At 47.3% G+C, this 576,716-nt stretch overlaps 1 protein-coding gene across 1 annotated transcript; it reads left to right on the top strand.

The window, feature by feature from the left end:
• Positions 1-305,550: 305,550 nt before the first annotated feature.
• TMEM219 (transmembrane protein 219) lies at positions 305,551-516,598 on the top strand. Its single transcript, XM_069201642.1, has 8 exons — positions 305,551-305,660; positions 344,246-344,451; positions 387,987-388,251; positions 436,221-436,365; positions 474,302-474,455; positions 504,385-504,450; positions 515,921-516,068; positions 516,306-516,598. The coding sequence occupies exons 2-8, from the start codon at positions 344,293-344,295 to the stop codon at positions 516,596-516,598; spliced, it is 1,230 nt and encodes a 409-aa protein (XP_069057743.1). The 5' UTR covers positions 305,551-305,660; positions 344,246-344,292.
• The last annotated feature ends 60,118 nt before the right edge of the window (positions 516,599-576,716 follow it).

The following is a 576,716-nucleotide window of genomic DNA, read 5'->3' as shown; positions in this document are numbered from 1 at the left end:
ACTGAAGAGCCCTCATGTGCCAGCGAGCGTGAGTGACCAACAGTATGCAAGAAGCAAACAGGCCGAGCAGGCGTAGGACCTTGAGGACCGGAATAACCGCTCCACTTCGAAACATTGGAACTAACGCCTGAATGTCCTTAATCCACTGAGGCGGAGGAAAGGCTCGATTCAATGTTGTATCCAGTACTGCCCCTATGAACAGGAGGCGCTGAGAGGGCTCTAGGTGAGATTTGGGCACGTTCACCAAAAAAAAACCAGGTCGAACAACAACTGAGTAGTCGACTGAAGGTGATGCAACACGAGCTCCGGAGACTTGGCTTTGATCAACCAGTCGTCCAGATAAGGAAATACTGCTATCCCCTTCTGAGCTCCGCTGCAACCACCGACATCACCTTCGTGAAGACTCGAGGTGCTGAAGTAAGACCAAACGGGAGGACCGCAAACTGATAGTGCCCCGACCCCACCACAAACCGGAGATACTTCCTGTGCGACTTGAGTATCGGGATATGAAAGTAAGCATCCTGCAAGTCGACAGACACCATCCAATCTCCATTGTTCAGCGCCAAAAGCACCTGAGCTAGGGTCAGCATCTTGAACTTTTCCTGTTTGAGAAACCAATTCAAGATCCTCAGGTCCAGGATTGGCCTCAACCGACCATCCTTCTTGGGAATCAGGAAGTATCTCGAGTAACAACCATGACCCCTTTCCTGCTCTGGAACCAACTCCACCGCGCCCTTTGAAAGGAGGACTTGAACCTCCTGTTCTAGCAACAGGAGGTGTTCTTCTGAACAATAGGAAGGATGGGGCGGGATGGGGAGCGGAAACTCCCGAAAGGGTAGGGTATAGCCTTTTCTCACAATGCTGGTAACCCAGGATTCTGATGTTATGACCTCCCACTTGTTGAGAAAATTCAGTAACCTCCCCCCTACAGGAGTGGAGTGAGAAGGAATTGGCGGAAGCCTAAGGCTGCTTCCCATGCTGCACCCCTCCAGAGGATGAGGAAGAGGCAGAATGCTGCTGAGTGGCTCCCCTGGTATGGACCCTACCCCTCCCTCTGAAAGATCTATAGGAGAGAGTAGAGGTGGGTTGCTGGAATTTTCCTCGAAAGGAGGAGGAGGAACCACAACCAAATCCTCGAAACCTCCTAAAAAATCTGGAGGAAGCCGAAGAAGTGGCTTGCAAGCCCAACGACTTGGCAGTGGCCCTACTCTCCTTGAACCTTTCTAAGGCCGAATCCGCCTTGGCGCCGAAAAGCTTGTCACCATCAAAAGGAAGGTCCAAGAGGGTCGATTGCACATCAGAGGAAAAACCAGAGCTACGAAGCCAGGCCTGCCTCCTCGTAGCCACAGCAGTGCCCATTGCTCTAGCAACCGAGTCAGATGTATCCAACCCAGATTGAATAACCTGGGTTGCTGCTACCTGAGCATCAGAGACCAGGACCAATAATTCTTGAGGAACCTCTGTGTGCGTCAATTTAATCTCGTCCATCAGGGTGTAAATGTATCTCCCTAAGATGTATGTAGCATTGGTGGACTTCAAAGCCATGCTACATGACGAGAAAATCTTCTTCGATGACATGTCCATCTTTTTAGAGTCTCTATCCGAGGGCACAGCTGGAAAGGACCCAGGAGCAGATCGAGATGAGCACGAAGCCTGAACCACCAGGCTTTCAGGTTTTGGATGCCTGGAAAGAAAGCCTGGATCAGCCGGTGCAACCCGATACCTCCTAGCCACAGATCTATTCACGGCTGAAGAAGACACCGGCTTCTTCCAGACTTCCATAATGGGGTCCAGTAGTGCCTCATTGAAAAGCAAAAGTGGCTCTGCAGATGTAGAGGCAGGATGCAACACTTCCGTCAAGATGTTAGGCTTGGTCTCAGTCACTGGAAAAGGGAGGTCCAGAAAGTCAGCCGCCTTTCTAATGACTGAATGAAAAGAGGCTGCCTCCTCTGTGTACTCCCCAGGTGATGACAAGTCTCATTCAGGAGATGTGTCCAGACCACAAGCAGTGTCCAAGCCATGGAGACCCTCACGAGAGTCCTCAATCTCCCCTTCCTCCAAAGCTTGTCTCCGGTATTCCTGTTCATCAAGGAGGCGAAGAGCAAGCCTCCTCGAATGCAGCCTCTCCTCTATCCTCAGCGTCGACATGGCGTCAGCGGACATCGAAGCCTGACGCCGATCTTCGGATCCGTCAGACGCCGGGTCTAAAGGCACCATGGTTTTCTTCGGTGCCGAACGTGGAGCATGACGGAGCAAAGACTGTTCTGGAGTCGGAGGAGGTCTAGTCGGCGTCGTTGGCTGAGACGCCGAAGCTGCAGGAGCCGAAGCCGCAGGAGCCGAAGCCACAGGTGCCGAAGGCACCGGAGCCGATACCGGCGCCGAGCCCACGTTTCCCAGGGGAAGAAAGGGCATAAAGGGTGCCGGTCGAAGAGGAGCCGGAGCACCCATGTTGAAGGCCAAAGGGCCTGAAGGACCAGCCGGTCCACCACCTGGAGCCATCTGCTGGAAGATGGAGAACATCGCATTCAAGAATGCAGTACTATCAGCTCCAGGGGCCGGGAAAGCCGGGTACTGAGGTGCCTGGTTCGAAGGCGACATCGACGCCGGTCTCGACGTCTGCATAGACGGAGAAAACACCTGAGGCTGTGGAACCTCGAACACTGAAGGAGGATTAACCGATGACATGGGCGAAGTCGGTGAAGCCGGAGAAGGTAACGGCGTCGTCGGCTGGGGAGAGACAGTGGGACTAACTTCCCAAGTCTTCCGATTCTCGACGGCGCCGGGAGTCCCGATGACGCCGATGTGACTTCGGTGACGACGACTTTCGGTGACGTCTTTTCTCCTTCTTCTTTGATTTTGCAAGAAAATGTTTGGCCTCACGTTCTTTCAGGGCCTTCAGATTCATATGTTGACAAGAATCGCACTTGTCAACATCGTGGTCGGAACTCAGACACCACAAACAGTCAGAATGTGGGTCCGTTACCGACATTTTGCCTCCACACTCTCGGCATGGCTTGAATCCTGACTTTCTTTGCAACATTGTAATGTCTCAAAGTAAAAATACCCCAAAACACACTGTAACTGTCGAACAGCAACAGTAGCTCCCTCGAAGATAACCATTTCGAATGGCACGGAAAAAAGGGAACTGACGTCGGCACGTCAGCGAGGACCTCTTATTGCCTGAATGACGTCAGACGGCGTCGCGTGGGCAATTATGACGTCCTCGTCGACGTGCAGAAGCTAGGAAGAAGATTTCCATCGAAAGCTGGCGCAATGGGAGTATTCATTAGGTGAGGAATCCACAGGTAGTTGTATCCATCAGAAGCCTATTTTTCAGCTAACTTGGACCCAGGCGCAGCAGCCTTACCAGGTTGTTTGCGTGCGGTTGCCGCTGTTGGTCAAAGCCTATCACAGTATGAGGGAGTGGTGATGAGATACCCTTGGACGGTAATGGGACCTCACTCTGTTGAGATCTCACTGACAAGGACGAAAACACAGTATTTGACTGGTGTAAGACTGACAAGGTATGAGACGAGCATTCTTGGTGCTCCAAATGTAACATTGAAAAGATGTACAGTGCTGAAGCCGGCAACATTGCTTCCAAGTGATACTGTTGAAATTGAAAGGGAAGAAGAGATTGAGCATGATTGTCTTGAGGTAACTGAATTATGCACAAAACCCAGACCAGATATCAGAGATACACGATTGGAAGAAAATGACCAAATTGTCTTTGTCGATGGCTCAAGTCTCAGAGATGGTCCAGGAACATTGAGAGCAGGATATGCTGTGTGCACGATTACAGGTACAATAGAAGCTTCTTGGCTTTGAGGTGTATATTCTGCACAGGTAGCAGAATTGGTAGCTCTTACTAGAGCGTGCCACGTATCTGCATGATTGAGAGTTACCATCTGCACGGATAGCCAATATGGATTTGGAATTGTTCATGATTTTGTTCAATTGTGGTTGCAAAGGGATTTCCTAACCTCTACTGGTACACCAGTAAGAAATGGGGACAGAATAAAAGAATTGCTGTATGCAATACAGTTAGCGGAAGAAATTGCAGTGGTGAAATGCAGTGCACATCAAAAGACACAGGACTACATCTCACTAGGAAATGGATATGCGGATCAAGTTGCAAGGTTTTGCTTACTGAACTGTATACTGTTCAAAGATAAGTGGAAACTGATGTCAGAAGAAGACAACACATGTACAAGTTTTGCATTGAAAGTAATTGATACTTTGGAAGAGTTGAACACATTGCAAAATAATGTTGACAAGGAAGAGACTTTGGTCTAAACTAAAACGTGTCCAAAGACCTGATAAAATTTGGGTTTCTGAGGCGGGTCAGATGGTTCTACCAAATAGTTTGTTGTCGCAAATGGCCAGATTTATCATGGACAGGCACACATTGGGAGGAATGCCATAGTTCCATTGTTCAAGATCGACTGGTTAAATCCTAAATTTAGGCAGGCAGCAGAGACAGTATGGCATCGTTGTATAATTTGTCAGCAGCTAAACGTGGGAAAAGGGACAGTGGTGAATTTGAGCCACATTGGAAAAGCAGTAGGTCCATTCAGCAGAATGCAATTGGATTTCATTGAGATGCCTGTGTGTGGAGGTTTGAAGTATGTGTTGGTGATTGTGTGTGTTTTTAGTCACTCGATTGAAGCATACCCCACAAGAAGGAATGACAGTAGCAAAGTTGTTGCTTAGGGAGTTGATACCATGTTTCGGGTTTCCAATCTCTTTAGAATCAGATAGGGAAACTCAATTCAACAACGAGGTGATTAAACTCTTATGTGCAGCACTAAACATTGAGGAAAAGTTGCATTGCAGTTATCGCCCTGAACCATCAGGACCAGTGGAACAGGTGAATGGTACTTTGAAATCAAGAATTGCAAAGATGTGTGCAACTACGAATCTGAAATGGCCAGATGCATTGCCTTTGGTGTTGATGTAGATGAGAAATACACCTGACATGAAGACAGGGCTGTCGCCCCATGAGATCCTCACGGGCAGAGCAATGGGATTACCAGCAGTTCCAGCCAATGCACTTGTAAACATTACAGATGATATGGTGTTGGACTACTGCAATGGTCTTGCAGAGGTCGTTTGCTCTTGGTGCAGGCCACCATCCTGCCACCCATCCACGATCCAGGGCACAATCTGAGAGCCAGAGATTGGGTCATTGTCCGAAAACATGTTCGCAAGACGTGTTTAGAGCCACGCGGGAGAGGGCATTACCAGGTGGTCCTAACAACAACGACTGCTGTGAAGTGTGCAGGACTTCCGAACTGGATTAATGCGAAGAAAGTGGCATGTCCACAGGATCATGAAGAAGTGTTGTTGAGAGTACCAACAACAGTGAAACAGGTTGCTGCACCTGAACCAGAGAAAGAACCAAAAGAGCCTGAAGTCAAACAAAAGCTTGTGGAAGATGGTTCTAGTACCCCTGTAAGAGACGAATGGGAAGAATTACAGGAGGGTGCAGAAGAATCAATCTCAACGGATACAGCAGGAGAGCCTAGCCCAGCAGGGGTTCTCCCAGAAGCAGACGGTGTTAAGAAGCAGATAGAGCAAGTGCCAGACCAAGAGGGGGAAGAGTTGAGGCGGATCAAAGTCAAGGTGATCCGACTCCTCCTGAGCCCGTTGGAGGTCCATCAAGAGAAAACACCATAGAGAAAGAGAAGGAGAAGAGTCCAGTCCTGAGAAGAATATTGACAGAAGGATCTAGAAAAAGAGATAACTGGCCTGAGTCACAAGTAGGGAAAAGAAAGGAATTGGTCATAAATGAAACAATAGAGGAAGAGGTAGATACTACAAGAAAAGAAGAATTGAGTAAAGGAGAAATAAGTGGTGATTGAAAGTTGAATAGAAAGAGAATAGCAAGTCGGCGTTACGCAGGTCCTGAATGGGCATATGCAACTACTAATGAATGGCAACACGAGTTTATGTCCTTTTGTTTTGATAGAGAGGTTCAGAGTCAGTACTTTGATGTAACCTGAAGGTGAACAAAAAGCTGAATTGTTGAACCAATCTGAAATACTTTAAAGAGACTGTTGAAAATAAACCGAAAGAGACACTGATAACCTGATTTGAAATAAAACCGGATGTGACAAGCTGCTAATCGGTTTTGACAAGAAGACGGGTTCCTGGATGTGAAACTGAACTGTGAGAGAATAATTTTTCCTTATTTCTTTTTTTTACTGCACTATATATATAAAAGAGTTTCTTCTGCTTTCTAATTCTTTACAGATCATGGCTCGGCTAAATAATGAAGTTAGGAATGCTAGGAACTGTAAATATATGAGCATTTGATTGGCGATTATGTGTGGGATTTTGTTTATAGTGATGACTGTGGGAATGTCTGTTCTTGATGTAAAAGGAGTCAATCATGCTTTTGTTCCTGAAACTACTACACTAACAGCTTTAGAGAGGTTTAAGTTAGATGAGAAGTATTTGCATGAATATACTAATGCTCAAGGAGAGCTTTTTCTAACGTTTTCTATCTCTTGTTGAGTGAGTATGTTAAGACGATGGATGCAAGGGATTGTCTTGTGTGCACGCAAATTCCTTCGTCAGAAGAAGGGGATACATACCACAGCTTACCATTAACATACGGAATAAGCTGTAGTTTGTAACTAACAAGGTTCTATAATCAAGAGTATATACAGTATTTTTACTCTAATTACGATGTAGTGTTTTCATTTGTTCCTATTATTATATACTTGAGTAGAATAGCTAAGGATCATGATATAGTATTAGTTAGAGGATTCTTTGAGCCTACACTAACATTTGGAACAGCATATGCACATAAGAATAATCTCACATGCTTACTTACACCTTTAGAAAAGAGCTTCATAGAGCATACTGATGACAGGAGAAAGGCATTAAAAGAAAAAATAGAAAAAGGATTAGAGGAAAGAACTTTTAAAAATTATTATGCTTACACTGCAATTAAAACGCAAGGAAAATTAGCATTAGATGCATTACACATAGGGAAGTTTTGTGTATATATAGGCCAAAATCACGCACTGACACTTTATTTGTGGGAACGAGTGAAAGTAGGCATGTGTTTTTGTTTCAGAGTAAGTGGACTTTCATGTTGAATGGTCAGGACCTTGCGATTCCTGGTATCTATTATATTTGTGGACTTAATGCTTATTACCATCTTCCAAGAGGATGGTATGGGACATGTTATTTGGGAATAGTTTTTCCAAAAATGTATCAGATAGATGACTTAAAGAAGTTTCCGAAATTGACTGAATTACATCATAAGCGACAGAGGAGAGAAACCTCTTCTACAGTTGTGGGAGATATATTTGGTGTGGTGATTCCTTCACTGGGAGTCATCCTGAACTCGATCAAGATACGAAAGTTGTCTACTATTATGGATAACATGTTGACAAATTTTACAGGGGCAATACTCCAGATAGATATGGAATTAGTTGCGGATAGAGCTGTGACGCTTCAGAATCCCCTTGCTTTAGAGATCCTTCTAGCGAAGGACGGCGAAGTCTGTAAAATTATTAACTCTAGGCATTGTTGTTCATATATCCCTAACAATGGTAAGGAGATAAGAGACTTAGGGCCAGATGTAGCAAAGGTTTTTGCCCATTCTGTGTCTATGGGAAAAAGTGTTTGTACATATGGCCCTTACTTACTAACCTGACTAACTCAAGTAAGGATTTGAAGGATTTGAAGTAACCAGATGTTTGGGAAAAGGTTGGAAAGGGATTTGCTTCAGTGGGAAATTGGCTTAGTAAGATTTGGAATGGGGTATTATTAAAAATCATACAGGGAATATTAATTGTGATTGCTTGCATATTAGGATTATGGAGTTCATGTAAATTGTGGCAAAAGATTAAATTGAAAAGGTCTAAAAATAATCACAGGAGGGAAGAACGAACCAGGGAAATAATTTATAGGGAAGATTTGAGAAGGAGACAAAACACTGAGGAGAGTGAATTATGAAAATAATGATGGTAAAAGTAATGTGATGACATATTTAGACATCAGTGGAGGGATTGCTGAAGCAGATATGTTAATTAAAATTATTAATGAGTGTTTATGCATTATGAATAATAATAATAAATTGTAGAGAAATTAATGTAGAAAAATAATGTGCAATTTTGAAAATGTTCCCACGGAGAGTGGCTACCAAAATTCACGAATTATACTAAAATGACTAAAAATATGTGAAAATATTGAAAATGCGTAATAATAATAATGTAGAAATATGTCATATTGAGCTACATAACATATGTTTTGCATTATATTGTAGAGCTAACTTAGCCAAAGTTATGGCCTAGTTTTGCCAGGCCTCATGCAGAAGGTGAATAATCATGCAATGTAGAGAAGCTGATGTGTTGGACTGACCCTGAACCACTTGTGCTAATGAGAAATGTCCTAGCTATCGAGAAGGAAAGTTTCAATTCTACTAAGGACAAGGAGGCGAGGATTATGCATTATCTTTCTTCACTTTAATTTAACAGCAGGTTCAAAGTTCAACAAAAAAACGAACCACAATACCCATGGGGCCCATCCCCATGGTAACCAATGTCCAATCACACTGCCATCCGACTGTCCATATAAATATCCATGACGATGACATTCTTCCTCGACTTCACTGCGAACTGAAGCTGGATTGTCGCTAAGTAGTTGAAGGTTCCGCTCCTAAGAACAAATGTGAACAAAGAGATAAGCATTCACACTTCCAAGAGAAACAAGTAATTTAACAACCATCGGAGATCCCACTCCCATACATAACGTGAAATACAATGATTGCAACGTCATAGGTCGCCTAGATAACATACAGGCTACAAATTACAGTCTCAAGTCAATAAACTGAGAATACCACCTTCCAATCCGGTAAATTCATTCCGGGCAGTCGACATGACCGCCATGGCGGGTGGGATAATCCTCGCCTCCGTGTCCTTAATAGAATTGAAACTTTCCTTCTTGATAGCTAGGAAATTTCTCATTCTATGTCAGGACCGGAGGTGAGGATTATGCATGTTCAAAGCTACTTACCACCAATGAAGCGGCTTCATGGATAGGTTTAAAGTAAAACTTTTTAAAAGTCGACTCTGACGACCAGTCAGCCGCATTCATAATGTCCTCCAGTCTTCCACCTAACTGGACTGCTTTAGATGCCATAGCTCCCCGAGTGGAGTGAGCTCCAAAGACCTGGACGTTGATGCCCGCTTCCGACAATATCCATTTGACCCACCAGGCAATGGAGGGGAAGGAAACCGCTCTGAAGGGTTTCTTGATTGAAATGAGCAATTGCCTCTCCCCCGGTGGTCGGAGTTCTGCCGTCCCCTCCTCATATGTCTTTAGACACCTGACCACACACAATTTGGGGGACTGTTCAAAAGCCGGATAGGTTACCGACCTGGTACTAGACTTTGTACGTCGAGAAATTGTGAAGGTCACTCCTTCTGGAGAAAAAACCCTAGCCGAGATATCCAGAACCCGAACATCTGAAACTCGTTTACACGATATGAGGCACATCAAAGTCGCCAATTTAGCCGATAACTGCTCCTGTGAGAGATACTGATTATCCGGCCAAGTGGGCAAAAGACGCAAAACCTGGTTAACATCCCACAGAGAGGAATGCCTGGGTTCAGGAGGTCTGGACATTCTAATGCCTTGGAGGAGTTTGCACACCCATGGGTGTTCCCCTACCAGGCAGTTATTAATCGGGGGATGACCCGCTGAAATAGCGGATCGGAACAAGTTAATCGAGCAACAGGACTGCCCGGAAGCCGCTAGATCAGCTAAGAAATTTAAGACATCTGTAATCTGGGCCCCCATAGGATCGATGTGCCTTCCCACACACCAACGAGCCCAGCGGTTCCAGGCCGATCTGTATCTCTTGCAGGTACTGGGAGCCCATGCCTGTCTGATGAATCTCTCAGCCTCCTGTGAAAGTCTGTGGTCCATCCAACGATCCCGGAAATCCTCCAGACTACGAGCGAGAGATGACCCTGAAGGACCAGCGGATGAGCTTGTCCCTCTGGATTCAGCAGCATGTTCGGGCTGACCGGCAGGGGATAGGAAGATCGCAAAAAAGCTCCAGAAGAGATGGGAACCATACCTGAGACCGCCAAAACGGGGTTATTCATATCACCGTCGCCCCGAGCCGACGAATTTGTGCTGTCACTCTCGAGATCAAAAGGAAGGGGGGAAACGCATAATTCTGATCCCAACCCCAGTCCTGAAGAAAATCGTCCACTGCCGCCGCCCCAGGATCTGGGCGCCAACTGAAGTATTGGGGTAACTGCGCGTTCCACCTGGACGCAAAGAGGTCCACCGAACAAGGGCCCCACCGATCCAGAAGAGCTAGGAACACCGTTCTGTCCAGGCGCCAATCGCTGGGATCCTCCAGATATCTGGAGTTCCAGTCCGCCAGAACGTTCTGGGATCCTGGAAGATATTCCGCCGTCACCGAGATTTGGCGTTGGAGGCAGAAGTGCCAGAAGTCCTTTGCCAATTCCGCCAGAGCCTTCGAGGTGGTCCCCCGCAAGCGGTTGATGTATTGTACCGCCGAGACATTGTCCATTCTCAAAAGGAAGCAACAAGAGACCCAGGGATCTGATCGCGAAAGAACCCACAAGGAGTTCCAGACAGTTGATGTGGAGACTGAGTTCCTGTTGGGTCCAACGGCCCCTGAAAGAGACATCCCCACAGCGAGCTCCCCAGCCGTACCGACTGGCGTCTGACTCTATGACAAGATCCGGCGAGGCCCCGAAAATCGCCCTGCCGTTCCACGCCTCCATATGATCCAGCCACCACTGGATCTCTATCCGTGCCTCCTGGGGAAGAGCTATCAGCTCCGAGTAAGAGAGGCCTCATCACAGGTGGTGAGCCTTGAGGCGCTGAAGGGCCCTGTAGTGGAGTGGTCCCGGGAAAATGGCCTGAATTGAGGATGAGAGGAGCCTCACCACTCTGGCCAGTTGTCGCAGGGAGATTCTGTCCCGTCTCAAAACCTTGGACAGTTCCTTCTTGATTTTCGTAATCTTCGAGCCCGGGAGACTGAGGGAGGCCGTCTGGGAGTCGATGAGGAACCCCAGAAAGGTCATGGAATGCGAGGGAAGCAGTTCCGACTTCTGTGAGTTCACCACGAACCCCAGGTCCTGCAAAAGCTGAATGGTTATGTTCACGTTGGATATCAGCCGGGAGCGCGACTGATCCATCAGGAGGATGTCGTCGAGATAAATAATCAGACGAACTACCCGAGACCGTAGGTACTCCACTACTGGTTTGAGAAGCTTCGTGAAGCACCACGGTGCTGATGACAGTCCGAACGGCAGGGACGACAATTTGAACACTTGATCCCTCCAAATGAACTGCAGGAATCGGCGGTGAGGGCGTAAGATTGGGACCGTAAGATAGGCGTCCTTGAGGTCCAGACGAACCATCCAATCCCCGGGTAACAGGAGATCCCTGAGCATGTGGATGCCCTCCATTTTGAAGTGGCGTTGAAGGACTTCAGATTGATGACAGGCCGGAAGCCCTTGTCTTTCTTCTCTACGAGGAAAACATTACTCACGAAACCTCTGGGGTGAATAGTCGCAGGGCAAATTGCTTCTTTCTGTAAAAGCCCCTGGACCTCTTCGTCTATCAAAGCTGAGTCTGAGTCTGAAAAGACTAAGGGCCAAGGAGGGGAATCCTGAACCGGAGTCCCCCAGAACTCTATGTGGAACCCTGACACCGTCTGTAGCACCCAAGCGTCTGACGTCAGAGTGGCCCACTTGTGCGCAAAGAACCGCAGCCGCCCCCCGAGAATGCGAGGGGAAAAATGGGTAACACTCACCGTTAGCGCCTCCGGGGCATTAGCTCCACCTCGGGCAGCCCTTCTGGCCTTCCCTCTACCCCGATTGGGGAAGAAGGCACCCTGCCGGCTGTCTCTCCATCCGTTGTTTCGCGGTGGGAAGGTACTGAGGCCTTGCTGGAACGCGTGGATCCTCGTCCAGCCCCGCCAAAAACCTTCCCCGGGAAGATTTTCTTTATGGAACTTTGTGCCTTGTTGAGCGCAGAACAAGTAGCAACAAACTTGCTCAGTTCCTTTATAGAAGGGTCACCAGCCTCTGAGTTGGAGAGTTCTCCTAACTTAGGGTCAATCTTCATAAGGAGGGATCTTCTCCTCTCCGCCGAGAGAGCACAGTTAGCATTCCCTAACAAGCAGACCGCCCTCTGGGCTCACCCTGCCACAATATCTGTGGGCATGGGAGAGTTGGTCCGCTTAACTTGTTCGGCAAGCTGGATTATCTGTGTGAGGGGGCCCAGGACATCCAATAATTTATGCTGGCACCCCCTCCAGGAACAGTCAATGCCCTTCTTGGGATCTTTAACGTACTTCCCAAAGAAAGTACACATTTTTGGATCCAACTCTGGGGTTGCCGCTACTCTATCTGGTAGTGTAGGGCGAGGGCACTCCGCCCGCAACCTGGCCCGAACCTCTTTCTCAAGTGGCTGGCAGATTTTGCTGGCCACATAATCCTCCACCTTTTTGTCCGGGTGCCACTCGGAGGAACAAGGATGATACAAATCCTCCGGCTGGAACATCTCTGGTTCGGAGTCTTCAGCTCCAGGCGGGTCTGACAGGCTTGAAGTCGGAGGCCAAGGACGTCCCGCCTCCTGGTCCTCCTCGGAGGAAGAATCCCCGTCTGTGTCCCCTGCGACCCGCTTGGGGGAACCCTGATCAGGGTCTGATCGGGTGTGAACCTCTTCACAGGTCTCTCCGGGTTCAAAACCCTGCCAGAAGGGTGGGCACTTTAGGGTGTGCGCGCTCTTACGGAAGGCTTCAGCCAAAATACCAAAGCCCTCCAGGTGCCCGCATCACGCTTGCGACATTTCTTGGCGACTGTCTCTCCCTTTAGGTCAGTCTCCGTCGCCCCAGATATGCCTGTCCCCTTAAACACATGCTCCGATAATCTGGCCACGCTATCTTTTAATGGGCCTAGGGCCCTGCTAATGGCCTGTGTCAAAAAGAGGTCCACCTCAGGGGCCAGGGTCCGCTGAGAGGAACCCTCCCCCGGGGCGAGGGTGGGGAAGTTCTCATGGTCCTGAGAGGACTGCATGGGGACACAGAGGGATGACAAAACGACAGGAAACACCCTTTGCACCCACAGGGCAGCCCCCCGCGCTCCTGTCCAGAAAAAAGTGCCCCCGAGGCAATGAGGCCTCTACGCGCGAAGTGCGCGTTATAAAAAAAGCACTAATGCAATCAACCGCAAAGCGGTGTTCACGGGGGCTGGCACGGTCAAAAGTGAGCTGGGAACTCACTTGAGACCCAAAAGCGTTTCCTAAGGCGTTCGAGCGCAAACGCGACTCGAAACGCTGAAGAAAAACGCTTGGGAATACCAGAGCGCGCGAAAGAGCGCCCTCTGGTGGACCCAACCTAGATTAAATGAACAGCGCGATCGGGCAAACAAAAAGCCTACCGCGCGTCTCGTTGCTATGCAACGATACACAAAAAGCACGCGCGCGGCAACAAAAAGGATTTCAAAGCACAAACTCTTAGGAATAACACTAAACTTCCAACTCTAAAACTCAGAGACAGAGAAGGGGACTTATCTGAATCAGAGAGCAGTGAAGAAAGAGGAAGAACGTCATCGTCATGGATATTTATATGGACAGTCAGATGGCAGTTGTAGTTCGTTTTTTTGTTGAACTTTGAACCTGCTGTTAAATAAAAGTGAAGAAAGATAATGCATAATCCTCGCCTCCGGTCCTGACATAGAATAAAATCTGCTTAGCTACAATTTTCTGCAATGAGCCGTGGGACAGGAGATGAGGAACTAGAATATGTATCCAATTCAGTGTAAAGCAGACAAGATGTACATTCTGAGGACTCGAACAATAGAGACACTGTCTGGAGAAGAAGATGCAACATTTTCGATACCTGATGAGGCCATCGTACAGTGAACCAATCGACACTCTGAGAACGGCGTAGTATTAGAATTCATAGATTTGTAAAATAAGTTGTTGGACAGCGTCACATATATGGTGACTAATTGGCCAATTAGGTTTTGGGGGATAGGCTGGGTAACTTTAATATATAATGTTGTGACAAAGGGGAAAAACTTCAGAACTGATGAGGAGATGGTAGAGGCAGATGATCGGGAAAAAACTTATTCCGAAGTGGATGCGATATTGGGGGAGAAGAGATTTGAGATTCTATCATTGGGCTCATGCTCTTGCGAGCCTGATGCGTTGCTGATCAATTGATGACCTGAAGATGAGGACTGACTTTGTATCTGACCCATACCGTGAATAGGTAGCTATGACAATGTGACTGATTGACTTTTTGTGCCTTTTCTTTGTAGGTACCAACTGAGCTATGTCATTGTTTTTCTTCTACAGGGAGTGCAGAATTATTAGGCAAATGAGTATTTTGACCACATCATCCTCTTTATGCATGTTGTCTTACTCCAAGCTGTATAGGCTCGAAAGCCTACTACCAATTAAGCATATTAGGTGATGTGCATCTCTGTAATGAGAAGGGGTGTGGTCTAATGACATCAACACCCTATATCAGGTGTGCATAATTATTAGGCAACTTCCTTTCCTTTGGCAAAATGGGTCAAAAGAAGGACTTGACAGGCTCAGAAAAGTCAAAAATAGTGAGATATCTTGCAGAGGGATGCAGCACTCTTAAAATTGCAAAGCTTCTGAAGCGTGATCATCGAACAATCAAGCGTTTCATTCAAAATAGTCAACAGGGTCACAAGAAGCGTGTGGAAAAACGAAGGCGCAAAATAACTGCCCATGAACTGAGAAAAGTCAAGCGTGCAGCTGCCACGATGCCACTTGCCACCAGTTTGGCCATATTTCAGAGCTGCAACATCACTGGAGTGCCCAAAAGCACAAGGTGTGCAATACTCAGAGACATGGCCAAGGTAAGAAAGGCTGAAAGACGACCACCACTGAACAAGACACACAAGCAGAAACGTCAAGACTGGGCCAAGAAATATCTCAAGACTGATTTTTCTAAGGTTTTATGGACTGATGAAATGAGAGTGAGTCTTGATGGGCCAGATGGATGGGCCCGTGGCTGGATTGGTAAAGGGCAGAGAGCTCCAGTCCGACTCAGACGCCAGCAAGGTGGAGGTGGAGTACTGGTTTGGGCTGGTATCATCAAAGATGAGCTTGTGGGGCCTTTTCGGGTTGAGGATGGAGTCAAGCTCAACTCCCAGTCCTACTGCCAGTTCCTGGAAGACACCTTCTTCAAGCAGTGGTACAGGAAGAAGTCTGTATCCTTCAAGAAAAACATGATTTTCATGCAGGACAATGCTCCATCACACGCGTCCAAGTACTCCACAGCGTGGCTGGCAAGAAAGGGTATAAAAGAAGGAAATCTAATGACATGGCCTCCTTGTTCACCTGATCTGAACCCCATTGAGAACCTGTGGTCCATCATCAAATGTGAGATTTACAAGGAGGGAAAACAGTACACCTCTCTGAACAGTGTCTGGGAGGCTGTGGTTGCTGCTGCACGCAATGTTGATGGTGAACAGATCAAAACACTGACAGAATCCATGGATGGCAGGCTTTTGAGTGTCCTTGCAAAGAAAGGTGGCTATATTGGTCACTGATTTGTTTTTGTTTTGTTTTTGAATGTCAGAAATGTATATTTGTGAATGTTGAGATGTTCTATTGGTTTCACTGGTAATAATAAATAATTGAAATGGGTATTTTTTTTTGTTTTGTTAAGTTGCCTAATAATTATGCACAGTAATAGTCACCTGCACACACAGATATCCCCCTAACATAGCTAAAACTAAAAACAAACTAAAAACTACTTCCAAAAATATTCAGCTTTGATATTAATGAGTTTTTTGGGTTCATTGAGAACATGGTTGTTGTTCAATAATAAAATTAATCCTCAAAAATACAACTTGCCTAATAATTCTGCACTCCCTGTAGTTAGATGTTTTTCCAAATTAATGTTTCCAAATTGTTTTCACATGAAGTTCCACATGCAAAGGCTAATCTGTGTTAGGTAGGGTTCTGATTCTGAGACATCGACATATACAGTGACAAATGAATGATGGACTGATTTGCTGAACTTTGCTATTCATGTTAACATATTCATCGTTATTAATTTATACTGAGGCATTAGAATGTATGTTTTCTCAAGTTCTGGTTAGGTTATGCTAATGGTGGTCACTAATTAATTAATCTTGAGTGAATTGAATAAAGTTTGAATTAATCTTATGACGTAGTATTGTAAATAAAAGGGAAATAAAATTGCTAAAACGTATAATTGAGTTGTGGTTATTCATGAGATGTTGACGTTATTCGCTGATGACTAAGGCTTTTGCTTATTGGTTATTGATTCATGTATTGATTACTGATGCACATTTATTACACCATAGCTAGGATACTCCATGCGAATCAAAAGGTTCATCGACCTATACGCGTCCCCTTGTAAGTTTACTAAGGACCAGGAGCCCTAACATCAGCAAACCGTAAACAGTGCAACATCAGGTACAACGAGAGTGCGAGCATCGTTGTGTTGACTGATCCTTAGGATTCTGATGTGCAGTCTAAAATCATTATTATGGGTCCCAGTTTATATTGCCTGCTGAAATTTTCATACGAAATGCTGCAAACGCTACAGTTTTCTCTTCTCTGGCTGTCAGATTCCTTCTGACAGCGTTGTGTTTTTGGATACCGAGGCTGTAGCCTCATTACTCCATATACATTTTGGACTTGTTAAATCGCTGTTTTGTTTGCTTATTGATCTGTGACTCCTTGTCACAGTTGAAGTTGGTTCACATGGTCAGTGCTGTGATGGGCCGCGGATAGCGGTCAAAAGGGTTTGTAGAAATGTCAGCAAGTTTATTGAACAGTGGGTATCTTTTTGATCCAATCCTTTGTAGAATTTCAAGTTAGCTGCCTTTCCTCTATGTACAATAAATTAACAATACAAGATATTTTACATAGTGCTGGTGCCATACTTTTGTAACACTGTAAATGAAGTTGAGAGGTAACCTCCATAGGTTAGAAATTCTATGAACATTGTATGCTTCTGTGTAGTGTTTGCTACAAAGAATCTGAGCTGCAGTCTGCTTGCTTGTGGACTGGCCAGTGTAGGAAAGTACCATCTTGCCTGACATGTTACCCCCATATTTCACTGTATATATGTTGTTTTAGTTGTATGTGTCACTGGGACCCTGCCAGCCAGGGCCCCAGTGCTCATAAGTGTGCCCTGTATGTGTTCCCTGTGTGATGACTAACTGTCTCACTGAGGCTCTGCTAACCAGAACCTCAGTGGTTATGCTCTCTCTTTGCTTTCCAAATTGTCACTAACAGGCTAGTGGCCAATTTCACCAATTCACATTGGCATACTGGAACACCCTTATAATTCCCTAGTATATGGTACTGAGGTACCCAGGGTATTGGGGTTCCAGGAGATCCCTATGGGCTGCAGCATTTCTTTTGCCACCCATAGGGAGCTCTGACAATTCTTACACAGGCCTGCCACTGCAGCCTGAGTGAAATAACGTCCACGTTATTTCACAGCCATTTACCACTGCACTTAAGTAACTTATAAGTCACCTATATGTCTAACCTTTACCTGGTAAAGGTTGGGTGCTAAGTTACTTAGTGTGTGGGCACCCTGGCACTAGCCAAGGTGCCCCCACATCGTTCAGGGCAAATTCCCCGGACTTCGTGAGTGCGGGGACACCATTACACGCGTGCACTGTACATAGGTACAGCGTCACAATGGTAACTCCAAACATGGCCAGGTAACATGTCTAAGATCATGGAATTGTCACCCCAATGCCATTCTGGCATTGGGGAGACAATTCCATGATCCCCCGAGTCTTTAGCACAGACCCGGGTACTGCCAAACTACCTTTCCCGGTGTTTCACTGCAGCTGCTGCTGCTGCCAAACCCTCAGACAGGTTTCTGCCCTCCTGGGGTCCAGCCAGGCCTGGCCCAGGAAGGCAGAACAAAGGACTTCCTCAGAGAGAGGGTGTTACACCTTCTCCCTTTGGAAAAAGGTGTCAGGGCTGGGGAGGAGTAGCCTCCCCCAGCCTCTGGAAATACTTTGATGGGCACAGATGGTGCCCATCTCTGCATAAGCCAGTCTACACCGGTTCAGGGATCCCCCAGCCCTGCTCTGGCGCGAAACTGGACAAAGGAAAGGGGAGTGACCACTCCCCTGACCTGCACCTCCCCTGGGAGGTGCCCAGAGCTCCTCCAGTGTGCTCCAGACCTCTGCCATCTTTGAAACAGAGGTGCTGCTGGCACACTGGACTGCTCTGAGTGGCCAGTGCCAGCAGGTGAAGTCAGAGACTCCTTCTGATAGGCTCTTACCTGTGTTGCTAGCCTATCCTCCTTCCTAGGTAGCCAAACCTCCTTTTCTGGCTATTTAGGGTCTCTGCTTTGGGGAATTCTTTAGATAACGAATGCAAGAGCTCATCAGACTTCCTCTGCATCTCTCTCTTCACCTTCTGCCAAGGAATCGACGCTGACTGCTCAGGATGCCTGCAAAACCGCAACAAAGTAACAAAGACGACTACTGCAACCTTGTATCGCTGATCCTGCCGCCTTCTCGACTGTTTTCCTGGTGGTGCATGCTGTAGGGGTAGTCTGCCTCCTCTCTGCACTAGAAGCTCCGAAGAAATCTCCAGTGGGTCGACGGAATCTTCCCCCTGCAACCGCAGGCAACAAAAGACTGCATCACCGGTCCTCTGGGTCCCCTCTCAGCACGACGAGCGTGGTCCCTGGAACTCAGCAAATCTATCCAAGTGACTCCCACAGTCCAGTGAATCTTCAGTCCAAGTTTGGTGGAGGTAAGTCCTTGCCTCCCCACGCTAGACTGCATTGCTGGGTACCGCGTGATTTGCAGTTGCTCCGGCTACTGTGCACTCTTCCAGGATTTCCTTTGTGCACAGCCAAGCCTGGGTCCCCGACACTCTAACCTGCAGTGCACAACCTCCTAAGTTGTCCTCCGGCGTCGTGGGATCTCCTTTTGTGACTTCGGGTGAGCTCCGGTTCACTCTTCTTCGTAGTGCCTGTTCCGGCACTTCTGCGGGTGCTGCCTGCTCCTGTGAGGGCTCCCTGTCTTGCTGGGCGCCCCCTCTGTCTCCTCACGCAATTGGCGACATCCTGGTCCCTCCTGGGCCACAGCAGCATCCAAAAACCCTAACCGCGACCCTTGCAGCTAGCAAGGCTTGTTTGCGGTCTGTCTGCGTGGGAACACCTCTGCAAGCTTCTTCACGACGTGGGACATCCATTCTCCAAAGGGGAAGTTCCTAATCCTCTTCGTTCTTGCAGAATCCACAGCTTCTACCATCCGGTGGCAGCTTCTTTGCATCCTCAGCTGGCATTTCCTGGGCATCTGCCCAATCTCGACTTTGTCGCGACTCTTGGACTTGGTCCCCTTGTTCCACAGGTACTCTCGTCCGGAAATCCACCTTTGTTGCATTGCTGGTGTTGGTCTTCCTTGCAGAATTCCCCTATCACGACTTCTGTGCTCTCTGGGGAACATAGGTGCACTTTACACCTACTTTTCAGGGTCTTGGGGTGGGCTATTTTTCTAACCCTCACTGTTTTCTTACAGTCCCAGCGACCCTCTACAAGCTCACATAGGTTTGGGGTCCATTCGTGGTTCGCATTCCACTTTTGGAGTATATGGTTTGTGTTGCCCCTATACCTATGTGCTCTCATTGCAATCTATTGTGACTGTACATTGCTTGCATTACTTCCTTTTGCTATTACTGCATATTTTTGGTATTGTGTACATATATCTTGTGTATATTTGCTATCCTCATACTGAGGGTACTCACTGAGATACTTTTGGCATATTGTCATAAAAATAAAGTACCTTGATTTTTAGTATATCTGTGTATTGTGTTTTCTTATGATATTGTGCATATGACACCAGTGGTATAGTAGGAGCTTTGCATGTCTCCTAGTTCAGCCTAAGCTGCTCTGCTAAACTACCTTTTCTATCAGCCTAAGCTGCTAGAACACCTCTTCTACACTAATAAGGGATAACTGGACCTGGTGCAGAGTGTAAGTACCCCTTGGTACCCACTAAAACTAGGCCAGCCTCCTACATTGGTCGTGCAGCGGTGGGATAAGTACTTGCAACTACTTACCACTTTGTCATTTTGTACTTTTCATAAGAGAAAAATATACAAAACAAGTTCAGTGTATGTACACCTAACCAAAATGTTTTGCTTTTCTTCTCTTACTCTATTGCTAAGTGCTGAAAAGTACCTCTAAAACTTTCAAAAAGTTTCTAAAAAGTTGAAAAAGTTTTTTTTCTGTTTCCTTAAAAAGTCCTAAAACTTTGTCCTTCTTTTTCTGTCCCTTAAACCTTTTCTATCATGTCTGGTACAGGTCTTACTCTTGATCTGGCCAGCACAGCTTATGATCACCTTAACTGGAAAGGTGTAAGGAGTCTCTGCATTGATAGAGGTTTAGGGGTAGGGAAGAATCCCTCTAGAGAATTGTTAGTTAACATGCTCATTGAAAATGATAAGGCCTTAGCTGGCACATCTAGTGAGAAGTTAGCAGATGGTTCACACTCTGATTCTGGGGTAGCCCCAGTAAGAATGTTAGATGGTATTCTTTCCAACCTGCCCCTTAGCAGACCCCCTAGCATAGCTGGTACTAATGCGAGCTCTCATCACAGTAAGGATGGCATTCCTTTAGGCCAGGTTGTTAGGGTGCCAACTGTTAGGGACAGGTCTCCTTCTGTTATTTCACATCATTCTTCTGTGTCAAAGCATGCCCAACCCACCCACCCTGATGACAGAATGTTAGAAAGGGAGCTCAATAGATTGAGAGTGGAAGAGACCAGGCTGAAGCTTAAACAGCAACAGCTGGCTCTAGACAGGGAATCTTTAGACTTAGAAAAAGAAAGGCAGAAGTTGGGGTTTGGACCCCATGGTGGCAGCAGCACTATTACAGATAGTAATCCTGTAAAAGAGCATGATTCTAAGAATCTGCATAAGATAGTTCCCCCTTACAAGGAGGGGGATGTCATTAACAAGTGGTTTGCTGCACTTCAGAGGGCCTGTGTTGTACAAGGGGTCCCTCAAAGGCAGTGGGCTGCTATCCTATGGCTATCTTTCAGTGGAAAGGGTAGGGATAGGCTCCTTACTGTTAAGGAAAGTGATGCCAATAATTTTACAGTTTTGAAGAATGCACTCTTGGATGGATTTGGCTTAACCGCTGAACAATACAGGATTAAGTTCAGAGAAACCAGAAAAGAGTCCTCACAAGACTGGGTAGACTTTGTTGACTATTCAGTGAAGGCCTTGGAGGGGTGGTTACATGGCAGTAAAGTTTCTGACTATGAAAGCCTGTATAATCTGATCCTGAGAGAGCATATTCTGAATAACTGTACGTCTGATTTGTTACACCAATATCTAGTGGACTCAGATCTGACCTCTCCCCAAGAACTGGGAAAGAAGGCAGACAAATGGGTCAGAACAAGAGTGAACAGAAAAGTTCATACAGGGAGTGACAAGGATGGCAAGAAGAAGGATGGTAAGTCTTCTGACAAGGGTGGGGACAAATCTAAAAATGAGTCTTCATCAGGCCCACAAAAACACTCTTGTGGGGGTGGTGGGTCCAAATCCTCTTCTAATCAAGTAAAGAAACCATGGTGCTATTTATGTAAAGTAAAAGGCCATTGGACAACTGATGCCAGTTGTCCAAAGAAAAGCACCAAGCCTCCCACTACCACAACCCCTACTGCTACACCTAGTGCCCCTAGTAATAGCAGTGGTGGTGGGAGCAAACCTACTAATAGCCAATCCAAGGGAGTAGCTGGGCTCACTATTGGTAATTTAGTTGGGGTTGGTCTTGTTAGGGAGACCACAGAGGCTGTGCTAGTATCTGAAGGTGCCATTGATTTGGCTACCTTGATTGCTTGTCCCCTTAATATGGATAAGTACAAGCAACTTCCCCTAATAAATGGTGTTGAGGTTCAGGCCTACAGGGACACAGGTGCCAGTGTTACCATGGTAATAGAGAAACTAGCACACCCTGAACAACACCTACTTGGTCACCAGTACCAAGTGACTGATGCTCATAACAACACTCTTAGCCACCCCATGGCTGTTGTAAATCTCAACTGGGGGGGGGTTACTGGTCCAAAGAAAGTTGTGGTTGCTTCAGATTTACCTGTAGACTGTCTACTAGGGAACGATTTAGAGACATCAGCTTGGGCAGAAGTGGAGTTGGAGGCTCATGCAGCAATGCTGGGCATTCCTGGGCATATTTTAGCTTTAACCAGGGCTCAGGCCAAAAAGCAAAAAGGACAGGGTGACTTGGATCCTGGAACAATGGACCAAGTGCTCCCTAAAGCTAGGGTTAGTAAGGGTATATCCCTACCCACTATCCCTCCCTCCACAGATGATTCAATTTCTGAGGAAGAAGAATTTCCCCCCTGTGCAGAACCTTCACCAGAGGAGCTGGAAGCAGGCACTGCTGAGCTTTTGGGTGGAGGGGGGCCTGCCAGGGAGGAGCTGAGTGTGGCACAGCAGACCTGTCCCACATTAGAGGGTCTAAGACAGCAAGCTGTCAAACAGCAAAATGGGGATGTCAGTGACTCACACAGACTTTACTGGGAGGACAACCTCTTGTATACAGAGGCAAGGGACCCTAAACTTGCAGCAGCTAGGAGATTGGTCATTCCCCTGCAATACAGAGAGTTCCTCCTAACTCTAGCTCACGACATTCCCTTGGCTGGACATCTTGGGCAAATTAAAACATGGGAAAGGCTTGTCCCCCTGTTTCATTGGCCTAGGATGTCAGAGGACACAAAAGATTTTTGTAAGTCCTGTGTCACCTGTCAAGCCAGTGGCAAGACTGGTGGCACCCCAAAGGCTCTCCTTATTCCACTGCCTGTGGTTGGGGTTCCCTTTGAAAGGGTAGGGGTTGACATAGTTGGCCCCCTTGACCCTCCTACTGCTTCAGGCAATAGGTTTATCTTGGTGGTAGTGGACCATGCCACAAGATATCCTGAAGCAATTCCTCTTAGGACCACAACAGCACCTGCAGTGGCAAAGGCCCTCCTGGGAATCTTTTCCAGGGTGGGTTTCCCAAAAGAGGTAGTATCAGACAGGGGTAGCAACTTTATGTCTGCATACTTGAAGGCCATGTGGAAGGAATGTGGTGTAACATACAAATTCACCACACCTTATCATCCACAAACAAATGGACTGGTTGAGAGGTTTAACAAAACTCTCAAAGGAATGATAATGGGACTCCCTGAAAAACTCAGGAGGAGATGGGATGTCCTGTTACCTTGCCTCCTTTTTGCTTACAGGGAGGTACCCCAAAAAGAAATGGGCTTCAGCCCCTTTGAACTCCTATTTGGACACCCTGTAAGAGATCTTCTAACACTTGTAAAGGAGGGTTGGGAACAACCTTTAAAAGCTCCCAAGCAAGACATAGTGGACTATGTACTTGGTCTAAGATCCAGAATGGCTGAGTATATGAAAAAGGCCAGCAAAAACCTTCAGGCCAGCCAAGAGCTCCAAAAGCAATGGCATGACCAGAAGGCTGTTCTGATTCAGTACCAACCAGGGCAGAAAGTGTGGGTCTTAGAGCCTGTGGCCCCAAGAGCACTCCAAGACAAATGGAGTGGACCCCACATTATTGTTGAAAAGAAGGGAGAAGTCACCTACTTGGTTGACTTAGGCACTGCCAGGAGTCCCCTTAGGGTGCTCCATGTCAATCGCCTGAAATCCTACTATGACAGGGCTGATCTCACCCTGCTCATGGCAACAGATGAAGGACAGGAAGAAGAGAGTGACCCTTTCCCTGATCTCTTCTCTTCCACAGAACAAGATGCCCTAGTGGAAGGTGTAGTTTTAGCAGATTATCTTACTGCTGAGCAGAAAGACCACTGCATAAATCTCCTGGGTCAGTTTTCTGAACTCTTTTCTACTGTGCCAGGCACCACTTCTTGGTGTGAGCACACTATAGATACTGGAGACAGCCTGCCTGTCAAAAGTAAGATCTATAGGCAGCCTGACCATGTCAGAGACTGCATAAAACAAGAGGTTCAGAAAATGCTTGAACTGGGAGTGGTTGAGCACTCTGAAAGTCCATGGGCCTCTCCTGTGGTCCTTGTACCAAAGCCTCACTCTAAAGATGGAAAAAAGGAAATGAGGTTTTGTGTTGATTACAGAGGTCTCAACCAGGTAACTAAAACTGATGCTCACCCTATACCCAGGGCAGATGAGCTCATAGATACACTGGCATCTGCCAAGTATCTAAGCACCTTTGATTTGACTGCAGGGTATTGGCAGATCAAGTTATCAGAGGATGCTAAAGCAAAAACTGCATTTTCGACTATTGGAGGGCACTACCAATTCACAGTAATGCCCTTTGGTTTGAAAAATTCACCTGCCACTTTTCAGAGGTTGGTGAATACAGTCCTGCAAGGGTTGGAGGCTTTTAGTGCAGCATATCTAGATGATATAGCTGTCTTTAGCTCCACCTGGGATGATCACCTGGTCCACCTGTGGAAAGTTTTGGAGGCCCTGCAAAAGGCAGGCCTTACTATCAAGGCTTCAAAGTGCCAGATAGGGCAGGGGAAAGTGGTTTATCTGGGACACCTGGTAGGTGGAGAACAGATTGCACCACTTCAGGGGAAAATCCAAACTATCATAGATTGGGTTCCCCCTACAACTCAGACCCAGGTGAGAGCCTTCTTAGGCCTCACTGGTGTGAGAAGGTAGCCTCTTTCTAGCCTTGTTACCCCCACTTTTGGCCTGTTTGTGAGTGTATGTCAGGGTGTTTGTCACTGTTTTCACTGTCTCACTGGGATCCTGATAGCCAGGCCTCAGTGCTCATAGTGAAAACACTATGTTTTCAGTATGGTTGTTATGTGTCACTGGGATCCTGCTGGTCAGGACCCCAGTGCTCATAGGTTTGTGGCCTATATGTATGTGTCACTGGGACCCTGTCACACAGGGCCCCAGTGCTCATAGGTGTGCATGTATATGTTCCCTGTGTGGTGCCTAACTGTCTCACTGAGGCTCTGCTAACCAGAACCTCAGTGGTTATGCTCTCTCATTACTTTTAAATTGTCACTAACAGGCTAGTGACCAATTTTACCAATTCACATTGGCTTACTGGAACACCCTTATAATTCCCTAGTATATGGTACTGAGGTACCCAGGGTATTGGGGTTCCAGGAGATCCCTATGGGCTGCAGCAATTATTTTGCCACCCATAGGGAGCTCTGACAATCCTTACACAGGCCTGCCACTGCAGCCTGAGTGAAATAACGTCCACGTTATTTCACAGCCATTTTACACTGCACTTAAGTAACTTATAAGTCACCTATATGTCTAACCTTTACCTGGTAAAGGTTAGGTGCAAAGTTACTTAATGTGAGGGCACCCTGGCACTAGCCAAGGTGCCCCCACATTGTTCAGAGCAAATTCCCTGAACTTTGTGAGTGCGGGGACACCATTACACGCGTGCACTACATATAGGTCACTACCTGTATGTAGCTTCACAATGGTAACTCCGAATATGGCCATGTAACATGTCTATGATCATGGAATTGCCCCCTCTATGCCATCCTGGCATAGTTGGCACAATCCCATGATCCCAGGGGTCTGTAGCACAGACCCTGGTACTGCCAAACTGCCCTTCCTGGGGTTTCACTGCAGCTGCTGCTGCTGCCAACCCCTCAGACAGGCAGCTGCCCTCCTGGGGTCCAACCAGGCCTGGCCCAGGATGGCAGAACAAAGAACTTCCTCTGAGAGAGGGTGTGACACCCTCTCCCTTTGGAAAATGGTGTGAAGGCAGGGGAGGAGTAGCCTCCCCCAGCCTCTGGAAATGCTTTGTTGGGCACAGAGGTGCCCAATTCTGCATAAGCCAGTCTACACCGGTTCAGGGACCCCTTAGCCCCTGCTCTGGCGCGAAACTGGACAAAGGAAAGGGGAGTGACCACTCCCCTGACCTGCACCTCCCCTGGGAGGTGTCCAGAGCTCCTCCAGTGTGCTCCAGACCTCTGCCATCTTGGAAACAGAGGTGCTGCTGGCACACTGGACTGCTCTGAGTGGCCAGTGCCACCAGGTGACGTCAGAGACTCCTGCTGATAGGCTCCTTCAGGTGTTAGTAGCCTATCCTCTCTTCTAGGTAGCCAAACCCTCTTTTCTGGCTATTTAGGGTCTCTGTCTCTGGGGAAACTTTAGATAACGAATGCATGAGCTCAGCCGAGTTCCTCTGCATCTCTCTCTTCACCTTCTGATAAGGAAACGACTGCTGACCGCGCTGGAAGCCTGCAAACCTGCAACATAGTAGCAAAGACGACTACTGCAACCCTGTAACGCTGATCCTGCCGCCTTCTCGACTGTTTTCCTGCTTGTGCATGCTGTGGGGGTAGCCTGCCTCCTCTCTGCACCAGAAGCTCCGAAGAAATCTCCCGTGGGTCGACGGAATCTTCCCCCTGCAACCGCAGGCACCAAAAAGCTGCATTACCGGTCCCTTGGGTCTCCTCTCAGCACGACGAGCGAGGTCCCTCGAATCCAGCGACTCTGTCCAAGTGACCCCCACAGTCCAGTGACTCTTCAGTCCAAGTTTGGTGGAGGTAAGTCCTTGCCTCACCTCGCTGGGCTGCATTGCTGGGAACCGCGACTTTGCAGCTACTCCGGCCCCTGTGCACTTCCGGCGGAAATCCTTTGTGCACAGCCAAGCCTGGGTCCACGGCACTCTAACCTGCATTGCACGACTTTCTAAGTTGGTCTCCGGCGACGTGGGACTCCTTTGTGCAACTTCGGCGAGCACCGTTTCACGCATCCTCGTAGTGCCTGTTTCTGGCACTTCTCCGGGTGCTACCTGCTTCAGTGAGGGCTCTTTGTCTTGCTCGACGTCCCCTCTCTCTTCAGGTCCAATTTGCGACCTCCTGGTCCCTCCTGGGCCCCAGCAGCGTCCAAAAACGCCAAACGCACGATTTGCGCCTAGCAAGGCTTGTTGGCGTCCTTTCGGCGGGAAAACACTTCTGTACGACTCTCCAAGGCGAGAGGGATCCGTCCACCAAAGGGGAAGTCTCTAGCCCTTTTCGTTCCTGCAGAAACCTCAGCTTCTTCTGTCCAGTCGAAGCTTCTTTGCACCCGCAGCTGGCATTTCCTGGGCATCTGCCCATCTCCAACTTGCTTGTGACTTTTGGACTTGGTCCCCTTGTTCCACAGGTACCCTAGATTGGAAATCCACAGTTGTTGCATTGTTGGTTTGTGTCTTTCCTGCATTATTCCTCTAACACGACTTCTTTGTCCTTAGGGGAACTTTAGTGCACTTTGCACTCACTTTTCAGGGTCTTGGGGAGGGTTATTTTTCTAACTCTCACTATTTTCTAATAGTCCCAGCGACCCTCTACAAGGTCACATAGGTTTGGGGTCCATTCGTGGTTCGCATTCCACTTTTGGAGTATATGGTTTGTGTTGCCCCTATCTCTATGTTTCCCCATTGCATCCTATTGTAACTATACATTGTTTGCACTGTTTTCTAAGACTATACTGCATATTTTTGCTATTGTGTATATATATCTTGTGTATATTTCCTATCCTCTCACTGAGGGTACACTCTAAGATACTTTGGCATATTGTCATAAAAATAAAGTACCTTTATTTTTAGTATAACTGTGTATTGTGTTTTCTTATGATATTGTGCATATGACACTAAGTGGTACTGTAGTAGCTTCACACGTCTCCTAGTTCAGCCTAAGCTGCTCTGCTAAGCTACCATTATCTATCAGCCTAAGCTGCTAGACACCCTATACACTAATAAGGGATAACTGGGCCTGGTGCAAGGTGCAAGTACCCCTTGGTACTCACTACAAGCAAGTCCAGCCTCCTACATTGGTTGTGCAGTGGTGGGATAAGTGCTTGAGACTACTTACCACTCTTGTCATTGTACTTTTCATAAGAGAAAAATATACAAAACAAGGTCAGTGTATATACACATAGCCAAAAAGTTTTGCATTTCCTCTTTTCACTCTTTTCTAAGTGCTGAAAAGTACTTCTAAACTTTCAAAAAGTTCTTAAAAGTTTAAAAAGTTTTTTCTGTCTTTCCAAAAAGTTCTGAAAACTTTTTTCTCTTTTTCTATCACTTTAACTCTCTCTAAAAAATGTCTGGCACAGGCCAAAGTGTTGATCTGTCCAAACTTGCATATGACAACCTTAGCTGGAAAAGAGCAAGGAGTCTCTGTATAGAGAGAGGTTTGAGTGTAGGGAAGAATCCTTCCTTGGAACTGTTACTTAATATGCTTAGAGAACAGGATAAGGCCATAGGTGCCCCAGCTGTTGAAAAAGTACCTAATAGTTCCCAATCTGATTCAGGGACTCCCCCAGGAAAAGATTCAGGAAAGAAACTTCCTAGCCTGCCCATTACTAGACAATCTAGCATAGATGGTAATGATGATGAGCCACACCAAATAAATAGTGTTGTCTCACATCATAGCAAAAGCATTTATTCTCACCATACTGGTAGTAATGTTTCTGTAAACCAAGCTGTTAGGGTGGCTTCTGTAAGGGACAGGTCTCCTTCTGTTCATTCCCATCATAGCTCTGTTTCTAGAAATGTCCCTCCCACCAACCCTGATGACAGAATGTTAGAGAGGGAACTCAATAAGTTGAGGGTGGAACAAACCAGACTGAAGCTTAAAAAGCAACAGCTGGATTTGGATAGACAGTCTTTTGAATTAGAGAAGGAAAGACAGAAGTTGGGTTTAGATACCCATGGTGGCAGCAGCAGTATTCCCCATAGTCATCCTGCAAAAGAGCATGATTCCAGGAATCTGCACAAGATAGTTCCCCCTTAAAAGGAGGGGGATGACATTAACAAGTGGTTTGCTGCACTTGAGAGGGCCTGTGTTGTACAGGATGTCCCTCAAAGGCAGTGGGCTGCTATCCTATGGCTATCATTTAGTGGAAAAGATAGGGATAGGCTCCTTACTGTGAAAGAAAATGATGCCAATAACTTTACAGTTCTTAAGAATGCACTCCTGGATGGTTATGGCTTAACCACTGAACAGTACAGGATAAAGTTCAGAGAGACCAAAAAGGAGTCTTCACAAGACTGGTTTGATTTCATTGACCATTCAGTGAAGGCCTTGGAGGGGTGGTTACATGGCAGTAAAGTTACTGATTATGAAAGCCTGTATAACACAATCCTGAGAGAGCATATACTTAATAATTGTGTGTCTGATTTGTTGCACCAGTACCTGGTAGACTCTGATCTGACCTCTCCCCAAGAATTGGGAAAGAAGGCAGACAAATGGGTCAGAACAAGGGTGAACAGAAAAGTTCATACAGGGGGTGACAAAGATGGCAATAAGAAGAAAGATGGTGAAAAATCTCAAGATAAGCATGGGGATAAGGGTAAAACCAAAGATCCCACTTCAAATCTTAAACACTCTTCAGAGGGTGGGGATAAAACAAATTCTTCCTCTTCTTCCCAACCTGCACACATTAAAAAGCCTTGGTGCTTTGTGTGTAAAAACAGAGGCCATAGGCCAGGGGATAAGTCCTGTCCAGGTAAACCCCCTGAGCCTACCACCACTAATACATCAAGCTCTAGTGCCCCTAGCAGTAGTGGTACTAGTGGTGGGACTGCTGGCAACAGTCAAGCAAAGGGTGTAGTTGGGTTCACTTTTGGGTCCATAGTAGAAACTGGGGTAGTCAGTCCCAAGACAGTTTCTGTCACACCTAGTGGCATTGGCCTTGCCACACTGGCTGCTTGTCCCCTTACAATGGATAAGTACAGGCAGACAGTTTCAATAAATGGTGTTGAGGCCTTGGCCTACAGGGACACAGGTGCCAGTTTCACTTTGGTGACTGAAAACCTAGTGCCTCCTGAACAACACATCATTGGACAACAGTATAAGATTATTGATGTCCATAACTCCACTAAGTTTCTTCCCTTAGCTGTAATTCAGTTTAGTTGGGGTGGAGTTACTGGCCCTAAGCAGGTGGTGGTATCACCTAGCTTACCTGTAGACTGTCTCTTAGGTAATGACCTAGAGGCCTCAGGTTGGGCTGATGTAGAGTTTTATGCCCATGCAGCCATGCTGGGCATCCCTGAGGAATTGTTCCCTCTCATTTCAAGTGAAATGAAAAAGCAAAGGAGAGAAGGCCTGAAAACTCAGGATCCCTCTCCATCAACAGGTAAAAAGGGTATCACAGTATCCCCTAACCACCCTACCATTCAGGATACTATTCCTGTGGTGGGAGAAACCTCTCCTGGGGTGGCACCTGTTCCAAGGGAATCATCAGCTGGCAAAGCTGGACTCCCTGAGGTGGAAGTACCTCTCTGTGGGATAACTAACATTGGTGAGAAAAACAGCACCATTTTAGTTAACATGGAGCATCCCTCCAACCCTCCCAGAGAAACTTTAGTGCAGAAACCCTGCACTACCTCACAACACTTAGGACAGCATCCCTGCCCTAGTGTGGAGCTCATAGGACAGCATCCTTGCCCTGCTCCAACTCAAGAGAAACAGCATCCCTGTTCTCTCTTCCAGCCAGATGGACAAAGTTTTTGCCCAGCTATGGCTTTTCTGAGACAGCATCCCTGTCTGGCATTTCCATCACTACAAATAGGTTCAGTGGACAATTCCCACTGCTCTAAACTAAAACTTACTGATAGAAACTCTGAAAATACATCTTCACATTGTTGCTTAGCTAAAAAACTTCAAACAGGGTGGTTTACATCCCCACAGGGAAGTAACCATATAGTGGATGATAAAGGGAGTAACCAGTCTATTGCAGAGCTACTCTCTACTTATCACCACTTAGACAATGAAGTCTCAACTGGCCAAGGTTAGCCTTATTGTCCTTCGTTTGGGGGGGGGTTGTGTGAGAAGGTAGCCTCTTTCTAGCCTTGTTACCCCCACTTTTGGCCTGTTTGTGAGTGTATGTCAGGGTGTTTGTCACTGTTTTCACTGTCTCACTGGGATCCTGATAGCCAGGCCTCAGTGCTCATAGTGAAAACACTATGTTTTCAGTATGGTTGTTATGTGTCACTGGGATCCTGCTGGTCAGGACCCCAGTGCTCATAGGTTTGTGGCCTATATGTATGTGTCACTGGGACCCTGTCACACAGGGCCCCAGTGCTCATAGGTGTGCATGTATATGTTCCCTGTGTGGTGCCTAACTGTCTCACTGAGGCTCTGCTAACCAGAACCTCAGTGGTTATGCTCTCTCATTACTTTTAAATTGTCACTAACAGGCTAGTGACCAATTTTACCAATTCACATTGGCTTACTGGAACACCCTTATAATTCCCTAGTATATGGTACTGAGGTACCCAGGGTATTGGGGTTCCAGGAGATCCCTATGGGCTGCAGCAATTATTTTGCCACCCATAGGGAGCTCTGACAATCCTTACACAGGCCTGCCACTGCAGCCTGAGTGAAATAACGTCCACGTTATTTCACAGCCATTTTACACTGCACTTAAGTAACTTATAAGTCACCTATATGTCTAACCTTTACCTGGTAAAGGTTAGGTGCAAAGTTACTTAGTGTGAGGGCACCCTGGCACTAGCCAAGGTGCCCCCACATTGTTCAGAGCAAATTCCCTGAACTTTGTGAGTGCGGGGACACCATTACACGCGTGCACTACATATAGGTCACTACCTATATGTAGCTTCACAATGGTAACTCCGAATATGGCCATGTAACATGTCTATGATCATGGAATTGCCCCCTCTATGCCATCCTGGCATAGTTGGCACAATCCCATGATCCCAGGGGTCTGTAGCACAGACCCTGGTACTGCCAAACTGCCCTTCCTGGGGTTTCACTGCAGCTGCTGCTGCTGCCAACCCCTCAGACAGGCAGCTGCCCTCCTGGGGTCCAGCCAGGCCTGGCCCAGGATGGCAGAACAAAGAACTTCCTCTGAGAGAGGGTGTGACACCCTCTCCCTTTGGAAAATGGTGTGAAGGCAGGGGAGGAGTAGCCTCCCCCAGCCTCTGGAAATGCTTTGTTGGGCACAGAGGTGCCCAATTCTGCATAAGCCAGTCTACACCGGTTCAGGGACCCCTTAGCCCCTGCTCTGGCGCGAAACTGGACAAAGGAAAGGGGAGTGACCAATCCCCTGACCTGCACCTCCCCTGGGAGGTGTCCAGAGCTCCTCCAGTGTGCTCCAGACCTCTGCCATCTTGGAAACAGAGGTGCTGCTGGCACACTGGACTGCTCTGAGTGGCCAGTGCCACCAGGTGACGTCAGAGACTCCTGCTGATAGGCTCCTTCAGGTGTTAGTAGCCTATCCTCTCTCCTAGGTAGCCAAACCCTCTTTTCTGGCTATTTAGGGTCTCTGTCTCTGGGGAAACTTTAGATAACGAATGCATGAGCTCAGCCGAGTTCCTCTGCATCTCTCTCTTCACCTTCTGATAAGGAAACGACTGCTGACCGCGCTGGAAGCCTGCAAACCTGCAACATAGTAGCAAAGACGACTACTGCAACTCTGTAACGCTGATCCTGCCGCCTTCTCGACTGTTTTCCTGCTTGTGCATGCTGTGGGGGTAGCCTGCCTCCTCTCTGCACCAGAAGCTCCGAAGAAATCTCCCGTGGGTCGACGGAATCTTCCCCCTGCAACCGCAGGCACCAAAAAGCTGCATTACCGGTCCCTTGGGTCTCCTCTCAGCACGACGAGTGAGGTCCCTCGAATCCAGCGACTCTGTCCAAGTGACCCCCACAGTCCAGTGACTCTTCAGTCCAAGTTTGGTGGAGGTAAGTCCTTGCCTCACCTCGCTGGGCTGCATTGCTGGGAACCGCGACTTTGCAGCTACTCCGGCCCCTGTGCACTTCCGGCGGAAATCCTTTGTGCACAGCCAAGCCTGGGTCCACGGCACTCTAACCTGCATTGCACGACTTTCTAAGTTGGTCTCCGGCGACGTGGGACTCCTTTGTGCAACTTCGGCGAGCACCGTTTCACGCATCCTCGTAGTGCCTGTTTCTGGCACTTCTCCGGGTGCTACCTGCTTCAGTGAGGGCTCTTTGTCTTGCTCGACGTCCCCTCTCTCTTCAGGTCCAATTTGCGACCTCCTGGTCCCTCCTGGGCCCCAGCAGCGTCCAAAAACGCCAAACGCACGATTTGCGCCTAGCAAGGCTTGTTGGCGTCCTTTCGGCGGGAAAACACTTCTGTACGACTCTCCAAGGCGAGAGGGATCCGTCCACCAAAGGGGAAGTCTCTAGCCCTTTTCGTTCCTGCAGAAACCTCAGCTTCTTCTGTCCAGTCGAAGCTTCTTTGCACCCGCAGCTGGCATTTCCTGGGCATCTGCCCATCTCCGACTTGCTTGTGACTTTTGGACTTGGTCCCCTTGTTCCACAGGTACCCTAGATTGGAAATCCACAGTTGTTGCATTGTTGGTTTGTGTCTTTCCTGCATTATTCCTCTAACACGACTTCTTTGTCCTTAGGGGAACTTTAGTGCACTTTGCACTCACTTTTCAGGGTCTTGGGGAGGGTTATTTTTCTAACTCTCACTATTTTCTAATAGTCCCAGCGACCCTCTACAAGGTCACATAGGTTTGGGGTCCATTCGTGGTTCGCATTCCACTTTTGGAGTATATGGTTTGTGTTGCCCCTATCTCTATGTTTCCCCATTGCATCCTATTGTAACTATACATTGTTTGCACTGTTTTCTAAGACTATACTGCATATTTTTGCTATTGTGTATATATATCTTGTGTATATTTCCTATCCTCTCACTGAGGGTACACTCTAAGATACTTTGGCATATTGTCATAAAAATAAAGTACCTTTATTTTTAGTATAACTGTGTATTGTGTTTTCTTATGATATTGTGCATATGACACTAAGTGGTACTGTAGTAGCTTCACACGTCTCCTAGTTCAGCCTAAGCTGCTCTGCTAAGCTACCATTATCTATCAGCCTAAGCTGCTAGACACCCTATACACTAATAAGGGATAACTGGGCCTGGTGCAAGGTGCAAGTACCCCTTGGTACTCACTACAAGCCAGTCCAGCCTCCTACAACTGGGTATTACAGGAGGTTCATAAAGAACTATGGCTCCATAGCAGCCCCTCTTAATGACCTCACTTCAAAGAAAATGCCTAAAAAGGTACTGTGGACAGCTAGCTGTCAGAAAGCTTTTGAGGGGCTGAAACAGGCCATGTGCTCTGCACCTGTCCTAAAAAGCCCATGTTACTCCAACAAATTCATTGTTCAAACTGATTCATCTGAATTAGGGGTAGGGGCAATCTTATCACAACTCAATTCTGAGGGCCAGGATCAACCTGTTGCTTTTATCAGCAGGAGGTTGACCCCTAGAGAAAAGCGTTGGTCTGCCATAGAGAGGGAGGCCTTTGCTGTGGTCTGGGCACTGAAGAAGTTGAGGCCATACCTGTTTGGCACTCACTTCATTGTTCAGACAGACCACAAACCTCTACTTTGGCTAAAACAAATGAAAGGTGAAAACCCTAAATTGTTGAGGTGGTCCATATCTCTACAGGGAATGGACTATACAGTGGAACATAGACCTGGGAGTACCCACTCCAATGCAGATGGACTCTCCAGATATTTCCACTTAGACAATGAAGACTCATCAGGTCATGGCTAGTCTTATTGTCCTTCGTTTGGGGGGGTTGTGTAGGAAAGTACCATCTTGCCTGGCATGTTACCCCCATATTTCACTGTATATATGTTGTTTTAGTTGTATGTGTAACTGGGACCCTGCCAGCCAGGGCCCCAGTGCTCATAAGTGTGCCCTGTATGTGTTCCCTGTGTGATGACTAACTGTCTCACTGAGGCTCTGCTAACCAGAACCTCAGTGGTTATGCTCACTCTTTGCTTTCCAAATTGTCACCAACAGGCTAGTGGCCAATTTCACCAATTCACATTGGCATACTGGAAAACCCTTATAATTCCCTAGTATATGGTACTGAGGTACCCAGGGTATTGGGGTTCCAGGAGATCCCTATGGGCTGCAGCATCTCTTTTGCAACCCATAGGGAGCTCTGACAATTCTTACACAGGCCTGCCACTGCAGCCTGAGTGAAATAACGTCCACGTTATTTCACAGCCATTTACCACTGCACTTAAGTAACTTATAAGTCACCTATATGTCTAACATTTACCTGGTAAAGGTTGGGTGCTAAGTTACTTAGTGTGTGGGAACCCTGGCACTAGCCAAGGTGCCCCCACATCTTTCAGGGCAAATTCCCCGGACTTTGTGAGTGCGGGGACACCATTACACGCGTGCACTGTACAAAGGTCACTACCTATGTACAGTGTCACAATGGTAACTCCGAATATGGCCATGTAACATGTCTAAGATCATGGAATAGTCACACCCCAATGCCATTCTGGCATTGGGGAGACAATTCCATGATCCCCCGAGTCTCTAGCACAGACCCGGGTACTGCCAAACTACCTTTCCCGGGGTTTCACTGCAGCTGCTGCTGCTGCCAACCCCTCAGACAGGTTTCTGCCCTCCTGGGGTCCAGCCAGGCCTGGCCCAGGAAGGCAGACCAAAGGACTTCCTCAGAGAGAGGGTGTTACACCCTCTCCCTTTGGAAAAGGGTGTCAGGGCTGGGGAGGAGTAGCCTCCCCCAGCCTCTGGAAATACTTTGATGGGCACAGATGGTGCCCATCTCTGCATAAGCCAGTCTACACCGGTTCAGGGATTCCCCAGCTCTGCTCTGGCGCGAAACTGGACAAAGGAAAGGGGAGTGACCACTCCCCTGACCTGCACCTCGCCTGGGAGGTGCCCAGAGCTCCTCCGGTGTGCTCCAGACCTCTGCCATCTTGGAAACAGAGGTGCTGCTGGCACACTGGACTGCTCTGATTGGCCAGTGCCAGCAGGTGACGTCAGAGACTCCTTCTGATAGGCTCTTATCTGTGTTGCTAGCATTTCCTCCTTCCTAGGTAGCCAAACCTCCTTTTCTGGCTATTTAGGGTCTCTGCTTTGGGGAATTCTTTAGATAACGAATGCAAGAGCTCATCAGAGTTCCTCTGCATCTCTCTCTTCACCTTCTGCCAAGGAATCGACCGCTGACTGCTCAGGATGCCTGCAAAACCGCAACAAAGAAGCAAAGACGACTACTGCAACCTTGTATCGCTGATCCTGCCGCCTTCTCGACTGTTTTCCTGGTGGTGCATGCTGTGGGGGTAGTCTGCCTCCTCTCTGCACTAGAAGCTCCGAAGAAATCTCCCGTGGGTCGACGGAATCTCCCCCCTGCAACCGCAGGCAACAAAAGACTGCATCACCGGTCCTCTGGGTCCCCTCTCAGCACGATGAGCGTGGTCCCTGGAACTCAGCAACTCTGTCCAAGTGACTCCCACAGTCCAGTGACTCTTCAGTCCAAGTTTGGTGGAGGTAAGTCCTTGCCTCCCCACGGTAGACTGCATTGCTGGGTACCGCGTGATTTGCAGCTGCTCCGGCTCCTGTGCACTCTTCCAGGATTTCCTTTGTGCACAGCCAAGCCTGGGTCCCCGACACTCTAACCTGCAGTGCACAACCTCCTGAGTTGTCCTCCGGCGTCGTGGGATCTCCTTTTGTGACTTCGGGTGAGCTCCGTTTCACTCTTCTTCGTAGTGCCTGTTCCGGCACTTCTGCGGGTGCTGCCTGCTTCTGTGAGGGCTCCCTGTCTTGCTGGGCGCCCCCTCTGTCTCCTCACGCAATTGGCGACATCCTGGTCCCTCCTGGACCACAGCAGGATCCAAAAACCCTAACCGCGACCCTTGCAGCTAGCAAGGCTTGTTTGCGGTCTTTCTGCGTGGGAACACCTCTGCAAGCTTCTTCACGACGTGGGACATCTATCCTCCAAAGGGGAAGTTCCTAGTCTTCTTCGTTCTTGCAGAATCCACAGCTTCTACCATCCGGTGGCAGCTTCTTTGCATCCTCAGCTGGTATTTCCTGGGCATCTGCCCAATCTCGACTTTGTCGCAACTCTTGGACTTGGTCCCCTTGTTCCACAGGTACTCTCGTCCGGAAATCCACCTTTGTTGCATTGCTGGTGTTGGTCTTCCTTGCAGAATTCCCCTATCACGACTTCTGTGCTCTCTGGGGAACATAGGTGCACTTTACACCTACTTTTCAGGGTCTTGGGGTGGGCTATTTTTCTAACCCTCACTGTTTTCTTACAGTCCCAGTGACCCTCTACAAGCTCACATAGGTTTGGGGTCATTCGTGGTTCACATTCCACTTTTGGAGTATATGGTTTGTGTTGCCCCTATACCTATGTGCTCTCATTGCAATCTATTGTGACTGTACATTGCTTGCATTACTTCCTTTTGCTATTACTGCATATTTTTGGTATTGTGTACATATATCTTGTGTATATTTGCTATCCTCATACTGAGGGTACTCACTGAGATACGTTTGGCATATTGTCATAAAAATAAAGTACTTAGATTTTTAGTATATCTGTGTATTGTGTTTTCTTATGATATTGTGCATATGACACCAGTGGTATAGTAGGAGCTTTGCATGTCTCCTAGTTCAGCCTAAGCTGCTCTGCTAAGCTACCTTTTCTATCAGCCTAAGCTGCTAGAACACCTCTTCTACACTAATAAGGGATAACTGGACCTGGTGCAGAGTGTAAGTACCCTTTGGTACCCACTACAAACCAGGCCAGCCTCCTACAGCCAGGATCAAGTGTTTATTTTCCAATTGGGGATCTGCCTGCCCCTGGACTTTCCCATGTGAGAAACAAGGGAGCTTTCAACCTTCCTAACTAGGTGTCCTGGCATTAACAAATTTCAGGTGTGGAAAAGGGGACCTTTCAAACTCGCTGTCCTGGTATCAACAAACCTACAGTCAGAGCCACTGGAACTATGCGCCAGGTTTTACTAAACTATGAGGCAAGAAAAGCCAAACTATGCAGCATAATTCAATTTAATTGTCCAAACTGGTATAAACAATTATCAAAAATCAGTAAATAATTGAAAATCATTCATGATCCTAAAGTTACAGCTGAATTGCCCAAATTGGTACAACTATTCATCATAAATCAGTGGAAAATTAAGATTTTTCTGTGGTCAAAACATTACAGCCATATAATTTCAGCCAACACGTGTTTCGTCAAGGGAAATTCTTATACAATCCCGAGCGACTTCTTCAGGGCTGTTAATAGGAAAGAGCCTAGAAAATCCATCAATTGCTATCCATTAGCGTACACTCTACTGGATATAATCCTTGACTCCGTTAAAGTGCTCTGAATTACCTGAAATCCAGCCCCACAAGCGTAACACAGAAAACATCTATTCAGAATCTCTGAAGTGGATCGTACTCGCGATCGGCGCGCTCGGAGCTGCTAATACTGTTTACGGATATAATTACAGGATTATTAGTTAAACACAAGGATGAACCACTTCAGAGATTCTGAATAGACGTTTTCTGTGTTACGCTTGTGGGGCTGGATTTCAGGTAATTCAGAGCACTTTAACGGAGTCAAGGATTATATCCAGTAGAGTGTACGCTAATGGATAGCAATTGATGGATTTTCTAGGCTCTTTCCTATTAACAGCCCTGAAGAAGTCGCTCGGGATTGTATAAGAATTTCCCTTGACGAAACACGTGTTGGCTGAAATTATATGGCTGTAATGTTTTGACCACAGAAAAATCTTAATTTTCCACTGATTTATGATGAATAGTTGTACCAATTTGGGCAATTCAGCTGTAACTTTAGGATCATGAATGATTTTCAATTATTTACTGATTTTTGATGATTGTTTATACCAGTTTGGACAATTAAATTGAATTATTATTGTAAAATATATTCAAATGAAAAGTATATGTTCTTTTCAAGACTACGGTTTATGAACTTTAGATATTGCTTCATGCCCGTGAGTGGAGTGCTGCACATAGTATTATCGTGTCAGTGGGGTTTGTTGTAAACCAATAGGGATTGGGTGTCTCCCTGGTGCAGGCACCCCTCATTGGATACTAAAAATAAGTTATGATTCAGGTTCCTTAAGCGCCTTTTTACCCTAAGTTCATCACCCCAGTAATCTATTCATCTCATTAATACCCGTCTAACACCCAAACACAACAATAACCAACAGAAATATGACCGGTCAACCTTTGCAAAGGGCCTTCCACTGTGCATCAACAAGTATTCAGCGCCATTTGTAACTTTTGATCCATTTGTGCTAGAAACATTTTTTTTTTGTTACAATCAGTTGATTGTGCATCCGATGCTGGATTATGTGGTAAATGAGATAAATGCATTATTATGTGGAAAAGCAGCCTTGAAATCGTATTATTTCCATGTTCCTGCTAAACGTTGTGTATACTGCTCTGCTAATTAACAGTTCCCCTGCCGCCCATTACTTCTAGGAATATGAGAACGCATTCCAATACAAACTTATTGCAAGACATAACCACACATCTCAACAGACCCGATTCAGGCTGGAGAATACCAATTTTTGAAGCCAATATGGCTTTATTTTGGCTGTCTCCCGCCTGAAATTGCCTCTCCCTCGATAGAAGTCAATGAGGGAAAATACAGTCTCCCGCTTATTTTTTTAAAAAATCTCTCACTTTACTCTTCTTTAAATGTTGGCATGTATGCAAAACACTAGCAATTGGGACAGGTGACCACCCTAACCATGATACGTCTTCAAACTAATGGTTGGGGAGGAATCGTGACTGCACATCTGAGCGGGCGATAGACCAGAATTTGCCACGTTGTGCAAACACACTCACACACAAAATAATTACTTTATGATGTCTACGCTATACCTTAAGTGTGTGCGAAGGAAGGGTGGAGTCCTTTTTTCGAATAGGGGCTACTGTCCGCGTGCCTTGGAGGAGCACGCTAAAAAATTTCACTGCACAAAAAAGAAAAGATAGGCTTCGTTAGTTATGGTTTGCAGTGACAAAGTCATAGAAGGAAGCTAAATATTAAGATAAGCGCGACTTTTATGGACGCCATTTTAAATAATCAAACCACAAAGGACCCATGTCCGCGCAGAGCGCAAGCGCCACCCATCTCTTCTATAACTGCATTGGGATACCTCTACTGGAGGGCGCATGAATAACGTCAGAACCATGCTCCCTTCCGAAAAAAAGATAGCTTTCCATTCACGAGCGGCACATTCGCGACTTCGTAAAGGGCGGAACTGTGAATTTTTCAGTTACCGAGGAGTAATGGTGGGTTCGGTCATTGTGGTGCAAGGTTTCCTTTAAAAAAAATATATCTACGGTGGTAAAATATCTGCGATCAGAGGATCGGGTTTTGTAGTTTGTTTAAGATATCGGTAAAAAGGTTTCAGTGAGTTTTTTTGGTCAAGGTCTGTATAGTTAGATGCAAGTCACTCACTATCTAGAAATGCGCGAGAGCAATCGAGTCCTTCGTGGCATAGAATTGCCACATTTTGGTACTCTTTTGGTAATCTAAATGTTGTGAGCTAGACTCTTGCAAGAGCAATTAGCTTTTTCTGGGGCAGATATGTTCCGTACAATGAAATTCTGTACTCATTATCTTGTTGCAACTGCACTTAAAATGGCAAATGATGAGTATTAAGCGCTGTTACAAAACTGTTAAATCCTCCTTGTAGGACAGAACCCTTTTGAAATGGTTAGCCCCAATTTTTGCCTGGTTTTTGATATGGCTTTGATTTTTAGTTCACTAGGTCCCTACTTATCAGGTCCCCAGTGCCAGATCTATTTCTCCAAAACTGCACAGTTGTTTTACATAATTGACAACCTCTTTAGCTACCACTGTATGTCCTTATTAAATGGTACCCCAGTATTTTGCCCAGGGGTACTAAGAAAGGACTCTGAGGGCTGCAGCACCAGTTGTGCCACTCTCGGAGACCTCTCACTAAACTCGCACAACTGCTGCCATTGCAGACTGAGGTCATTCCGACCCAGGAGGTCTGAAGACCTCCAGGGCTGCGACGGTCTCACAGCCAACAGGCGGGCAGTGAAGACATTCACATTACAAGTGTGGTGATTTGGTCTGTGCCAAACCGCCACTTTCCTGTGCGTACCGCCAGGGCGGTCGAAACCGGCGGGCCGGAGATAAGCATCTCCGATCCGGCGGTCCACCCAATACTGCCGGCGGTATCACAAGTCCCCTTTCCGCCAGGGATTTCGTTGCAGTAGCACCGCCACAAAATCCCTGACCGAAAGGCAACCAGCACCAGGAATTTGCATTCCAGTCGCCGGTAGATGACCCCCCCCTTCCATCCACCCAAGAAGCCCCCCTTCCCTTACAACATTCCCACCTCCCCGAACCCCCAGATCCTGCTCCCAGTAGTGACCCCACCGCATACACGTACTTACTCCCCACCCCAGATCCCTATACTTACCCCCTGCATGCACGCACGCACCTAGACACGCACATCCTGACACTCGCGTACACACACACAACACCCCCCAAATCCATACACATGCACACAACACCCCCACTCACTACATTCACCCTATTGACATGCATACACACTCCATCCCCCACCCCCTCCTTTTCTCAACATACATATACACACAACCCCTACCCCTGTCTACATGCATGCACACACGCACCCGACCCAACATTCACATTCACCCACACACGCATCGTCATCACATTTACACACAGACACGAACAAACACTCCCCCCCCATTCATGACACACATACACACTCACACACATCCATTCACACACCACACTCCCCTCCCCTTGCGGAGGACACTCCTCCCTGAGGTAACGGGACCCGGTGCTCCCACCGCCATCAGGACACTGACAGGCCGTATTACCAGTCGTAATTCTGCTTGCGGAGTCCTTTTGGCGGGCGGTGCCGGCAGTGGAACCGCCTCTGCACCTCCGACCGCCAGCATGACTACTGCAGGATTTCCACCCAAATTGTGACGGAAAGTCTTCAGTACTTGAAATATGGCGGTCGGAAGACTGCCACCACTGGCAGTCTTCTAACACCCCCGCCTTTGGCGGTCTTAGCAAAAGACTGCCAAAGTCAGAATGACCACCTGAGTGTGTTGGTGCAGTCAGGGTGCATCCAGGCACATGTGAGGGCAAATATGCAGAGGCAGATATGCCCCTGCTATGCCTATGTCAATTCTGAAGCATGGTAAGTGAAAGAGATTTTTTTTTAAATGCATGTGCTGGACACTGGTCATTATGAGCTCCCCAGCTACACAATGGCTTTCCTGATTCCTGGGATGTTTGATATCAAACATCTCAGAATAATAAGCCCTCACTGACCCCAGTGATGGATTTATAAAAAAATGCATAGACCTTAGAGGTGTCCCCGAAAACTTACCAGCTACCAGTGTGCTGACTTACTGGTCCTGACTAATTCAGCTACCACAGATGCATTCCTACGTCCCAGACCCTCCTGCCCCAAGGTGAGGGCCAGCACTCTCGAGGGCCTGAGACAAAAGCCTGCACTGGGCAGAGATGTGAACTCTTCCAGACAGGATGGACATTCCATGGCGGAGAGCTTCAAAGGCCTTGCTGCTTTTGTAATGCGACCCAGGTCTCGCCAGATGATGGTGATGACCAACCCCCCTGTCCTGGCCTCACTTTTGGCGGCAGCACAGATGGGAAAATTAGTTAAATTAGGAGGAGTGCCCACTTTATGACATCCCACCCCTAAGGTGGACAAGCTGAAGTGGGCACTACTTTTCAAATTCCTCCATCTTGCTTGGAAGGTATTAGGCCACTTGGGTTAGGGTTCTGGCCTCTTTCCAGCAGAAGTGGTCATAAAGAGGGTGTAGTCACGCTAAAGGTGGTCATCCCATTGACAACCGCCTGGCACTCCCTATAACGCCCCTAAATTTAGTAGTTTGGTGGCATCCCTGAACCCTAGAACTCAGATTTCGACAGCGTAAGAAGGCCCGGACAAAGAAGAGTGGCCCCCGCAGAAGAGGAAAAGAAGAAGCAGCTGACCTGGAACCAGTCCCTCTGGCCTGCCTGCTGACCTCAAAGGATCCTTCACAAGATGCCACTTTTCAATAAAGATTCAAGTCTTCCCTGGGCACTGGGCTTGCCCTGCAGCACGAAACTCCAAAGAAATGACTGCAGCTACTGTAGCCCCGGAAATCTGACATCAGAAGTGACCTCTGCACCCGATGTCCATGACCCGAAGTGAAGCCAACCGACGGTGCCAACGCGGGTCCCCAGCTGCCCAGAGACTTGAGTCCAGTGTGGTCTTACCTATCTTGGACTCTCATAAGACATCTGCAGCCTCTGCACACAGGCCCCCTCTCCCACAGGCCCGTGGAGAGAGAAAATCCGACATCTTCAGCAACAACTACACCCTTGACCACTGACCCCAGCTCAGGTGGGTATTGGGTGCCAACGACAACCCCCAGCTCCTTAGAGCTTGAGTCCGCCCCTGCAGGACTCCTCCACAATGCCCGTAGCCTCAGCACACAGGGCTCCCTGACCGCAAATGGTCCCAGACGTTAAAACCAATGCCTAAAGACAACCCTGCATCTGTTGCCCCTGGGCACAGGAGAACAGGACCAAAGGTGCACCTTCGTCCCTGAGCACCCAAGTCTACTACCTGCCTTTTTTTTGTCCTTGACAGAGCCTGCAGCCTGTCTTCTTTAGGACCTAACTCCCATATGAAACCATTGGGCACCTGACACCTTTCTGTACCCGGCCGCACCAGTGCCGCCCAGTAAGACCTGTTGGTGTGGCTCTGATCAGTGCCCAATACTTACCTTAACTCCCTGAGACTGGCTTTGTAAGTCGTTGTTAACCCTGTGTTTGCTGAATGTTGTTTTTCCTCCATTGGATGACATTGAGAGAACTATGAAAATTGCACTGTGTCTATTTTTGAAACTGCAAAGTAGTTATGCTTAAAGATCTACTTACCTGATTACAAAGTTCTTGGTTTTGAAACATATATAAAAAGAACTGTTATTTTTCTAAATTGGTCTCGGATTTATTCTTTGAGTGTGTGTCTCATTTATTGCCTACGAGTACCACAAATGCTTAGCACTACCATCTGATAAGCCTAACTGCTCGCCCACACTACTGCAAATAGAGCATTACTCCTATCTACTTTTACTACTGCAATACCAATTAGGGATCCAGTACACTCTCTGCACACTGTACTTCATTTTAGTGCACTATATAGAGAGCCAGCTTCCTACACTCTTCTAAGGCAATTTGCTACTAGCTTTTAGATTTCACCCCATCAAACTGAACTTCCAGTGGCATGTCTATACTCTACATACAATGTGGCCAGATTTTGAAAGCTTTCAAAAACCCAAAGCTATTGAACAACCAGCCCAAAGTAAGCCCAAAATGAACTGGTCCTAGCCCAAGAACTAGCTCAAACCCATAACACTCAAATAATGCAATAAAAGGCTGAAAGAAACATTTTGAAGTACAAACGTATTTTAAGCAAATATGTATAACTCACAGTGCCTGAATTATTCATTGCATTACACACATTAAAAATGGAAATGGACATGGAAAAATGGTCACTCACTTTTCCTAATGAGTTGCCAATTGAACAAAGAAGTTACTAATTTTTGATCACATGTCCTTTCACACACCTTTACGCACTGGAGCCCTTTGTAGTAGCCAGTTTATTGTCTTTCATTTGCAGACATAAAGCAAGTCCTACATCCTATATTTTCTGTACAGGCCTGCTTTAATTCCATCAAGCCAAGGTAGCTAGCAAATTTAGTATTTAACTTTCTTGCAAAGTTGCAAACCCTTGACTGATGCCATGAGTCATTCACAGTTTCACTTTACCAGTCATGTTTACTGACAGGTGCGTGCCTCAATCTTTGAAAGAAGTATATTCAGGAATGAGATGTAGATATTCCACTTCCTTCCTGTCTACAAATAAAAAAAACACTCCCACATTTGCACTGGGATGAGGGGCCAGTGTAAAGCAGCTCTAACCCAACAGCTTTGGGCCTAAGTCAGTCAGTTCTGCAGTAATATTATAGAGGGGTTGTTCCCAGTGGTTCCCTACCCGCACTATTGACGTTTGGACCACTGCTCTTTCCTGGGGTGGGACTATATCCCAAATAGCAAAGAGGAGTCTTATTTGGATTTGAAAAATAAAGTGTGCATTGACTAGCTCGGAACACTGACCTCCTTGTCTCTGATATAATGGCATTTTTCTAGTCAGGAGAGTGGGGTGGATTGGCCGTTTGGTGAAGTCAACTGAAGGAGACTGTGTGGTGATCGACTGTAGACATCCGACAAAGGACCTACGCCTGATTATATCTGGTAATAAGGCAGATAGACTGGTGGCAGGTGTTGGTATCACCATTCTTGCTCTAGGTCTCTTCAATAAACCGGATCCACTGAGTTTGCCTGTTGGTCGCAAGCAATGGACATCAAGACAAAATGGTGCAGGTTCCTATGCTGTCTCTGCAAATTACAGCTTTTCTGAGGGCAGGATTCTTGGCATCTGTGAAACAAAGGCAGGGCCCCCCTAGCCATAGCGAGTTGATAGATAATGCACCTCACTGCCAGTTGTCTCCTCCCCAAACAACTCTGGTGACTCCTCATCTACTGGAAATATGGATACCACAATTATTTCTTGGAACCTTGCTGGGATAAAGGATAAGCTTGCATGCTCAGAGTGGGGTGGGTTTATAGACTGTTTTGATATTTGATTATTCTGGGAGACCTGGGCAATTAATCCCCATTTTTGCCCTGAATTCGCTAGTTTTTATCGACCTGCTCACTCATCAGGGAAGGGCCAGCCTTTTGGAGGGGCTGGGGGGCTAACCATCTGGGTTACAACTACCTTGCAATGCTCAGCCAAAGTTATCAGCCTTCGCTCCCTCGATGTTCTCTGTGTTGTTCCCCAGTTCACATCTGCTGATTATTTTAGTATCTGTAATGTATATTGTATGAATGTGGGCACACTGGCTAGCCTTCCAGTCATCGAGTTGTCAAACGCGCATTTGCTCACTCTCCCAGGTGTCCGATTTAGAATCATATTGTGTGACTTTAATTGTTACTTCAAACCCCTCGACCTTGGTGCGGGAACTTTGGGTGGTACTCTGAATAGTGGTGAGGATACTGATAAATATGGTGTCTGAGCCATACTTGCACTCACAAACCTCCCGCCCCCCTCCCCCCTCTCCCCCTCCCCACTTTCGGAAATGTTCTTCTGCTGCATTACAGCTAAATGCCTTCCCCCTGAATAATGGACTGTGTGCCTGTAATGGAAGGGCTCAATCTGATAAAGAAGGAAAACATACTTTTAATCATCCCAGCAGCTCCAGTCTGAAAGATTACATATCGCTGGGTGTCAGAAAATGGCCACAATTGTTTGATAAGGAAGTGGTATTCCGCCAAGATAGTGATCACAATGCCCTGGATCTTACCTTACTAGTCTATGTAGTGTTACTAATGATCCCCTTGAAAGGAGTTTAGTACCCGCTAATAACGGTCGTAAGCTAAAATGGAGTAAGGTAGCTGACAGCCCAAGCATTTGGAGACAGATTTATAAGGTTTTTACTTCTCCTTTTTTTAGCTGTGGTGGAAGCGGGAGTTAATCCCAATGACTCTACTTCCTGGGGGGACCTCTCTGCCATCCACAAAACAATGTTTTTCACTCTGAAACAATTGTTCTTAGTTGAGTCTAAAGCACAGCCAAGGAAACCAAGTATACCAAAATGTGTAGAGTTGCTAAATGGGCTGGTAGTCCATGGGAAGAGAACAGAGACTTCCCGCCAATTCTGGCTAGTGAGGTCTCTGAAGTGATTGATTGGATCACTCCTGGCAAAGCACCTGGGTTAGATAGGGTGCCGGGGGACTTATCCTAGGCCAGTGGTCTCCAAACTTTTTAATGCAGCGCTCCCCAAGTTGAAAAATAAAAATCACTGGGCCCCCCTCAGAATATTTCATTTTTTTTTAATAAAGATGGCAATTTTTAAATGTCTAGAGCTATTTAAACATTGCAGTTAAGTACTGTTATCTTTTTAAAAATGCAATAAAATGCTTCTGATTAAAACAAAGGCCTGTTATCTGTATAATACTTCTTTTGGCCAGAGATCATACCTTTCTACAAGAAGGGCCTTAGATCGTTACCCTCTAATTATTGGCCTGTTAGCCTCATTGACGCCTCCCAGAAGCTATTCAGTAGACTCCTGTTAGATAGATTGCACACATGGATGGAAGATGTAGAGCTGTTGACACCGTTGCAGGCTGGGTTTAGAGCTGGGATTAGCACCATTGGTTGGGTGTTTTGTTTGCAGTGTAGCTATTGGAAATATCTCACCTGGGGGAGTGGTTTTTGTGGACCTCCGACCTACCTTTGATCTGGTGCCAACGGAGGCCTCGTGAAGGGTTATGGCTGATCTGGGGGTCCCCAGGCACCTTACTGATGTTATCATTAGGCTCCATTTGAAAAATAATGCAAGGTCAGGTATGGCTCTTTGGGGGAATTGACCTCACTCATACCAGTTACACGGGGTGCCAGACAAGGGTGTGTCTTTGCCCTGACCCTGTTCGTCCTATATATTAATGATTTGGTGGCCCAGCTAGAGCTTTGCAATCATGACGCCATGAGCCAGGCCAATAGGAAGGTTCCAGTGCCCTTGTTTGCTGATGACACCTTGCTGGTTTCTATATCCCCTATGGGTATCCTGAACCTTTTAAACCTGTCTAGGATATTTTGCAAACAGAGAGGCTTGGAAATTAACATTTCAAAAACCAAGTATATGGTTTTTAATCCTTGTCAGTCGTCTCATTCCCATTCTGTGCTAGATGACATCCCCCCGAAGAGAGTCCACACATTTGAATATCTGGGGTTTCTGCTTAAAGAACAATTTGGCTGGATACCACAGCTCCAACAAAATAGATTACAACTGGAGCAATATACAGGGAGCATAGTGAGGGCTCTACGAGGCTCTACTCTCCGCCCTGTCTCCCCAGCTTTATTAATTATCACTATATGGGGGGAAATCTGGGGTCATGTAAATGTTGGTGAGCTGGAACTAGTGGAGAACAGGTTCCCTCTCTCTTTAATTAATCTAGCAGTTACTTCCCGATTGTTTCATTGAGGATTGAGATGGGGCACAGATCTCTGGAACACAAAGCTTGTCTTAGACCCCTGTTGTACTGGAGGCCTATTTGGGCATTCCCTGAACTGCTGTCATAGCGGCTTGGTTTAGAGGAAATTCTGAAATTACCTGGCACTGCTAGGATACCCTGGTTCCAGTTCATCAAACTTCTTCTCACTAAAATTGGTTACAAGCGTTCATGGTCTGCCCTCCAGAATGCCAGTGCTCTTTCAAAATCTATCCCATAGGGGTCTTACTGGCAGTACATGGATGAAGGGATTTGCAGATATGGGGGGCTCTCTCACCATTGCTTTTCTGGAGTTTAAATATGTCTTCATATATGAAAGCTATTTGGATGAGATTGAGCCACCGTTTGCTAAGCCACTCTAAGTGAAATTCTGCTTTGGGACCTTGCCATTACGCACATTAACGGCAAAATAGCAACAAACCGCCACAGTGCCAGACTTGCTCTGCCCTTTTTATCCAAAGGCACCAGAATCCACTAAGCATGTCCTTGTTTTCTGCCCTTTGTATTATGCATGCAGGAGGAAGTGCCTTTTGCCTCTATTACACAACTTGGGGATTAGTGACTATAAGACTGCTTTGAGGATGCTAAGAACTGATACATCTCAACCAATTTTCTTTGCTGTCTCTACTGCTTTCTATTAAATATGTGGTGGATCCGGCAAAACAATTTAACTCCCTGAATGGAGTGCTGGTCGACATGTCCCTTCTGTTTTGTACGAAGCCGTGATACATTATGTTTTCGCACTGGATCATATGCGAAAGGATTTTTAATATTATAATTGATTGCACATTTCTCATTATGTATTTTGCTGCTAGTGAAGTGATTACTTCCTTTAAATATATTATTTTAATTGAGTCTGTGATTTTAGACTGTATTTTATTGTATCTGTTTGTATTTATTTTCTGTGCTTTTATGGCAGTTGCTGAATTAAAATTTATGATGTTGATATTATAGAGAACTTCCCATTATGCATAGCTTTAAACCTGCCTAGTTTGTACGGAGGACCGTGTGACGATGATGGACCATCATCACCAGTTACTTTAAACACAATGGACTACATAAATATTTCACAGTGTAATCGCAGCAAACTGGTTATTCATCTAAACTAGGCCTGGCACCTTTCAAATGTGAGCGACTTGAAAACTAGACTGCAGAAGAGGAGAGCATCATGATGCACATGCATAATGTCTTGACTCTTCCTTCTTTATTTCTTCAGGTAAAATGTTAAACATATGGGGGGTGTACTAATAAGTGAGAGGTGACACCAAAAAGAATTAAGGAATAATTGAGAGGCCCAAGAACACAAAAGAGCTTGACGTACAGCGCTTTACGACAGCTCTGCTTCTACTTCCCTACTTATGACCCTCTACATGAACTCCTACAACATTGTTACCCCTATGCTGCAGCTTGTCCTTTATTTTTGTCTCCACTCAATACTGGTACCTGCACTGTCACACTGTGTGAATCAGCGAAGATTTGTGTTTTTTATTGAAACGTTTTTAATTCTCTAACCACCTCAAATTCACTTACTCTAAGCTTTAGGACCTTCTGCCACCTGGTCCCCAAATTTTTAGTGTTCTTTTCTGTTCATATACTGCATTTCCTATAATTTAGGTGGCTTTGGTCAAATGTTATACATTATTACGCAGCACGTACAGGACTTAGCCCAAATTTTTGCTTTAGGAATCTGGTGCTTACATTAAAAAAACGAAAAGTACAGTGATCAAAGATAAAGTACAGAGCCTGCCTGGTTTACTTTGGGTAACTTTACCCATATAGCCCATGTATTGGTCGTCTGCTCCAGATTGAAAAGGGATTAAAATGAATTTCCATGTCTGCCAAGGTGAAGACAGTCATGCAAAAAGACCACATGTAAGGCTTATTGAAAGGTCGAAATGACAGTAACACAAAACATGTTTTGTGTTATTGAAGTAAGGCTAAACAGAAAAAGTGTGTCCAATTATTTTAACTACTGAAGAAAGCAGAATTGTTTTGTTGTCAAAATGAACTTTTCATGAAGTCTTAAAGACGTTAAGCTAAGAAAACCCTCAAACTGAAGGGTGTGTGGTGGGGCACCATTTGTTGTGAAAATATTTTTCATCCTTGTTTGATCACAACAACCTATAAAGGTTTGTTCTCAACGGAGGTCTGGTGGATTTTGGATGGATTGCCGTAGGGCCCCCAAGCTTCCACCAACCACAAAGCACAACTTTCATTTTCATACTGTCTCTGTATTGCTGGCTGCTATTCTCTGTACATATTTTGGTATTTTTAAGCTAACGTCTCACCATCATATGACTAAAGTTTGTTACTAAATTACATTTTAGGGCAGCAGACTTCTGTGGACCCCCACTTTATCATTACTGGAACCCACGGACCCCCACTGAATCATTATTAGAATCCAGTGACCCCCTCCACTGACTGCTGGGACCTAATCTGTTAATATTATTTAATTTTCTAAGCAGTCATGGACCCCCTGAGGAGGCTTCGCGGACCCCTGGGGGTCCCCGGACCACAGGTTGGGAACCACTGTTTTAGGGGATTGAGTTGAGTATTGCAGAGGCTATTTTGAATGAATCACCCATTGCTGCACAAAAGATAAATTCTACAGAGATTAAACAGATAAAGCCTATAGACATTTGCCACTCCGTGAGCAAGAATAGGATCATGATATTGTATTGTTCTGTTTTCTTTCTTAAATTGCCCCATGTATACTTGACCTCCCCAGATGAATCCACATCACCCCTCACCTGAGGAAACTCCACTGGCTCCCCGTCCACAAGAGATGCCAATTCAAGATTCTGACTCACGCCTACAAAGCCCTGCACAACCAAAGTCCTGCATACATCATCCACTGCCTGAGCTTCCACCAACACCTCGACTCCTGCAATTTGCCTCCTTCTCCCTCGCTCACACTCCTGTATCTGCCGAAGCAACAGTAGAGGACTCCCCTTCTCCTTCCTCACTGCAAAGTCCTGGAACAGCCTTGCCCTACTTCTCAGAACTTCACGCTCTTTTCAGAAATTCAGAAGGGGACTCAAGACCTGGCTATTCAACTGATGTCATCCGAGCAGCTTGGACCTCAGCACATGGATACCTTTGTGGGTGATAAGCTGCACTTTATAAATCCTGTTTGATTTGATTTATCCTTTATTGAGCAGATGTGAAAATTCAAATATCTTTTATGTCTCATACCAATCAGATTGTATGTGAACATTGAAACAGAATGTTAAATGCATCCTCTTGTACCCACCTTAGTGGGAGAAAAAATATATCCCTGGTGTAAATGTCTCATTATGCATGCCTCTAAGCAGGGCCTCTAATCCAACTCTTAGCCCACTCCATCCCTGGGCTCAGTTTAGTAAGTACCTGTGCTTCCTATTTCCCCATTTAAAGCACTGGGCACAATTGCTTTATTGAACACATTATAAGTGTCAATTGAAGTGTCACACATAATGTATTGAAATGTCACACATAAGCAAACTGCAGAAATGGAAATGTCATACATAACAAAACTGAAAACGTAGCAGCTATGGCTCTTACCTGCTATGATGGGGTCGAAGGGTACTCAGAGGCTCACTTCTTCGCCAGCCTAATTCAGCTGCTGAGCTAGGGATTGGAGATGGTCTGAGTTCTGGAGACAGGCGAAGTAGTTGAGTTTGGGGGAGAGGCCTGCTTAAGAGTTGGAGCCCCGATGCCAAGCCGGCTCTGTTGCTGTGCTGGCTATTGTAGACCTTCTGGGCAGTGGGCACTGGGAGGCATGCCACATTCTGAGGCCACAGACACAGCAGTTGATGTTACTAGCAGCACCCACTCAATCACTACTAGTAGTCTGCGCGCCCAGCATCACAGTGATGTGCCACCACCAGTCCTCTCAGTGGAGATGAGAGAAAAAAGGAGGAGCTGTGCATAGAAGCTTTATAAGAGGATGAGCAGGCTTGCAGCTGTTGGCCAATGTAATCTTTGCCAGGGCCATCATTGCTACTGCATGTATGTGGTACCTGCTATAGGACTCTGCACGCAACATGCTGAGTCCCCTATCAATCGAAGCCAGCCATGCTGCGCACTTTTTAGTCTCATCTTGTAGTTGTTTGTTGCATCACGTGACCTGTGCTAGTGTTGCTGTCACTCTCAGCGAGTAAAATGTGCAAAATGGGCTAATATACGCCCAAAAACTAGGTTCCCGTCGTTTGGGTTTTTTCTTGCACAAATTGGAAAAATATTGCCCATTTGTGCGGAAATAGCCCTATCTGGCAACACTGATCATCTAGCCTGTGCATTGACTGAGCATGCTTGAGGACATAAGAGGTGTGATTATGCAAACTGGACATCTGTCTGCCACTCTAAACTGATAAACAGCAAACAGCTCTTCCTCTTCGTTGCTTCCCTGTCTGCTGATAGGTAAATTATGTTAAAATGAAGATGAAGCCCTGTGGAATCTGGATGCTAGGACTAACGAGGAATCTGTCAAACTTCCTGCATCATTCAGCAGCTCTGTTCAGTGTCTGGAGGGGTCTGCCAAATATGATTCTTACTAAGTGACAAAGGTTTGAAGGGCAGGAGCCGTGCGCATAGATACCAAGATTTCAGTATGAATGTGTGTGACATTTCGATGTTTGCAGTATACCTATGTGTGATATTTACATACTTAATGCGTGACACTGAGTGACACTATATCACATGCTATTGAACACAAAACTATACAGGTTCGTGGTTTTGAATTGAGGAATATGTAGTTCTTTGTTCACAATGAAAATAGCAAAACTAAAAGTACCAGAAAAAAGTGAAAAATGTGACCAAAAACAATACTCACGCGTTTTGTTGTCCAAGATGACGTCCCAGCCTCTTTGTGGATCACGCACACCTTTTTAGCCATTCCTATTTTGATCTCAGAATGGCTGTCTTTCCTGATACTTGGTTTCAGGAAAGAGTCAGTCAAACCTATTATGTTTGCAAGTGCTTGTATTGGGGATGCTGTCATGTTTTGACAGTGTGGTGGCGACCATGGAGGGAGAGCTTTCCAGTTTTATTTTCACGTTGGTAGCCTAACAGAATTATAGAAACAAACACTAGTCAATTATTCATGGTTTAAAAGTTGCTTCATTATTATTGTCTTAATGTTGACACTTTATAATTGCAAAGCAAAAAACATCATGTGCATTCGTTTTAAATAATTTGATGTGACATCGTTTAGTCTGAAACCATAAAGGCTGAAGTTTGTTGAAGCGAAGTTCTAAATTTCCACTGTAGTTGAGATTTTAGGACTGAGAATAAGCATATAAATTGGCAGTTCTAGCACTTCATATCCTCAGACCTCGACTTTCGGACTGGAACAATTAAATTGATCTTGGAAAGCAGGATGTCTGCTTTTCTGAACGTGTTAGCAGTTAAAACCAGCTTGTCAAACTGTTTTATCATTTCATAACATAAACCATATATTTATGTCAGTAAGATCCTACCAGGAAAACATTCTGCATTATTTTACTTTTTCTTGCAAATTTTGACATTGAGAGTTGCCCTTGGAGCAGCAGTTGTTAACCGATTGATTGCCCTCAAATAAGTGCATAGACAGGGCCAAAATACTTGGTAGTTTTTTATCACTGCGTGACAGTGTTAACCTGTGAGTCGTGGGTGCTTACATGCCATCTCAGTGCCGAGCACTTCTGGTGCCATGTCTGTCAGTGCTGCTGTCCACTGTGAGTAGCCAGGTCAGCTTGTTCAAGTATGCTGTCACTTTAAATTCTTTCACTAAATTCTGTTCTGAATACACCACCCGAGAAGGTAGGGGCGTTCTATCTTACTTCTTAAGAACATACTGAATCCCCTGTGGTGGCCATTTGAGTGACACGAGACGAACTCGGGGCATATATGCCTTCCATTACTGCGCTCTAATTGGGACACTCAAGCAGCATTCTCCCTCACTGCAGCAGTGTTAGACTCTGAGATTCATGGTGGGCAGGCTATGCGTTGTATCTGGCGTTCACACTCAACATTAAACCAATCAGAGGACGGTCCTGTATGCCCACACCAGCTGGCCTCTAGGTGCGACAAAAACACGTGTAATCTCGGCAGAGGCTACGGGAGCGTGCCTGTGTGCCACTGCATGGGGAGATAAATGGACAGCCTGCAATGAAGCGCACTGAATGAACGTTCACTTCAGTATAATCAGTTTAGTTACGTGACACTGTGGTGCTTGAGGTAATGCGCAGAAATTGTGCAGATGCGTTACCTTAACCATTAATGCGTGACACTTGGCAGGGCTGCCTGCGAACCTGAATAAAGAGACGGAGTCGTCTGAGGAGTTCAACTAGCGTGAAAAAGGGATAGTAATAGAACTACAAAGATAAAGGTTTGAGTCTTTAATGAACTTCTGAATTTTTAAATAGTTATTTTCCAGGGTGAGATGATGGGGCAGGGAGTTTCACAGTAATGACCTCTGGGCGATTATTGATTGACCGCCAAATTTCTATACCTGAATAAATGTCAACAGTCTACATCTGTTTATGAGCCTGATGCTTCTGGTCACTTGGAAGGCACAAGCAGCTCTGCAAGGAAGTTAGGTGTCCGGCCATGAAGTGCTTTGAAATTCTTAGCAATTTTTTTTTTAAAGGAGGCCTCTTCTTTTAAGAGTCGAGGAATTTGAAACCAGTAATGATGTGGTTCTGCCACTCTAGATGAAATAGCAGGCAACTGCATGGGTTTTAAGCTCTGAAGTTTCATGAAGGATGTATTGGAGAGCATGGTGTATACTATACGCAGGTCTATGGCCCTGATTTTGGGGGGCTCTGGATTGCGATCCCTATGTAAACTTCTGTTTTTCCTGACATCTTTAATTACCTCACTTCCTACAATTTTGTTCCATGTCAATTTCAGCTGGTCAAACCTGCATACATTTATTTTGTGTGGCTAAACATGCATATAAACTCTGATGCGTGAGGAACTGAGTGCAATAGGCACCTATTTTTGCATGTAATTACCACTTTTCAGTGTCAACTTGGAATTTGAGGTATTTACAACACCTGGTAAATTATGCATCCCCAGTGTACCATGCATTATTTACCAGGTGTTGTAAATACTAGTTACTTGGCGAGGGGCACCCACCCCCTTTAAGCCCACTCATAATCTGCTGTAAGCAGGAAAGTGGTCCTGGCCTGAGATCACCGCTGTTATTTTGTGTTTGTATTCTGAGGTATGTAGGTTAGTTTTTATAATGAAAACACGTTCTAGAATGCAAGGGGAGAAGAAAGGACTGTTAACTACTAACACCTGACATGAGACAACCGGACAAATCAAGTATAGACCTCTGAAGTTGTCTCATATCAGTCCTTGTCCTACATTTTTTGTAACTCATGTACATTTTAATTTAAAACTCTGAAAAATATGCATTTGAATCAAAAACACTTACTGAGATTTTGTATAACGTATGTGACAGGAAGATCTTACGTTGCTCCATCCGGTGCCCTTTTTAAGACTTGCTTAGTTTGGGTCTCTCTCCGTATTCGGCAGGCCAGAGGTTCAATGCACAGTGCGAAAAGGAGTGCATAAAGGAGACAGCCTTGTCTAATGTAAATTTCTATTTTATTAGCACATGAGTACCGAATTCACTTTCACTAATGCTGTGGGAGATATATACAGGAGGCTTACTCATGCCTGGTAACAGGCATGTTTTGATATGTTCCAGGACCAAATTTAAATACCCCAGTCTACGGAATCAAATATCTTTGCGCTGTGAGACCAAGATGACCCTAGCCAATTATGTAGTCTGTTGCGGTTTAGCTTCGTTGATGTATGTTGCTTAAACCCTATCTGGACTTCAAAAATTACATATGTGATAACTTGTAGCCTGTTTGCCAATATATTGGTGAGTATTTTTCCATCTGTTTTAACAGCATCAGTGCAGCGAACAAAATGTTCATGTTAGATATGTCAGCCCTCAGGGTGGTCTCTGCATTACTCACTGTGCCACCCACCTAAGTAGTCCTCTAAAACGTGCCCCGGGCCTGCCATTCCAGCTTGAGTGCAGTGTCACACTGCCATGTCGAATTGGCATCTAAACACCCTTGTCAAGCCTGTAATTGCCCTTTTATTACATATAACCCACCGAGGTAGGCCCTAGGTAGCCCATAGGGCAGGGTGCTGTGTAATTAAAAGGTTGGACATGTAATTTTACATGTTACATGTCCTGGTAGTGAAAAACTTGCAAATTCCCTTTTTCACTAATGTGAGGCGTACCCATCCCATAGGATTACATTGAGGATTCTCTGTTACCTTTAATAAGCTGTAATTCCTAATTGAGAAGATGTAGCTATGCCTTGCTTGGTACCTATAGAATTGTAATGTTAACCCCTCTTTAATTGTAAAGTTAGAGTTATCTTTACAATTTTGAAAATGCCACTCTTAAAAAAGTTGCATTTTCCTGCCCTTAGTTCTTTGTACCTATAGTCTGTCTTGGGTCACATGACTGGGTGTAGCTGACAGTTAGACTTTATGAATTCCTCCCAGACAGTCACACAATAGTGGGTTTAGGTGTGCCTCAGTAGACCAATAACTGGCTTTGGGAGGGGAGGAGCATAGCTGAGCACAGCCCCACTTACACCAGAATAGGCAGTGCCCTGTCTCTTCACAATAATGATCCTGTATTGTCGCTGCAGCCAGTTTGGAGCCAGGGCAGGGGAGTAAGGAAATTCACCAGGCACCAGGGTATACAAATAAGGCTCTCAGACCTACTCTTCAGTTCACTATTGGACCTGCAGATGAGCTCTTAGAGGACTGCCTGCTGCTGTGGCCTGCTGTGCACTCTGCCTGACTGCTGCTGCTTTGTGGCCTGGCTCCTGCCTTGAACCCTCAGAGGCCAGCCCTGCTGTTGAGCCTTGTATCTACACCTGTCAGGCACCGCACGTGTATGCTGCGGGCCCTTAAAGATGGAGCATGTAGCCTTTTTAGAATACGCGCTGCATCTTGACGACTGCTTGTCATTAGTTCCCTTCAGTACTCACCTGTGTTTTTTGCCTCGGATTGCATTAGCCTAGCGCTTTGGTGTCCTTACGGCAGGTTTTTCTTTCCGTCAGACTCTCCAGTTTTCCTGCTCCTGTCCTGCGTCCTTGGACTCCTGCAAAAGCCATTAATTCAAGGCAGCATCTTATGGATTGCTAACTTTACAATTTGTGCTTAAGACAAACGTTTACTTACCTGATTCGGATTCTGTCACTAGGACTGCTTCTGTTGTTCACCTCCATTTGAATCCTGCAAAAAGATAAACACAGCAGCATGATTTCAAGGCAGCAACCTGTACATTGGTAACATTAATGAATTGTTCTAACGACAAGAAGTTGCTTATATGACTGAATTCTGTTGTAAGTATTGGTGAATCTAACCATTTATTTTTGTTGAACCTCTTCACCTGAAAGAAAGGATCAGACATTCATTATTATTTTTTAGCAGCGTTTGTTTAGAAGTAAGCCTGAACTCATAGTAAGGTATTGTTAGTCCATGTACAGACTTATTTATTTCTAATGACTCTTAGCTAAATAGATAGTAGATTGCACCCTATGATTGCAGGAAGACGAAAGCTGATTAGCCTAAGAAACTAGTTTTTCTATGAAGAACGGTTATTTGATTACCTAAACTCATAAACTAATGCACTTGGGTAGGTGTCAGCGCAAACCATTATATATCTACATGTATCTGTGATTATTACCTCTGGAAGTAATTATCTTGACCCCATTTCAGAAAAATTGCATAACCAATTCAGCAAACTGGAACTAGCATCTACTGAAAGGGGAAAGGGACATTAGGTAAATCTAGCTAGTATACTTAGAATTGGGAAAAGAGTTTGTCTGAGTATTGACTACCAAAGTTGTTTTACCTTTTACAGATAGCCTTGAAGACACCTGACATCACACTGGGAAGGTCTGGTCCTGGTCAAGGCTTGTCCTTTCATCCTGATGGATCAACCGTGACTTCTTTTGGAGTTCATTTGGTTCTTAGGGAACCTGGGAGCCATTATTGTGTACATTTCCCTCCTGCTGAAAGGTAACCCTGACAGCATCTGCACCAAGGGCTACCAGAAGTGACTCCAAGGGCTAGTTTGTTGGCCTCCTGTTGGGAGTCACAAAGACAAGACAGGCTTTCACCATCTTGAACCAACACTTGGACTCAGCCTAAGAAAGTCCTAATCTCCCAAGAGGTCTCAATCCACTCCTGGACTCTTTCTTGTGCTAAATATGACCAGATATCTGCATTTTGTGCATGTGGCAGTGGGCTTGGCGATAATAAGGACTATGATACTCAATCGAGAGGGTGCGTAAACGTGGTTTTATTTTATCTAGTTTAACTGTGACAATGTCCAATGTTTGCAGCCTGTTGGTTATTGATTCTACGTTGTCCTCTTCTTCCTCAGGGTTCCCAGTGACAGGCAATGGTAGGCTCCGAGGGGGTTCCCAGGTGGACAGGAAAAATAAGAGGAACGTAAATACCGGTGAGTCTGGGGTTTTATATTGTTGTGCAAGTTTGTGCAGACAAGGGGGAGAGAGAGAGAGAGATAGATACCGCTCCCTAGAATATTGTGGTGACCTACAGGTCAGAAATCAAGGGAAGTCACCTCTGTGAGTGATCCTTATAATTACTAGACTTCGTTTGTTATTGTGCTCTTTGTGGTTCCTCCGGTGCCTTTCTCAAATCCCCTCCCTCCTCTCTTCTTGTCCCCCTCCCTTCTTCTTTTCTACTCCCTTTCCTCCCCTGCTCTCTCCTCCTGCAACCCCTCCCTTCCCCGCTTCAATCGGAGACTGTCCTTTATATAGGACCGTACCTAGTTGAGCCAAGTCCCTCCGGGGACGTGGCGGAGTTCGCGTCTTCTGGATCTTCTTTTCTCGTTGCAGTGTCCTCGACACTGGAGTTCTTTGGTTCCTCCTCCGGTGGTCGTCTTGCTGGGTCTGGTTTCCGTCCTCTCTCCGCGACCCCGTCTTCTTCGGCGTCCTCTGGTCGTAACGCGCCCGCGGCTCGTAGTCCGTTGTCTCTTTTCATCACCTTGGAACCCGGATATCCGGGTTCCCAGTTAAGGAGATCGCGTCCTCGTCACCATGGCGCTCCGGTAAGGAATTGGGAATCCGCCCACCCGGATTTCCGATGTCTTTATGGTCATTATCGTACGGGTCAGAAAACCGGGACTCCATTCCCGATTTAACCCGTGATGTAGCCAGGAATTCCAACTCCCGGCTACACACCCCATCCCAAGATCGGGACTGATATAGTTCCGAAGGTTCAGGGAATCTAGACAAATAGTCCGCAGGACCCTGAAGAGCGCCCGGAATGTGACGAACCTGAAAAGAGAAGGGTTGGAGTTCCATAAACCACCTGAGGATGCGGGAGTTGGTGTTCTTAGTCAAGGCCAACCAAGTTAGGGGAGCATGGTCAGTGTATAAAACGAAAGGATGCCCAAAGAGATAGTATCGCAGGTTCTCAATAGCCTATTTGATAGCGAGACATTCACGCTCGATAATCGGATAGTGACGTTCCCTAGGCAACAGTTTCCTACTAATGAACACAATGGGGTGGTCATGGCCATCGTCGTCAAGTTGGAACAGCACCGCCCGTAACCCCACGTCAAAGGCATCAGTTTGAAGATGAAAGACCTTAGCAAAATCAGGACACCGTAGGACAGGTTCCGTAGTGAGGCAGGACTTTAAGTGTTGAAAGCTGGCTTGTTGGGCGGCTGTCAGGGTAGATATTTTAGACAGCAGGGTTTTTTTAAGGAGGTCTGTGAGGGGGGCGGCTAAAGTGGAATATCTGGGTATAAATCGTCGGTCATAATCTATCAATCCCAAAAAGGATCGAAGTTCTTTTTTTTGTTGTGGGTGTAGGAACTTGTTGGATAGCCTCTATTTTACTTTTCTGGGGTCGAAGCTGCCCCCTCGCTATAAAGTACCCAAGATATGCGATGTGATCATATGCCAGACGGCATTTTTTTTGGATTAGCCGTGAGACCAGCTGTGTGTAACGTATGGAAAATAATATTGAGATGGTCAAGATGGTCTTCCCATGTTTCGCTGAAGACCACAATATCGTCTAGATAGGCGGCGGTATACTTTTGGAAAGGTCGTAAGAGATGGTCCATCAATCTTTGAAAAGTAGCCGGAGCCCCGTGGAGGCCAAACGGGAGTACCGTAAAATGGTAGAGTCCCGAGTGTGTGGAGAAGGCGTTTTTTTCCCGATCAGTGGGTGCTAGAGGTATTTGCCAGTATCCTTTTGTTAAGTCAAGTGTTGACATGTACTGGGCTTTGCCTAATCTCTCAAGTAGATTGTCCACTCGGGGAATAGGATATGTATCAAATAGGGAAATGTCACTTAAACAGCGAAAATCAATACAGAATCTTATAGAACCATCTGGTTTTGGGACTAGTACGACGGGGGAACACCAAGGACTAGTAGATGGTTCTGTTACTTTCATTTGTAACATAGACTGTACCTCTTGCTCAGTTAGATATCTGCGGGCCTCTGGAATACGATAGGGGCGCAGTCGTACCACTTGCCCCTCAGGAGTTCTTATGTGATGTTGGATCAAATGTGTTTTACCGGGTTTACCAGAGAAAAGATTGTTATGTAGTTTCAAGAGGCTCTCTAATTGTTTTAGCTGTTCTCTTGTGATGTCTGGGTTAATGTGGGTGTCTCTGCGTTTATATCAGTACTGGTGGGAGACAGTTCAATGTCTAAGGGTTTCTCAGGTGTTATCAGAAATCCTGTAGCCGAATGATTTGGGATGATAGTGGGTTCTTCCCATTTATTTAATAGGTTGATGTGGTAAATTTGCACTCTTTTTGGGTTCCTGGATAATTCCACACGGTAAGTAACAGGGGAGACTGCTTTTAATATTGTATACGGGCCCTGCCACTTGTCCAGCAGTTTATTGTCCGAACAGGGACGTAATATAAGAACTTTATCATTGGGTTGTAGGTATTGTGTTTTTGTACCTCAGTCATAATATCTTTTTTGGGTATTTTGTGCTTTCTCCATATGACTGCGTGCGTCCTCCCACACTGTCTGTAGGTGGTATGTAAGCTCGTGGACATAGTCTAATAGGGGTTTCTCACTTTCTCCTTCTTCCTCCCATATCTCAGCTGCCATATCTAATAGGCTACGGGGTTGTCGTCCAAAGACGAGTTCGAAGGGACTATGGGGGTTATTCCAACTTTGGAGGAGGTGGTAATCCGTCCCAAATGTGACGGATTTACCACCAGCCGTATTACGAGTTCCATAGGATATAATGGACTTGTAATACGGCTGGTGGTATATCCGTCACTTTACAGTCACTTTTGGGACGGATTACCACTTCCTCCAAAGTTGGAATAACCCCCTATGTCCGGTAGAGGCCTGTTCATACGATTTTATGGCGTAAAGGACCAAGGGAAGTTTTCGGTCCCAGTCTCGCCCGGACTCTGAGACAGTTTTCTTTAATAGTGTTTTTATGGTGGGGTTATATCTTTCAACCAAACTGTCCGTTTGGGGATGATATACAGAGGTCTTAATTTGTTTGACTCCTAAAGTCTTACAAATATTGGCCATTAAAGAAGACATGAAAGGTGTCCCTTGATCTGTTAGGATTTCATTGGGAAACCCTACCCTGGCAAAGAAGGTGATCATGGCTTGGGCTACATTTCTAGTTGTCATGCTAGTAAGAGGTATAGCCTCAGGATACCTGGTGGCATAGTCAACGAGAACTAGAATATAAGTGTGTCCTTTGGTGGATGGGAGAAGGGGGCCTACTAAGTCCATTCCGATTCTAGAAAAAGGGACATTAATGATAGGTAAGGGTTGTAGTGGTGCTTTCCTTTGGGGTCCTGGGTCTATGAGCTGACATTTGGGACACTGGGCACAGTACCGCCGTAAGTGCGCATATACCCCCGGCCAATAAAATCTTCGTAATAAATATTCTTCAGTCTTTTCCCTTCCATAATGCCCCCCTCCCGGTTGATTGTGGGCCAGAAAGAGTACCTGGGGACGGTAGTGTTCTGGTACTACTAATTGTCGTTTCTCCCCTTCGCATTGTTTGATGACTCGGTAAAGGAGTTTTTTTGTATAAGGAAATACGGACCCACCTCGTTGGTACTCTCTGTCTTAGCCGTTTTCCAAGCGTTACGGAGAGATGGGTCCTCCCGTTGACTGGCCCAGAAGGAAGGAGAGGGAGGTGGAACAGTGGCCACGACCTTCTCGACGTTCTTTCCTTTCTCGGTTGTCTGATAGAGTTGCTTTATGTGTCTTTTCTCCCGTCTGGTGGGCTTATGTTGGTAGGGTTTACTCTTCATGTGGCTGTCGGAAAAAGGGGCCTCAGCCCACCAGGAGTCTGATGAGATTCGAGATCTCACCCTCCTTAACAATTCTGGGAAGCGTATATAATCAGTTCCTAATATACATTCCTCAACCAAACGGTCCATGACACCCACATGTATCAGGTCTTGCTGCCCTTCCCATTCTGTCTGTATGGTGGACAGGGGGTAGTTTCTTTTGTCCCCGTGTATGCAGCATATAGAGACCCATTGGTGTGTCTGTTGTCCTGATAGGTTTATCACGTTGGCTCTTATGACGGATTGGCTACATCCTGAATCGATCAGGGCTACGAGAGGGTTTCCATTTACTTTTATTTTGTGTCTGTACCTTGAGTCCCCCCCTCCTGTGCTTAGGACTCTTCCCCTCGTGATTCCGATCTCCATAGGCTATGGTTTGTCCCCCTTTCGAGGGCATACCCGTGCTATATGTCCCCATTCGCCACAACTGTAACACTGTGGTTGTTGCATAGGTGGGTTTTCCCCTACTTTGGAAAGCCCCACGTCCTCTGAGGTTTTCCGGGGAAGAGTTTGCATAGGTACGGGTGACAATCTGGTTGTTGGCTTAGGAATCCCGCTTTTAAATTCCGTCGATCGATGGTAGGCACAGGCTAAGTCTACAGCCATAGCGTATCGACATTGGGGTGTTGACGTATCCAACTCCGGGTGTGTGGAGGGAGGGATTCTAAATATTGTTCCAAAATCACCGCTTTTATAACGTCTTCCCTCTCTTTTCCTAGAGGGCCCAGCCACTTAAGTCCCAGATCCTTTACTTTATAATATAATGTTCGGGGATCTTCAGTAGGACCCCATTTAATTTTCCGAAACCGTAGACGGTAGTACTCTGCGTCGTGGCCTACTCTCTCCAAGATGCTCTTTTTAATGTCTTTATACGGTGTGGTACCATCTGGATTTGCAGCTTGATAGGCAGTTTGAAGAATACCGGTTAACAACGGGGCTACATATTGACCCCAGTGTTCTTCAGGCCATTGGGCGGAGGAGGCTACTCTTTCAAAGTTGGTAAAGAAGGCGTTGGGGTCCTCCCCATCCTGATACTTTTGGAGGACCGAGCCAGGCACATTAGGATGGACCTTGCTAGCTGCAGTAGTGTCTGTGAGCTTTTGGAGGGCCGTTTCATGTATTAACTGATTATTTGCCATGATGGTGGCCTGGTTCTTTAACACACTCTGTAGGGCCTCTCTATCTTCTTTAGCTTCTCTCTGTTGAGCCTCCCATACTAGCTGGAGATGGCGTTGCCCTTCTGCTAGCTGCTGGATCATATCTTCCAAGGTGGGTTTTTCCCCCATTTTCACTTTTGGATCTGTCCTCTATTGCACACTGTCAAGTCCCACTTCTGACACCTCTGTGGCAGTGGGCGTGGCGATAATAAGGACTATGATACCCAATCGAGAGGGTGCGTAAACGTGGTTTTATTATATCTGGTTTAACTGTGACAATGTCCAATGTTTGCGTCCAGTTGGTTATTTGATTCTACGTTGTCCTCTTCTTCCTCAGGGTTCCCGGTGCGGTGACAGGCGATGGTAGGCTCCGACGACCGGAAAACATAACAGAAACGTAAATACCGGTGAGTCTGGGGTTTTATATTGTTGTGCAAGTTTGTGCAGACAAGGGAGGGAGAGAGAGAGAGAGAGAGAGAGAGAGATAGATACTTGAGTGATCCTTATAATTACTAGACTTCGTTTGTTATTGTGCTCTTGGTGGTTCCTCCGGTGCCCTTCTCAAAACCCCTCCCTTCTTCTCCCCCTCCCCTCTTCTTTTCTACTCCCTTCCCTCCCCTGCTCTCTCCTCCCGCAACCCCTCCCTTCCCCGCTTCAATCGGAGACTGTCCTTTACATAGGACCGTACCTGGTTGAGCCACGTCCCTCCGGGGACGTGGCGGAGTTCGCGCTCTTCTGGATCTTCTTTTCTCGTTGCAGTGTCCTCGACACTGGAGTTCTTTGGTTCTTCCTCCGGTGGTCGTCTTGCTGGGTCCGGTTTCCATCCTCTCTCTGCGGCCCTCTTCTTCTTCTTTGGCGTCCTCTGGTCGTAACGCACCCCGCGCGCGTAGTCCGTTGTCTCTTTTCATCACCTTGGGAACCCAGATATCCGGGTCCCCAGTTAAGGAGATCGCGTCCTCGTCACCATGGTGCTCCGGTAAGGAATCCGGAATCCGCCCACCCGGATTCCCGATGTCTTTATGGTCATTATCGTACGGGTCAGAAAACCGGGACTCCGTTCACGATTTAACCCTTGATGTAGCCGTGAATTCCAACTCCCGGCTACAGTGCATTTATCTTTTAGTTGGTATGATGAGCCTTAAAGTTTGAAAATTCATAACTCCGGTTCTACTGATTGGATTTTTTTTGTTGTGGTGTCAAACGATTTATTACAATTTTCTCTGTTTTTCTCAATTGTTTTTGGATTTTTTCTGTGTTGTGCTTTCACGTTATTACTGTTTTTGTTCTGCATAAATACTTTACGCATTGCATCTAAGTTAAGCCTGACTGTTTTTTGTGCCAAGCTACCCAGGGTTAAGCACAGGTAAGTTTGATGACTTTTTGTGTCTCACCCTGCAAGTGATTGTGGCTGTTGCTTTTCCAGGGTTCACACCACAGTCAACCAAAAACCCAATTTCTCACAGTTCACATCCTCCGAACTACCTTATCAGTGCTGTGGACATAAATGTGTTGCCCTCATGATGAAACCAAAAAAGATTTCTGGTGCTTGCACCAGAACGAGTTTCTGTTTTGTGGGACACCTCAATCGGTGAGGGAAGATCTTCCCACATAGCCAGAAACTGTGTTTATCTCAGTCTGTTTGATGAATGCCATGTCACAATGATGTCCAACAGATGAAAACTGAAAAGTTTCACTGTGACTGGTGCTCAAGTGCATATCTCATCTCCTGAGCACCGATCACCCTAGGATTGTTAGAAATGGGAGAATGTCCTCTTTCCAATGCTATCTCTTTTCAGTGGATTACTGCTTGGGGTTGGCTGCAAGAGGGTGATCCCTAAGCAGAGATTCATCCACTAACCTCCAGAAATTGCTTCTGGGTAGAGAGGGGCCCACTAGCATGGCTAAGTCATCACCCTGAGAATAACTAAAGCCTTTAAGGGGGTGGCGATTCTAGGGTTTACTCCAAATCTGTCCCTGGAGGCCGAAAAACCACTAGAACCAGAGTATTTTTAAAAAACAATTGGGGAGGGGTGCAGCCGACCCAGGCATCAAGCTGTACCCACAGCATAAAAATCCCTCCCCGGAGGGCAGATCGAAGGTTTCAGCCCCAATCTGCACCTCAGGGGGAAGGAAGCCAATGAGCTACCATTTTTTCAAGAAATGGGTCAACCCTTCCAGACACTAGGCCTTGATCCCATCCCTAAAGGCCCCATCAGTAGCTTTGACCCCCCTCAACCCCAAAGGAACAAATTGGTGGATTTATCCCCAGAGTAAAAACCCCTGGGGTGCAGAAAGCCCACAAGTTACTAGGGCCTTTCTAATGTATATAAAACATTGGGATGGATGCGGGTTGGTCAGGCATCTGGCCTTGCCCACAGCCTCAACAGTGTTTCTTCCTCTGGAGGCAGATTGGAGAATTTACCCCGTATCATTCCCTCCAGACTATAGGTGGGCAGAAAACGGGATACTGGGGTTAGATTCTTTTCTTTTGCTTTTATATGGGGTGATGCGGGCCTGTCCTAGCATTTGGCCACACCACAACCTTCAAGCTTCCAACATTTTGTGGCCTCCAGTTCCCCCAACCCTGGATCCTAGAGTCTGAATACCGCCACCATATCCATGGCAAGTAAGATGAAATTTGAATTATTTTGAGTGTAATGTTGAGATAGATAGGCAGGGAGGGTTAGCCTGACCATTTTGCGTCCTTCATGTGGCTGACCACCAAGATATCGTAAAGCCCACCAGAGCCCCTCGAAAAAAGGGAGAAAAGGAATATGGATGGATCACGCGCATAAGAAGGGAAAATTCTTAGATTTCCTCTCCATATCGTCCATCTGACATGGCCATGCCACCCTCTTTGTTGACTTCAGCCCCCCATACACCACAAAAAAAAAAAACACCCTCTTTAACCTTATCAAAACTCAATGTGATTCAGCAGGTAATACAACCAACACACTCCAAACACTATGAGTCTCCAACTATCGCCCCATCTCCCTCCTCCCTTTCCCCGCCAAGGTTGCCAAGAAACTAGTCAACACCCGCCTATCCCACTTCCTCGAAGCAAACAACACTCTTGGCCCCTCACAATCCGGGTTCCGCAAGAACCACAGCACGGAAACCACCCTCATCGCATGCACTGACGACATCAGGACCAAAGTCGACAAAGGCGAAACCGTCGCACTCATCCTCCTAGACCTCTCTGCAGCCTTTGACACCGTCTGCCACCACACACTCTGCACACACCTCCACAACATAGGAATTCACCACAAAGCCTTAGACTGGCTCACCTCCTTCCTCACCAACCGGACCCAGAGAGTCCGCCTTCCACCTTTCCACTCCACCACTTCCAAGATCTTCTGCGGAGTCCCCCAAGGGTCCTCCCTCAGCCCCACACTCTTCAACATCTACATGATCCCCCTAGCCAACATCCTCTGAGCACACAGAATCACTATCCTCTCCTACGCAGATGACACCCAACTCATCCTCTCCCTCACCCGCAACCCCACCACCGCCAAAACCAACCTACACGCTGCTCTCCTCGACACCGCCAACTGGATGACTACTAACCACCTCAAGCTTAACTCCAACAAAACTGAGATCATCATCTTCGGCCCCAACAAAACCACATGGGACGACTCCTGGTGGCCCACCGCCCTAGGCCCCGCACCCACCCCCGCAAACCACGCACGCAACCTCAGCATCATCCTGGAACCCTCCCTCTCCATGACACAGCAAATCAATGCCCTAACCTCTTCCTGCTTCCACACACTCTGCACTCTAAAAAAATCCTTCAAATGGATTCCCCCAGAGACCAGGAAGACAGTCACCCATGCACTCATCAGCAGCAGACTAGACTACCGTAACGCCCTCTACGCCGGCACCACACTCAAACTCAAACGCAAACTCCAGAGAATCCAGAACACAGACGCATGCCTCGTCCTTGGCCTCCCCCGCCACAAACGAATCTCACCACACCTCAAATCCCTTCACTGGCTCCCCATAGACAAGAGAATCACATTCAAGATCCTCATCCACGTTCACAAATCCCTCCACAACACCGGCCCAACCTACCTCAACGAAAGAGTGAACTTCCAAACTCCCACACGCAACCTCCGATCAGCCGACCTCACCCTAGCCACAGTCCCTCGCATCCAACGCACCACCACAGGAGGCAGGTCCTTCTCCTTCCTCGCCCCCAAAACCTGGAACTCCCTCCCCACCAACCTTTGCAAAACCAAAGACCTCCTGCTCTTCAGAAAGAACCTCAAGACATGGTTGTTCAAACAGTGACCCTCCCTGCCCCCCCCCTTAGTCCCCCTCCTCCCAGCTCCTTGAAACCCTCACGGGTGAGTATCGCGCACTATAAAGTTTTTTGATTGATTGATTGATTACAACTTTGGCGGAGGGGCTTAATCCGCCCCAAATGTGACGGCTATCCCGTCCACCGTATCACGAGTTCCATAGGTTATAATGGACTCGTAATACGGCGGGCAGGATATCCGTCACATTTGGGATGGATTAACCCCCTCCGCCAAAGTTGTAATCAGACCCTATATCCTTTTTTTTAAAAAAGATCACATATTTTTATGGAAGCACAAGACAGAGATAACTGTGGTCACATTGGTCATTGCAGATCAAGTAGAAAAAACAGAAGCAGCCCTTGACAGAGACCCAGTAGGGTAGTCACATTACAACAGTGGACCATTGCACTAGCAAACCCCAAATCAGTGGTTAAATCAACAATAGCTCTATTGCAAGACATCATCAACAGTGTGGTCCAGGGGTTCACAGATATTTCCTCTGTACACCTTCCATTTACCCCATATTTTATTTCATGTATTTTGTCACCCTCTTGCCGCATATACCACCCTATCAGCCAACATGCAGCAGTCCATGTCTTTTTTCCAGTCCCTCATATTCGGGCTCAGTTCAGATTTCCACATGCAGGCGATATTTCGTTTGGCCACCACCAGTCCCAAGGTGAACCAGAGTCTGTCTATTCGATCAAGGTCTGTTTCAGCCCATATATTAAGAAGGCACCATTTGGCCGATAACTCTAGTGCACTTCCCACCACTTCTTTGAGACAGGTCAGCACCTCCTCCCAATAACTCTGAAGTGCAGGGCAGTGTATAGCATATGGAAGAACAAACCTTTCTGACCACACCCCCTAGGACACGAAGCATGATCCAGTTTGCCCATTTTAACCAAGGTAGTACAAGCAAGGTAGGTACAATAAAGTATTTTCAGTTGTACCAACTGAAATCTGGAGCGTATGGCCATCCCTGAAGGGGCAGTCAAGGCTTCCAGCCACTCCCCTTCCTCCAGGTTCCCTAGACCTTGCCCCCAACTCTACAACAACTTAACCAGGGGGTCAGGGGAGTTATTAATTAATTTACGATAGGTGAACGAGATTGCCTGTCCCAGCATGTATACATCTAATAGCTGATCCTCAAGTGGTGAGGACTCTGGGAGATACGTCCCTTGGGAATTGCCTTCCGGAGGGCATTTCTAATCTGTAGATATCGAAAGGCCTCAGAGGGGGCCAAGTGGTACTCCTCTTGTAGCTCTGCAAAACAAACCATGTCACTCTGGCTCCACAAATCGCCCACCCTTGACAGTTCTATCAAGTCCCATTTGTCAAACCCCCTGTACATGGCCAGTGTGCCTAACTGCGCTGTATCCCACGGGGGGTGGCCAGTGACATCTTGACTCTCCACCCTATGTTGTGAAGTGCGATGTGCCAGAGAGACACAGTATTAGCAGTGGGGCTAAGTGTAGGCAAAACCCTGGGAACTCCATATATGGCTTTAAGATGACCACTGGGTTTCATATTGTCTCTGTCCATCCTACATGCTGGTTCCCCTTCCGGGAGATTGACCCAGTGGTTAATCGCTGTTAGTTGTGCCACCCAATAATACTTTTTTATGTCGGGAAAGGCTATGCCACCCTCAAACCAGCTCTGCGTCAAGTTTCGCACAGCAACACACAGGGGACCCGTGTCCCAGAGAAGGCTACAGACTTCACTGTCTATAGTCTGGAAATAGGTTGCAGGAACTGGGTATGATATGTTATGGAGCGCCTTTAAAAATCGGGGCAGACCATCAACTTGAACAGGGTCGCCCTTCCCAAAAGAGACAGCGGCAGGGCCCTGCAGTGTCAGAAATCCGCTTTCAGCCTGTCCTGTGGTGGTTCTACATAGCAGTAGAAAACGTTTGGATCACGCATGATAAAAATACCAAAATATCTGAAACTACCCATTACAATTTTGGCTTTGCAGCGAGCTGACAGGACTGGAGTCTCTCCTCTAAATACATATACTAAGGACTTATGCCATTTAATAGTGTAGCCAGAGTATTTTCGGTAAAGTGTAAACACATACATGAGTCAATCAAGGGAGTTGGAGGGGTCAGCAACGTATAGCAGAATATCATCCGCATAAAGGGAGATTCTATCTTCCCACTCTGCGGTCCACCACAGTCCCCTGATCAGAGCGTTGGTTCTCACCCAGGTCACCAGAGACTCCAGCACCAAGGCAAAGATTAATGGGGAAGAGGACAGCCCTGTCTCATGCCACATTGCAACGAAAACAGGGCGGACATGCTCCCCATTCACTGCCACCTGGACAAGTGAATCTGAGTAAAGTTGTCGGTTCCAGGACAGGAAACGAGGGCCAAATCCCAGTTTTTCCACCATACATGGGTCCAGGGACAGTATGATTGCATCTTCCCTGATCCGGTCTGTTCAGCCTAAGACACCATGTAAGTGGTGTAAGTTAAGTGCTGTGTTCCTGCCCGGCGTGAAGCCATATGGGTGAACCACTGAGTTAATCACTTGAATCAAGCATGAAGACAGAAGTTTTGTAAGTATTTTAATTTCCGAATTCAGTAACGAAATGGGTCTAAATGAGGCCCACTCCTCCGGTGGCTTGCCATCCTTACGGTTCACCACTATGGTTGCTATTCTTTGATCCCTCAGCAGCACACCTGCCTCTCAACTTTCCAGGAACATGCGCAGGAGGCAGGGTGCGAGTTCAAGGGCTGTAAGTTTGTATAGTTCTATGAGGAGTCTGTTGGGACGAACCGTCTTGCCTGATTTTGGGGCTCTGATGGCTTCCGTTACCTCCTCCTCTGTCAGATCATGATCCCTCAATTCTCTGTCTCAATGGAACAGACTCAGCATTGGGATATCGGCCACAAATTCTTGGGATTCACAAGTGTAGCCGTGTTGCAGTTTGCAAACTTCAAGGCTATTTCTCGTGCATTGTGCATTCGCTTCCTGGCCTCATTTAAGATTTCTAGAACCCATCGGGATTCCGTCTCCCTCCTGTGCAGCCAAGCTAGAAGTATCTTGGCCCTATCACCCACCTCTTGCGTAGCACGGAAGCAGGTCTTGCCCCAAGGTGAACCCACCGTCAGGGAGTTGATGAGTACTCAAATATCTGAAAAAGCAGTTTCATGTAGTCAGTGGAGAATGTAAAGTGATGCAGTGTTACGTGTGGAACCCTCCCATTGTCCTGTCACCACCTCAAACCTCAGGTGGAGGTTGGGCCATGTCCTCTTTATAGTAAGCGGAAGGGTTTTCCATACAAGGATGCCAACTCCCCTTGATCCATCTTGTAACTCCCTCTGTCTAATGCATGGTAGGAGTTACCCTGCAAATGTGTTTCCTGAAGGAGAACTATGTCAGGGCAGAGTCTCCTAAGGTATTATAGCACTACAATCCATTTATTTTGTCCCCCAACCCATTGACATTCCAGGAGAGGATCTTAAAGGTCGGAAATGTCAATGATTCGACCATAGAGTTTAGCCATCCGGACACCATGGCACCAGAAGCCAATTTACCTGCCACTGTATCGAAAGACTTAGCTAGAAAGAGAAGTTTGAAGAAGTCCACTCCGGCTCCCCATGGGGGGCACATGATCGGGGAGTACCAGTATGTAGCTACTGCATGAGGTGTCAATGGCACAGAGAAACAAATATCGGGTCTAGCCCTCCGCTGCAGAAAAAATTGGTTGTCACCAAAAAAATAAAAACAAAGCAATATATCAGGAAAAAACATCATTAATGAAACCCCAATATGACCCCCCCACCTCCCTGCATGACAGACTTAAAATGGCCTGCCTCCCCAACTTTGCAGAGCACCTGTCGCCCTAAAACATTTGACTAACTGAAGGGGGCTGTGTTTACCACCATACCTTAGCACAGCCACTCCCCTCATAGACACAAAAAGTGATTTTACTGCTGACAAGTTCATTGGCAGAGTTCATAGGAGCACTTGAAAAGACAAAGAGAATCAGGGCCTCCTTAATAAAGACATAAGTTGCAGGTGTCTCTGAGGAAATGAGACATGTTTCTAGATTTGCGGGTCTTGTGTGTGGAGAGGGTCGGAATCTGGGCACTGGCCCTGTCCGTCCATAGGGTTGTGATCCCCCAACCTTTCTCCTGCCCTTTAACGAGTCCCAGACTTCCTCCAGTGTCGTGAAATAAGTTGTCTTTCCCTCCGCCACTACACACAGTTTTGCCAGAAATATCATGGAGTATTTCACCTCTCTTTCGTGGAGCGCCCTCTTTACTTCCAGAAAACACCGTCATTTTCGCTGGACTTTGAAAGTGAAATCTGGAAAAAAGGTGATAGTATGACTGTCTTATTTGACTGGTGAGGAACTGCAAGCGGTCTGCAAGATGATATCCCTGTCTCAGTAATTGAAAATGCGCACAATGATTGGGTGCAGTGGCGTTCCTGGTTTAGGTGGATGGCCAGGGACCCTAGGCCTGTTCAACAGAAAAGTAGTTTGAGAGGCCTCGGGCTGAAGTTGCTTAAATATGAGATCCTCTACAAACAGGTCAACTATTGGTCCTTCTGCGTGTTTGGGGACTCCTAATATTTGGACGTTGTTCCTTCTGGAATGACCTTCATAATCCTCTATGCGGGTCTCCATGGTTCACTTAGTCACACTTGATTCCGCCACTCGAGTTTCCAACATCTTCCTCTCCGCCTGGAGTGCAAGAGTGGAGTCTTCGTTTTCTGTGACTCATGCTCCCATGTTGCAGAGATCCGCCCTCATCAGGGAGACATCAGTGGATACAGCATCTGTTTTTCCTTCCAATGCAGTGTGAACCCCCTGTATAGCTGTCATGATATCCGTTAGCGTGAGAGTTTCTACCCCTTCAGCTGGGTGTTTTGTGGGCGATTGCTGGATCTCCAGCGGTGATTTAGGGGAGGCCTCCTTTGCTAGGGTGAATTCATCCAGCTTTGTTTGTTAAGCAGCTGAGCTCTTTTACCGCCTGATATTTTCGGGTACTGTGGTTTTGTCGCCACCACCGGTGGCCACATCTGTGTGCCACAAGAGGGTTGGGGTGTCCGAGTCAATAATCACAGCTGCCTGCCAAGGGACAACTGGCTAGGCCCAACCAGCCTGTTGGGTTTTCCTCCTCTAACCCCATGTCCTCTGTTGATAGAGCCAGTGATTGTCATGCCCCTAGTGTGTGCTCTCTCCGGAAGTTGGTATAGCATAAGAGGGGGTTCCCAGTCACCTAGTGCGTCTCAGTGGTCCAGGCGGGCCTCTGCTTGGGTTCCCAAACTGCAGGGGCCACATGGAATCAAACAAGCTATCTGCAAAATGGAGGTGAGTCAAAAACTTGCTTGGAGATCGAGTATTTGGCAGCGCTTTGAGCTGTCTCTCAATCTCGGCACTGATGCGGTGTCTATAAGGCCAGGCAAGTTTCTCTTTGTTACTGGACGCTGTTATGTGTGAGTCTACTGGCGATGTTGGTTTCCAGCTACTAGTTCATTATTAAAAAGAAGAGGGTTCTGACTTCCTCCTGTGCCCGCGCCTTGCTCTCTGTAGGCTTTATTTCACCCCACGAGCAGCTACTGGGGTTTTCTGCTTAGTGGTGATCTCGACTCCCAGCTGCCGTGCCGTTCCAAGCAATTAGGCATATCTGGAGAATGAAATTCACCCGTCATCAATCAATTGCGCCCCACTTCAGGAGCAGGGTGGCACAGAGCTGTGTTGCGGGTCCTACTGCAGGAGGTCTCCACAACGCGGACAGGGGTGGTTGCGCATCACCACTGGCAGGCTGCGCTCCCAGCGGACCTCTCGTAGGGACGGTTGCCTCCTCCTCCGGAGACCAGCCGCTCCCTGGGCGCTCAGTTTTGGCTGTTCTGGCGTTCAATGCAGAGCAATTGCGGCCTGGGAATCCGCTTCCCACCGCGGTCACGCCGAGCATGCTCTCCGCCCTCTTTCCTCACTTGGGGCCACTGCCTCGATCTGATGAGCAGGCCGTGAGGCTAATTTCACTCCTGATGCATCCCAGAGGCCTAAAAAAACGTTTGCAGTGTCAGCGCTGGTTACAGGACATAGAAAGCGAGTTCTGTGCCAGCGGCACACAGATTTTGTAGCGGATGTAAGGGAATTAGTGTAGTTGGCCACTGGAGTCACTTCAGAGAGTGGCCATTTTCCATGGTGGTTGGCCACGCCCCCCAAACACCATATCCTTAACCTTGTCTTCTCAACATCAACAATCAAATGCAAACCATTCATACCTTTGGACTGGACCAACCACTTTGTTATGCCTATGCTCAGGATCCTCTCAACAAACCAAGATCAACCCAAAAGAGATTGTCCATCCTCAGATCCTACATAGACTTAAATTCATCTCTCACTCTTTCAACATACTGTTTAATGCTAATACCCTTTTAAAGAACAACACATTTTTGTGAAACTGTTAACATCCACGCCCCAAGTAACACATGCAAGTGTAAGGCAAAGCACTGTGAGACTCTGAGACATCGTTGACACAACTCCAGATGGCCTCATGATGTTGAAATCTGTCTGTGCAACACGCAGACATCTCATCACATCAGCCAAATAAAAGTCCTATACCAACAGCAACAAGGAAGCCACCAATAGAGGCAGAATGCTTTTCAAGACAGTAAAGCTCTGCATAAACCCCTTGCAAGACCCACCTATTCATTACTCTACGGAAAACTGTGTTGCTTTCAACTTCTTCTTCAGTGAAAAACTACAGAAGATCAAATAGCACATCAACAATGCAAGCCTGCTTCTCCTCTTGTGCCCACACTTTCCGATAGTATCCCACAATGGTCAGCCTTCAAAAGCCCTATAGCTTGCGGATCTTGCAAACATATTCGACTCCTTCAAAGCTGCGTTGTGTTACCCTTGTCCTTTATCAAAGTTCTCTCTTACTCTTTCTCCCCCCTACTCATCATTGTCAATGCCTTTCTCACTCAAGGCTTCTTCCTAGAAGCTCTCAAGAAAGGCCAGATTCTCCCATTCCTAAAAAGACTTACACTTGCGTGTGATGACCTCACCAACTACCGACCTATCATTCACCTACCGTTCATCTGCTAGGTCATCCAAAAAGCAGTCTGTGTTCACCTCCAAGATCATAATAACGCTAACCGTCTCCTGTATGACTACCCGGCTTCAGCTCAAGATGCATCACAGAAACAGCTACCTTACACATCGTTGATTAAAGCCTCCTGACCACAGATGAAGATGATCCCTGTCTCCTGGACCCCTCAGCTCACTTTGACATAGTCGATCATCCCAACTCATATGCACCTTGGAGACTCATATAGGATTCAGTGGCAATGTCTTGCACGGTTTTTCTAGCTTCACTGATTCTCCAACTTTCCAACTGGGAGTTTGTTCGAATGGGCACCTCTGGGGCACAAATATCTCAGTCACCTGTGGCTCACCCACATAGGTGTAGTACCGTTTTTATCAAGAGACTTCTGGGAACTCAGATTAGTTTAACATTTGTTATTATTAATATAATTTCTCTCCATATTTGGCTTTCAAATGTAAGCCAGTGTGCAAGAAAGACTTTACAAACTGCCATCTGAATCATGAAATTGTGGTTAACCTCAAAGTCAAAGTTGTACAACTACTGTGATGGTATTGCACTGGGTTTGTGATGAGGTCTTAGGGCACTGGGGTGTTCAAAGCTGAACTGGGACCCCAAAGCAGCCCTGGCAAATTTTGTCAGATCAGACCCTAGGGTGCACAGCAAAAGAGCTGACCACTACAGTGGGGCTGGGGGAGTGCGGGGAGGGGGGTGGTTGGCAGTTCTCACCCCCTGTAGTGCTTTCCTCTTAGCTAGTTTTTAAGCACTAACATAACAGAACAGAAATGCACTTCTGAGGTCAAAGAAGACTTTTATTGTTGTTAATTCTTCCCCAACCACAATATTTATGAATGACGAATTAGTAGCTTTCAAGCCCGCGTTAATCAAACAAAATATATCAGTTTGCAATATACTCAGCAGGTTATATTTATAAGATATTGAATGCAAAGCAAAACAAATACTTCACCGTGTGGGAAACTATTTACGGCTTCATCTTTCTAAGGTCTGCAAGCTGATGACCCCCTGTCAGCCGCGAGAAAGAGATTCATCTACCCACACGGGATTGCTGCCAGCTGGCGCCAAGCTCCAGCACGAGGTCCGGCAGATTCGAATCTGACTCTCTGCAGCCTGTTACATTCGTTACAAAGGTGTGCCCCCTCCTCTCAGACCTGGGAAACTGAGCAAGCCTTTTGGAGACTGGCCAGGTCTCCAAGACTACTCCTGTTCCCAAGCTCAAGCGAAGAAAAACAACACCCATGTACCCTCTCTTATCAGGTCTAGTCTACTGTGAGAAAAAACATCTTGGTTCATCTGGTGCAAAAACACAGCTTGGAAAAATACAGCTTGGATTCTCAACTGCAATGTCTAACTCCAAGTTAAAGGCAATAGGCAGCTAACCTAAATATCAAATACAATGTCTAGTGTCATGTCAAAGCCAATAGGCAGCTGAGTTGAATACAAAATGCAATGTCTTATATCATGTCAAAGCCCATAGGCAGCTGAGCTGAATACAAAATGCAATGTATAATATCATGTCAAAGCCAATAGGCAGCTGAGCTGAATATAAAATGCAATGTATAATATCATGTCAAAGCCAATAGGCAGCTGAGCTGAATACAAAATGTAATATATGATATCATGTCAAAGCCAATAGGCAGAATATCTAATAGCATGTCAAAGTCAATAGGCAGCTAAACTGAATACATCATGTCAAAGTCAATAGGCATGCAATGTCAAAGCCAATAGGCGGCTAGACTGGATACAGCATGTCAAAGCCAATAGGCAGAATACAGAATGTAATGACTAATGCAATGTCAAAGCCCATAGGCGGCTAAACTGAATACAGAAAGTAATGGGTAATGCAATGTCAAAGCCCATAGGCGGCTAAACTGAACAAAACATACCATGTGCTACTGGTGAACATTGAGCAACTAATATGCGCAGTGGTGAAACACAAAGTCATTGGTCAAAACAAAATTTAACAAATGGCAGTACACCCCCTCAAAACAAATTGGTAAAAATTGCCAAAAACAGTGCATTCTACAACACATTTTTCATTATATATTCAATTGTATTCATTTTTAAAGCATAGTAAATGATGACCAGAATATGGAAATCTGGTTGGGGTTCTTCGTTGATTCTCTCATCGGTACCCTCTATCAGAGCCTCTCATCTGTCCATAGCCCATCTCTCACGCGTATTTTATTTGTTTATAGTGTCTCTCTTACCAGGAAGGGTGTTGGAGCACTTTACATCACACACACATACAGAGAGAATGAAAAATATACAGTATGTGTAAATCAGTGTATGGAAAATGTTGACCAAGGGGACTTTAAGGTGTAGGATTCATATGTCATTCATACTGATAGGATTTTTTTAAAGAGTACTTGGTCTGGGGCAGAGTAAACTCAGGATTCAGAATGTAACACAGTGGTTAGGGGTTACTTTACTAATAACAATTTATTTCTGTCCAAACAGACCCTTTTTAGCAAAATTAGGATAATCAAAGACTTGGAAAAACATAATTTTCTAACCTGTGTCAATCAGTTTACATGCATCTTTTTGATGGCAGTTCATTGTTCATTGTGCTAGATCATGATTGTAACTTATTAAATGCACATTTACAAAAGGAGCTCTGTGACAAAAGCAGTATCCCACTGAGCTATGCACACATAATAATGCTCTGTGAGCTGCATATTACACATTCTTTTCAGTAGGCATATTTGCCCTCTGAGCTACCTTTGAATAGACAAAACTGCCATTAGACAAAACCCCGATCTCTTTCCAGCAGGTACATTAAGCACCAGAGTTTTCTTGGAACTTTTATTGTTGCGTGAAAACTGTTTGATATACAAGGAACTCTGCAGTGCTTTTAAAACTGCTGCACTGCTACAAAACCACAAACATATGCCAGTGATTTGGCATAGGCACTTTATCCTACAATGATGAAACACATCAACAGCTACATACAGGTCATACAGAAAGAGTGCTTAGCCAATGTGAAGGGTAACTGACATAATTGTGGCCTACAACTACAGATTTTCTGACCACATGATGACACACAATGCCTCAGGGCCAACATAGGACTAGTAACAAGTCCAATGGAGTCTTATGAACTTCCATCCTATCACTATCCAAGCTCTCTTGGCACAGGTCTCCTACTCCCTACACTCCCTGGATCAATCCATGTCCACTTTGTATGTCTGAGCAGCATCACATACTTGACAATGTCACAATTCTGACATGCCCACATGAAGATGTCACTGTGAAGGTACCTGAACAAAGAACAAAACAAAGAGTATAGGAATGAAACCATACATATGACACAAGTCACATAGCCGGCATCTGGGATACAAAGTACATTGCAATAAATCTGATACATACAAATGAACATCATCAAGGTGAGGATGTGTCAAGAGCCATCTACTTAAACAGCCTATGGCTGATTTTTATCTGAGTATCAGCTCACTATTTCAAAGATTCAACTCCATATACTCTCACAATTATAATACATTGTACAGCCAAACTCATGACATCACATGGCATACACTCCTTCCTCTTCACCACTTTCATTTGGCATTTCAGGATTTACACTCTGTGGCACTGCAGGCTCCCCCTCCTCTGGGATGTAAGGAATATTCCTCCACGACGTAAGGTTGTGGAGCATGCAGCTTGCCGCAATGATCTCACACATTTTACTAGGTGAGTAGAGGAGGGCTCCACCAGCCCTATCCAGACAGCGAAATCTGACCTTAAGGAGCCCAAAAGCCCGCTCCACTGAATGCCGTGTTCTTCCATGGGCCAAGCGGACGTCCCTTGGCATAGTTGCATTCCTCAGTGGTGTCAATAACCAAGGTTTGGATATGTTGAGTCTCCTGTTTAGGAATGGGACATAAGTGCAACAAAGAGTCACTCACTTAAGGATTGTAGCACCTGACATTGCACACACACAATCAGGACAGTGGCATCTTACCAACCACCTAGGCCCTCTCTGGTTGCAGTTGTGACATCAGCTAGGGCATGGGCCTAGGCTGATCCAGGGAAATGGGCACAGACGTTTGAGTTGTAGACATCAAATAAACAGACAACTTGCATGCTAATTGAATGGAAGATTTTCTTGTTCCAATAGGCTTGTTCAGTGGCCTGTGGTGGCATCAAGGCAACGTGTGCCATCAATGGCCCCCACCACATGTGGGAGGTGGACAAAATCATAAAAGTCAGTCTTCACATTGGCTGAATCCTCACGCTGGGGTGAGAAGATATAGCTGTCAATGTGTTTCAACATTGCTGGTAGGAAATCTCTCAACACAAGACTGAACTTGGGTTGGGACTTACCACCAGATATGGCCATTGTATGTTGGAAGGACCTTGTGGCCAGGGAGAGCAATACTTTTATGAGTCTCACAATGGGTTTTCAGGCATCAGATCTGTCTCCAACTGACAGCATAAATCCACTATTGTTTGTCTATTCAGACGCTATAGTTGAATTATGTGGCGTTCTTCCATGGTTTGAAGGTCTGACAAAGGATGGTACACTGGAGCTTATTGCATCCTCCCTCTTCCTGGGTACATATGTGTACGAATACATGAGTGGAAGCATTAGTCACTGTGTCTACACCAACATACAGGATGAATCCCAGCAAAATCATGTGACAAAGCATTTCGGACTTTAAATACATTACAACCAGTACACATCACAGCTGTCAACTACACAAGGGTCAAATTTGACCTCCATGGTTGACAAGACATGTGTCCACAACATGGATTTGTGCAACACCCAACCATCTGCTACTCAATTGCCCTCCAAATTTAACAGTATTTTCCAACCGCAAAAAAAAAAAAACATCAGCGGTGGTGGACAGGGCTCTACCCTCATATGCCATTTGTGCCCAGCAACACACTACTCTAGTGATTATGTGACTGATTTGGGATGTTTGTGATGATCACATTATATATTGTTTTTGTGACGCATTTAACAGGGCCATTTACTGTATTTCCAACCTCTGAAATGGCGGATGCCTGACTTACTCCACTGGACATTAGGAACCGCTGCCTGCGGAAGTCGTCCGCACAGTCATAGGATAATGTTGTTGCCTGTGGCGGTCGCAGCCCATTGGCTGTGGCCGCGGCAGTGATGACCGCATACGTGGTGTACGTGTACGCGCATTTTGCAAAATCAGTCACTTGACTCCTGACACTGCTGCCAGCAACACCTCTACCACAGCTGCTGTGTGCCACCTCTGGGAGCAATCATGCCAAGGCCAACAGGTGAAAGGGCCCTGTCTTCTCTCTAGAGGAGCTGGAGAGGCTTGTGGATGAGGTCCTTCCCCTGTACGGTCAGCTCTATGGCTCACCAGAGGAGCAGGTAAGTACCTCATAGACACAATTGACTCTGTTCAACACCATCCTTTTCCTCCTCACAGGCTACAATGTGCCCCTGTGTGCCAGTTTGACTTCTTGTGTGCCTGTTGTTGCACTTTGTATGGCATCAATTGGATGTACATGGTACAGGTATTGGAGACCAGTGCTCTATGTTGTGGACATTCACATTGTGTTGTGTGATATTTTCTGAGGCCCTAGATCCTCCTTGTGTTGGATGCATATGACTAGGTAAGTAGACTTTACTGCAATACAATGTCATTTCTTTGTTTATGATGGTTGTAAATGTCAGACATGTATGTGCATGACAGCATGTGCTGTGTATGCATCCTGTCCGAGTCATTCGAGGATCTTATAAGCAATGTGTAATGTGCCACAGATCTTTCACCCCACATCTGAAAACCGTTGTCTGGAAGGCATGTCACTGTGCCCTTCAGGATGCCACACAAGCCACATTGATGATGGCCACATGACATACTATCATGCATGGAAGTAAGGGAAATGTGGGTGTCATGTAGGTTCTTTATGCTCAGCCTGAAGAGACCAGGGCCCGTCAAATGTATCTCACAGTATGGGACATACTCCAGGCTATGGGAGAGTCACTGTGGCTATACAGCTGTGGCACTGTGTCCACTCTTTGTAGACCAGCAGATCGTGTCATGTGGCCAATGTGAGGCTCTATTGGCAAAATGTGCCCTGAATGCCTCAGTCCATTGACTAGATTAGGAATGGGTGCTGAGTTAAATTCCTGAACAAGTCCATATGTGCATTTTGCATCGTCAATGTGTGTTTTTGACCCATGACAAGTCCCTTACTCCTACAGCTCTGCTATCACCTTCACATAAGTCATATTTGTCCAATACAGGTGTGAGTGCGTCTGACCTTAGTTTGTCTTTTATAGTTCAGCTGATAAGGGGACGCATTAGAGGTTCAATGGACCTTTTGACTACACTAAGAGTGATTCCACCATAAGTCACAACTTCATTAACAATCTTGGCGACATAATCAACAAACAACATCTATTTCGGAGTCAATCTTTACACACCATGACCTCTTTGGTCATGAATAACCACACCTTCAGTATAATTTTAGTATATTTATTTCCCTAGATTAACAATGCTAATATCATGTGGATTAGTCTGAAAACCAAATGATAAACATATACAAACAACACAGGTTGACCAAATCTTCAAAAGAATCTCAATTTCGTTAAAGCATTAACGGTTAAACACTCAAGGGTAACAGTACAAATCAACAGTAGCATTAATTGGAAAACAGAAACTATATAAATCTAGACTCAACAAGTGAATATAATCAATTCTTTGTTAATAATAGTTTAGTCAACATTCTGGGCTTACTAACTAACCTTCAAATTAGAATAGCCTGTTTGGGCTTCATGCAGAACAATTTAGTCAAAAGGTAATTTGGAAAACATCTAAATACGTCTCTGTCACAATAGCAGTTGGTACCTAAAAGAAAAGCACAAATATAGCAAAAAAGAATAGCATGGTTATACCTCTCCTCAACAAGTCAGCAAAAGACAGTTTCTTCGTCAGGTGGACATCCGTCTGGTCAGCTTTAGCAATGGGGAGTAAAAGGGGGTAGCTCAGTCACGGTTGGACTGTAAGTTAACTGAAACACAGGACATTAAACTAAAAGAATCAGCATTAACACCATATAGCAAAAGACATAGAACAGCGATTCTCCAAGGACAAGACACTAACAGGGACAGAAAGAAATCGCTCTGAAGGTTTCAGAAAAAGAGGCTCTCCTACCTAAGAGCAGGGAGACTAAGTTAAGATACCATGAAAGTCTTCTCATGCTGTTGTTGGTCAGAATCTCTTACGTTTAAGGTAGAACCAATGGGCTATAACCTATATATCTGTCTTTCACATGTCGATGATTGGCTCCTCTTCTCCTGTTCCCATGGTCAGGTTCGGTAGGTAACTTTCTTGTTGCAGCCCCAGCTGCAGTTCGTGCATCCATTGTTCGGTCCTGGGAACATCGCTGTCTCACGAACCAAGTCTACAATGTTGTGTTTCCTAGTACAATACATTCTAGCAGGCAGTTTTCATCAGAAAGCTTAAGACATTTACAAATTGCTTGGTCATTTCTGTGTGCACAAGGAATAATGTTGATTCTCTGCTTTTACAGAACATGTACAAACATTTTCCATGTCAGGTAATTTAGCATGAGGCTTGTCAAGTAGGCCCAAAACTACATGATTAATCAATGGCTAATAATATTTACATAAACACATACCATTAATATATCATTAGAATTCGTTAATACATCTTCTACGTTAGCACGTCAAGAAACACTCAATGTTGAATTTATTATTGGTTATTAGGGGCACTATGGTGGCCACTCAAGTGGGCACATCGTCTAAGACATACACTTTTCTGTATGTTATACTAATTTGTGTAGATTCTTACCATATTAATCAATACAAATTTATTAGTGATTAATTCTGCTCTAACAATCCCTCCTCTGAGGACTAAATATGTCATCACACCTTCCATAATTTCAATACAAATTTTTGTTCACGTAAATTTTTGTCATACAGTAACCCTTTTTCCATTCTCTTCATTCTCAGGTTTTCTGTAAAGCATTTTTCCAATTCAGTTTCTTCCCTCCTCAGATCATTATTTTCATCTTCCACAATATAGTCATATTATACAAGTTACGAACTCCTCATAGTCCAATCATGCAAATTATAATAATCAACATTCTTTATTATTTTATAACTACCCTTTTCCCTAGGTTGCCCAACCAATTTCCCATTGAAGCAAAACCTTTGCCAAATTTTTCCCAAACTCCAGGTTCTTCTAACTCTTTTAAATCAGAGTTAACATTAGTCAGATTGTTAATAATGTTTCTAATTTATTTACTATTGTTAGGGATAAATGTGCAACAATGTTGCAAATTCAGCATTTTACAGACTCTGCCCTCTTTGGCTAAAAGGATATCTAACGCAAGGCCATTCTGAAGAGTCATAGATCTTACCGCAGTCATTTCATAGCTCCTGAAAAACTGGTCAGCATGTTATCCACAATAGTAGTTAACTTCCGAATCTTCAAAGAATTTAGGATAACTCCCACTGAAGGAATTATTGATCCAAATATATCTCCAATTATGGGAGAATAAGAGTCTCTCTTCGGTCTAGCAAGGTGAAATTCATTCATTTTAAGTACCTTATCCAAATTCTCAAGTTGATAAATCTTTGGGAAAACTATCCCCAAATAACATGTGCCATACCATCCTCTTGGAAGACAGTAATAAGCATTTGGTCCACATATGTAATAAACTCCTGGACTTGCTGAGTCTTGTCCATTTAACATGAAAGTCCATTTACCCTGAAAAAGAAAGACATGCCAGCATTCACTTGTTCCCACCAACAATGTTTCTGTTCTAGATTGCGGCCTATATATGCAAAGCTTTCCTACATGGTGTGCATCTTAAGCTAATTTCCCTTGCGTCTTTGTTTCCCTAAATGCATAATCATTTCTAAATTTTCTTTTTATTAAGCCCTTATCTAATTTCTCCTTTAATGCCTTTCTCCTGTCATCAGTGTGACCCAGGAAACTCATTTCTATGGGTGTAAGCAAGCTTGTAAGGTTATTCCTGTGAGCGTAAGCTGAGCCAAAGGTTAATGTAGGTTCAAAGAATCCTCTCACTAATTCTATATTATTTTCCTTAGCTAATCTACTCAGGTATTGAATTATAGGAACACTAAATCATGATTTGAATAAAAATACTGAAAGTATTCTTGGTTATAGAATCTTGTTAGTAAAATACTGCAACTTATTCCATAGGTTAGTGGCAAACTATGATAAGTTACTCCTTCCTCTACTGATGAAGGAAACTGCATGCACACATAACATTCTCTTGTGTCCATTATCTCAACATACTCATGCAATAAGCGATAGAAATCATTAGAGAAAGATCTCCTTGTGAACTACCTACTAGCAAATATTTCTCATCTCTTCTAAACAGGTCTACTTTTTGTAAGTGTAGTAGCAGTTTCTAAAACAGAGGTATAGTTTGTTTCAACTTTCTCAAGAAATATTTATATTCACAATCAATATCCAACATACTAATATTCACACAATCACCAAACCAATACCTATGTATATACAGCACCTATTGTTCCTAACCTGCTGGCTATGACTAATCATGATCTGTAAAGAATCAGAAAGTAGAAGGAGAAAAAATATCTATGCAGCAAATGAGCAAAATAAAAATTGTCACTCTTCTTTGCCAATTATTTACAGCTTTCAGTATCTCCTCCAGAACCTTTTGTCAGTATCGGCAATTTTGTCAAATTCGGTTCAGCAACTTGTCAGATCAGGTTATCTCAAAAGCCTCTTTAGGTTACTTTCAATTGTGTCTTTCTTTCTCAGTTACACAGAATTTTCTAAAAGTTCAGTTAATTTATTTATTTCACATGCCAAAGTATTAACCTGGAATCCCTCAATCAAAACAAAAGAACAAAAATTAACTTTGCCAATCACTAGTTGTTGCATGCACCCATACTGAAGCTACTTACTTTCTATTTGCAATTCTTTTTCTTTTCAGTCTTCGATCTCCATTCAATTCTCCATCACTCAAATCTTCCTTTGTTGTGGTGTCTACTTCTTCTTCTATTGTTGATACTGTAATTGATTATTTTCTTTTGGCTTGTGGCTGCGGCCATTTATCTCCTTTCAGTGGGCCCTTGGTCAATGCTCTTTTCAATTTTTGATTTTCATCTTCTTTAAGTTCTGCAGGATTTTGACTTCAGGTACCTGTGACTTCTCTTGGAGGAATCAGATCATTTTGACTTTGATCCAACTCAACTCCTTCCACCCAGACGGTGGTTTGCTTTGTTTGTCTTTCAAGACCGTCTGCTTCTGGGAGAACCCTCCTCTGACTAGACTCTCCTGCTACCACAGTTGAGTTTTGTTCACCATCACTCTCCTGTATACCCTCCTTTTTGTCTCTCACAGGGGTGTTTACACTGTCTTCGTTCTGCTCAGACTCTGTCTCCGATCTTAAGGCTTCCTTCTCTGATTCTGGAGTTTGTCCAGAAGTTGTTGGTACTCTCAACAACTCTTCTTCATTGTCCAAGGGATAAGGCACTTTCCGAGTATGGCTGGCATTCATCCAGTTCGGAACTCCAGCGCACTTCACAGCAGTAGTAGCAACCAGTACTACTTGGTACAGCCCTTTCCACCTGGGCTCCAGGCAAGTCTTTTTCACATGTTTTCTGATTACAACCCAATATCCAGCTCTTAGGTTGTGACTCTGGTCTTGGGATGGCTGCACAGTTGGGGCCTCCACCTGATGAGAGAAAGAGCGAACCACATCAGCCAGACCCTTGCAGTAATCCAACACCATATAATCTGTTATGTTCACAAGAGCATTGGCAGGAACCGCTGGCAATCTCATTGCTCTGCCCATGAGGATTTCAAGCGGTCACAGTCCATTTTTTCTGTCAGTGTATTCCTCATACTCATCAGAACTAACGGCAGTGCGTCTGGCCATTTCAGGTTTGTGTATGCACACATCTTTGCAAGTCCTGATTTCAAGGTACCATTAATTTGTTCAAGAAGTCTTGAGGCTTCAGGGTGATAACTACAATGCAACTTTTGTTCAACGTTTAAAGTTGAGCATTGTAATTTAATTACTTCATTGTTGAAGTGACTTCCTCTATCTGATTCTAAAGAAACCGGAAAAACAAAACAAGGTGTCAGTTCCCTATGCAGTAGCTTTGCTACTGTGAGGCTGTCATTTTTCTGTGTGGGTAAGCTTCAATCTAGTGACTAAAAATGCAATCACCTGCACGTATCTCAATCCCCCACACAAAGGCATCTCAATAAAATCTATCTGCATTCTGCTAAATGGACCTCCTGCTCTTCCAATGTGGCTCATAGTAACCACAGTCCTTTTACCCATGTTCATCTGTTGACAGATAATGCAACAATGTCAAATTGCTTCTGCAGCCGGTCTAAACTTTGGATTGAACCAAAACTGTTTAAAGGTTTGAATCATAGCATCTCTCCCAACATGTGCTTGACCATGATAATATCTAGCCATTTGTGTCAGCAAGTTGTTCGGCAATATTATTTGTCTTTCTCCTGACACCCACACATCATCATCCCTTTGTACCCATTTCATTTTGATCCACATTTTCTTTTAATCTTTGTCAACATTGTCTTGAAGTGCTTTCAACTCTTCCCCAGTGTCAATCACAGTTAAAGAATAATTTGCACAATTTTCTTCTTCAGGTAACTGTTCCCATTTGTCTTTGAACAATATACAGTTCAATGCTCAAAACCTTGCAACTTGATCTGCATATCCATTTCCCATTGATACAAAGTCTTGTGGTCTCTGGTGGGCACTGCATTTCACCACAACAATTGTTTCAGGCATTTGCAAAGCTTGTAACAAACCATGGATTCTTTCACCATTTCTAACTGGCAAACCCGAAGAGGTCAGTAAACCTCTCTGTGACCATAGCTGACCAAAATCATGGACTATTCCAAATTCATATTGGCTGTCTGTGTAAATGGTAACTTTAAGTTGTGCGGAAACATGGCTTGCTCTAGTAAGAGCTACTAATTCAGCTACTTGCACAGAATATACTCCTCAAAGCCAGGAAGCTTTGAGTATGCCAGAAATTGTGCACACTGCATACCCTGCTTTCAGTGTTCAAATGTTATCTCTTAAACAGGAACCTTCAACAAAAATAATGTGGTCATTTTCCTCCAATCGGGAATCTCGAATGTCAGGTCTAGGTTTAGTGCACAAATCAGTATCTTCTAGACAGTCATGTTCAACATCTTTCAGTTTGTCAACTTCAGTGTTTTCTTTTGGAAGCAAGGGTGCTGGGTTAAGCACTGTATACCTTTTCAGAGTAACATATGGCGAATGCAAAATAATGGCTTCATATCCGGTCAGTCTTGCGTTTGTGAGGTACTGGGTTTTTGTTCTGGTAAGCAAAACTTCAATGGAGTGAGGGACCAAAACAGTTAAGGGGTGTCCCATCACAATGCTCTCTCTCTGAGTGAGACTCAGGCAACTGCTGACACAGTTCGCAAACAGCCTGGTAAAGCTGCTGCAACTGGGTCCAGGGTAGCTGAAAAATATGTTACTGGGCAGTTTACACCACCATGGACTTGTGTTAGAACAGACAAGGAACATGCATCAAGCTCATGACAAAACAACATATGGCTGTGACTCTCTCTCTGGAAATTTTTCTAGCTCCCTTTTCAATCAGTTGTCCTAAGTACTTCACTTCTGCCAGGCAGTATTATAATTTTGCCGGGGACACTTTGGCCCTCATTTTGACACTGGCGTCAAAATGAGCTGCCAAAAGACCGTCTTCACGGCTACCAGCCGTCTGCCGTATTATGACCACAGCCGGATTTCCGCCACAAGAAGGGTGGAAATCTGGCTGTGGCCATGCCAGCAGAAGGTGGTAAGGTGGCGCTACTGCCATCAGCAGCGCCACGACAGTAGACCGCCACCAGCCATATTATGAGAAATAATAAGGCCTGGTGGTGTTCTGCTGGCGGGTGCTGCTGGCAGTAGCAGCTCCCCGTCCCGTCTCCTGCCGGAGGACCCCTGACTACAGGTAAGTCGGGTCTCCGACAGTGGAGAGGGGTGGGGGGTGTTGTGGATGTGTGTGGGGGGGTGTGAATGTTTGTGTGTGAGTGGATGCAGGTGTGTGTTATGTGATGAATGCGTGTGTGCATGTATGGAGGTGTGAATGCATGTATGTTGTGTTATGTGAATGCATGCCTGCAAGTATGTGTGAAATTGTGTGCGGATGTGTGTGTGAATGGATGTATGCATACGTGGATGCATGTTGGAGTGTGTGTGTGTATGCGTGTGTGTGAAGAGGGGTGTGAATGTAGGGGGGATTGGTGTGGGGTCTGAAGAGGTGAGGGGGGTGGGGTGGTAACTGGAGTAGAAGGGGGGAGACCCATATCAGTGACAGGGAAGGAATTCCCTGTCACTGGTATGGCCTACCGCCATGGTTTTTGTGGCATTACGAATGCCACGAAAACCATGGCGGTAGGCTGGGTCATAATCCCGCAGGCGGTACAATGCCAGCCGCCAGGCTGGAGATGTATATCTCCAGCCTAGCGGCTGTTACCGCTGTGGCGGTTGGAGTGGTACATTGGCGGGTTGGCTTCATACTGCCATATTACCACCGACCGCCGGGGTTGTAATGACTCCCTATATGTCCATTCTTTCCCAAATGATTTAATAAAGCGATAGTATCATGCCTGCATGCTCCCTTTGTCTTTGAAGCAATCAGCAAGTCATCAATGTACTTCACTAGTTTCGATTGATGGGGCATTTCCAATGACTCTAGATTCTTCTTCAGTATCTGGTTGAAAATGGACAGTGACTGAAAATCCTTGGGGAATTCTACACCAACAATAGACTTGATCCAAAAATGTAAAACAGAGATGGAGAAACTGCCTCTCCTCATAAAGAGGGACAGAAAAGAATGCTTGTGATAGGTCCACTATGGTGAACCATTCAGCATCACAGGGGATCTGAAACCATGTCACTGCTGGATTTGGCACTACTGGGCAACATTTAATCACAATTTTATTGATTTTCCTCAAATCCTGAACTATTTGAAATTTCCCACAAGGCTTCCGCAATCCCATTGTAGACGAATTACGTGGGCTGCTCATAACTTCTTTTAAGACACCTTGCATAACAAATTCTGCAATTATCTGGGCAATTCCTTCAACAACATCCTGTGTCATGTGGTATTGGGGAATCAGGGGAAAAATTGCGTTTGGATTAATTGGGACTTTAACTGGCTCAACACCTTTGATTAAACCAATCTTCTTTCCTGAAAAATCCCAAACTTTCACTTTAACTGTTCCCTGTAAGTCAGAAGGATGATCTTGCATTGTGAAAACAGGAAAGAAACTGATCAAGGGGTACTCTTCATTCATTGTCTGTTATCTCTGGTGGGTCATCTTCATCATCGATATTTGTCTGAATGGCAATTCCATAATTTGAACAGGTAATAGAACATCTCGTTTTGCATAGTTAATCTCTTCCTAGTAAGGAAACAGGACTTGAGTCACAAACTACGAATTTATGTAAGACTCTGAAGTTTCCAATTTTAACTGAAACGGGGTCTGTAATTAGGTTTGTCAAATGCTGGTTAGCAAATCCTAAAATCTGCATGGTTTTCCCTGAAAGGGTCACGTTTGGTACTTCTTTACTTCTCACTGTAGAGTGTAGCTCCTGTCTCAATTAAAAATGAGACTTTGTGACCCATCACTTTTCCTTTCACATATGGACCCTTCGGATCTACTTCTAATGAAGCCACTAACACAGATTCTTCTTCATCCGAACTCTCACTTACCCAGTCATCATTTGATCCATCCTCACTGTGTAATGGGTATTGGTGTATTGTGTTGTTACTCGTGTTAAACCTTTGACCTGTGGCCTGCTGAGGAAGCATCATCTGTTGCTGTTTCATTAGGTCTTGAGGTATCTGAATTTGTTTCCTACGTAACATTTGGACTTGGGGTTGCATTTGCTGCGACTGGGGCATCTGCAAACGTGGCATTTGCATTTGTTGCATAGGCTGAAGACCTTTCACCTGACTCATATTATTTTGGAAATTTGGATTTTGATCTCTCATTCTTGGTCCTCTCATATTCGGAAAATAATTGATTTAATTTGTTTGTGGAACAACACCTTCATGCACTAGCATCGGACATTCCCGCTTCCAGTGTCCAGGGCCTCCACAAGTGTGCTATGATAACATCCTTTTCATTCCCTGCACATCATGCTGAGTGACTACAGTATTGAAATCGGGACTGTGGTTCACATTTACATTTCCGCATCGACCTCTACCTTTCGCCTGATTCTGCAACCACATGTTTCCCTGCTGCTGCTGCGGAAAACTCCCTTGCATTCCTGATTGTGCCACTTTAATCTGCATCACAATTCCCTTCTCTTTCAGCTTCCTTTGCTTCAACTCAATCTCGTCACATCAGTACTTAGCATATTGCAACACTTCATCAATCGGCTTTGCTTGCTAACAAATCAAATGACTCTTAATCATCTGGCTAATTTCAGGTCTCAATCCTTCAGCAAATCTAAACACAAAAGCTCAATTGTTTCTGTACCATGCCTGCAGCAATCTCTCATATTGTGCATGTATGGACTCTTTTCCTTCCTGAGCTGTCATGTCTATTCTCTGGAAAAATTCTCATTAAAAAAATTAAATCACCTTGTAATAGTATTTCATTACTTCAGGAGATCGTGCACCAGTAGCTGGATGTCGTGGAGGTTCTCTTGTTGGCCAATCTATGCATCTTTTACATTCGACCCATAAATCTGCTGGAACCACTATTTCTAATAGGGTGTTCAAATCCTCCCACAGGCATTTTGCAAGTTTCACAAACCTATCCGTTTGCTGGTAACATTCCACTGTTTTCTCTCTCAACCTAGGATAATCATTTGTGAAGGACAAGATGTCACTTCTGCTCCAAGAGACATGAATAATGTTCTCTCCAGGAATTTCTCCCATTGGTAATATTTTCACTGGGTCATCAGCCTGCTGCACATTTGCAGTAGGATTTGCTGAATCCCTTTTCTTGTCTCGTTTCTTTACCATCTGCCTTCCCACTTAGCTAATGCTCCCCATGTTTGAATGCTCTGGATTAATTCCCTAATATGAAATTTAATTCCTGGTATTCTAATGTTCTCAGTATCCTTTGAGTCAAATTCTAATCTGTAACTTCTTTCCAAATGTTTCATTTTCTCAATTTCTATGTCATATTTCTCAGCCATGTCTGCTAATTTCTAATATACTAATTCTGCCTTGTTGGTAATTAGTTTGCACAAATATCGCAATTTATCTTCACGGTATGGGTCAATTCTGTCTAACCCTATTGTTCCCTCAATTCATCGGCCTCTAATCTAAGCCTGGTCAAATTCAGTGAACTTCCTCCACTGGAGTCTCCTTGTGTGCTACTCAGCTTTCCCAACTTTTGAGTTAACTGCTAAGCTGACAAACCTTGCAGCAATCTCTCATATTGTGCATGTATGGACTCTTTTCCTTCCTGAGCTGTCATGTCTATTCTCTGGAAAAATTCTCATTAAAAAAATTAAATCACCTTGTAATAGTATTTCATTACTTCAGGAGATCGTGCACCAGTAGCTGGATGTCGTGGAGGTTCTCTTGTTGGCCAATTTATGCATCTTTTACATTCGACCCATAAATCTGCTGGAACCACTATTTCTAATAGGGTGTTCAAATCCTCCCACAGGCATTTTGCAAGTTTCACAAACCGATCCGTTTGCTGGTAACATTCCACTGTTTTCTCTCTCAACCTAGGATAATCATTTGTGAAGGACAAGATGTCACTTCTGCTCCAAGAGACATGAATAATGTTCTCTCCAGGAATTTCTCCCACTGGTAATATTTTCACTGGGTCATCAGCCTGCTGCACATTTGCAGTAGGATTTGCTGAATCCCTTTTCTTGTCTCGTTTCTTTACCATCTGCCTTCCCACTTAGCTAATGCTCCCCATGTTTGAATGCACTGGATTAATTCCCTAATATGAAATTTCATTCCTGGTATTCTAATGTTCTCAATATCCTTTGAGTCGAATTCTAATCTGTAACTTCTTTCCAAATGTTTCATTTTCTCAATTTCTATGTCATATTTCTCAGCCATGTCTGCTAATTTCTAATATACTAATTCTGCCTTGTTGGTAATTAGTTTGCACAAATATCGCAATTTATCTTCACGGTATGGGTCAATTCTGTCTAACCCTATTGTTCCCTCAATTCATCTGCCTCTAATCTAAGCCTGGTCAAATTCAGTGAACTTCCTCCACTGGAGTCTCCTTGTGTGCTACTCAGCTTTCCCAACTTTTGAGTTAACTGCTAAGCTGACAAACCTTGTAAGGAAATATTGTTATTACTCACATTCGGTATCTGCTGTAACGTAAGACACAGAGGGGGTCATTACAACATTGGCGGTAAAAGGCGCTTACCGCCGTGCAGAAGACCGCCAACACACTGCTGCGGCGGCGGGAGCCCGCCACAGCTATTATGACACACATCACAGAATCCGCCGAAATTCAGACACCCACACAACACCGCCACACCAAAGGTCAGCGATAAACATGCGGAAACAAATCCTCCACACCAACAGAAACACGCCCATGCCATTACGACCCACGAATCCACGCGGCGGTCTTTCAACAATACACACACAGATCCAAAACACCACCACATTGGACAATTCCAAATACACACACCTGATACACATACAAACAACACTCCCACACATCCAACACAATATAAAACACACACCCACATCACCCACAAACCCCTACGACCCAAAATTAGAGAGAACGCCATAGAGAGACAGCACAGAATAGAGAACCCCATCACACAGAGGCACACTACACCATCACCCACACAACATCCACGCACAAAACACCACATACCACAACACTCACCACACTCATCAACACATACACCACCCCACACCTCACCCACACCACCCCATGTCACGCCAAAGACAACCCCGCTTCTCTGAGGAGGAGCTCAGGGTCATAGTGGAGGAAATCCTACGGGTAGAGCCACAGCTATTTGGCTCACAGGTACAGCACACATCCATAGTCAGGAAGATGGAGCTATGGCAAAGAATAGTGGACAGGGTCAACGCTGTGGGACAGCATCCAAGAAATAGGGAGGACATCAGAAGGAGGTGGAAAGACCTACGGGGGAAGGTGCGTTCAACGGTATCCAGGCACCACATCGCGGTACAGCGGACTGGCGGCGGACCCCCACCTCCTCCCCCACAACTAACAACATGGGAGGAGCAAGTCTTGACCATCTTGCATCCTGAGGGCCTCGCAGGAGTCGTTGGAGGAATGGACACTGGTAAGTCAAATCTTAACTATCATATCCCCCACCTTACCTTCATGCAATCACACACCCCCACCCTCACACCCTCCCCTATCACCCTAACTCCTCACTAATGTACCCTTAACACCAACCACCCATCCCAACCCCAAGACCTGCATGACACAACTAAGCATGGATACCCATCACTAAAGCATGCCCACTGCACATACCCAAAACACCCCCCAACCATCAGCGCACAAGCCCCCACACAGGAATGCCTGCACTGGGGTACACGCACACCCAACCATTGCACACCATGAAACACACACATGCAATAATCATGTACTTATGCCCCCGCAGGAACCCGCAGGAACCCGAAGGAACGTCACCACACCAGAGGGTCCAGACAACACCACTCCACCCCCAGAAGAGGCCCACAGTGACGACAGCAGCTCTGCCCTACTGGATCTTGATGACCAGCCCGGACCATCGTGGGCCTCAGGACAGTCGGTTCCCCTTGCCCAGCCACAGCCCAACACCGAACTTCCACCCTCTGGTAACACCAGCACAGCACCCACCCAGCGGGCCCATACCTCCCTACCCAGGACAGGTTAATCAGCGGTGTGTCCACCACTACAGGGCACCCAGGCTAACCCACCACCCCAACAACAACAGGGACCTCGGGCAGTGGTAGTGGGCACACGGTCCAGGGGACGGAGGCACTGGAACACAGGGGAACTGGGAGGGCTGCTGTGCGACAGAGGGAGGACAGGCCAAGGGAACCTACTCTCAACGAGGCCCTCTCCTCCATCATGGGAGCATACCACCACTCCCAGGAGACGATGGCAACGGTCCTGGACAAGTTGCAGGAGACCCCTGCGTCTGCAGGAGGAGCAGTATTTGGGGTTCAGGGAGGAGCTCAGGACCATCGCCTCCGCCCTGGGCACCATTGTAGGGGTGCTGACAGACATTCAAAAGACTTTGAGGGACACCGTGGCACTCCAAGGGGCCCCTGACACTAGCCACGACGATGAAATACCCACCACCTCTGCGGGCGCTAGTGGACAGGACGCCCAGCCACAGGACCACCACACCAGCACCCCACCCCCTGCAGACGGACAACCACCACGAAAGCGGTCCCAGAGATCCAGGAACAGGACAGAGCAAGATGGCAAGACCCCCGCCAGGAAATAAGACTACCCTGATTGTCCCCCCACTGTCCCACTTTGTTACCCTGTCCAGATTGGAACTGCCCCAGCTCCACTTCCAATGGCCAGATGTGCAATGTACCTGTGAGACTAATAGACTGGACTCTGCCATGGACATTCTTCCACCATAACCCATCCCGATTTCACAACCCCCCTTAATTTTTCTGCACTTAAATAAACACCCTTGAAACACTAATAAAACTGGAGTCAGTCTATGATTTTGAACTTTGTATTGTCAATTACAGTGTCAAAAAGGGTTACCCATTGGAAGGCCAACATACCAATGTCACACATCACAAGCCTTTCAAAGGTGCAAGCTGTTGACACGTAGGTTACCACATTTGTGAAACTGAAATGGAAGGGGACAACTCAGTTAACAAATAGTGAGTGAAATGTAGGTACAGGATAGAGGTAGACGGGTGAAAGTTAATGTAATGTTAAACCTGAAAATGTACTCACCTGTGTCTCACTGGAAATATTGCTGTATGACTGACTCCCTGTTGTCGTTTTCGTCTTCCTCAACTTCATCCTCATCACTGTCCACAGGCTCCACAGCTGCTACAACACCGTCATCTGGATCATCCTCCTGCAAAAAAGGCACCTGGCGTCGCAATGCCAAATTATGGAGCATGGAGCAGGCGATGATGATGTCACACACTTTCTTCGGTGAGTACAATAGGGACCCACCTGTCATATGGAGGCACCTGAACCTCACCTTCAGGAGGCCGAAGGTGCGTTCGATCACCCTCCTAGTCCGCCCATGGGCCTCATTGTACTGTCCCTCTGCCCTGGTCCTGGGATTCCTCACTGGGGTCAATAGCCACAAAAGGTTGGGGTAACCAGAGTCCCCCAATAGCCATACACGGTGCCTCTGGAGTTGACCCATCATATCAGGGATGCTGCTATTCCGCAGGATGTAGGCGTCATGCACAGAGCCAGGGAACATAGCATTTACCTGCGAGATGTACTGGTCTGCCAAACAGACCATCTGGACATTCATCGAATGATAACTTCCTGTTCCTGTACACCTGTTCACTCCTCTGGGGGGGGGACCAGAGCTACATGGGTCCCATCAATAGCACCTATGACATTGGGGATATGTCCAAGGGCATGGAAGTCACCTTTAACTGTAGGCAAATCCTCCACCTCAGGGAATATGATGTATCTCCTTACGTGTTTCAGCAGGGCAGACAACACTCTGGACAAAACGTTGGAAAACATAGGCTGGGACATCCCTGATGCCATGGCCACAGTAGTCTGAAATGACCCACTTGCAAGGAAATGGAGCACTGACAGCACCTGCACGTCAGGGGGGATTCCAGTCGGATGGCGGATTGGTGACATCAGGTCTGGCTCCAACTGGCTACATAGTTCCTGGATTGTGGCACGGTCAAACCAGTAGGTCACGATCAAATGTCTTTCTTCCATTGTCAACAGGTCCACCAGCGGTCGGTACACCGGAGGATTCCGCCATCTTCTCATATGTCCCAGCTGACGGTGCCTAAGAAGGACAACAGCGAAGAACCAGTCACTATTCCTCCAGGTATGTACCCACAGTTACACACAAGACTACACCACTCACAAAACCCCTTCCTGTATGTGTGTTGATTATAGGCCTAGCTATGTGTGACGCAGTAGTAAATGAAGCCATGTGGGCCCCTGAAATGGCGGCTGCCTGACCTCTAAAATGGGACAATGGAATTGTAGGGTAACTGCGCTGGTGTTGGACACCGTCCCGGTAGGCGGTCGTAGAGCGCAGCGCAATGCTGCATTGGTTAACATTAGACCCTATGGGTCCCAGGAGCCAATGAACAGGTGCGCCGGCAGGGATGATGCGCCCGCCGCGGATGTCACCGCCATTTTCTATCTCTTCAATCACTAGATACCTGACCTTCGACAGGAGAGGACCTACACTGCTAGTGCTGCTGTGACCTCGGTCTGGAAGCGACGATGGCTGCTGCGTCTGGGGAAAGGGCCCCTGCCTTCACTGCACAGGAGTTGGAGAAACTTGTGGATGGGGTCCTCCCCCAGTACATGCTACTCTACGGTCCTCCAGACCAACAGGTCAGTTCACAGGGAGCACGTTGGATGGGCTATGCCTGGGTGGAGAGGGCTGGTTGGAAGAGAGAAGGGTGCAGAGTTCATAGAACATAAATGCATGGGAATGAATGGGCCACATGGCCAGAGTAGGTAGGGGGCCACTCACATTGACGGTGCAGTAGGTAATGACTGTTCCTCTTTCCTTGTGCATGTCATGTAGGTCAGCGCCCACCAGAAAAGGGACATTTGGCGTGCCATCGCCAAGGAAGTCCGGACCCTGGGGGCCCACCAGAGACGGGGCACCCACTGCCGTAAGAGATGGGAGGACATTCGCCGCTGCAGCAAGAAGACGGCGGAGGCTCAGCTGGGGATGGCCTTCCAACGTGGGAGGGGTGCCCGTCGCACAATGACACCCCTAATGTTCCGGATCCTGGCGGTGGCCTACCCGGAGTTGGATGGGCGCTTAAGGACAGCAGACACAAGGGGGTGAGTACAACCTCATTCTGTGGACTTTGCGTGCAGTGGAGGTGTCTGGGTGGGGGAGGTGGGCTGTGGGTGTCCCTAGGCCAGGGCGAGTTACGTAGGCAAGGCCCCTCCGTAATGTAGGCCATGTGGCACTCTACCCCAGCTCAGAACAGTGGCAAGTTGATGTATAGTTGCACCTTTGCCATCCATGTGCGCAGATTTCTACCATTGCCATGTAGGCCATATCCCAGAAATTGCATGTGCAGAGGGCAGGAGCACGGCGTAATGCATGGGACTGCTGCGTCTGTCTTGTCCGCCAACGGTAGCGGTATGCCATGCACTAAAACTCTCTTTCTTCTGTCTCCCCCCCTTTTCCTGCTCTCCCTGTCCTTTTGTACATCAGCATCGTCAGGCGGAGGTACAGTGGCACCGGAGCACGAGGGAGCTGCATCCCACATGGCCATGGAGGGCCACACCACAGACTCTGAATGCACCAGTGGGACGGAGGGCGAGGGGAGCTTCACGTCGGCCACAGGATCACCAACCAGCGACACTGACTCGTCCGCCGATGTGAGCTCCCCTGTGGTGGCGGCACCATCTGTGCGCCCCACTTCTACAGGTACAGCCGCCACCTCCCCTACCAGCACCGCCCTCCCAGCAGCCCCTCAGCGTTCGCCACGTGCCCGCTCACCCAGGAGGGTGGGCATCACCTTCGCCCCAGGCACCTCAGGCCCTGCCCCTGTCACCCCTCCTGCCCTCAGTGAGGAGGCCATTGACCTCCTCAGGTCACTCACTGTTGGGCAGTCTACCATTGTGAATGCCATCCAGGGTGTAGAACGAGAGTTGCAACACGGTAATGCATTCCTGGAGGGCATTCATTCTGGTCAGGCTGTCCTTCAGCGAACCCTACAATCTCTGGCCTCAGCACTGATGGCAGCCATTGTCCCTGTGTCCAGCCTCCCCCCTCCAACTTCCTCCACCCAGACCCAATCCCCTGTACCCCAGCCCATCCCAAGCACACCTACAGACCAGCATGCACACAAGTCAACACCCAAAAGTAGCTCAAGCAAACATAGGCCCCACACACACCACAGGCACTCACACAAGCATCACACCCATACAGACACAGCAACATCCACTGTCTCCACTGTGTCCCCCTCCTCCTCTTCTCCCTCCCAGTCTCGTCTACACACACACCTGCATGCACCACATCTACAGGCACTATGACTCGCACCAGGACACCCAGCACCACAAGCAGCTCACCTGCACTCACCACCCCCACTGCCATTTACACGTCCCCTGTGTCCTCTCCCAGTGTGTCTGTGACGCCCCCTCCCAAAGTACCCAAACGCCGGCAATCACTCACCCAACATCCATCCACCTCACGACAGCCTCCAGTACCTGCACCTGCACCCAAAACACCTAAAGTGACACCTCCTACAACCACTTCCTCTTCCTCCACTCCCAGACCCCCTCCAACTACCCATCCCAGTGTCCGTCAGAAACTGTCCCTATGTCAAATTGACCTTTTTGCCCCCACCCCCCCAATTCATCAGTCCTGTCGTAGCGCCTCAGCCAAAAAGCCTCCAGTACCAGTGGTGCGTGTTCCAGGTTTTTGGAGTGCACCGTCCACCAGGGCAGGCAGTAGGACCCAGAGCCAAGGCACTGGCAGCCCACCCCTGTAAAGGCTCTGAAATTGGAGAGTGGACGACGGGACCGTGTCAAGACTCCTGGTGGGACTACAACTGAAATGGGATCGAAGGCGATTGGTGAGTCAGCTGTAACTCCAAAAAAGGTGGGGAAGGTCCCGAGGAAGTCTCCCCAGCCTGTTGTGAGTGTCACGGCGGAGAAGTGCACCATCATTTCCGGCGGTCCAGACACAACCGCCAGCACCGTCGTTACTGGTCAGGAGACCACCGCCAGAGTCACAGCCCAGGAGGGCCCAAGTATCGTTACTGGTCAGGAGACCACCGCCGGAGTCAGTGCCCAGGAAGGCCCAAGTATCGTCACTGGTCCAGAGACCACCGCCAGAGTCACAGCCCAGGAGGGCCCAAGTATCGTTACTGGTCAGGAGACCACCGCCAGAGTCACAGCCCAGGAGGGCCCAAGTATCGTTACTGGTCAGGAGACCACCGCCGGAGTCAGTGCCCAGGAGGGCCCAAGTATTGTCACTGGTCCAGAGACCACCACCAGAGTCACAGCCCAGGAGGGCCCACGTATCGTTACTGGTCAGGAGACCACTGCCAGAGTCACAGCCCAGGAGGGCCCAAGTATCGTTACTGGTCAGGAGACCACCGCCGGAGTCAGTGCCCAGGAGGGCCCAAGTATCGTCACTGGTCCAGAAACCACCGCCAGAGTCACAGCCCAGGAGGGCCCACGTATCGTTACTGGTCAGGAGACCACCGCCAGAGTCACAGCCCAGGAGGGCCCAAGTATCGTTACTGGTCAGGAGACCACCGCCGGAGTCAGTGCCCAGGAGGGCCCAAGTATCGTCACTGGTCCAGAGACCACCGCCAGAGTCACAGCCCAGGAGGGGCCAGGAAGCCACAGCCCCGCTGGGCAATGATGGAACGTCATGCCACACACCAATGTCCAGTGTGGAGATCGTCATGCCACACACCAATGTCCAGTGTGGAGATCGTCATGCCACACACCAATGTCAGTATCAGAACCGCCATGTCAAAGCACCGCTGAACAGTCCTGAACCGCCATGGCAAAGCACCGCTGAACAGGGCAAAGACCGCCATGTCAAAGCACCGCTGAACAGTCCTGAACCGCCATGGCAAAGCACCGCTGAACAGGGCAAAGACCGCCATTTCAAAGCACCGCTGAACAGTCCTGAACCGCCATGGCAAAGCACCGCTGAACAGGGCAAAGACTGCCATGTCAAAGCACCGCTGAACAGGGCAAACACCGCCATGTCAAAGCACTGCTGAACAGTCCTGAACCGCCATGGCAAAGCACCGTCGAACAGGGCAAAGACCGCCATGTCAAAGCACAGCTGAACAGGGCAAAGACCGCCATGTCAAAGCACCGCTGAACAGTCCTGAACCGCCATGGCAAAGCACCGCTGAACAGGGCAAAGACCGCCATGTCAAAGCATCGCTGAACAGTCCTGTACCGCCATGGCAAAGCACCGCTGAACAGGGCAAAGACCGCCATGTCAAAGCACCGCTGAACAGTCCTGAACCGCCATGGCAAAGCACCGCTGAACAGGGCAAAGACCGCCATGTCAAAGCACCGCTGAACAGGGCAAAGACCGCCATGTTAAAGCACCGCTGAACAGTCCTGAACCGCCATGGCAAAGCACCGCTGAACAGGGCAAAGACCGCCATGTCAAAGCACCGCTGAACAGTCCTGAACCGCCATGACAAAGCACCGCTGAACAGGGCAAAGACCGCCATGGCAAAGCACCGCTGAACAGGGCAAAGACCACCATGGCAAAGCACCGCTGAACATAGCAAAGACCGTGTAGTTATGAATAGGCCGCCACATCAGGCATCCTTATCCCATGTGCAGCTGGAACAGTGACAGGACAGGAACTTTCACGGGGAGACTCATCCAGTCTGGGCACCAGTCCCACCCAGTACCAGTAGAGAACTGCATCTACTTGAGAGACTGTGGCTTTGCACTCCCCAGGATGGCACAGTGGGCAAGCCACCCACTGTAGAGACTTGAGAGACTGTGGCTTTGCACTCTCCAGGATCGCACAGTGGGCAAGCCACCCACTGTAGAGACTTGAGAGACTGTGGCTTTGCACTCCCCAGGATGGCACAGTGGGCACCCCACCCACTGTAGAGACTTGAGAGACTGTGGCTTTGCACTCCCCAGGATGGCACAGTGGGCAAACCACCCACTGTAGAGACTTGAGAGACTGTGGCTTTGCACTCCCCAGGATACATCAATGGGCATGGAGCCCCGTCGTGGATCTGGCTTCGCATTCATGTGGCTGAGGTGCCCCCCCTTCCCCCTGAGGTGCCTGTAATGTTTCTATCTGATGCCCCGGCAGTGTTCTCTCGGATTTTGGTCAGGTATCTATTGTGGGCCTCGCCCATGCATTTTGGACTGTTGGTGCACGGCCATTGTTGTGTACATATCTGCACTACTTCTTGTATTGTATATATAATTATGACAGATTTCAAGATATATATCAGTATATTTTTGTATGACATGTATATTGGCACATTACAATGTTTGACCGCAATTTGCATTGTCTTTGCATTCTTCCGGGGGGATTGTGGGTTGTTCATGTGATATTTTTGACTGCATTGGTGTGTATGTTGTGATATGCGAGGGTGGGGGTGTTTGGTGGGTGTCCCCCTAACTTTTGCTTCCCCCGTGTCGTAGGTGCAGTACTCACCGGTATCTTCGGCGCCTACGTCGCTGTTGGTCGTAGAGGAGCAGAAAGACAAGGGCAGGTAGTATTTGGAGTTCCGGCTCCATGGAGTCGTCGTTCCTCGTGGAGTGTGTTCAGGTGAGCGTTTTCCCATAGCAAAAGCTGTTTCCGCCGTGTTTTTATCCGCGGTGAATCCGCCCCGGAAAAGGTGGCGGATTGGTGTGTTCTGATACTATGGGCGGTATATTGCCTCCCGCCTGTCTGTTGGCGGTGACCGCCGCGCTGCTTGTCTGTACCGCCGTGGCGGGCGGTGTGTTAAAGTGGCTGTCTTTGTTGGCGGTTTCCGCCAGGGTCATAATTCTCTTTTTTTGTCCGCCGGCCTGTTTGCGGTCTTACCGCCGCTTTAACACCGTCCGCCAGGGTTGTAACGACCCCTAGAGTCTTTGGTGTCACCAAACTTGGGTTAGACCTATGTCTGATCTCCCCTGGTTATTTGGAGGAGTCCTGGAACAACTTAAATCAATCAACGGACCTGTCCTGTCAAATGTCAGTTTCATGGGAGACATCATCTCTGCATGTTCATTGAACCTTTCCATCCCTACACTTGGATTCAGAATTCTCTGATCGCTGCTCTTATTATTTCCCTGGACAAATAATGGTATAACTGGACCAATAGTAGCAGGCACTGATACGGCTTCTGGACTCAGTTGGATGTTCTGATCTCTGAAGTATGTTATTCCTTTATCCTGACTTATGAAAGCAGACATCTCTGTCTGTGACCCTGTTATAGGAGCATATCTCGGGACTGTATGGGCTTCCATTGGAGACATTTGTTTTATAACTCAGTTTTATTGAATTTATAATTCATCAACTTAAAAACAGAAACAAAAGCAAAGCAGTGCATATCCATGTGTGATGCCACAATATCAGTTGCTCTCCTGGGAGAGGAATGATGACATATTCAGACAGAGACATGGAGCATATCCAATTAGTCCAATAGTGCTTGCTCCCCCCCACCACCCAAGGAGCTCAGATGTAACCAAATCATTAATTTGATATATTACAATCGTTACTATATCACCACAGTAGGTTGTCCCCTGGGTACCTAGCACAACACAACACATTCAACAATCATCATCAGTACTCCAATCAGAACTGGACTCCTGACCCTTGTTAAGCATTCTAATAATGCGCTCTAAGCCGTTATGTCAGTTAGAGCCCCCTCCTCCCGACGTGTCACTTTCATGTTTTGTTCTTCGGCTACACTCCATTCCAACACATCACGGGTCCAGCTAGGAAAAGATGGGCTTTGTGTACTCATCCAGCATATAGCCACCCTATGTTTATCCAGCACCAGTGCAAGCTGTGCAAACCTCTACGGGATGCGCCTACCCCGTGGTCTTCGTAATATACCCAGGAGGCAGGTCAATGGCATCGCCTCAAACCCCAGACCAGTGACCTCAACAATTTTCCGAACCACCACCCACCAGAATTGCTGCACCTCCCTATAGGACCAAGCTAAATGAAGAAAAGACTCACCCGTCTCCCCACATCGAGGACACCCAGGCTTCTTCGTTGGGTCTATCTTGTTAAGTTGCACTGGCGTAACATATACACGATGCACAAAATTAAAGTGCAACAACTTAAATCTGCGATTACAAGATACAGTTCCAGGGACAGTGGCAAATTCCAGTCCAGATTCCAGTACAGATCTTCTAGAGGGTCCTCTTGATCCCAGGCCCTATGCGCTGAACACTCCACCCCAGCAGAATCCCCTTGCAGGGCTCTATAAAACAGGGTAATCAAAAGGGAATCGTATCCCCAGTTTATTAATCCATTCAATACCTTTGATGCTGGGGGGCTACTGGAAATCCAGACCAAACCTCTCGAGCTACACTTTCGATCTTAGCATACTGCAAGAACTGTCCAGCACTCAATCCGAACGTATCTTGCGCCTCCTGAAAGGAGGTAAACTCCTCGTTAGGGTATAAGTCACCCGCCACCAAGCAACCACCCACTCTCCAAGCTTCCATTGACATTAAGTTATCCATATCCCGAAAAAGGGCTTTAATCCAAATTTTTAGCTCCCTGTCAAAGGGGGCACGTTGCAGAATTTTCTTCACCGCTTGCTCCCAGACCCCTGCTGTAATCTTAACCAAATACGTAATAGGATTTCCAACCTACCGCCCGTCATTAAAGCGTGTACCAAATCCTCACTTTCCAACATTCCAGCAAATAGTCTCTTCTCCCAATTGTCGGAGTGTGTCGTCCACCTAGGAGCATTTTGTAAATGAGCTGCATAGTGATAGAGTCTAAGGAAGTGCCAAACCACCATCTTCCATTTCCCTTTGTAATGTGGACAACGCCACCCTACTACGACGGCCAGCCCAGACCAAAGAAATCAACAAACTGTCCAATCGATTGAAAAGCCAGTCCACCAATGGAAACAGAGAATTCTGCACAAGGTAAAGACACCTCAGCAAAAATATCATCTTGGCCACAGCTGCCCTTCCCATCACGGAGAGAGGCAGCCCATTCCAGAACGATACAAAGCGCTCCAAACCGTTCACCACCCGCTCCACATTGTGCGTCACATGTGCTGCCGTCGTATGTGTCACCCAGATGCCCAAGTATCGAAAACTTTCAAGCTCCCACCTGAGCCCAACCCCCGGCAAGTCCTCTGGCAGAGTATCACACAGGGCTCCCAAAGGGAACAGGAATTATGTTTTCCTGTTCTCACGGAGACGAGATACAGCCCCAAACTCCTCAAGCAATTGTAACAACAAAGGGACCACGACGTATGGTTCTCAGAGGTATATCAACGCGTCATCGACATATAGGGAGAAAATATGAGTGACCCGACCCACCTGCACACCCCAGCGCCCCAATTCGTCATGAAGCCAGACCGCCAGCGGTTCCACCGCTAAAGCAAAAAGGAGTGGTGACAGTGGGCATCCCTGTCTGGTCCCCCTACCAATTGCCCAAGAGTCAGGAAGCTCTCCGCTCACCCGAACGCGTGCAGTGGGAGCAGTGTACAACATACAAACTCAAGTACAGAAATGAGGGCCAAATCCCATTTCTTGTAAGACTGCCAACAGGTAGTCCAACTCCACAGTATCAAAAGCCTTCTCTCGGTCTAATGATACTAAAACTAATTCGTCCACTGCACTTGAGGTTTCATGCAACACGTGTGCCAAACAACGTAGGTTGTAAGTCGTACTACTGCCAGGAATAAATCTACATTGCTACTTGTGTACCAAACCCTGAATCACTCCACACAGCCGAGTTGCTAAAATTTTACACAGAATCTTGACGTCTGTATTAAGCATAGTGAGCGGGCGATATGAGGAAGGGTCATCAGAACCCCCCCCGGTTTAAGCATTAAACAGTCGATGCCCTGACGCATGGTCTCAGGAAGAATGCCCCGGTCCCGGGCTTCCTCAAAGACCGCCAACAGCTATTCTCTCAGAAGGAGAGAAAACATTTGGTACAACTCGATCGGGAAACCATCCCCACCAGGCGATTTAGATTTTGACAACACCTTCAGAGCTTCACCCACTTCCTCCACTGTTATCTCAGCATCTAGCCTATCCACCTAGTCCGGTTCCAGCTGCGGAAGTCTCATTCGCATTAGAAATTCTCCTAAGCTAATATCCAGAACCAGACGGCCAGCTCTAGAGACTCCCTGCAAATGCTCCACTAACACCCGAAGGATCTCCCTGCGGTTGGGAACCTGTACCACCTCCGCATTCTTAATTTGCAGGATAGGTGGAGATTCAACCTCCCGCTTAAGAAGCCATGCCAGCAATTTACCAGATTTGTCTCTCTCCCTGTGGAATCGCTGTCTATACAATTTAAGGGTGACCTTATCCAACGTGCCTCAACAGCTACTGACTTTCTTAAGCAGCTGAAGCTGCTCATGCTCAACCTAACGAGTTATCGGTGTCTGGTGTTGTAATACCTCCAGTTCACCCTCACAGTCCGTAAGTTCCTGCTCCATTTGTTTCCGCACCCCATATGCAGTGCCAATACACACTCCCCTCAATATCGCCTTCATGGCTTCCCATTCCATGCCCCTTGAGTCAGTCGTACCCCAGTTCAAATCCAAGTAGTCCTTAAGGGCTACCGCCGTTTTCTCATGACAACCAGCATCCATCAAGAAAGACGTAGGCATACGCCAACTGCAGGACACCTTAGCATCAGATCCCCACAGCACGTGCAGCAGCAGAAGTGCCTGGTCAGATAAGAACCTCCCCAAATGCTTGAGATCCTGTACCTGTGAACAAGACAGTCCACCCAATAGGAAACGGTCCAACCGACTATATGTTTGGGCGTTTTAGAATGAAAGGTGTATTCCCTTATCTCCGGATGTAGTTCTCTCCATCCATCCCAGAGCCCTAGATTACGCATAACCTCATTGAGGGATCTCATCATTAATAGTTTGGTGCCCATCTTAGATGGGAAATGATCTATCTCACCATCCAATATACAATTGTAGCCTCCAGCCCATATCAGGGGACCGACTATCCCCTCCCCTAGTAGGTATTTTGTCATAAAAGGAGTGATCGTCTATGTTAGGTGCATACGTGTTAAGAATGGTAAGAAGCAGTCCATCCAAAGTGCCTTGTAAGTCAATCAATCAATCAATCAGGAATTTGTAGAGCGCACTACTCACCCATGACGGTCTCAAGGCGCTGAGGAGGGGATGTGGGAGAAGGGTGAGTGGAGGTGCTGCTACTGCTCGAACAGCCAGGTCTTGAGAAGTTTCCTGAAGGTAAGGAGGTCTTTGATCTGGCGCAGGAGGGTGGGAAGAGTGTTCCACATTTTGGCGGCGAGGTGCAAGAATGATCTACCACCGGTTGTAGCTCTGCTGACGCATTGGACGGTTGCGAGGGCGAGGGCGAGGTCAGCGGAGCAGAGATGCCGGGTCGGGTGTAGAAGGAGAGTCGTCTGTTGAGGTATTCTGGTCCGGTGTTGTGCAGTGCTTTGTGAGCATGGGTGAGGAGTTTGAAGGTGATTCTCTTGTTGACTGGGAGCCAGTGCAGGTTTTTCAGGTGGTCTGTGATGTGGCAGTGGCGGGGGATGTCTAGGATGAGGCGTGCGGAGTGTATATCCCTCCCTTCCACATCCGCTTCACTATAGACATGCGTAAAAGGGACCCTAGGCGCAATCCATATCAACATTCCCCTTGCATAGGAGGAGAAGGAAGAGGAGAACACCTGACTCCTCCACCTTTTAGGCAACTAATGCGATTCCTCCTCTGTCATATATGTTTCCTGGAGGCACGCAATGTGTACCTTATGTCACCTCAGGAAGGAGTGTACTCTATAACGTGTGGTATAGCTCTTCAGTCCCCTAACGTTCCATGTCAGTATGTTAATCTGTCGACCCATGTTGTGAATGCACATTCACCCCTCGCCCAGGACCCCCTCCCTGATCCCATACCCAGAAATAGTAAGTAAGAAGAATCCTTACCACCCTACCCGCATGCAACAATACACTGCTATTATAAACATCAAAGGACAGTGCGCACTCTACGGGCAGCATAATGCAAAATGACAAGCCTTATGCAATGTAATAATTCATGCATTGTGTGCTGATATTGCATATTAACTTTTTGCATTGCAGGTATTTATCATGAAATGTCATTAATGCTGTTTGTAATGTATTGTTTATTTTCAAGCTTGTTCATTTTCAAGCCTTTCCTGCAGCTTGGCTGGTTGTGGCATGTGGGCGGGGCTTGGTTCTGTTTAAGGAACCCAGGCCAGCTCCACGTGCTCACTATTCAGAGGTCCCGGTGCAGAGCAGCAGCATTTTCCAGGGCTCCTGTTCTGGAAACATTTGAGTTTTTGGCTTTGTGACTTACACTGTGTGGGATTTACTCTTGGCACTTAGGGGGTCATTACAACCCTGGCGGTCGGCGGAGAAGCGGCGGTCTTACCGCCAACAGGCTGGCGGTAAAAATTTCGGAATTATGACCATGGCGGTTACCGCCATGGTCATCCGCCACTTCTCCGATCCGACCGCCAGGGTGGAGACGACCGCTGGGCTGGAGACCTGGGTCTCCAGCCCGGCGGTATCATGACCCGGCTGACCGCCATGGATTTCATGGGGTTTGGAACCGCCATGAAATCCATGGCGGTAAGCACCATCAGTGCCAGGGAATTTCTTCCCTGGCACTGATAGGGGTCTCCAACACCTCCCACCCCCACCCTGAGTCCTTCCCCTACACCCCCCACCACCCCTGCCACCACCAAAGGTGGCAGGACCCCCTCCCCACCCCTACCCCAACATAACATTACACATATCCACCCGACACGCACGCAGGCACCACCAACACACATACCCGCACACACACCAACATACATGCCAACAGCCACACACAGTCATACGCACACACCCACATTCAGACATACACGCATACATCCATAAAGACATACATACAGACATGAGACACTCATTTCCAAACACACAACACCCCTGCATGCATCCGCGCACTCACACACCCCCTCTACATACACACACGCACCCCCCCATGCACGCACACAACACCCCCCCACCCCCTCCCCTAACGGACGATCAACTTACCTGGTCCGTTGATCCTCCGGGAGGGGATGGGATCCATGGGGGCTGCTCCGCCGCCACCACACCGTCAACAGAACACCGCTACGCCGAATCACAGGACGTGATTCGGTGGGCGGTGTTCTGTTGACGTGGCGGTGGAGGTAGAGCAACCTCCATTTCCCCACCGCCCGCCAGTATGGCTGCTGGCGGCTCTCCGCCTGAAAAAGGAAGGAGGGCTGCCAACAGTCATAATACGCCGAGCGGAAAACCGCCACCACTGGCAGTCTTCAGCACGGCGGTCCCTCAGCGGTCTTCTCAAAAGACCGCTGAGGTCAAAATGACCCCCTTAATCCTTGCAGTTCAGATCGGCAGAGTGCATGATCGTTTCGAGACATTTGAATCTTGATGGTTGAATCGGCAACAGTGAGCGCGATTCATTCTTGGAAATTAACCCTTGCAGTTCGGATCAGCAGAGTGCGCGATCATTTCAAAGCATTTGAATCTTGATGGTTGAATCGGCAGCAGTGTGCGTGATTCATTCTTGGCAATTAACCCTTACAGTTCGGATCGGCAGAGTGCGCAATCATTTCAAGGCATTTGAATCCTGATGGTTGAATCGGCAACAGTGTGCGCAATTCATTTTTGGCAATTAACCCTTGCAGTTCAGATCGGCAGCGTGCGCGATCATTTCAAGGCTTTTGATTCTTGATGGTTGAATTGGCAACAGTGTGCGCGATTCATTCTTGGCAATTAACCCTTGCATTTCGCATCAGCAGAGTGCGCGATTGTTAAACTTTTCATCCTTGGCGTGGTCTCCCTTAACTTTTTGCCTCTGTTCCCCAGGTTGTTGATGTGTGCTGTACTCTCATTTTACTGTTTTTGTTACTCTGTGCACTTTACCACTGCTAAGCAGTGCTAAAGTGCAAGTGCTCCTTTACAAAATGTGTATGTGATTGGTTTATCCATGATTGGCATATTTGATTTATTAGTAAGTCCCTAGTACAGTGCACTAGAGGTGCCCGGGGCCTGTAATGCAAATGCTACTAGTGGGCCTGCAGCACTGGTTGTGCCACCCACATAAGTAGCTCTGTAATCATGTCTCAGACCTGCCACTGCAGTGTCTGTGTGTGCAGTTTTAACTGTAAATTCAACTTGGCAAGTGTACCCACTTGCCAGGCCTAAACCTTCCCTTTTCTTACATGTAAGACACCCCTAAGGTAGTCCCTAGGTAGCCCTAAGGGCAGGGTGCAGTGGATGGTTAAGGTAGGACACGTAGTAATGTGTTTTATATGTCCTGACAGTGAAATATTTCTACATTCGTTTTTCACTGTTGCAAGGCCTGTCCCTCTCATAGGTTAACATGAGGGCTACCTTTAAATATGATTAAAGTGTAGATTCCCTTTGGGAGCGGATGGACATGTGGAGTTTGTGGTCTTTGAGCTCACAATTTAAAAATACATCTTTTAGTAAAGTTGATTTTAAGATTGTGCGTTTGAAAATGCCACTTTTAGAAAGTGAGCATTTTCTGATCGATACAACTACCTGTGGATTCCTCACCTTATGAATTTGATCCTTGCGCCAGCATCCGACGGAAAGTCTTCTTCCTAGCTGTCTACGTCGACGTCATAATGGCACGGCTCCATGTGACTCCGTCTGACGTCAACGTGCCAATAAGAGGTCCTCGTCGGCGTACTGACGTCAGTTTTCCTTTATTCCAAGCTTCGACTCCAACGGTTTTTCTTCCTGGCTCGTTGGTAACTGTAACGATTTTTGGAAGTTACAATGTCGCCTCCGAAGAAGTCCGGTTTCAAGCCGTGTAGAGAATGCGGGGGTCGGATGTCAGTGACCGACCCCCACTCGGACTGTATTTGGTGTTTTAGTTCCGAACATGATGTGGAAGGTTGTTCTTCGTGTCAGAGCATGAATCCGAAAGCTCTGAAGGAGCGCGAGGTGAAGCTCTTCTTAGCCAAGGCAAAGAAGAAGGAACACAAGAAGGATTCCTCCCATGCTTCTCCCAAAAAACATAAGAAGCGGCGTCATCATGACTCTCTACGCCGTCGTGACTCTTGGCGCCGTTCGGAGTGGAGCCGATCGAGGAGTCGATCGAAGTCGAGGTCTCGTTCATCACGACACCAGAAGACGTGGGAGATGAGTCCTACTGTCACGCCTCAGCCGGAGAGTCCGGGGTTGTCACCGGCGCCTTCAGTTTATGAGGTCACTCAATGTATCCCTCACTTTTCGCCGGCACCGAGGGATCCTGATGTTCAGCCGACATCTGCACAGCAGTACCCGGCTTTCCCGACTCCGGGGACGGATCCGGCCGCATTTTTGAATGCGATGTTGGCTGTTTTTCAATCCATGGCCCCTGCTGGTGCACCGGCGGGTCCCACGGGGCCATTGGCATTCAATTTGGGCTCGCCGGCGTCATACAGGTCTGCTCCATTCATGCCCTTCTGCCCTACAGAGACTGGTGGTTCGGCGCTGAGGGTCTCCCCTGGCAGGAGTCCTTCGCCTGTGACTGTGGATCCGTCGGCACGTCAACCGACTCCTTCTCCGCGCCATCCAGCGTCGTTATTGTCTCCATCCAGACCGGCTCCATCTCCTTCCGGCCATTCGGCTTCTAGAAGGTCATCTGCCGACTTCGGATCGGCGCCGGCACCCGCGCCGGTTGAATCTAGGAGCCTTCCTGAACCTGTTTGGGGTTCGAGATCGTCGGCGTCGATGGATTCTTTGTCGACGCCGGCTCTGGAAACACATCTTCGATCTCGGAGGAAGGCATTGAGATTTCTGGAGGAAGAGGAATACAGAAGGCTTGAGGAAGGCGAGATCGAGCCTTCTTATGACTTCCAGGGTCTTGCCACTGCAAGTGGTTTGGATACTTTCCCGGAGTGGGACATTGCGTATCCGGGGGAGTTTACTGAGGAGGCCGCTTCCTTCCATGCAGTGGTGAGGAAGGCAGCTGAGTATCTGGATTTGCCTTTGTCCGCGGCAGAAGTAAAAACTAACCTGCTCACAGAGGTACTTCCTCCATCTTTCTCCAGTGCTGACCCTTTGCTGCCTTTCAATGAGACTTTGACTGAGCCTATTTTAGACCTGTGGAAAAAGCCTGTTACATCTCCTGCTGTGAACAGGGCAGAGGCGAGGAGGCATAGAAGTGCCCCAGGAGATCCGGTTTTTCTGTCTCGTCCCCCGACTCCGGAGAGCTTGGTAGTTCAGGCGTCATGTTCTGCAAAGACTGCTCCCGGTACATTCCCTGGAGTTCCGACTGATAGGGAATCCAAGAGGATGGAGCAGTCTTCAAAGAAGATTTTTTCATCTTGCAGCATGGCCCTTAAAGCTACCAATTCCACCTGTGTGCTAGGCAGATACATCCATGCCCTAATGGACTCTGCTAAGGAGATGGCAAGGGATCTGCCACAGGAGATGCAGATATCTTTTGGGTCCCTTTTCTTGGACGCTCAAGCTGCTGCACAGCAGATTATACAATCTGGCCTGGATACCTCGGATTCTATTGCCAGGGCCATGGGAACATCGGTGGCTACAAGGAGGCATGCCTGGTTAAGGTCCTCTGGTTTCTCATCAGATGTACAATCCACCTTAATGGACCTTCCGTTTGATGGGGAAAAGCTGTTTGGGGACAAGGCAGACTCTGCCCTTGAACGGTTTAAGGACTGTCGGGCTACAGCTAAGTCCCTGGGGTTACAGGCCTCTATTACAACGCCTTACAGACCTTTGCGTAGGTTTTGAGGATTTATTTGAGGCTCTGCCTTTCGAAGGTCTCAATCTTACGCCCAGCAACCTGCCAATCCGCCCTATCGTGCCTTTAGAGGGCGGGGTAGGGGTAGGGCTAGAGGTCCAGCCCAGCAGCTTTCTTCTTCTTCATCCTCCTCTGGTGGACAACAGCAGAAGCAGCCCTAGTTTTGCCCACTTTATCAGCCATACTTCTCCTGTAGGGGGAAGATTGAGTCTTTTTCTACAGAAATGGAGGTCAATTACAACAGACTTGTGGGTGCTAGGAATTGTGGAAAAGGGCTATGCTCTCCCCTTTCAGGAGTTCCCTCCTCCCTCCCCCCTGCCCTCCTTTTGTTCAGAAGACCATCTTCTGTTGTTGCAACAGGAGGTTGTCACCATGTTGGCAAAGGGCGTTATAGAGTTGGTGCCGTTGCAGGAAAGGGGTCAGGGGTGTTATTCAAGATATTTCCTGATTCCCAAAGGGGACGGTCGGTTGTGGCCGATCCTAGACTTGAGGATTTTGAATTTGTTCCTCAAGCAGGAAAAATTCAAAATGCTGACCCTAGCGCAGGTGCTATTGGCGTTGAACGAAGGAGACTGGATGGTGTTTGTCGACTTGCAGGACGCGTACTTTCATGTTCCCATAATCAAGTCGCACAGGAAGTATCGTGGTCGGATCGCAACATTACCAGTTTGCAGTCCTTCCGTTTGGACTTACTTCAGCACCTCGGGTTTGCACAAAGGTGATGGCAGTTGTTGCAGCACATCTCAGAAAGAGGGAAGTAGCGGTTTTTCCCTACCTGGACGATTGGTTGATCAAAGCCAAGTCTCCAGAGCTTGTGTTGTCTCATCTGCGAATGACAACCCAGTTGTTGTTCGATCTGGGTTTTTCTGTAAATGTGCCCAAATCTCACCTGGAGCCCTCTCAACGCCTCCTGTTCATAGGGGCAGTACTGGACACGACAATGTTTCGGGCCTACCCCCCGCCTCAGCGGGTTCGGGACATTCAGGCGCTGATTCCGTTGTTTCAAATTGGAGCGGCAGTTCCAGTCCTCAAGGTCTTACGCCTGCTAGGTCTGTTTGCTTCTTGCATTCTGTTGGTCACTCATGCTCGCTGGCATATGAAGGCTCTTCAGTGGTGCCTCCGCAGACAGTGGTTCTAGCACAAGGGGGATCTCAGGGATTCAATAAAGATCTCCAAGGACGCTGTAGCGGATCTTCTTTGGTGGGCAGAGGACGGCAACCTTTCCCAAGGAAAATCCAGTGGCCACAGTGATTTCGGATGCTTCCACTCTAGGGTGGGGAGCTCATCTGGGGGACCTGGAGATCAAGGGTCATTGGTCTCCAGCGGAACAGATGTTGCATATCAATCTGTTGGAATTGCGGGCTGTACGTTTGGCGCTCAAGGCCTTCCTCCCTTCCCTTCGCGGTCAGACAGTTCAGATCCTGACGGACAACACTACCGCGATGTGGTATATAAACAAGCAGGGAGGAGTGGGGTCGTACCTTCTCTGCAGAGAAGCCCTGCGACTCTGGTCCTGGGCTCAGGACCATCAGATTTGCTTAATAGCAAATCATTTGGCTGGGGTGTTGAATGTACGTGCGGACGGTCTCAGTCGTCACTTCTCATTAGATCACGTTTGGCGTCTCCATCCGGATCTAGTTCTCCACATCTTCGAGATGTGGGGTACTCCTCAGGTGGATTTATTCGCCATTCGGGAGAACGCGCATTGCCCGTTATTCGGCAGCCTCCAGTATCCGATGCAAGGGGCGTTGGGGGATGCGTTTCAGTTGTCCTGGAGCGGCCAGTTCCTTTACGCGTTTCCTCCCATACCCTTGATTCCTCGGGTTCTGAGGAAGATTCGTCAGGACCGGGCCCAAGTCATCTTGGTGGCTCCAGACTGGCCGAGAAGGGTATGGTATACAGACTTGCTTCAACTCTCTCAGTGCCCTTGTATCCGTCTCCCGCTCAGGGCAGATCTCCTCTCACAATCGCAGGGGCAGGTTTTACACCCCCACCTCCAGAGCCTGCACCTTCATGCCTGGAGATTGAACGGGGCAACCTGAGTTCCTTTTCTCTCCCACCGGATGTAGTGGATGTTATACTATTGTCCAGGCGATACTCCACTAAGTCTATTTATGCCGGTAGGTGGGCAAAATTCGTGCGGTGGTGTGGAGAGAACCAAAAAGATCCCTTAAAGGCCCACCTTTCAGATGTACTTTTGTTTGTTCTTAGTTTGGCGAAGAAAGGCTGTGCTATAGCTACAGTTAAGGGTTACTTGGCAACTCTGTCAGCGTTTCTTTGCCTTCCGGACCAGCCATCTTTATTTAAGTCTCCAATTGTAAATAGGTTCCTTAAGGGTTTGGTGAATAGGTTTCCTCCTACTCCTTTTCACATGCCTCAGTGGGACTTATATCTTGTTTTAACATTCTTAATAGGTTCGCCTTTTGAGCCCATGCATTCATGTCCATTGAGATATTTAGTCTTGAAGACCGTTTTCTTAATCGCAATCACTTCTGCCTGGAGGATTGGAGAGCTTCAGGCACTTTCCGTTAAGCCTCCTTTTACCATGTTTTTCCCTGATAAAGTGGTTCTAAAAACCAGGGCTGCTTTTCTACCGAAAGTTGTCACCGCTTTTCATATAGGGCAAACTATCACTCTACCTGCGTTTTACCCTCCTCCCCACCCGTCTAAAGAAGAAGAGAGACTCCATAGGTTGGACCCTAAGAGGGCCCTGAGTTTTTACCTAGAGAGGACTAAGGACTTTCGCTTAGATGATCAACTGTTTGTTGGGTATGCTGGACAGCGAAAGGGCAGAGCGGTTCAGAAAAGAACACTCTCCAGGTGGGTCATCTTGTGTATTAAGATTTGTTACTCTTTGGCAAAAAAGGTCCCTCCTGAAGGTATCAGGGCCCACTCTACTAGAGCTAAATCTACATCCTCGGCTCTGGCGAGAGGAGTTCCATTAATAGATATATGTAAAGCGGCAACTTGGGCGTCCCTCCATACTTTCGTGAAACATTATTGTTTAGACTCTGCGATGAGGAGGGACGGTCATTTTGCTTGCTCGGTTTTGCAAGATTTCTTAGTGTAATCAGGCGGGCACCCACCACCGAGTGCGGTACTGCTTGGGACTCTATTCATAAGGTGAGGAATCCACAGGTACTTGTATCCATCAGAAGAACAAGTTACTTACCTTCGGTAACGCTCTTTCTGGTGGATACACTAACTACCTGTGGATTCCTCACGGTCCCTCCCGCCTCCCCGTTGCCTGCCTGATTTCACAGTTATCTTGCAGTTTTTGGTTTAATATTTCTTCTTATATTTGTATATTTGTATATATATATATATATATATATATATATATATACATATTTATATTTCTCTACATATTTTTGTATATTAGTGTATTTAAGGTAATAATGTGAATATATGGATTCAATGGACACGATTTTTGTGTGCGTATATGTTTATATATTAAATATCATTTTTCATGGTCGGTTTACACCTGTTCGCCTTAAGGGCACGAAAAAAATGAGGTGAAACTGACGTCAGTACGCCGACAAGGACCTCTTATTGGCACGTTGACGTCAGACGGAGTCACGTGGAGCCGTACCATTATGACGTCCTCGTCGACGTAGACAGCTAGGAAGAAGACTTTCCGTTGGATGCTGGTGCAAGGATCAAATTCATAAGGTGAGGAATCCACAGGTAGTTAGTGTATCCACCAGAAAAAGCATTACCAAAGGTAAGTAACTTGTTCTTCTTGCTTATACCATTTCTGTGACTCTGCCTGTTTGTAGATTCCCTGTCTGGGTCAGATTGACAGTTGGGCTGGTTGCACCTCACACTAGACAGTGACACAAAAGGAGCTGTGATGTAGTCTGCATTTCCTGATGAGCCATCTGTGCTAGGAGGTAGGGGAGGAGTAGTCACTTGCACCTGAAAGGGCTGTGCCTGTTCTCACACAATGCAGTCTGCAACCCCCTGGTGAGTGTCTGGGGCCTGGCCTGGGCAAGGCAGGATTTCACATTCAAAAGAGACTTTACTTTGAAGTAGGCCTACTTCAAAGGAGACATTGGGTATAAGAAGGGCACCCAAAACCACAGACTTTAGAAACACTTCTGGAACCAAGAGGAACCTTTGCCTGGAGAAGAGCTGAATAGCTGAGGAAGAAGAGCTGCCCTGCCTGTGACTGTGCTTTGTGGAGCTAACCTGCAGTTGCTGCTTCTGTCAGAGTAAGAGGGCAAAGACTGGACTTTGTGTGCCTTCCATCTTGAGAAGAAATCTCCAAGGGCTTGATCTAGAGCTTGCCTCCTGTTGTTTGAAGTCTCAGGGACAGCAAAGACTTCTCTCTGCCAGCACCTGGAGTCTCTGGAGAGACTCCTACTCTGCCCTGTGGTGCCCATCCAGTTCCTGGGACCCTGAAAGGAGAAGCTGCCAGCCTAAAGACAAGAAAATCCACGCACAGAGCGCCGTGTGGGGAAAAGATTGACGCATATCCGATCTGTGGCTGAGAAAAACGACGCGCCGCCTGCTCCGCAGCTGAGAAACGACGCTCGCAGGAAACGCGACCGAAGAATCGACGCACGGAGCAGGAGAAGCGACGTGCAGCATCGCTGACTGAGGCTGGGAGATCACAACCTGCGCAGCAGGATTTTTGGATCATCGTGCGGCTGGATTTTCGACTCGCGTACCGCCGTGCGGAGTTATTTTTGACGCACACCCACCCGTGCGGGGTTATTTTTGACGCGCACCAGGTACATTTTCACTCTAGCAGCGCTAGTATGTATTTAAAACTACTTAAAGACTCTTTTTGATTTTTAATTGATGACTTGTGTATGGTGGATTTTTGTTGTTTTGGTCTTGTTTTGTTTAGATAAATATTTCCTATTTTTCTAAACCTGAGTTGTGTCATTTTGTAGTGTTTTCATTAAGTTACTGTGTGTGTTGGTACAAATACTTTACACCTAGCACTCTGAAGTTAAACCCACTGCTCTGCCAAGCTACCAAGGGGGTAAGCAGGGTTAGCTGAGGGTGATTCTCTTTTGCCCTGACTAGAGTGAGGGTCCTTGCTTGAACAGGGGGTAACCTGCCTATCAACTAAAGACCCCATTTCTAACATTGGTGGCAGCGGTGGGGTTTGGACTTGTATTTGTATTTGACATACAGTGATTAAGGGCCAGATGTAGCAAGCAGTTTTTCCATTCTGTGTCTATGGGAAAATGTGTTCGTACATAAGGCCCTAAGTGTACACTACTGTTGTGATCTCAGACCACTACGTGACCACATACTACTTGTTTGGTGATCTTTTGATTTTTCTCTTTGGGACTGTTTTTTTATTCTACTCCATTTTTTTATTGCTGATTCCTTGATTTTGGGAACTTGTTTTTCTGCCTTTGGAACTTTGCACTTGTTTTTGAATCTTCATCATGTCCCAAGCTGGAGATGCATCAGTTGGAGCTGACTTTGACCTTGAGAAATTGGAGGGTTATACCAAGGCTCAGTTGAAGCAGTTCTGTAAAAGTTTTGACTGTCCCATTAAGAGCTCATCCAGGAAGGAGGAGCTGCAAAAGGCGCTGAGGGCCTGGGTGACAGCCAAGAGCACTGAAGGGCACATAGAGGATGAGGGAGATGAGGAGGAAGAGTGTTCAGTACACAATAGTATTGTGGGTGGGCCTGTTTTGTCCAGGGAGAAGGTCTCCAGGGCAGGTAGCAGTGTCTCATCCAAGGGTCTGACACCTGAAGAGTTGCAGGATAGACAGGCAGAAGGGAGTACCAATTAGAGCAGAGAAGGCTAGCTCTTGAGGAGAGGAAGATACAGATGGCTCATGAGCTTAGCTTGAAAGAGATGGATCATAGAAGCCAGGCCAGTAGAGATGGTGGCAGAAACCCTACAGTACAGCCTGAGAGGAGGGTGCACATTCCTAAAGACCTTGTGAAAGATTACAAGAGGGAGGATGACATATACTTGTGGTTCAAGGGGTATGAGTCTGCTCTCCACATGAATCTGGTCCCTGAAGCTCATTGGGGGGCGGCTCTGTGGAAGCACTTTGAGGCAGAGGGGAGGGATACACTGACAGCCTTAGGGGATGCTCAAAATCTCACCTACTCTAAAATGAAGGATGCCTTGCTTACAAGGTATGGTCTTACCCCTGAGCAGTACAAGGATAAGTTTAGATCCTACAAGAAGAAGGAATCCCAAACATGGTTGGAATGTGTTGATTCTTATTGCAGGTCACTGGATGATTGGGTGAAGGGCAGTAAGGTAACTACGTATGAGGGGCTTTACAATCTGATTGCTTGGGAGCACTTGTACAGTTTATGTTTTCCAGAGCTGCGGCAGCACCTGATTGACAGCAGGCTGACTGACCCCAGGAAGCTTGCGCAGGAAGCGGACCGCTGGGAGAGCACCAAGGTCCAAAAGAGGTATGGGGGAGACCATGCCAAGGGTGGGAAGGGTCCCTCTCAGAAGAAAAGGGGGGTAAGGGTAAACAGGGGGAGTTCTCTAAAGGGCCCCAAACTGATTCCCAGGGTAAGGATTCCCAACCCCCCAGTGAAAAGAAGCCATGGTTCTCCAAAGGGAAGCCAGTGGCAGGTGGTCCCCCACATAAGTGCTATGCATGTGACCAGGTGGGTCATGTGAGGGGGGACCTCATATGCCCCAAAAGTACACCGGCACCCACTGGTGCAACGTCCCAGGGTTTGGCCAGTGTAGCGCTTGGGGAGGAGTTGGTTTCAGGTGGGTGGGAACCAGCTGAGATGACCCTTGTCTCACTAGGGGACAGTGAGATGGTCCAGAGAACCCTGGTGCCTGAAAACACTAAGAAGTACAGGCAGTGGGTGACCAATAATGGACAGAGGGTGGAGGCTCTGAGAGACACAGGAGCCAGTGTGACTACAGTGAGGAGTCAGCTGGTGTCTGAAGAGCAGATTGATCCCCCGGTACTTCACCAAGTAGTTGCAGTGGACAACTCAGAGCATCTGTGCAGAGTGGCGCAGGTTCCCATTGAATGGGGTGTGGTCTCAGGTTCCTTGAAGGTAGCTGTGAGTCCAACCATGCCTGTTGATTGTTTGCTAGGCAATGACCTGGAGAATTCCCCTTGGAAGGAGGTGGAACACAGGTCTCACTTGGAGATGTTGGGTCTGCCTGGGTGGGTATGCGCATCCACCCGGTCAATGGCAGCCCGTCAGGGTAATCAAGAGCCCCTGGAGCCTGAAACAGTGGCCCAGGGGACCGCCAAGAAGAGGAAGGGCAGGGGGCGTGGGAAACCGGCCCCAGAAGTTCCCACGGTCTCGGGAGGAGGCAGAGCCTGAGGGTGACGCCCGGAGCCTACAGGGGAACAGGTTGCTGAACTGGGGGAGGTCCCTGAGCTGTCGCAGTGGCAGCAGGAAGGGGGGCCCACCAGGGAAGCATTCTGTGCAGCACAGAAGTCATGCCCTACTTTGGAGGGTTTGCGGCAGCAGGCGGCAGACCAGGCGGCTGGCAAGGAGCCAGGATCACACCTGATTTATTGGGAGGATGACCTCCTGTATAGCGAGCCTAAGGTTCCTGAGCCTGGGTCAGCCCGTGTGCTGGTGGTACCCCAGTGCTTCAGGGCCTTCCTACTGGGGTTGGCTCATGATGTGTCTTTAGCTGGACATTTGGGGCAGGACAAGACCTTTGAGAGGGTTGGCATCTACTTTTACTGGCCCCTAATGCACAGGCACTCAGATGCACTTTGCAGGTCTTGTCAGACTTGTTAGGCAAGTGGCATGAGTGGGAGGAAATGTAAGGCTCCCCTCCAACCTTTGCCTGTTGTCAGTACTCCCTTTGAGAGGGTATGCATTGACATTGTGGGGCCTCTGGATCCCAAGACAGCCATGGGCAACAGGTTTATCCTGGTCTTGGTGAACCATGCCACCCGGTACCCAGAAGCCATTCCTTTGAGATCAATCACTTCCCCTGTGGTGGGTCGTGCATTGATCGGGGTTTTTACCCGCATGGGGTTCCTCAAGGAAGTGGTATCTGATAGGGGTACCAACTCCATATCCACGTATATGAAGTCTCTGTGGAAGGAGTGTGGGGTAACCTACAAGTTCACCACCCCTTACCACCCCCAAAGTAATGGTCTGGTTGAGAGATTCAACTGCACCTTAAAAGGCATGATCATTGGCCTGTCAGAGCCCTTGAGGCGGAAGTGGGACCACCTCTGCCATGCCTTCTGTTCGCCTACAGGTAGGTAGGTGCCTCAAAAGGGACTTGGGTTTAGCCCCTTTGAGCTGATTTATGCCCACCCTGTGAAGGGACCCTTGAGTCTGGTTAAGGAAGCTTTGGAGAAAACCCTCGTAAACCCCCCCAGGATGTATTCAGTTACATGCTGGCTTTCAGAAACCAGACTGCCCGCTTCAGGAGTCTCTCTCAGGAGAACCTGGAAGCAAGCCAGGAGGATATGAAACAGTGGTATGACCAGAATGCCACTCTGGTCGAGTTTCAACCTGGTCAAAAAGTGTGGGTGATGGCACCAGTGGAGCCTAGGGAGCTCCAGGATAAGTGGACTGGGCCATTTGAGGTGGTGGAGCGCAAGAGTGAAGTCACCTACCTGGTGGACTTGCGGTCTCCAAGGAACCTTATAAGGGTCCTGCATGTCAACCGCCTCAAACCTCACTTTGAGCGGACTGAACTGTCCATGCTCCTTGCGACAGATGATGGGGTAGAGGAGGAGAGTGAGCCTCTTCCTGACCTCCTGTCTGCAGGAGAAAAAGATGGGTCCCTGACTGAGGAGCAGCAAGGTGACTGTCGCCATGTGTTGGGACAGTTTTCCTCACTGTTTTCCCTGATCCCAGGAGTCACACACTTGTGCACTCATGATGTGGACACTGGGGACAGTACACCTATTAAACAGAAGGTTTACAGGGTGACTGACAGGGTCAGGGCATGCATTAAGGATAAGGTATCCAAAATGCCTACCCTAGGGGTTATTGAGCACTCCAGCAGTCCTTGGGCCAGCCCAGTGGTATTGGTCCCAAAGGCTGCTGCACCTGGTGCCACCCCAGAACTCAGGCTCTGTGTGGACTACAAGGGACTCAATGAGGTCAGCAAGACTGACGCACACCCCATCCCCCGAGCTGATGAGCTCATTGACCGGTTGGGAGCTGCCAAGTACCTCAGTACGTTTGATTTAACATCTGGGTACTGGCAGATTGCCTTAACTGAGGGGGCCAATGAGAGGTCAGCATTCTCTATACCAGATGGACACTTTCAATTTAAAGTGATGCCATTTGGGATGAAGAATGCCCCTGCCACCTTTCAGAGGTTGGTCAACCAGGTGTTGGCAGGACTGGATGAGTTCAGTGCCGCCTACCTGGATGACATTGCTGTGTTTAGTTCCACATGGGTGGGACACCTTCAACGCCTCTGGAGAGTGTTAGAGGCCCTGCAGAAGGCAGGCCTCACTATTAAGGCGAGCAAGTGCCAAATAGGACAGGGTTCTGTGGTGTACCTAGGACACCAGGTGGGGAGTGGCCAGGTGGCACCCCTACAGCCTAAGATTGACACGATTCTGGGTTGGTAGCCTCCCTAGACCCAGACTGAAGTGAGAGCCTTTTTAGGTCTCACAGGATATTACAGGAGGTTTGTGAAGGGATATGGTACCATTGTTACCCCCTTAACTGAGATGACTTCTAAGAAGCAACCCAGGAAAGTGATCTGGACAGAGGCTTGCCAGAACGCTTTTGATGCCCTGAAGGCTGCCATGTGCACAGCACCTGTGCCGAAGGCACCTGACTACTCCAAGGAGTTGGTTGTGCAAACAGACGCCTCAGAGCATGGTATTGGGGCAGTACTCTCACAGCTTAATGAAGAGGGCCTAGATCAACCCGTAGCCTTCATTAGCAGGAGGTTACTACCCAGGGAACGTAGGTGGAGTGCCATAGAACGTGAAGCGTTTGCTGCGGTCTGGGCACTGAAGAGGCTAAGACCCTACTTGTTTGGGACTCACTTCCGAGTTCAGACCGACCACAGCCCCTTCAGATGGTTAATGCAGATGAGGGGTGAGAATCCAAAACTGTTGAGGTGGTCCATTTCCCTACAGGGGATGGACTTTACGGTGGAACACCATCCTGGTACAGAACACGCCAATGCTGATGGTCTGTCCAGGTTCTTCCGCCTTAGTGATGAGAACTCCCATGAGGTTGGGTAGTTGCTCCACACTTTCAGCTGGGGGGACATGTGTTAGACTTTTCATCCTTGGCATGGTCTCCCTTAACTTTTTGCCTCTGTTCCCCAGGTTGTTGATGTGTGCTGGACTCTGATTTTACTGTTTTTGTTACTCTGGGCACTTTGCCACTGCTAACCAGTGCTAAAGTGCAAGTGCTCCTTTACAAAATGTGTATGTGATTGGTTTATCCATGATTGGCATATTTGATTTATTAGTAAGTCCCTAGTACAGTGCACTAGAGGTGCCCAGGGCCTGTAAATCAAATGCTACTAGTGGGCCTGCAGCACTGGTTGTGCCACCCACATAAGTAGCTCTGTAATCATGTCTCAGACCTACCACTGCAGTGTCTGTGTGTGCAGTTTTAACTGTGAATTCGACTTGGCAACTGTACCCACTTGCCAAACCTAAACCTTCCCTTTTCTCACATGTAAGACACCCCTAAGGTAGGCCCTACGTTGCCCCAAGGGCAGGGTGCAGTGTATGGTAAAGGTAGGACATGTAGTAATGTGTTTTATATGTCCTGAAAATTCATTTTTCACTGTTGCAAGGCCTGTCTCTCTAATAGGTTAACATGAGGGCTACCTTTAAATATGATTAAAGTGTAGATTCCCTTTGGGAGCGGATGGACATGTGGAGTTTGGGGTCTCTGAGCTCACAATTTAAAAATACATCTTTTAGTAAAGTTGATTTTAAGATTGTGCGTTTGAAAAATGCCACTTTCAGAAAGTGAGCATTTTCTTTCTTATACCATTTCTGTGACTCTGCCTGTTTGTAGATTCCCTGTTTGGGTCAGTTTGACAGTTGGGCTGGTTGCACCTCACACTAGACAGTGACACAAAAGGAGCTGGGGTGTAGTCTGCATTTCCTGATGAGACATCTGTGCTAGGAGGGAGGTGAGGAGTGGTCACTTGCACCTGAAAGGGCTGTGCCTGTTCTCACACAGTGCAGTCTGCAACCCCCTGGTGAGTGCCTGGGGCCTGGCCTGGGCAAGGCAGGATTTCACATTCAAAAGAGACTTTACTTTGAAGTAGGCCTACTTCTTAGGAGAAATTGGGTATAAGAAGGGCACCCAAAACCACAGACTTTAGAAACACTTCTGGAACTAAGAGGAACCTCTGCCTGGAGAAGAGCTGAATGGCTGAGGAAGAAGAGCTGCCCTGCCTGTGACTGTGCTTTGTGGAGCTATCCTGCAGTTGCTGCTTCTGCCAGAGTAAGAGGGCAAAGACTGGACTTTGTGTGCCTTCCATCTTGAGAAGAAATCTCCAAGGGCTTGATCTAGAGCTTGCCTCCTGTTGTTTGAAGTCTCAGGGACAGCAAAGATTTCTCTCTGCCAGCACCTGGAGTCTCTGGAGAGACTCCTACTCTGCCCTGTGGTGCCCATCCAGTTCCTGGGACCCTGAAAGGAGAAGCTGGCAGCATAAAGACAAGAAAATCCACGCATAGAGTGCTGTGCGGGGAAAAGATTGACGCAAATCTGATCTGCGGCTGAGAAAAACGACGCACCGCCGGATCCGCAGCTGAGAAACGACGCTCGCAGGAAACGCGACCGAAGAATCGACGCACGGAGCAGGAGAAACGAGGCGCAGCATTGCTGACTGAGGCTGGGAGATCACAACCTGCGCTGCGGGATTTTCGGATCATCGTGCGGCTGGATTTTCGACTCGCGTACCGCAGTTTGGAGTTATTTTTGACGCACACCCACCCGTGCAGGGTTATTTTCAACACGCACCAGGTACATTTTCACTCTAGCAGCGCTAGTGTGTATTTAAAACTACTTAAAGACTCTTTTTGATTTTTAATTGATGACTTGTGTATGGTGGATTTTTGTCGTTTTGGTCTTGTTTTGTTTAGATAAATATTTCCTATTTTTCTAAACCTGTGTTGTGTCATTTTGTAGTGTTTTTATTAAGGGCCAAATGTAGGTAGCCTTTTGCACCTCGCAAATGGCGAAAAACGCCATTTGCGAGGCACAAAAGGCCTCACGCGATGTAGAAACACATTTTGCGAGTTGGTACCGACTCGCAAAATGTGTTTCCGACTCACAAATAGGAAGGGGTGTGCCCTTCCTATTTGCGACCGCATCGCGATGTAGAGTTGATTTGTGACCGCGAAAGCGGTCGCAAATCAACTCGCATTTACCATCCACTTGAAGTGGATGGTAACTCATTCGCAAATGGGAAGGGGTCCCCATGGGACCCCTTCCCCTTTGTGAATGCAAACAAAAATATTTTTTCAGAGCAGGTAGTGGTCCTATGGACCACTGCCTACTCTGAAAAAAAACGAAACAAAAAGGTTTCGGTATTTTTTCTATTTGCAGCTCGTTTTCCTTTAAGGAAAACGGGCTGCAAAAAGAAAAAAAAAAACTGCTTTATTCAAAAGCAGTCACGGACATGGTGGTCTGCTGTCTCCAGCAGGCCACCATCCCCGTGAGTGCCTAGACTCGCAATGGGGTCGCAAACTGTGACCCACCTCATAAATATTCATGAGGTGGGTCTTTGCGACCCCATAGCGAGTCGCAGAAGGTGTCTGAGACACCTTTCTGCATGCCAGTTTGCGAGTTGCAATTTGCGAGTTGGAAGGACTCGCAATTTGAAAGTCGCAAATTCTTTTCTACTTACATCTGGCCCTAAGTTACTATGGGGGTGATTCTCACCTTGGTGGGCGGCGGAGGCCGCCTGCCAGAGTTCCCCCCTCCAAAATACAGCTCCGCGGTCGAAAGACCGCTGAGGGTATTTTGGCTTTTGCACTGGGCTGGCGGGCGACCGCCAAAAGGCCACCCGCCAGCCCAGTGCAAACCACCCTTCCCACGAGGACGCCGGCTCAGAATTGAGCCGGCGGAGTGGGAAGGTGCGACGGGTGCAGTGGCACCCGTCGCGTATTTCAGTGTCTGCAAAGCAGACACTGAAATACAAAGTGGGGCCCCCTTATGGGGGCCCCTGCAGTGCCCATGCCATTGGCATGGGCACTGCAGGGGCCCCCAGGGGCCCCACGACAACCCATACCGCCATCCTGTTCCTGGCAGGAGAACCGCCAGGAACAGGATGGCGGTATGGGCTGTCAGAATCCCCAGGATTCTAATGGGCAGCGGAAAACCGGCGGGAGACCGCCGGTTTTCCGCATCTGACCGCGCCCAAACCGCCGCGGTCAGAATGCCCTGCGGGGCACCGCCAGCCTGTTGGCGGTGCTCCCGCCAACCCTGGCCCCGGCGGTCCATGACCGCCGGGGTCAGAATGACCCCCTATGTGTGTTGGTACAAATACTTTACACCTAGCACTCTGAAGTTAAGCCTACTGCTCTGCCAAGCTACCAAGGGGGTAAGCAGGGGTTAGCTGAGGGTGATTCTCTTTTGCCCTGACTAGAGTGAGGATCCTTGCTTGAACGGGGGATAACATGACTGTCAACCAAAGACCCCATTTCTAACAGCGATCATTTCAAGGCATTTGAATCTTGATGGTTGAATCGGCAATAGTGTGCGCGATTCATTCTTGGCAATTAACCCTTGCAGTTCAGATCGGCAGAGCGCGCGATCATTCCAGGTATTTGAGTCTTGATGCGCAGTCTGGCAATAAGGTGCGCAATCACTTCTGGGCAATTGAATCATGAAACTTAGATCAAACAGAGTGTGATCTTTCTAGACAAAACAAGTTTAGTCAGTTTGCCAATTTTACAGTATCATTCATGAATCCTATAACGAATGTACTCATTGACTTTTGTTGTGACGTAACTGCTATTCTAAGGATTAACATTGAGAGAGTTCAGTGTTCAGGGTATATGATTATAAAAAGGTCACGTTATTGAAAAGTTCTTGATCTCTCATGTTATTAGAGCATAAAGGATTAAAACAAAGTTCATGAAGATTAATGTGAATGGCCTTGCTATTGTGTTCCTAACTCTTCCTTCCACAGGTCTCCTTCCCCGCTGTTCCCAACCTAAACCCCATCCCCCGATTGGCCATTCTTTAACTCTGTGCTATGATAGCTAGTAGAGTTTGGAGCTGCCAAGAGGTGGACATATTGGGAACAGGTGCAAACCCAGAGGATCCTGCCTCGCTGACACTCTGCGACCATGCGCAAACTGTAAACCCCCAAACCCCTATACCCACCCCGGATTAACAGTAAAACGTACATATAAAAACATACTGTAGATCCATGAATATGTATGCTGCCAGGACCACAGCGCACACCCCAACACTCAAGTGTCCTACCATAACAGTGGAAGTGAACTCCCCACGCCCCCATTACAGTATACACAGTGCCTACCTTCCCGGCTAATCATAGTCTAGGATAAGCGTTGTAGACCCCCCCCAATCAGAAAATACACATGCATCTGAGGCCCCTGTAAGCCAACATCCATAACATTTCCAAAGGACCCAATTAATCGAGGCATTTTTCGCAGTCCGAACACAGGACCCCAGGTGGGGCCGCAGGAGGAGTAACCACCAAAGGTCAACATATTCAAGAGTTCACAGAGAGCATCTCAGTTCCCCCGTCTGATGAGGCAGCAATGTCAATGGCCTGCACAGAGTCCGTCACCACCATAGTACCATCCTGTTGAATTTCGAAGCGGCTGACAGAGTTATCACAACGCTGCGCAGTGACCCGCAGCGGGGCATCTCCTCGTCTCCTCCAGTCCGCGCCGTCCACTCCAGAAGTACGAGCCGAACCGACTCCTGCCCATCCAGAAGAACCCGGGCCAACCTTATCCCACATCTCCAGCCATCTCCATACGTCCTCCGGATGATCAAAAAACTTCGACTTGCCTCCAGAAATCACCTACAGGCGTGCCGGATACAATAACATGTATCTGATGTTCAGGGCACGAAGCTTGGCCTTCACCTCTAAAAACCCCTTTCTGGAGGACTGGACCTTGTTCGTGTAGTTCGGGTAGATGGATATTTTACAAATTTCAAAAACACAGCATTGTCGGTCTTACGGGCTGTCTGCAGGATACAGTCCCTGTCCTTATAGTTCAAAAGGCGAGCTATGATGGCCCTCGTTGGCGCCCCGGGTCTGGGAGGCGCCACCAAAGCCCTGTGAGCGCACTATACCACAAACACCCTGGACAACCTGGACAACCCCTCCAGCTGCAATATGTCTCTGATCCATTTCTCAACAAAACTTTCCACCGCAGAGCCTTCCGCTCGTTCTGGAAATCCAAGGAGGCGCACATTGTTCCGTCGGGATATGCCCTCCGAATCTTCCAGCCTCGCCTCCAACGTCCCAACAGTAGTATTGACCTGAGCCATCTGCTTGCGCAAGGTATAAACCTCTGTCTGCAAATCTACAATAGACCTCTCTGCCACCTTGACCTTATCAGAGACCTTGCGAAGATCAGCTCGAAGAAGATTCACCTCCACAGCCACCGTTGAAACTTTTCCCTCCAGGGCCACTCTAGCACCCAGGGCCTCCCAAATGAGTTTGTCACTGCGGGAGCGGCATAGTTGTAGTATACTGCTCCATTGTGGTCCCCTGCGCTGGCGTAGTCTGTCGATGCCGCCCCATGTTATCTCCACTAAGAGTATAGGATGTGTCTCCACCAGGCAGTGCAGATCAGCTGTCCAACCCAACTGTCCACAATTGCGGCCACTGATTGCCGTTGCCGCTGCACCGTCTACTGTAACCCAATGTGTGGTAAGTGGGCTCACTACGCACCGGTTCCTGTTCTCCACTCCTTTACACAAACTCCAAGATCATAAAAGACACCTCATTGCCTCAGTGGTGCCACCTGTTGAGTCCCAGCTCCGAGATCTTCATCATCATGTACAAGAGAGCTCTGCAACGTAGTATGCCACCCCAGGTCACTCCTTAGCAGCCCAGCCCAGGCCATGGAACACCTCCACTCCTATTCCCACACCTCACCATCATCACGTAGGCCTGATCGTCTGCATGTAGGAGAATAAACCAGGGCCCGGTTCGGCAGAAGGCGATCCACAGAAAGGGTCAGCGCCCCCCCCCCACCTCTTCCTCCTCAAAATGGCATTCCTGGGTGAGCCGGTACCTCAGTCCGCCCTGGCTCCCATCCACCACCTTGCTTACTTTGGTGGGGGCATGACCCCAATTGGCGTCCCCCGAGCACCCCAGCTGCTCGATCCGGGCCCGACCGGCGGCTGCGGCGGTTGAGAAAGGCTGCAACAGGGCCACCGCACCAGGCCCTGACCGTCCGACCCCGGCCCGGGCTCCGATCTCCAGCTGACCGGGGCTTCAAAAAGCAGCGAAAGCGGGCCAAGACCCCACCGGGGCCATCAGAGCACTTTCTCCCGTAGCCTAGGGGGGTACACTGCTGTCCTGCACCTCAGGATCCCTGAAGGATTGCAGGGGGACAGCAGAGCTCACAGGAATGGCGTCCTGCCGTCCATCTTTGTTGGCCATGCCCCCCCATTGGAGACATTAAATTAGGGGTAGACTCCATCTGAATCAATGTCGGCTTCTGCTAAATGTGTCTCATGTGGGCAGCTTGAGCAGTCGGCATCACTAAATTTGTTGCAGTACCTATGCCTGGGTAAATTCTCGGCATGTCAATCTGCGGTATAGGTATCTGAATTGTACAAGTAGTAGGAATGTGCTAGCTAACCCGTGCTTACCTTGGTGCAGTTTCAATTGGTACCAGAGCTGTAGGATCTGCACTGGTACTTGGACCTGTCTCATGTGTGGCATATGGTGGGGGACGATTTCTCAGTAATTGCAAAATAAACTCGTTATTGTCTGACTCTTAATTGTAAGTCATAGACTTTCTAGACTCTATTGATTTCTGCTGTTTGTCATCTGAAAGATACAAATCCTTCTCTTTGATACTCTTTCTAGCCTTGCTCTCATTCTCTTGTGTAATTGCAGGAAACATCCCACTTCCCTGTAAAGTCTCAGCTCTCCAAACTCTCTGCTCTTTATCCCATCTTGCCTCAGCTAATGTTTTCTCAGCTTTTCTCATTCTCCTCTCAAATTTCTGTTGCTGGCTAGCCACTGCTAATGCTTCAAATTGTGCAGGTCATGGAGGAGGTTTCGAATCATACAATACTTTCCTCAAATTCTATAAGATTCTCAAATTAAATGTTCCATGGGCAGGAAACGCTAGGCTCTCTTCTTTCTCTGTCTCTTTGAACCATTGTTTCAGCTAAAGACATGGCGCAGCACCTTGTTCTTCAAATACGATGTATGCAGTTGTACCTTCTGGTGGTGTAAATTCTCCTATTCTAACTGGAATTCATACATCTCCCCTTAGGGCACTCTTTAATGCTTTTAAAATGTTCATTTCTGTACTTCACGCTACTTTTCAATCAAATCAGGAAGTGAGTTTCAATCCCCAAATTTATTTTGCCTATCTTCTCAACCAATAACGCTTCACGGTTATCCACCAATCGGTTCCTGACCTTTCTCAGTCACCGACCTATCCCAGCGTGACTCTAGTGACGTCACACTCACACGTACAGCGGCTGACAAAGCTCTTCGGCTTGTCTTCCTCAATTCAGATCTGTGCCAAACTAAATGCAAATATTGCGAGCACTAAATAAAAATCAACACACAACTTGTCTGTTTACTACAGGTAGGTAACACAATGGCATCAGAAACCTTACTGAATTTTCAACTGCGGCATTTAGCTCTAACAGATACTTTTTTTATATCAGTTTCCTTGAATCACACGCAAAATTCAACTAGCAAATTCTACTCTCAACTGATCATTGGATCCTCCTGGTGCACATAGTACTCACCAAATCTCCATCGAAAACTATCACTCACTTTTAACACACACACTGAATCTGTCAACCACGCTGAATTGACCTATTAAACAGACGAATTACAACATAAACCAAGTGTCTCATACACTTATTCAGTACTCTGGAGTCTTAGACCACGCAGGGTCCGTATACCAACAACCACATGGACAGTGTTTGAGCACAAAGCACCACACACATGTGTAGCTCGACGACTCCCCTACACGGACACTTTGGAGTACGCAAACTCCTTAAACAACTTCATTTGGAGTACGCAAACTCCCTATTCACTCTCAAACATCACAATTCACTTGCGATTTGCTTAAGCTGTGCAAGAGCAAAACCCATTTCATTCATACTTTCACTAGAAATGCTGATAACATCCTCAAACAGGCATTGGCAAACTCCAAGGTTTTGGGAAAGTCACAGGAGACATAGGCCCTCATTATGACACTGGTGGTAAATCCCGCTTACCGCCATGTTGACGGCCGCCAACTTACCGCCGCAGTGGCGGATATCCGTTCACCATATTATGACACACACACCAATCCGACAGAATACAGCCACATACCCAAATCCACCAGACCAAAGGTCAGTGATAAAGTGTCAGTCCCAAAACCCATACCGTTAAACAAAACAACGCCCACCACATTATGACCCATGAATCCCCACGGCGGACATTCAACAGTGGTAAACCATTAGCGGTACATACTGGCGCGCACAGAATGGACACCCACATACAAAACAACACCACATTGGCCAATACCAAAAACACACACCTGACTTCCATACACACACCACACCCACACACCCTCAGCACTATAAAACACACACCCACAGTACTCACAACCCTTTACAAACAACAACTATTACCAGGAGACTGAGCAGAAGAGCACAGAGACAACTAGACACACACACCGCTTACACCCATATACCCCTCACGCACTCCACATCACACACCCCACCACATCACCCAACACACGCTCACCAACACACATTACACAACACCCATGGCACCACAAAGGCACCCCCTTTTCACTGAGTAGGAGTTAAGGGTCATGGTGGAGGAAATTGTCAGGGTAGAGCCACAGCTCTTTGGAGCACAGGTACAGCAGATATCTATAGCAAGGAAGATGGAGCTATGGCGGAGAATCGTGGACAGGGTCAATGCCATGGGGCAGCACCCAAGAACAAGGGACAACCTATCACCCCCCACCCCCCAATACCTGCATGCCATTTCACACCCACACCCTCATTCCCATCACTCCACTTCATCCCACACACTGCACCTACACATCTCACTAATCCCAATGCCAAGCACTGCATGCCATACCAATGCATGGACACCCCTCCCAGCCCTGCATGGACACCCATCACTAAAGCATACACAGCATAGGGAAACTAACAATCCCACAATACAGGGAGTGCAGAATTATTAGGCAAGTTGTATTTTTGAGGATTAATTTTATTATTGAACAACAACCATGTTCTCAATGAACCCAAAAAACTCATTAATATCAAAGCTGAATATTTTTGGAAGTAGTTTTTAGTTTGTTTTTAGTTTTAGCTATGTTAGGGGGATATCTGTGTGTGCAGGTGACTATTACTGTGCATAATTATTAGGCAACTTAACAAAAAAAAATATATACCCATTTCAATTATTTATTATTACCAGTGAAACCAATATAACATCTCAACATTCACAAATATACATTTCTGACATTCAAAAACAAAACAAAAACAAATCAGTGACCAATATAGCCACCTTTCTTTGCAAGGACACTCAAAAGCCTGCCATCCATGGATTCTGTCAGTGTTTTGATCTGTTCACCATCAACATTGCGTGCAGCAGCAACCACAGCCTCCCAGACACTGTTCAGAGAGGTGTACTGTTTTCCCTCCTTGTAAATCTCACATTTGATGATGGACCACAGGTTCTCAATGGGGTTCAGATCAGGTGAACAAGGAGGCCATGTCATTAGATTTCCTTCTTTTATACCCTTTCTTGCCAGTCACGCTGTGGTGTACTTGGAAGCGTGTGATGGAGCATTGTCCTGCATGAGAATCATGTTTTTCTTGAAGGATGCAGACTTCTTCCTGTACCACTGCTTGAAGAAGGTGTCTTCCAGGAACTGGCAGTAGGACTGGGAGTTGAGCTTGACTCCATCCTCAACCCGAAAAGGCCCCACAAGCTCATCTTTGATGATACCAGCCCAAACCAGTACTCCACCTCCACCTTGCTGGCGTCTGAGTCGGACTGGAGCTCTCTGCCCTTTACCAATCCAGCCACGGGCCCATCCATCTGGCCCATCAAGACTCACTCTCATTTCATCAGTCCATAAAACCTTAGAAAAATCAGTCTTGAGATATTTCTTGGCCCAGTCTTGACGTTTCAGCTTGTGTGTCTTGTTCAGTGGTGGTCGTCTTTCAGCCTTTCTTACCTTGGCCATGTCTCTGAGTATTGCACACCTTGTGCTTTTGGGCACTCCAGTGATGTTGCAGCTCTGAAATATGGCCAAACTGGTGGCAAGTGGCATCGTGGCAGCTGCACGCTTGACTTTTCTCAGTTCATGGGCAGTTATTTTGCGCCTTGGTTTTTCCACACGCTTCTTGCGACCCTGTTGAGTATTTTGAATGAATCGCTTGATTGTTCGATGATCACGCTTCAGAAGCTTTGCAATTTTAAGAGTGCTGCATCCCTCTGCAAGATATCTCACTATTTTTGACTTTTCTGAGCCTGTCAAGTCCTTCTTTTGACCCATTTTGCCAAAGGAAAGGAAGTTGCCTAATAATTATGCACACCTGATATAGGGTGTTGATGTCATTAGACCACACCCCTTCTCATTACAGAGATGCACATCACCTAATATGCTTAATTGGTAGTAGGCTATCGAGCCTATACAGCTTGGAGTAAGACAACATGCATAAAGAGGATGATGTGGTCAAAATACTCATTTGCCTAATAATTCTGCACTCCCTGTACATCACCATACACAAGAAAAAGCTGGCAGGGCAACATCAGCCATAGAAGGGAAGCTATGGAAGTACAAATGTCATACACATGAAGCATAATACATCATTTACATCCTCACAGGTACCCCAGCCAATGTCAGTGGAGAGGAGGTTCCACCACTATCCAGTCCCCCGACAGAAGAGGCCCCCAGTGATGACAGTAACTCTGGACTTCTGGATCTGGAGGACCTACCTGGCCCATCAGGGACCACTGGACAGCCGGTCCCCCAAGCCCACTCACAGACTACCACAGAGCCTCCCCCATCAGGAACCAACACCACAGCACCCACCCAGCGTACCCACACCTCGGTCCCCAAGACACCTCAATCAGCAGTGTGCCCACCTGTACTGTATAGGGACCCTAGGCCACACCTTGCTCCCAAGACAATCAGGGACCTGGGGTCAGTGGCAGTGGGCATACTGTTCAGGGGACAGAGGCACAGGCCAACAGGGACAATCGGAGGACTGCTGTGCGCCAGGGGTAGATCAGGACCAGGAACCGACTCTCCAGGAGGCACTCTCCAAGATCCTGGGAGCCTACCAACATTCCCAGGACACGATGGGCCAGATCCTTGACAACGTACAGAAGAACAGGCGGCTGCAGGTGGGACAGTATCAGGGGATCAGGGAGGACTTGCAGGCCATCAACACCACCCTGATCTCCATAGCAGGGGTGCTGGCAGACATGGCCAGCGTCATGAGGGAGGCAACAGCACATCAGCGGTCCCCTACCACTAGCCAGTCAACTGAACAGCCCTCCACTTCCGCTAGTGGCCAGGAGGCCCCACCACAGGACCCACAGGCCACCAGTATCTCCCCCCCTGCAGAAGGTGAACTACCCTGCAAACGTTCCCTGCGAACCAGAAAGAAGCCAGAGACACTTGCCAAGACCACTGCCAGGAAATGAGACTCTCCTGATTGTCCCCCTTGTATCCCACTCAGTCACCTTGTTCACCTTGAACTGCCATTGTTCCCCTTCCTATGTCCCCTTGGACACTGCACCTGTGCTACAAACAGACTGAAACACTGCCCTGGAATTTCCTCCATCATCACCCCATCCCATTCTACTATCCCCTCCATTTTTTAGCTCTACAATGAATACCCTTGGATAAAACCTCACTACTAGTATTTCAAGTATTGCAAATTTGTATTGATTGACACAGCTACATCCATTGCAAATGAACTGTACATAGTGAGAGCACAGAAAGAATGACCTGTTGCTGGCTGTAGTGATCACATCACAACATTGTTGTCTTATCACCAACATCTGTAAAATGATAATTCATATGTGACAGTAAGTAGAGGTAACTAGTGGGTAATGCCAGCATGCCATTGCCACACAGAATACAACAATAGTCATAGAAATGTGAAGTAGCACTCTCTCACCTGTGTGTCATTGGAAGTACTGACGGATATTCTGTTGTCCACATCCTCATCCTCTGCCTCCTCATCCTCAATGTCATCAGGGTCCACTGCTGCCACAGAGGCATATCCATTCTCCTCCTCCTGCAGGAAAGGTACATGGCATCTGAGGGCAAGGTTGTGTAACATGCAGCATGCCACTACTATCTGGTAGACCTTCTCGGGTGAGTAGCACAGGGATCCACCTGTCACATGGAGGCACCTGAACCTGGCCTTCAGGAGGCCAAAGGTCCTCTCAATTATCCTTCTGGTTCACCCATGTGCCTCATTATAATGTTCTTCAGCCCTCGTCCTGGCATTCCTCACAGGGGCTAGCAGCCACAATAGGTTTGGGTAGCCAGAATCACCTGCAAGTATCGAGGGACAACATTTAGCCACACACTGTCCTATTTGGCTAACAGCAGAGGCATACATCAACATACACTGGGTGGGGACCAAGGCTCACTTATAAGCCACAGCCTGTGTCTCTGTAGTTGGGCCATCTCATTTGGGATGCTGCTATTCCTCAGGACAAAGGCATCATGCACAAACCCAGGATATTTAGCATTGGCGTGGGAGACGTACTGGTCCGCCAGGCACACCATCTGCACATTCATGGAGTGGAAACTGTTACGATTCCTGTACACCTGTTCATTCTCCCGGGAGGGGGGGGGGACAAACGCAAATTGTGTACCGTCATTCGCCCCAATAATATTGGGGATGTGTCCCAGTGCATAGAATCTTGCCCTCACAGTGGCCAAATCTTCCACCTGGGTGAAAGCAATGTAGCTGCACATGTGTTTTACAAGGGCAGACAAGACTGTTGCCAGCACGATTGAGAACATTGGCTCTGACATTCCGGCAGCCAAGCCCACTGTCACTTGGAAAGAACCTGTTGCCAGGAAATGGAACACTGATAGGCCCTGCACAAGAGGGAGGATCCCAGTCAGATGACAGATAGCTGAGATCAGTCAGGTTCCAACTGGGCACACAGCTCTGCGATTGTGGCCCTGTCCAGTCTATAGGTGAGTATTATGTGCCTGTCCTCCAGTATAGCTAAGTCCACCAGGGGTCTGTACACAAGGGTATGTCTCCATCTCTTATTGATCCGCAGCAGTAGGTATCTAAGAGGCGCAAGAGTTAGTCGGCTGTCACAATTTGAACAACTTACCACAACAGCAGTCCACATCGTGCAATCATGTATTGGGACAGTGTAATTTAAAAGTATGTGCCTATTTATCCTGTGACGCAGCGATTATCGATAGGCCTGTTAACCCCCCCTGAAATGGCGACCGCCTGTCCTGTGTGGAGGGACAGGTGGAAGTGAGGTAATTCAGCCGACGTTGTGCGCCGTGGTGGTAGGCGGTCGTGAACGGCCGTGCAATTCCTCATTGGATAATATTGGGCCCTATGGGGTACAGTGGCCAATGGGGATCTACGTCGGCGGTGATGGTGTACACCGCCGCAGGCGTGACCGACATTTTCTATTTGATTCCTCACTTGTTTCCTGAACTTCCACAGGAGAAGACCTACACTGAATGTGCTGCTGTGACCTGTGTCTGGAACCTACCATGGCCCGTGTGACCGGGGAAAGGGCCCCAGCCTTCACTTCGGAGGAGTTGCAGCGACTAGTGGATGGGGTCCTACCCCAGTACGGACAGCTATATGGGCCTCCAGACCAACAGGTGAGTACACTGTGGCAACGATGCATGTGGCATGGATGCATGGAGATGTGTGTGAAGGCATCATGTAAGGGTGGGGGGATTGTCTATTGGCGGTGTACATGTTGTGAGCTGGCCTATATGTGTGCCAATGGTGATGGGATTAGGTATGGCGGGCCATGTGTTCGACAGGCTGGACTGTTTGTTTAATGGAGTTCTCCTATATGTATTACCTCTGCAGGTCAGTGCCCATCAAAAGAAGGGATTATGGCGTGCCATCGCCAAGGACGTGCGGACCCTGGGGGTCTATGTAAGGCGGAGCACCCACTGTCGGAAACAGTGGGAGGACCTGAGACGCTGGGCATTGAAGACTGCGGAGGCCCAGCTGGGGATGGGCTCCCAACGAGGAAGGGGTGCCCGTCGGACCCTGACCCCCCTGATGGCCCGCATACTAGCGGTGGTGTACCCTGAGCAGGATGGGCGCTTGAGGGAATCACAACAGCCATGCAGGGGTGGGTACAGTGGGTATCATTACAACTTATGGCTGGTGGGGTGGTATACAGCTGGTGGTTGTGTGTTAGTGGGTACCCCTAAGGCCAGGCCAGACATTGCAGCGTGGGTCTTCTGAAGGGTAATGGTTGCATGGCAAATACAGGTAACCTAGCTTGTTAGTATTCACTTCTATGCAGGGCTGCCTGGGTCCCAGGTGTGATTAAGTTGGCAGGGTGTGCTCCTCCTTATGCCTTGGTGACTAGCCATTTCACTGGTAGTGCGATGCATAGTGCGTAGGCCTGTTCCCTGTGTGTGTGGGTGCTGCGTACGCCAACGGTGGTGTTATTGCAGTCATTGACCCAGTGTATCCTTTGTCTCTCTCTCTCCCCCCTTTCTTGTTTTGTCATCCTGTCCTTGTGTGCATTAGCATCATATGGCGGAGGAGCAGGGGCGCTGGTGACAGAGGGAGCTGCATCCCACAGGGCCCTGGAGGCAGAGTCCACTGATACTGAGAGAACAAGTGGGACGGAGGGTAAGGGGAGCACCATGGCAGAGACTGGAGGAGACAACACAGACTCAGATACCTCCTCCAATGGGAGCTCCCTGGTTGGGCCGGACACCTTTGTGACCACCCCAGCTGCAGGTACAGCCACCACCTCCCGTACCAGCACCGCCCTCCCAGTAGCCCCTCAGCGAGTTGCCCATGCCCGCTCACCCAGGAGGGTGGGCATCTCCTTCACCCCAGGCACCTCAGGCCCTGTCCCAGTGAGCCCTGCTGCCCTGAGTGAGGAAGCTATTGACCTCCTGAGATCCATCTCTGTAGGGCAGTCAACCATTGTGAATGACATCCAGGGGCTGGTATCCCAGATGCAGCAATGCAATGCATTCCCAGAGGGCATTCATGGTGGTTTGGCGGCCCAACATAGATCATTTCTGGCTCTGGCCTCCTCTCTGATGGCAGCCATTGTCCCTGTTTCTACCGTACCCCCTCCAACTTCCACTTCCCAGTCCCATTCTCCTCAACCCAACCCATCCCAAGCACACAGACAGATGAGCATGCACACAAGGCAACACACAAGAGTGGCACAGGCAAACACAAGCACCACACTTCATCAAACAGGCACTCACACAAACACCATACCGTTGCAGACATGACAACATCCACGGCCTCCACTATCTCCCCCTCCTCCTCCTCCTCCCTCCCAGTCACGTCCACACTCACATCTGCATGCACTGCATCTACATCCACTATCAGCATCACCACACCAAGCAGAACAGACACTTCACTGACAGACACCTCCACAACAGCCATGCACGCGTCCCCTGTGTCCTCTCCCACCATGTCTGTCCCCCCCAAATGACATAAACGCAAGCACTCAGACACCCAACAGCCATCCACATCAGTATACAGCCCATGCACCTGCACCTAAATCCAGCAGATATATACCTCCAACAACCACTCCCTCATCCTCCACTCCTATTACTCCTCCCTCCTTCCGCCCTAACGTCCCTAAAATGACCTCTTCCCTCCCCCTCCCCCTCCCCCTCCCCCGTCCTACACTTATGGGCAGGGTACCAAGGACACAGCCCATCTCCTCAGTCAAACAGTCCACGGGGACAATGGTAACACCACCTACTTGTGGTGTTAAGGATACCAGACCTACGACACTGAAGGGGACTGAGCCAGCACCACCAAGGATGAAAGGAAAGAGTCCTGCACCAGCTGTAAGGAAGGGAAAGGGGCCTGTACCAGCTCTGAGGAAGGGGAAGGAGCCTGCACCAGTTGTGAAGAAGGGGAAGAAGCCTGCACCAGCTGTGAAGTAGGGGAAGGAGCCTGCACCAGCTGTGAAGAGGGGAAGCAGTCTGCACCAGCTGTGAAGAAGGGGAAGGAACCTGCACCACCAGGCAGAGAGGGGAAGAGCCCATCCACCCCTCCATTAAGGGTAAGGGATCCCGACCCATGAACAGGAGGATACAAGGCACTTTACGCCAACGGAAGCTGTCAGGCTAACACCGCTACCACCACCAGCTCTCACGGGCCCCCACCACCACCAGCCATCAGTGAGTGCAGGGGCTGCCCAGGAGCCTCCTTCAACAACCACATCTATGTACCCATCAGTGAGTGCGGGGGCTGCCCAGGAGCCTCCTCCAACAACCACCACAATGCAGCCATCAGTGAGTACAGGGGCTGCCCAGGAGCCTCCTCCAACCACCACCACAATGCAGCCATCACCGCCGGCAGACGCCATGCAGTCCACCTTCTAGGGGCTACTGTGTGGGCTGCCCCCTCAGGAACTAGTGGGCAAGTCACCCACTTGAGAGACTGTGGCCTTGCACTCCCCAGGACAAAGCAATGGGCATTTTTCCCCCTCCAGAACCAGTGGGCAAGTTACCCACTCCAGAGACTGTGGCCTTGCACTCCCCAGGACAAAGCAATGGACATGTTGCTCCCTCCAGAACCAGTGGACAAGTCATCCACTCCAGAGACTGTGGGCTTGTACTCCCCAGGACAAAGCAATGGGCATGTTGCCCCCTCCAGAACCAGTGGACAAGTCACCCACTCCAGAGACTGTGGCCTTGCACTCCCTAGGACAAAGCAATGGGCATGTTGCCCCCTCCGGAACCAGTGTGAACGTTCCCGAATTTGACTGAGGTGTCCCCCTCCCCGAGCTGCCTTCCCAGTTGCAAAATTATGCCCCTACAGTGTTCTCTCCAGCTGCGTCAGAGAACATGTTGGGCCTTGAAATGTGCCCTGTGGCCTTGTGTGCCCTCACGACTTTGGACTGGGCATTGGCCCTTTATGGAAATGTGTATATATTTGGTTTGTGGGGTGGATTTTGCTATGCTAACACATTGTCGTTACTCCAGCTTTATGGTCCGTGGATTATTCTGCTGTGTGTCTTGTGCGATTGGTTTACGTGTGCAGCTGATTGTGTGTATGGAGTGTGTGTGTCTGGTTTGTGTTGTGCGTGTGTGTGTCACTCTCGTTTTCCTCCCTCCCTCCCTTTTGTGCTAGGCGGCTGTACTCACCGTCATCATCTTCGTCAGCGTTGGTGTTCCAGGTGGAGCATAACGTAGAAAGATCCTCAGGAAAACTTACAGCTTGGGTTCCATGGCGGCGTGATTCTTCCCTGTGTCTCCAATGGTGAGTCCTTTCACTTCTGAGCTCTGTTTCCTCCAGCCTTTTGTTGGCGTTGGTACCACCCCGGAAAAGGTGGTGGATTGCAGTGTCATGATATGGTGGGCGGTACTTTGTCTCCCATCTGGCTGTTGGTGACTACCGCCGTGATGGCTGTTGTTTCCGCCGTGGCGGTTGGTGTGGTACATTGGCTGTCTCTGGGAGTTATCATTGACATGGTCATAATTTGGCGGTACTTACCGCCAGCCTGTTGGCAGTATTACCGCCACTTTATTACCCACTGCCAGGGTCATAATGAGGGCCTGTAGCCGGGTATCGGAAATCCCGTCTACATACTGCGCCAAAGCCGGGAACCCGGATATCCGGGTTCCCGAAAACCCAAACAGAGAAGACGGACAGCACGAGCAGCGCACAGAGAATGGATAGGACACGGAACGGAGTGAGGCAGAGAGACCAGAGGAAGGCGAAATTGGGGAGGACGCAACAGAGAGCGACTCAGACGCTGCAAAAGAAGATCCCGTTAACCGAGGTCCACTGACCTCCCGAGGCAACACCACTGAGGGACAGGAAGGTCCCAGGAAGCAAGAACTCCGCCACGTCCCTGAAGGGGCGTGGCTACAGCAGGTACGGTCCTGCCTAAGAGATCGAATACGCTCTATAGTTAGAAGGGAGGAGGGTGGAGGAGGCGAGCAGAGGCAGGCTGGGAGGGGAGGTTGGGAAGGGAAAAAGGTACCAGCACCAGAGAAGCACTAACCATTGAGCATAGGAACAGAGTGGTTCTGTTCTTGGGAAGAGGGGCTTGAATCCACAGAGGTGAAGGAACGGGACCCTATAGTCCATAGCCATTCTTTTTCTAATTGCTTTGTGTTTCCCTTGGAGTGGAACCCTGCACCCAAATCACCATCACTCACACCCACAGCCCCTCTCTCTCTCTCTCTTTTCCCCTCTCTACACCCTCTCCCCACTATAAATCATACAAACCAGTCCCCAGATACATCACTTACCTACCTTTCGTTCCTTTTTTCCGGTCTGCCTGACGATACCACCGCCGGGGGAACCACCATCAGCCGCCGGGAACCCTGAGGAAGAAGAGAACAAAGGACATCCCCAAAACATCACGACCACAGACAGTGACTGTTATAAAGACATCAGTGAATCACAATAAAATCATGTATATTCAACCACCCACCTGAGTGTCGCTTTACTCTGTATCGCTATACCCACTGCCACAGGGCCATAATCTTTTGTTGGTACTACCAAATCTGGAAAATTAAAGTCTTTATATCTGGGGGATCATAGTGGCCTCTTAAGGAGAAGTACCATCCAAATGTGCCAAATTATGAAAATTATAGTGGTCTTTTCAGGAGTCTAACCATCCAACTAATAGTGGCCTCTTAAGGTGACAAACCATCCAACTTTGCTGCCAAAATCTGTGAGCGTGTCTGACCTTATTTGGTCTTTTATAGTTCATTTGATAAGGGGACGCGTTAGAGGTTTGATGGACCTTTTGACTACTTTTAGTGTGATTCCACCATAAGTCACAACTTCATCAACAATCTTGGTGACATCATCAACAAACAACATCTATTTCGGAGTCAATAATCTTTACACACCATGACTCCTTTGGTCATGAATAACAACCTCTAGTGTAATTTTATGGATCAAATCTGTTTATTGGCTTTTCAATTATAGAACATCGCATACGCAACACATCAGAATATTACCATTACATTCATAGACAGCTTACTCCATGCGCATAGGTAAAAAAAAACAAAAGAAAACCTTAAGTACAAAATACAACTTTGTTTCCCCACAGCTGGCTTACAATACAAGAATCAAATGATCCCAGGCCCCGTTATAATATAGTCCTGGTCCTATGTATACATCTCCACTAAAGGTTCGCCCCCATACACTCAATTCAAGTTCAGAACCCTCAAATAAGTCGGACATGTCAATTCTGAAAACTCCCCAGACAGAATTTGTAAGTATGGTTGCCAAAGTTCTTTAAAGTCCCCGCCCCACTGCTGAGAAGTCAGGGTAAGCTTTTCCATAGCGAGGATAAACCAGAGCTTATGTAGCCATGAAACTGCTGTCGGGATCTGGTCAGTCCCCCACACGGATAGCAACAGCTGTATTGCAGCATTTAGAGCTAAGGCCATCTGCCATCCCTTCAGTGATCTCAGGGGGAAAGTCAGAGGGTTGGGAAGGCCCAGCAAAATGTACGCAGGGAATCTAGGGATCTGAGTGTCAAAAGCCATGTCAATAATGTGTATTATGTTCTCCCAGTACCGATGTAATTTGGGACAGTGCCATAGTAAATGAACAAGCGACCCCCCTCCCCCACACTCCCTCCAGCAGAGACTAGATTTATCGGGATCCCAAGCATGGATCCTTACTGGGGTGTAATACCAGGAGGAGGCCACTTTATAGGCTGTCTCTGTGCCTGCTGCATTGTAAGCTGTGTGGTGCGCCCTATAAAAAATACTCTCCCACTTCTCTTCCGATAGCTCTCTCTCCAGTTCCCTCTCCCATCTCAGTTGACCCTTATTCTTGGGCGGACGGGCCTCCCCCCGCAGGAGAGCGTAGAGCTCAGAAATCACACGCTTATCGCCCTTTTTCACTAGAATCCATTTTTCAAACGATGTTAACGGCCTGTCTATTAATATCCTATTGGCTGGAACCAGGGCACAGTGTCGTATTTGATAATACATCATCCAGTCAGCCTCGGTTAGGCCATATGTTCCCTCAGCTGGTCAAATGGGGTCACCCCCTGCTCATCGAATAAATATCCCACCCTTTTACAGCCCCCCTCATACCATTGATGCAGTGCCTCAGACTGTAGGCACGGACCAAAATCAGAGTTCGCACCCAAGGGAGTCATTGGGGACAGGAAGGTTGTCAAACCCACCATGCCGGCCACCTGATCCCACACTCTCATCGAAACCTCCGTGACCGGGGATACATACAACCCCCTCGCTCTGTGACGGCGCCTAAGCCAGGGTTCCTTCCATATGTGAGAGCCAGCCACTGCCTGGTCCATGAAGCACCAATGCTTCTCGGAAGACGGTCGGCTCCATTCCAAGAGGAAACGCAATTGTGCTGCTTTGAAGTATTGAAGGAGGCAGGGGATCGCCAGCCCACCCTCCTGCTTAGGGCGGTACAGCACCCGTTGCGGTAGCCGCGTCGCTTTCCCTTCCCATATAAATCTTAGAACCACTGTTTGGAGGGTCGCTATCGTTCGCGGCGGGGGCTCCAGCGGAAGCGCCTGAAACAGATACAGTATACGTGGTAGGATGGTCATCTTCACTGCTGCCACCCTGCCCAACCAAGACAGTTTGAGTCTCCCCCATGTCTCTAAATCACGCTGCACCTCCCGGATTAGTTTCGTGTAATTCAGCGACGCCGTACGGGCGACCGTGGAGCCCAACTCGATCCCCAAGTATGGAAGCCCGGAGGAAGACCATATAAAATGGAATCGGGCCTTCAGGTCCCTTTCATGCTCAGCACTGATAAACTTGCCCATAGCCTGCGATTTTAGCATGTTCATCCGGAATCCCGAGACCCGTCCAAATTCCTCTAATACACCCATTAGCACCGGCAGTGACGTCGCAGGCTCCGCCAAAGTAAGAATGACGTCGTCCGCATATAACGATATGAGATGCTCATCCCCACCAAACTTCACGCCCGTGATCTGAGGGTTGTCCCGGAGCCTCTGCGCCATAGGCTCCATGTAAAGCGCGAACAAGAGGGGCGAAAGCGGGCACCCCTGCCGGGTCCCTCTTTGGACAGAGAATGGTAAAGAGAGCGTCCCATTAACTCAGACCGCCGCCCGAGGCGCCTGATAGATGCAGCAAATCCATGCCATGAAACCTGGGCCCAGCCCGAAGCGCTCTACTACCTTGACCAGGTATGGCCAGTAAACCCTATTGAATGCCCTTTCATCATCGATAGATAGGAAGAGTCCTTCCCTGCGAGAGCGTTCGGTTTTATCCAAAAGATGAAGCAGTCGCTTGGTATTATCACTACACTGCCTATGCAGAATAAATCCTGCTTCGTCGGGATCCACAAGAAGAGCGAACCATTTTTATCATTGACGCCGCGCGCTGCGCTCTTAACCTATGTGCCAGTAGCTTCCCGCACTTGTTACTTCCCGCATAGTACTTATGTTTAAGGCGGACTACCGCATACTCTGCCCTGTCCCAGTCCAACCTCCCCAGCTGCTTCCTCACTTTCTCAAGCTCTCGCCATATTCTAGGTGCGCCGGTGTGCTTATGTGAATGCTCCAACACCCTCACTCGCTGTTCTAAGTCCTCCCTGAGTCGTCTCCTTGCCTTATTGTCCCTAGCAGAAAGCAACATCACCTCGCCCCTCAGCACAGCCTTCAGTGCCTCCCACAGCGTCGCAATGCTTGTTGTCCCATCCTCGTTAAAGCTGAGATAATCTATTATTGCCCTTCAAATCGCCTCTAACGTTGCACCATTCTGAAGCATTGAGTCCCTAAACCACCACCCTGATGCGCCTACCCGCTCCGTGTTCATATGAATCTGAACTGTAACCGGGGCGTGATCTGACAGGGCTCATGGCTCAATCACTGAATCCCTAACCCGGGGGAGAAGCTCCTGTGTTGCCAGAAAAAGGTCCAACCTAGCGTATGTTTTAGTTGCTGCTGAATAAAAGGAATAGTCTCTTAACGTGGGGTGCGCGCTCCTCCACACATCCACCAGACCACACTCACTCAGCCACTGTCGACCAGCATTCGACAAAGACCCCTTCTGCCCATAACGGTGGCCTGAACGATCCAGGTCCCCGTCCATCACCAAATTAAAATCGCCCCCCCAACAGGATGGCACCATCAGGGGACTGGAGCAGCGGAGTCAAAGCCTGTCGTAGGAAGATTTCCTGCTGGGAGTTAGGCGCATATAGGGAAGCAATCGTGAAGGAAAAACCCCCCAGTCTCAACCTCATGGCTAAAAGCCTCCCTGGAACCTCGTGCAATTTTGATATCACTTCCCCACTGAATGAACGTGCTAGAAGTATTGCAACCCCTGGATGCTTTGATGGTAACGAAGACCAGAACTGCCTTGGGAACCACTTAGAGCGCATAAGATAAGTATCTTTTGAGACAAGGTGCGTCTCCTGCAGGAGGCATATATGACTTCGATCCTTCTAAGGCAGATAGGATGGCTAGCTTCTTGGTAGGGTTATTGAGCCCCCGAACATTCAAGCTTATACATTTAATGATCATATCCTATATTGAGGACAACAAGCAAAAGAGAAGGGAGCACGACAGAGGACCACCCCCCGCATAAAGATCTAGACCACCTACATCACCCAGGCCTGAGGATATCTCTACCAAGAGCCAGTATCGCAGGGAAACCCAACAACGTTCAACTAATACGCACAACAGGTGCATAGAACACAGAAGTCCCCGATCGCCCATCTTCGCGAGGTGAAGTTTCCGCGGGGCATTATATCCAACCATGTCAAGTAAACAGGTCCATCGTCCCCGCCGCCCGACCCTCTTCGACGATCAGCATGCTGTTAGCAGCGCGGGCAAAAGCAATCCAGGGCACCCCCGGCTACACTCCCTATGCTGAAGTTCCGGCGGCCACACTGTTCAAAACAGATTCTCTCTCCAACCTCAGTTCAGAGGCCGTTGGGCGTTGCAGCTTCCTTCTTTTCTCTTTCCTCCGCCAACGGGGAGGACCCCCCGCAGGCAGGATCGCTCCTCGCTCGCCTCCCGGCCTATATCCTCCAGACCCAGGATACAGCTGGCTTCAAAAATGGATTTCACCTGCCGGAGCTGCTCCTCCCAGCGGAAGACCAAGTGGAACGGGTGGCCCCAAGAATAGGACACATTGTGCACTCGCAAGTGATCCGTGATCGGTCTGAATTCTCTTCGCCTCTGCAGAGTCCGCACTGATAGGTCGTGAAGTAGTTGGAGTTCATGTCCTCGAAAGAGTACCTGCTGAAGATTGCTGGCCCGCTGTAGGATCTTTTCTTTAAGAACAAAATTATGGATACAGGCTAGGATGTCCGGAGGGCAGTGAACCCGATCCAGGACCACCACCTGTGTCACGTCGGGGCCAAGCTGAGAGCGAAACAGGCCCGCCACATAGTCCCCAATGTCCTCCTTTTCAGCACCAACCAGAGCCCCTCTGATACGAATATTTTGTCTCCTCAAGCGGTTTTCCAAATCCTCGACCGCTATCTGGAGGAGGTCCTGCTGCTCTTGGAGGCGGACTACCTCCTGTTGCAGGCCCGCCACTTCTTCACCACGAGGGATATCAGCATCTTCTAGCTGTGATACTCATTCACCCAAGGAGGTAACCTCTCCTCGCAACTCCTTCACCTCCTGTGAGATGTCCCTACGCAGCTCCTGGATATCGCCCCAGAGCGAATCAAACAGGGAGGTCAAAAAGCCCTTCGTAACGGGATAACTCTCATCTGGGTCCGTCTCCACCCGACTCTCCAGGGCCTTCGCCGCAGGTAAGTCCTCTGCCATACTCCCCGATGTCAGGCGTGCCCCCGTAAGCATTTCCCTCACTGAGCGCTCACGTTTGGATTTAGACGTCGCCATGGCGCACCGGCCTAATCTCGATTCGCCGGGTCAATCCTGCAGGTCCCCCAAAGTCTCCGTCTGAGACTGATCACCAAATGCCGCCGTCTCAGAGTCCACACCTGGGTCCAACACCTGGCAGCCACCGCTTACAAAGATCCGTTTCAGCTGCCTCTTCCACCGTGTATGTGGGCCCGCGCTTAATTGAAGTTCAGGTGATAAAGTGCAGCAGTATTGGGGCCAAGCAGCAGGGCCCCCTGTCTTCTATCGGGGCCACAATCTTCTACTCAGCCCCACTCATAGGCGCCAGGGTGGGGAGCACCAGCCTCCAGCCCCCAATCCAGTTCCACATACGGGGGCGCCCCCCACCTCCAGAGCGCTCGAGCGTCTCAGGGCCAAGGCCCTCGCCGCGGTCCAGCCGCTCCCAGAGCCCAGACTGAGCCCTCCAGGCCCTCTGATCCCCCGGCGCCAAGCTCAAAGGACCGCCGGGGGAAGGCCCATCTCGCAGCCCAGGCCGCCTCTCACGCCGCTCGGCGGCCTCGCTCTGGTTCCGGGGCCAATCGCCACTCTCCCCGCGGGAGCGGCGCGGCTCAACTCAGGGCCACTGCCAGGTAACAAAAAACCCACGGGGTGCTTCACACTTCGGGTGGGGGGCCTCCAGGCTTCCCCCCACCGGGTCGAACAGCAATTTTGCAGGTCGAGGCGGCGGAGCTCGGACGGGCACGTCCTAGCGCGCCTCCATCTTGGACATGCCCCCTCTAGTGAAATTTTAGTATATTTATTTCCCTAGATCAACAATGCTAATATCACGTAGATTAGTCTCAAAACCAAATGGTAAACATATACAAACAACACAGGTTGACCAAATCGTTTAAAGAATCTCAATTTCGTTAAAGCATTAACGGTTAAACACTCAAGGATTACAGTACAAATCAACAGTAGCATTAATAAACAGAAACCATACACATCTAGATTCTACAAGTGAATAGAATAAATTATTTGTTAATAATAATGTAGTCAATATTCTGGTCTTACTAACTAACCTTCAAATTAGAATAGCATGTTTGGGCTTTAAGGAAAACAATTTAGTCAAAAGGTAATTTGGAAAACATCTAACTATGGCTCTGTCAAAATAGCGGTTGGTACCTAAAAGAAAAGCACAAATATAGCATAAAAGAATAGCATAGTTATGCCTCTCCTCAGCGAGTCAGGAAAAGACAGTTTATTCATCAGGTGGACATCCGTCTGGTCAGCATCAGCAACGGGCAGTGAAAGGACCTGACTCTAAGTTAACTGAACCACAGGACATTAAGATAAAAGAATCAGCACTAACACAATATAGCAAAAGACATAGAACTGAGATTCTCCAAGGTTAGGGCACTAATAGAGACAGACAGAATCACTCTGAAGGTTTCAGAAAAAGAGGCTCTCCTACCTAATAGCAGGCAGACTAAGTTAAACTACCATGAAAGTCTTCTCATGCCGTTATTGGTCAGAATCTCGTACATTTACAGTAGAACCAATAGGCTATAACCTATACATTATAACCTATAGATCTAAAATATATCTAAACTGTCTTTCACATGTCGATGATTGGCTCCTTTTCTCCTATTCCGATCGTCAGGTTCATCAGGTAACTTTCTTGTTGCAATCTCAGCTGCAGTCATTGCATCCATTGTTCGGTCCTGGGAACATTGCTGTCTCACATACCAAGTCTACAATGTTGCGTTTCCTAGTACAAGACATTCTAGCAGGCAGTTCTCACAAGAAAGTTTCATATATTTACAGATTGCTTGGTCATCCCCGTGTGAACAAGGAATAATGTTGATTCTCTGCTTTTACAGAACATTTACGAACATTTTCCATGTCAGGTAATTTAACATGAGGCTTGTCAAGCAGACCTAAAACTACATAATTAATCAATGGCTAATATTATTTTTGGAAACGCTTATCATTAATATATCATTAGAATTCATTAATACATCTTCTACATTAGCACATCAAGAAACATTCAATTATGAATTTATTATTCGTTATTACACGCACCATGGTGGCCACTCAGGTGGGCACATCTTGTAAGACATATGCTTTTCTTTAAGTTATCTTAATTCGTGTAGATTCTTGTCATAGTAATCAATACAAATTTATTAGTAATTAATTCCACTCTCACACAACCATACTGCACAATTGACAAACCCACAGTGCAGATAGTGTGTAGATTCCAGGGAGGCCATGACATGTGACTCAGTAGCTTAGTTACATAGCAGAAATTGAACCAAACATGCCTTCGTATGTTGGATGCCATCTCTGTAGGTTTGCCACATATGTTCAACGGTATGTTATGTGGCACAGGTACATACCACAGCAACCCACCTTGAAGTGGTATGAGTCTACATTTGGTAGGCCACATGTCCACATATGCACAGGGTAGAGACTTTCTGTGCCCACTATGCCAGCCCTTTTATTGTCCCTCAAGGCTTAGGGTGAAGTCTGTTCTATGGGAGCTGCCTGGTGGGACTGTATGCATTGAGTCAATGTTGCTGGGTATAAATGTGTTTTCCAGTCAGGCCCAAAGAGTTTACCCTTCAGAAGCCACATTGGTGTGTAGTACTTCATTGTGGCTTACATCACAGTACATGTTGCTGCAGCCTAGGCTACCTGATGTCAGTAGGCTTGCTTAGTCATTGTAGGCCATGAGCAGGGTAGTGAGTCAGTCTGCAGATAGCTCTTAAAGTGTGTAGTCATGACCCTGTACTTATCAGCATGTGTGCTTTACACTTGTGGTGTGTTGATACAATTAAATGTTTGTGCTTGGTGTTTCTGACATGTGTGTGACACAATGATTTTTGCAAACAAATGTGTTTGTAACCTTTTGATTTGTCTTTTGCAGCCGTACAGGTCAATACCCATCAGACTTAGGGTATTTAGAGAGCCATCGCCAAAAAGTTGCGGACCCTGGGGGTCCATAGCCAGCAGAGCGCCCTCTGTCAGAAGAGGTGAGAGGACCTGAGATGCTGAGTCCAGAAGATCACTGAGGTCCAGCTGGGGCTGTCCTCTCAACATGGGCGGGGTGCATTTCAGAGCCCGAGTCCCCAAAGGGCCCGCATTCTGGCAGTGGCCTATATGGAGCTTGATGGGTGTTTGAGGGGAGCACAGCAGCCACAAGGGGGTAAGTACAGGGCATATTCCTGCCTGTCACACTGCCAAATTGATGAGTTAGGTTCAGACATCTCCCCCTGACGACTTGGGATGGACCATGCGTGACACACAAGATGAATAACTGTTTGTGTAGGTATGGAAATTGGTGCATACTGATGTGCCTTGCCTATTAGCCCAGGGACCTAGGACACAACTGAGTATAGTCCACAACAAACAATTTGCTGTCCAGAGCCAACACACAGCTGTGTAAAGCGACCAATCAAGTAATTTGGGTTGTTGTTGTGGGTGTGATTTGTAAGCAACAGTCCACTACTCTTCAGTGTGACAGCACAAACAAAATGAAATAATGGATCGCTGTCTTCAACCCTGTGTCTGCTCTAGTGAGTAAATTGGCATCTGCCCCCCAGAGGCCACTTGTCTCCAGTGTGTCACGAATGCTGGTGCCTCACTAAAGTCTGTCATGTGAAGGTGGTCATCATACATGTGACAGAGTATTCATTGTTCTTTGGGTGCAGCTACAGATCAATACTGTCCTTTGGTAAGGGGGGAATGTCCATCGACATGATTTGTGTGACATCACTGTTGCCAACATTCCTTGTGCCTAGATGTTAGCATGTCTTCCTTTCACGTTTGACCCATAATTTTCACTGCTGTTTCATGCATAGCCTACCTATGTTCATGAGATGACTTTTGTATTCTCTCACATATGTGTGCATGCCAATATGTGTTTGGAATCAGACATATGTCATGGGGCTACATTTCATGTGGTGCCACAGACAGGAGTGTGTCACTATTGATTGGTGACTCACACATGCCTTCACCTGTCATTGGATGTCATTTGGCATACACAACTGCAGTAGCAATGATAGACATGACAGGTAGGACCAGTGGTGGCTCCTCCGCTATGGTGGAGTAGTGTCACCCCCCACCAGCAGCAACTGCTGCAAATCCTTTAACAACGAAAGGATAATAAACTAAGTTTATTATTGTTTTGTTGTTAAAGGGACACGGCATTAAGAATGACGAGCACTGAGGGCAGTGCACTGTGGCCCCCCTCAGTGAACACACATGCGCACTGTGCTCTCTTCAGCCCGGCATTGTGTTGCCAGCCTGGAGAGAGCAGGCACAGGCTCCCAGTCTGCCTGGGAGCACCCTGGCTGGGTGCTCCCAGCCAATCCTAACTCTGCTTTGAGCACCATCAGGATTGGCCGCAGGGCAGGCTGGGAGGAGACGGATGAGCCGCGGCGTAGCAGTAAGGTTTTTTAAAAATGTATTTTTTTATTTTATTAATATTTCCCTGGTACCCCCCGCCCCCACGCTGCCCACCCTCTGTAACCTCCATGATCTGCGACTGGGTAGGACTACAGTTGTACCTACAACGTGCATGTCCATGCCATTAATGTGGCATCGTATGGCAAAGTGCTCTGCACATGTGAAAGGTTTGTTACCTGACTGTTGGCATGCATCATGGACTGACTTGCAGTTATGTGGGAATCATATATGGTTGTGTACAACCATTCGACAGAAATCTGGGGTTGCAGGACCAAAATGGAGAACGTGATTTAGCTTCCCATAAGGCAACATGTTGCGGGGCTTCCACAAGTTTTTGAGAATCCCTGGGCCTCTCCAACGTTCCAAGGACTATTGGCTACTAGTGATACAATGAGAGTATGCCACTGTGAGGGGTGCCATACAAGAGGGGTGATTTCCCTGGGGCTAGCTGACTCATTGTACTGTGGATTTTGGAGGCATATCTCCCTCATATTTTGTACAGTTTGTCTACTGTGTACATTTCCATGCTAGATATGTAGTATATCTGAGCAACATTAGTACCACCTCCAAGACTCCATTATGACAATGTACACATGGTGAAGTGACTGTTGTTTATGTGTTTGCAGTGTGTCATAGGTATTTCCATGTCCCATTCTTCAGGCTACTGCACTTCTGTCAGAAAAATGCCAGGATTTTGCACAATAATTTCTCATTATTGTGGTATTGTGTATGTGACAAATAGAAGTATGTATGACATTGTGTGGGATCTGTGGGAATGAACTTGGCACCGGCCTACTGTTGTATGACCACAGGTTACTGAGGTATGCTACATGAGGCAAATAATTGAAGGTGATGAGGTCTCCTACTTGTTCAATGGTTACTGTGTTGCACACCTCCACCCATGCAAATTGAGTTGTCTGAGATCCTGATTTACCTGTGGGCAATTGATGACAGTTCATATGGCATGAATGCCTATGATGTGGTAAATGTAGGAGCCACTTTGATGGAGTTTGTTGCTAGGGCCTACCTTACGTCATGAGGTTTGCTAATCACAGCTGTTTAAGTGTGATAACGAACATGTAATGACCCTATTTATCTTTGTATTTATGGCCTCATCCCAGGCAGGTGAAGGAGACAGGGTGGAACCAAGTGGTGAAGCATCTGACCATGGTACCTCCAGCATGACACCACCGACATGGAGGGACCCAGTGGCATGGAGGGTGAGGGGAGTGCCACAGAGGACACAGGATCAAGCTTGTCATCTTTGGATTCTACTTCCAGTGGCTACTCCCTAGTGGTGGTGGACCCATCAGGCCCTGCTCCTGTACCATCCTTGTCCACCACCCCCAGTTCCATTGCCACCCTCCCTGTTGCTCCCCACCCAGTTGGCCATGCCCGCTCACCCGAGAGGATTGGCACCTCCTTAGCCCCAGGCACCTCATTCCCAGTCCCGGTTGCCCCTACTGCTCTGAGTGAGGAGGCTATTGACCTCCTGAGGAGTATCTCTGTGGGACACACTGCCATTGTTAATGCCATCCAAGGTTTGGCCAGCCAACTTCAGCAGACAAATGCGTTCTTGAAAGGCATTCATAGTGCATTGTCCGGCTTACAGAGATCTTTTCAGGCTCTGGCCTCTTCACTGACGGCAGCCACCCACCCCCCACAATCCTCCCCCACCACCTCTTCCCAATCCAAATTCCCTATTCCCCCTACCTTTCCCAAGCGCACAGAGACATCTGGACACACCCACTTCAACACATAAAAGCAGCACACATAGACACAAGCACCACAGGACACACCAGCATGCAAGCACTCAACAGTCCCCCACAGACACCACAACAGCCACCCCCACTGACCCACACACTACAGCCACCATACCCACAGTCACCACCACAACACCCAGTGACACATCCACCACAGCCACAATACACCCAGACAACACCTCCCAACCCACAGACCCACACACCTCAGACACCCTACCCCCAGATACCACCACAACACCCAGAGAAGAAATCCACATCAACCATACCCCAGACACCACCCCAACACACACAGACACATTCACACCATCCACCATACCCACAGATACTACCCCAACACACACAGACACAGGCATGTCATCCACCCTACCCACATACACCACCCTTACAGACACACACACATCTACCATTCCCACGTTACCCAGCACCTCCAGCTCACAGCCCCCAAAGACATGCAAACGTCCACACTCACACATGCAACAGACACCACCCAAACACAAGCATACCTCACACATACACACACCAGCACCATCAACACCCACAGACAAGACCACCACTCCCTCAACCTCCAAATTCCCAGTCCCTTCTGATGACCCTTCCTGTTTTCCCAAAGAAAGTTTCCTTTTTAACCTTGCCCTTTCCCCTGTTACCTCCATACCCCCTTCCAAACCCAAGAGGCCCACCCACATCAGAACCCATCCCTTTCACATCCAAGTCCTCCCCTGTCACACCTGACCCCTGCAAGCACCTATACTCCTCCCTCACAAAGAAGAAGCCCACCCCTCCAAAGAAACAGCCCCCTTCCCACCCCCCATCCCAAATCCGACCACACCCCACCCAAGCATAATCCCTGAGGTGCCTGCATGTCCACTTGATGCCCCTTCCTGTGGAGGTTACTGTGCATGGATTATTATGGACTGGCCAATGGCCTTTGATCTACATCATTTGGTGTTAATAAACCCAAGTTGTTGTTTTTGGGTACACATTTGTCCTGCCATTACTGTTCTACCTTTTTGTTGTTCCTAAGTAACTTGTGTTATAAGCCTACAGCTGTGTGTGTTTTGTGTTTCACCCTTACTGCTGATCCATTTGCTGTTGTTTGCAAATTCTGACTTTGTGGGCTGTGCTGGTGTCACCCAGGACAAGGGTAAATGTTCACTGTATGGATATGTGGGTGGTAATCCAATTGGGGTGTCATTGTATTGTGTTATGCTTGATATGGTAAGTATTTCATCTTGGGTTAGCCAATGTCAGCATGTATGGTGTTAGAATTGTCCCCCTGATATGCATTGTACATTCGTCTCATGTGTGGAAGCTAGAGTTTTGTTTGTCCACATATGGAGTGTGTTCAGTTGTGCTACCTTCCTTTACATTTGACTGATGTGTGTACCTTGCATCTACATCATCTACATGTGTGGCCCATGCTGTTGCTGGTGTATTTGCTTCCTTGACTTGCACTTACACATTGAAGTGCCTGACAGATTGCAGTGCCTAAAAAATACTTATTTCCACCCGAGCAGAATGGCTGAAGGTTTAGATTTTAATGCCTTGGCGGCACTTCAATCTGTCAGGAGATTACCCATTAATTCAAACTTCCACAGAAGCAGATGCATTTTACCCAACTCCCTGCAATAGATGCGTGCTCAGACTTTACTGATTATCTGAACCCTGCATCCGCTAGGGGGAAAGGGGAATGGGAATAGATAAAGAGAGGCCGCCTCCAGATCCAGTTCTAGCCTGTGTTTTCCACTTGAAGATAGGCTATTCAGTGTGTGCTTCTGTAACCTGCACCTTTCTTCTTATTGGGATTTCTTTAAAGGAAGGACCTGCAGTCGGGTGATAAGAGCATAGGTAAGTACATTCCTACTGAGCAGTCAACTGTTCAGCCATTCACATTCATCTAATTCTTTTTTTTTTTATAAAACTTTGTTTTTTTTTTATTGATATGACGACAAACTGTACAAACAAAACCCAACAGGTCACTGGTACAGTTGGCACAATTATGATAACACATCAGGTAGGTCCAAGGTAAAATGGGTTAATGCATATATTGGAGCCTATGCCCCGCACACTGAGCTACACATCCCTCCCCTACAATAAAACTAGACTCCTTGCTCCGTCCCAGCGGCCCGCACCTTTGTATATTTGACCGGTCTCCCCGCGCTTCAAAGACCAGCTTCTACTGCTGCACACACCAGTCCACCCCACGACGCCACTTGGTGATCGCAGGGGCAGTCTTGGCCTTCCAGTTCGCTGCAATGTCTCACTTGGCTACCAAGCAGGCCACTCCCACAAAAGTCCAGAGTGCTCTGTTAGGACCCACCCCATCAAGCACCCCCAGGAGAACTGGTAACGGAGCAAGTTCAACCTCCATTCGTATCACTTTCGAGACCTCTCTGATCACCGCTCCCCAATAGTTGGCTATCTGCAGACAAGACCACACCATGTGAAAGAAGTCTGCACGGGGGCTTGCACAACGGGAACAATCCATCTGAGGCCGTAGGCCTGCGCTATGTAACCTGTCAGGCGTGAGGTATGCCGCATACAGAAAGTAAGTCTGGGCCACTCGGAGCCGGGAGGTCATGGTCAGGGATCACGGGGCCATCAATACCTCTCTCCACTCGCCATCATCAATCAGGCCCATCCATTGCTCCCAGCGCTCCCGGAGCTTATCAAGCGATTGGGTGGTATTAGCGACCAGGGAGCGGTAAATGCGCGACACCCCCCTTTACCCAGGGCGCCCATCATGACCTTGGCCTCCAGGGGGCTGAATTCTGGGAGCTCAGTTCCGGCTTGGATATGCCTCTGCAACGCATGCATGGAGTTGCAGGTATTTATGAAATTGGGATTTATTAAGCTCAAATTGTTCCTAGAGCACCTGAAACAACCTCATGTGGGAGCCAGTCCAAACATCCCCCAGCTGGGAGATGCCTATGAGGTCCCATTTGCGGAACCCCTGAAGTGCCGAGACCTCTCCCAGCCATAGTCCCTGCCACAGCGGTGTCTGCTGGGTGAGACATCGCCACCACCCCGTCGTCCGCAAAGCGGCCCTCCACCCCGCCAGCACCACCGAGTCACTTCCGGAACGCTGCACGGTAGGGAGTCGCCATACAACAACGCCAACAAGCCAGAAAAGCCCATCCTCAAGAGCTCCAACTGATATGCGGGGTCCGACCAGCCTCCTTCCTACCAATCATGGATAACCAACAGGTGCATAGCAAGGTGATAAAGGTGGAGGTTGGACATCCCCAGTCCCCCTTCATAGACATCTCCCTGACAGGTGCGGAGCGCCAACCGGGGGCGCGAACCATGTCACAGGAATCGCCGCGCCACTGCCTCCATCTCAGCAAACCAGCTCTTGGAAATATGCTGTGGGAAGTTTTGAAGCATATAGAGGAGCGAAGGAGCACCATCATTTTATACAACGTAAATCAGTCCAGAATATTGAGGGGGAGCAACCGCCAGCATTGGAGGTCTTCTTTAACTCTCTTAGTCTTGATGCAGCAATCGGATGGTATGGAACCATACCTGAAATATGTATTGAATCCGAGGCACCGTTATGTCCTCACACGCCTAAGATTGGAGATATTCCATCGACTTGTTAGTTTTCCGCTTACCAATGATTGGAGTCCAGTACTGGTGAAATGTCCCTGTGACTCAGTGTCACCCCAAAGTATAATGCATATAGTCCTATTTTGCACATTATATTCCGATTTAAGGAAAGTGTTTGTGATACAATTTTTAAAATCCCTGCAAATCAAACAGTGCCGCCCTGCTTTTCTCTATCTGCTGACTCTTCCATCAGTTCAGATTTTCAATGGTTTAGCTATTTTCTTGTGTGCAGTCATAAAGGCTAGATCGCACCTTTAGGCAAAACTGAGGCGGTTTCTATGTAGAATGATTTTAGTAACGTTATTAGTTTTCTATTTTAAAAAAAAAGTATTTGATAACATCGCTTCTCACCTAGTTTTATTGTTTTTAATGAATTATTGATCTTAAACTTTCTTAGTGAATTTCATGACATAATGCTAGATATTTTATCTATTTATTGTTAGGAGGAAGTTGATTGGTGCTATATGTATATTTATTTGCTTTTATGATTGTGTTAAACAATCGAATAAAGTATTTTGGACTATAACTTTCTTAGTCAAGGGCGCCACATAAAGGGACCAAGCTAACTCAGGCAAGAGGGCTACATGCACCCCAAGGTACCGAAAACCATAACGGCGAAGAGGAATATCATGCTGCCAATCATAGCAGTCCCTGGTCAGACTCAGCAGAACCAGGAGAAATTTACCAGGGTTTATTACCAGTCCAGACACCTCCGCAAATAGGGCTAAAAGCTGTAACACCCGAGGCCCGCTGCTAGGTGGATTCACCAAGAGCACGAGCACATCGTCCGCGTACAATGCTATGTGGTCCTCCTGCCCTGTGGGCCAGATCCATCCGTCAATCAAAGGATCCTCCCTTATCAGCTTCGCCAGCAACTCCATTGCCAACCCAAACAAGAGCGGGGAGAGGGGGCAGCCCTGACGAGTCCCCCTCCGGATGGGAAATGGATCCGATACCACCTCGTTCACTTGCACTCGGGCCGTGAGGTTAGAGTAGAGGAGTTTCACCAACGCCCGAAACCGCTGGCCAAACCCGTCCCTCTCCAGCAACCGACGGAAGAAGGACCAGTCCACCGCATCAAACGCCTTCTCAAAATCCACAAGAAGGAGTGCAAGAGGAGGGGCTAATACAGCCCTGTTAGCCAAGGCCACGTGCAGTCGTCTGATACAGTGCCGAGTACTTCTAGTCGGCATGAAGCCACACTGGTCCGGATGTATTAGCGAGGACAACACCTTTCTCAGCCTGGCGGCCAGAATAGTGGAGAAAATATTAACCTCCATGTTAAGGAGTGAAATGGGGCGGTACTCCGCGCAGCTCCGCAAGGGTGGTTTTGTCTTGGGAATAACTACAATGGTTGCCTGGTCGAGCCCCGAGGGGAATTTTCTGACCCTCTCTGCCTCCTCAAATATGGTTAACAAATGAGAGGCAAGCACATCCCTGAACTTGTTACAGAGCTCAGCCGGAAACCCATCCGGACCCGGAGTCTTACCCGCCGCAAGCTCCGATATGGCTGTTCCGACTTCCTCCACCCCAATAGGCTCATCCAACTCCTGCCTGTCCGTCACCGAAATCTTCGGGAAGGACACCTCATATAAAAGGGGGCTGGCCCTCTCCGCCATGGGCGCTCCTTATACAATTCCGCATAATATGCTGCAAAGCTCTGCGCAATCCCACTGGGTGAGCGCAAAACCGCTCCCTGATGTCAACGACCTCCGGGACTATCCGTCCCGCCATTGGGCTAGTTGCTAGCCAGTGCAGGAGCTTGCCATTCTTATCTCCCCACCCATAAACCCGGGCCACATTGGCCCGCTGTAGGAAAATGGCTTCCTGTTGCAGTTACCCCCCACTTTTTGCCTGATATTGATGCTGACTTGACTGAGAAGTTTGCTGGGACCCTGCTAACCAGGCCCCAGCACCAGTGTTCTTTCACTAAAAATTTACCATTGTTTCCACAATTGGCACACCTCTGGCACACAGATAAGTCCCTTGTGAAAGGTACCAGTGGTACCCAAGGCCCTGTGACCAGGGAAGGTCTCTAAGGGCTGCAGCATGTGTTGTGCCACCCTTAGGGACCCCTCACCTAACACATGGACACTGCCATTGCAGATTGTGTGTGTTGGTGGGGACAAAAAGGCAAAGTCGACATGGCATCCCCCTCAGGATGCCATGCACACAAAATACTGTCTGTGGCATAGGTAAGTCACCCCTCTAGCAGGCCTTACAGCCGCAAGGCAGGTTGCACTATACCACAGGTGAGGGCATAGCTGCATGAGCAATATGCCCCTACAGTGTTTAAGTCTATTCTTAGACATTGTAAGTACAGTGGGGCCATATTAAGTATATGGTCTGGGAGTTTGTCAAAAACGAACTCCAAAGCTCCATAATGGCTACACTGAATAATGGGAAGTTTGGTATCAAACTTCTCAGAATAACAAACCCATACTGATGCCAGTATTGGATTTATTAAAAAAATGCACACAGAGGGCATCTTAGAGATGTCCCCTGTATTTTATCAAATCCTTCAGTGCAGGACTGACTGGTCTGTGCCAGCCTGCTGCTGAGAGACGAGTTTCTGATCCCCTGGGGTGAGAGCCTTTGTGCTCTCTGAGGACAGAAACAAAGCCTGCACTGGGTGGAGGTGCTAAACACCTCCCACCTGCAGGAACTGTACCACCTAGCAGTGAGCCTCAAAGGCTCAGGTTACGATGCCACAGGGCACTCCAGCTAGTGGAGATGCCCGCTTCCTGGAAACAGCCCCCACTTTTGGCAGCAAGTCCAGGGGAGATAGTGAAAAAAAACAAGGAGGAGTCACCCACCAGTCAGGACAGCCCCTAAGGTGCCCTGAGCTGAGGTGACCCCTGCCTTTAGAAATCCTCCATCTTGGTTTTAAAGGATTCCCCCAAAAGGATTAGGGATGTGCCCCCCTCCCCACAGGGAGGAAGCACAACGAGGGTGTAACCACCCTCAAGGACAGTAGCCATTGGCTACTGCCCTCACAGACCTAAACACACCCCTAAATTCAGTATTTAGGGACACCCCAGGACCTAGGAAACTAGATTCCTGCAACCTGAAGAAACAAGAAGGGCTGCTGACCTACAAGCCTGCAGAGAAGGAAGAAGACAACAACTGCTTTGGCCCCAGCCCTACCGGCCTGTTTCCAACTTCGAAAACCTGCAACCAGCGACGCATCCGACAGGGACCAGCGACCTCTGAAGCCTCAGAGGACTGCCCTGGACTAAAGGACCAAGAAACTCCCGTGAGCAGCGGCCCTGCTCAAAACCAGCTACTTCTTTGCAACAAAGAAGCAACTTCCAAAGACTGCACGTTTCCCGCCTGAAGCGTGAGACTTCTCACTCTGCACCTGATGCCCCCGGCTCGAGATTCAGAGAACCAACACCTCAGGGAGGAATCCCCGGCGACTGCTAGCCCGTGAGTAACCAGAGACGACCCCCCTGAGCTCCCACAGCGATGCCTGCAGAGAGAATCCAGAGGGTCCCCCTGACCGCGACTGCCTGTAACAAGGGACCCGACGCCTGGAACCAGCACTGCACCCGGAGCCCCCAGGACCTGATGGAACCGAACCTCAGCGCAAGAGTGACCCCCAGGTGACCCTCTGCCTTTCCCAGGTGGTGGCTGTCCCGAGAAGCCCCCCCTGTGCCTGCCTGCACCACAAGAGTGACCCCCGGGTCCCTCCATTGTTTCCTACCTGAAACCTGACGCCTGCTTTGCACACTGCATCCGGCCGCCCCTGTGCCGCTGAGGGTGTGTTTTGTGTGCCTGCTTGTGTCCCCCCTTAGTGCTCTACAAAACCCCCCTGGTCTGCCCCCCGAGGACGCAGGTACTTACCTGCTGGCAGACTGGAACTGGACAACCCCTGTTCTCCATAGGCGCCTATGTGTTTTGGGCAACTCTTTGACCTCTGCACCTGACCGGCCCTGAGCTGCTGGTGTGGTAACTTTGGGGTTGCCTTGAACCCCCAACGGTGGGCTGCCTATGCCCCAGAACTGAGACTTGTAAGTGTTTTACTTAACTCCTAATCTAACCTTTACTTACCTCCCCCAGGAACTGTTGATTTTTGCAGTGTCCACTTTGAAAATAGCTCATTGCCATTTTTTACAAAGACTGTATATGATATTGCTTTTATTCAAAGTTCCTAAAGTATCTAAGTGCAGTACCTTGCATTTAAAGTGTTTACTGCAAATCTTGAACACGTGGTTCTTAAAATAAACTAAGAAAATATATTTTTCTATATAAAAACCTATTGGTCAGGAGTAAGTCTTTGAGTGTGTGTTCCTCATTTATTGCCTGTGTGTGTACAACAAATGCTTAACACTACCCTTTGACAAGCCTACTGCTCGACCACACTACCACAAAATAGAGCATTAGAATTATCTACTTTTGCCACTATCTTTTTTCTAAGGGGAACACTTGGACTCTGTGCACACTATCTCTTACTTTGAGATAGTATTTACAGAGCCAACTTCCTACACCCGCCACATGTGTTTCGCCATCTCAAGAGTAATGTACTTGATCTCTTGCTGAGTCTGGATGAGCTGCCTCATGGTTGCCTCGCTCTCGGCTTCAGAAAGGCGGGCCTCAAAGCTTAGCGCCCGGGCCTCCAACAATGATACTGCCTGACCACATGCTCGTTCCCGCACATGAAGGAGATGCTCAGCATGCTGCCAAAGAGTGGCCTTACAGGCAGCCCAGAGCGGACCTGGGGATGTCTCCGAGCCTAGATTAATAGAGAAATATTCTGACAAGTAGTCCCCTAGGGCCTGGGCATAGTCACTATCTTGAAGGAACTAGGCATTAAGCCGCCACACCGGGCGCCTGGCCCACATCAGCATCGTCCAATCGAAGCAACAGCGGCACATGATCTGAGACCCCATGCGGGAGCAATTCCACTCTGGTGACCCGGGGCAAGTCAAGGGCCGGAACAAGAAAGAGATCTATCCTGGCGTGGGCATGGTGCGCTGCCGACGTGTGGGTGTACCGCCGCAGCCGGAGATGCCATATCCACCAGACATCACAGAGCTCAAGGCCCACTGCCCAATTAAGAAGTCCTGATGCCCTAGAAGCTCGAGCCGAGGACAAAGGCCCCATGACGTCCAAGTCCGGATTCAGTACAGAATTAAAATCTCCTCCCAAGACAGTCAGACCGTGAGGAAGCCCAGCTACCAAATTCCTAAGGGCAGTCAGAAAACCTTGCAGCGCCCCCAGAGGGGCATAGACAGTAAGGATACTGATGCGGTGCCCTCCCACCATTCCAGAGACCACCACATACCGGCCCTGCGGATCCGAGTGCGAGGTAGTCACCACCATAGGTAGTGAACGATGCAGTAGAATGGCTGTTACTCTTGAGCCTCTGGAGAAGCCAGCATGATAGACCCTGTTGTAACCTCCTCTCAGCAACATGGGGCATCGAGTACCAAGCAGATGGGTCTCCTGCAGCAGGATTACCGACGGGGCCAAGCAAAGGATGGCGCTGAACACCGCGGATCATTTGATCTTATCAAGAAGCCCATTTACATTCCAGGATAATATCCTCTTAGCAGATTGGGACACAAGCAACTGATCGAAGACCCTATGTTCCAAGTACCCACCCGGCTTTTCCAGTGTGACCTGTCAAACCCACCCTGAAAGGAAAAACAGTGAGTCAACCATGTCAAACAACAGCAAAACAACCCATGAACTCTCCCCAACTGCCCCCCCCTCCCCATACTTCCACCCCAGAAGCATCTGTTGCCCCGAACAGCAAGCACAGAGTATCTGCAGTAGTTGTGGAGTGGTGGACCCCTCCATTTAGACTGGAGTTCTGCAATACGGCCAAACGCTGTCCTTCGCCTCATCCTCAGAGGGGGCACCTGTCCAAGCCCTCCCAAGAATACACAGTACAAAGGATCCAAGTCAAGAAGGCAAAGGAGAATAGCTCGGACGCTCCCCCTCATCATCTCAGGCCAGCCTCTTCTCCTCAGGGCCTCCCATCGCAGCCCCACATCCAGAGGGAGCCAGGCCCAGTCTAGCATCTTCTGTTAGCCCAAGCAGGGGCCACTCCTCCCCCTCCGACGGGAACAGGTGCATCCAAGGCCCCCCCACGTCGTCAGGCGCCCCTCCTGCCCGCCACTGGCATGAAGTCACAGACCATTGGTGCAATCTCCTATCCTCCCGGAACCAAGGAAAGGCACCACCCTAGCTCCCTCAGATGTACAGAGGGTACACCGGTCAGCACTAGGAGAGTAAGGGAGACTGGCTCAGGCGCTCTCCCCCTACATTCGGAACCGATCATGTTCCCACCGGGACATCTGGCGCAGTCTTCCTGCCGGAGGGAGTCAGGTCCGGCTGTGCATCCTCCAATGAACCGCTGCGGAGGCCACTCCTTCGCCTCCCACGAGACTGGGTGCGCCTGCGGCCCCTCCGTGCACCCAGGGAGCCAGTCGATCCACCCCCAGGCCAAAGGGAGCTCCTCCTGGTCACGCGGTGCTCCTCTGTAAGCCATTCCCATGCCGCCTCTGGGGAGTCAAGAAGGATTTCCCGGCCATCAGTACCTTGAGGTGAGCAGGGAAGAGGAGCATATATGTCAACTGTAGTGCTCACAGCTTCTGCTTGACTCCTTCATACCAACGCCGCCTGGTCTGCACCTCCCTGGTGTAGTCTGGGAACACCAGGATCCTGTGGTTGTCCCAGCGGAGGTCCGGCTGAGCCCTAGCCTCCCAAAGAACAGTATCCCGGTCTCTGAAGCTAAGGAATCTTGCGATCATTGGCCACCAGGGCCCACTGGGTGGCGGTCGGGGCGCCAGGGCCCTGTGGGCACGCTCAATGGCAAACCCAGGGGACAGCCGCTGGTCCGGGACCCACCTCCGTATCCAGTGCTCCAGAAAGTCGACTTCCGAGCCCGCCTCCACTCCCTCCAGGAATCCCACAAAGTGCAGATTGTTACGCCTGGAGCGGTATTCGGCGTCCTCCGCCCTGCGGAGCAACGCGCCCCTGTGCGTCTGCAACTGGGCAACTTTAATTTTATACTCTGCAATTTCATCCTCCGCCTGGGAGACCCAATCCTCAACCTCTTTGATGCGGCCCACTCCCTTCCGAGGTCCTGCCGCAGCAAGCCCACGTCTTCTCTCACCTCGCCAACCTTGGTTTTAACAGCCAGCTGCGAAGACTGAATGGCCTGAAGGATAGCATTCACCCCGTCTGCCGCCGGGGCCTCGATCCCCGGGTCTCCCGCCGCCCGAGGGGCAGCCTGCCTGGCAAACTGATCAATACGTTGCTGGGATGCTGGAGGCTGCTTGGCCATCCTGTCCTTCCCCATGGCTCGTATGGACGCAGGGCCGAGGGAGCGACCCCAGCTCCTTCCACCAGCTCAGTCACAAGGGGGAACCCTCCAGGGACCCCCAACCGGACACCCCAGGGGGAGAAAATTAAAGGCGAATGCACGTTGGGGTCCACCAGGCAACTTCGCAACATCCCCCAGGGCCTCTGCTTCAGGGAATCTTCAGCCTGCGCTGTCCATCACATTCGGGGCCCCCTCGGGCCATCCCCGTCCCTGGGACTCCCGCTGCCGGCCGTCACTCCCACCACCGCCAGTCTTGGGGCAGAAACCAGGCCTCCACAGCCTCTCCAACCTCTCCTTCCGGCACGGCCCGCGGTGCGCCCCCGGTCGTGGCCCCGGTGGCCTCCCCGCCACTCTCACTCCTCACCTTTGGGGGGACAGGGGCCCCGGCACCACTCTGCCACCGGGGTCTCCGTGCAGGGCATTCACCTTCTGCATGCCTCAAGGGCGCTCTGGATCTCGGGCCCAACTCGGGGGGGAAACACTCCCTCAGACTGAGGCCTCCTTCTGCCTTCGCTAGGCCAGGAGGCACTGACTCCGCCTCGGCCTTGCCGGCCCGCACCAGGCTCGGGGCCGCTGTGCGGCGCACAGGCCCCAGACAGGGGGCCCGGTGCACCTCTGCGGTCTCTCTGCCAGCGACGCGGCGACGCCCAAGGCACGGTGGGTGATGTCCCTGACAGGGACTCGCCCTCGCAGCGGACAACCTTCTGCTGCTGAGCAGGCCCGAGTGCGGCCCACCTCCTCCAGAGAGGCCACGCCCAGGCCGCTCACACTGCTGCAAATGCCGGAGCCCAACCAGAACCCCGGCGGGGGCTCCCGGCAAGGTCGGACCTCCCGCTGCCTCACCACTCCTCTGCACATGCAGGGCCCCCAACTGGGGCAGGATAGGCCTCCGGACAGCGCGGCGCTTAAGGGCGGATGACTGAGGGGTCCGGAGCATTCTTAGAGTGCGACTGCCATCTTGACGCCCTTGACCACGCCCCCCATTCACCCAATTCTATTGTTCTCCTAATCTGGATCTTTTGAGAGACTAGCCTCTCTCTAAGAGAACAATGTTAACTTAATATCTTTTTTTCTCCAGGAGTTAGAGGTATCCAAGATTCTCTGGAGAACAGTTCAAAGGTTCACAAATATAGAATCTACTAATGTCTTTTACAGGAAAAGAAAACTCCTTCTTAAGGTTCGGTTTTCTCAATCACAGTCTCTACGAATTAGTCTGAGCACTGAGGTTTGTCTCTAAGACAGGCAAGTCTGCAAGGCAAAGAATGTTTGAATATATATGTACCCATATATTGGCAAATCTGGAAATCCTACAAAAGGATTCCTTATTGCAGTTGCTCGAAGTTCTGTTAAGCCAAAACAAATTCTCCTCAGAAAGCCAGTTGTTGGAAGAAGGAAGAAATTCAGCTTCTCCAGAAGGGAAAAAGTAGCTGCTGTGCACACTGTAAAAAGAAAGAGAATTAATTACTCAATACTGGAAGAATTCTCTATAAAACGAAGCACCTCAGGAACACTGCTCATTCTCCTCAGGATGACAGTTGAAGTGCACAGCTCCCAGAGAGAAACAGCTGGAGGGAAGCTTCAGCACGAGACTAAGGTAGAAACACTAGAGCGCTGACCTCACAAAGATTTGCGACCACCATCTTGAGTGGCAGTTAAAACTGAAGAAGAAATGGAAGCTTCAAAGGAAACTAGGACCAGTGGTTTCATAACAATTGAAATGGGAGCATCAAAGGGAACAAGGATCAGTGCCCACAATGCAAGCTATCCCAAAGTCTGTGCTGTCATATAGGTAATCCATAGGTCACCTTCAAAAATGATAAAGGGCCAGATGTATAAAAAAAACGTTTTGCGTTTCTTAAATAGTGAATTTTAAGAAATCGCTATTTAAGAAATGCAAAATGGTATGTATGATTTTTGCGATTCGGTAATAGCGATTTCTTAAAATTTGCAAATGCTATTACCGAATCGCAAATAGAGAATCCAACCCCATTTGCACCTGTGGGCCTGTTGCGAATGGTTTTGCCTTTCCTAAATTGCAAATTCCAGTTAGGAATTCGCAATTTAGGAAATGCAAATCCCAGGGTGCTGGGGGCCTAAGGCCCCCTCTGCTGCACCCCAAAAATATTTTTACGGACATGTGAAGCACACACATGCCTTAGGGGCATGTGTGCGCTACATGTCAATTTAAAAAATGCATTTAAGATGCCTTTTTGAAAATTTGCACATGGTTACCACCAAACTTTTGTTTGTGGTAATTGCATTTCCTAAATGCCCAATTCGCATTTAGGAAATGCTTGATACATGTGCTTAAGAAATCGCAAATAAGAATTCCTTATTTGCGATTTCTTATTTAGAGAATCGCAATTTGCGATTCTCTAAATGGGGTCGCAATTTTAAGGAATCGCTATTTTTGCGATTCCTTAAAAGTGCACTGCGAATGCCTTTCATACATTCTGAAAGGCATTTTTGCATTCGCAAACGGCCGAATTTTGTGATACGCACCGTTTGCGAATGCAAAATCACTTGATACATCTGACCCAAAGTGACAAATTGCTGGTGCACATATCATAATTAAGGTGCCCGCATGCCCACACCCATGAGCATCTTGTGTCCCCAGTTCATCATGGTCAGAACTGTTCCTCAAATACACATCATTCCAAGTTATCCAAACATGCAGAATGCCATGCCCCAGTGTACTTGGCTGGTGCAGAACACGCAATCAAAATGCGACTTGAATGCGTCCATGTGGGCTGTAACTGTATTTCGGACTAACAGCAGCAGAAAGAGTGCAGTGCACAGGTTGGCTGCTCTTCAATGTGTATAGTGCAAATCCCTGTGTGAAAAGACATAAAACAAAACATATTAAACAGTTAAAATCAGTTCACAGTACCAAAATACTCTGAAAGAATAATATCATTTGCACAACTGTAAAATCAAATGTGCTGCCATTTCCTCACTGGAATTGAGGCCAATCGGTGCAAATGTATCAAAATCAAGAATGTATTTTGATTCTAAAACTCTCAATTTATGTCCTCTGTGTCCCCTTTGAAGGTCAGGCGCTATTGCATCAATCATAACATATTTAAAAAGATTCTCATTACCAAAATGCATCTCTGAGAAGTGCCTGGTCACTGGGTATTGTTGGTCATTGTGTCAGATGGCTCATTTGTGTTCAAGTACCCACTTCTTGGCTCAGTGGGTTGTGCTACCTATATACAACTTGTTACAAGGTCAAATTACGCAATACACATAATAAGTTGTGTTGCAGCTTTAATTGCCTCTAATAGAGTGCATCCTATTAGTATTGGGTATCTTTAAGTTATAGCAGTTAGCACTGTTGCTGAAAGCTTTGCAATGCATGCAGCAATAAAACCCACTAATACCTCCAACTAGTCTATTTGGACTATTGTGAGTGACCATATTGTGGCCTAATCTGTCATTGAGACAGAAACTCTTCCAGAAGGTTATCTGAGGTGTTTCCTCTAGGTATTTGTCTAATACTTGATCCGTTTTAAGAATGTGCCAGTTATTTTTAAAGATCTTTCAAAGACCTTAATGCTGTTTAGAAAATGTGATGATGAATGTCACATGGTCAGATTTATCTGATCCAAAACCTAGTCTAGGATGTAATAGGTAATTTCTTGGGATTTGGTCTACTGTGCTGTCTGCCTGTTCAATAACCTTCTTACTGTATCCTCTTTCCAAGAATCTCTGGTACAAGATTTCTAAATCCTCCTCAGTTTCGCTTAGTACACAAGAGCTCACCATATGGTATGCTGTAAATCAAGCTGGCAGGATGGGCACTATTTGCATTCACCAGACTACTGTCTGCAGTAGACGTATGATGTAGTTTAGTGTGTAGTTGCTCTTCCTGCACCTCCACTTCTATATCTAAAAACTCAATATTGGTCTGACTGATGTGTGCTGTAAGTTGAATATTGTATGGGTTATCACTTAAAGCAGTGACAAAGTTGATAGCAGAACATTCATCCCCTCTCTAGATAACAAAAATATATTCGATAAACCTGATCCACATGACCAGATGATCTTCAAAACTTTCAACCTGCGTGTATACTTGTTCCTCCCACCAGCCCATGAACAAGTTTGCATAGCTGGGGGCGAAACAAGTGCCCATCGCAGTACCCTTCAGCTGTTTATACACCTGGGTATCAAAGATGAAGAAACTTATGGTGAGACAGTATGTGATCATGTCATTTAACATCTCTGTGTGAAGTAGCAACAAGATAGAATGTGACCTCAAGAAATGTCTGACTGCCTGGAGACTCAACTCATGCCTGATGCTCATATAGAGGCTCCCTACATCCAAAGTTAGTAGTGTGAAATCATCCTCCCAATGTACATTCTCACTCAAGGTCAGGCGTCCTTGATGAGTGGATCTATTGAGGCGAATATATATAAATATATTTATATATTTTTTTTCAGTGAATATTAATCTATATCAAATATACTTAACCAAAACAACAACACAAGGAACTAAATTCATGCAGTTAAGTTAAGTCATATTGACTAGGCCTCCTGACTCATCAAAGTAGTCTCCCTGAGCATTCTTTGTTACATGCAGTCCGTGAGGCAGCCAACAGTGCTTTTCTCAAGTCAGTGTTGCTGTATGTGACATGGAATTTGACATTTGCACTGCCATAATAAATGTGTTAATATGTGCTTAAGTAGTACAGTTTCTCTAAATAGCATGTTATTGGGCTGCAAATATTTTCACTCACTGTTGTGGCATACAGTATGTATAGTATGATATAGCAGTGAAAATACAGGTTGCACTCGGCTTGTGCCGATACCCTGCCCCAAAGGGATTTACAGACACCCCTCTTGAGCATGCAGTGGGTGCCCCTATCATGAAGGAGACACTCTCTCAAGCACAAGTGTGCAGACAAAATCCTGCTGTAGCTGAACAGCAACCACACTGCAATAATAGATAAAAACTCAGTAGTAATATTTCTGGTTGAGCTCCTAGGAACAACTGACTCTGTGTGGGTGCTAGCTGCAGAAACAAAATAAGCAGTAATACTACTCACTTCTGCGGTGCTGGGGGGCACCCGCAGATGTTTGGAAGACGGGAGGCCATAGTCCGCTAGATAGGTGGATCAGTCCCACACCATAAACAGATCGATGAGCTATAGATGAAGGAGAAACATGCGTAACTGTATAAGTATAAACAGAAATCTGCATTCACAGAACACAGAATGATGACCATCTTCAATAGCATGCATGAATCGTACTTAAAGAACATGCATCAAAGTCAAGCTCTGTAAATCCCATTTTTGTCTCATTTTGCTTCACCATTTTGCAGTCAAGGCTATCCCAACCTTGCATCCAAAATCTAGTACCCATTTTCCCTGGTCTCCACCTCACGTTGTTACCCTTGTCCCTCCATCCCTTTGATCCTTGTTCAATAACCTTGACTGCTCATTGGTCTGCTTTTGTACCTTCCTCCCATCCTTTTAATCCGCCAACCAGGAAAACCAGTAGGTGTGTTCCTGCCCCACCCAGCAATAAGCATTACCTTCCACTATGCCATTAGTCCCAGACCCTCTCCCCTCAAAAGTCAGCAATCATCATCCTCAATTCCGACATGTAAACTTGTTATGTAGAAGTGACGGATGAACCTCGTACTGCCTAAAAAGGGATACAACATCCTTAACAATCTCCGTATGTGCTAAAACTGAAATATCCTGTTCTTTGCAAGATCCTCTCATATCTCTTTCGACTGTCTTCCATTGCTTTTCAATAGACCTAAGATTCTTCCCACCTCACCAATACCACCTGGGCACCAATTCTATCCACAAAATATGGCTACTCGTCCACCTTTCTCTAATTCTTTCCAAATCAACCTTCATTGCTTACAACAAACCAGTTCCTAATAAAGACACAAAATCATTCTCTCCAAGATTTGTCTCAGGACAAAAACCAGCAATCAGTCTCCTAGATGGGACACCCAGCAATTTACCCCATTATATGCCACTCCCCCTACCAAACCAACACACGAGCTCCATCCGGATCTAGTTGTCTACCAAAATGATTTGATTCTGCAATTTTTGCTGACCAACTATCCAAACTGTGGAAATTGCACTGTCAGGACCTGCAACACAACCTGAAAAGAAAAAGAAAATGACCCCAAGAAAATGCAATGGGAATGCATAACAATTGCCAATTGCCAATTGTTCCAAACATCAAGAAGACTTGCTCAACTAAACCATTTAAACCGTTGCGACCTCCAACGCTCAATGTTCATAATGCCACTATCAGAAGTGCTCGACCTCCTGGCATCAGTAGCTGCTCCATTACGGAAGGAGCATGTTCCATAATCTCTGGGTTAAATACCCAATTTACCAAGCGCCCTCCTCGGCACCAATAAAACCTGAAAATACTTCAAGTGAGACCCATCTTCATGAACAAAAACATACTTTGCATCAACAGGTAAAAAGTGAGCAAAAGAAAACCAGGAAACCACCGGACATGTCGGGGGAGCCGCTGGTTGCAGTAGGGCTTCTGTCCCACTACCTAATTGATCTGTTTTGGATGTAGCCAACCATATTTGGATCCCCTCCTCACCCACCAGAACATTAGAACACAATAAACCCCCCCTTCACTTTCGCACCCAACAGTTGTGGAAAGTACCATGAAAAATCCAAGACATGCACAGTGAAAACAACATAGCCTCCCATGGAGAAAAACAAATCCCCTGCAACACAACTATAATATCCTACAAGAAATTGCCAGAAATTGGCCGCCTTCTGTCCTCTCATGCCCCTCCCTCCCTAGTCCAACCTGCAAAAATCCTCTTACAGATTTCACCCTCCAATGAATTGTATCCCCAGAAATACTTACCATAAAGGAGATATCTGACATCTTACCAGCCACAGTCTCTGTTGAAAGTCCTGGATCAATCTGCATTGTTATGAAACATACCGGATCCTCCTGTCTGTATTAAAAAGCTGAAGGACCATCCACCCTCCTAAATGCACCTGAATGAATGGAATCAGACTAGACATGTGCATAACTCCTGCAAGTAGATGCTACTATGGATTGCTGAATCAAGTGCAAAATCCTCAGCCTCCCAGCGACCACAGATCACTCTGCATTGCTGTCGTGCGCATCCGCTCCTGGTGCAAGCCCACATAATTACTGCCATTGTGAATGAGATAGCACATCAGTGATATCATTATTCCCACCCGGAACTTATCCAGACTTGAACAAGATATTAAACTTCAAGCAGCCTAAGAGAAAAATCCTCAACAATTGTAAAACTTTCTCATTGCCTGCTTTCTGAGAATTAATAAAATTAACCACAATTTGGTTGTCAACATGGAAGAGTACACACCTATTAGCTTGCTTCTCACCCATTGCACCAAAGCCACTACTAATAGGAAAAACTCAAAAGAGCCAATGCTATGTCTGGATAACTTCCACATCATCAGCCATCCCAAAAAACACCAAAACTATGGCTCCTGATGCATCTGAAAAAACTTGCATCTGCCACAACCAATCCTAGTTATCGCTCCACATGGTCACACCATTGCAAACTTTGAGGAAAGAAATCCAGATCCTGAGGTCCATCCAAATGCTGGCCCGTAATCTTAGTTGGTGATGCTGCAAAACAGCACCCTTCACTGCGAAACCAAGTCACCTACAAAAAGAATGTCCATCTCTCACCACATGACAAGCAAAATTCAAGTGACCTAATTTGGCCTTAGATACCACCTCTTACAGCAGAGAAATTAACTTTTTTACTTTGTCCACAAGTAAATGGGCCTCCATCTTCTGGGAATCTAACTCAATCCCTAAAAAATTAATGCATGTGGTTGGACCCTCTGTTTTTTCTGGAGCTAAAGGAACAACCAGCTGTGCCATAGATGCCTTAAAAAGCTCCAAAGCTCTCTGACAGTCACCTGAACTACCTTTTCCCACCAAGAAAAAAATCATCCAAATAGAGCGTGATGTGACGTTCCCCATCTGACCATTGTAAAAAAAGAGCTAAAGGTCTCAAACAATGAACATGACACCAAGCAACCCACTGGCAACATCTTATCTAAGAAAATAGTACTTTCAAACTGCAAACCCAACAGGGAAAAAATCATCCTGATGCACTGGCAAAAGCCTAAAGGCGTACTGAATATCAGATTTCTCCATCTCCACTCCCTCTCCATAACGCTTAACCAAGGCAATGGCCTCATCCATGGAAGCAAAATGCACCAGAGAATCCTCCTGTGCTATAAAATCCTTTACAGATTTTTCCCATGGGCCAAGACAGATGATGAATGAGCCTAAATTCCCCTTCTTACTTCTTAAGAACCACACCCAAGGGAGAAATGATCAAATCCAGCAGAGGCAAGAGCTAAAAGGCCCACAAATCCTCCCCTGAGCAGGTTCCTTATCAAGCTTGGCTGTCACTAATTCTGGCTTCTCCACTGCAGATCTCAAACTTTTTGCCCATCTCCGAATTCTGGGCACTTGATAACACAAACCAAAACCTTTAAAAAAAAAACAATACAAACACTTTGCTTCCTCCTTTTTGGGATAAAACTGTAAACCAGTAACTTAAAATCTGAAACTTTATAAGAGTAAGGCCCTTTTCCGACTACTTGCTGCATCTGACCTATTCCCCTAGCTAGCCCCCACCTGCATTGCCTTGCCATCCCCACTGAACTCCCCCAAAACATTGGACCAAGGGATGCTTTCCCCCGCAGCTGGAGCAGTTGTGCCCAAATTTACATTGGAGGCGTGTACATGCCCCTCTATTGAAGGACCACAGGACCCATTTTGGAGAAACTGCCCTCTCACCAAACACCCCACCCAAAATTGGGTGGGGCGCCCCTGAAAGGGCTTATATTGCAATGGTAAACAAATAGCAGTGTGAACTACTGGGACATTCTTAGCAATGCAAAGCCATTGCATCCAAAGTTCTTTATCTATATCTTCCCACTCCTTTTCTGGATTTATCACTAATCTGGCATGAAATTCCTTGTTGTATCTAAACCAAACAAAACCCCCATAATCCTTCTGCGCCCTGTGCACCATGTCCATATACATAAACAGGGCAACACATTGCTCCGGGTGCCACTCAAAATGCACGCTCTCAAATATGAAAAAGGCATAAGTCCAATTCTCTATAGTAGTGGGCACCTTTGGCCTATGTGCAAGCTCCCACTCTACCTCCTTCAAACCCTGCTTCGCCTGTACCTCCCTGTGTAACACTTTAAAAATGTCAACTATTATCTCCTGGGTGAGATGTGCCCTTAAAGGCATCAACACCCACATAGAAGGCAACGTCTTACTTTTAATGCTACCCCTGAAATGTCACCATCATCTTTACCTGTCTTTTCACCTCCTGTGTTAGACACTAGTTCAAATATATGAGGTACATACTGAAAGATGATCCCACTCTTTGTACTTGTCGAATACATTTTTTTCAATTTGTCAGAACATTTCTGATTCTAAGTTGGGCGGGGATGGGTGGTTATAGGAGGGTTGGCCGCAGGGCCTGGCTGCAGGCTAACCCCTGCCGTGCATGGCCAAAGGCCGTGCGAGATTGGGTGATTTTAGGGGGCCAGGCCTGCTGCCAACCACTGTGGCCAGGCCCTGCTGCCAACCCCTGTGGCTGGGACCTTCAGCCAACTCCTGGGTGTGGCGCAGGGTTGGGTGGTTATAGGGGAGTTGGCTGCAGGCCCTGAGCCCAACCCCTGCTGTGCATGGCCAAAGTCTTTGCTTGGATTAACCTATATTAACGTATAGTAATTAAAATTACTTTACATTAAAAACACCATGGAAATTCACTGAAAAAAAAACAAAGGTTGCAGGAATGTTATAGTTTGGAAGTAGAATTTAAAAAAAAGTTAGCAATGCCCTTCAAAAACCAAAGGTTACAGGGATATTATAGTTAGGCTCACATTTTAAACACACAATAATCCCACAATATTATCACTGTAACATTTGCTGTAAAAATATTCATTACAAAACTGTGCATGGTGGGGCACGAGTTGCAGTTACCTTAGGGCATGAGTTATAGTTTCTTGAAATAACTATAACTATAACAGGTGAATTTCTATGGTTTTGTACATTTAAAATATGAGGCTAACTATAATGTCCCTGTACCCTTTGTTTTTTTACGTATTTATATATATATATATATATATATATATATATATATATATATATATATATATTTACCTACTGGCAGTTGCCAGTAGGTAGTTATAGTGAGGACCTAGTTTCCATAGGAAAAACATTTTTTGATCTGACAACATGTTTGGCACTCTTTAGCAAATCTTCACATAATTTTCAAAACTAGTATGACAGTCAGTTCAGCTGCTGTGTTGAAAGTTATGAGTGATTCGTCAAGCGGCCACTGAGAAGAAGGGGGTCCCAAAACACTTTTTCCCCATGCAGTTTCCTTAGGGACTTTTAGACATGATTACAGACCGAACTGCTGGACAGAAACAAATTTTGCAGAAAGGTATGGTTTGGTCCAGAAAGCATTCTTTTTGTTATTTGCTCTAAATTTGTTCATTAATATTTGAGCTATCAAAGGAAAAAGAAAGTTGTATATCTATTAAGTGGGCAGGGTGAGCACACTCAGGCCCCAAAGGGCATATATGGGATCCCAAATGGATCCCCCCTTTATTGTCTGGCCACAACATAGACAACAAGCTGTGGCATCACTTACAGGACTCTTAGGTATGGTCCCCTTTGAAATGCATTATAGTGAATGGCAAGTTTTGAGGGTCACAAAAAGGAGAACGTATAAAGGATAATAGCAGATTTTAGGCTAGGTGTGGCTTCGGGTGTCAAGATGGCGCTCGCACTTTGAGAGTGCTCTGGACCCCTCTGTCGTCCGCCCGCAGAAGTCCTGTAACGGGCTGTTGCGAACATCAACAGACCCGCCTAAATCTATAGACTTGCACAACTCTGCCGCTCCCGACCTGGAAGGGGAATGTGAGCCGTCCAATCCCCTAGAACATCCGGGAGCTGAAGGGCAGAGTATGCGGCTTTGCGCCGTTGACCAGTTAAAGCCGGAGTTGCAGGAAGATGAAAGGGGAGACGAACGGGAGACGGAGGAGCAGCAGCACAGCGGAGAGCCTCACCGGGAGCCGAGGAGACGCCACGGACAACGGAGGAGCCGAAGCACAACACGGAGATCCAGAGACCAGCACCAGTGGCGCGGGAGGCGCCCAGCGAGAATTCCGGTCACGCTTAGGGAAAAGCGTGGCCCTTCCTGGTGGGTGTCAAACCTAAGCTGGGGAAAGCAAGGGGTGGGCGGGAGGGGACTACAATGCTACAGTGTTTTGTTTTTGTACTCACAGAGAAGGGGGAGGGGACAGCACAGAAAAAGGAATGACAGACGGGAATTTTGGTGAAGGGGCAGCACAGAGAAGGGATTAACAAACAGGAACTGTGGTGAGGGGACAGTACAAAACAAGGGAACAACAGAAAGGAATGAGAGGGAGGAGCGAGACCCCGAGAGCTTAGAAAGAAGTAGAAAGTGAAACAGGAGGCAAGAAATAGTAGCAAGAAAAGAAAAGGAAAGACCCAGGAAAACAGAAAGAAACCTAGCAAGAGGAAAAGGAACAACAAGGAAACTGAATACAGAAGAGCAACTAAGAAAAGAGAGAAGCCGCCAACAGTTGACAAAAGTAAAAGAGAGATAGAGAAAAGGTCATAGAGAAGACAGAAGGGGAGAAGGGAAAGGAAGGACAGGAAATAAGAAGAAAACAAAAACCTGTAACTAAGGGCAGCCTACTTACCAGTTCTTTGTCTTGTTTTCCCACATGCGCCACCTGGGAGCCCTGAAACGAGAAGACAAGGAGAAGAATTATTGAAACAGACATCATAGATGCAGGAAACATAAACTACTGGACTCATACCTTTAACTGTAAATAAAAACTCACCATAGCATTCAACCACTGACTACGTATCCTCATTGCGCCGCCCGGCTACAAGCCCCAATATCCCACTGACAAACTTCCAGCTGAGGCGATCAGGACCCCCCTGGAGGTGTGGAGAAGGAGTGGAGACGCCTGCGGTGGCTGGGAGAACTGGAGGGCAGCGGGAGAATCAGCCACGGGTTCGGGCCGGCCCAGGGCGCCCGGTTGGGGTCTTAGTCTGATGAGATGTGTCCTGTGCAAGTGGCCTGACTGTAAGTGGCAGCCGCGGGGAGCTGCGTAGGCCTGGAGGATGTGGCGGGCTGGAGAGAGGCCCCCGCCGAGGGACATGACTGACCGAGCGGAGGCCTGGGCAGCACGCTCCGCCCAACACCCGAGGTGGGCTGAGGCATGGTGTAGGCCCGTCGGACCGAGGAGATCGGCCTGGCCCACGGTGGATCCTGCAGGCCGGCACCCGATTGGAGGAAGTGACTGCCGGGGGCCAGGGGCTGGGAGTTCGCTGGGCCCCTGGAGAGGAGAGGAGGAGTGCCGTGCACGGGATCCCTGGCTGCAGGAGGTCGGGAGTAGCGGGGCAGACCTGGAGGAAGCGGCGGATCCGGGAGGCAGTCCAGCTGAGAAAGGCCTCGCAAAAGGCACCTGGCGCGTTCCCCGCCTGAAGCACAAGGTGAGCAGAAGCGCAGCTGGGGCCTGAGAAGGCCAGTGAGGCATGTCCGGCTGCAACAGACCCTGGGGACCAGCGTCTGCGTGGAGCAGTGTCTACCGGGACCCGAACAGGGGAACAGAGGAGCCAGGCCTGGGCCCCTGCCTGGCGAGGGGGAAGTGGAGGCACGATTGAGGCCTTGGCGGGGATGTGAGGCAGGCGTGGGCTGGGGCAAAACTCCAATGACTGGCACCTGGTGTGAGGAGTGACTGCGGGCCCCTGGGGTTTGAGGACAACTGGGTCCTCCTGCGCCACGTAGCAATCCGAGCCGATAGAAAGAGGTGGCAGCCTGCAATAGAGTGCACCCACGTCTGTGAGAGATGGCAGGCAAGGAGGCTGCCTGGAGGAGGTGACAGAGCCAATCCGCACTGCTTCGGTACCGCAAGTGCACAGAAGAGAGGCAGGTGCAGCCAGAGGTGAGGCTGAGAATCGGGCCACACACTGTGTGGACAGGGTAACCCGGCAAGCAGACCCGAGTGACCGAGAGAGGTACTGAGATTCGAGCGACCCCTGGCACAATAACCAGCGTGAGAGGTGGAGTGTTTGGGAGCCAGGCGGCCACCCTGGCGCTTGGCCTGTACTCCCCTAGGCGGTTGCTGGTCTCGAAGTAATAGAGATGAAGGCTCATTGGTGTGCTGCCAGGCCCCCCGCCAGCCCTACTATGGGGAAGGTCAAAAGTATTAAACAATCGCCTGCATCGCAGCAATGGATTGAACAATATGCCACCCACTGGAACCCCCAGGGGTCCGGTGCCTCGACCTCTGGAACTCCAGCGGTGGGGGAGCTGGACACTATCCTACAAGCGTTCCAATCCTCGCAACAGGCAGTTGAGACCAAAATTGGCGAAGCACGTGAGGATGTTGGCCTGCTCTGGCAGGATTCCTGGATGGCAGTAGGCCGTATCAAGGAAGCAGAAGACCACGCTCCACAATTGAGCATGAAATAGTAGACCTTAAATCCAAGGTGGCTCAGTTGCTGACGTGCACAGGCGAACTCCATCAGAAAAACGCTCCTGGCGCAACAATTTGCAATTTGTAGGATTCCCAGAAGATGCTGAGGAGAACCGGGCAGCTGAGTTCTTGAAGACGTGGCTCCGAACCTGGCTGCCCGCATCCAAATTGTCCCTTTGGTTTGCGTTTGAGCGAGCCCACAGATCACTGGTGCCCAAACCTCCGCCAAATGGGCAAAGGAGACCAATCATTGCCAGGTTTCTGCATTTTAAAGACCGAGATACTATCCTTGGAGAAGCGAGAAAGCAATCTGACTTCTGGTGGGAGAACCACAAAATCCTGATCTTTCCAGATTACACGTGGGAGGTATAGATCAAATGCAGCTCGTATGAAGCTGTCAAGCAGAGGCTGAGAGCAATGTAACTGTCAAATATGCTGCTGTTCCCTGCAGGTCTCAGGTCCTTTTCAATGGAAAGTCCTTCTTTTTCGATACACCAGTAACTGCCTAGGATTGACTCACTGAAGAGCCCCAGGTTGCCAGAAGGGGCACTCCCCCCTCGATTGGGGGGCTCTCTGATACTCAGACAGGATGGCTCCTTGGGACTAAAGCATAAGCAGGGATGCACTAGGTCTCATCACAGGAAATAAAGTGCAGACCCCAGACTATCTGAGACTGACCCTGAGGGACCCCTGACTCAGTCGAAGCCAGTTGAAAACACCCGCTTGGAACAGTAGCAGGACTTGATGTCCCCAGTGGCTGATAGCATTAGCCAAACTCCCTCTTTATCCTGAAACACAGCGCAAACGTTGCTCTTGATGAGCTATGAGGTACTGAGGGGGAGACTTCAGGGCCACTATCAGAAGCAGGATAGGGGCATTATTGCAGAACTACGACTACATGGAGGGGTCCACCACTCCATACTTATTAGAGACACTTTGGTTTGGGGGTCTCTGTTATGTTCTTGGGTGACAGATGCTTCAGGGATGGAAGTATGTGGTGTGGGGCAGTTAGGGGGGTTTGAGGAAATAGGTTTTAAAGTTTTGTTATGGCTGTGTTTTAGCTATGTTAAAATTTTTCTTCCAGGTGGTCACATCACGCCCCTAGATCTGCATCACGAGCATGACCCTCCTGGCGGGCTTCCTGTCCAGGGGCCCTTCCTCTCTGGGAAGCTGAGATGCACAAAGTCCTAAATGCATACACATACTGTTCCCCTGCACGCTTTTGGGCTTCTTAAAAAGGTCCTATCTTGGAATGTTAATGGACTCCTAGACAAGAGTAAGCAATCTGTGTTTTTTGGCGTCCTTTGCCGCTTTGCCCCCTCAGGAGTGTTGTTCCAGGAAACGCACTTGCAGGGCACACACTGCCCAATGCTATCACAAGGTGGCTATGATAAGATATACCATGCGGGCTTCACTAGAGGCTCTAGGGAATGGCAATCCTTATATACTGCTTAGTACCCATTGTGATCACTGCAACTAAGCTGGACCAACAGGGCTGTTACATTGCCATGTTGGGCACGCTCAGCGGCCAGTCAGTTAACCTTCTGAGTGTTTAAGCTCCCCCTGGAGCACTCCCGCACTTTCTAGTGACCCTCCAAGAGGTGGTGGCGCAACTACCTCCCAGGCCTGACACTCCTGGAGGTTGACTTCAACGCTGTCTTGAGCCCAGAAATTGATGCCACTGTAGCACCCTCGGCAACCCGGATTGCCTGGGCCAAGCAGCTGCTCTGTTGGGCAGAGGGGTTGGGTCTCTGCTACGTGTGGTGGGTGTGGCACCCCAGAATGCGGGAATACACTCATACATCGGTGGCACATCACAAACATGCGAGACTAGACCTCCTTTTCATGCCAGCTTCTGATGTCCTTCGGGTCTCAAACGCAGAGATACTCCTGCATGGAGTCTCAGATCATGAACCACTTCTGGTGCAGATGGATGACCCTGGCAACGCTCAGTGCCCCATGTGGCAACTAAATGCCTGGTACCTTCAAAATGAAACCTATGTCCAAGCCCTGAGAGAGGAAATCAACCACTTTTTTTGCACACAATTCTGGCTCTGTACACTCAACGGGTATAATGTGTGTATCTGCAAAGCCACCCTCCGAGGACATGCCATGCATCTCCTCAGGTGCAGGAACTGGCGAAGAACCAGCAAATAACAGGCCTTGAGGCCCAGGCGCTATGTCTCGAAATGCAACTCTCCTCTACTAATCACGTGGCCACCACCAGGCACGTGTGATTGATTCAAGAGGAAATCTGTCATCACGCACTTGAATCTGCAAAACACATGTGGCGTGCCTCAGTAGCTCGTGTATAGGGCTGGGGTGATATGAATGGTAAGCTACTGCACTTGCTGGCATCCCAACACTTGCTTGGTAGAATTGTATCTGAAATCATTGATGACTCAGGTGTCTCTTGTAAGACACCCCAGGCACCAGGCTATCCCTCAGGGCTTTGACGAGTACAATGCAAGACTTTATGCAGAATGACCGCAACCCTGATCGGAGCAAGAGGCTCCCCTGTTATGCGACATATCCCTCCCCAGCATCTTGGTCGCAGGGAGAGAGGACTTAGATGAGCCTATAGTGCTGGAGGACATTAAAGAGGCTGTGTCGGCTCTGGCCCTAGGCAAGACCCCAGGCCTGGACGGATTTCTGGCAGAGCTCTACCACAAGGGCGGTGACCTCTTACCTCCCACTTGTTGAGACTGTATGCTGAAGCCGAGTGGACGGGGAACATCCCCTCAGACCTCGATCAGGCCACCATTGTAGTGATACCGAAGTCCCATCCGCCCTCAACATCCTGTGCGGCCTACCACCCCATCTCATTCCTCAACACTGAAGTAAAAATTCTCTACACAATACTAGCTAGTAAGTTGAAAAAGGTACTACCCTCTCTAATCCACCCGGACCAATGTGGATTCATGCTGGGCAGAAGCACCTGGCACTGCCTTAGGTGGCTTCATGCAGCATTGGCACATCGCCAATCTTTACCCCTGCACCTAGCGCTGCTCCTCATAGATTTTGAGAACGCGTTTAACAAAGTGGTCTGGTCGTATCTCTCCCAGGTGCTCATAAAGCGGGAATTGGCCCTAGGTTTTGAGGGCTGGTGCGGCTCCTCTACTCCAACCCGACTGCTTGGGTGCAGGTAAACGGGGTGGTCTTGGCCCCCTTCCGCCGTGGAACCCGTCAAGAATGCCCACTGTCGCTGCTTATTTTTGCCCTAGCGATTGAACCACTAGCGAAGATCATAAGGAAAGACCCGCTCATCAGTGGGTGGGCTTGGCCCTCCGGACGGGAGGACCTCATCGCTTTGTACGCCGATGATGTACTTCTTTATCTATCTGCCCCAGCCAGTAGTGGGCCCCGGTGTCTGCAATTATTGGAGCTTTTTTCTGAGGCCTCGGGCCTGACAATTAAACCAGGCAAGTCTGTACTAGTCCCACTGCATTCCACAAGGGACTGCTATGATTGGCAGGACAGCATCTCCATCCGACGCAACAGCTTCCGATACTTGGGGATCACTGAAGCCCTTTTGCCCGAGCTAGCATGTGCGCTTAACGTTGCAGCACTCCCACAAAAGATCAGGGATGACCTCAAAAGGCAGCAGGCCCTACCCCTTTATATCCTGGGAAGAATTGCGCTGTACCAAAGGATGATCCTACCCTGTTTCCTTTTTCTTCTCCATAATTATCCCTACCAACTCCCAAAGGGATGGTTTCGTGAAATGGATGCAGTGGTGCAACAATTTCTATGGTATTTTCACTGTGGTAGGGGAACATAGTTACATGAGGTCTCCACCCTGGAGGGGTTCCACAAGTGGGACAGCATAGGCATTTCACTGCTGGGGGATGTCTGGAGGGGTTCCCACATGCTGCCCTTCCAAGAACTCCAGCGGCAATACTCACTCTCCAAGACCCAGTTTCATAAATACTTGCATCCGGGCTGGTATGGTCCTCCCTGAATTAGTCCAGTGGAGGCGTCAATCCTGATGGGTGGCTTGGACAGAGGTGGGGTGTCCCGGAACTATTGTACCTTGGTTACCAACACAGCAAAGCCATTTACGAGTCTCCGGGAGCGATGGGAGGGCTGGCAGGGCCCACTGGAGGAGGAGGATTGGCGCAAGGCTTTGATGGCCCCCAGGAGTCTGACTGTAACTACCCACATCCGCCTGGTGCGAGCATATTATCTACATACTGCATACCTTACCCCTGACAGAATGTACAGAGCAGGCCCCCGACCTCAGGCTGATTGTCCCCGCTGCTCAGGTCCCAATGCAGACTTTTATCACATGGTGTGGGCTTGTCCGCGCATATTGGCCTATTGGTGAGCAGTGACCGCTGAGCTATCTACAGTGCTAGCAACAGATGTTGAAATGGCCAGTTACCAATGCTTTTAGGTGTCCTAGAGGGAGTTGGAAATAGTAAGGCAGATCATACCTTCCTGGGGATGGAATGTCTGAAGGCCAAGCATGACATAGCTACCAATTGGAATTCGGAGGCAGCGCCAACGCTTGCCTGGTGGAGGCAGGGAGTAGATTGGTGTGCCCAACAGGAGAAATTAGTATATGAGTGAGACACGAGGGTGCCCGAATAAGCATAACAAAGTGTGGGGGAAATGGACAGTTGCATTGTGTTGTTTATTACTGAGCAGTCTTAGAACATGGTAAGATTAAGTGAATGTGATATGCGCTATTGAAACACACTGGGAAAATTGCAGCTGTACAATGTGGTGCAAATGTGACCTGTTGTTATCACGTTGTTGAAGCAATATAAATCAATAAATTGGTTTATAAAAATTGAAAAAATCATTTGTTGATGGAGCCATACTAATTTTAGGAATTGTGGTGTATTCTAAGGTGATTCTACCCTGTCAAAAGGCATTCTGCTGAGATTTAATTAATCATGTTTGCAAAAAACAGTTTTTTCATGATTTTCCAACAGAAGTTAAGGTATGCGCTCCAGAAGATAAAATGAGAGCTAATTTTCTGTAAATTCACACTATCTTTCTCAGTCATATGAGAATGAAGTCTGACATTCTCATAAAACATGTACTTCTTATCAGAGCGGCCTGCGTTAACATGTTTTTCTCAACCTTCTCAGGATTCGAAAATGCTTCCGAGAGGTTTGGGATCTTTGGACCCAGTGAAGAGTGTAGTAACCATACACAATCAATTCAACCCCAAACAATACATTTGAACACCATGACCTAAGCGACCATGGAAGAAAACTCCAATCAATAAGAAGTTGCAAAGCTTTATTTTGTAACAACAAAGCCAAAGTCACCTAACTAGTGTGCAAAATCAAATTGTAAAGGTAAATAAACATCATTGGTTGACCAAATCTACGAAATACGTTTGATCTACTCAACATCAACACCATTAGGCATTCAAGATGAATGAAGCATAATAATAAATACACAATTTGTGACACAGAAACATTCTTGAAATCAGACTGTGAATACATTAGTCAAATCAGATTATAAAGATTCAGAAATCAGACTTCGGACATTTTATCCTTACTTCAAGCCAAATTAGAACAAGCATGTGTGGGAACGGGTTAACACATGCAGGCAAAAGTCAAAAAGGAAGACAAAAATAATTTGGAAAAACATTTATCTTGGGCTAGGTTAAACTTACTAGAGAAATAAAATAAAATAGGCAGGTGTCAGCATGCTAAATTCTGCTAAAGAAAGGCATGTCAGGGGAAATATATGCAATAGAATATACCTCACCTAGGGTCAGCATTCAATTCAGTATCGTCAGCAAATCATGTAGATCATCAGCAAAGTCCATTAGGAGCACCATCAGAGGAAAGTGCAGAACACGGGCTGCACATGGAAATCAGAAAACATCCAAGGGAAAAGTTAACAAAATAAGATTCTAAAAGGGTCTGACTCTATTTTACTAAGTCCATTACTTACCTAAAGATACTCCTAACAGTTTGATTGGTCAGTTTGATGAGTCCACATTACGCAAAAGGTGCAATGTCCAATTATAATTAGTGCACAAATCGAGTTTGTCACTTAACAGTAATTTCCCAGGTTTGGTGAGAAGTCGTCTCTCCTTTCCATGTGAATCCAATAGTTTAAAGATTTTGTGCATCACTTGTTGCAATCCATATTCTTTCCCATGGTGCAAGACAGTTTCAACAGTTCATTTGAGAAAGCTTCCATTGAACAGTAGCAACTGCTTTAGCTTTCAGTCTCCAGGTCTCAATGTACCAGAATCAAGGTCATTGGGAAACAAGAACAATGGAACTTTGTGAAACAACCTAATGGACAAAGTCATGTTAAAGTAATAAATGATTCATCATTTTTACATGACTGCAAATACAAAGTCTACAAGCCTAGTTATGCTAACGGAAGAAATATAATGCGTTAATATTATTATTGATAAAATACACATACTATGCCAACTTATAAATCCAACACCAATAATATATCATCAGAATATGAAAAAACATTTAATTAATAATTACAACCTTTGTTAAAGCTTCACATTAAGTATGACAGGGAAGTGCATTTATTTTTATGTCCACATAACTGTAAACTAATAAATCACGTTAAACATTATAAATCAACATCACTTCACTACTAACAGTTACTCTAATGCAAAGAATATACTTCAACCCCATTTTAATCTTGTTAGCACATTTTCTCTGGTAGGCACAATGCACAACCACCAGTTGCACCACTTTCCACAACCTCAGTCTATGGCGGGATATTTAAACAACTGTAGTTCGCGTCCAAGCAGCTCTGCTGCTTGAATCTGAGCCTGCATTGATTACTTTCCTTGTAGACATTCATTGGTGTTTTTGGGAGGTGTTTGGCTCCCTGTGCCTCAGCAGGCACCATCTTGGAAGGGCTTATACTCATTTTAATTCTTTTATGTGTTCTTATTTCTCACAATTATTTTATTTGAATGGAGTTACCAGTAGACTCCTGCCTTTCAGGGTAGCCTAGGGCATAAGTCTGGGGTTGCTGGGCCCTGGTTTGTATGTTTTTAGTTGCCCAACACTTTATTTTTAGACACGCTTTAACGCAATGAAGCCACTCTCTTTGCATGCCCCCAGTCTACGGCGGGATGTTTAAACAACTGTAGTGCGCTTCCATGCCAAAGGCGAGCCCATCTGTGCCTGTCTGCTCCTGGATCATTTCTCAAGCCGGTCTCCCTGCCTGTCAGGACTCAAGGCCCTCATTACAACCCTTAAAGCGGCAGTAAAAAAAAATTTGAATATGAACCTGGCAATAACCTCCAACCAAGACTGCCACTTTAACACACTGACCGCCACACCGACTTCGTTCTCTAGCCCGGCGGCAGCCACAATCCCACCCTCGGGATTACGACCCTGCCTTCCACCATGGTTTTTGAGTCAAACTTACCGCCACGAAAACCATGGGGGTAGGCACTATCAGTGCCAGGGAATCCCTTCCCTGGCACTGATAGGGGTCTCCCCTTTCCCCCTCCCCCTCCCCAGAGCCCTCTCCCATCCTCCCCTCCCTCTCCTGCCCCTGCACATATACACACCCACACGTGCACCCATATACACACATGCACACACACATACCCACCACCACCCACGCATGCACACGTACATACCCACACACACCAACATACCTTGTCACACACATGCATTCACAACACACAACACTCACAATGACTCATTCACGCATGCATCCAACGCAACTCACACCCACATGCACACATACCAAAACATACACACACACACACCCACATACACACAACACCCCCAGCCCCTCCTCCGGTCGGAGAACCTGACTTACCTGCTTGCAGGGGGTCCTCTGGCTGGAGACGGTCCGCAGCGCTGCTGTCAGCAGCAGCATCTGCCAGCAAAACACCGCCAGGCCACATTATTGCTCGTGATACGGTCGGCGGTGTTTTGTTGGCGTGGATGTGCTGCTATCAGCAGTGCCGCCTTACCGGCGTCTGCCGCCATGACTGTCAGCGGTGTTCCGCCAGCATTCTGGCAGAATACCGTTGGCAGTCATGATACGCGTAGAAGGCTGGTAGCCACGGCGGCGGTATGTTGGTGGCCGTCGCCGTGGCGGTAGGCGGTCAATACCACCAATGTTGTAATGAGGGCCCGAGTGTTGCAGGAAGAATTAGCTTCTCCAGGGAAACGCTCATAGCCCTTAACAGTTAATGCAACGAAGCAATGTGCATTAAGACAGATTTTTCCTCATCGGAACTAAAGGCCCATTTATGTCTGTTCAACTCGTACGATCAGTCCTCTGTAAAACAGCAAAACTCAAACCCAGCATCAAGTAATATAAACTACATCCGTTGTGCCCTCATAAGTGCCAGATCACTTGTGAAACGATGCATGGAGTTTAAGCTCTTTGTAGAAACTCATAAACCCAAGCTAGTGTTTGCAATGGCAACTTCGGTGGACTGCACTTCAGGCCCAGACCTTGTTAATGCCACTCCACTCCAGATGATTTTTTAATTTACAGACTGAATAGACCTATTAAAAAGGGCAGCAGGTTGGCTGTTAACTATAGTAAGTCTTTTCCAGCCACCTTTAAGCCGGTACACTCTGCACTCTGTGAGGCCTTAGAGTTTTCATTTGCACTAGATAGCAAACAATGTTTCAAGGGACTCTTAATCTATCGCCCTACAGGGCTACATTTAAGTTTTGCCCATGATATAGGGGACCTCCTTAAATCATTGATTATACAGTCCTTGGTGACTTTAACTTCCATTTAGAGGCACACTTGGACAGTGACACAACTGCTTTCACCCAAAGCCTGGCCGATGGTTGCTTCTCACTAATAGTCCTGGAACCCACTTATCTAGCAGGGCCCATCCTTGATGGGATTTTTATTAATTACAACTCACCTCTGACAAATATTGAGGTCCTACTCCTCACCTGGACAGATCATAAGGCTATCTTTTTATATAGCAACTTTATTATGTAGGGCAAGTGTCAAGAGGACAAATACCTGCCCTGCCTACCAGGGCATGGCATAAAATTCAAGCTGAAGTTCTTAATTTAGCTCTTGAAAAAATTCCCATGTGCTCATCCGACTTTATTAATATTTATACATCAAATTACTATAACTAGATTATTGGGGCCATTGATACTCTTGTCCCTTTCAGGGTACCCAGACCACGAAAAGGTAAACTCTCATCCCTGTGGTTTTCTGAGGACCTGAGGAAACCTAAACAGAGCTGTAGAAACTACTAGCAGGGAATAAATTAACGAGTATTAGAGCAAAAACTCTCTTTTTTAATCACAAAATTGAGCCCTTAAAAACTACACTAAGGAACTGTTTAATACAGTTGTCAAACTTACCACTCCATCAAATGATTAATCTCACACCATATCCCATTGCTGTGCGCTTAAGAGATATCTTCTCTCTCATGCTCAAAGTAGGCCATTTCACACACTTTGGAAGGGGGCATCACTCCTCCCACTTCTAAAAAAATCCACTCTAAATGCTCTGGACCCAAATAGTAACAGAGCTGTTTCAAGATTACCACTGCCCCCTGCGATTTTAGAGAAAATTATGAATAAACAACTTATATAGAAACGTTTGACCTGCTGGATCCCACAAAGTTTGGTTCTAGACCAGGGCATACCACAGAAACAGACCTTACCAAAACAACAAAAGAAATAAGAGCATCATTAGATAATGAAGGCTGTGCAGCACTTATATTACTTGAGTTATTAGTAGCTTTCGATACTGTGAACCACAAGCGGCTTCTCATCCACCTCACCCAGTTAGGGTTAAATGGCATGGTGTTGACTCTTCTCAGATCCTTTCTACATGGCAGTGAACAATTAGTAGCCCTGGGTATCTCACCCCTTTTTGCTGCTGTGTGGGGTGCCCCAGGTATCCTCCTTGAGCCCCACTCTGTTTAACTTGTATGTGACTCCTTTGGCTGACCTGATACAGCATGTTCGGTTTTTCACTGACTTCTTAAGCAGGCAACACACAGATTGTCATCTCATTGACCAAAAATGACTCTCATATAGGGCCCAAATCATGTTGGCAGTTAGTGGTTGGATGAACAGGAACTGCTTGAAACTAAACTCAGATAAAACCAACATTTTGCTATTTGGCACCCAAACTTATTTCTGCTCCCCGAGTTGGTGGCCACAAGAGCTGGGGGCACTCCCATCCCCAGTGAAAAAAGCCCGCAATCATGGGATTGTCCTGGATAACAAGCTGACATTTAGGGCCATATGTATGAACACATTTTCCCATTGACACAGAATGGGAAAAACCCTTTGCTACATCTGGCCCTACTGTCCAGATTAATTCAGTTTCCTCATCTGCGTAATATGTTTAAAAAACAAGAAAGAATATCCTTTATTTCATTCCTTCTGGATTGCAGAGGCTGGTGGTCACATCCCTTCTTCTCTCCAAATTAGATTACTGTAATAGCCTGTGTGCCAATTTGTAACAACAACAACTAATAAACAAACTACATGTTATACTGAATGCAGTGGCACACCTTCTTTTAAAGATCCCTAAATCTCAATCAGCCTCTAAGGCCTTAAGGAAACTACACTGGCTCCCAAACAATAAAAGAACAACTTTGAAAGCTTCAAATATCACCTTTAAAACATTACATGGATCTGCTCCTGCATTCCTGAAGGAATGTCTGGAGTGGTATAGTCCGTCCAGAGCACTCAGATCGGCAAAGTCTAAATACCTCTGTGTCCCTAGAATAAAGAAAGCCTCATGAGGCAGGAGATGTTTACAGCTGTCTGCACAAAGGAAGGGAACTCCCTTCTTATGGAAACTAAGGAGTTACCTAATCTGACATTCTGGAAGGCCTTAAAAAAACGACTTTTTAACCTTTAAACGCAGTCTCAGTCATTTGGTTCAGCAAGATCAGCACCAAGATACCTCCGGGTATTTGTGTGCCTTATTAATCTATCTAAGGTTAGCATTATAATAAAATGTGAGCACTTTTAAAATACGTGTCAATGCAGCTTTTTCTATGTTAGGCTTTTAAACATGAATTAAATTGTCACCTAATGCTGATGTCTGATGTCTAGGTCACTAAAAGCATCACTAAAAATGCTCCAACAGTCCCTCCTGACTGCAATCTATGCTTTCACAAAAAGGACACTCTCATTTCAATGAGACAACTCAAAGCCTTATGGTCTAATAACGTATTGGCCTTGGTCTACTGAAACTCTCAATTCTCTTCAGGTTTTTGTAATAAGTACTCCTCAGTCTCTCCATTTCAACATCTTCCCTCCTCTGTTTGCTTTTAGCTCTTTTTACCTTCCAAAATCTGTCTAACTTGTCAAATCTAAGTGCGACTAAGGCACGCAATGTCTCAATCAACAAAGCTCTCAGGATCACCCTTACTATTCTCTTTTCCACATCTCCACACCATGATCCAAAGCTTGAAAATCCTTTACCTACTGCCTCCCAGACATTGGTCTCCTTTAGTCTTTCAGGTAGTTTTTCAAATTAGTCATGTTAGAGAAACGTCCTTTTCTCCTTGCTATTGTCGATTTTAAACGTGCAATAATGCTCTGCCTGTAAAACTTAACAAACTCTGCCTTCCTTCACCAATAATATGTCTAATGCAAGACAATTTTGCAAAGCCATTGATCTCACAGCAACCATCTCCATATCCATTAACAATATTGCTCCTGCATAATCAATAGACATCTTGTCCACGATTGTTGACAACTTTCTAATCTTGATATCATCCTAGATCACACCAACTGATGGAATAAGCACCAAGTATATCACCTGTATTCTCTCCTACACTATTTACTCTCTTTGCTCTGGATTTCTGTTACTCCTTCCAGACTGGATTATCACAATTGCCCACATGGTAGATTTTCAGAAAACTACTAAATAACATGTACCATACCAATCTTTCGGCAGCTTATAATAGGCATTTTTCCCACAAATTAAATAAACACCTGGCACAGCAGGGTCCTGTCCATTTAACATAAAATCCCACACACTCCTAAACAAAAACACGTCTACATTCACTAGTCCCTACAAATTTTGTGTCAGCCTTTGACTGTGGCTTATATATACATAGTTTCCCTACATGTTGCCAATCTAAAGCTAAGTGTCCTTGTGTATCACTACCTGCAAAATGGGTAGCATCCCTTTGCCAATTCTGTAAAACTACTCCTTTTTCTATTTTGGTTTTCATTGCTTTTCTCCTGTTATACACTTGATTAATGAACTCCGTTTCAACTTGTGTGAGAATGCTGGTTAAATTGTTCTTGTGAGCGTATGCAGTTCCAAAAGTCAGGTTCACTTCAAAGAAACTTTCCACAATGTCAATGTTTTTCACTTTAACAATACTACTCAAGTGCTGATTAATAGGCACAAAGGAAAACACTAAGGCCCTCATTAGGACATTGGCGGTACATTGGCGGATTACCGCTACCCATATTATGACACACACATAGTAATCCGTCACCCACACCCTTACGCCAACAGAACCATGCCCACAGCATTATGACCCACAAATCACTGCAGCAGACATTCAATGGTGCTATCCCATTGGCCGTACATACCGCTGCGCTCAAAATACACACACACATACAAAACAACACCACATTGCACAATTAAAAAAACACACACCTGACACCCATACACACACCACACCCACACCATTATAAAACACACACCCACATTACCCACAACCCTTTACGACTATAAAACAAGAGCCACCAGAGAGATAGCAAGACCACAGACAAGACCACTGACACACACCACCATCACCTATACACCATCTACGCACCTTACATAACACACCCCAACACATCACCCCATACAACCTCACCCATGCTAATCACACTACACCCATGGCACCACAACGAAACCGGAGGTTCTCAGAGGAGGAGCTAAGGGTCATGGTGGAGGAAATCATCCGGGTAGAGCCACAGCTATTCGGATCACAGGTGCAGCACACATCCATTGCTAGGAAGATGGAGCTATAGCGGAGGATCGTGAACAGGGTCAACGCTGTGGGATGGTGCGTTCCACAGCAGCAAGACACCAATAGCTGTACAGAGGACTGGTGGTGGACCCCCACCTCCTGCTCCACAACTAACAACATGGGAGGACCGAGTCTTGGCAATCATGCATCATGAGGGCCTAGCAGGAGTAGGAGGAGGACTGGACTCTGGTAAGTCAAATCTCTATTACTATCATCCCCCCTACCTGCATGCCATCACAAACCCCCACCCTTACCCTCACTCCCGTCACTCCACCACCTCACACACACCCCACCATCACAAACCACTCCTCCCAATACCAAGCCCTGCATGTAACCAATGCATGGACCCCCATCACAGACCTGCATGGACACCCATCGCTAAAGTATGCATAGTAGAGAGAATCACCTAACCCACCAAATAACTACTCACACAAGGCAAAGCTGCCAGGACAATAACAACCAGAGGGCAACACGCACATGCACAAGATGTCACACACAGAAAGAATAACATTGCATTTACATCCCCACAGGTCCTTCATCCAACATCACCGGAGAGGAGGTGCCAGCAACCTCCAGTCTCCCCCAGAAGAGGCTCACAGTGATGACAGCAGCTCTGGATGCCTGGATCTGGATGACCAACCTGGCTCATCAGGGACCTCTGGACAGTCGGTTACCCAGGCACAGTCCCATACCACCACAGAGCCTCCCACCTCAGGAAACACCAGCACAGTACCCACCCAGCGGGCCCATACCTCGGTCCCCAGGACACGTCAATCAGCAGTGTGTCCACCACTACAGGGACCCCAGGGCACACCACAAACACAGGACGATCAGGGACCTGGGGTCAGTGGCAGTGGGCACACAGTTCAGGGGACAGAGGCACAGGACAAAAGGGAAGCTGGGAGGACTGCTGTGCAACAGGGGGAGAACAGGCCCAGGGAACCGACTCTCCAGGAGGCACTCACCAACATCCTGGGAGCACACCACCATTCCCAGGAGACGATGGGCCAGATACTGGACCAGTTGCAGGAGACCCAGCGGCTGCAGGAGGGACATTCCCTGGGGTCAGGGAGGACTTGAAGGACATCAACACCACCCTGGTCACCATTGCAGGGGTGCTGGCAGACATGGCCAATACCATGAGGGAGGCAGTGGCACACCAGCGGGCCCCTGACACTAGCCAAAAAAATGAACAGCCTTCGACCTCTGCAGCCGCTAGTGGACAGGAGGCCCCGCCACAGGACCAACAGGACCAACAGGCCACCAGCACGCCACCCCCTGCAGAAGGCGAACCACCCCGCAAACGTTCCCTGTGATCCAGGCAAAAGCCAGAGACTACTGCCAAGACCCCCGCCAGGAAATAAGACTCTCCTGATCGTCACCATTGTGTCCCACTCTGTCACCCTGTCCACCTTGAACTGCCATTGCTCCACTTCCTATGCCCCCTTGGACAATGCACCTGTGATCTACATAGACTGGACTCTATCCTTGACATTCCTCCACCATCACCCCAGCGCATTGCACATCCCCTCTACTTATTAGGACTTAAATAAACACCATTTGAATAAATACAAGTATGGAGTCTGTCAAATGATTGAACTATGTATTTGTTTAACAAGCTTTAAACACTACAATACAACTGTACAGTAAAGTATACATAGGAATGACCTGTAGTTGGCTGCAGTCAGCACACCAGGAGCGATAGTGGGGCACACATATCTGAAAATAGAAATGCCAAAGGGTACAGTAAGTGGCCATAGAAGTGGGAAAATCAGTTTGCCAGTGACAATGTCAAAAACAAAACTGTCAATTATAAGTGAATTTACAGTGTCTTTCCTGTGTGTCATTGGAAGTATTGTAGTATTATTGCACTTCTGTTGTCCTCATCCTCTGCCTCCTCATCTTCACTGTCCACAGGGTCCACTGCTGCCACACACCCATCTCCAGCCTCATCCCCCTGCAGAAAAGGCTCCTGGCGACGTAAGGGAAGGTTGTGCAACATACAGCATGCCACGATTATCTGGCACACCTTCTTGGGTGAGTAGTACAGGGATCCACCTGTTCGGTGGAGGCAACAAAACCTGGCCTTTCTATGATTCTTCTTGTTCGCCCATGTGCCTTATTGTAACGTTCCTCTGCCCTTGCCCTGGGATTCCTCACAGGGGTCAGTAGCCATGAGAGGTTGGGGTAACCAGAGTCACCTGCAAATATCGAGGGACAACTGTTAGCGACACACTAACCCTTAGGGCCCGCACCATACCCATACACCAACACCTACTGGGTGGGAACCAGGGCTCACCTATTAGCCACACCTGGTGCCTCTGGAGTTGAGCCATCACATATGGGATGCTGCTATTCCTCCGCATAAAGGCATCATGCACAGACCCAGGATACTTTGCATTGACATGGGAGATGTACTAGTCCGCCAGGCACATTATCTGCACATTCATGGAGTGAAAGCTCTTTTGATTTCTGAACACCTGTTCATTTCTCCGAGGGGTGGGGCAAATGCAATATGTGTACCATCAATTGCCCCAATAATGTTGGGGATATGTCCCATTGCATAGAAATCAGCTTTCACTGTGGCCAAATCCTCCACCTGGAGGAAAACGATGTAGCTGCGCATGTGTTTAATCAGGGCAGACAACACTCTGGTCAGCACTATTGAGAACATTGGCTGAGACATTCCTGATGCCAAGCCCACTGTCACTTGAAAGGAGCCAGTTGCCAGAAAATGGAGCACAGATAGGACTTGCTCAAGAGTGGGGATCCCGGTGGGCTGACGGATAGCAGATATCAGGTCAGGTTCCAATTGGGCACACAGCTCTGTGATTGTGGCCCTGTCCAGTCCAGGTGAGGATATTGTGCCTGTCCTCCATTGTTGCCAAGTCCACCAGGGGCCTGTACATGGGGGATGTCTCCATCTCCTATTCATCCACAGAGGTTGCAATCTAGGGGGCAAACAGTGAGCAGCTGGTCAGTATTCCATATTTCCAAAAACTACACTGCATTGCATGTTGTGACTGTAACAGTATAGTGCTGGATAAGCCCAAATGGTGTCTATGTGTACTGTGACGCAGTTAGGTGCCATGGCCTGCCCCCCGCCGAAATGGCGTCCGCCTGTCCTGTATGGAAGGACATGTGGAAATTAGGTAATTCCGCTGACGTTGTGCGACGTTGCGGGAGGCATACGAGAACCGCTGTGCAACTCCTCATTAGATACCATTGGGCCCTATGGGTTACAGTGGCCGATGGTGCTGTACGCCAGCGGTGACGGTACGCAGCACCGCAGACGTGACTGCCTTATTCTATCTGTTCACTCACTTGCTACCTGACCTTCAACAGGACAGGACCTACACTGCAGTGCTGCTGTGACCTGTGTCTGGAACCAACCATGGCTCGTGTCACTGGGAAAAGGGCCCCTGCATTCACCGCTGCGGAGTTCGAGAGACTGGTGTATGGAGTCCTACCCCAGTTCCGAATTCTGTATGGGACTCCAGACCAACAGGTGGGTACACTGTGAGGACGATGCATGGGGCATGAATGCATGGAGTGCTGTGTGTGAGGGCCTTGTGTAGCGAAGGGGTTGGTGGAAGGGCCCTAGGCAGATTGCTGCATGTATGGTGGGCAATGTCTGTGCGTAAGGGGATGTGAGGGCTATGGTGGGCCATGAGTGTAACAGGCAAGACGGTCTGACTGATACCTTTTCCCATGTGTATTGTTTCTGCAGGTCAGCGCCCATCAAAAAAAGGGTATATGGTGTGCCATCGGCAAGGACGTGCGGACCCTGGTGGTCTACGGCAGGCGGAGCACCCACTGTCGCAAACAGTGGGAGGACCTGAGACATTGGGCACGGAAGACGGCGGAGGCCCAGCTGGTGATGGCCTCCCAAGGAGGAAGGGGTGCCCATTGAACCCTGACCCCCCCTGATGGCGCGCATACTGGCGGTGGCCTATCCGGAGCTGGATGGGTGCTTGGAGGCATAACAGCAGCCACAAGGGGGTGAGTACAGTGCCCCAATATACTACTTGCGCATGGTGGGGTGGCATCCGGGTGGGGAGTGTGGGCCTGTGGGTGCCCCTAGGCCAGGCCGGACATTGCAGGGTAGGGCCCACGTTCGTCAGGGTCTGATGTAAACCTCCTCCAACCAAGCTAGTAGGCTTCCACTACTGGGCAGGGGTCTGTGAGTCTCAGGTATGCTGCAATGGCATTAGGTATCCCTGTCCATGGGCTGGGGACTAGCATTGTGACTGTTAGTGCATTGCCTAGTGCGTAGGGCTGTTCCCTGTGTGTGTGTGTCGTGTACGCCAACGGTGGTGTTGTTGCCGCCACTGACCAAGGGTATCCCTTGTCTCGCCCCCCCCCCTTTTTGTTTTGTCACCCTGTCCTTATGTGCATTAGCATCATCTGGTGGAGGAGCAGAGGCACTGGCGACAGGGAGAGCTGCATCCCACAGGGCCTAGGAGGCCGAATCCACCAACAGTGAAGGCACCAGTGGGACGGAGGGCTAGGGGAGCACCACGGCGGAGACTGGAGGGGACAGTTCTGACAGTGATACCTCCTCCGATGGAAGCTCCCTGGTGGTGGCAGACACCTCTGTGCCCACCCCAACTACAGGTAGAGCCGCCACCCCCGTACCAGCACCGCCCTCCCAGCAGCCCCTCAGCATGTTTCCCTTGCCCGGTCACCCAGGAGGGTGGGCATCTCTTTTGCCCTATGCACCTCAGGCCCTGCCCCAGTTAGCCCTGCTGCCCTGAGTAAGGAGGCTATTGACCTCCTGCGATCCATCTCTGTTGGGCAGTCAACCATTGTGAATGCCATCCAGGGGCTGGCAGCCTATTTGCAACAAACAAATGCATTCCTGGAGGGCATTCACTCTGACATGGCGGCCCAACAGAGATCAATCTAGGCTCTGGCCTCCTCCCTGATGGCAGCCATTGTTCCTGTTTCTAGCCCCCCCTCCAACTTCCTCTACCCAATCCCATGCCCCTTACCCACACCTATCCCAAGAACACAGGCAGACCAGCATGCACCCAGGACAACACACAGGAGTGGTTCAGGCAAACACAAGCACCACACATCATCCCACAGGCACTCACACAAACACCATCCAGATGCAGACATACCAACATCCACTGCTTCCACTGTGTCCCTTTCCTCCTCATCATCCACCTCCCTCCGAGTAGCGTCTACACTCACACCTGCATGCACTACATCCTCATCCACTACCACCATCACCATCACGCCTATCACTACACACCCCTCACTGGCAGTCACCACCCCCACATCCATGCACACGTCCCCTGTGTCCTCTCCCAATGTGTCTGTGCCCCCTCCTCCCAAAGTACACAAACGTAAGCGCTCAGACACCCAACAGCTATCCACCTCACAACAGCATCCAGCCCATGCACCTGCACCCAAACACAGCAGACAGACACCTCCTACAACCACTTCCTCTTCCTCTACTCCCAAACCTTCACCCTCTTCCCGTCCCAATGTCCCTAAGAAGCTTTTTCTTTCCACCGTTGACCTCTTCCCTACCACTCCCCCTCCCCCGTCCTTTACATCAGGCCAGGGTCGTCAGAACCCAGGCGAGCATCTCAGTCACCCAGTCCACAGCCACAGTAGTGTCAACAGCTACTGCAGGTGAGAGAGGATCCCAGACACCAGGCAGCAACACTGAAAGGGTTCCTGCACCAGGTGCATCAAGGAAGGGCAAGGAGGTACCACCAGCTGCGACAGGGAAGGGCAAGGAGGCACCACCAGCTGCGATAGGGTAGGGCAAGGACACACCACCAGCTGCGACAGAGATGGGTAAGGAGGCACCACCAGCAGCGTCTAGGAAGGGCAAGAAGGTACCACCAGCTGCAGGAGGGAAGGACAAGGGGCAATCCCTGGCTGCTGACAGGAAGGGCAAGGGGCCCGCACCAGCAGGCAGGAAGGACAGGCGGCCTGGTGCTGGGACTCATTCAGAGCCCCCACCACCAACAATGGTGGTTCAGCCGTCCGAGGCTGCAGGGGATGGGGTGGAGCCTCCCCCCCCCACTGCCAGCACTGCCACAAGCACCGCAACTAGCACCACCACCAGCACCACTGCCAGCAGCAGCAGCCCCAGTGGGCAACCGTCCGAGGCTGCAGGGGATGGGTTGGAGCCTCCCCCCACCCCTGCCAGCACCCCCACCAGCACCACTGCCAGCAGCAGCAGCCCCAGTGGGCAGCTGTCCGAGGCTGCAGGGGATGGGATGGAGCCTCCCCACCACTGCCGGCACCGACACCAGCCCCGCCACTGCCACCACTGAGCAGCCATCACCGCCGGCGGACAGTGTGTAGTCCTGCCTCCATGGGATGTTACGCGTCCTGGACCCTGCAAATCCTGTGGGTCTGACACCCAGGTGAGAGACTGTGACCTTGCACTCCCCAAGATCTGCATCACAGGGCATAATGTCCCCTCCAGAACCAGTGGAGAAGCCATCTATTAACCCCATCCTTCCCAGGGAGAAGCACACTGGGCACAGTGCCCCCTCCAGAAACATTGGAAGAAGCCATCCTCTCACCCCATCCTTCCCAGGATGAAGCACACTGGGCACAAGGCCCCCTCCAGAACCAGTGGAGAAGCCATACATGCACCCCATCCTTCCCAGGATGAAGCACACAGGGCACAAGGCCCCCTCCAGAACCAGTGGAGAAGCCATCCACTAGAGAGGCTGTGGCCTTGCACTCCCCAGGACCAAGCAGTGGGCAAACCACCCACTTGAGAGACTGTGGCCTTGCACTCACCAGGGCCAAGCAGTAGGCAAACCACCCTCTTGAGAGACTGTGGCATTGCACTCTCCAGGACATCCCACAGGGCATATAGCCCCCTCCAGGACCAGTGGTGTTGTACCATCTTCCGGCTGAGGTACCCCGCCATTCCCCATCCCCCTGAGGTGCCTGTGTATTTTCGACCTGATGCCCCTGCAGTGTTCTCTCCGTGTTGTTGCAGGAGTGAGGTGGGGTCTTGGCCATGTGTTGTGGCCCTGTGGCCCATGGGCATTGAGGACTGGGCAGTGTCACTACATTTGTAAATATGTATATAAGTTTGGATTTTGGTGCACTTATTCATGTTATTTTATCGTATTACACTCACTTTCTTCAAATCATTTTGTCCTTGCATTATTCCTGAGGGGTATGGGGTGAATATGTAATGTTTGTGCTTCTGGTTGTGTGTATGGTGTTGGGGGTGGGGGTGTTGCGTGTTGCATGTGTGTGTCACTCTATTTTTCCTCCCCCGGGCCCTTGTGTGCTAGGCGGCAGTACTTATCGCCGGCGTTGATGTTCATAATGCAGAAAAAGCTAGACGAGCATCGGAAACATGTGCAACTCGGGCTCCATGGTGTCGTGGTTGTTCCCTGAGTCTCCACAGGTGAGTCCTTTGACTTCTGTGCAGTGTTTCTGCCATGCTTTTGATGTCGTTGGTACCGGCCCGGAAAAGGTGGCGGATAGGCCGGTCGTAATAGTGTGGGCGGTACATTGACTTCCACCTGGCTGTTGGCGGTTACCCCCGTTGTGCTTGTTGATACCGCCGTGGCGGTCGGTGTGTTAAAATGGCTGTCTGTCTCAGCGGTTTCTGCCATGGTCATAATTCCATTTGAATTACCGCCTGCCTGTTGGCGGTATTACCGCCGCTTTATCACCGACCGCCAGGGTTGTAATGAGGGCCTAAGGCCCTCATTATGACATTGGCGGTAAATCCCACTTACCACCATGCTGACTGCCGCCAACATACCGTTCACCATATTATAACACACACACACCAATCCGTCACTATTCAGCCACACACACACAAGTCCGCCACACCAAAGGCTGGTGATAAACTGGCGGTTTCAAAGGCCACACCGTTATCCCAACAAAACTACGCCTACCAAATTATGACCCATGAATAACCACAGCGGACATTCAACGGCGGTAAACCATTGGAGGTACATACCGCTGCGCTCAAAATACACACACACAAACAAAACAGCACCACATTGGACAATTCAGACAACACACACCTGACACCCACACACACACACCACACCCACACACCCGCACCATTATAAAACACACACCCACATTACAAACAACCCTTTATGAATACACATATTTGCAACCAGAGAGAGACAGCAAGACCACTCACACAACCAGAGCCACATACCACCATCACCTATACACCACCCACGCACCTCACAACACACACCGCAACACATCACTCTACACGCCCTCACCCACACTACTCATACAACACCCATGGCACCGTGGGACAGCACCCCAGAACAAGGGACGACATCAGGAAGAGGTGGAACAACCTACGGGGGAAGGTGCGTTCCATTGCAGCAAGACACCAACTAGCTGTACAGAGGAGTGTTGGTGGACCCCCACCCCCTCCCCCACAACTAACAACATGGGAGGAGCAAGTCTTGGCAATCATGCATCCTGAGGGCCTGGCAGGAGTAGCATCACTCCACCACTACCTACACACCCCACCATCACATCTCACCCATCCCAATGCCAAGCCCTGCATGCACCACCAATGCATGGACACCACTCACAGACCTGCATGGACACCTATCACCAAAACATGCACACTAGAGAGAATCAGCTAGCCCACCACATACCAACTCACACAAGTTAAAGCTGCCAGGGCAAATATAACCTAAGAGGGCAACCCACCCATGCACAAAATTTCACACACAGAAACAATAACACTGCATTTACATCCCCACAGGTATCACAGCCAATGTCACTGGAGAAGAGGTGCCAGCACTAGCCAGTCCCCCCACAGAAGAGGCCCACAGTGAAGACAGCGACTCTGCTCGCCTGGATCTGGATGACCAACCTGGCCCATCAGGGACCTCCGGACAGTTGGTTACCCAGGCACAGTCGCACACCACCACAGAGCCTCCCCCATCTGGAAACACCACCACAGCACCCACCCAGCGTACCCACACCTCTGTCCCCAGGCCACGTCAATCAGCAGTGTGTCCACCACTACAGGGACCTCAGGGCACCCCTCATACCCAAGACAATCAGGGACCTGGGTTAGTGGCAGTGGGAACAAGGTTCATGGGACAGAGGCACAGGACAACAGAGAAGCTGGGAGGACTGTTGTGCACCAGGGGGAAGACAGGCCCAGGGAACCGACTCTCCAGGAGGCACTCACTGAGATCCTGGGAGCATACCAACATTCCCAGGATGCGCTGGGCCAGATCCTTGTCAACGTGCAGGAGAACAGGCGGCTGCAGGAGGGACAGTACCAGGGGATGAGGGAGGACTTGCAGGCTCTTTACTTTACACCACCCTGGTCTCCATTGCAGGGGTGCTGGTAGACATGGCCAACATTATGAGGGAGACAGCCTCACAACAGTGTGCCCCTGCCACTAGCCAGACAATTGAACAACCTTCCACCTCCGCTGCGCTAGTGGACAGAAGGCCCCGCTACAGGACCAACAGGCCACCAGCACCCCTCCCCCTGTAGAAGGAGAACCACCCCGCAAACGTTCCCTGCGATCCAGGCAGAAGGCAAAGACTATTGCCAAGACCCCCTCCAGGAAATAAAACTCTCTTGATTGTCACCCTTGTGTCCCACTCTGTCACCCTGTCCACCTTGAATTGCTATTGCTCCCCTTCGTATGCCTACTTGGACAATGCACCTGTGCTACAAATAAACTGGAACTATACCCTGGACTTTTCTCCATCATCACCCCTGCCCATTGTACCTCCCTCTTTTCTTCATAGCACTGCAATAAATACCATTTGAAAAAATACTAGTATGGAGTATGTCAAATGATTTAAGTATGTCTTCGTTTAACAAGGTTCAAACATTGCAATTCAACTGTACAGTAATGTGCACATAGGATAGACCTGTATTTGGCTGCAGTGAACACTCCAGGAGCGATAGTTGGGCATTAACATCTGCAAAAAGAGTTACCAAATGGTACAGTGAGTGGGCATAGAAGTGAGAAATCACAGCCTACCAGTGACACTCTCAAACAAAAAATTACAATGAAATGTGAAGTATCACTGTCTTACCTGTGTGTCATTGAAAATATTGGTGAATCACTGCAGTTCTGTTGTCCTCATTCTCTGCCTCCTCATCTTCACTGTCCAAAGGATCCACTGCTGCCACACGGGCATCTCCAGCCTCCTCCTCCTGGAGAAAAGGCACACAGCGTGTCAAGACAAGGTTTTTTAACATGCAGCATGCGACGATTATCTGGCAGACCTTCATGGATGAGTAGCACAGGGATCCACCTGTTAGATGGAGGCACCGAAACCTGGCATTTAGCCACACACTATCCCTTATGGCCCACATCATACCCATACACCAACATCCACTGGGCGGGAACCAGGGCTCACCTATTAGCCACACACGGGGCCTCTGTAGTTGGGCCATCACATTTGGGATGCTGCTATACCTCAGGATAAAGGCATCATGCACAGACCCAGGATACTTTGCATTGACATGGGAGATGGAGATGTACTGGCCCGCCAGGCACACCATCTGCACATTCATTGAATGAAAACTTTTTCGATTTCTGTAGACCTGTTCATTTTGCCGGCGGGGGGACACATGCAATATGTGTTCCATCAGTCGCCCCAATTATGTTGGGGATATGTCCCATTGCACAGAAGTCAGCCTTCACTGTGGCCAAATCATCCACTTGGGGGAAAACAATGTAGCTGCACATGTGTTTAAGCAGGGTAGACAGCACTCTGGTCAGCACTACTGAGAACATTGGCTGAGATATTCCTGCTGCCAAGCCCACTGTCACTTGGAAAGAACCAGTTGTCATGAAATGGAGCACAGATAGGACTTGCAAAAGATGGGGGATCCCAGTGGGGTGACAGATAGCAGATATCAGGTCAGGCTCCAGTTGGGCACACAGCTCCATGATTGTGGCCCTGTCAAGTCTGTAGATGAGGATAATGTGCCTGTCCTCCATTGTTGCCAAGTCTACCAGGGGTCTGTGCACGGGGTATGACTGCATTTCCTATTCATCTGCAGCGGTTGCAATCTAGGGGGCAAAAAAGTGAGGAGGCGGTCATAAACTGTACATTGTAGCCACAACAGTACAATGCATAATGTAATTTTGAAAGGTATATGTTGCATTTGTCCAGATTGTACAATTGTGAACTGTGACAAAGTTTTAATCCAGGGCCTGCCCCTCCCCCCCTGAAATAGCGTCCGCCTGTCCTGTGTGGATGGACAGGTGGAAGTGAGGTAATTCCGCTGATGTTGTGCGCCATTGCAGGAGACGGTCATGATCTGCCGTGGAACGCCTTATTGGATAATATTAGCCCCTATGGGGTACAGTAGCCAATGGTGATGTACGCCAGCGGTGATCGTATGCACCGCCGTGGACTTCACCGCCATTTTCTATCTGTGCACTCACTTGCTACCTGACCTTCAACAGGTGAGGACCTACACTGCATGTGCTGCTGTGGCCTGTGTCTGGAACCTACCATGCCTTGTGTGACTGGGGAAAGGTCCCCTGCCTTCACTTCGGTGGAGTTGGAGTGAGAGGTGGATCGGGTCCTACCTCAGTACCTACTGCTGTATGGGCCTCCAGACCAACAGGTGAGTACACTATGAGCATGATGCATGGGGCATGAATGCATGGAGTGGTGTGTGTGTGAAGGCCTCGTGTAGGGGGGGTTGGTGGATGTCCCCTGGTGATTTGCAGCTTGTATGCTAGGCCATGTCTGTGCAAATGGGGATGGGAAGGGGTATGGTGGGCCCTGAGTGTAACAGGTAGGACGGTTTTCCCTGTGTGTATTTCTCTGCAGGTCAGCGCCCATCAAAAGAAGGGTATATGGCGTACCATCGCCAAGGAGGTGCGCACCGTGGGGGTCTACGGCAGGCGGAGCACCCACTGTCAGAAATGGTGGGAGTACCTGAGACGCTGGGCACGGAAGACTGCAGAGGCCCAGCTGGGGATGGCCTCCCAACGAGGAAGGGGTGCCTGTCGAACCCTGACCCCGCTGATGGCCAGCATACTGGTGGTGGCCTAGCCGGAGGTGGATGGGCGCTTGAGGGCATCACAGCAGCCACAAGGGGGTGAGTACAGTGCCCATCATTACAACTTACACATGGTAGGGGTTTATCCGGGTGGGGGGTATGTGTCTCTGGGTGCCCCTAGGCCAGGCCTGACATTGCAGAGTAGGTCCCATGTTGGGCAGGGTTCAGATGTGATATTTCTCCTACCTAGCTAGTAGGCATCCACTACTGGCAGGGCTGTGTGGGTCCCAGGTATGCTGCAGTTGGCGGTATGTGTCCCTCCCCATGCCCTGGTGACTAGCATTGTTACTGGTAGTGCACTGCATAGTGCGTAGGGCTGTTCACTGTGTGTGAGGTTGCTCTGTATGCCAACGGTGGTGTTGGTGCAGCCATTGACCAAGTGTTTCCTTTGTCTCTTTCACCCCCTTTTTGTTTTGTCACCCTGTCCTTATGTGCATTAGCATCATCTGGCGGAGGAGCAGAGGCACCGGCGACGGAGGGAGCTGCATCCAACAGGACCCAGGAGACAGAGTTCACTGACGGTGGGACAGATACCTCCTCCGATGGAAGCTCCCTAGTGGTGGCAGACACCTCTGTGCCCACCCCAGCTACAGATACATCTGCCACTCCCATACCAGTACTGCCCTCCCATCAGCCCCTCAGCGAGTTTGCCGTGCCCGCCCACCCAGGAGGGTGGGCATCTCCTTCATCCCAGTCACCTCAGGCCCTGCCCCAGTGAGCCCTGCTGCCCTGAGTGAGGAGGCTATTGACCTCCTGCGATCCATCTCTGTTGGGCAGTGTAGGAGACTGGCCTAACTTATAGTGGGTACCAGATGGTACTTACACCTTGTGCCAGGTCCAGTTACCCCTTATTAGTAGATTAGTAGTGTTCTAGCAGCTTAGGCTGATAGAGGTAGCTATAGCAGAGCAGCTTAGGCTGAACTAGGAGACATGCAAAGCTCCTACAATATCATATAGCACTATATCATAAGAAACACAACACTCAGAGTTACTAAAAATAAAGGTACTTTATTTTAGTGACAATGTGCCAAAAATATCTCAGAGGATATACTCCCTTAGGAGGTAAGTAAAATACACAAAATATACACACAAACCAAAATCAGGTAAGTAAAACACTTAGAAAAGTAGTGCAAACACTGTAGAACACAATAGAATGCAATAGGAGTCAATAGGCCTAGGGGCAACACAAACCATATACTCCAAAAGTGGAATGCAAACCACAAATGGACCCCAGGCCTAGTGTAGTGTGTAGAGGGTCACTGGGAGTGTAAGAAAACACTAAGGGTGTCCAAGATACCCCAACCCAAGACCTTGAAAAGTAGGAGTAAAGTTACCCTACTACCCCAGTAAGACAGTAAAGCCGAGATAGGGGATTCTGCAAAGGCAATAACTGAAAGCAAAGCACTGAACCTGAGAACCTGCAAAAGAGGGGACCAAGTCCAAGAGTCACTCAAGTGTCCAGGGGGGGCAGGAGCCCACTAAACCCCGGATGAAGGTGCAAAAGGGCTGCCTCCGGGTGGAAGAAGCCGAAGATTCTGCAACAACGGAAGGAGCCAGGAACTTCTCCTTTGGTCAGAAGATGTCCCACGGCGTGCTGGAGGATGCGGAGTTGTTTCCACGTAGAAAGACCGCAAACAAACCTTGCTATCTGCAAGAGTCGCGGTTGAAGATTATGGGTGCTGCCAGGGCCCAGGAAGGACCAGGAGGCCGTCCCTTGGAGGAGGAGACAGAGGGGGCGCTCAGCAACAGAGAGAACCCATGCAGAAGCAGGCAGCACCAGCAGAAGCACTTGAACAGGCGTTTAAGAAATCTGAGCAGGGTGGTCATCTCAACACAACAAAAGAGGGTTCCATGAAGCCGGAGGTCAACTCAGCGAGTTGGGCAATGCAGGACGGAGTGCTGGGGACCTGGGCTGCGGTGTGCACAAATGAAGTCTTGCAAAAGTGCACAGAAGCCCTAGCAGCTGCAGATCACGCAGTACATAGGATTTTTGTCTGGGGTGGGGAGGCAAGGACTTACCTCCACCAAATTTGGACAGAAGGACCACTGACTGTCAGTGTCACTTGGATCCAGCTCCTGTGTTCCAGGGACCACGCTCGTCAAGATGAGAGGGGACCCAGAGGACCGGTGATGCAGAAGTTTGATGCCTGCGGTAGCAGGTGGAAGATTACGTCGACCCACAGGAGATTTCTTCTTGGCTTCCAGTGCAGGGTGAAGGTGGACAGCCCTCAGAGCATGCACCACCAGGAAACAGTTGAGAAAGCTGGTAGGATTATGCGCTACAATGTTGCTGGTAGTCTCCTTGCTACTTTGTTGCAGTTTTGCAGGCGTCATGGAGCAGTCAGCGGTCGATCCTTGGCAGAAGTTGAAGAGAGAAGTGCAGAGGAACTCTGGTGAGCTCTTCCATTCATTATCTGACGAGAAACCCACAGGAGAGACCCTAAATAGCCCTCAGAGGAGGATTGGCTACCTAACCAGGTAAGAGCCTATCAGGAGGGGTCTCTAACGTCACCTGCTGTCACTGGCCACTCAGAGGTCTCCATTGTGCCCTCACACCACTGCATTCAAGATGGCAGAGGTCTGGGACACACTGGAGTAGCTCTGTGCACCAACCCTGGGGTGGTGATTGACAGGGGAGTGGTCACTCCCTTTTCCTTTGTCCAGTTTCACGCCAGAGCAGGGGCTAGGGGATCCCTGAACCGGTGTAGACTGGTTTATGCAAGGAGGGCACCATCTGCGCCCTTCAAAGCATTTCCAGAGGCCAGGAGAGGCTACTCCTCTCAGGCCCTTAACACCTATTTCCAAAGGTAGAGGGTGTAACACACTCTCTCAGAGGAAATCCTTTGCTCTGCCTTACTGGGACTGGGCTGCCCAGACCCCAGGGGGGCAGAAACCTGTCTGAGGGTTGGCAGCAGCAGTAGCTGTAGAGAAAGCCCCAGAGAGCTAGTTTGGCAGTACCCGGGTCCATGCTGGAGCCCCGGGATGCATGGGATTGGCACCCCAATACCAGATTTGGCTTGGGGGGACAATTCCATGATCTTAGACATGTTACATGGCCATGTTCAGAGTTACCATTGTGAAGCTAGACATAGGTATTGACCTATTTGTAGTTCACACGTGTAATGGTGTCCCCCCCACTCACAAAGTCCAGGGAAATTGCCCTGAACAATGTGGGGGCACCTTGGCTAGTGCCAGGGTGCCCTCACACTTAGTAACTTTGCACCTAACCTTCACTAAGTGAGGGTTCCACATATAGGTGACTTATAAGTTACTTAAGTGCAGTGTTAAAGGGCTGTGTAATACTGTGAATGTTATTTCACTCAGGCTGCAGTGGCAGTCCTGTATAAGAATTGTCTGAGCTCCCTATGGGTGGCAAAAGAAATGCTGCAGCCCATAGGGATCTCCTGGAACCCCAATACCCTGGGTACCTAGGTACCATATACTAGGGAATTATAAGGGTGTTCCAGTGTGCCAATCAGAATTGGTAAAATTAGTCACTAGCCTGCAGTGACAATTGTAAAATCAGAGAGAGCATAAACACTGAGGTTCTGGTTAGCAGAGCCTCAGTGATACAGTTAGGCACCGCACAGGGAACACATACAGGGCACAACGTATGAGCACTGTGGTCCTGGCTAGCAGGATCCTAGTGACACAGGCAAAAACAAACATACACACAAGTAAAAATGTGGGTAACATGCCAGGCAACATGGAACTTTCCTACAGGCAGTCAACCAGTGTGAATGCCATCCAGCGGCTGGCAGCCCAAATGCAACAAACCAGTGCATTTCTGGAGGGCATTCACACTGGCTTGGCGGCCCAATAGATGTCAATCCAGGCTCTGGCCTCTTCTCTGATGGCAGCCATTATCTCTGTTTCCACCCTCCCCCCTCCAACTTCCTCTGCCCAATCCCATTCCCCTGAACCCCAACCTATCCCAAGCACACAATCAGAGAAGCATGCACACAAGTCAACACACAAGAGTGGTTCAGGCAAACACAAGCACCACACTTCATCCCACAGGCACTCACACAAACACCATCAAGATGCAGACATACCAATATCCACTGCCTCCACTGTGTCCCCCTCCTCCTCCTCCTCCTTCACCTCCCTCCCAGTTCCGTCTACACTCACACCTGCATACACTACATCCTCAGCCATTACCGCCATCACCAGCATACCTAGCATAACACACACCTCACTGGCAGACACCACCCCAACATCCATACACACGTCTCCTGTGTCCTCTCCCACTGTATCTGTGTCCCCTTTCCCAAGGTACGCAAGCACTCAGACACCCGACAGCCATCCACCTCACAACAGCATACAGCCCACACACCTACACCCAAACAAAGCAGACAGACACCTCCCACAACCACTCCCTCTTCCTCCACTCTCAAACCTTCTCCCTCTTCCTGCCTCAATGTCCCTAAGAAGTTATTCCTCTCCACCATTGACCTCTTCCCTACCCCCTCCATCCTTCACGCCTGGCCAGGGTGGGTAAAACCCAGGCAAGTGCCTTAGCCACCCAGTCCACGGGACCAGTAATGTCCACAGCACTCGTGGTGGTAAAGGATCCAGGCCACCAGCCAGCCTCACGGAAAGGGTGCCTGCCCCAAGTGCTGCCAGGAAGTGCAAGGAGCCATTCCAAGCTTCTGCCAGGAAGGGCAAGGAACCATCCCCAGCTGCTGCCAGGAAGGGCAACGGGCCTGCACCAGCTGCTGCCCTGAAGAGTAAGGAGCCATCCCCAGCTGCTGCCAGGAAGGGCAAGCTTGCACCTGCAGGCTGGAAGGAGAAGGGGCCTGGTGCAGGGACTCAGTCGGAGCCCCCACCACCAACCATGGTTGTGCAGCTGTCCGAGGCTGCAGGGGATGGGCTGGAGCTTCCCCCACAACCACCAGCAGCAGCACTGCCACCAGCAGTGGGCAGTCGTCTGAGGCTGCAGGGGATGGGCTGGAGCTTCCCCCCACAACAACTACCAGCAGAAGCAGCACTGCCACCAGCAGTGGGCAGCCGTCCGAGGCTGCAGGGGATGGGCTGGAGCCTCCCCCCACAACCACCACCAGCAGCACCACTGCCACCACTGAGCAGCCGTCAGTCACTGCCCGCGGACATTCATTAGACCTGCATCCATGGGCTGTTGTGCGGCCTGCCCCCTGCAAATCCTGTGGGTATGACACCAAGCTGAGAGACTGTGACCTTGCACTCCCCTGGATCAGAAGCACAGGGCACGCTGCCCCCTCCAGAACCAGTGGGTATGGCACCCACTCACCCTATCCTCCCCAGGATGAAGATCACAAGGTACAATGCCCCCTCCAGAACCAGTGGGTATGGCACCTACTCACCCCATCCTCCCCAGGATTAAGATCACAGGGCACAATGCCCCTCCAGAACCAGTGGGCAAGTCACCCACTTGAGAGACTGTGGCCTTGCACTCCCTAGGACCAAGCTCAGGGCATGTTGCCCCCTCCAGAGAATGTGGGCAAGTCACCCACTTGAGAGACTATGGCCTTGCACTCCCCAGGACCAAGCACAGGGCATGCTGCCCCCTCCAGAGAATGTGGGAAGTCACCCACTTGAGAGACTGTGACCTTGCACTCCCCAGGACAAAGAGCAATGGGCATGTTGCCCCCTCCAGGACCAGTGGTGTTGTTCCATCTGCCGGCTGAGGTGGCCCCCCGTTCCCCGTCCCCCTGAGGTGCCTTCCTATTTTCAAACTGCTGCCCCTGCAGTGTTCTCTCCATGTTGTTGCAGGAGACAAGTGGGGCCTTGGACTTTGTGATGTGGCCCTGTGGCCCACGCACGTTTAGGACAGGGCTGTACCCCTTGATTTGTACATATGCACATAATTTTATATTTGATGTATTTATATTATTACACTCACTTTAATCTATTTGTGTTGTCCTTGCATTATTCCTGAGGGGTATGGGGTAAATATGTTTTCTTGTGCATCTGATTGTGTGTATGGTGTTGGGGGTGGAGTGTGTGTGTGTGTGTTGTGTGTGTGTGTCACTCTCTTTTTCCTCCCCCCTCTCCTGTGTGCTAGGCCGTACTTATCGTGGTCGTCTTCGCCTTCGTTGGTGTTTGTGGTGGAGCAGGACGTAGAAGATCATAGGGAAGATCTGCAGCTCAGGCTCCATGGCGGCCTGGTTCTTCCCTGTGTCTCCAAAGGTGAGTCGTTTTCCTTCTGAGGTCTGTTTCCGCCAGACTTTTGATGTTTGTTGGTACCGCCCCGGAAAAGGTGGTGGATTGCAGGGTCTTAATACGGTGGGCGGAACATTGACTTCCCCTGTGGTGCCTGTTGTTTCCGCCCTGGCGGTCGGTGTGGTAAAGTGGCTGTCTATCTAAGCTCTTTCTGCCATTGTCATAATGTGGCAGTAGTTACCGCCGGCCTGTTGGCGGTATTACTGCCGCTTTATCACCGACCGCCAGGGTTGTAATGAGGGCCTAAGACTAAGAAAAGGGATTGTGGTATAAACCATAGGAGCATGGCATCGCAACCACAGGAATCTCCCACAACGTAAGTAGAATTGACAGTGCAAGATTGGTGAAAACGGCCCAAACAGAACATGGTAATGAACCAGTGAGAAGTCCTAAACAGTGGTGGGGTAAGACAATCAAAGGTTAGATAGCATGGTCATGAAACTGGCGGCAGTGTGTGTTCAAATAGACTCATCTAGTCAGGTAGTAAGAGTTCCATGGTCGAGACGGGTCCCACATCTGGATCATTATTGCCACGTGGAGAGTCATGGGACAAGCCGATCGGCCGAGGATGTTGCTTACAAAACATCATGGCCTCTTTAGGGTTGTGAAAGTACCTCATTTTACTGTTGACCTCAATCCTCAACCTGGCTGGATAGATCATGCCATAACATACGCCAGTTTTACGAAGCAAAGCTTTAACCTTGTTGAATTTTCGCCTGGCTTCCTGCACTAAGGTGTAAAATCAGGAAAAAGGGACACTGTGGCACCCAGATACTGTAAAGGAGCTTTTTCTTTGGCAGACGGGTGATTATCACGCGGGCAGGAGCCCGGAGGGGCAGACTAGGGATATGGTGTACTCTTTCTACCTCGAAATTTGAGGTGAAGCCTTGGTGCCGTAATAGATATGTCAGCAACTTCTCTACAACTACGTCAAGCTGGCCGGTGTTATAGCATTCAGCAATTCTGGCAATGCGCAGGTTGTTGAGGTGCCCCCTGACCTCCAAATCTTCCTGCTTTATGGCCACAGTCTTCAGCCTCCCCTCCACCTTCTCAAGGCGCTTACGCAGTGACTCTGTGTCATCCTCAATGGCGGATACGCGACCCTCCGCACTCTCCAGGCATGATTGTTGTTTGTCCAGGTGACAGCTCATGCTAGCAAGTATGGTAAGCAGGCTGTCAAATCTGTTGTCGATGGCGCAAAGCCCAGCCCTCAACTCTGTCAATATGGCCTCCGCTCCCAGTGATTGCTCACAAATCTGACCACTCTGGGCCTCCTCTGGGTTTCGTATCGGAGCTGTGGCCATGTCGTTTTGCTGTTTTTTCTCAAATGGGAGTCTCCGTTGTTTTGGGTCACCACGGCTCGTGGCCACCAGTGGCCACCCAACTGTGCAGAACAGTTCCGGTGGTGCGCCACGCAGTAACCAGCAGTATCTCCCAAAGGCGGTTGATGCAATTTATCACTACAGCAGCAGGACACCGCCAGATCAATGGATGAATACTCAGTGAATACTCATATATGGAGGTGCCTCAACAGTACAATGCAAAGGAGGCGCAAGGCGTGTGCCGTCTGGTCTACTCAAGTCCGTATTTATAAGACCACAAGCTGGTCCATAAAAATGCACATAAGCCCCAGTACAAAACGGAGCATCACCCCGGCAGGTCAGCAATGTGCCGGTAGAGAGGAAAGAGGAAGCCGACCCCGGTACACAGGTCAGCTCTCCAGAGTGAAGGAGGGTATATTAGCCAGTCTCGAAGGAGGCCGCAACAGACCCCAACGTCATGTTGATCCTCTCAGCCAAGAGTCGGAACAGCTGGAATCTTCTTACCAGTGTTGCATTGTTAAGGCGGGGAGAGGGGCCTGCAGCTGGTTGTCCACCTGGTGGTACCGCACCACCGGGCAGCAAAGCCACCTCAGGCTCACCCGAGGCCCATGTGGCCTCGGGGCCTCTGAGGTGTGTAGACCAACGTACGCGGGCCGCAACAAATATCGTGGCCACGCCCCTTATATGTGCTGCCGCGGCCCTTCACCTAGTGCCCCCCTGCTCCTCGCCACACTTTGAGTGTCATCTGCCCTATCTGAGGTCCTGGGCATCTTCGATTGCCGATGTTAGGGGATCCTCTGCCAGAGCTTCAGAGCCGCACGGCCACTATGGTCGCAGCTTGGCCACGCCCAATAAAAGTGGCATTTTCAAACTGCAATTTAAAAAACATCTTCACTTAGATGTATTTTTAAATTGTGAGTTCAGATATCCCAAACTCAAATTTCCTATAATCTTCCCATGGGAATCTGCACTTAAAAGGTGTTTCAAGGCAGACCCCATTTAACCTATGGAGGAGATAGCCTTTCATTCGTGAAAAATGAAATACACAGTATTTCACTATCAGGACATGTGAAAACACACCACTACATGTCCTGCCTTCTAAATACATTGCACCCTGCCCATGGGGGTGCCTGGGTCTACCTTAGGGATGATTTATATGCAATAAACGGGAAGTGTTAGGCCTGGCAACTGGGTGACATAGCAGTTGCTAACTGCATGCACAGACACTGCATTGGCAGGTCTGAGACACCTTTGGAAGGCTACTTGTGTGGGTGGCACAACCAGTGCTGCAGGCCCACTGGTAGCATTTGATTTACAGGCCCTGGGCACACATGGTGCACTATACTAGAGACTTACTGATAAGTCAAATATGTCACTCTTGGATAGACAATCATAATCATAATTTACGCAAGAGGCACTTGCACTTTAGCACTGATCAGCAGTGGTAAACTGTGCAGAGATGAGAACACAGTAAAAAAAAAAAACAGCATATCACAACAACAGGAGGTCAGAAAGCAAAAAGACAGGGGAAACACGCCAAAAGATGTCAGGTTTAACACTCCCTTTCTCTGTCCCCATCAGAAGAAAAATATTCTGTAATACAGTGGGAATCTTTAGCAAGTATATGGGGACTGGAACACTATAAACCATTCATATGGGACTCCCGAGTAGAGTTGCAAAGTGATCATAAGCCACTTACTATGAGAGTCTTGCTCAGTGCGTCCCCTCGCCGTGCTTGCATGTCCATCAGATGATTACAATCATAGTGTGAGCTTTCTGCCTGGTGTTAAGAACAAGATTGCTGATTTTTCTTAGCCGGTTAACAATTTAAAAGAAAATTAAAATTGGGAGAGGAAGTTGAGGAATGCTGTGTGGCAGATAGTAGAAAAAGTTCATAGTGCCCTGAAAAATGAATGGAAGGGTGTTTTGGATTACAGAAGGTGCGACAATGGATACATGATGGTTTGCCTAATAAGAGTGAAATGGAGGAGGTTACACAAGTCTTTTGAGAATAAAGAATGCATTGTCTGAGGAGGATGGTAATGTGGTGAACAATCGAGAATAATTCCTCCATGTATGCTCAGAGATAAATTATTGGATAGTTGTCACAAGGGGCTTTTGGGGATTACCAAAACGGAATGCGAGTGGAAGAATTGTATCGGTGGCCGGAGATTGATGCGGCGGTAAAAAGGTAAGAGAATGTGAGTTGTGCAACAACTCGGAGAAAAGATTAGTCACATTTAATCCGCCGCTGAATCCCATCAAAAGTCCCAATATGCCGTGAGAGAGAATAGGACTCGATATACTGGGTCCCATTTTTGGGGATATGGTGTCCAAGTACATAATTGTGTGTTTTGATCATTATAGTAAATGGCCAGAAATAGAAATTGTGTCAAAAATAGATTCTTATGCACTGGTTTCTGGATAGGATATTGTTGAGAGAACGTTTGCCCAAACGTTTTATAACAGATATTGGTCCCCTGTTCACTAGAGCGGTTTTAAATAGTATCTGGGAAGAAATTATATTGGGCATAAAACCGCTTCAGTTTATCCCCCTGCCGGTAACGGTGCTGTCAAACCCTTCAACAGGGTGGTAAAAAACGTGATTCAGTTGGCGAGAAATGCTGGATTATTGTTGAAAAAAGAAGTTTAGAGGGCTGTGTGAGGGTAGAGTGACACCTTGTGTATCTATTCGATATAGTCCATTTGAGCTCATGATAGGCAGCTTGCCATTAAGAAAAGAAAGATAATGTGGGTTGGATAAATGTGGGTAGGGTGAACGGATGGACTCTAGATGTGGTTAAAAAAATCTGATTAATTAACAGGAATGTTGCTAGAAATTCTATGGCCAGAAACATAACTGCAAACAGGTCCAGATAAATGTGGGTGATTTAGTAAGAGTCAAGAAGCCAGGCGTGTGTAAGAAAAGTGAGAGGAGGTTTTATCATCACGTAGGGGTGGTGAAAGTTTTCTGCAATTCAGTTTTGTTGGAAGATGGTAAAGTTTAGCACCGAGTTGTATTCCTTTGCATAAGGGGAAAGATAAAAATAATAACCAATCTGGTGTAAGTGAGGTTGATTCAGTGCCGTACACAAAGAACTGGCTAATTGAGGATGAACTTAGTAATAACCAAAATGCTAGAGATGTGAGTAAAGGGGAAGAAGTTGTTGTAAATGATGGTCCGCCTCAAATCTATAATGAATAATCTTTACAGAGTATGGACGGAACTAAAGTCAGAAGATGAGGCAGGAGTATTGTTAAATGTTAGAAATGGGGTTTCTGGTTGGCTAGGGTATGCACCTCAGCCAGGCAGAACCCACCCACTCTAGTCAGGGCAAGGGAGTTACACGTCCAAGATAACCCCTGCTCACCCCCTTGGTAGCTTGGCACGAGCAGTCAGGCTTAACCCAGAGGCAATGTGTAAAGCGTTTGCACAACACACACACACATGTGACGCAATATCCCCACCACAAAGGAAACACAACACCAGATTATATGAAAATATACTGTATTGTACACAACGCAATTATCAGACCAAACATCACAAATCAGTACTATCCTGCTACCTTAGCAGTTCTTAGAACGTTACACATTAGTTACTCTGCAAATTGGCAGTAGTCACACATAACACACAGTTTACTCAGTATTCTGCAACATAAGCAGTAGTCAGGAAACAATTTATCACATTAGAACACTTGTCATAAGAATATCATAAAACGCCCATAGTAGGAACATTAGAAACAATATGGCAAGTTAGGGAAACATATTAGCAAGTCATGCCCATAAAAGGAACATTTGCATATGCCTATGAAACACCATCAAAAACAGGTAGGCAACATATAAATCAGACGAAGTCTCTACTAAGAACTTATGTTCTATATATTGTTCCTTTAACAGTACCTGGCTTGATGAAGGCACCTCAGGTGCCTAGAAGATGAACAATGGGCCCCCCGGCGCTCCTATGAGCAAAATGGGGGCCTCTGACATCCTTTTGAGGAGAAGAGGGCGGCACGCACCTCCTCTAGACCATTGACGGGCCCCTCCGGGGACCGTGATTACTGGGGGCCATCCAGGAAGCGCTTTTCAAAGCGCTAAGGCCATACTTATAGCCCGGGTTGCGGCGGTGATTCCAGCATGAAACAGGTGCCTCGAAGTGCCTGAGGGCACAGAAGAGCGCTCTCTCAGCGCAAAGGGGATATCAAGGCAGCACTCCTTGTGCAGGGAAAAGTTACAGGGGTCAGGGGCCACGGCACCCTGCCCCTGGAAACAATGAAGCAGGAAGGAGCACAAGGCTGGTGGGTCCAGCTACAGGCCAGCACAAGGGGTGCAGATGATGGCAGTTCCTCCTAGTGACCAGGCAGGTCACAGGTTAGCACAGCAGCAGCAGTCCAAGGTGGTTTCCTGGTGAGTCCATTCAGCAGCGTCTTGTGTCCAGGTTCAATTTCCAAGAGTGTTCAAATTGTGGGGAAAATTCCCCTGTACTTATAGTGAGTTCTTACAGTGTTTTACAATGGTAGGGAGAGGAGGTTCCAGCTAGTTACAACTGGTTCTGGGATTGCCCCCTCTCTCCTTTCAGCACAGGCTCCAAACATCAGTGGGGGGTTAACGACCCTATTGTGTGAGGCCAGGGCACAGCCTTTACAAATGTAGGTGTGCCCCGCCTCTCCCTTCTCCCAGCCCAGGAAGACTATTCAGTATGCAGATGCACCTCTGTGACACCTCCACCCTCCCTGTATACAGGCTGTCTGAAAAGTATGCACAAAGCCCCAACTGTCACTCTGCCCAGACGTAGATTGGAGTCAAGCTGCAAAACACCAGAGTCATAAGCACAGATAAATGCGCACTTTCTAGAAGTGGCATTTCTGTGATAGTAATAAAAAAAAAACCCACACCAATAAGCAGTATTTATTATCACCATCACAACCATACAAAACACGCCTACACTACCCCTCATAAATCAGACAATACCCTTTACACATAAGGCAGGGCATTTCTAATGCAATCCTATGAGAAGGCAGCACTCACAGCAGTGAGACACCAAGTTAGGCTGTTTGTCACTACCAGGACAGGCCATGCAATATGGCACATGTCCTGCCTTTCTACATACATGGCACCCTGCCCATAGGGCTAGCTAGGGCGTACCTTAGGGGTGACTAACATGTAGTAAAAGGGGAGTTCTGGGCCTGGCAAGTAAGTTTAGATGCCTGGTCCCTGTGGCAGAAAACTGCGCACACAGGCCCTGCGCTGGCAGGCCTGAGACAGGTTTAAAAGTCTACTTCAGTGGGTGGCGCAAGCAGCGCTGTAGGCCCACTAGTAGTATTTAATTTACAGGCCCTGGGTATAGAGATACCACTGTACAAGGGACTTATAGGTAAATTAAATATGCCAATTAGGTATAAGCCAATCACACCAACTTTAGATGGGAGAGCACCCGCACTTTAGCACTGGTCAGCAGTGATAAAGTGCTCAGAGTCCTAGAGCCAACAGCGAGAGGTCAGAAAAAACAGGAGGAAGGAGGCAAAAAGACTGGGGATGACCCTGCGTAAGGCCAAAAGTCCAACATTAAACTTATACAATTCAAAGACTATGGCCCTCATTATGACATTGGCGGTAAATCCCACTTACCGCCATGCCGACTGCCGCTAACATAACACTGCTGCGGCGGATAACCGCCAACCATATTATGGCACACACACACCAATCCGTCACTATACAGCCACACACACAAGTCCGCCAGCCCAAAGGTCAGTGATAAATTGGCGGTATCCAAACCCACACCATTACGCCAACAGAACTATGTTCACAATATTATGATCCACAAATCACTGTGGCGGACATTCAATGGAGGTAAACCATTGCGGTACATACCGCCGTGCTCAAAATACACACACACATACAAAACAACACCACATTGGTCAATTCAAACTACACTCACCTGACACACATATACACACACACCCACACCACTATAAAACACACATTACCCCCAATCCTTTACCATTACAAACAATTGGCAACAGAGAGAGATACAGCAAGAGCACCCACACAACCAGAGCCACATACCACCATCACCTATACATCACTCACGCACCTTACATCACACACCCCAACACATCACCCCACACACCCTCACCCACACCACTCACACTACATCCATGGCACCACAACGACACCCCAGGTTCTCAGAGGAGGGGCAGAGGGTCATGGTGGAGGAAATCATCCGGGTAGAGCCACAGCTATTTGGATCACAGGTGCAGCAGACATCCATTGCTAGGAAAATGGAGCTATGGCAGAGAATCGTGGACAGGGTCAACGTCGTGGGACAGCACCCCAGAACAAGGGATGACATCAGGAAGAGGTTGAACAACCTACGGGGGAAGGTGCGTTCCGTGGCAGCAAGACACCAGCTCGCAGTACAGATGACTGGCGGTAGACCCCCACCTCCTCCCCAACAACTTACAACATGGGAGGAGCAAGTCTTGGCAGTCATGCACCCTGAGGGCCTGGCAGGAGTAGGAGGAGAACTGGACTCTGGTAAGTCAAATCACTATTACTATCACCCGCTGACCTGCATGTCATCACAAACCCCCACCCTTACCCTCACTCCCATCACTCCACCACCTCCCACATACCCCACCATCACAACCCACTCATCCCAACACCAAGCCCTGCATGCAACACCAATGCATGGACACCCCTCACAGACCTGCATGGACACCTATCACCACTGCATGCACACTGGAGAGAATCACCTAGCCCACCAAATAATAACTCACACAAGGCAAATCTGGCAGGGCAATAACAACCATAGAGGGCAATACACCCATGCACAATATGTCACACGCAGAAACAATAACACTGCAATTACATCCCCACAGGTATCCTAGCCAATGTCACCGGAGAAGAGGTGCCAGCAACATCCAGTCCCCCCACAGAGATGACAGCAGCTCTGGTCGCCTGGATCTGGATGACCAACCAGGCCCATCAGGGACCTCCGGACAGTTGGTTACCCAGGCACAGTCTCACACCACCACAGAGCCTCCCCCCTCAGGAAACACCACCACAGCATCCACCCAGCGAGCCCATATCTCTGTCCCCAGGACACGTCAATCAGCAGTGTGCCCAGCACTACAGGGACCCCAGGCCACCCCACAAACAAAGGACGATCAGGGACCTGGGGTCAGTGGCAGTGGGCACACGGTTCAGGGGACAGAGGCACAGGACAACAGGGAAGCTGGGAGGACTGCTGTGTGACAGGGGGAGGACAGGCCCAGGGAACCGACTCTCCAGGAAGTACTCACTGTGATCCTGGGAGCATACCAACATTCCCAGGTGTCACGGTTTCGGGCAGGTCTGATCAGGACTCTGGTTGGGACACCCCCTGAGGTCACCGAATATCCTAAAGAGGTAGTGTACTGGGGCAGAAGAGCAGCTAAAGGCATACACGGAAAAGACAGCTTTGGACAGGCACAGGAAACAGGAAAGTAAAAGCAGAGCAACCCTTGTGTGAACAAACAGGAAACAGAGTACTAATGGACAAACACGCTGGGGTTGTACACAGAGTAAGGCGCAGAACCTCCGACAGTGACAGGGAATGTCAATGCCTCTGTGCAGGTTTGCTCTTACAGATAGTCACCCTGCCAGCCCCATAGAAAGGAGGCAGCAGAAGTGATTCTGTCTCTGGACCCTAGAGCACAAACAAGGATAGTACTTACATACACAAGACATGCTCTTGTGGGTCCAGCTGGAAACACAGTGGCGATTCCTGAGAAAACAGCAATAGCACACTGTCACTGTTAGGCACGAAAGACAACGTATAACACTAGACAAGGATGAGGGCTGGAATTGCCTCCTGGAAACCAGGAGCCAACCCCAGTACAAAGGAGGACACTTATACACTGGTGAAGACTGATAGAACACTTACCAGACACAAATAACCAAGAAGAAACGGAAATAGAAGAAAACAAACTAAGAGGCAGAGGCAAGAACTGGGAACAGGCTCAGACTGAAGTAAAGGCAGGACTAGGACTGGAAAACAGGGCACAAACTTTTGGCTGGAATAAACAGAGACAGGACTGCGAAACAGAGCACAGGCTGTGGCTGGAACAGGCAAGGACAGGGCTGGAATACAGGGAGTAGGAATAATCAGTAAACAGGACTGGGAAACAGAGAGCAGTTTCAGGCTGAAACAAGGCAGGAGCAGGACAGAGAAACAGGAAGCAGGCTCTGGAAGAAACAGACAGGTACAAGGCTAAGAGATAGGGAGCAGACTCTGGCTGGAACAATCAGGAACAGGGCAGAGAAACAAGAAACAGGATCAAGCTGCAACAGACCAGGAACAAAACTGGACCACCATCCGATAAGGGGTCTGTAACACAAAGGAATCGGACTCCAATGCACAACAGGGATCTTGAGGAAATGGCTGCTTATAAGCAATTCCAAGCTTGGCTGTACAGGAAAGGTCTCAGGTGTGTGTAGTTTCAGACACTTGCAAATCCTGGAGCAGAGGATCCGGTGAAAAGGAGCAACTGGTCTACTCCCGTAGAAAAGAATGGGAAACAGAATCCAGGCTTTCCTGACTACCAGGCTGTGCATTATGTGATTTGCAGTCCCAGGAAGCAAATGTAGTACTACACACGTATACCATGGCAAAAAGAGAAACAAACAGGAGTCAGCAAGGGACTCTAGATAAGTGTTCAAGGTGATTCCCACGCTACCGAGAGTCCCCTTACAGTGCCCCCTAGAAATGGGACGACAGAGTCGTAAAACCAGGATACGCTGGGCCAGATCATGGACAAGTTGCAGAAGAACATGGGCTGCAGGAGGGACAGTACCTGGGGATCAGGGAGGACTTGAAGGGCATTAACACCTCCCTGGTCTCCATTGCAGGGGTGCTGGCAGACATGGCACACCACTGGGCCCCTGACACTAGCCAAACTGACGAACAGCCCTCCAACTCTGCTGCCGCTGGTGGACAGGAGGCCCCGGCACAGGAACAACAGGCCACCAGCATCCCTACCCCTGCAGAAGAAGAGCCACCCTGTAAATGTTCCCTGCGATCCAGGCAGAAGCCAGAGACTATTGCCAAGACCCTGGCCAGGATTTAAGACTCTCCTGATTTTCACCCTTGTGTCCCACTCAGTCACCCTGTCCATCTTGAACTGCCATTGCTCCCCCCCCATACCCCCCTTGGACAATGCACCTGTGATACAAATAGACTGGACTCTATCCCGGACTTTCCTCCATCATCACCCCAGCCCATTCCACTTCCCCCTCTACTTCTTAGCACTTAAATAAACACCCTTTGAAAAAATACAAGTATGTCAAATGATTTAAGTATGTATTCGTTTAACAAGGTGTAAACATTGCAATTCAACTGTGCAGTAATGTATACATAGGATAGACCTGTAGTTGGCTGCAGTGAACACACCAGGAGCGATAGTGGGGCACTAACATCTGCAAAAGGAGTTGCCAAAGGGTACAGTGAGTGGCCATAGAAGTGGGAAATCACAGCCTGCCAGTGACAATGTCAATCACAAAAATGTCAATTAAATGTGCAGTTACACTGTCTTACCTGTGTGTCATTGGAAGTATTGACGAACAATTGCACTTCTGTTATCCTCATCCTCTGCCTCCTCATCTTCACTGTCCACAGGGTCCACTGCTGCCACACGGCCATCTCCAGCCTCCTCCTACTGCAGAAAAGGCAACTGGCGACGCAAGGCAAGGTTATGCAACATACAGCATGCCACGATGATCTGGCAGATCTTCTTGGATGAGTAGAACAGGGATCCACCTGTTAGATGGAGGCAACAAAACCTGGCCTTCAGGAGGCCAAAGGTCCTCTCTATAATTCTTCTTGTTCACCCATGTGCCTCATTGTAACGTTCCTCTGCCCTTGCCCTTCCTCACAGGGGTCAGTAGCCATGAGAGGTTGGGGTAACCAGAGTCATCTGCAAATATCGAGGGACAACTGTTAGCCACACACTAACCCTCAGGGCCCACACCATACCTATACACCAACATATACTGGGTGAGAACCAGGGCTCACCTATTAGCCACACCCTGTGCCTCTGGAGTTGAGACATCACATTTGGGATGCTGCTATTCTTCAGGATAAAGGCATAATCCACAGACCCAGGATACTTTGCATTGGCGTGGGAGATATACTGGTCCGCCAAACACACCATCTGCACATTCATAGATTGAAAGCTCTTTCAATTTCTGAACACCTGTTCATTTCGCCGGGGGGGGAACAAATGCAATATGTGTTCCATCAATAGCCCCAATAATGTTGGGGATATGTCCCATTGCATAGAAATCAGCTTTCACTGTGGCCAAATCCTCCACCTGGGGGAAAACGATGTAGCTGCACATGTGTTTAATCAGGGCAGACAACACTCTGGTCAGCACTATTGAGAACATTGGCTGAGACATTCCTGCTGCCAAGCCCACTGTCACTTGGAAGGAGCCAGTTGCCAGGAAATGGAGCAATGATAGCACTTGTACAAGAAGGGGGATCCCGTGGGGTGACAGATAGCAGAGATTAGGTCAGGCTCCAATTGGGCACACAGCTCTGTGATTGTGGCCCTGTCAAGTCTATAGGTGAGGATAATGTGCCTGTCCTCCATTGTTGCCAAGCCCACCAGGGGTCTGTACATGGGGGGTGTCTCCATCTCCTATTCATCCGCAGCGGTTGCAAACTATGGGGTAAAAGACTGAGCAGCTGATCATTATCTCTACATTCCAACCACTACAGTTTAATGCATGTTGTGATTGTAACAGTATTTTGTTGGAGATGTCCAAATTGTGCATTTGTGTACTGGATGCAGTTAGGATCCATGGCCTGCCCCCCCCCTGAAATGGCGTCCGCCTGTCCTGTATGGAGGGACAAGTGGAAATAAGGTAATTCCGCTGGCTTTGTGCGCCGTTGCGGGAGGCGGTCGATAACCGCCGTGCAACTCCACATTGGTTAACATTGGGCACTATGGAGTACAATGGCCAATAGTGATGTACGCCGGCGTTGATTGTATGCACCGCCATGGACACCACTGCCATTTTCTATCTGTTCACTCACTTGCTATCTGACCTTCAACAGGAGAGGACCTACACTGCATGTGCTGCTGTGACCTGTGTCTGGAACCGACCATGGCTCGTGTGACTGGGGAAAGGGCCCCTGCCTTCACCTCGGGGGAGTTGTAGAAACTGGTGGATGGGGTCCTACCCCAATACCAACTGCTGTATGGGCCTCCAGACCAACAGGTGAGTGCACCATGAGTACAATGCAAGGGGCGTAAATGCATGGATTAGCTTTGTGTGAAGGCCTCATGTAGGGAGTGGGTGGTGGATGGGCCCTGGGAAGCGTGCAGCATGTATGGTGGGCCATGTCTGTGCTAATGGGGATCGGAAGGGACATGGTGGGCCATGAGTGTAACAGGCATGACGGTCGGACTAATACCTTTCCCAATGTCTATTTCCCTGCAGGTCAGCGATCATCAAAAGAAGAGTATATGGCGTGCCATCGCCAAGGACGTGCGGACCCTGGGGGTCTACGGCAGGCAGAGCACCCACTGTCGGAAATGGTGGGAGGACCTGAGACCCTGGGCATGGAAGACTGCAGAGGCCCAGCTGGGGATGGCCTCCCAACGAGGAAGGGGTGCCCATCGAACCATGACCCCCTGATGGCCCGCAAACTGGCGATGGCCTATCCAGAGCTAGATGGGCGCTTGGGGGCATCACAGCAGCCACAAGGGGGTGAGTACAGTGCCCCAATATACAACTTGCGCCTGGTGGGGTGGTATCCGGGTGGGGGGGTGGGCCCTCTGGGTCCCCCTATCCCAGGCCAGGCATTACAGGCTAGGTCCCATGTTGGGCAGGGTTCTGATGTGAAAGTACTCCAAACAAGCTAATAGGCATCCACTACTGGGCAGGGGTCTGTGGGTCTCAGGTATGCTATAATTGGCGTTAGGTGTCCCTATCCATGGGCTGATGACTAGCATTGTGACTGGTAGTGCATTGCCTAGTGCGTAGGGCTGTTCCCTGTGTGTGAGTGTGTCGTGTATGCCAACGGTGGTGTTGTTGGTGCCATTGACCAAGTGTATCCTTTGTCCCTTCCCCCCCTTTTTTTTTTGTCACTCTGTCCTTATGTGCATTAGTATCATCTGGCAGAGGAGCAGAGGCACCGGCAACGGAGGGAGCAGCATCCCACAGGACCCAGGACGCCGAATCCACTGACGGTGAGGGCACCAGTGGGACGGAGGGAGAGGGGAGCACCACGGCGGAGACAGGAGGGGACAGTTTGGACACGGATACCTCCTCCGATGGGAGCTCCCTGGTGGTCAGGGACACTTCTGTGCCCACCCCAGCTACAGGTACAGCCACCACCCCCGTACCAGCACCGCCCTCCCAGCAGCCCCTCAGTGAGTTTCCCGTGCCGGCTCACCCAGGAGGGTGGGCATCTCCTTCGCCCCAGGCACCTCAGGCCCTGCCCCAGTTAGCCCTGCTGCCCTGAGTGAGGAGGCTATTGACCTCCTGCGATTCATCTCTGTTGGGCAGTCAACCATTGTGAATGCCATCCAGGGGCTAGCAGCCCAAATGCAACAGACAAATGCATTCCTGGAGGGCATTCACATTGGCGTGGCAGCCCAACAGAGATTAATCCAGGCTCTGGCCTCTTCTCTGATGGCAGCCGTTGTCCCAGTTTCCAGCCTCCCCTCTCTAACTTCCTCTTCCCAATCACATTCCCCTCAACCCCAACCTATCCCAAGCACACAGGCAGGCACCCAGGACAACACACAAGAGTGGACATGGCAAACACAAGCACCACACCTCATCCCACAGGCACTCACACAAACACTATCCAGAAGCAGACATACCAACATCCACTGCCTCAACTGTGGCCCCCTCCTCCTCATCGTTCACCTCCCTCCCAGTTGTGTCTCCACTCACACCTGCATGCACTACCTCCTCATCCACTACCACCATCATCAGCACACCTAACAGTACACGCCCCTCACTGGCAGTCACCACCCCCACATCCATGCACACGTTCCCTTTGTCCTCTCCCACTGTGTCTGTGCCCCCTCCCCCCAAAGTACACAAATGCAAGCACTCATACACCCAACAGCCATCCACCTCACAACAGCATCCAGCCCATGCACCTGCACCCAATCACAGCAGACTGACACCTCCTACCACCAATCCCTCTTCCTCCACTCCCAAACCATCTCCCTCTTCCCACCCCAGTGTCCCTAAGAAGATTTTCCTCTCCACCATTGACCTCTTCCTTACCCCTCCCCCATCCCTCACATCAGGCCAGGACCAGTCAAAACCCAGGCAAGCACCTCAGCCACCCAGTCCACAAACACAGTAGTGTCCCCAACTACTCCAGGTAGGAAAGGATCCCGGCCACCAGCCAGAAGAACAGGGTGCCAGCCCCAAGGGCGTCAAGGAAGGGCAAGGAGTCAGACCCAGCTGCAGGAAGGAAGGGCAGGGAGGCAGCCCCAGCTGCAGGAAGGAAGGGCAGAGGCAGCCCCAGCTGCAGGATGGAAGGGCAAGGAGGCAGCCCCAGCTGCAGGAAGGAGGGGCAAGGGGCCTGCAATAGCAGGCAGTATAGACAAGGGGCCTGGTGCGGGGACTCAGTCGGAGCCACCACCACCAACCATGGTGGTGCAGCTGTCCGAGGCTGCAGGGGATGGGCTGGAGCCTCCCCCCACCACTGCCAGCACCGCCACCAGCACCGCCATCAGCAGCCCCAGTGGGCAGCCGTCTGAGGCTGCAGGGGCTGGGCTGGAGCCTCCCCCCACCACTGCCAGCACCACTGCCAGCAGCAGCAGCCCCAGTGGGCAGCTGTCCGAGGCTGCAGGGGATGGGCTGGAGCCTCCCCCCAACACTGCCAGCTCCACCAGCAGCACCAACACTGCCACCACTGAGCAGCCGTCACCGCCGGCGGACACTGTGTAGTCCTGTGTCCATTGGCTGTTGTGTGGCCTGGTCCCTGCAAATCCTGTGGGTCTGACACCCAGGTGAGAGACTGTGACCTTGCACTCCCTAAGATCTGCATCACAGGGCACAATGCCCCCTCCAGAACCAGTGGAGAAGCCATCCACTCACCCCATCCTCCCCAGGATGAAGCTCACTGGGCACAATGCCCACTCCAGAACCAGTGGTGAAGCCATCCACTTGAGAGACTGTGGCTTGCACTCCCCAGGATCAAGCACAGGGCATGTTGCCTCCTCCGGAGGCTGTGGGCAAGTCACCCACTTGAGAGACTGTGGCCTTGCACTCCCCAGGACCAAGCATAGGGCATGTTGCCCCCTCCAGAGGCAGTGGGCAAGTCACCCACTTGAGAGACTGTGGCCTTGCACTCCCCAGGACCAAGCACAGGGCATATTGCCCCCTCCAGAGCCAGTGGGCAAGTCACCCACTTGAGAGACTGTGGCCTTGCACTCCCCAGGACAGAGTAATGGGCATGTTGCCCCCTACAGGACCAGTGGCGTTGTACCACCTTCCGGCTGAGGTGCCTCCCCATTCCCCATCCCCCTGAGGTGCCTGGCTATTTTCGACCTGCTGCCCCTGCAGTGTTCTCTCCATGTTTTTGCAGGAGTGAGGTGGGGCCTTGGACTATGTGATGTGGGCCTGGGCCCACGGACATTGAGGACTGGGCAGTGTCCCTACATTTGAACATATGTATATACTTGTTGATTTGGATGCACATATTTATACTATTTTATCTTATTACACTCACTTTAGTAAATTCATTTTGTCCTTGCATTATTTCTGAGGGGTACGGGGTGAATGGGTGAATATGTAATGTTATTGCATCTGGTTATGTGTATGGTGTTGGGGGTGGAGATGTTGTGTGTGTGTGTGTCACTCTCTTTTTTCTCCCTCCCTCCCCTGTGTGCTAGGCGGCAGTACTCACCGTGGTCATCTTCGCCGGAGTTTGTGTTCGTAATGGAGCACAAGGTAAAAGAGCATAGGGAACACATGCAACTCGGGCTCCATGGCGACGCAGTTCTTCCTTGAGTGTCCAGAGGTGAGTCGTTTCCCTTCTGTGCAGTGTTTCTGCCAGGCTTTTGATGTCGTTGGTACTGCCCTGGAAAAGGTGGCGTATTGGTGTCTCATAATACAGTGGGCGGAACATTGTCTTCCACCTGGCTGTAGGCGGTTACCGCCGTGGTGCCTGTTGATTTCACCCTGGCAGTCGGTGTGTTAAAGTGGCTGTCTGTCTGAGCAGTTTCCGCCGTGGTCATTATTTAATATTTATTACCGCTGGCCTGTTGACGGTATTACTGCCACTATATCACCGACCTCAAGGGTTTGAATGGAGGGCCTATCTGTTCCGAGTTATATTGCATAAAATTGCTTTTAATGCATCAAGGAGTTAGTTGTTTATACACTCACCTATTATATACTTATTTGCATGTATCCTTTTATATGCTTAGTCATTTATTTATTGCCTCAAGTTAGTGTAATGTATGTATGTATGCCTATGTCGTGTTTTACTTAAGTTTTTTTTGTTTAATTTTTGTTGTTTCAAAGAGGTGAATAAATGTTGTGATGTAATGGTAAGTTGGAATGGGATGAGGTATGAAGGAATTTGATGATGACGTTAGGATGTTGGAGAAGAGCAGAGAAGTGGTTGAGGGATAAGGATCGAGCTACTTTTCCCTCCTTATGTGCTGGGGGGAATTTCTACAATAAATCTTTCATTCACGGGGTGTGGTTGGAGGATCACGATGGCGGCCGCACTCTAAGAATACTCTGGACCCCTCCGTCATCCACTGCCATCTACGTGTTTTCAGGGTCCCCCCTCACCTCCTGCAACAACGTAGGGAACCCTAGTGTGTGTCTGCTACACTGCTGATCCTGTGGAAACCTGGGCCCCTGCAGATGGACTGCGCAAGACTAAGATTGCCTCCCCACAACATGGTGGCCGATGCAGGATATCCTCACCTGAGGGCCTGATTCATGGTGAGTGCAGTCACAGAGATGTGGTGAGAGACAGTTACTTCTACAAGCTTCCCCGTGATTTTGAGCCCGTGCTCAACCTGCTTGCACGCACGCATGCATGCCTCATCTGGAGACTCTGATAACACCCCAGGCCAATCTCATGGCAATCTGGTCCTGAGGCCACACCGGGCCCTCATCCAACTTTTGCGTCCTTCTGTCTGCCGGCCCGCCACCCACCATGAAGAAGTGACCTGGTTCCTCCCAGGGTGGGCCACTACTCTACAGACACAAAACCTCTTATCAGTGGATGAGCATCCTGCTTGCCTCCGACTGCACCTAACGGCCTCTTTGCGCTTGCCGTCCACCTGCTCCTGAACGGCCCCATAGGCCTCTACTGTCTTGCTCCTCCACAAGTTTGCAACTGGGCAGAAACAGTGATGCTCTGTGGGGGTGAGTGGGGCGTGGACCCTGAGAGGACTGCCTGGCCATGTATCGAAAGACACCCATTCACCCTTGTAGGAAAGTACCATCTTGCCTGGCATGTTACCCCCATATTTCACTGTATATATGTTGTTTTAGTTGTATGTGTCACTGGGACCCTGCCAGCCAGGGCCCCAGTGCTCATAAGTGTACCCTGTATGTGTTATCTGTGTTATGACTAACTGTCTCACTGAGGCTCTGCTAATCAGAACCTCAGTGGTTATGCTCTCTCATTTCTTTCCAAATTGTCACTAACAGGCTAGTGACCAATTTAACCAATTTACATTGGCATACTGGAACACCCTTATAATTCCCTAGTATATGGTACTAAGGTACCCAGGGTATTGGGGTTCCAGGAGATCCCTATGGGCTGCAGCATTTCTTTTGCCACCCATAGGGAGCTCCGACAATTCTTACACAGGCCTGCCACTGCAGCCTGAGTGAAATAACGTCCATGTTATTTCACAGCCATTTTACACTGCACTTAAGTAACTTATAAGTCACCTATATGTCTAACCTTTACCTAGTAAAGGTTGGGTGCTAAGATACTTAGTGTGTGGGCACCCTGGCACTAGCCAAGGTGCCCCCACATTGTTCAGGGCATATTCCCCGGACTTTGAGAGTGCGGGGACACCATTACACGCGTGCACTATACATAGGTCACTACCTATGTATAGCTTCACAATGGTAACTCCAAATATGGCCATGTAACATGTCTAAGATCATGGAATTGCCCCCCCAATGCCATCCTGGTATTGGGGAGACAATCCCATGATGCCCCGGGTCTCTAGCACAGACCCGGTACTGCCAAACTGCCTTTCCCGGGGTTTCACTGCAGCTGCTGCTGCTGCCAACCCCTCAGACAGGTTTCTGCCCTCCTGGGGTCCAGCCAGGCTTGGCCCAGGTAGGCAGAACAAAGGACTTCCTCAGAGAGAGGATGTTACACCCTCTCCCTTTGGAATAAGGTGTCAGGGCTGGGGAGGAGTAGCCTCCCCCAGCCTCTGGAAATGCTTTGATGGGCACAGATGGTGCCCATCTCTGCATAAGCCAGTCTACACCAGTTCAGGGATCCCTCAGCCCTGCTCTGGCACGAAACTGGACAAAGGAAAGGGGAGTGACCACTCCCCTGACCTGCACCTCCCCTGGGAGGTGCCCAGAGCTCCTCCAGTGTGCTCCAGACCTCTGCCATCTTGGAAACAGAGGTGCTGCTGGCACACTGGACAGCTCTGAGTGGCCAGGGCCAGCAGGTGACGTCAGAGACTCCTTCTGATAGGCTCCTTCAGGTGTTGCTAGCATATCCTCTCTCCTAGGTAGCCAAACCTCCTTTTCTGGCTATTTAGGGTCTCTGCTTTGGGGAATTCCTTAGATAACGAATGCAAGAGCTCATCAGAGTTCCTCTGCATCTCTCTCTTCACCTTCTGACAAGGAATCGACTGCTGACCGCGCTGGAAGCCTGCAAAACTGCAACAAAGTAGCAAAGACGACTACTGCGACCTTGTAACGCTGATCCTGCCGCCTTCTCGAGTGTTTTCCTGGTGGTGCATGCTGTGGGGGTAGTCTGCCTTCTCTCTGCACTAGAAGCTCAGAAGAAATCTCCCGTGGGTCGATGGAATCTTCCCCCTGCAACCGCAGGCACCAAAGAACTGCTTCACCGGTCCTCTGGGTCTCCTCTCAGCACAACAAGCGAGGTCCCTTGAACTCAGCAACTCTGTCCAAGTGACTCCCACAGTCCAGTGACTCTTCAGTCCAAGTTCGGGGGAGGTAAGTCCTTGCCTCCCCACGCTAGACTGCATTGCTGGGAACCGCGTGTTTTGCAGCTACTCCGGCTCCTGTGCACTATTCGAGGATTTCCTTTGTGCACAGCCAAGCCTGGGTCCCCGGCACTCTAACCTGCATTGCACGACCTCCTGAGTTGTCCTCTGGCTTTGTGGGACCCTCTTGTGCAACTTCGGGTGAGCTCCGGTTCACTCCACTTTGTAGTGCCTGTCCTGGCACTTCTGCGGGTGCTGCTTGCTTCTGAGTGGGCTCCTTCTCTTGCTGGGCGCCCCCTCTGTCTCCTCACGCAATTGGCGACATCCTGGTCCCTCCTGGGCCACAGCAGCATCCAAAAACCCTAACCGCGACCCTTGCAGCTAGCAAGGCTTGTTCGTGGTCTTTCTGCACGAAAACACTTCTGCACGACTCTTCGCGACGTGGGACATCCATCCTCCAAAGGGGAAGTTTCTAGCCCTTGTCGTTCCTGCAGAATCCTCAGCTTCTACCATCCGGTGGCAGCTTCTTTGCACCCACAGCTGGCATTTCCTGGGCATCTGCCCACTCCCGACTTGATCGTGACTCTTGGACTTGGTCCCCTTGTTCCACAGGTACTCTCGTCAGGAAATCCATTGTTGTTGCATTGCTGGTGTTGTTGTTTCTGGCAGAATTCCCCTATCACGACTTCTGTGCTCTTTGGGGAACTTAGGTGCACTTTGCACCCACTTTTCAGGGTCTTGGGGTGGGCTATTTTTCTAACCCTCACTGTTTTCTTACAGTCCCAGCGACCCTCTACAAGGTCACATAGGTTTGGGGTCCATTCGTGGTTCGCATTCCACTTCTAGAGTATATGGTTTGTGTTGCCCCTATCCCTGTGTGCCCCCATTGCATTCTATTGTGACTATACATTGTTAACACTGTTTTCTATTGCTATTACTGCATATTTTGGTATTGTGTACATATATCTTGTGTATATTTGCTATCCTCATACTGAGGGTACTCACTGAGATAATTTTGGCATATTGTCATAAAAATAAAGTACCTTTATTTTTAGTATATCTGTGTATTGTGTTTTCTTATGATATTGTGCATATGACACTAGTGGTACTGTAGGAGCTTCACTCGTCTCTTAGTTCAGCCTAAGCTGCTCTGCTAAGCTACCTTTTCTATCAGCCTAAGCTGCTAGACACCCCTCTACACTAATAAGGGATACCTGGGCCTGGTGCAAGGTGTAAGTACCCCTTGGTACTCACTACAAGCCAGTCCAACCTCCTACAACCCTCTCACTGGAGACCCCAGTGCAGCGGGGAAAGAGCTCCACAAACCTCTGGAATCCTGACTGGGAGGACCCTTAGCTGGCTTCACGTGCCTGCAGGCCCTACCCTGAAGCGGAGCACATCTTCACTAGGGCAGGCTGCCACCTGCAAAGTCTATAGTCCGGCTGGCCTCCAGCCGCCTTGCCACTCCACCCGGCCTCCATGTCCAGACGGCCTACATGACCTTGTGCGCTCTCACTGGCTCCCACCCTCTCACGCTCTCAGATATGTAGTCACCAGACATGTAAGATGAGGTGGAACAGCCCTAGCCTGAAATACTGGACGTGGGGGCTGGAGTGGTACTAGGTGGCCCTGAGTTGGAAGTGAGTCTGGGTTCCCCATCAAACGACCTGGCACACCTGCAGGAAGACTCCGACCTTAGGAAATGTTTCAGAAAGGTACTTTGCCTCCATAGAGCACTGCTTTGGAGCACCATCGGCGGTTGTAGAGCTTCTGCTCTAGTGGCCCCTCACAGATGAGCCCCCAGTTCTTCCCTACTCCCACACTATTCACCTAAATGAACTGCCATATGTATCCTTGCTCATGGGACTCTCACCTTTCCGGTAGTACATTGCTCAAACCTAGGCACTGATAGATATCGGACATGGCCTGGAGGCCGCCTCATGCCCCGTCCTACCTGTCCCTCTACAGCCTACACCTCTCTGGCTTCGTGGCAGCGGTGGAAAGGACCAGTGGCCCTTAACTAATATGGAGTCTGCCTCCTTGCTGGTCACCAACATACCAGGATCATACAGTGAATTCACAACAGAGACTGTCTTGGACGTCGGTCCTTACCTTTGACACCCGGCTGCTCGTGCTGCCATGCTCTCACAGTAAGTGGTCCCTTTGGTGTTAGTCGCAGCACATAGACACTTTCTCAACATGGGTAAAGACGAGCTCAATAGACTAGCGACCTCGCAAATGCAATTGGATCAATGCACCACAGGCCATGGGCAGACTGGAGGCCCCCCATGGCCAGAGTGCCATTATCCGAAGGTGATCTAGCCACATTCTCTAAGCGATCCACACCTCCCAAACATCTGTGGAAGCCAAAATTGAAGAGATGTGGGTGGACGTGGCTGTCTTGCGTCAGGATCTCCACAATGCCACTGCTAGAATAACAGAAGTAGAAGGCCCCCTGTCCACAGCGGAAGATGAACTCGCCACCTTGAAGTCTCAAGTCTCCTGTTTCATGTCACACACAGCTGAGCTCCACCGCTGAGCGAGGACTCTAAAAAATACTCTTGACACAATAACTTGCACTTTGTAGGCATAGTGGAGGGTGCCTAAACACCACAGGTGGCAGAATTCCTCGAAGTCTAGATTAAGTCCTGGATGCCAACAGACCAGTTGTCTCCGTGGTTCGCGACCCAAAGGGCACACAGGGCCTTGACACCCAAACCACCTCCAGGAGCACCACATCTCCCCCTGACCACCCGTTTTCTCAACTTAAAGGATAGAGACATCATCCCACAAGACGTTTGCTCTCTCCCTGACCCTCTGTGCCAAGATACAAGGGTGCTTGTCTTCCCAAATTACACCAGAGAGGTGCAACAACATCATTCTTACACCACAGTTAAACAAAAGATTCAAGCCCTCATCCTCCCATACCGGCTTTTATTTCCAGAAAGACTCCATGTCGTTTTTGCAAACAAAACACACTTCTTTGAAACCCTGGAAGCAGCTCGGACATGGCTTACCGAGGAACGACCTGCTCTCAGGGTGGCCCTTCACCTTTGACAACCAAACTCCTGAAATGTATGCGAATGGAGGCAGCCCTTAAGTTGAAGAGAACCGCTTGCGTTCCCGCAGAGAACACGGAGCAACATGAACAACTTCATCATTCCCATCAACTTGAAAGGGTGAATGGCAATTTCTGCCCCACTCCCCATGCCTTACCTGCTCCATTGGGTTGCCCATCGCCAACTCGTCTGGTTGTGCAGAAGAGAGCTCACCACCTGTTGATGCACACTCAGCTGACACCGACGTATCGCAAAGTCCCATTATCTGATTCCAGGGCTCACAAGCTTTTGACGTAGGCAAGCTGTTGTTTCACATTGTTCTCTGAAGTACTTCAGTCCCTGAAAGCTGCATATGATCCTTTAGGATGGAGGGGTCCAAAACTCCTGTTCTGACTCAAAGCTGCATTGTGCTTATGTTGTCAGTTTAGGGGCAACAGATGTTGTATCAAGTGGTGGCAGTCAGGATGGGAAGGCAAGTCTCTTAGTTTGAGAAGAGGGTTTTTTTTTTGGTTCTTGTTGATTTTTCATGTTATACTGTTCCACAGTGCGCTGCATTTTACACTTAGTCAGCTTTCTTTATAGCACGCACCGGACACACTATTACTTACGGGACAGGCAGGAAGGCAGCCAGGGGTGACCCCCAGGAGCCGGGATCTACTGATCTTGTCCACTCAGTCAGACTGGTTATTTCGGGACATGGGGGTAATACGGGTGATATCCGGGAACATTAACGATCTACTCGACCAAGTGAAATGTTCGATGTCCTGAGATACGCACACCGATCCTTTCCAGCCGTTCTGATGCTGCAGGAAACACACTTCCTGGGAAACAACTGCCCATTTCTGGGGTGCCAGGGCTATGATCCGGTCTTCCATTCAGGATATGCACAGGGCTCTCTAGGGGTGGCTATTCTCTTCCGACGTTCCTTTCCCATGACTGTTGTCCGAAAAACCCGAGATCCCGAGGGCTGCTTCATTGCCATCACCAGGACAGTTGAGGAACATAACATAAATCTGGTGTGTGCCTGTGCACTTCCGTCTGCCTTTGACCCCCTTCTTGACAACCTTTCTAAGATACTCATGGCTCTCCCTGAAGGACCTACAGTGGTGGGAGGTGACTTTAATAAGGTTCTATCCCCAGACACGGACACCACTGGTACCCCCTGTGTGTCTCTTTGGACTGGAGCCGGCCATATTCTAGACTGGACCTCTGCCCTTGGTCTCTGTGACGTATGGAGGGTGTGGAACACCCAACAATGTCAGTACACCCACACATCCACAGCACACCACACGCATTTCCATACAGACCTTGTCTTTATGCCGGCCTTGCACTGTTACGGAGTGTCTTAAATCCAAATTCTCCCACATGGTATATCTGACCATGCTCCTCTTTTGCTTAAACTCGGCTCCCCCGAGGACAGTCGGCACCTTTGTGGTGTCTCAATGCCTGGTACCTTCAGGATGAATCGTAAAAACAAGCACTAGAAAACAACAGACAAGTGTACTTACAAATAAATGAGGGCACGTTCCGCTCAACTGGTACTCTCTGGGCAGCCGGCAAGGCTGTCATTCGAGGCATCCCCAAGAACCAAAAAAGAGCGATGGAAAGGGCCCCGGCCCAGGCCCAACACATCACTCAATTGGAAGCATGTGCCCTCCATTTGGAGTTAGACACATCCACTACCCACCAAGATGAAACAGCCAGACATCTTGACTTAATAAGCGAGGAAATCTGACTCCTATCCCTCAAGCCTGCAAAACAACATATGGTCCAGAAACCACCTACAATCCTTCCAAGAGCTGCACAATACCTACCCCCTCACCTTGTTGCTATTTTACAGATACCTCCATGCCTAATGTGTCCACATGCTCTGCGACACCTTCCTCCCCGAGTTCAGCCCCCTTGAGGGTAAGCTGCTCATGGGCGCACTGGGCAAAGGAGGAATATCACTGTCTATTTCACCCTTACCATTAATGCTCCAGGAACACTGGACAATCTTGGGCACCGCTGGGAGAGCTGGCTAAGTACCCTTGATGACGACGACTGGAGGGGCGCCATGATGGCGCCCTGTGTCATTACGATCTCCTCCTGCCTGCGACTGATCCAAACCTACTTTCTTTTTTGCACCTATCTTGCTCCGTCCAGACTGCACAGAGCGGACATTCTCCCCACACCTACAGTGGTGGGAGGTGACTTCAATACGGTTCTATTCCCAGACATGGACACCACTGGTACCCCCTCTGTGTCTCATTGGACTGGAGCCGGCCATATTCTAGACTGGACCTCTGCCCTTGGTCTCTGTGACGTATGGAGGGTGTCTGCCCTTGATGTTCTGACACCCCAGCAGACTTCTGTCACATGGTATGGCTATGCCCAGTGATTCAGAGATACTAGACAGCCAAAGTCAGGAAACTTTCTGACATGCTGAGATTGGAGGTGCCACTTTCCCCGCGGCTACTGTTGCTGGCTGTTTTGGAGGGGTGGGAAAGACAAGGGCAGACCAAACATTCCTGGGCACAGCTGCCATGGTGGCTAAATGAGACATAGATGCCTGCAGGGAAAACTTGGGCTTCCTCATGATCCTGTGTCAGCTCCGGGAGAACTGGGTTTTTCCTGGTCAGACGTCAGTTGACCAGGACCCAGCGTATTGCTCTATCTCGGCGACTGGGGTCGCAGCGCCACCAAACTTGGTACAGTTGGGGGGCACTTCCTGACTGTTATCTGTGTGTCGTTGGGTCTAGCTGTGACTTCCGGTTGTGGAGATATTGGCGATTCAGTGAAGTGTCCTTCACTGGTTTCTTTGTCATTTGCAATTTACTTGCTTTCAGGAGGGAGATCTGGGGAGATCCTTAAAGACTGGAGGTCCACTGGGACGGGAAGATGGAGGGGTGTGGGAGTGGAGGAAGAGGTAGTGGTTGTAGGAGGTGCACGTCTGCTGAGTTTGGGTGACGGTGCATGGGTTGGAGGCTGTTGTGAGGTGGATGGCTGTTGAGTGGGTGTGTGCCTGCATTTATGTACTTTGGGAGGCGGGCTTACAGACACACTGGGAGAGGACACAGGGGACGTGTGAATGGTAGTGGGGGTGGTGATTGCACATGAGCGGTGTGTAGTGATGGGCTTGCTGGTGATGAAGGCAGTGGCTGATGGTGTAGTGCATGCATGTGTGAGTGGAGACGAGATTGGAAGGGAGGTGGGGACGTGGAGGAGGGGGACACAGTGGAGAAAGTGGCTGGTGGTACGTGTGCATGGTGCTTGTGTGAGTGCCTGTGGGATGTGTGGTGCTTATGTTTTCTTGAGCCACTTTTGTGTGTTGATGTGTGTGCATGCTGGTCTGATGGTGTGCTTGGGATAGGCTGACGTAGAGGGGATTGGGTCTGAGTAGTGGAAGTTGGAGGGGGGAGGCTGGACACAGGTACAATGGCTGGCATCAGTGCTGGGCCAGAGCCTGAAATGCTCTCTGTTGGGCCACCGCACCAGAATGAATGCCCTCCAGGTATGCATTTGTTTGCTGCAAATGCCTCTCGACACTCTGGATGGCATTCAGAACGGTTGACTGCCCAAGAGTGAGGGATCTCAGGAGGTCAATAGCCTCCTCACTGAGGACAGCAGGGCTGACTGGGGCAGGGCCTGAGGTGCCTGGGGTGAATAGAGATGCCCACCCTCCTGGGTGAGCGGGCACTGGAAACACGCTGAGGGGCTGCTGGGAGAGCAGTGCTGGTAGGGGGTGGCGGCTGTACCTGTTGTTGGGGTGGGCACAGAGGTGTCTGCCACTGCCAGGGAGCTTCCATCAGAGGAGGAGTCGCTGTCGCTGGTATCCCCTCCTGTCCCCGTCGTGGAGCTCCCCTCGCCCTCTGTCCCACTGGTGTCTTCTCCCGCCGTCGATTCACTCTCCAGGGCCATGTGGGATGCAGCTCCCTCCGTCGCCTGTGCCTCTGCTCCTCCGCCAGATGACGCTAATGCACACAAGGACAGGGTGGCAAAACAAGAAGGAGGGGAAGACAGAAAACACACACGGTCAATGCCAGCAACACCACTACCGTTGGCGGACACAGGACACAGGGAGCAGCCCTATGCACTAGGCCATGCACTAGCCGTTAGTAGAAAATTCACCAGGCCATGGGGCCAATGCCTAATACCATTTGCTGCACACCTGGAACCCACAGGAGCCTGCCCAGTTGTAGATGCCCACTAAAAATATTGGGGTTGGAGTGCCTCAGAGCCTGCCCAACAAGGGACCTACCCTGCCAAGTTTGCCCTGGCCTAGGGGAACCCACAGCCCACATCCCCCACCCAGACACTTCATAAAGCCTGCAGTCAGCTTAATGACACTGTACTCACCCCCTTGTGGCTGCTGTGATGGCCTCAAGCGCCGATCCAACTCTGGATATGCCACCGCCAGGATCCGGGGGGGTCATGGTGCAACGGGCACCCCTTCCTCGTTGGGAGGCCAGCCCCAGCTGGGCCTCCGCCGTCTTCTTGCTCCAGCGGCGCAGGTCCTCCAATCTCTTGCAGCAGTGGGTGGTCCGTCTATGATAGACCCCACAGGGTCCGCACTTCCTTGGCAATGGCACGCCAAATACCCTTCTTCTGGTGGGCGCTGACGTAGAGGAAAGGTACAGGAGGAAAGGACATTACTCACCCGTCCGGACCATCAGACTCATTGCCCACCTGTTCCCACCCATGCCCTTATGCACATACACTCACCATTCTCACATGCAGCCCTCATTACCCCCCCACATGTATCTTCCATCCACCCCACTCCAAACAAGCATTGCCCACACATCATGCTCACAGTGTACTCACCTGTTTGTCTGGAGGACTGTAGAGTAGTGTGTACTGGGGGAGGACCCCATCCACCAGTTTGTCCAACTCCTCCGCGGTGAAGGCAGGGGTCCTTCCCCCAGACGCTCGAGCCATTGTCGCTTCCAGACTCAGGTCACAGCAGCACTTGCAATGTAGGTCCTCTCCTGTTGAAGGTCAGGTATCAAGTGAGTGAACAGATAGAAAATGGCGGTCACGTCTGCAGCGGTGCGTACTGTCACTGCCGGCGTACATCGTCATTGGCTCCTGGAACCCATAGGGCCAATGATAACCAATGCTGAATTATGCGGTGGTCTTCGACCGCCTACAGCGATGCTGCACAACGCCAGCACAGTTACCTCATTTCCCCTTGTCCCTCTTCACAAGTCAGGCAGCCGCCATTTCAGAGGGGCACATGGCATGCCACCTAACTGTGTCAGAGCACAATTTGGCAGATATACGGACAAACTATGCCACACACGGATTTTCTCACATTACTGCAAACACACTTGTGCAACCTATGTGGTACATGATCCTCTGCTCACCATTCTCCTCCATAGGTCACATCCGCTGGGGCAGATGATGAGATTGGCGTCATCCTCCGGTGTACAGACCCCTGGTGGACCTATCGACAATGGAAGACACACACATCATTATCACCCAGTATAGCAGCAACCGAGAAATCCACTCTTAGGTTCCATACTTAAATATGGCAAATTGCCACAGTGCCCTCATTTAGGAGATACCATGCCTCCATATTAGGTGGTCTGGGAGATAAGCAGGAGTTCAGTGAATAATTGAGTGAGTAGATTCTCACCATTTGATTCCTGTGCAATAACATTATTTGATTTGTTGTTTGATGGAGAAGATTGTTTACATTCCTGAAGAAGCGCCAAGAGATCTGTTTAGACAAAAGTAGGCGCAAAACATGTTGACTTATTCAGTGGTGTCCGAAGCAACATTCTCAACCACGGTTTTGAAAGAGTAAAGGGCCATTATTTCCCTTGAACTCTCTTAATGTTTTTCATCGTGACCAACATCCTCTGCTACTAATTAAAGGAAGTTCTTGAGGAGGGTTGAGTCAATTTTAGTATGATGTTTTGTTTTCACCCTTTTTTTCTCTCCAGTTTTGTTTGTTTTACACAGAGGTTTTGCCTAGTGACCCCATTGAGGGTCCCGTCAGACATTGCAGTGCCAGTCTGGCGTGGAGCCAGCCTGATGATGAAGCCTGAAGGCCCTTGCTTCTGATGTAATTTCCTTTCAGACACCTTTGGAATCTTGTTATTTTTAGAACAGTGTACTTTTTTGAGTATCACATCATTATCACCTACAGACTTGATCGTGCCACAATCCAAGACCTGTGTGCCCAATTGGAGCCAGACCTGATGTCAGCTATCCGTCATTCAGCAGGAATCCCCCCTCTAGTGCAGGTCCTGTCAGTGCTTCATTTCCTGGCAAGTGGCTCCTTTCAAACAACAGTGGCCATGGCATCAGGGATGTCTCAGCCAATGTTTTCTAACGTGTTGAGCAGATTGTTGTCTGCCCTGCTAAAACACATGCACAGCTACATCGTGTTTCCCCAGGTGGAGGATTTGCCCACAGTGAAAGCTGACTTTTATGCCCTGGGACATATCCCCAACATCATTGGTGCCATTGATGGTACACATGAGGCATTTGTCCCCCCGCAGAAATAAGCAAGTGTACAGACATAGAAAAAGCTACCATTCAATGAATGTGCAGATGATGTGTTTGGCGGACCAGTACATCTCCCATGTGAATGCCAAGTATCCTGGCTCTGTGCATGACGCCTACATTTTGAGGAAAAGCAGTATCCCTTATGTGATGGGCCAACTCCAGAGGCACCGGGTGTGGCTAATAGGTGAGCCCAAGGTCCCCACACAGTATGAATAGGTGTCTGGGTATCGGGTAGTCCCTAAGGGTTAGTGTGTGTCTAACAGTTATCCCTTGACATGTGCAGGTGACTCTGGTTACCCCAACCTCTCATGGCTACTGACCCCAGTGAGGAATCCCAGGACAAGGGCAGAGGACCGCTACAATGAGGCACATGGGTGAACTAGGCATATTATTGAGAGGACGTTTGGCCTTCTGAAGGCCAGATTCCGGTGCCTCCATCTAACAGGTGGCTCCCTATACTACTCACCGAAGAAGGTGTGCCAGATAATCGTGACATGCTGCATGTTGCACAACCTGGCATTGCAACACCAGGTGCCTTTTCTGCAGTAGGTTGGGCCTGATGATGGTCTTGTGGCAGCGGTGGAGCCTGTGGACAGTGAGGAAGAGGAGGCAGAGGCAGAGGAAGAAGATATTGACAACCGAACGAACATCATCATGCAGTACTTCCACTGACACACAGGTAAGAGACTGTAACTGCTCCTCACATTTCTGAATACTATAGGACATTGTGTAAGTCTGCCTCATAACCACTGTCTATAGACACTGACAGTTCACTTTGGATTTAAATTTTTCAGATCTGGGTACCTTATCTGCCTACTGCTATATGTACTGCTGCCCAACAACTGTCATACATTGGTATGAGCAAATTAACATTTACATTGATATTTGTTGGTAGGGGCGTGGCAAAGACCAGCATGGTGTAGGCAGCAGAATACAGGAGCTCCGGGGACCACGACTGCTTCTACACCACCACAACCCATCCTGAAAGGATCTCCAGAGTGGAGCGGATCGATGACACACCCGTGACCAGTGGACTAGCAACGGCGTCTCCAAAAGTGGCGTCCCGACCCCAAAAAAGTAGACTTTAATTGCAACTGGCACTGCGCTCAAAATGGCAACCGTAATGGGCGTCGGAGCTCAGCGGCGCACACACGAGGTGGACCCATCCTATGAACGCCGAGAAACATCGGCAGCAAGAGCAGCACAATAACAGAGCCGCAAACGAACTTGTAGGCAGATCTTGGGACCCAGAATGCAGACCAGGAGCTGAGGTGGGTCCTGCACGCAAGCGGACGGAGGTACTGATGTGGACGCGGGTGCACAGACGGAGTGGTGGAGAGGGACGCAGCACAGGTTCACATGGCTCGGAGTGCAGAGGCGTCATGATTGAGGTGATTGGGGAGACCCGAGTATGGTACTTCCTGGGCCAACACACGGCGACCATATAAAGCAAACGTCGAATGCTCCATGGCGCAAGTGAGACATCATTGAAATTGCGAGGTCCGATGAGCAACAGGTGTTAAGGAGAAGGTTAGAGCTGCGGCGCAATGGATGCTTGCGGATGAGTCCCTTCACGCCAAAAGGACCTAAAAAACAGATTGCGTGCGCCCTGCACAGTTAGTCTGAATCTAGATAAGCAATCTCGCACCCGTGCTGCAAGATATCCAGTCTGAGACACCATTGAGACACAATAAGAGCAAGGAACTTGGCGCCATAGTACACATCAGAGGCGTTTTACGTACTCCTCAGATCGAAGCCTAGTGAATGCTTAAGCAGAATTAAGGTTGAGCTGCTGTACATCACAGGGACAAGGCCGCACTTTTAGACGGTCTCTTCCGAAATAACTTGGTGCGCATGCAAAATGGCGACCGCAACCAGATGGCGGAACCTGACAGCACGAATATAAGGCGGCGCGCCGGCTGAGCTTTGCAACCCTTCGTTTTCGTTTACAGAGATTACGCTGCTACAGAGGCAAGGAACAGTAGCAGGACAGGCTTAGAGATCCATGCACACCATGCTCAAAGGAGGGACCCACAAGTGGACTAGCAATACCGCCTAAGAGCGCACCCACCGATAGGCGCCATATTTCGGGGTCCCAGAAAAAGAATCCATTTGAGGAATAGCAGTATCCCTTATGTGATGGGCCAACTCCAGAGGTCCTGGAGAGCTGCTGTGCCGGGCTCTGGGGCGCCTGAGGAGGGTGGACGGGCGCCCTTCAGTCAGGCGCTTAGCGGGTCCAAAAAATAAAAAGAGTGCCCAGCCGGTGCCACGTCAAGACTATTGCTATAAGAAAAAGACGCTACAGGCCACAGGGGCATTAACTACAGCTCGCACTAATCCGCTATAGCCAGATAGCATCACTATCTCAATTCAGTAGCTGTGATGTGGCAAATAGAGCATGAGACACCGCTGAGAAACGACAGACTTGGCTATTGAGACACCCCAGAGTACGTAGCCTGAAATAAAATAAACGAAAACCTCCAAAAAGTCAGACGCAGCACAAAGATGGGGAAGACAATCAAAAAAAGGGACTGTACCATAGGGGCCCCCCCAACACACTGGAACACGTACAGAGGAGATGGGCCCCACACCACAAAGCTCACCAATATCAGAACCCAACGAACTGACCCTCGAGGATGTACTGCAAGCCATAGCGGCATCCCGAACAGCACTGGAAGTTAAAATAGACACTTTGAGCATCAATTTGGGTCTCTTAAGAGATGATCACAAAAGTCTAGCAGACAGGGTATCTGCCACCGAAAGGGACCTTGCGGAAACAATTCCATCTCTAACACTAACGAGTAACAGATTAAATAATGCAGAAGACAGCCTAAAAATTCTGGAAGACAGAGCGGAAGACACTGAAAAAAGGGCAAACCACAATAACATTAGAATTATAGGTCTACCAGAACACTGCGAAGGATCTAATATGACAGATTTCCTGGAGAACTGGCTGAGATCAGAGGTCGCCCCGGAGGGCCTGTCCACCTTTTGTGCTTTGGAGAGAGCTCACAGAGTACCTGGCAGGAAGCCACCCTCAGAGGCTCCTTCAAGACCAGTGATAGCAACATTACTTCATTTCAGAGACAGAGATCACATACTGAGGTAGGCAAGACAATGAGGCGAAGTAAAAATTACGAATAGCAAGATCTCCATTTTCCCAGACTTCTCGGGGGAAGTGCAACGCCACAGGGCAAACTTCAATGCAGTAAAATGCAAACTGCAAGAACTGGAGTTTCCCTACTCAATGCAATTTCCTGCCAGGCTCAGAGTAGTTACTTCAACGGGTACAGAATTGTTTTCAACACCTGAGGAAACTTGGACATGTTTGAAGACCAGACCAATCCCAGCACTAAACACTAGCCCACAGCATGAAAGGAAGCGGAGGTGCCCCAGATCGAATAAGAGGCAAACAACCTACGGGGGTGGCCCCCCCGCCGCAGACGAGATCCAAACGGCAAGGAGACAGGCGATGGAAGCAGCAGAAATGATCGGCAGGGGAGCCGGGAGATCGGAAGCCACCTCGCCTCAGAGTACTCAGAGAGATGAACATTCAGGCTCTGACAGGGCAACTGCATCTTCCTCACAGTCAAGTGTACTGTTGCCCAGAGTCACGCGAAGCACAGCTGACGAAATAATCTGATCAGTAAACACTGGAGTGAGATGCCCAAGTCGTAAGACAAGATGTTCAATAAGAGAGCCAGGTGAGCAAGGAGAACTTTGTCATCTGCACCACGACTAACAACCCGCTTGCAAGGCCATTTGTACACATCTCCCACTTCATCAATAGTTGGTGCGTGGGGATCGGTCCAGGATTCCTTGAGCTCCTGATTACCAGTTGACAGACACAGCGTCCCGCAACATCTGTATATTGTAGAGCTGAAAATAGGATACTAACTTAAATTTGTTTTTTAATTAAACGTTTGGGCAAAGACAGTACGTCCTTTGCCCTGGGGATGGGGAGTTGGGATTTTTGTTATTTAGACATGTTTCAGTTTATGCTGAGTGTCCGAGGTTAGATGCAATTACAAGAGTTGAATAGAATCTTCTCCCAGTCAGATCGGTAGTGCAGGAGACCTGAAATGCCTATCATGGAATGTTAGGGGGATTAGATCTATGGCCAAACGCCACAAAGTCTTCGCTTTCCTCAATAGAAGGGGAATCCACTTTGCAATGCTCCAAGAGACACATCTAGATAAGGCCGAGGGCCAAGCTCTCCAGAAGCACTGGAGGGGCAGGGTTTTCTGTACAACATACTCCGCCTTCGCTAGGGGGACCCTAATATGGGTAAGAACAGGAGTTCCCTACCAACACATGAAAACCATTAATGATCCACTAGGCCGCTACACCGTAATAACATGAAAACTGGACAGTAAAGAGATAACACTAGGTAGTCTCTACGGTCCCAATTTAAATCAAGGGGAGTTTTTGGCAACCAGTCATCAACGCTAGCTGAGCACCTATCGGAGACGATAATTCTGGGAGGGGACTTCAATTGCATAGCGGATATAGCAATGGACAGATCACACACCCCCTTCCCACCTCCCCAATAGTTCGCACAGCGCACACATACCGTGCATGGCAAAACAACTGGGGATTAGTAGACATATGGCAGGCCCAACACACTCAAGGCCGAGAATACTCATTCTACTCACACATGCACGACTTACACGTCAGATTAGATACCTTTCTCACCTCACCAGAAGTACATAGGACAGTACAAGCAAGCGAATACCTTGCCCGAACAATTTCAGACCACAATCCACTTCTTGTCAGATTGAGTTGGTCCTGGACTAGATCGCCAATACCCACCTGGCGTCTCCAACCGGTCATGCTAGAGGACGAGGCGCTTAAGCACGTTATTGGCGAAACTATAGACACGTACTTTGTCACGAATGAAGGATCTTCTTCCTCCAAATTATTAGAATGGGATGCCTTTAAAGTGGTCAACAGAGGGAAATGTATATCGGCAGCATCCGGAGAAAGACGAGCACGCAAAGGGGGAACGAGCGAGTACATTATTAGCGTGGATTGCGAACCCAGCAAAGAAAAGCTTGGTAATAATAGAACTTAACACACCTGAAGGAACTCGTGTGAACTCCCAACTGGCCATTAATGAAGAATTTCGGAAATTCTAAACAAACTTGTACACTAGCAAAGTGCACCCCCCACTAGAGGAAATCCAGAACTACCTACACCATCTGCCGATACCTAAGCTTTCAACACCAGACGCGCTTAAACTAGGGGCACCCATTACATTGACGGAAGTAAAAGAAGCAATAACCTCTATGGCACGTAATAAATCACCAGGACCAGATGGGTTGCCGATAGAGTTCTACCTATCTTTTCTTTCTAGATTAGGGCCCAAACTAGTGGCGGTATATAACACAGCAGCTGAAAACCAGTTTTTTCCCCTATCTGCACGAGAAGCATTGATCATACCGCTCTTGAAGCCGGGGAAAGACCCGACCGATGTAGATTCTTACTGACCACTGTCAATGCTAACTACAGACGATAAAATATTAAGCAAAATTTTAGCGACTCGTCTCATGCCACACATGCCCCAAATAGTACACTTGGACCAAGCTGGCTTTATACCAGGGCGCCAAACAGCACAAAATATACGCGCCTTTTGAGTGCTGTTGAACAGAAATGGGTATGATAAAAAAGCGGCAGCAGTTCTTGCCATTGACTTTGAAAAAGCATTCGACAGTCTGGAATGGAGGTATCGATACGAGGTGCTCCACAAGTTCGGACTGGGAACCCAATTTTTATTGCCTGGATGAAACGTCTGTACTTTAACCCAAAGGCCAGAGTCCCCACAGGTGATATTATCTCTTATAGTTATGAAGTGGCAAGGGGAACTAGACAGGGTTGCCCTCTTTCCCCCTCGCTGTTCGCGCTAGTGATAGAGCCGTTAGCCTGCAAGGCTAGGGAGGGTGGTGCATACAGAGGTATCACCCTAACAGACCAGACCCATCATATAGCACTATACGCAGACGACCTACTATTTTTTCTCAGAAGCGTGAGGGAAGATCTGCAGGGAGCTCAGTCACTACTAAAGAACTTCGGAGACCTTTCGGGCTTGAGAGTAAACTGGAAGAAATCCAGCCTCTTACCACTTGAAGAGGGGGGGAATCCCCCAGACTTATGAGAACTACAGTGGGAACCTAGGTGTCTCAAATATTTAGGGGCCCATATTTATCATGCTTCCCAGAACATCTACGAAGGCAATATTGAAAGAGCGCTATAGGCATCAAAGGCTCAATGGAGTTCTGGGCTACACTGCCTCTCAGCAGCAGGCAGAGTGGCACTTTTAAAGATGATATCCCTCCCTCGGCTACAATATATTTTTTACAGTCCTCCCAGTGTGGATACCGTGTAGCTTTTTCAATAACCTGAACTCAATGCTCACAAGCTTCATTTGGGGTACAGGCAGGCGGAGGCTCTCACTGGCGGTGATGCGCAGGACCACAGAGGAGGGTGGTTTGGCTGTCCCAGATTTTGAGGCATATTACCTGGCTGGCCAACTTCAGTGGCTGACCTGGTGGATGGCCTCCCGAACAGCGCCGAAAGTGAAATTTTATCTTTCACTCCTGACCTTCGTGCATTGGGTAGAGCCATTCTGGACCTCAGCAGCACGGGATGCAGTGGTCTCATGGCACTGGAGGTCATCCACAAATGCTGGAGGAGATATTTACACAAGTCGCAATACCCTACACCCTACACCACTGAGATGTTTATTAATGTTCCCACATAACGGTAACGCGATCAGGGGATGGGAAAGAGCGGGAGCCACAACCCTGGGTGCGTTATAGGAAGCTGACCATCTGCTGCCATTCAAAGACTTCCGTGTCAGATACCAGATATCAGCAGGGAATTTCTTGCTTCATAGAGCAATCACAAACACGCTGAATAGACACTGGCGAGTGGCGAGCACAGGGCTGCCCGCTTCGGAGATTGTGCAGTACCTCGTGAACGCTACAGGGACACATAGAGCAGTAAACACTCTCTAGAGAAAAATCCGAACTACTATGACCCGCCCCCTGACGGATCTTAAACTAAAATGGGAAGCAGACCTGGGGACAACAATAGAAGAAAAGGCATGGGAGGAAACACTATCCTGGACTGCAAGAGCGTCTAGAAACACCCGATTTAAACTAATCAATATTTACGTCCTGCATAGAGCCTATCTAACACCAGGCAGAATTAAAAGGCACTTCGGGGTCTCGGGGGCTAGCTGCCCCAGATGCCGGGAGGAGGCAGCGGAATTTCTACACATGTTCTGGGACTGGCCAGCACTACGGGAATACTGGCAAGGCATAACACAGATTCTCTCTGACGTTACCGGGCACGCGGTGCCAGAAAACCCCGGGCACTGCCTTATAGGAAACTACCAGCATCAGCCCAAACACAAATCCACTAACCATTTTCAAGTCCTAGCCCTTGTTTTAGCCAAAAGAGAGATAGCAATGACCTGGAAAGCGGTGACAGGCCCAAGATTACAGGCATGGACAAGAGAAGTCCTCAGATGGTCTAAAGCCGAAGAGATGATTCGATCTATAGGGAGGCACGGAGAGGTCAGGGCCCCATAGAGAGGGCTAGAGCTTGGAGTACAATGGTGGATGAATGGGAACAGCGTGTCGAAGAAACACAACAACCCTATCACCCATAGGGGAACTCCAACAGCTTGGCGCAGATTCCCGTAGCACACGTACCCTCATGTAGCATACCTTCATGAATGCACCACATACACCCATGAACGAAGCATACCCCAGACCACATCAGTAGAGACCAAGCTTTTACAAATAATAACTACTACACTGCACTTACCGGACACTCAGGTGGCAGTTTGGGAGGTTGGGGGGGAGAGGGGAGGGTTGATCCCCCTCGAGTGGAGAATTATGAGTCGACAGCAGCTTGAGGGCCACTGCTTCACCTTATGAAAATTCTTCATTCCTTACTGTATTAATAGACATAAAGGAAATCGCTCATGGAAACGGCAATTCACGTGTGACTCGAAGTAGAAATTTTGAGCAAAAAGACAGAGGGGGTCATTCTGACCCTGGCGGTCACCGACCGCCAGGGCAAACAACCGCGGAAGCACCGCCAACAGGCTGGCGGTGCTTCCTGGGCCATTCTGACCGCGGTGGTAAAGCTGCGGTCAGAAAAGGGGAACCGGCGGTTTCCCGCCGGTTTTCCCCTGGCCCAGGGAATCCTCCATGGCGGCGCTGCTTGCAGCGCCGCCATGGGGATTCCGACCCCCTTCCCGCCACCCTGTTCCTGGCGGTTGTTACCGCCAGGAACAGGATGGCGGGAACGGGTGTCATGCGGCCCCTGGGGGCCCCTGCTCGGGCCATGCCACTGGCATGGGCAGTGCAGGGGCCCCCTAACAGGGCCCCATAATGATTTTCAGTGTCTGCTTTGCAGACACTGAAAATCGCGACGGGTGCCACTGCACCCGTCGCACACCAGCAAAACCGCCGGCTCCATTCGGAGCCGGCTTCATCGTTGCTGGATCTTTCCCGCTGGGCCGGCGGGCGGCATTTTGGCGGTCGCCCGCCGGCCCAGCAGGAAAGCCAGAATGGCCGCTGCGGTCTTTTGACCGCGGTGCGGTCATTCGGCGGTTCCCGCCAGGCGGGCGGCTACCGCCGCCTGCCACAGTTGGAATGACCGCCAGAATGCCTACTAGAAACGCTATAATTGGCCACTACCAAATTTTGTTGCTCTGTTTGAGAGGGATGTCTGTTATGTTGTAATGTTTGATTTCTAACTTGTACCAAACCCAATAAAATGTTTTTAAAAAAATACATTGATATTTGTTGGTGATGTTGTAATAATACATTTGTGAAAGATCAGACTGACTCCAGATTGGTTTGTGATTTAAGGGTTTTTATTTAGGGGCTAATGTGTATAGGGGTATGTGGAAGGGGCTAGGATGATGGTGGAGGAAGGTCCATAGTAGAGTCCAGTCTCTTGGTATCACAGGTGCATTGTCCAATGGGGCACAGGAAGGGGAGTAATGACAGTTCACGGTGGACAGGGTGACATAGTGGGACAGAAGGGTGACAATCAGGAGGGTCCTATTTCCTGGCGGGGGTCTTGGCAATGTTCTCTGTCTTCTGCCTGGATCGCAGGGACCATTTGCGGGGTGGTTCTCCTTCTGCAGGGGGTGGGATGCTGGTGGGCTGTTGTCCCTGTGGCGGGGCCTCCTGTCCACTAGCGCCTGCGGAGGTGGAGGGCTGTTCCTCGATTTGGCTAATGTCAGGAGCCCTTTGTTGTGCTACTGCCTCCCTCATGGTCTTGCCTATGTCAGCCAGGACCCCTGCTATGGTGACCAGGATGGTGTAGATGTTGGTGAGGTCCTGCCTGATCCCCATGTATTATCCCACCTGCAGCCGCTGGGTCTCCTGAAACTTGGCCAGTACTGTGCCCGTAGTCTCCTGGGAATGGTGGTATTCTCCCATGATGTTTGATAGTGCCTCGTGGAGGGTCGGTTCCCTGGACCTGTCCTCCCCCTGTCTCACAGCAGTCCTCCCAGCTTCCTTGTTGTCCTGTGCCTCCATCCCCTGAACCGTGTGCCCACTGCCACTGACCCCAGGTCCCTGATCGTCCTGAGTTAGTGGGTTTGCCTGGGGTCCCTGTAGTGGTGGACACACTGCTGATTGACGTGCCCTGGGGACAGTGGCATGGGCCCGCTGGGTGGGTGCTGTGGTGGTGTTTCCTGAGGGGGGAGGTTCTGTGGTGGCTTGGGACTGTGGCAGGGGAACGGACTGTCCAGAGGTCCCTGATGGGCCAGGCTGGTCATCTTGATCCAGGCGTGCAGAGATGCTGTCATCACTGTGGGCCTCTTCTGGGGGGGACTGGATATGGCTGGCACCTCCTGTCCGGTGACGTTGGGTAGGGGTCCTGTTGGGGTGTAAATGCATTGTTATTTTATCTGTGTGTGCCATCTTGTGCAGTGGGTGTGTTTCCCTCAATTACTGTGCTTGCACTATCGCCTTGGCCCTTGTGTGAGTGGTGATTTTGTGCCCTGGGTAAGTCTCTCTATTGGAAATGCTTTGGTGATGGGTGTCCATGCATGTCTGTGATGGGTGTCCATGTATCGTTGTTGCATGCAGGGCTTGGTTGTGGGAGTGGTGGGGCGTGATGGTGGGGTGTGTGGGGGATGGTGGAGTCATGGGAGTAAGGGTGAGGGTGAGGGTGGGAGTATGTGATGGCATGCAGGTAGAGTGGGGGGATATAATAGTAAAGATTTGACTTACCAGGGTCCAGTCCTCCTGCTACTCCTACGAGGCCCTCAGAATGCATTATTGCCAAGACTTGCTCCTCCCATGTTGTTAGTTGTGGGAAAGGAGATGTCCTCTATGCGGCTACCTGGTGTCTGGATACCATGGAACGCGCCTTTCCCCGTAGGTCGTTCCATCTCTTCCTGATGTCATCCCTTGTTCTTGGATGCTGTCCCACTGCGTTGACCCTGTCAACAGTTCTTCGCCATAGCTCCATCTTCCTTGCAATGGATGTCTGCTGAACCTGTGATCCGAATAGCTGTGGCTCTGACCTTTGGTGTGGCGGACTTGTGTGGGTGTCTGTATAATGGCGGAATTCTCAGTGTGAGTCATAATACCCGTTGAGGATTTCCGCCGCAGACACGGTATCTTGGCGGCTGTCGGCACAGTGGTCAGCGGGATTTACCACCAGGGTTGTTTCAAGGGCCATAGTATGGTGTACCCTGCCTTTGGACTGAAAGGCCTGCTATAGGGGTGACTTACCCATAGTATATGCAGTGTATGGTGGACAGGGCACACGAAGAGTGTGCCATGACAAATTTAGCCTTTTAGGGTTGCCCCAGTACACTCAGCCTGCAATGGCAATGCTGGGTGCATCTGAGTGCAGGGCCCGTGGGGGTGGCACAATCAGTGCTGCTGCCCCCAAGGACCTACTCTTAATATCTCTTGCCCTGGGTACTGGAGTACCCATTTACTAGGGACTTACAGGGGTATTTAAGAGCATAACCAATTGTGCCAAGCATCATAACAGTTTTAGGGAAAGAGATGTGGCCCAGGGAACCTTTTTAGCAGGGGCCCTGGGCACTACCATCTTCTAGAACACATTAACATCAGGCAAAAAGTGGGGGCTAACCATGCAAAAAGGGGCCTCCTCTCACAGTTCCATCACTTTGCTGGAGGACAAGTGTTGTATGGCTTTCAGGATTTCATCCTGTGTTATTTCTAGTTCTTGGAGGTCTTTGTCTTGCGGAGTGAGGCTCGGGAGATTAAGATTAGTTAGTAAGTCTTCAGTGGCGGCAGTCGAGGCCGAAGGGGCCTCAGAATATATGCTAGTGTAATAGGTTGCAAAGGCCTCCTCTATCTGTTGTCTATTGTGCACTCGGACTCCATCATCGGTCTCTATCTCAGGCATCCATCTATTGGTTCTGTTTTTCCCCCTTTAACCATGCTAGTAATTTGCCGGCCTTGTCACTCACTTCGTGTAGGTGTTGTTGCATAGCAATATAGTGCGTGCAGGCTGCCTCTGTTGCAGCACCTCTTAGTTCTTTTTGCTTTTGCACTAGGTGGTGTGCCCCAGTCACCTCACGGAGCACACCAGTCCCGCTTCAGGGCCCCAATGTCTTGTTCCAGGGCCTCCACACGTGCTTTTGTATCTCTCTTGGGGCCTGCAGTCGTCAAGAACCCTTGTACCATTATTACCACTTTGTAGACCTCCCAGAGTGTCAGTGAGGATTCCACCGAGCTCACATTTTCCACGAAATAGTATTTAGAGACTGTGATTGAGCTAGTGCATATATGAGGTATTTGGAGATACCAGGGATTAAGCACCAAATGCCACAGCCTGGGTGAATTCGGAGTACCATATATCACCTAGACCACCGAGTGGTTGGAAATCCCGCTGGCCAGGTGTTCTGCTTTGCTTCAAATTGAGAAGGAATGAAGCTAAAGAATGTGAAGAATGCAACACTCTTAGTCTGAGTAATGAATTTATTATTGCACTTCCTAGGTCTCAAACACAAACATACATAAATAATAACGTAAGCACTTAATTTGAATACAGCAACACACGTGCAGCTTACTAACATAATCACAGCAGTTGGATAATAAAAATGAGAGGAAAATCAATATATCAGCAATGAATATATATGCAGTGAATAAGTATATTTGTGCATGCACACAGCAAAGCTAGATAATTAAGAATTAAAAATGCATCAAGAATGAGGATCGAATCAACATCATCCATGTCTGGAACGTCAAGCTGTGGAATCCAGAACAGCTGAGACAGGAGGAATTTCTCCAATGGGCTTGGTCTCAGCAATGCGTCCACCCACAGAAATTAGTTCCTTATGCCCCGTGCTAAGCTTCACCACCTCATATACTTTAAACAAACTTAGGAGGAAGGTTCTAGTAAACCCCCCTCCCTTGGTGTAAGTTATGAAATTCAAGCGCTGGCTGTACTGGTTCAGTGTTGAAAAACACGCAAAGAGACTGGCCAGATCCGAAGGAGTATTTCCAAGACCGAGCAGCACCCTTCTCTGCTGTAAACATTCTCATCCTTGTACACTCCTGCATCCCCCAAGTTATGTTCCCTTCCCTGGTGAGAAAAACGAAAAGCTATTAAGAAGCTGTGCATGGAAAAATACCTGTGTCACCAATGTGACGGCATCTGAAGCTAAGGTAAGCACAAAATAGAGTCAGTGGTCAAGATGGAATCGGTGGTTAAATACAGATAGCTTTACACTCCACCCTTTGATCAGTGACTTCCATAACATACTGGTTTAAAAGTATCTCTTCTTGGTTTAAACATTGTAAATAGATTAGGTATGCATTGTATACAGTAACATAGCATGATTATAATACAAATCACTACAAATAAGGTAACCAGTTAAATAACCAGTCCCACCACCCTTTGTCCACATCTTGTTTTACTCCTTTTACCAATTCATGTAAAGCATCAGTATGAGACTGAATAGATTTAGAGTGCTCTGATAGGTTGAAACAGCACAGGCCCTCAAATTCTGCACAACCATGATTGTGCTTGAACAGTAAATAGACAATGGCGGCCCTGTTTGCAATGCAGCTTTTCTAGTACCTTGTATATCTAGCAATAACTTGGCTAAAGTGATGGCGGTATGATTGATGTTCTTAACCATTAAACATGCTGACTTGTTAATAACTCGAGTATTATAAACAGCTAAACCTGGGACTCCTACTATAGAAATGCTTAAACTCACATATTATGATTTAGATAATAATTGAATTTCAGAGTCACAGTCTTCGCTTAGTCAAACTTTTTCTCTTGGATAGCAAATATGTACAGAGTGAAATGGAAACATCATGAGCCCTAATCGTGTAAAAGCATATGGTCCACCAGTTATATTGGCAGAAATGTAAGTATAAGTGGTATTTCCACAAGAGAACAACGACCCCACTGGTAGTTTGACATGCTTGATGTGGCTAGTAGCAGTCACAATGTATAGACAAGACATGTTGTTGTCCATATTCTTACAAAGTTTATCGTTTCTATGCTGACACAGTGCTTGTTGTTCCCACGGGATCTCTTGAGGACACCCCGGTGTTGCCTCTAGGCACAAGTCAAGAATCACAAGTTAAGTTATAGCAGACATCACCGGTAGTAATATTATAAGTAATCATGTGGGTTAGGAAATACCATTTCTCATCCGTTACCTCTTGGCAAAACCTGCAGTACTCATACAATGAAAGGTGTGACAACACGTCACTCCTTTGAACAGCTCCATCTTTTCTGTTGCCAATAAAGATTTGCGGCAAAACACTGGCTAGAGTTGGTATGGCAACCAGACAGGTAGAAATAACATCAACAGTACTTCACATATTGCTTATGCAGCAGTCTGATCTGTTGAGCACAACTCGTGCCGGATGAAAACATTTTCGGTCAAGTGCAATAAAGGTGTTGATTGGTGTGGTTGGTCAATCATTTCAGAGATGGGGGCTTTCGGTCCCTCCTAACCCCACACGCACACACTTGAAGGGAAATTACGTAGAACAGCTAGCACAAAGACACCTCGTAGTATGATCTGTAAAAGAGACAAGTATGATCATTCTCGCAAGCAACATTCATCTGCTGGTACGTATTCCCATCTGTCCCTTCCTGGTTTCATGACTAGCAGGACATTGTCATTGCCCTTTGCTATGATTTCTGCTGGTTCAGGAAGACGATTTGGGGATTCTACCCACACTTTAGCACCAGGGTTTTTGTCAGTTGAGCCAAATCCTCTCTTCCCACGCACTGTAAGAAGGGCTGGGGCAGTCCCCTTTTTCACTGTTCCTCCATGCACTGGGGTAATCACAATTTGTGCAATTCTATCTCTAGGTTGTATTATCAAGTCAGTGTTTCCGCTATTCAGAAGGATGTTTTTTATTTCTCTTTGGTAGTCTGCATTGATCACTTCCCCCAAGACCTGAATACCTTCGAGTGGCAACCTAGATCTGGAAGAAATCAATCCAAAATACTCTGGGGGAATCTGTATTCCAACACCTGTTTCAAGAAGTGCCATGTCTCCAGGTTTCAATATGTGGGATTTTGAGGCATGTAGAGCAAGACCTGTTCATTCTGATGTGGCTTGGTAAGGAGCTAAGGCTCCTGGTTTTATTTCCCAATACATGATGGTGTTGGTTGCTACATAGGGTTGTATCTGTAACGCTGGGGTCAACATTCGCATTAAAGGGGTATCTGCATTTGTCAGTGGTCTGTTATTCAAAATATGGAGAGCTTCATTTAAATGCTCTCTCCAGTTTCTCAAAGTTCCATCTGATAGTTTTCATAATTGGGCTTTCAGCAAGCCGTTCATTCTCTCAGTCAGTCCTGCAGCTTGTGGAATGTGATAAATCCACTCAATATTGTGTTGTGAGCAATAATCTAGTACCAATTTTTCTTTGAAATGTGACCCGTTGTCACTCTGGACTTGGAGTGGGAATCCGTAATACAACATTAAAAAGTCCAGAGTTTTGATGGTATTATACTGAATGGCACGTTTGCAAGGGATGGGCATCAGGTAACCAGAATAAGGCCCTCATTACAACCCTGGCGGTAAATGCCGCCTAACACCATGCTGACGGTCGCCAACATACCATGACCGCTGCGGTATACCGCTACGGGTATTTTGACCCACACAGAGAAATCCGCCACTATACAGACACCCACACAAGTCCGCCAGACCAAAGGTCAGTGATAAATTGGCGGTACCAAAACCCACACCGTTATGCCAACAGGAATACGCCCACAGTATCAGGACCCACGAATCACCGCAGCGGTCTTTCAACCGTGGTAAACCATTGGCAGTACATACCGCCGCGCTCAAAATACACACACACTTACAAAACTACACCACATTGAACAATTCAAACTACACACACCTGACACACATACACACACCACACCCACACACCCAATCCAATCCAATATAAAATACACACCCACATTACCCACTACCCTTTCAATGAAAAAAAAAGATTGCCAACAGAGAGAGACACAAGCCAGGAGCACCCACTCAATCTGAGCCACAGAGCACCATCACCCATACACCATCCATGCACCTCACACCACATACCCCAACACATCACCCCACACACCCTCACACATACCACTCACACCACATCCATGGCACCCCAAAGACACCCCAGGTTTTCGGAGGAGGAGCTAAGGGTCATGGTGGAGGAAATCATCTGGGTAGAGCCACAGCTATTCGGATCACAGGTGCAGCAGACGTCCTTTGCTAGGAAGATGGAGTTATGGCGGATGATCGTGGATAGGGTCAACGCCGTGGGACAGCACCCCTGAACAACAGATGACATCAGGAAGAGGTGGAACGACCTACGGGGGAAGGTGCGTTCTGTGGTTGCAAGATACCAGGTAGCTGTACAGAGGACTGGCAGTGGACCCCCACTTCCTCCCCCACAACAAACAACATGGGAGGAGCAAGTCTTTGCGATCATGCATCCTTAGGGCCTGGCAGGAATAGCAGGAGGACTGGACTCTGGTAAGTCAAATCTTCACTACTTTATCCCCTACCGTACCTGCATGCCATCACAAACTCCCATCCATACCCACACCCTCATCACCCCACTACCTCACACATACCCCACTATCACAACACACCCATCCCAATACCAAGCCCTGCATGCCACAACAATCCCTGGAACCCATCATAGACCTGTATGGACACCCATCACTACAGCATGCCCATTAGAGAGACTCACCTAGCTCACAAAATCACCTCGCACACAAGGCAAAGCTGACAGAGCAATCACAACCATATAGGGAAACACACCCATGCACAAGATGGCACACGCAGATTCAATAACCCTGCATTTGCATCCCCACAGGACCCCTACTCAACGTCACCGGAGAGGAGATGCCAGAAACATCCAGTCCCCCCGAAGAGGCCCACAGTGATGACAGCAGCTCTGCACGCCTGGATCACGATGACCAGCCTGGCCCATCAGGGACCTCTGGACAGTTGGTTACCCTGCCACAGTCCCAACCCACCACAGAGCCTCCCCCCTCAGGAAATACCACCACAGCACCCACCCAGCGGGCCCATGCCACTGTCCCCAGAACACGTCAATCAGCAGTGTGTCCACTATTACAGGGACCCCAGGCAACCCCACAAACACAGGACGATCAGGGACCTGGGGTCAGTGGGCACACGGTTCAGGGGACAGGGGCACAGGACAACAGGAAGCTGGGAGGACTGCTGTGCGACAGGGGGAGGACAGGCCCAGGGAACCCACTCTCCAGGAGGCACTCACCAACATCCTGGGAGCATTCCACCATTCCCAGGAGACGATGGGCCAGATACTGGCCAAGTTGCAGGACACCCAGCAGCTGCAGGAGGGACAGTACCTGGGGATCAGGGAGGACCTCAAACACATCTACACCATCCTGGTCACCACTGCAGGGGTGCTGGCTGACATGGCCAACTTCATGAGGGAGGCAGTGGCACATCAACGGGCCCCTGACACTAGCCACACCAAAGAACAGCCCTCCACCTCCGCCGGGGCTAGTGGACAGGAGGCCCTGCAACAGGAACAACAGGCCACCAGCACCCCACCCCCTGCAGAAGGAGATCCACCCACAAACGGTCCCTGCAATCCAGGCAGAAGCCAGAGAACATTGCCAAGACCCCTCCAGGAAATAAGAATCTCCTGATTGTCACCCTTCTGTCCCACTCTGTCACCCAGTCCACCGTGAACTGCCATTACTCCCCTTCCTATGCTTCTTTGGACAATGCACCTGTGATGCCAAGAGACTGGACTCTAACTGGACATTCCTCCACCATCAACCCAGCCCATTGCACATCCCCCTCTACTTATGAGCACTTAAATAAACACCCTTGGAACAAATGCAAGTCTGAAATATGTATTAGTACAACATTCAGAAAACATTGCAAGTCATATGTACAGTTATATGTACATTGGTATGACCTTTAGCGGGCAGCAGTAAACATACCAGGAGCCAGAGTGGGCCACAGAGATCTGAAAATAGAGATGCCAAAGGATACAGTAAGTGGCCATAGACATAGGGAAATCAGGCTGCCATGTACAATGTCCAACTGAAAAGTAAAGTGAAGTTACAGTGTCCTACCTGTGTGTCAATGGAAGTACTGCTGTATGATATTACTTCTGTTGTCCACATCTTCTTCCTCTGCCTCCTCTTCCTCACTGTCCACAGGCTCCACCACTGCCATAAGACCATCTCCAGGTTCATCCTCCTGCAAAAAAGGCACCTGGCGTCTCAAGGCCAGGTTGTGCAACATGCAACATGCAATGATGATCTGACACACCTTCTTGGGTGAGTAGTACAGGGATCCACCTGTCAGATGGAGGCACCGGAACCTGGCCTTCTGGAGGCCGGAGGTCAGCTCAATAATCCTCCTTGTTCACCCATGTGCCTCATAGTAACATTCCTCTGCCCTTGTCCTGGCATTCCTCCCTGGGGTCAGTAGCCATGAAAGGTTGGGGTAACCAGAGTCACCTGAAAACATTGTGGGACAACTGTTAGACACCCACTAACCCTTAGGGACAACCCCATACCCAGACACCAACATATACTGGGTGGGGACCTTGGGTTCACCTATTAGCCACACCCGGTGCCTCTGGAGTTGGCCCATCACATATTCGATGCTGCTATTCCTCAAGATAAATGCGTCATGTACAGAGCCGGGATACTTACTTGGCATTCACATGGGAGATGTACTGGTCCGCCAAACACACCATCTGCGCATTCAGAGAGTGATATCTTTTTTCTATTCCTGAACACTTGTTCATTGCTCCGGGGGGGGACAAATGCTACATGTGTACCATCAATGGCACCAATGATGTTGGGAAATATATCCCAGGGCATAAAAGTCAGCTTTCACTGTGGGCAAATCCTCCACCTGTGGGAATACAATGTAGCTTCGCATGTGTTTAAGCAGGGCTGACAACACTCTGGTCAACACATGTTGGAGAACATTGGCTGAGACATCCCGGATGCCATGGACACTGTTGTTTGGAAGGAACCACTTGCCAGGAAATGGAGCACTGACAGGACCTGCACTAGAGTGGGGAAACCTGTGGGCTGGTGGATAGCTGACATCAGGTCTGGCTCCAATTGGGCACACAGTTCTCGGCTTGTGGCCAGATCAAGCCTGTATGTTAGTATAATGTGTCTGTCCTCCATTGTCACAAGGTCCACCTGGGGTCTGTACACTGGAGGATGTCTCCATCTCATATTCATCCTCCGCGGTTGAAGCCTATGGAGGAAAACGGTGAGGGGAGGGTCATAATCACACATCTATTGAAATAATGGTTCTTTTCTACATTTACAGAACCAGTATGTGAATCCGAGAGTCAGTTGCTGTGCCAATGTCTGCTGTGACGCAGTTAGGTGCCATGGCCTGTGCCCCCCTGAAATGGCGGCTGCCTGACCTGTGAGGAGGGACAAGTGGAAATGAGGTAATTCCGCTGGCGTTGAGCACTGTTGCGGTAGGCGGTCGATGACCGCCGCGCAACTTCGTATTGGTTATCATTGGGCCCTATGGGTTCCGGGAGCCAATGGCGATGTATGCCAGTGGTGACGGTACGCACCGCCATGGACGTGACCACCATTTTCTATTGATTCACTCACTTGCTACCTGACCTTCAACAGGAGAGGACCTACACTGCAAGTGCTGCTGTGACCTGTGTCTGGAAGCGACAATGGCTCATGTGTCTGGGGAAAGGGACCCTGCCTTCACTGCGGAGGAGTTGGAGAGACTGGTGGATGGGGTCCTACCCCCGTGCACGTTACTCTACGGTCCTCCAGACAAACAGGGGAGTACACTGTGAGCATGATGCGTGGGCCATGAACGTATGGAGTGCTGCGTGTGTAAGACACATGTAGGGGGGGTTGAGGCATCCCGGGCAGAGTGCTGCATGTATGGTGGTCAATGTATGTGTGTCAGGGGATGGGAGGGATATGGTGGGCCATGAGTGTAACGGTTCTAATGGTTAACTAATTCCCTTTTCTGCTGTCTTTTTCCTGCAGGTCAGCACCTATCAGAAAAAGGGTATTTGGCGTGCCATCACCAAGGAGGTGCAGACCCTGGGGGTCTTTGACAGGCAGAGCACCCACTGCCGCAGACGGTGGGAGGACCTGTGCTGCTGGGCAAGGAAGACGGCGGAGGGCACGCTGGGGCTGGTCTCCCAACGAGGATGGGGTGCCCATCGTACCCTAACCCCACTGATGTTCCGCATCCTGGCAGTGGCCTATCCTGGATGGGCACTTGAGGGTATCACAGCAGCCACAAGGGGGTGAGTACAAAATCTGATTCATTACTTTGCGCGCGTTAAGGTTTGACCTGGGTGGGGCTGTGGACGGTGGGTGTCCCTAGGCCAGGGCAAACATGGCAGGGTAGGTCCCTTGTTGGGCAGGCTCTGAAGCCCACCATCCACAAGAGTGTTAGTGGGCATCTACTACTGGTCAGGGCCCTGTTTGTTTCTGGTGTGCAGCTGATGGCGTTAGGCATTGTACCCCATGGGCTGGTGACTAGCATTGTAACTGGTAGTGCATGGAATAGTGCATAGGGCTGTTCCCTGTGAGTTGTGTAAACCAACGGTAGTGTTGTTGCTGGCATTGACAAAGTGTATCTTCTGTCTCTCCCCGCCCTTTTTGTTTTGTCACCCTGTCCTTGTGTGCATTAGCATAATCTGGCAGAGCAGCAGAGGCACCGGCGACGGGGTGAGCTGCATCCCACATGGGCTTGGAGGCTGAATCCACTGACGGTGAGGGCACCAGTGGGACGGAGGGCGAAGGGAGCACCACGACGGGGACAGGAGGTGACACTACACACAGCGACTCCTCCTCCGATGGAGGCTCCCTGGTGGTGGCAGACACCTCTGTGCCCACCCCAACAACAGGTACAGCCGCCACGCCCCCAACCAGCAGCCCCTCAACGTGTTTCCCGTGCCCGCTCACCCTGGAGGGTGGGCATCTCCTTCGCCCCAGGCACCTCAGGCCCTGCCCCAGTCAGCCCTGTTGCCCTCAGTGAGGAGGCTATTGAGCTCCTGAGATCCCTCACTGTTGGGCAGTCAACCATTCTGAATGCCATCCAGGGTGTCGAGAGGCATTTGCAACAAACAAATGCATGCCTGGACGGCATTCACTCTGGCGTGGCGGCCCAACAGAGAGCATTTCAGCCTCTGGCCTCAGCACTGATGTCAGCCATTGTCCCTGTCTCTAGCCTCCCCCCTTGAACTTACTCTACCCAGTCCCAATCCCCTCAACCCCAGCCTATCCCAAGCACACCTTCAGACCAGCAATCACCCAAATCAACACACAGAAATGGTTCAGAAAACACAAGCACCACACTTCATCTCACAGGCACTCACACAAGCACCATCCCCATGCAGACACACCAACATCCACTGCCTCCACTGTGTCCCCCTCCTCCTCGTCCACCTCCCTCCCAGTAGGGTCTCCACTCACACCTGCATGCACTACATCCTCATCCACTACCTCCATCACCAGCACGCCCATCAATACACACCCCTCACTGGCAGTCACCACCCCCACATCTGTGCACACGTCCCCTGTGTCCTCTCCCACTTTGTCTCTGACCCCTCCTCCCAAAGTACATAAATACAAGCACCCACCCACCCAACAGCCACCCACCTCAAAACAGCATGCAGCCCATGCACCTGCACCCAAACTCAGCAGACAGACACCTCCTACAACCACTCCCAGACCTTCTCCTTCTTCCCGCCCCAGTGTCCCTAAGAAGCTTTTCCTGGCAAACATTGACCTCTTCCCTACCCCTCCCCCCGTCCATCCCCTCAGGCCAGGGTGGCCAAGACCCAGCCCAGCACCTCAGCCACCAAGACCACATCCGCTGTGGTTCCTGCAGCTGTCAGAGGCTCAAAGGGGACACCCGTCAGCCCAGCCAGTATGCCACCAACCCCTGCCAAGGCAAAAACCATTCTGCCACCTGGCAAGGTGAAGAAGGGGACAGCATCAAGCAAGGGGAAGGAGCCACAACCATCCAGCAAGGCCACCTCAATGACTCCAGCTGCCAGACCCAAGGTCACACCACCATCTGCCAAGGAGAGGAAAGGGCACAAAACACTAGGCAAGGCACTTCAGCCGTCCGAGGTTGCAGGTGAAGGCTTGGTGGCTACCAGCACAACCACCAGCACTGCCACCTGCACCACAGCCAGCACCACCAGCAGCCCCGCCGCTAGCACCACCGCAAGCACTGCCACCTGCACCACCGCAAGCACCACTACTGTCAGCATCAGTAGCCCCAGTGGGCAGCTGTCCGAGGCTGCAGGAGAAGGGCTGGAGCCTTCCCCCACCACTGGCTGCACGAGCACCTGCACGAAGGCCAGCACCGCCACCTGCACCGCCGCAAGCACCGCCACCTGCACTGCCGACAGTAGCACCACTGCCAGCAGCAGCAGCCCCAGTGGGCAGCCGTCAGAGGCTGCAGGAGAGGGGCTGGAGCCTCCCTCCACCACTGGCAGCACCCCCCACCAGCACCGGCACTACCACCACTGTGCAGCCGTAGCTGCCCCTGGATGGACTCTAGCCCAGCCCCTATGGATTATTATGCATCCTGGTCACACTGCAAATCTTACGGCTCAGACACCCAGGTGAGGGACTGTGAACTGCCACAGCCCAAGTGTTGCATCACTAGGCACAGATCCCCCTCCAGAACAAGTGGAGATATGCATCCACTCACTCTATCCTTGGCAGGATGAAGCACACTGGGCACAAAGCCACCTCCAGAACCAGTGGAAGAAGGCATCCACTCACCCTATCCTTGGCAGGATGAAGCACACTAGGCACAAAGCCCCCTCCAGAACCAGTGGAAATATGCATCCACTAACCCTATCCTTGGCAGGATGAAGCACACTGGACACAAAGCCACCTCCAGAACCAGTGGAAGAAGGCATCCACTCACCCTATCATTGGCAGGACTTAAACACACTGGGCACAAAGCCCCCTCCAGAACCAGTGAAGATATGCATCCACTCACCCTATCCTTGGCAGGATGAAGCACACTGGGCACAAAGCCCCCTCCAGAACCAGTGGAAGAAGGCATCCACTCACTCTATCCTTGGCAGGGTGAAGCACACTGGGCACAAAGCCCCCTCCAGAACCAGTGGAAGAAGGCATCCACTCACCCTATCCTTGGCAGGATGAAGCACACTGGGCACAAAGCCCCCTCCAGAACCAGTGGAGATATGCATCCACTCACCCTATCCTTGGCAGGATGAAGCACACTGGGCACAGAGCCCCCTCCAAAACCATTGGAGATATGCATCCACTCACCCTATCCTTGGCAGGATGAAGCACACTGGGCACAATGCCACCTCCATAACCAGTGGAAGAAGGCACCCACTCACCCTATCCTTGGCAGGATGAAGCACACTGGGCACAAAGCCCCCTACAGAACCAGTGGAAATATGCATCCACTCACCCTATCTTTGGCAGGATGAAGCACACTGGGCACAAAGCCACCTCCAGAACCAGTGGAAGAAGGCATCCACTCACCCGATCCTTGGCAGGATGACGCACACTGGGCACAAAGCCCCCTCCAGATCCAGTGGAGATATGCATCCACTCACCCTATCCTTGGCACGATGAAGCACACTGACCACAAAGCCACCTCCAGAACCAGTGGAAGAAGGCATCCACTCACCCTATCCTTGGCAGGATGAAGCACACTGGGCACACAGCCCGCTCCAGAACCAGTGGAAGAAGGCATCCACTCATCCTATCCTTGGCAGGATGAAGCACACTGGCCACAAAGCCACCTCCAGAACCAGTGGAAGAAGGCATCCACCCACCCTATCCTTAGCAGGACGAAGCACACTGAGCACAAAGCCCCCTCCAGAACCAGTGGAAGAAGACATCCACTCACCCTATCTTTGGCAGGATGAAGCACACTGGGCACAAAACCCCCTCTAGAACCAGTGGGGATATGCATACACTCACCCTATCCTTGGCAGGATGAAACACACTAGCCACAAAGCCACCTCCAGAATCAGTGGAAGAAGGCACCCACTCACCCTATCCTTGCCATTATGAAGCACACTGGGCACAAAGCCCCCTCCAGAACAAGTGGAAGAAGGCATCCACTCACCCTATCCTTGGCAGTATGAAGCACACTGGGCACAAAGCCCTCTCCAGAACCAGTGGAGATATGCATCCACTCACCCTGTCCTTGGCAGGATGAATAACACTGGGCACAAAGCCCCCTCCAGAACCAGTGGAGATATGCATCCACTCACCATATCCTTGGCAGGATGAAGCACACTGGGCACAAAGCCCCCACCAGAACCAACAGAGATATACATCCACTCACCCTATCCTTGGCAGGATGAAGCACTATGCATCGACTCACCCTGTCCTTGGCAGGAGGAAGCACACTGGCCACAAAGCCACCTCCAGAACCAGTGGAAGAAGGCATCCACTCACCCTATCCTTGGCAGGATGAAGCACACTGGGCACAAAGCCCCCACCAGAACCAACAGAGATATACATCCACTCACCCTATCCTTGGCAGGATGAAGCACTATGCATCGACTCACCCTGTCCTTGGCAGGAGGAAGCACACTGGCCACAAAGCCACCTCCAGAACCAGTGGAAGAAGGCATCCACTCACCCTATCCTTGGCAGGATGAAGCACACTGGGCACAAAGCCCCCTCCACAACCAGTGGAAGAAGGCATCCACCCACCCTATCCTTAGCAGGACGAAGCACACTGAGCACAAAGCCCTCTCCAGAACCAGTGGAAGAAGACATCCACTCACCCTATCTTTGGCAGGATGAAGCACACTGGGCACAAAACCCCCTGTAGAACCAGTGGGGATATGCATCCACTCACCCTATCCTTGGCAGGATGAAACACACTAGCCAAAAAGCCACCTCCAGAATCAGCGGAAGAAGGCACCCACTCACCCTATCCTTGGCAGGATGAAACACACTAGCCACAAAGCCACCTCCAGAATCAGTGGAAGAAGGCACCCACTCACCCTATCTTTGGCATTATGAAGCACACTGGGCACAAAGCCCCCTCCAGAACCAGTTGAGATATGCATCCACTCACCCTATCCTTGGCAGGATGAAGCACACTGGGCACAGAGCCCCCTTCAGAACCATTGGAGATATGCATCCACTCACCCTATCCTTGGCAGGATGAAGCACACTGGGCACAATGCCACCTCCAGAACCAGTGGAAGAAGGCACCCACTCACCCTATCCTTGGCAGGATGAAGCACACTGGGCACAAAGCCCCCTCCAGAACCAGTGGAAATATGCATCCACTCACCATATTGTTAGCAGGATGAAGCACACTGGGCACAAAGCCCGCTCGAGAACCAGTGGAAATATGCATCCACTCACCCTATCTTTGGCAGGATGAAGCACACTGGGCACAAAGCCACCTCCAGAACCAGTGGAGATATGCATCCACTCACCCTATCCTTGGCACGATGAAGCACACTGACCACAAAGCCACCTCCAGAATCAGTGGAAGAAGGCATCCACTCACCCTATCCTTGGCAGGATGAAGCACACTGGGCACTCAGCCCCCTCCAGAACCAGTGGAAGAAGGCATCCACTCATCCTATCCTTAGCAGGACGAAGCACACTGAGCACAAAGCCCCGTCCAGAACCAGTGGAAGAAGACATCCACTCACCCTATCTTTGGCAGGATGAAGCACACTGGGCACAAAACCCCCTCTAGAACCAGTGGGGATATGCATCCACTCACCCTATCCTTGGCATTATGAAGCACACTCGGCACAAAGCCCCCTCCAGAACCAGTGGAAGAAGGCATCCACTCACCCTATCCTTGGCAGTATGAAGCACACTGGGCACAAAGCCCTGTCCAGAACCAGTGGAGATATGCATCCACTCACCCTGTCCTTGGCAGGATGAATAACATTGGGCACAAAGCCCCCTCCAGAACCAGTGGAGATATGCATCCACTCACCATATCCTTGGCAGGATGAAGCACACTGGGCACAAAGCCCCCTCCAGAACCAACAGAGATATGCATCCACTCACCCTATCCTTGGCAGGATGAAGCACTATGCATCAACTCACCCTGTCCTTGGCAGGAGGAAGCACACTGGCCACAAAGCCACCTCCAGAACCAGTGGAAGAAGGCATCCACTCACCCTATTCTTGGCAGGATGAAGTACACTGGGCACAAAGCCCCCTCCAGAACCAGTGGAAGAAGGCATCCACCCACCCTATCCTTAGTAGGACGAAGCACACTGGCCACAAAGCCACCTCCAGAACCAGTGGAAGAAGGCATCCACTCACCCTATCTTTGGCAGGATGAAGCACACTGGGCACAAAACCCCCTCTAGAACCAGTGGGGATATGCATCCACTCACCCTATCCTTGGCAGGATGAAGCACACTAGCCACAAAGCCGCCTCCAGAATCAGTGGAAGAAGGCACTCACTCACCCTATCCTTGGCATTATGAAGCACACTGGGCACAAAGCCCCCTCCAGAACCAGTGGAAGAAGGCATCCACTCACCCTATCCTTGGCAGTATGAAGCACCCTTGGCACAAAGCCCTCTCCAGAACCAGTGGAGATATGCACCCACTCACCCTCTCCTTGGCAGGATGAATAACACTGGACACAAAGCCCCCTCCAGAACCAGTGGAGATATGCATCCACTCACCATATCCTTGGCAGGATGAAGCACACTGGGCACAAAGCCCCCTCCAGAACCAACAGAGATATGCATCCACTCACCCTATCCTTGGCAGGATGAAGCACTATGCATCGACTCACCCTGTCCTTGGCAGGAGGAAGCACACTGGCCACAAAGCCACCTCCAGAACCAGTGGAAGAAGGCATCCACTCACCCTATCCTTGGCAGGATGAAGCACACTGGGCACAAAGCCCCCTCCAGAACCAGTGGGAGAAGGCATCCACTCACCCTATCCTTGGCAGGATGAAGCACAATGGCCGCAAAGCCACCTCCAGAACCAGAGGAAGAAGGCATCCACTCACCCTAGCCTTGGCAGGATGAAGAACACTGGGCACAAAGCCCCCTCCAGAACCAGTGGAGATATGCATCCACTCACCCTATCCTTGGCAGGATGAAGCACACTGGCCACAAAGCCTCATCCAGAACCAGTGGAAGAAGGCATCCACTCACCCTATCCTTGGCAGGATGAAGCACACTGGGCACAAAGCCCCCTCCAGAACCAGTGGGAGAAGGCATCCACTCACCCTATCCTTGGCAGGATGAAGCACACTGGCCACAAAGCCACCTCCAGAACCAGTGGAAGAAGGCATCCACTCACCCTAGCCTTGGCAGGATGAAGCACACTGGGCACAAAGCCCCCTCCAAAACCAGTGGAAGAAGGCATCCACTCATCCTATCCTTGGCAGGATGAAGCACACTGGGCACAAAGCCCCCTCCAGAACCAGTGGAGATGTGCATCCACTCACCCTGTCCTTGGCAGGATGAAGCACACTGGCCACAAAGCCTCATCCAGAACCAGTGGAAGAAGGCATCCACTCACCCTATCCTTGGCAGTATGAAGCACATGGGCACAAAGTCCCCTCCAGAACCAGTGGAAGAAGGCATCCACTCACCCCATCCTTGGCAGGATGAAGCACACTGGGCACCACAAAGCCCCCTCCAGAACCAGTGGAAATATGCATCCACTCACCCTATCCTTGGCAGGATGTAGCACACTGGGCACAAACCCACCTCTAGAACCATTGGAAGAAGGCATCCACTCACCCTATCCTTGGCAGGATGAAGAACAATGGGCACAAAGCCCCCTCCACAACCAGTGGAGATATGCATCCACTCACCCTATCCTTGGCAGGATGAAGCACACTGACCACAAAGCCACCTCCAGAACCAGTGGAAGGAGGCATCCACTCACCCTATCCTTGGCAGGATGAAGCACACTGGGCGCAAAGCCCCCTCCAGAACCAGTGGAAGAAGGCATCCACTCACCCTATCCTTGGCAGGATTAAGCACACTGAGCACAAAGCCCCCTCCAGAACCAGTGGAAGAAGGCATCCACTCACTCTATCCTTGGCAGGATTAAGCACACTGAGCACAAAGCCCCCTCCAGAACCAGTGGATATTTGCACCCACTCACCCTATCCTTGGCAGGATGAAGCACACTGACCACAAAGCCACCTCCAGAACCACTGGAAGGAGGCATCCACTCACCCTATCCTTGGCAGGCTGAAGCACACCGGCCACAAAGACACCTCCAGAACCAGTGGAAGAAGGCAGCCAGCCACCCTATTATTGGCAGGACTGAAGCACACTGAGCACAAAGCCCCCTCCATAACCAGTGGAAGAAGGCATCCATTCACCCTATCTTTGGCAGGATGAAGCACACTAGGCACAAAGCCCCCTCCAGAACCAGTGGGGATATGCATCCACTCACCCTATCCTTGGCAGGATGAAGCACACTAGCCACAAAGCCACCTTCAGAATCAGTGGAAGAAGGCATCCACTCACCCTATCCTTGGCAGTATGAAGCAAACTGGGCACAAAGCCCCCTCCAGAACCAGTGGAAGAAGGCATTCACTCACCCCACTCACCGTATCCTTGGCAGGATGAAACACACTGGGCACAACGCCCCCTCCAGAACCAGTGGAAATATGCATCCACTCACCCTATCCTTGGCAGGATGAAGCACACTGACCACAAAGCCACCTCCAGAACCAGTGGAAGGAGGCATCCACTCACCCTATCCTTGGCAGGATGAAGCACACTGACCACAAAGCCACCTCCAGAACCAGTGGAAGAAGGCATCCACTCACCCTATCCTTGGCAGGATTAAGCACACTGAGCCCAAAGCCCCCTCCAGAACCAGTGGAAGAAGGCATTCACTCACCCCACTCACCCTATCTTTGGCAGGATGAAGCACACTGGGCACAAAGCCCCCTTCAGAACCAGTGGAGATATGCATCCACTCACCCTATCCTTGGCAGGATGAAGCACATTGGCCACAAAGCCACCTCCAGAACCAGTGGAAGAAGGCATCCACCCACCCTATCCTTAGCAGGATTAAGCACACTTAGCACAAAGGCCCCTCCAGAACCAGTGGAAGAAGGCATCCACTCACCCTATCTTTGGCAGGATGAAGCACACTGGGCGCAAAGCCCCCTTCTGAACCAGTGGGGATATGCATCCACTCACCCTATCCTTGGCAGGATAAAGCACACTAGCCACAAAGCCACCTCCAGAATCAGTGTAAGAAGACATCCACTCACCCTATCATTGGCAGTATGAAGCACACTGGGCACAAAGCCCCCTCCAGAACCAGTGGAAGAAGGCATCCACTCACCCTATCTTTGGCAGGATGAAGCACACTGGTCACAAAGCCCCCTCCAGAACCAGTGGAGATATGCATCCATTCACCCTATCCTTGGCAGGATGAAGCACACTGACCACAAAGCCACCTCCAGAACCATTGGAAGGAGGCATCCACTCACCCTATCCTTGGCAGGATGAAGCACACTGGCCACAAAGCCACCTCCAGAACTAGTGGAAGAAGGCATCCAGCCACCCTATCCTTAGCAGGATTAAGCACACTTAGCACAAAGCCCCCTCCAGAACCAGTGGAAGAAGGCATCCACTCACCCTATCTTTGGCAGGATGAAGCACACTGGGCACAAAGCCCCCTCTAGAACCAGTGGGGATATGCATCCACTCACCCTATCCTTGGCAGGATGAAGCACACTAGCACCAAAGCCACCTCCAGAATCAGTGTAAGTAGACATCCACTCACCCTATCATAGGCAGTATGAAGCCACTGGGCACAAAGCCCCCTCCAGAACCAGTGGAAGAAGGTATCCACTCCCCCTATCCTTGGCAGTATGAAGCACGCTGGGCACAAAGCCCTCTCCAGAACCAGTGGAGATATGCATCCAGTCACCCTATCCTTGGCAGGATGAATAACACTGGGCACAAAGCCCCCTCCAGAACCAGTGGAGATATGCATCCACTCACCCTATCCTTGGCAGGATGAAGCACACTGGGCACAAAGCCCCCTCCAGAACCAGTAGAGATATGCATCCACTCACCCTATCCTTGGCAAGATGAAGCACTATGCATCTACTCACCCTGTCCTTGGCAGGATTAAGCACACTGAGCACAAAGCCCCCTCCAGAACCAGTGGAAGAAGGCATCCACTCACCCTATCCTTGGCAGAATTAAGCACACTGAGCACAAAGCCCCCTCCAGAACCAGTGGATATTTGCACCCACTCACCCTATCCTTGGCAGGATGAAGCACACTGACCACAAAGCCACCTCCAGAACCAGTGGAAGGAGGCATCCACTCACCCTATCCTTGGCAGGATGAAGCACACTGGCCACAAAGACACCTCCAGAACCAGTGGAAGAAGGCATCCAGCTACCCTATCATTGGCAGGACTGAAGCACACTGAGCACAAAGCCCCCTCCAGAACCAGTGGGGATATGCATCCACTCACCCTATCCTTGGCAGGATGAAGCACACTAGCCACAAAGCCACCTTCAGACTCAGTGGAAGAAGGCATCCACTCACCCTATCCTTGGCAGTATGAAGCAAACTGGGCACAAAGCCCCCTCCAGAACCAGTGGAAGAAGGCATCCGTTCACCCTATCCTTGGCAGGATGAAGCACACTGGGCACAACGCCCCCTCCAGAACCAGTGGAAATATGCATTCACTCACCCTATCCTTGGCAGCATGAAGCACACTGACCACAAAGCCAACTCCAGAACCAGTGGAAGGAGGCATCCACTCACCCTATCCTTGGCAGGATGAAGCACACTGGGCACAACGCCCCCTCCAGAACCAGTGGAAATATGCATCCACTCACCCTATCCTTGGCAGCATGAAGCACACTGGGAACAAAGCCATCTCCAGAACAAGTGGAAGAAGGCATCCACTCACCCTATCCTTGGCAGGATGAAGCACACTGGGCACAAAGCCCCCTCCAGAACCAGTGGAGATATGCATCCACTCACCCTATCCTTGGCAGGATGAAGCACACTGACCACAAAGCCATCTCCAGAACCAGTGGAAGGAGGCATCCACTCACCCTATCCTTGGCAGGATGAAGCACACTGGCCACAAAGACACCTCCAGAACCAGTGGAAGAAGGCATCCAGCCACTCTATCATTGGCAGGACTGAAGCACACTGAGCACAAAGCCCCCTCCATAACCAGTGGAGGAAGGCATCCACTCACCCTATCTTTGGCAGGATGAAGCACACTAGGCACAAAGCCCCCTCCAGAGCCAGTGGGGATATGCATCCACTCACCCTATCCTTGGCAGGATGAAGCACACTGGCCACAAAGCCACCTCCAGAATCAGTGTAAGAAGACATCCACTCACCCTATCATTGGCAGGATGAAGCCCACTGGGCACAAAGCCCCCTCCAGAACCAGTGGAAGAAGGTATCCACTCCCCCTATCCTTGGCAGTATGAAGCACGCTGGGCACAAAGCCCTCTCCAGAACCAGTGGAGATATGCATCCACTCACCCTATCCTTGGCAGGATGAATAACACTGGGCACAAAGCCCCCTCCAGAACCAGTGGAGATATGCATCCACTCACCCTATCCTTGGCAGGATGAAGCACACTGGGCACAAAGCCCCCTCCAGAACCAGTAGAGATATGCATCCACTCACCCTATCCTTGGCAAGATGAAGCACTATGCATCTACTCACCCTGTCCTTGGCAGGATTAAGCACACTGAGCACAAAGCCCCCTCCAGAACCAGTGGAAGAAGGCCTCCACTCACCCTATCCTTGGCAGAATTAAGCACACTGAGCACAAAGCCCCCTCCAGAACCAGTGGATATTTGCACCCACTCACCCTATCCTTGGCAGGATGAAGCACACTGACCACAAAGCCACCTCCAGAACCAGTGGAAGGAGGCATCCACTCACCCTATCCTTGGCAGGATGAAGCACACTGGCCGCAAAGACACCTCCAGAACCAGTGGAAGAAGGCATCCAGCTACCCTATCATTGACAGGACTGAAGCACACTGAGCACAAAGCCCCCTCCATAACCAGTGGAAGAAGGCATCCACTCACCCTATCTTTGGCAGGATGAAGCACACTAGGCACAAAGCCCCCTCCAGAACCAGTGGAGATATGCATCCACTCACCCTATCCTTGGCAGGATGAAGCACACTGGGCACAAAGCCCCCTCCAGAACCAGTAGAGATATGCATCCACTCACCCTATCCTTGGCAAGATGAAGCACTATGCATCTACTCACCCTGTCCTTGGCAGGATTAAGCACACTGAGCACAAAGCCCCCTCCAGAACCAGTGGAAGAAGGCCTCCACTCACCCTATCCTTGGCAGAATTAAGCACACTGAGCACAAAGCCCCCTCCAGAACCAGTGGATATTTGCACCCACTCACCCTATCCTTGGCAGGATGAAGCACACTGACCACAAAGCCACCTCCAGAACCAGTGGAAGGAGGCATCCACTCACCCTATCCTTGGCAGGATGAAGCACACTGGCCACAAAGACACCTCCAGAACCAGTGGAAGAAGGCATCCAGCTACCCTATCATTGACAGGACTGAAGCACACTGAGCACAAAGCCCCCTCCATAACCAGTGGAAGAAGGCATCCACTCACCCTATATTTGGCAGGATGAAGCACACTAGGCACAAAGCCCCCTCCAGAACCAGTGGGGATATGCATCCACTCACCCTATCCTTGGCAGGATGAAGCACACTAGCCACAAAGCCACCTTCAGAATCAGTGGAAGAAGGCTTCCACTCGCCCTATCCTTGGCAGTATGAAGCAAACTGGGCACAAAGCCCCCTCCAGAACCAGTGGAAGAAGGCATCCATTCACCCTATCCTTGGCAGGATGAAGCACACTGGGCACAACTCCCCCTCCAGAACCAGTGGAAATATGCATCCACTCACCCTATCCTTGGCAGCATGAAGCACACTGACCACAAAGCTAACTCCAGAACCAGTGGAAGGGGGCATCCACTCACCCTATCCTTGGCAGGATGAAGCACACTGGGCACAACGCCCCCTCCAGAACCAGTGGAAATATGCATCCACTCACCCTATCCTTGGCAGCATGAAGCACACTGGGCACAAAGCCACCTCCAGAACCAGTGGAAGAAGGCATCCACTCACCCTGTCCTTGGCAGGATGAAGCACACTGGGCACAAAGCCCCCTCCAGAACCAGTGGAGATATGCACCCACTCACCCTATCCTTGGCAGGATGAAGCACACTGACCACAAAGCCATCTCCAGAACCAGTGGAAGGAGGCATCCACTCACCCTATCCTTGGCAGGATGAAGCACACTGGCCACAAAGACACCTCCAGAACCAGTGGAAGAAGGCATCCAGCCACCCTATCATTGGCAGGACTGAAGCACACTGAGCACAAAGCCCCCTCCATAACCAGTGGAGGAAGGCATCCACTCACCCTATCTTTGGCAGGATGAAGCACACTAGGCACAAAGCCCCCTCCAGAACCAGTGGGGATATGCATCCACTCACCCTATCCTTGGCAGGATGAAGCACACTGGCCACAAAGCCACCTCCAGAATCAGTGTAAGAAGACATCCACTCACCCTATCATTGGCAGGATGAAGCCCACTGGGCACAAAGCCCCCTCCAGAACCAGTGGAAGAAGGTATCCACTCCCCCTATCCTTGGCAGTATGAAGCACGCTTGGCACAAAGCCCTCTCCAGAACCAGTGGAGATATGCATCCACTCACCCTATCCTTGGCAGGATGAATAACACTGGGCACAAAGCCCCCTCCAGAACCAATGGAGATATGCATCCACTCACCCTATCCTTGGCAGGATGAAGCACACTGGGCACAAAGCCCCCTCCAGAACCAGTAGAGATATGCATCCACTCACCCTATCCTTGGCAAGATGAAGCACTATGCATCTACTCACCCTGTCCTTGGCAGGATGAAGCACACTGGGCACAAAGCCCCCTCCAGAACCAGTAGAGATATGCATCCACTCACCCTATCCTTGGCAAGATGAAGCACTATGCATCTACTCACCCTATCCTTGGCAGGATGAAGCACACTGGCCACAAAGACACCTCCAGAACCAGTGGAAGAAGATGGCATCCACTCACCCTATCCTTGGCAGGATGAAGCACACTGGCCACAAAGCCCCCTCCAGAACCAGTGGAGATATGCATCCACTCACCCTATCCTTGGCAGGATGAAGCACACTGGCCACAAAGCCTCATCCAGAACCAGTGGAAGAAGGCATCCACTCACCTTATCCTTGGCAGCATGAAGCACACTGGACACAAAGCCCCCTCCAGAACCAGTAGAGATATGCATCCACTCACCCTATCCTTGGCAGGATGAAATACTCTGGGCACAAAGCCCCCTCCAGAACCAGTGGAGAAATGCATCCACTTGAGAGACTGTTGCCTTGCACTCCCCAGGAGCAAGCAGTGGGCAGACCACCCACTAGAGAGACTGTGGCTTTGCACACCCCAGGACCAAGCAGTGGGCAAACCACCCACTAGAGAGACAGTGGCTTTTCACTCCACAAGACCAAGCAGTGGGCAAACCACCCACTTGAGATACTAGGGAGACTGTGGCCTTGCACTCCCCAGGACATCGCTGTGGGCATGTACCCCCCTCCAGGAGCAGTGGCGTGGTCCCATCCTCCGGCTGAAGTGCCCCCCCTTCCCCGTCCCCCTGAGGTGCCTGTGTGTTTTCGACCTGATGCCCCTGCAGTGTTCCTTCCGTATTGAGGCAGTAGTCAATTGTGGGCTTGGCCTATGAGTTTGGCCCAGTGGCCCGGGGACATTTTGAGTGGACAATGTACCGCCTTATGTACATATTGTATATTTTTGTAAATACTGTTTTTCAAATTATAACGTATATCTGACTATTTCTAATATAACACTAATTTGACTCCATTCCTTTTGTCCTTGCGTTCTTCTAGAGGGTTACGGGGTGTAAATGTAATGTTGATGCATGTGTTTGTGTGTATGGTGATGGGGGTGGGGGTGTTGCATGTGCCGTGTGTGTGTCACTCTCTTTTTCCTCCCCCTCTCCTGTGTGCTAGATGCAGTACTCACTGTGGTCGTTGCCGCCGCCGTTCATACTCCTGGTAGATGAGAAGATACACCAGCACGGGCAGGACATGCAGCTCGGGCTCCATGGCGTCCTGGTTCTTCGTTGAGTGTCGAGAGGTGAGTGGGTTCCTTTCCAAGTACTGTTTCCGCTGTGATTGTGATGGCGTTGGTACTGCCCCGGAAAAGCTGGCGGATGGGCGGTTTGTAATGGGGTGGGTGGTACATTGTCTTCCGTCTGTCTGTTGGCGGTTATCGCTGCTGTGTTTGTTGCTACCGCCGTGGCGGTCAGAGTGTTAAAGTGGCTGTCTGTGTTGGCGGTTTCCGCAGTGGTCGTGATTCCATTTTTTTACCGCCAGCATGTTGGCGGTATTACCGCTGCTTTAACACCAACCGCCAGGGTTGTTATGAGGGCCTAAGTGTCCACTACTGTGCAAGCGAATTGACACTAGCAACTAGTCGGTAGTGGCCCAATGTAATCAATTTGCCATATCTCCCCCGGCAACTTCCCTCTCCCCAACTGACTTTTGACTGTGTGCGGGACAAATCTCTGTTGTGTGTATTGAGAAATAGGATACTGCATGATCACGGTTTATATCAAGTCCAGGGGAATGTGCATTCTTCTAATCTCTGACCAACTGTTAGTGACCTTCTCTCCCAGATGTCCACATTTTTGGTGCGCCCACTTAGCCATCCCCACCAAGTCAGAATCTTGTGTCGCCACTTCTGCCTCTGATATTTTGGCTTTGTCGTCTGCAAAGGAATTAATCCATTGTTCTAGTGAGTCGGTGTGGACAGTGGGCATCTCCATGATACACAGTAACTGTACTTTATTCTAGCATTTCCCAAATTTCTTGCCACAACTCTTTCCCCCACACCTCCTTAAAATATATTTGCCAGTTATGTGCATGCCATGTGGGAAGCCAGGTGACTAACCCATCGGCTGTAAACCAAGAATCAATATAAATGTGACAAGCCCTAGGCAATTCCTGTTTCAATGCCTGATATACAGCATACAATCCTGCATATTGACTACTCTTCCCTTTTCCTGTAGTGGATAACAACTTCTTGGAGAATGGGTTATATGACACTGCCTTTTAATGTATTTTGCCTCCCACATACTTGGCTGAACCATTGGTAAACCATACATACTTCCTATCTTTAGGGGACAAGGATTCAAATGGCTCACTCCACCTCACTGGTGACTCTTTTATCTGTGGTACCTCCTGCACCCTCTCAACATCCTGCACAGGGGCTTGTGCCCCCTGTTCATGCAGGGCTGCTGTCTTGGCTGGTCCCACTCGGGCCCTGTCCTGTATGTACCATTTCCAGCGTATTATACAGGCCTCTTGTGCATGTCCTATGCAGAGAGTTTTAGGTGAGCTCATTAACCACTGCATTTTTGGAATCTCAGGTCTCGGAATCACATTATGACCTAGGGTCATTTGCACAGTATCCACTAGAGCCCAGTAACAAGCAAATAACTGTTTCTCAAAGGGAGTATATCACTCTCCAGCATCAGGTAACTTTTTGGCCCAGAAACCCAGGGGCACCCTTGTTCTTCCCTGTTTTTACCACATACTCCAAAATGCATGTTCCCCTGAACGGTTACAAGTAACTCAACGTCACCTTCCTGTACTGGCCATAAGTCTAAAGCCTGTTGAATCGTCTCCTTTGCCAAGTCAAATGTACATTGCTGCTGCTCTCCCCATTCAAACTCATGTTTTTTCTTGTCTCTTTGTACAAAGGGGCCAAAATTTGACTCAAGTGAGGGATAAGCTGTCTCCAAAAACCAAACAATCCAATGAATCACTGAGTCTTCTGCTTAGTGCAGGGAGTGGCAAATTTTAAGATCCTTTGTTTTTCCTTTCTATATCCCTGATTCCACTGAATTCCTAGAAACATTTTGAGAGGGTCCTTGTGTCTTATCTTGATTAATCAGCCACCCTTTGCTCTGCAAGATTTCCACAATCCGATCCAACTGAGTCTGCACCTGTTCTTGTGTCTTTCCCTCAATCATCACAACATCCATACACCGGTGACAGATGGTGGGGCTATGTAAATACCCTTGGGGAAGCCTTAGCTTTCTGAATTGTCTGCCTCCGTGGGAGACACTAAATTGCTCCTGACTCTCAGTGGCCAATGGTATAGAAAAGAAAGCATTGGCAATATCAATTGTTGCATACCAGGTTCCTTTATGTTTTTGTATTCTCTCAATCAAAGTGAAGGTGTTGCAGGGGGTTTGTATTTATTCAATTTGCTGTAATCAATAATCATTCTACAGCACCCATCAGGTTGGCGCACATGCCAAAGAGGATTATTCCATTCAGTGGTGAGTCATCATACCTGCCTCCATCAACTACTGTATAGTCTCACTTACATCCTCATGGCCTCCTGGAATTCAGTATTGTTTCAAACGAACCACCTTTGTAGCTGGGGACACCTTCACTGGGGGTATCTTCAGATGACCCACCATCAATGCTGCCACTGAAACATTTCTCTTTGATCCAAATTGATAACAATCTTCATCCAATTATGAGGTCATCCCCCTCAGAATGTCAATTCCCAGTATATACTCTAGGAAGAGCACAATCAAAACATTATATTCTTTTTTTGGTGTTCTCCCTATTTTCATTTGAACAGTAGTTTGCACAGCGGGGTTTGTTTTCCACCCAACCCTGTGATGGTGTAGTGCTGACTGGTAAACTTTTTTGGATTTCCATGAATTAAAGAAGCCTCCGCTCTGGTGTTGACTAATGCCAGGATTCTTTGAACATTGTTGTCCTTCCAGTGAATTTCTAAATCAACAAGGAGTCTGTTATTTTTACGAGCCCATCCCTGCACCGGAGCTTGGCCTGTTTCCTAATCTGATTTAAACCTGTCAACGTCTGCCCAATTCAGGTATGGATATATGCTCTCATATCTGCGAGGAGATTCCTCTCCTTCCCCGTTCTCAGTAGTTAACCAATCGATGTCCAAATCTTCCTCTTCTTTCCCTTGTGAAGAACATTTTTTCACCTTCTCTTTTCCTTCCTCCTGCATCTGTGGCTGGCCTTGATTCACTTTTTATTATCTTGCTTGTTAACTTTCCTGCTGCCTTTCTTTCTGTCTAGCCGTCGCTTACGGTACATCTCCCACAGGCTTTTGGTATCTAGCCCATCAATCTGCTCCTTGTTGACACCATCCTTCAGTAATGCCATAAACATGTCCCTCCTAGATACTCTGTTATTATCTGTGTGACCCTCAGACCTCTGGTTCTCTCAGGTTTTGTCCCATCTCCAAGCTCTCCTCCCGAACTGCCTCCAGCACGTCTTTCAATGCCTGCCCTGTCTGAATAATTAGGAGTCATTATTACCTGCTTGTAAACTGGAGGAGCAAGGCGAATAATTTTATTTCGCACTGACACAGAGAGCAGTCCATCTAACAGTCGGTGAGCATCACCCAGGAAAATAGTAGTTTTCATCCTCCTTAATTCTCTGCATTGCATCTCTTAAGGTATACCAGGGCTTGTCATTTGGTGACCAATCTGATTCTGTAGGATACTTATGGTTACACCCCACGACTGCTAGCTACAGTAGGGTGATCTGTTGGTTACCCTGATAACCCCTAAACTGCTCCTGTATTATGGGGTCAGTGCTAAGAGTATAAAACCTAGGAGTGTCTCCTATATCTAACATTGCCCCAGAGGCTCCTGTGTCAAATAATCGCACCATCCATGTAAGTAATGTTTACCCAGATCTCTGCTTGAATGTGTCTATAATATCATTAACTTCTTCCTGGGTGTAATCTTCTCGGGAGTGCATTTCAATTCCTCCCTGGTTCTGAGGAGTGCCCTGTATCTTCAGTCTAAATATTGTCTGTGGACAGACCACTTTCTTTTCATCTGGCTAAAGCTGGCCCCACCTTTTTTAACTGCCTCATCACAGGAATCTGAAAAATAATTCGAGTCCCAGATGTTTCCGTTTCAGCAGATTTCCAGATCTCAATTTAACCCTGCTATAGCAATAGCTAAATGAACTTTCTTTTGACTGACTTTACTACTCCGTTTCCAAGCGACTCGGACAGCTGCCTTCTGGGTAACAGATTGATAAGTATCTGCTTTATCTTGCAGTAACGTATTCTGACAAGACAGCATGGTTACAATGTTCTAGATTCAACTAGCTGCCTCTCTAATTGATGGTTTTCTTGTTCTATCTGCCTATATTTTTCATGTATTTTTCTACAAGCAGATAATAGGATTCAGCCACATCTGCCTTAAATAGATAAATCACATACCCGTTCCAGAGGGACTTTCTGTAAACAGAGTAAAACAGTTTTTGGATCAGCATCACTAGACATCCGTACCATCTCTCGCATAAAGCTGCTTCACAAGACCATTCATTCACAAGAACATTATAAGGTGCTTTCTCCCACCTTGGAATCTCATTTGGAACCTGGGAAACCGCCTTGCCAAACATTTTTACTTTTAAATCTTTCACCTCGTATCCTGCAAACGACTATGCCACATTGTTCTGCTTTGCCTAAAACCAAAAGGGAACAAAGCTAAAGAATGCAAATAATGCAAAGAATGCAGCACTCTTAGTCTGAGTAATGCATTTTTTAATGCACTTCCCAGGTCTCAAACACAAATATACGCAAATAAAAACGTGAGCACTTAATTTGAATGCAGCAACACACGTGCAGCTACTAAAATAATCACAGCAGTTGGATAATAATAATCAGAAAAAATGCAATATATCAACAATGAATATATTTGCAGTGAATAAGTATAGTTATGAATGCACACAGTGAAGCTAGGTAATTAAGAATTAAAATTGCATGGGGATCGAATCCAACATCATCCTTGTCTTCCAACGTCAAACTGTGGAACCCGGAACAGTTGAGACAGGAGGAATTTCCCCAAAGGGCTTGTTCTGAGCAGTGCGTCCACCCTCAGAAATTAGTTCCTTCTCCCCGAGCACCAAGCTTCCCCACCTTACATACTTTAAACAAACTTAAGAGGAAGATTCTAATCACCCCCTTCCCTTTAAGTAAGTTGTGAAATTCAAGTGCTGGCTGTACTGGGTCAGTGTTGAAAAACTTGAAAAGAGATTGGCCAGATCCCAAGGTGTATTTCCAAGACAGAGCGGTACCCTTCTCTGCTATAAACATTCTCATCCTTGTACACTCTTATTACCATTGCATCCCCCAAGTTATGTTCCTTTCCCTGGTGAGAAAAGCAAAAACACGTTAACTAAGCTGTGCATGGAAAAATACCTGCCCCACCAATGTGACGGCATTTGAAGCTTAGCTAAGCACAAAATGGAGTGAGTGGTCAAGATGGAATCGGTGGTTATATACAGATAACATTGCACCAGGTGTTTGATCTCCTTAAATTGATATAGCTGTTGGGGGAGCGTGAGGATGTAGTCGATTCGCAAGAGGCTGCCATGAGCCCCAGATAGGAATGTGTTTTGTTGCTCTGATGGGTGACAGGTCTGCCATGGATCAATAAGCCCCATTGCTGTCAGGAAGTCTGTTAAGGCATGACAGGGGTGGGCCATTTGCCTCGCCGGCAATCTGTCTTTAGCCTTGCAGTGTGTTGCATTAAAGTCTCATCCCATTAGTAGTTCCCCATCAGGTAGCTTTAACAGTAGAGTACTCAGCTCAGCAAAGGCGTCAGTCAGTGTGTAGGCGTGGTGGAACATGTACCGAGACTATCTTGAGTGTGGTCTCACACCCCGGTGAGTGCTGCATACCTCCCATATCTATCCACCCATGTGTGGTTTACTATAAAGGGCAGTGTCTTGCGCATGAGAATGCCTGTTCCCTGGGACCCTGAGGTGTATCCCACATGTACCATCAGTTTATAACCCCAGCGGTCTAGAGCGCAGTAAGTGTTGCCACATAAATGTGTCTCTTGGAGGAGAACAATATCTGGAGCATGCCTTTTTAGATATTAAAATACTAACCCCTCTTTAATTGATCACCCAGTCCGTTCACATTCCAGGACATTATTAGCTTTATATCTGGGGAAGTATATGTCATGGATGCGAAGGGGAAAGAGCTATGGTGTGTAGTATCACTACATGGTAAGAGGGCAGAATAAACCTGTTGTGGCCCGGTGGTGCAGGAGGGCTCTAGGTCGTAGTGATGTCAGTGTGCTGTGGACTAAACATAACAAAACATCAAACAATGAATTAATAACTGTTATCAACTAGTCCCCCCGCCTTCCTGCCTTGTGGGTCTAAAACTATCAACCCCCAACTCTGCAGAGCCCCTGTCGCCCGATCCCAACGTAGTAAACAAAAGGGGGCTGTTGTCAACAATCAAGTATCCCCTATATTCCACACTTATATATGAAAGACTATAACACGGTCCTGCCGTTCCACACAGTATAGCAATAGGTTCATGCCTGGCTGCTGCATTCTATCGGTCATGAGGCCGAAAGGCCCGGGCTCCAACAAACCAGTCATCTGGTTGGGAGTTATCAAAAGAAGGACAACAGATCAAAGTATATCAAGTGATCCTGTCTACTTTCCTTTCTCCAGAAGGGGTTTAATTTGCTGTCAATTTAGGGGAGGTTCTCTGATCTCTTTGTGGCTCCTCACTGGTCATCGGAGACACTTTGCCTATTTTCTGGTGTTGTTTTCCTGTGTGTGATTTTCTCTATGGTTTCCCTGCCATGCACCATCCCTCAAGCCAGTCCTAGGTTTCTTTCGGAGTTTCAAAGGACCATGTCTTCCTCTCTGCAAACCACTCGCAACCTTGCTGGAAAAATCATGGAATATTTAATTTCATTATCCCGTAGTGCTTTTTTAACCTCAAGAAAGCTGTTGTAGACATTGCACCTGCATCGTAAAGTCCAGAAAAAAGGTTATCACTGCATTCTTATAATGTACTAGTGGGGGGATGCAAGCCGTTTGTAAGATGACATCTCGTCTCGGAAGTTGGAGATTCTGGCTATGATTGGACGAGGGGGTGCTCCCAGCCACAGAGCCACCCCAGGAACCCGGAGGGCACGTTCCACCAAGAAGAACTTAGAAAGTCCCCTTGGTTGCAATTCCTTGAGAATAAAGTCTTCAACAAACACATCAACGGCGTGACCGTCAGATCGCTCAAGCACTTCTACAATCCGAATATTGTTCCTCCTAAACCAGCCTTTATAGTCCTCTAGCTTGGCCTGTAGGTTAGTAGTGAGGGTCTATACTCGCTGACCTGGGCCTTTTAGAAGGTTGTGTCCGTGGGAGGGAGGTGGTGAAGTCCTCGACTTCTCTCACGCATGTGCCCATGTTACGTCAGTCAGTTCGCAGTAAGGACACTTCCAATGTCACTGAGTCAATTCTGGACTCCCGGGAGGTATAAACTCCCTAGATTGCCTCCATGATGTCTTGGAGGCCCATCTCAGATCCAGCCTGGGTTTGTGCCGCCGCTTCAAGGTCCAAGGAGACCTCTGCACCGGAAGCCTCCCTGGGGATTATGGGGGTCATTCTGACCCCGGCGGGCGGCTCCCACTGCCCGCCTGGAGGGAACTGCCGAATGACCGCACCGCGGTCAAAAGACCGCGGCGGCCATTCTGGCTTTCCCGCTGGGCCGGCTGGCGACCGCCAGAAGGCCGCCCGCCGGCCCAGCGGGAAACCCCCCTCAACAATGAAGCCGGCTCCGAATGGAGCCGGCGGAGTTGTAGGGGTGCGACGGGTGCAGTGGCACCCGTCGCGATTTTCAGTGTCTGCAAAGCAGCCACTGAAAATCATTATGGGGCCCTCTTAGGGGGCCCCTGCACTGCCCATGCCAGTGGCATGGGCAGTGCAGGGGCCCCCAGGGGCCCCACGACACCCGTTCCCGCCATCCTGTTCCTGGCGGTAAAAACCGCCAGGAACAGGATGGCGGGAAGGGGGTCGGAATCCCCATGGCGGCACTGCAAGCAGCGCCGCCATGGAGGATTCCCTGGGCCAGGGGTCTGGTTGCCCTTTTCTGACCGCGGCTTTACCGCCGCGGTGAGAATGGCCCAGGAAGCACCGCCAGCCTGTTGGCGGTGCTTCCGCGGTCCCCGGCCGGAATGACCCCCTATGTATCCGTCCAGTTTATTCTGTTGCACAGCTTTTCCTCCTCTGCCGCCACATATGGCAGTAAGATAGGTCTATCGCTACCAGAGAGTCAAGTTTCTCACCTTGTGAAGGTCCAGGAAAGAGAGCGGGGGAGGGGTTTGCAGTGCTCACCACCACCTGCCCAAGGAATAGAGGTAAATCCTGTGCAGCCTGTCAGTTTTCCCACTGAATAGTTCCCTGCCCCTTACCAGAGTTATTGGCACTTCCTCAATGTGTACCTGTTGCGGCTGGTGGGCCCCCAGCCAAAAAGCGAGAACAGGGGAAATGAGAGCACTCATTGCTTTCTGGTAGTACGTTGTGATTGCTTAGTATCTCCTCATGTTGATCGGGTTCTCTTGTCACACATCCCCAAACAGTCTCACTGGGAAAGTCCGGGGTGTGGTTACCCCCACTTTTGGCCTGTTTGTGAGTGTGTGTCATTGTGTTAGCCAGGACCCCAGTGCTCATAGTTAAATAGTTCATAGTGTACCTAGTAGTGGGAATGGGTCACACAGATGTAGGGCTCCCTTCACACCTAGAGGCCAGGTAACTAGGGTGACTCAAGTTAGAAAAAGATCTGCCTCTGCCAATTCCCATGTCACTTCTGTCTCAGAGGTGTCACACACATCCAACCCTGAGGACCAGTCCCTAGATAGGGAACTCAGAAAGCTAAGGTTGGAGGAGGCCAGACTGAGGCTACAGCAGCAACAGTTGGCCTTTGACCCTGTCACCAGGCAGGTCGCTCCCCCCATCTGCCACGCAGCCCCCTGTGGGTTGAACCTCCGTTGCCACTTTTGCCGCCTGACTACTCGCTCCCTTTTTTCTATTCCCCTGAGCTTGTGCTGCTGTGCCACTTGTTTTTTCCATTCTGTGCACCTGTGTTTTGCTTTCTGTACCCCTGTGCTCTGTTGTCCCTCTCCCGCCGTCTTTTCCCGCCTTTTTTTCCCCGGGTTTTCCCCTGGGTTTTTCCCCGGGTTTTTCCCTTGCTGCTGAGCCCCTGCTGCCCCGCCCCCTTCACTCCCATTGGCCGCCCGCTCCCACCTCCCAGCTGCTCCTCCCTCCCTCTGCCCTCATATGGAGGCCGCGAAGCGGTGGTAGAGAGCGACCTTTGACCCTGTCACCTGGCAGGTCGCTCCCCCCATCTGCCATGCAGCCCCTGTGGGTTAAACCTCCGTTGCCACTTTTGTCGCCTGACTACTCGCTCCCTTTTTTCTATTCCCCTGAGCTTGTGCTTCTGTGCCACTTGTTTTTTCCATTCTGTGCCCCTGTGTTTTGCTTTCTGTACCCCTGTGCTCTGTTGTCCCTCTCCCGCCGTCTTTTCCCACCGTTTTTAACCCGGGTTTTCCCCTGGGTTTTTCCCCGGGTTTTTCCCTTGCTGCGGAGCCCCTGCTGCCCCGCCCCCTTCACTTCCATTGGCCGCCCGCTCCCACCTCCCAGCTGCTCCTCCCTCCCTCTGCCCTCATATGGAGGCCGCGAAGTGGTGGTAGAGAGCGACCTTTGACCCTGTCACCAGGCAGGTCGCTCCCCCCATCTGCCACGCAGCCCCCTGTGGGTTGAACCTCCGTTGCCACTTTTGCCGCCTGACTACTCGCTCCCTTTTTTCTATTCCCCTGAGCTTGTGCTTCTGTGCCACTTGTTTTTTCCATTCTGTGCCCCTGTGTTTTGCTTTCTGTACCCCTGTGCTCTGTTGTCCCTCTCCCGCCATCTTTTCCCGCCGTTTTTTCCCCGGGTTTTCCCCTGGGTTTTTCCCCAGGTTTTTCCCTTGCTGCTGAGCCCCTGCTGCCCCGCCCCCTTCACTCCCATTGGCCGCCCCGCTCCCACCTCCCAGCTGCTCCTCCCTCCCTCTGCCCTCATATGGAGGCCGCGAAGCGGTGGTAGAGAGCGACCTTTGACCCTGTCACCAGGCAGGTCGCTCTCCCCATCTGCCACGCAGCCCCCTGTGGGTTGAACCTCCGTTGCCACTTTTGCCGCCTGACTACTCGCTCCCTTTTTTCTATTCCCCTGAGCTTGTGCTTCTGTGCCACTTGTTTTTTCCATTCTGTGCCCCTGTGTTTTGCTTTCTGTACCCCTGTGCTCTGTTGTCCCTCTCCCGCCGTCTTTTCACGCCGTTTTTTCCCCGGGTTTTCCCCTGGGTTTTTCCCTTGCTGCTGAGCCCCTGCTGCCCCGCCCCCTTCACTCCCATTGGCCGCCACGCTCCCACCTCCCAGCTGCTCCTCCCTCCCTCTGCCCTCATATGGAGGCCGCAAAGCGGTGGTAGAGAGCGACCTTTGACCCTGTCACCAGGCAGGTCGCTCCCCCCATCTGCCACGCAGCCCCCTGTGGGTTGAACCTCCGTTGCCACTTTTGCCGCCTGACTACTCGCTCCCTTTTTTCTATTCCCCTGAGCTTGTGCTTCTGTGCCACTTGTTTTTTCCATTCTGTGCCCTCATAAGGAGGCCGCGAAGCGGGCGCGCCAAAGGCGCGCCTAAGGCAAGCCCATCTGCGCCCGTCCGCGCCTAGACCGCACCCAGCACCAGAACCCCTGGAACCCGCACCCCCCGCAACGCCAGACTGCACTACGACGCAAGCACCCTCCATGCACTCAACACCAGACGAGACCACCCCTGCTACCGGGCCACCCCGAAACGCACCCAGGGGCCTTTCACCTGCCGGAACTGCAGATTCACCAGCATCCAACCCTCCACACCACCAGCCAGAGAACCCAACCACCTCCGCTGCATCCTCCTCAACACCCGCTCCGCTCGCAAGCACGCCATCGAACTTTGGGACCTCCTAGACTCCACTGCCCCTGACGTTGCCTTCCTGACGGAGACCTGGCTGACCGCCACCTCAGCACCAGACATTGCCATAGCCATCCCACAGGGCTAAAAGATCTCCCGCAGAGACCGCACCAACGGAGTGGGAGGAGGAATCGCCATCATCCACAAAGACTCCATCAAAATCTCAACAAACACCGATGACACCCTCACCACCGCCGAGCACATGCACTTCCAGATCCACACCGACCCCAACACCACCCTCAGAGGAACTCTCATCTACAGACCTCCCGGACCCCGCCCACAGTTCAGTGACACCATCGCTGACCTCATCAGCACCCTCGCTTCCACGGACTACATCCTCCTCGGGGACCTGAACTTCCACCTCGAGAACAACAACGACGCCAACTCCACCGCCCTGATCGACAACCTCGCCAACCTCGGACTCAAACAGCTAGTAACGACACCCACTCACGCCGCTGGACACACGCTTGAACCCATCTTCTCCGCAAGCCCCCACGTCTCCTTCAACCACACCACCGAACCACACTGGACCGACCACAGATGCGTCCACTTCACCTTCAGAAAACCCACCACACACCACCGCACCCAACAGCTACCACGCCGCTGCTGGTACAAGGTCACCGGGGACCAACTGACTACCCCCCTCGCCCTGAGACCACCCACCGACCCCACCGACCCAGACACTGCCGCGACCAACCTCACACAGTGGATCAACGACTGCGCCAACACCCTCGCCCCTCTCAAGACCTTTACAACCAACCACACCAACAAGAAAGCCGCCTGGTTCACCGAGGACCTCCGGATCTCCAAGCACACCTGTCGGAAGCTGGAGAAGAAATGGCTCCACGACCGAACACCAGACAACCACACAGCCCTCAAGAGTGCCACCCGCAGACATCACCAACTCATCAGGACCGCCAAGAAGACCGCCTTCAAGGACCGCCTAGACAACAACGCACACAACACCAAAGAGCTCTTCAGCATCGTGAAAGAACTCTCCAACCCCAGCTCCATCACCAACGACATCCCGCCATCTCAAGACCTGTGCGACTCCCTGGCCACCTTCTTCCACTGCAAGATCACCGACATCCACAACAGCTTCAACCCCGACCCCCCCTCACCCACCACCGAGTCCACCACCCCTGCGACTACCACTCGCACCAGTCGCCTGACCGTCTGGTCCAGCGTCAGCGACGAAGACACCATCAAAACCATGAACTCCATCCACTCCGGATCCCCATCGGACCCCTGCCCTCACCACGTCTTCAACAAAGCCAGCGCAGCCATCGCGCCCCACCTCCGGAAAACAATCAACTGTTCCTTCGAGACAGCAACCTTCCCAGAAAGCTGGAAGCACGCCGAGATCAACGCCCTTCTGAAGAAGCCCAAGGCGGACCCCAAGGACCTCAAGAACTTCCGTCCCATCTCCCTGCTCCCTTTCCCGGCAAAAGTGACCGAGAAGATTGTCAACAAACAGCTGACCCGCTACCTCGAAGTCAACAACATCCTGGACCCGTCCCAATCTGGTTTTCGCAGTAACCACAGCACCGAGACCGCCCTCATCGCCGCCACTGACGACATCCGGACCCTGATGGACAAAGGAGAAACAGCTGCCCTCATCCTCCTGGACCTATCAGCAGCCTTTGACACGGTCTGCCACTGCACCCTATCAGCACGCCTCCATGACGCCGGTATCCAAGAGAAGGCCCTGGCCTGGACCACATCCTTCCTCTCCGGCAGAACCCAGAGCGTCCGCCTCCCACCCTTCCGCTCCAAAACCACTGAGATCATCTGCGGCGTCCCACAGGGATCCTCCCTCAGCCCGACACTGTTCAATATCTACATGGCCCCCCTCGCCCACGTCGCACGACAACACAACCTCAACATCATCTCCTACGCCGACGACACCCAGCTGATCATATCCCTCACCGAAGATCCCGACACCGCCAAAGCTAACCTCCACCGAGGAATGAAGGCCATAGCCGACTGGATGAAGGACAGCAGACTGAAGCTGAACTCAGACAAGACGGAGGTCCTCATTCTCGGACCCACCCCATCAGCCTGGGACGACTCTTGGTGGCCCACGTCACTAGGCACAGCCCCGGAACCCACGGACCACGCACGCAACCTGGGGGTCATCCTGGACTCCACTCTCTCCATGACCAGGCAAGTCAACGCCGTCTGCGCGTCCTGCTTCAACACCCTCCGTATGCTCCGCAGGATCTTCAAATGGATCCCCTGTAGGAAAGTACCATCTTGCCTGGCATGTTACCCCCATTTTTCACTGTATATATGTTGTTTTAGTTGTATGTGTCACTGGGACCCTGGTAACCCAGGGCCCCAGTGCTCATAAGTGTGCCTGAATGTGTTACCTGTGTAATGACTAACTGTCTCACTGAGGCTCTGCTAATCAGAACCTCAGTGGTTATGCTCTCTCATTTCTTTCCAAATTGTCACTAACAGGCTAGTGACCATTTTTACCAATTTACATTGGCTTACTGGAACACCCTTATAATTCCCTAGTATATGGTACTGAGGTACCCAGGGTATTGGGGTTCCAGGAGATCCCTATGGGCTGCAGCATTTCTTTTGCCACCCATAGGGAGCTCTGACAATTCTTACACAGGCCTGCCACTGCAGCCTGAGTGAAATAACGTCCACGTTATTTCACAGCCATTTTACACTGCACTTAAGCAACTTATAAGTCACCTATATGTCTAACCTTTACCTGGTAAAGGTTAGGTGCAAATTTACTTAGTGTGAGGGCACCCTGGCACTAGCCAAGGTGCCCCCACATTGTTCAGAGCCAATTCCCTGAACTTTGTGAGTGCGGGGACACCATTACACGCGTGCACTACATATAGGTCACTACCTATATGTAGCTTCACAATGGTAACTCCGAATATGGCCATGTAACATGTCTATGATCATGGAATTGCCCCCTCTATGCCATCCTGGCATAGTTGGCACAATCCCATGATCCCAGTGGTCTGTAGCACAGACCCTGGTACTGCCAAACTGCCCTTCCTGGGGTTTCACTGCAGCTGCTGCTGCTGCCAACCCCTCAGACAGGCATCTGCCCTCCTGGGGTCCAGCCAGGCCTGGCCCAGGATGGCAGAACAAAGAACTTCCTCTGAGAGAGGGTGTGACACCCTCTCCCTTTGGAAAATGGTGTGAAGGCAGGGGAGGAGTAGCCTCCCCCAGCCTCTGGAAATGCTTTGTTGGGCACAGAGGTGCCCAATTCTGCATAAGCCAGTCTACACCGGTTCAGGGGACCCCTTAGCCCTGCTCTGGCGTGAAACTGGACAAAGGAAAGGGGAGTGACCACTCCCCTGACCTGCACCTCCCCTGGGAGGTGTCCAGAGCTCCTCCAGTGTGCTCCAGACCTCTGCCATCTTGGAAACAGAGGTGCTGCTGGCACACTGGACTGCTCTGAGTGGCCAGTGCCACCAGGTGACGTCAGAGACTCCTGCTGATAGGCTCCTTCAGGTGTTAGTAGCCTATCCTCTCTCCTAGGTAGCCAAACCCTCTTTTCTGGCTATTTAGGGTCTCTGTCTCTGGGGAAACTTCAGATAACGAATGCAAGAGCTCATCCGAGTTCCTCTGCATCTCCCTCTTCACCTTCTGATAAGGAAACGACTGCTGACCGCGCTGGAAGCCTGCAAACCTGCAACATAGTAGCAAAGACGACTACTGCAACTCTGTAACGCTGATCCTGCCGCCTTCTCGACTGTTTTCCTGCTTGTGCATGCTGTGGGGGTAGTCTGCCTCCTCTCTGCACCAGAAGCTCCGAAGAAATCTCCTGTGGGTCGATGGAATCGTCCCCCTGCAACCGCAGGCACCAAAAAGCTGCATTACCGGTCCCTTGGGTCTCCTCTCAGCACGACGAGCGAGGTCCCTCGAATCCAGCGACTCTGTCCAAGTGACCCCCACAGTCCAGTGACTCTTCAGTCCAAGTTTGGTGGAGGTAAGTCCTTGCCTCACCTCGCTGGGCTGCATTGCTGGGAACCGCGACTTTGCAGCTACTCCGGCCCCTGTGCACTTCCGGCGGAAATCCTTTGTGCACAGCCAAGCCTGGGTCCACGGCACTCTAACCTGCATTGCACGACTTTCTAAGTTGGTCTCCGGCGACGTGGGACTCCTTTGTGCAACTTCGGCGAGCACCGTTTCACGCATCCTCGTAGTGCCTGTTTCTGGCACTTCTCCGGGTGCTACCTGCTTCAGTGAGGGCTCTTTGTCTTGCTCGACGTCCCCTCTCTCTTCAGGTCCAATTTGCGACCTCCTGGTCCCTCCTGGGCCCCAGTAGCGTCCAAAAACGCCAAACGCACGATTTGCGCCTAGCAAGGCTTGTTGGCGTCCTTTCGGCGGGAAAACACTTCTGCACGACTCTCCACGGCGAGAGGGATCCGTCCACCAAAGGGGAAGTCTCTAGCCCTTTTCGTTCCTGCAGAAACCTCAGCTTCTTCTGTCCAGTAGAAGCTTCTTTGCACCCGCAGCTGGCATTTCCTGGGCATCTGCCCATCTCCGACTTGCTTGTGACTTTTGGACTTGGTCCCCTTGTTCCACAGGTACCCTAGATTGGAAATCCACAGTTGTTGCATTGCTGGTTTGTGTCTTTCCTGCATTATTCCTCTAACACGACTACTTTGTCCTTAGGGGAACTTTAGTGCACTTTGCACTCACTTTTCAGGGTCTTGGGGAGGGTTATTTTTCTAACTCTCACTATTTTCTAATAGTCCCAGCGACCCTCTACAAGGTCACATAGGTTTGGGGTCCATTCGTGGTTCGCATTCCACTTTTGGAGTATATGGTTTGTGTTGCCCCTATCCCTATGTTTCCCCATTGCATCCTATTGTAACTATACATTGTTTGCACTGTTTTCTAAGACTATACTGCATATTTTTGCTATTGTGTATATATATCTTGTGTATATTTCCTATCCTCTCACTGAGGGTACACTCTAAGATACTTTGGCATATTGTCATAAAAATAAAGTACCTTTATTTTTAGTATAACTGTGTATTGTGTTTTCTTATGATATTGTGCATATGACACTAAGTGGTACTGTAGTAGCTTCACACGTCTCCTAGTTCAGCCTAAGCTGCTCTGCTAAGCTACCATTATCCATCAGCCTAAGCTGCTAGACACCCTATACACTAATAAGGGATAACTGGGCCTGGTGCAAGGTGCAAGTACCCCTTGGTACTCACTACAAGCCAGTCCAGCCTCCTACATTGGTTGTGCAGTGGTGGGATAAGTGCTTGAGACTGCTTACCACTCTTGTCATTGTACTTTTCATAAGAGAAAAATATACAAAACAAGGTCAGTGTATATACACATAGCCAAAAAGATTTGCATTTCCTCTTTTCACTCTTTTCTAAGTGCTGAAAAGTACTTCTAAACTTTCAAAAAGTTCTAAAAAGTTTAAAAAGTTTTTTCTGTCTTTCCAAAAAGTTCTGAAAACTTTTTTCTCTTTTTCTATCACTTTAACTCTCTCTAAAAAATGTCTGGCACAGGCCAAAATGTTGATCTGTCCAAACTTGCATATGACAACCTTAGCTGGAAAAGAGCAAGGAGTCTCTGTATAGAGAGAGGTTTGAGTGTAGGGAAGAATCCTTCCTTGGAACTGTTACTTAACATGCTTAAAGAACAGGATAAGGCCATAGGTGCCTCATCTGTTGAAAAAGTACCTAATAGTTCTCAATCTGATTCAGGGACTCCCCCAGGAAAAGATTCAGGAAATAAACTTCCTAGCCTGCCCATTACTAGACAGTCTAGCATAGATGGTAATGATGATGAGCCACACCATAGAAATAGTGTTGTCTCACATCATAGCAAAAGCATTTATTCTCACCATACTGGTAGTAATGTTTCTGTTAACCAAGCTGTTAGAGTGGCTTCTGTAAGGGACAGGTCTCCTTCTGTTCATTCCCATCATAGCTCTGTTTCTAGGAATGTCCCTCCCACCAACCCTGATGACAGAATGTTAGAGAGGGAACTCAATAAGTTGAGGGTGGAACAAACCAGACTGAAGCTTAAAAAGCAACAGCTGGATTTGGATAGACAGTCTTTTGAATTAGACAAGGAAAGACAGAAGTTGGGTTTAGATACCCATGGTGGCAGCAGCAGTATTCCCCATAGTCATCCTGCAAAAGAGCATGATTCCAGGAATCTGCACAAGATAGTTCCCCCTTACAAGGAGGGGGATGACATTAACAAGTGGTTTGCTGCACTTGAGAGGGCCTGTGTTGTACAGGATGTCCCTCAAAGGCAGTGGGCTGCTATCCTATGGCTATCATTTAGTGGAAAAGGTAGGGATAGGCTCCTTACTGTGAAAGAAAATGATGCTAATAATTTCCAAGTTCTTAAGAATGCACTCCTGGATGGTTATGGCTTAACCACTGAGCAGTACAGGATAAAGTTCAGAGAGACCAAAAAGGAGTCTTCACAAGACTGGGTTGATTTCATTGACCATTCAGTGAAGGCCTTGGAGGGGTGGTTACATGGCAGTAAAGTTACTGATTATGAAAGCCTGTATAACTTAATCCTGAGAGAGCATATTCTTAATAATTGTGTGTCTGATTTGTTGCACCAGTACTTGGTGGACTCTGATCTGACCTCTCCCCAAGAATTGGGAAAGAAGGCAGACAAATGGGTCAGAACAAGAGTGAACAGAAAAGTTCATACAGGGGGTGACAAAGATGGCAACAAAAAGAAGGATGGTAAGTCTTCAGACAAGGGTGGGGACAAATCTAAAAATGAGTCTTCATCGGGCCCACAAAAACACTCTGGTGGGGGTGGTGGGTCCAAATCCTCCTTTAATCAGAACAAGGAAAAGAAACCATGGTGCTATTTATGTAAAATAAAAGGCCATTGGACAACAGATCCCAGTTGTCCAAAGAAAGGCACCACTGCTCCTACCACTACAGCCCCTACTGCTACACCTAGTGTCCCTACTAATAGCAGTGGTGGTGGGAGCAAACCTACTAATAGCCAATCCAAGGGAGTAGCTGGGCTCACTATTGGTAACTTAGTTGGGGTTGGTCTGATTAGGGAGACCACAGAGGCTACTTTAGTCTCTGAAGGGGCTATTGATTTAGCCACTTTGGTTGCTTGCCCCCATAACTTGGAGAAGTACAAGCAACTAACCCTAATAAATGGTGTTGAGGTCCAGGCCTACAGGGACACAGGTGCCAGTGTCACAATGGTGATTGAGAAACTGGTGCACCCTGAACAACACATACTTGGACACCAGTACCAAGTAACCGATGCTCACAACATAACACAAAGCCACCCCATGGCTGTTGTAAATCTCAACTGGGGGGGGGTAACTGGTCCAAAGAAAGTTGTGGTAGCTTCAGATTTACCTGTAGACTGTCTATTAGGGAATGATTTGGAGACATCAGCTTGGTCAGATGTGGAGTTGGAGGCCCATGCAGCAATGCTGGGCATCCCAGGGCATATTTGTGCTTTGACAAGGGCTCAGGCCAAAAAGCAAAAAGGACAGGGAAGCTTGGATCCTGGAACAATGGACCAAGTGCTCCCTAAAGCTAGGGCTAGTAGAAGCAAACCACTTCCTACTATCCCTCCCTCTACAGTGGATTCTACTTCTGAGGAAGAAGAATTCCCTCCCTGTGCAGAACCTACACCAGAGGAGCTGGAAGCAGACACTGCTGAGCTTTTGGGTGAAGGGGGGCCTGCCAGAGAGGAGCTGAGTGTGGCACAGCAAACCTGTCCCACATTAGAGGGTCTCAGACAGCAAGCTGTCAAACAGGCTAATGGGGATGTCAGTGACTCTCACAGAGTTTACTGGGAGGACAACCTCTTGTACACTGAGCATAGGGATCCTAAACCTGGAGCTGCCAGGAGATTAGTGATTCCTCAGGAGTACAGAAAGTTCCTCCTAACACTGGCACATGACATTCCCTTAGCTGGGCATCTAGGACAAATGAAAACTTGGGACAGGCTTGTTCCCCTGTTTCATTGGCCTAGGATGTCTGAGGACACAAAGGAATTTTGTAAGTCCTGTGAAACCTGTCAAGCCAGTGGCAAGACAGGTGGCACCCCAAAGGCACTCCTTATCCCACTGCCTGTGGTTGGGGTTCCCTTTGAAAGGGTAGGGGTTGACATAGTTGGCCCCCTTGACCCTCCTACTGCTTCAGGCAATAGGTTTATCTTGGTGGTAGTGGACCATGCCACAAGATATCCTGAAGCTATTCCTTTAAGGACCATTACAGCTCCTGCAGTGGCAAAGGCCCTCCTGGGAATATTTTCCAGGGTGGGCTTCCCAAAGGAAGTGGTATCAGACAGAGGAAGCAATTTCATGTCTGCATACTTAAAGGCCATGTGGAAGGAGTGTGGTGTAACGTACAAGTTCACAACACCCTATCATCCACAAAGAAATGGACTGGTGGAGAGATTTAATAAAACTCTCAAAGGCATGATTATGGGTCTCCCGGAAAAACTCCGCAGGAGATGGGATATCCTTCTACCATGCCTCCTTTTTGCCTACAGGGAGGTACCCCAGAAAGGAGTGGGCTTCAGCCCCTTTGAACTTCTTTTTGGACACCCTGTTAGGGGTCCACTCACACTTGTAAAGGAGGGTTGGGAACAACCTTTAAAAGCTCCTAAGCAGGATATTGTGGATTATGTACTTGGCCTCAGATCAAGGATGGCTGAGTACATGAAAAAGTCCAGTAAAAACCTTCAGGCCAGCCAAGAGCTCCAGAAGCAATGGCATGATCAGAAGGCTGTTTTGGTTCAGTACCAACCAGGGCAGAAAGTGTGGGTCTTGGAGCCTGTGGCCCCAAGAGCACTCCAAGATAAATGGAGTGGTCCCCACACAATTGTTGAAAAGAAGGGAGAAGTCACCTATTTAGTTGACTTAGGCACTGCCAGGAGTCCCCTTAGGGTGCTCCATGTCAACCGCCTGAAACCCTACTATGACAGGGCTGATCTCACCCTGCTCATGGCAACTGATGAGGGACAGGAAGAAGACAGTGATCCTCTACCTGATCTCTTCTCTTCCACAGAACAAGATGCTCTTGTGGAAGGTGTAGTTTTGGCTGATTGTCTTACTGCTGAGCAGAAAGATAATTGCATAAATCTCCTAGATCAATTCTCTGAACTCTTCTCTACTGTGCCAGGTACCACTTCTTGGTGTGAGCACACTATAGATACTGGAGACAGTTTACCTGTCAAAAGTAAGATCTATAGGCAGCCTGACCATGTCAGGGGCTGCATAAAGCAAGAAGTTCAGAAAATGTTGGAACTAGGAGTGGTTGAGCACTCTGACAGTCCATGGGCTTCTCCTGTGGTACTGGTACCAAAACCCAATTCTAAAGATGGAAAGAAGGAAATGCGGTTTTGTGTAGACTATAGAGGTCTCAACTTGGTAACCAAAACTGATGCTCACCCTATACCCAGGGCAGATGAGCTCATAGATACACTGGCATCTGCCAAGTATCTAAGCACTTTTGATTTGACTGCAGGGTATTGGCAGATCAAATTATCAGAAGATGCTAAACCTAAGACTGCATTTTCTACCATTGGAGGACATTACCAGTTTACTGTAATGCCTTTTGGTTTGAAAAATGCACCTGCCACATTTCAAAGGTTGGTGAACACAGTCCTGCAAGGGCTGGAAGCTTTCAGTGCAGCATATTTGGACGATATAGCTGTCTTTAGCTCCAGCTGGGATGATCACCTGGTCCACCTATGGAAAGTTTTGGAGGCCCTGCAAAAGGCAGGCCTCACTATCAAGGCTTCAAAGTGCCAGATAGGGCAGGGTAAGGTGGTTTATCTGGGACACCTTGTTGGTGGGGAACAGATTGCACCACTTCAGGGGAAAATCCAAACAATTATTGATTGGGTTCCCCCTACCACTCAGACTCAGGTGAGAGCCTTCCTAGGCCTCACTGGGTATTACAGGAGGTTCATTAAGAACTATGGCTCCATTGCAGCCCCTCTTAATGACCTCACATCCAAGAAAATGCATAAAAAGGTATTATGGACAGCAAACTGTCAGAAAGCTTTTGAGGAGCTGAAGCAGGCCATGTGCTCTGCACCTGTCCTGAAAAGCCCTTGTTACTCTAAAAAATTCTATGTCCAAACTGATGCATCTGAATTAGGAGTAGGGGCAGTCCTATCACAACTTAATTCTGAGGGCCAGGATCAACCTGTTGCTTTTATTAGTAGAAGGTTGACCCCTAGAGAAAAGCGTTGGTCTGCCATTGAGAGGGAGGCCTTTGCTGTGGTCTGGGCTCTGAAGAAGTTGAGGCCATACCTGTTTGGCACTCACTTCATTGTTCAGACAGACCACAAACCTCTACTTTGGCTAAAACAAATGAAAGGTGAAAACCCTAAATTGTTGAGGTGGTCCATATCCCTACAGGGAATGGATTATACAGTGGAACATAGACCTGGGAGTACCCACTCCAATGCAGATGGACTCTCCAGATATTTCCACTTAGACAATGAAGACTCATCAGGTCATGGCTAGTCTTATTGTCCTTCGTTTGGGGGGGGGGGGTTGTGTAGGAAAGTACCATCTTGCCTGGCATGTTACCCCCATATTTCACTGTATATATGTTGTTTTAGTTGTATGTGTCACTGGGACCCTGCCAGCCAGGGCCCCAGTGCTCATAAGTGTGCCCTGTATGTGTTACCTGTGTTATGACTAACTGTCTCACTGAGGCTCTGCTAATCAGAACCTCAGTGGTTATGCTCTCTCATTTCTTTCCAAATTGTCACTAACAGGCTAGTGACCAATTTTACCAATTCACATTGGCATACTGGAACACCCTTATAATTTCCTAGTATATGGTACTGAGGTACCCAGGGTATTGGGGTTCCAGGAGATCCCTATGGGCTGCAGCATTTCTTTTGCCACCCATAGGGAGCTCTGACAATTCTTACACAGGCCTGCCACTGCAGCCTGAGTGAAATAACGTCCACCTTATTTCACAGCCATTTTACACTGCACTTAAGTAACTTATAAGTCACCTATATGTCTAACCTTTACCTGGTAAAGGTTGGGTGCTAAGTTACTTAGTTTGTGGGCACCCTGGCACTAGCCAAGGTGCCCCCACATTGTTCAGGGCCAATTCCCCGGACTTTGTGAATGCGGGGACACCATTACACGCTTGCACTATACATAGGTCACTACCTATGTATAGCTTCACAATGGTAACTCCGAATATGGCCATGTAACATGTCTAAGATCATGGAATTGCCCCACCAATGCCATCCTGGTATTGGGGAGACAATCCCATGATTCCCCGGGTCTCTAGCACAGACCCGGGTACTGCCAAACTGCCCTTCCTGGGGTTTCACTGCAGCTGCTGCTGCTGCCAACCCCTCAGACAGGCATCTGCCCTCCTGGGGTCCAGCCAGGCCTGGCCCAGGATGGCAGAACAAAGAACTTCCTCTGAGAGAGGGTGTGACACCCTCTCCCTTTGGAAAATGGTGTGAAGGCAGGGGAGGAGTAGCCTCCCCCAGCCTCTGGAAATGCTTTGTTGGGCACAGAGGTGCCCAATTCTGCATAAGCCAGTCTACACCGGTTCAGGGGACCCCTTAGCCCTGCTCTGGCGCGAAACTGGACAAAGGAAAGGGAAGTGACCACTCCCCTGACCTGCACCTCCCCTGGGAGGTGTCCAGAGCTCCTCCAGTGTGCTCCAGACCTCTGCCATCTTGGAAACAGAGGTGCTGCTGGCACACTGGACTGCTCTGAGTGGCCAGTGCCACCAGGTGACGTCAGAGACTCCTGCTGATAGGCTCCTTCAGGTGTTAGTAGCCTATCCTCTCTCCTAGGTAGCCAAACCCTCTTTTCTGGCTATTTAGGGTCTCTGTCTCTGGGGGGAATTCCTTAGATAACGAATGCAAGAGCTCATCCGAGTTCCTCTGCATCTCCCTCTTCACCTTCTGATAAGGAAACAACTGCTGACCGCGCTGGAAGCCTGCAAACCTGCAACATAGTAGCAAAGACGACTACTGCAACTCTGTAACGCTGATCCTGCCGCCTTCTCGACTGTTTTCCTGCTTGTGCATGCTGTGGGGGTAGTCTGCCTCCTCTCTGCACCAGAAGCTCCGAAGACATCTCCCGTGGGTCGACGTAATCTTCCCCCTGCAACCGCAGGCACCAAAAAGCTGCATTACCGGTCCCTTGGGTCTCCTCTCAGCACGACGAGCGAGGTCCCTCGAATCCAGCGACTCTGTCCAAGTGACCCCCACAGTCCAGTGACTCTTCAGTCCAAGTTTGGTGGACGTAAGTCCTTGCCTCACCTCGCTGGGCTGCATTGCTGGGAACCGCGACTTTGCAGCTACTCCGGCCCCTGTGCACTTCCGGCGGAAATCCTTTGTGCACAGCCAAGCCTGGGTCCACGGCACTCTAACCTGCATTGCACGACTTTCTAAGTTGGTCTCCGGCGACGTGGGACTCCTTTGTGCAACTTCGGCGAGCACCGTTTCACGCATCCTCGAGGTGCCTGTTTCTGGCACTTCTCCGGGTGCTACCTGCTTCAGTGAGGGCTCTTTGTCTTGCTCGACGTCCCCTCTCTCTTCAGGTCCAATTTGCTACCTCCTGGTCCCTCCTGGGCCCCAGCAGCGTCCAAAAACGCCAAACGCACGATTTGCGCCTAGCAAGGCTTGTTGGCGTCCTTTCGGCGGGAAAACACTTCTGCACGACTCTCCACGGCGAGAGGGATCCGTCCACCAAAGGGGAAGTCTCTAGCCCTTTTCGTTCCTGCAGAAACCTCAGCTTCTTCTGTCCAGTAGAAGCTTCTTTGCACCCGCAGCTGGCATTTCCTGGGCATCTGCCCATCTCCGACTTGCTTGTGACTTTTGGACTTGGTCCCCTTGTTCCACAGGTACCCTAGATTGGAAATCCACAGTTGTTGAATTGCTGGTTTGTGTCTTTCCTGCATTATTCCTCTAACACGACTACTTTGTCCTTAGGGGAACTTTAGTGCACTTTGCACTCACTTTTCAGGGTCTTGGGGAGGGTTATTTTTCTAACTCTCACTATTTTCTAATAGTCCCAGCGACCCTCTACAAGGTCACATAGGTTTGGGGTCCATTCGTGGTTCGCATTCCACTTTTGGAGTATATGGTTTGTGTTGCCCCTATCCCTATGTTTCCCCATTGCATCCTATTGCAACTATACATTGTTTGCACTGTTTTCTAAGACTATACTGCATATTTTTGCTATTGTGTATATATATCTTGTGTATATTTCCTATCCTCTCACTGAGGGTACACTCTAAGATACTTTGGCATATTGTCATAAAAATAAAGTACCTTTATTTTTAGTATAACTGTGTATTGTGTTTTCTTATGATATTGTGCATATGACACTAAGTGGTACTGTAGTAGCTTCACACGTCTCCTAGTTCAGCCTAAGCTGCTCTGCTAAGCTACCATTATCTATCAGCCTAAGCTGCTAGACACCCTATACACTAATAAGGGATAACTGGGCCTGGTGCAAGGTGCAAGTACCCCTTGGTACTCACTACAAGCCAGTCCAGCCTCCTACATCCCCCTCGACACGAGAAAAACCGTTACCCAGGCCCTCATCACCAACAGACTCGACTAAGGGAACGCCCTCTACTCAGGAACTACAAACAAGCTCCTGAGACGACTCCAACGCATCCAGAACGCCTCGGCCCGACTCATCCTCGATGTCCCCCACCGCAGCCACATCACACTCCACCTGAGAGGCCTGCACTGGCTCCCCATCAACAAAAGGATCACCTTCAAGCTCCTGATCCACGCACACAAAGCACTGCACAACACCGGACCCACCTACCTCAACAACCGACTCAGCTTCCACACCCCCACCCGAAGCCTCCGCTCAGCCAACCTCGCCCTCGCCACAGTCCCCGCATCCGAAAAACCACCGCCGGCGGCAGATCCTTCTCCTACCTCGCCGCCAAGACCTGGAACACTCTCCCCACCATCCTACGACAGACTCAGGACCTGCTGGCCTTCAGAAGACTCCTCAAGACCTGGCTCTTCGACCAGTAGCACCCCCCCTCCCCAGCGCCTTGAGACCCTTGCGGGTATGTAGCGCGCTTTACAAATGCAGTGATTGATTGATTGATTAGACTGGCAATCCTTGGCTGTGGAAAGGGAAGGCAGGGTTTGGGGTTAGTTCCCAATGGTGGCAGCAGCAGTAATTTAATCAACTCTAGTGTCAGGGAACATACATTTGATTCCAGAAATCTGCACAAGGTTTTTCCCCTTACAAGGATGGGAATGCCATTTATAAGTGGTTTGCTGCACTTGAGAGGGCCTGTAAAGTTCAGAGGGTCACTCAAGTACAGTGGGCTACTATCCTGTGGTTGTCTTTCACTGGAAAGGGGAGAGACAGACTCCTTATTGTTAGGGAGGATGACTCAGACAACTACCACATTCTGAAAAGTGCACTCTTGGATGGTCTAGGCTTAACCGCTGAACAATATAGAATCAAGTTTAGAGAGACCAGAAAGGAGTCTTCACAGGATTGGATAGACGTTGTAGACTGTTCAGCAAAGGCCCTAGAAGGTTGGTTAAATAGCAGTTAGGTGATTGACTATGAAAGCCTGTATAACTTAATTCTGATAGAGCATATATTAAACAATTGTGTGTCTGATTTGGGGCACCAGTATCTTGTGGACTCAGATCTGAGCTCTCCCCAAGAATTCGGAAAGAAGGCAGACAAATGGATCAGAACAAGAGTGAGCAGAAAAGCTCATACAGGGGGTGACAAGGACAGCAAAAAGAAAGAAGGTGAAAAATATCAGGACAAGCATGGAGATAAAAGTAAGCACAAAGACCCTTCTTCAGGTCCAAAACACTCCTCTAGGGGTAGGGATAAATCATCGTCTTCATATTCTTCTCACTCTACACACATTAAAAAGCCTTGGTGCTATGTGTGCAGAGGTAAAGGCAATTGGCCAGGGGATAAGTCCTGCCCAGGAAAAGCCCCTCAGCCTACCACGACTAATACATCAAACTCTAGTGCCCCTAGCAGTATTGGTAATAGTGATGAGACTACTGGCAATAGTCAAACTAACTGACCTTGCCACCTTGGCTTCCTGTCCCCTTAACATGGATAAGTACAGGCAGTCAATTTTAATAAATGGTGTTGAGGCCCAGGCCTACAGGGACACAGGTACCAGTATCACTCTAGTGACTGAAAACTTGGTGTCACCTGCACAAATACCTCCTTGGACAGAAGCACCAAGTTACTGAAGTCAATAACTCCACTCAGTCTCTCCCCTTAGCTGTAGTTCAACTTAGTTGGGGTGGAGTTACTGGCCTAAAGCAGGTGGTGGCATCACCTAGCTTACCTTTAGATTTTCTCTTAGGGAATGAGCTAGAGGCCTCAGGTTCGGATAAGGTAGAATTTAGGACCCATGCATCCATGCTGGGTATCCCTGAGGAATTGCTTTCTCTCATTTCTACTGAAATGAAAAAGCAAAGGAGAGAAAAAGGCCTGAAATCTCAGGATCCCTCTCCACCAACTGGTAAACAAGGTATCAAAGTATTCCTTCCCCACCCTGCCACTAAGGATACAATTCCTGTGGTGGGAGAAACTTCTCCTGGGGTGGAACCTGTACCAAGGGAGCCCTCACCTACCACAGCTGGACTCCCAGAGGTAAAAGTACCTCTCTGTGGAACTACTAAGCCAGATGTGCAAATCTGCACCATTTTAGTAAATATGGAGCAACCCTCCAGCCCTCCCAGAGAAACTTTAGTGCAGCAGCCCTGCACTACCTCTGAAAACTTAGGCCCTGTCCTAGTGAGGAGTTTATAGGACAGCAGACCTGCCCTGCTCCAACTCAAGGGAAACAGCAAACCTGTTCTCTCTTACAGCCATATGGACAAACTTTTTGCACAGCTATGGGTTTATTGAGACAGCATCCCTGTCTAGCAGTCTCTTCATTTGACATAGGCACAGTGGACCAATCCCACTGCCCAACTTTAAAACATACTAATAGAAACTCTGAGAATTTACACTCACAGTGTTGGTTAGGTAACAATCTCCAAACATGGTGGTTTACATCCCCACAGGGAAGTAACCATACAGTGAATGATAAAGGGAATAACCACTCTATTGCAGATCTACTCTCCACTTATCACCACTTAGACAATAAAGTCTCAACTAGCCAAGATTAGCCTTATTGTCCTTAGTTTGTGTGTGGGGGGGGGGGTTTGTGTGAAAAGTAGCCTCTTTCTAGCATAGTTACCCCTACTTTTAGCCTGTTTGTGTGTGTCAGTGTGTTTTTACCGTCTCACTGGGATCCTGCTAGCCAGGACCCCATTGCTTATAGTTAAAACCCTATTTATCAGTGTGTTTTGCCTGTCTCACTGGGATGCTGCTAGCCAGGACCCCATTGCTCATAGTTCAAACCCTATTTATCAGTGTGTTTTGCCTGTCTCACTGGGATCCTGCCAGCCAGGACCCCAGTGCTCATAGTTTGTGGCCTATGTGTGTTGTCAGTAATGCTTAGCTGTGTCACTGACGTTCTGTTAACCAGAACTCCAGTGCTTATGCTCTGTCTGCTTCCAAATTAGTAACTATAGTTTAGTGACTTCATATTCCAATTACAATTGGCACACTGGACCCTTCTTATGAGTCCCTAGTATATGGTACCTAGGTATCCAGGACATTGGGGTTCCAGGAGATCCTTATGGGCTGCAGCATTTCTTTTGCTACCCATACGGAGCTCAGACAAACCTTTTTTCAGGGCTGCCACTGCAGCCTGTGTGAAATAGCGCACACAGTATTTCACAGCCATTTTCATTGCACTTAAGTAACTTATAAGTCACCTATATGTCTATCCTTCATTTACTGAAGGCTAGGTGCAAAGTTACTAAGTGTGAGGGCACCCTTGCACCAGCAAAGGTGCCCCCACGCTGTCCACAGCCAATTCCCTGGACTTCGTGAGTGCGGGGATTCCATTACATGCGTGCACTACATATAGGTCAACACCTATATGTAGCTTCACAATGGTAACTCCGAATATGGCCATGTAAGATGTATAAGATCATGGAACTGTTCCCCCCAATGCAAATCTGGTATTGGGAGGCCAGTCCCATGCATCCTGGGGGCTCCACTGTGGGAGGAATCCACAGGTGGTGTCCGTGATTGCTGTTGTGAAGCCCCATTGTTAGGCTTTGCTACCAATCCCATATCCCACAATTAGAACATGGTCATGGTCTTGGGTGGAAGGGTTCTGAGCTAGACTACCTTAGTTCACCCTATGAGGCTCTGACTGGGGCCACCTGTCTACACTCATGGTGATGCTAGCATAGTGGGGAGTACTTTTTGCCTCAATGCATGATGTTTATTACTGGGCTTTTACTTTGCTTGACTGGTGCCTGAGATTGGCCTCTAAGCCTTTGGAGGAAGTCTTGAAGTTGGTGAGCTGCCCTAATCACCATGAGGCAGCCGACCAAACTCTTGTAAGACTTTTAGTTTCAGTAGCCATTTTGGAGTCTCCGGACTAAAAAAGGACTTGTTCCGGAACATTCAGTGCTTCACATGGAGGAATCAAGACTCCACGCCTCCCTTGCCAGACTCCATATTTCGCATAGACGCCTCTTTTAGGAAAAGATGATAAATACTAATTTCAGAGCACATCCCCAGGGATATAGTTCGCTGCCGCGCTCATTGGGAGGGGCTGGTTGGATTGCTTGGGCTGTCGGCTGTGAATAATGGAACAAAAGAAACATTGTATTTCTCACCACCAGAGAGAACACTACTGTGCAACATTGTTGCTGAACATTCTACACAACAAAGCTTTGGTTTTATTAAGCAATGCAATTTATGTGCATGTTCTAAAGTGTGTATTGTGTGTTGCAAAACTCTAAGAAGATCTTGATTATCGTGCAACATGCATGCTGATCTGTGATGAGAAAACACAAACATTTGTCTGTACTATTGCAGTGTGCTAGTAGAGATCACACATGTACTAGATACGCAGGTTATTGCACAACCAAAGAGAACCTGGGAAGCACTCCTTCACAATGTAGGGAATACCAGTCAAGCCACCACCACTCATCACGTTACCATGTATGTATCCAAGTTTATTCTTGGAATTCTCTGCTTAACTGTGTCAATCATGATCATTTCTGGGGCTATAGTGAATTTCTGTGATATATGTGGTTAGGCATAAAATCCCAGTGCAGTGTAAGTTAACTCCAGAACAAATTTGGGCGGTAGACGGGTCCCTATTATCTTCTGACCTAATCTCACACCACGCACTTGAGTCGTATGTCTTGTTGTGGGGGTCACAAAGAGGAAATGGATGCCCCACAGTATGGTATAATTCTAGGGCTTCCTTGGTTGCAGTTACACAATCCCGTAATAGATTGGGTACTAGGATCTCTTCATTTCACATCAGAAATTATTTGGGAGAAATGACTATCCATCATCATTACCGCTTGTTCCATACAAGTTGAAGGATTACACAATACTTACTCCAAGTCTGGGGATGTTTTCTATGAAAAAATGGCAGACACATTGCCCCCCACATCACAATTTCAATTGCAAAATAGATCTTGAGCCGGGGGGTTTCTACCATGCAGCCATATTTATGTTCTGACAGAGCCTGAGACCGAACACCTCCGCAATACCTAGATAAATATATGGCCAATTGTTTTGTATGACTTTGTAAATCTCTTGTTTCTTCGCTATTGTTCTTTGTTTCTTAAAAGAACGGAGAATTGCGTTGATTACCAGGATTCGAATAATGTCACCCAGAAGAAACATTACCTCATTCTACTAATCTACGAGTTGCTATATCAGGTCAAAAGAGCAACCATTTTCTACAAATTAGATTTATGAGGGGCGTATCTTTTGGTGCAGATGCGCGACGGACACGAGTGGAAGACAGCGTTCTGCACTAAATTTGGCTTGTTTGAATACCAGGTTGTACCGTTTGGACCCTTCTTATGAGTCCCTAGTATATGGTACCTAGGTATCCAGGACATTGGGGTTCCAGGAGATACTTATGGGCTGCAGCATTTCTTTTGCCACCCATACGGAGCTCAGATGAACCTTTTTTCAGGGCTGCCACTGCAGCCTGTGTGAAATAGCGCACACAGTATTTCACAGCCATTTTCACTGCACTTAAATAACTTATTAGTCACCTATATGTCTAACCTTCATTTACTGAAGGCTAGGTGCAAAGTTACTAAGCGTGAGGGCACCCTTGCACTAGCAAAGGTGCCCCCACGCTGTCCAGGGCCAATTCCCCGGACTTCGTGAGTGCGGGGATTCCATTACAGGCGTGCACTACATATAGGTCAACACCTATATGTAGCTTCACAATGGTAACTCCGAATATGGCCATGTAAGATGTATAAGATCATGGAACTGTTCCCCCCAATCCAAATCTGGTATTGGGAGGCCAATACAGTGGACCTCCAGTACTGTCAAACCAGCTCTCTGAGGCTTGCACTGCAGCTACAGCTGCTGCTGCCTCACAGACAGGGTTATGTCCTCCTGGCGCCTGGGAAGCTCGGACCCTAGAAGGCAGAACAAAGCATTTCATTTGGAAGGAGGGTGTTACACTCTCTCCCCTTGGAAATAGGTGTTACAGGCTTGGGAGGGGTAGCCTCCCAGAGCCTCTGGAAATGCTTTGAAGGGCAATGATGTTGCCCTCCTTGCATCAGCCAGTCTACACCAGTTGAGGGACCCCCATCCCTGCTATGGCATGAAACTGGACAAAGGAAAGGGGAGTGACCACTCCCCTGTTTATCACCACCCCAGGGGTGGTGCCCAGAGCTCACCCAGTGTGTCCCTGGCATTAGCCATCTTGTTTTCCAAGGTGTGGGGACACTCTGGAGATCTCTGGGTGGCCTGTGCCAGCAGGTGATGTCAGAGACCCCTCCTGATAGGTGCATACCTGGGTAGGTAGCCAATCTCCCTCTCAGGGCTATTTAGGGTCTCTCCTGTGGGTTCTGCTGCAGATTCGGCTTGCAAGACTCCTCCAGGAATCCTCTGCTTCCACTTCTGACCGTCGGATCAACCGCAGACTGCCTAAGGAACTGCTGTAACTGCAACAAAGTATCCAGGACAACTCCTGGGACCTGCAACTTCAGCTCCAGCCAGCATTTGCAACAGTTTCCAAGGTGTGCATGCTCTGAGGACCCCCTGTCTTCACCCTGCACCAGAAGAACCGAACTAATCTCTCGTGGAGTGACAGAGTCACTTTCCTGCTCCTGCAGGCTCCTTCCAAGATGACGACCGCTTCTCTGGGACTCCTCTCCTGACTGGAACACAGGTGGTGGACCCATCCTACCCAGACTGTCCTAAGGTCCAGCTGTCCAAATTTTAGAGGCGTTAAGTGCTTGCCTTCCCGGTTTGCGACAGTACCCCTGTGCACCGCATCTTGTCTAGCTCCTTGGGCTTCTATGCACTTCTTCCAAGAATCCTTTGTGCACAGTGTAGCCCAGGTCCCCAGCACTCCATCCTGCGACGCACAACTCAATGAGTTGTTCTCCGGTGGCGTGGAACCCTCTTTTGTTGTGCGGCACCAACGGCAATTCTTCTTTGTCCCCGTGTCCTGGGACTCCCGTGGGTGCTGCATGGTCATCTGTGAGCTCTCTCCAGTGTTGGGATCCCCCTCTGCCTCCTCAGCCCAAGTTGAGGCTCACAGGTCCCTCCTGAGTCCAGGCAGCGCCATTTTGATGCAAACCGTGACTTTGCTTGAACCTAGGCTTGTTGTAGGAATACAGCAACGCAAACAGCCTGCATCAAATATCTTGACGTGGGACATCTCCTGCATCACGTAGGAACCCGCAGCCATCTTCTTTGGTGCTCTTCTGCAGATTTCTTCTAACCGGAGAATCCTCTTTTGCACCATCTTCTAGGTTGGCAGAGGCTCCTGTCCTTCCTGGAATCTTCTGCAACTTCTGGACTTGGTCTCGTCTGTTCACAGGTCTTCAGGTCCAGGAATCCACCACTTGTTGCATGCGGTCTTGCTTGGTTCTTGCAATAACTCTTATCACGACTTGTAGTGTGTCCTGAGGAAACTTGCAGTACTGTACTCCTACTTTCCTGAGCTCTGGGGTGGGGTATTTTACTTACCTTTGGTGTTCTCTTACAATCCCAGCGCCCCTCTACACACTACACTTGCCTAGGGGGGAATTTGTGATTTGCATTCCACTTTCTTAGTATATGGTTTGTATTGCCCTTAGGCCTATTGCATTCTATTGTATCTTCTAGTGTTTGCACTATTCTATGACTATTTACTTACCTGATTTTGGTCTCTAGTGTATATACTGTGTATAATACTTACCTCTAGAAGGAGTATTGTCTCTACGATATTTTTGGCCGTGTGTCACTAAAATAAAGTACCTTTATTTTTGGTAACACTGAGTATTGTCATTTATTGTGTGTGTAACTATAGCGGTATTGCAGGAGCTTTGCATGTCTCCTAGTTCAACCTAAGCTACTCTGCTACAGCTACCTCTAGACAGCCTAAGCTGCTAGAACACTGCCTACATTTCACTAATAAGGGATAACTGATCCTGGTATAAGGTGTAAGTACCTAGGGTACCCACTACAAACCAGGCCTGCCTCCTATAGGGGGGCCTCCCCGCAACACGACACCACTCAAATTCCACTGGTTCCCATCTCAAGGGTAAGGCACAGTGGTTGTATGGCTTATGGTGCGCCACCCGGACTGTTTATCTGCTGCTGTACTGGACTCCAGGAGGTGGGAAGCAACCCTATTGGCCCTAAGCTGATGCCTGTTGAGCTCAGATTGGGATGTTCAGGACTTCAGAATGGTTGTTCTTGTACTGTTAATCTGGAAGGAGATGTGTTTCTACTTAGTTATGGTTCTTATCTGAATATTACAAAGAAAGAGAAGTGGCATTTGGGGGTCATAGCTTTTATGGGTTAAGGTACTGAGCTATGATTGGTCCATCTGCCTTTATTATCAAGCATCATGGGTTTTGATGTTTTTGTTTTACTGTTATTTCATTGGCTGCTGTTTGGAACAGTAAAAGAAAGGGAAAGCATAATCCTTGCCTCTGTGTCCTTAATAGAATGAGAAATTTCCTAGCTATCGTGAAGCAAAGTTTCAATTCTATTAAGGACACGGAGGCGAGGGTTAAATTGCAGGAAAAAAACACCCTTCGCTTTACAGGGCAGCCCCCCCACACTCCTGCTGGAACGGAAAATGTGCCCAGAAGGCAAGGGCCTCAACGCACGAGATGCGCGTTAAATAAGGGCCCCGAGTAAAAATACACTGCCACGCGGTGTATGCGGGGGTTGGCAGGGCTTAAAGTGAGGAGGGACTCACTTTTAGCCCAAATGCGTTTTCCCAAGGCGACCGAGCGCAAACGCGACTCGAATCGCTGAGGAGAAACGCTCGGGAACACCAGAGCACGCGAAAGAGCGCCCTCTGGTGGACCCGACTGGTATCAAATATCGATCACGCTCGGGCTGAAAAAGCCTACTGCGCGTCCAGTTGCCAAGCAACGTGCGCGATCAATACAATAGGCAAACTATATATATTAACAGTAAATCGTCAAAAGACAATCCTTTGCAGCAGTGAAGAAAGAGGAAGAACGTCACCACCTGGGGATATTTATACAAGCAGTCTGATGGCAGTGTGATTGGACATTGGTTGCCATGGGAATAGGTCTCATGGGCATTGTAGTTTTCTTTGTTGAACTTTGAACTTGCTATTAATAAAAAGTGAAGAAAGATTGTGCATAATCCTCGCCTCCGGTCCTGACATAGAATTGAAAATTCTTGAAGCTTAAGCTAGAATTTTTTTTATTACTCGCAAGCCTGTGAGATTCGCTTAAGATAGAACTGCAATAAATTCAACCATCAGTGACAGCACCAAGAAATGTAAATTGATCACGCTCATTTCGTGCGCCTTATACAATACCCAAGTAGACGTTAGTCAGCGCGACTCTTATTTACACACAAGGGCGTGCCTTCCCGCCAGCCTGAACAGGCTTGTTCACTAGTTTTGAACAATGGCCGTGGCGAGGAACCGTTATTTGTACATTACGAGACAAACGCCACTTACGCAATTTCCGGAGCCGCAACTAACTGAAGGTAGCGCGCTCGCTAAGCCGCTATCTCTTGACACGGCGACGTGTGACACATTCATCCTCTCCGTTGTTACTTCTTTTCAACACCACGTTGTTGTCGTATTTTTCAACGTTGCATGGCTTCTAGCGCCTCAGCGCTCTGACTGCTATTTGGTATACCGATGTACAGCCCCCTGGCTGTCTCCTCGTGTGCATACATTTGATACTACAACATTTAAAAGCACGAATTGGGTGTAGGCATTGGGCTTAATCAGTGAAACTTTCCTTTTAATTCGAGTGCAACATGAAAAGGAACCCAAACTAGCTTAAATGCAAACATTAAACATATTTCGTGCACACAATACAATCTACTGGACGCCATATTAACGTGTATAGGTATACGTGGTTTACGCCACGTTTCCCTGCGTCAGTCCAACGCCAATTCAAGTGTCTGCCCAATCAAAGGTGTCTGCCGTGATCCCTATAAAGCTGATATCGCATTGCCGGTTCCTTAAGGTTCGAATAAGAGAAGGATTCAGTAAGTGACTGGGGCATCAGTTATGCAGCGCATCGTGCGAGAGCGACTCTAGAGGGTCTCTTTATTTTATTTAACGAAGGGCTGTAGCATTGGATGTGACGTTGTGTTCGGTCAATGTCCGTGTCTTGATTGTCATCTCAGTCTGATATGTTGGATGCACGAGTTGGGGTGGGCGAGCTAACAAATTAACAGGAAGAGGCAAGGGTCTGACTCGAATCTTACAGCCCCTGCACGAGCTGAGCCTTGAAAACGTGTAATGCAAACCTTAGAACAAACCACGTACAACAGGATCAAGTATTTTCAAACTTTAAAAAGTGTTTCTTTAGTATAAAGTTTGACATTAATAGGCACATTATATCACTACACTGAGAAGTACTTGTTAAAAGTGTCAGTTCAGTACAACTGGTAGTCTGAACTTGCATGTTCTAAAGTACTTTCATATACCATAATGAAGAAAAACAGTTTTGGTAAAATAAAATATTTGCCTAAGATGACAAAATTTAAGCATGGAAGTTGCGATTTAACTAGGTTTTCTGGATTCATTCTGTACCAGTCAGTCAGTAAACGCATAGGTGCCAAGTTTCCGAGGTCCATGTGATGTGCTGCTCCACTCCAGGTTTTTTTCCTTTGCATTCTGGGAGCTGTAGTCATGTTTTATGAAGGAAACTAAACAAGACTAGAAGTCCCAGAATTAAAACAAGATAGAATGGAGCAGCATATCACGCATGAAACTTGTCAGGGCTGAAAATGGTATAGATTTCTTTTTCTTTATGTTACAGCTTTGTTTTTGTTTCATCTTAATGCATTCTACTGTAGTTTTTAACATATAGTGCAAACTTGATCCAAAAGTCTACGGAGGTGTGAAAGAAAAATACAAATCCCTTTAATCCGATAACAACATGAGACATTGTTAAAATGTCTATTAACAAATCAGCAGTCATGTCAGTCTATAAACTAGTCAAACATGATAAATGCTGCCTCCTCTTGTGCAAGGGATTCTTTCTTGAGTATGTACCACCTTGAGTTCATTCTTGCTTCTAATCTGAAACTGAGAACAAAACTCCAAACAAACTAGTATAATTTGGGTGGGGTCTAAAATATCTACATAATTTGACAATAGCATGTACCAGCATCATTATCAGTATAGACAGGACAACAATCTTTCAGAAACACAATATTAGGTGGAATAATCTTCGCCTCTGTGCCCCTAATAGAATTGAACATTTTTGTTTACAAATGCTATAAAATGTTCAATTCTATGTTAGGACCGGAGGAACCAGATTATTGAAGTTTAAAGCTTATCAACAATGGGAGGTATCCACAGGTGGTGTCCGTGATTGCTGTTGTGAAGCCCCCATTGGTAGGCTTTGCTACCAATCCCACAATTAGAACATGGTCATTGTCTTGGGTGGAAGGGTTATGAGCTAGACTACCTTAGTTCATCTTTTTGGGGCTCTGACTGGGGCCACCTGTCTACACTCATGGTGATGCTAGCATAGTGGGGAGGACTTTTTGCCTCAATGTATGATGGTGATTACTGGGCTTTTACTTTGCTTGACTGGTGCCCGAGATTGGCCTCCAAGCCTTTGGTGGAAGTCTTGAAGTTGGTGAGCTGCCCTAATCACCATGGGGCAGCCGACCAAACTCTCGTAAAACTTTTAGTCTCAGCAGCCATTTTGGAGCCTCCAGACTAAAAAAGGACTGGTTCTGGAAAATTCGGTGCTTCACATCGAGGAATCAAGACTCAACGCCTCCCTTGCCAGACTCCATATTTCGCATAGACGCCTCTTTTAGGAAAAGATGATAAATACTAATTTCAGAGCACACCGCCTGGGATATAGTTCGCTGCCTCGCTCATTAGGAGGGGCTGGTTGGATTGCTTGGGCTGACGGCTGCGAATAATGGAACAAAAGAAACATTGTATTTCTCACCACCAGAGAGAACACTGCTGTGCAACATTGTTGCTGAACATTCTACACAACAAAGCTATGGTTTTATTAAGCTGTGCAGTTTATGTGCATGCTCTAAAGTGTGTATCGTGTGTTGCAAAACTCTAAGAAGATCTTGATTATCGTGCAACATGCATGCTGATGTGTGATGAGAAAACACAAACATTTGTCTGCACTATTGCAGTGTGCAAGTAGAGATCACACATGTACTAGATAGTCAGGTTATTGCACAACCAAAGAGAACCTGGGAAGCACTCCTTCACAATGTAGGGAATACCAGTCAAGCCACCACCACTCATCATGTGACCATGGATGTATCCATCTTTATTCTTGGAATTCTCTGCTTAACTGCGTCAATCATGATCATTTCTGGGGCTACAGTGAATTTCTGTGATATATGTGGTTAGGCATAAAATCCCAGTGCAGTGTAAGTTAACTCCAGAACAAATTTGGGCGGTAGACGGGTCCCTATTATCTTCTGACCTAATCTCACACCACACACTTGAGTCATATGTCTTGTTGTGGGGGTCACTAAGAGGAAATGGATGCCCCACAGTATGGTATTATTCTAGGGCTTCCTTGGTTGCAGTTACACAATCCCGTAATAGATTGGGTACTAGGATCTCTTCATTTCACATCAGAACATTTTTGGGAGAAATGCCTATCCATCATCATTACCGCTTCTTCTATACAAGTTGAAGGATTACACAATACTTACTCCAAGTCTGGGGATGTTTTCTATGAAAAAATGGTACACATTGCCCCCCACATCACAATTTCGATTGCAAAATAGATCTTGAGCCGAGGGTTTCTACCATGCAGCCATATTTATGTTCTGACAGAGCCTGAGACCGGACACCTCCTCAATACCTAGATAAATATGTGACCAATTGTTCTGTATGACTTTGTAAGTTTCTAGTTTCTTTGCTATTGTTCTTTGTTTCTTAAAAGAACGAAGAATTGCGTTGATTACCAGGATTCGAATAATGTCACGCAGAAGAAACATTACCTCATTCTACTAATCTACGAGTTTCTAGATCAGGTCAAAAGAGCAACCATTTTCTACAAATTAGATTTATGAGGGGCGTATCTTTTGGTGCAGATGTGCGAAGGACACGAGTGGAAGACAGCGTTCTGCACTAAATTTGGCTTGTTTGAATACCAGGTTGTACCGTTTGGCCTTTGTAACGCCCTGGTTTATTTCCAACATTTTGTGAACAGTGTATTGGGAGAGTCCTTAAACATCTTTGTGGTTGTCTATATCAGTGACATCCTCATCTATTCCGAATCTGAGGATGAACACATTACCCATGTTAAAAAGGTGCTCCAGGCCTTAAGTGAGAACCATCGTTATGTGAAAATCAAAAAATGTGAATTTCATATTTCATCTTGTTAGACCTGGCAGCTTTTTGGCTTGTCCCCCCTGTCTTTTTGCCTTCTGACCTCCTGTTTTATGGTATGCTGGACTCTGTTTCTGCTGGTTTATGGTCTCTGCACACTTTACCACTGCTGATCCGTGCTAAAGTGCGAGTGCTCCCTATGTAAATTGTATTGGGGATTGCTTTATCCATCATTGGCATATTTGATTTACTGGTAAGTCCCTAATAAATTGCACCAGAGGTACCCTGGGCCTGAAAATCAAATGCTACTAGTGGGCCGCCAGCTGTGGTTGTGCCACCCACATTAGTAGCTCTGTAAACATGGCTCCGACCTGCCACTGCAGTGTTTGTGTGTTTGCAGTTTTAAACTGCCAGTTCGACTTGGCAAGTGTACCCACTTGCCAGGCCTAAACCTTCCCTTTTACTACATGTAAAGCACCTAAGGTAGGCCCTAGTTAGCTTCATGGGCAGGGTGCAGTGTATTTAAAAGGTAGGACATGTACTGGTATGTTTTATATGCCCTAACAGTGAAATACTGCCAAATTCGTTTTTCACTGTTGCAAGGCCTATCTCCCTCATAGGTTAACATGGGGGCTGCCATTTAATAACTTTAAAGCGCAGATTAACTTTGAGGGCAGATAGAAATATAGAATTTAGGGTCCCTGACCTCACAATTTAAAAATACATCGTTTAGTGAAGTTGTTTTTTGCATTGTGAGTTTGAAAATGCCTTTTTTAGAAAGTAGGCATTTACTTGCTTAAACCATTGTGTGACTCTGCCTGGTTGTGGATTCCCCATCTGGGTCACTTTGACATTTGGGATGTTTACACCTCTCCTCTAGACAGTGACACAAAGGGAGCTGGAGTGTAGCCTGGATATCCTGATGAGTCATCTGTGCTGAGATGGAGGGGAAGAGTTGTCACTCACACCTGAAAGGGCTGTGTCTGCCCTCACACAATGCAGTCTCCAACCCCCTGGTGTGTGTCTGGGGCCTGGCCTGGACAAGGAAAGATCTTGCAAACATGTGAGACTTTGCTTTGAAGTTTGCCAACTTCAAAGGCAGAAAGGGGTATAAGTAGTAGACCCAAAACCCCAGACTTGTAGAATCTTTCTGGAATCAAGAGGAACCTCTGCCCAGTAGAAGAGCTGGAGGAGTACTGTCCCTTTGCCTTTGTCTTGCTTTGCTGGACTGGCCTGCAGTTGCTTCTTCTGCCTGAAAAGAGTGCAAAGGGTGAACTTTGCTGCGTGTCCTGCTTGAGGAAGTTCTCCAAAGGCTTGGAGTAGAGCTTGCCTCCTGTTGGAAGTCTCAGGGATATCAAAGACTTCAGTTTCCTCTTCCTACAGCACTGGGAACTGTGTGTTTTGTGCTGTTCAAGGGGAAAAATCACTGCAACGCTGTCAACGACGCCGCTGGCCTGCACCGTGACCTGCTGATGCCACACTGCCCTGCTTTGCACTGTGACCCTGGACTCCACAACGCCGTCATCTGATGACTTCACCGAGTCGCTGCTCGCACCGCAACCTGTGGGCCCCGCACTCTGGCATCGCCTGCTCACACTGCAGACTGGGCATCCCTGACGACACCGCTCCTGCTGACACTGGCACCACTGCCTCCACCGTGGCCTGTGGACACTGCTCGTGAGGTACACAAAGCACCGCCCCGCAGCCCCGGTCCACCGACGCAAGCACCATCAACTCCAGTGTCATCACCAGGCATCCCTGCCTGCACCGTGGCCTGTGGACACCACTCCTGAGGGTCACGAAGCACCATCCTGCAATGCCAACTTGGGCTTACCGACAACAGCGCTTCAGCAATGACACCATTGCTGCCTGCACCGTGACCTTGTGTCACCGCACCACACACCACCCCACTTCACACCTTAGCCCTGGTCTCACTGACGCCGTCACTGAGCCGCTGCCTCCACTGTGACCTGCGGGCACCGCACGTTTCATCGTCCCACTTAACATCGCAGCCCCGACGCCAGTGCTTCTGACTTCATCAGCCCGGAGTTCGATCTGCAACATGTGACTTCAAGGGCCCGATGGCGCCAGCTCCGGAACCAACACCAGTAATGTCACTCTTCGGAGCTCACCGCGAGGATCACTGCGCCCTGCAATTCCAAAGGTACTGTTTGCGGGTCTTCCAGACACTAGCTGGCCCACTATGCCGCGGCTGGTCTTTACTGTTGGTTTTGTTGATCACAACGCTGTGATAGCCCCAGGTGGAGCTATTGACTTCAAGGAACTGTATTTTTTAGTAAATCTTGCAAAATTCATATCTTTATCACTGTATGTTGGATTTTTATAGTTTTAATCTTGTTTTACACAGATAAATATTGGCTATTTTTCTAAAACTGGTGTGGTGTCCTTTTGTAGTGTTTTCACTTATTACTGTGTGTTATGTGCAAATGCTTTACACATTGCTTTGAGATAAGCCTGACTGCTCGTGCCAAGCTACCAAGGGGTGAGCAGGGGTTATCTGAGCAGGTATCTCCCTTATCCTGACTAGAGTGAGGGCCCCTACTTGGGCAAGTTGCAAACTGACTGCCACCTAGACACCCAATTTCTAACACATCTGTCCAATTCTTGGGACATAACATGTCTGTCAAGGGACTCACAATGGACGGGTCCTAGGTACATACTGTACTACAATTTCAGAGCCCCACCAATGTGAAATGGGTGCAAAGATTTATGGGCTTTGCAAATTTCTATTGTAGGTCCATTTCCAACTTCTCCGCCCTAGTGACGCCTATAACAACACTTCTCCAAAATGTTCCCCGTTTTTTTTGTCACCAGGTGTGGGCAAGGCGTTTACTGACTCAAACTAGCATTCACATCAGAAACCATATTTTTCTTCACCCAGACGCCTGGTTACCATTTAAGTAGTGGCTGATGCTGCCAATGTTGTTATCAGATCAGTGTTATCCCAAATAAAACAGAATACTGGTCAGCTGCATCCTGTAGCATTTTTCTCGTGCAAACTGAATGATGCAGAAAGAAATACGATTTTTGACCGGGAGCTGCTAGCAGTCAGGGCTGCCTTCCAGGAATGTAGGCATTATCCTATTGGGGAGCAAAACCCTATCACAGTGTTTACGGAATATCATAATCTCCAATTTTGTTTTTAAATCAGTCAAGGCTATAACTCCTAGACAATTGTGGTGGTCACTCTTTTTCACAGACTATAACCTCGTCCTCACCTATCGTCCAAGGTCTAACAATCACAAGGCTGATGCCTTATTTCGCCCGACGTCTTGGAAGAAACATCATCCGCAAGCTTAGTTAGAGCCAAGGCTCTCCTACAGCTCACAAATTTCATTACTCACATTTGTGCTTCCGTAAACACGGGGGAATCCAAGGTAAGGCATGTTGTACATCAGGTTGACGTTTCTACTTGGTTGGCTGCAGATTCCGGGCGACAATTCGATCATGGTCTGTTGTTCCATAACCAGATGTTATATCTGCCATCAAAAGAACTACAGGATGAAGTGTTGAACTGGACTTATGTGAGTCTGTTAGCAGGGCATCGGCGGGGTGGTTACTAAAACCTGCAATCTTCTAAAAATATCCTTCCAGAGGACATCCATTTTGAAAGATTGCAAGCAACTGGTATCAAATTGCGAAGTTTGCCAAAGAATATACCCAAAGACAGGCTGCATTATTGCAACCCTTGTCAAATGCTCCTCAGCCATGGCCCACTCTTTCCATGGACTTTATAACTGACCTCCCAAACGAGCAAAGATATTCCACCATTCTTGTGATATTGGACGTATTAACCAAAATGCACCACCATATTCCCTTACAAGGACTGCCAGCCGCCTCTGAGTTGTCAGAGCTATTCCTACAACATATTTGTAGGAGGCTGGCCTGGCTTGTAGTGGGTACCAAGGGGTAATTACACTCTGTACCAGGTCCAGTTATCCCTTATTAGTGTAGAAGAGGTGTTTCTAGCAGCTTAGGCTGGTAGAAGGTAGCTATAGCTGAGCAGCTTAGGCTGAACTAGGAGACATACAAAGCTCCTACTATACCACTGGTGTCATATGCACAATATCATAAGAAAACACAATACACAGATATACTAAAAATAAAGGTACTTTATTTTTATGACAATATGCCAAAAGTATCTCAGTGAGTACCCTCAGTATGAGGATAGCAAATACACACAAGATATATGTACACAATACCAAAAATACGCAGTAATAGCAAAAGGAAGTAATGCAAGCAATGTATAGTCACAATAGATTGCAATGGGAACACATAGGTATAGGGGCAACACAAACCATATACTCCAAAAGTGGAATGCGAACCACAAATGGACCCCAAACCTATGTGAGCTTGTAGAGGGTCGCTGGGACTGTAAGAAAACAGTGAGGGTTAGAAAAATAGCCCTCCCCGAGACCCTGAAAAGTAGGTGTAAAGTGCACCTATATTCCCCAGAGAGCACAGAAGTCGTGATAGGGGAATTCTGCAAGGAAGACCAACACCAGCAATGCAACAAAGGTGGATTTCCGGACGAGAGTACCTGTGGAACAAGGGGACCAAGTCCAAGAGTCGCGACAAAGTTGAGATTGGGCAGATGCCCAGGAAATGCCAGCTGAGGGTGCAAAGAAGCTGCCACCGGATGGTAGAAGCTGTGGATTCTGCAAGAACAAAGAGGGCTAGAAACTTCCCCTTTGGAGGATGGATGTCCCACGTCGTGAAGAAGCTTGCAGAGGTGTTCCCACGCAGAAAGACCGCAAACAAGCCTTGCTAGCTGCAAGGGTCGTGGTTAGGGTTTTTGGATGCTGCTGTGGCCCAGGAGGGACCAGGATGTCGCCAATTGCGTGAGGAGACAGAGGGGGCGCCCAGCAAGATAGGGAGCCCTCACAGAAGCAGGCCGCACCCGCATAAGTGCCGGAACAGGCACTACGAAGAGGAGTGAACCGGAGCTCACCCGAAGTCACAAAAGGAGATCCCACGACGCCGGAGGACAACTCAGGAGGTTGTGCACTGCAGGTTAGAGTGTCGGGGACCCAGGCTTGGCTGTGCACAAAGGAAATCCTGGAAGAGTGCACAGGAGCCGGAGCAGCTGCAAATCACGCGGTACCCAGCAATGCAGTCTAGCGTGGGGAGGCAAGGACTTACCTCCACCAAACTTGGACTGAAGAGTCACTGGACTGTGGGAGTCACTTGGACAGAGTTGCTGAGTTCCAGGGACCACGCTTGTCGTGCTGAGAGGGGAACCCAGAGGACCGGTGATGCAGTTCTTTTGGTGCCTGTGGTTGCAGGGGGAGGATTCCGTCATCCCACGGGAGATTTCTTCGGAGCTTCTAGTGCAGAGAGGAGGCAGACTACCCCCACAGCATGCACCACGAGGAAAACAGTCGAGAAGGCTGCAGGATCAGCGATACAAGGTTGCAGTAGTCGTCTTTGCTACTTTGTTGCGGTTTTGCAGGCGTCCTGAGCAGTCAGCGATCGATTCCTTCGCAGAAGGTGAAGAGAGAGATGCAGAGGAACTCTTGCATTCGTTATCTAAAGAATTCCCCCAAAGCAGAGACCCTAAATAGCCAGAAAAGGAGGTTTGGCTACCTAGGAAGGAGGATAGGCTAGCAACACAGGTAAGAGCCTATCAGAAGGAGTCTCTGATGTCACCTGCTGGCACTGGCCACTCCGAGCAGTCCAGTGTGCCAGCAGCACCTCTGTTTCCAAGATGGCAGAAGTCTGGAGCACACTGGAGGAGCTCTGGGCACCTCCCCTGGGAGGTGCAGGTCAGGGGAGTGGTCACTCCCCTTTCCTTTGTCCAGTTTCGCACCAGAGCATGGCTGGGGGATCCCTGAACTGGTGTAGACTGGCTTATGCAGAGATGGGCACCATCTGTGCCCATCAAAGCATTTCCAGAGGCTGGGGGAGGCTACTCCTCCCCAGCCCTGACACCTTTTTCCAAAGGGAGAGGGTGTAACACCCTCTCTCAGAGGAAGTCCTTTGTTCTGCCTTCCTGGGCCAAGCCTGGCTGGACCCCAGGAGGGCAGGAACCTGTCTGAGGGGTTAGCAGCAGCAGCTGCAGTGAAACCCCGGGAAAGGTAGTTTGGCAGTACCCAGGTCTGTGCTAGAGACTCAGGGGATCATGGAAGTGTCTCCCCAATGCCAGAATGGCATTAGGGTGACAATTCCATGATCTTAGACATGTTACATGGCCATGTTCGGAGTTACCATTGTGACGCTGTACATATGTAGTGACCTATATCCAGTACACGCGTGTAATGGTGTCACCGCACTCACAAAGTCCGGGGAATTTGCCCTGAACGATGTGGGGGCACCTTGGCTAGTGCCAGGGTGCCCACACACTAAGTAACTTAGCACCCAACCTTTACCAGGTAAAGGTTAGACATATAGGTGACTTATAAGTTACTTAAGTGCAGTGGTAAATGGCTGTGAAATAACGTGGACGTTATTTCACTCAGGCTGCAGTGGCAGGCCTGTGTAAGAATTGTCAGAGCTCCCTATGGGTGGCAAAAGAAATGCTGCAGCCCATAGGGATCTCCTGGAACCCCAATACCCTGGGTACCTCAGTACCATATACTAGGGAATTATAAGGGTGTTCCAGTATTCCAATGTGAATTGGTGAAATTGGTCACTAGCTTGTTAGTGACAATTTGGAAAGCAAAGAGAGAGCATAACCACTGAGATTCTGGTTAGCAGAGCCTCAGTGAGACAGTTAGTCATCACACAGGGAACACATACAGGGCACACTTATGAGCACTGGGGCCCTGGCTGGCAGGGTCCCAGTGACACATACACTAAAACAACATATATACAGTGAAATATGGGGGTAACATGCCAGGTAAGATGGTACTTTCCTACACAACCCCCCCCCCCCCCCCCCAAACGAAGGACAATAAGACTAGCCATGACCTGATGAGTCTTCATTGTCTAAGTGGAAATATCTGGAGAGTCCATCTGCATTGGAGTGTGTACTCCCGAGTCTATGTTCCACTGTATAGTCCATTCCCTGTAGAGATATGGACCACCTCAACAATTTAGGGTTTTCACCTTTCATTTGTTTTAGCCAAAGTAGAGGTTTGTGGTCTGTCTGAACAATGAAGTGAATGCCAAACAGGTATGGCCTCAACTTCTTCAGTGCCCAGACCACAGCAAAGGCCTTCCTCTCTATGGCAGACCAACGCTTTTCTCTAGGGGTCAACCTCCTGCTGATAAAAGCAACAGGTTGATCCTGGCCCTCAGAATTGAGTTATCATAAGACTGCCCCTACCCCTAATTCAGATGCATCAGTTTGAACAATGAATTTCTTGGAGTAACATGGGCTTTTTAGGACAGGTGCAGTGCACATGGCCTGTTCAGCTCCTCAAAAGCTTTCTGACAGCTAGCTGTCCACAATACCTTTTTAGGCATTTTCTTTGAACTGAGGTCATTAAGAGGGTCTGCTATGGAGCCATAGCTATATATGAACCTCCTGTAATACCCAGTGAGGCCTAAGAAGGCTCTCACCTGGGTCTGAGTTGTAGGGGGAACCCAATCTATGATAGTTTGGATTTTCCCTGAAGTGGTGCAATCTGTTCTCCACCTACATGGTGTCCCAGATAAAACACTTTCCCCTGCCCTATCTGGCACTTTGAAGCCTTGATAGTGAGGCCTGCCTTTTGCAAGGCCTCCAAAACTTTCCATAGGTGGACCAGGTGATCATCCCAGGTGGAGCTAAAGACAGCTATATCATCTAGATATGCTGCACTAAAAGCCTCCAACCCTTACAGGACTGTATTCACCAACCTCTGAAAAGTGGCAGGTGCATTTTTCAAACCAAAGGGCATTACTGTGAATTGGTAGTGCCCTCCAATAGACGAAAATGCAGTTTTTGCTTTAGCATCCTCTGATAACTTGATCTGCCAATACCCTGCAGTCAAATCAAAGGTGCTAAGATACTTGGCAGATGCCAGTGTATCTATGAGCTCATCTGCCCTGGGTATAGGGTGAGCATCAGTTTTAGTTACCTGGTTGAGACCTCTGTAATCTACACAAAACCTCATCTCTCTTTTCCCATCTTTAGAGTGAGGCTTTGGTACAAGCACCACAGAAGAGGCCCATGGACTTTCAGAGTGCTCAACCACTCCCAGTTCAAGCATTTTCTGAACCTCTTGTTTTATGCAGTCCCTGACATGGTCAGGCTGCCTATAGATCTTACTTTTGACAGGCATGCTGTCTCCAGTATCTATAGTGTGCTCACACCAAGAAGTGGTGCCTGGCACAGTAGAAAAAGAGTTCAGAAAACTGACCCAGGAGATTTATGCAGTGGTCTTTCTGCTCAGCAGTAAGACAATCTGCCAAAACTACACCTTCCACTAGAGCATCTTGTTCTGTGGAAGAGAAGAGATCAGGGAGAGGGTCACTCTCTTCTTCCTGACCTTCATCTGTTGCCATGAGCAGGGTGAGATCAGCCCTGCCATAGTAGGGTTTCAGGCGATTGACATGGAGCACCCTAAGGGGACTCCTGGCAGTGCCCAAGTCAACCAAGTAGGTGACTTCTCCCTTCTTTTCAACAATAATGTGGGGTCCACTCCATTTGTCTTGGAGTGCTCTTGGGGCCACAGGCTCCAAGACCCACACTTTCTGCCCTGGTTGGTTTTGAATCAGAACAGCCTTCTGGTCATGCCATTGCTTTTGGAGCTCTTGGCTGGCCTGAAGGTTTTTACTTGCCTTTTTGATACACTCAGCCATTCTGGATCTTAGGCCAAGTACATAGTCCACTATTTCTTGCTTAGGAGCTTTTAAAGGTTGTTCCCAACCCTCCTTTACAAGTGTTAGAGGACCTCTTACAGGGTGCCCAAATACGAGTTCAAAGGGGCTGAAGCCCACTCCTTTTTGGGGTACCTCCCTGTAAGCAAAAAGGAGGCAAGGTAACAGGACATCCCATCTCCTCCTGAGTTTTTCAGGGAGTCCCATTATCATTCCTTTGAGAGTTTTGTTAAACCTCTCAACCAGTCCATTTGTTTGTGGATGATAAGGTGTGGTGAATTTGTATGTTACACCACATTCCTTCCACATGGCCTTTCAGTATGCAGACATAAAGTTGCTACCCCTGTCTGATACCACCTCTTTTGGGAAACCCACCCTGGAAAAGATTCCCAGGAGGGCTTTTGCCACTGCAGGAGCTGTAGTGGTCCTTAGAGGAATTGCTTCAGGATATCTTGTGGCATGGTCCACTACCACCAAGATAAACCTATTGCCTGAAGCAGTAGGAGGGTCAAGGGGGCCAACTATGTCAACCCCTACCCTTTCAAAGGGAACCCCAACCACAGGCAGTGGAATAAGGGGAGCCTTTAGGGTGCCACCAGTCTTGCCACTAGCTTGACAGGTGACACAGGACTTACAAAAATCTTTTGTGTCCTCTGACATCCTAGGCCAATGAAACAGGGGGACAAGCCTTTCCCATGTTTTAATTTGCCCTAGATGTCCAGCCAAGGGAATGTCGTGGGCTAGAGTTAGGAGGAACTCTCTGTATTGCTGGGGAATGACCAATCTCCTGGCTGCTCCAGGTTTAGGGTCCCTTTCCTCTGTATACAAGAGGTTGTCCTCCCAGTAAACTCTGTGAGTCACTGACCTCCCCATTTTGCTGTTTGACAGCTTGCTGTCTTAGACCCTCTAATGTTGGACAGGTTTGCTGTGCCACACTCAGCTCCTCCCTGGCAGGCCCCCCCTCCACCCAAAAGCTCAGCATTGTCTGCTTCCAGCTCCTCTGGTGAAGGTGCTGCACAGGGGGGGAATTCTTCTTCCTCAGAAGTTGAATCCTCTCTAGAGGGAGGGATAGTAGGTAGGGATTTACCTTTACTAACCCTAGCTTTAGGGAGCACTTGGTCCATTGTTCCAGGATCCAAGTCACCCTGTCCTTTTTACTTTTTGGCCTAAGCCCTGGTTAAAGCAAAAATATGCCCAGGAATGCCCAGCATTGCTGCATGAGCCTCCAACTCCACTTCTGCCCAAGCTGATGTCTCTAAATCGTTCCCTAGTAGACAGTCTACAGGTAAATCTGAGGCAACCACAACTTTCTTTGGACCAGTAACCCCCCCCAGTTGAGATTTACAACAGCCATGGGGTGGCTAAGTGTTATGAGATCAGTCACTTGGTACTGGTGACCAAGTAGGTGTTGTTCAGGGTGTACCAGTTTCTCTATTACCATGGTAACACTGGCACCTGTGTCCCTGTAGGCCTGAACCTCAACACCATTTATTAGGGGAAGTTGCTTGTACTTATCCATATTAAGGGGACAAGCAACCAAGGTGGCCAAATCAATGGCACCTTCAGAGACTAACGCAGCCTCTGTGGTCTCCCTAACAAGACCAACCCCAACTAAATTACCAAAAGGGAGCCCAGCTACTCCCTTGGTTTGGCTATTAGTAGGTTTGCTCCCACCACCACTGCTATTACTCGGGGCACTAGGTGTAGCAGTAGGGGTTGTGGTAGTGGGAGGCTTGGTGCCTTTCTTTGGACAACTGGCATCAGTTGTCCAATGGCCTTTTACTTTACATAAATAGCACCATGGTTTCTTTACTTGATTAGAAGAGGATTTGGGCCCACCACCCCCACCAGAGTGTTTTTGTGGGCCTGATGAAGACTCATTTTTAGATTTGTCCCCACCCTTGTCTGAAGACTTACCATCCTTCTTATTGCCTTCCTTGTCACCCCCTGTATGAACTTTTCTGTTCACTCTTGTTCTGACCCATTTGTCTGCCTTCTTTCCCAATTCTTGGGGAGAGGTCAGATCTGAGTCCACTAGATATTGGTGTAACAAATCAGACACACAGTTATTCAAAATATGCTCTCTCAGGATCAGATTATACAGGCTTTCATAGTCAGAAACTTTACTGCCATGTAACCACCCCTCCAAGGTCTTCACTGAATGGTCAACAAAGTCTACCCAGTCTTGTGAAGACTCTTTTTTTTGGTTTCTCTGAACTTAATCCTGTACTGTTCAGTGTTTAAGCCATATCCATCCAAGAGTGCATTCTTTAAAACGGTAAAATTATTGGCATCACTTTCCTTCACAGTAAGGAGCCTATACCTACCCTTTCCACTGAAAGATAGCCATAGGATAGCAGCCCACTGCCTTTGAGGGACCCCCTGTACAACACGGGCCCTCTCAAGTGAGCAAACCACTTGTTAATGTCATCCCCCTCCTTGTAAGGGGGAACTATCTTATGCAGATACATAGTAATCCTGTGAAAGAGCATGATTCTATCTGTAATACTGCTGCTGCCACCATGGGGTCCTAACCCCAACCTCTGTCTTTCTTTTCCTAAGTCTAAAGATTCCCTGTCGAGAGCCAGCTGTTGCTGTTTAAGCTTCAGCCTGGACTCTTCCACTCTCAATCTATTGAGCTCCCTTTCTAACATTCTGTCATCAGGGTGGGTGGGTTGGGCATGCTTTGACACAGAAGAATGGTGTGAATGAACAGAGGGAGAATTGTCCCTAACAGTTGGCCCTCTAACAACTTGACCTGCAGGAATGACATCCCTACTGTGATGAGAGTTCACATTAGTACCAGTTATGCTAGGTGGTCTGCTAAGGGGCAAGTTGGAAAGAATACCATCTAACATTCTTGCTGGGGCTTCCCCAGAATCAGAGTGTGAACCATCTCCTAACTTCTCAACAGATGTGCCAGCTAAGACCTTATCATTTTCAATGAGCATGTTAATCAACAATTCTCTAGAGGGATTCTTCCCTACTCCTAAACCTCTATCAATGCAGAGACTCCTTACACCTTTCCAGCTAAGGTGGTCGTAAGCAGAGCTGACCAGATCAAGAGTAGGACCTGTACCAGACATGATAGAAAAAGGCTTAAGGGACAGAAAAAGAAAGAAAAAGTTTTAGAACTTTTTAAGGAAACAGAAAAAAAAACGTTTAAAACTTTTTAGAAACCTTTTTGAAAGTTTAGAGGTACTTTTCAGCACTTAGCAATAGAGTAAGAGAAGAAAAGCAAAACTTTTTGGTTAGGTGTACATACACTGAACTTGTTTTGTATATTTTTCTCTTATGAAAAGTACACAATGACAAAGTGGTAAGTAGTTGCAAGTACTTATCCCACCGCTGCACGACCAATGTAGGAGGCTGGCCTGGCTTGTAGTGGGTACCAAGGGGTACTTACACTCTGTACCAGGTCCAGTTATCCCTTATTAGTGTAGAAGAGGTGTTTCTAGCAGCTTAGGCTGGTAGAAGGTAGCTATAGCTGAGCAACTTAGGCTGGACTAGGAGACATGCAAAGCTCCTACTATACCACTGGTGTCATATGCACAATATCATAAGAAAACACAATACACAGATATACTAAAAATAAAGGTACTTTATTTTAATGACAATATGCCAGAAGTATCTCAGTGAGTACCCTCGGTATGAGGATAGCAAATATACACAAGATATATGTACACAATACCAAAAATATGCAGTAATAGCAAAAGGAAGTAATGCAAGCAATGTATAGTCACAATAGATTGCAATGGGAGCACATGGGTATTGGGGCAACACAAACCATATACTCCAAAAGTGGAATGCGAACCATGAATGGACCCCAAACCTATGTGAGCTTGTAGAGGGTCGCTGGGACTGTAAGAAAACAGTGAGGGTTAGTAAAATAGCCCTCCCCAAGACCCTGAAAAGTAGGTGTAAAGTGCACCTATATTCCCCAGAGAGCACAGAAGTCGTGATAGGGGAATTCTGCAAGGAAGACCAACACCATCAATGCAACGAAGGTGGATTTCCGGACGAGAGTACCTGTGGAACAAGGGGACCAAGCCCAAGAGTTGCGACAGTCGAGATTGGGCAGATGCCCAGGAAATGCCAGCTGAGGGTGCAAAGAAGCTGCCACCGGATGGTAGAAGCTGTGGTTTCTGCAGGAACGAAGAGGGCTAGAAACTTCCCCTTTGGAGGATGGATGTCCCACATCGTGAAGAAGCTTGCAGAGGTGTTCCCACACAGAAAGACCGCAAACAAGCCTTGCTAGCTGCAAGGGTCGCGGTTAGGGTTTTTGGATGCTGCTGTGGCCCAGGAGGGACCAGGATGTCGCCAATTGCGTGAGGAGACAGAGGGGGCGCCCAGCAAGATAGGGAGCCCTCACAGAAGCAGGCAGCACCCGCAGAAGTGCCGGAACAGGCACTACGAAGAGGAGTGAACCGGAGCTCACCCGAAGTCACAAAAGGAGATCCCACGACGCCGGAGGACAACTCAGGAGGTTGTGCACTGCAGGTTAGAGTGTCGGGGACCCAGGCTTGGCTGTGCAAAAAGGAAATCCTGGAAGAGTGCACAGGAGCCGGAGCAGCTGCAAATCACGCAGTACCCAGCAATGCAGTCTAGCGTGGGGAGGCAAGGACTTGCCTCCACCAAACTTGGACTGAAGAGTCACTGGACTGTGGGAGTCACTTGGACAGAGTTGCTGAGTTCCAGGGACCACGCTTGTCGTGCTGAGAGGGGACCCAGAGGACCGGTGATGCAGTTCTTTTGGTGCCTGCGGTTGCAGGAGGAGGATTCCGTCGTCCCACAGGAGATTTCTTCGGAGCTTCTAGTGCAGAGAGGAGGCAGACTACCCCCACAGCATGCACCACCAGGAAAACAGTCGAGAAGGCGGCAGGATCAGCGATACAAGGTTGCAGTAGTCGTCTTTGCTACTTTGTTGCGGTTTTGCAGGCATCCTGAGCGGTCAGCGGTCGATTCCTTGGCAGAAGGTGAAGAGTGAGATGCAGAGGAACTCTGATGAGCTCTTGCATTCGTTATCTAAAGAATTCCCCAAAGCAGAGACCCTAAATAGCCAGAAAAGGAGGTTTGGCTACCTAGGAAGGAGGATAGGCTAGCAACACAGGTAAGAGCCTATCAGAAGGAGTCTCTGACATCACCTGCTGGCACTGGCCACTCAGAGCAGTCCAGTGTGCCAGCAGCACCTCTGTTTCCAAGATGGGAGAGGTCTGGAGCACACTGGAGGAGCTCTGGGCACCTCCCCTGGGAGGTGCAGGTCAGGGAAGTGGTCACTCCCCTTTCCTTTGTCCAGTTTCGCGGCAGAGCAGGGCTGGGGGTTTCCCTGAACCGGTGTAGACTGGCTTATGCAGAGATGGGCACCATCTGTGCCCATCAAAGCATTTCCAGAGGCTGGGGGAGGCTACTTCTCCCCAGCCCTGGCACCTTTTTCCAAAGGGAGAAGGTGTAACACCCTCTCTCTGAGGAAGTCCTTTGTTCTGCCTTCCTGGGCCAAGCCTGGCTGGACCCCAGGAGGGCAGAAACCTGTCTGAGGGGTTGGCAGCAGCTGCAGTGAAACCCCGGGAAAGGTAGTTTGGCAGTACCTGGGTCTGTGCTAGAGACTCTGGGGATCATGGAATTGTCTCCCCAATGCCAGAATGGCATTGGGGTGACAATTCCATAATCTTAGACATGTTACATGGCCATGTTTGGAGTTACCATTGTGACGCTGTACATAGGTAGTGACCTATGTCCAGTGCACGCGTGTAATGGTGTCCCCACCCTCACAAAGTCCGGGGAATTTGCCCTGAACGATGTGGGGGCACCTTGGCTAGTGCCAGGGTGCCCACACACTAAGTAACTTAGCACCCAACCTTTACCAGGTAAAGGTTAGACATATAGGTGACTTATAAGTTACTTAAGTGCAGTGGTAAATGGCTGTGAATTAACGTGGACGTTATTTCACTCAGGCTGCAGTGGCAGGCCTGTGTAAGAATTGTCAGAGCTCCCTATGGGTGGCAAAAGAAATGCTGCAGCCCATAGGGATCTCCTGGAACCCCAATACCCTGGGTACCTCAGTACCATATACTAGGGAATTATAAGGGTGTTCCAGTATGCCAATGTGAATTGGTGAAATTGGTCACTAGCCTGTTAGTGACAATTTGGAAAGCAAAGAGAGAGCATAACCACTGAGGTTCTGGTTAGCAGAGCCTCAGTGAGACAGTTAGTCATCACACAGGGAACACATACAGGGCACACTTATGAGCACTGGGGCCCTGGCTGGCAGGGTCCCAGTGACACACTAAAACAACATATATACAGTGAAATATGGGGGTAACATGCCAGGCAAGATGGTACTTTCCTACAATATTGTACGCTCACATAGCTTGCATATCAACATAATTTCTGTCCGGGGCTCCCAGTTCATCTCCCATTTTTGGAGGGCTTTTTGTAACCCCTTGAGGGTCACTCCCTGTATGTCCTCGGCTTATCATCCTGAATCGGATGAACAGACTAAGCGATGTAACCAGGTCCTGGATAAGTTCCTCCGGTGATACATCAATGAACAGCATTCCTGGGTATCCAATCTCTGGTTGGCCGAATTCTGCTATAATAATGCCGTACACTCCTCCATCCGTTAGTCCCCCTTTTTGCTGTTACAGGATTTCATCATTGGGTCCTCCATATTCTCCAACCTATTTCTTCTTTTCCCGGTGTAGAGGACAGATTTTCTACCATACAAAAAACAATGCTTCTGTTGACTCGCAGTCTAACTCATGACAAATCTGGATACAAACACTGCAGACCGCAAATGCCGCCAAACAACTCTTGTCCAACCGGGTTATCTGGTTTACGTCCCTCCAGGCATTTAAGCCTTTGACGATAAAGAAAATTTCAACCTCGATGTGTTGGACCATATGCAGTAGAAGGCCTAGTGAAATCCAGTGCAGAGCATTTAACACTACCTGCGCACATGAAGATCCATTCCAACTTTCTTGTATCCTTACACAAACACGTCACCCTGGTGACCTAGGTTTGTTTGTTTACAACCACCGCCTGTGGTAATCGACGGTCATGAGGAAACAAAGTCCACGCCATTTTAGACTTTAAACGTACTCCTCAGGTCTGTTTCACTTCATGGACTGAAAAGTACATGGCCCTCAGGAGGGATCATGGGAACCTGCCTACCAGTTTCTCGTACCCAGGCTGGTCCAACATTTTCATGTCCAACATCCCCAGTAGCCTCGCCCTGGATCTGGGGAGGATTCTAAGGGAGGGGGTACTGGTCAGAAATCCGCAGTTGGTCTCCGTGCTTGCGACTATGAAACCCCGCTGGTGGCCTTTGCCTATAGGTCTATGGTTCTCTTGGTGCCTCCTGTGGCAGTCCGCACATACATTCAAGCCTTATGCGCTCACATCCCACAGTTACAATGTGGTCGTGGTCTTGGGTGGAAGGGTTCTGGGCTAGATCACCTTAGTGCATCTTTTGAGACTTTGACTGGGGCCACCTGTCTACATGCATAGTATTACTAGCATAGTTGGGGGAGGGCTTTATGCCTGCACGCATGGTGGTGATTACTGGGCTTTTACTTTGTTTGACTTGTGCCTCAGATTTGCCCACAAGCCTTTGGGGGGAGCTTTGACACTGGTGAGGTGCCCAAATCAACATGAGGCAGCCGGGCAAACACTTGCAAGACTTTTAGTCTTGGTGGCTGTTTTGGTGGCTCAGAACTATAAGAGGCCTAGTTCCAGAACATTTGAGGCTTTGCATCAAGGAATCCAGACTCTACTCACCCCACGCCAAACTCTGGATTTTGGGTGGACGCTTCCTTCAGGAAAAGATAACTACTCTCATTAGAGCACACCCGCTTGGATGTCGGTGGCTGTGGTGCTCATTGGGAGGGGCTGGTTGCATTGCGTGGGTCAAATATTGGAGCAAAGGCAACTTTGTATCTCTCACCACTGGCGAGAACTCTGCTGCACAACATTGTTGCTGAACATTCTACACAACAGTGCTAGGGTTTTATTAAGCTGCAAGTTAATTTGGATGTTCTAAAGTGTGTATTGTGTGTTGCAAAGCTCTAAGCAACTCCCAATTACCGTGCAACTTGTGTGCTGATGTGTGATTGAAAAAAACACAAACATTTGTATGCACTAGTTCATCATGCTAGTAGAGGTCACACTTCTACTAGATACGCAGGTTATTGCACAACAGGCATTGTGTAGGAGGCTGGACTGGCTTGTAGTGAGTACCAAGGGGTACTTGCACCTTGCACCAGGCCCAGTTATCCCTTATTAGTGTATAGGGTGTCTAGCAGCTTAGGCTGATAGATAATGGTAGCTTAGCAGAGCAGCTTAGGCTGAACTAGGAGACGTGTGAAGCTACTACAGTACCACTTAGTGTCATATGCACAATATCATAAGGAAACACAATACACAGTTATACTAAAAATAAAGGTACTTTATTTTTATGACAATATGCCAAAGTATCTTGGAGTGTACCCTCAGTGAGAGGATAGGAAATATACACAAGATATATATACACAATAGCAAAAATATGCAGTATAGTCTTAGAAAACAGTGCAAACAATGTATAGTTACAATAGGATGCAATGGGGAAACATAGGGATAGGGGCAACACAAACCATATACTCCAAAAGTGGAATGCGAACCACGAATGGACCCCAAACCTATGTGACCTTGTAGAGGGTCGCTGGGACTATTAGAAAATAGTGAGAGTTAGAAAAATAACCCTCCCCAAGACCCTGAAAAGTGAGTGCAAAGTGCACTAAAGTTCCCCTAAGGACAAAGAAGTTGTGTTAGAGGAATAATGCAGGAAAGACACAAACCAACAATGCAACAACTGTGGATTTCCAATCTAGGGTACCTGTGGAACAAGGGGACCAAGTCCAAAAGTCACAAGCAAGTCGGAGATGGGCAAATGCCCAGGAAATGCCAGCTGCGGGTGCAAAGAAGCTTCTACTGGACAGAAGAAGCTGAGGTTTCTGCAGGAACGAAAAGGGCTAGAGACTTCCCCTTTGGTGGACGGATCCCTCTCGCCGTGGAGAGTCGTGCAGAAGTGTTTTCCCGCCGAAAGAACGCCAACAAGCCTTGCTAGCTGCAAATCGTGCGGTTAGCGTTTTTGGACGCTGCTGTGGCCCTGGAGGGACCAAGAGGTCGCAAATTGGACCAGGAGAGAGAGGGGACGTCGAGCAAGACAAGGAGCCCTCTCAGCAGCAGGTAGCACCCGGAGAAGTGCCAGAAACAGGCACTACGAGGATGCGTGAAACGGTGCTCACCCGAAGTCGCACAAAGGTGTCCCACGTCGCCGGAGACCAACTTAGAAAGTCGTGCAATGCAGGTTAGAGTGCCGTGGACCCAGGCTTGGCTGTGCACAAAGGATTTCCGCCGGAAGTGCACAGGGGCCGGAGTAGCTGCAAAAGTTGCGGTTCCCAGCAATGCAGCCCAGCGAGGTGAGGCAAAGACTTACCTCCACCAAACCTGGACTGAATAGTCACTGGACTGTGGGGGTCACTTGGACAGAGTCGCTGGATTCGAGGGACCTCGCTCGTCATGCTGAGAGGAGACCCAAGGGACCGGTAATGCAGCTTTTTGGTGCCTGCGGTTGCATGGGGAAGATTCCGTCGACCCACGGGAGATTTCTTCGGAGCTTCTGGTGCAGAGAGGAGGCAGACTACCCCCACAGCATGCACAAGCAGGAAAACAGTCGAAGGCGGCAGGATCAGCGTTACAGAGTTGCAGTAGTCGTCTTTGCTACTATGTTGCAGGTTTGCAGGCTTCCAGCGCGGTCAGCAGTCGATTCCTTGGCAGAAGGTGAAGAGAGAGATGCAGAGGAACTCGGATGAGCTCTTGCATTCGTTATCTAAAGTTTCCCCAGAGACAGAGACCCTAAATAGCCAGAAAAGAGGGTTTGGCTACCTAGGAGAGAGGATAGGCTACTAACACCTGAAGGAGCCTATCCGAAGGAGTCTCTGACGTCACCTGGTGGCACTGGCCACTCCGAGCAGTCAAGTGTGCCAGCAGCACCTCTGTTTCCAAGATGGCAGAGGTCTGGAGCACACTGGAGGAGCTCTGGACACCTCCCAGGGGAGGTGCAGGTCAGGGGAGTGGTCACTCCCCTTTCCTTTGTCCAGTTTCGCGCCAGAGCAGGGCTAAGGGGTCCCCTGAACCGGTGTAGACTGGCTTATGCAGAATTGGGCACATCTGTGCCCAACAAACCATTTCTAGAGGCTGGGGGAGGCTACTCCTCCCCTGCCTTCACACCATTTTCCAAAGGGAGAGGGTGTAACACCCTCTCTCAGAGGAAGTCCTTTGTTCTGCCATCCTGGGCCAGGCCTGGCTGGACCCCAGGAGGGCAGATGCCTGTCTGAGGGGTTGGCAGCAGCTGCAGTGAAACCCCAGGAAGGGCAGTTTGGCAGTACCAGGGTCTGTGCTACAGACCACTGGGATCATGGGATTGTGCCAACTATGCCAGGATGGTATAGAGGGGGCAATTCCATGATCATAGACATGTTACATGGCCATATTCGGAGTTACCATTGTGAAGCTACATATAGGTAGTGACCTATATGTAGTGCACGCGTGTAATGGTGTCCCCGCACTCACAAAGTTCAGGGAATTGGCTCTGAACAATGTGGGGGCACCTTGGCTAGTGCCAGGGTGCCCTCACACTAAGTAACTTTGCACCTAACCTTTACCAGGTAAAGGTTAGACATATAGGTGACTTATAAGTTACTTAAGTGCAGTGTAAAATGGCTGTGAAATAACGTGGACGTTATTTCACTCAGACTGCAGTGGCAGGCCTGTGTAAGAATTGTCAGAGCTCCCTATGGGTGGCAAAAGAAATGCTGCAGCCCATAGGGATCTCCTGGAACCCCAATACCCTGGGTACCTCAGTACCATATACTAGGGAATTATAAGGGTGTTCCAGTAAGCCAATGTAAATTGGTAAAAATGGTCACTAGCCTGTTAGTGACAATTTTGAAAGAAATGAGAGAGCATAACCACTGAGGTTCTGATTAGCAGAGCCTCAGTGAGACAGTTAGTCACTACACAGGTAACACATTCAGGCACACTTATGAGCACTGGGGCCCTGGGTTACCAGGGTCCCAGTGACACATACAACTAAAACAACATATATACAGTGAAAAATGGGGGTAACATGCCAGGCAAGATGGTACTTTCCTACACATTGTGATTGGTTATGTGTGTTCAGAGTATAACCATGTGATATTCTTGCATGTATGCATTACAGTGAAGTTTTATTGTGATGCTCAACCTTTAGTGTATTGGTATAACTAGGTACAGGTTCCTGTTCCTAACCTTGAGCAGATGCTACACACCCAGTTGCTGGATTTTGTCCATAATGCTTGGGAATCCCTCTTCCTGTCATCTGCACCAATACTGTGTCTCCGATTACTCATCCAATAGGTCAGAGTGAGAACCTTTGGAAGTTAGATGGTCTACATGTTTCTTATTTTGGTCGCTTGTTTTAAAAGTCTTTTACTTTAACTTGTTATTTTAATTTGTTGGTTCCCGAACCGCTTTCCCTTGTGTTCATCCCTGCACCATTGTGTTCACTTGCTGCCAGTGGTGTTGTAGTGGATGCAGGGAAGAGCTTGTGCATGCTGCTCCTGCAACAGCTGCTCTTGGACCTATGGACAATGACCTCAACTGTAACATGCTCTGACAAACTACCATAGAAAAAGGATTACTTATTAGCTTATGATGGGACTCATTAAACATTGAATCAAAGACCAAGCCTCCATGCAAATAATCTCTTCCAGTTGAGCTCCTACTGCCGAAGATTTACAAGCCATGGCCCCTCGGGCTGAATGAGCTCCAAAAATAGAAGTGTTTATTCTTGCTTCCAAAAGAAGCCATTTGAACCATCGTGCTAAGGTGGGGCATGGTGGTACCAAAGAAGTTAATAATGGACCAGAGGGGTAGTTTCATAAAATAGCTGTAACCTTCTCATATTTCTTTAAACCCTGAACAACACAGTTACTTATGAGGCGTAAGAGCTGGAAACACCACCTGTCTAGTTGCTAATTTGGTCAGCCCGTCAGTGAGGACGGTCACATTCTTGGGGTAAAGGATCTACCTGCAGGATCAGAGCCTGAATATCAGAGTCTCGTTTACAAGATTCAATGACTGGGTGAGAGCGTCAATTTAGCAAAAAAGTTGTTTTCTGGACAGAAAAGAATTGTTGGGCCCTGCATACAGAAACTAAATGACTACCAAGAGGACCCAGAGAGAACAATGTTTTGGTAGAGGTGGAACGGAAAGATGGACCCCTGTAGAAAGTTTAGAAACCAGTGGAAGCTCATCAAGAAGTTTGTTGGCATTGAAGGGTGGTCCGCCAAAATTGCTGATGTGTAAGAATTTATGGTACAAGTAGGAAAGGCCTTTCTAACACTAAAGATGCCAAAAATGTGTAATATAGATCACATCTGCTGCCACAGGATTCAAACCATGTTCCAAACACCAGCTAGACCATTGGTTCCCTGCTGATCCATAGTGTTTATGCTTGGAATCTGCGGAGGCCTTGTCATTGAGGTCGAGAGCCTGTTCTGAAAGTCTCAGCATTTGTTAACATCTCCGGAAAGTCTTGGCGCTATTAACCTCATTCCTTTGGTTTTGACCAAAGGAGGCTGTTACCCGAGACGGTCCAGGAGGAGAGTCAGGAATTAAGGGAGCAGGAGAGGGCAGTAGCAAGACAGCTCCAGAAATGTCAGAAACCAACTCTGGGCCCTCCAGAGGGGTGGGATTGGGATCAAGTTCGCTGTCTGATGCCTGACCTGAAGGGCAACTCTCAAAAGCATAGAAAACGGAGGGAAGGCATAATTCAGCCAGAGGTGTGGCATTTACTAAAATATCTACTTGTTCATTGGGCAGGTTGCTTCTTAAATCTAATCTACTTGTCCTGTAAAAAAAAAAGAAAAATGAACTTGTCCTTTTGGCACCACGTAGTGCAGGGTCAAATTATGGTAGCAACCCCATTATATAAAAGCTCTGATACTAGCTTCTGTGATTATGTCGGGTCTCATACTACAGTTGGGATTACATTTGAGCAATTTCTTTATTTTGCCACCTTTCAACAGATCTACTTAATAGGGCTGGAAGTAGCATTGCGCAATAGTTCCAGGGTTAGAATGCCCTTTTGAGCCTGTGCAAATCTACTGACTTGCATGTTTGTAGAGGTTTTCACCAGCTGTTCTCTAATCTTATCCTATACTGAGAGGTTGAAAATGTACTCTTGACAAGAACAGAAGTAAAACGTCTTCCAGGATTGGAAGGGAAAGTGAACTTGTAACACTCAACAGATTTACACATGTTTATTTGCACATGCTAAAAAGCAGCTCTAGTAAATATTTGTGAAGTCGATTTCCAGGCCTACGTCTGTAAGCTCTTGTGAATTAATGAAAGATGGAAATCTGCATGAATGCAAAGTCCTATACCATGTGTGCACTTTTGTGCCTTTTTAAGAATTGGGCCCCTAATTAGGTCTGGATTTAACTAAGACCTTTTGTTTTTAATAACACTGTCTATCTATATATCTGTCTTCTTCGTTTCTGCTTTTTCACTAGGAGCATATGTGCACACAAAGTAGTTTTGCTCAGTGCCAGGGGCTACTATGGCAATGTGTGCTTTTTGAGACCAAAAATATTATGCTTTTTTCCAATGCTTGTTCTAACTGTGAGGGCCTGACAACTCCCACAATAATAACGTTTTATAAACACCCCTCCCAAAACAATGCACGCATTGACAAAACCAAAAGGTTGACCACCAATATTAGACCTGTTGGTGTTGCCAATGCTTGTTTATTTTAATGTTTCCCATTATCTAGTTGAAACTGTTTGCACTGATTTTCTATTGTGAATATGTTCTTGAAATACTAGCATGCATCAACACATTTTACTAAATGATGCTTCAATGTAATGGAACCCAAAATGTCACAGTAGTTTAACAAAATGTTTTTTCCTAGTTGCATTTTTGTGTGAACATTTTATTTTTTTCCAGCCTCTGTAGATATTTGCATCTAATCAGAGAGCATTATGGGAGCATTGTATGTAGCCTTATATTGTTAAACATTTCAAAGTGTGTACACATTTTTACAAAGAAACCACTGTCAGGAGTGCAGTCTGAGCTTACAACATTTTCTTAGAGCACTCACCCTAATAAGAAAGGCTTTGCATTAATGATCCATAAATACAAGTTTGAACAACACTAAAAGGGACACAAATCTTACCTTGACCGCAAACAGTGCACCCCTGATCCATAATGTGGAACTGTAAACTGGCTGCCAAAGGGGCTTGGGCCTACTTGTCCAAAGGACAAAATAAACATGAAAACTTGTTGTCCTTGACCCCAAACATTATGCCCTTGGAATCTGGCTATAGGAATACTACACCCCTGTTCAGCACAATCCAGTTTGCAAGAAAGAATCCATTGCCCAAGTTAACAGGTCTGGTCGCCAACTGAAGAACAATGGTAACTGAAACGTCAGTCGAAAGGTAAATTGGTCAATCTGGCATGGGTCTTTTTTCTGCCTTATGTTGTGGTTCAGCTAAAGGAGCCTTTAGGTTAAAATCGTCTGATGGAGTGACCTCAGTCTCGACCAGAGAGGGAAAAAAAATTGGGCTAGAAAACCTTTTTCAACGATGCTCTGGCCTCATCAAAGGAGTTAAACGTATTCTGAATTTTTCCACCTCCTTTACGAAAGGGTCCCAAATAGTAGGCTGTTGGCAGAAGGACTGGCTTAGTAGCCAGTTCATAGAGTTTGGTGTCCATTCTAAAAATGAAAGAGCAGTGGTGCTCGGATGACAAAGCACAATTAGCGTTGCCCCATAGACAAACTGCCCTTTGGGCCCAACCAGCCAGTATGTCAGGATCAATAGTGGCCAGAAGAAGAACCTAATGTCGGGGTGCCAATGGTACTCACCCCTCTACTGTTCTGCTCTCAGGGGTCTGGCCTCCGCACCATCCCCACTCTGAACTGCTTCTTCACTTTACATCTGGGTCCCCTCTAACTGAGTCTCCGTGCCTGTTGTGTGCTCCCTCTTGTCCACTACCTCTGATCACAGGTCTGCTATGTGGCGTCTATGAACTCTGTGTGTACTCCTCCCTCTGCAATGCCTTCTCCTCTGCCCTGGCCCACAGCATCTTGTCCCTAGTCCACATCTTGATCTTAGCCCCTTTGACCCCCCCACCCCTGCTGACTTCCCGGCCATAGAGTTTCTCTTCTTGGCCAGTTTCAGGGTCAGGCCTACGAACCAGTTCCCAAACTTTGTAGGCTTGGGCCTAGGAAAGGCCTCCAGCAGGCAAGCCTCTATAGAATTCTCCAGCATGTTATTCAGGTTCACATTGAGTTTCCCAAGTACTTGGTACCGGGATCCCCCGCACATGTGTGCATCCCCAAGTCATATGGCGGAAGTCTGCATCTAGAGACGCACATCTAGGACCGGATCTAAGCTTCCCTTCATAAATCCCCCTAATCCTGTGCAGCGTCAAGTATGTCCTGTGTGTAGTTATACTGGATGTACTTCAATCAGTCATTGTGAGACACCTTAAGGATTATGCCAGCAGCCTCCCACATTCTACTCCCAGGAAGTCCTAGCTCAGGTCTGTAGTCCAGTGCTCTCTAAGAGTCCCCAGCGACCTCCTTGCTATTGTATTCATTGCCCTTTAAAGCCATGTGATCAGGTGTCTCCCTGTGCCCATCGTCCGTAATAGCTGCAAAACTGGGTGACTCACCAGCTCCGCGTCATCCTGTCCCCAGAGGTCTCTAAAAATTTGCAAGAGTGCCTTGTACACAAGGCACCATGCGGTAGCCCTACCAGCGGCAACCCAGAGGTGTAGAATACCCCGTCCACTTAGGGCAGTGGCGCCAACAGCTCTGTGCTGTCGCCAGGAGTAGTCACAGTTGCAGGAACTGCAGTGCAGGCTGTAGCAGCTTTGTGAGCAACGCCCTCTAGTTAGGTTTATCTGAGCTCAGTAACCCTACTACATCCAGCCATTGTGTGACCCACTGGAGGTCTGTGCCTCCAGGTGGTAAAACTAGGAGTCGTGGACCCAGAGTCCCCCCCCTCTAGTGGCGAGTGGCATACTGTCGCGAGTGAGACTCTCTGACGGACTCCAGCCCATAATAGTGCTTTCAGAAGGGAGTCCAGCTGCTGAAACCACAACACCAGGACCCGCACCAGCAGATTTGCAAAGTAATAAAGCAGCCAAGGGAGCATAACCATTTTTGAGAGCACAATACGCTCCATAACTGATAGATTTAAGGATCGCCAGAAAGGGACACAGGATTTTAGAGAACACGTCATCTTACCCTGGTTGCCCTCCCACTGAACAGCAGTGTCATGGTAGACTTGGATACCGAGATATTTAAATTTTTGTGGTTCCCAGAGAATGTCTGATGGGTAACAACCCGGTAGTGGAACCTCATTCATCAGGGGGAAGACAGATTTTTTTTTAACTCTATTTCCCCGAAGGCTAGAAAAAGTCCTGTAATCATCAGGGAGGAAGGCAAAGCCAATACCCTCCTCCCCATTCTGCAGGTAGATCAGCAGGTCGTTCTTGTAAAGAGAAGTGATGTGTTCCTTCCCCTCCACAGTGAGTCCCCTACGACAGCACTCTGCCCTTAATACCCTGCCAGAGGCTCAGTGGCCAGGTTGAAAAGCAGTGAGGACAGCAGACAACTCTGTCTCGTACCTCAGTAGGTGTACTATGAGTCCAAAATGGTGACCTGTTTTCACCCTGGCTGTGGGCTTTGAGTACAACAGTCACACCCAGTTGGCCCATCCCTCTCCCAGCCCCATGCAAAGCATGACTGCCTCCAGTAAGTCCCACTGCAGAGTGTTGAAAACCGTTTCCAGGTCCACTGACATTATCAAGGCTCAGCCAGTCCCAGTTGTGGACAATGTTATACAGCCATCCGAGATTGAGAGTGGTGTTATGGGCTGGAATAAACCAATTCTGATCAGCATGTATTAAATCAGGAATGAGTTGTTGCAGCCAGGAGGACAGGACCATGCTCAGGACCTTGAAGTCGGCATTGAGCATAGACAGTGGTGGACAGTCCGCAATGCCGGCCTCAGGTGATGTGTTCTTGGATAAATGTACTACCAGAGCCTCTCTCGTCAGGTCCTGGAGTGGCCCCACCTTGTGCACCTCCTTAAACAGGGCCTCTAGTTTCAGGGCCAATTCTGTGACATATGTCACATAGAATTCTAGGGGGAGGCAGCCTGGGCCGGGCCGACTTTCCAGTGGCCGTACCCTTTATGGCAGCCTGTATTTCTGTTATTGTTATCAGTCCCACTACCCTCTGAGCCCTCCCCGCCAGAATCTTCCAGAGCTCTGTTCGGTCCAGGAGGACATTAGGGGCTCCCACCTGCTCCGACCACTCTGATCCATACAGGAAAACAAAGTAATCCTGAAACGCTGTGTTTATTTCCATTAGGGAGTAGAGCTTATCTGCACCCTGGGACACCACGTGGGTGATGGGTGTACGCCTGCCATCTGGGTGGCTCAGCTGGGCCAGCAGCCTTCCCAGTTTCCCCTCCCCATCGTTGGTGCGGGAAGTGTATTCCCTTTACTTGTGCCACCTGAGCCGTTCCAACATCGTATTGTACTGTTACCTGGCCTTGAGCAATCTAGGGAGAGCCTCTGGCTTCTAAACGTCTCTTCTTAGGGACAACTAACCAAAATGTTAAATCATCCTCCTCAAAGGCGTTGTATCCCTGTCGGGGTGTTCTAAATCCTGTATAGAGACTACACTGCCTGGGATCCTGTATAGAGACTACACTGCCTTGGGTTTCATTGTCCATCTTCCTCAGGAAGTGAGGACATGGAATTTAAATAGGCTGATTTTAATTGCTCTAGGGAGTCCGTTTTGGATGATGTCTCCTGTCCAGTAGGTTTTAGCACTGGGAGCACAGGTGTGGCCTTGAGCAAGGCATAATTTCAAAGAAAGTTTGACGTTTGTCAGCTAATGGACCTAAAGATTTAGTAATGGTCCTGTGTACATAGTTCTGCGTGGCTTGGGATACAGCCTCTCTATCTGGGCCCAAATCAAAATATGTTGCTTTCTCCTGTGTGAGCTGTGTAGGTAATTTGGCTGGATTTGACCAAGACAAGATTTCAGACATAGTATGCAGACTTAACCTAAGTCCCCTCTAATCACTCTCCCTGAGTATATACAGGGCAAATTCACTTCTGCTGCAGGCAAGCCTGATTATAATGGGGATAAACCCTGGCGAGGTGACAACAACTCTTTTCCCAGACTTTACCAACATATAGAATAAATGGGTGCACAAGCACTAAAAGCCAAATATATGGCTGTATACTGGGGTACAGGAGAAACAAGAGGGCTGGATGGACCACCAAGAAAAATGGATGGGAGGGGCAATGATTACTCCCAGGCTAATGCCTGCCTTCAGTAAGTATTACAGCCCCAGAGGGCGTCCAAGGGCTAAGAAACTTTGTTACAGCCCTTGAGGGTATCTCACCATGTAAATGGGAGTAGTCTCTGCTGGAGGAACGTAAGAATGACTGCAGGTGGGGCTGGGCTTGTAAGGAGAAACAATGAGCAAGGTTTCAGAACGCACTGAGAGTGGGCTTGACAGGAGAAGACCGTGTTCAGAAGGGTTAAAGGCTGCTTCTTTCCACACAAGACAGAGATCGGCGCTCAGGAAATGCATTGTACTCCGCTCATGTCTGCTGCTGAAGAAGATCTAAAATGGTGGAGGTGCAGGCAGGAAGGCGCTCCCCATCTGGTGACAATGAAGAGCACAAACATGACTGCCAACCCAGGTCCAGGCAGTAAGGGGAAACAGAAAGAGGATTACGTTAAGGGTTGACATGAAATTAACTTTCATAGTAAACCTGCATGAAAATTGTAAAATGTTGTACTCTTTACTGTCTTTTAATCAGTCAGCATGGCTGGCGAGCAGCACATAAGAGGCACATTTTACTATGTTTGACCGAGTTATAGTCTGATATGACTGCTGATTTGTTAGCGGACATTCTATCATGTCACATATTATTATTGGTATATGAGATTTGTAGTTTTCTTTCACATCTCTGTAGTTAGATTTGTTTACATGGCTTCTATTTAAAATAAAGCAATGAGGAGACTGCATAATCTGAAGCCTCCAGTCCTGACGTAGAATGACATGACGTTGAGCCAATGCCGAGACTTGAACCTGGTTCTTAAGTTCTATAGTCGGCAGCTCTGGCCTTAGCACTACATCCCAGGTCAATCAATCATGAATTTGTAAAGCGCACTACTCACCCTTGAGGGTCTCAAGGCGCTGAGCAGTGGAGGGGGGGAAAAAAGGGGGGAGTTCCACTGCTCGAACAGCCAGGTCTTGAGAAGTTTCCTGAAGGTAAGGAGGTCTTTGGTCTGGCGCAGGTGGATGGGAATAGTGTTCCACGTTTTGGCGGCGAGGTGCGAGAATGATCTACCGCCAGTAGTTCTGCGGACCCGTGGGACGGTTGCGCGGGCGAGGCCGGCGGAGCGGAGATACCGGGTTGGGGTGTAGAATTGGAGTCGTCTGTTGAGGTGTTCTGGTCAGGGGGTTTGCACTGCTTTGTGAGTGTGGGTGAAGAGTTTGAAGGTGATTCTCTTGATGACTGGGAGCCAGTGTAGTTTTTCCGGTGGTCTGTAATGTGGCAGTGGCAGGGGAATGTCCAGGATGAGGCGTGCAGAGGTGTTCTGGATGCGCTGTAGCCTCTTCTGGAGTTTGGCCGCGGTTCCTGCGTAGAGGGCATTGCCATAGTCCAGCTTGCTGCTTACGAGGGCTTGGGTGATTGTTCTTCTGGTTTCGGTGGGTATCCATTTGTAGATCTTTCAGAGCATGTGGAGGGTGTTGAAGCAGGAGGAGGAGATGGCGTTGACTTGCTGTGTCATGGATAGTGAGGGGTCCAAGATGAATCCTAGGTTGCGTGCGTGGTCGGTGGGAGTCGGAGTGGTTCCGAGAGTGGCAGGCCACCAGGAGTCATCCCATGCGGGGGTGGAGCCGAAGATGAGGATTTCCGTCTTGTCGGAATTGAGTTTGAGGCAGCTGCTCTTCATCCATTCCGCAATGGCCTTCATTCCTTCGTGGAGTTAGGTCTTGGCGGAGTCCTTGGTGAGTGAGAGGATCAGCTGGGTGTTGTCAGCGTATGAGATGATGTTGAGGGATCAGGTGATGTTAGCGAGCGGGGCCATGTAGATGTTGAAGAGGGTCGGGCTGGGGGACGAACTTGGGGGTACGCCTCAGATGATTTTGGTGGCCTCCGAGCGGAATGGGGGGGGAAGTGGACTCTCTGGGTTCTGCCGGTGAGAAAGGAGGTGACCCAGTCCAGGCACGGTCATGGATTCCAGCATTGCTGAGGTGTGAGCATAGGTCGAGGAAGGGGGGTAGACGCTACATGAAAGCTTGGCTCGTTATGGGCTCGAGATTCCAGCAGGACCTCTAGCTGGGCCAGAGCCAGGCTTCAGGCTTGAGCCTGGCTCGATGTTTTAGTCAGTCGCCCACCTCTATACCCGAGATATGCAGATGGTCTATCACAAAGTGCAGAGTAGATATATTCACTGTATGTCTAAGCTCACGAGATGATTCAAAATCACCCAAGACACACAATCATAGGCTTCATTTAACGTTATAGTCTTCTGGGAGTTGTAGTACTGTGTCACTTGAACAGAATTCCATGATTACTATTTATAGAACTAAAGACAGCTAGCTATGGAATGTCCAGAGTTGTGTACAATAACTGTTTTTAGCAGAAGAGTGAAAAGGACTTTATGTGAAGGGGGCTTCTCATTATGCTACTGTGGTTTGAAAAGGTGCGCGCCATCTCATGAATCAAAGGTCCCATCATTAAAATAGTTTTGATATTTGAGTGTTCCAGGTAAAACAACATTTGAGAAATAATTTTGACACAGATTGCATTTTCCTTGCTTGAGATCCAAACTATAGTAAATTAACATGTTTATTTTAAACTTCAGATGCAACAAGCAATTGACAGATACCGGTGCAGCTTGAGCTGACAAATAAGGGTGTAAATGGGGCAATTCTTTGCTGTAGTATTAATTACCGACACAGATGCAAACGTTACAGCTGTCAGTGAGTCAGATGTTCGTATTAACCAGGCCACTGTAGCAGAATCTGCACTGACTGGATAAATTTAGGTTTTACAGAGCATATGGCCTGTGTTGGTTCAGCAGCCCTGTGGCTAAACGGAGGCCAATGATCTATAGTTTAAAACTGGGGGAACACGTAAAGAAGATTAAATTACTTTCGATGAAAGACTTTTCCTGCTATCAGTGTTATCAGCTTGGGCTGTTTTTCAAAGGATTAAATGTCTTGAAACCGCCTAACAATAAATACACACAAAGCGGTTTTCTGTGCAATGTCATTCAGAAGATGAACACAGCCCTTTGCTCTTTTCTCGTAGTTTGACCAAGCCTATTACTCAGAGTGCTTTAAATTATCAATCCATGTGCTATGGGCAATCAGACGCCAACAGTTATTAAATTTAGGGTGAAAAGAGAAGTATAACAAGGAAGGTTAGTAAAATATGTAACAGGTGTTTGGAATAGAACGTAGTAGAGGAAAAATGCTTCAACTGTAATGTTCTTTGCAATAACTTTTCTAGTTCTCCAAAGTGTAGTTTAGAAGTGGTTTGTATATTGTGTTTGAATTGGTGTTCTATATAAGTTTTCAATTTTGATTTTGGCTTGGGCGGTTAGCTAGCCATTGTTATTCCAAATGTGCTTTAGTGAATATACAGTACTGTGTAGGTAGGCAGTTATGACGCATTGCTGTGCTCATGAGGATGTGGCATACTTTTTATTGGTTTTATCTCAGTGTTTTTAAGGTGCATGATGTTGGGGGGTGGCTGAGAGAGCTTTTGATTTTACAGAGCTTGGAGAACTAAATTGTTGGTGGAGTGTAGGAAAGTACCATCTTGCCTGGCATGTTACCCCCATTTTCACTGTATTTGTGTTTGTTTTTGCCCATGTGTCACTGGGATCCTGCTAGGCAGGACCCCAGTGCTCATAATGTATGCCCTGTATGTGTTCCCTGTGTGGTGCCTAACTGTATCACTGAGGCTCTGCTAACCAGAACCTCAGTGTTTATGCTCTCTCTGCTTTCTAAAATTGTCACTGCAAGCTAGTGACTAATTTTACCAATTCTCATTGGCACACTGGAACACCCTTATAATTCCCTTGTATATGGTACCTGGATACCCAGGGTATTGGGGTTCCAGGAGATCCCTATGGGCTGCAGCATTTCTTTTGCCACCCATAGGGAGCTCAGACAATTCTTACACAGGACTGCCACTGCAGCCTGAGTGAAATAACGTCCATGTTATTTCACAGCCATTTTTCACTGCACATAAGTAACTTATAAGTCACCTATATGTCTAACCCTCACTTGGTGAAGGTTAGGTGTCAAGTTACTTAGTGTGTGGGCACCCTGGCACTAGCCAAGGTGCCCCCAAATTGTTCAGGGCTTATTCCCCAGAATTTGTGAGTGCGGGGACACCATTACACACGTGCACTACATATAGGTCACTACCTAGATGTAGCGTCACAATGATAACTCCGAACATGGCCATGTAACATGCTGGTATTGGGGGGACAATTCCATGCATCCCTGGGTCTCTAGCACAGAACACGGGTACTGCCAAACTGCCTTTCCGGGGTTTCCACTGCAGCTGCTGCCAACCCCTCAGACAGGTTTCTGCCTCCCTGGGGACTGGGCAGCCTGGTCCCAGGAAGGCAGAACAAAGGATTTCCTCTGAGAGAGGGTGTTACACCCTCTCCCTTTGGAAATAGGTGTGAAGGGCTGGGGAGGAGTAGCCTCCCCCAGCCCCTGGAAATGCTTTGATGGGCACAGATGGTGCCCATCTCTGCATAAGCCAGTCTACACCGGTTCAGGGATCCCCCATTCCTGCTCTGGCGCGAAACTGGACAAAGGAAAGGGGAGTGACCACTCCCCTGACCAGCACCTCCCAGAGCTCCTCCAGTGTGTCCCAGACCTCTGCCATCTTGGATTCAGAGGTGTTGGGGCACAATGGACAGCTCTGAGTGGCCAGTGCCAGCAGGTGACGTCAGAGACCCCTCCTGATAGGAGGCTTGGCTACTGAAAGAGGTAAGCACCTTTCTCAGTAGCCAAACCTCATTTTCTGGCTATTTAGGGTCTCTCCTCTGGGCTATTCCTCAGATATCAAATGCAAGAGGTCACCAGAGTTCCTCTGAACTTCCCTCTTCGACTTCTGCCAAGGATCGACCGCTGACTGCTCCAGGACGCCTGCAAAACCGCAACAAAGTAGCAAGACTACCAGCAACATTGTAGCACCTCATCCTGACGGCTTTCTCGACTGTTTCCTGGTGGTGCATGCTCTGAGGGCTGTCTGCCTTCACCCTGCACTGGAAGCCAAGAAGAAATCTCCCGTGGGTCGACGAAATCTTCCCCCTGCCAACGCAGGCACCAAACTTCTGCATCACCGGTTCTCTGGGTCCCCTCTCATCCTGACGAGCATGGTCCCTGGAACACAGGAGCTGGGTCCAAGTGTCTTTTGGTGGAGGTAAGTCCTTGCCTTCCCACGCCAGACAGTAATCCTGTGTACTGCGTGATCTGCAGCTTCTCAGGCTTCTGTGCACTTTTCCAAGGATTCCTTTGTGCACAGCCTAGCCTGGGTCCCCAGCACTCCGTCCTGCATTGCCCAACTCGCTGAGTTGGACTCCGACGTCGTAGGACCCTCCTTTGTGACTCTGAGTCGACCACTGTCCTCCGATCTTCTAAATGCCTGTTCCGGTACTTCTGCGGGTGCTGCCTGCTTCTGCTGAGGCTCTCTGAGTTGCTGAGTGCCCCCTCTGTCTCCTCCTCCAAGGGGCGACATCCTGGTCCTTCCTGGCCCCCAGCAGCACCCAAAATCCTCAACCGCGACTCTTACAGCTAGCAAGGCTTGTTTGCGGTATTTCTGCATGGAAACACTTCTGCAACCTCCAGCACGCATTGAGACATCTTCTCACCAAAGGGGAAGTTCCTGGCACCTTCCGTTGTTGCTGAATCTTCAGCTTCTTCCACCCGGAGGCAGCCCTTTTGCACCTTCATTCGGGGTTTTGTGGGCTCCTGCCCCACCGGACACTTGCATGACTCTTGGACTTGGTCCCCTTCCTTTACAGGTCCTCAGGTCCAGGAATCTGTCTTCAGTGTTTTGCTGGTACTCGTGGTTCTTGCAGAATCCCCTATCACGACTATTCTGTCTTTCTGGGGTAGTAGGGTAACTTTTCTCCTACTTTTCAGGGTCTTGGGGTGGGGTATCTTGGACACCCTTACTGTTTTTTTCTTACAGTCCCAGCTACCCTCTACAACCTCTCATAGGTCTGGGGTCCATTCGTGGTTCGCATTCCACTTTTAGAGTATATGGTTTGTGTTGCCCCTAGACTTATGTCTACCTATTGCATCCTATTTTGATTCTATATTGTTTGCACTACGTTTCTTACTGTTACTTACCTGTTTTGGGTTTGTGTACATATAATTTGTATATATTACTTACCTCCTAAGTGAGGGTATCCTCTGAGATACTTTTGGCATATTGTGATAAAAATAAAGTACCTTTATTTTTAGTAACTCTGAGTATTGTGTTTTCTTATGATATTGTGCATATGATTTAAGTGGTATAGTAGGAGCTTTGCATGTCTCCTAGTTCAGCCTAAGCTGTTTTGCCATAGCTACCTCTATCAGCCTAAGCTTCCAGAAACACCTCTATTCTACTAAGGGATAACTGGACCTGGCACAAGGTGTAAGTACTACAAGGTACCCACTATAAGCCAGGCCAGCCTCCTACATGGAGGTTGTTAAGAGTCTAACTGTGCTGCCTCAGCATAGCCTGTTCGGGAGCACGTGGATTGCTGAGAGGAGGTCTCAGATGAAAGCCAGTTTATGAGGGATTAGAAACATCTATGAGTGTGGTAAGGAATTTAAATAATATGCTGATTGAGAGACTATTAAGAATGTCTCTTGTTTAGCTTATGTGGGAATCTTAATATCAAGTGCTCTCCATACGAGAGCTGTGGTTTATGCATATGCAATTGGCTGTTTTCAAAGGAGCTTCTGAGGAACGGTTTCAATTTCCTTCTGAGTGACTTCTGATTGGATTCATACATCAGAAGGGAAAGAATGCTAAATTGGATTGAACTGCTCCTGTCATAGATAGTTTTAAAGCTTGTCTTTATCCATAGATCAGCTCTCTGGTGGTGAGGAGTTTGGCTGTAAGGTCCATCAGGGCATTTTACTGAAACATTTTCTGGCCAGCAACCCTAAAGGGTATGCAGATGGACTGATCAGTTGTCTGCTTAACAGGACTACATAGTGTGTTTTTTGGGTGCTACTTCCCAGGTTCACCCCTTTTTTGGATGTTCTTACAGGAATGGTTTTAAAACTTAAGAACAAATCCTAATTTTGGACCGGAACATGGTCTTTGCAGTTTAAGGCAAACTAAAAACACTGAAAAGCTATGGAGATATTCCTGGCCATGCATTTCCTTGGAAGATAGGAAAACACTGACAGCATCTTTGTTCTGAAGAGATACTCTTGTCCTGGGCCTATGTCCTGCTACACTGTGAGGTCTACCATTCCAAGAGCTGGGCATGCCTCATGCAGATGTGACACTCACACGTACTCATGTACTCTTGACCCGTGATCCTTTCCAATGTTACAAAAAAAATTAAACGTGAGAATTCACCAAGTAGAAAGACTTTTAAATGTTAGATATACCTTGGTACAAGACAGTAAACCGTGCAGTGCTTAGGAGGGAATTATACCTTGAGGAAAGCAAACCGTCCACGTTGTTTCCACCTAAATGCAAGCTAAAGATGTAGCATAGAGGACACATGCTCCTGTGTGGTATCTATTCTACACCACTACACAGTCTAACAACCATGCAAATAAACTGAGGGAAGAATGTGCACCTATGTACAGTAGGGGCACTATCCAGTTTTGACATACAAGCATTTGAAGCCAAAAGCATGAAATTCAGATGTGAAAAAGGGGTGAGCACAGGAGTAAACCATGGAGGTGGAAGTGCTGAACAAATAGTGTTGAGGAGATCAAAACAAGTCATAACTGTTGCTGGTCAGATGCAGGCACTAGAGGAGCAGAATTTAAATTGTAACTCTAAGTCACTTTGCTCAATCCGCTGTTCCAGAGAGTGGAAATAAATTGTGAAGGAGAAGGAATTTTGGTACCGGGGTGATGACTAGGCAGGAATTACTGGCAATCGCAGGAAATGCTGAGGAGTGAGACGAGTGGGCTAAAAGAATGCAAATCCAGAAGTTGAGGAGATAAAGGGTAAATTATTTTGTCTAACAACTTATATATACCCTCCCCCTGTCCTCCTGTATTCTGCATAGCATTTCATGTATACAAGTGCCCTATCATTGTTTCTTTGACTGTTCTATGTCATTTCATCCACAGATAATGGAAGATGTCTTTCAACTAACAACTTATCTTCTTTCTCTTTTGAGGTCGGATAAAGGATGCTGTTGTTCACCTGGTGATTGTCCTGGCTGCCATGGTTACCTGTCCATTGGGTGAAAACGTCTTGGCTTGCTGTGAGCAGCGCCCTCCCCATGTTACCTTTATCCTTTGCCTCTTCACATTGGCTGTTGCTTTTGGGGCCTTAGGGGCCTATATTAATTCAAATGAAGTTACGGACCCAGACATCAGACAGGTGAGAGCTGCAGCAAGGTTTATTAGATAAGAGAAATAAAGTAGAATGTGGGATAGAAACGTACATAATTAAAGGGAAATGGAACTGGAGAGGGGTTGCAGTGAGCACTAGACCAGATGTGGTATTGGGCTTCTAGGCGCAAAGGGCTAGATAACGAGAGCAGTGGGCATTTGATGTGATCTTGTGTGTGCAGTGGGCCATTGAACCTCTGGGTTAGTTAGGTGAATAGGCTTTGGACTAGGTTACTATTAGCAACAGAGCTGCAGCAATTGGCACCAAATAGGTGGAGGGATAGTAGGCAACTGTCCTAGGACATTGGGCAGTAGATCAGGTTCGAATGAGAATGATAAACTGGGCAGGGCCTGTAAGGTATAGACCAGGAAAGTGGAGAATTAGTGGGCAGTAAGTTGCATGTTGGGGAACAGTGTATTGACTCCGCAAGAAGAGCAAAGAGTTGCTAAGAGAGGCAGTGGTTGACTGCAGAATCAGGTTTTCAGCGAGTCACAATCAGAGGATGGCAGTGTGAGTGGTACCAGGGTCAAAGAGAGTGAAAACCCAGGGAAGCAGGAGACTTCAATCCCAGCCATCTTCCACTCTACAGTGCCTGAAGACTGACACTTCATCTCTTCTTATTTCTTTGATAAACACTTTTAAATGACCCATAATGAACAATGGGGTTTTGTTGATTTGTCATGTACAATCAGTTGTTTATCTTGGTTGCTTGAAGTCTCTATGGACTCGTGCACTGTATGGTCTGAACACTGAATAGGGTATTGGTGGCTATGTCCTGGTATTCTGCTAGTAAGAGATGGACTGACCTAACCTTCCAAAGCACTAGGTCTCACCATATAATGCCTAGGTTGGTGCTCAGAAGATACATTGTTATTCTGGTGTGTTGAAGTGGAGATTCAGGGCCACTGTGGCTGTCTATTGTACTGAAAAATATCTGGAGCAACAAGTAACTGTAGATGCAAGCTATCAAATGCAGCACACTGGTTTCACATGGCCCAGGAAGTACAAGTGAAGGGCAAAAAAAGACAGGTCCACTGAACCTGGCCTTTATAATGGGAGGGTTGGTGGCATCAATAGCAAAGATATTGAAGAGCCTTTCTCTTTTGAGACCTAGGTAATCCATGCACAGCATGTCCATGCTGCCATCTCTAACTGAACAAACTTGCTTGGCACCATTATTAACTCTTTAGGCTATCTATAACTCTTCCTTGTAGACCCCAAAACCAATGGATTGTGGGGCATTGTGTGTTATTGGGTAGGGCACGTCACCCATCCATCATTGATATATTAGGAAAGGGCAATAAGTGCACTTTATGTCTTGAAATTCAGGAGTCTTTAGGAGGGGAGTCCTTTTCCCAGACTAAGTTCTCCCTCTATGGGGGGCATCTCTCTCTAGAGCTCCTGCTGGGCACCCGAGAATCTGCATTAATCTGCTACAATAATTGCCATAATCACGACCCCCAACACCCCCACAATGAAGGGATACAGTGATGGCACCTAGTGATTACACCGATGGAGGGATAGCGAGCGTGAATGCTGCAGAGATTGCGAGGCCCGCCTTGGCCTGTGTACTGTGGACGGTGCGGCTGGCCTGAGTATCCCTGCAACTGGCTGGGAGTGACTGCTGGACCCGAGGCTGAAGCAGGAGGGGGACACCCACCCCCCCTCTGGTGAACTTATGGTGGCCCACCTAGTGACCCGTACACCTGCCCTGGCGGAGAAGTAAGAGTGCCTGTGGTCAACTGGGAGCTGGCAGATAGCACTTGCTGCGGGCTGTGGTGGGCACAGCTACGGCGATAAGTGGAGGATGTGTCATCGGACCAGTGGGGACACTACTCCGAAGGTGAGGAGCAATGACCACAGAGACAGAAGCGCAGCTGAGACCAGGGCCCCAGCTGCAGAGTAAAACGGCAGTGAGCTTAGAGGCAGTGTGCGGTGAGTTGCGCAAGAGCTGCCTTGTGGTGTGTGCTGTGGGGTAGAGAGCCAGGCTGACAGCTGTGGCCGTATGAGGTGCACTACATAAGTTGGCACTTCCTGGGTCAGTGGTAGGTAGCAGCGGCCTTGCCTCCCTGGCACCTGCACAATCACAGCCCCTGCACTGGCCCCTCTGGACACACACTAGGGCGGCTAGAGACCGGAATCCTGTCTCAAAATCTGTGAATAGCTGACACCCTCTTCCCCCTCTTTTCAGAAATGCTCCATTAAAGTCTGGGCCTATCTACCACATACTTGCCAGTGCGACTGCTTGGTGGCTCCAGACCAACAGGAGGGGGTCAGCAGGTTCCATATCCTGAGTGTGCTCAGGATAGATTGTCCCTGGATTCTTTAATCGGCATAGTGGCCAGGAACTGCTACACATCGAGGGCTGTCGGCCTGAGTTCGAAGAGGCAGCAGTAGCCATTCTGGCAGTGGCAGCTGTCAGGATTTTTAAATGGAGGGGTGACTTTTGTATGCTTTTAGCATGCAGGAGTGTTTCACTTTAGCTCATCCGTTGTTATCACTACACTAAGAGGCATTTATTAACAGTTTTAAGAAATGCCTCTAAATATAGTAATGCAAACTGTTGTACTGAAGTGCAACGCTCCCACAGGTTATAAGCATACAATAGGCTTTTAAGTATGTTAGTTCAGGATACAAACTTCCAGAACTGGCATATTTAAATGGGCTCCTGTGTTTGATTTTAACATGCAGGTGTGTTTCACTTTAGCACATCCATTCATATCACTAGACTGAGAGGCATTTATTGACCGTTTTAATAAATGCCTCCCAGTGATCTAAACTGATGGACTGTACTGGTGTAAAGTGGTGTGAAGTAAAACGCTCCCACATGTTGAAGCATACAAGAGGCTTTTAAATATGTGAGATTAGGATGCACAAATCCAGAACTAGCATATTTAAAAGCGCTTCCTTTGTGTGCTTTTAACATGCAGGAATGTTTCACTTTAGTCATCAGTTTATATCCCTATACTGAGAGGCATTTATTAAAACTGTTAATAAATACCTCTAAGTATAGTGATATGAACGGATATACTAAAGTGAAACACTCCCGCAAGTTAAAAGCATACAAAGGGAGCACTTCAAGTGCCAAATCACGTGCTCTAAACATATACTCTGTGCCTGCTAAAGCATGCACAGTGTATCTGTTTACAGCATACATGTGGCTCGGGGTCACACTCTCCTAACTGTGACCTCGAGTCACATGTCCTCAGTCCTTCACACACTACAAGTAACACCTCTTCCCAATAGGTCACGGGTGACGAGTTTTGAAAGGGTGTTGCCTGCAGCCTGTAAAATGATTGTCTGTCAGTTCCGGGAATACAGGGCTTGTGCCCTAGATGGCTGGGAGTACTTGCAAATATGATGCTGATGGCGTTATGAATGGGAGGTCTCTTCAACCCCCCCTGAAAATTGTAGGCGAGGGCTGGCACTAGGTCAGCCCTTAGCCTGCTTATGGATTGTAGTTAAAAAAAAAAATAATAACAGTTGTGCTGCACATGCTCACCTGCGCAGGTGTCCCCCACAGTTGTGCTTGGCTGCCTAAATCTCATCTCAGAAAGAATGAGAGGCAGCCAGACTCCAAGGGTAGTACATGGCACAGGCTTAAAGCACTGTTTTTTTAAATTACAAAACAACGTATGTGGATGGTAATTGTTCTTGACAATTGCAATCCACATAACTAGGAAATAGATGTGGGCCTGACGCCCTCTAGTGGCTGCCTCTGCTGCATCCTGGTCTGTATACAGCCCAGCCCCTTCTCCTGAGCACAACATAGCCCCAACAGTCATCACCTGGCAAGCTTGTGGGAGAGCACCTCCATCAGGCACAGGGCTTTTATGCTAGAACACAACACTGAGGCCCTTACTTGTGCATTCCTACTGGCTGGGGTGTTTAAATTAGCAATTGATATCCTGGATTGACATATGGTCGGTACCTACATGGACACCTCTGACCGCATTACGCGGTCTCAAAAGTCACTGTCATGGGGCGCACTAAGTCTGCCAAACCAGGATCACCACATGGTCGGAGACCATCCCAATATAGTCCTTCTGATAGCTCCACCACCCATACTCTGGAGGACTATGTCCCACCCACAGACTTGGTGCCCTTGCTAGATAAACTAGATATGATACTCAAAGAAATTAGAGACTCTAGGACTGCAATTAAACATCGCATTGACTTTTTGTTTGCTGGTTTTGGGATCCTGCGTTATGATCACGGCAAACTTTCAGAAAAAGTGATGGCAGTTGAAACTACTATGTCTAAATTTGCCTCAGAGCCGGACTCTCACTCCATGACCATCTCAGAACTCCAAAGGGAACTCGCCGCCCTCAATGTGAAAGGAGAGGAACCAGAGGGATGCACATGTTGTAATTATGTGCGCATTATAGGTATACCGGAGGGGCTGGAGGGCTCTAATCCGACACAATACATTGAACACTGGCTCCAGACATCAGTAGCCCAGCCGGGGCTTTCCGCACTGTTTGCTGTAGAACGTGCACATGGGGTGCCGACCAGCCCCCCCCCCCCCCTTGGAACACCACTACGCCAAATGATTGCACATATTGTCTATTTCAGAGACCGTGACACTATCTCCAGTAGGCCAGGGAAAAGGCCTCCATAACAGTAGGCAATCCAATCATATCTTTGTCCTCAGATTATACCTTGAAGGTACAAAGGAGACATGTTTCCTTTGAGTTAGTCAAAAAACAGCTGCGCGCAGAAGGTCTTACCTATGCATTGATGTATCCGGCGTGATTGAAAGTATTACTTAACCAGAAATCCGTATTTTTGACTCCCCATCATTTTGTTCCATCTGCATGGGATTGGATGGAACAGATTTATCCTAACATCCTCCCACTGACTGTCCTCCTGGAAAACAGCAGATACCTTCTCGCTTGCGTAAACATGGACAGCCACGTGGGTTGGCCTTTGGTCCAGCACTATCTCCACAGCAGGCCCTCGAGGGCCGGAGAGCTGTCCTTACTGGGTTTGCAGTGTCGTCAGCTGTCTTTCAGCTCCTCGGTTTGCACCAACTCGGACTCTAACGCATGCTTGCCACTATTTCCTATGGTAACACCTCAACCTGCTGATTTATTAACTTAAATTATGTCTTGGTCCTACTACCACCTCTGGTAGATGTCTCAGATGAGTGTTCTAAGTGCTTCCCCCCTGCCTTCCCCCACCCCACCCTCTCCCTCCCTCTTACTTAACTATTCCTATCCCGTCCCGTCCCACCCCACCCTTTTCTTTTTTTGACACCAATTGTGGGAAGCAGATGGTGGGAAGAGGGGACATGGTGTGGATACAGTGGGTTAATTTTGGTGGCCATTAGTCGTTTTTTTGTATTATAGCAGTTATTGCTTGTCTGTCAAACAGGCCATTTCCCTCGCAGGCATATTCTAGGTTCCCCATGCCTGAGAGTTGGGGTTACTTAACCCAAGTATACTGTTCTCTAGTTCTGTAAGTAGGTCTTCAGCTGTGATTCTTGAGGTGCCTGTGCAGGGGAACCTTTCAAAATAAACCACACTTCTTACGACCAAAGGTTGCCGCCCCCCCCCCTCCCCCCCCCAGTAAGCAATTGCCAAATGTCTTCCTTTTGTAGTAGCAAATGTTTCTTTAGTTGTTTAATGATTGGACCTGAGGTTCTATTGGACCTAGTATTAAGGGTATATTAGTTTTGTAGTTTTATTTAGTTACTCTGCCTGTTGTGCATTTAGTCTCATCAAGGAGGTCCCTACCACCCTGACTGGCAATTATGCGTGCTCATGTCAACTACAACACTTTTAGATAGACACTTGGAATGTAAGGGGATTGGGATCAGTCCACCAAAGGAATCGAGTACTGGCACAGCTACACCCCTGGAAGGCGACTACAGTTTGTTCACAGGAGACCACCTTGCTACCCCTGAAGTGGCAAAACTGCGAACCAAATAGGATCACTTATTCAATACTGCGTATTCCAGGTTTGCCTGCTGGGCAGCTTTGTGGTTGCGAACTGAAATTCCTTTTGAGACACAAGACGTCAGGGCTGATGTCCTTGGGCGAAATGTCTTTGTCCGGGGGTTCCTGAATGGTAAAATGTTTAGTTTTAGTCAGCATATATGCACCAAACACCGATCAAGAGCTTTTCCTCCAACGTATATCCTCCATTCTTGCAGAATGGGTGCATATCCCATTGCTGATACAAGACTTTAATGCAGTCTTAGATATCGATCTTGACTGCTCTCACCCTCCTCTGCCACACACGGGAGCCTTGATAAGCTGGGTATCCAGCTGGTCCTTACTTGATATTTGGAGAGAACACAATAGGAGCATACGTGAATATTCCTTCTTTTCTCCCCCACATTACCTACATACGCAATTAGATTGTATCCTGTATACATCACACATAGTTGGGAAATTTACTGGGAAAATCTTTCTCTGACCACATTCCCCTGGAAGTTGTACTGACATGTGGTAGAATCCCAGCGCCAATTCCATCATGGCGAATGCAGCCCACACTGCATGATGATACGGTCTTCTGCGACACCTTTGGTACCGCGTAGACTCCTATTTTGCCAACAATAAAGTAATGGCTTCTTCGTCACTTATCGAGTGGGAAGCTTTCAAAATAGTGATAAGAGGAGTATCCATAGCTACCATAATGGGTGCTCGGCCTCCTTTCATCCAAGAGTTGAAAACTACAGAGGCACTGTTGGGGTGCCTTGAACGTAAGAAGGCACATGATCCTAGCCAATTTGTTGACCACCAGCACCCGAGAATAGAACACGCAGAGCTCTTGGAGAAGTTGAGAATCGTTGACTATAAAAACATATCTACAAAAGATGCATTCTGAAGGTGATAGGGCGGGTACATTACTAGCTAAAGCGATACAGCCACCAGTATCTCCTACCCCAATATTGAACATTACCTCACTTTCAGGGATTCCATACACCACACAAGTGAATATCAATGAGGCTTTCTGCTCCTACTACACTGAGCAATACAAAGCCCGACCTCCCGTGCCAGTCTCAGACAGGGACACCTTTCTGGGTAATCTGAGACTTCCATAGATCACACCAGCTGTGTACGTGAATCATTAGGAGCCTCTCGGTCCACAGGGGAAATACGTACTGCCATAAGTGAGATGGCATGCAACAAAACACCTGACATAGACGCCTTGCCTGTTGAATTTTACTCTACTTTTGCCTCCCGATTGGTCCAGAAGCTTGAGTTATTATATAATACGTCCTTGGAAGAGGGTGCATTATCTCCAATCGCCAAAGAAGTCCTAGTCACTTTACTGCTCAAGCCTGGCCAGGCCTCGGTGGAAATTGCACATGATGACTTCCCAGACGCCGGCTGCCTATCACTAAACCTCCAGCAGGCCTTTGATTAATTCGATTGGGATTGTATGTTCACAGTCTTTCACAGCTCTTCAATACACCTCAGTCTTTACTAAGTGGGTTAAATGATTATATACCGTACCTTCTGCAAGGGCTAAAACTTGATGCACACATTTCCATGGAGTATACTATAGGCAAGGGTACACAACACGGGTACCCATTGTCACCGTTGTTGTTCGTACTGCCCATGGAACATCTTGCTCAAAATCTTTGACAGGAGGCAGAGATTTGGTGTATTCTGCGAGGCCCCCAAGCCCATGCAATCTCCTTAAATGCAGATGATATATTGGTTTATACCCAAAACCTCAGTATGGATCTTGCGCCAAATCGCCACTCGCCTGCAGGCCTTTGAGACTTTATCCAGCCTACTGATCAACCATGCAGAGTCCTATACCTTCTCCTTCCGAGACACCATCCACCAAGACACAATTCACATGGGTATGCGGGTTATACCTGTCGCACTACAAACATTCCGCTACCTTGGATTTTCAGTTATATAGATCCCCTGCGGACCTGTTGGACAGGAACTTGATTAAGGCTGTTTCCCCACTAAGGCGCAAGTGACATTCTCTGTCACATTACCCCAATCAGTAGCAGACTGACTGGCCATTTCTAAGATTTTCATGCTGCCAAAACTACTTGACCTTTTTTGACGGTCTACCTGTATTAATTCCGGGTAAGGTTTTCAAAAACCTTCACTCCCTCCTACTTGATGTAATATGGGGCCCTTATATATGACGCCTTCAAAAATTGCAACTACTACTGTACGGTAGCGGACTGGGAGCCCCTTATTTCCGATCTTATTGTTTTGGAGCACAGCTGCAGTGGCTCTCCCACTGTCTTGCTGGGATACACCTACAAGAAATAGGTTACTCACAACCGATGTTGAATGCTGGTTGACTACACAGTCTACTGCTGCTGGGAGCTGCACACCCCCTTACACTTCCTAAGCTCCTCTGAAATGCTCTACAGTATTGGAGGGCTGTGCTTCATATCACACAAAACCTCACCTTATGCCCTGAGTGTTCCTTTGTGCGGTCTGCCTACTCCATTGGGCAGGCACAAATTGGTGAGATTAATGCCATGGGGAGCAGTGGAAGTAACTACAGTTGGAGATCTGTTTGAAGATGGCTTGGTACTTTTCCATCAAGACTGCACACAGCTCCATGGCCTGCCTGGGACCCTTTTAATTACACACACCCACATTCTACGCTATATTCGTACACATTGGTTACCAATGGTTCTGAACCAGGCATACATGCTTTGTTCAAACAGTATACGAAATGGGGACTGGCAGACATTTAGCCTAATGGCTTTGTAAGGGCTTATCTGTTTCACTTAGACCACTGAGGGTCCAATGGGAGGCAGATCTTGGCTGTGTACCACATGACAAAGAATGGAGCTTTCGGATGAGTATCCCAGCCTAATGCCTCGTAACACGCGGTTCAAATTAATTCAGTATTCATTATTTCACAGGGCTCACCTCATGCCCTCAAAACTACACATAATCTTCCCTGCACTCCCTTCCTTATGCCTGTACTGACAGCGTGTATTTACTGCACGCGGTATGGTCATGCCCCGCATTGCACACTTATTATGTGTAAACCCTTGTGCCCCTGGTAGGGCGTCAACATTGGGACACGATGGTGCATTGTCTACTGGGACTATATCCTAGACTCACATCATTAAAAACTGAAACACGTTTTGGTGACACAGCACTTCTGCTAGCAAAACAGCAAATCATGCACTGTTTGAAGTCTTTCACCGTACCCACTGTGGCTGGTTTGTGTGAGGAGATCTGGAACTGGGGTTCTGCAGAGAGCTCATTGCTGCACAGAGAAGAATACAGAGGACTGCATAAGCGACACCTAACTCTGGCTTGGGACCCCATATTGAAAATTTTTAAGGCACAAAGAGAGAACAGTGATTAAATCTGTGTATGAGGATAGTGGCTGAATGTGTTGGGGAACCAGCTCCATGTGTTTTATTTTTTTTACCCTGCCCCCTTCATAGTTTAAGCAATATAAACATGAGGTATGCTTTCATCCAATAGATTTGAATGTAGTGACCTCCTTGCTTATATTGCCGATAATTGGGTATACACATTGTGTTACATGGTATGGTGGACACATTTAGGGAGGTGACAGGAAGGTTATAGAGGATGGACAAGCATTATTTTAACTGTATCATCCCCTGCAATGTCCAGGTAATCATTTGTTTGAACCAAATAACCGTTCTAGTCTATGACGGACATCCTACGTATATGTTAACTGTGTTCTCCAGGTGGCCAATACATGATGCCATACATATGGAATTGCAATGTAATCCAGCAGATCTCTCGTTATGAGCCCCCCCCCGTACCAGCCGTTTGATAAAAGCTGTTCCACTAAGTGCATTTGACAGCAAAATCTACAGGACATGATCAATTATAGAAAGCAGTTTTAAAAGTAACATGCAAGTGCATCCACAAAGTGCCAACAAGGGGGTTTGTTTCATTTAGTTTTCTCTGTCTTGTCTGCATTTTTTCTCTCTCAACTCTTAGCGACAAGATGCCTTTTTGGTGCATTCAGTCTGTTCGAAGGGACAACTCTTCTTTAGACGATTTTGTGTTTAATCATTCAGTGATTCTCTAAATTGGGACTGTAGTAAGGTTGGCTGTTGCCATTTTTGCCACCAGTGGCATAGGTATGTTTAGTGCGTCAAGTGCTCCTATGTTGTCCTTATATTTTTTTTGTATTGCAACATTTATATAGTACTACCCTTGTGTGGGGCGTTGAAGCATGTGCCTCCATGGGTGACATGCTACACAGTGTAGGATGTGTGGCTGAAAGAGTGTTGTCTTTATTTTGATCACACATGGGAAGTGGTTCTTCGTTGTGTGTGATGGCCACCGAAGTGCGGTTATCGAATGCAGTGCTTAGCAGTGTGATGAATGAAGAAGTGTGTAAGATAGATCATTATTTTCCCAAAGCTGGCCTCTTTGAGCAGCTCCGTAGGTTCCTCGTTGCCATTTATGTTCATAGTCCACTTATCAAGTTAGTGTACTGGGTTATCCATTCAGAGATGTTGTGTATAAATTTTAGGATCCTGAGCAGGCATCGATTGAAAGGAGATGTGGTGGAGAGATCTGCTGGAATGTTCTTTGATAATATCATCCCAATTATTGTAAAACCCTAAGGAAAGGGTGGGTCTTATATCCTATCCCAATGCTAATGTAGAAGTGTCCAGAAGGCCTCTCTCCTCAGTTGAAGCCGGTAAGCCTGTAAGAGGACCGAATCTTGCATCCTTTTATAGCAACTTTGTGTTACGGTGGGGATCACGCCCACAAGGAACAATCTGACACTTGCTACACATAGTCCCACAATCTTATGTGTGTGACCCCTCGGGCTGTGTCGTGCTGAATTCTTACTATGTCACAGTCAGTCTGACTGAGGTGATAATGGCCTATGTTGTTTTATGCCTAATCACGGTGACATCTATAGTGTAGCAACAGACAATTATACAGTCCTGCACCTGACCACATACGTGCATTAAGTCTGACAAAAGTGTTCTGCCATTATTTTTACATTTGTGGGTGTACAGCATTAATGCCTTAACACAAAAATCTACCTGTCAACAGAAACATATTCTGTGACGCTTCACGCTCTTTCAAATCTTGTCTGCTTGTAGCCATTAATAATTCAACAGTTGCTCCAATGTTGAACATGCTTGTTTATTTTCTGATGATACATTGGCTAAAGAGCGACACAGACCATTGCCATCAGATCCCGGAGTGACTCAGCCTGTCCTCCCCATTTGAATCTATATGCCACTGCACAGATTTTAGCAAATGTCTGCTGCACTTATTCTATACCCAGATTGAACATTGTGTTTCCTATGTCCACATGCAAGCACTCACTACACTGTGTAATTGTGTCTTAGGGCCTGACGTCCTCAGTCATTAACTTATTTATTTCCATTGGAAAAATCCATAGAGGCTCTAATCTTCCTGTGTTCAGCGGATTGTGTTATTCCTGTTGTAACATAAACCCCGCCCCAGATACCTGCAGAAGTATAATTTAGTGTGTCATGCAATCCATGGGTGTGGTGTGGTGTTGCATGGAGTGGAGCCCTTTAGGGTTGTTAGGTCTTGCGACTTTCCCTTACACCCATGCAGAAAATATTCAGTGGCTCAGATGCTCAGTTACTATAGTAGCAATGTAATGTTGGTGTTATTGATTTTATCAGTGTCTGTGTCCTGTCACTCAATTGATCTAGGGCTCTACACACACTAAAGTTCATACTATTGACCTAGTCTTTAGCAATATAGCCGATTTTTAACGGCCCTGCACCCCACTCCTTTGGCTTGGTCCGATCATTTTCTAATTTCTCTCTTCCTCCCCCTCCAAGTAATGGAAACACCCTCCCAAAGCACCACTCTACCTAATAGGCACTGGCATATGCTCAGCGTCAAAGAATGGATAGACATCTTAGAGAACTCCATACCCACAATGAATGGGAATATGGTTACATCACTAGAATTATTTAATAACTGGATCAGTAATAGTCTAGACAGTATTCTTCCATACACGGCTAGGCCAAGGTGGCACAGGAAAAAAAGCTCTCCTTGGTTTTCTAAATATCTTAGTCTAATAAAGAGGGACTGTAAGCGGCTTGAGCGAAAATGGAGGAAAAACTATGATACCTCTTCCAAAGAGGAACACAGGAAGGCCATTAGAAGGTTTCATGCCGAAATTAAAGTAGCTCAAAGTATCTATTATGCAGACAAAATTGAACAGAGCTCTAATTCTTCGAAGGAAATCTTTCTCCTATTAAAAGATTTCACCTCCCCCAGGTATACACAGAGGCCATAGAAGGCTCTGAAAAACATAGCAATGATCTAGCTTCTTTCTTTCAGAAAAATATTTTAGATATTCATGCAGCCTTCCCAATGGGTACCCCCGGTTCTCAAGTCCTAGATGACCACTATTTCAACGGTCCAACAAGTTTCACACAGATTCTTCCCTCTCTCCTGAAACTGTTTTATCACTATTGACTGCGTCTAAATCAGGGTCACCTCAGGATCCTGACCCGCAGTCAATTCTAGGACCAGGGGCTTCAATAATAGTACCAGCTGTAACTGAATTACTGAACATGTCACTGACAGCTGGCATCGTTCCACCACAATGGAAACATGCAATTGTTAAACCTCTGCTTAAGAAGCCTAACCTGGATCCTTCCATACCTAACAACTACAGACCCATCTCTATGCTGTCAGCTCTTGCTAAGATACTGAAAAAACATATGAACACTCATCTTTTGAGCTTTTTAGAAGACAATAACATTTTGCATCCTTCTCAGATGGGATTCAGACCATTACATAGTACAGAGTCTGCGCTTATTGCAGTCACTGAAGAAGTTAAGAAACGTTTGGATCAGGGTTTGGTATCCTCAATAGTGCTCTTGGATCTTAGTGCGGCTTTTGACATGGTTGCACACCCTATCCTGCTCCAAAGAGTGATGGAAAGCGGAGTTTCAGGAAATGCTCTAAGTTGGTTCACCTCCTTTTTTTTTTTTTTTTTTTTTTTTTTTTTTTTTTTTTTGAAGCAAAATCATTTCAAGTTTTGGACCGGTCCTTTTACTCCTGCTATTTCAAGAGTGATTGGGGAGTGCCTCAAGGCTCTTTGAGCCCTACCTTATTCATTCAATATATATATGGGTCCATTGACTAAAATAGTGGAACCCTATGGCTTTTCTATAGTGTCATATCCAGATGACACTCAGCTTGTGGTATCTTTCTCCACCGACCAGAACTCCATCAACTCACGACTCACTCATTGTTTACAGGCAATATCAAAATGGATGTCTGACTGTAGATGGAAACTGAATGGTGATAAGACAGAGGTTATGTTCTTGGGTCCTCAGGCTAATCCTAACCTGTCTTCCCCAGTCCTACAACCACTAGGAGACCTACCCTTGCCCAAAGCACACATTAAGAGTCTGGGAGTATGGTTGGATCCAGGGTTGACTATGGAGCACCAGGCGAAGATAATATCTTCCCCCTGTTTTAGTATTCTCCAAAATACTACCCGTTTATTGCAAAGAGACTTATTATACAGGCCTTAATAATCTCGCAGCTGGACTATGGGAATGCCTTGTTTCTTGGGGCACCAAAATATGTTGTCAAAAACTGCAGGTAGTTCAAAATACCGCTGCCTACCTGCTCTTCAAAATGCCAAGCAATGAATAGGCCAGATCAGCTTTATCCCCATCTTCACTAGCTCCCCTTAGAGCAATGGATACAATTTAAATCTCTATGCTATATCCATACAGTATTGTCCTACATGACAATGGCCCGCCAATTTTGAAAACCCTAGCCTCCTTCTATGAACCCACAAGATATCTTAGATCATCCTCCGCGGCCTTTGCTGCCATTTCCCCCATTTAAAAAAGCTAAATGAGGAGGAAGATCGATATCATACCTCGGAGCCAGACTGTGGAATTCACTACCAATGAATCTACGACAAATCAGCCATGAACGTTCGTTTCGGAGGCTGTTAAAAACTTGGTTGTTCTAGCTGCCTGTCCCCAAGGGTGTGTTTTGAAGGATTCTGATAGCGCTGTGAGGCCTTCGGGTAGCTGTGCGCTCTATAAATTTTCATAACATAACATATTATAATGCAGAAGCTGATGTAGGGGTTTGTCTACAGGCCACTGCAGCGCAAATGAAATCCCTGACACAGTCCACCAGTAAAATGAAAAGCAACAGGATAAAATTTTACTTTGGGTAGCACAAAACGACTGTAAACATTGGTTTGTAGACACCAAACTTAGCCAGTGCACTCTATTGTCCATGCTTGTGTCCATTTGCAAGCAAACTTAAACAATATGTTTATAACTCATGATTGCAGTTGCACCTGATGTGAGCCTTAACTAGTGGAACCCATAGTTAAGGGTACTGAAATTATGTGACACAGGAGGGCCAAATAATGTGGCAGTGTTGACTAAATTATCTGGTAAGAAAAATCAAATTGTTCTGCATAATGTGGCACATTTTCCGATAGTATTACTACATTATTTTTTCATGTTTACACTTGGTAACACTGTTTGGGCATAGATTGCACTTCTTTATTATCAGTTGAACAGCCAAACATAACAGCAAGCAAGAGAAGGATGACCAGGCAACCTTCGTAAAAGGTTAAATAACTCTGTGCCAAAATACGATTCACTTTGACACCACTGTTTTTATGTTACACTCAATGACATTAAGTTAGTTTGTTAGGGATCCCCCTGCCCTGAAGAATGCCCATAAACTGTATTGGCTAGAAGTAGGTCAGAGACATGTTGGTGTATAACGAATGGTGGGGCCATTATGCCTACACTCAGGACCATTATTGTTTTTAATTGTACAAGCAGTATATTAATAAATGCGACAACCTGGGTTTACCCCTAGGTATTTTTAGAACAACCTAGATCCATTCTTGTCCAGTAAAGTTTTATCTTAAGATCTCCCACTACCTGGAGGTCAAGACCACCCTGGTGGTATCATCATACCAGGTTGGAGAGAGTGGATGAGGCTTCCACTTCCAATAAAATTGGTATCTCGTTAGGGAACTCTCCAGTATTCAACTGGGAAATTGCCCTGGCATAAACCTAAACATGTCTGCCATGTTGTCTTTGCACCCTATTGTGATTTTCTGATTAAGTATGGAGGGTGTGTGTTTGTGGAGGGTGTGCGTTGGCTTACCTCCATTTTAGTTTTTCTATGTACAGCACGCCCCATTTTATTCTCTTACGTGGATTTGGACTTTCACTCTCCCCTATGAGTGGTAGTTGTTTAGTGTGTTGGAGGCAGCTTAGGGTCATTATAGCAGGATGATGGTCGTTGCCATGTCTTTCTGTGATTGAAAAGTCAGCACCTATTGAAAAGGGTTGACGTGAGACATATGTAGTCAAGTTTACACCAACGTCCATGCGAGTGGTGAGTAATCTTTACTGGAACTGAATTTTCTACATTGCGTTAGGGGAACTGACTGAACACCACCGAAAAAGTAATCTATTATGTTTTTTCAGTGAGTCTTACTTCATCAACTGAGGCGGTATCTTTGCATGATATGAACTATTGTGACATGGAATTCGTCTGTCGCTCATTTGGTTTCACATTAAAATCTCCTATAATGATCAGTTTGTGCCATGAATGTTAGAAGATTCAGTTTTTCAAATTCTTCTATTACATTATTGACTATCACATTTTGGTCCTTACTATGGATATGCTGGTAAACAATAATTCATAGAAATCTGTATGTTTTATTGTTAATACTTAAATTCTGAAGAATATTAGCGCACAAAAGATTGCATATGAGCTTCAGTGGTGTTATTTTGACTTTCCTAGATGTTGACACATATATGGCTAAGCTGCCTGATGGTGTGCTACAATTACTACTTATGATTGCAGGCTTTGAGAATTCAAGATAAAAGCTTAAATGGATGGGTTCTTGACTCTAAGTCTTTTGGAGACAAATCAAATCTCACTGTTTCATGAATGCATTAGTGTTTCAATTCTGTAAGAAGCTGTGGAGACATGTGTCATTCCAAGATAGTATTGTTCGAGAATTGGAGACCAAAGTGGTCTTTGCTTTGTGATTTCTGTATGAGTGTTAAGAGAAGCCAACTGGTATTAGCAGCCAAGACTAATCTATGCTCTAATCTACCAGATTCTCCAAGTTACCTATGGGACTAATTTTGCAGTGTTGACGTCGGTCTTTCGTTAGGGTAGTTTGCACATCCTCTTTAGAGTAATAAGGATCAGTGACTCCTTAAGATCCTTTCAAGATAGATTGATGTGTTTAGTTTATGGGGTGAAAAAATAGTCAGGCTGACTTTATATTTTGCTTTTCTCCTGTTTGCTTACACTAATACCTTATTTCTTGAAAATGGCTTTAAAGTTTAATACCGTTGTGCGTTTTTGAGAGATCTCAATTTGACACGAGTTGCCTCAATACTAGAAGTAATAGATAGTGGGACAAAGAGGATACTTATGATATTGTGATTGTTACAGAAGCCTCTTCTGAGTCCACAACTGTTTCTGTCAGTACATCTATTAAGTTAAAAAAAATTGTGCATCCTGCACCGGTATCGTATATTACCTTCTAAGTCCTCTTTTGAGCAGATGCATTGATCTATTGGGTGAACAGATAGGGCAGATAGTTCTTTATTTGGTGTGGTTGGAAGTGTTTTGGGTTTTTCTATTCAAGGCTCTGTCAGCTGATTGGTTTTGTTAGTGCAATTAGGGTGGGTAGGCTTTGCTTGTCGGATGTTGTGAGTTCTACTTTATTGTTATGTTTGTTTACAAAGATAAGGTAGAACCTATTGTCTCTCAACATGGTATTCCCTTGTTCTAATGCCTTTCTAAAAATGATATTTCTTTTAGACTTCGTTTCTTTAAGTTCTCATTTTCTCTGCTATTTAAAGGTTTGGAAGACAAGATTGTGCTGTTAGTTGATTGTGATTCATCAAAAGTAGACTCATCACTTGTTTTTGAGTGAAATGTTGCTGTTTTCTCATTCTAATATTATGTCTGGATTTTTGTGTGCTCTTGATGTGTCTCTGCAATTGTTGCATAGGTTTTAATGCAAGAAGATTTCAAAGGTCTTAGGTTTTCGATAATCTGTTTCAGCATTTCTGCCAGAATGCAGAAATTGTTAACTATACTAGTGCCTGAGCAAGAGCAATTTTGGGTGGTAATTGCTACTAAAAATGTGGTCACACTTGTATTTATATATTATTAAGTTTACTATCTGGCTGGGCAATAAAGGAAGCAAGAGATTGTATCAAGTCAACTTGTTGTTTTAACGTATATGCATTCCAGTTTAATGTCTTAATGACTGTTTATAGCAAATAGTTGAATGAGCTGAATATATTGATGTTGATGCTGGTCAAATAGTCTGCCGAGTCATGTATTGACAGGGGATTACTTGTGAACAAATTGTCTAGTCACTAGGCCTCCGATTTATTTGAAACAAAACTTGCAAAGTTATTTAGATTGTTAGGACTCTACATGTTGGAAAAACCTTGTTTCTGAGATGGAGTGGAGAAGATAGTTCTATAATTGACAGACCCAGGCTTTCTTTAGCCATTTGGTGTATTTGACCTGTGGTTTTGAAGCGTGACCTGATAATGAGGTTGGGTTGAGATGAACTTTGTCACTGTTAATCTCTGGTTTAAACTAGTTTAATCGTCAGAAGTTCAATAAAGTTCCATTTAAAATTGAGAAGCAACCTTTTCCAGTACAATCTTTACTTGCCACTACTGTGATCCGCGTGCACGTATTCCTTTTAAGAGTGTGGCAATTTTCCTCCTGCATTATCTTGCATGTTTGCACAAGGAGAAGAGACGTGCCTCATGAATGGTTTCAAAGTTCCCTGCACAGTTAGGCTTTCGGAACCCAGATATCACAAGAAGGGATACCACTCAGCAAAGAAAAACTGGCTCCAGTTTGCCTGATAGGCAGGTCCCATTGCAAAGCATGCTCATGCATTTGCCTGGTGAGCATAACCTGTGGCAGGTAAGTCTGTCCAGCAATGAGGTACCTCTTCATCCGGATTAGTAGACAGGAGGACCAAATATCCTTGGGACGAAATCTTCCATGCATCCCCTTCCAGAATACTGTTAGTAGTTCCTGACAATAGGCCGCATCGCTAAGCCATCCCGCCTTCCGCAGTAACACACGCTACCTAGAATGCATCTCTCCCTGATGCTTTTCAAGCAACAGTAAGAGCATGTTCAGTCTCCCCACCTCCAGGGGAACATCCTTTACATAGCCCAGTAACACCACTCTTGGTGAGTGCTGTAGAGTGTGCCCTATGATCTTATTAATAGTGTTAAAGACAGGTAACCAGAAGGAACCCACTTCAGGCAGGTCCACATTAGGTGGATGAAAGCAGGGTGTAACCTCAATCAGGCCTATCTTGTGCATTTGTTCTGGAGTGGGGTAAAGCATGTGCAAAAGCTTTAAAAGGGCTAGGCGCAGCCTGTAGTTGGGTGAAAGTGACTGAGACTAAGCACAGCAAAACTTCCATTGGTCTTTGGTGATATGGATCGCAGGTTTGTCAGACCATATCTGTCGGGCCCCAGGGACCCGGACTGCCGCCGTTTCATGCATGCCAGCTTAAAGCCTCAAAATAAATATGGAGGGCTTACAAGCGTCGCCTGAAGCACCTGAAACGTGGGTGAGGTTGCTGGAAAGGAGCTATTTAGCATGAATGGCAGCTCGCAGCTGATAATATGTGAACATGTCTCATAGAATAACATCAGGGCTCTGCAGGGCTTGCTGTGGCTGGATAAAGGTGCTCTGAGGGAAAATGACTCCCATTGTTGTCAGCTGAAGCGACGCAGCCTGCCTCTGGTGCCAGCGTCAAACAAGCTAGGCAAGGAGTGGTGTCCTATGATTGGGATCAAAGGGGCGAACAGTCTGCTCAATCAAACACGTAGCCTCAGTTTGCTTCATGCCCACACCAAGTAGGCTACAGTGTCAATAATCCTCTTCCTTGGTCGCTTGGGATGAAGATACAGCGCCACCTGGAAGGAATCCGGAGCTACGTGATCATGTTTAGGCGCCGTGTGTGCCTGGCCCTACGTAGGATAGAGCTAATAATGCACTAACTGCACCTGGAGCTCTAAAGTAATACAGATCCATATCCGGCGCTCCCAATCCTCCTGCTCAAAGGGGAGGGTTAATATCTCCCATGCTATTCGAGGCTGCTTCCTTGCCCAAGACAGGGGTGTCACCGGAGGGGTCTCCTGAAATGCAGCAGCAATGGCAGATTGAGAAATAGGGAAGCATCACTGTCTTAGAGATGGCCACTGTCCCAGTAAGTCCAGGCTTCCATTTGCTCCTCCATCCAGGTCATCAGTTGCCCGTAATTCACGTTCCATAGCTCAGCTAAATTCCATCTCAGCCAGACACCCAGGTACTGTACGGGCTCTTTCACCCGCTCTAGAGGGAACTCCGATGGGAATTCCTGTGTTGCGTTTGTCAGTGGGAACTATATCGACTTGGCCCAGTTTATAGTTATGCGAGTGATGCCTCCAAATTTGATGCATTCTCTAATCAGCGGATTTAAGTTACCCTGCGGATCCTTCACATATAGAGTAACATCATCCGCATACATAGACACCACTACCCATCGGGCGTGAAGGCCAGGCCGCTCTGGGAGTGATGCTGTCTGAACCGGGCTGCCAATGGCTCCATGGCTATAGCGAACAAAATGGGGGATAAAGGGCACCTTGTGGTACAGGGGGAGGGAGGATAATCAGCTCATTCTCTCTGAGACGGGTGACTAGCTGGGCATAGAGGATGCCAATCAGCCAGATGTACCTGAAGCTCATTCCCAGGTGGGACAGTAATGCGAAGATGTATGACCCCTCCAGTGAATCAAACGCCATACTAGTGTCCAGGAAAATTACAGCCGCCTTCAGGGCAGAGTCAAAGATATGCACAAGCGTGAAATAAGTGCGTGAATTGAGGGCCATTGAGCTTCCTGGCACAATGCTCGATCCGGTTGCATTATCAGCAGCAAAAACGGAAGCAGCCTCGAGGCTATAAATTTCGCCAAGATTTTACTATCCACGTTAATCATGTATAAATGTCTGTACGACTCGCATCATTAAGGTTCCTTATCTGTGACAGTCAAGGCTTCCCGCAGGAAAGCGGGGAGAACTCCAGCTGCAAGGGCCGACTTGCACATTGTGAGGAGGTGCAGAGTAAGGGTCTGAGCAGCCTTTTTATAAAATGCGACGGTGAGGCCATCCAAGCCAGGCGCCTTGTCTCCAAGCAGCTCATTGATGACCTGAATCACCTCCTCCACCGTAAAAGGCTTGTCGAGAAATCGCCGGTGAACCTCCACAAAACAAAGTAACTGTACTGAATCAAAGTAAGAGACTAGGTCGGATGTTGTTCCTGTCTGTTTAGACATATGTAATATAGAGTAAAAATTTGTCATCTCCCTTTGTATGGCCTGAATTCCAACATGCGCGCAGTGACCAGTCATCCAATGTAATCACTCGCCCATGGTTTACATATGAGGTTAGCTAGTGTCTTCCCTGCCCTCTTTTCCTCACCATAGCATTGAGTGTGGTCCTCCTTCTCTAGGTAATGGGGTTCTCTTTGCGCTGCCTCTTTGAATTCCTTGAGTTTGCCACAGATGGCTGCCAGCGTGGACGCAGTGCAGTTCTCAAAATACTGTAGTTACAGAGCGCAGATATCCTCCTCAAGACACCAAAGCTCCCCGTTCAGCGCTCACAGTATGCCTGTCTTCTTCTCTATGCATACCCCTCGAATGACAGTCTTATAGGTCTCCCATAAGGTAGACCGAGAGGATACCATACGAGCATTGTGCTCCAAGTACTCCACAATAGCTGCTCAGACCTCATCTATACCTGGTCGAGCAGTGCCCTAGCTGGAAGTCGCCACACGAAAGCGCAGATTTTATAATCAGGAGTAGTACTCTCCAGCAGCAGTGGCACATGAACAGATAGCGTCCATGGCAGGTATGTGATGTGGGTGGTCCATGCATCTATATCGAGTGTAGCTAGACAGTAATTTATTCACCACCATGTTGTGTGTGTAGTGGCTATGCACGTGCCCTCCGCACTGTCCCCATGTCAGGAGTGCCAAAGATCAATGAGGTAATTGTCAAGCATCGTAAGTTGAAATTGCGCAGCGGAATTTGAGTTCAAGCATCTAGAGTCACTAGACCTGTCTGCTGCAGGGTCCAATTTCACATTGAAGTCCCCATCCCACAAAAGCTCCCCAGGTCCAAGCTTGCCACTGGTCTCCAAACCGCCCAAAAAATGGGTGTCCTCTACATTAGGACTATATATGTTGAGGAGCTTAACCGGGTGGCCCTGCTATGTCCCAGACAATTAAACATATTGCTCCTGTTGGTTGCAGAGAACTTGGTGTGTTTGCCAAGGCAAACTTTTGTGGATTAATATGGCTACCCCGCGGGAATAGGTACAATGGTACACAACATGCTGCCCACCAACCCACCTTGCTTGCAAGCGCGCCTTTGTTCCTTCCCATAGATGCAGTTTCCATAGCATGCGTCTGACATGTCTGTCCTGTGTCTCTGCAGATATGGCAAAACCTGTCTTGCCTTGCACCTATAATTGAGGCCGCCTACATTCCATGTTACACATCTGTCGGCATTTGAAGCTATGTATAGGTGTTTTATCGTCAGTTGCTGTTTCTACGTGCTGAGATACATGAAAGGGAAAAATACAACAGAAATGTGTGCAAACCATATGCTGTCATTATTAACAAAAACCCAACTCGCTGCCCGTCTCCCACTCCCTCCTCCTCCCCTCCCCCCCACCAATTGGGTCAAATGCCCCTAACCCACCCAAAACAATTCTTCCTGTAAGAAAACAATTATGTTAACCAGGAAATCATACCGTAGGGGCACACCAGAGGTCTAGCACTCTTACCAGCCACAGGATAGCTGGGTGGCCGGAGGGATATAATGTTATGGTGGCTGAAACCCACCCAGCAATTATGCAAATGTGAGCTGCTTCAATCCATAGCTTGATCATGGTGACGCGGGTGGTTGTACCAGAAGGGACCCGCAGAAAGGATACTACCTCAGATCATTAGGTCTAGCACTCTTACCAGCCACAGGATAGCTGGGTGGCCGGAGGGATATAATGTTATGGTGGCCGAAACCCACCCATCTGTGCCCTCAGGGGTCATGTTCACTTTGTCATTTTCACCCGGATGTTTGGAATCCTCAGCCCAAGTTACAGACGGGGACCTCGCATCAGACATGGAATATTTTAAATAAATTTGGCAGCCGCTGTTGGATCTGTGAAGTAGTGAGTCTTTCCAGAATGGTAGATTCGCAACTTGGCTGGGTAAAGTAATGAATACTTCGCGTCCGTTTTTTTTTGTTGGTAGAAATTCTTTCCTGGTGGCGTGCTCAGCAATCCTAAAGTCTGGGAAGATGGATGCATCTCTAGCTAGCCTCAGCACTGGGTCTCTGTCTCTGTCTCTGTAGTTCAGTAGTCTGGCAATTATCAAGTGGGCAGGAGCCCCAAGTGGAGATCGCTGACCAAGTGATCAATGGGCGCCTTTGACAATGAACATGGTAGAAAGTGCTTCTCCAAACAGAGTTCGGAGCATCCTCTCCACATATTCTTCCATGGCCTTTGACTCTGGGATACCCATTATCCTCAAGTTGTTTCTTCGTGATCGTGCCTCTAAATAATCATTGTTGCTCCGGATGACCTCCAGGACATGTTCCATCCTAAGCAGTTTATCTCTGGTTGCGGAGTTCCAATCTTCTACCTCCGTTGTGTGGTTCACTAGCTGTCCTATTTACTCATCATCCAGATCAGCTATTTCCTTCAAGTGATCAACTCAATCGGTCAGCAGGTTGATTTTAGTAATAATGGTGGTTAAAGTATTTTTAAGATGTAGGAACATAGTGCGTATGTCTGACATCTGGGTTGTGCTCTCGTTAGCACGCTTGCTTGGTTGCTGGTCATCTGTGGATGAGTCCATCCTGCTCATCTGCCTGCGTTGATCAGAGGAGATCTTTGGCTGTCATGCGTTAGTTTTCCCCCATCTTGTATCTGTAGTAGATCCGTGTCGCTATGAGTCTGGGAGTCACTGCACCCCGAGGGTCACAATCGTCGGTTAGGATCACTTCAAGGTCCTGCCTCACCCTGAAGCAGCATAGAAGGGTGGCATGAGGAGACCCAACTCACACAGGCCAGGGGACATGCAAATATGGGAGCTGACTTGAAATTCAGTCATGGTACTTTGTTGGGAGGATGCCTCCATAATGTAGTCCAGGCCCTGCCATTTAAAGACCAGCATAATACCCTGGCGGGAGCTAAGGGGGAATCGCCCCAGTGTGTGCTCCACGCACTGCCATGACCTGGTACTGCACCTCTTGGAGGCATGAGCAGGCCAAATGTCACAGAAGCCTGAGTCCAGGCAGAACAGCGCAGAGCACCATCTTTCCTTCGGGCCCAAATCCACAAGTGTGCACGCGAGGACAGGTTCAGGTAGTGGTGAAGACCCAGGTTGAAGCAGACATCTGCAGCTACAATCTGGCAGCCTCCCGGACCCACACCTTGATTCAAGCAGTGCTGCGGGCCAGTCCAGATTGCACCGCCACTCACCACTGCAGTCACACTACGGTCCTCAAGTCACCCCTGGGCCCCTGGCCGACAAAAGAAGAAACAATGCAGTCATGCAGGCGGTCTGCCATAAGGCAGCCTGCTGTTTTTATATGCCTCAAGGCCGAGACTCAGGCTCCGTCACCCAATACGGTTTGCATATCTGTAGGAGACATCCACACCACAAGCGCCACAATTAGACTTCAGGGGTATTTCTTCCCCACTCTCTTCCAGACCCCAATGGCGGCATAAACCATCCTGCCAGAGCCAGCTGCCGGGCTCCCCTCACCCCTTTTGCCTCCAGCTGGGCAGGGGCCGGGGAGGTTTGCTGGCCCTCAGAAAGGCATCCAGCTGGGCTGTGGCGGTCCTCACGCGTCATCCATCACCGGTGCTGAGGTGCTGCTCCGGATAGGCCGGCACTTCGTCTCTAGGGTCCGTGTAACACACTCGCACTGATCTACAAGGCCTAGTGCAGGCTTCGAGCAGCTCAGCCCAGGCATCCGCTTCTGCTGTTGTATAGCACTTAAAAAGGGTTATACCAAACGCAGTAGTGTTAGGAGTGTGCTGCTGCCTCTGTGCAGGCCTCAGTGCGCTTTATTTGTTCAGGATAATTGCAGGATTTGTCCTCTGGCTGGCAGAGCATCACTTGGTGGCAAGCATCTTGCGGCCGGGCACTCTAGCACCCGCATGAGAGCCATACTTAAGCAACCCTGTAGCAAAGCAAAGTCTGGATTGAGAGCGGAGACTGGTAATCGCTGTGTGGATACCGTCTGTCATCTTTTTGTGTTGTTATAGTCACCCTAGGTGGGTATGCGGAGATGGGGTCCCATGCTTCCTTTGCCACTGGATTCAGGCTAGCCTGGCTGATGAGCGATACCCCGAAACTGGTCCCAGAATGCTTGTTTCTGGTCCAGGGAGGCCCTGGCCTGGCAGTTCATGCTGGACTGTTCCTATGGGGAGCAGATTCAAGACTGATTTGCATATGGCTGGTTCCAAACTGGGATGGCATGGTGAAAAAAAACAATGGATTAAACCCAGATCTGTGACTGGGGGTAAATGTTGGACAATTTTCAGCATTTCATCCATCATCTTTTTGTGTAGTCCAAATTTACTCTTCACCTTACTTTTTCTTTAGTTCTTAGGTACCCTGGTTGGTAAAAATGTATGACTCAGGAGGATGTGCTCCTGTAGTCAAATTGCATTCTCTCTCTTTTAGTTTAGAGTATAACGAAGAATTCCCTGGAGGGTAAGTGGGGTTTCAGCTAAGAAACTATTCCATCTTTGTCCTTGATTTAAATGGATCTTAGTGCAAGTGGGAATACAAATCCAGTTTGCTGAAATCTTGGGTAGTTTAAAATGGGCTAAATATTCAAAAGTCAAAAACATTCTAAACACGGAAAGGACAACAACCCAAAAGTGAAACTAGTATTACCACCCCTAGAAAAATGTTTTTGGGTGCCAAAAGGCAAAATGAAACCCGGAGTTAATTTTCTTGTTAACTACTGTATCAGGCTCTGGTGGTTAGTGAAGGCCGAGGCACTGAACACAGGTCAGCAGCTGACTAAATCAGCGGTTCCCAACCTGTGGTCCGCGGACCCCCAGGGGTCTGTGACACATTCCCAGGGGGTCTGCACGCATGGGCCTACAGGAAGGCACTTCCCCATCTGGGGCCTCTACAAAAACGTGTCATTTTTTTATGTTAGTGCATTTGTGCAGCAGCTTTAGAAGCACTGCAAAGTATCTTGTAAGCTTTCCCACAAAAATGAGTGTCAAGATAACTCTAGTGATTAATATACCTGCTGGAGAGAGATGGGAGTTTTGTGTAGTGGCAGTTTTGACTCATCTAAGGTAGCATACATGGTTAATATGCCTGCTGCAATGAACGAGTGTCATGCAAAGGAAAGTATATTATGTACATAGCACAGTGGGTTACTGTTTTTGTCAGAGATTATTTTGTTACTGTGAAGTTCATTAGTTAAAACCATAATCTAGCACAGTGAGCTATGAACTGCCAACAAAGAACTGCATGGAACAAATTAGAAAGTTATGTATTTCCCCAGTCTTTCATTATCCATATGCTGCTAAAAAAAAGTTTGCTTGCATAGGAATTCATTATTAATATTTAGTCAACGCTAGCCACTGTGTTATGTACTGAATCCTGAGTTTGTGCTTCTCCAGACCAAGCACTCTTAGAAAATGCCTACTACATCTTGTAGTCCCCTGTAAAGTATTCTACACCCTACACTGGTAGGAGAAGTGCTATAAAACAAATGAAATACATGTGACAGAGGGACTATGAAGAGATGAGAGGTCCTTATGGTTTTACCGCCTTTCACCTACCACATATTATATGAAAAAGCTTTCTCAGATCCTATGTACCTAAAAAAATAAAATTGCTTTGGAAATGTAGAATCTGACCTGAGGATTCAGCTTTCCTAAATAAAACCAAACACTGAAAAGTTATTTGCCAAGATTCAGCACCGACCTTCCCATTAGGTTTTCAATTTTTGTATATGTTGTCAATATAAAATAATTATATCTTTGAGTATTTGTTCGGTGTGTAATTATTTGTGTATTTTTTGTGAATTACTGTTTTAATGTTTGAAATTTAAATTGTCGGAATTGCTTGGGGGTCCCTGGCTTCCATCAGTGATTCAGTGGGGGTCCTCAGGAGTCAAAAGGTTGGGAACCACTGGACTAGATACTATTCCATTTGCTATCCAAACCACAAACTGTGGCACATTCTGCTGCAAATGAACTAACACCCACTGTTGATCCACCATTAATGCCAAAATTTAGGGGCATATTCCTGTGAACACCAGGGCATAGTCAACACTTTCAAGTGGCGAGGTACTGACGGGTCCAGGGAAGCCCACTGGATGGTCGGTTTACCAGGTCTTTTTGTTACCTGGCATTTAGGGTTATGGCGCAATAACGTGTTAATATGGAAAATTTACAGAACCATTAGCGTTAAAATGATATTTTAAAAAGGTTCTTCAGTTAGGATGGTAAGTCTCATTCAGCATAGGAAGGGAAGTCTCTTTCAACACTACAGTAAGACCTAGGGTATAAGGGAAAAGCCTGGATACTGGGCAGCAGAATGGGTGTTGAAGTTTCCCCTAAAGCCAAGGAACAGTACAGGACAGATCTGAGTGATACAGGCTCACTGTACTCTCTGTCCTGGGATGTCTGCTGTAGGTCCTCATACTCTTGCAAACCTCCTCATTTCTGACAGTCTGGCTTGCAAGCTGTTTAGGTCCTGTTAGGCTGAATTACAATGTCCACCTATGTAGGCTTCTATAATCTGTCTTGCTACTTATCCTCTGCAAAAACAACAGTTGATGGACGGAATGTAGACCAAATCAAACATTCTCCCCCAGTCACAGATCTGGGTTTAATCCATCAGTTTTTTTGCTCACCATGTCATTCCAGTTTGGACCCAGCCATATGCAAATCAGTCTTGACCCTGTTCCCCATGGGAACAGTCCAGCCCGAACTGCCAGGCCAAGTCCTCCCTGGAGCAGAAACCAGCATCCTGGGACCGGTTTTGGGGTATCACCCCTCTTCAGCCAGGCTAGCTTGAATCTGGTGGCATAGTGAGCATGGGACCCACGTCTGGGCATACCCTTCCCACTTGGGGTGACAAATGCAAAAACAACAGTTGATGGACGGAATGTAGACCAAATCAAACATTCACCCCCAGTCACAGATCTGGGTTTAATCCATCAGTTTTTTTGTAGAGTCAGTATCTTGGCAGTGCCAAATAGTTCATATGGTCCATGACAAAGGAATTGAGTGCTATGTGCTTTTTCTTTACTTCACTCTATTGTGGGTTGCAGATCTCCCAGTATCCCCTAAAGATTAGTTATCATCCATCCTGTTACGTCATCTGCTTTTTTAAATTTCACTCTTAACTTTCCCATAGTGGCCATGCAGGGCCCCTACTTGCATGTAACGAGGACATGTCATCACTCTGCTTGCCAGAACCTTTGTTTTTTTTATTTGAAACTTTGTTTCCGCAGACTATCCTGCATAGCCCCTACTTTCTTGTAACAGAGACGGATCACTAATCCATATCTGGTCAGGTCCTCTGCTTCTATGCACACTTCACTTCCTCAGAGTAGCCCTGCATAGCCTCTTTGTGCCTGTCAGCACACATCTTATCCGGTCGTTTGCTTCTTCGCTACAACAGTTCAGTTCACCAGAGTAGCCCTGCATAGCCTCTGTGTGCCTGTCAGCACACCTTATGAGATCCTCTGCTTCTTCTCTTCAAAGGTTCACTTCCCCACAGTAGCCCTGCATAGCCTTAGCCTCTCTGTGCCTGTCAGCATCCATCTAACTAGGTCCGCTGCTTCTTCTCTTTATCAGTTCAATACCCCAGTGTAGCCCTGCATAGCCTCTGTGTGCCTGTCCGCACACGTTATCCGGTCCTCTGCTAATTCTGTTCAACAATTCAGTTCCCCCACAGTAGCACTATATAGCCCCATGTGCAGGAAAGAGAGAAGGATCAGTAAGCACATAACCTGCAAGTCCTCTGCTTTTTGCAGACTCACTGGATGTGGATATTTAAGTATGGGGAACTGATTTGACTTAAACCCTTGGGCCGACATTCACCCAAGTCTGCATAATGTTTGTTGGCTTCCCGTCTTTCCTTGTAGGGACTGTGTGATTGGTTCTCAGGCCTCGGACAAAACACTGGGCCTGCCTTGTTTATATACTTATAGCACCCTCTTACATGGCGATATACCAAAAAAGAGATTATTAGTGTAGAGCCTGCGAGAGCATGCGCTAGTGCATGCATCTCGCTTGCAAAACTCCTTTGTTAACAAAAAAGGACTTGGGGCCCGACGATGCTTATTATTTGTTTGTCTTGCCAGAACTCTTCTTTAAAGCTTTGTAATTTGTCACTGCAGGCCAAGCATCGTTTCCGTTTGTCTGCAGAGCAGGGACCAAACACTCATTGATTCAACTTAACTAGTGCTGTGCGTTGCTTTCATCATGATTGAGGTACGTCTGGGGCCCTGGACACGGAAGGCAGGCAAAAACATGCCCAGCAGGACAAACCACATTGCAGAATGATAATTTCTATAGTTAACTTTTTTCTTTTATTTTGCCAAGTCTTCTTTTCTCACTTTGCATCCATGTTTTGTTTTTGCTTGTGGGCACTGTTCTCTAAGGATGATGATTATCTTGTTCTAAATATTGCAGAGTGACATTGTATCTCTCTTGTGCTTTAACACATAATTTTGCAGTACACCTCAATCCACCCCTCGCCAATCCAATCTGCCCATTTCCAAGCCAATCCACCCCACCTAACCGCACACCAATCCACCCCACTCAATCCATTTGATGCCAGACCAGTCCACCCCGCTCCAAATCAAACCACTGACCCCAATCAACTACAATCCTCCCACCCCACTCCAATGTGCCCCACTCCAGTTCAAAACAATCTGCCCCATTCCAATCCAAGACATTCTGCCACACTCCAACCACAAATAACCTGCCTCACTCCAATCTAAAACAATTTACCCCTCTCCAATCTAAAACAATCTGCCCCACTCAGTCCAAAATAATCTGCCCCACTCCAACCCCAAACATTCTGCTCCACTCTAATCTAAAACAATCTGACCTACTCTAATCCATATCAATCTGTCCCACTCCAAAACAATTTGCCCCACTCCAATCCAAACTGTCTGTTCCGCTCCAATCCTGAACAGTGTGCCCCACTTCAGTCTGCCCCACTGCAATCCAAAACAATGTGCCCCCTCCAATCCAAAACAATCTGCCCCACTCCAGTTCCAAACTATCTCCCCCCTCCAATCCAAAACAATCTGCCCCACTCCAGTTCCAAACTATCTCCCCCCTCCAATCTAAAACAATCTGCCCTACTCCAATCCAAAATAATCTGTCCGCTCCAACCCTAAACAGTGTGCTGCTCCATCCCAGTCTGCCCCACTGCAATCCAGAACAATCTCCTCCATCCCAAACAATCTGCCCCTCTCCAATATTCCCCACTCCAATCCACAACAATCTGCCCCACTACTATCTAAAGCAATCTATCCCACTGAAATCTGCCACACTCCAGTCTAAAACAATCTGTCCCACTCCAATCTGCCCTACTGCTGTCCAAAACAATCTTACCCAGTCCAATTTTAAAGCAATCTGCCCCACTCCATTCAAAAGCAATCTGCCCCACTCCAAATCAAAACAATCTGCCCCACTCCAATCCAAACAATCTGCCCGCCAATCCAAAACAATCCACCCCACTTCAGTCTTCCCCACTGTAATCTGCCGCACTCCAATCTGCCCCACTCTAATCCCAAACAATCTACCCCACTCCAGTCTGCCCCACTCCAGTCCACAACAATCTGCCCCACTCCAGTCCACAACAATCTGCCCCACTCCACTTCAAAACAATATGCCCCACTCCAGTCTGTCCCACTAACTCCAAAACAATATGCTCCACTCCGATCCCAAACAGTCTGCCCCACTCCAATCTAAAACAATCTGCCCCACTGCAATCTAAACACAATCTGCCCTACTTAATCCAAAACAAACTGCCCTACTCCAATCTGCTCTACTCTAACCCAAAACAGTCTGCCCCACAGCAATCCTCCCCAGTTCAATCTACCCCAATGCAGTCTACCCCAGTTCAGTCTGTCTCACTCCACTCCAGTCCATTCTACCACAATCCATCCCACTCCAATCCAAAACAATGTGCCCCACTCCACTCAGCACAACTCCAATCTAAAACAGTCTGCCCCCCTCCATTCCAAAACAATCCTCCCCAGTCCAATCCAAAACAATCTGCATCACTCCAATCTGCCCCACTCCAATGTATCCCATTCCAATCCAAAACAATCTGCTGCACTTCAATACGTCAAACTCCAATCCAAAACAATCTACCCCACTGCAATCCAAAGCAATATGTCCCACTCCAGTTTGGCACACACCAATCCAAAGCAATCTGCCCCCTCCAATCCAAAACAATCTGCCCCCTCCAATCCAAAACAATCTGCCCCCTCCAATCCAAAGCAATCTTCCCACTCCAATCCAAAGCAATCTTCCCACTCCAATCCAAAACAATCTTCCCCACTCCAATTCAAAACTGTCTGCCCTACTCCAGTCCAAAACAATGTGTCCCGCTCCAGTCTGCCCCACTCATTCAATCCACCTCCCCCAAATCCAATCCACCCCACTTTATCCCATTTCACCCACTCCAATCCACTGCAATCCATCTCACACCAATCTAATACAGTCTAATCCAGTGTACCTCACTCCAATGCAATTCACCCCACATCATTCTGATTCACCCTACCCGACTCCACCCCACTGCAGTCCAATCTAACCTAATCAACACACTCAAATCCATTACAGCTTCTCGTAGTCCTCTTAGCTGACATAGGTTTCTGTACAAAGTAGATGATGCATACAAATAAATTAATTGCTGAAGTACCTTCATGAAAGCATGCAAACAGTGGCCATGATACAATAGCCTAGAACTGCAATAGCAAATTTATTGTGTCCCAGAGTTTCTGCTGCATGAAATGTGATGCTCGTTTTTAGTGATACTGCAGGCATCTAGTAATAGCACAAACATTGAATGTTCAGTTTTTTGCAAATCCTGAGCTGCTGGGTCCCCTTAAACATGACAATGTATATTACTATTTGGGACAATGGGCACATATTACAAATGGAAATACTGAAGCAAAATCTGTCATTTTATTTAATATTTTAAGGTAGTGTTTGTGGATAAAATAAACAGTTGTGCAGAAATTATAAGATGGTACACTTGCACTAAATAAAGATTTACTCATTATTTAATTTCTACTGATAATATCAAGTCAATGGATCAGTGGTTTATTGCGTATTTCAAGAATATACATTGTCAGGAATAGAACAGATTAGGCCACTTATCAGTCTTTATTCCGAGACCAACTTGAGTAGAATAAAAAGTTTCAAAGCGATGGAACCTGCAAAGTAAAACACCACAGTTTAGTGGCTACACTATTGTTGTTGGACATATCGACCTAAGCCTCACATACGATAAGAATAATCAAACTCAACTTTTCCTTTAAACATGAGACAGATATAGCAAAGGTAATATAAGTGCCAGCGTCCATTTGCACAAAACCAGTGCAGTAAAAGAAGTAGCAAGGAGAGCTCACCTCATTGATTGCAAAAGTACACCTGGCGCAGTAAACAACCAATTGATGGGTCCCCAGTCCAAACATGAGCAGGAAACTGCTGGGTGCAGAAGCCTTTCCTGAGACCTGTCTGTTTTTGGCAGAACATTACTCCTCCAAGGTCCATCTGCCTCCTGAAGTGGCAACTGGAGGGAGGGAGCAGGCAGAGCCCTTCTGCTGGGAACTGTCATTCTTCAGAGTACCTTCCTTTTGCACTCGGTTCTGCAGCCGTCACTTGGGTCCTCGATCTCCTCATCAAGTCAGAATGAGTCTCTTAGTCTGTACTCAGTTGCCCTCTGCTGACTTGTAAGATGACCCTCAGCTTATCATAACAGATTGTCTGCTAACTTTCAATGCCAACTCTTGTAGTCCCTCATCTGCCTCTTATAAACCTCCGGTCATGCCTTAAAGTGCATCGACCACCCTTTAGGATCCAAGCTGTTTACCAGTAAAATTGAATCTAAACCTTATTCATTCTGAGATACACCTGCCAGTTTTGAGACACTTCAGCAGGTCCTTAGTCACCAATAATCAGGTGGGAAATCAAATCCCCCACTGTCCTTCAGTGATCAATATTTGGCAATTAGATCCATTGTGCCAGCACTCTGGCCCTTTTTCCCACTGATCAGTCTGTCTTATCCCGTTTATTGTGCTTTAGCTTTCCCACAGACACTCCTCACCTTTTGCCTGACAATGATGACCAATGATAAGCAGCCTTATGCTGATGATAAGCATTCTTATGCTGATGCTACCAGATTATCGCTCCTTCGTTCAGTCCCCAAAGCCCCTTATACCTCCAGTACTTGCTTATAGAGCCTTTCACCCAACCTTGAAGAACAACTCCCTGCTCTGTGATGGAGACACCCTTCAACAAGTGTTATTTTTCCTTGCCTTTCGGATATTGTAAGAAATAGTATTATTATTAGGGGTAGGTGGTAACCTACCTCAAGAAATAATCACAAGCTTTGTCATGGTGATCCCTCAAAGTCACTACATTAAATCAAACTAAAATGACAAAAACCCAATAAAGGGAACCAGAGAAGATTTTTTTAAGTTTCAAGTAGGAATTGCACCTGGCAGCCTAAAGTGCAGGTGACAGATAATGGTTGTGGTAGACAGAACCTAGGCGCAACTTGAGACTTACCGCAATGAAACACTAGTCAGATATCCCAACCAGGTTCATCCTGGTTAAAGGTTTTACTTTCTGTCTTAGTCCTTTAAGTCCCATTACACTTCCGGCATACACTTCTAAAGCTCCCCTAGGATGTCAGGGGTGGCACTGAGAGACTCACAGGGTGTCAGGCAGAGGCCGACGGCAGGGTCCAGTCATTTCAAGTTGATACTGGTCAGCTGGGCAGTTGCAGAGAATGCCTTTTGTAGCATAGTAGATAGTCCTGCGCACTCCAGAGTGTAAAAACAGTTAAAAACATCCAACAGGGAGTGGCAATGTTTCTGTTGTGTTCCTTATTTGATCCACAAATGCTTTCTTCATTTGAATTTCTTCTTTCATAACAGTATTTCATGTACAAAGGTTATACACTTTACACAGCCAACACGTGTTTTGTCTAGGGGTGGGTGGTGAACTCTGCTCCGGTGGCAGAGTTAACTATGTTTTTCACCCTCCGTGCTCTGCAGGAGCGTAGAGTTTGACAACAAACTCCACTTGCCCCACCAGCGGAGTGTAGGTCACCGGAGAGTGGAGAGCCACCCTGGCTTTTTGCTCTCTGCTGGTAACCGTCGAGATGCTGTTTCAGGCTGGTGGTGAGGGTTGCACTGGCACCAGCTCAGGTTCCAGGCCTCCCTCCTTTTACTGTCCTCAGCAGCTGGGGAGCGAAGGGCAGAGGGCGGTGTCTATGTGCCTTGCAGGCACTGAGCCAGGACATTGTTTACATATGAGGGGGAGGGGTTTGCTTGGAAAAAAGGAAACTTGTAGTCAGAGTTCCATGGAAAAGAAGAACCTGTCTTCTTCCTGTGGAGCTCGGATTGAAAGTTTTCTTTTTTACAAGCACAGCCCCCCCCCCCCACCCCTTGCAACATATGTAATAATGTCCAGGCCCAGTGGCCCCGTGCCACTGAGCCAGGACATTATTTACATATGTGACTGGGCAGGGGCCAGTGCTTGGAAAAAAGGAAACGTGCATGGAGAGCTCAACGGAAAGAACCTGTCTCCCCAGAGTCCCGGGGGTACAGTCTGGAGGCCAGCAGGGTGAGCTTGGAGACCAGGTGAGCAATGGGCAGTTAGTGAAGGGAAGTGTGAATGTACTTACTTGGGCTGGCAGACCCTGCTTAACGCTTCAGAGATCGGGTGCATATTTGGCCAGGCAGACTGCATGCGCACTGAACCCAGTGGAATTCAGAGTTTTTTCAGAGTTTTTTTTTTACCAACTCTGCAGAATTCAGCAGAGTACAACTCTGTGTACTCTGCCCAGCCCTAGTTTCGTGGTAATGGGAATTCCGCCTTTGACTTCCTCAGGGGTAAAATAATAAATAACCATACATCAAGGTAAATATAGGTGCCCTGCACATGGTAACTGTCACCCACCAGTAGGTTCCTGATTACCTGATTTCTTACTGATGATGTTATAGATCAGCCGTAAGGTTATCAGTTTAACTTCACATATATTTGTTTTTTACATTTGTAGGGTATTTGTTTTAATTTGGCCTCATTTTGGTTTTCTCCTGTCATATGTAAGCAGTTGGATGTTTTGGAATATTAGGCGTAGACAGGTATATTTTCACAAACATGGGCTATACATGATGGTTTTGTGGTCAATTGTAAGATGGCCACCAGTCTTCATTCACTGTCACGACTTTTTCTGGAGGATGGTCTATATGACATTTCAGTATGGTGCTGGTTATCCACGCTGGGACACACGTGGATCTCTCCGTTCTCTTAGGAGGATTCTAGTAAGTTTTCTTTATATCTGTTTTTCGAGGAGTCTGTAAGGAGTGACATAGTGTAATTTTGATCCCTAAAAGGCCTTTTGGACCTACCATCATCTATTCTTGGCTTGGGCACGTATTGTTTGAGGATTGTAACTGTTTTCTTCCTACTCGCTCTCCAGTTATATAGCTTTATGGTTTGTATTTCACTTTGGCTAGGTGATGTATAGTTTGAGCATAGCAACTGTTTTGCTTATACTGGCTCCTTTAAGTTATATTTATATGGATTGTTTTTTACTTTGCTATGATGGATTTTCACTTGTGTGTAACTTACTTGATTTGTGGCTGGTAAGCCATTCAGTATACCGTCTGTTTAACCGACACGTGTACAGGTCTCTATGCGCGTCTTTTTATTTTCATTAATGACGACTAAGCTAGCGCAGCATAGCCCCATATGGCAATGCTGCCTTTTGTAGACAACGTTTGGATGGATGGTAGCATATGTTTAATTACCTTCTAATTTAGCGTGCTCCATTAATTGAAGCGTTTCTGACGGTCCAGATTTAGACAGACCGTTTTTCTTTCCTTTGCCTCAATCTTGTTTGTTTATGTAACTTTGGGTTGCCCTGTTATATTGTTCAGAATACTGAAGCTTTTGTGACAACATGGCCGGAAATTTATTATACCTTTACCCATGCCCTATAAGAAGGTGGATACCCGTTGACACGTATTAAGCTTAATTATTTAATTACTTGGTATGGTCCATTCAGGCCATGATAAGTCTTGTCTGGTACAGTAATGTTGGCACATGGCTCTTGGTTGACGGTCAGCATGATATACGTCCACATTATTTATTTATTTCAATGTAAGTGGGTTCAGACTTTGACACACACGTCTTTTTCTATTTATATATCTGTTGAGCCATCTTATGGTAGGTGACAATATGATATGTAGGGTACCTTTACCATGAGGTCTGGTTATTTATTGTAGCCCTGAGGACGATGGAGGTGTAATTGTCATTACGGCGAAACATGTGTTTATTTATTTTTTTGAATTTTATTTATTTATTAATTATTGCAAGTACACAACAAAGAACAACAAAAAAGGCATCCCTCCCCTGACATAATGTAAACTCTATACAGCAAGACCCAAGTTCAGCCTCGTAAGCAACATGATTCTATACAGTCCACATCAGCAGAGTCCATCAGCCTATTCGGCTACACAGTCCCAACAAGAAGTCCAGGAGAGGGGCCTTTCAGCGAGTATCATGAGGCCAAAACTAACAGAAAGAGAACAACGAGAAGAGTAAGGCAGGCAGAGTATGCACACAGCAGCGCCCAACCGCTAACAGCTAAGCACCCAACACATTGCGAGCGGGGGAGATGAGAGAGAAACATCCAAAATGCGAGCCAACATACATCACTCATCCTCCCCATTCAAAGTCGCCAGGTAAGCACGCAAAGGAGCCCAAATGTCCTTCGGCCGAGAGCCCTCAGGTAAAAGCTCCCAAAAGATCATCAGCTGATCTTGGCAAAAGACAGCGTCCGTAACCATTCAGATCCACGAGGAACGCGTCCCCTGCCCCAGCACATAGCAACTCTGGGCTTAGCCAACAAAAGAAGCAGGCCTACCGGCCTTCTGTGAGGCCCGCAAATCTCATTCACACACCCAAGCAGCGCAACTTTGGGAGAAACAGGTATCTCCGATCCCGTCACCTCAGTTATTATGCCCAGGACTTCCAGCCCGAAAGCATGAACCTCAGCGCATTCCCACACAAGATGCAGGAAACCAGCGTCCGGGGCACGACATCGCTCGCAGCGCGCATCCGTTCGCAGACCCATAGAGCAGAGCCCACTAGGCGTATAATATAAGCGGTGCAAGAACTTGAAGTGCAGCAGCCGCAGCCTATAGTTCGGGGACTGCACTCTCATATGCGCACAGCAACTCCGCCACGTCTCTTCTGTGATGGGCTCTCTCACATCCGCCTCCCACCGAGACCTGGAGGACTCCCCAAGTGCACCCCACTGCTCCTGCATACAGTTATACAATTTGGTAACCAGTTTGCGTGGTGACTGCGCACAACACAACACCTCCAGTACACGGCACTCCGGCGGAACCTCCGGGAGACCAGGGAACCGAGCTCGAAGCATAGCACAAACCCACAACGCATACATCCGCTGCAACACAGTGACCCGTTCCCTGCCAAGCGCCTCACCAGGAGACAGTAAACGGCCATCCCCAAACCAATCGCCCAGCTCAGTTAAGCTAGCATCCCGAAGGAATTCCCCTATGCCCCCATCACGGAACATCTGGGCGTCCGCAACAGCCAGAACAGGCAAAACAGGCAACCAGGGAGCAAATGGAGAGCCCGCTCTCGAACTCCGCATCAACGCCTTCCACGCCCCGGCGGTACACGTCACTGTATCTACGCACCGAGAGCGAGGTCGAGATGGGTGCCCAAGCACGCGTACCAAGCCGTCCGGCCAGACCGCGTCACTTTCAGGCGCCAAACGCGTCAAGTACCGAATCGGGCGCAACCAGTAATATGCAAAGTGCGCCTGCGCGCAGTTGTAATAAAGCTCCAAGTCAGGGGCAGCAAGCCCTCCCAGCTCAACAGGTAGCGTCAGCCTCTCCCAGGAAATACAGGGCTGGCCGCCCGCCCAGACCAAGCGGAGTATAACAGAGCGGAGACGCCGCAAAAAGCTCCTTGTGAGTGGAAGCGGGAGGTTTACAAACAGGTACAAACATTTTGGGAGAACGTTCATCTTCACAATAGCAATACGTCCAATCAGCGAGAGCGGCAAGGCGCGCCAAGCCTCGACTTTCTCCTCCAACCATGAAATTGGCGTACCATAATTGGCCAACCAGAGAGTTTCGACGTCGCAGCTCAACTGAATTCCCAGATAACGAACCAGGCCCTCCGCCCATGCTATAGGATACCTGGAGAAGAACTTCGCCACACCCGGAGACAAAGGCAACACCACAGACTTGGACCAATTAATCACGATACCAGAGAAGGTACCAAAGTGCACAATCTCATCCAACAGTGTATCTAAGTTCCGGCTCGGGTCCCGAACATAAAGCGCAATGTCATCCGCATACATTGATACCAAAATGGGTCGTTGCCGATACTGCAGACCCTTGTCGTTGTGTCTCTGCCGCAACCCCGTCGCGAGAGGCTCCATGGCCACCGCAAAAAACAGGGGGCACCCCAGACGCATCCCACGGGCAACCGGAAAAGAAAGCAACACACTCCCATTTAAACGCAACCTAGCAGTGGGCTGAGTATACAAAAATCTAATTAGCTTTACAAATAGCGCACTCAGACCCACTCGGCCCAGGAGCGCAAACATATACTCCCATGCTAAGGAGTCGAAAGCATTGGTGGCATCTAAAAACACCGCTGTGGCATTATCAGCCTCCATCGAGCCCGCAACCGGAGAAAATGTGCGTAAGTTGTGGCACGTGGATCTCCCAGGCTCAAAACCCGACTGATCTGGTAGCACCCACCGAGGAAGCAACGGCTGCAAACGCGCCGCAATCATTTTAGCCAGAATTTTATGTCAATGTTAATCATAGAAAGGGGGCGATACGAATCACAGCTGGCCGGATCGTTCCTGGGTTTGAGGATCGTGACTATCCAGGCCACCCGGAGCGAGGCCGGAAGAATCCCGGTCTTCAGAGATTCCGCATACACCTCCAAAAAGTGGGGGGCGAGAATATCCGCATATTCCTTATAAAACGCAGGGGTCAAGCCGTCCGTACCAGGAGACTTATCGCCAGGCAGGCCACGAATCGCCCCAGTCACCTCCTCTACAGAGAAGGGAACATCCAGATACGAGCGGTGAGCGTCATCAAACCACACCAGTGCGATGTCAGAAAAATAAGCCTGCGCCGCTGCAGCGTCCAGTCTGACTGGATCAGCGTATAGCTGTTTGAAGTATTGAGTAAAGACCTGCATGACACCACTCGTCCCAGTCACACGCACATCCCCAGCACCCTCAATCTCAGTGACGTAGTTACTAGCCCATGGCCTGCGCAGCATATTCGTGAGCATATGCCCAGCCCGCTCCCCCTCACCATAGCGGCGTGCCCGTGCGTTCTTGCCCAAAAACAAACCTCTCTGAGGGAGGCCTCCTCATACAAAGACACCACACCCCGCAGCTCCGCGAGAACCTCGCCCGACCAGCTCTCCACTAAACGCCGTTCCAGCTCCAAAATCCTCCCCTCCAGATCAGCCAGTTCCCGACATAGGGTCCTCAACATCCCATGCTGTTTCGAGAAACATATCACCCGAATAACCACCTCGAATGCCTCCCATAAAGTGCTCGCCGCCCCCACCTAGCCTTCGTTTTCAGCAAAAAACGAGACAATGGCCTCGCGCACCTCAGCCCGAAAGGCCACATCCCGCAACGCCCCACAGGGCAGCCTTCACAAAAACGTACACACCAGCTCGCAGGGCACCTCCAGCACTAACCGAACCGGCGAGTGGTCAGACAGTGTACGAGGCAGGTGATCCACAGAGATTGCCCAACCCTCCACATCTCTAGTACCCAACCAAGGGTCAATACGGGACCAACTGCTGTGAGTATAGTTAACACACATGCCCTCTCTGGCAGCACCATACAGTGAAACACGTGTTTGCTGTTTAAAGTGTATAATTTTTCTACATGAAATACTGTTAAGAAAGAAGAAATGAAGGAAGCATTGGTGGATAAAATAAACAAGACAACGGCAACTGCACAACTCCCAGTTGGAGGTATTTAATTGTTTTTACACTCTTGAGTGCTCAGCTACTACACAAATATTAACCCTTCCTGTTTCTGTTATTTTTTGGTTGTTAGGCAACCGGCCCACCCCCCTTCCCTTGAGCACTGTTTATTGATTTGCCGTTTAGTTATATTCCCAGATTACTTTGTGGAAAGCGCACGTTATGTCTGTCTGTCCCCTCTCCTCTTGCAGCTTGCTGTATCCCTATCTCTTGAACAGGATATCAGCCTTGATATCCTTGAAGTCCACAAGAGGAAGAAGGTCCAGTCCTTCAGAGTTCCTCTCAAGTCACAGACACCAGGTGCAGTGTTCTTTTGTTCTTCCTCCAGTCCAGCTGTGTTCTGAAGTGAGTGCCTGGAGGTGCTACGATTATGCCTGGCCCAAGCTAGTGGATGAGAGTGACTCCTGGGTAACCCTTAAACAATGGGGTAAAAGTTATTCTATAGAGTATGTTCCCGTAGTCCGACGGCTATGCGTGCAAACGGTTTTCTGGGTGCTGATTGGGAGCCACTTGAAAAACTTTCTCAGCATCTTCAGAGTATGGAATCATGACCCAATGACAGCATTGATTTGGGCAGTCATGTCAAGTTTGATGCCAATGATGATCCTGAGGTTCTTGGCATGAGTGGTGTGGATGGGTGTCAGTCCTGGTTCTGTTGGCTGCCAGGTGGTGTCCCACGGTGATGTGCTCTTCTCAAAGATCACAAGTTCAGTCTTGTCAGTATTCAACTGTAGACAGACTGTATTCACACAGGCATTGAACCTGATCTGGGAACTGGGCATCTCGTCCGTGACTAGAAGAACGAGTTGCATGTTTTCTGCGTAGGAGAGGATGTTGATATTGTGAGAGCGCATGATGCCGGCTCGAGGGATCTTGTATGTGTTGAACAAGGTCAGAGTCAGGGAGAATCCTTGTGAAACTGCAGGTGACGTTGCAGGTGTCTGAGGTGTACGAAGCCGGGCTAACTGACTGGATCCTTCCAGTCAGGAAGGAGCGTATCCATTGTAGTGTGTCTCATTAGACTCTGATATTATGTAGGTGTTGGATGAGGATGGGTTGGTAGACATGTCAAATGCTTTGGAGAGGTCCAGGAGGATAAGGGCCACTGTGTCTCCTCTGTCCAGAGTCATGCAGACGTCATCCGTGGCAGCAATGAGGGCAGTTTCCATGTTGTGGTAGGGTCTGAAACCAGAATGAATGGTTTCAAGGAGTTGGTGGTCTTTCAGGTATTCGGTGAGGTGCCTGCTGATGATTTTCTCCAAGACCTTGGCCAGGAATAATAGCAGGGAGGTATGTCAGTAGTTGGCGAGCATTGGAGGGTCCGCAGAGGGTTTCTTCTACAAAGAGAGGACAGTTCTGTGTTTCCAAGCATCAAGCAAGAGGTGGAGGCATTCAAAATGGGTGTGAGGATGGTGCTGATGGGTTGCAGTCCTCTGGTGTAGGTGTGGTGGGGGCAGATTTTCCGATAGGGTTCCTGACTGGATGGACATCTTGGTGGCATTGGTTTCCTCGGGTGATGGCAGACCATGTGATTAAAAGTGGTTCTTTGGATAAGTTCCGGAGGCGTTTCACAAGATCTGTTGGGCTGGTAGTTGTCTGAAGTTGCTGTAAATGGAGTTGATTTTGTTGCCTAAGAATTGAGAGAGATTATATACGAGGTCCTGAGAGGGAGTGATTGAGTTAGAGGCAGCGGATAGTGAGCTGAAATCTTTCACAGCAATGAAGGTTCATTTGCTTCTGTTGGTGCTGCCATCAATGTGGTCCGCTAGAGCAACACGTTTAGTGGGCTGGGTCATTTGTTTTTAGTGTCTCAGAGAGATTTGAATGTGCTCCTGTCCGCATTGTCCTGGCTCATTCTTAATTTTCGCTACCTTTTGTTTGCAGCGGTGTTTAATCAGTGTGAGTTCCTCCCTTTTTCTAAGTGTCCTGGATCTTGCTGTATTGTTGTGTTTAAGGGGGGGCAGGAAGTGAGCACAAGCGATAATCCAATTGATGACGTTTTTGATGGCTTTGGGAAGATTGTTGTTTTGTTCAGGTTGGCTAATGTTGAGAGCAGTGATCTGGTCTTTGTCAGTGAAGCTGCCCCAGTTTTGGCACGCTGTTCTGGGCGTTGGATCGGGGTGGGGATGCCAAACTTGACAAGGGCGTGGTCTTTCCAGGTATCTGATGTGGACTTGTTGACTCTGACATTTCTGAAGTTGATGAAAATAGGATCCAGATCTATTGATGTGGTCAACAGATTAGGGGAGAGAGTGAGCAATCAACATGAGAGCTGTGATGAGGTGTGAGGGCAATCTGTTCTGGGAAGATATATAAATAAAATGAGCATGTAGTGACTAATCAGATGACAATGGAATTATTGGCAGTTGCGGGCATTAGACTGCAGGGCAATGATTGGTAGACAGAGATTTGTGGGAAATGGCAGTACAGCTGAGTAAAGTGAGAAATGAGCAGTGGGCAATGGACAAAAGATTTGGACTCTGTTCGGACCATGTTGAGAAATAGTGAAAAATGTGGACTGTAGACTTGGGAGTGCATCCTACATTGAAACTTTGCAGCTTAGGCCATAGGCAGTAGAACAGATGGGGAGGTAGTAGTAGACTGGGGGTAGTGTGTACAGTAGACTGAAGTGTTGGTTACCTAAACTATGACTTTACCATGGCTCTATAAGGCGTGGTTCCCCCCCCCCCCCCCTCCCCACGGGTGAATTGTTTCAGTGCACCAACGATAAATGTGAAAGACAGGTTATTGTATCCCTGCAGAACACTACTCAATGTAGTCTTGAAATATAATTATTGCTTTTGGGTCTCTAAAAACCCATATGAAGAAATCAGAGACACTGTGGTAACAGAAACAAACTTATTTCATTAGTCACAGTTTTACACACATACACACTCTGCACTAAGAAGAATTAAACTTTTAAATAAATGTATTTATTACTACAGGAACAACCTGTTTCTTAGTCCTTCTAAAACAGCTACAAAGAATATGATAAAAACAGCAAAAAGGCACGTTATAAATAACACAAATAAAATGAACATTTCTAACATGGTTAAAATGTCATCTAGAACCTAACGCACTAATAGATACTTCTGTCACCACAGTAAGAGAGCATGGCATGGAAGACAGAGCAGCTTGTAGTCCAGAGTATTTTAGGGCGAAGAGGGGCAGTACATACTTTGGTGACAGCAAAGGCTATTTTATTAGCAGATGTGTGAAGACCGTTATCCCTGCGTTAGCAGCATTTCTCCAGGGCTCAGCTTTATTTGCTTCATGCAAGATGTAGCATCTGCGAAGTATGCTAGCAGTAGGTGAGACCGGCTGGCAGAAACTCGTTCGATAATCTGGATGAAGGACCTCTTCTGACAAGTAGTCAAGTGGCAATCTTTATGTATTAAATCTTATCAGAAATTGGAATTTCTGACACAAATTAAACAATGTCTGACACGGATTTGTTGCATAACTTGTGTGCCCCAGACGTTTCCTTTTGAACATATAAAGTAAACGGACATTGATTCAAACTACACTATTCTGGCAGTATGTCTGTATCTATTCTTATTTGACCTTGCCATGGAGAAAACTAGACACTTGTACCAGACTAATGTTGCATGACGTGTTATATCTATGTTGTTAGTCAGATTACTTGACACTTTCACAGTTCTTAGACAGATAAGGTCAGGCACTCTGTGCGGACAAGTGGCAGACATGGCAATGATTCTTCAACAATCAAAAAACATGGTGATTTCCAGGGCCTGCATAAAATGGAGTCGAACCTTATGGGCTTTAAGTCCGGTTGGGGGTGGGTTCTGGGCAGCAGGTCTAGAGGTAGAGACAATAGCACTGTCAGGGCAATGTAGTGGTCATTAGAATGGGTGAAGTGCTCAATACTTTAGTAGAATTTGGCAAATAGTTTCAGGAGTCATGGAAGAATAACAGTAGCATAGTGGGCAATGGACCAAGATGAATTGCTCAGTAGACTGGGGGAGGGAATGGGCACTTCATTATCTCCTAGGTACAGAATTGCCAGTAGTCTCAGGCTGCTTTATAGGCAAATGTCGAGAGGGACAGGTGGCAAAAGAAAATTGAGAGAGGTATTGTTAAATAGAATGGCATCCTGATAGCCCTCTTTCTTCCCCAGGACTGGAACACATTCCTGCAATCTCTCAGTGATAACCTCTTCTGCCTTCCAACCAATAACACAGAAGACTGGTCTCCAGACCTGTGGCCCATCGCCTCGCCTGTGTTGAATGAGACTGACAACGCAGGCCATCCCCAGAGCTGGGTCACTGTCTCCTTGCTCGCCAGCCTCACGTTCCTGCCTACTTGGGGCAACAGGGAAGTTTTGATCCACAACAGGGTCCGCCTCGAAACCCAGATCCGTGGACATAAGCTGGGCCTCACCGGTAAGTCCCCCTTTGAAAGTTGTGCCTCGCATGTATACCCATGGACTGAATCTGGTTCTCACAGGAGTTTCAGGGGTATGCCTGCAACTAAGCCTCTACTCTGCTATAAGCTCAAACTTGCAAGCACTCTCTTTCTCAAGTTGAGCTTTGCAGGCTTTGTTCCTCACTTAAGTCTGGAGTGGGGGTTCACTGGTGTGTGCACTACTTGTATTTGGCCGTCACAAATACTTCTTCACATGAAAATAGACCTAAGTATCTCTTGACTGAACTGCTCCTTAAAAAGTGTGCTCCGCACCTGCAGCCAAAATTAACTAGTATGTCACTTCCCCGAAGCTGAGCATCACCAATATATCACTTGCCTCAGGATTTATCTCAAAAGCAAATCCAGCGTTAAAATTGAGCCTCATTGTTGCATTGCTCATTCTAAGCCTTTTCTTTAGGGTACATTTCCCGAATGATGCTGACCTTTACAAGTAATCCCCCAGCCAAAATGCTGCCTCCCAAATTTGTTTGTTAGCCTTAATATTCACCTCCCATTTATGGCCCTCACTATGAACTAAACCTCCCATGGACATAATTTAATCCTAAACTGGATATTTGAAGATTGTCCTCCAGCCTTAAGATGGAAGTTCCATGTGTGCTGCATTACCTTAAGTGGGGCCTCATGGGGATTTTCCCATGCCCTTTAGCTAGGTGTCATGGATGAATCCGCCCATTACTGTTATCTGTGTAACCTGCAGCTTACTTGTTCTATAAAATAGCTTAATGGGTAAGTCTAGTAGCTGCAGATATCTGACTGGTCTCAGCATACCACATACACCTTCCTTAGTATGCTATTTCTTCCAAAAAATAGGCCTGTGGCAGAAATGTGACCTGCAAGTTGCAGATTCCATTCTCAGTGGAGCCAGTTCAGTCAGTCATCCCTTAGAACAGGCTTCTCCAATATGTAAACAAAAACAAATGATGGACGGAATGCGGAACCAATCAAACATTCACCCCCAGTCACAGGTCTGGGATTAATCCATCAACCCTTTTGCTCTGCACTCCACTCTAGTTTGGACCCAGCCATATGCAAATCAGTCTTGACCCTGTTCCCCCATAGGAGCAGTACACCCGAACTGCCAGGCCAGGTCCTCCCTGGACCGGAAACAAGCATCCTGGGTCCGGTCTCAGTGTATCACCCTTCATCAGCCAGGCTAGCTTGAATCCAGTGGCATTGGGAACCCGGGACCCACGTCTGGGATACCTGGTGTTTGTTTGTTCTTGTTCTCCAATGAGTAGCTTGTTAGCTACAGTAGCTCTCTTATGTGCAGCCCAGACTACGAAATAGGCGTTTGCTTAGCTCAAATAATTTATGTACACCAACATTGAAAAAAAGTGTATTCAAGGTGAAAATGTGTGTATATTGAGAACTCCTATTTGATGCTTGAGGGAAATGGTCGAATTTCCTAAATATATTTAAAGCTGCTATTTCAGTGATTAACCATGTAGCATTGGGTAGAGTTATTACTGATATTACTGCCTTGGTGCCAGGGATGGGAAGTGCAGCAATCGCTCTTATCTATTATCTACATAAAGACATTCCAAATTGACAAAGCCTTTTTCACCTTACTGTTGGGAACCCTGTCTGATGCGCTCAGGTGATCACTGCTGATAATCTTGCAAAAGGTGGCATTAATGTAATCTTGTCTGATATGGTCACTATTACAACACTAATAGTATTAGTAGCTTGGATGATTTTCTTTGAATATATGTAGCTCTTTTTATGGACAAGGTTGGAGAACACAGCTTTAGTCATCGATAAGAGTTATTATTTGTAACTGTTATTTCATTTTTTCAGTATATTAGTGGATATTATATTACATATTTAAAATAAGGCAAGTTACCATTGCTTTAAAGGGTTTGTTGTGGTAGTCAGATGCAATACCTCATCAGAACAGAATATATAATGATCTACCGAATCACGTTTTGACAAAAAACACATTTTTGGCTACTGTACGTAATACCTCCCAGTGTTGAAGGTGAGTCAGACTTTGTGACATAGTAGTGTATTATAACTTTGAGGTTTGGGTTTCAAATGTTTTCATTTGGCCTTTTTATAAAATATAACAATGGTGACAAGTATTCATTTGTAGTTTGTCGCCAAGCTCAAAAGATAAATTAACCCCTTTTTATCTCCCTCACCTCAGACACTCTTCTTCTACTCACCAACTCACTTACTGGCCAACTATCCAGAACATCCCCTTAGCCCTAAGTAATGGTCCATTCTTGATGACTCTCAATACCTGATGGTCTTACCTGGGGCACTCGCCATTCTTCATATGGCCGAATGCAGCTTACCCACGTATTTTGCTTTCACTAATGACCGAGCTGACAAAAATCTTTGGAATGCACCTCTTAGTCTAAAGAAGACATTTATTATCTCACCACGAGGTTCCTAAAAGGAGATTAGCATGTTGAAAGCACACGTTTAAACATAGTCACAGCGATGAAAGGAAAATATACCAAAATGATTCTCCACTGCAATATACATAGCCAATATATGTATTTATATTATAATGCAAAGCAAATAATGAAGTAAAAATGCATCTCTGTAGGGCCTGCCACGTTCTTCATCTTTCTCATGCCAGCAAGACGATGACCCCATTCGACTGCGAGAAAGAGATCTCTACCCTCACGGGACAGATATCAGGCATTCGGCGTCTAAAATCCTGACTGAGGTCACTCACCCTCTCACTGTCACACTGGGTCTTCTTATATCTTAAAAAAACAAAAATAGCTTTCTGGAAAAAAAAAACCTCATTTTGCAATTCAAACATGCTGGCTAGTTTAGGTCAGGGTTGAAAGAAACAGGTTGGAACTGGGCAGTTTCCCAAGGTATCTTTCCCAAGCCTAAGCTGTTTCCTGCTGTACCATAAAAATCAGTCTAGTACATCTTTCTCATGCTGACTAACTCCTCCATATTATGTACTAGCTCTTCGGTGAAAATATGTCCTAGCTCTTCGGTTAGAAAGAGCTTGAAAACAAGCACAGTTTACAATGTGGAAAAGTACGAGCAGCTTTAACATGGCAGTGTCTAATGATATGATAAAGTCAATAGGCAGCTAAACTGAATACAAAATGTAGCCTGCAACTGGTGAACACTAGACAGCTAATCCAGTTGCAAAGTGGTGCAACACAGTCAGTGGTCAAAACACACATTTCACTACACCACGTACCGCAGATCACTCTCCCCATTGATATCATACATAGAGAATTCTTCAACACTCCTGAAGTCACTCGTGGAGTGTTCTCATCCCCAAACCCCTTTATTAACCCCTCTACCATTGAACTTCCTGCGCACCTCTTACCTTAGTCCTTACAGCAAATTCCTCTTTCTGACTTAGTCTCACCGCTCCCTTATCCAAGAGTAACACCACAGTATTTGACTCCAGCATGACTGACAGACACATTTCTCTCCACACTCCCTCTCTCTGACTTGGATCCCTGATTTTCACCACACTGACTCACTCATAAGCCCCCATTTCCTGTCACTGATCAGCTCTTCACATACTTCCTCCCACACTCTCTCTCTCTTCCACACTTACCCCTGATGAAGACCACATGCACTCCCTCTCCTCCTTATGTATCCCAGATAGCCCTCGGATATTTCAGCAGTTAACCCTGATAAGACTCAGCCTATTTCTTCCTCCCCAACTCCAGCCTTTACAAGCTGATTTTGGTGCGGACACGTCTACTTCTCTAATCCCAGTGGGAGAGTCAAGGAACCAAGATCTAAACGCAGACCTGGTTTATCAGCTCAACTATATAAATATTGAGACAGACCTTCACAATGAGCTGTTATTTCCTGTCTAGTCCCAAGTCCTACCTCCTATCCTCTACAGCTGGCACCCAGACCCTGACAAAGGTGCAAACTGAATTTCAACATTGTTTCAACTCCACCAATCTAAATGCCCTTGAACACAAAATTGATTTAGTCAAGTCAAGGCTATCCCACTTGGCCTATTCACTAGCTCATCAATGGGCAGCATGTACTTCCCTTATAAAATTGTTTACCCCCAATTAATGATTAGCATAACTCATGCACAAGACCAAGGAGCAGCCATTAACTGCACCCAGATAGGCTCTTTCCCTATCTTTCATTAGAAAACATGTGCCAACCTGCCTGCGGATTATTGCTTTCAACCCCCTCTTTCCTCTTCAGCCTCTGCCTGCCCAACCTCCAAGGCCAACCTCACACTGAACATAATACCACCCATCTCGTCACAGAGCACCAAATGTCAGACCTATTTACCAAAATCTGGCTTACATGAATATTATTCCAATCAAACCTCTGGATACTCCGTACACCATAACCACTGAGTCAGCCATGCACTGCCTGCGTCACAACTGTAAATCAGCAGTGAAGCACAAGCTGAAAATAGTAGACTCTGTTTTCCACTAATGTCTTCTCATTCCCAATAAGGCATGGTTCAGTGACACTTCCCACAATATAGCGGACCTTCTGCTCCCTCCAACTTATTTTATCACTAGAAGCGATCGTGAAGGGAGGACTGGTGGAGCTGTTACAGTTACCTTAATAACTCCCTTCAGTGCAAAGAGAATCCTAATAACTATTTTTCTTCATTTCATTTTCTGACTGTTAGCATTCAGCCTAATATGGGAATTTTATCTGCCAACCCTTCATGAGATAATGCTACAGTTGAGGAATACTTGGAACCCATGACAAGCCAGTTTATCTGTAGTGATGTTGTTGTTTTTCTTGGAGATTTTACGCTTCACTGGGGCAACACAAATGATGCAACCACCAAGCTCCACTCCACATTTCTCACTGAAAATTACCTAACCCTACACAGCTTCAGACCTAACCACAGCAAAGGCTCCATTCTTGACTTAATTATATTTAAGAGAGAATTACTCTCTACAGAATCTACTTCCATCAAATAATCTTGACTGTCACCAGCCACCCTACCTCCTGCTATTTTCAGTACCCATTAAAAGCAAACAGAAAACACCTTTGCCATCTCAGTAAGTTTCTATAGGATAGGAGGCAGTTGGAAAAGAAATGGAGACAGTCAGTACTAATCTTGCTTTCCTCAGAACTGCAAGATCACTCTACAATAGAAACCTCTTCAGTGCAAAGACACCACACTTTTGATCGCTCAGCAGTTCAGTGAATAACTGCCCCAACCAACTTTTCATACTGGTCAAAGCAGCTAACTTGTCCCCTTCCCCTTCCAATTTCAGTCAAATGTGTTGTTCCAACAGCTAAATTAGAAGATTTTTGACAGTTTTTAAAAACAAAAGTGAAATCAATTTAAATATCACTGGAAATGTATCCAGATCTCCCACTCATATGGAACACGTCCTACAAATCTAAGAAGTCCTGCTAACAGTTGTATGGCCATTAAAGAATTAAAAAATTGAAGGACATCAATTGAGAGGTCCTCATATGGTTTGAATCGTACCTAACGAATAGATCACAGAAATGATCAACAAGAAAAATGGACTACAACTTTTCATAATTGATTACCTTGACACTAGGGTCTCCCAGGGTTTTGTCCCAGCCGCCATCCTTTTCAACCTATACCACATATCCCTTAGAGACTTTCTAAAGAAGGCAGGGGTTCTTTAACACCAATATACGCAACTGTATCTTGAGGTCCCCTATCCAGTTGCCATGTCTCACCTGGCTAACGTGCCACGCTGTTTAAGACAAGATGACTCCCTCTCACTTAAAATATCTAAAACAATCTATCCTCATCTCATCTAGCCAATCATCACTGCCAATATGCTCCTGGTTGAATTCAGTCAGCAGTAGCAGACCTGCTGTTTCTCCCTATTTTTTATTTTTTTTCGGTCCTCAGGTAGCTGTCAGGTAGCTGTCACAGAAGCTGCTGCAATTCTAAGGGGCCCGTACTTTGCGGATCCCTCAGATAAAAAATAAAAATAAAAATGCTGCAATAGCGTTGCAGAGCTGCTGAGTGCAAGAGGCTGTACAAGGCTGTGTGAGGCTCTGAGAGGCAGAGGCCGTGAGAGGAAAGCTGCTTACTGACTTAGTAAGCCTCTTGCCTTCCGCCATTTGTCAAGTGTGCCATTATCCGTTTTGCCTGCCCCATCCATCCCTCACTAGTCCCCAGTCTTTAGCAAGCTCTGCATAAGCAGCCTGAGCAAATTTTACCTTTGAGTAGCTATTGATGCGGCAATACTGAGCACTGCTACCTCACCCACCGACAGCTCAAGTGTAAGAGGCAGTGTGTGGCAGTGCCTGAGGGTCTAAATATCGGAGATTCAGACTCTTTTTCAGCTGTAAGTTCCAAGGAAGGAGTTCTGTCATCGGGGAACATAAGTAGTGAAGTGCAGTTGGCCTAAGTCCTGCTGCTCTTGGTTGAGCCCAACGCTCTCAGAAGCGGCCCAGCTATGTTTGGCTGCGACGTGTGACCCAGGTGAGCTCCCACCCGCCTGTTCCTGCTACTCTGCCACTAGGACATCCTGCCACTCTGCTACACAGCCCATATTGCTATCTCATCAGCTATTTCACTACAAGTTGACTACGAGTCACACAAGCCCCAAACAAATGAAAGGCAGTAGAGGCTGAAAAGGGTACATTTTCCCAGATACATAATTTATCAACAAACAAAACTCCTGCTTTGGAAGACTGACCTAGGTATCTCTATACATCTCATGAACTTTACTGGTCACACCAAGGCACCTCCTGGAGAGTGCTCTATCTCTCAGCAATCTTGAATGCCCCTGTGCAGCGTGCGTGTGCCCTCCTGCCTCGCCCTGTTGGCCATGTGATACTGTATGGGGGGGGAGGTACCGGAATAGGAACCAGGACCATTACTTCCTGTAGGTAAACTGACCCATCCAGCCGAACTGTAATAGTCTGCAGATACCTGCTCCAAGTCCCAGTTTCCCTGACCTTGCGCAACCAGCTCAGTAAAAATGCTCTGTGGGAAAACCTGAGGACAGGCCATCTCTCTACTAACAAGAAGTGGGGCAAGAATAAAGCCGCTAACCAGTGTGGCTAGAGAGATGTCTGCTTCACTGCGGAGGGTGCGATAAACAATACTACGACATTGCAAGTATCATCACCACTTGGCCCATCTCACTCTTCTAAATTGCTCTCACACCCTTCACTACCTAAGCACCCTAGGATCATGGAGTACCTGATCCCAAAAAAATCCATCTCCAGCTGCGGGGACAGAAATTCCTCACGGCCTGCTTCCTGCTGCTGATGGCTCTCTCACATTCTTAAGCTATGTACAAGGAAGCACCCATGCCATCCAGGGCACTCTGGGTACGTGTCTTACAACGCTGACTATCTCAGCTTAGGTTCACACTGCAGATAACCGTGAGGGGGGATATATCATTCTTGTAGACATTTTTTGTATCACTCAATCTCCTCTGGGACAGATGCTAACATAGTGAACACATTAAATATGGGTCAATAAGAGCAATCCCTTAGATAATGCATCCAGTCTGTCATGTGACCAGCCTATTACCACTAAGCCCATGCATCCATTTAACTGATCTGAATAATAAAAACAAGCAACTTCACATGCCATTTGATTCCCTATGCCGCCTAAGTCCTATTAAGTTAAACCTGTTAACTTCAAAGGTTTGGGCCACTAGTCTGGCTACGGGAGCATCTACACACACTTCTGTAGAAGAGGCCTTTGGAACCCACAACTTTGACTAATCAAACCACTCTGACTTGATGTCACTACAGGAAGAATGTAACCCACAACATAAATCACTCAGTAGCCAGACCGATGGGACACGCCAGCATTATTCTAGTCCCAATCTCTGGCATGCTGTGTTTAACAATTTGGAGGCAGTCTCAGCATCTTTGTTTTATCACTCTGACAAGCCTGACATGCAAATTGATATCCTAAGTGCCTTAGCAGACCATATTGTTAGAACAGATGCCAAATTGTCAGCCCTGAATAATCTGATTATAAGGGTCCATTTGGACCCAGCCGCCGTATAACACTCTTGCCCTTGCACCAGGGCTGTGAACGACTTTGCCAGGATACCTCAAAAGTTGGACTCTGTTCTCGATTGGATTTCATCAACTGCCCAACAGAAAAGTACAATCTTGAAGCAACAGGACAACCTGGATTCTAGCAAGACCCCTGCATTCTCCAAGGGCACCTCTGAATATTCACTGCATGCAGGTTTATCCTCCTCTATCTCTGACCCTGCTAAGGCACCCATAGGATCTGCATCCACAGTGCTGGAAACCATATTGCCAGGAGCTATAATCACCAACGAATGTGCCCTCTGAGCTGTTTCTCTTAATCTAAGAGATAGTAACATTGGTTCAGTCAATGAGAGGGCAGTGCCTGCTCCCCAGCTAATAGATGTGGCTAAGCCTCATACAAAAAGCAAGACATAAGCAAATCACCAGCCACTCTCTGCTCCTCTGCACACCCTCTGCCCCAATAGCTGCCCCTGGCAACAATGCCCCATCTCGCTACTCAGTCACCTATCCGCTTCCAGGCAAACAGTCCTCTAGTGACTTCAAAATTAAAACCTACCAAGTGTTTAATTGCAATCCAGTGCCAAAGTCAGATCACAAAGAGGACAGTGCTGCTGGCGGGAAGACTCAAGCCTGAACTTACCAGCATGCACCAGCTGTACCAGCACCTCCACCACATGCACCTGAATTATTGACTGAGAAGTCTCATACCAGCAACATACATCCTGCAAACACTGCCATTCCTACCGCCAGACCTATCATGCCTGTTATGTGGAGTGACCACTCCATACCTTCTTGCCCCTGCTTACCTCTGGATCTTGTAACTGACCCAGCGGCATTACCTGAACAGCCTGTCATCCCTGACTCCGGTTCTGAGTCTCATCATCTTTGCACAGAATATCCTTGTAAAAGCCCATCAAAAGGTCCAGCGTCACTACCACTTATTGTCTCCCTTCCTTATGGACTTCAACAGCTTTGCAGAGCACTCAGGCTATTAACACCATGATGTGATCAAAAGTCACCTCAGAGCATTTTACATGTAATGTTTTTCTGTGCTTTATACTCCGCATACAGGTCCATGGTTTTAAAACCTTTCTTAAATAGGCACTCCCTGCATCATTGCACAGAAACTCTGCACTTTCTACAATACTTGGAATCAGGGGAGATTGTTATTATTGTTTGTCTTTTTGAAGCAGCTGCTCAAGGCACAGCACCGAGATACTAGAATGGGCAGAGCTGAAGGTGGCATGCACTCTTAATTTTCCAACAAACCATCTCAAGTTCATCTTGCAATGTGTCTCCCGGGGCAAACATGACAATTTTTAACAGGAGCACAATTTTGAAACTGCTTGGGACAGCTGCAAACACCAGACACATCAACACTTCATACGTAGTTTATTGAGTTCGAGGAAAATCCAGCCCAAAGAGGGAGAGACGTCACCATCACTACGTGGTCATAACAAATATAACTTTGTTTCAACATTCAATGCCATAAACGTTTTTCCACACAACACTAAATGATTCAAAACATGCATGATACCACTAAAAATTTCAACTATCAATTAAAAAGGACTCTGGTAACTTCAAATGGTATCCCAAAAGCCCCTTAACATAGACATAATAAGAAACAAAAAGAATATTTACACCTACAGTACACTTAACGAAAACCTAAAAATACACAATTTATTTAAAATGTGCACAGTTATCAGCTAAGAATTACCTTATAAAATGAGCTGAGCTTCAAGAATGTCCTCCTAATCTTCCACATATGCCCTAAACATTTAGCAACTGCACATGCAAAAAAAGGGCTGGGATCTGTCCTTAGTATTGTCAGTCGATGCACTATCACAGGTGCTCATCCGTCTGCAAATTGGTTTCAACCATATAGCATGAGGATGCACTTAGATTGAACAAACAAAAAATACATGGGCTACTGATTTATTCTCAGCTTTACAACTAGAGAATGCCAAGGTAGACATCAACCTATTTTGCCAGCTACTTGTAAATGAATTGAGAGAAAGAGAACAAGCCTAAACTGGATATAAATCTTTCTGTGATTCGGTACTGTAATAGTATCTAAATAAGGTTCCAATAACCTGACAGATTTGCAATACAAAGACTTTTTTGCGAGTTGAATATTGGAGGGAAAAATAGTCTGTCAACGCTGCCCATTCCCAATAGAGCAATTTCACAGAATCTTTTGAGGGCAGAGATTCTGGTACGGTGTAATCCCAAGTTTCTCGTAGGCCAATTTCAGACAATAAACTCTTCACATTAGTTATCCATGAAAGGTTATTAGACTTGTCTAAAGTAAAAAAACTTCCCTGAACGCATTTGCATAAGACGACAATTCAGGAGTGGACATGATTCTCCTCCAAAATAGCAGAGGTTGTAACTTGGCCTTGCTGGCAGTTGATTTCCAACGCATATCCAACTTGAGGGAATGAAGCGGAGAGCTTTGGGGCAGAAGAACAAGCTTCCTCAGAAGTTAGTGCTCAATACTGATTAGGTTATCAAGCTGGTCAAATCCCCACAGTTCAGCCCCATAGAGGGCTGAGCTTACAGCTTTCAAGTCATACATCTGTAAATCGGCGGCTACTGGTTTGCTAAATGATAAATTATGTTCTTTCAGAAGCCCCCCCACCAGTTGCCTATGCTTAATGACATCTTGTTCATATGCAGCAGTTTCCAAGACATTCTGTCTGACAGCTTGATGCCCAAATATTCAAAGGTATCGACCCTCTTGAGCATTACCCCACTCAAGGTGCCCGCCCCCCCTTATAGGATCTAGGAGGATTAGTCGCCATGCATTTAGTCTTTGGTGTACACAAAATTCCTCAAACTGATTTATTAATAGCTAGCTGGAGAGACCCCCCCCCCCCCATCCCCCCCCCAGGGGGATTCAACACTATAAAGGTGTCATCTGTAAATAAGAGAGTCACTATTTTATCCTTGCCAAGCCTATGGGGCATCAGCAGGCTGGGAAGAAAGGAATTGACAACGTTGTTCAAATAAAGTTATAAAAAAGTTGGTGCCAATGCGTACCTTTGCGAACTCCCCTATTTACATTGATTGGATAAGTAAGCTGGCCTTACATCCCCAACGTACTCTGGCAAAGTTAGCTTCTTGGAGGCGAATAATTAAGGATAAAATCTCATTTGGCATCCGCATTTTACACAACGATCGCCAAAGCTTAGCTCTGGAGACTAGGTCGAAAGCTGACTTTAAATCAATAAAAGCAACATAAAGACTTCCCTTGTCAGTTACAACTATCATCCAAAACAAGAGGAGGAAGCAGAATACCTGATCAATTCTACTTGGCTTTTGTCTAAAGCAGCTTGGTGAGGCGATAAGATGCCATTATCATTAATCCAATCCTGGATCTTGTACAGGAGAGCACGGAAGAATATTTATTTAATGGAGTCTATAAAGCTGATAGGCCTATAATTGTTAGGTAAGGTCCTATCGTCTTTCTTAAACAAAGGTACAACCTTTGCTGCCTTCCATGAATCGGGCACCCCTTGCAATGGCATTGGATAGTAACAGTATGTACTGTGCCCAATTTCCCCTCTCATGTAGAAGAATATCCCCAGGACTGCCATCGGGACCCGGGGCCTTAGATCGCACAATTGAATCAATAAAAACCTGTATATCATCCAAGTCAAATATGCTATTATTTTCTGACTGAGTGGATACAGGAGGAACAGGCTTAACACTAGACTTGCTATCATCACAGTATAGAAAATTAAAGTAGTAAAACGAATCAGATGCCGACATATGATTTTCAGAAGAGAAAGCCATCATACGTCCTCCACTTGCAACTAGGGACCAAAATTCTTTAAAATCCTTGCAGTCACAAACTTCCTTCATTAACCGCTATCTCAACTCTTCTGAGTCCCACTTTGCCTTAGACTGCGCCTGCTTATAAGATCTTCTGAGCGTTCTAATACAAACTATATCTGTGGAATGAATCGCCAAAGGAAGTTGAACTCTTGCTTGCCTGCATTCCCAGTTGAACCACTGGCTGACCTCCCTGCGGCTGAACGTTGAAATCCCCGCCCCCGCCCCCGGCACCCCAGTCAAAACTATGGGGCTTTATGGAAGACGTGGCCATTGACAGACCAGTAAAATACCATTACGGAAATCTACTGTGTCTCAGGTGCTGCAGTAAAGTTCGGGTTGGGGGAGGGGGTATTTTGAAAAGTTCAGGGTGCGTCAGGCAAGGTGTGTGCTTGCTCCGTTGTATTCTCCCCCTACTTTAATAATTTAGAGAGGTAGTCCACTTCAAGGTGGGGACATGCCCCAGTTTGGAAGGCACCCAATACCAGCCCTATTGTACAATGACGACCCTGACATCATGAGTCGTACACCTGTAGTATTGCAGCACCTTTTGGATGCTATTCCATCCTTTATGGAGGGGCTTGCTATAAAGATCAACACCACCAAACGTTTGTAATGACAAGTAGTTATCGGGTGGGCCAGAGACCTGTTTTCAAGCTCCAGGCTACCCTTGTTTAATATGTGATCAATTTTAATTGCCACGGGGTAACTTTTAATTGTAGGGGGTCCTGCAGTCAAAGATAGAAATTAGAAATAATCTGTTAGCAAGGAGTATCAACGCAGTATTTTCCTGTGCCACTAAATTGGGCAAAAGCTAACTTGTCCACATGTCAGGCAGCTGTCGTGCAAAATGTGTTGGTCTGGCTTATATGTCACCTGCTGGCCCTCTCTTATCAGCCATAGGGAGCTAGGCCTTATCCATCTTGAGGACATTTTAAAGACACCCCCACTGCTGTTATGGTGTAGGATCTGGGTCAACGAGGCCCTCTCCTTAAATAGAATGATAATTGAGGACTGTCTGTCCCTCTTGCGGTCTTTAGAAATTCCCTGGCTAAGGGGTGGCGGAGACATTGCAGTGGCCCTGGGCAGGCAGGACCAAAAAACACTCGGGAATAAATGTTTCACATTTTGGAGGAAGAGAGCTGGGCAAAGGTGTCTGCACTCCCTTCTGTTGCCCCTTGTTCTCCGCTGAAGCCTCTCATGAGTATTCGACCATTCCTGTTTTATGATGCACAGCACTATCAGCACTTTATTTTGCTCTGTTCTTGCCTTAACCCATTTTTCCAGGTTAGTTACCTTTACTCAGTGCAAAGACTGGTTGTGCAATCTTGTGCCCTGTCCATGCGATCAGAATTCAGCACAGAGGAATGTACATGTAATGTTTTTCTGTGGCTTTTACTCAGCATACAGGTTCATGGTTTTAAAACCTCTCTTAAGTAAGTACTCCCTGCATCATTGCACAGTAACTCCTGCACTTTCTTCAATCTTTGGAATCCGAGAAGTTTGTTTTTACCATTTACGCCTTTTGAAACAGGTGCTCAAGGCAAGGAAATCGCTTGGATAGTCTTGTACATAATGTTGAGCCTCTTACATATCTTGGTATTAGATTTACTCCAGTCTTGTTATTATTTTTATAGATCAAATATTCCTTCTATTGTTGTGCTATATTTTAATTCTTGCCTTCCCAGCATTATTATGGCTGATGTTTTCATGCTTGTATTATCATGTGACGTGAGTAGTAACATACTTTCTTTTTGGTCTTGTGGCATAATCTCTCATACAAAAGCCATAAGCAGGGTTTAATTTAGTGCTGTTATTTGCACTGAATTTGGAAACTGTACGTTGTCTCCTTTTTGATTTTACCTTTTTGGAATTAGTTTGAATCTGCCATATACTGAATTAGGAATTTGCACTTTGTTCGCACTTTGATTTTATCTCTGTAGGTTCAGTTTGAATTTGCTTTATCATGCCTTGTTGTTGCCTTTACTTTTATTGTCTATATCAATATGACGGGATAAAGTAGATTTTTTTTATTTTGACAATCTGCATCCTTAAATGCAAGCCTACCATTGTCAACAGTGACAAAACTCTGAGTCTTCCTCACAAAAAACGAAAGTCAAAAGTAAACACCTTTGACGTTTTTAAGTCCGTCTGCTCTTGGGTATCCGTCACTTTATTTCAGAACAAGATCTTGAAACTCTTGTGTAGCAGTTACTAGTGCTATCGAGACTAGACTACTACAGATTTCTTCTGACTGCTCTTCCAGAAATACATCTGGCTTAATTAAAGCAGTTTTCCATTTGGCAGCACACTTCTTTCGGGGGCAAAAAGGAATTACAGTATTTTTCCAATACTGCAGACATTTTGTTGGATTCACATTGGAGATAAAGCCATAAACAAATCTGCTTGCTTCACCCACAAGGCTCTTCATACCTCCTCTAGACAATACCTGGCTGGTAAACTTAAGAAATCTGGTGATGATAGACAATCATGGACTGTAGAAGCTCTGCTCTGTGAACCTACAACTTTAAGAAGGAAAGATTTATGGTTCAGTCTTTTTCTAGAAGTTCCACCAGAACCTGAAACTCGTTACCTCTGACTTTATGTACTACTACCACACTGGCAATCTTCAGATCCGAACTGAGGGTGATTCTACTTGAGAGACATTTCAATTATTCCTTCTTCACACCAGCCCCTCTTAGACTTATAGTCTGCACTGAGCCCGGCTGTGAGAGCTACTGTTCTTTCTCAGTGTTATATTATACTTTATTTTCCCTCATACTTGTTCGGATCTTGTCACTCAATACTTGTAGCTTGTACACTTGATAATTCTCAGATAATGTTGTGATCCTTTTGTCATATCTACTTACACGTTGCACCTCAATATTTGTAACTTCCAAATCTTGTGTTATGACTTATTTCTGTTGTATAGCACTCTAACACCTCTTGGGTAATATCCACAGTATATAAGATGGCAGTCTTCTCAGATGGCACCAAAGGTGTATTTTTCCCTCCCTCCCCTCCCTAATGTGAAGTGGCAGATCTAAATGCTTCATGTGTAGAAATCAAAACCTTTCCTCTTATCAAAGACCAAAGTTTCCCCTAAGCTGCTCAGAACATTTTACGTCCCATATCTGGAGCAAGGATTTTCACCACAACACAGCCATTCTTTCTCCAGTCCAAGAAAGCCTCATTCTTCTGTCTTTTAGAAAACTCAATATTACATTTAGGTAGTATGATATAGAGTGCTTTTTAACCCCAGTTTCATACCATATCTTCAGGGTAACCCTGGTGACTGGGGAAATGTAGAGTCCAGGTTCTTTTTGGCATGTGAAAAACAATGCTGTCTCCAACATGTAGAGCTATTTACTTTGTGTTTGCTAGGGCAACCATTCAAGTAGATATAGTGAGAGGCTTGAAAGTAATGAAGCAGGAATCCGTAGGCCTCCTTCTCTTGGTTTATGGATTCCCTCTCGACAGCCTTTTCATGCCCTACGTCTTTGCCAGATATGTTGTAGACATATGTCTTGTGTCTTTTGGGTGGCCTTTCCCAGGATGGCTAGAGGGAGCAACCAAAATCGTTGGTAGCACTGTCATTCTCATTGCTGTGGTCCTCACACCCACTATATTTGTTTGTTTCAGCAGCTAATGGGTGAATTTTAACTGCATGGGTAAATCCGGCTAGAACTTTATTTAGCTTCTCAGAAATAGATTTAGCAAGGGGTAGACCCAAAAATTATGTCTCCTCCTCAGCATTATGCATGACCTCCGAGAACACATGCTGTTCTGAAAGGCAATCTGTAGTAGTGATTTTGAGGCCAGCACGTTTCATCATGTTAATCTTAAGGCATGAGACTGCTTGGAACTGCTGTAGTACCCAATGTAGAAACAGAACCAAGAACAGCATGTTCATTTGGTTGGCTCGCACATTATCCACAAATTCTACAACCTTAAATACATCATCTCCCAGCTTTTAATCCCTGGACATCTGGATCATCCCAATATTCTCTGGAGAAGAGGTTCAAGTGCTATACTAAAATGTAGGGTCTTCAGAGGGCATGTCTGCTTTGCCCATTTACCTCTGTGGACCCTGTTTGTGAGCCTGACATTACCCCTTGATTCTTGGCATAGAAATTTGCTGTGCCCCCCTGGAGGAATCATACACTAAATTACATTCTGCACGCCACTGGCACCATAACAGGCCATTCTCCCTCATTGGAAACCATTCCCTGTCGTTGAAAAGTGAGTCACTCTGTAACCTATCAAAAGGAGTAAAAGGCACTGCCTCCCTGCAGTGACTCCGAATAGTGCCCCTTTATTAGCCTATCCACTTCATTAGAAAAGTACCAAACCCCATTTAAGGAAGTGAGAGTGTAATTGGCCTAATCTCTTAAATTCATCACAACTCTGATTTTGTCTGCATATCTTGTGGAAGGGAATTCCAGAACTTTGCTCTCACCTCAGAACAGCTGCGTTCTTAATTTTCCTTAAATACCTTTTAAAAATCCTGACTGATGTTGTAGGTGTAGACTATTTACACCTCCCTTTGGTTGAGGCTTAAGGTGGGCCACATGTGAAAAATCAAAGAGACCTCTTTAAGGCTTGTGATTCCTTTGACAAAATGAGTGATTTCAAAGACGATTCAAATAAAATATGCATTTTTGTCTCTACCCAGATCACAAGCCTAAAGGCTTTAAAATCTGCAGGAAGTTTTCAGCTAAAACCTTCCATGATCTTGAATGAAGGCTTCTGAGGTGGAATGAATAAAATGAGGCTGCTGAATATTGCTCCTAAGGTGAAGAGTCTGAGGCAAGTTCTGCTACACGCAGAGAGAAAAAGGTATCAAAAAGAAAGATTAATCTGAAACACCAGAAACGAAACTAGTGACTAAAGAGTCTTCCTCCAGAGAACCACAGGAAAAATGTCTCTGTTTGTAAACAAACCGGTCTGGCCATCTGCCCCTGAGTAAGGGACAATTACCAGCTTTTGTAACTCTGCTTTAATTTCCTGTGGCAAAAAAGGTAAAAGGGTCTGTTTTAGAGTTTTTGCAGAGGGGTTACTCTGTCACAAACGTGATGGATATCCCATCCACCATATTACAAGTTCCATAGGCCATAAAGAAAATGTAATACAGTGGACAGGATATCTGTCACATTTGTGGTGGAGTAACCCCCTCCACCAAACTCTAAATCTGGTCTGAAGTTGGTAACACTGTTGACAGGAACTCCATTGCCAACTTCCATAAATGTCTCCTCCTCAGTAACGGCACCCTCATTGATGCCTTTGTCAAAAACACTGTAGACTGTGCAGATGTCGACGACCAACCAGTCAACAAAACCGTTGATGGAAAAAAAAAACAATTACTACCAACCGATCGACGAAGCTGTTGTGTTACCCATTAAAGTCAGTTTCTATGTCGACAAAGGTCTCCTGACAAAAGACAAGAAAGGGAAAGGAATAAGAGACATACACCTAGAACACACTTCCCCAAGCAAAGTTCTGCCACTACCAGCAACTAAGCTACTTGACACAGAAGCAGAAGATTATTCCGATCTTGATGACTCTTATGAAGCAACGTATCACCCTGATCAAATTGGAATTAAATGTTAAGATTCAAAGGAAGAGCAAGCATCCTGTCCACAAGCACAGCCCAGACCTTTCCATCCCAATATCTCAGCACAGCACTGGGATGAAGAGTGAAAACTATGACTGTCACTTTGATCCATATGAAACTGTTCACGAAAGCTATGAAGAACATCCGATGATGCCATTTAATGGCTAAATATTATGGGAGCTTTTCACTTCCCACCCTGCAACCTATCCAACAGTCGTTGCAATTCAGAATTACCGTTTCTTCGAAAACCGAAACCTGACATTTCAAGACGTTGTTGAGGCTCCACTAGCTCTGCACTGATAGCCAGTGCTTTTCAGATTTATTTGCAAGACCCTACACAGATGGACATGTTTGATGATGACCATTACGTTAATGTGGAGAAAGTTCGGTTGCCTAACCTGGTTAGACCTACAGAAAATCAATGGGGCAACTATATTCTCCCAGTAACAAACAGATCCAGTGATACCCCCTCCAGTTGATTCTCCACTGAATTATGATATATGTAAGTTTCACTCTTGTGTGGAGATCGAGCTGAAGTAAGATTTGATCTGTCTATCTCAATCAAAGAGAATGACTGCTTTTTATAAAATTTCGTCATCCAGGCAGCTCAACATGGATCATGATATCTAGTAATACCATACACTACACCACCAGAGGGAGAGGACGGTGGATGGGTATGTGTGATAAAATATTCTCCTCTATGGCAACAATGTCAATTAGAGAGGTCAATGCCATGACAGTAGTAGGTAGATTTGTCAGACAAATGTGGGTGAATATGGCTCTAGACTTGAACCTACTACCAGAAGGCAAGAAACAAAATATTTCTTTGGGAAGGAGAAAGGGCATCTGAAGCGCTAATTGATTAGACTATGGACGTGCCATATAGTGGTTTCAGACAACTGACTGGAGCTGCTGTACTACAAAAACAAGGTAGGTTAAGGGCCAAATAATTTAGGCTTAAGGTGCAAAATGGAATTATGAACATGCCGTTTGTGCAACAATCATTCTTTGGCAAACAAACGGAGGATGTGTAGTAAAATATTACAGCAGACAGCAAGATCGTGAAGAACACTCTAGCAGAGAAGAACTAAGTGCTTGTGTGAAGGCATATCCATATTGTCGGTCATATCAGCTGCACAGATACCCATTATATCAGTTATTGCTAGTTTTTGTGGGTCACTACATCAGTCATACAGACAACTGTAATCCCAATCCTACACCAAGTCTTCGAAGTGTAGCAGTTTGTTGCCAAACATCATGATAATTTTATAGAGACTTCTACCTGTAGATTCCTTACATTACATTATTCCTCAGGTGTCAGAATGGACTCAGAACATTTTGAGCACTACATCTGTGCACCCATAGGTGCAGGGCCATAGCCAGAAGTATATGGTTAGGGGTCACGGCCCCCAGCCATGACAAGGAAGTGTTCCGTGGAGGAGGCGTAGTTCAGTATGGTAGCTTTTGAAAACAGTGATATTTTGAAGCATGCACTTGGTTTTATTTTGAGGAGAAAGTGGGTCACAAATGGTTTATTTTAAAGCATGTTAGTCATAACTGAACATAGTTCAAAGATATCAATACAGGGGAGACATTGTAATCCCCCACGGAATAGGTGACGACATTAGTGTCCCAGGTTGTGTACATGCCACATTTGGCCAGTGAAATAGATCAAAACGTGATTAGATTTATAGCAAACTTTACAATAGGTTTGGAGGTTCTTCTATAATGGTCTTTTGTCATAGAATAGGGCACATTAGTTATAATGGCAACCATTTTACATTCATTTTTACAGGCGATTTGGATTGTTTAAAAAAAAAAAAAAAAAAGGCCAATGATACATTTAGAAGTACATTCTGCCAGTAACATGGATGAAACCTGGATAGAATTAAAATAAAATGTTATAGGTCAGGAGTTACTACTAAAAGTATCCAAGAGTAAAACATATGTTATAAATGTTTTTAGCCAGAATCATCAGGGCACACTTGGTATTGTTCAATATCAATTCTATACATGGCCTAGTTGTCATAGACAAAAATGTTTGGAATGGATACACATTAGTGCTAGCTCCTCACTGTGAGTACCTGATCTGACATCATCAGTGAATGGGTTTGCAAAGTTCCTAATTTTACCAGTCCTCCAAGAGCCTCATAAATATATGCCTGTACTTTTTAGCAACCCCCATTATTATTCTGAAGACTGGTCTCACCAATAAAGAATGAATAAAAAGGTATTTAAAATATATATTAAAAAAATAATAATGCGCCATATTTAACATCACACAGCACATTCCTGTTGCCGCACAAAGTGCTGCCTTGCACCAACAAAGTGCTGCCTTGCACCAATGCAGACACCCTTGCACTGTGGTGCAAGAGTGTCTGTGTTGTAGGCAGGATTATTTTTGTGCAAGAAGGGGCACTTTCCTGCACAAAAACAATCCTCGGAGGCGTTTTCATTTTTCTGTGTGCGCTGCAGAATGCAGCACAATTAGAAGGAGGAAACAACGAGGGGAAATAAAAATATTACTCCTCCTTATATCTCTAGGGGAAAGGCATACAATGCCGATACAGTTCCAGGTCTTCCAATGTTGGTAAATCTGGGAGTACGTCAGAATGCATGGGTGGAGGCGTGGGAACACCCACGCACCACCCAAGGAACACCTCCCTGCCAGAGAGTAATGCAAGGCAGCGACTTGTGTGCCTTGAGTTACTCCAGATTTACCAATCCACGCAGGGGCATGTGGGTAGGTGGCCTTGCGTGGTTTGTTAAATCTCATTTTAGGCTTTGCGTCACTCTGTGTTGCCTTGCTTGGCACAGAACAATGATAAACCTATGATAAATCTGTCCCCAGGTTTTTAATTTTCTGTAAATGTATGTTAGGAGTGACTCATCAGCATGTTCGAGAACTGATGGAACAAATGGATAGACTCTACCTAACATGCCCTTTAATTGCTACCTCATGCAAATGATGTATATAATATAACAGGGCCCTGACAACTGTCATGCCATGTGTGCCCTTAAAATGGCAAAAATTACCTATGCCAGGTCCAGCTTTATATTAGAAGCGGGTGCCATTGTGCCATAGATGCCCACAGTAAAGGCAAAAGTATAACAAGGTCAGCATAATAAAATGGGTAGGCATCATCATGCCATGGATTTCTACACATTTCATTAGTAATTATTAGGGTCTCCATTATAACAGCAGTGGGCTTCATCGAGCTGTGGAGTGGTGGGCAAATTATATGATTCTCCATATGCATGTATAAACGTGCAAGCACACTTATGTTCTTGCTCGCACATACACAAACACATTCACCAGCAGCATTCAACCTTTTTTTGATATACTCTGTCTGCCGCCATATCCCAATGTGGCTGTCTTCTCGATCGTGCCCCTCCACTTTTCTCCCACTGCCTGGTAGGCCCTACGTCACAGTTGCACTGAGACTGACAGCTCACTGCCTGTAGTACAGCCTATCACCACATGGATTGAGCCACACAATTTTTTTTTCTATAGGCTCTGCCCTGTCTGCCACGCTACAAGTGTGGCACAATTCCTGTCATTTACATTGGGATGCTTAACATGACTCCTTGATAAGCCTAAATGCTCGCCCACACTACTACCAAAAGAGCACTAGGCCTGTTTATTACTACATCTGCAAGCCTTTGGGGATCCATTGGACTCTGCACTGCACTTCATTTTAGTGCACTATATATAGAGCCAGCTTCTTTCAGTTCTAATAAAGGGGCACTATTCTGAGGTCTTGCAGGTAGCAGTGCCTTGTACTGCTATTGTAAAGTTACAGAAGGACTCCTGTTGTAACGACGGTGGAATGATCCAACGTTGTGAACTATGAGAGATGGCAATCCTGGAGAACTACAGTTACAGGTTTGTAACTTTTTTTGTTCCATCCCGTCAAACACATTTTCTACCTCAGTTGGATCATATCCTTCACCCCCCCCCCCCCCCCTAGCCGTTTTTGTGAGGGTAGGATTTTTTTTGCATTCTCCCCTGTCTCCTTAGCTTGAATAAACCCATACTGTTTACAGTGTATCAAGTCATGCATCAGTCTGTCAAGTATGGTTGCTAGTATTTTGTTAAAATGCGTATAATTTTGTTCAGCTAGGAGATCATTGTGTATATATGACTGAAGTTGCACTTGATCTTTGCCAGCGAATGAGAGAATTTACATCTAGTGTAGGGTAGGATCAGCCTAGCAATGTGTTCATTCATCAAGTCTGTAAAAGCCTGTAGCATCATCCGACCAAAGGTTTGATAGAAACCTCCTGAAAAACAATCAGGGCTCACAAAGCTGGCTTAAGGTTTTTTTATCACCATCTGAAGCACCTCTCCCTGTTAGTTGTTGACGTTGAAGTCTGTGACACCATGCATCTCTTCAGTAAAACTCAGCACCAGTTTAGATTTCCGTTTAGGTGCCAGTATATAACGTTGTCACCTTCTGCATGATAGTTGTCGCCGGGGGGGGGGGGAGGGGGGGGAGTTTCAGTAAATAAAACGCTTTATCTCACTTGAGTGTTCTAATTTGCACTCTCAATGCTGTACCTTAATTTAAAGCTCTTTGTATGAGTGTCACTTTCTATTTAGCTTCCACCTCTGTCAGCTGCCGTTAAGGGACTTCGCTCTGGTCTCTTGAAGGTTTTTCACCCTAACTGCCTTAGTTATACATTTCCCTTTCTTCACTGCCTTCAGGGCATCCCATTGCAATACTTGGCTAACTACAGGCCTCGAAAAACCATAAAAATGTTACTAGACCTGCAGGACTAGTAACTTGAATAATCTACTCAACCAATAATGTACTTGACCCGTAAATGGGTCTCAATTGTGTGACCTAAGGCAAATATTTTACTTTACAGAGTCGCCTTTTTCTTCATTCTCACATATGAATGTACCTTCACATATGTGAGCTCAGCATTTCTACTGTACAAAACAACTTTTTATTAAATGGACTAAACGTTTGTTCCATGTATAATAAGAATCTAGCCCACATAAAGGGGACACATGATCCATTACTTGCCTCTTAGTGTACTAAAAGCATTGCTACCAGGGCAGGAGTGTTTCTAGGTTTATGTTTAAACACTCATTTTTTATAAATATAGTACTAAAGCATGATGTGGACGCAGAAGGTCATTTACAGAGAAAAATTCCATGAAATGTATAATGTATTACCAAATCTGTGAAAATCGGGTTTCAGAAAACATTTATTCTTTGCAGCAAGCAAAGTGTTCTGGTTTGTTTTCATCCTATTCAAATATTTTTTAGATCATACAGAAATCCAAACAATGGGTTTCATAACTAGTGAAATATGTTTTGAAATGTTTGTACAGTTGACTTAGCTATTTAAATGTTTGTTAGGTAAAAACTGGCAAAATCCTGGAGCACTGCCATCAGAAGGAAAATAATTATAAGACAAACTGACAAACTCTCTGAGCAGAGAGAAAATGTGACAAGAATAAGATTTAAAGGGGGCGTTGCTAGGCTCATGCGAAGATGGGCGCTATCTAAAGGAGCGTCGAGGCTCCTTAACAAATAAAACCATCATCCAACAGCTTCCCACGCTGTAAACAGGGTAAGAAGAGAGCGGCGAGCCGCTGTGATCAAAGAGACCTTAGTTACCAGTGCCGCCTTAGCCGATCGGGCTGTGGACACGAGAGAGACGAGTCACCCTCTTCTGGAGAAAGGCCGCACATGAGAACCGACCGGCCGGGGGACCGTGGATTGAGCACCACCTCTGATGAGACTGAAGGGGTCTGGAGATGGCGCAGGACCCTTGCAGACTAAGTGAAAGAGTAAAGCGGATCTAAGAGGCCTGGGCCCTGTGACGACATTGTGCAGACAGAATAAACCGGCCTACAATGCTGTGTTGAGAGGAAGTGAGGCGGCCGAGCAGGCCTGTGTGGGGGCTTGCCTGGGATGGCGAAGCGGCAGGGAAGAAGTGCCACCGGTGGGATTGACCAAATCGGAGGCAGGTAGGAGGCCTTTAGTAGAGGAGGGGGACCACGGTGGTTGCAGGCCGGGCTGACGGAGTGAGGAGAGCAGAGCGCCCCCCCCCGGCCGAGTGGAGGAAGAGGGCCGGCTGCACCTGCGGGAGCACTTGGGGAGAGAACTTGCTTCGGGTGGCTGTTGTCTACCTGCCCGGTCAAGCTCTGCAGTGGAGGGGGCCCCCTGGTGGGGAGGGATGCCTTTCTCTGCCGTGCGACCTCGGCCTCCTGGCTGCAGGGTGGGGTGGGGCCCCTAGGCCGGCCTTTGAGACTGGGAAAACGCAACCCTACAGAGTCCAAGGGGTGAGCGGAGCATCCTGGTGGAGCCTGAAGAGTGGCCAAGTAGGCAGTGAGGTGGCAAGTCATAAAGAATCGCAAGGAACCACAGGCTGCGAGCAGGGGGCGTTTGAAGGGCTCTTGGCCCCCTGCTGAGACCGAAGCGCTCACTGGTGTGTCAAGATGAAATCAAAAGGCCAGGCAAATGGACAAATATGCATTGCAAGAGCAGCATCCCCATCCAATGAGTCAGAAGCGGCTACGTCAGAGGTAGGAGAGCCTTCATTGAGCGCCATCATGGCGGCAATTTCGGACTTGAAAAGTATGCTGGAGCCTAAACTAGATGCTGTGATTGCAGACGTCTCCTTTTTATGAGCGGACCTCCAAAAAATGTCCGACAAGGTATCGACAGCTGAGCCTGACATTAAGGCACTACAAGCCACTTCTAAGAAACTTGAAGAAAAAAAGTGCAATACCTCACAAAGCAGAGTGGGGTGATAGCTGCCAGACTGGAAGAACAAGAAGGAAGGGCATGGAGAAATAATATTAGAGTAGTCGGGGGTCCCAGAGGGGACAGAAGGACCCAGCGTGGATCCCTTTCTGGAGGACCTCATCGTTAACACTCTGTGGCTGAAGCACCTTTCAATATTCTTTTCCGTAGAGAGGGCACCTAGGGTGCCAATTCCTCCACCAAATCCCCCCCCCCCCAGAAGATCATCGCAAGAATGTTTTACACTGAGATCGCAATGCTATACTGCAAGCTGCACGTACCCATGGAGATCTGCATCTAGACTATGCCAGTGTGTTGTTTTTCCCTGGTTTCACCCTCCAGGTGCAGAAACAACAGTGTAGCCTTGATGAAGTAAAGAAAGCCCTAAGAGCAAAAGAACTGAAGTATGTGATGCTTTTCCCAGCAAAGCTACGTGTAGTGGCAGAGGGCAAATCCTGATTCTTCTCATCACCGGAGGAGGCCTGGCGCCCAGTAGGCCAGCAAGACAGGAAAGGAGATTCAAGAGGGATGCCTGAAGGCGCAGCATCCGGACAGTCTCCCAAAATGTGAACTGGACCATTCTGACATTTGGACAAAGGAAGTAAAGTGATCCTGGAAGGGTCTGAAGTTGGGCAGGGACGGAGTGAGAGTGGGGGGAGGGGGCAAGGTGGGGGGGCAGGGACTAGGGGTCAAGGGGGCAAAGGGGATTGGAGGAGGGGTGGAGCGTCAGGGCAAGGAGATGAGGGGACCAAGTTTGGGAAAAGGGGCACAAGGTGCCATAGAAAATGTTAAACTGCACATCCTTCCCTTGAGAGAGGTGGAGATGAAGGACTCTAACATCACAGGTGTTTAGTTGGAAGCTTTACATACTAAAATTGAAACTAAGGGATGAGACTATTCAACACATCATAGGACCCGTCTCAGTGTAAACCTGTCAACCCATACAAGTTAGTTTGTGGCATAGGCTCTCATTGTCCTAATGAGACTACTGGATTTTTGGGCGGCAGGATCGTTCGCAGTGTGGGGGGACTAAGTCTGACCCACGGTGAAGGACCCTTGTTTCCCCAAATCCGGGTTATGCTCCGGCTAACTAGCAGTGCCTCATCTCTCCCAAGGGGAAGAGACAATTGGGCAGCAGAGCGCATTACATCTTAGTGCTTCCCAGGGAAGTCGTGGTCACTCCGGTCATAACCAGTTCTCTCGTACAAAGTGCGGTCTCATATATAAATGACAAAGGCAGTTTGAGTTTTAAAGATTGGTTTAATAAAACAACTGCATTTTAGATAACAAGGCGTGAGCCGCAATAACCAGAACCATACAACGCAGTAGGATTAAAATAGTAACGAGGAGAGTGAAACATAAAAATAAGGCTGTCATATTGCAACTAAATTATGTTCTAAGTTATATTTTGAGCACAGCATGTGAAGCTCTAAGCCTGCCTTTCTGGTTCCCCCGGGAGGACATCAACCCTCAGACCTGAGCAAAGGCCTGTGATCTGGATCAGCATCTGTAACAGGGCAGTCAGCATCTAGTTGTGGGTTCCTGGTCGGAATCTCCCTCTTACGTGTATCAGGACTAGAAAGTGTTTTTATAACTAACACGCCGTTGTTCTAAGAAACTTCCCTACGTAAGGATGTGTACTTTCTACGAACCATAAAGACTAAACTTCTACCACGTCTATCGGCAATGTACCAGACTGTATCCTGGACTGAAGCACAGAGCGAGCAAGAATATATTGTTTGAGAACACAGTGCTGAAGTAAGCTAAACAGTGTGATAGAAGGAAATAAAACAAGACCGTGAAACTGGTTATTGTAAAATAACAGTGCAAGTCTAAATAAAATGCATCTAGGGCAAAGTGCACAGAGGCCTAATACGTTAAGCAAACGCGCAAAAAGCAACATTAAAAATGGCTACACTACACCCTCCCCTTGTCGGTAGAAAGTGGTTTAAGCCGAAGCTAAAAATGCCCTAAGCTAAAAGATTATTAAAACCTTACCAAACTTCAACAAGTTAAGAGGACACCAAAGCATATCAATCCTCAATTTAAACAATGCGCATGTGGCAAAATGCCGAATTCATATGACAATGTCAATTTAGAATAAATTCAATTCAAACAGTGGTCATGGAAAGCAGGAGATTCTCCACTTCGGCAGATAACAAAACCGGTAGATCCACGCCAAAGACTTTTAGGGAGCAGGTGTGTTCCAAAGCCCCAGTGTCAACCAAGGCGGCATCCCGTGCAGAGCCTGTAAACGAGTTAATATCAACTTCCTCCAGGAAGGGTATCTCGTAATCAGCTTCTCGAAGCAAACGCAGCCGCAGCGCGCATGTCTGGTAATGAGCCCTCATCAGGAACATCAACAGATCAGCATCAACCACTGGGGGGCGCTGCTGTGAGAGACAACCTTCTAGTGCATGTTCAAAAGAGCACCAATGGCACCGAAACACGGGCTGCACACAATCCAAAACCGGTCTGAATGACAGAGACCAGTCACACCCCAAATGTTCCAGGAGTGTTGCTCCAAAGTGCTGCATCATGCGTTCACGACACAGCTGTGCTGATGGGAGCGCCCACATTCATCCTTGTTGCGGCGGGACAGCCATTGTGGAAAAACAACAGCAACCGCAAAATGCCGGCTAATAAAGCCAAAGTTATCGGAAATCCCCCCAAAATGCTTCCGAAAATTGAATGAATAGCCGAAGGTATTAAACCGAATATTGAGGAGAAGGTGTGTACGAAACCAACACCAACGGCTTTAAAAAAATGTGCTAATCCAGCTGTGCTGGACGCATTAAATATATGTGATATATAGCGAGGGTCTGACCTACTCGTCCAGAAACCCCCAGAGGAGGTGACAAAACGTTGATGACACCCATTGGTGTCTATGGGCCACAATAACCACCCGCGTGGACGTGTCAGTGAAGTGTTAAATGTACCATTCTGGACCCATTCCATAAGTTCACTAAAAGTGGCATTTATGTATTTCTGCCAGTTATTAATTTTTTCAGGGACAGGTATACTAGGCATATTCATTTCTCTGATGGTTGCTAAGCCTAAACAGCTAGTCTGTTGTACTGTTTCATTCAGAAAATCATTTGGACGGGAATGAGACATGCTCTAAACAATGTTTCTCTACCCTTTTTTTGCCAATGTTTTGTTCCCCAAACGCTTTTCAAATCAACATTTTCTGACCAATATCCATAACCTTTAATTGACAGTCACTAAACAAAGGAATCTGAATATATGAATTTCGTGTTAGTCAACAACATTTGTTTATCTTTTAACGGATTTAACCTAAAATAATATGACTTAGCATTCGTTTGATAATGCCCAGAAAAATACGTAAATTTATCCAAGTAAGTTTTGGAACTCCCTTGCTGGGGAGTTGGGCTATGTTCCCATTGCGTATAGTCAAATATTGTTTTTGGACTACTTGCTTTGTGTATGAAGTGGTGCCCATAATAATTATAGCAAAACATGTCACCATAATTCTCTTTAAACTGGTAAACATCTTCATAGACAGTATAATATTGTAATTCTTTAATCATTGAATCAACTGTCTTCACATCCCAATCATCAGATACAATGCCTGGTATTACTATATTATTCATAGATAACTTTGGGACATCTGGTATTTGAATTATCTCAGTGGGACCGTATATATCAAACATTACTTTATCCCACACAATCTCATCCGGAATTGGTACTGCAGAAATGTTCACAAAGGACAAGTCTCTTCGGACCCTATATGATGAAAAATGTGGTTTCAACACCTCCTCCACCTGTTCAACCGCTGATCTCTCAGGAAGAAAATGACTATGTATCAACAGAAAAAAGGTAATGACAAACCCAATCCAAAGAAAAAATGCTAGCATAGTCAATAAAAGCCACAGATAGTTCCATGAAAAAACAAAATATGTATCTTTAAGCCAACGCATCAGCTTACGTGGACCTGGCAGGTCAGTAGTCGAAGAGGCAAACGAGTCTGATAGACCATCGTTGTTATTGGCAAAGTAACCAGAGGCAGTTCGTGCAAAAGGCGTCGCCGTATTCAATGGAGGAGTTGGTGTTTCTCGCGGTGGTACACTGTAGATAGCACCATCCGTCACGTCAGTAGTCATGGTAACTTGATCAAATGTTTCTAAGTTATTTGTTGTTAGTGGAACTAATGCCAGATCATCATGCACCCTCCCCAAGCTCGGAGAGACAACAGTGTTGGTATAGATAACTTGAAGCGGAACATCTTCCCCAGTAGTGAGAGGGATTCGGGAACTACTGGACGTTCCACTTGGTCTGCTGTGACGAATCGGCCACATGTTGTAACTTGACATTGTCAATAGAAACAAAGTGATTTTCTTTGGCACCTGGCAGCGGTGGTAAAATAACAGTTCTCGTTCCTTGTATCCCCAACACAGGGACTAGTGCTCGATAAGAAGGGCCAAATTCTTTTTTCACTGCAACCTTTTCACACACAAGATTCCCAACCCTGGGAATCCAGTCGGTAGGTGTTACTGGCACATCCTTAATTCCTGTGGAGGCGGCACTTTTAGAAGAGTTATCTTCACGGAACTGCTGTAATCCCTGTAAAACAGTGACACGATAATTTATGTCAAAAGGCGTTTCCGCCGCCTCCACACCAGGACCATCAAGATCCGGAACAAACATACGTGTTCTGAGCAGGTACTCATATGAAGTACGACCCCCCAGGGTCCTTCTAGGCAATTATTGAGTGCTCTCTGAACTCCATACAGATGGGTTAGCCAACTACGACCCGTACCTAAGACCCTGGCTGTTAAGGATTGCTTTAAATCGCGGTTTAATCGCTGCACAATAGAATTTCCCTCGGGATGAAATGGAGACGAGTACTGGAGCTGGACCCCCAACGAAGCCATGGTGTCCCTGAATGTCCTTGAAGCAAAAGCAGGGCCCTGGTCCGAATGGAATGCCGCAACTGCATATGTACCGACAAAGACTCGCAAATCTTTAATAACAGTTCGAGCGTCAGCCGAGCGGTGTGGCCATACCCACACAAATCTGGAGCAAGAATCCACAGCGACTAGTATATATTTGTATGCACTATCTGGTGTTAGCGGACCGCAATGATCCAAGTACACACATTGTAATGGTCTGTTGGATATTAAGAGGGGTGTCTGCGGCGGGCGCTTGGTTGTTGAAACTTTTTTGTTGACAGATGTCATAACAAAGGACATACTGCTTAGTCTCTTTATAGAGACCAGGCCACCAGTAACGGGCCTGCAATAGTGAAATTGTAGCGGCCACGCCAGAATGTGCAGATGCCACTCCCTCATTCGCTGCTTTAATCAATTGTAGTCTTACAGCTTTATTGGGAATGTCGCACACGCCTACGCTAGGAATTTTACCTTCAGCGTTCAGCATACTTCCCATGAAGTATTGGTATTTATTAGGAAATCCTTTAGGATAAGGCGTGCCATCAACCGTAGCCTTTATAGCAGCCATAATCTGTGTCTGGTTTGGAACTTGAACGAGTCACTGCAGCTACAGTGGCAACTGCCACTGCCAACTTTGCGGCTTCATCAGCCAAAGTATTGCCAGCAACGTGTATGCCAACGCGCTGGTGTCCAAGTGTATGCATAACATGGACTTTGGGTAGCGTCTCTTTCAAGTCTGCTACCTTCCCCCACAGTAGTCTGTGTTTTATGGTGTTGCCCTTTGAATCTCTGAACTCATTCAAGCGCCAGTAATGTAGATATTCATGAAAAGACTGGACGCAATAATACGAATCACAAACCATCAGTGTGAACTGCGTCGGATCTGTATGTTCTGTGGAAAAATAGTTTCTCACCCTTCGTGCAACCACTGTTCATTTGTCATCAGGACAACCATATTGAATATGGCATCCATTTTGTGAGTGTTTTAAACACCCCGTCGCAGAGAAAATAGGCAGAAAAAGATGCAGCTTGAAAGCAGCTACATCGTGTAATATGCCTAAGGCCGAATACCAGACCGGCCACATACCTGCGGTTAAGCCAATTTTGAGAAAAACTAATTTCCACGGAATAACTTGCAATTGGAACAAGGTCATACCTGCCATTTACTACACACTATTATACGCTTCAGCTGTTTGCACATTTTTGTTTGTAAGCAATCTCCCACTCCTCTCCCCTGAGGCATACAAATGTTTTTATACCTAACTAGTGGAAAATGATTGAACCTCTGCCATTTGTTTGCATGTAGTAGAAAAATATATAAAAGCTCTATGCTGCGCGAAGTAAGACAGACTACTCCCTAACCCGCTTGGTGAAGGAGCTCTCCCTTAACTCGAGTTATTGAATAAATCCTGATTATTCTCTACATCTCTGACCCCGTCTCTTTCCTTTTTTTATTATTTATTTAACTTACAAGGCAAATTCTGAGGTATTTTCAATTATTTACCACAGTTCTAGTGCCATTTGTAGAGCTTTTAGCTCAGCTAATTGTGCTGTACGATCCCCTAAGGTCTGTGTATAAATATGTTGTGGGCAGAACTGCTCCCCCTCCATATGGCCGCTCACTACCACACATGCAGCCGAATATTGGTGTTTTGTCCCAATCGCCTGTTGCGAAGAGCCATCGGTGTACATGACTACTTGATATTGATCAATAGGCAACGTGTCAGCGGGAACTGGATATTCAACTTCATATTGCAGAAATTCCTGAGTTTGTAACTTTGGGTCAAAAATGTAATCTACATCAGTGGCTGTTAAAGACGTAGCCCATTGTATCCATCGCGGGTGAAGTGCTTTTGCGTTCGGAACGCTAGACTTTGTAACAGCCTCGAGGGCCGGAATAGGAGAAATGACAATAATGCGTTTTCCCTGGGCAAGAGGTCTTTCTTTAATAACAGCCATCAGTACAGCAGTAAGAATTTTCTCTGTGGGTGCAAATCGTTGTTCAGCAGCCAAATACAAGTGTGTTCAATTACTCCCTGGTATTCTAATTGTGTAAGTATTTCTCTCACCGGAGCCCTTGCTTCATGGTTTATGGGATACTGCGGTTGTGGCTGAGGTTCACCTTTAATCGGAATTACATGATATGGAGAACCCCTGTCCCACCCTATGTGATTTCTATATAAGGCAGGTGCTTGTGCTAGAGCCCATTTTATGCAATAGGACTCTGCGAGTTCCCCTGGAACAAGGGGCGAGAAAGAAGGTTTAATAGCCTCCTCCCCAACTGGGCAGGTGCGGACAAAATCAGGCGGTCAATCTTGTTCAGCCAACAAGATGTCATATATCTTAACTACACGATCCCAAAAGATTGAGTGTATAGTGCGCTCAATGTCTCCTTACAATTGTAAAGTCACTGTATACACCCGAAGACACGCATATCTGCTGTTTCTACTTGTATGAAGTCATCAGTTGCTTTCACCTCCAGATACTCTAGATGATTCCGGCAAACTATTGTGACCTCTGCCGCGCTGTCTAGCAGTGCTAGTACCCATGTCTTGTTCTTCGAGAGAGCTCTCTTCCTGAAAGGAAGAAACAGAAAACAACAAATGTGTGTATATATATATATATACCTTCATGTTATATCTATTTGCTCGATACTTCCAATTTAAGAGATTAAGAAATCCGGCGAAATTAGAAGATTTAATGGAAGAGGTGGCGGAGGAAGAGGAAAGGGGGGATAAGGGAGAAGGAGTGGACTCCAAATTTAACAAATTATTAGATCTTATGAGGGAACATAGACATAAATTTAAAGAAGGAACAGTAACTCCTGAGAGGAAAATCAGTAAACAGCACCCTGTACGATGCGTACCACCCCTAGGGGATAGGTTTGCTTCCCTACTCGCGTTCCCAGAACCTCCCAGTAGCGAAGAATTATATGAGGAAACTGAGGAAGCTCTAGACTGGTTCTTTGAACAAGAACCGCCATTGACAGCCGAGGAACAAGAACTGGTCCGTACTGCTACCCTATGGACTTCACAACCGAAGATTTATAATTCGGACATTATAGCCCAGTTATACTCTAGTTTACCCCTCACCCAGCGCAGGTTAGCAAGTCTGTACATGACACAACACTTGATGACACTGAATAGAGTTTTCCGACCCCATCAATCAGCCCTTGAAAACTTGTTATCCAAATGTACCTCCTTGGCCTTCTTGCAAGATCCTGCACACTTCCTTAACATATTTTTAGATGCACAACAGGAATATCATGATGAAGTGGCTAGGACACTCCTTTGGGCCCGCCATGCTGATTATCGGGAGAAAGAAATGTATCGACAATACCCTCTCAGAGAGGTCCATCCTAGAGTAAACGCCGCAAATGAATTGCAGAAAGTTTTTGTGTATACACCTCTTACTAAATTAGAAATAATGAAAATGAAAGAAATGGTACCACCGCATTCTAAGGATCCTGTTGGGTTTTTTAAGGAACTCGCAGACGTCCTTACTATGGGAATATATCCCTTAACAGATCTAACAATTATACTAAAAAATTTGCTGCCCCCAGGTATTTATGAGAAATTAAGGGGACAAGACTGGTTGGTGGATAACGCAAATTTGAATTGGGCCGCCTTAGAGACAAATGACAACGCCAGGCAGCTGGAGCCGACATACCAAATGATGTGAAATTAGCACCGACCCTCATTCTTAAAGTGTTGCCCCAACTTCTTACCACAAGGAAAGAAGATTGGGATGCTATCTCCGCCTGTAAACAAAAGCCAGGTGAAGATATAGGGGATTATTATACGAGATTAGAGAAATGTTTTACTGCCAATAGCGGTCTTAAATTAGAAAGTGATTCATATGCACATCTTTTTGTATCCAAATTGGTGGAAAACAGCCTCCCGAAGTTAAGGGAAAGAGTTCAGAAGGTAGAGAGCTCCTAGCAAGCACAAAGTCCCTCCCAAGTCCTACGAATATTACAATACCACCAAAACAGGATAAGGGGGGGAAGAATTAAGCGAAAAGGTTAGGGTAAAAGAGACTAAGTTGAGAGCACTAGTGGCACAAACAGTGATGCCCAAATCAGGGCCACAACCTCAGGTACAAAGAAAGGGTAATAATTCTAAAGGTGTTTGTAACTATTGTAAAAAACCAGGACATTATGTTAAAGATTTACAAGGGAACGTTACGTGCCCAGTTCTAAAACATAATGTGGCCACTGGGAAAACTACACCCAGAATACATGTTCCTCGAGATCAGTACAGACCTCAAGAAGGAACGCCCCAAGAACAGAATCAGGGAATACCAAATACAACGCAAATGTACATATCTGATAAAAATACTGGATATGCCGTTTTCCCCAGTTTTTTATGAGGCTGCCCAGGGGGGTTGAAGATAAATTGCCCCTTATTCCTATACCTGTGGACCAAACTGGTCCATATGTAGACGTTCACCTCCTGGGACAAGACAAGAAATTCCTATTGGATACAGGGGCAAGTAAGACAACAATAGATCATAACGAGCTCCCACAAGCTCCACTCTCTGGGAATAAAAATATTTAGCTGGGTTTCTCTGGTCAACCCATTACAAGTAATACATCAGAGCCACTACCCTTACAAATTGCCCCCCTTACCACTACGACAGATCTTCTCTTGACTGATGCTTGCCCCGAGAATCTATTAGGAATAAAACAATTGAAATAATTAGGAGCCATAATAGTGTGCTCCCCCCAGGATGTGCATCTGTTCCTTCGAGACTTCAAGGGCCATTATACAGTCAGAGATTTAGATCCTCGATTGGCCCACCTCCCAGCCGAGTTGTGGGCCACCAGTCCCACATCGGTCGGGCGGATGGTCATTACGCCCCACAAGATCATTTTAAAGGAGGGAGCCATACTACCACGACTCCGTCAATATAAAATGCCTCCACAAGCTGAGAAAGACCTTACCTCCATTATAGAGGACCTCATCACTAGTGGAGTGGTGATCGAAGTACCATCAAATACCGTGAATTCACCCGTATTACCTGTGGCAAAGAAAGTACAACAAGGAGAAAATACCAACTATAGACTTGTGGTAGACTTACGGGAATTAAATAAATGTGTTGTGGCACAACATCCTGTCATACCAGACATATCTACCCTTTTAACAACAATTGATTGTGAAGCCACACATTTTACCGTTATCGATCTCAAAAACGCGTTTTTCAGTGTACCAATACATGAAGACAGTCAATATTTGTTTGGGTTCTCCTTATCCGGAAGGAGTTTCCGGTTTACCCGAGCTACTCAAGGATTTACTGACAGCCCGAGCATCTATAGCCAAGCATTAAAAAGACAGCTAGACACCATACAAATGCCTGATCAAACAGCTCTTCTGCAGTATGTCGATGATATACTCTTTACGGCCAGATCTGAGCAGTCATGTGTCGAAGCTTCATTATTGGTATTAACATTCTTGGCTGAAAATGGCCACAAAGTGTTGCCAAAGAAATTGCAATTCTGTCAACAGCAAGTGACCTACTTAGGGCACTTACTGTCAAAGGAGGGAAGGCAGCTAATAAAGGAGAGAATACAATTGATACAAAATATACAACAGCCAAAAACACAGAGACAGGTACGTGAATTCATAGGACTAACGTCCTACTGCTGACAATGGATACCACAATTTGCACTAATATCAAAACCACTTGTAAAATTGACGACATTAGAAGCCAGCACGTCACCCCAGCTTCCATGGACAGAGGAACACACGCTTTCTTTCAAAACATTGAAAGAGGCGATGTGTCAGGCCCCGGTGTTGGCCACCCCTGATTATCATAAAGATTTTACACTATTCGTCACTGAAAAGAATGGGACCGCTCTATCGGTCCTGACACAAGAGCAAGCTGGAAAACAAAGACCATGTGGATATTTTTCATCCACCTTAGATCCTGTAGCACAAGCTCTTCCCGCATGCCTGAAGGCTGTAGCAGCAACAGCTCAAGCTATTAGACAAAGCGATGCTATAGTATTGGGACACCCTTTGATAGTACGAGTTCCCCATGCAGTAGAACTATTACTTAACAGAACACAGACGCAACATCTAACAATAGCAAGACTGTCAGGGTATGAACTGACACTTTTTCAACCTCACATACAGATCTTAAGATGCAATACCCTGAACCCCGCCACACTCTAACCCATTCATGAGAACATAGATGAGGTACATGATTGTATGGAGGTGATTGAACAAGTGACGAAACCACAATCAGATTTAAAAGACACTCCATTACCAGATGCAGAAGAAAATATTTACGTGGATGGTTCCTGTAAAAGAACAGAAAAGGGGGAGATAAGGGCTGCCTATGCTGTTACCACAAATACTCAAATTTTAGAAAGTAAACATACCCATTCTCTCAGCACAAGCGGCTGAGTTGATAGCATTGAGCAGGGCCTGTCGATTGGGTAAAGGTAAAAAAAAAAAATATTTATACTGATTCACAGTACGCTTTCGGAGTAGTACATAATTTTGGAACGTTATGGAGAGAAAGAGGATTCATGACATCGCATGGATAAAAAAAGCACACACAAAGGGGACAGATCATGTTATATTAGGAAATGCATTAGCAGATCAAACAGCTCAAGACATGACCCAGAAAGACGTAGAGAGTATGCTGCATCACGGTCCCGAATTTATGCATATGCAGGTCACATGAGATAACTATGGACATCCAAGACATATAGAGTCACGCCACAAATGAGGAAAAAGAAAAATGGAAAGAGGAAGGAGGGATACTAACTGATCAATGATGGATGACATCACATAAAGCAGTCTGGTATCTTCCCGATGCCATGGTGCAGATTATTATAGATACAATACATGGACCAGCCCACCTTGGGGGAAAAGCTATGCTAGACGCAATACAACATATATGGGACAATAAACATCTTAGGGCAGCAGCCAAACAAAGAGTCCAAACATGTATAATATGTTGTCAGTATAATACTGGAAAAGGCACAACAGTAGGGGCAGGAGGATTTCATCCTCCTGAGCACCCTTTTGAAGTTATACAGATGGATTATATACAAATGGAAAGGTGCAGAGGACAGAAGTATGTACTCGTAGTAGTATGTACATTAACACGATGGACCGAAGCTTATCCTGTACCTGACTATACTGCCAGCACTACAGCCAAACAATTGATTAAGGAGTATTTCCCTAGGTTCGGTCTGCCCCGAGTTATATATTCTGATAATGGTCAACCATTCTCATCTGAATTAATGAAAAAGATATCGCTCCTGTTGGGATACCAGTGGAAATTTCACTGTGTGCGTCATCCACAGGCAGCAGGCCTGGTTGAGCGACATAACCAGACTTTAAAAAACAAGATGGCAAAGATATGTGCTGAAAAGGGAGTTGATTGGATTACTGCCTTACCAGTAGCTCTGTTTTACATGCGTATGATTCCTCATTCCAGAACGGGGCTCACGCCCTACGAGATCGTTTTTGGTAGGCCTCCTAACATATGGGGAATACCACTTGCGAAAGCTATAACAGATATTGAAATGCCTGTACTGACTGATTACCTGGCTTCCTTGATGTCTGCACTTCAATCTTGTCATTCACAGGTTGCAGCCGCATTTCCTGATAATACTGAGCCCAAAGAGCACCAGATCAAACCAGGCAATTGGGTTTATATTCGTAATTTTGATCGAACAATACCTCTTGAGCCTCGATGGAAGGAACCGAAGCTCGTTCTACTGGTTACCAGGACAGCTGTAAAAGTCGAAGGTCGTAAGGGATGGCTCCATGCCAGTCACTGTAAGAAACATTTTCCCAAAGAAAAAAGTGGACATACACCGCCACTTCAGACACAACAGAACGCAGAACAATTGACATTACCCACAGAAGAAAGTCTCCAGCAGACTTATAGATCTAAACTCAGGTCATCTACTCGAGCCCAGGTCAATTAAGTCCAAACAAGCTCTACTTGTTGGTGAAACGGCAGGGGCTCTGAGAAGTATACCTGACAAAAATGACGACGGAGACAGTGAAGCAAAAGATGTTGAAAGACAAATACAGAAAGAAAATGTGTGCGAAAAGAAATTTTTGTAAAATGATGTTAATGTTGTTTCTGGCAGCAGCAATGTGTTTAGGTTGGGTTTTACATTTAATTTTTCCATCTAGTCAACTCCCTATATTCTCACCCAACAGTACACAAGAACATACCTATTATGATCTTACGCCTCATGAACGGGCCCACAGATTAGCTATGCAAAATAACTCCTTTGTACGGATGTTAAACTATACTCAGGACAGATCCCCCTCATCAGAATGACGGAGGGATGCCACTGGTACCTTTTCCATTTTCATATAATGGTACCTGTGAGGCTTGGTTTGCCTTAATAACAGCGTACAATACCTCCAATTCCGCATGCCCTGAAGGAGATGCTCGGATATGTAAGAATGGGTGGCCATGGGGAGATCTGAATACCGTCCTTAATCAAGTCTGTTATCCCGACGATAATGGAATACCACAGGCTAAGGGGACTATATTCGAAAGTGAAGAGTATAAACAGGAATATTGGTCTTCCAAATTGGTAAATACCAAGCCTAAAAAGAAAGGCGGACCAACCTCCATATCTGTTTCCAAAATGAAAGGACAGCTGTGTGTCCAGAAGACTGGTATAATCCAGGTAGGACACAGTGAATGTAATATTACTGTGAGTTTCGAGGATAAAGGCCAATCAACGTTTCCAGCGTCTAGACATACATATTTTGTCTGTGGAGAGATAGCCTATATACGTCTTCCCCTCGGATGGGGAGGAAGATGCTATATATCTTTCCTATTGCCTCCCGTTTTCCTTGCCCCGCCGATGTATCATAAGGATCGCCTACTCCCTAATGAAAGGCATAAGAGATCTATAGATACTTCGGGGATAGACCAAACAGAGACTACCCTGGAACAGTATACAGACTTCAATAGCGGTTTCTTCTTCTTTATTGGACCGATTCAGAATAGTAAGCTTATCCGTAGGCTTACTCGAACAGTAGAAGCAGTTGTAAATCAGACTATAGCCGCTCTGGGAAATTTGACACAGGAACAATCCGCTATCAGAATGGTAGCGCTTCAAAATCGTCTTGTTCTTGATGTCATACTAGCAGAGAGGGGCGGAGCGTGTAAAATTATCGGGTCGAGCTGCTGTGTTTTCATACCTGATAATGCCCCCTCTGTCTATGAGGCTATTGCTAGATTGCACAAAATTGCGTCCAGCTTACACCAGGATCCTGGCAACTGGACCTGGTCAGGATGGTTTTGGGGACTAGTCTCCACATGGGGCTGGAAATTGATTTCTGCTATTGGCATAGCATTGTTTACATTGATGGGATGCTGCCTGTGCATCCAGTGTGGCCCGCCACTCTGTGGATTGTGTGCTACCATGTGCATTCCTAAACCACACATCCAGAAAAAAGAAAATGTTAAGATTATGATCCAAGATCATATTGATGATCTTATGGCCATCGAGATAGAGGACAATGGTTGCACTCTGGTGCAAGGAGGGAATGTGGAAAAATAGTTTCTCACCCTTCGTGCAACCACTGTTCATTTGTCATCAGGACAACCATATTGAATATGGCATCCATTTTGTGAGTGTTTTAAACACCCCGTCGCAGAGAAAATAGGCAGAAAAAGATGCAGCTTGAAAGCAGCTACATCGTGTAATATGCCTAAGGCCGAATACCAGACCGGCCACATACCTGCGGTTAAGCCAATTTTGAGAAAAACTAATTTCCACGGAATAACTTGCAATTGGAACAAGGTCATACCTGCCATTTACTACACACTATTATACGCTTCAGCTGTTTGCACATTTTTGTTTGTAAGCAATCTCCCACTCCTCTCCCCTGAGGCATACAAATGTTTTTATACCTAACTAGTGGAAAATGATTGAACCTCTGCCATTTGTTTGCATGTAGTAGAAAAATATATAAAAGCTCTATGCTGCGCGAAGTAAGACAGACTACTCCCTAACCCGCTTGGTGAAGGAGCTCTCCCTTAACTCGAGTTATTGAATAAATCCTGATTATTCTCTACATCTCTGACCCCGTCTCTTTCCTTTTTTTATTATTTATTTAACTTACAAGGCAAATTCTGAGGTATTTTCAATTATTTACCACAGTTCTAGTGCCATTTGTAGAGCTTTTAGCTCAGCTAATTGTGCTGTACGATCCCCTAAGGTCTGTGTATAAATATGTTGTGGGCAGAACTGCTCCCCCTCCATATGGCCGCTCACTACCACACATGCAGCCGAATATTGGTGTTTTGTCCCAATCGCCTGTTGCGAAGAGCCATCGGTGTACATGACTACTTGATATTGATCAATAGGCAACGTGTCAGCGGGAACTGGATATTCAACTTCATATTGCAGAAATTCCTGAGTTTGTAACTTTGGGTCAAAAATGTAATCTACATCAGTGGCTGTTAAAGACGTAGCCCATTGTATCCATCGCGGGTGAAGTGCTTTTGCGTTCGGAACGCTAGACTTTGTAACAGCCTCGAGGGCCGGAATAGGAGAAATGACAATAATGCGTTTTCCCTGGGCAAGAGGTCTTTCTTTAATAACAGCCATCAGTACAGCAGTAAGAATTTTCTCTGTGGGTGCAAATCGTTGTTCAGCAGCCAAATACAAGTGTGTTCAATTACTCCCTGGTATTCTAATTGTGTAAGTATTTCTCTCACCGGAGCCCTTGCTTCATGGTTTATGGGATACTGCGGTTGTGGCTGAGGTTCACCTTTAATCGGAATTACATGATATGGAGAACCCCTGTCCCACCCTATGTGATTTCTATATAAGGCAGGTGCTTGTGCTAGAGCCCATTTTATGCAATAGGACTCTGCGAGTTCCCCTGGAACAAGGGGCGAGAAAGAAGGTTTAATAGCCTCCTCCCCAACTGGGCAGGTGCGGACAAAATCAGGCGGTCAATCTTGTTCAGCCAACAAGATGTCATATATCTTAACTACACGATCCCAAAAGATTGAGTGTATAGTGCGCTCAATGTCTCCTTACAATTGTAAAGTCACTGTATACACCCGAAGACACGCATATCTGCTGTTTCTACTTGTATGAAGTCATCAGTTGCTTTCACCTCCAGATACTCTAGATGATTCCGGCAAACTATTGTGACCTCTGCCGCGCTGTCTAGCAGTGCTAGTACCCATGTCTTGTTCTTCGAGAGAGCTCTCTTCCTGAGTGGCATGTCTAACTGAGACTGCCGCCACCTTTTTCTTTTTAAACTGTTGTTTTTATTGTATCGGTTTCTCTTCCTTCTTGACAGAAACCTCAGAAGAGCGTTGTGAGTCCTGAAAGGAACGAGATTGGCGTGTATCAGTATATTGATATCTATCAGGCGTTTTTATATTATCTCTATTTCTGAGATTATACCTATTCTGCGGGGTCTCCGTACGTGGAGATTCTCCCCTTTCGTTTTTAGGTGTTTGTTGTTTTTTCTCCCAGCGCTTCTTACTACCCTCAGGTTGCTGTTTAGCATTTTCTTTACTAATTTTCCCCTGAAATTGAGGTTTTTGTGGTCTAGCCCCCAGGCTATCTCGACCGATACTGGAATATGTTTCCGCTATTATTTTAGGCAGTTCCCACTCCTGATCTTGTTGCAGGACGTCACGAAGACGCATGCGCACTGCAAGCGCAACTGCTTCCCCTTTAAGATTGCTTAAGATTATTGAAGAAACCGTGGCAAAGTTGCCCATCAGTTGCATTCCTAAATCTAAGGCCGGGGCTGCCCCGTATTCATCCTGAATTTGTTTGAGCATTTCCGGTAGGTTTGCCAATGTCGCTGTACCGTGTGCCGTTGTATAGAGCGCAGCAAACACCGTGCCCCATGTATTACAATGTCCCACTGTGGGAACCATCCCAAAGGGTAAACACATAGTTAGTATTCTGTGTTTGTCCTGAGGTCCCGTATGGGGAAATACCGCCTCCAGCGTATTAATTTTCTGTGCCAGCCAAAATGGAGTCTCCTCCCGTTTTGCTGGGACTTTACCCATAATAGAGTGTACAGTCACCAGGTTTATACCTGGTGTTACTGCATGTGGTTGTGCTGGAGCAGCACGCGCTGGGTTTGTATTTAGTGTCTGCATCACAAATTGTACTAAGCGTCATATGTAGCCGTTAAGTCTGTATATAGACATCGAACTTCAGCCACTGCCTTATTTGCAACCGCAGGATGTGGTGTATATGTGGCCAATAAAGGCCAGGTAGGACCATCATTACTCAGTGGACCTAACCTTACTTGTATTATTGTATGGGGTAGGGCGCCATCAAGCCAATTACTATGTTCTTGATATGATAGAGGTATCTCTAAATATGCGTATGCTCTGTACTGTCCATGCGCGTTCGCAACTGTATATGTGTGAAATGTATTTGTGTTCCCATCAACTGCAGGAAATGTGACCCAAGAGTAAAAAGGTTCTGTTCTATAGGCTGCGTGGGCGGGCCACCACAAACGTGACTGGACCACCCTGGATCGTAAGGCCATTTGCTAGCAAATGTGCAGTGAGGGGTTGTCTCATGTTAAGAGCTATTTGTATTACCTGGGGATTCGCCATTAGAAAAACAGCGAGAGTTCAGAGAAGGCACACCAAGACGGGGTCTTTACTTTTAAGGTTCAAGCTTGAACAACCATCTGCTGTAAATAAGATTACCTATACCGCGGTGGTGGAAATCCTCAGTGCCACGGACGTTTCCGCTAAAGGAATTGAGGGATCATTATATTATGAGACCGAGATAAACTGGTGGACCCGAAAATTAAAGCCAGGCCAAACGTTGGTGGCGCCATGTCGTGTAGGCTCTCATTATCCTAATGAGACTACTGGATTTTTGGGCGGCAGGATCGTTCGCAGTGTGGGGGACTAAGTCTGCCCCACGGTGAAGGACCCTTGTCACCCCAAATCCAGGTTATGCTCCGGCTAACTAGCAGTGCCTCATCTCTCCCAAGAGGAAGAGAAAATTGGGCAGCCGAGCGCATGACATCTTAGTGCTTCCCAGGGAAGTTGTGGTCACAACCAGTTCTCTCGTACAAAGTGCGGTCTCATACATAAATGACAAAGGCAGTTTGACTTTTAAAGATTGGTTTAATAAAACAACTGCATTTTAGATAACAAGGCGTGAGCCGCAATAACCAGAACCATACAACACAGTAGGATTGAAATAGTAACGAGGAGAGTGAAACATAAAAATAAGGCTATCATATTGCAACTAAATTATGTTCTCTCTGTTATATTTTGAGCACAGCATGTGAAGCTCTAAGCCTGCCTTTCTGGTTCCCCCGGGAGGACATCAACCCTCATACCTGAGCAAAGGCCTGTGATCTGGATCAGCATCTGCAACAGGGCAGTCAACATCTAGTTGTGGGTTCCTGGTCGGAATCTCCCTCTTACGTGTATCACGACTAGAAAGTCTTTGTATAACTAACACACCGGTGTTCTAAGAAACGTCCCTATGTAAGGATGTGTACTTTCTACGAAACATAAAGACTAAACTTCTACCACGTCTATCGGCAATGTACCAGACTGTATCCTTGACTGAAGCACAGAGCGAGCAAGAAGGTATTGTTTGAGAACACAGTGCTGAAGTAAGCTAAACAGTGTGATAGAAGGAAATAAAACAAGACCGTGAAACTGGTTATTGTAAAATAACAGTGCAAGGCTAAATAAAATGCATCTAGGGCAAAGTGCACAGAGGCCTAATACGTTAAGCAAACGCGCAAAAAGCAACATTATAAATGGCTACACTACAAGATCTCACCCCTTAAAGGTCATGACGTGGAAAGTTAATGGCCCGGGCAATAGATTCAAACGGACATTGGCCCTACAATTCCTCCGAAGACATGCACCTGATGTGGCCCTCATACAAGAAACGCATCTACATGATACCCACTGCAGGGCATTAGATCGAATGGGCTACATCCTGGTGGCACATGCAGGGTTTACTTCTAATTCCAGGGGATTGGGTATCTTACTTAAAAAAAATCTACACCTTTTGTCCTGGGGCCTGTGAGGACGGACTAGGTAGGTTTGTGGTGCTGACTGGGTTCTGGATTGGCTAGACCCCAAATTTCTTTTCAGCATATGTGCCAGCTAAACTACATGCAGACACCCTGCCAGAGCTCGGAACCATGTTTTTGAACTCACCTCCCCAACCCCCCTCCTCCCCCCAGTGTCCTTATCCTCGGGGAGACATGAATGATACCATGGACCCGACCCTAGACAGGTTGTCTAGCGTTAGAGGAGGAGAGGGTACTGGTGACTTGAGTACCTTTGCAAACTCGTTGGGCCTGACAGACCTATGTAGAGCGTATAACCCACGTGAGAGACAATATACATTTCTATCTGCGGCCCATAGGAGTTTCTCGCAAATTGACTACAGTTCCACTCAACACACAGGGGCGGGATGCTTTCAAGGGGTGGCACATCTTGCGTGTGGCGTATCGGATCATTCCCTGGTGGTGGCCACACTCCTGGTACAGTTAGAGATGCAGGACTGCCATCTAGAATAGATCCATGGTACTTAAAGGAGGAATATTTCCCCGAAAAGCTATGTGAGGGGGCTAAGTGATATTTCTGGGATAACCTGGGAAGTGTGACCTCAACAGGAGTACTCTGGGAGGGTTTTAAGGCGGACATTAGAGGACAAGCGCAGGCATTAGAAGGCGGATTAAAGAAGAAGCGCCGTCTCCAATGTGAGGCGATAGAGGGAGAGACTTGTAAGAGCCAGAGACACTAGCCGGGTGCTCGATAAAGCCACACCACTGTTATAGGCTCTTACTTGAACAGCAGGAGCGGAGGGACCTAGCGGACATTAAGGCATGCACACACGCTTTGGCCACCCAACGGCATCTGTATGACATAGGAGATAAGGAAAACAAGCTATTGGCCTGGTTGGAAAGAAGAGACTGGGGTAGGAACTGGGTGGCTGAGATAAGGGACGAGACAGGCGGGCGACATACCACAGGAGATGCCATAGCTGAGGCCTTTGCTGCCTACTATGAGTCTGTTCCTCCAAGATGGCCCACAGATATGAGAATTGTATGGAACTCCTTAGTGACCTTCTGATGGTGGAGCTCCGAGCAGACAACAGGGAGACGCTGAACCAGGACATAATGGCACAGTAGATGCAGGGGCAATCATGGAGGTACGATCAGGAAAGGCGATGGGCCCTAATGGTCTGCCAATAGAACTGTACAAGTGCATGGCAAATATTGTGGTGCCACATATGTTGGCAATGTTCCAGGCAGCTAGGGTGGAAGGTACATTGCCTCTGGATCAAAGAATAGCAACCATTGTCGTAATACACAAAGATTGTAAGCCGCACACGGAGTGTGGCTCATACAGGCCCATATCGCTGTTAAACTGAGGGGTTAAGGTATTAGCTAAAATTCTGGTAAATAGGCTTCGACCAGTACTGAGTTACCTGATCAGTCGTGACCAAACAGGTTTCATGCCACATAGGAACACCAGACTGAATCTGAGGTGCTTATATGGAACCTGCATGCGACAGGTGCTCCGGAGGCGGAGGATGCAGCATTGCTGGCACTTGACACGAAGATGGCATTTGATAGAATAGAATGGGCATATCTTTGGGCAGTTCTAACTAGAATAGGCTTCTGTCCACAAATATGTACATGAATCCAACTGCTGTACAGTGACCCACGAGCGCGTGTGAGGGTCAATGGGGTGACGTCCCGCTCCTTTGTCTTACACAGGGGCACGAGACAGGGATATGAGACAGGGATGTCCTCTGGCATGGTTGTTTGCTCTGGCACTGGAGCCGCTGGCCACCTGGGTGCGGCAGGACCCTTTCGTGTGGGGTATTCCAGAAGGGGGATGGTGGGTGGCTAGAATTTTCCTGTATGCCGATGACGTCGTCCTATATGTCACGAAGCCCTGTCGTTCCATAGATAGATTTTTGCACATTGTCCAGCTCTTTGGAACATACTCTGGTTACCAAATAAACTGGGAGGAATCCAAAGTTTACCAACTAACTGGCGGAAAGTTGAGCATGCCGGTGAGATGTGTGGCCCCACTGGTAAGGGAGGGATTCTCCTATTTGGGAATATACATATAGAAAAAGAAACCATGAGGAATTTCACTGATGGAACCTACACCCAAAACTTGATCGCCTCCGTGAAAATGTATCACACCGAAGGAGGCTACCGCTTTCGCTGATGGGCCAAGCTCCCTTTTTTAAAATTATGTCCCTGCCACACCTATTATATGTGCTCCAAAACACACTGTTTAAAATACCCCCGACCTTTTTTGCCCAGGTCAATAGGGAATTATGTACGTTTATGTGGGATGTTGGCAGCCCTCACATAGCACTGGGTAAATTGCAGAGAGGGGTCTTGGAGTTGGGCCTTGCGGTACCAAACATTCAAGCATATTACTGGGGGACTCAGCTGGTCCCGGTGAACAAGTGGGTATTTGCTGACAGGGAGGACCTGGCCTTCAGGGTGGATCATACGGCAAAGAGAGAGGGAAGGCACCTATTGGTGCTTTATGCTAAAAAAAAAAAAAAAGAGGGCCTGTTCATGTGCCACACAGATACAGTGGTAAGAGCGTGGAGGGAGGCCACCAAATTCTTAGGATGGGAGGGTAGGTTAACAGACATGACCCCTCTCTGGACTAGCAATCAGTTCAGCGAACTCAGTAGTTTAAAGGGGCTGTGCCGTTGGAGCCTCATAGGAATTGACCATCTGGAGAGCCGGGAAGCTGGTTTCTCTCGAGGACCGGCGAAGAGAATATACAATGGGGGCGACCGTTGATTTCCAATACCTTCAATTGAAACATGCACTAAAGAAACGTGTCCATGTAGATGAACAGCTTCTAGAATCGTCTCCGCTGGAGGATTGATTGCTGTCAGAGCCAATGCCAGAGAAGGCAATCTCCCTGACCTACAAAAAAAACTTATGAATAACTCTCCTGACCCTGGGCATTCTCTGCGAGAGGCTTGGGAGGGCGACTTAGGAACAATAGAGGGGGAGGACTAGCAGGAGGCCCTCCGTAGTCTGCGAGAGGTGGCAATCTGTGCTTGGTTTCTCCTGATACAACTTAGAATCCTTCACAGATCATTTTACTCCCGATCTCTACTATATCGTATTTGCCGCAGCAAGTCAGCATTGTGTAAGAGAGGATGTAGCATGGAGGGCTCATTCTCTCATATCCTGTGGAGCTGCCCGATCATATAGGAATTCTGGCAGCGAGTGGTCTGCATTATGACTCGAGTTATGGGCCTTGCGGTTCCTCGGAAGGCGCGATGGACAGTACTGCACATAACTGGTGAAGAACAGTGGCTGCAATATCAGCGGTTGTGGCTAATGTTAGTGGCAGGTGTAGCTAAAAGAGGTATAGCGAGAACATTGGAAACTGCCGAGCCACCTGGGTACAGGACTGGGAAAATAACCTGGACTGGTGCCAACAAGCAGAACAGGTGATTTATTTGAGCCATGGATGCCCCTGGAAGTATAATAAAATCTGGTCTCAATGGGAGGCCTATAGAATGGGTAGTGGAATTGAGCTGACAGAGGGGACTAGGTGGTCAGAAGCATGGGCCAAAAATATTTAACTAGTTAGAGTAGAGAAGAGAAATTGTATTGATGATACAGTGATTATTGCTATGTAGATACTGGAACCAAGCTCGATCCTCTGCAAAACCTTGGTGTTGAGTGTTATGTAGTGAGCAACTGTTTATACAAATACAATTTTTTGTTTTTGTTTTAAAGAATAAGATTTAAAGGTCTCCTTCACTTTCTGACTGAACAGAACACCTGTTGTTCGTCAACTTGCGAGAATGGTCAAGTAGGTCCTAAAAATAGCTCGACCTGATAAAATATGACCCGCCAAAGTGAGTGTGCTAGTAGAAATTTAGAGGCCTGAACTAGATTACCCGCATTGTGCACCAGATATTCGTTAATACTAGAAGTTATATTTCTGCAGACTAACATGCCTTTAAGCAAAGTTTTGTATGAATGTCCATTGACCACTAGGTTGTGAAATCATCGTGCACCGTTACTGTAGGGTGCTTGTAATTAAGCTATGATGCTATAATGTCAAAAAAAAACCCTGTTCGGGTAACTCATCGAAAGGTAATATGTGTTTGTCAATCAAGGGACAATCTAGTTGTTCGTAAGAACAATGTGTAGCAAAAGTATTAAGTCGTAATAGGATCTTGCAGGTGCCTTAAATCTTGCAATCCAATAATTTTCAACAACTGTTTCCCTTACTTGATCTTGACACGGGCCCTCTTCCAAATGGGTCTATGCGGACTCTCCTTAGCTGCTGTAATGCTTCTGTTTTGCCCTCCTTGATGTCGCCTTGATTTCTGAATTTGTACCCCTCCTCCCGTCATTGTCTTTCGTCTACTGATGGTGGTTCAAGGATCAGTATTAAAGGACCACTTGGCATTATGTAAGACTTCTTTTTAAGCCTTGAAATGGGCGTGGAATAAAGAACGTGTCTGCTGAGTAATGTCTCTGATTCTAAGGAAAATATCCCACTGCTCTAAAATTGAGGTAAACTTGAGGCAGAGACTGTACCGGACCTGAGGTGTGTTTTTCTCCTGAATAAGGAATGATAATGATGATTACATGTGATTTTTGTTACTTTATTTCGACCTAATTTGTTTTTATTGTTAATTTTGCACTAGTATTGCATTCTGTTTGTTTTGAAACTGCAGTACAAAGCTATCTTTTTGGAAAAGGTTTTCCTATATTAAGCATTGAAAGTCATCTAAAGTAGGGAGGTGTCTTTGGGTGTGTCTGCTAGTATATTCATTGCCTTAATGTATCTATCTTTCTGCAGGTCCTGGTGCAGAAGAGATTTTGAACATCACGGCAGTACCCTGGCACCCACAAGGCTGCGGTGGAGCCACTTTCTGCTTGCTGTCTGAGATCACAGACTCCTGTATCACCCTGACAGTTCCTGCATCCCTCCTTCCCAGCACCAGGTGAGTTTGCTGGTGCAGTCGTTGGAGAATACACAGAGTGGCTCAATCTAGGCATGTTGTAAACTCTACGTTATTAGTTGAAAGTGATAATACAGTACAGTCTTGGCATATAATATACAAATACCTGTGCACACAGGCAAGCGTTCATGCGCTCACACAAACTTGCAGTACTGTACTTGTACATCAGTGAACATACAGTTAAATGACATGGAGTAACAAAAACTGAGCAGATGTAGAGGTACATATTACAGTCACACACTACAGAACCACGGTAATTCATGTTGCTCATTTGAACTGCAATTTGCACACAGTTCACATGTACACTAGTACAATATGCAGACATTATTTTTGTGTCACTACTTATTTTCTCAGTACTGTATCATCCCTGACACTGGATTACTGTAGTACACATACATTACACAAAGTAATGCAGCAAAACAAATTCATAGGAGGGGGAGTGCTACTAGATACATTTATTCCATTGCCACTTCATCAGTGAGGGTCTTCTGAGGGTGGATGCCTCCATGTCCATGTTTTGCTGGCCGTGGCTAGTACCTGGTGGCTTACGTTCACCTGCAGTTCTGTTGCTTTTACAATAGCCATCTTAGTGGGGTGCTGCCACCCTGCCTCCTCCCACAGTCAGGGAGGATGTGTATAGGCACAAGTTGATTTGAGGTAGCAAAGAAATTAGGTAAAGGCCTGAGTGGGCAGAGGGAGACCAGAGGGAATGAAGGTGCACAGTGACAAGGTGACCAGGAAAGCATGGTTAAAGAACATACAGGAGGGAGACAGGAGATTATTCATTTGCTTCGTCTGTTGTCTGCTTATTTAGCATGCACATTTTGAATAGCTTTGAAGAAAAAGCATTGAACTTCTTTGGTAGGTAGTTTAGGTGAGCTTTAGGTGATACTAATGTCTAGAATCGGTCTCAGACTATGGCTGAACTGATAATCGAGAGAGCTGCTAACAGGTTACCTATATGATTCCGATGTTGTACCGTCTTCACACTAGAGCCCCATCATGTGACTATTTCTCCCCTACAAGTATACATTTCACTCCCCTAGAAGTGATATCAGTTGCAAAAGTGTCTAAAAAGCCTTTGCCCCGAGGAGTTCCAGCCTTCTGTTTATTGTTCTCTTATACAATTGTAACAGTTCCAAATTGGCCAGGAAAAGTCCACATTTGCTCAGTGTTTACATTAGTTAGATATTTGAGTTTACAGTCTGCAAAAACCCACATAAACCCTGCCATACATCAGCTATGTAAAAAGAACAGATGATGGATCGAATGCGGAAAAGAATCAAACATTCACCCCAGTCAAAGATCTGGGTTTAATCCATTGTGTTTTTGCTCACCATGCCACCCCATTTTGGACCCAATCTTATGCAAATCAGACTTCACCCTGCACACCATGGGAACAGTCCAAACTGCCAGGCCAGGTACTCCCTGGACCGGAAACAAGAATTCTGGGGCCAGTTTCGGGGTACCCCCCTCCTCAGCCAGGCTAGCTTGAATCTGGTGGCATAGCGAGCACGAAACCCACATCTGGGCATATCCTTCCCACTCCGTCCATCATCTGTTCTTTTTGCTTTTGTTGACGGTGCAGGTGAATCCAGTAGAAATAAGAACAAATCTAGTGCTAATCCTGACAAGATGGAAGAGGTGATTTGTCAAGTCTAATCAAAATCAGACATGAAAGAAAACAAAGTAAATTAAGTGAGGCAATTGTATGTAGTGACTTTTAAGGAACATGTTTTCGATGTGACACGTTTTTGGTGTGGAATGCAGGGTCACAAAGCCAGTGCAAGTAGGTTTCCAACTACTTAGCTTTACTGTAATGCTTGTGGGGGGAAACATTTTTGCAAATGTTGTAGGAGCAAAAGCAAAAACGATCAATGAAGTGAAGTGAAAGAAAACGTATTTCATATGAATGGAAAAGAAAATGAGCATCCAAGTGACTGTGGGAAAACTGATGGCACTGATGTGATGAGGGTTGACTCTTGTTCTCATCTAACAATAATTTCTAAAAATATGTTTCATGAGAATTTCAGAGAGAAGGTGAAACTGCAAAAATGGATGTGTGTCCTCGGAGGCATGGTGAAACCGCTATTAAAATGATAGGTTTCTTTAATGATTGTCTGCAGCTAGGAAAAAATGATGGTTACTAAGGTATATGTGTCAGTAAAACGGGGGAATGAGATTGGATGGCCTTATCAAAGGCTGCTAGGTGTCACATTAAATCCCAACGCAAAGCCTCAAGTTCAAATTCAAGAGATTGATAAGAAGTCAAGGATGTATTTCAAAATGAACAAGGATGTTTCATCGGCTACAAACGTAGCATTTGATTAAAAAGAGATGTGAAACTACTAGGGACCCCCCAGAGGCCAAGAAGTGAGGGGGGGGAGGTTTGTTTTCCCGCCACATCAACAACAGCACGAATCCTGGAGGGTCCAGCTCTGCTCCCTGGCGCTCTTTCGAACTAACTCTTCTGGCGCAACCTCTGGCGTTGCGGGTTCCACACTCACTCATGCAGGGCTCAGGGCAAATCCAGAGGTACCATTTGAGAATGCCTATGAGAACCATGTTGGTCTTTCAACACCACACTCAAACGCTCTACCATCGCTCCCCAGAAATCCAGATCCTGCTTCGCATTCTCATTCCTACACACTCGCGACAGTCCACCATCTTCCACAACCGACCACTTGTCCAGATCCAGGAACCATTTGTGTCACAGTGGGGTGAGGGTGGCGGCAGCTATCAATGTATGGCTATACGTCTCCGGGCCAATACCAAGCCCAGCAACACAAACCGAAGTCCCATTTTCTTCCCCTGCCCCAGTAGTTCCTAAACTCTGAGTAAGCAATGGTGCTTCGTTCTGTTCAGTTTAATTCCTGTGACCTCCCTTAGTACCAGTAGCACGCCAGCCCAGTAATCCCCCAGCTCTGGACATCACCACTTCATGTGCAGGACTTCTACTGGGAACATTTGCACATGTAGGGCTTGCTGCTGGACGGTCAGAAAAAATCTGGCTTTATTGTTGAGGCATGAGATATGTCTAGTGCAAAGAGTAAAATTGTGTGAGCTTGAATCGCACGTTACTTGCAGTGTCCTTTACCTGAGCGTGGGCCTTTTTCAACTCGGAGTCTGTGGGGGGGATCCCTCAGATCCTCCAACCAGCTAGTGTGGACATGACCCACATTAATGTATCTGTCAGCCTTCATTGCACCATATGACCAGGAAATGAGTCCCTTACTGGTTCCTAGGTCCAGTATGACATCAAGCCTGCAAGATTCGTCTGGTTCCATGGGAAAGGGATCCCCTTTGTTGTGTGGCAGAGCTTAGTAAACCGTAGGAACTACCCTGGTGCTACACTAAACAGGTCAACAGCTTGTGTGCTAGTGACCAAGGTGCTTTTCAAGTGGGTATTACCTGCCATCCAACAGCAGCCCTCTAGCCATTGCGTCATGTCCTTCGGGGATTTCATCTGCTGAAAGGGTTACAACCACTTCAGCGGGTGTAGTCGCAAGGATGGTGTCTTATGGAAGAACCCTTTTGACGGTGTGCTCCCAAGCTGCTGCCACCTGCCTCACTATGCGTGGGCGGTCCAGAGGCACCCCGGTGATGCTCATTAGCAGTCTGGGGAGTGCATCTTAGTCTACCAAGCCCACCAACAAGTGTTTTTCCAAGTTCTTAGCTTTGGCACTCCACAGTGCACATACTGCAGAAGTCCTGCAAGATAATACATCTGTAAGCCTGCAAGTCCCAGCCTACCCCCATCTCAGTCCATCTTTAAGATGTCCAGTTTGACCCAGCTCCTTTTACCAGTCCACACTAATGTCACCAATAAGCTATTAAGTTCAGCAGAGATGGTCCTAGGAAGATCGCACAAGGAATTCTGCATTGTATGCAGATAACGTGGCAGCAGCACTATCTTACTTAGGGCTATTCTACCCATCACTGACAGCGGAAGCGTGTTCTAGAACCAGATTGCTGCGCGTAAACCAGCTATCCCTCTTCCCATGTTCAGGTTGTACTGTGCCCCTCCTTGTGGGCAATTTACATGCTTAGACACCAAAACTTCTCCAGCTCCCTGGGTAGACCCACCTCCGGGACTCCCGCCCTGGGGTGCCCTTCGTGGCCCACCAAGTGGAACAGAACCATCTTAGTGCAGTTAACAGGCAGCCCAGACGCCCTGCCAAAGTCAGCTAGTACTTTCATCAGTGCAGGAATTGAGACATTCTGTCTGCACAGGTATATAAGGGTGTCATCTGCATATATCAACACTTCGTGTACCGTGGTTCCCACAGGAACTCCCCACTTTGCCAGATCCTGCCCGAGGTGCTCCGCTAGAGGCTCATTCGCCTGGGCGAAAAGGAACGGGGACAGGGGACAACCCTGTCTCTTGCCTCTCTCCATGCAAAATGCTTCAGACACTACTCCACACCTCTGCACCCGTACAGTAGGCTCGTCATATAGGAGGCGCATTCAAGACAAAAACTCCAGTCCTACTCCACTCTAGTGCAGAACAACCCACAGATACCAACCAAGTGTGTCAAAGGTGTTTTCGATGTCTAGTGTCACCATTGCTGCCTTTAGAGCCATCCCCCACATCAAGTGCATCACCTGCGACAGACGTCAAAGATCTGTGTTGGTTGCCCTCCTGGCATGAACCCACACTGATCTTCCGCTACCAGGCTCGACACCACCACCCCAACCTTGTAGCTAATACCTTAGAGAGGATGTTGACATCCACATCTAACGTGGAGAGCGGCCTGTAGGAGCTTGGGTCTCGTCAGTCCTTATCAGATTTAGGAAGCATCACTATGAGTGGCTCACGTTTAGGCGCCGGCTGCGAGCGCCAGCGTCTAGCCTTCATGAACATTTTCTGCTTGAGGACCAGCAGAGCGGAGTAGGTCTGATAGAATTCCACTGGCAATTCGCTAGGGCTGGGGCATTTACCATGGGCCATGTTGCGTATCGCCCCACTGAGCTCCTCAGCCCGCAGTTGTCCATCAAGAAATTCCCTCTGCTCATCCATAAGGTGATGCAGTTCCACTCTATCCAGAAAGACACTTACAGCGTGGTGTGTATCGTCCTACAGGGCTGCACATATCTATGCCGATGGTCACATAAAAGGGTGTTTATGCCCAACTGACTGGCTACTTGTGTGCCATCAGCCTGAGTGAAGGACAAGATTAGTAGGGTAGGGGTCACCGCCTCTTAAGAAGCCACACTAACAGGCACCCCGATTTGTCCCCCTCTCGATGTAACCATTGCCGGTATTCCTGCCTGGTGAAACAGCCCAATATGTCCCATATATTGGCCACTTTGCACTTGTTAGTCCCTTGTCTAACACCCCCAGCCTCCCAACCCTAAGTGGCAGGTCAGTCTGCGAACCCTTGGCTTGTGTTAGGTTATTTTTCAGACGTTGCAAAGTGCCACACACTCAGGAGCTGCTCCCCTTTCTTGCTACCACTGTTAAGGCATCCCATTCTGTACCTTTTTGCTTGGTAGAATGCCAGTTGTCGACAAAGTATCCCTGAGGTACCTGCTGGAGCTTCTCCCTATAGATCTGGTCCCCCAGTGCCTCAAGGTGAAGTTGCCACAACTGCCAGCTGTGTCTCACCGCCCATAACTGACCTCCTCCCACCCCAATCCTGCAAAGACCAGTGTGCATTGTTTAGTTCAATAGGAAGTGATAGAGCCCCATGCCTGGACAAGTAACTTTATCTTGGGGGGTCAGTCGCACCTCCCAGTCTGTCCCAAACTGGAGAGAAAGAAAAATAAAACGCGCACACACACACATTCTTTCTCACTCCTTTTTCTCTTTCTCACTCCTTCTTTCTTCTTTCTCCTTTTCTCTTTCTCCTTCTCTTTTTCTTTCCTTCTCTCTTTCTTTCCTTCTCTCTTTCTCTCACCTTCTTTCGCTTTCTCTCTCTCTCTCTTTTTTTTCTCTCTCTTCAAGGAGTACTCAGAGGCAATCACATTCCAAGCAAGACCACAGTGGGAGATGGGGGGGTCCCAATGCATTCTGTACTCCTCACGCACACCCCACCACACATTTAGTCCATATACAGTGTACCAGCCTAGAAAAGAGGACATGCAGCGGGAGGCACAGCCTGACATTGCAGTTCTGCGGCAACAGTTCAGGGATAGCTACCACCACATAGGCTGCCTCCACATCAGCGTTCACCAGGCACTCAAATGCCAGGTCTCCACCATCTCAGGGGTTTCCCCCCACTCCATCAGCTCTGCTGTTCTTTGAGTTAGAGGCTGTCACTGCATCCACGAGACCCATTCACTTTGTCATGCTCCAATAGTTGACTTTCAAGGTCCAGGGTAGCATTCTGCCAGACTACTACAGGCAGGAATGACCTGGAGGACACACCACTATGCCGTCTGCGCCTCTGTGCCGGTCTTAGGCGGTAGGCACCTGAGGTTCCATCCCCAGCTGCACATGAGGTGGGGGCCGGAATCTGATCATCCCCACAAACTTCCAGCCAATCCCAGACTTGTTCAGGAGTGTCTCAAAATGTGCATGGTCCGCTTGGAACACTTTCAACCTGACCAGGTAGAGAGGCATGCAACGCAGATCCATTGCTTTCAGTTTGTTTCACCCATCCAAAGGATATTCGCAGCTGCTATACCTGTCGGCGGTCGTCTGGAAAAATACGTATCACATGATTCTCAAATGTAGGGTCTCCAGTCTGTCGGACAGCCTGCAGTACTGCGTCCATGTCCCTGTAGTTGAGTATTTTCACGATGGCTGTACGCGGAGGGGCCTACACCAGTGGTGTCAATATCAAGTGCTCCTAATCTCAAACAGAGGAGACAAGGTGGCAGCTAGTGAGGTTTCTCTAATCCAGTGCTTAAGGAAGACCAGCCTTCAACACCTTCTGGAACTCAACAAAGCGAAGGTTACAGTGCCTGGAGAAACCCTCTGCATCCTCCAGTCTGCACTCCAGTATCGCAGTACTTGCCAAAAGATCGTTCAGAGCATTTTTCAAGGCTGCCGCTTCACCCTGCAATTCAATTACATTTTGCTCTGTGGCCAGTGACCGCTCCACCACTTTATGCAGGTCTATTTTTGGCCTGCACCGCTGCAATGGATTCCTCTATTGCGGCCAAGATATGGGGACCTGTGGGGCCCTGCAGCTCTTCCTGGTCCCCTTCCTGGCCCTTGCCGGGTGGTGCATCCCTCACAGCCGTCCCTGGAGATGTAAATTGGTCCATCTTTGTCCGCTGTAACCACCCCCCCGTGGTCTGTCTTTCCCCCATGATGATGACTCTTTAGCCAGAGCAAGGGAGCGCAGTTTAAGGTGACTCCACTCTGAGCACCCTCTGTTTTCGATACAGAATGTAAAGTCAGAAGTAGAGCATACCTGATAGAAGGAACCTCTGGTGCAGGGTTTATTTGGTCAACAGAACTGACCAGTGCTGGCACTTCAGTCCGTTGAGGCACCGGTAAGCGAAGGCTGCAGGGCAAGGACCCCCCCGTCCACCAATCGGCTTTCACGCCTCTCGGGTCTCCAAACTCCAGCACACTTAAGCGGGCCCCTTCTTGAGCAGGCAGGCAGGATATGCAATTGCACTAAGGAGGTCTGAAAATCCCGACCAACCCCTAACAAGTTGAGGGCAGACAGATAGGCCACAGGCCAGACACCAGGAAATCCAATAATCAGGGTGCAAGCCTCTGAGGCATCAGAAGTAGCATGTGACACTGTGTGGGAACCCACCTCAGGGCAAAGTGCAAAGGTTCCAGGCCTCCTCACTGGCCAGCCAGTGCAAACAAGAAATGGATCTGTTTCTAGGCACACTGGTGCAGTATGGACTCCTATGAAGTGTGTGCCACTATGGTGTCCGCTTTGCCAGCACAAGCGCCTCGTGTTTTGCCCAGGTCCCAATTTCCAGCTCTGGCCAGGCAAAAGTCAGTTATGGTCTTCACTCGCATCTGGTTCCCCCTGGCTTCTCCAGGTCATTCAGGATGCTTCTGCTTCACCCCCCCTCCCCTCGGCTCCCGCTGTGCTGCCACCTGGGGCCCACACCCCAGGGACCAAATGGAGGCTGACCTCCGTGCAGTGCAGGCAATACTCTGGAACGGCCTGTGGAGCTCAGCTGAATTCCACCACCTCTGCTGCTTGTCATTATGCCCTCAGCAGATCACCCACAGAAGGGCCAAGCCCCATAGGTGAACTCCTCTCGATCTGCCACAGTTTGTGCACCTGGCCACACCAGACTGGGTAATTCAGCCAGAGGTAGCGCCGTGGCCTGACTCAGGCGCCTACGGGTCACCACGCGGGGGGTACTCCTCACCTTGGTGCACCCCTGTGATGTCCCTTGACTAATCAGTCCAGGGGAGGCAGCCGCAGACTCCTCGCTGCAGCCCAAGAAATCCAGGCGGGCCGCTTCGACTTGCTCCAACTTGGGTGTGCCCTCATACTGAGTCCACACAGACCGAGCTGTGCCTCCGGCCTAACTTCCAGATGATAGCAGCTCCTCTGTCGGGACACTCAGCTTTTGGAGGCAGGAAGAGGCTGTTGGCCAACCCCACCTCACGTTCCCTGTGCTCTTGCACCGAGTCACCTCTCAGCACCGAGCGGGCCGTAGGTGCATTGGCCAGCCTCAGGAAAAAGTATATCAAGGTTGACAGAGGGGAGGGCTGCACTTGCATGGCGCCTCCAGACTTGTTCCTCTGGACAAGGTTGACAAATCTGTCTGGTGTTAAGTGGAAATTGTAGAGGAAAAAGCAGGATGATGGATTTTTGCCAGGCTGGCCACGGAGCCCGTTTGAGCGCGTCAGATGCGGCCACCATCTTTATTCACCCACACATTTAAACATGTGCTCTACATGCTTTGCTATGGCAATAACCTCTTCCAAAAAAAAGACTTGTATTTTGTCATTCCAACAGTTTAATACAAATTGATCTTTAATCCTCTTTGTTTGCCCCACCCAGTTTACAGCTAGATGCCAATTTCCTTAAACCTTTCACAAAGTCTTCCACCATTTCTTCTCTTCCTTGTTTCCTCAAACCAAAGTGACTTTGTTCCATAATACGACTGACATGTGGAAGATATTATCAATAAAAAGTGAAAAAAACAAACTTCATACATCTTCTGCATTCTTTGTTCAGGTGTAAGTCCGAAAGTATCTCCAAGATTTCATGCCCTTCATCACCTAAACAGTGAGTAATAATTTATATTTTCGCCCCACACTGAGGTTGATGCCACAATCTCTTGCATAACTTGCAGGAATCTCCCTCCACTTTCGCCATTTCACCAAAGGTTCACCAGGGCTTCTAATAAAACAGCGGGCGTAACATTCTGTATACATATACCAGACTTTGCCAATTTGACACTATAATCCCTGCTGGAATCAAATTTGACCTACAAATTAGGTGACATTTTAAGATTTGAAAGTTATCATTTCCTAAACTATAATCTGTCAGTTCATAGAACATTTCAAGTAGAACTGCTTCTGGGGAACTAATGCTCCAACAGGAAAATAACCTTTGTTTTCCTATTGTGCCTGTCAATCAGTGCACTAGACTCCACAATGTTTTTTTAATCAAGTAAATCAATCTACAAGTGTGCCATCATCGATTCATTGTGCTTTGTGAGGCAAAATAAAGTTTTACTGAGTGTGTACTAGCACCTAGTGCACCAGTCTCCTAGAATTGCTCATCAGTTAGGCAAATCAATGAAAATTAGCCCGATCCTTCAAAATGACAGCTTTGCATCATCACAAACCACTAAAAGGCTGTTTTCTAACGTCATTCGAGCATGCTACAACATTAAACACCGGAAGCCCAACCTTCCAAAACAGCCACTAAATGAAAGGAGGATGGTCACACTGCTATTCCTCCACATGTTACACTACTCCTTGCCGATCAGAGGGCCCAAAACTAAGAGCTCTATCTTCTTGAGAATACCACACCACTAGATGATGCGTAGAAATAAATTATTGTATGCTGCACCAGATACATAATGCATTATACCTTATACTGAGGTGCTACAGCCATGCTGAATGATCCAGTGCTTGTCGCTTATTGTGCAGTCGAAGAAATAAGTACACCGCTGCACTGATTAAGGTTTGTGCTCCGGAGCTGTATATTCAAGACGTGTGGCTGTTGTCACACATGCATAGCATAATCCTGCCATCTAGTATTGGATGTGTGCAAGTTATTTTTTTCTAAAAGTCTTATGAGTCACGAGGTAGAGTAACTTCTGCACTTGCTGGAAATGCAAATGGCCATTGGTTCCATTGTTAGATTGTTTTCTTCTGCCATCGGGTTCGGATGTGTGCTCTCCATCTCAACAGTCATTTACTAGTCGGTAAGCGTAACGTCGGTATTGTTTTGATCGCGGTTACTAATCGATCTTTTTTCAGTCGTTTAATCAATGTTGGTCTTGTGGTGACTCTGGTTGACCGTGGCCACCTTGGGCCTTCACCCTTTAGGGTGATTCTTCTACTTCAATATCCCTTCAGCGACATGTCTGTCTGGTGATGGAATGGACGCCCTTCCATTTCTGCCCTCGCTGCCACGCCAAATTTAAAGGCATCGACCTACACCAGGTGTGTAACTTGTGCCTCTCTTTGGACCATGAGGAAGACACCTGTGAGACCTGCCAGTCCTTTGGTCTAAGAAGACGCTGTATGATCGATGACTCAAGAAGTCTTATCGCAGCACCAAGGACACAACAAACCTCTTTGAATCTGAGGACCCTCAGGAGGAGGAAGCCCAGTTGTCTGCAGCAAATGAGGGTACCTTTTCTCCTGAACACAGCTCTGGCTCTGAGCTGTAATTGCAAGACCTCACACTGGGACAAGCTGTAAGTGTAGTGCGCTCTCCATTTTGGCCCCAACACCAGCAAGCCATCCCAAAGTCTCCACTTGGGCCACCACTGCCCTTGGGCAATGGCCTGCACCGAGCAGCTTTATCGTAAATGCCCAGCACCGAAAAAACATTAGAAGACCTATGCTCTTGAACTGACTTCCACACCTTCAGAGTGGAGCCTAACACAGGAATTGCGTCTGCGCCGAAAGATCACTCCACCTCAGTGCTGAAATAAACCAGAACGGACCCAATACCCTTGGCGTCAAAAGCCTTGGTATCAAAATCTGCATCACAGCAGAAATCTTACTTCTTTACAAAACACATGGCCGGATCCAAGGCAATGGAACCTGTGCTGTAATGGTTGCAGAACGAAATAGATTGGAGACAAAGGCACCTGGTCATACACCCGGACACTGGGCTTATCCTGGCAAGATCTTTCTATAGTGGCGCACCACCAACTCTGAGACAACAAATATTTGAGGAGGCTTTGTACATACCTATACCACCAAAGCACAGAATGAATGGCAACAAGGCTACTAGCCTTGTGCACCCCAGCCTACTGCCACCACCTTTCGCATCACCTTCACCTCCTGCACCAGCACCATATTCCCTAGAGGGTTCTATTTATTCTTTTGTGGGAGGACGGGATGATGGAAGACTAATACTCCATTCCACCACAAGATGACCTGTGGGACACTTATGACATAGACCCACCTTCAGACACAGACCCCGATCTCTACCTAACCAAGCCTTCTCCCCCAGATGACACCACTACCTACCACAACATCATAGGTAGGACAGCTGGGCATCATAAGGTTCAGCTCCACACAGAGCCACTATAGGATGATTTTTTATTCAGAACCCTCTTTTCTAGTCAGTGCTCGAAGCAGTGTCTGCTGATGCTTAAAGGTATGCTTAGACAAACACCTGACATCTTTAAAGAACCAGTTAAGGCCTGTGTCATTACTCCAAGGGTCAATAGAAAATATAAACCCATCCCAATTGACCTTTCATACATTAAAGGTTATCTCCCTCCTGACTCTCTGGTAGTCACCACAGCAAGAAAAAGGGCAAACTCGCAAACATCTGGTGAGGCGGCCCCACCAGATATAGAAAGTAACAAGATAGATCCAGCGGCGAAGAGGGTGGCTGCCCAGTTTGCCAACCAGTAGAGAATAGCCACCTCTTTCAGCTTCCTCTCCCGCCATGGCTGAGCTCAATGGGTCAAGAAGGAGGGGCTCATCCAACATTGCCCAAATGCAAATAAAAGAAGGCATATAAAATCACCTCTGAGGGTAAACTAATTGCAAACACCTTCATTTGCTGTGCTCTTGATGCAGCCGACCCTGCAGCAAGAGGCATTAACTCCAGCATGCTCATTAGACGTCACACCTGGCTTAGGGTATCAGGCTTTAAACCGAAAGTGCAACAAAACATACTTGCACTTCCTTTTCACAGTGAACACCTCTTTGGCTCGCAAGTGAACACTACTTCAGAAAATCAAGAAAGATAATGAGATGGACAAAGCCATGGGAGCATTGCAAACATCATCACAATTCCGAGGGTAGAGGCAATGGTAGTTTCCCTAAACCCTCTTCCACCACCACTAAATCCTGATTTGCCAACCCTCCCCACAACCACACAGCACCTGTCGCGTGTCATCTACAATGGTTCTTTCCCACCTGGTGGAACATCACATCCCACCAGTGGGGGTTGGATGTAAACATGGTTATTGTCGGGAGCTCACCTCCAAACATTCCACCTCATAAACACAAACTCTCATCAGAAAATCAGCTGTTGCTCAAGGAGGAAGTTCAAGCACTTCTCAAAAAAGTGGCCATAGAAACAGTGCCAGTACACAAGCAAGGCACAGGAGTCTATTCACTCAACTTCCTTATTCCCAAAAAGGATGGGTCCTTGAGACCGATCTTGGACCTCAGACCTCTAAACAAATACATTCTCTTAGAGCACTTTCACATGGTCACTCTTCAAGACATCATTCCATTACTACAGCAAGATGACTTCATAGCTGCACTCTACCTCCTATTTCCACATCCCTATTCACCTGGCCCATCACTGATACCTCAGGATTGTAATGAACTACCAGCATTTCAAATTCAAAGTGCTCCCTTTCCGGGTTACAACCGCCCCCATGTTCTTCACTATATATCTCGCAGTGGTAGCTTATCACCTGCGCAGGCAAAACATACATGATTTCCCATACTTCAGCGAATGGCTCATCAAAAGTGATACTTGTCAAAAGGGCTTCTAACACACTCAAGCCACAATAAACCTTCTTCATCAGTTAGGCTTTACAATCAATGCAGTCAAACCCCACCTGCAACCCCTTCAAAAACCATACCTGGGAGCAATCCTAGACTCACAACGGAGGATAGCTTACTTCAATACTGCACGAATTCAGTCCTTCCGGACACTCACTGAAAATCTCCTAAAAGGACTTCCTTTTTCTAGACCCAGTTCCGCAGAGAACGGTAACAACGGACACCTTCCTCACAGGTTGGGGAGTGCATTCACAAGACCGGACTGTCCAGGGTCGCTGGACACCCAGCCAGAGACATCTCTCTATCAATCACCTGGAGTAGCTAGCTGTTCACTTAGCGTTCAAAGCCGTCCTTTGTCACCTATTTGACAAAGTACTCCTGATCAAAACAGGCAACATGATTACCATGTATTATCTCCAAAAGCAAGGGGTCACCAGATCCCCTCACCTATCTCATTTAGCTCAGTCCATTTAGAGGTGGGCTCACAGATACAACATTCATCTGTTACCGGAGTATCTCCTGGGAGCAAACAACGTCTTTGTGGTTCTCCTCAGCAGGATGTGCCAACACCAAGTCCACAAGTGGGAATTCCACCCACAGGTTCCCCTCCCATACTTAGGGCATTGGGGTCACCCAGAAACCTTTTCATCACAGCAGAAAATGCCAAATTCCCAAACTTCGCCTCCAGGTGCCCACAGTCCAGGTGTAACGCACTATGGATGAGTTGGTCAGGGATATTTGCTTACACCTTTTTGCCTCTCTCACTGCTTCTGTTTGTAGTTCGCAAACTTCGGCAGACATCTTTCACTCTCATCCTAGTGGCCCCACCATGAGCATGGTAACCTTGGTTCACCACACTCCTAGAGCTGTCAGTAGTTCCCCACAAGGTACTGCTGAACAGACAGGACCTTCTCACGAAATGTCATGGAGATATCTGGCATTCAGACCCCAGGTCCCTCAAACTTGCAATCTGGCTCCTGAAGTCCTAGAGTTTAGTTATTTAAATCTACCACAGCCATGCATGAACATTCTCAAAGAAGCACGCTGATCTACTACTGGTGCCTGTTATGCTGTTAAATGGAAAATGTGTGTTCGATGGCGTCTGTCGCTGTAGATACGCATGTTTTGCAATAGCTCGCCATCTGGTGTTGGGCCGGAGTGTTACAAGTTGTTTTTCTTCGAAGAAGTCTTTCGAGTCACGGGACCGAGTGACTCCTCCTTTTGTCTCCATTGCGCATGGGCGTCGACTCCATCTTCGATTGTTTTTTTTCCGCCATCGGGTTCGGACGTGTTCCTGTCGCTCCGAGTTTCGGAACGGAAAGATAGCTAATTTCGGAAGATTTTCGTCGGTATTGTTGCGTTCGGGATCGGCGTAGTTAGATTCAACACCGCGTCGAAGGATCGAAGAGCTCCGGTGCCCTTCGGGGGTAGTTTTTTCGATTCCCCCGTCGGGGCCTGGTCGGCCCGACCGCGTGCTGAAGAACGCCGATGGAACGGACCCCGTTCCGTTTCTGCCCCAAATGCCACAATAAATACCCCTATACAGACCAACACTTGGTCTGTAACCTGTGCCTGTCACCTGAGCACAGTGAAGACACCTGCGAGGCCTGTCGTGCGTTCCGGTCCCGAAAAACACTCCGAGACCGTCGAGCCAGAAGACTTCAGATGGCGTCCGCGCCGACAGCCCACCGAGAGTTCGAGGAACAAGAAGAGGAAGGTACCTTCTCGATCCAAGACTCAGACTCCGAAGGATTCAACGATACACAAACCGTGAGTAAGACGTCGAAAACCACTCAGAGGAAGATTTACAAGGCCCAGGGGACGCCACTGCCACCAGGCCATGGCTCCACCCATAAATTCGGAGACCGACCGTCGGCACCGAAAAAGGCCCAAACAGTGCCGAGATCGTCCGACTCCGGTCGAGACACCGGCACGCAGCCTTCTCGGGACCGAGAAAGTGCTGGAGACAAGCATCGACACCGAGATGCCGGTGTAGACACGGCTCGACGCCGAGACAGCGGCCCCGAAGAAGATCGGCGCCGACAGGTTTCGGCCCCGAAAATGAAAAAAGTCACCTCGGAGCCGAAAAAGGACGCAGACAGGGTTTCGGTCCCGAAACAAACTGCAACTGACCCAGCTTCAGGCTCTTATACAGAAGAGCACTCGCTAACCTCACAAATGCAAAAGCATAGGTTTGAGGAAGAGCTACAATCAACTGATGTGGACCATACGCAAAAGCGTATTTTCATACAGCAGGGGACAGGAAAAATAAGCACCCTTCCCCCTATTAGAAGAAAGAGAAGGTTGGAGTTCCAAACTGAACAGACACCACAACCAAAAGTGGTGAAAAGAGTTACCCCACCACCCTCTCCTCCGCCCGTGATTAACGTCTCACCAGCACAAACTCCATCACACTCCCCAGCTCACACCACCATAAGCCAGGGTGACCAAGATCAAGACGCATGGGACCTATACGACGCCCCAGTGTCAGATAACAGTCCGGAGGCATACCCTACGAAGCCATCTCCACCAGAGGACAGCACCGCGTATTCTCAAGTGGTGGCTAGAGCAGCACAATTTCACAACGTAAGCCTCCACTCAGAACAGGTCGAGGATGATTTTTTATTCAACACACTCTCCTCCACCCACAGCTCATACCAAAGCCTGCCTATGCTCCCTGGTATGCTCCGGCACGCAAAAGAAATCTTTAAGGAGCCGGTCAAAAGTAGGGCAATCACACCAAGGGTGGAAAAAAAGTATAAGGCGCCTCCTACAGACCCGGTTTTCATCACTACACAGCTGCCACCAGACTCTGTCGTTGTAGGAGCAGCTAGGAAAAGGGCCAACTCCCACACATCTGGAGATGCACCACCCCCAGATAAAGAAAGCCGCAAGTTCGATGCAGCTGGTAAGAGAGTCGCAGCACAAGCTGCAAACCAGTGGCGCATTGCGAACTCCCAGGCACTACTTGCGCGCTATGACAGAGCCCATTGGGACGAGATGCAACATCTCATTGAACATCTGCCCAAGGACTTACAAAATAGGGCAAAACAAGTGGTTGAGGAGGGACAGACCATTTCCAACAACCAGATCCGCTCCTCCATGGACGCTGCAGATACAGCTGCACGGACAATTAATACATCTGTAACTATCAGAAGGCATGCATGGCTCCGAACGTCTGGATTTAAACCAGAGATTCAACAAGCAGTTCTCAATATGCCTTTTAACGAAAAAGAACTGTTCGGTCCAGAAGTGGACACAGCGATTGAGAAACTCAAAAAAGATACGGACACTGCCAAAGCCATGGGCGCACTCTACTCCCCGCAGAGCAGAGGGAATTACAGCACATTCCGTAAAACACCCTTTAGAGGGGGGGTTTCGGGGTCAGAGCACACAAGCCAGCACCTCACAAGCAACACCGTCCCGTTACCAGGGACAGTATAGAGGAGGGCAATTCCCTAGGAATAGAGGAAGATTTCAGAGCCCCAAAACCCCTACTACTAAACAGTGACTCACATGTCACTCACCCCCTCCACACAACACCAGTGGGGGGAAGAATAAGTCATTATTACAAAGCATGGGAGGAAATCACTACAGACACTTGGGTTCTAGCAATTATCCAACATGGTTATTGCATAGAATTTCTACAATTCCCTCCAAACATACCACCAAAAGCACAAAATTTGACAAAACATCATTCCAATCTCCTGGAGATAGAAGTGCAGGCACTATTGCAAAAGAATGCAATCGAATTAGTGCCAAACACACAAATAAACACAGGAGTTTACTCACTGTACTTTCTGATACCAAAGAAGGACAAAACGCTGAGACCAATCCTAGACCTCAGAGTAGTGAACACTTTCATCAAATCAGACCACTTTCACATGGTCACACTACAAGAAGTATTGCCATTGCTAAAACTACACGACTACATGGCAACTTTAGACCTCAAGGATGCTTATTTCCATATACCAATACACCCATCGCACAGGAAATACCTAAGGTTTGTATTCAAGGGAATACATTACCAATTCAAGGTACTGCCTTTCGGATTAACAACCGCACCAAGAGTCTTTACCAAATGTCTAGCGGTAGTCGCTGCACACATAAGAAGGCAGCAAATACATGTGTTCCCATATCTAGACGACTGGCTAATCAAGGCCCATTCGTTAATAGAGTGCTCAAATCACACAAATCATATCATACAAACCCTCTTCAAACTAGGGTTCACCGTCAACTTCACAAAATCCAAAATTCTGCCGCGCAAGGTACAACAATACCTAGGAGCCATAATAGACACATCAAAAGGAGTAGCCACTCCAAGACCACAAAGAATTCACAATTTCAACACCATCATACAACGCATGTATCCAACACAAAGGATACAAGCAAAGATGGTACTACAACTCCTAGGCATGATGTCTTCATGTATAGCCATTGTCCCAAACGCAAGACTGCACATGAGGCCCTTACAACAGTGCCTAGCATCACAATGGTCACAAGCACAGGGTCACCTTCTAGATCTGGTGTTAATAGACCGCCAAACTTACCTCTCGCTTCTGTGGTGGAACAACATAAATTTAAACATAGGGCGGCCTTTCCAAGACCCAGTGCCACAATACGTAATAACAACAGATGCTTCCATGACAGGGTGGGGAGCACACCTCGATCAACACAGCATACAAGGACAATGGAACGTACATCAAACAAAACTGCATATAAATCACCTAGAACTTCTAGCAGTTTTTCAAGCACTAAAAGCTTTCCAACCAACAATAGTTCACAAATACATTCTCGTCAAAACAGACAACATGCCAACAATGTATTATCTAAACAAGCAAGGGGGGACGCACTCCACGCAGTTAAGCCTGCTAGCACAAAAGATTTGGCGTTGGGCAATTCACAACCAAATTCGCCTAATAGCACAATTTATACCAGGGATCCAAAATCAACTCGCAGACAATCTCTCTCAAGATCACCAACAGGTCCACGAATGGGAAATTCACCCCCAAATTCTGAACACTTATTTCAAACTCTGGGGAACACCTCAGATAGACTTGTTTACGACAAAGGAGAACGCAAAATGCCAAAACTTCGCATCCAGATACCCACACAAACAGTCCCAAGGCAATGCCCTATGGATGAACTGGTCAGGGATATTTGCTTACGCTTTTCCTCCTCTCCCTCTCCTTCCTTACCTGGTAAACAAACTCAGTCAAAACAAACTCATATTAATAGCACCAACTTGGGCAAGGCAACCCTGGTACACAACGCTGCTAGACCTATCAGTAGTACCCTGCATCAAATTGCCCAACAGGCCAGATCTGTTGACACAACACAACCAAAAGATCAGACACCCAGATCCAGCATCGCTGAATCTAGCAATCTGGCTCCTGAAATCCTAGAATTCGGGCACTTACAACTTACCCAAGAATGTATGGAAGTCCTAAAACAAGCCAGAATGCCATCCACCAGGCACTGCTATGCAAGTAAATGGAAGAGGTTTGTTTGCTACTGCCATATTAATCAAATACAACCATTACACACAACTCCAGAACATGTAGTGGGTTACTTGCTTCACTTACAAAAATCTAACCTGGCTTTCTCTTCCATTAAAATACACCTTGCAGCAATATCTGCATACCTGCAGACTACCTATTCAACTTCCCTATATAAGATACCAGTCATTAAAGCATTCATGGAGGGCCTTAGGAGAATTATACCACCAAGAACACCACCTGTTCCTTCATGGAACCTAAATGTTGTCCTAACTAGACTTATGGGTCCACCTTTTGAACCCATGCACTCCTGCGAAATACAGTTCCTAACCTGGAAGGTGGCGTTTCTCATCGCCATTACTTCCCTAAGAAGAGTAAGCGAGATTCAGGCGTTTACAATACAGGAACCTTTTATACAACTACACAAGAATAAGGTCGTCCTAAGGACCAATCCTAAATTTTTGCCAAAGGTTATTTCACCGTTCCATCTAAATCAAACAGTGGAACTTCCAGTGTTCTTTCCACAGCCAGATACCGTAGCTGAAAGGGCACTACATACATTAGATGTCAAAAGAGCATTGATGTATTACATTGACAGAACAAAGAACATCAGAAAGACTAAACAACTATTTATTGCATTTCAAAAACCTCATGCAGGAAACCCAATATCAAAACAAGGTATAGCCAGATGGATAGTTAAATGCATCCAAATCTGCTACCTTAAAGCTAAACGACAGCTGCCCATTACACCAAGGGCACACTCAACCAGAAAGAAAGGTGCTACCATGGCCTTTCTAGGAAACATCCCAATGCAAGAAATATGTAAGGCAGCCACATGGTCTACGCCTCACACATTCACCAAGCACTACTGTGTAGACGTGTTATCCGCACAACAAGCCACAGTAGGTCAAGCCTTATTAAGAACATTATTTCAGACTACTTCCACTCCTACAGGCTGATCCACCGCTTTTGGGGAGATAACTGCTTACTAGTCTATGCAAAACATGCGTATCTACAGCGACAGATGCCATCGAACTGAAAATGTCACTTACCCAGTGTACATCTGTTCGTGGCATCAGTCGCAGTAGATTCGCATGTGCCCATCCGCCTCCCCGGGAGCCTGTAGCAGTTTGGAAGTTACCTTCAACTATTTGTATATGTATCATCTCAACCTTAAATAGGTGCATACTTAGTCACTCCATTGCATGGGCACTATTACTACAATTCAACTCCTACCTCACCCTTTGCGGGGAAAAACAATCGAAGATGGAGTCGACGCCCATGCGCAATGGAGACAAAAGGAGGAGTCACTCGGTCCCATGACTCGAAAGACTTCTTCGAAGAAAAACAACTTGTAACACTCCGGCCCAACACCAGATGGCGAGCTATTGCAAAACATGCGAATCTACTGCGACTGATGCCACGAACAGATGTACACTGGGTAAGTGACATTTTCATTACTGTTGAAACTCAAAAAATATTGACTCTTTAGCAACAAAGCCTCCAGATATTGTATGTTATTTATTTATTTTACGTTTATAAGGCTGCACCTAGCGGCAGTAGCTGTATATCTCCAAAAAATAGAACACACTTCTGTTTTCAGTATTCCAGCCATCAAGGCCTTTCTAGAATGACTATAAAGTCATTCCAATGTGGGTGCCTCCCTCTCCAACATTGACCCTTAATGTCGTACTAATAAGACTAATGGGCCCTCCTTTTGAGCCCTTACACTCCTGCCCCCTCCAGTTCTTATCCAGGAAGATTTTTTGTTTTGTTGCTATTACTTCACTAAGATATCAGTGAGCTTCAGGCATTAACTTTGGAAGAACCCTTCTTCCAATTACATAGGTAGGGTGATACTACGGACCAGTTCTAAGTTTCTACTAAAGGTTGTCTTTCAATTCCACCTTAATCATTCCACTGAGTCACCAGTTGCCCCCCCCCCCCCCCCCCCCCCAACATGATTTGGTTGTGGAAAGTGCTCTACATACCTTAGATGTTAAATGAGCCCTTATGTAGTACATCAACAGAACCAAGACATTTAGGAACACACAACAACCCTTTGTCACTTTCTCAAAACCACAGGAAGGCAGAGCCATTTCTAAAGCTGGTATTGCATGTTGGATTGTTAAATGTATATAAACTTGCTATTCTAAAACAGCGAACTCTACCTGTCCTTCCTGGAGCTCTTTCCACTCAGACAAAAGGAGCACCTATACCCTTTCTAGGCAATATGCCTATTGCTGACATATGTAAAGCAGCTACATGGTCTACACCACATACATTAATAAAGCATTACTGTGTAGATGTGCTGGCCCATCAGCAAACCAATGTATGCCAAGCAGTTCTGCGTTCACTATTTCAAACAACTGTAGCACCCACAAGTTAGTCGTCACTTAAAGGGAAGGAATGCTTTACAGTCTGTAGTAAGCATGTGTATCTACAGCCACACACGACTCGAACGGAAAATGTTAGTTACCCAGTAAGCATCTGTTTGTGGCACATAGTGCTGTAGATTCACATATGCCCACCCTCCTCCCCCAACACCTGTGCTTGTTACAGATATTTTTATACATCATCACAACTTTTTTAGCATGGACATCTTACTATACCATGCTCTGCTCCACATTCCATCCTAGCACACCTTGCTGGAAATAATCTAACAATGAGCCAATGACCATGCTTATTACCCTTAAGAGGTGGAGTCACCATACCTTGTGACTCAAACTTCTTCAAAGAAAAACAACTTGCACACATCCAAGCCCAACACTAGATGGCGTGATTATGCTAAGCATGTGAATGTACAGCACTAAATGCTAGAAACAGATGCTTACTAGGTGAGAAACATTTTCCTTAATAACACCTCAACCATCCACTAGCTCAGAACAAGTGACACTGTTTTAAATACAACATTTCGCAGCTTGCAGGCTGAGAGTTCCTTTATGGAACACTAACATCTCAGCCAGCTGCTGATGACTATATGCTAAATGATAATGTACAGCATATCAGAAATTCATCTTTGTAAGAGAGTCGATCAGTTACTAAGTGTAGAAGTCAATTCGTTACCATCTTGAGAACCTCCCTTCCAGTCCCTTAGAAAGGGATAATAAGGATCCGAAACAAGAGTACATCATTGCTGTGATTAGCAGTATAGGAAGAGGGCCGAGGGCAACTCTGATAGAAAAGCATTTGAAAAGCGAAATAAGCTTTTCTATTGCAGACTCAAGCAAGTTCTGCTAAGGCATGCACTATTTTTTTTGTTGCCATCTAAGCAGGTGATTGAGCCTGAGGTAATTCCTACCCAACCTTGAGAAGACAGTTCTCAGCATTCTGGTGATGGCACAAGCAATATATATCCTTTAATTCAAAAGTCTCGCAAGATAAAGGCCAAAGGTCTTGGTGCCTTCTGACAGGCAAACAAAAGAGAAATGCAGACCAGGATGCCCCGAAGAAAAACCCCAGGGTGGATATAGATTCATAGACAACATGTTTTTACCAGACTACATGGAACTGCATTGTACTCCTTTGTTTGTCTGACTGGACTCTGTTGATCAAGCCAGCAGTATCATTGCAGACGTTACATAGGCCCATTAAGGAAGAGGCCCGCATTGCCTGTGTGTTGAAAAGCCTGCATAGGTCATTGGATGGTAATGTGGCATTAATGCTGGAAGTTTTCCAGAATATGGCCACCTTGGTAAGTAAAGACTCATAAGTGTCAAAGAAAGGCATGTATAAGCTTGTACAGGGTGCAAGGGTAAGCTCCTGGATTTATCAAGCCTCATAGCAATATTCTTGACCTCAGCTTAATGGCCAAAGATAAGTTCATCAGTGTACCCTTATATGTTCGTCAGTGGCATATATTTGTTGGCAACACTAACTGTGCCATCTCTTCGGAGAGGTGATGTTAAGTGCTAATCCCCCTAGACCTGTTGTTGGGGGACGTGATCTCTTCTGTGCCGAGTTTGATGGTGGAAAGTTTGCTATTCAGTAACCCTCTCATCAAGGCACTAAGCAGATTTGTGACTCTGTTCTCCACTGTAGAATATGCATAAGTGCCATGAAAACCATATTCAAACACTGTCTTTTGGCTGGGCCGGTCAAGGTAGATGATGTTCTTCCAGCTACTTCCTATTTAAAGTCCCTTGGAGACAGCAAGCAAGGAGATGGGAACAAAGTTAATTTGCCACCTCTCTCTCTTCCAGAACTTGTGAAGGCCTGGGTTAGTTCAAACTGTTGATTTGGAACTCTAGGTAAGACTAGTTTCCTTCATGTTTTTCCTTGGAGGTGGGGGTGTGGCTTGCAGGATGCGGCCCTTTTTCCACCACTGGACTCAGCTAATACAGACGCATGGGTATTGCATACTATGAAGTATTTTCACCTGGCTTCTTATCAAACTCCAGTGCTGATAATAGAGTTCTTCAGATTCCAGGCTCTTCACATGATTATTTACCTACGCGACTTGATCATCATACCTTAGGATTCTCAAGGGACAACTCCCTTCAGGGATTGAACTGCTGCAGAGCTTGAACTCGATTATAAATGGACCGCAGTTATGTCTGACACTCAGTTGACAGCTGGAACCTTGGGTTGTAGATCAGAGCCCAGACCGCAACTCTAAAAAGGGAATGGAGATTGTTCTCTCAGTTAATTAATTTCCTTAAAAACAGTTAGTGAGACTAGTGAAGCTCTTATTATTGTCCATTCTTGCAATCATTCCAGGGTTCCCCACAATACGTAGTGCTCCAGGCATTCTGAATTGTTTCCTTCAGGAAAGGTCTTTCAAATGCAGATATGATCACCATTTCAGGCAAAGCCAAGCGAGAACTGGGTGGTTGTACTACTTGGAAGCAAGGAACAACCGAATCATATTTGAGCCATGTGGGGACATGGTAATAGAGTCTTGTGCCAGCAGGCTGGAGTAGGTAGATACAAGCAGCCCTCTCTCCTCAGGTGGGATTTGGTCAGACCAGGAATTGAATTGAATTTGCAGTTAACTTGTCTGCAGCAATTAGTGGGATCCTTTGCCAGGTACAGAACGAACTGTTGCAAGATGGACAACATCTCAGCAGTGTGCTATATCAACAAATAGGGAGACACACTGGATCCAAAATCCTAGTTGACATGGCAAAGGATTTTTGGCACTGTTTGTAGGAAAGTGCCCCTCTTGGCATGGTTAACCCCTCCCCCCACAGAGACACCCACTTTGCCTGATATTGATGCTAACTTGACTGAGTGTGTGCTGGGATTTTGCTAACCAGACCCCAGTACCAGTGTTCTTTCCCTAAACTGTACTATTGTTTCCACAATTGGCACATCCCTGGCACACAGCTAGGTGCCAGTGGTACCAAGGTGGTGCCTGTGACCCGGGAGGGTCCCTAACGGCTGCCGCATGTATGGTACCACCCTAAGGGACCCCTCACCAAGCACATGCACACTGCCATTGCAAGATGCCTTAGCAGTTTAGGGAATTCATCCTCAATTTAGCACATGACATCCACCTAGCTGAGCATCTGGGCCAAACTAAAACGTGGAATAGGCTTGTGAGCCATTTCTACTGGCCCAAAATGTCTCAAAAGGTGAAGGAGTTTTGCAGCTCCTCTTCACCTGCCAAGCCAGTGATAAGGCAGGTGGCAACCCAAAGCCCACCCTAATTCCACTACCAGTGGTTTGGGTTCCCTTTGAAAGGGTTGGTGTGGACATAGTGCGTCAACTTGAAAACCCACAGTCTCAGATAACCAGTATATACTTGTAGTAGTGGATCATGCTACCAGGTATCCTGAAGCAGTTTCCCTTGGGTCTACTACAGCTCCTGTAATAGCAAAGCCCTCATTGGTATCTTTGACAGGGTAGGGTTTCCTAAGGAGGTGGTTTCTGACAGAGGTGCCAACTTCATGTCGGCTTACCTAAAACACATGTGGAAGGAGTGTGGGGCGACTTACAAGTTCACCACACTATACCATCCACAAATCAATGGACTTGTTGAAAGGTTGAAGAAGACATTGAAGGGCATGATCATGAGGCTTCCTGAAAAGCTCAAAAAGAGATGGGATGCCCTCCTGCCATGCTTGCTTTTCACCTACAGAGAGGTGCCTCAGAAGGGAGTCTGGTTTTCCTCCTTTGAACTTCTATTTGGCCACCCTGTTAGGGGACCACTTGCACTTGTGAATGAGGGTTGGGAGCGACCTCTCCACGAGCCTAAGCAAGATGTGGTAGACTCTGTGCTTGGCCTCCACTCTAGGAAGGCAGAGTACATGGAAAAAGCATCAAAAAATCTTGATGCTAGCCAACTGCTCCAGAAGCAATGGCATGACCAAAAGGCTGCACTGGTAGAGGTTACACTAGGGCGGAAGGTATGAGTTCTGGAGCCTGTGGCTCCCAGGGCACGTCAGGGCAAGTGGAGTGGTCCTTACCCTATCCTAGAGAAGAAAAGTTAGGTCACCTACGTAATAGACCTGGCCACTAGCAGGACACCCAAAAGGGTGATGCATGTGAACCGCGTCCAACTTTTCTGTGACAGGACTGATGTAATCATGTTGATGGTTACTGATGAGGAACAAGAAGCAGAGAGTGAACCTCTCACTGACCACCTCTTTAACAACCCTTAAGATGGGTCAGTTGATGGAGTAGTCTATTCAGACATCTTCACTGCCTAACAGCAGCCTGACTGCAGGCAGGTCCTGCAGCAGTATGCAGAGCTCTTCTCCTTACCCCCTGGACAGGCACACTGGTGTACACATGATGTGGACACTTGAGACAGTCTGCCTGTCAAGTCCAAGATCTACTAGCAGTCTGACCAAGTTAATTAGAGCATCAAAGTTGAAGTCAACAGGATGTTGGATTTAGGGGTTATTGAACCCTCTGACAGTCTCTGGGCTAACCCAGTGGTCTTAGTCCTCAAGGCTCTTTCCCAGGGTGGAAAGAAAGAAATGAGGTTTTGTGTGGACTACAGAGGTCTCAACTCTGTCACCAAGACAGATGCTAACTCTGTTCCAATAGCTGATAAGCTGATAGACATATTAGGTGCAGCAACATTTCTCAGTACCTTTGACTTGTCTGCAGGCAGTTTGCATAGCACAAGGAGCAAAAGGAAAGATTGCATTCTCTAAACCTGATGGGCATTATCAGTTCACTGTTATTCCCTTTGGTTTAACTAATGCCCCTGCCACCTTGCAAAGGTCGGTAAATGAGGTCCTTGCTGACTTAGAGCCATTCAGTGCAGCATATCTAGATGACAATGCTATCTTTAGCTCCTCCTGGCAAGATCACCTGGTCTACCTGGGGAAGGTTTTGCAGGCTCTGCAATCTGCATGCCTCACTATCCAGACATCTAAATGCCAGATAGGGCAGGGCACTGTTGCATATGTGGGCCACCTTGTGGATAGAGGCCAAGTACAATATTTACAACCCAAGATGCAGACAGTTCTGGACTGGGAATCCCCAAAAACACAGACTCCAGTCAGGGCATGCCATTGTGATTCCCCCCCTCCCCCCCAACCCTCCAACAGGGCTGACCTCTTAAGAAGATGCCCAAGAAAGTAAACTGGACTGTTAGTTGTCAGAAGTCCTTTGACACCCTGAAGGAGGTAATGTGCTCAGTAAGAGTTCTCAAAGCTCCAGACTACTCTAAACAGTTCATTGTGCAGACATATGCCTCTGAACATGGAATAGGAGCAGTCCTGTCGAAGGACCAATGATGATGGCCATGATCAACCTGTTGCTTTTATTAGCAGCAGGTTACTCTCCAGGGAGCAGCATTGGAGTGCCATTGAGAGGGAGGCCTTACCTGTGGTTTGGTCCCTGAAGAAGTTTAGACCATACTTGTTTGGTACTCACTTCATCGTTCAATCTGACGACAGACCTCTCAGATGGCTAATGCAAAAGAAAGGTGAGAACCCTAAACTTTTGAGGTGGTCCATCTCCCTACAGGGAATGGACTTTACAGTGGAACATAGACCTGGGACTGCCCATGCTAATGCAGGTGAACTTTCCAAGTTTTTCCACTTGGACAATGAAGACTTTCTTGGGAAAGGTTAGCCTATCCTCTTTTGTTTGGGAGGGGGTTACCACCACCCCCACCCCCACGTTTTCCTTGATATTGATGCTAACCTGACTGAGTGTGTGCTGGGATCCTTTTAACCAGGCCCCAGAACCAGTGTTGTTTCTTCAAACTGTACCATTGTTTTCACAATTGGCAAACCTCTGGCGCATGGCTAAGTCCCTTGTAAAAAGAACCAGTGGTACCAAGGGCTCTGTGACCAGGGAGGGCTCCTAAGGGCTGCAGCATGTATTGTACCACCTTAAAGGCCCCCACACCAAGCACATACTCACTGCCATTGCAGATTGTGTGTGCTGCTGGGGAGAAAAAGGTGAAGTCGACATGGCACCCCTTACAGGGTGCCATGCCCACAAACCACTGCATGTGGCATAGGTAAGTCACCCCTCAAGCAGGCCTTACAGCCGTAAGTCAGGGTGCAATATACCGCAGGTGAGAGCATAGCTGCATGAGCAATATGCCCCTACAGTTTCCAAGTCCATTCTTAGACATTGTAAGTGCAGTGTGCCCATTTTAAGTACTTGGGCTTGGGAGTTTATCATTACAAACTCCACAGCTCCAGAATGGCTTTACTGAAGGCTGGGAAGTTTGGTATCAAACTTCTCAGCACAATAAACCCACACGGATGCCAGTGTTGGATTTATTGTACAGTGCACACAGAGGGCATCTTAGAGATTCCCCCTGTATTTTACCCAACCCTTTTTGTGTAAGGATGACCGTTCTGTGCCAGCCTGCCATTAACAGACAAGTTCCTGACCCCATGGGGTGTGAGCCTTTTGTGCTCTCTGGGGTCAGGAACAAAGCCTGCCCCCTGCAGGACCTGTAACACTAAGTGGTGAGCCTCAAAGGCTCAGGCCTCCTGTTACAGTGCCCCAGGGCACCCCAGCTAGTGGAGATGCCCGCCTCTCAGACCAAGCCCCACTTTTGGCAGCTGGTCTAGTGGAAAAATTAGATAAAACAGGGAGGAGTGACCATTGCAGCTAGGATCACCCTTAAGGTGTCTGGAGCTGAAGTGACCCCCCACCCCTTGCAGAATCCTCCATCTTGTTTTAAAGAATAGAGACCAATAATGTTAGGAATGTGCCCACCTCCCCAGAGGGCGTGGGCACAGATAGGGTGTAGCCACCCTCAGGGACAGTAGCGATTGGCTGCTGCCCTGTGACCCCTGTAACATCCCTGAATCTAGTATTTAGGGCCCCCCTTGAACCTTACTCACCAGATTCCTGATGACCTCAAGAAGAAAGGAGGACTGTCAAGCTGGCCCCAGCAGTGAAGACTATATAGAACAACTGACTTGGCCACAGCCCTCCCGGCCTGTCTGCAGCTTCAAAGACCCCTGCTCCAAGAAGGACCACCGGACCGGAGAAGGTCCCCAGACGATGCCGACCTCGAGTCCACCCTGGGTTGACCCTGCCTGGCCAACAGGACGATGCCTGCAGCTTGAATCCAGGAGACCCCCCTGACCAGGACCGGATCCGACGAAGATACCCGACGCCCAAGGAGACACCTCCAATTGCAGCCCTCTGGCCTTGGGGAATCTGACCAACGGTCCAGCAACATCCAGTGGGTGCCTCCCCTACCTGTCCAGCCTTTGGTTTTACAGAAAGGGTCCCCTAGACCCAGCCTGCAGCATCTTGTGTGACCCCCTGGGATCCCCCTATTGAAAAGCATTGGGCACCCAGCACTGTTTTTGCACCCTGCACCTGGCCGGCCCGGAGCCTCTGAGGATGTGTTTGGTGTGAACCTGTGGCCCACGCCCCCGGTGCGGACCTAGACGCCCCAGGCCTTTGTCCTGGACCCGTGGGTACTTACCTGCAATCTGCTTTCTGCCAAATACCCCTAGTCCTCATAGGGTTCCATTGTAAACCCGATTCCAACTTTGACTTCTGCACCCAGCCAGCCCCACGTTGGTGGTGGTGCACTTTTGGGGTCAGCCTAAACTTTGACCTGTGGACATCCTGACCCCCAACGACTGGAATCGTAAGTCGCGTACTTACCTGGTAACTGTGCTATTACCTTTCCCCCCTTCCCAGGACTCTATTGACTCCTATGAAAAATTGCACTGTCAACCTTTGAAATAGAAAAGTGTTACTTACTTGTAAATTGTTATACCTGCAAAAACGAAACAAAGTACATTTGCTTGATACCTATAGACAATTGTGCTTACCTACAACAAAAACCTTCTGGTTTTAGAAATAAAACAACAAAATATATTAAAATATGTTTTTGCTATATAAAACAATTGGCTTGGAGTTAGTCATTGAGTGTGTGCCTCATCGCTTGACAGTGTGTGTGTACAACAAATGCTTTGCACTATCCTCTGATAAGCCTAACTGCTCGACTACACTACCACAAAAGAGAGCATTAGTATTATGTACTTTATCCTCTGTTAAGCCTCTGGGGACCCCCTAGACTCTGTGCACACTATAACTCATTTGGCATAGTATACACAGAACCAGCTTCCTACACTATTGTCTTCAACACACCGTTTCAATGACAGCAGAGTGCCTACACGGCAAGGACAATCTTAAAAGCAGATTGGAATATCAAGTCTCAGGGACTCCAGCAAATGAAAAATGGTATCCAGCCTTTTTTCAGAATTTGATGTGTCTTTCGGTTCCATGCACAACTTACCTGTTTCCATCTTGTCTGGCTCTGTAACCTTCCATATTTTTTTATTTGGAGGCCAGACACAGCAACAAAAGGCACAGATACTTTTCTGCAGGCCTGCGCAGCAGATCTCATTATGAATGTTTCCACTAATTGTAATGATTTCCAGGCGTAAGATGCAAGTCAGATGTCAATAAGTGGATCTGGTACTAGTAACCCTGTGATGGAAATCACAGGTATGGTTCCCAGTACATCTGTATCTGTCCAGCATTTTCCCACTATTGGTTTCTCCACTGCATACTCTTCTGATGAATCCATTTGACAAACTATATCCACTGCTTGGGAGGGATAATTTTGGTTGATGTCTTGAAGAATATCTGCAGAGGATGGAATGTCAAAGCAAGTTTTAAAGCTCTTTTCTTTTTTTTAGGCCTTGGACCAGGAGCGTAAAGAAACAATATAGATCAGCACAGTCCAGATGGCTCAGTTAGTGTCTTTAACAACATGCCAATCCCCTAGGGACAGATGTAGTTCACATCCGCAACTCATTTGCAGTATTAAAAATTACAGGTTTAGTGTACCACATGGGTACCTTTTATTGGTCTGTGATATCAGTAGTTTGTGTGTCACTCGCAGGGCTTACAGTGGCAAACATCTCTTGATCAAAATATTGTAAATGGGGATGTGTGTGCCATTCCAGACAGAACTTTTGCATTCCTTTTTATAGAATGCTAACATTGTTTTAAGGTTCATTGAATGTTAGCCGAAAAACACAGATCTCACTTGCATGCAGTCAAATTGACTGTCACTTTGTTTGGAATCTTTTTCTCAGAGTATCAGAAAGTTCTAGAATAGACAGTATACTCTACAGCGAATAGGTTGACTTTTGTGATTGCTATGAGAAATAAAACAGCTACGAGAGCCATCTCTTATCCGGCTTTTCTGGACAATCCCAAGTTATCCATTGTTTGCACCCTCAAAGGATATCAGGCCAAGGCGAGAAATTTAGTTGTAAAGAAGCTTCTCAACTTCTAATCTTTGTGAAAGCTTTTGTGCCAGTACTTATGACCTACCTAACATGTTTGGTGAAATGGGTGGTCATGACACAAGCAGGTATCAATATAGATAGTTTTTCAGCTCTCAGTAAGAAGGCGTATAGTTGTCAAATGAGTTTTGACAGACAGGTTTCTGCTTGGAAGGCTTCTTGAGGGCCACTGACTGGTTTAAAAAAATGAGTATTAAAGAAGTTTTAATGATGAATACTTTGAATACTTTGAACTGCAAATTCCTCACCTCAAGAATATCCCCAGGTGCCAGACTGTATCCTTACACCAGTTCAGCTGCGTGCCAGTGGGTGGTGTCGTATGGCACAGTGGTGACTGTATTGCCAATGAAAGTCACTGAACAGAGTTGCATGTAATCGCCACCCTTGTGCACTGACATAATGTCCTTTCTTTCTGCACCCTTTGATGGGGATCCATAGCTCTACTTCCAAATGTGTCACTTTTAAGTGTCTCCGAAATGTACCTTATACGGTGTGCCAAGGACGATGCCTCCCCTAAAACTATAGGGTTCAAGCCATGACATGGCTGCAGATATCAGTAATAGACCCGCACAACATGTGTCTTTGGTTCTTGGACTCCAGCCACAACCAGTTGTGCAATAATTTTGTTCTTGTGCATCCAAGGGTGTTCCAGGAAAAGGGGTCAAAACCGCATTGTTGAAAAATAAGAGGTCATGCTTGAAACAAGTTCCTGTCCAAGATGCATGGCCATTGCATGATCTCGTACAAGAAGGTGATCCTGTGTGAAATACTGTTCCCAATGAAAGTCTTTCATTAAGTGAAAGATGCTTCATAAATGCAGGAAAGCTAAGCTGGATTTGACCTCATCCCAGCACTTGAAATCAGACAAGAATTTGCAAGGGTGGCAATTGATGTTTCATACCTCACCAGAGTCTTCTGGCTTGCACCCTGTCGCGCAGCTGTTCTAGGTTTATCCCATTTTTCCCAGGCCGTCATCAATGCCTCACCAAATTGCAGCCTTTAGGGAGGTCATCATGCTTCCTCTTCATTATACTAATTATCGACTTTAAGTGGATTTACAAAATAGCAGTGGGCTAGATAAGTATATTGAGAGTGAGCTGCACTTGCCTCTTGGTCGACCAATGGAAGAAAGTGGCTCTTTTGCATGTGCTGTGAAAAGCACAGCAGATATGCTCGATTTACAGTTGCCTACTGTTGAACCTAAGGCAAGCTTATGAACTGAGATCCTTCAACCAGGTCCTGTCTCTTGAGTCATAATTGCCATTCAACAAGGCCCTCATGGACACTTGCATGGCCATCTAGTCCAAGTCCGCTCCGGCCCCCTAGTCAGTTGACCTGTAGCCAGGCGACATAGACCGGTCCCCAGTGATCCTGAATTATTATTATTATTATTATTATTATTATGATTTATTATTATTATTTTTTTTTTTTTTTTTTTTTAATCTAGGTATTCCTCACCTGAGAATCTGGTCGTATAGGCATCAACAAGTAAAGGCAATCCTATTGCCTTCCCGGCAACCATTCTGGATAGAGAGTCAAAATGTATATCTTTAGGAAGAAATTGATCTCTTTGGCTAGTTTAGCCTTATGATGCTAGGCAGATGCACATATGCTGTATGGGACATTGCCAACAAGTTATTGTCAGCCCAGACCACTTCTGTTCCTTACTGTCACAAATGATACATGATGGCCTGGATGCTGCAAGGTATGCCTTGTTTGCTGGCTTGTGTAGCTTTATGCAGAGCCAACCTAAGAACTAGGAAAGTTACACTATATCAAAAGACTTGGGTTCACTCAGGACAATCAAAGTTAGAGAAACAACCAAGGTAAGCCAAAAAGTGTCCATGTACAACAATTGTATTCCCTTGTCAAATAACTGCAAGCACACTGTATTAAATTGCAAAGAGTTTTTTTTAATACACAAAATACCCATCTTATGAGAACGTACCAAATTAAAAACCAAGAAGCAAAACAATAATATTGAAAATCAAGGAATTCTTGTGTAATCAAAACAACTGATGTAAAATTCTAAATATTATGCAACAATTAAAGAATAATACATGATAATATCCAATACTCAATTGAGAATCTCAAATCGTCAATTGAGAATAATCAGTTGTAACAAAACACATTAGTACAGTTCATATTGTATGGTGAAAGGTCAATGTTTCGGCCCAGTGGTGAAATTGACCAGGGCCATCATCAGGACAGTTTATCAAAAGGACATTTAGTAGAAAGCAACCAAAGGCGTTCCACTGAAAATTGTAAAAGAAAATAAAGTGATAAGCCAAACGTTGGTCCTAAAATTACAGCGAGAAATCTGTAATTGTTTTCCAGTTTGGACACCACAGACTCTGTTAAGACAGTTGTTGGCACCATTATATTGCTTAGAAGGCACTCCTGGATGAGATCAACCAGATTTTCAGGAGATGTCAAAGCGTCCTTTATGGATATTCCCTTTAATGGCTCCACAGTGTTTGACAAGAAGGCTGATTCGATGCTCGAATGATTAAGGCCAAACAATCCTTGTGAGTTTTGTCTCCTACTAGGCAGTTCCACCAACAATACAGAAAGTTCAGGGAGTTATTACAGCGGGCTGACTTGCAGACAAAGCCAGTCTTCCCAACCTGTGCATCAACATCACACCCTGTCATTTCAGGAGAGAGGTTGTAGCAACAGGTGAGGCCAATTGAATCAGCATGGATACCTCTATTCTGACTCATCTTCTTCTGCTGCAGAGTCTGCCTATCTACTATAACTTGTCCTCATAGGCCCACAGTTACCCTGTAGGAGGCAGGATACAACATTCCCACCCAGCTGGAGATCAATCATATTGGATATATAGGTCTTGCACCTCATTCAAAGGGTTCTGGCTTTCATGTCATCCCTGCCAAGTGTTCCTCCCATATCAGTAAAACCCTCAGCGGACCATTCTGCTATCTTGCTGAAAGAAGTTAGTATTCTTCTGGCCAAGAATGCCATTGAGCAAGTGCTATATTCAAAGACCGGAAAAGGGAGCTATTCATGCATTAGGAGGACAGGGGGGCTAGGTGTATTCTGGACTACTGAATGCTTACTTTTTTTTTTTTGCTCACACGGTCTCGGATTCTTTCTGCCTTGTACCAAGAAGACTGGATCATGGCCCTAGGTTTTGAGGACACATATTTTCATAACCCTTCTCTACCGTCTATCTGTGGTTCATGTCAGGATAGGAAATTTCCAATTTGCCAGACTACCATTTGGTCCCTTGAGTGTTCACAAAAGGTATCGCAGTGGTTGCTTGCCATCTGCAGAATTTGTTGATGCATGTGTTTCCATACCTTGATGATTGACTACTCATTTGGTTTTTCTGCAGATAGTCGTAGGCTATTTCAAGGTAACAGCTAAAATTCCATACATCTTTGGGGTTTTTCATCAGCAAGCCAAAGTCCCATTTGAGCTCCAGTCAAAGGACACCCTTCATTAGGGTTGCCGTAAGCACAGTTTAATTCCTTTCCACACCTCATTGAGTCAAGAGCAGTTAGGATATGATCTTGATGTCTGGGGCTCAGTCTTGATTCTTGGCTAGGACAGCTCTGAGGCTTCTTGGACTTGTTGCTTTGTGTATTTTGCTCGTCCCGAATTGCAGATGTTGGCCCTGCAGTAGAACTTCAAGTTTAAGTGAGCTCTACATAAGGCATGCCACTCCCATTCCATTCAGATCTCGTAGGAGACTACAAAGGATCTTCTGTGGTGGTAGACCAATGACAGTCTGAACTTTGGTAAGCCACTCTTCCTTCCCCAATTGGACTTCATGGTTGTGACAGATGCATCAGTGCTAGTTTTGCAAATGTGGTCGTCACATGCTGGAGTTGGAGATTAGATGCCTCTGGTTACTGGTTTAGCGCCGGCCCGATATCTGTCTTTTGGAACTTTGGGTCATCTTGTCATCCTTTGGGGAAGCCTAGTGTGGGACCCAAACAAATGATTGTCACGCAATGCTGGAAAAAGCAGGGTGGTGTGGGGTGTGAGATCCTGCACCAGGAACTGTTCCTCGGGAGGCGGCTTGACTATCAGAACATTTTTTATGTAGCCAACCATCTAGTGACGTGTCTTCAGTTGGAGTATCCACCAGAAAAAGCACTGCCAATGATAAATAACTTGTTCTTGGTTTGAAATGTGGTATCCAAGGTTAGAACAAGCATTATTCTCACCTCTGGTCCTGTAATAAGGTGCAAAATGTCCTACCTTTTGTGACTGAAAGTTTTCATTCTATTAAGGCCTTGGAAGCAAAGATTGTTGCTGTCTGATGGTAATTATAAGATGTGTATTATTTACTGTATTTTTGTTGTGCTTCCGTGAATGAAAGAAGTTTGTTATACTTCCATTTTAATATGCTTGTTCTTGAATGGTTTCTACCGACCCATTGTTAAGGAAATGTAATGATTGTTTGCTAGGAGTTACATTTGGTTTTAGGTAAAATGGGATTACTCAGGAATTTGTTAAAGGAGCCTTGTAGCAAGATACAGAAAGATGGCAGCTGCATGGAATTTTATAGCCAAAGAGACTGTTGATTGTTAGATGGTGGTCATATTTTGAGATTTGTTTTGATGGTTGTATTGTACTTTAAAACTATATAGTGCTTACTACCATTTATGTGGGATGCTGAAATGCTTGTCTACCTGGGTAGCATGATAAACTGTGTTTGGAAGGCTATCGTCTTTCTTTTGACTCTGTGTGGGAAGTCGTTCCAAGCTGTGCGTGTTGACAAATTAGATGCTGTTCTTGTGTTATGGGATGTAGAGCTTGGTGTAATGGATGAACGAGTGTGATAGATAAGCACACAATTTATGGTTTACAGTAAGCTTGCAACTCTAAACAGCTCTGTAGGTCCATTTATGGTATTTCTTTTGATGATAGTCAGCTAAGCTCACTTCCGCTCTGGGTTGTCCATTTTGGGATTTTTAGTTTTAAGTTTATAGCCCTGAGCAGGCATAGGTTGGGGAAAGATGGAAGGGGGATTTACTGGGATGGACTTTGTTACTATAATCCCATATTTTTATAGTCATTGTGAGATGCCAAGAAACTACCACAGTGTCCGGATGGGACTTGCAGTAGTTGCCTAAACTCCTTAAAATCCTCTATTACCCATGGGTATGTTATGTCTTCAGTTATTTCATGCCTGTTTAGATAGTGATGGTTGTGTTTTTTACTGAGAACATGTATAGTCGTGGGTGATGGACATGACCCATAGGGGTTCTGTCTTAGATGAGTCAGGCAGAATAAGGGAGTTATTATGCAACCTGTTTGATCTGCAGTTGGTTTCCGGACCACTGAGTGCTATTGTGTTAGTGTTAGTGAGGGCTAAGAGGGTTATATATGAATTGATGTTGCTTTATAACACCCAAGCTGCGTAAAACTCGTAGGACAGTAAGCTGATGGATGATCTGCAGGCTTGGGCTGCGATGCTTACAGACTGAAATCTCCTGATGCCCATCCCCTATGAGCTATTCCCGACAGGGGATAGAAATCACCAGGAATATAGGGCTCTACTTAGTGTTGTGGGTGGATTGCAACGATCACACTGTTTTGTTCCTGTTACTGCCATGATAGCTGTCTGGTTGTGGATTGTTCGGGACCCCAAATACCCACATGGAGCCAAGGCTGTATTGGGGTCCAATGATGATGATTGTCATATTCCGCAATTTCGTTATTATACTACTCATTTTTATTGGCACTATTGCATCTTGATGTTTTTTAAGTGCTAGTAAAAACATACACACAAAGAACACCAAAGGTAGACATAGGTTAGCCATTCATAACTTACCTACACTTAGGAAGTTTTATGTTAGTTGGACCATCCCGTGTCTGATAGATACTTCAAATTGCAGATTGCTTACTTTATTTGAGATACAAGACTGGATCCAGAGAACGCTTCAGCAGTGATCCCACGCACTGGTAGTGATGCCATGTGGGTCCGCAGTGACTCTGTACCGCCCCCATAGTGGAAGAGCCACATATAAATGTTACCCCTAATGTCCCTTTCTTTATTCAGATCCAGAGCTTTGCTCCCACCTCTGTGTTTTTTTTTTTTTTTTCGTTTTTTTTTTACGACTCCAGAACTGTCTGCATTGTGCTCAGTAATGTTCCTGTAATTGAAAAATGATAGGATTCAAACCTTGCTGACACTGCAGGAACCAGATGAGAGTCATGGCCCTCAATGAGGTGTATCTGTGGTGTTTGGTCTCTGGGTGCATTAACTATTCCCTGATTCATCCCAAGGTGATTCAGGACTGTGAGGTGAAACAACATTGCTGAGTACAGGAATTAGGTGCTTCTTAAGGGATCATGGCAAGACACTAAAAGAGTAAATAGTTCTAAGGAACTAAAACAATATCTATTATGTGTGTTTTACAGCCTTTAGTCCAGATGTACGTAGCTATTTTCTGCTCACAAACGTTTGCAACCAGAAAATAGCATTTTGGTGTGTACCAATGCTATTTTGCGATTCAGTAATCTGTTTACCGAATCACAAAATAGATCTGCGAGTCGCTGTTTGAAAGGGGTGTGCCGACGGCGTCCCTTCCAAATTAGCAAGTTGCGATTGCATGTATGATAGTTTTGCGACCGTGAATGCGATCGCAAAACAATCACGGTTACCACCAACTTCAAGTTGGTGGTAACCCATTTGCAAATAGGACGAGTTCCCCAAGGGACCTCTTCCCCTTTGTGAATGGGGGCGCCACCATTTTTTGAGAGCAGGTTGTGGTCCCACGGACCACTGCTTGCCCTAAAACATAAAAAGAAAACTTTTCATTTTTTTTGTTTGTAATGCATTCCTTTTTCTTTAACCCCTTGGCAGCCAAGGATGTAACGGTTACATCCTTGGCTGCGGCGCTGAGGTACCAAGGATGTAACCGTTACGTCCTGGTACCGACTCAAGCGCTCCCCCCATGAGCCTCGTCTCAGGGCTCCCACTGCAGGGATAGAAGGGGAATCGCTTTCCCTTTCCATCAACCCCCCACCCCCCAATGGCGTCTGATGACGTCAGTACGCAACCTCATCAGAGGCCTGCCCCTTGCTATATATTTTTTTATGTTTACTTTTGTTTTTTATATATGGGGAGTGACCCCTTAGGCAAGGGTCGCTCCTCTGGGGGGGGGGGGGGGGGGGGGGGGGGGGATTTATTTTAGGCCATTTCTGCTCCCCTTGGAGGCAGATCGGCCTTAAACCACTAGGCACCAGGGATTTGTGTGTGTATATCTGTGTGTTTTGCCTATTCCGTACTCATCTGATTTACCAGGGCACCTGCTTCCCTACTTACTCCAGCAGCTACAAACCTGTAACATGCTTGGAAATATAGGGCCTGATTACGACCTTGGCGGATGGGATACTCCATCACAAACGTGATGGATATCGTCCCAGCCATTTTACAAGATCCATAGGAAATAATGGAACTTGTAATATGGCGGCGGACGGGATAGCCATCACGTTTGTGACGGAATATCCCATACACCAAGATCGTAATCAGGCCCATAGTGCATAATATGGTTTGTCTGTTTCTACTTCACTCTCTCTTGCTCTCTCGTGGACACATCCACACATAATAAATAATTGTTTTTGTAATTCACCAGGAAACCTCCTGATTGTGGTGTTCACCCTTTGACACGCACACTTGTGACCCCAGGCACCACTGCAAGATCCAAGAGTGATGGTTCGTGGAAAACACCACCCTGCTACCAGGGCAAATACCGCTGGCAACCTTCTTTGACTACAATGCTGACAGAGGTGAGGTGAACAGGTTTATAATGAGGTATGGGATGTGAGAACTGTGACACTTTGCTGTCTGAGGTCAGCAGTGGATAGTGAACTATGTGGGACGTCTTGGAATACCTTAACCTCCATGTTCTCTGAGATGGCATTGGAGACTTGTTATATGTGGTGGGCAGAGGCTGTTATGCTGTCTCATTTGAGATTCTTTGACCATATGCTGACCTCTGTGGACACATTTTACCAATTAAAGGGATGATAAGCTGGATTGCGGCTATGTGTGAGTTCAAGATGACAAAAACACTTGACATAAATTACAAGCAAACCCAGAAAATCCACATAGGAAATCCAAACTGGACAAGGTGCAAGTACAACATGATGAACGTTTATTTAAAAGAAATGTAATAATTATTGCACAAGGCAAAACCCAATGGTTAGTGAATTCAGTTCAGAATATTCAAGATGCAAAATAATGTGAATCAGCATATGCAGTGAAGGCTGAGCCATATTCTGGTTAGTAGCCAGAACAAATATTGTTTAGCAAAAGGCAAATAATAAATCAATGAACAAATAGTCATAGGATCTGCTCAGTTTAAAGGCAGCAGAGAATCTTAAAAATCTCCACTATTGATTCACTAAGAGAACTGATATGGAGCCTGTCTCAATGAGAAAAGGACTGACAACTTCTATAACAGCCTCTGTGGCATATTAGCAGCACAGATCCAAGCTCTAACCAAGGTGTGAAGTGTTACCATATGTTGTACACCTAAAATTGCAACACTACAAGCCAGTCATCATTTAGAACAGTGTTTTCCAAACGCACTGGCAGTTTGGTGAGCCCATTTTTGGTGGGTTGCGGAAAGTGAAGCAATAAGTGAAGATGCCTTTAAATTCTGTATTTATTTTGTTACAGTTGCTGTGCTCCAAACACAGGGATAAAATGTCAGCCCACGTCTTCTGCTATTCATTTTTTTAACATTAGTACTGGTGTTTACAAACTTCTTTACAAACTTCTTTCACTTGGCAGTCAGAGAAAGAAAAATAAAGTGAGTTATGTGCCTATCTTGCTAGGGTACATTAAGAGTGAAAGGAAACAAAATGTAAATACCTGTAAATTAGTTAGGAAGCAAAAATGAAGCACATTTTGTGTAATTCTGAAGTGTGATGAAAAAGATTTTAATAGGATCAGAACAAATCAAGCCACTTTACTTGGTGATGCGGAAGTCAATACATTTTCACTAAAAACATTTTCCAGACATTATCATTTTTGTGCAATATAGTTTTATCAGTAAGTCTGTCTGTGCAGAATTAGTGACCTTTTCAGTGGAAAATATGCAATTTGTAAATGACAATGCGCCACTACACAATGCTGTTGTTAAATTAATAAATTGCCTGCCTCACGTCCATTGAAGCCAGATGGTTAGACTGAAAAGAGGCAGTGGTTCTAAAAGGTTTGGTAATCACTGCTTGAGAATATTTACTAAGAAAAACAAGTTCACTCTGAAAACTCCCCAATCTTAATAAACAATTAGTACTTTTAGCCCACAAATAAAAGGGAAATGACATTCCCTTACTAAACAGTAGCTGCTTGAAAATATAAATAAACCACATTTCTATTAGTGAAGTTAATCCTTGAATGTTTAAACATTGTATGCATGTTCTTCAAGCAGTAGGCAGTGAGCTTGTTAATGTCTGTGTATGGTACTCTTGCAAACATTTAACTTTAGGGGCAAAATCTCTTTTTTCTTTTTTTTTTTTTTTGTAAATCATTTTTTTCAAGCATTTTTGTTCTTTGAAAACCACGCTTGTTGGAATTGTAAATAAAACCACATTTTAAGGAAGCTGTTTTAAAGAGAACATTTTACACAATTTAATAGAAAATGTAGACAGAAAATAGGCAGTAGCTTTCAGAAGCTGCCCATTTTGAGCCACGTTTCCATCACTGTCTTTTCATGGTCTCCAATGGCACCTGGACTCCCATTTCTATCTTTTTTTCAGTAACTGTCAGCACGATCCTAAAGCAGTGAGTTCTACCATTTTATTTGTTTCTCTGTTGAAATACTTTACTTTTGACAAGGTTTTTATTTTCAAAGTTTATTGAATGACCTTTATGCTTTTATGTGGTAAGTCTACATGACGCACTCACAGAGAAAAGGTGTTCCTTTTTGTCATAATATGTCCAAAATAACATTGATGCACTAATGTAGAGTGTCCTGAGTGGCAGGGAGGAGGATGATGAAGCTCTTTGGGCCACAGAGAAAAAATAAATCACTGAGGAGAAAGTTTTGGGAAGTGCCACGGAAATCTAGAGCACTGTTACCACCAGTATCTATCAAGGTAAAGATGTAGCACGTCTCTCCTGCCTCCTGCTCACCATCAGACAGCATCAGCGGCCATATCAACATTTATGATAGTAATGTACACAGCATCTTAGATGTTGGAACCTCACTTAGGGCCAGATGTAGCAAAGGGTTTTACCCATTCTGTGTCTATGGGAAAATTAGTTGGTACATATGGCCCTTAATGTTGAGATCACCTTTGATGTGTACAGCACCATACAATAATAAAATGTGATATTTTTAATCTCTGTGTATGTAAATATATGAAAAGGAGTGCAGTTTTAGAAGATTTATTGTGGGGAGTATCTGAAGCTGATATGAATTATAGTAGCGGGAATGTGGGATGTGAAAATGCTTTCTGTCTATCACGTTGTTGTGTGAATTAGGAAAGCCCAACAGTTTAACTGCTGGGGCGTTCCCCAGTACCCCTCACCCAGCTGAGCCTTTCTGTCGCTATTTGGAGTAATTAGTGCATAGGGTTTCATAAACTTTTTCCACATAACTTTCCATCCTTTTATTCAACATTCTGGAGATTCTAAAGGTACCCAAGGTTTGTGGGGAAAACAGTAAAAATATAGATACATTTTGAGGTTTAATTTTTTTGGGGCAAATAGGAAAAAAGTACTCCGGATAAGTGTCTGTTTTTTTTAAAATACTAAAAATGGCATAATCGTATGGTTTTCTGTGCTAAAATCACAATCTTTCCAGCTTTCAGGAACCTGCAAATCTGAATCAAAAAAAGAAAAATCTTTACCACAGTTCTGGCATTTTTTAAAAGAGGTAGCCCAGTTTTCCTATTTATCTGATAGAGAAACTATTTGCAGATGCCTTACCTTTGAATTTTTCCCATTGGTGAGACTGGATCTGGAGATTTTCGTGAGCAGTACCCCAGAGCGCTGTAAGGTGGCACAGATCAGCTCTGCGCCCGTGCCGGATATGACGTTGTGGTTCCTATATAGGCACCACCCTGGTGCGATGACGTCAATTTTTTTCTTTCCACGCCAGCAAGTGCTGATCCACAAAGATCTACTTCTCAGTCACTTTTTGTCTGCCTTTTTTTTTTTTCTTCACTTTTTAAGTTTTCTACTCCTGGTGCATCCAGGATATCATCCAGAAAGTCCGGCTTCAAGCCCTATAGATCCTGTCGTTGGGTGATGTCAGTGATGGATCCACACCCCGTATGTCTTTGGTGCCTTGAGCGTGATCATGATCTGAAATCGTTCTCGGAGTGCAGGCCATGCATCCGAAGGCTTTGAGGTAGTGGTCCCTAAAGCTGATGGTGGCCTGATGCTCGACTGCGCAGCTCAACATCTCTGTCATCAGGAAGGTCCCAGGATCAGTCACGGAGTCCTCCATTGAGTTCATCCCACTCCAATTCCTCGGGCAATCTAGTAAGTCGAGGCATAAGAAGAAGTCCAAGTAGTTGAAGCATTCTTCAACTTCTCTTCTATGGGGTGACGACATGAGGGAGTGTCGACATTCTAGGCCTTGCTCTACAGAGCCTGCACCTTGGCTGACTTTATGCCTCCCTGAGTTTCTAGATTTTGAGTGACCCCTGACCAACTTAGAGAGTTTTATGAGGCCATGCACCTCCCTTTTGGGCAGCCCGACACTGCTGGAGCACCGGGCCCTGTGGAGTCGGACGTGCCCCTTTGAGTTCCTTGCCGGCAGCTTTGGCCTTGGCCCAAGAGGGGCACCTAAGGATCCAGTCCCGGATCCGGACCTGCGTGAGTTCTACCACCCTGACCTTACACAACACCAGTGCTGACACTCTTGGTGTCATCCATTGTGATCCCTAACTCCAACACAGAGCCGAATTGGCATCGTACAAGACAAACTCTGACACCAGCAGGAGCCTTGCCTCCTAGATCGGATCTGGAGCCCTTTTATTGTGGATGAGGCCTTGGGGATGAAAGTGAGGGGTCACTGGACCCTTTAGAATACCAGCCCCATGAAACTATGGACTAGTGTGAAGACTTAGGTGAGGTCTGTGGACTGGATACTTCTTCAGATACTGGCATGCTTTCTCCACCTGCCGTGGCTGTAGAAAAGGGAATGTCTTATGCTGTGGTGGTGAGAAGAGCGGCTGAGATCTGAAAATTCAACTGCCTTTAGTGGGCGTCAAGATTAATCTCTTGACAGAAGTGCTACAACTGGGAGCTTCCACCTCAGAGCCCCTGCTCCTGTTTAATGAGGTCCTCACGGACGACCTACTGGGTACCTGGTTGAAACCCAGCAGAGAGACTCCTGTGAACACAACGATTGCCCGCCGCCATCACCCCACACCCAGTGAACCAAGTTTTTTGACACAACACCCCACCCCTGAGAAATTGGTGGTCCAAGCCACTGCTTCCCAGGGTCATAATCGGTGGCCCTAAGGCACCATACCTAGCTGAGGACGTCTGGCTTTTCCGGGGATGCCCAAGCCTCCTTGATAGACATGCCCTTTGATGGCACTTGGAGACAAGGCAAACACTGCACTCGAGTGGTTTGAGGATTCTTGGGCTACGACCAGGTCCTTGAAGCCATCCATGCCCCAGTCTGCCATTTGCCCCTTTTGTGGCTACAGAAGGGGCCTCCAACTGCGTCCATTGTCCATTCCCGTCCAGCCACTGAACTGTGTGTGCTCTGCGCGGCTGAGGGTGCGGAATCCACTGACCTCGTGGATCAGTTGGCCAGGGGTCTAAAAAGTCCATTGCTCCCCAATCCACCCAGATCCCACTCCCCACGTCCCCCACCACCACCACAGCGCCCGCTAAGCCATCCAAGTCTGACTCGCCTCCACCATGGGCCAATTGACAGCAGTATTCACCATCACCTGCTCTGCTGCCAATCCATAACATCAGATGGGTGGGTTTTGCAGATAGTCCGAAGGGGCTACTCCCTCCCCTTCAAGGCTACCCCTCCACCCATGTCACAATCCTAGATCGAATGATTGAGGATCACTTGTACCTTCTCCCTAGGAAGTTACAGCTCTCCTAGCCAAGGTTGAAGAAGAAGGTTGTATTTACTATTTCAGCTACTTTGTGGTCCCCAAAGGGGTCAAGGGCCTCTGCCCTATTCTAGACCTTTGGTCCATCAATCTCTTCCTCAAGAAGGAGAAGTTCAAGGTGCTCACCTTGGCTCAGGGTCTATATGCCCTGGACTCAGGAGACTTGATGGTAGGGTTGGACTTATTTTCAAATCCCTGTTCTGCCAGCCCACATACGTTACCTTATCAATTCACTGTAGGCCACAAGCACTTTTAGTTCATTGTGCTCCCCTTTGGCCTTACCATTGCCCCTCAGTATTCACCAAGGTGATGGCAGTGGTTGCAGCTCATCTCCAGAGATCAGGCGTTTCGGTCTTCCCCTATCACGACGACTGGCTGTTGAAGGCCTCCAGCTTTTGCATTTGCTGGGGTTCACTGTAAACGTGCCAAAGTTACACCTGACTCCCTCTCAGAATCTTTCTTTCATCAGATCTGTTCTGGACACAATGCTGTTCTGGGCTTATCCTTTTGAGCGGAGAGTCCAGGGTATTCAAGGTATGATCACGGAGAAAACACAAAAGGGTAGTAAGGGTGAAAGGCGCCGCACATCTAGGCAGTAAAACAATAGATATTTAGACAAGTGTCAAAGTGAACGTAGGGTCTGGTGCAACCTGGCCCAGTGCCTTACTACCCGGTAGGCACAAAGACGGGTATCAAAGTACCCAACGACAGAATAGAACAAAATGGCCACAGCACACAGAATATATAGTCCAATAGTGTGACAGGGATAAATATCCCTGATAATATATTGTTGAAGTGAAAAGTAGACTGGAGTCCCAGGTCTTGTTTGCCGATGTTGTCTTTATTTGTAGATGCTAGAGATCATTGTGTCATCAACGAGATACAGCCAACACGTGTTTCGTCACACAGGTGACTTCATCAAGGCTGGGCCGTCCGGCCAGAATGGTACGTGACGAAGGTAGGTAACGAGGGAGCCCCGTGATCAGTTAGCTGGGCTCAAAAGGGTCAGTTGGAACTTCTAGGAGTGGACCTATCGGTAGTATGGCTAGGTAAGGTAATGAACACGTAAGAAAGGGCAGGTGTGGTAGGCCCTGATAAGCCTGTTGTCAAAAAACCTGAAGAGCAAAATGGAGACGTGTGGCACCAAGTAATCGGAACGTTGAACGTTGTCTCTAGCATCTACAAATAAAGACAACATCTGCAAAACAAGACCTGGGACTCCAGTCTACTTTTCACTTCATCAATATACTATCAGGGATATTTATCCCTGTCACACTATTGGACTATATATTCTGTGTGCTGTGGCCATTTTGTTCTATTCAAGGTATGATGCTGATGTTTCAGCCTCTATCCTGGATTTCAGTGAGAATGATTGTGAGGCTGCCGGGCCTCATGGCCTTCTTGCATCCTGCTGGTGACACATGCCAGATGACATATGTGGGCTCTGCAGTGGGTGGTGATGTTTCAGTGGGTGCAGCATCAGGGGAATATCTCCTGCAAGGTCCTTGGTTAGATGTATTCACCTCCGCAGAGAATGCGCAGTGTCAGCAGTTTTGTACATTGACGTTTCCAGGGCGGCAATTGCTCTAAGGCGCTCTTCGTCTCCACTAGAACTTGGGCCTCCTGTATGCCTTTCTGCCCAGAATTCTTAAGAAGATCTAGAACGACCAGGCTCAAGTAATTTTTGTGGTTCCGGACAGGGCACTGAGAGTCTGTATCCCGAGCTGTTGAGCATGCCCATCAATCCTCCGATCAGACTACCCCTTCTGGAGAATCCTAATGCAGCAGCAGTGGAGGGTTATGCATCCGAACCTCCACCTTCTTGCATGGAGATTGAGCTGCAGCAGTTGACAGCTTTTGACCTTCCACCCAAAGTCTGTATCGTAATCTTAGCAGCCAGGCGTTCCTCCACCAAAACCGTATACACCTGTTGTTGGAAGAAAATTGTAGCATGGTGCATAAACTAGTCTGTTGACCCCCATTTCTAACTGTCTCTCTGAGGTCCTGTTGTTTATCCTTTTTTCTGGCCCTGCAGGGCTCTGCTATGGGCCCTCTTAAAGGTTATTTGTCTGCTATTTCTGCTTTTCTAAGGTTGCCTGATCAACCTTTTTTGTTTAAGTCTCCCTAGGTTCCTCAAAAGTCTTACACATCTCTTTCCTCCATCTCCATTCATTATGCCCCAGTGGGATATGAATTTAGTTTGGGCATTTCTGATGTGCTCTCCTTTGGACCCTCTGCACAACTGTCCTATCAGGGTTCTCACTTTGAAAACAGCCCTCCTTGTGGCCATTACATCTGCCCGCAGGGTGAGTGAGCTACAAGCATTGTCATCTAAGCCGCCCTACCTTTCCATCTATCCTGACAAAGTGGTAATTCGCAAGAGGGCCTTCTTTCTGCCAAAAGTGGGTACGCACTTTCATGTAGGTCAATCCACCATCTTGCCTACTTTTTACGCACCCCCACATCCTTCTAGGGAAGAGGAGAGACTCCACCACCTGGGCCCAAAAAGAAATTAGCATTCTACCTTGATCGTACAAAAGGGCTCAGGGTGAATGACCAACTCTTTGAAGGTTATGTAGATGCGAAGAAAGGTCGGGTAGCACAGACGTGGGCCATCTCTATATGAGTCGTACTCTGCATTCAAATCTGGCCAAAAAAGTAACCCCCTAAAGGTTTGCATGCTCATTCTACCAGAGCTAAAGCTGCGACCACTATGTTAGCATGCAGAGTTCCAGTCTCTGATATCTGTCAGGTGGCAACGTCGGCATCCGTATATGTTTACCAAACACTGCCTGAACAGCCAGGTCCGAAGGGACAGGCACCTGCCTGTTTGGTCCTGCAGGACTTCCTAAAAGGAACTTGGTTCGCAGACCCACCTCCGGGGATGGTATTGCTTGGGTATCTATTCAGAGGTAAGGAATCTGCAACTAGAAGTCTCTGTCAGAGGAACAAGTTACTTACCTTTGGTACACCTTATCTATTCCTTACTAATCCACCCATCCACTCTGGTTTCCAAACTGATTTCTAGGGGCAGGGACTCACCTTTCAGGGCCTTAGTTTTGACACACCAGAAGTCAGTTTCTATAAGGCTCTGCGCTTCTGGCGTGGAAAGTCATGAAAAGAAACTGTCATTAGCGTGGTGCCTATATAGGAACCACAACGTCCTATCCCACGCAGACAACGCCGAAGACGGATGCAGGGCTGATCAACACCACCTAACGATGCCCAAGGGGACTGCTCACGAAAATTTCAGGATCTAGTCTAACACCTGGGGGAAATTCAAAGGTAAGGAATCTGCAACTAGATATTGTCTCTACTAGATAAGGCATTACCAAGGGTAAGCAACTTCTGTGCTTTCAACCTACTTCTACTTTGTGGTGGAAACCAGTGTGAAACCCATGGGTGGTTCAGGAAAGCTATTGATATCTGAAAAGTAGACAAACTTCTGAATTCAACCAGGGACCCATATAGTCCTGGCCCCTTGATATACCTCCGTAAAAAAATAGTTGTCCAGAAATGTTCATTTTTGATTTGTGTTTTTGTACCATTAGATTAGCAATGGGTAGGCATTGCTAACCTGGGCTAATTTTTTTTTTTTTTCTGGATGTCATTTTTAAAAATGGCAGATGTGTTGTAGTGAATGGCATGGCATCCAAAGCACTTTCTCACCTCCGACCATGGCCAGAAGGCAGTGACGGACCAGTGACCTCTTTAGTGGTAAGTTTTACAGTCTTGGTCGTGGGTGCAGGGGCCTTTGTACTCGCAGTCTGTGCCAACTGCAGCAACTGGCTCTCAATTTCGGACTGAACGGCTGATGCTGAATCCTGAATAGAAAAGGACTCTTCTTCCTATGATTCCTCCTGTGCATGCTCCTCCCTGAAAATGTCTAGTGTGACGCCCGGAGTCCGAGACCCCATTTCGAGTCGAGGGGTTCTTCGGTCTTTTTTTAACAAAACGATCGACAATCATCACAGGTTTGCTCGTTGTGGTCGTAAGAGAGACACAAATTACACATCTGTTGTTGATCAGTGTGTGGGAACTTTGTATGACAACCAGGGCAAAATTGAAATGGAGTAAGTACCATCAGGTCTGCAGCATAGCAAGGTGCATTATGTGGGATGTAGGCCCGAAGAGGGGAGCAAATGCCAGAAGGGCAGGGAATCGGTTCAGAGAGTGAAGATCGAACTGAGGTTACCGTATGAGAAAGAAACACGATCAAAAACAATATCGTTGCTGAAAGGGAGATGGAGAGAAACCAGTTTAGGACTGTATCGAGCCGAGAACTCAGAGCGAGAGGAACACACTTTCAAACCTGATGACAGAGAGAAAACAATCCAACAAAGGACTTGATACCCATGCGCGCTATTTCCGAGAGGAGTCACTCGATCCCATGACTCAAAAAGATTCTTCAAAGAAAAACAAGTTGGACCACTCCAAGCCCAACACTAGATGGCGAGCATATGCATAGCATGTGAATCCACAGCACTACATGCCACAAACAACATATGTCTACTGGTAAGTAATGGTTTCCGTCTCCATAATAATGAAATTACATTTTTTCTGGTGAGAATGTACAATGACAGAATTCATTTTTGTTAGCCTAACAAAAAGAATGAGCCACTTATGGTGTTCTCAGCTGATTTGACTCCTGAAGTTCTTGAAGCCAAAAGATCACAGGATGCAGTAAAATCAGTAGGAAACATTTTAGGAAACTTCCTGAAATATTTAGATTTTGGACCCTAATGATACATTTTGTGATGCCTCGGAGCTCCGTAAATCATTGGAGTCAACAAGGATAACCGTTGTGGTCTGACATTTTTTTACATCATTGTTTAATATCCGCAAAGCAAAACTGTTACAAACTAAAGTTCTTGAGTTCCGAACAGAAGCAGACAACATTGATGATGGCTTTGAAGATATAAGCAAAGAAATGGAAGACAATCCCATGAACCGACAAACTTATGCTGTGCAAATGTACTGTCTTTTCCAAATCATGTTTTATGAATTACATCACAGCAATAAGGAAACTCTGCTATACATGATGACTGCCCACACAATCTATGACAAGTGCAAAATTAGAGAGCTAATCACTTCAATAAATAGTATTGGTGTATCAACAAGTTAGAATGACATAGTACGTAGCTGGAACTTGTTAGAGCTCATGCTGTAAAATCTTGTCAATCCAACAGTGCACCACTTCCAAGTTACTTTACCAGGAAAGAATTTGCAATTGCTTCTCTTGATAAGTTTGATTTTGAAGACAGCTCTTCTTTGTCTGGAACATCCAGCACACATGATACTGTCATGGTGCTTTTTCAAGACCAGTGCCAATGAAGTAGCTGCTGGAAAACAAGATGTGTCAGCTATAGGCATAAACAAACGAAGCTGCAATCTTATAACCCAACTGCCTTGCCAACATCTGCAAGATCACTACAAGCCATCAACTCATCACAGTCTACCAGAAGGTTTCAAAGTGGCTGAGGACATGGATATTCTTCTAACTGATGTTGTGGTCCGCAAAGCTGATTTAACTGAATTTATCACACTGAAAGGTAAAGAAAAGCCAGTTCCTCGGTGGCTGGAATTCATGCTCTGATCGCCTAGAATACCATCCCAGTTAAGAAGGTTGGGTTTTTTCAAGTAATACCATCTCCAGTCACAAACTACGCAACATTATAGACATCTCAAAAAAAAAAAAATCACAAATGTGTGTGCTCAGCTTCAAGACCAGTCTGTCCTGACAATTTTCTGCGATATAGGTCATTTCCGTATTGTAGCTACATTTATTTGAGCAATCCAGTAGAATTTGATGATCTTCATCCAGTGATGGTTTTTTTCCACATGACAAAAGTTGTGTTGCGGTGTGCAGGAAGTTATCTCAGTGGATGTGGCATAGACAATGCACTTATTGAGGCTGAATTCTTTGGAAGCAAACCTGTCCGATCAGTATTGAGCGAAACTCATTATGTTTGTTCGTTACAAGGAATGTTCATCCTATTTGAGGCTATAGAAACATTGCATTGGAATGCTTTCTGGAACAAGAATGATAAATTAGGTTTTGCATATCTTATCTCAGAAGTGAATTTGGCAGAGGGTGCACTAAATTCAAAAGACATAATGCAAAACCAGACAATGTTCAATACACTCAGTTCAAAATCAGAAAACCAGGTTTGTAGAGTTTGTCTAAGAATGTGAAGAAAAATCACAACTTTGCAAGTACTGGGGAAATGTTTTATACATGATGGCTCTGGTGAAAACTTGGTACATGCTGATCGGAAAGGTGATTGAGAGCTGCACATGAAGACTGTGGAGCCACTGATTACTGTGTTTTGCGAATTCGATTGCATAAGCTACCTGAGATATAGGGCCAGGTATTTGGAAAGAGTGAAGAAGCTAGAGATGGAAAAACCATACCTCTACAGAAAATTAATCCAAAGACATTTTGTGGTGAAAGACAGAGAGGAAAATTTCAATGCTGTGGCTCCAGATACGAAAGTGGAATAGACGATCCAGAGTTCACAGAAAAGTTCTAAGGCAATTGTTCGGCGGACACGTAAAAGTGACTATGTTGCTCAATGTCATCTAGTTTACCATGACGTCGTTTCAGTTTGGAATGTTTTCAGGGAGATGACAAATTCAAAATTAATGAACCATTGTGAAACAGTTCCTCTAAATGAACATGTGGGAAAGAGAGGGGAACGTTTTAATAAATATGTTGACCGCTTTCTTCATTTCATGCAGCAGCAAAGAAACCCATTTAAAATGACTGATCCTGTATGACTACAAAACTTTGTGACCAAACAATATGTGGATAACGATATAAAGACACGTCTACTAGGTGTCCTGGAACATGGATCAAAACTATCTGCAGAGCTGAAGCAGGATAGATTTTATTGAAAGAGAAAAAGCTGTTTGACATAATCACGAAGGCTAAACTTACACGCTTTAATTGCCATTGTAAGAGTTTCGTGCAACCAGCCACTACAAAAGAGGTTACCAAAAAAAAAAAAACTTTTGCAAGCACATAGATGGCTGTAGCAAAATAAAGGGTTGAATCTATCAAGAAAATTCTGTCTCATGAATTTCTTCCAACAAACACATTATTTGATGGAGAAGCTGCAACCAAACCAGTGAAGCATAAACTTGTACAAGAGCTCGAAAGAAATCTTTCACCTGAAGAATTTCAGTTCGAAAAGGTGTCCTCATTGAAAACTGCTTAATTCGGAATGGTCAAGATTTCATCCTTGCAAACCTTCGGAGAGGCCGTTCAGACTGTTCTGCAGATATCAGTCAGTGTGCACCTTGCAAACAGCACATTGTCTTTGACACTTATCTTGAAATATCTGTCAAAGAATGAGAAGAATCAGATGAATGTCTTCAAATGGAACAGTTGACCTTGTCTGGATCACAAATTTGACACCTATACCTGTGTAAATTGATAACTACTCTTCATCAACATTGAACAAGATGAACTTGGAGATGTTAACTTGCTAGAAAATTGCTGATGCTTCAGAGAACACTGAATTTACAATTTTTGTAAGTGTAGTGATAGTCAATGAGGAGTTGGTGCCTGCAGAGATATATTCAAAAGGTATGGGCCATATTGATCAAGAACCTAGCAGCAAATTGGAGGAAGCTGACCTTCATGTTGTGCCACATGTTGAGTGGGCTGTTCTAAATGGTTCCAATCGAGTCATTGTACTGCCAAATGACACAAATGTTATTATTGTGCTACTTAGATTTGTTGCACTGTTCATACGTCAAGGATTGTCAGAGTTATGGATACATTATGGAACAGGTGAGGAAAGACAATCCCTCTTCGTATTCTGTACAAGACACTTGATCCAGAGATGCCCAGTGTTCTTATCAAGGCACATATTCTTACGGGTGATGACACTGTGAAAAAAGATGGAACAAAGCTTGGAGCTTTAACTGCTGAACCTGTGAAGTTTCTAAAAGGATTTGCTGAGACAGAAGAAGAGTATGACTTTAAAGACGTAGACAAATACCTTGTGAGTGGATGGAAAACGAGTTCTGACTGTCACACGTTTGAGGATCTTTGATATAGTGAGTTCAAGAGACCAGTCCCACTAGGTGACCTTCCACCAACGTATTATTCTGTGCGTTGATACATTACTACTTGATCAGAAGATGTGTAAATGTTTTGGATCGTGCATATGTAGCGAAAGATCCTTGTGAATTTGGTTGGGAAGATAATGATGAGGTGCTAAAACCTATACAATTTCTAAAGCTTCTACCCACAGAACTTACACGTACATGTATGTGCAAAACCTGTGCTACAAAAAGAAGTCCCTGTCGATATGTTCTTCTAAATAGTTCAACATTCTGCAAATGTACCACGAGCGATTGCTGAGACAAATAAATAAAGTGAACTATGAAAATGTTTAAAACAGGAGTGATAAACATTATATTTTTCATATTAAGATCATAAACATTGTTTGGTGTATACATAAAAGGATTAAAAACCATTATTATTTGTTTCATTTCTATATAAGTCTCTTCTTCTATTCTAGTCGCCATTTTGGAAAATTGCTGAAGGGTTTTTCTGAGGAGTTCTTTTCTGTCTCTTTAAGACTACTTAACCCCAAAAAACAATGTTTTGACACCAAAATGCAGTATATAGGTATCTTGGTTCCTGAAATATTACATCATCACTGCAACACATCCGGCATTTTTAAAAATGTCATCCAGAAAAATTCGGCCTAGATCAGCAATGTCTACCCAAGCTTCTCAAATGATCCAAAAACACAAATCGTAATGAAAATCTCTGGATAACATTTTTTTTTTACAGAGGTATATCAGAGGCTGGGGTTAGTATGCAGATTCCTCAAGGTTTTCCCAAAGAAACTAAGGCCCTCATTACAACCCTGGCGGTCGGTGGTAAAGCAGCGGTAAAACCGCCAACAGGCCGGCGGAAAAAAAATGGAATCATGACCATGGCGGAAACCGCCAACATATACAGCCACTTTAAAACTCCGACCGCCACAGCGGTACAAACAAACAGCATGGCGGTCACCGCCAAGAGACAGGCAGAAGACAATGTACCGCCCACACTATTATGACAGGCCATACCGCCACCTTTTCCGGGGCGGATTCAACGCGAACAAAAACACAGCGGAAACAGGACTTAGAAGGGAAAACACACACTTCTACACACCCCACAAGGAACCCGGACTCCATGGAGCCTGAACTCCAAATACTCCCTGCGATAGCCTTCCTGCTCCTCTACCAGGAGCACGACCGGCGGCGACGACCACAGTGAGTACTGCACCTACAACACAGGGGAGAGGGGAGGGAAAAGAGGGACACACACATGCAACACCCCCACCCACACACAACACACACACCAATACATGCTGAAACATTAAATTTACACCCGCCAACCCCCCCTGGAAGAACACAATGACATAAGGACAGGATTTGAATGATTGTAATCATGTAAAATCCATTAGTCAAAACTTTTTATACACTATAAACAAATATGTACACCAAGAATTCAAGTCCAGGTACTGTACCTATATAGTCTGTGGACTACTGGGCCCAAAATGCATGGGTGAGGCCCAAACTTGATTCACAATTCAAACAGAGGGAACACTGCAGGGGCATCAGATAGAAATAAAACAGGCACCTCAGGGGGAAGGGAAGGGGGGACACCTCAGCCGGATGAGTGCACGACGCCAGCACCAAGAGGGGGCTCCATGCCATTGATGTATCCTGGGGAGTGCAAAGCCACAGTCTCTCAAGCCTCTCCAGTGGGTGGGTTGCCCACTGCTTTATCCTGGGGAGTGCAAAGCCACGGTTGCTCAGGTGGATGCCTTTCTCCACTGGTTCTGGAGGGGGCTTGGTGCCCAAAGTGCTTCATCCTGCCAAGGACTGAGGTTGTGGATGTGATTCCCCACTGGTTCTGGAGGGGGCCTTGTGCCCAGAGTGCTTCATCCTGCCAAGGACTGAGGTAGTGGATGTGAATCTCCACTGGTTCTGTAGGGGGCCTTGTGCCCAGAGTGCTTCATCCTGCCAAGGACTGAGGTAGTGGATGTGATTCCCCACTGGCTCTGGAGGGGGCCTTGTGCCCAGAGCGCTTCATCCTGCCAAGGACTGAGGTAGTGGATGTGAATATCCACTGGTTGTGGAAGGGGCCTTGTGCCCAGAGTGCCTCATCCTGCCAAGGACTGAGGTAGTGGATGCCTTTCTCCACTGCTTCTAGAGGGGGCCTTGTGCCCAGAGTGATTCATCCTGCCAAGGACTGGGGTAGTGGATGTGAATCTCCATTGACGGTGGGGCAACATTGAAGCTGCCCAGGCCCCTGGAACTGACCACCAGCCTCGTACGAATTACCACTGGGGATGGCAGCCGTGTCTGCGGTGGTGCCACTGGCTCAGGATGTCGCGTGGCCGCGGCGGGGTCAGTAGCGGCGGTGCTTGCAGCGGTCATTGTGGGGCTGGTGCATGCGGCGGTCATTGGGCCAGCGGTGATAGTGGCTGGCTCACTGACTGCCGTGCTGGTGGCTGGCTGGCTCACTAACTGCTGTGCTGGTGGCTGGCTCACTGACTGCCGTGCTGGCGGCGGTGTCAGTAGCGGCGGTGCTGGTGGCGGGCTCACAGACTGCGGTGCTGGCGCCGGTGTGAGTAGCAGAGGGGCTGGAGGCGGGCTCACTGACCGCGGTGCTGCTGAAGTGCACAGTGTCTGTGGTGCTGGTGAAGGGCTCAGTATCTTGGGTGCTGGCAGCGGTGTCCGTGGCGGCGGCGCATGTGGCAGTGCCGGTGGCGGTCTTGTCCACTGTGCAGGTTGGCGGCGACGTTGACTTTCTTTTTCAGGCCCTTCCCCACCTTGGATGGTGGCGCAGCTGTCTTGCCACTCCCAACTATTATCTTGGCTGAGCACTTGGTGGCAGGTGTTTTGGCCTTCTCCCTCCGGGATGTGGGCAACTTCTTCTGTTTTGGAGGTGGGGGAATGTCCTTGGACTCGCTCCTTGGGACACTGGCAGCCCTGTTGCTTGGCGCACTCCAGAATCCGGATATTGCTGGCACCACTGTGCCCAGAGATGTGGTGGCTGAGGTGCTGGGTTGGGACCTGGAAAGGCGGGCCCTAGGGGACGGACGGGGGGGGTGTAGGGAAGGGGTCAACATTTGAGAGGAAAAGCTTTTTTGACACACTTGGCCGGGTAGATGGAGGGGGTTTGGGAGTGGAGGAAGAGGTAGTGGTTGTAAGAGGTATTCGTATGCTGACTTTGGGTGAAGGTGCATGGGCTGGAAGCTGTCGTGAGGTGGATGGCTGTTGGGTGGGTGTGTGACTGTATTTGTGTAATTTGGGAGGAGGACTCACAGACACACTGTGAGAGGACACTGGGGATGTGTGAATGGTAGTGGGGGTGGTGAGTGCACGTGAGCGGTGAGTGGTGATGGGCGTGCTGGTGATGGAGGTAGTGGCTGAAGATGTAGTGCATGCAGGTGTGAGTGGAGACATGACCGGGAGGGAGGAGGGAGACGTGGAGGAGGGGGAACACAGTGGAGGCAGTGGATGTTGGTATGTGTGCATGGGTATGATGCTTGTGTGAGTGCTTGTGGGATGTGTGGTGCTTGTGTTTGCCAGAGCCACCCTTGTGTGTTGAGGTGTGTGCATGCTGTTCTGATGGTGTGTTTGGGATAGGCTGAGGGTCTGGGTGGAGGAAGTTGGAGGGGGGAGGCTGGACACAGGGACAATGGCTGCCATCAGTGCAGAGGCCAGAGCCTAAAATGCTCCCTGTTGGGCTGCCTGGCCAGAATTAATGCCCTCCAGATATGCATTTGTCTGTTGCAACTGCCTCTCTACACCCTGGATGGCATTCAGAATGGTAGACTTCCCAACAGTGAGGGATCTCAGGAGGTCAATAGCCTCATCACTGAGGGCAGCAGGGCTGACTGGGGCAGGGCCTGAGGTGCCTGCGGTGAAGGAGATGCCCATCCTCCTGGGTGAGCGGCCACGGGGGACATGCCGAGGGGCTGCTGGGAGGGCGGTGCTGGTAGGGGGGTGGCAGCTGTACCTGTAGATGCGGTGGGCACAGAACGATGCCCGCCATCGCAAGGGAGCTCCCATCAGAGGAAGAATCGGTGTCGCTGGTCTCAGCTCCTGTCCCCGCCGTGGAGCTCCCCGCGCCCTCCGTCCCACTGGTGAATTCAGACTCCGTTGTCTGGCCCCCCAGGGCCATGTGGGATGCAGCTCCCTCCTGCTCCGGTGCACAGCTCCTCTGCCTGATGATGCTAATACACACAAGAACTGGAAGACCACAAAAAGGGGGGTGGAAGAAAGAAGAAAGACCTGTTCAGTGCATACAATAACGCTACCATCGGCGGACACTACAGACACATCAGCCCTCTGCACTGTGGCATGCTCTTAGAGTTCCCTAATTAATCACAGGGACATGGGGTACATGGCCTATGCCCGATTGCTGCACACATGGAAGTCACAGGAGCCTGACTAGGTGTAGATGGCTCTTACCACTGGTGGGGATGGGGTGCCACTTAGCCTGCCTCACAAAGGGTCCTTGCCTACAAAGCTCGCCCTAACCTAGGGGAACCCACTGCCCACCTCCCCCCAGACACCTCCAATGCACGCAGAGTCAGCTGAATGAGAGTGTACTCACCCCCTTGTGGCTGCTGTGATGCCCTCAAGCGCCCATCCAACTCCGGATATGCCACCGCCAGGATCTGGAACATCAGGGGGGTCTTGGTGCGACGGGCACCCCTCCCACGTTGGGAGGCGATCCCCAGATGGGCCTCCGCCGTCTTCTTGCTTCAGCGGCGAAGGTCCTACCATCTTTTACGGCAGTGGGTGCTCCCTTTGTGGTGGACCCCCAGGGTCCGGCCATCCTTGGCGATGGCACGCCAAATATCCTTCTTCTAGTGGGCGCTGACCTAGCGGAATAGTACAGGGGAAAATGTAAAACTTTTACCGTCCGGACCGTCAGTCATTGTCCCACATTCCCACCCTTGCCCTGACGCACTAACACTCACCGTCCGATCATGCAGGCCTCATCTCCCCCGTATCTTCCATCTACACCACTCCAAACAGGCATTGCCCATACAGCATGCTCACAGTGTACTCCCCTGTTTGTCTGGAGGACCGTAGAGTAGCGTGTACTGGGGTAGGACCCCATCCACTAGTTTATCCAACTCCTCCTATGTGAAGGCAGGGGCCCTTTCCCCAGACACATGAGCCATCGTCGCTTCCAGACTGAGGTCATAGCAGCACTTGCAGTGTAGGTCCTCTCCTGTCGAAGATCAGGTATCAAGTGAGTGAACAGAGACAAAATGGCGGTCACGTCCGTGGTGGTGCGTACTGTCACCGCCGGCGTACATCGTCATTGGCTCCTGGAACCCATAGGGCCCAATGTTAACCAATCGAGGATTGCGCCGTGGTCTTTCGACCGCCTACCGCGAAGGTGTACATCGCCAGCGCAGTTACCTCATATCCCCTTGTCCCACATTACAGGTCAGGCAGCTGCCATTTCAGGGGGGCCACATGGCATCAATTTTTAATGCGTCACACATATATAGGCCTTGCATATACACCGAGACAGGCACATAGCGTATTGACAAATGTGTGCAATAAAATTATTTTTTTACTACCTCAGTGTTGGCTGACTCTGTGCTCGCTGTTCTCATCCATAGGGCATGTCCGCTGGGGCAGGTGAGGAGATGGCGGCATCCTCCGGTGTACAGACCGCTGGTGGACCTGTCGACAATGGAAGAGAGACATGTAATAGTCACCTACAGACTTGATCGTGCCACAATCCAGGAACTGTGTGCCCAGTTGGAGCCAGACCTGATGTCAGCTATCCGCCATCCCACAGGAATCCCACCTCTAGTGCAGGTCCTGTCAGTACTCCATTTCCTGGCAAGTGGGTCTTTTCAAACAACAGTGGCCGTAGCATCAGGGATGTCCCAGCCTATGTTCTCCAACGTGTTGTCCAGAGTGTTATCTGCCTTGCTGAAACAGCTACATCGTGTTCCCTCAGGTGGAGGATTTGCCTATAGTCAAAGGTGACTTCTATGCCCTGGGACATAGCCCCAACATCATAGGTGCCATTGATGGGACACATGTGGCCTTGCCCCCCCCCCCCTCCCCTCCCCCTCCTCCCACTCCCACCGCAGGAGTGAACAGGTGCACAGAAACCGGAAGAGCTACCATTCAATGAAGGTGTGTTTGGCCGACCAGTACATCTCCCATGTGAACACCAAGTTTCCTGGCTCAGTTCATGACGCTTACATTCTGAGGAATAGCAGCATCCCTTACGTGATGGGGCAAGTCCAGAGGCATCCTGTGTGGCTAGTAGGTGAGGACAAGGACCCTATACCCTGTGAATAGTTGTCCGGGTCTGGGGTTGTCCCTAAGGGTTAGTGTGTGGCTAACAGGTATCCCTCGACATTTGCAAGTGACTCTGGTTACCCCAACCTGTCATGGCTACTGACCCCAGTGAGAAATCCCAGGACAAGGGCAGAGGAACGCTACAGTGAGGCACATGGGCGAAGTAGGAGAGTGAAAGAAAGGACCTTCGGCCTCCTGAGACCAGGTTCTCTTCCAGGGGATCCTCATCAATAGTCATAAACATTGAATATTCCCGCCCTCTTGCGGGGACCCCGGAGCATACATAAAACACACACAGGTATAAGTATGAAAGTATACACAAAAAATATATAGCATTTTTAGTAGACAATTTTCATACAAACCCATATATACATGTGTACAACAGCAATGCAGACTATAATGATTAACGGGCTAAAATGCTTTTATTTATGGAGTTTTTTTTTGTTTTTTTTTAAACCCTCCCTTTCAAATTTACAAGAAGAAAAGACTTTCAAAGCCCCATAGCTGGGCCCAGGGAAAGAAGCAGTAGCAACACCAGTGAAAAAAGAGAAAAAACTACATTGAAAACAATGGAGCATTATTAGCCAATAGGCTGCATGCAGGTTAACACAGCAGAATCACAAAATTTGGCACCGTGCCTTTAAGACCCTGAGCACCTCCAGTATCCCACCATGCCTCAGGGGTGAAGGAGAGGTGACAGTTGGTTCACAGTTAGGTAAGTACTTTTTTACGGTGACAACGAATCCAATAGATTAGAGAGATAGTATGTCCTGCACTTCTAGGAGACTTGCGTCCGGGGAGGAGGGTGGGTTGTTTATGACTTTGATGAGGATACCCCTGGAAGAGAACTAGGATTTACAGGTAAGTAACTTATCCTTCTCTTCCAGGGGATCCTCATCAATAGTCAAACATTGAATAGATTAGCAAGCTCATCCCTTATCTCTGCGGACTGTCTAATAGAAGTGCAGGAATAGATATACACGATGCAAACACATTTCTCAGAGATGCTTGCCCAACCTGAGCGTCTGCTCTGGCATCTGAGTCCAAACAGTAATGCCTAGTAAATGTATGTACAGACTTCCATGTAGCAGCCTTACAAATTTCAGAGATTGGAACATTATTAAGGAGGGCAGCAGTAGCTGCTTTTCCTCTTGTCGAATGAGCCTTAGGCCTAGCCAATAACTGTTTGTTAGCCAACTGATATGCAGTAACAATACATGAAACTATCCATCTAGATATGGTTAGTTTAGAGGCTGGTTCGCCTGTTCTCATATGACCGTAATATACAAAAAGGTGGTGAGATCGTCTAATCAATTTTGTCTTATCCAAGTAAAATTTTAGTATTCTCTTCAAATCCAGAGAGTGCAAAGCTTTCTCCGCCTGAGTATCCGGATTGGAGAAAAAAGTTGGTAGGGAAATAGTCTGATTAATGTGAAAATCCGACACCACCTTCGGTAAGAATGATGGATGAGTTCGTAGAACCATTCTATTTTCATGGAAAACCGTGTACGGTTCCTTGGAGGACAAAGCCTGAATTTCACTGACCCTCCTCGCCGAAGTAATGGCTACGAGAAAAGCGGTCTTCCACGTAAGGTGTTGTAAAGAAGCTTTGTGGATAGGTTCGAAAGGAGGGCCCATGAGTCTAGATAATACTATGTTTAGTTCCCATGGAGGCGAGGGTTTTCGAATGGGTGGAAAAACCTTCTTCAAGTCTTCTAAGAAATCCTTGACTACTGGTCTTCTAAAAAAAGGATTCTTGAGAAGGTGACTTACTAATAGGCTGTAATGGCAGATGTACCTTAATAGATGACACTTGCAGACCCGATTTCGCCAGATGGAGCAGGTAAGACAATATGACCTCCTCCTGAGCCAGAATAGGATTCTGACCCTGCTGACGACACCATATGTAGAATCTCTTCCACTTGAACACATAAGAGCGCCTCGTGGAAGGCCGTCTGGACTCCTTTAAGATGTTCATGCATTTCTGCGAGAGGCCTAGATGCCCATACTGCAGGAATTCAGGAGCCATGCCGTCAAGCTCAGAGAGGGAAGGTTGGGGTGAATTATCCTGCCTCCCAGCCTGCAAAGGAAATCCGTTCTGCACGGCAGCCTCTTGTGCGGTTGTTCTGATAGGTTGAGGAGATCCGTGTACCAGAACTGACGAGGCCATTGCGGAGCTATGAGAATCATTCTGGTGCTGGATCTGTAGAGTTTGTTTATCACAGCTGTTATGAGGGGAATTGGTGGAAAGGCGTAGAGAAATATCCTTGACCAGTCGATCAACAGGGCATTCCCTCAAGACCCTGGACGGTAGAACCTGGACTCGAAGTCTGGGCATTTCTTGTTTACCTCGTCTGCGAAGAGATCCAACTGAGGCCGACCCCATTGCACGAAGATGTCTTCGACGACCTCATCATGAAGAATCCAATTGTTATTAGCCAATAGGTTGCATGCAGGTTAACACAGCAGAATCACAAAATTTGGCACCGTGCCTTTAAGACCCTGAGCACCTCCAGTATCCCACCATGCCTCAGGGGTGAAGGAGAGGTGACAGTTGGTTCACAGTTAGGTCAGTTCTTTTTTCCTGCTTCTTCTGAGAGGATCCTGGAGCATTGAGCTCTCCATTTTTCACAGAAAAATATTTAAAAACAGCATTGTTCGATGGCATCTGTCGCTGTAGATACGCATGTTCTGCAATAGCTCGCCATCTGGTGTTGGGCCGGAGTGTTACAAGTTGTTTTTCTTCGAAGAAGTCTTTCGAGTCACGGGACCGAGTGACTCCTCCTTTTGTCTCCATTGCGCATGGGCGTCGACTCCATTTTCGATTGTTTTTTTTCCGCCATCGGGTTCGGACGTGTTCCTGTCGCTCCGAGTTTCGGAACGGAAAAAATAGTTAATTTCGGAAGATTTTCGTCGGTATTGTTGCGTTCGGGATCGGCGTACTTAGATTCCACACCGCATCGAAGATCGAAGAGCTCCGGTGCCCTTCGGGGTAGTTTTTCGATCCTCCGTCGGGGCCTGGTCGGCCCGACCGCGTGCTGAAGAACGCCGATGGAACGGACCCCGTTCCGTTTCTGCCCCAAATGCCACAATAAATACCCCTACACAGACCAACACTTGGTCTGCAACCTGTGCCTGTCACCTGAGCACAGCGAAGACACCTGCGAGGCCTGTCGTGCGTTCCGGTCCCGAAAAACACTCCGAGACCGTCGAGCCAGAAGACTTCAAATGGCGTCCGCACCGACAGCCCAACAGGAGTTCGGAGAACAGGAAGAAGAAGGTACCTTCTCGATCCAAGACTCAGACTCCGAAGGATTCGACGATACACAAACCGTGAGTAAGACGTCGAAAACCACACAAAGAAACATTTACAAGGCCCAGGGGACGCCACTGCCACCAGGCCATGGCTCGACCCATAAATTCGGTGACCGACCGTCGGCACCGAAAAAGGCCCAAACAGTGCCGAGATCGTCCGACTCCGGTCGAGACACCGGCACGCAGCCTTCTCGGGACCGAGAAAGTGCTGGAGACAAGCCTCGACACCGAGATGCCGGTGTGGACACGGCTCGACGCCGAGACAGCGGCACCGAAACAGATCGACGCCGAGAGGTTTCGGCCCCGAAAAGGAAAAAAGTCACCTCGGAGCCGAAAAAACACGCAGACAAAGTTTCGATGCCGAAACAAACTGCAAGCGACCCAGCTTCAGGCTCTTATACAGAAGAGCACTCGCTAACCTCCCAAATGCAAAAGCATAGGTTTGAGGAAGAGCTACAAGCAACTGATGTGGACCATACGCAAAAGCGTATCTTCATTCAGCAGGGGACAGGAAAAATAAGCACCCTTCCCCCCCATTAGGAGAAAGAGAAGGTTGGAGTTCCAGACGGAACAAGCACCACAACCAAAAGTGGTGAAAAGAGTTACACCACCACCCTCTCCTCCGCCCGTGATTAACGTTTCACCAGCACAAACGCCATCACACTCCCCAGCTCACACCACCATGAGCCAGGGTGACCAAGATCAGGACGCATGGGACCTATACGACGCCCCAGTGTCAGATAACAGCCCGGAGGCATACCCTACAAAACCATCTCCACCAGAAGACAGCACCGCGTACTCTCAGGTGGTGGCTAGAGCAGCACAATTTCACAACGTAAGCCTCCACTCAGAACAGGTCGAAGATGATTTCTTGTTCAACACACTCTCCTCCACCCACAGCTCCTACCAAAGCCTGCCTATGCTCCCTGGTATGCTCCGGCACGCAAAAGACATATTTAAGGACCCGGTCAAAAGTAGGGCAATCACACCAAGGGTGGAAAAAAAGTATAAGCCGCCTCCTACGGACCCGGTTTTCATCACTACACAGCTGCCACCAGACTCTGTTGTTGTAGGAGCAGCTAGGAAAAGGGCCAACTCTCACACATCTGGAGATGCACCACCCCCAGATAAAGAAAGCCGCAAGTTCGATGCAGCTGGTAAGAGAGTCGCAGCACAAGCTGCAAACCAGTGGCGCATCGCGAACTCCCAGGCACTACTTGCGCGCTATGACAGAGCCCACTGGGACGAGATGCAACATCTCATTGAACATCTGCCCAAAGACTTCCAAAATAGGGCAAAACAAGTGGTTGAGGAGGGACAGACCATCTCCAACAACCAGATACGTTCCTCCATGGACGCTGCAGATACAGCTGCACGGACAATTAATACATCTGTAACTATCAGAAGGCATGCATGGCTCCGAACGTCTGGATTTAAACCAGAGATTCAACAAGCAGTTCTCAATATGCCTTTTAATGAAAAAGAACTGTTCGGTCCAGAAGTGGACACAGCGATTGAGAAACTCAAAAAAGATACGGACACTGCCAAAGCCATGGGCGCACTCTACTCCCCGCAGAGCAGAGGGAATTACAGCACATTCTGTAAAACGCCCTTTCGAGGGGGGTTTCGGGGTCAAAGCACACAAGCCAGCACCTCACAAGCAACACCGTCCACTTACCAGGGACAGTATAGAGGAGGTTTTCGGGGACAATATAGAGGAGGGCAATTCCCTAGAAATAGAGGGAGATTTCAAAGCCCCAAAACCCCTACTACTAAACAATGACTCACATGTCACTCACCCCCTCCACACAACACCAGTGGGGGGAAGAATAGGTCATTATTACAAAGCATGGGAGGAAATCACTACAGACACTTGGGTTCTAGCAATTATCCAACATGGTTATTGCATAGAATTTCTACAATTCCCTCCAAACATACCACCAAAAGCACAAAATTTAACAACACACCATTCCAATCTCCTGGAGATAGAAGTGCAGGCACTATTGCAAAAGAATGCAATCGAATTAGTGCCAAACACACAAATAAACACAGGAGTTTACTCACTGTACTTTCTGATACCAAAGAAGGACAAAACGCTGAGACCAATCCTAGACCTCAGAGTAGTGAACACTTTCATCAAATCAGACCACTTCCACATGGTCACACTACAAGAAGTATTGCCATTGCTAAAACTGCACGACTACATGGCAACTTTAGACCTCAAGGATGCTTATTTCCATATACCAATACACCCATCGCACAGGAAATACCTAAGGTTTGTATTCAAAGGAATACATTACCAATTCAAGGTACTGCCTTTCGGATTAACAACCGCACCAAGAGTCTTTACCAAATGTCTAGCAGTAGTCGCAGCACACATAAGAAGGCAGCAAATACATGTGTTCCCATATCTAGACAACTGGCTAATCAAGGCCCATTCGTTAATAGAGTGCTCAAATCACACAAATCATATCATACAAACCCTCTTCAAACTAGGGTTCACCGTCAATTTCACAAAATCCAAAATTCTGCCACGCAAGGTACAACAATACCTGGGAGCCATAATAGACACATCAAAAGGAGTAGCCACTCCAAGTCCACAAAGAATTCAAAATTTCAACACCATCATACAACGCATGTATCCAACACAAAAGATACAGGCAAAGATGGTATTACAACTCCTAGGCATGATGTCATCATGCATAGCCATTGTCCCAAACGCAAGACTGCACATGAGGCCCTTACAACAATGCCTAGCATCACAGTGGTCTCAAGCACAGGGTCACCTTCTAGATCTGGTGTTAATAGACCGCCAAACTTACCTCTCGCTTCTGTGGTGGAACAACATAAATTTAAACAAGGGGCGGCCTTTCCAAGACCCAGTGCCACAATACGTAATAACAACAGATGCTTCCATGACAGGGTGGGGAGCACACCTCAATCAACACAGCATACAAGGACAATGGAACGTACATCAAACAAAACTGCATATCAATCACCTAGAACTTCTAGCAGTTTTTCAAGCACTAAAAGCTTTCCAACCAATAATAGTTCACAAATACATTCTCGTCAAAACAGACAACATGACAACAATGTATTATCTAAACAAGCAGGGAGGGACGCACTCCACGCAGTTAAGCCTGCTAGCACAAAAAATTTGGCATTGGGCAATTCACAACCAAATTCGCCTAATTGCACAGTTTATACCAGGGATACAAAATCAACTCGCAGACAATCTCTCTCGAGATCACCAACAGGTCCACGAATGGGAAATTCACCCCCAAATACTGAACACTTATTTCAAACTCTGGGGAACACCTCAGATAGACTTGTTTGCGACAAGGGAGAACGCAAAATGCCAAAACTTCGCATCCAGATACCCACACAAACAATCCCAAGGCAATGCCCTATGGATGAACTGGTCAGGGATATTTGCTTACGCTTTTCCTCCTCTCCCTCTCCTTCCTTACCTGGTAAACAAACTCAGTCAAAGCAAACTCAAACTCATATTAATAGCACCAACTTGGGCAAGGCAACCCTGGTACACAACGCTGCTAGACCTATCAGTGGTACCCTGCATCAAATTGCCCAACAGGCCAGATCTGTTGACACAGCACAACCAAAAGATCAGACACCCAGATCCAGCATCGCTGAATCTAGCAATCTGGCTCCTGAAATCCTAGAATTCGGGCACTTACAACTTACCCAAGAATGTATGGAAGTCATAAAACAAGCAAGAAGGCCATCCACCAGGCACTGCTATGCAAGTAAATGGAAGAGGTTTGTTTGCTACTGCCATATTAATCAAATACAACCATTACACACAACTCCAGAACATGTAGTGGGTTACTTGCTTCACTTACAAAAATCTAACCTAGCTTTCTCTTCCATTAAAATACACCTTGCAGCAATATCTGCATACCTGCAGACTACCTATTCAACTTCCCTATATAAAATACCAGTCATTAAAGCATTCATGGAGGGCCTTAGGAGAATTATACCACCAAGAACACTACCTGTTCCTTCATGGAACCTAAATGTTGTCCTAACTAGACTTATGGGTCCACCTTTTGAACCCATGCACTCCTGCGACATACAGTTCCTAACCTGGAAGGTGGCATTTCTCATCGCCATTACTTCCCTGAGAAGAGTAAGCGAGATTCAGGCGTTTACTATACAGGAACCTTTTATACAACTACACAAAAATAAAGTCGTCCTAAGGACCAATCCTAAATTTTTGCCAAAGGTTATTTCACCGTTCCATCTAAATCAAACAGTGGAACTTCCAGTGTTCTTTCCACAGCCAGATACCGTAGCTGAAAGGGCACTACATACATTAGATGTCAAAAGAGCATTAATGTATTACATTGACAGAACAAAGAACATCAGAAAGACTAAACAACTCTTTATTGCATTTCAAAAACCTCATGCAGGAAACCCAATTTCAAAACAAGGTATAGCCAGATGGATAGTTAAATGCATCCAAATCTGCTACCTTAAAGCTAAACGACAGCTGCCCATTACACCAAGGGCACACTCAACCAGAAAGAAAGGTGCTACCATGGCCTTTCTAGGAAACATCCCAATGCAAGAAATATGTAAGGCAGCCACATGGTCTACGCCTCACACATTCACCAAGCACTACTGTGTAGACGTGTTATCCGCACAACAAGCCACAGTAGGTCAAGCTGTATTAAGGACATTATTTCAGACTACTTCCACTCCTACAGGCTGATCCACCGCTTTTGGGGAAATAACTGCTTACTAGTCTATGCAGAACATGCGTATCTACAGCGACAGATGCCATCGAACTGAAAATGTCACTTACCCAGTGTACATCTGTTCGTGGCATCAGTCGCAGTAGATTCGCATGTGCCCACCCGCCTCCCCGGGAGCCTGTAGCAGTTTGGAAGTTACCTTCAATTATTTATATATGTATCATCTCAACCTTAAATAGGTGCATACTTAGTCACTCCATTGCATGGGCACTATTACTACAATTCAACTCCTACCTCACCCTCTGCGGGGAAAAACAATCGAAGATGGAGTCGACGCCCATGCGCAATGGAGACAAAAGGAGGAGTCACTCGGTCCCGTGACTCGAAAGACTTCTTCGAAGAAAAACAACTTGTAACACTCCGGCCCAACACCAGATGGCGAGCTATTGCAGAACATGCGAATCTACTGCGACTGATGCCACGAACAGATGTACACTGGGTAAGTGACATTTTCATTTTCTACCTTCACTCGACGTTTTACACCTTTGTCTGAGTCAAGGGATTTTTTTCCTGACTGGAAAATGCCTTCTCTTTTTGTGAAGTGCCCTTCCTGTGGGAAGAAGGCCCAGTCCTACAACTTCAACTGTACCTTCCACGAGGCGCTCTTATGTGTTCAAGTGGAAGAGATTCTACATATGGTGTCGTCAGCAGGGTCAGAATCCTATTCTGACTCAGGAGGAGGTCATATTGTCTTACCTGCTCCATCTGGCGAAATCGGGTCTGCAAGTGTCATCTATTAAGGTACATCTGCCATTACAGCCTATTAGTAAGTCACCTTCTCAAGAATCCTTTTTTTAGAAGACCAGTAGTCAAGGATTTCTTAGAAGACTTGAAGAAGGTTTTTCCACCCATTCGAAAACCCTCGCCTCCATGGGAACTAAACATAGTATTATCTAGACTCATGGGCCCTCCTTTCGAACCTATCCACAAAGCTTCTTTACAACACCTTACGTGGAAGACCGCTTTTCTCGTAGCCATTACTTCGGCGAGGAGGGTCAGTGAAATTCAGGCTTTGTCCTCCAAGGAACCGTACACGGTTTTCCATGAAAATAGAATGGTTCTACGAACTCATCCATCATTCTTACCGAAGGTGGTGTCGGATTTTCACATTAATCAGACTATTTCCCTACCAACTTTTTTCTCCAATCCGGATACTCAGGCGGAGAAAGCTTTGCACTCTCTGGATTTGAAGAGAATACTAAAATTTTACTTGGATAAGACAAAATTGATTAGACGATCTCACCACCTATTTGTATATTACGGTCATATGAGAACAGGCGAACCAGCCTCTAAACTAACCATATCTAGATGGATAGTTTCATGTATTGTTACTGCATATCAGTTGGCTAACAAACAGTTATTGGCTAGGCCTAAGGCTCATTCGACAAGAGGAAAAGCGGCTACTGCTGCCCTCCTTAATAATGTTCCAATCTCTGAAATTTGTAAGGCTGCTACATGGAAGTCTGTACATACATTTACTAGGCATTACTGTTTGGACTCAGATGCCAGAGCAGACGCTCAGGTTGGGCAAGCATCTCTGAGAAATGTGTTTGCATCGTGTATATCTATTCCTGCACTTCTATTAGACAGTCCGCAGAGATAAGGGATGAGCTTGCTAATCTATTCAATGTTTGACTATTGATGAGGATCCCCTGAAAGAGAAGGATAAGTTACTTACCTGTAAATCCTAGTTCTCTTCCAGGGGTATCCTCATCAAAGTCATAAACAACCCACCCTCCTCCCCGGACGCAAGTCTCCTAGAAGTGCAGGACATACTATCTCTCTAATCTATTGGATTCGTTGTCACCGTAAAAAAGTACTTACCTAACTGTGAACCAACTGTCACCTCTCCTTCACCCCTGAGGCATGGTGGGATACTGGAGGTGCTCAGGGTCTTAAAGGCACAGTGCCAAATTTTGTGATTCTGCTGTGTTAACCTGCATGCAGCCTATTGGCTAATAATGCTCCATTGTTTTCAATGTAGTTTTTTCTCTTTTTTCACTGGTGTTGCTACTGCTTCTTTCCCTGGGCCCAGCTATGGGACTTTGGAAAGTCTTTTCTTCTTGTAAATTTGAAAGGGAGTGTTTAAAAAAAAAAAAAAAAAAACTCCATAGAAATAAAGCATTTTAGCCTGTTAATCACTATAGTCTTTTCTGCAGGAGGATGGTCCACCAGAAGGAAGTCTTGTGGCAGCTGTGGAGCCTGTGGACAGTGAAGAAGAGGAGGCAGAAGAAGAGGACATAGACAACAGAAACAACGTGATCCAGCAATACTTCCAGTGGGACACAGGTAAGAAGACATCACTGCCTCCTACATCTGATAAAATTGTTAGACCTATCATCTGTCTGTCACTTTCACCTAGTGTATGGACCCTGAATTGTCACCTTGCCTTTCCATTTCCCAGATGTGGCTCCCACTGTGTGACCTCTGCTATGTTACCTCATGGACTAGAGCTGTGTGACATTGGTATGTTGACAATAGAATGGACATTGCATTTTCCTCAGTTATTGCAAATACACATTTGTGAAAGCACAGACTGACTCCAGATTGTTTTCACGGGTGTTTGTTTAAGTGCTAAATAGTGGAGGGGCTTGTAAAATGGTCAGGGGTGATGGTGGAGGAATGTCCATGGCAGAGTCTAGTTATTAGTCTCACAGGTGCATTGTCCAAAGGGACATAGGATGTGGAGCTAGGGCAGTTTAAGGATGGGTAGGGTGACAAAGTGGGACAGAAAGATGACATTCCGGATGGTCTCATTTCTTGGCGGGGGTCTTGGCATTGTTCTCGCTTTGTTCTGGATCTCAGGGACCGCTTGCTGGGTGGTTCTTCATCTGCAGGGGGTGGGGTGCTGGTGTGGTGGTCCTGTGGCGGTGCCTCCTGTCCACTAGCATTGGTGGAGGTGGTGGGCAGTTCATCGTCCAGGCTAGTGTCAGGGGCCCATTGTTGTGCCACAGTGTCCCTCCTGGTGTTGACGAGTTCCTTCAGCACCCCTACAATGGTGCCCAGGGTGGAATTGATGGATTTGAGTTCCTCCCTGAAGCCCAGATACTGTTACTCCTGCAGCCGCTGGGTCTCCTGAAACTTGGCCAGTACCGTTGCCATCGTCTCCTGGGAATTATGGTACGCTCCCATGATGTTGGAGAGGGCCTCGTGGAGAGTGGATTCCCTGGGCCTGTCCTCCACCTGTCACACAGCTGACCTCCCAGTTCCCCGGTTTTCCTGGGCCCCTGTCTCCTGAACCGTGTGCCCACTGCTACTGCCCCCAGGTCCCTGCTGTTCTTGGGTTTGTGGGTTTGCCTGGGTTCCCTGTAGTGGTGGACACACTGCTGCTTGACGTGTCCTGGGGACAGAGGTATGGGCCCGCTGGGTGCGTGCTGTGCTGGTGTTTCGTGAGCGGGGGAGGCTCGGTGGTGGCCTGTGACTGTGTCAGGGGAACAGACTCTCCCGAGGTCCCAGATGGGCCGGGCTGGTCATCTAGATCCAGTTGGACAGAGCTGCTGTCATCACTGTGGCCCTCTTCTGTGGGGGGTGGATATGTCTGGAACCCCCTGTCCGGTGACTTTGGTTAGGGGTCCCGCAGGGGTGTAAAGGTATGATTATTGCATCTGTGTGTGCCATGGTGTGCAATAGGTGGGTGACCCTGTACCCCAGTGCTTACATTCTTGTGTAGGACCTTGTGTGATAATTGTTTTGGGGTCTGTTTGAGTATGTGTAGTGGACATGCTTTGGTGATGGGCGTCCATGCTTTTTTGTTGCATGCAGGGCTTGGTGTTGGGATGTGTGGTTTGTGATAATAGGGCATATGTGAGGAGTTGGAGTGATGAGGGTGGGGGTATGTGTTGGTATGCAGGTAGGGTGGGGGATATGGTAGTTAAAGATTTGACTTACCAGAGTCCATTCCTCCAGTTACTCCTGCGAGGCCCTCAGGATGCAGTATAGCCAAGACCTGCTCCTCCCATGTTAGTTGTGGGGGAGGAGGTGGTGGTCCTCCGCCAGACCTCTGAACTGCAATGTGGTGTCTTGAGACCACGAAACGCACCATCCCCTGTAGGTCGTTCCACCTCTTCCTGATGTCATCCCGTGTTCTTGGATGCTGTCCCACTGCATTGACCCTGTCCACACTTCTGCACCATAGCTCCATATTCCTAGCTATGGGGTGGTGTGGGTGATGTGTGAGGTGGTGTGTGTTGTGATGTGTGAGGGGATGTGTTTGTGTGTGTTGTGTTGTGTGAGGTGCGTGGATGTTGTGTGGGTGATGGTGTTGAGTGCCTGTGGATGCTAGTTTGTTGATGGTGAAGTCTCTCTCTGGCCTTCTGTCGCAATTCTGGTCGTAAGGGATTGTGGGTGATGTGGGTGTGTGTTTTATATTGTATTGGGTGTGTTGGAGTGGTGTGTGTATGTGTATCAGGTGTGTGTATTTGGAATTGTCCAGTGTGGTTGTGTTTTGTAAATGCGTGTGTATTTTGAGCGCAGCGGTGTGTACCGCCAGTGGTTTACTGCGGTTGGTGGGTCGTGATAGTGTGGGCGTATTCCTGTTGGCGTGACGGTGGAAGTTTTGGTTTCGCCAGTTTATCACTGACCTTTGGTGTGGCGGACTTCTGTAGGTGTCTGGATTTTGGCGGATTCCGAGCTGTGGGTCGTAATAGCTGTAGCGGAATTCAGCGGCCGCGGCGGTGTGTTGGCGGTCTTCTGCACGCCGGTAAGCAGGATTTACAGCCAATGTTGTAATTAGGGCCTAAATGTTGAAATAAATATTGTAAATGAGTAGGAAAAAACAGCCATTTATAAAAATGTTTTTTTTCATCTGTACGTTTTTGTCGCAGTGGACGATTTACAAACGCGGTACATCGTTACATCGATGAGACCCTTCTGGTTGTGGGGATATATAGGGTTTGTACGCTCTAAGAACCAAAAGTACTCAGAGCCAACAACTGAACTGCCTTATACAATTATTTTTCATTTTGTACCGAGTATAGACCCCTTGATATGGTAAAATAGCAAAAAAATGGATGTCAATGAAACCTATGTATTTATGACCAGAGCACACCATTGAGGTCAGGAGCAGTGGTTATTTGTACGTCTCTTTATTTGTGGGTACCCATACTAGAGCGTAATATAAAATGTATGTTTCAAAATACCTCCTTTCTTACACACTGGCTTACATTTATGTGCTAATCGTCATTGTCCTATACCAGTAACAGTCTACACATCACCAACACAACACAAAGCCACATCATATGTAACTTTAATCCATCCAGACACACACTCCCTGTTCATACAAAAGCACCAGCACTACCCTATGCTTGCTCCTAACGAACCCCTTTCTGTCACCGACAAACGTATACTCAGCTCTTTACCATATCATCCACCAGCACCCTCCTCCTCTTTTACCAAGAACGCCCAACCAAACAATCCTTACACTCCAATCAATCACATATATCAACACTTCCAGCCATCAAATCTAACACAAACGCTCATAATTCTTATCCATCCCGTCACACACCATGTAAGCTCTTTTCCAAAACACATCACCACCCCTATACCATTCAACTTCCACTCACCAACAGTACTTTACTTCTAAATCCTTCTAAAAAAAACCACTACATCAATATCTCCCCACAAAACACATACACACCAGCACATCAACATCTCACACACACAATTTCTTAATACATTGCGTCACAAATTAAAAACATATACTCACTCCCAGCTGCCTGACTACACAATAATACACATCCTAAACCATCTTTACTCCCACATTTTCCAACTTTACCAACACCTGACACAAATACCCAAAAGCATCAATTCTCATTCACTTGCCTCTCATCAATTGCACAGTTTGGAGCCTTAAAACATGACCCACATGCTCCACCACCCCTATAACCTATACACCTTCCACCCTAAACAGACGCAAGCAAAATAAACAAAATAACACTTTTCACAACTTTGCATCTCCATGTCTGTTACACAACAAGGTTACCGTATAAAAACAACTCTGCTCCCCAACTCACTCTCAGCTACCATCTTCACCACCTACACCTGTAGACGCATCAAAATGCCTTCTAAGCTTGCTGGATTGAGAAATACAATATAGAAAACAAACACTATTGCTATCCTCATACAGCTAATACCAGAACTAATGACACCCCTGCTACTAGTTCACAAAATACTGCTCACTCTTCTACAAAAAAAAGTCACACCACCACCAAAACACAATTTCTAAACTGCCTACTAATAAATGCTTGATCACTCTCTAAAAACAAACACCACATCTATGATCACTCACTGACACACAACCTGACTTACTCTTCATAACCGAATCATGGTTGGGAGATTACATGCCTGTAGGAAGTTGGCTCTGTATATACTATTTCAAAGTAAGAAATAGTGTGCACAGAGTCCAAGTGTTCCCCTTAGCGGTCAGATAGTGGCAAAAAGAGATCATTCTAATGCTCTATTTTGTGGTAGTGTGGTCGAGCAGTAGGCTTATCAGAGGGTAGTGTTAAGCATTTGTTGTACACACACAGGCAATAAATGAGGAACACACACCCAAAGACTTACTCCAGGCCAGTAGGTTTTTATATAAAAAAAAAAATATTTTCTTAGTCTATTGTAAGAACCACAGGTTCAAGATTTACAAGTAATACTTCAAATGAAAGATATTTCACTCAGGTATTCTAGGAACTTTGAATAATCACAATAGCATGTACACATTTGACAAAAATGGCAATAAGCTAATTTAAAAGTGGACACAGTGCAAAAATCAACAGTTCCTGGGGGAGGTAAGTAACTGTTAAGTTCACAGGTAAGAAACACTTGCAGGGTTCAAAGTTGGGTCCAAAGTAGCCCACCGTTGGGGGTTCAAGGCAACCCCTAAGTTACCACACCAGCAGCTCAGGGCCGGTCAGGTGCAGTGGTCAAAGACGTGCCCAAAACACATAGGCTTCAATGGAAACAGGGACGCCCTGGTTCCAGTCTGCCAGCAGGTAAGTACCTGCGTCCTCGGAGGGCAGACCAGGGCGGTTTTGTAGGGCACCGGGGGGGACACAAGCAGGCACAGAAAGTACACCCTCAGCGGCCCAGGGGGGGCCGGGTGCAGAGTGCAAACAGGCGTCGGGTTTTCTGTAGAAAGCAATGGGGATACCCGGGGGGCCTCTTTAACGATGCAGGCAGGCACAGGGGGGCTCCTTGGGGTAGCCACCACCTGGGCTAGGCAGAGGGCCGCCTGAGGGTCACTCCTGCACTGGAGTTCGGTTCCTTCAGGTCCTGGGGGCTGCGGGTGCAGTGCTGGTTCCAGGCGTCGGGTCCCTTGTTACAGGCAGTCGTGGTCAGGGGGAGCCTCTGGATTTCCTCTGCAGGCGTCGCTGTGGGGGCTTAGGGGGGTCAACTCTAGCTACTCACGGGCTCGCAGTCGCCGGAGAGTCCTCCCTGTAGTGTTAGTTTTCCGCAGGTCGAGCAGGGGGCGTCGGGTGCAGAGTGGAAAGTCTCACGCTTTCGGCGAGAAACGTGGGGTCTTTAAAGTTGCTTCTTTGTTGCAGAAAGCTGCAGTTTCTTGAACAGGGCTGCTGTTCTTGGGAGGTTCTTGGTCCTTTAGATGCAGGGCAGTCCTATGAGGCTTCAGAGGTCGCTGGTCCCTGTTGGATGCGTCGCTGTTGCAGTTTTCGTCGAAGTAGGGAGACAGGCCGGTTGGGCTGGGGCAAAATCAGTTGTCGTCTCCGTCTTCACTGCAGGGCTTCAGGTCTGCAGTCCTTCTTCTTCTTTAGGTTGCAGGAATCGATCTTCCTCGGTTCTGGGAGCCCCTAAATACTGAATTTAGGGGGGTGTTTAGGTCTAGGAGGGCAGTAGCCAATGGCTACTGGCCCTGAGGGTGGCTACACCCTCTTTGTGCCTCCTACCTGTGGGGAGTTGGGCATATCCCTAATCCTATTGGGGGAATCCTCCTTCTAAAATATGGAGGATTTCTAAAAGTAAGAGTCACCTCAGCTCAGGACACCTTAGGGGCTGTCCTGACTGTGGGGTGACTCTTCCGAGTTTTCCTCATTATCTCCTCCATCCGCTAAAAGTGGGGGCCTTGGCCGGAGGGGCGGGCTTCTCCACTAGCTGGGATGCCCTGTGGCACTGTAACAAAGGGGGTGAGCCTTTGAGGCCCACCGCCAGGTGTTACAGTTCCTGCAGGGGGAGGTGAGAAGCACCTCCACCCAGTACAGGCTTTGTTCCTGGCCACAGAGGGACAAAGGCACTCTCCCCATGTGGCCAGCAACATGTCTGGTGTGTGGTAGGCTGGCACAAACTAGTCCGCCCACAGTGGAAGTCGGGTATGTTTTCAGGGGGCATCTCTAAGATGCCCTCTGGGTGTATTTTACAATAAAGTGCACACTGGCATCAGTGTGCATTTATTGTGCTGAGAGGTTTGATACCATTCTTCCCAGTTTTCAGTGTAGCTATTGTGGTGCTGTGGAGTTCGTGCATGACAGACTCCCAGACCATATACTCTTATGGCTACCCTGCACTTACAATGTCTAAGGTTTTGCTTAGACACTGTAGGGGCATAGTGCTCATGCACAAATGCCCTCACCTGTGGTATAGTGCACCCTGCCTTAGGGCTGTAAGGCCTGCTAGAGGGGTGACTTACCTGTGCCACAGGCAGTGTGAGGTTGGCATGGCACTCTGAGAGGAGTGCCATGTCGACATAGTCATTTTCTCCCCACCAGCACACACAAGCTGGCAAGCAGTGTGTAGTGCCGAGTGAGGTGTCCCCAGGGTGGCATAAGACATGCTGCAGCCCTTAGAGACCGTCCCTGGCATCAGGGCCCTTGGTACCAGGGGTACCAGTTGTAAGGGACTTACCAGAGTGCCAGGGCTGTGCCAGTTGTGGAGACAAAGGTACAGTTTAGGGAAAGAACACTGGTGCTGGGGCCTGGTTAGCAGGGTCCCAGCACACTTTCAAATCATAACTTGGCATCAGCAAAGGCAAAAAGTCAGGGGGTAACCATGCCAAGGAGGCATTTCCTTACAATGCCTCAGTATTGCAGAAGACTGTTCCTCCATCACACAAAATTGTATGGGCAAAAGAGGAGGTAGACTAGTTGTTATATTCAAGCAAACTATAATTCTCACCAAAACTGACAATATTATCATACAAGATTGTGAGGCCCTCATCACCAGATGCAACCCTATACCAACTTCCTCCTCTAACATACTTCTCCTTTACAAACTATCACCTAACAATGCAACATTCTCAGGCACATTTCTGGACACCGTTTCAAACTGTATAACAATACACTCCAACCTATGCATTCTTGGTGACTTAAATATTTGGTTTGACAAACCCAATATGCCCCATCCAAAAACTCACTGGCCTTGACAAACTGAACCTTCATCAGATAGTCCACAGACCCACACACATTGCTATTGCTGCGTGCATCCTATATGTCATTTTTGCAAAACCAAAACTAGTTACCTTGCAAAGGATTTCTCCATCACATGGTCAAACCACAATTTGCTAGCTTTCCAACATAAAACACCACGAAGCAACACACGTAAGGCCACCTTAGATGCATCCACCTATCGACCTTGGAACAAACTCAATTTCGAATACTTAAAAACACAACTGACATCCAGCACAGATCGAGACACAATAAAGCATTTGATATCCTAATACCGCTGAGAACCAAACAGGACAAAAGTAAACAAGCAACTTGGAGAAATCCAGATCTAAGAGATAAAACAGCAAATTAGAAAGCTGCACCTCACCTGTCTCAAAACACAGCAATCAAGACAAACTTCACCTACAGAAACTTAGGAGAAAATACACGTGAAAAAGCTAAAAAAAAAAAAAAAAAAAGTTACTTTTCAAACAGAATCCAAAATGCTAAATTTGAGAATGTTATAAAATTCTCACCAGATTTCATAAACCCAAATGCACCGAAGGAATTCATCACATTACTCAAGAATTCACTGGCAAATCATTACAAAACCAAAGCAGACATATTGGACTCCTATTTAAAACAAAGGAAAACCACCAATCCCCGACCCATTTCCACAAATTCCCTCCAAGAGTAGGATAACCCAGCCTCTGCATTCCTTCAAACAAATATCACAAAGTGAATTTATGAAACTGGTCAGAGCAAGCTGGCCAGCCGGCAGCCCTTCTGACTCTTGTCCACCACAAATAGTGAGAAACATTCTTTTAAGCACTTTTGCTGCCATACCACTAAGAAGAATCATCAATAATTATTTAACTACAGGAATCGTTCCTGAAGACCTTAAAAAAGGCATACATTTATTCGTTATTAAAGAAGACAAACCCCAACAACTACAGACTGATTACAAATAGGCCTTTCGCGGGCAAACTGATAAAAAGAGCGGCATTTGCCCAGATGTCTCAATACGTTGAAAATAACACCATACTTTCGTAATACCAAATAGTATTACACCCACGAAAAAACACAGATTCTGTCCACATAGCAATCTGAGATGGCCTTAAAAACACAATAGACCGTAATGTGGTCACTGCACTACTTCTACTGCACTACTTCCCTTGGACCTCTCAGCTGCCTTTGACACACATGACACTCTAATACAGCGACTCTACGAAGCCAGCATAGAGAAGACTCTCAACTGAATCCTTCAAAAGAGAACAAATGTCATTTACACTCCCCCTTTCTCATCCAAACTGTACTTCACTAAAGCAGGGGCCTATCAAGGTTCTGTCATCTTACCCCTGCTCTTCAACATCTACATTGTCATTACCAAGAGAACAATGAATTTCAACTCACATGCTATAACTATGCAAATAACACACAAATCTAAACTGGAAAGCTCCAAAAGCATTGGAAACTCACAACTTTGTCTGTCTCATAGCCGTTGATCAGTGGATGACATGGAGTCCTCTCAAAACTGAAATACTCACATGTGAGACTTGGAGAAAATGTAAACCACTCTGCTGCTGGCCTGACGATCTGGAACCACCTCCTAAAGTGTGTAAGGAAGTAAGAAACCTTGAAATGACCATGGACTCCAAGTTAGAATGCCTAAGTGGACAAATTAGCAAGATCAAGCTTCATTACTATGAAAACCCTGCAATGTGTCTTCCTCCAATTGGAATTTTCACACAAGGACCAGGCAACTATCTCTGTTGTCATGTCTAAACTGGATTTCTCCAAAGGCCTCCGCCACAGATCAACTTTATCAACTATGAAAAGACTACAATGGATTCAGAACTCTGCCAGATTATGCCTACATGCAAAAGCCACAAGCCCACATCTGTCCTGTGTTGAGGGCCCTACATTGGTTACCGGCTGCCAGAAGACCCACCTTCAAACTGCTTCGTATCATCCACAAAGCAATAAGTGGAACACAACCACTTTTCATCAGGAATAAATCATCAAATACATTCAACAAAGGGACCTCCACTCCAGATAGGCACCTCACTATACAAGGTAAAAAACACAGATGGTCCATCTTTCTCAAGCAGCCAAACTATGGAATTTGTTACTCCCAAACATAAGATACAGGGATAACTCTCTTATCTCCAGAAGACTACTCAAGAGTTGGCTTTTTCCTGCATAACCACCATAATCAAACACTAATATACAGCATATCCCTGTGCATATAAAAATGTATAATTTGATTATAAGTGTGTATCTCAATATATCTAGAAATGTATATTTCTTTGTACAAACATTTATAATAATTATGGCTTTAATAGTATAGATAATCGTTAGGTCTGATTAGCAAAATGTATATATTACTTATGGTTAAAAAAAAAAAATATATATATATATATATATATATATATATATATATATATATATATATATATATATATATATAATTCCGCGCTCAACATGTATAGAGGTCACTATATAGTTTTCATATGTTATTTGATGTCTATGTGCCTCTCTGTTATTTATCTATCACAATATGGGAATATTATTATAACTGTTTTATCTACAAGTGCTTCACTAGTGAAATATTGAGGAAAATAAATGTAAATAAAATAGTATAAAAATACACAGTAAATAAGCTTAAAGCACAGCAACACTTGAAAGTCTGTGTTTGTATATACAACTTGAAATCTTGATATTTTTTCCTTATACATGGATACCCTCTCTATGCAGTTGTGTATCTATATATTTGTGGCTTTACTCCTAGTGTAGAAAGAAAAGAAAAACCTTGAGACACTCCAATGCACTACTCTCTTACCCTATACCTTTCTCAATATATCCTCTATCACCACTCTCTGACTCTTCCCAAACCTTAATCTACTACTATGAACTCCAGAACAACACTTTCTAGACTCCTCCCTCCTCTATCCCTCATTGGATCACGCCAAACCTCATTGTACCACTGTGATCTCCCAAACAACCCTTTCTAAATTATTCCCTCATGTATCCCTCATTTGACTCATCCAAACTTTATTTTACTACCATGATCTCCCTAATCTATCTCTAGAGACTTTTCCCTCCGCCACCTCTCCTTTTACTTATACCAAACCTCATCTTACTCTTTTGATCTCCCAAATAACCCTCTCTACACTCTTACTTCTTCTATGCCTCCATTATCCTACCCAGTCCAACAGACTTGCATGTCCACCTCAAATCAACTCATATTTCCCTATACTAATCTACCACTAATCCTTTATGGGTTCCGGAGTGGTGTGCTACTCGCGAAAAGTGATTCAACTCCTCGTCTGGGGTAGTACGTGCTATATAAATACAATTACAAATAAAATTGCTACAGGCTCCGGCTGCTCAGGAAGCTCTTCCTAAGCTAAAAATGGCATGGTGCTTTGCCCCAGAAGGATGTTTATACCGCTCCCTAATGTTGGCCAATAGATGACAGACACACTGGGGAGGGAGTGCGCTTGTCTGCCATTGTCCAACACCTGCACTTAAGTTAATAGCAGCACTGTTTTTGATACTCCATTGAATACTACCTGCAGATAAAATGTTCATCCCTGATAGACTACATTTTGATGAACATTGAAGTCTGGGCAAATATATATTATAAGAGATAATTCACCATCCTGATAGTGATCGTAACCCACTTGTGGCCTCACTTAATAAAGTTAAATTAAAAATCAATGATCTGCTGAAAGCCTGGACCCGTAGCACTGCACCATAGATATATTGTTCATAGAATAGAGCACAGGGTGTCTAAGGATAGAGGCACCCTGTAAAAGTCTATCTAAAGTGTTTGTTTTTTTCCTGAAATAACTAGACATCTTTTCCAGGTTACATTTTAAAACTACATTTTAGCATTTTAGGTGTAAAGACAGATTAAACGTTTGGAAAGAGTAAGGAAAAGATTGCAAACAGAGTGAAAATGAGTTCTGTTCTTTGAGCAAACCAAGCGATTCCTCTACTCGTGATGCATTGTTCTGGCAGTTTGCCTCACCTGCTCAGTTTTTTTCTGGCTCCTGTGTAAAGGATCCAAGAGCATGTGTGAGGTTTTTATAGCTCTTTTTACTTCAAAGTCTAGTATTTTAGAAAATATTTGGTTTTAACTCAATGTTTATAACAACCTAAGAGTGTTTTTTTTTATTTTTTTTTTTTTACAACATTTGGGGATTTTTGCTTTCCAAACTGTATTTTCTTTTTGAAACCTGTCCCTCCTGTGAAATAAAGAAAGCTATCTCAGACCTTTACACAGTCTTTGTAGTACACTTTCCTCTGTCTCATACTGTTAAAGACTGCAGTAGCTGCCAAAAGATGTTCAAAACAACTCTTAAGGACAGACGGCATTAGGCTTTCAGAGATGCTTCAGAATATGAAGCCTGAAAAGGAGAGCAAAAAAACGAGAAAATGGCTACAGGGCACAACTTTTCACACATCTTTTGGCAAGAAAACATGTTCTGATAAGGACTCCCTTAGAGGAACACCCTCAGAGAATTAACAAGGCATGCATGGTCACCGTCTACATCATCACTCTAGATGTCCTTCCATTTCAAGACTGTCTATGTAAAGATCTTCAACCTTTACATGTTCGCCATATAAAGTGGGTCTGACACCTTCCGACTACAGACAGAGACTAAAGCCATCGTTTTTCATGACATTCTGCTTCATTGTTTTCTAAGACAACTGTCTGGATGAGACAATCGATGGCAAAGCCTCATCGCAGATCTCTTTCTCTATCGGGACATCAGCAGCAACCTGGATCACCAACACCATCAAGACATCAACAGTTGACATGGAAAAAGCATTCTACTCTAGCAAAGCGTTGACTCTGGCTGTTGAAATCGATATTGAGGAAACCGAGAGGATTCAAATGGGTTCTCTTCATTCAAGTGCAGAAATATCACACTCTCCATCACTGTCTTCACTGGTGTCTTTTTCTGTATTTCCTCCACATTCTTCACAGTATAAATGATCAGTTATTTTTTATTTCTTTATTTAATTTTCAAATAATATAGCTAGTGAACCAATAATTGGTACGGAAATCGTATACCTACTCGTTCCTCCCAGCCTCAAAGAAGCATCAGAGTATACATTGCATGTCATCTACTGCCAATCATAAGAACCACAACAGGCGTGATCTATCTCCCGCCAGGCATACACCAACATACTATTATGCTACTGGTGTTGACAAGGAGTGGAGATAGTCTTGGGCCTCAAAGCCTCAGAGAAGTCAAATCTTCAGCATATAGCTCCAATTGCATCCAGTAATATACCATGTCCTTCAGCCAGTTGGTATTGGTGGGTTTGCGCTTACTGCCCCATTGTACCGCTACTCTCCTCTTTGCTAACAGCAAAGCCACTGATCTGAACTTGCGGTTATGTGGTTGCATATTGCAAACTAACCCCAACAGGCTGACCGCAGGATCACACGGCATTACTTCCCCTACCATGTCTGTTAATACAGCAGCGATTTGAGCCCAGAAGTGCTTAACTGGAGAACAGTGACACACCAGATGTATGAACCCTTCCTCATTGTCTCCACATCTCACACACTTTGCATTCTTGCACACCCCAATTTTAAACAGCTTAACTCGAGTATCACATACTCGGTGCAGAAATTTGAAATTAATAATATGTTTATTGCAATTAGAGGTAAGTGTGTTTAATTGCCTCCAACAGAATATCCAATCAGTGTCTCCTAGAGGATGAGGGAGCATTGTATTCCAGCATTCTAGTCTTTACCTGTATTCAGCGGCTTATCATCTTATGCAGCGTTATACAATCTAGTAATTAAATTACGTCTTGTTGGCTAGTAAGGAGTACCTGCAATGTAGTTACGGTCAGGGGTGCATTTGGAAATTCAGGGTGAAGGGTTCACAGAGGTGCACGAAGCTTGTTGTATAGAAACGTTACTAAAGAGGTTTGCTCAGGTGGGTATGTGAAGTCAGTCAGGGGCACAAGAGCATCATTGGGATAGACTGCTTCTGTAGTCCTGAGGCCTATTTTAGTGAGGATGTGAATGGCTTTCTCCTCTTGCATAACTGATACATCTGGATGATGTCGGAGTGGCAAGGCCGTGCATATAACAGAAGTTTTCCCGCTTGTGCTCCTAGTCGCCACCAGGCCGTGGTTATTGCATTGATAGTATTTATTTCAACACGGGAGATGTCACATCTTCTGTGCATTATAATAGTTGAAAGCGTCACAGGATACGCGTCGTGTTCTATTGCCAGGTGTGGTATACAATAATGTGCCGTATACCAGTAGTGGGCAAAATGTGCCTGCACTCAGCGGTAATATAGATAAAAATCAGGTAAATTAAACCACCCCCCTACCTTCACCCCCCCAAGCATATGGGATTGTCCATATGTCCCACCTGTTACGAGGGTGTTTTAGCCCACACCATCACAATCAATAATGAGCACACTTTCTGAAAGAAGTATGCTAGCAGGACAATGGGAACATTGATAGAGAAATAGAGCAATTTAATTAACACCACCATTGTGAGATTGTGAGTATGGTTGTTCTATCTGCTAGGGATAAAGGTAATGCCTTCCGTCTAGTAATCTGATCTTCCAATTTGGAAATCGCTCTGCCATAATTTTATCCAATTACCTGGTCGGGGTCTCTGTGTAACTACACCCCTAAATATTCGACAGGATCAGTAGCCCACTGCAGTGGGTACTTAAGCGCTCATGGGATAGTGTCAGCGATGACCAGAAAAATAACAGATTTTGCCCAATTAATACTCAACCTAGAGAAATGTTCAAATTTAATATAGTCGCTGATTACAGGGGCAAGTTGGGCTGGGGAGACCAGACATAGAGCACAATATGCATATAGTGATATGCGGAGGAACCATACTTGAAATCTCAGAGCCGATGTTGAATGTCGTTGTCTGATGATACACCCAGTGGTAAGTGTAAATAATATTGATTAGAGGAGTACCCCTGCCCACGGTGAAAATGTCCGACTTTAGCCATTTACCCACACTCATGCCACTGGGTCACTGTAACGCAGACACACCCAGTGAAGGAAAGGCCCTGGCATGCCCATATGTGCTATGGTGAACATAAATTCCCAAGCTATAGAGCAACCAAGTGGTCATTGAGGCTTGCTTTAACACCAGACCCTCATTCAGTGCCATTCAGACTGATCAGACCTATTATTTCTTTCAAGGATCTGTTCCAGGAACATCTTGATCCCCTGTAGCTATCGCCTCCTAGGATGGTTTTCGAGACAACAGCAATGTTTCCACCATGTGTTTTTTCCACCAATGCCTACCTTATATCATAGATACACTCCTGAAAAAGGAAGTGGTAATGGATCTCCATCAAGATTTTCCTTCTCAGACACTGATGATACACATTAGTAGAATGCTCCAACATCACATGCAGTTTCTCTTTTTCCTGCATCCCCTGTGGATGATAGTAAACCTTTTCACAAGGTCTTAGCCTGGGGTGCATCAAAATTAAACAGTTCTGTGGTGATTTTGAAACAAACTGTCTCAGTTATTCACAAGATGCTTGTCAAGAGCAGCTCCCAAACCCTTGCTTCCTTTAATGCCAGGAAAAAGGGATATAATTCAGGAAAAAATCCTAGCATCTGTGATGATTTAGTCAGCTACACCAAGCTTATTAAAGAAATATAAAGTTCCACTTCTAGAGCCGGATTTTTCTAAAAAGAATGACCCTAAGCCTGACTCATTCATTATCTCTTCAGTCAGAAAACGATATGCATGAGCTCCAGAATATACAGCATGTCTAGACAATGAAGGCAACCAATAAGACTTATTAAGCAAAGGATATATGGTGTGCTATAGTCCTTCTTAAACATACCCTTGCTCTTTTCGAGCAACACCAAGAAGAAATATCAGACTATATTAAGTCTTTTGCAGAAGATTTTCGTGAACATCTGCAGCAAGACTACTTGGACCCTAAACCTATCTACCAGTTACAGGTTCAGTGCTACTTGGCTGATATGCAGATGAAGAGATGCTCAAAATGAAGAATGAGGCGGAAACCCTGTGTGCAGTTGACTTACAAGGGAAGAAAATTGTTCAGAACATTTAAGCTTAGAGAAAGAAGATCTTTCCAACGGAGAGGTCAGTCTTCTCAATTAACCTATCAACCACACCAACAATATTAGCAAATGTGAAAATGTCAATACTAAGAGATGGAAAGATTCAGGAGTCTTCAACGTCCGGGAGGGGAAGACATTTATTGGGGTGACGGTGACAACCTTTCACTGATCCCTAAGCCGCCTGCTTCCCTCTCTGAGTATTTCGTTTTTTCTATTCTAGTTATACCTTTTTTTGTTTTACACATTTTAATCTTTTAAAATTGATTGTGTGAATACCATGGAATGCACATTTTGTTTTATGTCTCTTTTCAATGTGATAATCAAGTCTGTTCAAATATATTCACAGTATTTAATCTGAGCTGGCTGTAACTAATTGATATTAAGTTGTAAACAAAGTTCCTTGGGAAGCTTTTAACTATGTATCTCATTGATTGTTATAGTTCAAGAGAGCACAGTGTTTCAGAATGAGTTAAGGCAGTGGTTCCCAACCTTTTGACTTCTGTGGACCACCACTTTATGACTATTGGAACTCGGTGATCCCCACTGAATCATTATTGGAATCTGGGGACCCCTGACCAAGTCATTAGTGGAAGCCAGGGACCCTGGCCAAAACATTGTTGATTATTTGAAATGCAAAACAATGCACAGTGATAATAAAACAAGCGTTCATCAAACACATACACAAATGATAATACATTGTATTTAATTTGCAAACAAATATAATCAACAATAAATAAACTATAACAAAATTAATAGGAATGTTGGAGCTTTTCTACATTCAATTGAAGCCACACATCATCCATACTTTGATCAGTGGGAGCAGTGCAGGTGCTGTAAACAGATTAATCTGAGGATACTTATTTAATTTTTAGCCTCCAATTTCAAATTCCTTGATATTTACAGTACTTTTTAAAATGTTCAATTGTACATTTAGCCACTCTACATTATAAGGATATTGCAAGTCATAGAGGAGTTCCTTTATAAGGATATTGCACTCCGAGGTGGCTTACAGTATCCTGATGTACAGCAGGGGCTACTTTATCCCATATAATACATGGTCCCACCATCCAACCACTTAAAACCGTGGTGTGCAGCCCTTTATTATGAAAGAGAGAGCATGTTTTCAGGCATGAAAAACACAGAAAAAACTCTAGTGCAAAAATAAACACATCAAAAACCTGTTAGATATTTGTTGCAAAAGGATATTAGAAACAGTTCCATACAAGTCATGTAAAAAGCTGTAGTAGTTCAGAATGTATAGAAACATGCAGAAATATTCTAACTTTTCTACAATTGATCTAAGAAATGCAAAATTAATCTTGTTCTTTCTGGTAGTCACTTTAAGCTAGAAAAATAGAGCAGAAAAGAAAAGCAATATTTAATTGTTGTTGCTTTTAACAGGTGCCCTATAACCTGATGTGCCTTTCACCTTGGCAGATGGCAGCAGGCATTGTGACGTCAGAACTCGACTGCAATAACTTATTACAGTTGAGTTCTGACGTCTGATCTTTATAAATGGCAACTGGGTTCATGACAAGTCGCTGATAATAAGGAAATTAGAAGTTTTTGTTTATACAGGGATTGCAGAATCAAATTGTATTCCATTGAATATAAAGCCTAACTATTCAAACAGGTATGCAGTTGTGCAGCATCTCTGAAACTTGAATAAGAATTTATTTTTAAGCCTAACGTTAGCTTAGTTCAGTGGTTCTTAATGTTCAGACTTGGGAGGACCCCCGTTTATTCATTTTTAGAACCCCCACTGAATCAAGAATGGAAAACGGGAATCCCCACTGAGTTATTACTGGAAGCTAGAGACCCAGCTAAGCATTTTAAATTATTTGAACCACAAAACAATACACAAAAAATACAGAAGCAAGCATTCATCAAATACACAATGATTAATTATTTTATTTATTTCACATACAGATATACAAAAAAATAAAAAATTATAATTTTAATAGGAATATTGGAGCGTTTCTAAATTCATTTGAGGCCGCTCATCGTCTGTGCTATATCCTGTTTGATGCACTTGCACCGCCCCCATGAATCATTCGGCCTCCAGTTTCAAATTCCTTTCCATTTCCAGAACGTTTTAACATTTTCAGTTACATATTTAGCTACTTTATTTATATGCTCTTTATTATTATGTTAATATTATTTAATTTTCTAAGCAGTGCTGGACCACCTGAGTAGACTTGCAGATCTCCACGGATCCCCAGCCCACAAGTTAAGAACTACAAAATCATAGAATAGAAGAATGAGGATGGGATTGCCATCAAGGTAGACAGCCAATATGCTGCAGTTGTTCATCACCTATCACTTCATTTAACATTATGGTAGTAACAATTCATATTTTGTTACAATTTGGATTTTAAAAAGAAATATTTTAAAAGTACCCATGGTTTCCTAGTGCATAGTGTGCTATTCTTAACAAAAATGGTTTGAGTTCTGCTAACCCTGTAATTTCTCAGAGGATTGGATGTTATCTGAATCACATCTCACTCAGATATTGCTCAGTGCATTGGGGGCAATGGTTTTAGTTCAACTGGTTTTCTGACACGCTTGGCACAAGTCCTTAATGCCAGGAGATCTAGAAAAACAACATCTGAGCCATCTGCTTAAGGTTGATCTCTAGAAAATGTATTGGGGAAATTGTGACCAGTAAGAGTGGTCTTCCATCACAAAGGACAAGTGGGTAGTAAGTATTGTATCTCATGACCTTTGCACCAAATCCAAATAAATTGTTCCATGCAGCCAAAAATGGAAGGATGTGTGTTCAATATATTTCTTTAAAAAAAAAAAGAAAGGTTCAATAGTAGGCTTACCTAAGGTGATGTAGGAAAGTGCCTCTTTCGGCATGGTTAACATCTCCATTGGCTGGGAGTTTATCATTACGAACTCTACAGCTCCATGATGGCTTCACTGAAGACTGGGAAGTTTGGTATCAAACTTCTCAGCACAATAAACCCACACTGATGCCAGTGTTGGATTTATTGTACAATGTACCTAAAGGGCATCTTAGAGATGCCCCCTGTATTTTAACCAACCCTTTAGTGCAAGGCTGACCAGTCTGTGCCAGCCTGCCAGTAAAAGACAAGTTTCTGACCTCATGGAGTGAGGGCCTTTGTGCCCTCTGGAGTCAGAAACAAAGCCTGCTCTGCTTCCTACCTCCCCACCTGCAGGAACTGTGACCTTTGACGGTAGGGCTTAAAGGCTCAGGCCGCCTGTTATAGTGCCCCAGGGCACTCCAGCTAGTGGAGATGCCCACCCCCCCGGACAAAGCCCCACTTATGGAGGCAAGTCCAGCGGGAAAACTATGCTTGCAGTAGAAGTCTATTATGTTACATGTTTTCTATGTCTTTTCAAATTCTTAATCTGTCTTTTCACCCAAGATGGCAAAATGTAGTTTTAAATTGTTGCCAAGGTAAAGCTGTTTTGTTATTCATGAAGAAATTCCACTTCTAATAGATGATAGCAGAATGTTATTCATACTATGAACAAACAGGCTTTGGCAACCTGTACTGCATTCAGGGACTATCACATCAATGGTATAGTGCTCTGAGTCCACGTAAACATCAGGGGATCGTCCAAGCTGTTATAACTACCATTGAAGCTGGTGTGACTTCAATGAGGAATCCTACGATGCAGAACTAGGACTGCAAGTAAGTAACCTTTTCTTTCAAATCAGTAGTGGAGCCATCATAAAACATTGACCTGGATCAAATCTGTCAGACCGTAGGAACGCAGTAAAGTGGAGAATAGAAAACTATAATCCGTTCGCACCTACTATGATGAAATCAATCAAATTTAATTTGAAAGAAATGTTATTACAATCTAGAGGGTCTCATGAGGCTAGGGTGACAGCTCTACAAGAGCAAATAATTAAGGCATCTTTTTTATTGACAGCCACATATCCCTCCAAACACACTACTTATAATAGTCAGCATGATAATTGGTATGATGAAGAATGCTGGATCAGGGTGAGGGAGCCAGTATGTACCCTTTCTTGGCGCCATGCGTCACTAAATTTGATTATTGTGAAAAAGCTTCACTGCAACAAAGAATCTGGCAAAAGGGTAAGACAATCCACAAATGAGAAAAATTCTAATAGTTTGTGGTGCTTATATCTTGTGGCTGTTAATCGCTTTAGGAACACCAAGGTCTATGTAACGGGGTGCAGAAGTGAGTAAATAATTTCAAGAAGCTTTATGCTTCTTCAACGATTGATTAAACCTACAGAAAAGCCATATGTGACCCAGCAGTTGTCTGATGAGCATGATCATTTAGACATAATCACAGAGGTGGAGTATTCCGTTGTAAAACAAAATGCAAATAAAAACCCTCTGCCTCAATTTTGTGGTGGAAGATCTTTTTAAAGTGGAACCAGCAGGGGTGTGGAATGTAACAAAATGTCTACTTGTCCATGGGACAGGTTGCTTCATAAATCTACTTGGCCTGTAAAAAAAACATCTACTTGTTCCTTTGGTACTATGTTGTGCGGTGACAAACTATGGCAGCAATCTCATTATATAAGAGCTCTGCTACTAGGCTCTCTGATTATGCCGGGGCTAATACTATAGTAGCGCTGAAACCTAGCAATTTCCTTATTTTGCGACCTTTCTGCAGATCTACATACTGGGACTGGAGGAGGAAGTAAGCAATAGTTCTGTGGTTGGAATGCCTTTGAGTCTGTGCAAACCTACTAACTTTCATGTTTTAAGGAGTTTCACCAGCTCTTCTCTAATCTTTTTCCATACTGAGAAAGTTTGGAAATTTACTCCTTACAAAGGCAGAAGGGGAAGTTCTTCCAGGGTTGGGGGAAAAAGTGGTTGGAGGCAAAGCGAACTTGTAAACACTTAATAGATTTTCGCATCAGCAAATCTACACATGCCTATTTGCTCGTGTTACAATACAATTCACAAATATTTTCTAGGAGCACAATTTCCTGGCCGCCTTGTGTAAAGTCCTGTGAATTCATGAAAGCCAAAATTCTGCACTAATGCAAAGACATATCATAGGTGCACTTTGTCATTTTCTTTAAGAATTGGGCCCCTAATTAGGTCCTGCGTTATCCAAGACCTTTTGTTTTTATTAAAATTCTATTTCTCTATCCATCTATCGGCTGGCTTTACTGTGAGTGATAGCATTCTTCTCTTCCACAAGGAGCATATTGGCACACAAAGTAGTTTTGTTCAGTGCCAGGAACTGCTGTGGCAATGTCTGCTTTTTGAGACCACATTTGTTTTACTTTTCACCAATGTTTATTACAATGGTAAGGGCCTGGCAGCTCCCACAACAATACAGGTTTAGAAAAACTGTATCAAAACAAAACACACACTGACAAAACCAAAAGACTGACCACCAATGTCGGACCTTTGCCAATGCTTCTTTATTTTTAAGTTTCTCGTAATCTTGTTGAAACTGGTTACACTGATTTTCCATGATGGGTATTTTTTGGGAAATGCTAGCATGAATCAACTTGTTTTAGAAAATGATGCTTCAAAGACATTTCACAGTAATTTAGCAAAACATTTTTTTCCTGGTTGCATTTGTTTGTGAACATTTGATTTTGAAAGCAAAGAATCACAAATCTTGCTTTCAAGCTTCTGCAAATGATTGCATCTAATCAGAGATCATACTGGGAGCATTATACGTTGCCTCCTATTGTTAAACTTTACAAATGTCTACACGTTTTGTACTGGAACTACTGTCAGTAGAACAGTGTGGGTTTACAACATTTATTTAGAGCTCTTAACCTGATAATGAAGGCTTTGCGTTAATGAACGATAAATACAAGTCTGAACAGCATTAACATACTGGCACAAATATTACCCTAACTGCAGACAGTTCTCTTCCCTGTAAACTGTCAGCCAAAGGGTTTGTACTGCAGGGGGTTGGGCCTACTTGTCCCAAAGGCAAGATAAACATGAAAACATGTTGTCTTGACCCCAAACAATATGTCCTGGGCGTCGGTCTAGGCATTCCACACTCCTGAAACTAAAAAGGCATTTATTTCCATTTTGAGGACTGGTGTTATACCCAGGACTTAGTGTACTGCAGCAATTGTCCTGCTCTATAAGAAGGGTATTTAAACTAATCCTTCTAATTACCGCCCCATATCATTTTTGGATAGCTCTGATATGACCTGTTGCTAAGTCCTTTTCAAGTCATACACAGCAGCGGTTCTTAACCTGTGGTCTGTGGCCTCTGGGTATCTGACACCTGCCTAGGCGGTCTGAGACATTTTAGAGCATTTAATAATCCTAACATTAATAAAGTATATGTAAATGAAGAAGCAGAATTTGAGCTCACTTGATATATGTGACGGAATTTGAAACATGAGGCTAAATATTAAGTCAATGGGGGTTATTCCAACTTTGGAGGAGGTGGTAATCCGTCCCAAATGTGACAGATATACCACCAGCCGTATTACGAGTTCCATAGGATATAATGGACTCGTAATACGGCTGGTAGTATATCCGTCACTTTACCGTCACTTTTGGGACGGATTACCACCTCCTCCAAAGTTGTAATAACCCCCATAATCCTTAACTTGATTTGTTGGAGCAGTGCAAGTACAGCAAACAGAATAGATTAGACGAGGGGCAGGCTCAGCTGAAGCGCAAACAAACAAATTTAGAGCAGCTCCAACTTTACTATTAATATTTATAGTTTTCTGTATTTGTGAATTAAGTAACCTATTTCAATATTTGCGTGTCTTTTGATGTATACTTGTTTCTGCATTGCTGTATATTGTTTTGAGGTTCAAATCGTAAAAATTCAAAGGCCAGGTGTCTCCAACTTCAAATAATGACTCCGTGAGGTCCACAAATTCCAGGATTGATTCAGTGGTGGTCCATAGAAATCAAAAAGTTAAGATTTGCCGACATACAAGATTGGTTTCAATAAGAACATGTTCTTGCTGATAACGAGGCAGATTTTTTAGAAGGTATTGCAATGATTGATCAGGCCATGCACTTATACGTAGGAATTGTAAGAAATGTGTGCAATATAGAGGAATATCATTGCTCTGAGATGGTCTGCAAGGAACAATTACAGGTTGTACTGGAATACCAGGGATTAAATGATCACTTAATAAGAGCTTTACAAAGGCTTTACAAGGACACCAACTCCAGAGTGCGTTGTGGGCCGAATGGGTAATGTATTGAGAGTTTCCTGATTACTACAGGTGTGTGCCAAGAGTGCCTTCCAGCCCCTTTGCTCTTTGCCTTATTTGAGAAAGATGTTGATTAACACCAACTTAATACTTCTAGGTTTTAAAATACAAAAAGTTCTGTACTGGTTTTTGCAGATGAGATGCAGTCCTTCTCTCATTGACTGAGCTTTCAGTGCATAAGCTTATTTAAGATTTCTCTAACTATTGGTTGACCAAAATAGCTAACAATACATTTAACAAAACAAAATCCATGATTATGAAGCCAAATGCTTTTTCAAATATTTCCTTCTTTGTCGATGATGAGCCTTTAGAATTAATGGATAAGTGTTGTTACCTAGGTATACGTTTTGATATCATGTTGACTTAAAGCCAGTGTAGAGAATAGGCAGCGACGATTTTGAAACAAGCTACAGCTGATGTAATCAGTTAAACAAAGGATCAGAGGCCAGTCTTTAAGCATTTTATTACCAGTTGTTGGCACTGAAAACATCCCTCACAGAGTGACAGATGTGTACCCCTGCCCTGAGTGCCCTTGCTGGTAAGATATCTGGAGCTCTGGTACTTATTTTTGTTGTCATGAGCGAGCATAGAGCATGTATGTATGACATAGGATTGGCAACAGGATTGTGATTTTGTTAGACCGGAAAGGGTGCCTGTTGCAATGGGGAATGTGGAATTTGTTATTGAGGGAATGTGGAATTTAGAGTGTTCGTGTGCGTGAGGTTCCCTGTCAAGGCAGTCACTCAACTTGCTGGTGAAAGAGGGAGCCGCACGTTGCGGTACCTCTGAAAATAAACCATTTCCTTCATTTATGGATGTGTGCCTATGTGATTCGTGCTTCCGCTACAACATAGATTTGGCGGCGAGGGTACCAGCGTAGAGGTACGGCTTGTGCCATTGATCTATGCATGTGGGAGTTCCTGGCGATCGGAGTCTGACTATTTTGGGGTTTGTGGTCGTGACTCAACCCCTTCTGTGCCTCAAGTAAGACGTTTTTCTACGGCTGCGTGGATAATATTCTTATTGGAGACTTTATTTTGAGGCGTTTTGAGGAGTTCGGCTCGGAGCGTCTCGAGCGCTCTCCCCGCACAGGTTGTCATGGTTACACAACCATGCTAGACGCTGCCAGACAACGCACGCTCTATCGTGCATTTATAAAAAATGAACTACACGTGCTGAGCGTACCTTCATTGCTGAGTCTCACCCAGGCAAGTGGGAAGTTTTTTCCTCTGGAGTACAGTGTAACGGAAGGACCCTGGGAGGGGCCACTGTGCAAGGAGCATTAAAACAGAAAGAGGACAGCACTTTTCTACGCAGTGAGACTAAAGGACTATGTCATTTATCTTCAGTGATACTGAAAGAGGACTGAGCATGGTGGAAGTATTTATATTAGAAAAAGCACATCTGTGTTAAGAATTACATATATATCTCAGGGTTATATATAATATATATATATATATATTTTTTTTTTGTTCTTTTATGTTCTCGTCTCTCTGTTTCTTGCAAAACATATTCATATACATACTAAAAATTGAATAATTCAGCTATCATTGCGCAACCAATGTTTTTACAAAATGTGGGCTCACCTGACGTTGAATGGGAAGAATGGATTGATATGTTCGAAAACTATTTGGAAGCATTAGATGGACAAACATTTAAACCTACGAGGAAGATAGATATTCTAATGAGTGATTTGGGTAAAGAGGGCCAATATGTGTTTAAGTATTTACCTGAATGTCTAAATGAGGATGGGACACACATTGAAGATGTGTTTCTTGAAGCTAAGCTCAGGCTTAAGAAACGGTTTTCAAGGGAGACCAGTGTTATGTGTAGGTATAAATTTTATACACAACCTCAGAATACGGATGAATCTATTGATGACTTTGTCTCGTGCTTGAGACAGTTGTCCACTAAATGTCAATTTGGAAGCATGTCTGATGAGATAAGAGACCAACTTATAGTCCAGTGCAAAAGCAAGAAAATACAAGAACATTTGGGGGCAATGAAGAACCCTTCTCTCAGAGATGCCATTGAGGTTGCAAAAATAGTCGAACGATCTGAATATTAAATGAAAGAAATGGTGAGAAAAGACGTGGCTAACAGTTATGTCTCCGTTATCAAAAAAGAGAAAAGACTGGAGGAAAACCATTCCAGTAGTCGAGACAAATTAGTGCGAAGTCACAAGTTTAACTCTAAGATGTTTCAGGTGTGGTAGCACTGCGCACAATGCTGACTTCAAGGGTTGTAATGCTTGGGGTAAGGAAAGTAGGAAATGTGGGAAAAAAGGCCATTTCGCTAAAGTTTGTAGAGCGTCTTCAAGTAAATTTGCAATGGTGCAAGATCATCTAAACCTGGATACCAATGAAGAATCTGAAATTCAGGATTTTGTGCGTACAAAATGCTGTAGTGGGCAGATGTTCTAGACCAAAAGTGAACTTCATAATTGAGGGTAAAGTGATCCAACTTATGGTGGATTCAGGATCTTTGTATACCATCATACCTAAAAGCATGGTAGATCGTGAATGGCCAGGTGTTTCCCTGCTGCCTAAAGATATAAATCCAGGTGGTTACCAAGGAGAGCAAATTGACATTATAGGTTATATGCCTGCAAGCATAACATTTCAGGACAGATCAGTGAAAGGCAAAGTGTATGTAGCTGAGTCTGGGCCACCCATTTTAGGGTGGCAACACCAATATGACCTTCACATTGTGATCAACCAGAGAACCCCGTCTCAAGTTGACATTATCGAAGGAGCGAGTGAAGTTTTTTCGGAAAATATAGGAACATTGAAAGGTTATGTGCACAAAATTGTGTTAAAAGAGAATGCAGTACCAGTACAACATGCTTTACAGAAGATTCCCATAACTGTTAGAGGGGAAGTAAAGAAACTCATTGATGATATGATGACCAAAGGCATTATTGAGCCAGGGGATAGCTCTGAGGGGATTTCTCTGGTGGTCATCACAAAGAAAACAGATGGAAGTCTGAGGTTTTGTGTGGACTTGCGCAGCGTCAATCACAACATTGTAGTGGACACCTTTCCCCTACCAAATATTAATGAAATGCTGTTATTGTTGATAGTGGTGTGTTTTTTCAGCAAACTTGACCTCAAGAGTGCATACCACCAAATTAAGTTACATCAGGATTAAAAAATAACGTCCGGCCTTTATAACATCGGAGGGGACCTTTCAATTTAATAGAATGCCGTTTGGCTTGTCCTCGGCTGCTAGTGTATTCCAAAGGATAATGTCAGTTGTGTTTAAAGGAGTAGAAAATGTTATATTTTTTTAAAGATGACATTCTAGTTTTTGGAGAAACTATACGGAGTAATAATGTTGCATTGAAGTCTGTGTTTGATAAACCTAAATCTGCAGGTTTAACTATTAAGAAAGAGAAGTGTACGTTTTTGGTGGAGGAGGTGGAATATTTGGGACATATGCTCTCAAAGGAGGGTGTGAAACCAAAGAAAGATTTATTAAGGTCTATTAGAGATGCTCCTCCACCAAATAACAAAGATCAGTTGAGGTCATTTATGGGCCTTATTGAGTACTATTTGAAATTCATTCAGAATTTTGCGAACAAAACTGATGGTTTGGGCAAAATACTTAAGAAAAACACAAGTTTCTTTTGGGGTGTTGAACAAGATAGATGTTTCAATTCTATCAAAGAAGAATTGTTCAATGCTGGTGTCTTAGTACCGTTTGATGTGAATCGTAAGTCTATTGTCACGGTGGATGCGAGTGCTGTGGGCGTAGGTGCGATGTTATCCCAGCATCATGCTGGTAGTGAAAATACAGTAGCATTTGCTTCCAGACCTTTATCTTCCAGTGAAAGGAATTATCGAAAGAGAGGCCTTGGCAGCTGCTTGGGCATTGGAGTACTTCTGCACTTTTATTTGGGGAACAACTATTGTGCTACGCACAGATCACAAGCCTTTAGTTAGGTGTTAGCACCTGGTGGTGCAGGAAAAGGTTCAGCTAGGTTAGTCAGACTGACCGCAAAGTTGCAGGAGTACATTTATGTGGTAGAACACATTTCTGGTTGGCGTAACGTACAAGCCGATTGTTTGTCTCGGTTGCCAGTTCAAGATGGTAGTCGAACTGATGTGGAGTGTGAGGGAGACATTGTTGTTGCAAGTGTTGAGGATGTTTTTGAGAGCATGCATGTGGCTATTCCCAAGGATAAGTGGTTGATGAGCTTCAAGGATGCCGTTGTCTTGAGTGAGGTGATTGGGTTAGTGAAGTGTGGTGCAAAAAGGGAGAGTTGTGTAAGCACATCTACGCGGCCGTATATGAAAGTTTTGGATGAATTAACTTTGTGTGGAAGTGAGGTATTAATGAGAGGTGAGAAGTTTATTCCTCTGTCGTGCTTGCGCTATGACCTGTTTACGTTGACGCATATGGCGGCATTTGGGTCAGACTCTAACTAAGAAAAGGTTGAGAGAAAAGTTTTGGTGGCCAGGCATGGATAATGACGTTGAAGAATGGGTGGAGAAGTGCAGTGTGTGTAAGGATAGCGAGAAAAGATTTAAAGTTGCTAGTCAATCCTTTGGGGGTGTCATTGCGAATCCTGGTATGGTGTGGCATAGTGTGTGTATGTGGATTTTATAGGACCATTATCGCAAGTCCGCTGAGATTGGCCATGGTGGTGGTGGATGTTCATTCTAAGTGGTTGGTGATGAGATTTATGAAGGTGGTTACCACAAAGTCTACCATCAAAGTTTTGGAAACAGTCTTTAGGAAAGAAGGATATCCCTACAAGATTATTACGGATAGTGGTACTCAGTTAGTTTCAACAGAAATTAAAGATTACCTACAGAGGACAGGAATCAAGCACTCTCGCACAAGTTTGTATAATCCCTGTGCCAATGGAATTGTAGAGAGGGCTAATCGCTTGGTGAATGGGGCTATCCAGATGGTTTGGGTGGTGGCAACAGGATTGAATCAATGGTATCGGACATGCTTTGGGCATATCGCACCACGAGGAATGGAGTGACGGGTGAGGTTCCTTTTGAGTTGATGAGAGGTAGAAAGGCGGGGACAAGAGTGTTTCCCGCGTGGATGAGAACTATGTTGGATAACTGTCTACTTGAGGGAAAGAAAAGAAAGTCTAATGAGAGCAACAAAGAGTCGTCTAATGTGAGTTCTAACGGAATCCGTAAAGGCGATTGGGTGAAAATTAAGGTCAAAGCAGGCATGTGGAAGAAGTTCCGAGGTCCTTTCAAAGTGAGAGAAGTGCACTGTTTTTTTGTGGTATTGGAGAATGGTGAAAAGTGGAATTTGAGGAGAATAGCTAAGTTTGGAAAGGCAAATTCTGTACAGATGGGAGAGGATCAACATTCCGGAAAGGTGCAGAGCAGTAATGGTGAGAATGGTTGTAGCAGTTATATGTTGATGGATGATGATGATTTGATTCACAGTGATGCGGATGGTAGTGGTGGTAAAGGGAGTGCTTATCGTGTAAGTGAGAGGGAAGGTGAAGACCATATGTCTTTGTGAAGATCTCAAAGGAATCACAGAACTCCCGCTTATTTGAATGACTATGTAAGATAATGTTTCTCTTTAAGTCGGGATTGTAGTATGCATTAGTGCTACAAAGTACTTTAGGGAGTCTCAGAGTTACAGTTTACTTAGAGATATGTTAAGATGTAAAGTGTTATTTTACTTAGAGCTCAATTAAGATGTATAATGTCATGTCATCTCGTAGTTCTCTTTTTTTTTGTTGTTTTTCTTTCATTGTTTAAAGGGGAAAGATGTGTTGTAATGGGGAATGTGGAATTTGTTATTAAGGGAATGTGGAATTTAGTGTTCGTGTGCGTGAGGTTCCCTGTCAAGGCAGTTACTCGACTGGCTGGTGAAAGAGGGAGCCGCACGTTGCTGTACCTCTGAAAATAAACCATTTCCTTCATTTATGGATGTGTGCCTATGTGATTCGTGCTTCCGCTACAATAGTGCCCAAAGTGCTACCCTCATGATGGTTAAAGGCTTTACCACAAGTTAAGTAGCACGAGAGCGGTGATGGCAGCATACTGTGTAGTGATCAGTAGGAAAGGACAGGTCTTTTTACCTGTATCACTGGAGTGAAGTTGACAGCCTACTTATGTAAAGATCCGCTGTTGTGTGCTTAACTCAGCCTTGGCCTACATCATGTTAGTATGTAGCTCCATGCAGCGTAGGTGTGGTTGCATGTTTGTGTGCCTGTGAGTTGTACAATACATGGAAGATTCTGGATTCCATTTTGGGAGACCCAGGACTGACTGGAGGAGCATGGGGAGGTAGAGGATTACCCCATTCTCCCCCTCAATCCCCCCCCCACCCCCCCCCCCCCCCCCACACACACACACACACACACACACCAGATTTGTAGATCGTGGTATTCCCAAATGCTGGGTGGGGTACACACTAGAGGAAGGAAGAGCCAGGCTATTCAGTACACTTCAAAGAATGATCCTTGTTTTGGAGAGAAGTCACTGAGGAAGGATATTGGCCAAATCTTAGCAAAAAGATAGAATAGGAGAATATTAAAGAGGGAGAGCTGAGGCCCTTGGATAACACTTTGCTACTCATATCACTGTGGCTGTCATTCAAGTGCTCACCCCTCATCTCTCCCATGGCCAGTGGTATGGGCCTATCAGATTTTGAGTCACTCCTGCTTTGACAGCCTGCTTTCTGGAGAAAGGACAGGGCAGAGGGGTGGGCAGTTGGAAAAAATAAAAAATAAAAAGGAAGCAGACCCTCAACACAAACTTCAAAAACTCATCTAAATCACATTTTGTGTCTGGAAATGAATTATAAGTTATATGTCAACGAGGAGAAGCTCTGCAAGACTTCTACTTGTGACTGGGAGCTAAGGCCTGCCAGTCTCCCAGCTAGTTGAGGGGACAACACCCAGGGAAGTCCAAGACAACCTGCCCTTGAGCACCAGCTCCTGCTTCCTTGCCAAGACCAGTGTGCCCAGTGAGGATGAAGAAAAAACGCGGATGACAGGAGGTCCAGTGGGGGATCCTGACTAATGTATCCCCATTGCGAGGGATGAGGAAGGAGCAGCTGCACCAGTCAGGCCGTGTGCAGATTAAAGTCGGTGACCATGTATGCTATAGGAACCGCCGTGAAGCTAGCTGTTGCTGCACTGGTCGTTCATCGTTCATGTGTAGGGTAAATTGAGTGACTCCTATGCCAGAGAGGGCTGCAGGGAGAATTGCATTACTGGTGTGGTGATTAGACTGTCACCCATATATGGGGTAAAGTTGGCATCCCCGTATGTCAGAGAGGGCCACAGTGAAGATTGCATTACCGCTGTGCTGATCAGGCCACCGCTTGTGTGCCAAGTGGCTGGCTACCCTGTTTGCCAGAGTGGGTCACTGTGAAGAGTACATAACTGCTGTGCCAATCGGGCCTTATCCTGTGTGCGCAGTAAAGTCGGCGACCCTGGGGGCTTCTGTGAAGAACAAGGATCATTGTCTGATTTCACTGATGTTGCGAGGAGAGGCCGCAATGGTTATCTATGCCTGCCAGAGCCCAGCTGAAGGATCGAATCTGAGCGATAATCTCCCTACCGGCAAGAAGGATCCGAAGAATTTGCGTGTCACCAGCGGAAGCACCTTTGATGACCAGAAGCTGCTCCTGCAAAGCCGAGAGTGCTACTCACCATCAGCAGCTGCAGCCCTCCTTGAATTCTGAGTGAAGAATTCTCCAGGGGACTCTGGTAGCACAGCCCCTGTAGGAGAGGGTAAGACTAATAGCAGGGCCACAGGAACTTGTTCTGCCTCATAGAGCTTTTAGGCTCTGAAACAGACTTAACTGTAGACGAGTCATAGTAGTACACCTGAGACTTGAGACTAATAGAGGGGCCTGTCCTACATGTCGCCTATCATGAATAGGGTTTAGCCACCACCATTAGAGAGAGAGAAATGAGACCCAGATGGGACTTGCCTATCAAACACTAGAGTACTGACCTCAGGGGACTGTGCATATTAATTGTGTATAATGTTTTTTTATTTTGTGTTCGTATATAAAAGCTCTTGTTTCATAAAAGCGGGTATTTGACTAGACAGTCATTTATTGTTGCTATTGAACATATTTTGTGCTGTGAGCTTGTGTTCACCCCTTAACATCTGAGTACCCCTGGCACTCCCATCAAGAAGCCTTGGACTTCACGACCTGTGGCACTGCTGAGAGTCAAGTGCTGAAGTGGTATGTGGCCCTGGACATCAGGAGTAAAAGGCTGGCCCTGGACATCAGGAGTAAAAAGCCTAAACCCCTACAGTTGGGAACATGAGCTCTTGCTTGCCCCATGAGTCTTTGAACGTGGTTCTGACATCAGTATAGAGATCAGAAACTGTAGCTCTAACATTTATTGTGCTGAATCATTGGGTCATATAGATGTCACTGTACTGCAGAACATTGACAACCGTTTTAAAGGTCATTACCCTTGATTGCTCTTTATTTGCAACTGTTTCAAACCTATTTCTGATATTGTTGTTCTTAACAAACCAAGTAAAAATAAATGTAACAAAAACAAAAGTCATAATTATGAAGCCAAAAACAACTTTAAGACGTTCTTTGTCAATAATAAGCATAGGAATCAGCAAGCAGATATTTACTTGAAATCGCTTAGGGAGATAGTATCCTGGAGCAACTAAAGTGCAGTGGTGGAGCCACATATGGACCGTCTTAAAGTTACTCGATCTTACATCTGCTTGTGAGGGCCCCTCTTCTATTACATCTGGGTCATCTAAGACAGTGGTTCCCAACCTGTGGTCCAGGGACCCCTGGAGATCAGCGAAGCCACCTCAGGGGGTCCGTGGCTGCTTAAAAAATTAAATAATATTAACAGATTAGGTCCACAGCTTTTAGTAATCACTCAGTAGGGGGGTCCCCAGATTCCAATAATGATTCATTGGGGGTCCCCAGGTTCCAGTAATGAGAAAGTGGGGGTCCATAGAAGTCAAAAGGTTTGGAAACACTGATCTAAGAGAGTTAAGGAGACATGTTGACAGTATAAAATCAGGGCTATTTGTAATACTGTTATGAATAATTCCTTGGTGTACAGATTTTTTTTAACATCAATACCAGGTTTGTTTTGAGACATATGTGGATAAGATTTATCCTGAAGCACAGCACAGACTGAAAATTAAGTTTGGTTGTGGTAGTCTGCCCCTAAAGACTTATATGTTTAAATGGAAAACAGTAACGTTTGTGATGATCAATGTCATTGTGTCATGGGTGTCAGTGAAACCACTATGCACTTTATCTTGTGCCCGACAATAACTCTCTGCTGGAAATGTACTGTTCCTCTATTTGATACTTCCAGTCTGATGAACTATATTGATGCCTTAAGATGGCCTTATCAGACTGTGATTTACCACACAATCGCGTCTTCTATTTGGACAGTTTGTATTGTGACCTGTAAATTTAGGAATAATTGATTACCAGATTGATTGTAATTTATGTGCACCAGGGCAGTTTGAGGCTTGTTTTATTTTTGCAGCACTTTAATGTACCAGATAATAAGTTTGGTAATAAAATTTGTAGTTTGCTAGCCCTATAGTTACGATTGTATACAATTCGGTAATGTAAGTAATTATTTAACTTTTTTACTTGGATCTGTGTATTGTTTATATTTGTCTTTTATGATGATTTAAATATCTTGTTGTTTGTGTTTGGTACTGTAAACAATAAATAAATGTATCCAACAACATTCAAGTCATTTATGTCAAAACGTAGGTACTCACCAGACTCCACTTCTTTGATGGACATTTCCATCCAAAACAAAAACAAGATTGTTTGAAATTACACTTCCACGCTGTATATGCTGGCTTCTTGATTCTTGTCTTCCGGCCAACAGTCCAGGTCTCTCACTTGCTCAAAATCTCCTCACAAGAAGATCTTACAATTAAGAGTAAAATAATCACTGAGGGTATCAGCTGTCACGCCCCTATCGACTGAGTCAGTAAGGGATTTCACCTGCATGCGCCACAACAGAACCCGTGGTATTCTCCTGCTTAGTGAGTAAGTCAGGAGTAATGGTGAGTAGTCTGAGATGTATCTGACCAAGTATGTTGTGTATGACACTTGCTGCAAGGCCTCCATCTGTGAAAGGAAGTAATCCAGTCTACTGTGTGTGTCAGCATGGGAGTGTAACAGGAGTATGTGCACGTTTGTGGGTGCTAGGCTCTCCAGATGTCTGTCAACCTCACGCTTCCTCAGTTGTAGCAAGGCTTCTGTCATATGAGGTTTAGTGCCTTGTCGCACAGGGTATTGGTGTAGTTCCCCATCCAGCACACAATTACAGTCCCCAGCTACAAGCAACACGCGCAGGCAGGAACCCTTGCACCGCCAACAACAAGGTCCCAAAGTAGGTTCCATTACCTATATTGGGAGGGTACACATTGACCAGGCAGAGGTCGTGAGCATCTAGTGTGCCATAGATGTTGTCTCATGGATTGTTGCTGGCTCTTCTAATGCAGTTGTCTTTTTCCTGGTTATCCCAGCGCCAAGGTACCTTTTAGGTGACAGTGCGCTCTGTAAATGGATAAATAAATAAATAAGTAAATGGAAGATAACATATCTCGCATTCGGGTCTGCATTCACCCCAATGCTTGAAAAGGGCCACCCAAGGGTTCCTCGACTAAAGCCAGAATAAGAAGTGGCATACACCTGACCCCTCCATCTTTGTCTTACTGAGACCACACAGCCGCCCCATAAGGGAGTTTTCTGAGAAACTCAATCGATATCCGTTAGTCCTTGAGGTAGGCAATGATTTTATGACCTCTATCGGGCCTGGTCATTCCCCTGCCGTTCTATGTAAGCAACAGAACAAAGAACAAATCCCCAAACGCCTCCCACCCAACCCCTCCAGGCAGAAAATGCAGAACCCTTTCCAGCAAACCCTGCGGCCAGAATGGTCACTGCTCCACTTCCCATCCTCCACCCCACCCCATTACAAAGTAAACTAAAGCATGCACTAAATGTAATACAGGATGGGAAGCTATGTCACCCCCATTCCGTGGGCCTTATACAGGCACTCTGCATGCCACAAGAGCTAGGTTGAGAACTTAACATCAGCTCCGCAGGACTCTCCCAGACCTGAATGTCACACTAGGCATCGATATCCCATCTAGGATAGATCCCAATGAGAGGCCCACCGGGCAACAGTCACCAGACCTGATGTTGAGTCCATAGCAAAACAATGCAAGATTTCCCTCCTCCCTCTTGCATGCCGGGTCTGTGGACACACAGTTTCAGAGGATTTATCCAGAGTCCTTAGTGTCACGTAGGATGTCAGGCACCAATCAAATCTATTAAAAGGCACTTTAGTCCAGTGATCCAGGCACCTCTGATCTCAGGGAGCTGTCCAGGCAAAAGAAGAATTTGATTCGTAGCTGGGGCCACCTGGTCCTCTGTAGTCTCCCTTGTTGTCTTCTGTTTGTGGGTCAAACGCCACACCGCACCATTCCACAATTCACATCGTCTTTGAGTACCAGCACTACCTTTCTGCCCCAACGTGCTCCGCCACTCTAGCACCTCATTTGGGGATTCATAAAAGTCTACATGGCCACCATATTGTACTCTCAGTTTGGCAGGAAACAACAGGCTTTATTAGATGTTTTGGTCTTTCAACAGCCATTATACAGCTAAGAACTTGTTGTGCATCTTCCGGACATATCAGGAGAATAGAGGGAGCTGAATGTATACATGCTGAGTGTTAGCGTTGCAGTCCTGGCAATTGAAAAGCTGGGCGATCATGGCTCATGGGGGAGCTCCCAGGTGCAGCGGCGGTGTCATATGGGCCCTCTCCACCGTGAAGAAGTTTGAGAGTCTCAGAGGCCAGATAGTTTTCATTATCAAGTCCTCCAAGAAGAGCTCTGCCGGGAACCCCCACCAAGTGTATATTATTGCGCAACAACTTTCCCTCACCATCCTCGAGTCATTGCTCAGTGTGCGTGGTACTGCAGTTGAGCCTCTCGACCGTGACCTTCAGCAACTTAGCTTCTTTATTTAACTGTTGAAATCATCCTCGACCGCCATGGTTCATTCCATCACTTTTCACAGGTCCAAGCACAGATGACTCATCTTCATTGCCATGGAGTACATTTCCCCTTTAACGGAACTCAGGAGCCTTGTAACGCAACATAAAAGCCTTTTAACGCAGCCAGAAGTGCCACAGAGGTAGCACCCTTCATTGATGCTCCCAGTGGTGGTACAATGAACTGTTGTGCCAGCGTCACCTCTGGCAGTGTCACAGAGAATTGGTCAGTACTGTTGACCAGCCCTGGCTTCACCTACTTATCCTTCCCCATAGTTAGCAGCTACAGGGACTTCTGTGTAGCAGTCAGCAACAGCCGCCTGCCACTGCACCAGTAACTGACAGAATCACTGTCAAGATCTTTACATCCAGTCTCAAAACCTTAGGGCAGACCCCCCCCCCCCCCCCCCCTCAAGATGCACCCAGGGGTGAGTCCGCAGTGCTGTAGCAACTCAGCCTCCTTAATTCTCCATATTAAAAGTAGTGCCCAGCCTCAAAACGTCATACAGGCCAAATAGATCTCCCGTTGGCCAATGCTGTCACGCAGGCCTGCTCTTTGTCCACAATAGTGCACCAGTCCACCTCAGGGCACATCCCAGGAGGCCTTCTCCATCATGCAAACCTCATGGAGCAGCAATGACACAGCCCCTGCACCACGCTGCAAAAAAGTTTCAGGCTTAGGGCAGGCTTCGGGTGTGGCTTCGCCTGTCCGGGTACAAAAGCCCAGCTCTGGTTATCGCCAAAGGTGGTCCATTAACTTACAACCCTCTTCTGGCCAAGTCTGAGTTTATGATCGGCACCTCCCGATACCAACAAGGACCGTACCAGTTCTCCCTCTGGCTATCCTCTCATCATCAGTGGCCAGATCAGTTGTTGCCCATGTGGCCCCTCAGGAAATCCCAGTCAGGCTCCCTGCACGCCAACAGGATCTCGACACACACAAGCCTACCGCACTGCACCACGCAGCGGAGCCAGCTGCCATTGCCAGCTCCCGTTGAGGCCAGGGAAAGCTGTGGTGGGTCCCTGCTTAGAACGCTCAGCACCCCTAGTTGTAAGGCGTTGCGCAGAACAGCCAAGTTGGGTTTACCACTGGTCCTCCAGAATCCTGACCTATTCAGGCCTGTCGCTGCACTCCTTGCAGCAGCCGTTTCACAACCATTGCAACTTACGAGGGGAACAGTAGCCCTGTGAATATTAAAGAGATGGATCTTCTTTAATGCAGCAGATTTTACAATTTCATAAGGGATTGTCAAGGATAATTACCATAATTTTTTCGTCTTGGTCTCTGGCAAGTCATCATTCCATATTCCATCCACTTCTGAATGTTAGGTATGCTCAGGTTCAAGTATCTTCCAGTACCACAGGACCACTTCTTTCTTCAGTTTGTCTCTGCCTCTAATCAGGACCCCATATGCTTCGCCATCGTCCCCAGTCCATGCCTGTGAGGCCTATCAAGATCTATCTGGAGGTACTTAAATCTAGATAGTTCCACTAGTTGTTCTTGGTAACATCATTGGCTAGTCCATCATGGCTTAGCCATCTCGGAAATCCCTCCAGTGAATAAATCCTGCCTGTTTCAGAGGCCGACTGAATGAGTCTGTCAAACATTCAGGTGTTCAGGTGAGTCCCAGATTGGCGTCAAATGTGAATAATATGGGATGTTGAAAACCTTTGATAGATAGACCACATTTTTAAGGCTGCTACAAAAGTCTTCAGTCTTACTTTCTTAAATTATTTTGGGTTCCCAAGCTTGTACAAAACATACCTTTGACCTAAATTACTCACCCTTTGCTACATATAGTCTCCCTATAGGTGAATTGTCCGGTTCCATTGCTAACATTCAACAGTTTTTAAATTGAAGTGCATAGCAGTATATCTGAAAGTTTGGCAGAGGCACCCCAACCCCCTTTTAGCTTCCTCCTCGTTTTTTCCATATTAGCCCAATGCCTTAATATTCCCAAATGAAGCTATTCACTTTACGTTGAATCTTGCTTAGTTGTGCCCTGGGGAATGTTAATGGCACAGTTTTAGACAGGAAGGTCAGTTTCGGAAGGATCATCATTTTGACTAGATTAACCCTTCAATAGACTGTCAATTTCAGGTTATCTAATTTCTTTAATACCATCTCGACATCAATGCTAATTTTCTCCCGATTCTTTCTAGAGAGTTCTCTTAAATTGTGTGTTGTATGGACACCCATATACTTTATCTGCTCCTTCGGACTCTGGATTATCTCCTTGTCAAAATCTCTGTCTTATCTTGATTAATCACATAACCAGAAATGTTCCCAAATGTTTTGGTGTGCTCTTCTAATTTATCAATTTGAGTAGTTCTGGTTGCTTGTATATAGCAAGAGGTCAGCTGTATAATATGCCAGTTTCACCTCCAGCTCAAAGGTCTCGAATGGAGCGATAGCATTCTCAACACTAATCTGCTGAGCAAAAGGTTCTATATAAAGATGTAAGAATGATGGTGAAAGAGAACAACCTTGTCTAGTTCCGCTAGCAATGACAAAAGCCTCTTTTAATGTCCCACTAACTAACACCCTCAGAGATGGTGCTTTTTTTTAATTTTTATTTTAGAGCTTTTAGGGTTGTAACAATACCTTTGTTAAATCCAAGCTTCACAGGAACTTCTCCCAAATAGGCCCAGTTGACCCTATCAAATACCTTAGTGGTATCAAGGGACACTAATGTCAAATGTTTCTGTGGTATCTATTGCCCCAATCAGCAAATGTGTGAATGTGTTTAATTGCTTCCACTGAATATATCTAAATAATGGTAGAGATTAACACCTGCCGCCCTTCTAGCTATAAATCTCGTAAAGAACTTATAGTCACAGTTTAAGAGTGAAATTAGACTGTAGGGCTTTGGCCTTTTTGGGTCCTTATTTGGCTTCAAAATGGTCACAATTGTAGCTTCGTACCACAAGGGAGGAATCTCCATATCCTTAGTATCTATTTATTTGAACAGGGTTTTTAGATGGGTAATCAGAGGTCCTCATAGCTTCTTATAGAGTTGTGTCAGCAGCCCTATCTGCCGCCGTAGTGTTTTTTAAACTTGCAATATGCTTATTAATATCTTCTTCAGAACTTTTTTAAAACCCAATCAGAGATTTTTAGAACCCAAGGCCTCGACCAGATCCCTGTTAACTTTGGAACTTTTCTGACTTGCAACCTTTTTTTGACCTTGTTTATATCTAGGTTAGTATATTCCATATATAGTGCTCCAAAATACTTAAAATCTCATGCTCAATTTCTCAGGTAGATGTTAAAACTTTGTGTCCCAGCTTTGATTACGGTATCTATAAGATTCCTAGATCTGCCTATCTTGGTCCAAGCTAACAAACATCTGTTTTATTCCGGTATTCGAAGTATTGCATTTTACTAACTCTCCATCTATCTCACATCTTCTTAACCAGCCTCACATTGTACTCAGCTTGCATATTCCCATATTCTACTCAAAGAATTGTCAGACTATTGAAACCAGAAACTGAAGATGCCTGAATTTCTCTTTCTTTTGTTAAAATATTATTTTCCAATAGCTCCTCCTGCCCATGAGACTCTACCCTCTGTTTATATGAAGCTTTATTTATTAAGCCTCTGATATAGACCTTGTATGTGTCCCAGACGATCGAACATCTGGCTGACCCCCCGTTTCGATCAAAAAACATTATAAATTTATTGGTGAGCTCCCTTCCAGGAGTTGAACCCTATTTAGAATCCACCTCTTCCTGCCTAATGTAGCAGGGAGTTCCAGACACAAGGCCACAGTGGAATGATTTGACAAAAGGGCTCGGAAATGGTTGATTGACTCCACCATATCTTTGATAGCTTTGTCTGTAAGAAAATAATCAATTTGGGAATGATGTCCATGTGTTTTACTCTAGAAAGTGTACCCTTTCTGTACTCTGATCATTTCCTGCCAGAAATCCACTAGATTCAAATCCCTCATGATATCCTTCAGCTTACAGCCCATTTTAGGAGGTTTTATATATTTAGGTTTTGAAGCCCTGTCTTTTTCTTTATCGAAGACAATCCTAAATTCTCCTCCAATGAATATGGAGACCTCAAACTCCAATAAACTACATTTCAGCATATTCAACTATGTTGAGTTGCAGCATTTGGTGCCATAGTAAACAGCACATGACTATCTTAACTCAGCAATCCCTCAAGAAGCGACTAACCACCTCCCTGTATTGTCTGTTTTGTAATTAGTTAACATGACGCCTGAATGTTTTCTGATTAGTATGGCCACCCCTTTCGTGCTGCTCTGAACAGACAATGGGGGTCATTACAACCCTGGCGGTTGGTGTTAAAGAGGCGGTAAAACCGCCAACAGGCTGGTGGTAACAAAAAAAATTGAATTACGACTGTGGCGGAAACTGCCAACATAGACAGCCACTTTAACACTCCGACCGCCACGGCGGTACAAACAAACACTGCGGCAGTAACCGCCAACAGACAGGCGGAACACAATGTACCGCCCACACAATTACAACCTACCAATCCGCCACCTTTTCAGGGGCGGATTCACCGCAAACAAAAACACAGCGGAAACAGGACTTCGGAAGGAAAACGCTCACCTCTACAATCTCACGAGGAATCCGGACGCCATGGAACCGGAGCTCCAGATTCTGCCAGCCTTTATCTTCCTGCTCCTCTAAAAGGAGCACGAACTCCGGCGGCGAAGAGAACGGTGAGTACTGCACCTACGACACAGGGGAGGGGGGAGGGAAAAAACAGTGACACACAAATGCAACACCCGCACCCCCACCATCACCCACTACAACACACACACTAATACATATTGACACATAACAGTTACACCCCCCTGGAAGAATGCAAGGACAAAAGGAAATGAGTCGAATAATTGTGATATATTCAATTACCTACAACAAAAATATTTACAAATATATACATTTATAGTATATACAATTCTATACACCAAGAACACAAGTCCAAGGGATTCCACCATCATAGTCCGTGGATCACTGGGCCCAAAAGGCATGGTCGAGGCCCACACTCAATACCCGAACAAGACAGGGAGAACACTGCAGGGGCATCAGTTAGAAATAAAACAGGCACCTCAGGGGGAAGGGAAGGGGGGACACCTCAGCCGGAGGAGTGCACATCAGCAGATCCACAAGGGGGCTCCAAGCCCACTGCTGCGTCCTGGGGAGTGCAAAGCCACAGTCTCACAAGTATCTACAGAGGGTGGTTTGCCCACTGTTCAATCCTGGGGAGTGCAAAGCCACAGTCTCACAAGTCTCTACAGAGGGTGGTTTGCCCACTGTTCAATCCTGGGGAGTGCAAAGCCACAGTCTCAAGTCTCTACAGTGGGTGGTTTGCCCACTGTTCAATCCTGGGGAGTGCAAAGCCACAGTCTCTCAAGTGGATAACATTCTCCACTGGTTCTGGAGGGGGCTTTGTGCCCAGAGTGCTTCATACTGCCAAGGACCGAGGTAGTGGATGCTCTTCTCCACTGGTTCTGGAGGGGGCTTTGTGCCCAGAGTGCTTCATCCAGCTTGTGGCGGTCTTGTCCTGTTCAGCGGTGCTGGTGGCGGCGGTGTCCTTGGCACCGGTGCTTGTGGCGCCGTGTCCTTGGCAGCAGTGCTTGTGGCGGTCTTGTCTTGTTCAGCGGTGCTGGTGGCGGCGGTGTCCTTGGCAGCGGTGCTTGTGGCGGCGGTGTCCTTGGCAGCGATTCAGCTGGTGGCGCTCTTGTCCTGGCCTGCGGGGCTGCTGGTGGGCGCCTCCTGGGCAGCGGGGCTGCTGCTGGCAGTCCTGTCTGTGGCAGCGGGGCTGCTGGCAGTCGCCTCCTGGGCAGCGGGGCTGCTGCTGGCGGTCCTGTCTGTGGCAGCGGGGCTGCTGGCAGTCGCCTCCTGGGCAGCGGGGCTGCTGCAGGCGGTCTTCTCCTGGGCAGTGTGGCTGCTGTTGGCGGTCCTCTCCATGGAAGTGTGGATGCTGCTGGCGGTCTTCTACCTGGGCAGTATGGCTGCTGCTGGCGTTCTTCTCTTAGGCAGTGTGGCTGCTGCTGGCGGTCCTGTCTGTGGCAGCGGGGCTGCTGGCGGTCTTGTCCGCCGTGCTGATCTTCCCAGACTTGACGGTTTTACTGTGCTCCTTCCCCACCATGGATGGTGTCGCAGCTGTCTCCACACTCCCAACTGGACCCCTGGGAGCGGCTTTGGTGGCTGATTTCTTTCCCCTCTCCCGCCGGGCACTGGCCAACTTTTGATGCTTGACAGGTGGGGGAATGTCTGTGCTGTGGCTCCTTGCCAGACTGGCTGCCCTGCTGCCTGGTGCACTCCATAATCCTGTGACTACTGGCACCACTGGTCCTGCCGATGTTGTGGCTGAGATGCTAGGTTGGGACCTGGAGAGTCGGGCCCTAGGAGACTGAAGGGGTGGGGGAGGTGAGGGAAAGAGGTCAAGGTTGGACAGGAAAAGTTTCTTAGGAACACCGGGACGGGTAGATGGAGGGGGTTTGGGAGTGGAGAAAGAGGTAGTGGTTGTAGGAGGTGTACGTTTGGTGACTTTGGGTGAAGGTGCATGGGCTGGATGCTGTCGTGAGGTGGATGGCTGTTGGGTGGGTGTGTGGCTGGGTTTGTGTACCTTGGGAGGTGGCCTCACAGACACACTGGGAGAGGACACAGGGGATGTGTGAATGGTAGTGGGGGTGTTGACTGCACGTGAGCGGGGTGTGGTGGTGTGTGTGCTGGTGATGGACATAGTGGCTGAGGATGTAGTGCATGCAGGTGTGAGTGGAGACGAGACAGGGAGGGAGGAGGGAGACGAGGAGGGGGACATAGTGGAGGCAGTGGATGTTGGTGTGTCTGCATGTGTGTGATGCTTGCGTGAGTGCCTGTGGGATATGTGGTGCTTATGTTTGCCAGAGCTTCCCTTGTGTGTTGAGGTGTGTGCATGCTGGTCTGATGGTGTACTTGGGATAGGCTGAGTTACAGTGGTGTGGGTCTGGGTGGAGGAAGTTGGAGGGGGGAGGCTAGAGACAGGGACAATGGCTGCTATCAGTGCTGAGGCCAGAGTGTGAAAAGCTCGCTGAAGGGCTGCCTGACCAGAGTGAATGCCCTCCAGGAATGCATTGGTTTGTTGCAACTGCCTCTCTACACCCTGGATGGCATTCAAAATGGTAGACTGCCCAACAGTGAGGGACTTGAGGAGGCCAACGGCCTCCTCACTGAGGGCAGCAGGGGTGACTGGGGCAGGGCACGAGGTGCCTGGGGCGAAGGGGATGCCCACCCTCCTGGGCGAGCGGGCACGGGGCAAAAGCTGAGGGGCTGCTGGGAGGCCGGTGCTGGTAGGGTGGGTGGCGGTTGTACCTGTAGATGTGGGGGGCACAGATGGGGTCGCACCGCAAGGGAGCTCCCATCAGAGGATGAGTCCGTCTCGCAGGTGTCAGCTCCTGTCCCCGCCGTGGAGCTCCCCTTGCCCTCTGTCCCACTGGTGAATTCGGAGTCCGTAGTCTCGCCCTCCAGGGCCATGTGGGATCCAGCTCCCTCCTGCTCCGGTGCCACTGCTCCTCCGCCTGATGATGTTAATGCACACAAGAACAGGGAGACCACAAAAAGGGGGGGAGGAGACAGAAGAAAGACATGTTAAATGCATACAATACCGCTACCGTTGGCGGACACGACAGACACAGAAGCCCCCTGCACTACGCCACGCACTTGGGGTCCACTATTCAATCCCTGGGACATGGCTTACAAGGCTATGGCAGATTTCTGCACACATGGATGTCACAGGAGCCTGACTAGGTGTAGGTGGCACTGTACACAGGTGGGGTGGGGTGCCACAGAGCCTGCCTGAAGAAGGGAACTTAACTACCAAACTCACCCTGGCCTAAGGGAACCCACAGCCCACCTCCCCCACCCAGACACCTACAATGCGCGCTGAATCAGCAGAATGAGCGTGGACTCACCCCCTTGTGGCTGCTGTGATGCACTCAAGTGCACATCCAACTCTGGGTACGCCACCGCCAGGATCCTGAACATCAGGGGGGTCATGGTGCGACGGGCACCACTCCCACGTTGGGAGGCCATCCCCAGCTGGGCCTCTGCCATCTTCTTGCTCCAGCGGCGAATGTTCTCCCATCTTTTCCAGCAGTGGGTGCTCCATCTGTGGTAGACCCCCAGGGTCTGGACTTCCTTGGCGATGGCACGCCAGATGTCCTTCTTCTGGTGGGCGCTGACCTACAGGAATTGTCCAGGGGAAAAAGAGTAGTAATTACCAACTGCACCGTCACAGTCATTGGCCCTTGCCATGACGCACATGCACTCACCGTCGTTTCATGCACGCCTCATTCTCACCCCCCCCCTATCTTTCATCCACCCCACTCCAAACAGGCATTGCCCATACAGCATGCTCGCAGTGTACTTACCTGTTTGTCTGGAAGACCGTAGAGAAGCGAGTACTGGGGGAGGACCACATCCACAAGTTTCTCCAACTCCTCCGTGCTGAAGGCAGGGGCCCTGTCCATGGGGACCAAGCCTATTATCCGGTAGCTATGGTTAAGTTTCAGTGGAGGGGCGAGGAGGAACCCCTCAAGGTGGGGGTGTTGCCACACCTCTAAGAAGATATTATCATTGGGACAGACTATACGGCCTTTCCCCGGTTGTTAAGTAAAGCAGGGGAAGAACACATGATGAAAAAATGGTGGGAAGAAGTACCCTATAACACTGAGGTAGCCGAAAACCAACCATCCAAACTCCATTTACGTAACGACAGAAAAGGATCCAGAGACGACAACATTGGGAGGAAAATTATGGAAACACTAAGACACCAGAAGTCATGGGAAAGGTATACACAGTGGCAGGTGACTTTAGACAGGGTCAGAGGGATGACCCCTCCTTAAAGCATGCATGGGCGAAGGCACTGCGTAACGAGGAAGCAGGGGTAGGACCAACCTTCCACATCCATAATCACCTTTTATATAGGATACCCCAGTCTGGTGGTGTCCAACAGAGACAATTATTAGTCCCTGGCAGCTACCGAGCACAAGTTTTGCAGTTAGCTCATGGTGACCAAGGGGAAGAGCATCTCGGAAGAGACAAGACCGAGGAGGCGGTACTCCGAAAATTTTACTGGACCGGGATCTACGGGGATATACGTAGGTACTGCCAAAATTGTCAGAAATGCCAACGCTACAATCCTGTCACACAATCCCCTGCCCCGTTACAACCCCTCCCTGTAATAGAAACCCCTTTTTCTCGGGTGGGCATGGACCTTATTGGTCCCCTCACTCCGTCCAGTAGAGGGAGACAGTACGTCCTAGTGTTGGTGGACTATGCCACTCGGTATCCCGAGGCAATTCCCCTCCCCAGTATGCACACGAAAGTAGTAGCTCAAGCAATAATTGAGTTTTTTTCAAGGGTCGGTTTCCCTAAAGTGATCCTGACAGATCAGGGTACCCCATTTATGTCCCGACTTATGGGGGAAGTCAGCAAAACCTTGGGAATAACACAAATCAGGACCTCTGTGTATCACCCCCAAACTGACGGTCTAGTGGAACGATACATCGGACCATTAAATCATTACTCAGGAAGAGCATTGCAGAGGACAGAAGGGATTGGGAAAAGAAACTACCCCTTGTACTTTATGCGATACGTACACATACTCAAACATCCTTTGGGCATAGTCCCTTCGAACTGTTATTTGGCCGACCCCCTCGCACTCTTCTCGAAATGTTAGTCGAACAGTGGGAAGAGACAGACGAGGAAGCCAAAGACCTCCTGACTTATACTAAAGAATTGAGAGAGAATCTGCAGTCCATTTGGGATAAGGCCCACACTAATCTCCGTGAAGCCCAAGACAAACAGAAGAAAGGTTATGATACCAGAAGTGTACTTCGTACGCTTAACGTCGGGGACAAGGCCCTGATCCTTCTTCCCAGTAGTGAAAAAAAATTGTTAGCCCGGTGGCAAGGAGCATACGAAGCATTAGAGCAGATCAACCCCACAACGTATAGATTGGCTCTTCCCCATAGGCCCAATAAAGAACAAATCTACCATATAAACCTGTTGAAAAAATGGCAGGAAACTGATAATATACACAAAGTCCAACATATCACAACAGACCATAGAGAAGACATATCATATCCCTCCTTTTCCCCTTCCCAAAACCCGGAGGAAAGTAATCACAGATCAATTCCTCTCTTTCCCGGACATATAAAAACTCTCTCTCTCAGACGATAAAGTCCTATACCCATGTTTTTTCTCGACAGCCCGGTCACACTACATTAGCAGATCACAGTATCTGTACTAAGAGCGAGGCAATAGCAAGACAAAGACCCTATAGAGTTCCCGAGGCCAAGAAAACCGTGATTGAACAAGAAGTCCAAAACATGTTATGGACAGGTATTATAGAGCCATCCAGTAGTCCCTGGTGTTCTCCTGTGGTGTTAGTACCCAAACCAGATGGGACTACTCGATTTTGTGTAGACTACAGGAGAGTCAATGAACTTACTTATTTCGACGCATATCCCATGCCCCGCATAGACGAGTTATTGGAAAAAATAGGGCACGCCAGATTCATGTCCACTCTAGACCTGACGAAGGGGTATTGGCAGATCCCTTTGAAAGCAGGAGACAGAGAGAAAACCGCATTTGCTGCACCCTCCGGGTTGTACCAATTCACTGTCCTTCCTTTTGAGTTGCACAGAGCTCCCGCCACATTTCAGAGGTTAATGGATATGGTTTTACGCCCCCATCACTTGTATGCGGGCGCATATTTAGATGACATTGTGATATTTAGCGACACATGGTCTGACCACCTCCAACATTTAACAGCGGTCTTACAAGCATTAAGAGAAGCACGGTTAACTGCTAACCCCGAGAAGTGTAGACTGGGATTTACCACCATTAGATATTTAGGCTACGTCCTGGGACAGGGACAGGTCCGCCCGCAAATAGAGAAGGTGGAAGCTATTCAACAGATCCCGGTACCAAAATCAAAAAAAGAAGTACGTGCCTTCCTCGGTCTAGTAGGGTATTATAGAAGGTTTATACCCCAGTTCTACACCCTAGCTGAGCCCCTTACCAACTTACTGAGAAATGAGTCACCTGAAACCTTTTCCTCCTTATCAGAGGCTAGTATGTGCAGTTTCATCAGTCTCAGGAATGCGCTGTCTACTGACCCAGTGTTGTTGCCCCGACTTCAGTAGCCCCTTTTATTTACAAACTGATGCTTCTGGAGTAGGACTAGGGGCCGTGTTGTCCCAACTGCAACCAGATGGTTCTGTCCACCCCATCTTGTACATTAGTAGAAAGCTTCTCCCGCGGGAACAACACTATCCTACCATTGAAAAGGAATGTCTGGCCACTAAGTGGGCCATTGAGTCCCTCTGTTATTATCTCAGTGGCTGTCCCTTCACTCTCTTGACGGATCATGCTCCTCTCACCTGGCTGGCTCGCAATAAGGATACCAACCCTCGGATCCTAAGGTGGTTTCTCTCTCTACAACCTTTTTCTTTCCAGGTGCTCCACTCTCCGGGCCGTCTCATGGTGAATGCGGACTTTCTCTCCCGGCATCCTGCTCCTGAGCGTCATCGACAGACGCTCTCTAGGGGGAGTGTTTGTGATGGGTCGAACCAGTCCGACCCACACTCTGATCTTGCTTGTGCTGTTGCTGCCCCTGACACCACGGAAGCGACCCAGGAAGACGGCCTTCCCATTGGTTCCCTGCCGCCCGCCTCGGGAAATGGAGTTGGTCAAAAAGAGGCTTCCTCCCTTTCACAAGGAGGACGTCGAGATTCGGAGCTGGAGTTTGAAGGAGCAGACAGGAGGAGATGAACGAAGGACCACGGAGGACGCTTTCCCGGAAGTCGCCGAAACTGCTCTTCGGAAGAGCGAACAGAAGCTGGGATCCAGAACTGTGGAGACCCGTTGCAGAGACGAGGACCGCTGGCCCCGAGGAGCACGCAAGTGAGCCGCCACGCTTCAGGAGAAGCGTGGCCAATCCAGGTACGGGCGTTCGGGGCGGGGAGAAGGGAGCGGGAGGTGGAAGGAGACGGGTAAAAGAAAACACGGGCACTGCACTACGAGCACAGGGAAAAAGGGGGAGGGAGAAGGAAATAAGTGTAAGAATCGGATAAGGAATACAAGAGAAGACAAGGAGCCAAGAGAAGCCAAGGAAAACAAAAGGAACAGGCCAAAGAGAGAGACAAGGACAGTAGAGAGACCAGTGCACCTACAATATTACAGACAAAGAAAAGGAGAGACGAGAGGAAAATACGAGGGAGTAAGAGAAAGGAAAAGAAGAGAAATCACGCTAACACCAGGGCAGAGGGGAAGACAGGAAAAGAGACTAAAAGAATGTCCAAGAGGAGACAGCCAGGAGAGTGAAAGAAAAGAAAGATAGGGAAACCAGGGAGTAAGAAAAGAGAGTGGAGAGAAGAAAGAGAGAGAAAAGAGGAAGGCGAAAACCACACACTTACCGTATCTATTTCTTTTCTGTTCCCACACGCTTCCCGCGAGGCCTCTGGAAGGAAAAGAAAGAAGAAAACGAGATGTAGCGGCCAGAAGGAAAAGACATTTAAACCCTCCAACCCACAAAACTATCCACCAACCACATTATTTATACTGTCAAAAGACCAATAAAGGTAGCTTACCTAAAACAAAAACCAAGCAGTCTGGTGTCATCGATCGGCCAGCCTCGTACAGAGACAGAGGTTGTTGTTTTAATATTTAAATCTTTTTTTATTGAAGACAATATATCAGCAGAGTTATTATCATCTCTGAATATTAATAGGTAAAGTTCTAAGTAAATCTCTGGGTAACTGTTGAAGCTCCACCCTGGAATTTGAAAAAGACCTGGCATAAGGCTCAGGATATTACAAAAGGGATTTTCATCCTGGTTCAACCTCCTGCGTGACTCATAACCTTACAGTGGTGCAAATGAGCGGAGGAAAATGCAGAGACAAAGAACATCAGAACTGCTTATTTTAAGACTACCCTACCGAAGAAGGTACCTAGGGGCCATAAGCATGCAAAATTAGAAGTAAAATTATTTGTTCCTGTGACTGTCCCCCATGCTTATCCCTCAAATTCAATTCACTGGGCTTATGTACATCGTTTGTGGAACTCCTGCCTGATGTACATTAGTGCTCTCTTTCCAGCTATTGTATGAGGACTCAAGTTGTGGAATAGTAGCAATCTACTCTCTCTCCATTTCTCATCTTTTCTCTGTACGGCAGCCCTTAGGATTTGCTTTCTCTCATTTCAGGAGATGGAACAGTAATTAAGGCTGTACCCCCAGCTCCTGCCCAGGGGTTTTCCTTTGAATGTCAAACATTTTCACTATGCCTGTAATGTATTCCTGTTGCTTGGCTTTTTCCTTATATTAGTTCTCTGCTGGGATCCCTAAGCCCCTGATGTGTGAGTCTCTGTGCAAACTGTCCACATTCTGCATTAGGGTCTTGAAAGATAGTCATAAAAGACAGAAAAATTCCTTTCTGTGTGCATGGACTCTGGGCCACATTTCATAGATGTATGTTTGATTATAAAAAATCATACATGGTGTCAGTGTCCATCTGTCTTCATGATTTGTAAAACTCTGTACTACCCTATCAGAAGCTCATATTTGTTTTAAAAAACATATAATAAACCTGAAATAAGTTTCAAGCTTGCATTGCAGCAATTAGTGTGCAGAAAGGTATGAAAAGGAAAACATTGCAGCTGATTGGCCTTCATTGCAAGATGAGAAAAAGTGTCCTCTATCTATGAGTCCAGGAGCTTTCCTGTCTGTGATGCACTTACCTCAAAGAATCATTTCTTTTACCTGGCTTCTGTGAGTAGGATCTACAGAGCAAATGAGAGAGTTCACACCTCTATGTTGATTAACATTTCACCACAAAATCCTGTTTTCACAGTTTCATTCATTTCTTTAACTTCTATCGTTTGAGTGAAATCATTTGTTGATGATGTTTGACAGCTTTTTTCCACAAAAATGCCTTGTCTTGTTGAGAGCTGCTTCTCATGCGGGATAACAAAGGCTGTTTCTGACCCTCAGAAGGTATGTGTGGTGTTTGCCTAGCTCTCCCTTGGAAAACGCTGTGGCATCTGTAAAAAGACGTCCAAAATGACTTTAAGGAACCAAAAAAGCACCAGACACGGGGGACGAGTGTGGAGGAGAAAAGAAAGAAAAAGAGAAGACTCAAGATATCATCCTCTCATGTCCCCTCCCAGAAACTTCCTACCCCTGATGAGGATTCCCACATAGGAAGATCTAGAGTAAGGAAGTTGTCAACAAAATATTGACAACATCACTCTCTACATCATTCTGGAGCATCAATTGCTAGAGCATGGGTTCCTACTTGCTTTCCATTGCATATGGGTTCGATGTCTACTAAACGATGTCATGAACATCACACACAACATCAGTGTACAGAAAATTCACTGTCCGCTTCATAATCCGCTCAGCATTCGATGTTAAAGCATACCATCACTTAACGTCAGCAAAGTTGCTGATAACATTGACGGCCATAGCTGAAACACTGTTGCCATCAATAAATCTGTTCACAACTTCAAAGGTTAACCCTCAATCACTGCCATTCTTTTGACAACTGTCTCAGTCTCCATCCCTGTCAAAAAGATTACATTTATCTCCATCTACTTCAAAGTCAATAACCATACCAGTATGCCAACCCCATGAATTGCTTCCCTGCTTTATCATCATCACCTCTACATTTGCCACAGCTAGTGTCATCAGAACAGCAAGGTGTATCTGCCACTAGATGTTCTACTTCTTACTTTACTCCTACTCCAAAGAAGAGATTAGAAAGCTTGTCCTAGACTTCTCCATCTACATCTCAACCAATTTCCCCAGCTCCTCATCCTCTGCTGTTCAGACTGATACAACTGACTATACATTTTGAGGATCCACTTCAGGTTCCCTTGCAACTTTTACAAATATCTCCTTCAAGTATAGTTTCAAGAAGATGCTTCAGATCTCTTTCAAGATCCAGATAGCTTTAGTTAGTCTCAGATGGGATTTCACCGCCTGCATTTCTATCTTGCATCCCCCCAAGATTGAGGACATCTCTAACTTTCACAAGGTTCCAGGCAGGGGAACTGCTAAATTGAACATCGCTCTAGAAGCTACACAACCAGCAATAGTGGTGATTCTAGAAATGCTACAAACAAGAGTGGCTCTGAAGCCTCTTTTTCCTTTCATAGCTGGGTTGCTTGGTATAGCAGAAGAAAATTTATTCCTGACGTTATCAAAGCTGCCCGCCACTTTTTCTGAAAAAATACAAAGCACCACAAGAGGATTATGACTTTTTTTTTTTTTTTAATCAGAGCCTAAACCAAACTACATTACGGTGACTTGAGTGAGAAGAAGACATACCACTGCACCAGAAACCACAGCTCAACCAGAGCAAAAAAGTAACCATATAAATGCCACAGGACAAAACGTCTGTGGCTCATCCACTACGCATTTAAAGAATGCTAGTGCTACTGATCACCTTATATATTATCAAATGGGAAAATGCAAAGACCTACATTTCTTCATTGATCATTTGCCAATCACTGACAGCAAGACTTTGCAGGAAAACTCCCTGGTGACCAATCAAATCATTAGTGCTGTTGTTGATTCAATAAAGTTGGCAGCCACTATATACTCCCATTGCAAATCCAATCGTAGATCATCATGGCTCCAACTCTCAACCCTAAAACCAGAGCCATAAGTATAGATCATGAACCTTCTCTTTTAGGGGTCCTAGCGGTGTGGTGAGCATACAGAGAAGAAGCATAAAATGAAAAACGAAGTAGACACTCTGAAGAAAGGAAACATTTCTTTGGGCTACAATACAGGGCTACAGACTGAAATTTTATCAACACAGCCTTCAAACCCCTAGCTGGCCTTTTAACAACAGCAAGAACAAGAGCTACATTCCGAAGGTTAAATATACACTTACCAAAGAAAATCGTCAAAAACAGTAAACCAAGCTCCTTCATCTTGAGGCAGACACTCCTCTGGCAAGAGACAGTGACAAACGAATATCCCCGTCTCCCTACCATTTTCCACTTCAGTGAGGAGAGCTGTATCTTTGCACCTGACAGAGTGCACTTCAACTACAAAAGGTTGTTGCTAAATATTGTAGTACGTAGATAATTTCTATGTTCTGAGGCTATTCCACTGCAAGTTCCAGTAAAATGAACGAGGCACCAAATACTCATCCGTAGAAAAGAAAGATCAATCCTTTTAAGAAAAAGGATGTTTGAACCAGTTCATTGGGCTCCAATACGTCTAGACGTGTACTCCAAATTTTTCGTGGTTCAGAGAAAAGGTCTGAAAGCAGAATTCAGACTAATATTAAACCTATGGTTTACAAACACATTCATCAAGAAAGAAAACTTTGAATGTTAGTTCTATATCAGGTCGGTTCGCATTTACAACAAAAGGAATGGTTGTGCACAGTAGGTCTTCCAGACACAAGCTTCCTCGTCCCAAGTAGCAAAGCTCCACAGGAAATTCCTCCATTTCTAATAGGAAACGGTTGCTGTCAATGCACAGTCCTACCTTTCAACCTCCGTTGTGCTCCATGTACATTCTTGAAATGCATGGCAGTGGTAACAAACCACTTAAGATAGAAAGACATTTTCATCTGTCCTTAACTAATGACTAGCTGCTGAAAGCTCGTAGCACAGAGAAAGTAAAAAAGAATTCCTGACAACAGTAAACCTGCTGATCTCTGTAGCTTTTCAGATCAGCGCTCCAACACCAATTCCAACAATGGTTTAAAGACTATTTGAACTGGGGATGAAAGAGATAATAAAAAAAGAGCGTTTCCTTTGGAGGGGAGAGTTTCGTCTGTCCGGGACAAATGCTACATCATGAGGACAACTAGCAATCCAACAGCGAGACAGATAGCCTCCCTTTTAGGCTCCAAGGCCTCATGTATGTACCTTGTTCTGACTGAAAAGCTGCACAAGACCTCTTCAACAACCCCTAGAGGAACAGTGGTGTCAGAAGAAAAACAATTGGGAAGACAATTTGACCTTGACACCAGTGGCAAAACAATCTGTGGCATGGTGCTGGAGAAGGCATTCCTTACTCAGAGTTCATTTTCAAAAAGAGCTTCTATCTCAGAGCATAGTAACGGATGTCTCACTTTTGGTTTGGGGAGCTCATTTACAAGACCTAACAGTTCGTGGGGCAGTGGACACTCGGGAAAGCCTTGTCCATATAAGTTCAAATTCAGAGGTGTCCATCTATTTCCCCGAAGCCTTTGTTCCATCCTTGAAAGAGACGTCAACTATACAGATTCAAACATACAACACCACCACTATGCATTATCTCAGCAGACAAGAAGGTACTGGGCTTTAGCCAAGGGACAGAACTTAACAGGAGCACACATTGCAGGGTGAATGAATATTCAAACAGATTTCCTCAATCAGCATTATGAAGTCTCACAAATGGGGGTCTGACTGATGAGCTCTTAGGTGAAAATTTTAAAGAGTGGGGAACCCTTTAGCTAGACTTCTTCGCAACTGGAGAAAACAAAAAATGCCAAAATTAGGTATCTAGCCTACTATAACTGCTGCCTCTAGCTAACGCTCTTTTGATAAGATGTTCAAAGCCATTTCTTTATGCCTTTCCACCAGTTCCACTAATTCCATCAGTGATTCTGAAGCTGCAAAGGTATCCATCGAAAATGATATTAAGAGTGTCAGATTGGCCAAACAGTTGAGGGTACCTGGATCTACTCCAAATGCCCACAGAACCAAACAAGAGACTTCTGTAATGTGGGGGGTGGAGCCTGGCCATGAGGAAGATGGCCGTCTGAGTTTGCTCCACCAATAACCTGAACTGGCTGTCTCTTTAAGCTGCAAAGAGTACAATAAGAGAGCATTTTGGGGACGAATAGGAAATGTGCATTAAAATGATGACCTGCTACTAGCGCAGCTTTATGCACCCTTAATTAACAGGCCCTGTATTGCATTATCCCTGTGTCAGCGGAATACTCTCCTGCACTTACTGCTTCCTATCCTGAGGCTTTGCGAGCTGCAGTTGTAGCTGCCAACTTATCGTAAAGAGACTGGTGCTATCAGTTCTGTCTGTGTGCCCCTGGGCGATGTGCGGCGTGGAGAGAGGTAGGTACTTGGTGACAGCCCCATGGTACGGCGTTAACAATATCAGAGTAAGGAGGCTCCTTACCTGAAGGTGGTCTGACCCTTGCATAATCCTTCAGCTCTGTTGGAATCGGGCATTGAGAAGCCCTCTCTCTCTCTTCAGTGATTTGAAATCTGCCTTATTGATTTGGGCTGGGGAGTGCCTATTGACGGCATGGGACCGAGTGGAGGCAATTATGATTAGGAGATGTCTTGATGAAGAAGTAAGTTTGTTTAAAGCAGAGAAAGGGTACCACCCGTTTTGAAGTCTTCTTTAATAGCTGGTTGTTTTCTCCGGGCCTGTTGTTTTATTCCTCTCCAGCATTATAATATGTTTTTTGCTGATGTCTCCTACAAATGTCACCACTCAGAAACCTTAACTGTACTGGCGCATCCATGGTTTAGTGATTAAAACCCTCGCCTCTTCTCAACTACTTTAAATGTCTAAACAGAACCTGGTAGACAACTCTGTTTTTCTGAGGCTCTGAAAGGTGGAGGCGAGAAAGGAGAGCAATACCTGCATGTTTTTCTGTCTCGTTAGATTCTCTGATGTTAGGGCTCAAACACATAAAGACCTTGATTACCTTGGAGGAGTTTGCCGCTGCAGACGCAAACAAAGAACTTAAAACAATTCATAGTGAACTGGCCACATTTAAGACACATTGGCTCAGTAAGTTTGAGACCAAATTGCTTGAAGCTCCAGTCTGGGGTAAGTTTAGAATTTTAAAAGGAAAATCATAGAGGATGACAATATTCAGATTTTTCGTATCCTGGAATCTGAAACAGGGTCTGACATAATCAAATTCTTGACCTCCTCCCTATCAGCATGCTCTCTACTGATTTTGGGCCTGGCACAGATTGCACCAAAGACAGTAGCTCAATTGTACCTTGCCCTGGCCTATAATTGATTGTCTTCTGTGACACCAGTATACTCAGCAAATACTCTAAATGATCAGGAGACATGGCCCCGGTATCTACAAAGGTTACAAAATTTCTGTTGCTGCTGACTTCTCATTCAGTACAAATGTCATTCGAAAAGCAATTAGTCCCTCCTCCCCCTGCTTAAAGACTAAGGCCCTCATTACGACTTTGGCAGTCACGATACAGCCACACCAGCGATGGCCGTCAGACTGCCGCCAGGCTGCCAGTGCAGACCACCAAATTATGACCCGGGTGCTGATCCCACTGTAACACAGCCAGTACCCCGCCTGTTCCATCAGTGCGGTGTCATCTGCAGGCCAGCGGCAAGCAGTGAACCGTCTCTCCCTATTGCGAGTCAGCAGACCGCCAAGATTTCCGGGGCGGACCGACCGCCACAAAAAGCTGGCGGAAACAACTAGCATAAAAGGAGACACTCACCTCCAGGGATACAGACGAGTCCGTGGACGCCATGGAACGTGCACTGGAAGTCTTCCCAGCTCACTTCTTCGCCTTCCTTCTACAGGACCAGGAACGCCGACGAAGATGCCATCGGTAAGTACACCTGCCTAGCACACAGTGGAGGGAAGGGGAGAGTCGCACATGCAACACACAAACCCGGCACGGACTGCAATGCTCACACACGTAATACAACACCTGTACCGATAAACACACACACATTCATAGACACACACACATTCATAGACACACACACACACACCCAGACCACAGACCACACACCACGCCCAACACACGTCACACACACATACGCGCACCCAGATGAAAATCATCACAACAGAACCTCACATACATCCACCCACAGCAGTCCACACTCAGTAGGCCACAAAAGTTACGCTGGCACCCTAATGCTATATCCGACAGGGCCCGCAAGCATAACAAAATGTCAGCACAACCTGTATGGAATAGGAAACAAATTTGGAACGGTCAGACATACATGCAAAGGGAACATATGCACATCATGGACACCCAACACACTCATACCTCCACACACACATCAAGATACTTAACCACACAAATACCCCAACCAAGCATAAACAGACATAGCAATCCATAATCACAACAATACCTACACTGCCCAAGTTATGGATCCAGCCAATGCAGCCATACAGATACAATGCATAGATAAGCAAAGTAAACAGCATCCATATCCATTTGTATATAAACTATGAACTGAGAAAGGCTTGACAGGTGTTTGAAAGTGTCACCAACGTGGCCTGTTGGGCAGCTGTATTTTGATTTTGACACAAAAAACATTTATATACAGAAGTCTTATTGAACTATACTCTGCCTCTGATTGTCCTTGCATATGTGAGACTAATGTAACTGAGAAACAGAGGAGATCTGAGTGACCACGATTCCCCTGAGGAGTCATTTATGTCATGCGCCCGGTTTCCCAATCATCTCTACTCTTGGGTGGAGATGAGGCACTTCTAGTTAGCCGGAACAAACTCAGATTAGGCCCACAGGTGTGTCACAGTCCGGGATTCGACTGAGTCCCCCGCAGTACAGGTGATTCTGCAGACCGAATCCAGTAGTCTCATTAGGATGATGAGAACCTACGCAACAATGGGATCATATCAAGGCTGGCAAGGAAAAGCTTCTTAGGAACTGGGGTGGTGGGCTTGGATGCAGGTCCGGGAGTGGAGGTAGAGCGAATGTTTGTAGGATGTGTAGGTGTGCTGGACATGGATGTAGGTGTATGCATAATGTGCATGTGTGAGATGGAGGAATGTTTAGTATCTGATTGGGAGCGTTTGTGTCGGGAGGAGGGGGTGAAGAGAGGCTGGGAGAGGACAAACAGGTCATGTGAATGTATGTTGGGGTGGTGTCTGCTGTTTTGGTGACTGGGCAAAACAGAAGAGGTGGCAGGTTTTAAGAGTGAGGTTGCAGGTGTGAGTGGTGATAGGACTGTAAGGCTGGAGGTGGTGGGGGAGACAGGGGAGGCAATGGCTGTTGTTGTGTCTGCTTGTGTGTTGAGTGTGTGAATGTTTGTGGTGTGACTTGTGGTGCCTGTGTTTGTCTTTGTGTGCCTTGTCTGTTGCTTTAGGTGAATGTGTGGGTTGGATGGGTGAGGGAAGAGGGCTCTGGGATTGGGCACAGGTAGCTGGAGGGAGGATGGAAGAAGTAGGGACAGTAGCTGTCCTCATTGAAGAGGCCAGAGCCTGAAACGATCTCTGTAGGCCAGCCAAGCCCCCATGAATGCCTTCCAGGTAGGCATTATTCTGCTGCATCTGGGATGCCAGGCCCTTGATGGCATTCACAATGGTTGACTGCCCCACAGAGATGGATACCAGGAGCTCAATAGCCTCTGCATTGAGGGCAGCAAGGCTGACTGTGGCAGAGACAGAGTTGCCTGCGGTGAAGGAGACACTCACCCTCCTAGGAGGGCGGTCTCGGGCAATGGGCGGAGAACTACTGGGAGAGCGGTGCTGGTAAGGGGGTGTGGTGGAAAAGGATGTTGTTGGGCTGGTCCCAGAAGGGTCCGCCACTGCCACTGAGCTTCCATCGGAGGAGGAATCAGTCAGTTATTGCAGTTCCTGTCGCCCCCAGGGTGCTTCCCTCGCCCTCCAACCCACTGGTCCCCTCGGCGTCAGTGGACACTGCCTCCTGGGTCCCATGGGGTGCAGCCTCCCCACTCACCGGTGCCCCTACTCCTTCGCCTGCTGATGCTAATGCACACAAGGAAAGAAGTGGACAAGAAGGGAGGGTGGGAGAGAAAGAAATGTAGCATAGGGTCAATATTTACACATCTAGCACATATTAACACCATTTTATCCAGTAGCATAGCAATTACAGGTATGCAACGCCTGCCACATAGCCACATTCTTCAACACTCCCAAATTGCTACCCATAAGTAAGTAAGCACAACCATCATTCTTCTACAGCAAAAATCTGGATCTGCTGGACACTGGTATGCCTCTATAAATCCTGTTTCCAAATATAAGGGAATCCCTAAGTAACAACATTGCAATGTCATGCCAACCTATGTATGCCCTCACAGAACCAACAAATTCTGAAACAAACTGTACATGAGCCACTTACGTCTAGTCCAATCCTAGATTGTACAACTTAACACATGCCTGGCATCCTTAGGTACAGACACTTACCTATCTTACTTATACACACCTTGTACACAAAATCCTAGCTTTATACCCCATCATATATACACTAGGCATGTACCATTGTATATCTCACTCATCCTATCCATTCAGAATGAAATAACACAAGAAATACACTCTGTGGCTCACCCCCTTGTGGCTGCTGTGTTGCGCCCATCCAACTCCGGGTAGGCCAGCGCCAGTATGCGGTCCTTTAGGGGGGTCAGAGTCTGACGGCACCCCTTTGTCGTTGGGAGGCTGTCCCCAACTGGGCCTCCATGATCTTCCGGGCCCAGCATCTCGGGTACTCCCACTGCTTCCTGCAGTGGATGCTCTGCTGGCTATGGACCCCCAGGGTCCACACTTCCTTGGCGATGGCTTTCCAGAACTCTTTCTTCTGATGTGTGCTGACCTGGATGGGAGACACAGAAAGACGGGCACAGTCATGTATACTCATCAAGCATGAATATGATAGGACTGCAAACAGCATACATCACACATCCATCCACGACATTACAGTTATACTTTTTTTGCAGCATGCATGTCCGATGCATTAACCTCCACAGGGTATGCAGCATACACATACTATCATCCACATACAACCATGTCGCTAGTAATATACCAATATGCAACCTACCTGCTTTTCTGGAGCCCCATACAGCTCTGTATACAGGGGTAGGACCCCGTTCACAAGTTTCTGCAGTTCTTCTGTTGTGACTGCGGGGGGCCCTATGGAGAGGATGGAGAGTCAGGAGTCAAGTGAAATAGGCTGTAGAAAATGGCGGTCATGGCCCGGCGGTCACCCCTGACGGTCTTCATCATTGGCCCCTGTTTCCCATGGACATCAATGTTAACCAATGAGACCAATGAGGAGTTGTACAGCGGTCACGACTGCCTACTGCCATGATGACATACGCCGGCAGAATGAGCTCACTGTAATAATTCCTTTGCATGCAGGACAGGCAGCAACCATTTTACACATCTAGTGTACATTGTACAGTTTTTCATGTGTGTCACACCTCATACAGGCAATCTACATGCCAAGCAGAAACGGTTGTGAACAATGTAAATCCTGTTTTGTCAGTACCGTCTGAGTTATGAGGAATATTGTGCAGACACATATACAGCCTATGATTTTGTAGTAGGCATAAAGGTGACTGTACATTTATGATTTCTGACACCAGAAGCGACAAATATATGGTGTATTTTCTCCAGAGCATTTCAGTGAGTTATTATATTGTAGGAACTTTCTCTCAACAAAATTCAAGTCTGAGTATGGAACTTGTTTGCAGTTGTGATGTATATTGCAGAAATATTGTCACAATACAGGATAAATGAAGTGTAATCATAGTCACACTTGTGGTGTTTGCTATATCTAGATACCGACCTCTGTGGAGGCTGAGAAATGCACCTGTGTACCGCCCCTGGTTGACCTTGCCACCATGGAAGAAAGAGACATCATCTTCACCTATCGTCTCAACTGTGCAACAATCAGGGAACTGTGTACCCAGTTGGAGTCAGATCTGCTGTCAGCCATACGCCATCCTACAGCCATTCCTCAAACTCTGCAGGTGCTTTCAGTGCTCCACTTTTTGGCCACTGGCTCATTACACTGGACAGAGTGTTTGGCAGCAGGTCTGTCTCACCATATGTTCAGTATTGTGTTGTGTAATGCCTTGTATGCCTTGTTGAAACGCATTAAAAGCTACATTAAGTTTCCCCATACTGTAGATTTTGCCAATGTGAAGGCTGAATGCCATGCAATGGGACATATTCCTCGAGTTATTGGGGCCATAGATGATACCCATATTGCATTGGTACCACCCAGGGACACCGAGCAAGTGTACAGAAATAGAAAGAGCTTTCATTCAGTTAATGTGCTAATGGTCTGTTTAGCAGACCAATACATCTCCCAGGTGACTGCAAAGTTCCCTGGGTCTGTACATGATTCTCACATCCTCAGGAACAGCAGTGTCCCACATATGATGGCGCATCTACAGAGGGAGGGAGGCTACCATTTTGGTGAGTATGATGAGTGTGTGTATGATCACTGTGACCTCAGCAATCCTACTCTTTCCACTCTGACCATAGCAGGACTGTAATGGATGTTACCACTATCCACAGGTGACTCCGGTTATCCAAATCTGTCCTGGCTACTGACACCGGTGAGGAATACAAGGACCGGGGCGGAGATTCAGTACAATGAGGCCCATGGGAGGATGAGAACGGTAATTGAGAGGACATTAGGTGTTCTGAAGGTGAGGTTCTGGGGCCTGCACCTCTCTGGAGGTTCCCTGCTGTACTCGCCTTAGAAGGTATGCCAGATTGTCGTGGCCTGCTGCATGCTGTACAATTTGGCACTCAGGAGGCATGTGACGTTGCTGGAAGAGGAGGGAGTAGGGATGTACCAGTAGCAGAAGAGGGAGCAATGGACAGTGACAAACATAGGGACGAGGTTGATGTCGTCCCAAGAGCTCAACTCATCCAGCAATACTCCCAGTGACATTCTGTTAGGTTAATCTCTCAGAATGCCAGTTTTCATGCAGAACTAGAGTATGGGTGTTGTTTTTAATCTATCTGTGATGTGAGCAGTGCTGTGTCTCAATTAGGTACATCAGTAGAGTGTACCTGATAGGTCGGTATGATTGGCCTGAAGTACTTCTGCCATTGCTATTGTCATTCTGTTTGAATTTTTATCCAAACCCCTTATGTGCTCTGTTATATATGATGTTTTTTGGTACTGTCAATGTGATGTACCTTCTCCACATCTGTCCTCATACACCACCTCAGTGAACAGTTTCCCTAAATTTGGTTTCTCTGTTTTGTAGATCTAACAGTTGTAGGAAGCATACTGATAGTTGAGCTAGACAGGGTTTCTGTTATGTGTCATGCATCCAAGACAGCAATTGTGTGATAAGGTATGTTCAAAATATCCTCTATGTGTAGTTACAATTAGATATGTTTGTAAACACTTTCCATTGGAGGTGAATGAAGTATTGCATTGCTATGGTGATCTGTCATTACAAAGTTTTTCTTTACACTTTTCACAGAAAAACAGTCGCTGGATGCTGAGTTCCCTTCCCTCTCTGCTACCTGTGGACCCAGAGATATGTGGACATTGACAGCGAGCATCTGACACCGACCTGTATGGACAAAGGCTTACCATTTTTTACTTTCATCACAACACTTTGATTACTACACCACATTATTGTTTGTTCATTGTCACTTATTAAACACACAACACCAATTGTTGTGCTCAAATCTGTTTATTGTGATTACAAAAGGATGGGTTGGTGCAATAGAGCAGGGTCATGATGTTCAGAATCATCCGTTTATTAGGTCAAGTAGTAGGTACCACATGTCCAGTATCCAAGAGTAATAGTAACATGGAGCTATGGCAGTAGTAAGTCTGCAAGGTGTCTCAGTGGCACAAAAGGGAGACAGGTCAAGAGTGGCTCATTTCCTGGCAATGGGGTTGGTCTTGGCTTCAGTCCCTGCAGGATATCTGGGTCTGCGGCCATGTTTGCGAGGGGGTTCCTCAGCTACAGGGGACGATCATTAGTGGCTTGTGAGTCCTCAGGCAGTGCCACCATCCCACTAGCTGCAGCAGATGTAGAGGGCTGGCCACGGCTGTGTCTAGTGGAAGGGGCTTGGTGGTGGGTGGAGGACTCACGCAGGACAGATATCAACTCCTGCATCAACCCTTTCATGGAGGCCATGTGTTCCTGCCACTGCTGCATGGCCTCCTGGTGGTACTCCCTCTGCAGCCTTTGGTGTTCCCCCAACATGGTGATTATCTGGCCCATCCTGTCCTAGGATTGGTGGTATGCTCCCAGGACTTGTGCTATGGCCTACTGGGCAAGTGGCACCCTGGGTTGCCCCACCCTTTGGCCCGCAGATGCCCTCCCACTGGCCATAGGCCCCTGTGCCTATGTCCCCGGCACAGTGTACCCACTTCCACTTACAGACGGACCTTCATCGTCTTGGGTGCTGACTCAGGCTTTTGTACAGGTGGGCACACTATAGATTGTCGTGGACAGGAGACACTGGTTTGGGGGTGTTGGGCGATTGGTGTTGTGCCTGCAACAGTTGTGGGGGGGGGGCTCTATCGTGGCCTGGTTGAGGCTATTGGAGGTGGGACTGGCCAGAAGTGCTGGAAGGGCCAGGGAGCTCATCCACTTCCAGACATCCTGAGTAGTTGTCATCACTGGGGTCTTTTCCTGGTGGAGGACTGGCTCTATTCATGGCGCCTGCTTACAGGTGACATTATCTGTGGATAACAGTGATTGTTATTCACATCAACCTAATCTTTTAGACATAGGCTGCTAAGTGAGTGCTATTTGGCATGCTTCAGTATGCACGGCTACCTATGTGTGTCCATTGTTAGGTTGATAAAGAGTGATGCACTGTGGGATTCGTAGTGCTTCATGCTGAACATGCATTATGTACATTAGTGAGTGCAGGTGTTTGGATTGGTGGGTGTCAGTGGGGTTGGGTGTGCTTGCAGGGGATGGGGACGTATGTGATACAGGTAGACTTAATAGAGGAGATTAAAGGCGACTTAACTGTCTCCAGTCCTCCGGGGATTCCACTGAGAGCCTCAGGATACAGGATTGCCAAGACCTTCTTCTCCCATTATGTCCGCTCCAGGGCAGGAGGTGGGGGCCCACCTTCAGTCTTCATGAGAGCAATGTGGTGCCCTGATGCCATGGATCGGACCTTCCCCCTCAGGTCGTTTCACCTTTTCCGTATGTCGTCCTTTGTACGTGGATGGCTCCCAACTGAGTTCACCTTGTCGATAATCCTCCGCCGCAACTTTATCTTTTTTGCAACTGATGTCTGCTGGATCTGTGCACCGAATAGCTGTGGCTCTACCCTGATGATTTCTTCCACCATTGTACCCAACTCATCATCTGTGAAACAGGGGTGCTTTTGTAGGGACATGGTGATGTGTGTGTTTGCGTCCAAAAATGTTATGTGAAGTGTAATGCGTGAGGGGGCGTACAGGTGGCTGGGTTGTATGTGTGCAGTGTGTTCTCCTGAGTGGCCGTGAAATGCGTTGTAATAGTTTGTCGTAGCAAAGGGTTTTGGGTTGTGTGGGTGTGTGTTTTATGGCGGTGTCTGGTACGGCTGTGTGTGTGTGTGTATGCGTATCAGGTGTGGGGTATTCGAATTTGCCAAAGTGGTGGGGTGTTGTTGTGGAGGTTCCTTTTTGACTGAGGCGGTCCGCACCACCATTGGATTACCGCCCTGCTAAGACCACTGTGCTGATTTGAGGGTCGTAATATGGTGGGGGTGCTGCTTTTGGCATGGTGGTTTGGGTGGTGGGACTGCCTTTTTCCTGTCGTCCTTCAGCCTGGCTGTGTCGGATTTGTGGTTGTATTCTGGTGATTTGGTTTTTGTGAGTCGTAATATAGTGTGGATTACCGCTGCCGTGGCGGTCTTTTGGTGGCTGCCGGAACGGCGGTCTTCGGAAATGACCCCAAAGTCGTAATGAGGACCTAAGATATCTGCTATGGTCTAGTAGCCAGCAACCATGATAATAACCATAGATAGCAAGACCAAGAATTATATACCCAGAAAAACGACAACAGTTTGTGGGGGACCATGTCAGACACTGCAGTGAAAGTGAGATTCTGTCTGCAAGGTGCATAAAGCTACATACCATCGGTTTCCATGATGGATTTTAACCACCAGAGTTTCTCATAGACCACAAAAGTCGCCACATAGACAATTCTAAGGGTCATGTACTAATAAATTATGTCCCAGACACACGGACAAATCCAGATTACCCCTCAAGGCATGATGACAACATCCCCTATGCTTCTGATTTGAGGTATATTGGCTCGCCCCCTCCCCTCATCCCACCAGATTCATACTCATGCAACACTTTTAGACGTCTTATTTCTAAGAGTGGTGGCAATGGTGTATATGCTGTTTGCCTTGCCTGTTTAAAGTTTTGATTTCCATCAATATCTATACCATCTTCTGTGGTGGCAATTGTCTAGTGCTGTCCCTCTTACGACTGACATTAGCATCCCCATACAAAATAAAGTATAAAGCTGGTAAGTGACTGTTTCAACTTGTAACGCATCTGCACCTGCCAAGCTCCCACTCCCTTTCTCGAAAACAAGGAGACTGCTAACTTAGTGTCCTGTGAGGACCCTAGAGTCCTGTTACTATAGAGCGGACGTACCTATTAACAGGAGCCATCTAATTCATCCTGTTTGGAAACAGGGTCCTTTTCCTTTGGTCACTGAACATAAATGGTTTATCAAGCAGTATTAGGTGTAAAAAGATATTAACATACTTAGCCAACAAGAGACCAGATATTGTACTGCTACAGAAGACTTATCTACCCAAGAATGCTTCAGAGAATAATCCCAAGCCTAATTCATTAAAACCAGGTGGGCTTTGTCCCTGGAAGGACATCATGAAATCATCTATGAATCCTCCGCATTTACTCTGGGTGTCTAGGACCACATCGAAGGAAAGGATGCCCTCTTATAGATGCTGAGAAGGTTCTTGACAGAGTAGGGTGTAATAATGAGAATGGGCATTGAACCTAGCTTTCTTACCATGGTTAGATGCCTGTATGACAGCCCAGCCGCAGTGGTGAGTTGCAATGGCTTAGACCCTGATACAATTGGCACTAAACAAGGATGCACCCTCACCCCCTTGTTGCTTCTGCTGGCACTCTAGCCCTGACAATAGCTATCCGACAAACATCAGATGTCTCAGGAATCTACTCAGAGGCTGGTGATTTAAAGCTTATCCTTTAAACTGATGATATACACCTGACTTACTTTACTGCCGACATATCAGTGCTTTTCCTGGAGAATATCAGTACAACATTCTCAGGCTTTTTTGGGTACAAAATAAATTGGACGAAGAATGATTCAATACCTGTGACAGATTACACAATTGAAAGCTCCCTCAGTGGCTTGCCAATTAAGTGGATTCCTCACAAACTCAAATAGTGGGAAATCCTTGTGAGTAGGGGCATGGTTTGTAAGATCCAAGAAAAACTAATAATTTTGATAGCTCAAGTGAACTCAGACTTCAACCGATGGGAACAGTTGTATTTATGGGGCTGAATTCAAACTAAAAATTTGAACATGGCTCTCATATTTAATTATAGCTCTAACATGATTGCTTTGAATATACTCCAGTACAGCTTTGCAGCATTGATCATACAGTCAAATCATGTATATGGGGTAACATGCCTCCTAGAATAGCATCAGCTAAACTCTATACATAAGGTCTGTGCCTACTGAACATAGATCATTATTACACAACATCCAGTTTATTGAAATGGCTTATTTTAACTCAGAGTTAAAAGTACATGACTTGATCTCAATAGAGAAGCACATACAAAACAATTCCTCTGAACCAAAAAAACTATACAGGAGTCAAAAGGCTTACTAGAGTTGCAGATAACAGTTTGATCCATGAAACGATATGCACCTGGACACGCATACATAAAAAAATCTTTGTTCGAATGGCTTGCTGCACTTTCAGGCTCTTGTCTGGAACAATGCTGATCTGCCTATTGATATTGGACCTTTTCAGTGGTCTAAGGCAGCCTGTGATGGCATTGCAGTAATAAATCAACTGTTAACCAAGGGATAGTTTAAAACATGCACAGCTACATGCAGACTTTGATCTGGACTTAAATCAACCTTGGAGATAGTACCAATTGAAACACTGCCTCACACAAAAGCTGGAAAGCTAAATTTCTTAGTCTCTATACTGCACAGCTACCTGACCAAATGGAGCAGCTTAAGGAAACTAATAATGGGACTTTATGAAACCTTGATCGACAAACATGTACTCTAAACTGACAAGCATCTTTCTTTAGACTAAATGGGAACATGTAGCAAAAGACTGGTCAGACTTAATGTAGGATCATGATAAACTTATTAGGGAAGCTAGACTGAAATTCAACTTTTTCATAATCTTTTACGACTGGCATTGACCACCTAGGAAGCTTCATAAAGAAACCCCAGGCCCAAATCTAGCTGCTGGTGATGTCTCTAGCCCTAAGGGAACATGCTAAACATTTTGTGGTCATGCCATACAAACTTCCTGGACCTCAGTGTGGAACACCATAACAGAAACAAGCAATTTAACTATAACACCTTCCATGGCATTCACCCAGATTTATGACACACAGGCTATTGTAAGGCTTAATACTTACAGCAAACACTGGATTATTTCTTCATTAGAAACAGCAACTGTATCCTCAGGAAATTAAACACAAATCAAAGCACCACACATGGCGAAGGGATAGAAGTATTGGCAACCACAGCAGCCCATTAGAGTGATCTATACGTTTAATGACTAACAGCAGAAATTGAAAGACGTATGGGCCCTTTTCTTCTTACCTTGTAATAAGTGCAGTTAACATAAACGTAATATGCCTATGTACCCTGGATTGTCATATTCCCTGGCATTAATCTTACCTTACTTTTTTTAAAGGGAAGTTGCCCCTATTAGATACCAAAGGGGTGAGTAGCATCACCCAGTTGTGTGAGTATTTCTGAAGTGTAACATTGTTAGTTTAACTCAGGTTCTTTGAGAGTAAGATACGTTGGTAATTTCTAACTTTTGTACAATTATATTGTTCCGTATAGGCTGGTTAGTTGCATCCTAAATCTTACTTTCTTACAGTGGATGGTGATGTGAACATAGGAAGATGATATAGTTAATGACACCATGTTGAGGTATTCAGTATCTCTGTATTCTCCTTCATTACTACCTTCACCTTTTCTCCCATTCTCCCCTCTCCAGGTAGGCCCCCATTAATTACTAATGTTCGGCATATTTGTAGTTAATGTATGACACACAGAATAGTGCTGTTAACCAGCTCATCATTACCTTACTGTTGTGCACCTACTTGTAACCCACTGATAAATGGCTTTTTGGGCTTAATTTGCTCAAACTGTTTAAACCTGACAAGAATATTCAAATGGCAATACAATCAAACTTGCTAGCCAGGCATATGGGACAAATCCAACACCCAACCCATCATTGAATTTGGCTGCATAGCTCCTGAAGTCTTGACAGCATGGTCATCTGAATCTCCAACTGGCCTAAATAGAGATATTGAAAGAAGCAAAACATCCTCCCACAAGGACATGGTATTCCTTAAAGTGGAAAAGATTCTGTATATCGTGTCAAGATGGAGGACACAATCCAACCATTTTTCAGGAAGTCACAAGCAGCACTTTAGTTTTCATACCTAAAGATTCATCTGGCTCTAGTTAGAGTGTACAGAAAGTCTCCAAACCAGCAATCATTTTCTAAACTATCAGTCATCAGAGACTTTCTAGAAGATATTATGAAGGTGTCCCCTACAATTAAACAACCCTCTCCATCGATGGCGTTTAATATTGTGCTGCCAAAATCGATGGGCTCACCTTTTCAGCCAATACACAAAGCTATATTGCAGAATCTTTTCTGGACACTGTTTTCTTAATAGCCATTACGTCCGCTCAGAGAGTAAGCGCATTGCAGGCCTGATCTGTGGTTGAGCCTAATACTATTTTCCATTTAAACAGAGTGCTAATGAGAGTCCATCCTTCTTTCCTCCTAAAGGTAGATTTTGACTCTCATATTAACCAGAGTATTACTCTGCCTACTTTCTTTTATAATCCTTCAACACCTGCTGAACGTGCCCTATATTCTCTGGATATTTTAAGGGTTTTATGTTTCTAGCTAGTAAGACAAAGGATAAGAGAGGGACAAAATAACTTTTCATTGACTACAGTCAAGCTAGGCAAGGCCGAACTATATGCAAGCAATCTATTGCTAGATGGATTGTATCCTTTATCACATTATGCCATCAACTAGAAACAAACCTTTTCCAGGTAGGCATAAGACTCGCTGTACCAGAGGTAAAGTAGCTACAACAACTTGGATTAGACGTATGCAAATTGTTGACCTATATAAAACAGCTTTATGGAAATCGGCACACACATTTGAACACACTATAGATTCCTACATTCGGGCAAAAGCTAAGATGCTACAGAAGACCATCAGAAATCTCTTCAATAAGAGAATATTTTCACTATATCATTCCACTTAACAATTACTTAAGATTACTATTTTTCCTGATTCTCTTTGAGCGGCCCAACAGCCACGTTCTTGATAAAGATATTAGCTTGATGTTCTGTTCTGGCGTATATGACTATCAAAGAAGATCTTACGAGGCACAAGAAAGGTTTATTTGTAGTCCCGGTTCTGCAGCAGTGGAATCTTAGTTAAAATCATAAAGTACCCTCCCGCATTCCTGGCTGGGTAGGGTTGGGCATTGGAATGTGAATAAAGAATAAATAATTCTACTATCTAAGTTGCCATAAAAAGGAACAGGCTTTCTTGTAACTGGCAGTAAAGTGCATCATTTTTAGGGGAAGCTCCTGGTTTCTTAAAGAGAGGACCTTTTTCTCATGTTGCAATGAAAGCTTATCAGCTTGCAATTTTTTTTCCTCCCATTTTATGCATGTTCACACCTTCCCGCACACTAGATGCTGCAATTCATGCTTGAAACTCCTGTTTCAGGTGCATCATATGTTTTCCAAGACAAAATAAATCCTCTGATAGTCTATTGCAAGGAATTGCCATCAAATCTATTACAAGGTGTTGCTCATTATGAAGATAGATGAACACTGATACCCTGTGCAATATTTTTTTAATGTAAAATACATCTATGAAACGTGCTTGGGGGGGGGGGCAACACTCATAGTAGGGAATTACTATGCTGTTCAGGATACCAGTGCAAATTTCCACGATGCAGAACCACAATTACAAGTAAGTAGCCATTTCTTCTCAATTTTCTGTTCACGGGTCACCAGAGCTTCTGCAGCCTTGGACTCGAATAATGCTCCCATCATTCAGCCTTTTGTCCATTTCCACAACTTAGCCCTAAAGTTTTTGCCAGCGCATTCTGTTCTTTCCAACTTATTCTCTACTTACAAAACTCTGTTAGTAGGGGACTGCAACTTCTTTAACTGCATTCCTGATAGTGCCAGTTTCTACCTTCGGGTGCCTTTGCAAGGCTTTAATGGAGTGCTGTAAAGCTTTGTTTCTTGCTCCATTGCCAACTGATGCAAAAAAGAGTAGAAATGTGTTAGAAATGGGGTCTCTGGTTGGCAGAGGTATACACCCTTGTCCAAATAGGGACCACAATCCTAGTCAGTGTAAGTCACACACTCCAAATTATCGTGTGCCCACCCTCTGGACGCTTGGCACTGAGCAGTCTGGCTTAACCTAGAAGGCAATGTGTAAAGTATTTGTGCAATAAACTGTGCAGTAACACAGTGACAATACCACAAAAATACACCACACAGGTTTATAAAAATATAAGATATTGATCTGGTTATATTAAGGTCAAAACGATAAAGATTAAATAAGCACAAGTTGAGATATTACTTTTACAAGATTAAAAGGAGTCTTAAACCTTAGAAATCAACAGTTGTCGCTTGCTTTCACGAAGTACCTGGTTTGTGTAAAAAATATCACGCACAGAGACCGCAGAGGAGGAGATGCATGGAAAAATAGAGTGTGCGTCGAAATTTCTGGTACAGCACAGACAATGCTTTTCTTTCCACGCTGCAAGGGGCTTTGCGTCGATTTCCAGCGTGCAGTCTTGGTTCCTCACTGCGATGTGGGGATCTTTTTGACGCCCAGGGATGATGTGTGGAAATCCTGGGCATGCGGGGCGAAGTCACAGGTTCAGTCGCTGCGTCGATTCTTCACTCTGGAAGTCGGCTGCTCATTCCAGTTCATCTGTGCGTCGATCCAGTAGGGCTGTGCGTCGAATTTCCGGCAGCAAGGCAGGCGCTCCGTTGATTCTTCACTCGGGAAGTCGAGCTGCATTGTTACGGTTCGGCTGTGCGGCGATTTCTCGGTTGCACCACGGCTGTCTGTCGTTTCCGGCAGGCTGTGCAGCGATTTTCGCCGCACAAGGAGTTCCTTGAAGAGATGAAGTCTTTTTGGCCCTGAGACTTCAGAAAACAGGAGGTAAACTCAATCCAGGCCCTTGGAGAGCACTTTTAAGCAAAGTCAGAGGGCAGCAGGGCAGCAGTCCTTCTCAGAAAAGCAGTCCAGATGAGTCCTTTGGGCAGCCAGGCAGTTCCTCTTGACAGGTTGCAGGTTCAGGTGCAGAAGTGTCTGATTTGGTGGGGTCAGAGACCCAATTTATATACTCAAAAATGCCTTTGAAGTGGGAGGGACTTCAGAGAGTGGTTTTGAAGTGCACAAGTTTCCCTTTTCAGTACACGTCTGTCACCAGGGTCCCAGTAGAGGATTTGGCAGTCCGTTGTGTGAGGGCAGGCCAGTAGCTTTTGAAATGTAAGTGTCAGGCCCTCCACCCTTCCAGTCCAGGGAGACCCATTCATTATGCAGATAAGTGCAGGTGTGACTGAGTGTCCTGTGTTTGTGGTTGTCAGGTTGAAATGCACAAGGAAGCTGTCAACCAGCCCAGCCCAGACGTTGTTTGGAGACCGGCTGCAAGGCACAGATGGATGTTCGGTGCAGAGAAATGCTCACTTGCTAAAAGTGGCATTTCTAAAATAGTAATAAAAAATCAAAATTGACTGATAAGCAGGATTTTCTATTACCATTCTGGCCATACCACACATGACCTATTTACTATTTTCTGATCAGAATCTACCACTCAAACAGTATATGTGGTTAGCACTAATGCTATCCTATGTAAGGAGCAAGCCTCACAGTAGTGGAAAACCAATTTAGGAGTTTTCCACCACCAGGACATATAAAACACACATGTACATGTCCTCCCTTTTACCAACATAGCACCCTGTCCTATGGGTTACCTTTTGCCTACTTAAGGGGTGACTTACATGTAGAAAAAGGGAAGTTTAGGGCTTGGCAAGTACTTTTAAATGCCAAGTCGAAGTGGCAGTGAAACTGCACACACAGGCCTTGTAATGGCAGGCCTGAGACATGGTTAAGTGGCTACCTATGTTGGTGGCACAATCAGTGCTATAGGCCCACTAGTAGCCTTTAATTTACAGGCCCTCTGCACATGTAGGTGCATTTTACTGGGGACTCACAAGTAAATTAAGTATGCCAATTGGGTATGAGCCAGTGTTACCATGTTTTTAGGGAGAGAGCACATGCACTTTAACACTGGTTAGTATTGGTGAAGTGTCCAGAGTCCTAAAGCCAGCAAAAATGAGGTCCGAAAAAGAAGAGGAGGAAGCTGAAAAGTTTAGGGGTGACACTACAGAGCAGCCATTTCCAACAATATGTCTCCTCTATCACTCTCAGGCACTGTGCTCATAGTTTAAAAATTCTTAATTTTTCTTTTTCCCTGTGAGTAGGCAACTTAGTTCCAAATAAGCATCTCTATGCTCTTGTAAAATAAAGGTGCGCAAGTGAAGCGGAGGGTACCGATGCCAACGTCTGAGCCAGTGATGTCAGCGCCGGGTGGCGCTCGGCTGAGGAGCAGCTGGGGAGGAGGTGTGCACCGGGATACACTGGGACACACCAAACACACCAGGCAAGGCGCGAGGTGAGGTGCAGGCGAGCGGAGCCGGCCATGCCGTGCAGCCTGCCCTCGACGCCGTATTCAAGGCCCTCATTACTGGCCGATTTGTAGCTGTGGGCCACAGGCCCGATTTGGCCCCCAGCCTAACCGTACTTGTCTTGCCCATACTGAGCTAAGGGCCGCACAGGCATCCGCTTTCACCTGATTTGATTTGGTCTGGTGCTACAGGCAACGCTCCCAGCCAGCACATAGCCCATTGAGGAGAGTTGAAGGTGACGTGGCTATGGCTAGAGGGGGGGAGAAGTGTGGTGTGTAGGTGCCCAAGCCCCCACTCAAACCCAGTTGGTTGCTGGTCATGCCCACGCCCCAGCCAGTGGTACAGCAGCGTGGTGTTTGGACCCGGGCATCACTGGGTGCCAGCAGGAAAGTAGGAGGGTGGGGTCGCAGCCTTACTCCTTCCAGTACACAGAGATGCAGAGGCTTGAGTCCAGGGGGCCAAGCGTACAGGATCCTCACCAGACCTCCCAGCCCAAAGTGAGTGAATCGAGCACCAAGCATCAGTTTGCACGGCACAGCAGAGCACAGCCTAGGCCGAACATAGACCAAGAGGCGGTGCAAGCACCAGTATGCAACTGCAGAGTACCAAACCTCGCTGCCAAGGACACTTATTGAGGGTGCAAGCTACCTCAGAGTTCTAGGCGGCAGCCACCGTTTTGCACGGAAGCAGTCAGTGTTAGACCAGTGCGGCTTGTGCCTAAAGGGAAGCTGCCAAGCACCTCATCACCGGCACTGGCACTCAAGCCCAGCCTGGTTGCCTAAACACCCACCACCAGTAATATGAGCAGAGGAGGAAGGATGACACTAACTTGGGGGAGGAGAAAGGCGGCAAACAAGTTAAGGCAAAGCTCCCCGCGACCAACGGACTTAACGGTGCAACCGAATGACTCCACTGAGTGGAACCTTTCCACCAACTCAACAGCAGCCAAGAAACCTGTTAACACCACTAGTAAATTAGCTAGACACCCTAAGAAAGAGGCATACAAAATCACTGACTTCCTGTTAACTAAACCGGCAGACAAGTCCATCCCAGTTCTCAATGGCAACACAGTTGGTCGCACTGCACATGGACTTTGTTACTGGGGCAACCTTTGCCGCGACTGAGAGGCCCCCTCTTGATAGGGAAAGCTCCCGCAGCAGCACCCCAAGTACAGCTATTACAGCAATCACCGCAGGGGGGGTATTAGCAATCACATAATGATGCACGATCCGCCTCTAATTGATCTCTTTAACCGAGCTGGTGGCCTGTGAGGGTCTCACTACTGCAGCCCAACCGTCTAACACCTACACTACGCAAGAAGGGGAGGAGCATTTGGAAAATCAAACAGCTACTCCGAAACAACGTACTACCAGTAGCAGCAGCACATTGGCGGAGATGGAGGCACACCTCTCCTCCAACCCATGGCGCCCTTGTGCCCTAGCAAAGCAGGATCAGGCAACTGGCACTGTGTTGGGCTGTCTAGGGAGGTAAAAGTCCTAGTGGATCCTTCTTTTGAAGCAAATCTCAAAGAGATCCCGGGGAGGCTGGGGCCTCTTGGCATGCTCTCCTATTGACCTTGGATGCAATGTCAGCAGTGATTTACTATCAAGCAGATAAACAGGAAACTCATGTGGACCCACTCAATGTCTTGGCAGTGCATATTTTGAGTACTGACAAGAAGCTTCAAGGGTTGAATGACCTCATAAGAAAGGCTCAGACCCGTTCTTACACCTAGTAAGTGCTATGCCAATGTGCTTCTACAAGAGACAACTCACCCAAGATCATCGAAATCTTAAACGACATCTTGACTGAAGTCAGGGCCCAGTCCCCCAGATCTCAGGAGGGGCTTTGTAGGAGGGAATAGTCGGTGCTCGATAATCACCTTGAAAACAGTGAAAATAGAAATCCACAGGCTATTTGCTCTTTCCAGCAGGAGCAAAACCAGAGTTCATCTAGGTGCTGCAAAATCTCCAGTACTCAGCCAACACGTCCCGTCAAGGAAGAGATTGTTGGAGAAGCTTCAAACACCTCAGCAGCAAATGAGGTCTCTTACTAAAAGGGAAAAAAAACGACAAAGGAAAGCT

This window comes from Pleurodeles waltl, chromosome 7 (assembly GCF_031143425.1).
Source record: "Pleurodeles waltl isolate 20211129_DDA chromosome 7, aPleWal1.hap1.20221129, whole genome shotgun sequence".
In the NCBI taxonomy this organism is placed as follows: Eukaryota; Metazoa; Chordata; class Amphibia; order Caudata; family Salamandridae; genus Pleurodeles; species Pleurodeles waltl.
Note: the sequence above shows the minus strand (reverse complement) of the source record. Positions and strands in the feature narration are given on the sequence as shown.

Bases quoted from the DNA above. Each gene is read 5' to 3' on its own strand.
- TMEM219 (XM_069201642.1), top strand. From the start codon at position 344,293: ATGGTTACCTGTCCATTGGGTGAAAACGTCTTGGCTTGCTGTGAGCAG. The intron at 436,366-474,301 runs GTGAGTTTGCTG...GTAATTCACCAG, and splicing joins TCCCTCCTTCCCAGCACCAG to GAAACCTCCTGATTGTGGTG. The intron at 516,069-516,305 runs GCAAGAAAACAT...TTGTTTTCTAAG, and splicing joins AACTTTTCACACATCTTTTG to ACAACTGTCTGGATGAGACA.